At 40.3% G+C, this 447,445-nt stretch overlaps 2 protein-coding genes across 5 annotated transcripts; one reads left to right on the top strand and one right to left on the bottom strand.

The window, feature by feature from the left end:
• Positions 1-24,427: 24,427 nt before the first annotated feature.
• On the bottom strand, positions 24,428-446,916 carry FMN1 (formin 1). 3 transcript variants are annotated; one of them, XM_047863846.1, is made up of 20 exons: positions 446,835-446,916; positions 446,234-446,356; positions 410,123-412,108; positions 330,778-330,956; positions 306,926-307,043; positions 263,650-263,711; positions 218,733-219,499; positions 213,962-214,112; positions 177,365-177,452; positions 161,089-161,150; positions 158,801-158,889; positions 152,199-152,328; positions 150,603-150,749; positions 149,436-149,495; positions 144,059-144,179; positions 113,263-113,355; positions 60,022-60,073; positions 53,175-53,324; positions 27,765-27,849; positions 24,428-25,338 (listed from the first exon to the last, which is right to left on the bottom strand). In XM_047863846.1, exons 3-20 carry the CDS (start codon positions 411,975-411,977, stop codon positions 25,294-25,296), a joined length of 4,254 nt encoding a protein of 1,417 aa, XP_047719802.1. In that variant the 5' UTR covers positions 411,978-412,108; positions 446,234-446,356; positions 446,835-446,916; the 3' UTR covers positions 24,428-25,293. The 3 variants fall into 3 exon arrangements, with proteins under 3 accessions (XP_047719802.1, XP_047719804.1, XP_047719805.1); XM_047863848.1 differs by lacking the exons at positions 330,778-330,956; positions 410,123-412,108; positions 446,234-446,356; positions 446,835-446,916 and adding an exon at positions 308,409-310,169; XM_047863849.1 differs by lacking the exons at positions 24,428-25,338; positions 27,765-27,849; positions 53,175-53,324; ... (12 more) ...; positions 306,926-307,043; positions 330,778-330,956 and adding an exon at positions 390,781-390,876.
• Positions 57,066-58,103, top strand: LOC125168649 (securin-like). 2 transcript variants are annotated; one of them, XM_047863851.1, is made up of 3 exons: positions 57,066-57,152; positions 57,414-57,713; positions 57,945-58,103. In XM_047863851.1, the coding sequence occupies exons 1-3, from the start codon at positions 57,066-57,068 to the stop codon at positions 58,101-58,103; spliced, it is 546 nt and encodes a 181-aa protein (XP_047719807.1). The 2 variants fall into 2 exon arrangements, with proteins under 2 accessions (XP_047719807.1, XP_047719806.1); XM_047863850.1 differs by having other exon boundaries at positions 57,066-57,139; positions 57,401-57,713.
• Positions 446,917-447,445: the final 529 nt, after the last annotated feature.

Here is a 447,445-nt window from a genome sequence, read left to right on the forward strand (position 1 = left end):
AGAAAGTCAAATCTCCCAGTTTCTTTAGACTGGGCCTGAAAACCTATACAGTGCCACTCCTACCATATTCAATTGGTCAAAGCAGATTCAAGGAGGGGGGGATCCCTACCTCCCGATGAGAGAAGTGTCAGCTAACTTGCGGCCATCTTTAACCAATCACAAAGGACTTCACAGGCTGGGAGAAAAGACATGAGGGTTCAGGCTGTTTTGTACACAAACTTTGACTCCATCTCCCTCAGTTCAGCTCTGCAGTGCACTGTGACACCCGTCTTCTGCCTTGGTCCTCTGAGGAGTTTGTAACTCAGTTTGAAGCTTCTATTATGCTGTCATGTCCACTCTTCCTTGTTTGCTTTCCATCTCCTAAAAAACTTACTAAAATCACTCAATTGCTATTGTCTTTTTTTCTTGTTCTTTGTCCTTGTATGTTCACACCTTTTAAATTCTTTACTTTCCTTTTAGTGGAGTTCCACAAGAAAGAAACAGTAAACTCCTGTGGATATATTTATATCCAACAAAAATTTACACCCATTGTTACTTGATAAGAACTTCATTTCACAGAGTGCTTTAAAATGAAAAAAAAAAAAGCACTTTTGCATACATCATTTTATCTGATCCTCATTAATTTTCAAAGAAAGGCAGGGCAGATTTTAAATGATTTCTATTTTAGAGGTGAAGAAGTGGAAATTAGAGACAAAATGATTTGCACAATGTTGCATGAGTAATTTTCTTTCTTTTAAATCTTCTAGAGAAATGTCCTGGAATTAAGTCTAAAGGTGACAAGGATAAGTCAAAAAAATAAAACTTGTACTTCTTTTTAATTTTTTTTTTTTTTAAATTTTTGAGAGACAGAGACAGAGCATAATGGGGAAGGGGCAGAGAGAGAGGGAGACACAGAATCTGAAGCAGGATCCAGGCTCCTAGCTATAAGCACAGAGTCCGACGTGGGGCTTAAATTCACAAACTGTGAGATCATGACCTGAGCCGAAGTCGGACGCTCAACTGACTGAGCCACAGAGGCACCCCATAAACTTGTACTTCTTTTTGAGGGAGAGGATGCAGTGTGTGGAGCTCAGAAAAACTAGAATTTGTATAGCATTGGAGCAGCCAATTCCCAATCTGGGATTTAAAAAGAAAAAAAAAGAAATATATACATATATACATACATATACATACATACATATACATATATGTATATGTGTGTGTATATATATATATATATATATATATATATATATATATATATATAAATGGACAGTTGTGGTTGGGTGGGTCAGGAACCTATTTAGTAACAAACTAGGAACACTTGATGATCTAGCTCAGCTTCCTACTTCAGGCCACACTCCTCATTCTGTTCACTTGATCCACATGCTGGGATGTGAGAGTTTTTCCCCCCCATTCCTTTGCAGGAGCCCATTTTGGCCATTTTTAGGGTAGTGACCGAGTTTCAAAGAGGAAGACCCTATAATGTCTCCCAGGCATACTACAAAGGAAATGTAAGTCATCAGATAGTAGGATCTGGATCTGTGCCAGGATAACTCGACTCTTCTTGTAGAAGGTGCCATGGGATGGAAGAAGTGGGTCCCCTCAGTTTTATGTCTTGTCTGAAAGATGATAACCATGCTAATAAATTTAGTGCCACATTCTTTACAGTGTGCTCATCCGACCCCTAGAATAAGGCAATAAACCATAATAGGGTCCATGATGCTTTCAATTATTAGACATTCATTTCTGCTCTACATTTTTCCTTTTCTGCCAAAGTTTGGCTTTATTGATGTGCTTTCTGGAGGCATGGGAGAGGGTATGGTTAGAAAAAAAAGGTCTACTTTTCAGAAATCTGAGAAAAATTATATGTCTATCAAAGTAAAACCTAGGCTCCCTAATGGGGGAAGACATAACATTTTTGTCATTGTATCCACAATAAATACATAGATCTATCATATGAACAAAGCCTGTTTGGAGGCACTCTTGAGTCTTTTCAAAGCCATAGGCTATTTTATGTTACCAACACCCTAATTAAGAGCATTAAATTTTTCTTTTAGTGGTTAGTAGTTAGGAAATGTATAACCCCATCTCTCAGGCTTTTTTTGAGAGCAGGAAGGCATCCAAAAAAGCCTCTGGGATGTTGTACTGAGCCCCAGAGGGGCTGTGTTTGCAAAGAAAAAACAAGAAAAAAAATAAAGTTGGTGTTAAAGAAGATAATATAGGGGCGCCTGGGTGGTGCAGTCGGTTAAGCGTCCGACTTCAGCCAGGTCACGATCTCGCGGTCCAGGAGTTCGAGCCCCGCGTCAGGCTCTGGGCTGATGGCTCAGAGCCTGGAGCCAGTTTCCGATTCTGTGTCTCCCTCTCTCTCTGCCCCTCCCCCGTTCATGCTCTGTCTCTCTCTGTCCCAAAAATAAATAAACGTTGAAAAAAAAATTAAAAAAAAAAAAAGAAGATAATATATTCAGTTTTCTTATCATGATATTAAACACTGAAAATTCACCTTTCCAGGTGTTCAAAGCAAGGCTGGAAGGGTTAGTTTCTAACCTGTTTGTCTCTCCCTGTGTATTTTATAAAATATTTCAATTCTTCACTTCCTTTCCAGACATGCTATCAGAACAGGAAGGCCACACTCAAACCACAATTTCACCTCCCATGCTCACCCAGGATTCAGAGAAAACTGGGCACTACTTGAAAAACAGAATTAAGGCCAGAAATTCCATTACTAGGTATTTACCCAAAGAAAACAAAAACACTAATTCAAAAAGATATGTGTACCCCTGTGCTTATTGTAGTCTTATTTACAATAGCCAAAATGTGAAAGCCTTCCAAGCATACGCTGATTCATGAATGGATAAAGATGTGGTTTATACCTACAACTGAATACTTCTCAGCCAAAAAAATCTTGCCATTCGCAACAATATGGATGGGTCAACAGGGTATTACACTAAGTGAAATGAGAAAGACAATATCATATGATTTCACTTATATGTGTAATCTAAGAAACAAAACAAATGAAAAAAACAAAGAAACAGAAACAGACTCATAAATACAGAAAGCTGGTGGTTGTCAGAGGCGAGGGGGTAAGGGGATGGGAGAAATAGGTGAAGGGGATTAAGAGGAACAAACTTCTGGTTATAAAACAAATAAATCACGAAGATGAAAAGCACAGCATAGGGAATATAGTCAATAATATTGTAATAATGCTGTATGGTGACAGATAGTGACTATACTTATCGTGGTGAGCACTGCATAATGTATAGAATTGTCGAATCACTGTATGTTTTACATCTGAAACTCATATAACGTTGTATGTCAACTATGCTATGAAAAAAAAAAGGAAGAGCCATTCGTATTGATAAAATGCTTAATTCCAACTCCCTTCAGAAACTGAAGACCCTCAAATATCCTTCTACCCTGAGACCCTGTCATGTAACAAAATTAAAGTTATCCTATTCATTCTTACCTCTCACCAAAGATTCTTTATATTTTGAAAGAGACTCTTTCATCCACAAGAAAATGGCGCACCAAGTGAAAAGCATGGAAGAGAATAATTTCTCTTGGAGAAGATTATCAGGTTTGAGTCATACCAAATCTCTTGGTGATTTTGTTTTTCTAACTTTTGGATGACAGAGAAACTTTCCCCAGAAAACTGGGGTAGGTGAGAATAGGTAAGGAGAAGGGAAGGCTTAGGTGATAAGTAAAGACAGAAAATTATGGTTTGGTTTGTAAGTTTCTAGAAGGCCCTTAATGCAGGGAGAAAACTGAAATCAGTAAAAGGAAATTGCGGTGGAAAGGAAATAGGTAAGTGGGGCCGAGCAGTATCAAGCAGTTTCTGGGGATCCTTTATTGTCCATTAGATTGGAAACCTTCTCCATTATGTTGGAAAGTGAGTGAACCACGTTAGTAATTGAAGAATGTTGCTGGGAGCTTTATGGGATATCCCCAGTACAGAATTCATACTACCATTGTTTTTGTTCCTCTGTAGATTTTTGGGGGTGAGGAAGTGGTGAGGGAAGAGAGAGTTGTGTTGAGGCACTGGGTAACAGGAAGATGTTCTTAAATGTGGTGCTTACTTCTTTGTTTCCCTCTGAAACACTCAGAAAACAAAACATAACAAAACAAAACGTACCCTGCCTTTGTGCTATTTGCTCACGAAGACAAACAAAATCAGAGCTATGTGCTAACTAAAGAGTTCCTGGTTTGGGATCTTAATGATGGCCTTTAAATTGCTTTAATTCCCTCATTTATGCTACAGGGGAGATCTTACTCATGTAATTTAGAACTGGATCATGTATAGAATTTGTACAGACATGAAGTAAATTGCTAGACAAAGAGCACAATTGACTCCTCTTTCAAAGCTGTGATTATGAAAAATTTATGGTAGGATTGGGGCGTTTGGGTGGCTCAGTCAGTTGGGCGTCTGACTTTGGTTCAGGTCATGATCTCACAGTTGGTGAGTTCCAGCCCCATGTCGGGCTCTGTGCTGACAGCTCAGAGCCTGGAACCTGCTTCAAGTTCTGTGTCTCCGCCTCTCTCTGCCCCTCCCCTGCTCATGCTCTGTCTCTCTCTCACAGAAATACATACAAAAAACAAAACAAAACCAAAAACCAAAAAATTTACGGTAAGACACATCTATGCTTTTATAACCAAAATAGAGGAAAGCATGAGTTTACATGAGTTTTCAACTAAATATACAGTTTTCAACTGTGATTTGGGCAAAACAGATTCAAATAATCTAACGTGGCTATACATCCTCAGTTGTGAAGTGAGGTTTGCAAATCAGAAAATTCTAGCTTTGGGGGAGGGAGTAGAAAAGGGTGGTGACAAATTGGCCATGGCTTTGAGCTCTTGAAGCCTCACACATGACCAGAGAGGCACAGGGCAGAACTCATGAGTACATGCTTATATAATCCCATGGAACTTGTTTTATTCCAAGGGTATCAGGAGGTCTGACTGATTCACCTACTATGCTTCACTGGGAGCTAAAAAAGCCATATTCTCTAGACCCCAAAATTGAGAGTGGTTGAATCTTGTGATTGGTAGGTAACGTGATCTGCCTTTTGTAGCAAGCCAGAAGCCAGATGTCCCCTCCCCTTTGATCTGAATAACACTTTAGGCTGCAGACAATAAGATTGGTTTTAAATTTATTGTCTCTTTGATTTCTGCATCCTAATGCTTTTTAAATTCTTTACACAAGACAGGACTATATATAGGCAAGTGGGTTAGTTCAATGGAGGCCAAAAAAATGCCAGTAGCTTTTGAGAAGTGCTGGGCAGAGTCTCGTGCATATTTTTTCTCAAGGAAACAAAGACGACTTGGGGGCAAGAACTTTTCCTTTTCCAGTCGCTTTACTCCAAAATGAAGTTTCTTACTCCTGGTCCCAGCCAGATTTGTGGAAAAGTTTCTTTCAGAACACCCTTATTAGGAAAGCATTAAAGCAGAAAAATCCAGTTTAAGTGCAGGGAGCCTAAATCAGAATGTCTTCCTTCTCTACACCCAGTATAGTTTTCAGCCCGGTTAACATTTTCTTCCTGTCCTGATGACGCAGCCTGCGTGAGGCAGTCAGCTGGGGCCAACTGCTTGCTTTCCTCAGTCCTACTGATGGTGGAGATGCTATGTCTGAATCCAACCTCACCCTGTGAGAAGAGTTGAATCGCATTTGGGAATGTCCTTCAATTAACATGAAGTGAACAATATTGATTGGACACTCAATAGAATGGGTACAAACATTTGGCCCAGTTCCTGCCCTTCAGCGGATCAAATCATGGACGATTGCCCCAAGAAGTCAGACTGTTCTGGGAAGAATGCTAGAAGGATGTCAGAAAAAGGGGTTCAAGACTCAATGTGTTTTCATTGCAGCCATCGGACCTTGAGTGAGTCATGGCTTCTCTTCATCTCCATTTTCTCTTCTGGAATATTAGATGAACTCATATTGACTTAGCATTTTATTACATTGGAAAGGCTTTTCATAGACAGATTCTTATTTGAGCCCAATAATCGCGGTGGGAAGTAGCCAGACAGCACTGCACACATTTTAGGATGAGAAAGTTGAGCTAAGGGACGAAGGCATTCAGTGGGAGAAAAAGGTGAGATTGGGACTCAGATCTCCTGACACCTTCTCCATTGCTCTGTCTACCTAATAAGCCTCACCCCGCCTCTCTGCTGGTGAGTGGTGAGGACCACAGAGAGTTTTGTCTGTAAGGAGGCTTCACAAATGGATGCAGTGACTGATGAGCAAAATTCTGATCCTTCTCCCTTATAAATTTCTCCCAGAGGAGAGGACATGTTATGAAAAGTACTCAGTGAGGTGAGGAATAAGAAACCAGCAAAAACTGTTTTTACTTCTGCATTCCATAGTGCCGCTCACCTTTGCAGGGGGAGCAGTCCCAGAGGCTCCCCTTTGTGCACACACATCTATCAGATTTTCCAGACCGTTTTCAATCTGTTCCTCGGATATCAGGTATAGGCTATAAAGCACTTCTTTCTACTTTATGGTTATGAAATATGAATGATGGCCCAGCTGAAGCTTTTAAGTCTGATGGGAATGGATCCCAAGAGAAGCTCTTAGAAAGCTAAAGTATAGTCAGGAGATGCTGTGAAGTTGGGAGCAAAAGCAGACGCTCACCACACCAAAGAGTCAGGTCTCCCTAATATGGTTCCTCAGCAGTCATGGTGCACTGTACTAGAAGTTTTAAAGAAATATGAAGAAAATATAAGACCCAGCCCATAGACCCATTGCATTACAAATTGGTAGCAAGGGCACTTAAATGAAATATTTGTGAAATCAGCAACCACTGAATTCTATCCAAATAGGTATGCATAGAGATAGACTTGTGAGCTCTCACAGAGAGGTCATGTCATTGGTGTCACTCACATTTTAAACAGAGGTCTCTTAAAGTTGCCCTTTCAGACTCAGGCCCACCTGCCTCTTCTCTACACTTTCATTCTTTCCCAAAAAACTTAGGATTCATCCTATCTGAATGGAGACTTCCAATGTGTTGAACGAATGCCAAAGAGGTTCTAACTACATGTTCAAAATGACTTTGGATGGCCTGAGAAAGAACTGTATAGGGACTGAGGGATTTTATCCTAAAGGACCAGAACCTCAATTTATGCTCAATTCCTGAGAATGAACACCAGTTATCAGTCCAGACATGCAGGCTCTCCCTCTGGCTCCCAGATGAAATTGGGTGCTCTCGACTATGAGGTCTGGTCTGTGGGTGGCACAGTGCTGTGGGCAGGGAAGGGGTCCCCCTCTTAGGTTTGGCATGAAGGAGAGATCACTGCTAGGAACTGAGGCTTATATTTGAGTATGGATTTTCCAAACCTAGAATTCAAATGCACATGAGATTATACAGAAGCCTGGAAATTCCATTGCCATCCCTTGGCCTAGCCCAAACCAAAACCAAGGAAGGTAACCAGGTGACACCATTTAAATTTAAATCATCTGCTGGAATGCCTGGGTGGCTCAGTGGGTTAAGCATCTGACTTCAGCTCAGGTCATGAACTCCCAGTTTGTGGGTTCAAACCCCACATCCAGCTCTGTGCTGACAGCTCAGAGCCTGGAGCCTGCTTCAGGTTCTGTGTCTCCCTCTCTCTCTCTTCCTCCCCAATTTCACTCTGTCTCTCTCTCTCAAAAATAAATAAAGATTAAAAAAATATTTTTAAAAATCTAAATTATCTGCTGTACATAGCGTGGGGACATTTAAACATGGAATTTAAAGTGTAAGGAAATGGGACACCTGGGTGGCTCAGTCGGATGAGCTTCCAACTTTGGCTCAGATCATGAACTCGAGGTTCATGAGTTTGAGCTCAGGCTCTCTGCTGTCAGTGTGGAGCCATATGGCTCCTCTGTCTTGCTCTCTCTCTACCTTTCCCCCACTTGTACTCTCTCAAAAATAAATTTAAAAAAAGTGTAAGGAATAATCCTATCTTAATAATTTATAGCAACTTGTTCTTTCTAAAGCTACTATTTGATATTATTTGATTCTTATAACTTTGTGAGACACACAGGTGAATGCATATTTGGCAGATTGAATAATCAAGATTCTAAAATCCAGTGACTTGCTTTAAGTCATAGAGCAGAATTGTGATTAGAATCCAGTCTCCCAATGCCTAATTTAGTGCTTTAAAATTTTTTTAATTTAGGAGGAGCCAAGATGGCAGAACAGCATGGAAGTGGGTTTTTTGTCTCAAGTCTATGAAATACAGCCAGACCAACACTATGCCATCCTGCACACCTAGAAAACTGATTGGAGGATTAACACAACAATCTGTACAACCTGAACCATAGAATTAAGTGGCGCAGAGAGGTGAACTTGGGGAGAGAGAAGCCGCAGAGGGCACAGAGCCACTTTTGCCTACAGAAAGAGGACAGAGGTGGGGGCGGGGGAGAATACCTGAAAAGCACCCCCCCTCCCAAAAGCAGCTGGAGAGAGAGTGGAAAATTGGAAACAGCTGCAGGGACTAAACTAAAAAGGGAGAAAGGGGAAAGGAGAACAGAGAGGGTTTAAATTCCATTAAAACTGTAAACAAGGGGAGCACAGAGCCTGCAACTCCACAGCTCGATACCTGGTGGTGCTCTGGTGGGAAGGACGAATCCCCAGGAACAAAGTGGGGTCCGGGAGGTTCTCAGGCCACACGGGGAAAAGCGGTTCCACTGCTGGAAGAACATTTGGTAGAGACTGTTGAAGCCACCTGGTCCCAGCAGACCCCGGAAAACGGCCACATTTGCTGGTGCTGGAACAAAGTCGTTAAGGGTGAAGCCTGGTGCCAGATGCGTGTTGTGATTTTCCATAATCCCTGAAAAGCTGCTGCTACACCATCTCATGAACTTTTTCTTGGGCGGGCTGGCATCTGGCTGCAGTCTCGGGGCACCGGCAGCAGCAGGGTCCAGCAAGCGTTCCTGGGTGCAGCCGACATTTGGACATTGCTCGGTGAGACCCTCCCACAGAGGGGCAGAACAGGTCAAAGCCGCGGTTCTTCACAAGTAAGGTGCCGGGGAAAACAGACCCGTCTGAGACAAAACGTGGGAGAGAGGTACTGCCTGGGGCTTGGTCACGGATAGTGAAGAAGCGGGGAGTGGACGACAGCTGAAGACAGAAGATGGGTGCACGGTTGCTGATCAGGGAGAACAGAGTTCTGATACTAGAGACTGGGTAGCTGGGTGACGCCATTTTCACCGCTCCTGCGCATGCGCATACACACCTATGAGTGACGCTACAATCCACCCCAGTAGGATAGCAGCGCCATCTAGTGGAAAACGGAGCTGTTACACTGAGCCCCGCCCAATGGGGCCAACCTCGCTCTTCAAAAACACAGGTTTCACTGCCTACTCAGTTTATTGACTATAAAGTGCTACATAGATTGACTTCTAGGGGAAAATGAAGTAATTTCAGTCCTACTTCAATCTGTTAGCGGGTCCATCTATTAAATTTTCTTTCTTTTCTTTTTTGTTTTACACTTTTTCTTGAATACAGAAAGAGAAAAAAATCGTTTTTATTTTCAATATTTTTAATTTTTTAACTATATTTTTTGCTTTTATGTAAGTATTTTCCAAATTCTATCTTACTTCCACCATTTTATTTTAGACTACTACAGTGTATTCTTTCAAATTTTCAAACGATTTCCTTTTTTTCATCTTTTTTCTCTTTTTCGTTTCTTTTGTTATTCTTGAATAAAGAGAAAAAATTCATTTTTATTTTTAATTTTTATTAAAAATATTTTTCTTTAATTTCTTCTACTATATTCTTTACTTTTGTGTAAATTTTTTCAAATTCTATTTTACTCCCATCATCTCATTTTAGTCTACTTCAGTGTATTCATTTTTTCAAATTCTCAAATGGTTTCTTTTTTCCCCCCCTTTTTTTCTCTAATCTGTCAAACCACTTTCAACATCCAGACCAAACACACACCTAGGATCTAGCATCATTTATTAGATTTTGTGTGTGTGCTTTTAATTTTTTAATTTTAATATTTTTTAATTTAAATTTTTCTACCTCATTAATTCCTTTTCTCCTTTCAAAATGACAAAATGAAGGAATTCACCCCAAAAGAAAGAGCACGAAGAAACGACAGCCAGGGATTTAACCAACGCAGATACAAGCAAGATGTCTGAACCAGAATTTAGAATCATGATAATAAGAACACTAGCTGGAGTCGAAAATAGATTAGAATCTCTTTCTGCAGAGATAAAAGAAGTGAAAAATAGCCAGAATGAAATTAAAAATGCTATAACTGGGATGCAATCAGGATGGATGCTGCAGTGGCAAGGTTGGATGAGGCAGAACAGAGAATCAGTGATATAGAGGACAAACTTACAGAGACTAATGAAGCAGAAAAAAAGAGGTAGATGAAGGCAAAAGAGCACGATTTAAGAATTAGAGAAATCAGTGACTCATTAAAAAGGAACAACATCAGAATCATAGGGGTCCCAGAAGAGGAAGAGAGAGAAATGGGGGTAGAAGTGTTATGGGAGCAAATCATAGAGGAAAAGTTTCTTAACCTGGGGAAAAACACAGACATCAAAATCTAGGAAGCACAGAGGACCCACATTAGATTCAACAAACACCGACCATCAACAGGCATATCATAGTCAAATTCACAAAATACTCAAGCATGGAGAGAATCATGAAAGCAGCAAGGGAAAAAAAAGTCCCTAACCTACAAGGGAAGACAGATCAGGTTTGCAGCAGACCTATCCACAGAAACTTGGCAGGCCAGAAGGGAGTGGCAGGATATATTCAATGTGCTGAATCAGAAAAATATGCACCCAAGAATTCCTTATCCAGCAAGGTTGTCATTCAAAATAGGAGAGATAAAAAGTTACCAAACAAAAATTAAAGGAGTTTGTGACCATTAAACCAGCCCACAAGAAATTTTAAAGGGGACTCTCTGAGGGGAGAAAAGATGAAAAAAATATATATATATATATATAAATAATTTTTTTAATGCTTACTCATTTTTGAAAGACAGACAGACAGCATGAGCAAGGGAGGGGGAGAGAGAGAGAGGGAGATACAGAATCCGAAGCAGGCTCCAGGCTCTGAGCTGTCAGCACAGAGCCTCAGGCAGGGCCTGAACTCATGAACTGCGAGATCATGACCTGAGACCTCAGTCAACTGACTGAGCCTCCCAGGCCCCCCAGTGTTCATTTACTTTTAAGATAATGACTGAATTAATGATGCGAGTTTCAGTCTACCATTTTACTATAATGACCCTTTAATTTTAATATCTTTTTTCTGGATGCTTTTAAGATTTTATTTTTTTTATGTCTTCCTTAAATTTGATTATGATGTGTCTAGGAGGGGATTGCTTTTCATTTATACTGTGGCAGTTTCTTACCGTTTCCTGAATCTGTTGGTTCATGTCTTTCTTTAGTTTTGGAAAATTCTGTCATTAACTGTGCTAATACTGCTTTCTGATCTCTGTTCTCATGAGGTCACCTACTTTTCGTACCTTCTCTTCAGTGTTTCATCTTTCTGAGTTTCATTTTGGATCTTTTCTTCTGATTTGTCTTCTAGTTTACCTATTCTCTGTGAAATTATTTCTAATGTGTGATTACACCCATCCATCGCATTAACTGGGATTATTCTATTTTTCCATTCTAGAATTTTTCTTTCTCTCCAATCTGCTCTGTAACTTTTTTTGTGATTTTTATTTCTTTGCCCAAATTTCCAATCTTTTATTTTTACTCCTTGCACATAGTTAAGCTGAGAGTTCTAATATCTGGAGCCTATTTGCTTTTATTGAGCATTGCCACTACTGATTCTCACTCATGATTGTTGTCTTCTCATATGTTTGTTTGTTCTTGTGTGAAATTTTATATAATTTTTTTAATGTTTATTTACTTTTGAGAGAGAGAGAGAGAGAGAGAGAGAGAGAGCGAGCATGAGTGGGGGAGGGGCAGAGAGAGAGAGGGAGACACAGAATTCCAAGCAGGCTCCAGGCTCTGAGCTGTCAGCACAGATCCCGATGGGGGGCTCGAACTCACAGACCTTGAGATCATGACCTGAGCCAAAGTTGGACGCTCAACCGACTGAGCCACCCAGGCGCCCCATGACATTTTATTTAAAAAAACTGATTTGTTTCTACAGATCTAGGATGATACTATATTCCTCCAGAAAGAATTTATGTGTGTGTTTACATTTCCAGGAAGAATTTTTGTTGTTTTTCCAGGTCCCTGAAAGCATTAGCAATCTGATATCACCTTGTCTTGGCCCAATTGACATTTCAAGCTGGATAATTTTTTACTGTGGGGATGATCCATGCCTTACAGGATGTTTGGTAGTATCTTACTCTTTCTACTAGATATCAAGAGTACCTCTTCCTAGTTATGATAATAAAAAAGTCTTCAGATATTGTCAAATTCACCCTGGTACTTGAGAACCCACATCTTAACCTCAAAACAAGGGGATGTTAATCAGGTTTAAATATAGTGGGGCCTGCCCTTTACTTCTGTCCCCCTAGGACACCAAGGCTGCCCAAAGCATAGCCTCACCTTTCAGTCATCTCTTATAGAATCCCCAGGTGGAAAGCAACACTAAAAACCATGTTTATCTCTCTGGACTTTTATCTCCTCTCAAATCTTATTCAGTAATTTTTACTTTGTAGGGACTTTCCCAGTTTGTTTTTTTTTAATATGAAATTTATCGGCAAATTGGTTTCCATAAAACACCCAGTGCTCATCCCAACAGGTGGCCTCCTCAATGCCCATCACCCACTTTTGCCTCCTTCCCTCCCCCCATAAACTCTCAGTTTATTCTTAGTTTTTAAGAGTCTCTTATGGTTTGTCTTCTTCCCTCTCTGTAACTTTTTTTCCCCCTTCCCCTCCCCCATGGTCTTAAGTTTTGATAGAAGGACAATATATTTACCGTATCTCAAAAATAAGACTATAAGACCACCAATGTGTTAAGGCCTTACCATCTTTGTCTATCTTTCCGCATTTCTTCTGAATCAGTTAATTCTATTTCTGTGATCTTAAAGATAAGACACTGGCTGAAAGCATTTCTTTGGAGTAGCTGAATTTTAGTTTCTCCACTTATGAATTGCAAGGGGAAGTTATCAATTTCTCCAAACATTAGTTTTCTTATCTGCAAAATGGGGATAGTAGTAATCTTTACCTCATATTAATTATCATTATGAGGGTTAAACAGAGTAATGCATATAAAATGCTTAATGTAGCAGCTGGAAGCTTTTAATACATACATAATTTTTTTTTTACCATGGCAAAATATAAAGTTTACCATTGTAACCACTTTTAAATGTACAGTTCTGTATATTACATACATTCACATTGCTGTACAACCATCACCACATTCATCTCCAGAATGTTTCCATCTTCTTAAACTAAAACTCCATGGCCATTGAACAACTTTATTCCCTCTTCCCTCTAGCTCCTGGCAACCATCATCCTACTTTCTATCTCTGTGACTTTGCCTTCCATATTTATTTCATATAAGTGGAGTCAAACAATATTTGTTCTTTTGTGATTGGGTTATTTCACTGAGCATCATGTCATCAAGGTTCATACAGGTTGTAGCATGTGTCAGAACTTCCTTCCTGTTTAAGGCTGAATAATATTCCATTGTATTAATACCTATACAGTATTGTAGTAGTCAACATCTTATTCTAGCCACCAAGAAAGTATGATTTCATTTACTTACTGGCCAAGACACAGCTTCAGAATCAACATCTCTTCTAGTCATATGATAAGAAATGCAGGCTTATGACCGTCGAGCAAAATTCTAGGGTCAGCTTTGAGTTCTTTTCTCCACCAGTGTTTATAGTCTCAAGACATAACTCATTTTCTTCAAGGTAAAGAAGGTTTATATCCAGAGGAAGAAGACAAATATTTCTGTGCTCAGATATGCAGGCAGAGGGAAGATTTGGGGAAAAGTAGGGAAAATTTTGAAAAAGAAATCTGATATTTAGTTTCAGAACAAAATAAGAATAAGAGAAGGAGGAGGAAGACCAGATAGAAAGAACAGGGCAAGCTACTTGGACAGGTTATCCAAAGATGGTTGTACCAATATATGTCCCATTTCACATGCTCTTCCTACAACATGGTGTTCACATTTCTGCATCAAGAGGTGGGGTCTAAAAAAAAGAGGTGCAGTCTGTTTCCCCACGCCTTCACCTGGGCAGAATTTTGTAAAGGCCTCAACCAGTAGACTATGATGAAGGTGATGGGATTTGACTTCTGAGCCTTGGTAAAAAAAAAAAAACAAAAAAACCAAAACAAAACATACACAAAAAAACGTTATATGTTTTGCCTTGGATCATTCAAGCAGCTCTGTAGAGAGACACTGAGTCTCCCAGCCTAGAGCCAGCACCAGCCTGCCAGCCAAGTGAGTCAGCCATCTTGGAAGTGCATGTTCCCCACTCAAGCCTCCCAGTTTTCAGATGGCTGAGGACCCAACAGACATACTACTACAATCTTCTGGAACTCCAGAGTGAGACCCACCCAGTTGACCAAACTAAAAAAAAAAAAAAAACAAACAACAAAACAAAACAAAAAAAACCATGAAAAACTCTTTCCAAACTAAAAAAAAAAAAAAAAAGAAAACAAAAAAAACAAACCAAAAAAACCCCATGAAAAATAGGAAGTGGGGGCATTTTTAATGCATCAGTTGATAAAGAATATAGTTACGTTCTCTAACCATTCATTATTACACAATGATGGGCATGAAGCAGATTTACTCTGAGAAGACAAAAAGACAACCAAAGCCATGCAGGCATCCACTGCAGGTGGGGCCAGTACAGTCCAACTGTCAAGTCTTTTATTTCCATGAATACATCATAGGCAGGTAAAGTGGGCAGCTAGAGTCTGAAGTGGAATATTTAGCCTCAGGAATTTATGGCCCGATATTTGGACCATCAGAATTTAAAGAATTTACAGAATAGGCAAAAAAAAAAAAAAAAAAAAAGCATACTTAAAAATTCTACAGGTATCACTCAGCAGGGGAGAGTAAATCTTGATTAAACCAGGGAGGAGTTTCTTCCCAAGGTGAACTCATGTTTTTCCTGGATTCCTTGATACTCAGGCCTCTGCCCCCTGCTAGGGGGCTCTAATTCAGAACACAACTTTAATGATGGTTTCTATAAACGCTTAGGAGCATTTGGACCCTTTCTTCAAACAACAGTTCTAGAACATTTCTCTATAATGGTGTATAGGTATCCCCCACTTTCTGAAAGTTCCTGTTACATCCCTTTGCTTTTCACAAAAGACCTACGTTAGTATCTGCTTTTGCTAACCGGAAGAAATCCGAAGAAGATTCTTGCTTTTAGAAAAAAAAAAAAGGCAAGAAGCAAAAACGGCATTTAGCATTTGTTTTGCAGTGAGCCTTGTAGAGGTAGCGTGCACCCCAGCAGCAAGAGGGGCCCCGCCAAGCTGCTTCCCAGGAACTACACTCAGCATCTCAGCATCAAGACATTATAGTTTTGAGCTGTGTCTGTGAGCATTTGTACTTTATCTTGATTTATTTTTTGCATCCGTTAGCAAGATGTCTCCTAAGGTATCAGAAAAGTCTAAGAGAGATTATTTTTGGGTCTGGGAATGCTCAAAAAATTTTCCATATAAATTAATGGTAATTGTTTCTTTGTGTTATGCCATTTTGGCCTATGAAAAGTTCCATACACTCTATGGTCACATAGCAGAGGGAGACCTGTATTTTGAAGAAAACAGTTTAACGTGATGAAAGAGTTAAGCAGTGGGAATGGCTTTGGTCTTGGAGTCAAGAGATCTGGAGTTTCATCTTAATGTGTTCACTAAAACTAAATGTGACTTTCAGCAGATCCCTTGAACTTCAGTTTTTACTCTGTGAAATGGAGATTTCATCCAATGTCTGAAGATTTTTGCAGCTCCAGGACCCTATGATTTACATTTCCTGGTGATGAAATGTCTCCCCAAGATAATAACTATGTCAGTTCATTAAATGTATCGGTATAAATTGGGGAATATTTCAGCAAACTTCTAGAACTTAAGAGTGTGTGGTATTCAGGAACACTGAATAAATCAATCAGTTAAAACCACACAATCACACGTTTATTTAAATGGACGAGTACTCTGCTGCAAGTCTTAGTTTCTCCTTCACAAATATTTTCATGTGTCATACCATTGCTTGAAAAGAATTCGTACCTTGTGCTTAGTGCTAGAACACAATACAGTTATATTTCTGTTCTGTTTCTCTAGTATAATCGTTTACCAACCCACAACTTGAAGTCGCCAATACTTGTGGTTCTGCCTATATGCTCCCAGCTGGGGCAGTTCATCTTCAGGAAGTATTGCTTTTGGGTCAGCCTCGCTGAGCCAATGCCTGGCTGGGTTTGTCTGTTTGGTGTTAGCCTTGAATGCCTAGCTAGAGTGCCCACTGTTGGTGGGGTAGACAGAGGAGGAAGAAGGAAACATGATGGACTTACCAAGACCCAGTTCTTGCAGCTCAGTAATACTGTACTTGAGCAGTAATGAGCGTCAGGGAGGACTGGCATTCACCACGTGAGAGTACTGTTGGGAGATTGTCCTGAAACGTCTCCTGAAAATAAATTTGCACAACACACCCAACAGACATGAAACCAAGATTTATTAAAATATCCTCATCATATTTACATTTGGAAGCCATGAATGCAGTTCTCTGCAAATTCCAAAAAATAGAGTTCTATCTCTTAAAACAAATTAACAGAGGTATCAACAGATTAGGATAAATATAATCTATCACAGAGATAGGATTCTTTGAATAGACAATCTACATGTTCTAACCAATATATATTATGTACAAAAATACACTTGAGATGGTGACCAAATAGTGTCAAGGAGGAAAATATATATATAGAGAGAGACACACACATAAATTTTCATTATGTACAAATCAATATTGGTTCCTTCATCCTTTCTTTTTAAAAATAAATACTTCATTTGGTTGCAAATGACATTTACAAATCCAACTAATGAACATTTCTCAGCTTTGACAAAATTAAATATGCAAACAAATTAGAAATACATATTTTTAAAAATTTAAAAGGGAAAAGATACCTGAATTGAATTAGCTTATTACGTTAAAAAATATCCAAGAGCGTGTAATGTAAGGTTTCATGTCTTTAAAGTGCCTTCTCATTTCTCAAACTGTCTTCATTATTGTTTAAAATCCTTTAAGATTGTTATCTATAGATTGATCTAATATTTAATTAAACAGAAAAGCCAAGATATTTCCAGGTCAAAAGATTGACTGCTTAGGACATGCTTATACTTTCTTTTTAAGCACTTTCAAGAGTGTAACAGTTACCGTTGATCTGAAAATACCACAAATTGTCAACATCCTGATCCAGATTCGTGTAGCTGTTTGGATCATGAGTGGTAGTAAGAATGGGGTGGCAACAGAAAGCCTATGATTCAAACTGTTTGCACAGAATTAAGTCAATTTGTCCAGCAGCACAGAAAAGTTACTTCAGATTCAAAAATTTGGTTTTATGCCTCATAGATGGTGACCTGGGCAGATTTATAATTTATCAAAGAATGGTCCCTAATTAGACGGTTTTAAAGTACAATCTGAGAAACTGAAAAGGACTAGAACCTTCCCCTCAACCTTCTTAAAATAAAGTCGAATAAATGAAAAAGAAATGTATTTTCCATCTCTTTTATGGATTTTCCCCTCTTTGCCTAAGTGATGAGGTGATGCTGACATTAACAAGAGGCAGCCACAGCGCTGTGTCTCACTTGGTGACAGCAAAGCACCCCGTCCAAAGGGCTGGGGAGCAGCGCAATGGATTTGAGGGGACGGAGGGGGTAAAAATGCTGGGTCCTGCAGAAACTGAAAAGGTAAAGGCAGGGAAAAAGCTGTGGGATTTGGAGGAAGGGGGGGCCGGAGCACAAGTATCGAGGTGAGGAAAGTCAAACGAAGCTAAGTGCCAAAATGACTTTTGGACAGGCGTAGAGAAAACAGGAAGACCTGTGCACAGCCAGCCTCATCAGAATGATTCTGAAATGTAAGAGTCATCTCAGCAAGCATAGGCCACTTTCACTATAGTACCTGCTTTTCCAGCACACTGTCAGCCACTGACGAGTATAAGATATTGAGCGCTCTCATTTGCCTCATACAGATTCCTGGAGCTTCCCCTGAAAGGCTGCCAATGACACAAGCATGGCAAAAATCACCAGCCCCCTCACAATGCATTGTATCAGCAAAACATTGCCTCTTGGCCCTGTTCAAATATTCCTTCCTCCCATCTCCTGCTCTTCTCCCACAACCCATCGCTTGCAATGTCCCAGGGCCATAGGAGACACAACCTCATACATCAAATGCATTTTAGGAAGCAGCATCTGGGGTCCAGGGTGTCACTAAGAAAATTAAGCCCTAAAGGACTTGAAATAACCTCCATTTGTTAGGCCTGATTCCTATTAGGAAGCTGACTGATTTCACTTAGGTTCTGGGCATGCAGCTTGATGCTGATTTTCCTGGCCAAAGCACGATCCCCTAAATCAAAGTCCAGGGCACCCTGCTTCCCACGCTAGTTTAAATGAAAAATCAACGAGAGGAAAAAACTATGGTGAATCAGTGACATGTTTTCTCTCAAAAATTATTCAATTTCTAATTTTAAAAGTTTCTGCCTTTTTAGGAGTATCTTAGATTGCTTCTTTAAAGGGGAGTTCTTTTTTCTTAATGCTTATATTTGCTGAAGATTGTACCTTTTGCTAACAGTAGAGTATTTTTTGTGCCTTGAGAAACTGAAGGATTACAGAATTGAAAAATTAATGATTTCATATAAACCTATCCTTTTGGTGCTAGACCCCAAAATCCCATGTGTCACTCTGGACAAATAGGAGAATTGCACCACCTTCCCCCTCATTCACAGATTTGTTTCCAAAGGAAATGGATGCCTTTGGAGGATTACGCAGAGTGCGGTCTCAGTGGGGCTGAAATCGCCTTTTTTATGCCTTGTTGGTCAGATATGAAAAGTAAGATTACAGTTGGGGACAAGTTGCCAAGAAGAAAGGGAAAAACAATGAGCTGTTTATAGTTCACTCAAACCCATCTAAAATGTAATGATTTTGAATCTCCTTCCAGCCTCTAATTGGGAAGAATAGTACAATTTTCAAATTCTCTTTACCCATTTTTATGCATTGCCTAGAAACCTGGAATTCAAAATCCATCCCAAGAGTTACCAGAGAGTTGTCTGTTCCTGAACACATTTATTGTCCATGCCATAGGGAGGTAGAGAGCAATTTCCCTGGATACTCAGATGTCTGTGGGACTAGCCTTTCATTTTGGAAAGCTGACCCAGATGAATAAACAAAAACACACTTGTTTCACGAGACAAGAATAGAAGTAAGCTCTGGAAGAGATCTTATGCTTATACTCAGTATAAGCATAAGATAACATATTGGCGGCTCTCACTATGTGTGGGGAGGAATATTCATTCTCTCGTATGACATCCTTACAGTTTCAAAGACAGAGTAGAGTCCCCCTTAGTATCTGCACAGGTAGAATTTAGGGAAATGCTCAGCCTCCAAAATAGCCTAAATCTATTAGAAGCTTGTTTACTCCATGGAGAAGAATGCCAAATTCTTTGGAGGTGAATTTCTGGCTGGAAATTATGGGCTCATTTGCATTTTGCTAGCCCAATGCTATCAAATTTCACACAAAGCATAAAAAAAACTAGCTCACAGAAGTATTTGGATTAGCTTTTAGAAAAAGAGGCAGACAGGTGCTTGAGAGAAGATTTTAAAAAAAAACAGAAAATTTTATGAGCATAGATGGAATGCAGAAGGATAAATTCATGGCATTAGCTACAACTTTCCTATTAAAAAAAAAATGAGATTAAGTCTGTCTTCCCCAGATCATAGAATGGAAATGATGTTTATGAACAAGTACTTCATAGATGTAACATGCAATGACGTTCAGAGTTCATCCGAGCTCTAGACTGAAGTGAACCATTAGAGGAGACGATGACAAGGAAAAGGTTTTTTGTGTTACTGGTTATCACCAGGCTGGTTGAGAGAGGGGCTGGAGTAGAGGGGAAAAGAACCTGATAAGCTCTACTTGAGGACAGCTGGCCTGCTGAATGAGGCTTGATTTGCTTCCTTAATGTCTCTATTGGTAGAAGCTGCATGGGGGCTTTGAGAGACAGAGTTAGCTAGCTGCCATTTTAATATCTTCACGTTTCCAATTAAGTTGTCAACTACACAAATTTCCCAAATGCTAGGTTTATATCACAGTGTTGATTAAGAGTCTTGGCACAAATAAGGCTACTGAACTGGCTTCACGCTTGCATGTTAAAATGCTCTTGAATTCACTACTTCCCAGCAAAGAGTCGATTTGGGAGGGTTTGGTAGATTGCCCACTCCTTGGGAAGGAAAATAAAGAATTGTGAAACTAACATTCAGTGCCTCTAATAAGGTGTCAACAACCGATGGGTGTGCAGCAATGCCACAAAATGGGCCTCTCGGTCACATACAGCTCTGAGTAACAGAGCCTAGTTATGCCTGGATTCAATTGCTGATGGGGTTGTAAATACTGTTAGGCAAGTCTGCAGCAGCCAGCTATGCTGAGGCCAGTTTCTGAAGGTGCTTTTCTTTAAGTGACTTTTGCACCAACAACAGAGAAGTTTCCAAGTGGCTAGATTTCTCTATAGGTAGAAAATGTAAATATACCCAACAAGTAACGAGCATTTTGGAAAGGCTAAAAATGATTCAGAGTTTTCAAATATTGAATACTATCAGTTTGGCTGCAAGACTTCTCTTGTGTTGCAGACTTCTTCATGATGACAAAGTAGCTGACATGAATGAGAGTTCATTTCTTTATTCAGTTTGCTTTCTTCAGCTGAATTGTTCCTAAAGGTAGGATATCTAATATATGAAATGTGGTTTTGACGACCTTCCAGATGTTCCACACATTTACCAACTGCTCTAAAGAGAACCCAGACTAAGGGTGTTGTAATGGTCTGGCTACTTCTTCCATTGGATCACACTACTTCTCCTTGTATGTGGCTTTTAAAAAACTATTCAGGGCAATCCTACACTCTTTTGAATCCACACTCAAAATTGCCTGGTTGAGGCAAAAGTCTCAAGCAGGCCACAGACAGCTCTTACTCTGTCCACACTCATCAGCTCTCACAGCTGTTCCAAGTTTTTGTGCTCAGGAATTCCACAAGACTGGAATTTACAGTATGTCCATTTTGTGTGTGTTTTAGAAACTAATAAACTAATTTGTGGATTACCGAATCTGCTGATGCTTTTTCTTTCCTTTCCAGCTTTCAGTCATTTTTTTGTTTTCTGATTAGAATAGGCAGAATCAAAGAAAATTATGCACAAATCTAAACTGCTTTATAAAATGATATATTTGATATTTGGATTTTTTTGGGAGGGAAAGCTATATATTTTGGACTTCTTTCCTCTGCTCAACACAGAAAGCCCCATGTTGGTTTTATCTTTGTTTGGGGGAGGGAAGAGTACTACAAAATAAGCCGATTTAAGATGTTGGGGAATGAAGAATTTTCCCTGTTAACATTACAGTCTGGTTACTGGGAAAGCTCACAGGTCTGCACTGCTAATTCCCCTTGATATTCGGATTAGATGCTGTCTGTCATGCTGCTGCATGCAATGCTGTGTGCAATGATCTGTGTCCATGACATCAGGCAAAGGAAAAGCAAAAACGAAAGTGAGAAAATACAATATTCATGAAAGCAATAATTAAAATGAAAAGGCCCCCATTGCATACAGTATAATCTATGGAGAGATGTGCAATCCCAGGCCAACAGGCAAATATTTACCAAAAATAACACGTCTCTCCTGCTACGTCCAATCATGGTCCTTGCAAGAACCATAACAATGACTTCCATATCTTGTGGAAGGTTTCCAATACCACCACAGAGTTTTATTCCTTCCTTCAGTTTTTCCAGTTTCTTCACCAGCAGCATATAAGCTTTTCATTTAGGAAATGCCTTTCCTTATGGTTCTTAGGAAAAAAAAGAGGTGCCAAAGGGGGCCTCAGTACTTGTGCTTATTGGGGGACAGGCAGGGGTCCAAGTCTAGCACCCAATCTGGCAATTGGTTCCTTGACCATGCTGCCAGTTTGTTTTGGCTAGTACACCTTTCCACTACCGAGTTTCCTTATTCTACTTCCCAGATTTCAGAAATACTTTTTTTCATTATTCCTAAGTACTTGCAGTGGGCATTTGAAGAGACATCATAGGTGTCAACTCAAGGATTCAAAAGGCAGCAGGTCCGTCATCATCATAATCATCTATTTCTGCTTGGCTACACTTTTCCCTTTCCATGCCCCTCCCCACCCCGATTGTTAAGCTGCCTCTTGTGTTAAAAGCCATACAGCACACCCCCTTCTAACCTGATCTTTGACACCTCACAGGCCTGATGCCTTTTACCTGACATGTTTATACCATGCTTTAGTGTAATATATGATATACTTGTATGCTAGATGAGGATTGCAGGTTACTCATGCAAGAAACCAAGCTGTGATCCAACCAACTATGCTCTCGGATGTAATGACTCTTGGCTAGGAAGAGATGATGTTGCTTATAAGTCAAGGTTTGTCAGAATCTGACTACTAAAGTTGGGTATGAGTATCTGTTTAAACACAGAGTAGCAACACTGGCCACTCTCCCTCTAGTTTGGGGAAGGCTGTGCTTAGAAAAGCCACTTACATCCGCATGCCTAAAATGCTCAAGCTGCGTAAGCGGTGCACTAACCACTTTCTCTCCATGAAAAGTTGCATTTAACATCATCTCAGTTGCATTTTAGGGGGATTATTTCAAGGGGCTCCAGGTTGTTTTAGATGGCCCAACTTGAACAAGCTCTTGCAAACCTTTACTGAGCATCAACTTACGTTAGAAACAAAGGCTGTGCCAACACCACAGTACATGTGTGAACTTGGGAGGCGGCATCCAGATACAAAATGCAGGATTGAAAATGGGTGAGAATAATGGAGATTCTGACCTAGTGTCTTGATACAATAACTTACTATATTTGAGTAGTGTGACAGAATCACCAGGTTTCCCCAACAGAGCAGGCAAAGTACAATCTTTAGAAACAGGTATTTTACTGCCAATTCGACTCTGTCCATGTGGATTGAATCCAACTTGGGCTGCATTTGTGTATCACATTAAATGTTTCCACTCCTCCTTCTTCAGCATTGGTTCCCTGAGAGCATGTTCTTACAGGGTTGTGTGGCCATAGTGACAGTCCTGTTTACTGTCAGTGATTTTCTTGTGAGCATCTTCCTTAGAGACCTGAAGTGGACCACAGTGACTCCATTGAAAGTCCCTGCTGCTCTCGTTCATCAACTCTGTGGGGACCCATGAGGATCTAGACATGATCTCACTGAACTCAAAGTTGATCCCCAAGGCAAGGACAAAACAGGCACTTTTCTTTTGCACAATAATACTAGAAGGAATGTCACAGGGCACAGGATGACTGTAAGTGGAATTTGTTTTAAATCAATGAATTCCTTAGATTTTCTTCAGCGTTAAGTGAAAATGAACAGAAACAACATAAGAAAGCAGCATGAAAAGTTTCTTGCTCATAAGCAACTCCTTTTAGTAATGGAAGTTCTTTACCAGCCTTTTGGTTTTGCTGGTCTCATCTCTTATTTTGAATCGGAAAAACAAAAACAAACGAAAAACCCCAACCGTGCTCCCATTTTCCTTTCTTTTGAATTATTAGAGAAGGTGGTTAGCACCTAAACAAATATGGCTTCTGTGATTTGATTTGATCCTGACTGCGTTATATTAGGATACAGTGCTGATTTAATTAGCTGATTATATTAGGGGGGTCCCTGAGGGGGCTGATGATTGGCAGGCAGTCCTGGGTGGACACTCAGGCACCTAGCAAGTTGAGAGGTTCTGGGAAGAGCCTGGGTTAAGGGGCAAGGCTACAGATGGCAGCCCGATCAGGAAGGGTTTTAAGGTTCTCACCCTCCTCTAGACTGTCCTCCACCAACTGAAGGAGAAGGCTTAGACCTCTTTCCCTTCAAGGCCCAAAATGGATAGTCTTTGATATTATTCTCAATTCACGTCCAGTCCTTTCTCTTCTCCTCTCACAAGATAGATTCAAAGAGAGGTGGCATAAGGAAAAAAGCGGCAGGGGAGAGATCCAAGATCATTTCCCTTATGACTCAAGGGGTAGTGGTCTTAAGGGCTCCCAGGGTCAGAAAGAGCTGCCTGTGTGTGATATTCCACTCAAAGCTTAATATTAATGTAATCATCTTCTTTTCATTTTGATGTAAAGAACTTTTTTTATGCTCTTAATTTTTTTGACATCAAAGACTCTTGCTACAGCCTAGGTCACAGGCCTGTTGGTTGAGGTCATGGTGAAAGACTGAAAGTAGCATTTGCTCTCCTGTCTGGAAACTGCCTCCTGAGGTTGGTGGGAGAGGTACAGCCACATGCACACAGTCCCAGAACACGATGCAGAGCTGAGCTCAATGTCACTGTGGCCTTATCCACTCATGAACAGTCTGAAATGTCAAGTCTGCTGTTACTGGATCGCTTGCCCGAGCAGGTACTTTGACCTCCAAGCCTGTGCTGGCTTGGTTATCCCTATTTTTTCCAGAAGTTAGGGTGCAGAATTTCTGCTGGGCAAGGAAACCACAGCAAGCTTCTATAAAAACAAAAGAATGGGTCTTGCTTAATAGCTGATGTCAACTCCTTGTATCATAATTTCTTTTCCACCCATGTATAATTCCATCTTCTATCCTTTCAATTATATGAATATCAACAACAACAACAACAACAACAACAAACAAATAACCATTTCTCTCTTCTGGAAAATACATAGTCTTGGACCTCTTAAATATAGTTTTGGTAAGCTCCACATTTTTGGTGAGAAAGGTGCTTCAGGATCTTCCTGGAACAGGATGAAAATTAAGATCAATTGTCAAAGCAGCAGTATGCAAAGATCAAGGCTTAAGTTCTTGCACAGCAATTGTCATAAAAGATCCTTCTCTTCTGTCACGAGTTTATATATATCAAGCTTCGGTTAGAAAGCTTGAAATCACTGCTTTTAAAGATACTTGGAAAATCTTGGTATTTCTTCTGGTCCTGTAATGGAGTGACTCTGGACCTCTAAAGAGACAATAATCAATATTCCTGCAATGGTCCTGTAAACAGTTTCTCATTGTTCCTGTGGCCTAACAGGGGACTTCCTTAAAAAGGCACGGGGTGCTCACTGCAATGACCTCAGAAAGAGATGAGCAAAACGAACATTTGGTGACGTATCTTTCAAGAACTTCCTGCAGCACCGGTGTTGCAAAGGACCATGAAAGAAAATACATCGCGTTGCCGTCATTTTCATATGTCTCTGTATTAGTTGGTGGTCACACTGGCTTCCTTCTGACGCAGTCTTTCCTTCTGTTTTTTGAGGGGGAAAAATGAGTTTATTATCATTCTTTTTTCTAAATTTTTATCTTTCTCAGATTTTGGTAAATTTCTCAAAGCGTTGGTCTAAAATGATGAACAGTGTTGTACTCAATGCCCGAGAAATGCGAGTCATTCTATCCCTCTTTCCAGAAATCCTCAGTTACCTACTCCTCCCACCCTATTACTGTTACTTTCCAAAAACAAACAATGAATAACCAGCTAATCAATCAATTATATCCACCTAAAATACTGACCTTTCACCATGCTAGGCTGTGCTGTTCTCTTCCTCTGTGACAAAGGTCCTAATGTTGCAGTGTCACTCAAAGACTCCTCCTACCCCAGTGCTCAGTCTATTCGTGGAAATAGGGAATGCCTACGAAATCGTTTCGGAAGAGGCTAGATATGAAACAAATCACCATTTCCAAGTTGAAACCATCTGCACACGGTCAACTTGGCAATACTAAACAAAGGCTGTGTAGAAGGGAAGATGAGCAGATTTAATCCACACAGCAGGGAGGAAGCTCCTATTTGCCATGGATGTTCTTCTCTGCTCCCCCAGAGCTTCCTTCCCAGGGACAGCCTTCTAAAGAAGGACATCAGAGTGCACTGGCAAGATATGAATACAAATAAGAAACCACACAACAGAACATGGGCCCTCACTGTTTCTAGGACTTCAGAGGAGTAAAATACTAAGCATAGTGAGAATGGGTCTGTCTGCTTTTCAGGTGGGCAAATAAAAGGCTAAAAAAAAGAAATGGAAGAGGTGTACTGTTTTGCACAGAGAGGCCTCTTGGGAGCAGATCCTCAACTGCTTGTGATCTATGAGATGTGACGCATTGAATTACTAAACTGGCCTATATGTAAACTTATGCTGGTGATTTCTAAACACCCATCCTGCGTTTTGATCTCAACTTTGACCTATGAAGTTGAATAAGGAATCAGTTTTCAAGCTCTTGCCTAATTTCCACCAAAATAAACAACAACAAAAGACAAGTTGAAGATCACAACTGGGAGCTAACTCACAGTGGAGGTCACCTATTAAAAAATTTCCACACTAAACCCACTGACAGGGCTGAATCCATTCTGTGCCTCTAGAAATAAGGTTTGGCTGTAAAATTCAAGACAGAGGCCCAAAACAAGAGGGCTGGTGAAAGGGGTAGAGGCTGACCAAGGAGGAAGACAAAAATCAGGGTTGAGCTCACTGTCACCAAAAATCATACAAGTGAAGGTAATGAATATGTTGTCAAATGGGCACAGAGGATATGCCCATTGGGGGGGAGCTATGTGCTCTGACTGAGGCTTTCCCTGATCGAGTCCAATGACTCTGACTTCCCCACTTCTCACCCAACATTCATTTAGCTCCTGATAGGGTTGTTATGAGAGATACCACAATCAATCAACGTAAAAAATCTTGCTTTAATAAAATGAAATTTCACTTAGATGGCCAAAAAATTTTAAGTAGCTGGCAAATGGTACAAGTACCTGAAAAGGATAAAAATGAGTAGCTGTGGGACACCAGGAGACAGAGAAGGTAGGGTCTGAAAATCAAACTGAGGAGAGTGTTCTCTTCAAGAGAGAACACTCATTGCTGTTCTCCAGGGCAGGGCCAACTAATGCTGCCAAAATTTGTAATGACAAGAAAAACAGCTAACATTTTTAAGCTCTTATTATCAGGCACTTTGTACATCTCTCAGTTTCCTCAAGATAACCCTAAAGCAAAAGAAGTATTATTTCTCTCTTTTTACCAAAAAGAAAGAAGCAAAGTGATTTCACTCAGGTTTTACAACTAGTAAGTGGCTAAGCTGGGATTTGAACCCTAACACCTTGAGTTCCTAACCATTTAGCTATTCTGACTACTATTTCTAACATATAGGTAGAGCTACACTGTGAACCTTCCCGAATGGGACTATGGAGGACAATTTCCCCTCACAGACTAGACTCCAAGTTTCGAGGCCAGGGAGGATGTCAGGCACCAAGACTCTGTGCCAGGTTTTTGTTATCCATTTGGGAAGTGATCCTAGGTAGGTTGTATCTTTTTGCATCTTGGTTTTCCCAGTTATCTAAAGAGCATAATCTCTACCCCTTTCTTAAATGTCTCAACATTTTGGGACAAAGGCGCTTTGAGATAAGGGGGATGTCGGTATGGGGTGTGGAAGGGTGTAAAATGGCAAGTGACTAAATTTGCTCCACCAGGAAACCATCTTGTTGAGTCTGCTGGGAGAACACAAGAAACTGTGTTTTGCTCCTCGCTCCCTGCTCCCCTATATTCTTTCTTACCTAAACTAATCTGCAATGGGGACTGAGAATCTGGATACTGCTCATTCCTCTGAGTTTTGTCCTTTAAATTCAGACACATTCCTGGATACACCTCAGTTATAATGAAAAATCTTGAGGTTAGGCTGAAAAATGCATCTCACCAGACTAGCTGTGGGATTGATTTTCTTCGTCTCCACTTTCTTTTCTGACGTCAACTTGCTGACGGATTCCTGAGCCATTTTCAATCTGAAATCAAAACAGGGAGGGGGGCGGGAGGAGGAGGTAAAGAGAGGAGGAGGAGAAAGAAAAAAAAAAAAGGAAGAGGCCAGGTTAAACAGGAATCCAAATGCTTTTGAATTTTAACCAACTGGCAGTTTGGAAATACAAGGAATGGTTTCTCGGTGCCTTTGATTATCAAATTCAAACACTTATTAGGTGTGAAGGCATGTTTTCTATGTTATTAAAACTGACTTTCCTTCAATGGCTGAGAGGCTCACATAGATGACTTCAGAAAGTCTGTTTCTGTGACCAATGCAGGACAGTCTTCTGACCTGGGGAATACTAGATGCATACACTTTACTCTGAGTAGACACTTACGTGGGCTCTCTGGCTTGTGATCCAGTCAGCAGATAATAGACAACTTTGAAAACTCAAGTTTGAGGAAACATATGAAAACTACAAATATTAAAATATACCAATTCATATCAAGAAAGTGAAAAGACAACCCACAAGATGGAAGAAAATATTTGTAAATCATGTATCTGATAAGGGACCTATATTCAGAATACACACACACACACACACACACACACGGAGAACTCCAATAACTCCAATAAAAAGGCAAACTGCCCAATGAAAAAAGAGGCCAAAGATGACATACGAAGGCTACTAAGCCGATGAAAACATGCTCAATATCATTAGTCATCAGGGCAATGCTAATCAAAACCACGAGATATTTGCATATCCCCTAGGATGGTGAGAATTAAAAAGAAAGTAGCAAATGTCAGAAGTACGGATGTGGAGAAATTGGAGCCCTCAGACATGGCTGAAGGGACTGCAAAATGGTGCAGCCACTTTGTTAGATTCTCAATATGGTAAGCATAGTTACCAAAGGACCAAGCAATTCCATGGCTGGGTATATAAATGTGCATGTATATCCAAGACAAGGAAAATATATGTTCATACCAAAATTTTCATATAAATGTTTATAGCAATGTTATCCATAATGGCCAGGGGTAGAAACAACCGAAACAGACGAACAAAATGCAGTATGTTCACACAGTGGAGTACTGCTGGGCCGTGAAAAAGAGTGAAGTTCTGATACATGCTACAGCACGGATGAACCTCAACAATCCACAAAGCACACGATTCCACTTATAAGAAATGTCCAGAGTAGGCAAATCTACAGAGAAAGAAAGCAGATGAGCAAGTAGGGGTCGGCATGGGGGACAGTGGGGATGACTGCTAATGGGTTAAGGGGTTTCTCTTAGAATTAGGTAGTTGTAATGGATGCACATACTGGTGAAGATACTAAAAACTACTGACTTGCACACTTTAACAAGGGAGGACTTCATAGTATATGAATTATGTCATCAAATTTGCACATCCAGCAGTCAGATAATATCAACTCTTACTGAGGCTGTGGGGAGAAGGGAACCTCTGCACAGTGCATTTAGGGAGGAGTGGAGATTAGTATAGTTGGCTCTGGCAATACCAGGTTTAACTGAGAACATGCACTCCCTACGAGTCATCAATTCCTCTTCTAGGGAGATAACCAAATGAAACCTTCGTATACAGACACAGGGCTTTCTCTGGAGCAATATATGCAATAATGAAAAACCAGAATCAACCTAGTGATTATGTTCATTAGAATAATGGATAGATGATAATAGCAAGTAATACCAGCTAACATTTATTGGATGCTTGCTCGGTACCACGTACTACTCTACCTGCTTTATTTGAATTAAACCATTTAATTCTCACCCAGCCTTGTGAGGTCGATATTTTCACTATTCCTATTTTACAGGTCCTGACCCCCATGCAATGCTGCTTATATACAATACTCACTTAACGGAGTATGGTACAACTGTGAAAAGAAATACACCAGATTTACAACACAACTGTGAAAAGAAATAAACCAGATTTACAAAATCAACAATTACAGATATCCAAAACATGATATTGAGAGAGTGAAGAATTCTTCAGAGTGATACAGCGAAGAGGCCATCTAGCATGATGGTCAAGGGCTCGGGCTCCAGACCGTGATGGTGGGACTAATTCTCAGCCCCACCATTAATCAGCTGTGTGACCCTGGGCAAGTAACCTCTCTGTGCACCTTCATTTTCTAAAAGGAGGATAACAACAACAGTGCTGCTGCAAAGAGTCACCGAAAGGATGGAGACTCTCTCTTGCGCAGCTCCAGGCACAGCATAATCACTCACTATAGGTTTCCTACTGTTGTTACCAAGCATGCAGTCTGCTACACTGTGCACGTATGTAAACAGTACCCGCAAAACCCTATTGTTCATAGATGCCTGCATGTGTGTATAAACATACATGCAAACATCTGCCTGTATGTATACAGAGACTGGAAAGCCACTCACTGGTTTCATGATAGAGTTTATCACTAGTAACACGGAAGATGAGAACGGCATTGGGAGGTAACATGTCAAATAAAATTTCACTTTTATCTGTAATGCTTCATTTTTTAAATTACAAAATATTGAGTATGTGGCAAAATGTTAATAGCTACTTCCACGTGGTGGGAATATGGGTGTGTTGTATTATCTTTTGTATGTTTCTTTATTTTCAAAATTTTTTCAAAAATATTTTTTAAAGATTAAGTAAAGATCCAGCAACCCAAACATTAAAAAAATTGAATGTGCTTTTTCTTTAGGGCCTCCGATAAAAATCTTTTGCTCAATATTACTCACGTACTTGCTTAATATCAAAGAAATAGTTGAGTGCGTTACTTCTTTACTTAGCTAATTTTACACAATTTACTTAAAACACATGGTTGGTAATCCAATCTCTCTGCCCACATGTACAAGTTAGCTACAATGAATTCGACATGCTGACCTGAGCATCAGAAAAGAAATAAAAATGAGACAAAAATGAGTAGTGATTTATATAGGCTAAGAAATACATCTTCAGAGCTGCCCAGGAATGGGTGCTTCTCAACGCTGACATAGGTCTGAGTGTATACGCCACACCACGCACTAAGCATTTGTGTTTGCAGCAGTAACTAAGACTGTACCCGCACAAGAGGAGAATGCGCTGAAAGGATCAAATCCAGGTCAGACTGCATTGGAGACTCCGACTAGTAGGGCATTTGCAAACCAAGATGATGGTGCTGTAATGAGGTCCCAGTTTGCAGAATCTTCTCTTCTTGGCTTCTCTCCAGAAAGATTTGCTTTCAAAAGCACACCCATCAGTGACTGTTTCAATGAAATGGTTTGGAGTTACTATTTCCCTCCATGCCCCCTACCTTCTAGGGAGCTTTTGGGGGTCATCTTTTGCTTTAGTAGTTCATTTTCCCGTTGAGAATTCTGGTCTCTTGCTTCAGAGTTGGGCTTCTACCATGCTCCTGCTCAGCAATGCCCTTCCCCAACGCCCAGATCCCTTGGAGCCTCTCTCCATGTTCTCTGGATGTCGGGGCAATGGTAGCGGTTGGGGGTGTAGAGGCAGGAAGGAGAGGAGCCAACCTAAGGTTCTTTCCCCACTACAAACCTTTTACTACTGGTCAGTGGCTGCTCTGTAGACTACAGGCAGTCACATACACCCTGGACTTCCCAGGACAACTCTGATCTCAGTGATTCTACCCTGCTCTTCTCCAAACATTCACCTTCCATTTTATCATCTCCTTTTCAAAGGGCATTCTTGAAAGTCACAAAGGATTGGGAGAAGACACAGCTTGGTGCAAGGAGCTTCAGCATCAGCTAGACTTGATTCCAATTCTAACTCTGGCAGTTATTAGAAGACTTAGAGCAAGTTAATCGATTTTTCTAAATTTCAGTTTCAGTTTCTTTATCTATAAAATTGAGATTAAAATCAACCACATCCTATTATTGTGAAGATTAAATGAATATATGCAAAACAGTATACCAGGTATAGAGCAAATGGTCAATAAAGGATAGCCATTATGGAATCTCCCATCATAGAGGTAAAGGAACTTCTTAAGAACGCATGGCAACAGTTTCTGAATACACGTGAAGTAGGTGGTGTTATTCACAAAGTATTATCTCACAGGAATATCATTAAGATGTGTCCTGAAAGCAGACCAAAGAATTCACTCTAATTTTTCAGATCTGAACACAGATTCCAAAAGTCCTATCTAGAAGCTCAACTTTGGTGTAGGTATGGCAAAAATTTCTCAACCAAATAAAATAAGAGAAGCTACAGGCATACCTTGGAGATACTGCAGGTTTTGTTCAACACCACCGTAATAAGCAAATGTTGCAATAAAGAGAGTCACATGAATTTTTTGGCTTCACAATGAAAATTAAAGTTATGTTTACACTATACGTCAGTCTATTGAGTGATAACATTATGTCCAAAAAACGTACATACCTTAATTAAATAATACTTTATTGCTAAAACATGCTGACCATCTGAGCTTTCAGTGAGCTGTAATCTTTTTGCTGGTGGAGGGTCTTGCTTCAAGGTTGATGGCCACTGACTGACCAAGGTAGTAATTGCTGAGGGTTGGATGGCTGTGGCAATGTTTTAAAATAAGACAACAATGAAGTCTGCCACATCAACTGACTCTTCTTTTCATGGATGGCTTCTCTGTAGCATGCCATGCTGTTTGATAGCATTTTACCCACAGTAGACCTTCTTCCAAAGTTGAATCAAATCCTCTTGAGCCTTGCTGTCATTTTATCAACTAAGGTTACATAATTTTCTAAATCCTTAGTTGTCATTTCAACAACCTTCACATGATTTTTTTCAAAAGTAGATTCCATCTCAAAAAACACTTTCTTTGCTCATCCGAAAGAAGCAACTCCTCATGTCTTAAAACTCTATCATGAGATTGCAGCCATTCAGTCACATCTTTAGTTCTAGTTCTCTTGCTATTTCCACCAAATTTTCAGCAGCTTCCTCCACTGAAGTCTTGAATCCTCAAAGTCATCCATGAGGGCAGGAATCAACTTCTTCCAAACTCCTGTTCATGTTGATATTTTGACTTCTTTCCATGAATCATGAATGTTCTTAATGACATCTAGATAATGAATCCCTTCCAGAAAGTTTTCAGTATACTTTCTCCAGATCCCTCAGCTATCTATGACAGCTAAAGACTTATAACATATATTTCTTAAATAATAAAACTTGGAAGTTGAAATGACTCCTTCATCCATGGGCTGCAGAATGGATGTTGTGTTATCAGGTATGAAAACAACATTCATCTCAGTGTACATCTCCATCAGAGCTCTTGAGTGACCGCGTGAATTGTCAACGAACAGTCATATTTTGAAAGGAATCTTTTTTTCTAAGCAGTACGTCTCAACGGCAGGCTTAAAATATTCGGCAAACCATTTTGTTAAAAGATGTGCTATCATCCAGGCTTTGTTGTTCCATTTATAGAGCACAGATGGAGCAGATATGGCACAGTGCTTAAGGGTCCTAGGATGTTCAGAATGGTAAGTGAACATCGCCTTCAACTTAGAGTCACCAACTGCATAAGCCCCCAACAAGAGAGTCAGTTTCTGCTTTGAAGCCAGATACTGACTTTTCTTCTCAAGCTATGAAAGTTCTAGATGACATCTTTTTTTCCAACAGAAGATTGTTGTCTACATTCAAAACTTGTGGTTTAGCATAGCCACCTTCGTTAATGATCTCAGCTAGCTATTCTAGATAACTTGCTATAGCTTCCACATCAGCTCTTGCTGCTTCACCTCATACTTTTAAGTTATGGAGATGATTCTTTCCAGAAATCTCACGAACCAATCTTTGCTAGCTTCAAACTTTTCTCCTGCAGATTCTGCACCTCTTTCAGCCTTTATAGAATTGAAGAGAGTTCGGGTCTTGGTCTGGATTAGGCTCTGACTTAAGGAATGCCGTGACTGGTTTGGCCTTCTGTCTAGACCACTCAGACTTTCTTACAGGAAACTGACAAAGAATCAGGGTTTTAGAAATCATGTGGGAAGAGACTGCAAAGCAGAGGTCTTGCAGTGTGATCAACTTCAGAGGGTTTAAATAAACTGAGATTCAGTTTTCATCAGCCACAGGAGGTTTAAGTAACTTTGAATTCAGTTGCTAACATTCTTAAATGCAGAGACTTCACATAAGAAGTCAGCATTCTGACCTCTCTTACACAACTGGAAGGCACAGCAACAGAGTGGCATCTCTGCACCTCAGCCTCTCAGTGTGTGGCGCTTCCTGTCACTTGCTGGCGTATGGCAGTCCTGAGGTGGTCAGGCGGTGCCATCTACCAGCTTGTCCACACAGATGACTTTCTTACACTCAGTGCACTTCACTCATTGTTGCTGCCCACCTGAATCTCTAAGCTTCAACGTTTTGGTTGGGAGACTTGCTGGAAGGCTAGTGTGACAAGTCAGGGAGTCAAGGGATGAGATCCCAGACTACTGAACTAGCCTTCTAATTGATCTTCCTCCCCCACTCCATCCTACTGATGAGTGCAGTCTCAATTGGTGATGTATAACTCTGAGAATGTCACTTCCCTTCTTGAAACCTTTTAGTGACTCTCAATCAACTATAGCCAGGGTTAGCAAAGGTTTTCTGCAATGGTCAGAGAGTAAATATTTTAATTTTTTTTTTGTAGGACAAGTTATTTTTCTTTAATATCGGAATCATAGCTATATCCCAGACAATTCCAATATAGATCATTTAGGCTAGATAAGCTATATATTTAAGATATATAAAATCAAGTTGTTGATTTTAAGGGTATGTTGTCTTTTTAAAAACATTTTTTTATTGTTTATTTTTGAGAGAGAGAGACAGAGCATGAGTGGGGGAGGGGTAGAGAGAGAGGGAAATACCAAATCTGAACCAGGCTCCAGGTTCTGGGCTATCAACACAGAGCCCAACGTGGGGCTCGAACCCACAAACCGCAAGAGCATGGCTTGAGCTGAAGTTGGACACTTAACCGACTGAGCCACCCAGGCACGCTGAGGTACGTTATCTTAAAAGTATAGTCCATCCAAGGGCACCTGGGTGGCTCAGTTGGTTGGGTATCTAGTTTCAGCTCAGGTCATGATCTAATGGTCTGTGAGTTCGAGCCCTGTGTTGGGGTCTGTATTGACCACTCAGAGCCTGGAGCTCTGATTGTGTCTGATTGTGTCTCCTTCTCTCTGTCCCTCCCCAGCTCATGCTCTGTCTCTCTCTCTCAAAAATAAACATTAGACATGCTCTGTCTTTCTCTGTCCCCAAAATAAATAAACGTTGAAAAAAAAATTAAAAAAAAAAAGGGGGGGTGCCTGGGTGGCGCAGTCGGTTAAGTGTCCGACTTCAGCCAGGTCACGATCTCGCGGTCTGTGAGTTCGAGCCCCGCGTCAGGCTCTGGGCTGATGGCTCAGAGCCTGGAGCCTGTTTCCGATTCTGTGTCTCCCTCTCTCTCTGCCCCTCCCCCATTCATGCTCTGTCTTTCTCTGTCCCCAAAATAAATAAACGTTGAAAAAAAAATTAAAAAAAAAAACATTAGAAAAAAAATTTTTAAAGTATAGTCTATTCCATTTTAAGGCTGATCTATAAAGTGGAAAAGAATGCAGAGTGTTAGATCCTTTTACAACAGCTGAAAGATAATCAAAAGATCAGTGCCTCAGATTGTGAAAGGGAATTTATATTGAGTTTCTATAATTTTTTCTAGGTATTTTCATTTTTTTAAGTTTATTATTTTGAGAGAGAGAGAAAAAGAGACAGAGAGCAGGGCAGGGGGAGAGAGGGCAGGGGGAGAGGGGGAGAGAGGGGGAGGGAGGGAGAGAGAGAGAGAGAGAGAGGGAGAGAGTGAGAGAGAGAGAGAGAGAGAGAGAGAGAGAGAGAGAGAATCCCAAGCTGTCAGCACAGAGCCTAGCATGGGGCTCAGTCCCATGAATCACGAGATCATGAACTGAGCCGAAACCAGCCAGGCGCTCCTAAGTATTCTCGTTTTTTATTTTAGTTCACACATGATGTTACATTAATTTCATGTGTACAACACAGTGCTTCAACATCTCTATACATTATACTATGCTCTCCCCAAGTACAGCTACTATCTGTCACCATACGATGCTATCACAAAGCACTGACTATATTCCTTATGTTGTGCCTTTTATTCCAGTGACTTATTCACTTCCTAACTGGAAGCCTGTATCTCCCACTCCCGTTTACTCACTTTGCCCATCTTCCCATTCCCTCTCTGCTTTTTGCCATATGATCTCTGCGACTGTTCAACTCTGCTGTTGTAGTGTGAAAGGAACCATTAAAACAATACATGAATGAACAGCAGTGCAAATGCTGTGTTCTAACAACCTTTATTTATAAAAACGTAGTGGGCCAAATTTGGCCCATGGGCCATAGCTATGTTTGCTGAACGCTGAACTACAGTATAGGATTCAAATTCCCCATTATGGCAATCAAGGGTCGCTCTGTTCTAAACTTCGTTTACTTGTCCATCTTACATTTTCAGACATGGATCTGGTCTTATATTGTCCTTGGACAAATCACTTAACCCTCTGAGCCTCAATTTCCTCATCTGTAAAAGCAGGAATAATACCACACTTAACACCGCTGCTGTGAACAGTGTAGAACGCATTGTATATGATTACTTATCAAATACCCTTTCCTTCCCCCTCACTCCCTGTCCCAGCCAATCTATTCACTGCTCTTTGCATCATGGCTTTTCTCGCCTCGCAGGTTGCTCTGACTGTTCCCTCGATGACTTTCTTACTCATTTCCCTAAGTTCAAATTCTTCCCATTCTTCTGCTCTCAGCTTAAGTGCCAAAGTCATGAAAGCTTCCTTCACCTCTCCTAGCCAGAAGTAATTACTCTTTTCCCAACTGAAAGAGCACTTTGCGCCTCTCTTCAGGCACTTAAGGACTTCTCATTTTAGGACTGTATAGGTGTCTGATTTCTCTTAAACCACAGGAACCACTTGAGGACAATGATCATGCCTTGTGCATTTCTGGGTCTCTTCCCTATTCCTACATCAAGTGGTCTCCCATGCACAAGGGAGCTGTTAGCAAATACCTAAGTGGCAAATGAATGATTTGCATTGGTAGTTCCCCCCTCCCACTTTAATCAAGTCTAAATGTTTAGTGAATACCCAGAGTTGTAGAATAATTAGCTTTTCCATTTATCCCTGGGGTGGGGAGTAAAAACATTTAAAAATCTAGTTCTAGTTACTGATTAGCTGACTGAGTCCTGAATAAGCAAAAAGAAAGGGCATTAAAGCCACCCAAATGTGCTAAATATTTATACATGTCAACTTATGTACACATTCCAGGATTCCTAAAAGTATCCACACGACATTGCCCAAAAGAAGACTGAGGCTCAGTGAGGTTAATGCAGCTTTTCCTGAGTCTGGAATTTGCTCCTCTCACCTAGGATGTAAGAACTTTTCTGCTTTAGTTAAAGAGCTAACTCCTAGCCACTTACATGCTCAGTCTCCCCCGTGGCTCCATTGTGCATGGACTTGTTTTTGGTTCTGGCCTAGATGTTGGTTCTATTTTTGTTTCTGGTCTAAATATTTACTCTAGAAAATCACACATAGTTAGTTGCTCATGATTTCTCATAGGCAAATAACTAGACTTGATTTCAAAGTTCCACAGCATCCCCTCCACCCCTGAAAATCTGAAATATAGGGGAAAAAACAGACAAATAAGTTAGAGAACAAAAATGACTATTCTCAGTTCATAAATGCCTCAGTAAAACTATTAAAACCCCTACCTTTTCTTCTTCCTCATTATAATGAATCTCTAAAGAGTTATTGAGGGCCCTGGTAAATTTCAAATGCTGCCAAAGTCTACTGAAGAAAGGTGCAAATATGAGATGAGGCCAGGATACATGTTTTCTGACATTCCTGCTTAGTCCTTACTTTATAGAAGTGATCTGCAACCTTGTTTTCATATTAGAACTATCTGGGGAGGAAAGTCTGCTTCTGCTTAGAATGTAGAAAAGTGTAATAATATCTTTCCCATCCTTGGATGGATAACCTACAAAATCACACTTTTGTCTTGAACCCTTTGGAGATCTAGGGGTGTTGTGAACTGCAATACAAAGAATGGCATGCCTTTCTATTCATAGGCTTGGGTTCCCCACTATTACAAACTCATTTTCTGGAAGAGCTTAAAACTGGGTATACCTGGAGCGCCTGGGTGGCTCAGTCGGTTAAGCATCCGACTTCGGCTCAGGTCATGATCTCACAGTCCGTGAGTTCGAGCCCCGTGTCGGACCTCTGTGCCGACAGCTCAGAGCCTGGAGCCTGCTTCCGATTCTGTGTCTCCCTCTCTCTCTGCCCCTCCCCTGCTCATGCTCTGTCTCTCTCTGTCGCAAAAATAAATAAAAACATTAAAAAATTTTTTTTTAAAAACTGGGTATACCTTTGGGTCTTCTACAGGCTGATTTATATACCCACAGCTAAACCAAACCAAGTCAGAACCCGCTGACTTCAGGAGACTGAAGGACAATGTCTTTATTCTTTTAACAACCAGGATTTCGTTGGTTCATAGTATGTATACAAAACAGAACACACCGAAATCATCATGAAGTTTACAATACCAGAAGTGCCTTCATTTATGACCATAGGAATTGAACACACCAACCAATCAAGAGCTAAGTGAGGTATCGAGGAGGTGGGGTAGAGTGTTCAGGCTGTTATACACTGATTGTCATTATGGGAAAACCAGTACTTTAGAGCAGTGTGTTCAAACTGTCCTCCAAAGAGCCTTAGCATTCAGCAAAGGTGCCTCAGGGAGAGGAGGAAGAGTTAGGGGATCCTCCAGATCCCAACATCTGCAAACCCTGCTTCAGCTAGAAAAGCTTTATCTATTTTATTTATGTATGTTTTCTTCTGAACAGAAAGAGATCCATTAAAAAAAATTGGAAAACCCCTGTGTATGGACTTCAAGAGACCCCATTGAAGCCTCTGGGGGAAAGAGAAAAAAAAATAAACAGCCTTCCTCTCTGGGAGAATGAGAACCAACACAAGTCTTCTTCCTAAAGAACTGTCCAGGAATATCTTGGAGCTGGATAACTGATTAAGAGGACAAGGCCTTTTAAAAGGATGATACATGGGACACCTGGGTGGCTTGTTGGTTAAGCATCTGACTTCAGTTCAGATCATGATTTCATGGTTCACAAGTTCAAGCCCTGCATCGGGCTCTGTGCTGATAGCTCAGAGCCTGGAGCCTGTTTCAAATTCTGTATCTCCCTCTCTCTCTGCCCCTCCCCACCTCCTTCTCTCTCTTTCTCTCTCTCTCAAATAAACATTTAAAAAAAATTTAAAGGATGATTTTTCTGATAGCCATTGCCACCGGTTTCCAGGTTTGGGGCTCTGATAAAATAGCAAATCTTTAAAAATCAAAACATGGCCAGTTTACCACTCACCTCTGCTTGCTACTTTTCAGATATGTTCTAAGGTTGTGAGATCAACAGTATCTGGCAAAGACTCACAGGTAAGAACTGTGGAGAAAGATCCAGGTGGGCTAAAATGTGGGAAAAATAAGAGCCCACTGGAGTACCCACTGACTTCTCATAAAGGCAAGAGTTACCTCACATTTCATCATGGTTCTTTTTTTTTTTTTTATAGTCTTGCTTGGAATTTTGCTTGATCTTCCTGATTTCAGTTCTATTCTACTCTCCAATTTCTACTTGCTTTCTTTGCTTTTAATAAACCCAGAACAAAAATGAAATGGATCCATCTGATTCCATCCTACCTAACATTCCTCTAAGCTTACTTCTGTGACTGTAATTAATGTTTTTTGTTTTGTTCTGTTTTGGTCAACTGCTCTTTCCCTTTTCCTTTCTTTCTCATTTCAAATAACTGAATTGTAACAAGACTGTCAACCAAACAACTTTTGAATAATAAGTACGAGTCTAGGATACACACACACACACTTCTCAAAAATATATAAACATTAAAAATTCACTACACACACACACACACACACACACACACACACACACAATGGAATATTACTTGGTGATCAAAAAGAATGAAATCGTGACATTTGCAACAACATGGATAGAACTAGAATGTATTATGTTAAGTGAAATAAGTCAGTCAGAGAAAGATAAATATCATGATCTCACTCAAAGGTGGAATTTAAGATACCAAACAGATGAATATAGGGGAGGGGAAGGGAAGGAAAAATAAGATAAAAACAGAGAGAAAGGCAAACCACAAGAGACTCTTAAATACAGAGAAGAAACGGAGGGTTGCTGGAGAGGTGTTGGGTGGGTGGATGGGTTAAATCAGTGATGGGCATTAAGGAGGGCACTTGTTGGGATGAGAATTATACACAAGTGATGAATTGCTAAATTCTACTCCTGAAATCAATACTACACTATTTGTTAACTAACTTGGATTTAATTAAAATTAAAAAAAAATGAGTAAATGGTCTGGAAAATCAAAACTATGGAGATTGCTAGGGGTTGGGGGGGGGAAAGGATGAAAAGACCACAGAGGATTTTTAGGGCAGTCAAAATATCTGTATAATATTATTATGATGGATCTATGTCATTATATATTTATCCAAACCCTTAGAAAGTACACCAACAGTGATCCCTAAGGTAAACAATGGGCTTTGGGTGATTATAATGTGTCTGTATAGGTTCATCAGTCATAACAAATGGACTCTGGTGAAGAGTGCTGATAATGGGGGTGGCTATGCCTGGGTAGGGACCAAGGGTATATGGAAAATCTCCGTACCTCCCTCTCTCAATTTTGCTGTAAATCTAAAACTGCGCTCAAAATACAAAGTCTTTTTAAAAATGAAAACAAAAGGGTAAGTGGTCCCCACAAAATATCATCCTGTTTTAAACATCTATTGGTGGATATTTATTAGAAGTTCTCTTAAATGACAGTGACCAATTCATTTCAGAAAGTGGAAAATATATAATCTAGTGATATTACCAGGGTTAGATTTGTTAATAGTCACTCTCTTTTGTAATGTAGATAATAGGACCAAGGGAGTGACTTCAGGAATACGGAAGGAGTTTTTGCCTGTAGTGCCACTAGCTTCAAAGAGGAATCTCTGTTACCCATCCAGTACTGTGTGACCTAAAACAACAGTCACTGCCTGACCCAGACTAAGCATACACCTTCACTGAAGATATTCAAAGTCAATGGTGTCAGAAACACTGGTGGATAGCGGCAAAGAAAAGGGAGGCATTGCAGGGAACACAGTTCTTGAAAGTCATGTTTGGTAAAAGCATGAAATCTGACCAGCTGTAATGTGAACCTGTTTAAGGAAGACTTTAATATCACTCATCACTAAAGAGAGAAGGTCAAAATAGTCCAGAGAGGGAACAAGGCAGGCTCTGTGCACCAATCAAAACAGAAATGGTCCTGTAAGTCAGCATTGCATAGGGAATACTCAAGGTCCCTAAAAAGCAGGATTATAAAAGCTGAAGGTACAAACCACTATGTCACTAGACGTATCTGAAAATTTAAGGCCATGTGAACCAGAATCTTTCTAACAAGTATGAGAAATCCATGGAAGGACATGATCAACAAAGGAACAGGAGAAAAACATGCCTTTGTCAATGGCCTAGTTAGTTTCCACGTAGGGCCCTTTGAATGGTGGATAAAGTTCTTGTTGGACAGAGAAGGGAGGTGTTGGCACCTACTGAAGATCACAATTGTAAAATACATAACTTTCCAGTCTGGCTACCCAGTGTGGGTTGGCTTTATCAATCATTGTTATGAACTGCTTCTTCTATAAGCAAATGATTATATTTTTATGGTCTCCCTTTAAGAGAACAAGTCAGGGAAACCGAATAAGAAGCTACAAACATGAAATGCCAACTGGATATTCATTCACTCCTGTGCCATGATCTCCATGCAGCCTTGAACAAAGCAGTGTCAGGCCAAGGAACAAAGAACTGCACAGTCTTTGTGGAGATGTGAAAGTGGTTTTATTGCTTAAGAAAGCTCAATACCACATGATTTCTGGAACTTTGGATGGAGAAGGTTGAGGGAAACATCTTGTTATTTTCCTCATTAGGATTACTTGCATCATAGACAGCATTAACGTCACAGAGGTGGTTTTTAATGTTGTGCTTTTAGAAGGACATAGCTATGCCAGGCTAGCCTTCCAGTCAGTGCCCAATAGACTAGGCATTAGAAGTCAGGCTCTGTGCATTCTGTGGAATTTGTGCAGGTCTTTTGATATTCTGATATTCCTCAAGTCTCTAAAAGGTACTGTCCTCATGCTGTTTCTCAACAACCAGGGGTAAGGGGGCTAATGTCCAGCTTTGGTTCTAAATAAGTAAGTACAATCATGGAGACCAGCCAGGGGCTGTGGGAACCTCCCTCATTTCTATCCATTTTGACGATACTAACTCACTAGGTATTGTTGAATTCTTGGTAGAACCATCACGGGTGATAATATTTATGAAAGTCAATGAAATAAGTAAAGTCACTCTTCACTCTTGAAGTAAAACACAAACAATGCAAAGACCAAACTCATTAACTCCTCAACGTAAAGGGAAATTTCTTCCTCACTGCAGCAGCTGATGAAAACATCATTGGCTAGTATATGTGGAATGTTTCCAAAGGGTAAGAAAATAAAACTCAGAGAAGAGAAGCATAGTCAGTATGAAATAATGGGTAACCCTAAAATCCTTTATCTCAGGCAGGCCGAAAGGGCTATATACTTGGACAGACACACACTTTTCTAAGCTCATTCTCTCTTTTGGAGTCTGACCATTGACTTGACTACCCCTCCACCCCAGGCTCCCCAGATCAGTCTCCTAGCAGCCATGGTAAGACAAGACCAGCAGGAAAGTAATAACAGGTCTTTGACTTAAAAGATTTAGTTCCTTATACACCAGAATCTAGTCTTAAAGTTATTCTAGGATAAAAGAGCCCATCACTTCTCCCTAAGCTTGACAATTTTCCCTACCTCATTCCCAAGATATTTTTCTATTTACAATGAAGGAAGTCCTCTCAGAGATGGAATTTCACCAGCTACACAATCAGCCACTTCATAGTGTTTGTGGGCTATCACTTGTAGTACCCAAACAGACTTTGACTTCAAATGATTAATTGCAGAACAAAGGCTGCTTCCGTTTCCAGAGCTTCTCCCCCAGGCCACAGGGGAGTGGAAGTGGAGGGGTCCCTGGACTTGCCCTGGAATGCACAAGCAGTTAAAGCCAATCACTCTGCACTTGGTAGACGAAGCACCCCAAGCCGCCTGGCAATGTAGGTGCAGAGTGAGAGGTAACAGCACTGTGTTTCCTCGTTCAGGGAGGGGCATCTGGGAGACAGCTTGCAAACCAAAGCTGGCCCTGTGTAATAAATCTGCAACTTTAATTGCAACACACGGTTAGTCTTTGGAAGACCTTTCCAATCCTGATAATGAAGACATGCATGTGCTTGTAGACAACCCCCCCCCCCACTTTTGGTTTTGGAACCTATACCACCTACCAAGACTCACCAAAAACTAGAACTGATCAGAGCCTGTTTGCACAGAGGACTGAAATAAAAAGGGGGAGGAAGCAGGGGAGATTGTGTGGAGCAGCTAGCCTTTCTGGCGCCCCTCAAATCGTGCTATCCAGGCAGACCCCTATTTCATCTATTCTATGCCCAAGGCAAGAGCTGTCAGGAGTCCCACAGATAAGCAATTTAGATATATTCTAGCTGAATGAAGGAGACTTACTGTGGGTTTCCATTGCTGTCTGCCAAACCAAGGAAATAGAGTGTGGACAGATGCTCTCTAAGGTCCTTATTTGAGCTCCAAAAAGGTTGGAGGCTTGGCACAACCATGAATCCCAAGGATCTTCACTTCCTTGTTTTTTCTAGTTGTTTTTTTTTTTTTAAGATAAATTGAAAGTAATACAGTCAAGAACAGAGAAGGTGATTGTTTTACCCCATTAACTAATCTTTCTTGTTCAGAACATGTCTATCCTCTTTAAGAAAGCTATTCAGATTTTGGATGCTAGGGCAAAAGCAACCCACATGGGGTATATTTGGGGAATTCTATTACAAAAACCCAAATAAATAAGACATCTCATCTATCAATAGCAGACAGCAAATTCTCTAATCAATTGCAACATGGCAAAGAAAGCACAGAGATCTTTTATTTGTTGAACAAATATTAATTGAGCGCCTACTGTGTATAAGGAAATACATAAAGTGCTAGAGAGAAAACAAAGAAGTATATGCCGTTGTCCTTATCTTCTAGGGCTTACTATTTACTTATGGGAGAAAATGTCTATAACTGAAAGAATGAAAAAGAAATCACTAATGACAAAATTGAAGGGGCAGTAACCCTCTAGAGGTTTGGAGGAAAATGCTTACAGAGATTGGGGAAAACTTCAGGGAAGAGGCAACATGTGATCAGTAGATTAAATCCTTCCAGAATGAGGTCTCATAACTTGTACAGCACTTAAGACATAATAGGTATTTTTAAAGGTATGTGTTTTTGCAACTACGTGGATGGAACTGGAGGGTATTATGCTAAATGAAATTAGTCAGAGAAAGACAAAAATCATACGACTTCACTCATATGAGGACTTTCAGAGACAAAACAGAAGAACATAAGGGAAGGGAAACAAAAATAATATAAAAACAGAGAGGGGGGCAAAACAGAAGAGACTCATAAATATGGAGAACAAACTGAGGGTTATTGGAGGGGTTGTGGGAGGGGGGATGGGCTAAATGGGTAAGGGGCATTAAGGAATCTACTCCTGAAATCATTGTTTCACTATATGCTAACTAATTTGGATGTAAATTTTAAAAAATAAAAAATAAAATAAAAGACTTAAGTTCATTCAAAAGCCCATACACAAATGTTTATAACAGCTTTGTTTATAATAGTCAAAACCTGGATACAACCCAGTTTTCCTTTAGTGGATGAATGGTTAAAAAACCATGGCATATCCACATCGAGGAATACAACTCAGCAATATAAAAGGAATCGACTATTGATATATACAACCATCTAGATGAATCCCCAGAGAATCATGCTGAGGGAAAATAGAAATATCAAAAGGTTACATCCTGTATGATTCCATTTATATGATTTTTGAAATAAGATTTAGAAATGGAGAAAAGATTAGTGGTTGCCAGACTAGCGTATAGTGAGGGTGGGAAGGAACTGGGCATGGCTATGGAGGGTAATATGAGGGATCCTAGTGATGGAAACAGCAGAGAAAGGAACATCGTTCTTAGGTGCATAAATGTCAGCATCTTGCTTATGATCTTTGATCATAATTTGGTAAGATGTTATCTTTGAGAGGGAATTGGATAAGCAGTACATGGGATAGGTCTATATTACTTTTTACCCTGAATGTAAGCTAACAATTGTTGCAAAATAAAATGTTTCATTAAAAACAAAAAATAAAAATAAAAAAATAAAAGTATGTGTTTAAATCAGGCTGATTACATGCTACAAATCTGTATTATGGGAATGCAAAATGCACATACATGAGAGACATGTGGACTGAGTACTAAGAAAAGGAAACACAGAAAAGATGGCACTTGGGCTAGCCCCAGAAATCATGCTGTGTGATTGCTCCAAAATGGGCACTGAACCTCCCAAGTCCAGGCCTTTGCCGTGTGATTCCCAGAATGTCCTTACCCCTTTCCTCCCTAAGCGGCTTAATTTCATCTGTTCTGTCAATACCCAGCCCTTTCCTATCTACAATCATGGGATATCAGGGTTGGAATATACCTTCATGATCACCTAAACTTGGTGATCCTAAACTTGTTCCTAAACTTGGCTGAACATAGTAAAAATGAATGTAGAACATAGTAAGGGAACAGACCCTCTCTCTCCCACTTCCAAAGCTCACCTGAGATATTTAAGCAAGGGATGGGTGAAGCCAAGGCATTAATTGAGGCAACCACAAAATGTGCTCCTGCTCTGCCCTCTCTGTGGGGAGCTTCCTAAAACTGCAGATTCCTGGGCTCCACCCCTCACACTGGGACTCTGATGCAATAGATCTATTCACTTTTTTACAAAGCTCTCCAGGTGATTTGAAAGACCCATCAGATTTAGGAGCAGCTGATCTCCAATATTCTCCCACTGGCTTCTGAATTCTGTCTACAGTTTTCTGCTCGTTGTGGTCCTGTTTATAGCTACGTATCTTCCTAAAGTCCTCCCGACCTCCACGTTTCTTTGGGATCATTTCTTCCCCCAAACTCTTAAGTCACACCAGATCTTCAATGTCCACTAACTATCATGTTGCACTATGCTGTGAAGTCCCTTCTATGTCAAAAAACAATTATTAGGCTCTGTGCTGGAGAATGCACCACAGAATATATACAAGGAATGGGTTCATGTCCTAGAAGTGGGAAAAGACACATAAACTACTCAAATAACAAGCTGGGATGAATTAAGTCCTAAAGGATGTTCAAAACAAAACAAACAAAACAAAACGTGGTCAGAGACCAGAGGAAGAGGTAGTTCTTCTACTTAAGGACATGTCAGAAAATTTCTAGAGAAGCTGGTTTTGGAGGTAGTCCTTAATAAATGACTACATTTTGACCAGCAAGAAACCCAGGACAATACAATGTAAAGAAATTACCTAATGAGAACACAAGGCAAGAGTGCAGGTGTGAGAAACAATGAGTCATCGTGGCAGGTACACGTGAGATGAGGCTAGAGGAAATGAGGTTGGAAAGTGAGTTAAGGGCAAGTTGTTGGAGGCCCACGCTCTAATTCGGTAGAGAATATGGAATACTTGAAAGAGCTCTAGTGTCAAATAAGACCTCTATGTTTTATCCTCATTCTGTTGCTTACTAGTGACACTGTGACGCTGGCAGTTAATTTACTCTCTTCTGTGCTTCTGTATGAAATAGCAATACACCTTTTTCCCAGGGCTGTTGTAAGGACACAATGAGTTAATGAATATATATGCCATCCGCGGCCACTTCTCTTCCCTTTGACGTAACTGAAAACCACAGAACACATTTAAAGAAATAGATGTAATCTAACTTCTGTTTTAGAAAGAGAACTAGATACAATATTAAGGGACATTAGAGAGGAAATAGAAAACCTATATGTAGACAGAACAGAAGGATGTTACAATAACCCAGGTGAGAGTTGAGGTCCTGAAGAGAGCAGTACTACTGTGAAAACAAGGTATAAAGAATAACCATTGAGGAGGTAAAACCAAGAAGTGAGCAATAGGTAGGAAAATGAATCTTGTGGAATTAAGGATGATTCCAGCCTTCAGCCTGCCTTTGGCTGCTAGGAAGAGGATACTGATGCAGATGACAGATTGGGTAGCTGAGAAGGGATAGTCTCAGGTGACATGGGGTACGTTCCAATGGGGTCTTACTGAATGACAGATGGAGGTTGGGCATGCTGTGGTAATGTTTAGTGTGCAGTAGGAGATGTGGGTCTAAGACTTGGAACCAAGACTTTGGTTGTGGGAAGGAAGACTTGGGAGGGGTTTGAGAAAGAGTTGGTAGGGGAAGCTACGAAAATAGTTGGGACTAGCTAGGGAGGAGGTATACAGCAGAAAAGAGGAACACTGACATGTGGACCTTGGGAAAGGTTCACTCTTTTTTTAAAAAACTTTTTTTTTAATCTTTATTCTTGAGAGAGAGACAGGGTGTGAGCAGGGGAGGGGCAGAGAGAGAGGGAGACACAGAATTGGAAGCAGGCTCCAGGCTCTGAGCAGTCAGCACAGAGCCCGACACGGGGTCAAACCCACAAACAGCGAGATCATGACCTGAGCTGAAGTCGGACGCTCAACCGACTGAGCCACCCAGGCGCCCCAGGAAAGGTTCACTCTTAGGCAACAGAAGAAAAGGAGGAGCTATCGAAGGAGATGGAGGACGAGTGATCACGTTCACAGATTTTTATGCAAAAGTAAAATAAATTTTTCTTGTTTAAGCAGTAGTTATTTTGGCCTTTGCTATGGCAGCTGAGGCTTTATCCTTACTGATGCAGGAAGGAGTGTGTGCCAACAAAAAAGACAAAAATGAACATAAACTCTTCTCGTGAGAAGCTAGAGGGGAAAGGAAAGTGATGGAATGACAGTTTCCAGAGGGCAAAGGGTCAAAAGAGATGTTCTAGGTTTTTCTCAAAGCAGTGATCCTGAACTTGTTACCATTTTCAAGTCTACCATCTCCTCTCCTTAGTCATGGGATATTCTGCAGAAGTAGTTTTAAATTTATTGCTTGGGAAATCAGCAGGCTTTATTCTTCATGATTATAATTCTGTTCATAAGTCAGCTCTTTGGGACACTCACTGTTTATTTGTACAGAACTGTCTTCAAATGTGATTTAGAAAAATTCAAAGTTTTGCTAATTAACTAGGGGGTGATTATTTGTATTATTAAAGGAGTCCTTCAAAATACGAAACTTCTTAGCAGTTAAGTGTACACAAATCATTTGACCATACAACAGAGGACTAGGGAAGAGAAAGTTAATTTGTTCGAAGTCACTGTAATGACCATGGCACTGTAATGACATGACTGTAAAATGCATGTCAGTGAGAAAGCAGAATTCAATGAATAAAAATTTTAGCTTATGGAATTTTTTTCCAGGAATAACTTTATCATAGAGAGGAATTTCTGCAATGTCTACACTGTGATCAATGGCTCCTTTGTGGGCTGAGTGATGCCCTGTTTCTAACTCCTGGTCCTAAAGTGACCTGAGCAGGGGGCAGCTGTGAGGACAGCTTTCAGGATAACCCCACAACAGCTCTGAACTCTCTGCTGTCAAAGGTATGGCAATTGTGTAATTAGCAACAATAGCTTCAAGTAATATACCTAAAACAGAAACTCTGTTGGTATTTAGCGTAACTAACCATCCATTCCCCCATAGTGTAAATTATAGCTATATGTGTAATGAAATTTCTTATTTGCATTTTTCATAAAATTCACCAAACTCCTTATTCACTCATTACTTACTGATTATGGTTTTGTTTTGTTTTGTTTTTTAAATGGCACTTTTAAAGTCTGCTTTGGCTCAGGGTGAATTATTTGCCAAGATTTTATATTCCTGGAGTCATGAATCCTCTGAGACTTCTTTACCTTTTGCAAATTCATAGCTTATTTTGTGGGTGGTAGTAGTTTGTAGCCTCTATGTGTGCACGTGTGGGCATGTGTGGGGAATAGTCTTAGGATATCTTAAGTAGTGAAACATTTCTTAAGAAGAGGTCCTATATGGAGCTCCTGGGTGGCTCAGTCGGTTAAGCGTCCGACTTTGGCTCAGGTCATGATCTCACAGCTCATGAGTTTGAGCCCCGCGTCAGGCTCTGTGCTGACAGCTCAGAGCCTGGGGCCTGCTTTGGATTCTGTGTCTCCCTCTCTGCCCCTCCCCTGCTCATGCTCTGTCTCTGACTCAAAAATAAATAAAAAGATTAAAAAAAAGAAGAAAGGGTTCTATATACCAGAATAATTAAATGGAACAAAAAAAGCAGAAAATGAGTAAAGCATAGTCAATAAAAGCAAAAAAAATTAGGTTACCTCCTTGTAATTATGCATATGCTTGGATAATCTGTTGATTTAATAGGTGGAAGAATTGTGTGTTCCAAAAATTCATTGCGTGTTTGGATAGCAAGAGGCACAAATATAAAAGTACATGAAAAGGTAAGATGAGACAAAGCTGCCTCTGAGGGTAAAAAATCTTGATGAACTTTAATAAATCATTAAATGCAATGTTAGGTACACATGAGCAGAGGAAAACATTTTTGTGTGCACACTTAAAAAAGGTTGTCTCTAAGACCAATATTACTACTGAGGGGAAGTACTCCGGGCAGGAGGCAAGTTGGTTAAAGACATTTACCAACCAGAAGGCAATGAAAATTCTCCCTGCTGCACCCTGCCCCTCCTCCCCCAAATCTCTCCCAAGTTCACAGCCAGACCTTGGCTGGAAATGTCTTCTAATACAGTCTCTAATGAGCTGAAGAGCAAAGGTGGGAGGTATTATCTCAGAAATGAAACACACTGTTTCTCAGAGTAGTAGAAAACTATTTTCTGGATTTATAGAGATTTCTAGCTAGAAGAGATCACAGTGAACATTTAATTCCTGCTTCATACAATACATGTATCTAACACATGTGACCATTGTGTGTGCCCCCAGGCAATAAGCGACTGGCCCAAGATTACATAGCAAATTACCAGCATAAAAATGTTGATTTTCAAGTCTCTATATAGAGGTCTTTTTTGCACTACTGAGCAGTGCCTATCAACAGAAGGGGTAAGAGAGGGTCCTGGTACTTTCCACTGCAGCGGTAAGTTCCATCCAGTATTTGGGACAGCATGAGGACGGGTGGGCCACAGACCAAAGGTCTAGGGAGTGAGGCATTCTGGATTTGTGCCTAAACACAGAAGTTGCTCTTTTGCCTAATATTGGCTTAAATGCGAAGGACAATTTAGTGACATTAATATGCCATCACATAGGAGCTTGCTTTTCTACTGATAGAGTTAATCTGCAGGTAAATCACATCGCTGGTGAAATACTATGTCTCCTCTACTCAAACACAGACTTATGTCCTGACACCAACTTAAAGCTATGGTTTAGCATTCACTCACAAGGCACAAAAACACTGGATGTTTTTATATTGTCATTTGTGTGTTTAGAGATTATTCTGGGTTTTATGAGGGGCAGTTGTCACCCTGTTATGAAGCTGTATCCATCTCAATCTTGCATCAAGCTCATGTGTATTGATGGAAACTAAGCAGCACAAGAAGTAAACACTCTATCACCACAGATTGACTACCAATAAGCTGAAGTTCTCAACACTTCCACTTCATTTGGAAGTACATTTATACCTTTGAAAATACTCCTACTTCCCCTTTATTTTTCTTAATGATTTTTGGGATTTTAATTGGCCTTCAAATATAATTAAAAATCCAATAGGCAAAGGACACCTGGGTGGCTCAGTCGATTAAACATCCAACTTCGGCTCAGGTCTTGATTTTGTGTTCGTGGGTTTGAGCCCCACATCAGGCTCTGTGCGGACAGCTCAAGAGCCTGGAACTTGCTTCAGATTCTGTGTCTCCCTCTCTCCCTGGCCCTCCTCTGCTCACACTCTTTCTCTCAAAAATAAACATTAAAAAAAAAATGCAATAGGCAAAATTTCTTTTGATGGAATCCCACACTATAGTTTTTTTTTTTCCTAATAATTCCAAGCTACCAGGATTTCATTTGGTTTTGAATTTCATTTTCATGTTATATTACTGTATCTTGACATTTAGTGTTGTTGGGACTTCTTGGCAAAGACTAATAAAAAATAATATTGAGCATGATTCAATGGGTGTCAAAACAATCATATTGTTTCTCATGTAATTATAATAGAAGAATTCAAGTTAATTTGGTTATTTTCGCCCAATGAATATGTGATTCCAACAGCTTAGCAGATAGAGGACAATCAAAAAAAAATCCTCACATCACAAAGAAACCCTGGATATTAATCGGTTTGTTTAACCGGATGAACAGTCATATACATAATGCGCTAGCATTTCCTAACAAATAGATTTCTGTAAACAAACCACTTCCAAAAATATTTTATGAGCTGTCATTAGCTTCAGAGATGTTTTTCGAGGTTGGCAACCTTGGTGATCCATCTCACAAAAGCTCGGCTGGAATGAAGAGACCCCTGAAATTGCTAAATGAGGAGACCTGAGAAGGGTCCTGTGAAGTCATGACCCTTTCAAGGGGTTGGTTTACAGAGTGTGAAGTAGGCAATTCACCAGCTGCACCCAGGAAGCCGTGCTGGAAATGCTGGTGGCTAGGAGAAAGGGACACTTTGAAGGATGGCTGGAGACCACTGCCCCTTCAGACTCACAATTAGTTCGCTCTAACTTCTATGATAGGGAAAGTCTCCTTAATTTGGACTATAGTTCAATATCTCAACCCAAGATTATTAAGATAAAAAGCAATTAATTACCCTATCTGGTTTTGGGGGGGCATTTTTTTTTTTTTAGGGCTCCAACTATAAGGGCAAATTTACTAAGGATTACGCTTAAAATCTGTGATGGAAGGATCTTAAGCAAAGTGTGTCTATTCAGAACCCACCTCTGGAATGTCTGGCTTTCAGGTGTGGGTGTGGAGAGCTGATGGCCAGCTGATGCCCTGTTAGAAGGATAGGAGCTCAGCTCATACAACAAAACTTGTTCCACAGCAGCTTATTAGCCGAAAAGGCTAAATAAGCAACTGCCGGGTGAGAGCAAGAAGTTGGGTGCCGAGATTTTTAGGGTTCTTTTTCTCCACATTATTATTCATTATCTACTTTCTTAAGAACATCACAACAATTGCTTTGCATCAGTTTATCTACACAATGGATATATTCATTGTAATTCCCGTGTTTTCAAAGAAGTAATGGTGGAGACATACGCTGATAAACATTTTTAAAGGTCTTTGACTTTTTCAGGAAAAAAGTAGGATTTTGAAGAAATTCCTTGAGAAAATATTTTTGACTGTGTCAAAAATCTCTAAACCTTGATCCCTTTAAAAATAGCTTTTAAAGGTGAAAACTATTAGTGTAGTGTGTGTGTGTGTGTGTGTGTGTGTGTGTGTGTATCATGCATACGCCTTGTCTTTGATTACAAAGTAAAAAACAAAAATTATGGAACTTCAGGTCTCAATGTTTAGTGAGATAAGGATGCTAGAATTACATAAACCATTTCCCTTAATTTGTAGAAGTTTTCTGTCTCCTACTCCACTTTGAAGGACACTCTCATACATCTGTTCTGCAGTAGTATAAGCAAGACCTTTTTGAAGTTTAAATGCATGACACCCTTTGTAGAACAGTGGCAACCTGATCAAAACAGCGATCAAGCAGAAATGCTTTTTTTTTTTTTTTCTCCTGATAAACAGGGCCAAATTTAGTCTCTTTCTAGGCAGAACGAACACACACTCTCTCTTTCTCCCTATATTCAGAGGCGAGGCTTTTCTTCTACCCCCCACTAATAAAATCAGGAGGCTGCAACGAGTTTGAGCGGCAAGCAGTTTGATGTCCTCAGCAGGATACGAGGAGTCAGAAGTGGCGCTGTAAATCCAGAGTGGGGCTTCGACACTGTGTTAAGTGTGGCCCGAGTCTCAGAGATTTCCTTTTGATGCAAGTTCAGTATATTAATGGGAAAAGCATTCACTTTTATTTGTCTGTACTGTCTGCGACAGCAAGGCTGCCTCATTTAGCCTGGGCCAACGTGAAAATACACAGAGAAGCAATCTGTTGCAAATTAGCACAGCCCCCCTTTCATTTACTAGCTAGTAATTGGAAGGGGTTAAGAAAGTGTAACTTATCAGATCATGGGAGCATATCTGCTTGTGTGGACAGCATGCCTCCCCCGGATTTCCCCCATGAGCCCCCAGGCAACAATCTTTCCTCAATCTTGATCTGAAAGAAAATACTGATGTGTGTGAAATGTGCACACTTGGGGAGGTTTGAGGCCGCAGTTTCCTAGACTCCTGAGGGGGGTATTGATGACTCCATTAGAACCTTACCTTTCTTTAGATATGGTTTTGCTCTCCCGCTTCCAAATGGTTTTGAAGTCACTGCAGAACTCATACCACACCATAAACACGTAGTTGGGTGTGATCTCCTTCTCACCGGACTTTGGCTTCATCCCAAAGTATCCTACTGTTGTTTCAAAACTGCAACAGGTAGGGGGCAGAAACAGAGAATGAGAAAGTGTCAAAACCATCAGGGCAAGGACGCTGGGGGCATTTCCCACATATTCATTCTCTAAGACAGAAGCCCAGCCTCATAGTGACTGTGGCTTACCCCAAGTCTCAGAAAGTCTATTTGTTCAAACTGACTTTCCATGAAATCCAACCTGATACACCTGGCCACATCTTCTGTGTATGAAAATGAGGATGTAGAATTCCAGGGTCTTCATCTCAATTCCACATCATTTACCAGCTCCTCGCTTTATGTTTAATGATCATATGGATTATAAAGGTGACATATTGATTCTGCAGCATTAGCACTGGTTAGATAGCCCACCGGGAATAATCTGTTGAGTGTTGCATGGAAAATCAAGAGACTATTCTATCCTTATTCTGGCATCTTCTGGCTTCGTAATCTTGGGTCAATCACTCAGCATCAGACTCTCAGTTTTGTCAAGGGTAAAATAAGACTTAAAATAGATGATCTCTGAGAGGATTACATAGTAAAGCTTGATAGGATATAAGAATGCAAACCACCCATGTATAAAAAGAGATAAAACTGAAGGCACAGCAGGGTTTGGATGAAAAACCATCTTTGACCTTAAAAATATGATCTCTAATCCTGTCAGAAAAGGATCCAGGTTTTCCAAAGTAGATTCTCAGGTATCGCTACGAATCTCCTGACCTACCCCATGGAGGCTCATTGCACAGCAGACAGCCGGGGCCTCCCAAGCAGCCCTTCTTGGAGGCGCTAGCTTTGTAGCAGTTTATAGCTCTGCACTTGGTCCCCCACTCCCAGCCCCCACCCACCCAAAGCCTCACAAGCTCATTTGCCATGAGCAAGAACACTTAAATAAATGGCCCCCTTTTCTAGGGTGTTGGAAACTAATCAAAGCAGGAATGGCTGGCCAGGTTTACTACTCAGTGCTCTATCATCTGTTCAGACACAGCGTTGTTTTTTTTTTTGTTTTTTTTTTGTTTTTTTTTTTTTGTGGCCATCCTGAACACTGAGCTTCTAATGGAGCTCTATTCAATGGCAATTGTAAAACCCTGAAGCCCCGTCACTATTACAGAGAATACTTTCATCTCGTTCTCAGTTATTGGGCAATATGTATCTCATAAGATTTTATCACATTTCACAGATGAACTGTTAATTGATTCCATGGCTATGATTAGGTGAGACCCAAGCTGGAGCTGCGGCTCCGAGTCCCATAAATTCTTTGTGCTTCTGTAAAGAATAAATCTGTTTTTAATGCAAATTAAAACTACTGGCCAGGGAATTTTGGCTCCCAGTTATTAAAAGACTGGAAGTGCATAAGTGGAGAAAGGCAATAACTGTGGTAATTTCTTAAGGGACTCTCCTATAATTCCAAACATACATATTTTGGAGCAAAACCAGTAAGGCAAGAAAGTAGCAATGTCCGCTTTCACACCAGACATGACTCCTAACTCTGTGGCAGTCACAATACTGATAAAACCAAATGCATGCTCTATGGCATATGCTTTTATTTCATTCGAAACGAAAATTATATTGACTGTGGAGAGTTACATAACCCACAGGGACAGGCCATGCGTTTCTTATAGAGCCATGGGACTTTAGAATTGGAAGGGACTTATAGGTCAACTTGTCTGATGTTCTCATTCTAGAGATGAGAAAACCGAGACCTGGAAAGATTGAATGACTTTATTCATTGGCAGAGTGGGGCCTACCACTTGGGTCTCTTGATTCCCAATGAAATGCTTTTTCCACTCACCCTTCTGTTGTTCATGTTCGTTGACACAGGCATTTAAAAAATAAAAATAGCTTTTTTTTTCCTGTTACCACTTTATTTATTAAAACAAGTTTTTTTTAATGTTTATTCATTTTTTTGAGACACAGAGACAGAGCATGAGAGGGAGAGGGGCAGAGAGAGAGAAAGAGACGCAGAATCTGAAACAGGCTCTACTCTGAGCTGTCAGCACAGAGCCTGATGCGGGGCTCGATCTAAAAAACCGCGAGATCGTGACCTGAGCCGAAGTCGGACGCTTAACCCGACTGAGCCACCCAGGCGTCCCTCCTGTTACCACTTTAGACACAGTTGCCCCCGATATTTACTCTCCAGGAGAGCACACTGTCATTTTTTTTTCTCTTCCTTATGGTCACCTTCTATGCAGGAACATATTTATTTGTGCATTAACAGAGAAGAGAAAGTCTTCAGAGGAGCAAATTCTCTTCCTATCTTCCAGCAGGATATAGTGAAGAGCACAGAAACTCCAGTCCTTGTGCTTCATGGATCGCCCCAGCACCCCTGGCTTTATCTGGAGTCTAGATCGTGAGACCAAGATATTGCAAATACTTGTGTAGTTTCAGAGAGGGCCAGCGTTGCCTGTCGAGTTATCACAGAGCTTCAGAAAAGCCTGTTATGGTCTTGGGAGCCTCACTTTTTCCATCCTAAACTGGAGCTAACCATGTACCCTCACCGCCTCTCACCCTGGGGATTTGTGAGGCTTTGTTTGCTAACCCTCAAAGGGGATGAAAACTAGAGGAAAGACTGACTTACAGCATTTCCACCCTGCTGTGTATTTCAGAAACTAAGAAAGCAAGTGAACTTCTTCCGAGGAACCAAAGCAAACAAAGTCCCAGGGGATGGCCTGGCTTTGGCACTCTGCAACTTTGACAGAGATGAAGTTGCTCTGAGGCTGTACCTTACTGGACTTCAGTGTTATCCATTTGTTCAAGGGAAAGCTAAAGGTTAGCTTATAAACCTACAACTATGTTATAAGGTCTAGGTCATTGTCCTCCTGAAAACTGTTTCTATTTAGCAACTAGTGGAATTTTCTCCAGTGGACAAAGGGGCAATCATGCTTTCTGAAATTTCTATCTGTCAGCAGATAACTCTAAAATAGCTTTCAATTTTTAGAACACTGATTTCTAATCATATGTTATGTTTTATAAAACTTTTTTTACCTCACCCTGTTCCCTCTTTTCCTCTCTGCTATGATCCCTTATCTGAGGTCTATCTTTTTAATTCGACTAAATATTTTTAGAGTGCAGACAACGATTCTATCGAAGGGCCCATAGCAAAGTGAACTGTTTTATGATGCCAGAGCGGAACACATCCACTTATTGTTTTCCATGCGTGCCTTTAGAAACTGCTTAGGAAAAGCAAATATTCCTTAGCCTCAGAGTAAATTGTTTCTCTTGAGGATAAGACATAAGAATTTACTAAATCTCACATGAATATTGCAACACTGACCACCAACCTCCTTAAACAGTGCGACCAAACAACTGTGGTTTCTACATTAAAGATGGGATCTAACATATTTCATGTATGACATGAAAGCTACGCTACCTTCACCACAAAGTCACGGAAAACGCTGACAACCAGAATTTATGACCCCCCTCAGCATAGCTAATGCACAGCAGCAGCTTCGGCCCCTCCAAGGTGGGCCCCCTTTTCCTTCAAGCAAGAATCTTGAAGAAATATTAGAAATTTGACATCCACCCCGGAAACCAAATTTCTGTTTGGCTGGACACCAATGTGCCCTTGTTGACAGTCTCTTCTGAATATGCAGACTGTTTTCTGTAACACAGACATTCGTTTTACACATAGAGGAAGGGAAGACTTAATACAGGGAAGAGGCCAACCAAGAGGCACAAAAATCTAGGGAACCGCTGCAGGCTGAGTCTTGGAAGAGTCTGGCTGTTGGCTCTTACGTGAGTGAACCGAGAGGTCCTGATCCAGAATGGCTACCCTGATCTTTGTTGATAAGGAAAATGGAGACCCAGGCACCTGTGTGGCTCCCAAGGATGGGCAGAAGCTGCAGTCTAGGCCTCCAGTCAAAACTTTAAAATTTTTTTTAATGTTTATTTATTTTTGACAGAGAGAGAGAGAGAGAGAGCGAGAGAGAGAGAGAGAGAGAGAGAGAGAGAGCATGAGCATGGGAGAGGCAGAGAGAGAGGGAGACAGAATCCGAAGCAGGCTCCAGGCTCTGAGCTGTCAGCACAGAGCCCAACGAGGGCTCGAACTCAGACCGTGAGATCATGACCTGAGCCGAAGTTGGACACTCAACGGACTGAGCCTCCCAGGTACCCCTCCAGTCAAAACTTTAGATGGGAGATCTCAGGTTTCAACACCAGGTGTAGGCAAAATGTCTGATGCTCATGCAGCCTTACCTAAAGCTACCAGAAAGGCTTTGAGAACTGTCAAGAGAGCTACGGAAAATTCAGTAAAGAACGACGGACCTCTCAAACAGAAGCAGCCAAACTTCTCTGCCAAAAAGGTAACTGAGAAGACTGTCAAAGCAAAAAACACTGTTCCAGCCTTGGATGACACCTATCCTGAAATAGAAAAATTCTTTCCCTTCAATCCTTTAGATTTTGAGAGTTTTTTTGTTTTTTTTTTTTTAATTTTTTTTTCAACGTTTATTTATTTTTGGGACAGAGAGAGACAGAGCATGAACGGGGGAGGGGCAGAGAGAGAGGGAGACACAGAATCGGAAACAGGCTCCAGGCTCTGAGCCATCAGCCCAGAGCCCGACGCGGGGCTCGAACTCCCGGACCGTGAGATGGTGACCTGGCTGAAGTCGGACACTTAACCGACTGCGCCACCCAGGCGCCCCTAGATTTTGAGTTTTGACCTGCCTGAAGAGCACCAGATTGCATACCTCCTCTTGAATGGAGTGCCTCTCATGATCCTTGATGAGGAGAGGGAACTTGAAAAGCTGTTACACCTGGGCCCCGCCTTCACCTCTAAAGATGCCCTCTCAACCATGGGAGTCTAATCTGTTGCAGTCTCAAGCATTCTGTCGACCCTGGATATTTAATTGCCACCAGTTTGCTATGACTTAGATATTTAAATTTCTTAGCACTTAATAGTTTGTCTGTTTTGTATTAATAAAGCAATTCTTTAATAAAAAAAAGAGGCACAAAAATCTAAAGACATAATCATGCGATTATTCTGGTTTTCACAGATGATGATGCTTGGATGATAACTGTGACTCAAGAACATGTCTGCACTTAGAAAAATTTAGGATTTGCCTTAATTTCACTTTCATCTGTAGTTTAATTTTTTTAAAAATTTTTTGTTTATTTATTCTTGAGAGAGAGAGTGCAAGAGAGAGAGAGCATAAGCGGGTGGGCAGAGCGAGAGAGGGACACAGAATCTGAAGCAGGCTCCAGGCTCTGAGTTGTTAGCACAGAGCCCAGTGTGGGGCTTGAACTCATGAGCCATGAGATCATGACCTGAGCCGAAGTCAGACGCTTAACCGACTGAGTCACCCAGGCTCCCCCATCTGTATTTTAATTTTACTGGCAATTGAAGGTAGAACAAGATGTTGGTGCTCGTCAAAGCAGAGCAGACAGACCGTCTGTAGGATTTCAGAACTCTTGAAAATTGTGGCTAGACAAGAGGAAATAGTTCATTTCTAGAGTTCGTATATTTGCATTTGATGCACTGCTCTCCTCACACATTTATAAATTTGGTCTTTCTTATAGGCTGTTTCCTAACCCTACCCCTCATTTAATTTTCTAGTCCTTTTAGAACTGGCACCAGCAAAATGTATCCAATTCTCTCTGCTGAATATGAGAATGCCTCAGTATGTTCCCACTCACCCTTTTAAGAGGGAGACATACCCAAGCTGACTAACCTGGTCAAATGACAAAAACTCCGATCGAGAACCAGAGCCAATGCTTATTGGGTGAACTGGATGGTTCCATTCTGCTGTCTATTAAGAGAGAGAAGCGCAAAGAAGAGGCCTGCAGTGGGCAAGGGGTTGAACAGAAGACCTTGGAGATCTTTTCCAATTTCTGGGGTACTTTTCATATATACAGGTCAGTCCCTCCTCCCCACTTGCCCCTTGTTTCCAGTATCGCCTCAGATCTGAGGAAAGACATAAGTCTCTTAGGTGTTTGGTTTAGTTTAGTTGTAATGCTATGAAGGATCACACTGTTCCTAACTTCCATAAAGTGGTTCAGGAGCAGAGAAATAAAGGAGAGGCAGACAGTGTCATGACGTGTATGACACATGTCAACCAATCACTTCTGAACGGTTCTGTGCTCTTTGAGGAGAAATATTCCCAAGTCCTGTCATAGTGCTTTCCCTCCAGCTCCTGACAGAATCTTATTGCTCATGGATGCATAGCCTCAACAAATGGGGCCAAAAGAACGGCCAGTCAGACATTATGCTAAGTAAAATAAGCATGCCATAAAATGAAAAATACTGTATTGATTTCGTTTATATGAGGTATCTAGAGTGGCCAAAGTCTCAGAGACAGGAAGTAGAATAACGGTTGCCAGGAGCTGGGGTGGGGGAGGAGAGTGCGCAGTTATGGTTTGATGGGTACAGAGTTCCATATGGAGATAGTAAGTTCTGGAGATAGATGAGTGATGGTCACCCAGCAGTAAGAATGCACTTAATAATAACAATGATAAAAAGGAACAGCTAGGGGTGCCTGGGTGGCTCGGTTGGTTAAGTGTCCAACTCTTGATCTCGACACAGGTCATTATCTCACAGTTTTGTTCATGAGTTTGAAACCCGCCTGGGGCTCTGTGCTGAGTGCGGAGCCTGCTTGTGATTCTCTCTCTCTGTCTCTCCTTGCCCCTCCCCTGCTTGTGTTCTCTCAAAATCAATAAGTAAACTTAAAAAAAAAAAATGGAACAGTTAGCCACAGAAAGGACTAAGGCCAAGTTAGAGCCACTTACCTTTTCTGTGCATTCTCCAAATGACTTTCTTCCATTTTATGCTCTTTTTTGGCTGCAAGAAAGAAATAATTATTATTAAAACAGCACTTTCTTCCATCATATCTTTTGTGTAATCTTTTCTTTTTAATGGTTATTTATTTTTGAGAGAGAGAGGAGAGAGAAAGGAAGGAAGGAAGGAAGGAAGGAAGGAAGGACGGACGAAAGAAAGAGTATGAGAGGGGGAGGGGCAGAGAGAGACACAGAATCTGAAGCAGGCTCCAGGCTCTGAGCTCTCAGCACAGAGCAGGACGCAGGGCTCAAACTCATGAACTGTGAGATCATGACCTGAGACCTGAGCCAAAGTCAGACACTCAGCCAACTGAGCCACCCAGGCATCCCATGTTTTGCATAATCTTCTAACTTTAATTACCACGTTATCAAAATAATTCTGAATTCAGGGGTTGGCGGCCCAAACCACATGTCCTGGAGATAGCTCCCAATTGGCTATATCTCCCACCCCCACTTTCTTGAGAACAACTATAGCCAATGGTGGCCATATAATTTACTATTCTCACTAGGACATGTCTGAGACTGAAAGAAGGTGATAACTAATAATTACACCTTGATGAAAACATAAATTGCAACAATCCTGGCCAGATTGGTACATGTAGTCACCCCAGCTACAGCTGGCCTCTTTGTGAGCTTTGCCATGTATTTGGCACTCTCCCCACCCCTCCCCAATCATCAGAAACCCTGTACCATTTACAGCACTTCTGCTCAGGTCCAGATAAAATCACCGGAACCTTTGCATGCACTGTCTCTATACCCAGGGACTCCTTTGGCAGTCTGTGGAAGCCTACGGTCTCCTTTCTCAGAATACTGATTTTAAATGTCTTGAAAAAACTACTTAAGACTACTAAGGAAACCCATCATACTGAGATACAACCCTGAATTTAGAGATTAGGAATTTATGGTGTTCTGTGAAACTATTTATTCAGGAGGCTTCATTTTTGGGTAGTGCTTTTATAGATCTCTCTCTAATCAGAAAAATAACACTGTTATACACGATAATAGCACTCTTTCACTTTAAAAATGTCTAGAAGGGGGGCCTGGGAGGCTCCGTCGGTTAAGTATCTGACTCTTGATTTCAGCTCAGGTCAAGATCCCAGGGTCATGGGATCGGGCCCCACATTGGGCTCTGTGCTGATAGCATGGAGCCTGCTTGGGATTCTTTCTCTCCCTCTCTCTCTGCCCCTCCTCCACGCACACTCTGTTTCTAAATAAATAAATAAATAAATAAATAAATAAATAAATAAACAAACAAATAAATAAATAAGCAAACAAGCAAGCTTAAAAATGTCTAGAAAAATAGGCAAGTCGTAATCCATAAAAGCCCTAAGGTTCCTTTCATTGAAGACTACAATGGTGTGGGAGGGAGGGGAAAGTGGATGATGGGCATTGAGGAGGGCACCTGTTGGGATGAGCACTGGGTGTTGTATGGAAACCAATTTGACAATAAATTTCATATAAACAAACAAACAAACAAACGAACAAACAGACTATAATGGTATAAAGTGAATAGGAAAGAAAATCCATCATATCTATTAGGGCCTATGTCATGATACTTCAAGGTAAAAGGTGTTAAAGGATTTTAAAATGCCACTATTTAATTAAGCCTAACTCTGCTATGTACTACCTGTGTCACTGTGGTCAAGTTACTCAGGACCAACTGCATAGTTATTAACTCATCTGTACTATAAGAATAGCCCCAGTGACTACCCTCACACAGCTGTTCTAAAGATAAATGAGATAATACACATCGAAGGCTTAGCACATAAAATATGATCAACAAATGACATGACAGATATTACTAGTATGTCATCATCAACATCATTGATATTAAAACGCAAATTTTATTAAGTTACTCCTCTGCTCAAAACCTTTCAAAGGCTTGTCGTCACCCTTGACATAACCTCTAATATCTTCATGACGTCCCATTCAGCCCTGCAGGTCCGCTCCCTGGCTCCTCTGGGACACCACCTCCTCTTTGCCAAGTTCATTCCTTTCCATACTCGCTGGCCAGCTTGTCGATGCTTGAGTGCACTGAGCATGCGCACTGGGGGTGTCTGCACTTGCTACGCCTCTCTGGGACACCTTGCCTACAGTCTCTGCCTGACTGGCTTCCTTACAGTATTCAGGTCTCAGCTCAGGTATCACCCTCTCTGACTTGACTAAATAAAAGATCACCCCTTGTGGCACATCCCCATCCCCTCGCCCAACTCTCTCTGCCACCACACACTACCCCTTTTCTGCCCAGCCTCTATCTACCTGGTAGACTATTCATTGTCTGATTCATTTATGATAAGACAACTGAATGTAAGCTCCAGGAAAGAAGCAACTTCATCTGGCTTGTCTTCTGCTGAGCCTTAAACATGGGAAGAGTGCCTATATATTCAATAAATTATTTTACTTGACAAATGCACTTATTGGATAAACATTGCTTAAAAAGAAAGAGGCTAGGTTTCCTAAGCATAAAACTTGATATTTAGAATACAAACACAGGTTTAGAGAAGAATGTCAGGCTGAAGTTATTTACTATTATCTCAACGTCCAGGAAATGTCAATTAACAAAACTTCCTAAGTGCTGTGGCCAACCTCGTGAGGCAGAACTCAGGATCGTTAAAGTCCAGCTCTGCCACTTGAGTGTCTGGGACAAGTCACACGTTTCAGCTTCCATCTCTGTAAAATGAAGATGGTAACTCCTCCCTGCACCTACATATGAAGGCTACATGAAAAGGGGACAAGGCTTGCTTGAATCAGAACCTCTGCAGCCAGACCTCTGATGGCTCCATGTCATGTTGAGACCACTGGGGGTTCAAGCTTCCAGTGGGATGGCTGTTTTGACAAAGTTAAATGCTGCTGGAGCATAGGGGAAAGAGCTTGGGCTCTGCAGCAGGTGGGCCCAGGTTGGCTGTGCTCTGTCACGTATTAACCGAAAGACCTTGGGGAAGTCACTTAACTCCTCTGAGCCTTACCCATAAAACTGGAATGGTAAGATCTCCCTTGCAAGGTGGTTGTGACCTTTGGAGGTACTGAACATGAGGGATCAACACACATGAGACACTCAACAACGCAGCCATTTATTATCTGACTGGTGAGAAGCAAATGCCAGTAGTCATTATTCCAGCTGTCTGCCTATGGAAAGAGTACTGCAAAATTTCAAGCAAACGTTCCTTTCTTTCTTACGGAGGTCAACAATACTCTCAATAGAGGGTATTTTTGCTTGTGATCATTTTCAAGTCACATCAGGTGTGCTCTGCCCAGAACCTCACTATTTTTCCCATTTTACTTACAAAGCTGACATCCTTATCAAGGTGCCTAAGCAAGGCTTGTCTACAGGAGGGTGTTCCCTGTGTCAGTCATTTAATTTGCTGTTTCAGCCCTTTTTTTTTTTTTTTTTATCCTCAGGGGGGAAAAAAAAAGAAGACAGAAACTGATGTATAATTTGCAAATACCTGGGAGTCAAAGGGATAGGTGTGAGGGGCTTATGATTTCTCTACTTAATGATAACTGACTTATCAATCTCTGACCTGATTAAACTGAATCACTTCTCATATACTAAATGAAAGATAATGATGCAAGGGGTCTACTTATCAAGGTAATTTTCTGAGAGCAAAGATTCCTTCTTTAACCTCTAGCATCTATGATCTACAATGGGTTCCTTGCATTGCACAGGAAACCCAGGTCTCTGCACTGCACCCAAGTTACCAACTTAAAAGGCAAACTGGATCATGCCATTCCTGTGCTTATGTGTTCATGAGCTTCTTCTCTGTACAGGGTGAAGTACACTCACACTGCACAGTAAGCCCTTCGCAACCTGGCTCCTGCTACTTCCCACTATGTGCCCCATCCTCCTGTCTCATACGACTCTGTGCTGTTCCTGCCACTCAACCTGTTTTCTTGTACCTTTAGCTTTAGGAACACTGTTTCTCCTGCTTTGAATCCCTCCTCCTCCCTGCCTTCTCCTTCCCAAACACCCCCACTGTAAATGTCTTGTTTTCCTTAAAAAACCGAGCTTTAAAGTTACTCCTTTCATGAAGACCTCCACGGGGGCCTTTATCAACTGGTGACCTGTTCTTTCTGTGCAGCCCAACAACACTGTGTTCACATATGTGGGGCACAGTACTGACACCATTTGCTGGCAGTCTGCTTTTCCTAGTAGACTCAGTGTTTCAGGGCAGGAACCAAAATCTATCTCACAATGGAATTTCAGAATCCACTTCTCTCAACTTTAACACCTGGTAGGCACTCCATCTCTCTGACAGATGAATCAACTGAAAGGAAGGGGCCCACACTAGTGGAACACAGTCCCTTATTATCTCCCCAATGGGGAATCAGAGTCCATTTCCTGGCACAGCTATTTATAATATTCATTTTCTGTTTTCAACAAGATAGAAGAGAGTATAAGAGAATCAAAGAGTGAGAGAGTACTGACTTTCATCCTGGTATATCCTATGTTAGATCAATACGTTATATAGAATGACAGATCATAGATACAAATAACATTGACCCTGAGTTTTGTCTGTATTGGACTAAAATGTTCGAATAGAGTGATTATGAAAAATGTAGAGTTTTTAGAAAAAAAATGACACTTCCAGAAAATATTCGGACTATGAACACTTGTCACCTAAATGTACCAAAATATTCAAGGTTTTATCCTCAAGAGGGTGGTATTCATGCACTGAGAGTGGCTGAAGAAGGACGTCACTCTTCAAAGAAAGTGTGGGTTTTATGCCAAAGATAATTAAGTCATATTTATGGATACCCATCTGGGAGGTAGTAAAGAGTGGAATGAGGGAAAGGGATAGAGGTTGGAATATCTTCCCAGTATTCTTTACACAGTCTATTACACTTTAATATACCATGGTTTATGGACCTGACATGGTTGGTATAAACCAACAGGACGCACAGTAAAGAAGCTGTTTTTATTACAGCTCTCCAAATAGAGGAGCCAGGTGATGCTAACAAGGAAACAAAGGGACCGCACTCCACTTCATGTGGTATCCATCTGATGTGAACATGGCAGCCATTTGTCATTTCTTAGAAAATTGCCCTGTCACGCACTTTCTAGGAGAAAAGAATGCTTTCACCAACAGAGGCAACAGCACATGAACACTGGAAAGAGGGATGACTTTTCAATATTTGAGAGGGGAAAAATATACATATGTGGAACCACTGAGTTATGGGGACATCTTATATCTTACATTTTTCCTCTCGGTATACTTGCCCCAAAAGGATGCTATCTGCCTATCTCATCTTCCCGTTTTATTAGTTTTCCTGGTTGTGGTTAAATTAGGATGATCGTTTCTGGTCTGTCATAGAGTTTACATTTGCAAATGTCTAGTTGGATGGTTAACTTAAAGAGCGGGGGCCGTCTGAGGTTTTCTGGGAAAATTGGTGTGAGGCTGGGTAGATGCATGCTATCAAGGTTCCCAGTATATGGGTATAATGTGATTTCTAGGTCACCTGTCTAAGACTAAAGTGGAGTAGAAAACACAGGCTTTTGGTGAAAGTACTAAGAAAAAGACACTGTATCAGAAGACTTTGAAGAGTCCTTTGGAGTCATAAAATCAAAAGAACCCAGGTACAGGGAGTCTTAGAAGTCATTTAGTCTAACTCTCAGGCTGATTGAGTGGGGATCCTCCTGTGTTCAGTCAGACTTTCCAGATCTCATCATTTTCATCATTTTTATCTGCCCTTTTCAGCTGCCTTTATATTCAGCTGAACCTGAATATTCTTATGGGCATCAAAAAAACCTAAATATTGGTATCACCTTAACTTGGGCACTTGGGGCTTTTCTCAACCAAAGTTCTTCATCTGAACTATAGAATGTGGGAAGTAATTTGGCCAGCTATTTTCTAAGTTCCCCCCAACTCATATGTACATAATTTAGGACCATTTTATTTAAAAATTTTTAAGTTTATTTATTTTGAGGGAGTGTGTGTGTGTGTGTGTGTGTGTGTGTGAGAGAGAGAGAGAGAGAGAGAGAGAGAGAGAGAGAGAGAGAGAGAATGAGTGAGCGAGCATGAGCAGGGGAGGAGCAGAGAGAGAATTCCAAGCAGGCTCCATACTGCCAACACAGAGCCCCATGAAGGGCTTGATCTTATAAACCGTGAGACTATGACCTGAGCAGAAATCAAGAGTCAGATGCTTAACCAACTGAGCCACCTGGGTACCCCAAGTAGTACCATTTTAGATGGTAGGGAGGTGTTAATTCATTATACACAATGATGGCAACAGAACTTAATTCTCTCATAAATGGTTGCAAAAAGTGAGTCCTGATACAATCAAGCTTACAAATAACTAATGATCTTAGGTCATTTCCATTTTTATATTTCAAAATGTGGGCATAATATTAAAATACCTCATAAAATATCTTACTGATGTAATAATTTGAATGAGAAAAATCTCCCTGGTTATATAATAAAAGAATTGCATGATTCTTTTATATTCTGTGATGACTGTAATAATTATTTGTGTAGGTGAGGAATATAGTTTAAGAGGTCACAATATAACTCTAAGTGCTCATTAGATTTTGCATCTGGTTTGTTCTTTATAGTAATTATAAAAAAAAGTAAAAATTTTATCCATTCACAACTCTAGAAGGTAATCAGGCTAAGAGTACAATTGGGATCTAAATGAAATAAATTTATCCACAGTTCACAAGTCAACCCACTGTAAAAGCTTTCTAACTTTTTTTTTGGTCTAATAACTTTTTTTTCCCTCACCTTCGATGAGACTTTCACCCCCACAGGTTAAGTTTTCAACCACTCCCCATATGGACACAACACTCAATCTTTAGAATGTAGGAGAATTCTCATTTCTTCATGAGAATTCTTCTCATGAGCATAAGCAAATGCTCATTCTTCTTAAAGGCAACCATTTATTTAGCTGTTAATAGTCTGTGATCTTTTTTCCCCTGCTTTGGTATAGTCCAGTGATGTCCTTCAATTCTGTACAACTATCTGTACACAGCAATTTTTTTTGGCATCAAGGGATGCAGATGCAATTACTTGAGAAAATTCGTAAGACCACATAATCCATAACCTAACTATAACTTAGTCCAACGATTTAATGTTACAGAAATAAGAAAGTGAAATAAGAAAGGGAATGACTCTCCTGTATCTAGGTCTCGACTCATAAGCCAATATAGGTCCCAGGGTTCCCTGCTGCTTCCCAACAGGCTAGATTTCCCTCTAGAATGCTCAAATAGTAAGGTGGTATCTTGAAGTTGCACTAAACGGCACATTTTCCATAGGAGTATATACATCAGAGAGAAAGTGCCAACCAAAATGGAATTTCAGCTTTCATTCTAAATTTCCTGACTCTTGATGCTTCAAAACAGACCATGGGGGTAAAACTTAGAATGATCCAGTGAGAGGCTCATTAACATTAATGGGAGTCAGGTGGATGCATTCTCAAACAGGGCCTGAAATTCTCCATTTTATCTCATCCTGTAAGCCTGTGTATACCTTTAACTTATCAGCATTGGCAGATGTGACATCTCTTTTGAAAAAAAAAAAAAAAGTTTTTACTTGGAGTTATTTTTTCACCAATATTTCTAAACAAACATGCTTATAAAATATAATTTTCACTTAAAGAATATACATAACTCCTGTTTTCTATAGTGTTTACCCTGTTTCCCTGCCATCTTGTTCCCAATGGGAAGGCTCATCCCTTCCACAGTGCTTTAGAATTCTTTCAGAGACCATGTAGGGATAAGTGAACTCTGTGGTCTCATCACTCAGGGAGAAGACACCAAATGAATCATCATTTAGGAAATGTTAGGAATTGCAAAGAAGCTAGATGTAAAAAAGAGGGCTGCTCCCATTTTGTTTCATCAAGAATCCTGATGACATTTCAAAGCCAATGGGGTTCAGAGTCACAAGCCTCTACATAACCATTTGGTGATAAATTGCAGGTATGCTAATATTGAAAGAAGGTCTCCTTTCCCAAACTACTCTGTCCTATCTTGGAATTAGCACTAGCATAAAAGTGTGTAATTTCTGGAAGGTATGGACTATATTTTTAAATTTGTATTCAAAATTTAGCACTTAAGACCATAAACTTAGTGTTTAAAAATCAATTTGTTGCTTCCTTAATTGATGAGAATGACTACAAAAGCAGCTACTAGTTTGAATTTGTAAGCCAGTTTATGAGCAAAATGGTAACAGGCTCCATGCTCATTTTTCTCTCTGATTTAAAGCAGTGCTCTTCAAAAGCAGGGCCTCATCTTTTTTTTTTTTTCATAGCATTTTAGTACTTGATTTTCAACAGATATTTCTTTAAGCACTGCATTAACAAATGGAAAAAAAAATTGGCACCAATTGGGTTCTTTGGGTTTCCCAAAACTGCCTCTGATGACTATCTCTGTTATTTAGGGCCATCATTTAATTCTTTGTATCTCAACTTGTCCATCTGTATACTGGATAAAATGAAACCCTACACCTGAGAACCAGCTACAATAAACCTAAGAAATTACCTAGTGTAAACAAAGTGAACAAAGTTTATAAGTGAACAAAGTTAAATAATGGGGGACCGAATAAATATTGGATTTTATGATAATGGAATAGTGTACTGAACTGTGACCCCTTCAGCCCACCAGTCACAGCTAATGGGATCCAAGGATAGTCAATCCTTGGGCTGATCAACTGCTTAGGAAGCAGTTCAATACAACTGACTGGAATAATCAGGTTGGTGGTCATGGTGGTGATGATGAAGATGAAGAAGAAGGAAGAGGAGGAGGAGGGGGGGAGGAGAATATTCACTGAGTACTGTGTCTCAAATAATGCTAAGGGGTTTACATAGATCATTTAACCTTTTCAACTAATCGGATGAGTTCTACATTGTGGATAACAGTGGAACCAAAGCTTCAAATCACTCCATTACTTTCCAGTTGTTGGCCTTGAGCAAGTTAAGTTTAACTTGTTTTTTTTTTTTTTTTTTTTTTTTTAATTTTTTTTCAACGTTTATTTATTTTTGGGACAGAGAGAGACAGAGCATGAACGGGGGAAGGGCAGAGAGAGAGGGAGACACAGAATCGGAAACAGGCTCCAGGCTCTGAGCCATCAGCCCAGAGCCCGACGCGGGGCTCGAACTCACGGACCGCGAGATCGTGACCTGGCTGAAGTCGGACGCTTAACCGACTGCGCCACCCAGGCGCCCCAAGTTTAACTTGTTTAACACTGAGTTCTCTAACCTATAAATGAAAGTAATAATAGGACCTATATTAGACAGTTGTTGTAATAATTAAATGAGATATTTGTAAGGTGCTCGGCCATCCCACTTGGTACATTAGCTCAGTAAATGTTAATTATTACAATCATTACAACCACTACCACAACAGTTCTAAGTTGCTCAGTGACCTTTGCTTGGTCAATTTTTCTTGGGCTTCCATGAGACTCATTTGAGTAGTTGAGCATCCTGTTTTTCCTTCAGTAACATGTCTATCCCTACAACAAACTCCCTAAGACCTGATGCAAATGCACTAGATCCAAATATCCCACAAATCAGGTTTTCAAAGGGTATCATGGTGATAAAATTCAGAATATAAAGCAGTAAATACAGTGAGACTAAATTATATTACAATGTATGCCACGGAAATAAATTATGTATCTATTAAAAATATCAGAAAGTAATATACCAAAATATTATAGTTGCTATTTCTGCCTTTCTGGCTGATAGGCTTTTTATTTTTCATATGATTCTTTTTTAAGAATTAGCATCATTTAATATAATCAGAAAAAAATAATTGTATTTGGAAGCAGAGGCAGAGCACACGGAAAGTGACTTGCCCAAGGTCATACAACTAACTTGGGGCAAAAAAGAACTTGTTCCTTTACCCATTGTTTTTTTCACTATACCACACTGTTATTCTTTACATGTTCCTGCTTAAGAACTCTAAAACTGTCATATCATTATAGACTAGAAAATTACAGAAATAAGAATTCATAACTGGAAAAACAAGTATTCGAATGAATAAGTTAAATTGAAAGGCATAGTCACCTATATTAAAGCCCTAAAGCACACACACACACACACACACGTAAATTTTACCATTTCTATAAAGTAACCATCCCACATATTTTTATGAATTGTCCAGAAATATATACAATGTGAAGAATGATTTTGATCACATTATAAAGATGCAAACTCAGATAAAAGCCATTATGCATGGTCAGAGATCTTAATAGATTAAGATTGGTTTTAACTAATCAAAAACAAAGAGAGGAAAAAGAAAGCCATACTCATATTTCAGATAAAATATTACATGGTACCCACACCTTTACAAAGTAGATTTCTTGTTCATCTAGATTTATTTATACCAAACCACTTACATTTTTTGTAGCATAAAACATTTGTTAAATAATTGAAACCCTTCAGAAAAACAAGTATTCCTGTGTTTAGTCATGAATGTACATAAGTAATCATAGAACATCCATTGCCATCCTTAAACGGGACTTCTTTTCGAACCCTGGCAAAGGTGTAGTGTACTTGGGAAACCAGATTTATAGGGCAACTAAAAAACTGAAACTGAGAAAATTCTCACTGTCGTGATATCTGTTATTGCTCTGAGTATCAAAATAATCCATCAAATTTGCTTTCTTACAGTCAAGAATTTGTCATAGTTGGGGATTTAAATTGGTCCGCTAAAAATGGTACCCAAGAATTATACCCTAACTTCAAGAGTTGTGATGCTACCAAGAATATAGGTGCAGGGAAGGCAAGGGATAGTTTGTCTCTTGGGAGGTACGTCCAAGAAAGGAAAACACTAGGTGAACTGTGATTCCCCAAGAAGACACTGTAGAAGACATTTTCCACATTAAAGCACACTTAATTTGCTCTGCCAGTAGAAGTTATGCAGAAGGACTATTAGCGCAAGTGATCCTTATCAGAGTCAGTAAAAAAGAAACAAAGAAATGAGGTTTGGTTTTAAAACTGACCATCCCACTTAGAAGTCTGCTGGGTAAAAGTGCTGATGGTGAGTTTAACAGAATTTGGGGTGGTCTCTCAGGACCCACATCTTCCTTTCCTGCCCCCCACCCCCACTTTTAACAAATCTTTATAATTTCTCCCAGATTTTAAAATAACTCCTCATTGTAGAACATGTGGATATCTGAGGGAAAAAAAAAGAAAAAAAGACGAAAATAGTGCAGAAGGCTTTCTTATGTAATAGCCTCTGCTAATATTTTGATTCATTTCCCTAAATGTAGGTGTACGTTTAGAATCACAAAGCCACGTGTGCTCGTTTATATAGTTGAGGTCATACTGAATATATAATTAAGTTTCTTGCTTTTTCATTTAACATGTTGAAGAATAGGTCAACTTTTAAATGAATACTTTTAAGATACTTTATCATTTGCCATTTAATTGGTAATGATTGAAAAATAATTGTTGGAAAATAAGCCTTTTTTTCCAAAGTGGGTATGAAACCAATTCAAATAAAATAATTTTCTACAAACCCATGACAGCATTTCAAAATAATTTTCTGACAACGATTCTTCAGTAATATCTTTTAGGAGAAAAATGTTTGGTTATGAAGGACTATTAAAACATTATCAAATGTACTTAAAGCAGATTCTTTTGATTCAACCTGGAAATGATCTGTTGCTTTACTCTTTAGTTGTCTGCTTTCTGTAGCTTAGTAGAGAAATGTTTTAGATGGCCACAAGTATTAAAATCATGTCTTGGGGTGCCTGGGTGGCTCAGTCGGTTAGGTGCCCAACTTCGGCTCAGGTCATGATCTCGCGGTCCGAGTTCGAGCCCCACGTCCGGCTCTGTGCTGACAGCTCGGAGCCTGGAGCCTGTTTCAGATTCTGTGTCTCCCTCTCTCTCTGACCCTCCCCCATTCATGCTCTGTCTGTCTCTATCTCAAAAATAAACGTTAAAAATTAAAAAAATAAAATAAAATCATGTCTTAGGCTGCAAAATCAGTTAAAATTTCTTTCCGCTGTGTTTAAACCGAATATGTCTGTTCTGTATTTGGAAAATACAGGTTAAAGAAAATATCCTTAACAGGAAAAAATACTGAGGGTCAGTATATGCTTGGAAGCAAGTGTGAGGACTCTGAATATAAGACAAGATACACACATGCACACACACACCTCTCGCCCCTCAGCAGGGAATAAGTCTCCCTTAAAATCTGAGTGGAGGAAATGGTCAAATATTAGGTAAATTGGAGAAGTGCCATGGTCTCCTTTAGGCAGGGACCTGAAGCTAATTGTGCAAATGGCATAAAGCTGATTTCAGAAAGGAGGGGGGGGGGGGGGAAGCTCCTGAAACCAGAGGCTTGAAATGTTTTACTGGAGAAAAACCATAGCATTACCTCCTCCTGTGGGATGATAACAATGATTTATGAAGCTGAAGTCATTTCTTGTGATTGCGCTTCGGGGAGATTGGTTTCACATGATCTGTGAAGCCAGGCGATGCAAGCTGAGGAACCACCCCACATGTTCAACTCAGGCTCGGATCTGCCCTCTTCAAGGGGATTCCAGAGCTCCGCGGAGGGGGAGGAAAAGCTATTGCTTTCTGATCCATGAACCACCTTCTCCCCTCCCACAAGCTCATTAGGTGTACACACGGCTCTCTTATTCTCTCTCCTTTTAAAAGTATTACTACTCCTGCATTGTAAATGCGCAGCAGGATAGTAGCAAAGCCGAGATTAATTCCCCATGGATTTATATGGCTCGTTCTCACCCACCATGACTTGCACCATTTCAAAGGTGCTTATGCTGCTGTTTTTATGGCTGGTCACTAACTTCATTCTGGCACATGGCTGTTGGCGCCATGACACGGAGCGAACATTTTATACCTGAATTAAAGTGGATATTTGACAGTTTCTGTCAGAAAGTTCAGAGCAAAGAATTTGTGGGACAAGATTTATTGCCTATTTTATATGGGATACATCTGTTTCTTTGCTAGCTTTGGTCCTTCCCTTAAAAAAATTTAAAGAAGTTTCCCCCCAAAATATAATGACTGACAGAAAAAAAAAGCCAAAGCAGAAGAAAAATATGGTCAAAAGTTGGGTATTTAGAACCTGGTTGAAACACACACACACACACACACACACACACACACACAAAACAAACAAAAAGATACACTTCTCATTCTGAGGAGGAAAAATGACTCAGAGTCATGAATAAAAGCTCAGTGAAACAATGCTGTTATCATTGGCAATTATTTTATGGCTGGTTTAATGCCACTTATATAATGAAGTTAAAAACTTGAGTGCATAACCTACCATTTTCTGCAGACCTGAAACACAGGACTGGAAAGAATAATCTGCCTTTGATATACTTTTTAAGATTTCACCATCCTAAACGGTGAGCTATATAATAAGTCCAACCACATCAGCATTAAACAAAAGAAAATTACAGATATTTAAACATTTAAAATTGATATGCCTAATGATAAATGCAGACAGTTTCCAACTGCAATCCATCAACATAATGTGAAGGGTGTATGCAAACTTCATCTCCATCTAAAACCTCTTCCTATTGTAGCAAGGAAGCACCATAGCAGAGATTCATGATTATATAAACACTGGGCTCAACCTGGAACCCTGTATGACAAGACAGGCTACTTTTTCTTGTAACTGCTGTGGGACAGCCTTTGATTCTGTACTGCAAAATTGAAAATCAAACTTCCACTCTTAAAGATTCTGAAAAGCTGATTTTTAATTACTTTAGGTTATATGCATCCTTCTTCTAAAACTATTAAACATTACAGATAGAGCCTTCTTTAATGGCTCTCTGCACCCCAGCCTCTGCTCCCCCAACACATATCCTCATCCTCTCCCAAGACTCAACTACTGTTACCAGTTTGAGGTAACAGAACTTCTTTTGAGTGTCCTTGTGCAACGGTGCCAGGTTTTTTCTTTTTTTCTTTCTTTTTTGATGTTTATTCATTTTGAAAGAGGGAGAGCATTTGCACATGAGCAGGAGGAGGGGCAGAGAGAGAGGGAGGGAGAGAGAGAATCCCAAGCAGGCTTCACGTTGACAGCGCAGAGCCCCACGCAGGGCTTGATCTCACGAACTGTGAGATCATGACCTGAGCCGAGATCAAGAGTTGGACGCTTAACCGACCGAGCCACCCAGGCAACCCCATCACCAGGCTTTTTGAAGTCAGACATAGGAAAGTACACTTGCTTGCTCATCAAGGGATGCATGGCTTTAATTTTAGTGGAGACTGTCAGATAGTCCTCCACAATGACAGTACCATTTTATATTCCTCACAGTCAATAACTGATAATACCAAACTTTCTAACTTTTGCAAATCACATAGATTTTAGTACAAATCCTTACTACCTATATTGCAAATATATTTCCCCATGGTTTTGCTTGTCTTTGGACTTAGTTTATAATATCTTTCATTTATAAATTTAATTGTAAAGCAGTCGATAAATACTTCCTTCGTGTCTTTATATACATAATACATTTTTTTTTCTTTTTTGCCTTTTGTCTTTATATATTTAAGTCATTCATTATATGGCATTGTGCGGGGTAGGACTCCACTTTTTTGGAGAAGCACTGCTCAAACAGCATTGATGTTCTAAATGATAACCAGAGCATGCAAATAATGGCTTGTCCTCTCTCACATTTAAACACGTTATTTCTTTTCCCTTCACATTGCCTTGGCTAGGGCTTTCTGCCTCTGGGTAAAGTTGGCCTATTTGTGTTTTTTGTGATTACAGATGTATTTGGATGTATCTCTACCGTTTATTTACCAGGCTTTCTAGCTATTTACTATTCCCCCTTTCCTGACTTGTGTTGGAGTCCCCGAATTGCCTTTGCTTCATTTTTTTCTTCACCCGCTTGAAAATGATAATTTTAACTTTCTGATGGGTGAATACGTGTAAGTTTCAACATCCCATAACACAAATATTTGTGATTCTAAGAGTATCTAGAGTTAATTACCCCTCTAAACCCTAACTCTGAGCAACGTAAGAGTGGCCTGGCTCTCTCCTGTCTCCTGCCAAATCTCACGGCTACATTCTATGCCACACCCCACGTTGATATCGTCTGCAACTTTACTTTCAGATTACCAAGAACAAAATTTTTACAATTAATATTTAAGCATCATTTTATGAGTTTACTTGTTCATTACACATTTTGCCACTCTGTTTCTTCCTGGATTCATTTCCTGATTGAAGGAGTACAACCTCAAGAGAGGATTTATCAATAGTCAACTTCCTAGGCTCTGTGTGTCTCCAAAGAATTCACTTCCCCCTTTCACTTTCATGACAGCTTGGCTAATGTACAATTATAGCTTAAAAATTAGTTTTCTTTAGGATTTTCCACATAGCACTCCATTGTTTCCTTGCATTCTGTGTTGCTGCTGAGAACTTTGTTATTTCGCTCTCAGAATTTTTCTAAATCCTATTTCTCAAATTTGATTATAAAGAGTTAAAGGTATACATATGTGTGCATTCATTGTTAGGCACTTGAAGAGTTCTTTCAATAAAGGACGCAATGTTGGGGGAGCTCGGGGGGCTTAGCTGGTTAAGTATTGGACCTTGATTTTGGCTCAGGTCACGATCTCACAATTCGTCAGTTCGAGCCCTACATGGGGCTCTGTGCTGACAGAGTGGAGCCTGCTTGGGATCCTCTGTCTCCCTCTCTCTGCCCCTCTTCTGCTCATGTGCTCTCTCAAAAATAAACGTTTAAAAAAAAGATGCAATGTCTTTCTCTTCATTTCTAGGGAGTAATCTCATATTGTTTGAGTATTTCTTCCTCTCTTGACTTCTATTAAGTGGACGTTGGATTAAATAGATTAAGTTTCTAAATATAGTTTTTAGATCTCAGCATTTCTCCATGCTTTCCAGATATTTCTCTCCTTAAGCTGTATTCTAGAAGATTCCCTTAACTTCATCTATCTTTGAATTCACTAATTTGTTTTCAGTGATGTCTACTTTACTATTCTGTGCATTCACTGATCTTTTTTTTAAAAAAAAATTTATCAACTCAAACTTTCATTTCTATGTTCTCTAGTGGATTCTTTTATATGGAGTGTTGGCCTCCTGTAATTTTTTTGAGATTATGAAACACATGTTCTGAAGACCTGTTCTGCCTACAAGTGTATTTTCTCAGGTGTATGCTCCGCTTGTTGAGTTTGTTGGCTTTCCTCAACTGTTGATCCTGGATGGAGAACCCCCATTTCTAGTTGAATCTCACCATTAGGTAGGTACAGGACTAGGATATGCTGCAGCTCATATTTGAGTTATTTGGGGGAACACAGAGGAGGGGCAGAATATTTCATGAGGCAAGGTACTCTGTCATATCCCGAGACATCCCAAGGCACAGCTCTGTCTCTACCACCCAAGAGCCCCTTTCATGGCCCTGCCTCAGAAGTAGATACTTCCTGTTATAGTTGCATACTCCAGAATGTGGCCAAAGGTGCTGTCTCTGTAAAATAAAATTCCCCCAAGAGTGGCAATTCCAAGGAACTGCTTAAATTTCAAAATTCAAAGTTTTGCATTCCCCCCCCCATAGATTTATGATGATAAGGTAGATCACACATATTTTCCTAGGTTTTAAAACCAAATAAAATGCCAAAGTAGCAGTTTCACTGTTACTATCACAAGTAATGATATGGGGATATCAATAATCATAATTAACCACTTGAACATGAATACGTATGTTAAAGGAGCTGTGTGGAAAGAAAGCCACACAGATGGTACAGAATGCTTTATAGGTAACTTTCACATTTGCAAAGTTTTCTCCACAGATTGGGCTTCTCTTAACTCGTAAGCGAGAGGCACAGTGCCTGGAGTCCTAACAGTCTACTGCAAAAACAGTGGAAGGCCATGTTGGAGCTGTATGCCCCTGCCAGAAGCCATGTGCTTCCTTTTTTACAGTTCTATAAAATGGCATCGGCATCTGTGAATAAATAAGATTTAATTTAAGTGCTAGAAGCCACACACAGTTGGGAGAACAAGGGCTTGGGAATGGCAGCACATGCTATCACCAACAGATACCACAGTGCAGTCATGGGGAGGACTGGGGGGTAGACGCATGGGCAGGAGTGGGTAAGGAAGGCAGTTTTGAAACTCCTTGGTCACTTTATTATTGATTATAGGAAATAAACATGCACATAGTTTGAAAGGGAACATGTCCCATTTCCTTCATGCCATGAAATGCAAGTCTACTTGGGTAGGATGTGGAGTCCCACAGTGATTGGCAGAGGCTCGGAATCTTACATACATTCCTTACTTCCAATATATCATACATTACTGATGCGTTAGCTGCATATAGGTAATGCTTTATAGTTAGCACACATTCTCAGAAACAGTGCTTCTATTATTATTTTTATCATGAATGACAAAGTACTTTTCAGTGGCAGCCAGACACTTTTGCCCATGTTCAATATTGGTCAATATCTCAACCATTCTGATTGCTTTCTCCATCCCCTCCACCGGCTCTTCCTCCTCTTCTCCCTCTTACACTCTAAATATATTCAGCTCCCAACGTCGTCCTCCATTCTATCGTCATAAAATTAGCTAAATACACTGCTACCATTCTTCTGCTGATGAATCTCAAGTTTGTATTGTCGACTCCAAACTACATTCTCAACATGCACATTTACATTTCCCCTGCCCTGTTGGACACCATGACATGAAAGCTGTCCAGGAATTTGAATTCTCCCTGAGTCCCTGACCACAACACAAACCTGTTCTTTTCATAGTCTCCCACCACTCCATAAATGGCATCACCGGTCACTTAGAGGATCAAAACGCGGAAATTATTTTTAGGCACCCCCCCCCCCTTCGACGCCAAGATCAAAATCATAACCAAATCCTTGCATTTTCTACTTCTAAAATATACCATATTTTTCTATCTCAACTTCTACCACTCTGGCCCAAAGCACTATTGTTTTTCACGTGAGTTACTTCAATCACCTCCTTATATCTACTCCTGCCCGCTTCCACTGATTTTCTACATAGCAATCAGAATAATCCTTTAAAATATAAACGCAATCATATCACTTTCATTTTACAGACTCTTCTAAGGCTTCCCACTGAATATTGAATGAAATACAAAGCCCTTTTCATGGCCTTCAGGGCACAGTGTGTACAGTTTGCCTCAGTTCCCAGGGCACTAGCCCATTCTGGTTTCTCAGTAGGCCAAGCTCTCACCCACTTCACGGCTGCCACCCATGATATTCCTTCTACCTGGGATGTTTTTCTTCCTACATTTCCCATGACTAGAGCTTGCCCTGGGTTAAATGTCAGCTTAAAAGAGAGTCCTTCTCACCACTCTTTTAAAGTAGGTTTCTTTATTTTTTTTTTTTAATGCTTATTTGAGAGAGAGAGTGAGAGAGTGTCTACAAGAGCAGGGGAGAAGGAGAGAGACGGAGAGAGACAGAGAGAGACAGAGAGAGAGAATATCTCAAGCAGGCTCCATGCCCAGGGCAGACCATGATGCTGGGCTCGATCCCGTGAACTGTGAGATCATGACCTGAGCTGAAATCAAGAGTCAGATGCTCAACTGACTGAGCCACTCAGGCACCCCTTAAAGTAGGTTTCTTAAAACTCTGCCCCCCCACCAAACCTAAACATCCCACGAGTTGTAATATACAATATTACAACGTAATATACATTGGGTTAGGTATTTTAATTATAAGTTTATCTATTCTGTTCATGACTATATAAACAATGCCTGGCACAGAATCTCACTCACCGTAGGCACTCAACATTGGTTGAATGAATTTTCTCTACTATTCTATATATGGTAATTGTCCTACTGTAGTCACATCTGTTTAGGATTGGCTCTCCAGCCCAGGCTATGAGATCTTGAAGCCAGGGAGCTGTCTCTTGCCTTTGCTTGGCACAATATCCAATACATTATGGGCCTATACATAATAAATAAATGGTTACAATTAGGCACTCAGTAATCTTTTTTCAAACTGTATTAGACCTGACACACAAAATCATCTTGGGAGATGTTGTTTAGAGTAAGTAGTCCTGAGAGGTTAAAAAAGATTGGTAATAATCAGAGGCCAAGGAAACCATGGATAAGGTCTATTTGGATAACAAAACTTGAATGATGGAAACAAGTTTGAAATAGTAGTCAGAAATAACTCCAAGGGAGACCCAAAGGAGCTGGTTCTCTCTCTGGATGTCTAAATCTACCTGACACTGACTTAGCGTGATTCCTGGAAAAGGAAGATCTCTCAGAGAATCCCTTCCCTCATATGTCAAGAAGGCCTGATGTTAGCTTCTTTCACAAGGACAGTGGAAGGGCAAAGGAGATGCTTTAATGTCAAATGCCTTGTAGTCCACTGGAGAAAAAGCACTCTAAGAATGGAAGAATCTCTGGGGAACCTGCTTACTTCAGCCCAAGAGGATATATGTCAATGGTAATGGTGTTGAATAAGATTGAAGTCGAATTCCGTAGAAAAAAAAGTTTCCCTGATACTAAGAAAAAGCAAAACAGACCAACAGGAAATGCTCAGAAACTGACAGATCAAGCTGTAGGAAGATTTAGTGAAAAGAGAGCAAAATAGAATCAAAGGATTCTAGGGAAGCATAAACCAATTTCACAAGAAACAGGGAAGGAGTGAGAGAAACAAGGGTGGTTTCCCTTGACATCCTTCCTAATCCACTGTTGAGTCCAGTCTGAGTCCAGTCCAAGACTGGACTGCTTTGTCCTATTTCTAACTCATGCCTACCTATGAGTTTACTTTGGAAATTTTGTGTAGGAACCAAGACAGATGTGCTTTACATTAGAACACTAGGTGTTATCACACAGAATAGTTTCATTAAAATATTCTAGGTAGTTTCCAGATAGCAACAAAGCTGTGGAAATACTATTTTGGATGCCCTTCCCACTTTTCTTAGTACTGGCTCTTTCCAGAGTTATTCATTCTTATGTCTTTCAACTACTTTCTGAATAAACAAGTTCAGAAAACACAAACGTCTGCCCACAACTGATGCCTTCACCCTGTCGTGAAACTAAATAAAGCTACGAGGGGATTAAAAGAGAGGTTAAAGGGATGGCATTTCCCTCAGGCTTACTGCCATGTCTCCATTAGGTTCTGGGTATGTGTTTGCTTTTATAGCTCTCTTTCATGAATAGATGGTGTGAGACAGAAGTCCTATTTCCAAGGTTCATTTTACTGAGTGGCCTATAGTCAGACTTTCCAAGAAGAAAAGTGGAAAATCATGGTCCAAGCAGCATTACTGTCCATTAAGGGACCAAAGAGAATCCTGGACCTCATCCACTCAACAGCTTAGACTATTATTTATGAGTAGCAAAATGATTGTTTTAGGGTCTCAGGAGCATTATTTTGGGCTGGATTTGTGGCATTAAGTCCCAGCTAATCATAATGATCTAATTTTACATTCCCATCACTTTACTTACGGATTATCACCATTGCATTATTTTTTTTTAATTTTTAGAATTATTTTATTTTTGAGAGAGAGAGAGAGAGAGAGAGAGAGAGAGAGAGAACAGGTGGGGGAGGGGCAGAGAGAGAGGGAGACACAGAATCCCAAGTAGGCTCCAGGCTCCAAGCCATCAGTGCAGAGCCCGACGCAGGGCTCAAACTGTGAGATCATGACCTGAGCTGAAGTCAGACAAATGCTTAACCAACTGAGCCACCCAGTTGCCCCAGCCATTGCATTATTAAAGTAAGAAAAAAAGAATGCTTGAGGAATCTTGCCAATCTAGAAAGAAAGTACAATGTGTGAGAAATTAGAATCAGTTCTAATGCTTGTACTACTTCATAACAAAAGGGTTCTAGTCATTTCATGTTATTGTCTTGTTTATCTTTCCAAAGTCCCAATGAAGGAAAGAGGATATACAAACCACTGGCTCTTCTTTACAGTGGAGTTGATGACAGAAAGGGAAAGGAGTGTTGGACCAAGAAAAACATGGTTTACTCATGCAATGCAATAATCTACAGCAGTTAAAAGAATTAGATCCATATGTATCAATATAGACAGGTTTTCAAACAATCTTGGGTGAAAAAGTGGAATGGTGAATGGTAAACCCAGTAGGATTCATCCTTTCTATTATGCTTTCATTGCCTTTCTAAGGAAAAGTCTGGATTCCTTATTCTTAATTTGGTAAATTTTGATCACTGAAAGCCATCCAGAAGGAATTTCAATTCTCTAAATTTAACAGAGCTAATAAAAAAATTGATGTCTTAAATGTTTTTATCATGTAGAATTGTCTTTCCATACTGGGCTTTTGTAACAATGAATGGAGTTTAGTCTGGTTGTGATATCTAACAATTTGGAAAATAGCTCTACATAGAGTCTACTGTATTCTACATGGGATGATCCAAAGAGCGACCCGTCTCCATTGAGAATGAAAGATAAATATTTGTGGTTATAATAGTGTCATGACACTCAGATAAAAGGCAAGATTTAGGTCTACCACTTGGCTCATGCTCCCTCCTAAGCAAACCATGAAATTTCAGTAACCTAATAAAATTATTGGGGAGAGAAAGAAGCATGGTCTCTCCACAGTTTCTCTGACTACTAGAAATACTGACCCAATAAAGAAACACTTTAGTAGTTTCAACGTCTTTTAGGATTTCAAAATTCCTCCCTTTGCTACTTTATGGCATTTCCAATGAACAGGGAGATAGGTAAAATACAGTATTTCTTGGGAGATGACCTAAGTCAAATCTCTTTATCTGCTGGCACCTTTATACATATGCTACACATCAAATGTTTTGTCACCCCTTAGAGGAAAGGTCTTGGTAGATGGAAAGCATGATAATAATTGCTTTCTCTTGTAGCAAGAGAAATCAAGAAATCTATCCCAATTACAATTGCACCAAGAATCATAAAATACCTAGGAATAAACCTAACGAAAGATGTAAAAGATCTGTATGCTGAAAACTATAGAAAACGTATGAAGGAAACTGAAGAAGATACAAAGAAATGGAAAAACATTCCGTGCTCATGGATTGGAAGAATAAATATTGTTTAAATGTCAATACTACCCAAAGCAATCTACACGTTCAATACAATCCCAATCAAAATTGCACCGGCATTCTTAAAGATAGAGCAAACAATCCTAAAATTTGTATGGAACCACAACAGACCCTGAATAGCCAAAGAAATCTTGAAAAAGAAAACCCAAGCAGGAGGCATCACAATGCCAGACTTTAGCCTCTACTACAAAGCTGTAATCATCAAGACAGTATGGTATTGGCACAAAAAACAGACACAGAAACCAATGGAATAGAATAGGGAACCCAGAATTGGATCTTTGACAAAGATGTACAACGTATCTTTGACAAAGCAGGAAAGAGTATCCAATGGAAAAAAGACAGTCTCTTTAACAAATGGTGCTGGGAGCACTGGACAGCAACATGAAGAAGAATGAAACTAGACCACTTTCTTACACCATACACAAAAATAAGCTCAAAATGGATACAAGATCTAAATGTGAGACAAGAAACCATCAAAACCCTAGAGGAGAAAGCAGGCAACAACCTCTGTGACCTCAGCTACAGCAATTTCTTACTCAACACGTCTCCAAAGGCAAGGGAATTAAAAGCAAAAATGAACTATTGGGACCTCATCAAGATAAAAAGCTTCTGCACTGCAAAGGAAACAATCAACAAAACTAAAAGGCAACCGATGGAATGGGAAAAGATATTTGCAAATGACTTATCAGACAAAGGGTTAGTATTCAAGATCTATAAAGAACTCACCAAATTGCACACCCGAAAAACAAATAATCCAGTAAAGAAATGGGCAGAAGACATGAATAGACACTTCCAAAGAAGACATCCAGACGGCCAACAGACAACATGAAAACATGCTCAATGTCACTCATCATCAGGGAAAAACAAATCAAAACCACAAGGAGATACCACCTCATGCCAGTCAGAGTGGCTAAAATGAGCAACTCAGGAAGCAACAGATGCTGGTGTCGACATGGGGAAGGGGGAACCCTCTTGCACAGTTGGTGGGAATGCAAACTGGTGCAGCCTCTCTGGAAAAGAGTGTGGAGGTTCCTCAAAAAATTAAAAATAGAACTACCCTTCGACCCAGCAATAGCACGACTAGGAATTTATCTAAAGGATATAGGAGTGCTGATTCATAGGGGCACATGTACCCCAATGTTTACAGCAGCACTTTCAGCAATAGCCAAATTATGGAAAGAGCCTAAATGTCCATCAACTGATGAACGGATAAAGAAGATGTGGTTTATATATACAATGGAATACTACTTGCCAATGAGAAAGAATGAAATCCTGCCATTTGCAGCAACGTGGATGGAACTGGAGGGTATTATGCTAAGTGAAATAAGTCAGTCAGAGAAGGACAGATATCATATGTTTTCACTCATATGTGGAACTTGAGAAACTTAACAGAAGACCATGGGGGAAGGGAAGGGGAAAAAATAGTTATAAACAGAGAGAGAGGGAGGCAAACCATAAGAGACTCTTAAATACAGAGAAAAAACTGAGGGTTGATGGGGAGTTGGGGGAGAGGGGGAAATGGGTGATGGGCATTGAGGAGGGCACCTGTTGGGATGAGCACTGGGGGTTGTATGGAAGCAATGATTCACGGGAATCTACCCCCAAAATCAAGAGCACACTGTACACACTGTATGTTAGCCAATTTGACAAAAAAAATGTATTAAAAAATAAAAAAAATTTAAAAAATAACTGCTTTCTTATAGCAATAGCTAGCTGTTTGGTTGCAAATTCAAAATGTAATTTGTAAGAACACAGAAATAGGGTAAGAAAAACTGCAGCCGAACTGAAGAAAACTTCCCACTCTGCTTTCTCAAGGTTTACTCTAATTTAGTATCGATTTAACTAGTTAAATAACCAAAAACAAAAAAAAAAGATTATGCAATATTTAGTCTAAGATGATGCAACAACTAATGAGACTCATCACATCTTTCTTCTAAGTTAAAAACAGACACCAAAACAAAAGTTCTGTCAACCTTATGGGTCATCAGAGTGAGGAACCAGGAGGACTAGACAAACTACTTTCCATTTTCCAGTCGATAGCGTTTCCAGCTGCTAAATAGCACAGGCTCCAAGATAGGGGAGTAGGGGATGGTTTTCTAAGAATGAAAAATTTCTTCCAACTTACGCCTTCATTAAATATTAAGGACTGCATATGTGGCTGCTGGAGTACAATGGTGAGAATAAAGTCAGCAGCCAGTGGCTTCCTTTGAGGCCAGTTTCCTGGGATTGGTTCCCTTGGACACAAGCTGAATGCAGGTGGATACAATCACTTTCCAAAACACTACATTTGGTGTTGTTATGGACTGGACCTATTGTCTCAGTTTATAAAAGCAGCAAAGATCTTCAGACCCCGACCAATCCATGGAAATCACCTTTTCATCTGGTTAAAGGTTAAGATCCATGAGTGATGAAAATAGTTACCACTCTTCTGCTAGCATATAAAACCAGGTTCTACATCTAGATACAACTCTCGAAGGCCTGAGACCTCAGTGATGGAAGGATGAAGAGACTTCGACCAATACTCCCATTGAAATGAAGGGGGGCACATTTCTCCCATGTGACAAAGTTAGGGGGTATTGACTCCCAATTCCATGCTAATGGAGAGACACCGTGCTGACCTAAGAGAAGTAACTAAATAAGGATTACTTTTATCTGCCACTCATTCTAATGTATCTTTTTAAACAGCAATTGGACAAATTAAGGGCACTTCTACATTTCTCTAGGTAATACAGGATCCTTCATCTAGGTCATCCAAAATTTGGGGAATCTGGAAGGCTAAAGACTGGCCCCAAAGTTATCACACACAGACTGTAACAAATGACAAAAGTTAGGAAAATTTCATAATCCTTGCATTCGACTAGACACTGACCACTAGGAAAAGGCAGATTAAAAAAAAAATCACCCTGGCTCTGTGCTGACTGCAGAAAGTAGATACTGCTGGCTTAGTGTCTTCCATTCTGCATAAGTGTGTTGTGTTCTTCCCCTGATCACATTTCGACCTTGTTCTTTGGGTTTGACAGGTAGGAAGAGTTTTTAGATCTTTTAAAATCTTGTTTTCATCTCTAGAGGCATTTCATTCCATTTATGACTTAAATGAGGAAGAATACTTCTATATGCTCCTTTCCTTTTTTTGGACAAATTCAATCTTTATTTACTGAACACCCACTGCATGCTAGGTGGTGGGGATTCTAATATGAGCACAATAGAGTTCTGTTTCTTTTATTAGCTAAGTAACTTGTCAAGTATTTAAAATTTTCTCCAATACTTAAAAAGTGACACAAAGGAAGCAATGAAAATTACATTATTAGTAACAGAAAGGACCTCGTTCCCACAAAGGTATGTCTAAGGAAAGCCCTTCCTCTCTGTGGACTGGGTTATACTATCCGAATACCCCTTCTTTCGATCCTCTCTCTCTATTCTATTACTCCAGCCCAAGCCACCAGAATCCCACACTGAATTCTTTTTTTTTTTAAGTTTATTTATTTTGAGAGAGAGAGAGAGAGAGAGTGAGCGAGCACGTGCACACAAGTAGGGGAGGGGCAGAGAAAGCAAGGGGAAGAAAGAGAATCCCAAGTGGGCTCTACGCTGTCAGTGCAGAGCCCAATACAGAGCTCGAACTCAAACACTGCAAGAGCGTTAACCCTGAGCCACAACCCAGAGTCAGCCACTTAATCAACTGAGCCATCCAGGCACGCTGCGACACTGAATTCTTAACTTGTCCTCATTGAAGTCTTCCTCTGATCAAACAGAAGTAGTCTGAGTCCATTTGCAAAATGGGAGATAATAATAGTGCTTTCCTCAAGAGTTTTTAAAATGAGAACTGAACGGGACTATGCTTAATATCAGGCTTGGAGTATTAAATAAATGCTAGCCAGTACTATTCTTAATATTCTTAATAATAAATCATAAATATCATAAGAGCTTGGGAAGTCCCGTACAAGAAGTGGGACTTGATGGCAGTTTTGAGGGTGTGTGTTAACTTGGCTAGAGAAAGGGAAATAGAGCTGGGACCCCAGGCTCAAGCTGAAGCTCCTATTTCTTCAATGTGAGCAAGAGCCTAGGCAGGGCTGGAGGGGATGAGTGGCAGGTGTGTGTGGGGGGTGCTGTTTGTGTGTTGGGGGGTGGTGTTGTAGGGGTCAGGAAGATGACAGTGGGGCTCACTAGACTGGGGGAAAAATCTCTTGTGGGAGCAGCGAGCTTGGACTACTAGAAGAGAGACCAGGAATACAACCTCTCAAAGAGTGACTAAAATAAGCCACTCATGCAAATAATCCCCAAGAATGCAGCATTCTTTTTATGAACTTCTGATTCCCAAGGGCGAAGGGGGGTAGGGAAGGAATGCTTGCTCCTGGTGTCAGTAAATAGAATCTTCTGGTGAGGAAGTACTTTGCACATATTTACAAGAGAAGTTCAAAGATCTCCAAAGTGGGAAAGACTAAGCACCAGGGATCTCGGTGTATCTGCCTAGAAATACTGGGCTTCAATTTATGGCCAATTTGAATTTTTGCAACTCTCAAAAACATCATCATTCCTGAGGGAATTCAGGCTCTGTTGAAAAGCTTTTCTGTTCCATAGGTTCGCACTAGGCTAACAATACAGAGTTTCTGAGACCATTTAGGATTTAAAACACAAACTCAGCTTTTGCATGTTTTTAAAACATCCCTATAACTATGGGTTGTTTAAAAATAGCTATACCCCAAAGAGTTTATTTCCAACATCTGACATGATTGCATTTTGCAGCCATTTGTTATATAAATAATGGTAGCAGAGGAAAAATATGAAAAAACATTGCCCTTTCTCAAAGCCTGATGGATTTAATGCTTTTGTTAACTCTGGATTCCAAATCTGGGGGTTGTTTGTCTGTTTGTGGTATGTAAAATAAAATAGTCTATGCCTGCCTCAGCTTTTCTTCTGATGTAGCAGCAATTTGCAAAGGAGCTATTGTTTCTCTAAAGCTTCCCTGACTTTTCTTCACTGACAATTGCACATCGTGTGGAGAGGGGTTTCAATGTGGTGGCTACTGAGGTGATGTTGTGAACATTTTCAGAGGAAAGGGAAGAGCTTTTTGAGATGATGACTCAAGCAGTGTTTGAAACGGCTGATAAGTCAAGGCTTGATAGTATGTAAGGCATTTGCTGAGGTTCCTATTTGTTCATCACTCAGCTGTGATTCAGGATTACCTGAATAGAGAGTATGGTGTGTGTCTGTGTGTGTCTGTGCATGCATGTGTGTGTGTGTGTGTGTGTGTGTGTGTGTGTGTGTGTGCGTGCGTGCGTGTGTGTGTGTGGGTGGGTGGGTGGGTGGGTGAGAGACAGAGAGAGAGAGGGAGGGAGGGAGGGAGGGAGGGAGGGAGGGAGGGAGGGAGAGAAGGGGGGAGAGGGACAGGAGGTAAGGCAAATTATTGTACTTGGAGTGGTGAGTGAGAGGAAAGCAAGGGACAGACTGTTTTGCCCCAACTCTGTTTTTCTTCTGGAACATTATCTTCCCCTTCTCCATTTTACTATCCTTCCTCTCTCCTCTCCCTTGTCCCCCATCATATAGTGAATGTTTACTGTATGCTCTCTTCCTAATTTCCCCATCTCTAATGGTCATATTTTAAGAAGTTGTCCTTCTAATGGCTGCTACCTCGTCTAAAGCAATCCCACTCTGTCATTCTTCACTAGTATAAGTAGAAAAGGCATAGTGAGGGGAAAGAAAAGGATTTTGGTCTTCAGTGAATGAAACTTATGGGGAGGAAAGACTTGGGTTATGGAATGTCTTTTGAAACAATGGCTGATTTGTAAGGGTCTCATTTGGAAAAGTAGGATGTATCCCATACTGATGAGCAAGAAGACCCACAGAAAGCCAACTGGCACCAAAACAGTCTTGAAAGCGAAGGGCAAAGGAAGTAAGCCTTCTGACCCAGCTCATGCAAGATGCCTAAAATTAACACATAGAAGAGATGGAACAACAGCCTGGGGAATGGTTTACCACCCATATCACTGATCCAAGTGTAATAGACTTTGCATCATGAGGAGCACACTGCCCCACCCCTTTTACACTCTTAGCAAATACTCTTAGATTTTAAATGTATTAAAGACCTAACTTGGGGCGCCTGGGTGACTCAGTCAGTTAAGTGTCTGACTTCAGCTCAGGTCATGATCTTGCAGTCTGTGAGTTTGAGACCCATGCCGGGCTCTGTGCTGACAGCTTGGAGCCTGAAGCCTGCTTCAGATTCTGTGTCTCCCTCTCTCTCTGCACCTCCTCTGCTCTCTCTCCCTTTCAAAAATAAACAGTAAAAAACAAAAAAAAACACTTGACGTGAGTTCAAGGTCAACCTCTGAAATCCATAAGGAAAAGGAATGTGGCCATCTCATTTAATTAAATATGAATTTACTTACTCCATTTTCATTTTCTCAGGCTCCTTCGTAAGCTCAAATTTTATACAAAGAGGTAGATACCTCTCACACCACAGAGGGATTTTGAAAGTGATAGCCCTGTATAATATCTACTGGGACTTTTCCCAATTTTTCTTGGTTCTCAGAACCTCATGAGATTTATTTCCAACCCAGTTCTATTTGTTCTCAGCTAACTCTAGTCAGTTGAGACCATCCCCCAACATGCCTATTTTGCCAGACTCTGCTGAAAACCAAATTAAACCCTTGCATGGTGAACTGCTCTTCTGAAACTCGTTTCTTTTTCCTTCAGAAAAATGAGAAAAATTACACTTGTGCCGTGTCAACACGGTCTTGAGCCAGGCTCAGGATCCTCTGTGTCTCGGCCAACAAGCTGATGAGACTGCCTACCTTATCTGAGTCAGTCTCCTCCTACATAGCTTCTGGAATTGGGCTTTGGTAATAGAAAATAGAGGAAGTGAAACCTTAATCACAGACAGATATGTTTCTCACTCTATGTTAACTCACTCTAAGGTCCCTTGCTCTTTCTTTTCAGGCTGCCTCAAAGGAGAAAAAAAAAATTGAGACACAAAACACAAACAAACAAATACAGAAGCCAAAGGCCCACATCAAGACTATTATTCATTACCCCAAACAAAGAAACCAATCAGCCCACTTCCCAGGTTCTATTCAGCTGGTTGCTCCTCTCCCCCCAAATGCAGCCAAAACTCACCTCCCTCCCAGTCTCTCTCATTCCCACCATTATTATTTTCAGCCATTTTTTTTCCTCCAAGAAAAGAGCATTATGAAAGTGAGCAGATAAAGGTAATCTAAGTACCATCTTTCTCAGAACACTCTTTCATCTTTTTCTTCTTTCTCTTGATCCTGAAAATGGAATCACTCTTCAAAGGGCTCAAAGTGGTACCCCTCGCCATCAGTGACCACCGTGGTTAATTTTAGAGCACGTGCTCCATAGTCACTGCATAGGAAGTCAGAGGCTTTACCTCATTCAAGCCCTTCTCAGTGCTAATACAATACTACCAAAACACTCAGCCAAAACATGGCACTGTGACTCTGGGGCATTCTCAGGGGAAAGGCATTACCTTTGTCACAGTTTGTGAATTTGAATTATGTAGGGTTGGTTTGGAAGCAGAGTAGCATCAGGGAATCCAGTCGCTTGCTTCCTACAAGTACACAGCCGCTGGAGAGCCCAAGTACACAGAGGAGAGGCCAGAGCACATGCACATCACCCAGCCTTCCTGGGATGCATGTCTGGTCCTGACCATGTAATCATAGAGACTCGTGGATAAGGGACAGAAAATCATTCAGATACATTTAAAATGGACTTTAAATAAAAGGCATCCCTTATTTCAGTGAATCTTTTCCTTTCTAAAAAAAATTTTTTTAATGTTTATTTTTGAGAGAGAGACAGAGTGTGAGTGGGTGAGGGGCAGAGAGAGAGGGAGATAGAGAATCTGAAGCAGGCTCCGGGCTCTGAGCTGTCAGCACAGAGCCCAATGTGGGGCTCGAACCCACGAACTGTGAGATCATGACCCGAGCTGAAGTCGGATGCTTAACCAACTGAGCCACCCAGGTGCCCCTAGTGAATTTTTTCCTAAATCATGACCTTAAAAAATTAACCTAGAGTTATTTTCCTCTTCCAAACTGGAATATCACTCTCCTTCCTAGTCCGGACCACAAACCAGGTTTCTGCCACCAGAAGTGGGGAAAGTACTAGATATCCTGTGAGGAAGCCTGCCCTGTTCTTCCAATTTCCAAACCAAAGACACTTGCAGATGAAGACACATTTTTTCCCCCCATGGTCTCAGCTGCAAACTTAAAAAACTTGGCAGTTTCTTCATTCTAGACTGTGATCTCCATGATGTGAAGGTTTGCAAGGTTTTGTTTTCAAATAGATGTTACAGGTAATTCCATGGGCATCCTATCTCAATCCTTTGAATTAACAGTCTTCCCTTCCGAAGTATGACCATGGTGTTCAGGTAACCTTGGGGCACACACAAGGAGGAGTCCCAGTAAATGTCCATTGGATACATGGGTAGGGGGGCAGGGAGGAATGCACTTTGTGAACTGACGATTAAAGAGCAGAGAGCTTTTCTTCTGCTGTCTTTCTCACTGCTCCTCATTTTACTTTTATTTAGGACTATCGTAATGTTCACATCCCTATTTCAGGGGCTCCATTTACTGTAATTTATAGCAACGGTAATCCATATCCTAACTTAGCTTTACTTCAGCAATTCCTTTTCCCTCATACCTTTAGCTTCAATACTACAAATGCCCAGATGCTCTCTCCCTAGAAACAACCCCTTCATATTTTTCCACTTTAACTGTATACATCTCACAAACTCTGCACTTACTGAATACAAAACTGCCTCCCTCAGTTGGTGAAGGTGACACACCCACTATCTGAGCACATGTCTTGCTCAGTAGCTTCACTGTACACTTACTCAACAAGAAAGTCTCAAGCTTTTTATGCCTCTGAAATCTTGACAAAAAGGCCAAAAGGGCTTCCATTAAGCAACATGAGGAAACAAGAACAGTGTGGGTCCTGCTGTGATAGGGCATTTTGGGGACAGGGTAATGACAGTGTGCCACCAATGCCCATGCTGAAAGGCTATGCTCCAGAAAAATCCTGGCTTTTCTAGTTCCTCTCCTAAGCTCCTCCTAAGAGCCCACTCACACAAGGGAATCAGAATGGCAGTTTTGTTTGCCTTTCCCAGGCTTGATAATAACGTAACAGTAGACAAATACTTCATCATTGTAAAAAGTCTGCCTTGAGGGGCGCCTGAGTGGCTCAGTCGGTTAAGCATCCGACTTCGGATGAGATCATGATCTCACGGTTTGTGGGTTCGAGCCCCGCGTCGACAGCTGACAGCTCAGAGCCTGGAGCCTGCTTCGGATTCTGTGTCCCTCTCTCTCTGCCCCTCCCCCACTCTCACTTTGTCTCACTCTGTCTCTTTACAGACTTAAATGTCTATTTACATTTATGTAGAGAGTCAGCCTTGAGACTTATTTCTCTATAAGCAGAGAGAAGTTCTTCCAGGCAAGCTTGGGTCTGAGACACAAATACGTGGTTGACCAGGGTACCCAGGGATGGCTATGGGACTATAGGGAATGATGTGATATGAACACCACCTCCTGGAACCACTTTCAGTGCTACACTGGCTAGTCTGTCAGCCCATGATCATTTCTGATCTCCAGTCTCCATTCTCCTCACGTACGGTTTGGCTTTTGTGGCCACTTGATACTCAGCCTCTTCAATTCCTTACAAGAGTTAACATCAGCTCCTTGGAACTTTCTCACCTTAGCTTGAGTGCTGTAGTCTCAGAGCTTCTCCTGTTTCTTCAGATTCTTTTTTCCCCCCATCCTGTCTCCATGGTATACTCCCAGCCCACCTCAATTCTCCCTATCACTTGCTTCTTCCTGTGCTCGCTCTCCATTTCGCTTCTTTTTACGGTTTCACCACTCGCTGCCTTGTGGCTGTTTCCCAGCTGTGAGCACCAGACTCCAGTCTCCATCCCCTGCTGGACACATTCAGGCATACTCCCTGTATGTTCCAGGGTGAAGTCAAGCTCTTCAGCACACATTCGTCACCTCTTGTCTCGGTGCTCTATTCTTTCTGTCATTTAAGCTGTGAGTCTCACCTGTCATCCTACACCTCCACTCTCCCACTTCCAATTACTCTTATTCCCCCCACCTCTAAGCAGTTAAAGTGTGCTCATCATGTGCCGGGTCCTGGGGATACAGCAGGAAACACAACTGAAGTGGTCTCTGCCTTCATGGAGCTTACATTCTCTCAGCTGCCTAAATCCTGGAGGCCTGGCCTATGTAACGTCATCCCTATTTAACTTCTCCTATTTTTTCCCATATGATGCTCCCTAGTGCAGATCCTCATCACTTTTCCCTTCTGTTACTGCGTGGCTTCTTACGTGATCACCTCTAGTCACTGTCCCCCTTCCTCCAGTTCACTGCATACATTGTAGCCAGTATCACTTTTTTACTCCACAGCTCGTATCACATCGCTTTCCTGTGTATATCCTCAACCCCAGGTGGAATGGAGCTTCCAGGTGGCATTTACAGGTAGAGAGAACTTAGGTAGATGGAAGGGTCCTGATAAATCCCACTACAGTGTATCATTTTTAAATTTTTAGCTTTTAGGAGTGCATCTGTAAGACTACAAACCATGTCTGCCAACGGATTCAATCTTCACTGCCTCTTTACATCTACTTCCTCTCTATCTTCCTCACATTCTCCTTGAAGTGATTCTGCAGGTGACTGTGCCAGGAACATCTCCTAGTTCTATTGGTGGCCTCTTGCCCCTACCTCCCCCTGTTACCTTCCTGTGGGTCTTGTACTGGCTGGTCAGAAATCTGATCTATGTAAGACAGGTGCACCTAGATCAAAGTGGTCAGGGGCATGGTTAGCATGGCCTGGCCTCCTGATCTCTCCTGAGCAGACATTCTGTTTATAATATTCCACCAACAATGGATATATTCACTATAATTTTTATATGCTCCATGGTGTCAACTCAGTTTCCTTGGAATAGTCTTCATATTCCCTACATCAATATTTAGCTCAGAGCCTACCTTCTTTCCCTCACCTCTGAGCTATATGGCAGTTTTTATGCATATCCTTGAAAGAACCCCCCTCTGTTCATTAACTCAAAAATATTCACAGCATGACATGCCTACAGGTACTATAAGCCATGAGTAGAACAGAATCCCTGATCTCAAGAAATACACTTCTTATGGAAGCAGAGAGAAAACAATGAACACATGATATTTCAAATGGAGATAAGTGCTACAAAGCTATATAAAGCAGAGAAATGAGAAGAGACTATATAATAGAGTCTGAGGAGGTGTTATCAGGATGTTCTCTCTGTTCTCTGAGGAAGGGCCAGAATGAAGTAAGGAGCAGGCCATATAGATATCTGGGGAAAGCACATTCTGACCAAAGGAAGAACCTGTACACTTTCCACAGCAGAAGTATGCTGGCCAGTCTCAAAGATCAGCAGGAAGACTAAGGGTGCCAGGACTAAGAGAACAAGGCGAGGAGTGATAAAAATTGAGGACAGTGAGGTGGAGGGAGTCAGATCACACAGAGCGTTGTAGGTTCAATAAAGACTTTGAATTCCATGATGATTGAAATAGAAAGTCTCTGGAGAGTTTTCAGAAAATGAATGATTTAACCTTACACTAACTTTAAATGGAAACTGGGGAGTCATCAGAATATAGATGGTTATTTAAAGCCTTGATGACACCACACCTGGTAAGTGAGCAGAGCTAGAGAGAGAGAGAGAGAGAGAGAGAGAGAGAGAGAGAGAGAGAGAAATCCATGGGCTGAGTCCTGAGGTGCCCCCCCTCCTCCCACCAAAGTGTAGAGATCAGGAAGTTGAGGAACCAGTGAAGAAGACTTTAGGGAGTATTCATGAAGTAGAAAGGGGAAAAAAGAGAATGCTGGCCTACAGCAAAGAGAAGGAATTTTCTAAAGGATGGGTTAATCAACTCCATCAAAGACTGTTGAAAGGTGGGGTGAGATTTGTGTCAGAGCTATCAGGTCCTTGAGGCGAGAATTCACATCTGATTTGTCATTCTTTCTCAGGGCCTCCCACACAGCAGATAATGCTGAAGAAATGCCTAACAATGAATGGTTGTGACTGGACACAGAGAACAGGGTGTGCTCCACCAGCAGACGCCTGTCCTGAGGCAAAATGGGGAAAAGATGACCACTTCTACAGATGTCACACTGAAAGGATCACTGAATGCTCTTGCCTTATTTATGTGGCTCCACCCAGAGACACTCCCAGTCTGAAGAATTTCAAAGGTCCTAGGAGATAGAGGTAGGGGGCTGGGAAAGGGATGAATGCAAGAGGGAAAGTGGTGAGGAAAGAAAAAAAAGACCAGGATGGTAGGAAAGATGCTGGGCAAAGATAGTGATGCCTGAACAAGGAAGATTCTGGAGGGCATGTTATAAGAAACCAAAAATGTGAGGGGAGAGGGGGAAGCAGAGAGAAAACAGAAAGCTACAGAAGAAGGCAGAGAAAACGGAGGTAAGAGGGAAAAGAAAATTGAAAGCAGAAGGAGACAAAGGAAAAAAAAAACATGAGGAGGTGATACCAATGTCTGGGGAAAGAACAAAGGAAATGCAATGCGTGGGCTTAGGCTGAGACTGGCCTGGGTACTGGGGGACCGGTGTCTGATCTCTATGTGCCTCAAGGAAAGATAAATGGTAAATCCAGGGGAGCCCTCCACAAAGCCTGTGGGTATTTTGAATCCAAGAAGAAACATACTGACCAGGGTGAAATGCTCAAGTAAACACAAACTACAACAGCCCTGTGGTGACGAGTGACCTGACTGCGAGTCTGACAAGGCCATGGGCGGCCCAGCAGCCCAGGAGGCTCCAGGCTGTTCCTGGCATCCAGTCTGTGTGTACAACACAAATGGCCATTTCAAGGGGAGAAGAAAAAAAAACCAAAACAAAACTGTGTTCAACTGGGTGACCTCTCTTGTCAGCATTTGGCTAATTAAGGAAAGATATTACCTACAGATCTCTAGGTCTTGGTCCTATTTCCTGCTCGTTAAAAAAATGGTTTAATGAGAAGAAAAAAAATCAAGGAACCAGAATAGAAATTATTTTTTTCCCCCAAATGCGCTGACTGGCAGTGGTTGCTTTGCCAAAAATGCTTGAACAATAGGATTTTGACACGAAGACTGAAATCTAAACAGCATGAAGAAATCTCGAAAGCTGAGCAGTCCCCATTATCTCATGCTTGCACGACTACAGTCCAAAAGATGAGTGAGGATTCTCCGTTTGTGCAAGCGGGGTGGCGGGCCAAGGCCCTGACAGAGCCACTAATTGCCCATCTGCTTGTTTACACAGACCAGGGATGGTGGCCGGACAAACAGCTCATTTCCCTTGAAAGTGGACCAAACTGGGGGGGAGCCTGTCATATGTGACAGAGGACGAGCAGGCAGAATTCTCATGGAAACACGATTCCAGATCAAAGCCGGCAGCCAGCAAGCTGAACAAAGACTGGTTCGAGTAGCTGGCTTTCCCTAGGTAGGGTCAGGCCCACCACTTTCTGCATCCTATCCACTCACACCACCACTCCCTGTGGTCAGGCAATTTTGACATATTCAGATACAAGGATCGGCCAGATAGTGTCACCACCAAGCTAACTTCCAAGGCTTCTACAGGTAAGAGGACTCTGTTCCAGTTAATTTCTTCACCCTTTTAGACTTCCCTTGACACTTGGCATGTGCTATGCTGTATACCTGCTTACTGTTGTAGAGTCCTCCTTGCCGCCTGAACTAGACTATGAGCTACTTGAGGACAAAAACCCGAAGCCCCTGGATCCCACAGCAGGACACTTTCCTAGTGAAGACCCATTAGCCAGAAAATGCCTATGGTTGTTAATGATGATTAGCAACTTCTGACACTTTTTTTGCTTGTTTGCTTATATCAGAAGGTTGGTTTTCTTGAGACAAGAGATCCAGACCTCTTGGTTACCCCATCATTGGCTGACTGTAGAAACCAGCAATGCCTGGCACATATCAGACTCCCGGAAATAAGACTGAGAAGATTGTCTTAAGGAACTATTTCTCCTCAAAATGAGAATGGGTTTAAAAAAAAAAAAATCTATCTCTGTACTGCCCTTAATGACTTATTGTGTAGCAATATGGCCATGAAGTAGAAATTACCCAGAATTTACTATAGGTACACCAAAGATTGTATACGTAAAGGGAGGAAGATCGACAATAAGTCAGGCAAACAAATTTCAGATTTGGTGCTTTGAGCATTCAGAGTGCCACATATTAGAAACGTAATAAACTAGTGTTGAATAAACCTGAAAAGGGACCAGCTCTCCCAAGGAGGGGTACTGTGGCCCTGGGATCCCCACTGACAGGTCAGTGACAGTCCAAGGTCTGTGGGTCCCACCTCAGTGCACCATTCATCCTTCGCCTCAGCTTTCTGCTTATCACTGCTGTGTCCCAGCCCTTGGTGAGCATCTAGAGTTGCTGTGTCAGTGGCAGGGCACAGAAAAGCCAGAAGGAGAAGAGGTTTCTTTTTTATGGCAAGAGCTGAAGACAGGTCACCTCTAAGATTACCGTACCCTCAGGAGAAGCTGCGATGCTATCTGAATATCTAGTTGGTGATAGCAGTATTTTCCCCAAATCAGTAGTAGAAGAACGGGAACGTTTGCTATCAGCACCTTAAAAACACTCCTAAGGAGCTAACAGCACGGTTTAAAATGTTACTAGGGAGTTAATCTCTGCAGATAATTGCATGCAAGTGACTAAAACCATTTTTTGCTTGAAATGTAGAATAGGTACATGAAAGGCATCCTCGATGATGTGGGATTCCACATGCAGGCAAGTTACAGGGATCCCAGAAGCTTGGCTATGTCATCATCACGCACCACAGCAAAGATGGCCGCCTGAGGAAGAGGCGGTCCTGTGGGCAGTGGAGCGATCTTTTGGGATGATGAGGAGAGCCACCCAAGAGGGAGGCAGAATGTGTGAGAATTGGGCACAAACACAGGAGGAAGCTGTGTCAGGGATCTGCATGTCCCATGCAGAGCAATGAGTGGACTGAAATTCTGGACAACTGGAGTCCCAGAAATAAGTATGAATGCATACAACTGGTTAATTCTGAAATATGAGAAACAGTTGTTTAAAGAAGAAAAGAAGACTTCCTCACTCCACCCTCCCACTCTTTGGAAGATACACACAGACAAGAGTGTCACACAGTACAAAAGGTTTGTATTACACTGAAACTGTTGCTCAAAGAGGGACTTACACATAGGAACAAAATTTAAAAACAAACAAACCACAACATTTATCACAGTTTATCCAGCCAGTGGTTTTTCTTTATCCCTTTGGCTATTACTTTAGATATTTTTGCTTGGAATTTTTTTTTTCCTTTTTCCTGACAGCTCATTGATCTTGGTTGAGCTTGGATTATCACAGTTTGCGAGAAACAATTTAGGCTACTTTTCTAGCTTGTTCCTCCTTAGTTGCTTCTTGGATGTTGTCCATTTAACATTTTTGAGAAATCTGTCTCTGTCTGTCTGTCTCTCTCTCTAAATATAGACACATATACGGTATTTTAATCTCAAAGTACATGTAGTGTGCCCCTGGAGCACTGGAGGAGAGGTTACATAAATCCAAGGAAACAATGTCATTATTTTAAATTAAGGTAGGTAGAGTTTCAAATTGATCCACCTGGAAGATGTAATAAAAACTTAAGAGCTTTCATTTAAATTCCAAATTCTGGCTTCTTACCTATATTTTCACAAACAGAACTGGTAGATAAACTAGCAATTGAAAGAACTAGTATTTTCAGTGTGATTCACTTTTTTTTTTTTTAATGTTTATTCATCTTTGAGAGAGAATGAGACAGAGTACAAGCAGGGGAGGGACACAGAGCGAGGGAGACACAGAATCTGAAGCAGGCTTCAGGCCCTGAGCTGTCAGCACAGAGTCCAATGCGTGGGGTTCAAACTCACAAACTGAGAGATCATGACCTGAGCTGGAGGTGGATGCTTAACCAACTGAGCCACCCAGGCGCCCCTATTCTCAGTGTGATTTATAAGTGACTCTTAAATCTATACATTCCATCAGCCACTCCCTCAGCTCCAGCTCTATCAGAAAGAATTTTAAAGCCTATCTATGCATAGTGCAGTATTTTCTCTGTTATTCAGTAGGTCATATAGATAAGACTGTCAGCTACAACAACCTTGACAAGCACAACAAGAACTCATACAAGTACAAAGGACATATCCTCATCTCACTTGACCATATTGTCTGCTGTAGCTAAGAACAGTCTTCATGAATCTTTAAAACATTCTTTACACTCCTGGGACCAAACTCAACTCTATGGATTCATATAAGATTATAATATGCCAGCAAATGCTTTTCTGGCAGGAGAGTACCACTCAATCTTCAGCTGTGTCAGAGCGAGCATCACTAACCACTGAGGGACCAGAAAGCAAATCCTGATCCATTAGAAAGGCAGGAAGAACTTACCACTGGGCTTTAGAGTGAACAAGAGGGCAAGAGTATGGGAAAGGAGACACCCACATTCCCAATTGTGTCCATTTTCTGATAAGTTATTTCTTTGAGAGGTATAAAAATAGTTAAATCCACACCTTAAAGTGAGCATTTATACTGACAATAAGAATATGGCAGCTCAAACATTCTCTTCTTTCTTATGCTTGTGTTGGAAAAGCAAGTGACTTTTGGGCTTTATGGTTTTTCAATGCACTGAACCATATTTAAAATAGGATGATGATAAGGTTGCAGGAAAGTGCCCAGGAGAGTAGGTTCAATGCCATTTGTCCCTGGGAGAAGGAAGGAGGAGAGTCTTCAACATGTCAAATGCACAAAATGTTGAGTTCTCAGAGGATTGATTTGTTAGGGCTCCAACTCCAAGGAGAAAAATATCAAAAAAAGTGGAATAGACATTGTAGCAAATGGGACTTTATATTGACTTCCAGGAAATACATCCTGGCCGATGGTGATGGTTTTCATGTGCTAAAATAGGCATGTAACATGTGAGTCATATGTTAAGGTGGGTTTGTGAGGCTACTGTCTATGAGGCTGTTTACTTCTTCCCATGTAGTAACACAGAAATTAAGGAGGTTTCTTTAGAGGGATATTGAGGAGAATGACAAAACCTCATTCCCTGGAAACCTCATCTATCTTGAACAAGTCATGAGGACCAGAGCAAACACATCTATATTTTGCTATTTATCTGACCTCTAAAGAAGACAATGATGCCTTTTCTTAGGGCAAGTGCTAATGGTCAGCTTTGCAAATCCTGATAGACTAAGTCAAATAAAAGCCAGGATCTACTAGTTGAGAGTCTAGACATCAAGGACATGAAACTGAGGAACAATCAATTAAACATAATGGTAGCTTGGCCTCCATTAAACATAATGGCCTCCAGGATGGCCACCATCACTTTTTTCCTTCCTTGTATACAGCACTGTTCTCCACTAGCATGTGGAGTCTATTGGTCTATTTCCTTGAAACTGGGCCAGCTTGTAACTTCTTCGACCTAAAGTGACACGATGTCTTATCCCTAGACTTTAGGAGGATTGGTAGTTTCTGCTTCCCTTTTCTTGCAACATTTTCCCTGGACAGAGCTAGCAATTCTGTAAGTAGTCTAACTACCCTTAGGTCACCATGCTATGAGGAAGCCCAAGCCATGTGGAGGGGTTACGTGGATTCAGACATTACATAGGATCCAGCCAATCTCCACCTGTGCCACCCACCCCAGCCCAGGATCCAGACGTGTGCATGAAGAAGTCATCTGCTGATTGCAAAGTCACCTTCTGGCTCCAACCTCATGTAAACCCAGAACAAGAACCACTCAGTTCAGTCTAGGCAACCCACAGAACTGTGGGAGATAGTAATAAATTGTCGATTTAAGCTACTAAGTGTTGAGGCGGTTGGTTATATAGCAAGAGATAACCAGAATATGCCCTATAGATTCCTAATGCCAACAGGCTATCATCTCCACTAGCAAATATAAATTCCAGAGGCAAGGTTGGGCTCATCTTGCTCATCCTTCTACCAATATCAAGTACCACAGTGTCTAGGACATAAGAAGGTCTTAATATTTAATGAACAGTTTGAACAGCTGTATCTGTGCTAGTGTGGTAAAAGCAGGACCCATGGTCCACAAAGTACCTTAGATGAAACTAAATCTGGCTTTGCTTAAGAAATCAAAGTCACAGCAAAGCACAAAGGAACATAAGGAGAGGGTTAAGGGAAGGCAGAGAACAAGTATTTACGCATATGACTATGGTGGATATTGTACTAGATGGCTGATGTATGCTACCTGATTTGATTCTCACAGTAACCTTATATAGTACTGGTGTTATCACCTCTGTCTTTGAGATGCGAGAACTCAGTCTTGTTTGGATGAAGTAAGTTTTCCCGAGGTCAGATAGTTAGGGAAGAGATTTAAATTCAGGTTTGTGTAATTCTAAAGCCAGCCCTCTCTTCACTAGTCTCCTGGGAGACTACAACAGAAACAATAAGAAAATAATTTGAAAGAGATGCAAAACCCATCCCTTGAATCTTACCCAGGACTATCTAGCTCCAGTAATTGCTGTCAACATGTTGGAACCCGTTTCCCCACATGAAGCTCAGACCAATTACAATTAATGCCACAGCCATGACTATAAACTGGGAACCAATGCCAGAGGAAGCTTAAGTTTAAGAAAGCAGATGATCACGCACATATATTATGTTAGCAATTAGGCTTAATCCTAGAATCGTGAAACCGAAGGGAATATTTTAAGGGAAGAATAGTGCCTTCCTGGGAAGAATAGCAATTCAGATATTTTAGTGGATTCCTACATTACCTACTTGAATATATTACACTTCCCTACAATTATTATGACTATTCCACCTTTCATTTATTTCAGCAAGGAAATGGGATGGTGAGACAGCTCAGTAGGCAGATGGTTTGTTCCTTTCAATGAACAATTTGAATGTCAACAAGTTCGTAGATGCTAGGGGGAGAGGGGAAGTGGTAAATAACAAAGGTCCTGGTTGCAGACTCAGAAGTGGAGAAAGGATGTGCTGTCAAGGATCGGCACTTCAAGAAGCTAAGCACTTAAGTTCTGCCAAATTTACGAAAGGATATGAACTGATACCGTGTATTTCCTACAGTGGGAAAAAAAAAAAACCTTCTCTATCCCTGTTGAAAACAATGATGATCTACTCAAATGCAAATTTTTCATTTTCAGAAGAAAAAATAGTAGAAATCAACCAAAACTTGAATATAAAAACTGGTAGAGAAAGGTAGGTATATTTCTTCTCAATTCAAAAGATTAATAAAAGGATTAAAAAATGATCACATTCTCTAGCCTCAGCTTGCAGCCTTTCAAAGTCTCATATGCTATAAAACAGAGTTGAATGTTCTGGTAATTAACAGTTATCAAAGATAAAATCATTTACGCTAGTGGTGTTTACTGTCATCTCCAATCACTTTTAGCCTCTGAGACGAGGCGCTTGGACTTTGTGGGTCTCAAGGATCATATGTTTGCAGTTTAACTCAGTGGCCACTAGGTGGTAATATTGTTGATTTGGGTAGCCATGACATGAGCTCCACAAGGCATGCCATCTTTAATGGAATTATGGAAATACTTTCCATTATTAAGATGTAACTACAGAAATTATAATTAGACTTAAAAATATTCTAATGGTGAAAGAATACAATCCTGTAGCAAACCACTGCTTTTGGCATACTTTTAGAGGAGATGGACAAGATGGTTTTCCTTCTAGTACTTAAGACTTTTCACTGGAATTATTACTTGCCTTTTGAATTCAGAACTGCAGGTATTCACACCACTGAGAAAGTAACACTTTTGTGATGGACTTTCTGAGCTCCACTCTCGGAACCATCTGATAAGATTGAGATAAAATGATATCTTGTGATATCATACGATAAAATGAGAACATAACAGTAGCAGCAGGTGCTGACAATATAGACTGCCAGGCTCTGTGCTGAATGCTCCACACACATTATATCATTCAGTTCTGGACTCCTACTAGTGCTGCCACAATTCTTTTACAGCAAAAGTGACTCAGCAGAAGAAGAAACAGACCTGTATTATTTGAAAGAATGAAGAGATCTTTCCAGAGTTGTACATTATCTGCAAAATCACATATTATATAATATGTATTCTGCAAAACAATTCCCAGAAGGCAGTATAGGTGTCAAGTTCTTCCAGCATAAAGAAGACAATAACTGAGTGATTCGAAGAGAACCCATGTGATGGCAACTGCAATCAATCACTGATTAAAACCTTGCTGATAGTTGTCAAGAATCCAAAGAGGAAGTGGTGGTGGTGCCAACAATTACATGAAGCAATTTATCATGAAAACAACTATTATGCAAGAATGCAGATCTCAATACTGACTCCAGAAAATACTTAACTACTTGTCACCACAATTCTTTCCAAAGCACAGATGACCCTTCTTGTTACTGCTAGGGAAGGTAGAAGGAGGGCTTCTATCCGGACTCCAGGAACAGGAGTCCCTGGGGGTTATGCTATGGCAGGCAAGTCAGCTACTCTCCTATTTTTCTCATTTTGATGCTGAGAGAAAACAGTAATTTCTAGTTACCCACAAGGGTCTTGGGACACAGATAAAATAGGTGCTCTTCTGGGTTATTAGGACAGCATAGTACCAACATTGAGACTGAGATCACACTGACCTTGAGTAAGTTACTGAAATGCTCACAGGTTCCTTATCTGAAAAGTTGGTAAAAACAAAATCAACTTCAAAGAGCTACTGCAGAGATTAAATGAAGCGCTGTGCTTCAACCTTTGAAGTCAAGAAGCATCCTTCCAACTCCCTTGAGGGAGTTGGAAGACTTGAGGGAAATTTTCAACCAACTGGTGTTTCTCACAGAAGGCAGGGGCGGGATAATAATTATGCTCTAAAAATAACGTATTTATTGATGCTCTATAGTCATATGATGTTGTCTTATTTAATCTTCATAATGATACTATACAGCAGACACTACCATTCCCATTTTACAGATAAGAAGAAAAAGACTCAAAGAAAATTACAAGCCTGTCCAACATCACACAGGAAAGTTAAGTGGTAAAGTCAGGGTTCAGACACAGGTCTTCTAACTTCATACACGATGCTCTTTCTGTTATATTCAGAAAATTTAAACAAAAAACCCCTTTTTAATCAAAAGGTGTACATGTAGTCATGATTGGAAGATTAAATATTGTGATTATGGCTTCGTATCAAGAATAAGACTTAAAAAAAAAAAGTATAAGACTTCAGAAGTTCCTAAAACCCTCGTTCTAGGGAACACAAGTTAGTCTATTTCTAGTTTTTCCAAAACAAGCCAATGAAATATGCAAAGGGAATTCACAAGTAGGCAAGAAGGTCTATACCTAGCAAGAGGCCGGCTCACTTGGCTTCATGCCCTTCTTCTACCTGGGGATGTTTCTACTCATCAAACAGGGGCTTGTAGCTCCAGAATCTTAAAGGATCTTGGAGTCTGCCATGATGAAGGGAAATGAAGGGATTACATCAACACCAAAAATACCATCATGAGGTGGGCACTAGTAATACTTTACTACCTACATGGTTAAAAGCTTTACTCAAAGTTGTAAAGGTATAGTTGTTAAGGTATAGTCCCTGTTCCACCAAAGCAGCTTGGTCTCATAGGTTTGGAGCTGTTGCGGTGGGCATATGCGTGCACGCATGTGCACATCTGTCTAAATATCTGGGCTCTAGAGAAGACCCAGTAAGAGTTAATAATACTTACCCTACCTTTCCCTCCAACCCAAACCACTACCATCTCTCTTCCACTTGCATGTAGTTCTGAGACACTGTTTACAAACAGCAGACAAAACCTCTCTTTCAAAAATTACAGGTAAGGCTTAAAATACATACATCCATAGACGAGGTCAGATTCTAAAATCATCTTAATTATAAATGAATGAAAACTGGTCCTCCCCTGCAGGCCTGAGTCAGGGTAATTTGAAATGTAGGCTCCTATACTCTCACCCTGTATGCTCAGGAAACAGTTCATCCAAAGTCATGGTGAGCTAAGATGACCCAGGTGAAATGGAGAACAAGACTATGGAAACAGGGACCAAAAGATGAGGGAAAAGTAAAATGCTCTACATATTCAAGCAAAGAGGCCTCTCATGGACATTTCAGTTAGAGCTATCACAAGAGCATGGCAGAACCATGAGCAAAATGAGTAAAGGCAGTTTAAGTCCAGAAGAAAGAACTTGAGGGACTTTAGTGTGTGTGTGTGTGTGTGTGTGTGTGTGTGTGTGTGTGTGTGTATGAGAGCATTAGGAAAGAAAGCCAAGGGCCTCTCATGGACATTTCAGTTAGAGCTATCACAAGAGCATGGCAGAACCATGAGCAAAATGAGTAAAGGCAGTTTAAGTCCAGAAGAAAGAACTTGAGGGACTTTAGTGTGTGTGTGTGTGTGTGTGTGTGTGTGTGTGTGTGTGTGTGTGTGTGTGTGTGTGTGTATGAGAGCATTAGGAAAGAAAGCCAAGGTACTAGCTCATAGATCTGGCTGTCCTTTCATGAGAGAAGGAAAACACAAAAAAATGTCCTCAAATTTCCTTCTAAGTGGTCCAGTTCAGCCCTCAGAGGAGGGAAAGAGGCTGTGAATGAGAGCATTTAATTCCTAATTCCTTGGAAATTGTACATGAAGGGCTAGGTTCAGCAGGCTAAGGGACCCCAACTGGTACCACAATGGGAAAAGCCTGAAAGGGGAGACAATCTTGAAAGAAAAAAATGTAAGTACCAAAGTACCATAGAAAGTGTTTTTTTTTTTAAATAGTTGTTTAATTGTTTTGAAGAGGTACACAATGATTAGAAGATTTATGAAGAGTCTGTGTGCCATATCTGAACCTCACCCATCTTTTTTCTATCCACTACAGCAATGAACCTGTCTGGTCATTTTTAGGGGTAATATTTTAAATATTTCACAATAGCCTGGGTGCCCACTAAACAGCACAGATTACCTGCATGGTTGAGATGGTAAGAATCAGCTAAATATCGGCCCCTAAGATTAGTTTCCTATGTGTCCTCAGAGATTTTTGTTTAGTATCCATTTTTATTATTAATAATGGTAATATTCCTACTCTTCTGACCCTTGTTTTCCACTTAAAATATACCTTAGAGATTCTTCCATGACAATAGATACAACATTTCCTCATTATTTTTTAAAGCAGATGCTTAGTATTCCATACTTCCATATGGAAGTACTATAATTTGACAATTTCATTACTGATGGTCATTGAGATCGTTACCAATCTTTTGCTGCTACAAACAATGTCTGAATAAGTAGCATGGCACATAAATCACTTTGCATGTGTAAACATCTGAGGGTATGTAGTGAGAAGTAGAACTGACAAGTCAAAAGACACGTGCATATGTAGCTTTCATAGACACTGCTAAATAGACCTCTATATGGAGTGTAACAATTTCCACTTTCACAAGCAATAGAGAACAGGGGTTTACTGCACTGCACTGCCAACAGAGTTTGCTACCAAACTGTTATAACTTTGCCAATCTTAGAAAGAATGGAGTTTCAATGGGATTTCTTTTGTATTTATTTTGAGAACAGCATCTTTTCACATGTTTGAAGAGCAGTTTCGGCCACTGTTCACATTATTGGCCTTTGTACTGAATATTGGTCTTGTTTCTCAACATCTAGGAGCTCTTATATATTGTGTAGACTGATCTTTTGTGTGTGATAGGAGCTGCAAATCTGAGGCTGACACGTATTAATTTTCATTATAATAAGGAAGCATATGTTAATGTTTTATTGAGCTTTAAATGGAGAACGGATGTTGAATTTTGGCCAGTGCCTTTTAAAGAGATGACCATATGAGTTTTCTTGTTAGAGAGATTAACAGTGATGAATTATGTTAACAGACTTCCCAATATCATATCATCTTTACATTGTGGAAATAAACTCCATTTGACCATAAAATGTATTGTTGTATTTAAACATTTAAAACTACAGTGAAATTGGTCTGTAGTTTTCTTTCTTTGGGGGGGGGCTGGGTAGGTGGGTACAATGTTTTCCAGAAATTTATATTAGTATTATACACACACACAATTAATTTAGTTATTTTTCCTCTTGTTGCAAAATTTTCACTGGAAATAAAGGGAAAGAAAAAGAGAACTAGAGTTATTGGAAAGACAACTTATTGGATGTTTGGCCAGAAAAGAAAAATGAAGTAAGTTAAAGATATAAAGGGGGGGGGGTGGTCAGTAGGGAGGGAAAGAACAAGAGAGGGGAGAGGGAGCAAAGAGAGGGAGGAAGAAGTGGAGAGAGGGAGAGAGAAGCTAACTTGGTGGGGCGGGGGGGGTGGGGGGAGGGATTGTGCTCTTTGCAGAAATTTCTGGGAAAAAACAAAACCAAACAAAACAAACTGATTCAAACTAACCCTTTCAGGAAAGAGTCTACTTAATAAAACCTTTGATAAAATAGTCGCTCCATTTTCTGAAGATTACTGCTGTGTTACTGTGGTGACCCAGAAATCACAACAATCTTAATTCTTGACCATTTGATGTTATTTGGAGCCAGCCTCGCTGGTTTGTTTTGTTTTGTTTTGTTTGAATAGTGAGGTGTACAAGAACTTGATTTGGCCCAACAGAGTAGTGTGCTTTCTCCTGGCCATAGTTCTTCCTTCTACAACACAATACTGTAGAGGATGTAAGAATTATTTCTTCTCACAGGTCACACTGTCCAGATTACTGGTTCTTTCTGTTCTCTGTAAGCTTGATGCTTGAGTATTCTGGGGGTTGAAGAGATTACCTAAGAACCTGATTTTAGTCTATGGTTTGAGGTTCAGTAATGGACCTTATCAATCTAATCTAAGTATTTATTAAGAATGGATTACATGCATATTTGTGAGGGAGAAAGATGTTTTGATACCCAGGAGGTTTGACCACAGATGTGCATTATAGACCAAAAGTGCATCTCACCAGATTCTGCTATGATTTACCAGTTCTGAAAGAATTTAAACAGGAAACTCACAGAGGGGGAAAAATAGCCTCCAGGCACTTTACAAGATTCAGGCTGCTCCTTCATTAATTCCACAATAATTATTAACACCTATCATGGGCCAGGCTGAGGCTCCATTATGTTAGGATGAGAAAGTAAATAGAACCAGATCATCTATTTAAATGATTCTTTTTGCATTCAATGTGGGCAATCAGAGTTGTTTTATTTGTTTCTTAGTTTTTTGTAAATGTATATATTTCCTTATTACTAGATAAGTGTCTTGACATTAAGAATATCTCTAATCTCAGCTGGTCAAAGAACTTTGGAGGATAGTGTGATAAAGTAGGACTGGCACAGCTCATTAAGATTCATTTCGATTTGGTTCCATTCATGGATGCCAGCTGAAACTAATGGAGAATGAGATAGGGCCAAGTGTGGGAGACGGCTAGTCTTAGCACCAGGTTAGGTTCCAGCCCTCCCTGCCGAAGCTATAAATACAAATGACCAATTTAACAGCATGCAAAGACCACCTACAAGATCTATACCTAGGATCTAATCAGTTGCTCTGCGCCTTCTTTCAATTACAGGATCCCTGCCATGTTTATGGGGACTTTTAATGTGAGCATCACATTTTTGAAGGCCATATCATTATGACTATGTTTGATCTGAGGGTGGGAAAACATGAGCTCAAATAATGCCTGCACAAGGTTACTCTGAACTGAGCTGTAAATTGGAATCAACAAGAGCCTACTGTGGAAAAGCAAAACCATGTAAGGGAAAAGGCTTGATACTATGGAGATTGCAACTCTGAAAAATGGTGCCATTAAAGTTACTTTCTATTCTACACAGGAAATGAAGTTAGTTAAGAATAAGTACCACAATTTTGTCAAGTCATACTACTTAAGGGCATTTTGAGAAGCGAAAGATGACACAAGGGCAAACACATCATCTCCACTTGAGTGTGGCAATAGGATATGATTTACAAAAGAAAAATTAAATCATCATGAGTGTTATAAGAACTGAATTGAAGCTCATATAAAAAATCAGTGTAACCATGAATCAACTGAGTCATCACACATGGGTGATTTCTCAGGAATAAAGAACTCAATTGCTTAAGGCTTTATGAGTGATAAGACTCCTAATAGAAAATTGGCTTGTCTGCCAAATACTCAGATATTATGAAAGTATGGAAGTATCTTTTCTCAATTGTGGTTATTATATCCTGTACTTAGATACTCTGATACCACAGGAACTTCTTTCTCATCTTATACCCTTTCTTTGGGCTTTTTCATTCATTCCTATGACTTGAACTTCCACCCTCTCCCGTCCCATCCAGTGCTCTCTCATGAACCCAAAATCTCCACCGGCATGTGTCTCTTGCATGTGTCAAATGAACGTGTTCAAAATGTACTGCATTGTTTTCCACCCCAATCTGGTTCTCCTTATTGGTATCAAGCCAGTTAATCCAAGCAAGAAAAAGGGGAATGATCTGTCTCTCTTGTTTTTGTACTTCCAATGGGTCATCTAGTCCTATAACTCCTAAAAGCTTTAGAAATATGTCCCTTCCTTCATTACTTTTCTGTGGTCGCTTTTGCTCTTACCGTCATTTGCCTGGCCTACTGTGGAATAACTTGATAGACTACTTCCCTATCTTTTACTACTCCAACTCTTCTTCATGTTGCTCTTGCTTATAATGTATTTCTTGACAGCACAAAGTAAAAGGATCCCATGCACCAAATCAAAACAAACCCAGTGTGACTGTATCACTCCCATACATACCACTTTCCAAAGGCTCCATGTTGCCTTTAAGATAAAGTTCAGATTGTTTAGCAAGTCATATTGGGACCCTCCTCTCCTTTTTGGTCTTGTGTTCTTCCCATATGCCCTGTGATCTCGCCACAGCAAGTCTCTTGCCATTGCCCAAATATATCATGTCTTTCCATCCTCTGCCTGGAATGCCCTTCACAACCTATCTGCTGAGAATTCCTAATCCTCTACTTCCTCATCTGTACCACAGAGTGATAACAGTGCTTATTCCAGAGGGTAGTCATGAGGCCTAAAAAAGAAAGGAGAGCTTCTCTCCCCAGAGTGTCTGGCACACTGCAAAGGCTAACTATCATCCACTGTTGTTACCATCATTATCACTATCTTTGCCTCCCCCCCCCCCGCCCCAAACAAAAACATCTTTGTTGAAACCCTCCCCTGAGTTACCTGGAAGTGTTAGACCTTGCTCCTCTCTGAGTCTGTTTGCCTAATTATAGTACCATACTACGTCAACTTCAAACTTGATGGAATTTTCATATTTTAGCACATGCTTTCAGGGCACATCTTATAATCTATGACACATCGTGGTTTAACTGTCAACAATTTTTCATTCTTAGTAGTACTTGTAATAATGGTGTTTCTTACAATGAATGGCGTATTACATGAGATAGTACACTTAAAGATGTATAACTGTCATAAAAATTCGGTTACCCAGGATAAATACTGCATGTTTATGGTGGAAGGAAAACCCCACGTTTTCTACCAATCACTGAAACATCTACATAAAAAAGTTACTGCTATTTAGAACCCCATGGTAGCCAAGAGATATTCCACTTGTATATTCTGCAACATGGCAGAGCCCTGCCTGCTGAACCACAGAGGAACAGCCTGATGAACTGGCAGGCTGCCATATCCTTCAGTTAAGCATCCGCCCCCACCTGAGCCAAACAATGGCCAGGACCTGAGCAAAAGTGGGGAGGGGCTTGCTCCTGAAACTGCATTCCAGGAACCCAGGCTTCAAGCAGAGCAAGAACTTCAAAAGGGGAGTGAAGGAATGAAATGAGAAAGGCTAAGGGCCTTGTGTCTAGACTAGCTGGCCCATGGAAATATATTGTGAACCACAGATATCATTTTCAGTTTTCTAGTAGCCATGCTTAAAAATGAAAAGAAACAGGCAAATTAATGTTAATAATATCTTATTTTTAACCCAATATTTTCAAAATATTATTTTACCATGTAATCAATATAAAAATATCAGAAATGAAATATTTTGTGTTTTCTTATAGTAAGTCGTCAAAATCTGCTCTTGTACACTTGGAGCACATCTCAAATTGGATCAGCCACATTGCAATTGCCCAACAGCTTCATGTGGCTGGTGCCTGCCATTTATATTGGAGAGTACAATTCTAGACTGATGTTTGACCAACTCAGCTACGTCATAACAGTAACAGGCTATTTCAACAGGGGCTCTTTTCACCACACAATATTGGGAATGTTTAAGGTTCCTACAATATTACATTTTATTTTTATATTTTAAAATTCTATATAAACGACAGCTTTCCTTTAAATTCTCTTTGTGCTTTGTTTTAGCTGTTTTTGTTTTAAATGTGATTTGAGGTTATTCCTAATGTCCTTCCCATCTTCCTTTCACTATGTTGGTTCAAGGGGCACTGACTCCTTTATTCAGTGGCAGATCTTTTCCCAGTAAGACAGTCCCTGAGAGAGGAACAAGGAGTGAGTGATGTACAGCAGGCTCCTGAATAAACACGTTTTGTTTTGTTTTAAGTAGGCTCGATGCCCAACGTGGGGCTTGAACTCACAACATTCAGAGTAGGAGTCGTGCTTCACCGACTGAGCCAGCCAGGTGCCCCTGACTGAATAAACATCGTCGAAGACACACGGAATGGTGTGGTGTGAAGGGTGACCTAAGCTGGACAATGGAGGTTCTCAACCTGGGCTACACACTGGCATCATCTGGAAAGTAAATCAATAATGCTAATGCCTGGGCCCACCCCCAGAGATGCTGATGGTAGGTTTGGAGTTTGGCCTGGGTATCGGAATGTCTACAAATCTCTCCCAGGTGATTCTAGTGTGCAGCCAGGGTTGCTCTAGAGTTTTTCTAGAACATCTTACTGTTGCCACACTCTTGCGTCACTGACATAAGGTTCAGTTTGCCTCAACTCAATTTCCTCTTTCAGAACAGACCGGAAGAAACTTAACAGAGAAGAGGCTAACATACACCTCCAGACAGTAATTTGCAAATTCCCTTTCTAAGGCACTAAAGATTTTCAAGGCTCTAAATCTACTTGTATTCTCTATTTTTCCAACAACAAAAAATGGAATTCACGATATAAGTTTTAAGATACTAGCTAGTTCCAACAGAAAGGAGTATAAAGCCATTGTAACATATAGGCTGATAATACCTAAATATACACACTGCAGAATTTTCCAGATTTAGAATAACAATTAAAAATAAAAACAGAATCTAACAACATATGAGCCTCATTTCAAGTTAATTCTACATATTTCAAAAGCAGAAGTTATTAATTGGGGGTCAGCAAAAAGGAAACGCTTCATGCTTTTTCTTCAGGCCATTTAGGTTATATTTATATGGCATAATACTAAAGCAATGTATCTACTGTGATAACTCACATATAAAATACACCTAATTTTAGTCACATAACACATAAGGGGTGGTATCACTCTTTGCTCTTAAGATGGTACTTTGTCTGATAATATCACTTCCATCATATAAGAGGTTCAGCAGTGGCCAAGAGACAACTCCTGACTTCTGCTTCCACACAAACAAGCCCTCACCAAGGAGGAGGGAACAATGATCTCTGCACCAAAGGAACAGCTGGAACAGAGTTTCTCTGACTCATGGACTGAGAATTTTCCTGCCAATTCCCAAGGTGGTTTGGCCATACTTTCTGGATTCACCCTGCTTAAATGGTCTTTTGTTGATGGTGTGGTATCACGGGGCCTTATTAACAACTAGAAAGAGCATGTTGATACATCCCTAGAGCTTCCTGCATGTATTTCCTCTGACTTTCTAGCAAAGACAAAAGCTCCCTCTAATTACCCCATGCTTTTTTACTGATATAATTGACACATAACATATTAGTTTCAGAGATACAACACAATCATTTATGTATATACTGCAAAAGGATCATCACAATACGTCTAGTTAATATCCATCACCATACATAGTTACAACACTTTTCTTCTTCTGATGAGAACTTTTAAGATCTACTCTCTTAGCAACTTTAAAATATACAATACAGTATTATTAACTATAGTCCCCATGCTGTACAATACATTCCCATGACTTAACTTGCTTCATAACTGCAAGTTTGTGCCCCACACTTATATTATGATTCACATCATAAGCTGGATTTGAAAAAAATTGAAAAGGAAATATCCACAAGGCATTAAACTTCTACATTCACTAATAGAGATCAACCAAAGTTCTCTACCCCTGCCAAAATCACGGAGGAAGGAACATAACTTAGTAAGATTTCTAAATAAGTGCATAAATGCACTAAATAAGTAGTCTCATGCCTATGACTTCGATCTACTAATCCCAAAAGGTTGATGAGGGCCAAGTGACTTCATGTGTGTCATTCATTTGGCCCCAATTTTCCATTCTGAAAAGGAATAAAAATACAACAAAAAGGGCACATGGGTGGCTCAGTCAGTAAAGTGTCTGACTTTTGATTTTGGCTCAGGTCATTATGTCACAGTCTGGGGATCAAGCCCTGCATCGGGCTCTGCAGTGACAATGTGGAGCCTGCTTGGGATTCTCTCTCTCTCTTTCTCTCTCTGCCCTCCCCCCAACCACACTCACTTGCACATGTGTGTTCTCTCTTCCTCTCTCTCTCTCTCAAAAAGACATTAAAAAAATACAACACAAGTTTTTAAGATGCTACACTGATAAACCTAGGGAGATAATCACCAGCTGCTTGTTCAGGCTGACTGAAAATCTGAAAGGCATGACTGCATAAGCCTTGACTGTATGTCATTCAGCAGGTAACATGTACTGAGGATTCCCTTGGGCTCCATGAAGAGACAAAGAAAACGTCTTCCCTCAAGAAGTTTACAACAACAGGAGTAACATTAAAGGATTTAACATATTAAAAAGGGTTTGAAAGGTGATATAAAAGTAGCAGAACAGGGGCATCTGGGTGGCTCAGTTGGTTAAGTGGCCGACTTCGGCTCAGGTCATGATCTCGCAGTTAGTGAGTTCGAGCCCTGCATCAGGCTCTGTGCTGGCAGCTCAGAGCCTGGAGCCTGCTTCTGATTCTGTGTCTCCCTCTCTCTCTGCCCCTCCCCTGCTTGCGCTCTCTCTCTCTCTCTCTCTCTCTCTCAAATAATAAACACTGGGAAAAAAAAGTAGCAGACCAATTCTATCTACACTGAGTAGATAGAGGGAGGAAGGAAGATGGACTGGCTCTAGTCACTGGAGCTGCTAGTGGTCAGCAGGGATGCGATGGGCCGTGGGCCTCAGAGAAAGGTCCAGGGAATGGCAGATGTTTCAGAGATTCATGGATGTGTAGCTGATGCAGTTCCCTACCTTTCTGGAAGAACTCTTCTAGTTTGTCCTTGAAAGGCTGGAGATACTCCTTCGGTGACTCCCTGCACACCACCATCATCTGTTTCTCACTTGCTGTGAAGAAAAGTTGGGAATTAGATTTCTTGAAGAACATGTACTTGCTGAGCTTATGCTCTGTGCTATGCTCTTTGGTATTAACTGTGCAAAATCCTTATCAATCACTGTTTAAGCAAATTCCAGGGCAAAAAAAAAAAAAAAATGAAAACAAAACCAGAAGCAACACAAACAAATAAAAATAGTCACCTTACTCCACACCTTTCTTCAGCAACAAAGAAATGCACCACCTTCAACTTTCCTTTTAGAGATGCAGAAAAACCTGACTCGGACAGGTAAAGTATTGCGCTTTTGATCTCTCAAAAAAAAAAAAAAAAAAAAAAAAAAAAAAAAGACAGGCAAGAACTACTGAATTCCCAGGGAATTAAAGGCCCTTATCCTCTTCAGATTTGTGCTCCAAAAGTATAGCTTGAAATAGGTTTTGCAGAAATTCCCAAGCAACCAAGTTGCCTGGAACCCCCCCCCCCCCCCCCCCCCACATCCCAGCATGAGAAGCAAGCCCAGGTCAGGGAGGACTGACCCTCTCTTTTCATGCTTCTCATTCACCTACCCTTCCCATTAATATTCCACTAATGCATGTTAAATTGTTTTACATGTGACACACTTTAGATAGAAATTATAAATGGATTTATAATTTATAATCTACAATCTTTCATTTATAATAGATAGCTTTTTGGATAATCACATCCCCTCAAATTAGACAGTTCTGATTTGGTCATATGGAAACCCCACTAACCCACAGTTCACCATCACAGTGGTAAAGACTACTATTTGCTGAGATGGGGAATAGTGGAAAGTTATGATCTTTCTATTGTTCTGTTTTAAGGGAGAGAAGATCAAGGGTTAACTCTGAGGCTTGTTAAGTTTTCTTTGGTCCGTGTGAATTATAAGGCAAACTCGCCCACTGAAAACAAAGAGGAAAAGATGCAAGACAAGATAAAACCATGGATGGGTGCTCGTTGCTAATTAAATTCAAACTCTGGGCCTTCTCCATCATGGTACCATCTGCACCCTTCAGGTCTATTTCCACATACATTTGACCAACCAAACCAAAATTCTGCTTCCAAATCCTATCAGCCAACATTCTCAGTTCCACCTCTACATTCATGTGGTTCTCCATCCGTTCTTCTGGAGTGTCATACATACTTATAACTGCAATAGACAAAGTCCCACTCATCCTAAAACGTCTCTCTGACATGCTGCCACCAGTATAAAGCCCTTTCCAATCCAAAGTTCTTGCATCCTTCAAGTATCTCTAATATCTTCTGTATTTATGTTTTACCATTCATTATATTTATTTGTGTACTTATATTAATACTTATGAAGTCATCATGGAAGTGTCATTTACTTGTCCCAGAACTTCTCCAGAGAGTTCTATGCAGATGTGGCCAAAGTGTATGATTTCCTCATCTTAACTACATTCTATTCTTTTTTGGAGAGAGATAGAGAGTGCATGTGCGCACAAGTGCACGCAAGCAGGGAACGGGCAGAGAGAGGGGGAGAGAGAGAATCCCAAGCAGGATCCATGCTGTCAGTGCAGAGCCCGACATGGGGTTCGATCTCACAAACAGTGAAATCATGAACTGAGCAGAGATCAAGAGTTGGATGCTTAACCAACTGAGCCACCCAGGTGCCCCTTAACTACATTCTCATGTGAAGGAAGATTAAAAAAAAAAACATCAGCAATGCTGACCCAGACTCAGAGTGGGCTTTCCAGGAGTACAGCATGACCTCCTCATCTTTTCCTTCTTTCCTTTCTTTCTGGCACCGAGGGTCCCAGTCTCCACTCTGCAAACACTGTGATTGTTCCATGCTGATTTGAAAGGGCTCAGTGTCATCTAAAGACTCTCCCCACCCCCAAACATCCACTCCCTTATGGCATAAGACATAAGCAAGGTAACCTGTCTTGTGGTACCTCCAGATTAGTTCTGAGGGCAGACCTATAAGCAGGAGATTGGTCAGAAACACTTTGGAAGGTGTCTGCTTTCAAGAATCAACATTTTTCAGTGAACTTTCATGGCCACGTAAACTTTCCTGATGATATCCAGCTACGATTTTGAGAGCACGGGTAGCCATATTGAAAAGAAAGGTGGGATTTCTTACAATATAAATTGGGAGAATTTAAATTCTTTAGCCCTCTATTATGTCCAAATTCCAACAATTCCATTTATAGAGAACTATTTTTCATAAACACAGATAATATATGGTAAGGTATGTCTGTACTTCAGTAATAGGACATAATTAAAACCATGACAATAATTTCTTCAAGGTTACTGCTCCCTAGCCAGAGTAAAGCCAAAGGCACAGCTTGCTTTTTCAATAACAAAAGCAAAATCGCTACTTCTCCCTGAATTAAAAAGATTGATCATTGTGGCTCTTCCTTTGTCCTGGCTGTGGTGATAGAGCTCACGGGGTCTAGGGAACAGCTCAGATTTTGAGGCCATATAGTGGTATAGTGAAGGGCTTGTGCTTGGATCAAGTCCTTCGTGGGCTCGGCAGGGGGCTGTGCCTTGGTTCTCTCATCTGCACAGCAGGGACCCCCTCCCAGACATGATATGAGAATTAAGTGAGATGATGCATATAAGATGGTTTGCAGAATGCCTGGCACTGGCAAGTGGCCTCACAAACACTATTTATTTTTATGATTTAGTAAAATTGGTTGGGAAACATGCCCCATCCAGAATGGTAAGAGAGTCATGGCCGATAATCAGTGACTACAAATGCTACGCACCAGATTTACAGAAACATGCTCTCTGTTAGGAGCACAAGGATGATAATTTTTGTTCCTTTGCTGAAGTTCTACCACCCACTGTTAGAATTCCCTGAAGAAGCTCCTGAGAAAGATGAAGCAAGTATGAAGCAAGAGCCCTAGGCCTCTGGGCCTCAAGGTTCTGAAATCAGAAACTGAAGCCAGAGCGCGGAAGAGCAGGTCCCTGGCTGGGCTTGGAGGTCCTCCCTGCACCTCAACTGGCCCAGCTTCCCACGTGACCTGTTAGAATCAAACTTCTTTCCATGATCAGAGCAGAAGGGTGCTCTCTGACCAGCTCACAGACCGTCCCCACACAGTTGCACGTTCCAGTGACCAGGCAGCTCGCCCACTCCCACTTATTAACTTGGCTTATCTGAGATGCTTTCCAGCAGACAAATAGGAGACCTGAAGATTAATTAATGATGACACCGGAGACCGGCAGTGCACAAAGGGGAGAGGTCACTGACAAATCCACAAATGTCGCTTATTGTCCAACCAGAGGGCGCGTACACAATATCGCCAGACCACCAAGGTTGCCTCAGCCACAGGCCGAGCCAGCGTTTCCAATGTTTAAAGCCTAAGTCACCCTACATTCTCTTTCTTGTTATCTATTAAATTTGGGGCAGAATTAAAAATATATTGATTCCTGAAGTTAGATAGTAAGTGATGGTCATGAGAGAGAGATTAAATATTGAAAAGCAAAACATAAGGGAATAATGGACACTAAATGGACAGAGTTATTTTAACTCATTTAAAAGATGAGTGCTTGTGAAGCATTTCAGTGAAGGATATGGCCTTGAATGTTTTAAGATTTCAGATATTAGACTGTTAAGGTCAAAGGTGGTTGTCTTGTTTTTTGTTGTTTTGTTTTGTTTTGTTTTTGCCCCATAAGAACAAGGAATAAAATTTGTTGAGCCATTTTATTTATTTATTTATTTATTTATTTGTTAAAAAAATTTTTTTAATGTTTATTTTTATTTTTGAGAGAGAGAATGAATGGGGGAGAGGCAGAGAGAGAGGATTTGAAATAGACTCTGTGCTGAGAGCAGAGAGCGCAATGTGGGGCTTGAACTCATGAACCATGAGGTCATAACCTGAGCTGAAGTCGGAGGCTTAACCAGTTGAGCCACCCAGACACCAGTGGGTCTGTTGGACCATTTTAAAAAGCATGGGTAGGCTGCAAGACTGTAGAGGCAAGGCCTACATATAATTAATTCATCAAAACCTAAGACATGTCTAATTGCTCAAACGTCCACGGGCATTTTTTAGGAGAACATGGAACATGTTTCTTTGTCTGAGTTGAAGGATCTGTGGGCTTAGAGGAGTCACAGTACATTTTTAGAGGAAAGGAGAGATTTATCCAGACTCTGCTTTTTCAGTCTGGAAGGCTCTATTCTCTGCTTACCTAATTCCTACTCCACCCCCTCCATGGCTCTGTGCCAGTTTTACTTCTCCCTCAGTTTTACAAATTCCCCATCCTTTCCAAAAGTCCCAAGCTCCAAGGACCATTATAGAGAATTGTTGCAGCAACATTCAGAACTGTGACTAGAGCAAATATTTTATCAATAGGGTTTACATGAGAGATATAAATCAGAGTCAGATATAAAGGGCATAGAATGCTAGGTTAAGTAGTTTATCCCAAAGGAATTCATTCAACAAATACATCAGTTCACCAAATATCCCCTTGTGTGTCAACTAAATGCACAACTTATATTTGGTACTGAGGATGTATTAGTGAAAAACCCAGACTAAAATCTAGGCCCTCGGACATTGTAGTGAATGGGTCACCAACAACAATGGGTAGGGCACACAGCAATTATTGTTTCTAGGAATTAGAACTGCTTGTAAACAGTGTGAATTATTTCCTCCCGTATTAACATAACTGTACTCTGGTATCTCTTTTTAGCAATACCAGCACAGTATAGTGTCCTTCCTAGTGTTTTCCACATGAAATACACACACACGCACACACACGCACACACACACAGAACTTTCAGTTTTCTACCCCCAAACACACTTTTATCAAAAGAGAGTAAAAAAAAAAACAAAAAAAGAAAAAAAATTCAGAAATCAAAATCATAATATTAGCACAATAAACCTACACTTCTTTTTCATGGTATTGGCCTTGAACTGAAATGGCTAGGGAATTACATTAAATCCAATGCATTAAAATGGTAAAATAAAAACAGCTTTTGGGGATTTCTATGGAAAGGGAAAATTATACATAAAATTAGTAAAAAATTAAGAATTTTTCAACTTTGATTATTAAAGGTAGGCACAATAGAGAGTATACTATTTTTTAAAAACTTCTTACATGAAGACTACATGAAGGAAGGCTTCAGGTTGACTTAAGTCAAACACAAATGATAAAAGCTTAAAATAAAAAGTGCTTATTGCAAGTTCCTGAGCTCTGATGCTAAATACGGGGGGCATCTTAAGGCTTAGCATGGTGAGTGATAAGTAGCATTAGAGGAAATCCTGGGTAGGGGGAATAGAAAATATGTTCTAGAAGAGACCTACATAGATTATATTCTGTAGGGGATTGCCAGGCACATTCTGCTAAACAGCCCCTAAAGTCAAATTTCTGGGCTTGAATCAAACCAATGTACATTAATGACTCTGGTGTGGACAACCTATATGTAATCAAAGGTGTTTTCATTCATTACCCTTGATTTGGAAATTCAACTGATGTATTTATTACGTCCAAATCATGCCTCTTAGTGACTGTATTCCTCCAAAGGAAAAAATAATCTGTATCCTGAGTACTCAAAAAACTTGACTGGGCAACTGGGTATTAGGAGTGAAACTACAGGCCTCATATACATGGTACCTGGGTTATCTCGTTAACACAGAAATAATGTAGACACACAGATGGATTCACATATGCCAGTGCTTTTTCGTGTCTGTACATGCACAGTGTTTATGGCTCAAAAGCCATTGAGAGAGCATTATGCTGAGTGAAGGAAGCAAATCACAAAGAACTACAAATTGTATAATTCCATTTATATGAAGTGTCGTGAATAAGCAAATCTAGAGAGACCAAAAGTAGATGATGGTTGCCTATGGCTAGGGGGGAGACTGAGGAGGTGATAGCTAAAGGGTATGAGGTTTTTTTGGGGTAATGAAATTTTCTAAAATTGTTTGTGGTGATGGTCTGCTGTGAATACACCAAAAATCATTATATAGTACATTTTAAGTGGATGAATTATAGAAAATGTGATTATATCTCAAGCCATTTTTTAAAAAAGCGATTAGAAACTCTGAGTCTTAAATTAAAACCATAATATACAGATAAGTGAAGAATGTTCTTTTTGTGCTTATTTTTGCAAGGTAGAATGATTCGTCAAATCTTAGATGTGACTGTGTCTTCCGTTTCAACAGTTACCATGGATCTGAAGTTTGAAATACACATGTAATTGAGAAATCAAACACATTAGTTTTAGAAAGGTACCAATAAATGTTATAAAAATAAAAGACCCATTAAATAAATAATTGGACTTAAGAGAAGTACTGGCAAGACACTTAAAGAATTTGCTAACTTTTAGGGGCACCTGAGTGGCTCAGTCAGTTAAGCATCTGCCTCTTGATCTTGGCTCAGGTCATGATCTCACAGTTCATGGGATTGAGCCCTGCATCGGGCTCTGTGCTGACAGCATGGAGCCTGCTTGGGATTCTGTCTCTCTCTCTCTCCCTCTTTCCCCCTGACTTCCCTGCTCATGCTCTCTTTCTTTCTCTCTCCAAATAAATAAACATTAAAAAAAAAAAAAGAATTTTCTAACTTAAAAAAAATTCAACCCAAGCTTTGGTATATTCTTGTGGCATAATAATGCTTATGTATATGAGTGTATCTACCATACACACACACACACACACACACACACACACACACACACACACAGCAACAATCAATACTTTAGGATATCCTCTTCCTTGAACTACTCTTAATCTGAAGATACATTTATTTCTTAGTTTTCCATACCACTGATTGGCTGGGGACATTATTTAATACCTCTCTTAGTTTCTTGATACATAAAATTTCATGAGGACTAAATGAAATGTACCTGAAAAATCCTTTGTATATCGAACAGTACATTCTATCTGCAATATTCTTTATCCATTTGAAATATTTAAACACTACTAAGCCTAGATAGATAACATATTGTACATGACTGTACTCTTTTCATTTCCAAGAACCAGGAAACAGTAACAATCATCCCACAAACTCTTTGAATTAAGTTAACATTTCTAATATTTACGTGTTTAGTAAACAAATCATTATGTTATAAATATTTGAATCCCTTTCACATCCAAACCATCTTCTAAAAATTGCTCAGGCTCTTTTTTTTTTTTATTTCTTACTCACCACGTACTTTCAGACCCATTGACATCCACCTCACCCCTCTGATGACACTGAGAAAACAGTCTGAAGTCACCAAGGAATCCATCCTACTGTCTGCTCCCTTTCTCTTCTTTTTAATCTTGTCTTGGCTCACTGCCCAGCAGGATTCCATGTTCAACACTTGCCTTTCCTGAAATACTTTGTCCCCTAGCTCTGTGCCCCACTCCTGGCTTTCCTCCTAACTCTGACCATCCTGTCTCCTTTGCAGCCTCACCCTTCTATAATCAACCATTAAGTGTTAATGTTCTTTACTATTATTTGCTTCCTTCTTGTGCTTGCTCTCTACCTCAAGAAAATCTCACGCAGCTAAACGTTGCAGTAACCATCATGAGGACTACGACTCCCAAACCGACGTGTCTAGACCACAGTTTCACCTCCAAAAGAGCTGCCTCAGTACCTTCTTGCCTGGTCCTCCCACATCTACCCTTGCCTCCATCTGATTTGTCCTTCACACTAGAGTCAGTGATCTTTATAAAATACACATCTGACTATACCAATCCCCCGCTTAAACCTGCCGGTGGCTTCCATTACTCCTCCAGATTGGCCCTTCGAAGGCCCTGCATGGGCTGGCTCCTGCTTGCCTTCCCAGCCTCACTCTCCTGGCCACACTCTGCACTCTAGACACATGGCCATCTCCCAGTTCCTCAAACACCATCAGGTCCCTCCCCGCATCAGTGTGTTCCTTCTCCAGTGACATTCTCCTATGCTCCTAGTAACCAGATCTTGTTAGTGGTTAGTTGTTTCAATCTCAGCTCAAAGATCACCTCATCAGTACTTCTTTTGGACCCTCCATTCTATACTAATGAGGTTTCCTCTGTTATAGTCTCATAGCACTGATACTTCTCCTTCGTAATTATAACTTTCATGATTGGCTGCCTCTCCCATTAGGCAGAAAGAGTATATTTTGCATATTGTTCTATTCCCAGCACCTATTATATTGTCTAGCCCATAGAAGATACTCAGTGAGTATTTACTAAATAAATGAATAAACCACCAAATGGCAGGGGTGGTGGTGGGGAGTCCTGTACACAAGCCGTACAGATCTTAATGCCTTGATAGTATTTGGCTCTAGTACCACACGTACATATATAGATGTTTATATACACACAGATATGTGAAAAATATATCTCTTGATATGTATATGTATAATCCATGTAGATGGATACAGGGACTGGAGAAAATGGACTGGATATCAACCATGTTCATTCACATTCATGAATTCAGATAGGAGATACAGATTCATTATGTATGTATGTATGTATGTACGTATTTATTTATTTTTGAGATACACATTTTTCTTTTTTTAGTCTCAAAAGCCAGATTCAGAATTCTTAGAAAGGAAATAGTCATTATCGGAAACAAAAATCTTTGATTAATTCTTAGGGTCAAGCATCCCACCATCTCTAGAGGAGAGCTTGGGTGGGTGTTACCTAATATTTTGGCTTTAGGGAAAAGTGACATTGTCTTTCATAACAGGAAGAAGAGCTTTGGTCTCTTTCAGAAGGAGAGATGAATACAGAGGAAGAAAGACAGAAAGAGAGGAACCGTTGAGTTGGAGAAGGCTGGTCGCTGGGGCATCCCCTTAGCTTCAGTAAAGCCTCCTGAACTCACAGTGCTTGCTGTGAGCATGTGAATACTCAAGGTGCTGAATCTTACACCAAGTCTGGACCTAGCACAGAACAAAGATACCTTACAACGAGGTAGAGGTGCCCCCTCCAACAAGGAAATAGAAGATTGGAGGTACCAATCCTCTTTCCATCAAACCTTATGGACAGCTCTGTTTTTCTACAGAGATTTTGGAGTAAATTGCTCTTAGATCACAGGAGACAGGGTGGTTTCTATGCCTACTATGCACACACATGGGTTACACAAATATTCATACATTCAAAATATTGAGTATCTGCACTATAGCACTGTGTTAAATGTTGGGGAGTGGTACTATTTAACCAGAGGTATTGGCCATCTTTCCTCTAAAAATGTTTGTAAGAATCTAGAAACAGAGAGAGATAAATCAACAAATTGTAATGTAGTGCAGTGTCATGGGACACTGGGTAGGGGTTTCCAACTCAGACTGGGGTCGGGAGGTGGTGGCCAGGGAAACTTCTCCAAAACAGATAACTTATGAGTTCAACTGAAAAAAGTTCAGGAGGAGTTAGCCAGCCAGCCAAGGAGAATGAAGAGGGAAGTAGTTTCAGAAAGAGGAAATATGATGAGTAAAAGTAAAGCATGATGGGAATGCATTTGTCTTTGGGGATAAATTAAGTGGTAATAGTATGGCTGAACCTCAGGGACAAAGAGCTGTTCTCTTTCCCAGATATTTAGTGTCTGTGTTTTGAATCACTTAGATTTTGATTCAAAGGCATTGCATTCAGGAAACTGGATTCAAAGGAGCTGGGACCACCATGATTGAGGAAAGGAAGTCACAAACTGCCACAGAGGTAGGAGGCTTGTCATTTTAAATAAAGTAGCCAGGAAAAGTCTCACTGTGAAGATATTTGGCTGCAGACTTTTGACTAGAGTAAGGGAGAGAGCTGTAAGTTTGAGGAGGGAAATCAAGAGTGTTATTTAGGACATGTTAAATCTGAGATGTCAATTAGATACTCATGTTCTATATAAACGTTTGCCGTTCAGGCTTCATGGATGGGATAGAAAAATGTAGCCAAAGAAGGGAAGGGCTGCAAGACAAACCCTGGTTTGTCCTCCACAGGTGGTGGAGGAGAGGCCCGTGAAGGATGGAGAATGAGCAGCTGGATAGAAAAGCAGGGCTGTGGGGGTGCCTGTGTGGCTCAGTCAGTTAGGCATCCGACTTCAGCTCAGGTCATGATCTCACGATTCGTGAGTTCAAGCTCTGCGTTGGGCCCTGTGCTGACAGCTCAGAACCTGGAGCCTGCTTCGGATTCTGTGTCTCCCTCTCTCTCTGCCCTTCCCCTGCTCATGCTCTGTCTCTCTTACTCTCAAAAATGAATAAATGTTAAAAAAAATTTTTTTTAAAAGTAGGGGTGTGGAGTCACATGGTCTGAGAGGAACCCAGTATTGCAAGGAAAAAAGAGCAGTCATCTGTGTGCAATACTGTTGAAAGGTCAAGTAGAAGACAGAGAAGTGGCCACTGATTCTAGCAACATGGAGGTCTCTGGTCTTCTCAAAAGCAGTTTCAGGGACTAGGGGATAAAAAGAGGAAGAGGGGTGGGGCGCCTGGGTGGCGCAGTCGGTTAAGCGTCCGACTTCAGCCAGGTCACGATCTCACGGTCCATGAGTTCGAGCCCCGCGTCAGGCTCTGGGCTGATGGCTCAGAGCCTGGAGCCTGTTTCCGATTCTGTGTCTCCCTCTCTCTCTGCCCCTCCCCCGTTCATGCTCTGTCTCTCTCTGTCTCAAAAATAAATAAACGTTGAAAAAAAAATTAAAAAAAAAAAAGAGAAAGAGGGGTGAGGTTAGTGGAGATAGATTCTATAGCCACTTGCTTAAGTAGTTAAGCTAGAGAAAGAATAGCAAAATGAAGAAAATCATTCCACCCAAGAAGATACTGTCTAGAGCTACTCTGTTCAAGAGTGGGTCCTCCTTTCTCCAAAGGAGTGCTGTGTAAAAATAAACCCACCAGGAAGCTTGAGCCCAGGGGAGTCCCATGATGCTGATTCACTTCACAGAGGGAGGCTGACCAAGATCAAATTCACCTTAATGTCCCATGATCATGAGTATTCTCCATGAAAAAATTTAAGCAAAAGTGACAGGGCCAAGTGAGGACATGCCAACATGCTTTAGGACTTTTGGAAAGACTTGCGAAGCTGGGCCACCAGCTACAGCCTTTGCACGGAATTGTCTAAGGCACTATTCAAAAGTCCCCCCTATCAAACATCACAGCTGAGTCAGAATTTCCACTGTGATGATTATGTGGTTATAGACGCAGCCTTGGTCTGTGAGACATTAGCATGAAAAATATTCATTAATCACCTACCCATGACTAGGCCTAAATATAGACGGATCAGGCATGACTTGATTTATAGGGTGTTAAGCGATCCATCCATTTATTTAAAAACATCCCTTCTCATGGTCCCCATGAAAATCATCACCATTAGAAGCTTTCCCTTGAACTGAAGATGCTAACTTCAGAAGATCTCTTTAGACATGCATAATGAATTTAAAAGGAAAACACTATTAAAGAAGAATTCATTAACATTTTAGCATAAATTAATTTCTCAGACTGGTTTGGAAAGGCTGGGGATGTCAAGCAATTGATGTGTCAAGCAATAGTGTTATAATGGAAGAAAAAGGCACATTCAGCCATGGTTCTGATCTCCAGGTAGACTGTATTAACAGGAAACCTCAGGCAGGCAGCCCTAATCACAAAGTTCCTGAGCAACTGAAAGGGAAGGGAACTCATGCTATCATGCTCAGAACAGTCATCATTTAATACTTTCATACCTTTTTTAAAGTGTCTTGGCCTCTGCATCACATACTCCCCTCCATAGTTTTATAAGGGCTGCATTTATATATGTATTTTATACACTTGTATTTGACAGAGTAACACACGTACCTTTATTCAAGATATCACGCACACTTTCTCATTTATTTCAGAGAATGCACATGCACTGTGTTTAATAGCCATATCAAATGTCATCAAATAAATGTACCCTAGTTTATCTAACAATGCCCCCACAGTTGAACAGTGAAGTCCCTTCTCGCTTATTCTTGTAGTCAGTCAGGCTTTAAGTAAATTCTGTACCCAGAAAAACTTATTCAGTTTAAGATTGCTTCTTCGGGTTAGATTTGAAAAGTATAATTATGGGTAAAATAAAACATTGTTAGGGTTCTTGATACCTATGGTCAAACTGCTTTTGGTACAACACAGATTATACCAAAATGGGAATGATCAAAGGGAGAGATTTTTTAAATTACAACTGTGCCTTCTGTATTTATGCTTGCAGAGGTGGCTGGCTACATGTAACCTACAATTGTGCCCATCACCATAATATGGGGGCTAGGGTCCTTGCATTTGAAGTGATTTTACTCTAGAATGTAAGATATGAGATGATCATCCATGCACTGAGGTAGTTTCCTGAAAGATGACTGTACCTGGCAACATGCAAAAGTTGACACAAAATAATTTGTGATGTAACTGCAACATAAGGCTAGGTTGAGGTCTGTCCCTGAAAGCACCCTTTCTGAAAGGCCTCCCTGGCCCCATTTTATTAGAATGAAAATTACACTATCACCAATACCAATGGAGTTATCTGAATGGGCTTGGGGAACTGTCTACAGGCATATTTACATTAAGCACTCAGATTTCTGAAGTATACATTAATAAAATTATAAACACATTATTTTAAGATGTTCAGACCTGTGAACCAAGAATATTAAGCGGTCTGGACACATGATTAAAATCCAGGGGCACCCGGGTGGCTCAGTAGGTCAGCGTCCAACTCTTGATTTGGTCTCAGGTCATGATCTCGCAATTCATGAGCCCACACTGGGCTCTGTGCTGACAGCACGGGAACTGCTTGGGATTCTCTCTCTCTCTCTCTCTCTCTCTCTCTCTCTCTCTCTCTGCCCCTCCATCACACTTGCGTGTGCTCTCTCTCTCTAAAAATAATAAATAAAAAAAATCCAAGCCATTTCTGGAGAAGAGACAGAACCTATATTTTTGGGCAACCAATGGAGTATTTGCATTAAGGAGGGCCTTTAGTGAAAATGAGCAGGTGAAAATTAAGAGGTTGCTGATGGGATCAGCAAAGGCAGAGCAAAGACACGTTAAGTAGTATATGGCTTATTCTCACAGAAATTATATTTGAGGGCAAACAATACGTCTTATCCAATGCTCGAATCAGGAAAATGGCTTCCCCATAGGAATTCTTAAATAAAACATGCTTCTTGGGGCACCTCAGTGGTTCAGTCCGTTAAACATCTGACTTGTGATTTCGACTCAGGTCATGATCTCACGGTAGAGAGTTCGAGTCTCACATCAGGCTCCACACTGCCAGTGCAGAGCCTGCTTGGGATTCTTTCTCCCTTTCTCTCTCTGCCCCTCCCCTGCTCATGCTCTCTCTCTCAGAATAAGTAAATAAACTTAAAAATGCTTCCTCTAGAGCCAAAATGCTTATTACATGGTAGTTTCTACTAACATTGACAGATTCTCCAGTACATATAAATCTTGAAGGCAACAGGCCTGCCTCTTTACAACTCAAGAGAATCAGTAAGGGGCAGGGGTAACAAAACTGATCTGAGGACTATTTCCTTCCAGCAGTACAATAGCTGGCTGCAAAGAGACCAGTGATTAAGATACATAAGCCTGATTAGCAAAAAGCAACCTGTTTCCACATTGCTCAACCAGGACAGCTGCAAGCCTTCTGCAATTTCTCTGACCTCTGGGCCCCCGTTCCCATTTCGGCCTCTGCTGGTTAGTCACATTAACCGTAATTTTCTACTCTGGAGAGTGTTTACATCCAGATAAACCAGAAAGAAATTTAGAGGGAAAAAGATGGAAAGGCACAAGGAGAAGAAAGCAAAGGATGGAAAATTATTTTAAAACACCCAAGCTCAAATGGTGGACACATTCTGGTATCTGGCAAAGCATGAAGCTGGCAACAGCAGCTAATCAGTTTGCCACCGTTTTCAGATTTAATGCAATATTTGGCTCAGACATTTAAAAAAAAAATCCCCTATTCCAGCTAAAATATTTACACAGTCCTATGTGTCTCACTTAATGCCTGTTAAGCAATTGTCTTTTAAAACTCCACAGACACTTGTAAATCTGTCGGGAGAATTGTGGCCTATAAACAAGGCTTCAAATAAAGAGGGCTGCGCTGTCAATCTGCTAGGAGTCAGGATTTCTGAGGATGTGTTTGAAAATAAAGTTGAACATCAGAAATAGTTGAGAGCGGGTAACCAAGCGGCCAATAGTCTCGCTGGCGGGATGCTGTTAGTGGTATTGTCGGGAAGCCTCCAGACACTGACCTCAGCTATTTAAAGTCCTGCTCTCCTGTAAACCTGTCATTGAACCTACCTCTCTGTTGAGTTATGGCACAGGGAAAGTTACTGGTCCAGAGGCCCTGGTAGTCTGCCTCCCAGGGCCTGGCAGGTTAGGGAAGGTGAGCGGGTGATGTCTGCGACAGGACGCCGTTATTCGGTTAGGTGGGAGTGTGTTAGGAAGGATGGGACTCTTAGAGGAAAGGGGAAATGCCGGGCAGGACTGAAGTGGGGTGGTGGAAGGAGACAGCCGAAATGGTGACACAGAAGCAGTATCCCCCGGGAGAGGCTAGGTATGACAGATGATGAAATGCCTGTTAAACTCCCTAAAGTCTTCAGCGCTGATGCCACGGAAAAGGAAGAAGAGGCCTATGTTAAGCTATCTCCTGCTGGCCTGGGGGAACCCCAGGAACTTGTCCGTGTCTTCCAGATGAGCCACATACTTGTGGCAGGACTTTGTTCAATCGTTCAGTTATTTCCATTAGATGAGTTGCCTGGTCAGTTTTACTCTGTGCCACTGACCTCAACATGGTGTTGATTAGGTTTCACAATTAATTGTACAATAGCTTTAAGGAAGAAAAACAACACATTAAAGGTATATACCAGGTAAAAACAAACAAACAAAAAAACTCAGCCTCAGCTTAAATCGCTCAATTTCGGGGGGAGGGTAGGTGGTTAAGGGGAAAGATGTGTCCTGGATTGAAAAAACAAATTAGGTATTTGTAGTTCCCAGATATAGTGCCTTTAACAGCAGGTAGCAACTATTTGTTGATTCCCTTTATAATATCACCATCAGGAAGGGCATTGCGACTGTTTTCGTGAAGCAGCACAACAGCTGGAGGGCAAACCCTGCTTTCCTTCCCCACCCCTATCAGACAGCAAGTTTTAATCACTGTTCTTAGGGACAGATTCCTATTCCTGAGAGAAGAGGAATCAGAAGAGTAAGTAGGAATCAGTTTCTCCCCCTAGAAAATGAGAGTAACACTTGCTCTTAAAATGTGTTTATAAATGACTTGATGTTTTAGTTAGTTTATTCAAAATTAGCAGCTAACTCAGTGCTTTGAATAAATATTTGCTAAACAAAGGAGCTGAGTGTAAGGTCAAGCAAGCCCCTCCTCATATTTCAGAGGCTGTGTTGTTTTTCTTGTTTGGTTTTTGTTTTTTGTTTTTTTTTGGATACCTGGAAATTTGATAGTGTTTTTACAGTCCATCAAAATAGTCAAGAAAAACACAGTCAAATTAGCAGTTTTAGCCCATGGCTAATGGCACAGGAAAAGTTACTGGTTTAATGGCACCTTGTCGCTACACAGAATTGGGCATAATGCCTTTTATCTCTATATGCTATGATTCCCTGAAAACTATACCAAGTTCTCAACTTGTATGACTGGTAACAAATGGCCCTTAATAACCAAAGATGTCTTGCACCTTAGCCTGCCTTATGTGTCTCATTTTATTCCGTACAAGAACTCTATAAGCTTGGTCTGGCTATTATTCCTTTTGATAAGTAGGGATGAATAAAGTTCCACAGACATTAAGTGGCTGAGTCAGAATCTGAGCCCAGGGATGTCAGACCCACTGGCCTTGTGCTATCCAACCTCCTACCCTAATCACCTACAGGGAAGTTCTAGGAACAGTATGGAGTAGCTATGAAAGTGCTTTGCAAATAGTAAGAAACAAGGTAATGAAAGCTAAAAACCGCTCCCTGCCACCAGGGGATCCTTTTATTTTAAACGGAGAAACAGAAGGCTGGGCGAGGTTAGGTGGAGGTTATGTTAGTAAGCGGCACAGAGGAGGCCAAGAGCAGGGCTGCTGACTCTCAGGCGGGTCAGTGATCTTTCTATGGTACCTACAGGGTAGAGTCACAGTCCATGACCTCTACCCATTCTAAGACCCATACTGAGGCCAAGAAATCTGGAAAGAAATCTGGAAGAGATAAGGACATTGGCAAAAACTCCAATCCCCTTTGCTGGGGCTAAAGAGGCCTCCCTCCAACTTCACTCATTTCATCGTCTGACATGAAAAGCATCCATTTGTGGATTGTGAAGCTTCCACAGGGTCCAAGATACACAATTTACTTGCGCAGGAAAATATTTTGATATTCGCAAAACCACCCACAAATCTTTTTCTGTGAAGAAATGCTTTGACCTGACACAAGTTTACGGTAACATAGCATAAGCTCTGGCTTGGTAATGAAAAGACCCAAGTCCTATGCTGGCCATTCTGCTTCCTATCTTCAAGACCCATCTTCTCCTCTACAGGCCTGCCCTAACCACTTCAAAGGATGAAGCTATACCCACAGGTTGGGGATCACCATTACAACCGCATTAATACCTTTTTCTTTTTTTGAATGGGAATATAGAAGATACTTCATTAATGGACTTGCCAAGGCAATGCTACCTTCTATTCCTCCTACTTGATTCCCACAGCATGTTCAAAGATTGCAGCTGGAAGGCTACTCTCTGGTTTCCCTGAGCAATTCTTCCCATTGTTGAGTAGGATCCTTATCAAGAACGGTTGTGTTTTTTCCAAACCTATTTATACAACTCGTTCTTTTTATTGTAATTAAATAATTTTTTTAAGAAATTAAGATTTTATTTTTAGGTAATCTCTACACCCAACGTGGGGCTTGAGCCCACAACCCTGACATCAAGAGTCATAGGTTCTACAGACTGAGCCAGCCAAGCTTCCCTGTAATTATATAACATAATTACTTGATGGTAAACTGTAGCAATATGACTGTGAAAAAGCACTATTTCTGCCAATTTAAGTACAAGAAGCTAAAATATTGTTGTTAAATATAGGTGCAAGAGAACACAGTGGAGACTGGGGGGACATGGCAACCCAGTGCAACACAGTACTCAGGTTTGGATCCTGGAACAAAAAGAGTACATTAGTGGAAAAACCGGTGAAATCCAAAGAGATACTAGAATTTAGTTAAGTGAAACGTACCACTGCCAGTTTCTCAGTTTTGATTGACTACATTACAACAATGCAAGATGTTGTTAACATAACAGTCACAATAGGGAAATTTGATCAGGGCTATAGGAGAACTCTCTATATTATCTTTGCAACTTTTCTGTAAACCTGAAATTATTACAAACTAACAATAAAAAGCTCATTTTTAAAAAGGTGTGGGGTGGGGCGCCTGGGTGGCGCAGTCGGTTAAGCGTCCGACTTCAGCCAGGTCACGATCTCGCGGTCCGTGAGTTCGAGCCCCGCATCGGGCTCTGGGCTGATGGCTCAGAGCCTGGAGCCTGTTTCTGATTCTGTGTCTCCCTCTCTCTCTGCCCCTCCCCCATTCATGCTCTGTCTCTCTCTGTCCCAAAAATAAATAAACGTTGAAAAAAAAAATTTAAAAAGGTGTGGGAATGAGGCTATATTTAACTTATTTAAAAATTTTTTTTAATGTTTTTTATTTATTTTTGAGACAGAGAGAGACAGAGCATGAACAGGGGAAGGGCAGAGAGAGAGGGAGACACAGAATCCGAAGCAGGCTCCAGGCTCTGAGTTTGTCAGCACAGAGCCCGACATGGGGCTCAAACCCACAAACCAAGCGATAGTGACCTGAGCCGAAGTCAGACGCTTAACCAACTGAGCCACCCAGGCACCCCTCAAACCTAACTTTTAACTGTGCTCTGTCATCTCCCTATTGTCCTTAACTCTTGGGAGAAATTATGTTTAGCTCATTATGGCTCTCTAAAATGAAACAAACTTGGCTTTAACTTAGAAGTTGATTAACTTGGAAGATTATTGAATCTTCATAAGAAGATTTAATAACTCTTTTTTTTAATGTCTATTTTTGAGAGAGAGATACAGAGCATGATTGGGAGAAGGACAGACAGAGAGAGAGGCACAGAATCTGAAGGAGGCTCCAGGCTCTGAGCTGTCAGCACAGAGCCCAATGCGGGGCTCGAACTCACAAACTGTGAGATCATGACCTGAGCCAAAGTCAGACGCTCAACCGACTGAGCCACCCAGGTGCCCCCTTAGCTTATTTTAAATTAAATATTAAGGGATCCAAGTATCATTTTCTATGATTCTTGATTTGGGCCAAATTTTATCCATTAACCAATCACATTGGATAAGAGTTCTACTATATAAAGATCACTTCTAGATGGTATCCACGCCGAATTCTTTGAGGCATGGGTGATTTCAAGAGCAGATCCTTGACAGCCATTTAGAAAGAGAATATCTGAGATCCAAACCTGCTATAATTTTACGGTTGATTTTTACATCCCATATCCTATAAATGGCCAGAATTCCAGGAATTCTTAGCTGTTCAATTAACTAAGTCTAGGAGAGAGACCAGTAACCTTTACTGAATAAGGAGAACTGTAGAATGCACTGAAATCACATAGTAACAATCATCTTAGAAACTCAGAGTTGGAATTCATTTTCAAAATCATCTAGCAAAATTCCCCTTACTTTTTAAATTTTTTTTATGTTTTTTTTGGGGAGAGACAGAGACAGAATATGAGTGGGTTGGGGCAGAGAGAGAGGGAGACACAGAATCATAAGCAGGCTCCAGGCTCTGAGCTGTCAGCACAGAGCCTGACGTGGGGCTCAAACTCACGAGCAGTGAGATCATGACCTGAGCCAAAGTCAGACGCTCAACTGACTTAGCCACCCAGGTGCCCCACAAACTCCCCTTTCTGATGGCATCTATCCTACCCATCTGCTGTAACACAGTCTTCCAACCAGAAGTGGGTGAGGCACCTGTTACCTCTCAGGGACATCAGCTGTCCCTTTGTCCAATCTTAAAATATGTCTCCCTAAAGTGTCTACCTATTTATGCTTATTTGACATCTTTGTCCATAAGGAAAAAATCTAATTTCTCTCTAATAGCAAGGTCAGCAACTATGGAAAGCTGAGTCTTTCCTACATTTATTAATTTGCTCATTCATTCATCCACTCAACCCTGTGGCAGTAGGTATGAACATTAAAAAGGTCCTTAGATCTTTGCCTTCATGGAGCAGGAGGGAAGTAAGGGTGGTAAATGTTTACAAATAAATAGAAAACAATAGCACTATCAAAACTGGGAGTCCTAACAGTCACTGTTCAAAGCGTGGCTGCTATAGTTTAGGTGAACAGAGAAGGCCCAAGGCACGGAAATATCTAAAATAAGGGCATTCCAGGTGTAGGGATCAACTGGTGCAAAGGTTTTTTTTTTTAATATAATTTATTGTCAAGTTGGGTAACATACAGTGTGTGCGGTGTGCTCTTGGTTTTGGGGGTAGATTCCCATGGTTCATCGCTTACATACAACACACAGTGCTCATCCCAACAAGTGCCCTCCTGAAGGCCCATTACCCATTTTCCCCTCTCCCCTGCCTCCCCCTCAACCCTCAGTTTGTTCTATTTAAGAGTCTCTTATAGTTTGTCTCCCTCCTTCTCTGTTTGTAACTATTTCCACCCCCCCTTCCTTTCCCCATGGTCTTCTGAAACAAGCTTACTGGGTTTGAACACAGAGAAGGCCTGTGAGGCTGGAGTTTAGTGGACAGGAGGGGATAGGGTGGCATGAGACAGGAAAGTCAGAAGTGGTCAAAACATGTTAGCACCTGTAAGGCATGGCTACAGGTCTTGAGGTTGGATTTTAGTCCAAGAGCTACAAATATGAAACAAGGTGGCCTGACTTGTCTGATGAGCAGAGACTGAATTTAAAGGGAGGGCAAGAGCGGAAGCAGGGGAATCTGTTAGGGGTCCATTGTTAGGGCCCCAATGAGAGAAGGTGCTGGTTTGCACTAGAAATGTGCCGTAGATATGGAGAGCAGTGAACTGACTCAAAGCTCGTCTTGGAGGAAGAACCAGCAGGATTTGCTGTTGGACTAAACATCAGAAATGGGCGCACAAAGAGAACCAGGGATAAGTATTATACACTTCGCTGATATTCCACAAAGGGATTTCCTTCATATGACCCTGGTCCCTCCACTCCAATAATCAGTAAGGCAGACAGTGACACCTGCCTTTCTATACAAGGACACAGGGATGTGGAGGCACAGCTCGTCAAGCAGGGATCTGAACTCAAGGGCTTGTGACTCAGACTTTTCCGTGACAGTAGCTCTTATTTCAGCATTTTACGTTTCTTGTCAAAGAAAAGGAAAACAAAATAAATTCTATTAACTGTGTTCATTTATAAATAAAGAATAGAAGTAGAGTGAAAGCTGAGAGGAGGAAACCAGCGGAACGTAACTCATCCTTCCCACCTAGAGATGTCACAACCGCGGCTTCAAAGGAAAACACAAACTTCTTCCATTAGTTAAACGAATGAATCAGGTTTCAGTTTCCGTATCCTCTCTCCTTTCTGTACAACTTGTCTTTGAAGGCATTCTGTTTGGGAAATGTGTGACCTTTACCCACCACACCGCACTTAACTGAATGCTTTGCATCAAAAGTTACCACGCTGATCAACATTTTACACCCACTGCCTTTCTGAAATACTTACCCCAGTTCCTTGTGTCTGTTTTGTTGAAATCGTCTTACAAAAATAAATCATATCAAAGTTTTTCTTTTATTATTCCTGAAACTTTGCTTGCAAAACTAAATATTTTTTAACACCATGGCAACACAGCCAGGACTCTGGCTAATGTATCCAGTCGTGTACCAGAGACCAGGCTTAGCAAACTACTGCCGCGGACAAATGGGCCGCGAAGGAGGAAAGAGCTAATAAATTAGGCATGGTCAATAATCAGTCAAGTCACGTCTTCTGGAGCTTCCTTAAAGGTGATAAATTAGCCACGTTCTCCTAATGGCTGATGCCCCCCTCTCCATTCTAGGACACACGGATACGCGGTGCGCGAATTGCCAACTGTATAACTCCTGAATGAGTTTAAACAAAACCTCCCACATCTCCCCCAAGTACTTCCTCAGACATCTGCTCCTCTGACCCTTCCAGTATCCCAGAATTGGAGAGGGTAGGATGATCAGCTGCAGTGTTTCAGCCGAGGCTAACAAAGGTTAAGTGATTTGTCAGAGTTGCACGGCTTATCACATGGTTGGCAAGAGGCAGAACTAAATTTTTTAAACTGCATCTCCTGAACCCCCAGCTGGGACTGCTTTCCACACACCAGCTTCTGCCACCGAGACTTAACTCTCACTTACAGATGCGCTGGGTGGTTGTTGTTGCCGTGTTGGTATATTTATCAAAGTGGTACCTGCGCATAGTTAAGAGAAGACACGTATCCTACTCCAGGAAAAGCAGTTCCCCATTTCCATCCCACAATCTCCACTCAGTTCTCCCTCCCCAGGGGCAGACATTTGTGCCAATCTGACCTGATGATTTCAGTACTTAATTGCAGGTCTCGCAAGCGTCTATCGGCACTCGGTGCACATCTTTCTCTTGATACAATATAAAAGATATAGTTGTCTTTCCTTCCCGGATACCTACTGCACACGAGCCCCCTTTCGGGATAGCACAACCACAGCTTGGCTGGACTGGCATCCTGTGTTAACATTAACATGACTTTGCAAACACAGCTCCCTGTCTCAGCAGATACACAAATTCTGATTGATTTGTCTTTCCTAGACCTCCTCCTGCGCTCAAACTCCCTCACCCTCATGATATTTCTTTTTTTTCTAATATGCTCTGTGTTCTATGTTCTTTTCATGAAATGAACTCCAAACGTGTTGCTAGTTGTGTAACTCTTGTCAAAACATTCAGGACACATCAGATACATTATTAGGTACATATCTTCGAGGATCTTCTCCAGGATTCTTTTGACCCAATCTAATCTGGAATGTCTGCTCTCTGTGCCTGGCTGCCATCCTGGGCCTTCCACCCTGTAGTATCTCTTTACCTCTCTTCTCCATTGGATTTTTAATTTCCTGTCACCTTTGTCTTCCTATTTCATAATAAAGCACATTCTGTAGTAGCATCCTGAGGATGGCTGCATGGGAGGTAAATTTTTTTGATAACTTACATGTTTGAAAATACTTTCATCTGTCTTCATATTTGATTGATTATTTGGTGGATATAAAATTCTGGATTGGGAATAATTCCTTCAGAATTCGGATCCATTTCTAGCTTCTAGTGTTGCTGTTTAAAGACCTAAAGCCATTCTGCTTCCTGACTCTGGGTAATTGGTTTCCACATCTCACCCCCTCCAACTCCCTTTCCCTTCTAGAAGTGTGTAAGTTTGTCCTGAATATTCTGAAATGTTCTAACAATGGTATGGATCTGTTTTATTCCATTCTGCTGGAATCCCTTTGGGACTTTTAAAATAAGAAACTTGTGTCCACTTTGGGAAATTTTCTTGAATGATTTCATTGATTTACTTATGTATGACTACATAGGAATGTTTATGTATTTATACATATACATTTACACACAAATTTGTGTCAAGTCATGTGGCAGTAAAAATTGGATTGCTTCTCACCTTTCTCCGCTCCTGGATTGGAATTCCACTTTTTTATTTGGTAGATTCATTTACCACTTGTCCATCTACTTCCTGAGCTTCAGAAAATTTGCAGTTATGGTTTTCTCTATCCTTCTGTGCTCTTGACATGACGCTTTCAAAGATTTTTATTATTTTTAACATAATTTTTAAGAGGAACTGAAATCCTACATGAGTGCTTAATCCAGATGAGTGTTCAACTGCCCATCTTTTCTCAGAAGTCCTCCAAAAGTCTTCCATAATCTGTTTTCTCCCTTCATCAGAGCTATACTGCTTACATGTCCATGCTCAAACGAATAATTAAAGAAAAAATTCATTCTCATTTCTTTTCTTTCTCTCTTAAAGAACACTTACACTCTTGTGGGGAGAAAGCTACTTGATAGACGTCATTTCTCCTGCACAGACAGGGCTGGTCCAGAGCACAGAAGCAACAGTCTGCTTTGCCACATGACTTGACAAATCCTGGAAGGTTCCCCTAATTTCTCATCTATGCCAGAACCACATTACATGTAATGTCCATGAATGGAAGAGATAACAAAGAGTCAACACCACGCAGGTCACCTTGGGTGGCCCTGTAGTCCTCTGATATTCATCTGGCTGCCCATCTCAGACCAGTATGTTTGCCTTCTGGGTCATAAAGGAATAAAACATAGGGAAGGCGATTTTCAGAGACAGAGATAGAGCAAGTGTATCAGAGAAACCAAAAGAAACGGACAGAGAGGAAGCAGGAGGGTAGAGATCACAGCAGGTAAATTAGTTGAGTGGTTATGGGTAGAGACCCAAAAAAGCCTAAAGTCAATCCAGTTACCACCTGTAATCCCTTTAGCAGATGAACTAGAGAAATAAGTGGGGCTTATTTGTCAAGATTTCTCACTCTAGATCATACTGTTAATGCCTGAGGGGAGGGCCTACAAACAGTAGAAGAAAAAAGCATGGTGCAGCACAGAGTATAAACTCTGTAGTCAGATAAACCTGCTTCCAGTCTGAGATTCATCACTAGCAGCAAAGTTGCTTCAACTTCCTTACTGTTAGAATGCAGGCAGTCCTCAGTTTGAAGGTGTTTTAAGAAACAGAGGAGCTGGAAGCCAATTTGCAGGTTTTTGGTTAAGTGTGCATTAAGCAGCCACTGTCATCGTTAGTGATGGTGGAAACGGACGTGCACCGCACCCCAGAACATATTCTGCGCCCGTGTCCACTGCCCATCCTTGAAAGGAGAATGTTCTCACTGAGATTGCTTAGAATTGCCAGTGCATGGTGGTCATAAAAAAGGGAACCAACTTTTAGTTGGTTTTCTTATTGCTTTTAAACTCTCTATAGACATCCAGATAAAAGACAGGACAGCAAGTTAAATTTAAATTTGAGATAAACAAGGAATAGTTGTGTTTGTTTTTTTTTTTTTAGTGTAAGTGTATCCTGTGCAATATTTGAGACACACCCCTGCTAAAAACAAAAGGCTTGTTTATCTGAAATTCAGATTTAACTGAGCCTCCTGCATTTTATTTAATAAATCTAGCAACTCTAAGGTTACCTCCATATTGCATGTACTGGGGGCAGAATTGTAGCCATTCTAGTCTCCTGTTCCCCTGACTGTGTGTCTATTGCAAATTCAAAGGAACAGTCACCACACAGACCTTCTTTAAATCATCTTCTTTGCTTCCTGGGATAAACTCAGTAGGCAATCGCTTTTCCTAAATTCTGTTTTGGGGTCAGTAGTACTGACTGACTTAGTGTGCCAAAGGCTATACTTTTGTCCAAGTGGTGGACAGATACAGAGATTCCTGACCAAGGAGAAACCAACATGCTTGTAAGAAAGATGGAGTCAGAGAGGATGGTAGAGACTCGAACTTTCACTAGAGAACTGTTGAGTGGAGTCATGACACATCCTTCCCACTACCCCCAGTAATGCAAACTTTAATATCCACTAGTAGATTAGCAATGACAGTTATTAGCATTTCTCCTTATTTTTCATGGCCAAATCTTGTTTAACTACAGTATTGAGGAGAGGAAAGGACATACCACACAACCCCAAATCAAAACGTAAAAGAAATAAAAGTGGTCATGGGCACGATGAAGTGCAAGTTCTGCTGACCAGCCCTTCTGCCTTCCCTCCATCACTGGGGATGCCAATTCTACTGGAGACAGCTTCTCCCCCTTCCCGATGCCAACAGTGCTCAGAGCCTCAAACCCCGCCTCACACATCTCACCCTCCAGCACCTCACAGATATCAGCTCATCAGTGTATTTGCCCAAACAATTTATTGTGTTAAATGAGCTAAACAGCAAAGCAGAGGACTGTTTCTACCTTGCAGGAGACACAACAGGTGGTCTATGGCTTACCGTGTAGTTTCATATACGAAAGGTTTTCCAGCATGTAAAGAGTAGAGCTGACTTACTGATTGTTAAAAATAATATATTAACTTGAAAAAAACAAACAAACTATGACTAGTCCTTAACCTCACTAACCTACCTACCTAGAACTCAGAGTTGATTATAACTTTTTTTTTAAATCTAGTTTTAATTGTGAAAATTTCATATACATATCCAAATAGCTAGACTATTGCCTCTATACCAGTCTCTGCCCAGGGCCATGAGAAACTACCAGGTAAAAGGTTCTTATTTTCTGCTTTTATGTGTGGAGGTGTGTGGTTCCTTCCCCAATTCCTCCTCTTTTAGCTGATTATATTGGCATTGACTGTATGCCTCTAAATAATAAGAGTATTAATTTTGGGGTGGGTCTTTACCAGGGATTTGGGGCTAAAGGAAGGAATGAATTCAGTCTGCCTTCTTTACCTGGAAGACATACTGACTATAGTTTGGAAAATCTACAAACAACAACAACAAAATCCTACAACAAAAAGCCCCTCTCTTTCCTGAACTGTTACTTTCATGTGTGTGTGAATTTAATATTCTCCTGTCCTCTATACGTGGAAATAGAATGTTCAGGTCCTAGTGTTGTACAAAACAGAGGTTCATCAGGATGGCTTTGGGCTAATTTGATCACTCCATTACAATGAGGACATTGGGATTGAAACTGCTTAAAGATGTGATGGATGTACTTTAATGTAAAGTTAGTCTGGAAATATTACTACCATTCAAACTTAGAATGAAGTTTTTTTATAACAATTCTTGAATGCCTGGACTATGCATCTCACACAGGATCTCATTTAGAGAAAGCTTAAAAAGGTTAACAAGTTAGCATAAGTATTTGCAGGATAAACATGTCTAGAATGATAACAGATATCAAAAAGTCAACACAGACTGTTGCTTTTCTTAAACTGTCATATTCCCAAATATTTCTAAATGGTACAAAAGAAAGGACATGTTCAAATACATATTCTTAAATATTTAGAGAAAAGGACATCATGAGAATTATCTTAACACACACACACTTGCATCTCAGCCAAGACTTCCAAATAAGCTGGAATATCTTCCAATGAGGGCTAACTATCAATTACATTTTCCCAAATTCATATATGGAATAACAGAGCTAATAATGCATCATTTTCAAGGCACGATTTAGTAATAGCTAGTTGATTAAATAGCCTATCTTTAATGACAGGGGATACTGAGTAACTATTGCTGGCTAATACAAGTGATTTAATTTTGTTTTTAAATTTTTCAGACCATGCTGACTTCTCAATATCTATCTGAAGAGCTCCCCTCTCATTTTCCAAAGACAAAAAAAAAAATAAATTCAGCTTTCCAACTTCCATAGCCACAGTGAAATTTTCATAATAAAATACTACCATAGGATCATATCAAATCAATATGGATTGGGGGTTTTGCTATTTTTTTTAATGTTTGTTTATTTTTGAGAGAGAGAAAGAGCGAGCATGAACAGGGGAGGGGCAGAGAGATAGAGAGACACAGAATCTGAAGCGGGCTCTGAACTGACAGCAGTGAGCCCAACGCAGGGCTCAAACTCCCAAACCGTGAGATCATGACCTGAGCTAAAGTTGGTCGCTTAATCGACTGAGCCACCCAGGTGCCTCTGTAGAACCTTTCTCAGAAAACACCAATTCACATTTCATGCAATACCGGTGAACATCACCACTTGAGAAATCGCACATCTTATGGCCTCAGCAATGGTGTGTGTGTGTGTGTATCATTAGTATTAACTGCCACAATTAGGATACATTGCACAGTGCATTTGTTCCTATTGCTACTATAACAAATTATCATACACTTAACTGATTAAAACGAATGTACTAAATAAATTACCTTATAGCTCTCTGTGTTAGAAGTCTAACATGGGTCTACTGGGCTGAAACCAAGGTGTGTTGACAGGGCTGCATTCCTTCCTGGGGGCTCTAGGGAAAATCCGCTCCTTGCCTTTTCCAGTGTTAGAGGCTTCCCACATTCCTTGGTTCACTGCCCACTTCTTCCATCTTCAAAGCCCACAACACTGCATTTCTCTGATCATTCCACTGTACTATCTCCCGCTGGCCACAGACAAGGAAAATTCTCAGTTTTTAAAGATTCATTTTAAAGATCCATGTGATTAGATTAGGCCCACTTGGATAGCCCAAGATAATCTCCCCATCTTAACATCGGCAAAGTTCCCTTTTGCCATGTAAGGTAACATGTTTCAGGGATTAGGGTTTGGACATTTTTGGGAACCATTATTCTGCCTACCACATATGGGTTGGTAAAAATATCTTGAGAGTTCTGACCAGTAGACAAGGTCAAAGAATAAGAAAGAGAGCAACTATTTCTACCGTTTGTTTTTTCCTAATTGTGACTTATCACAGTATCAGGGAAGCTAAAATTATTGTCTGAGTAAGGGATACAGAACAGTAAACAAAATATGGGACACATTCCCAAGCACCAAGAATTGGGTTCTGTCACCACTAAGGTAGAGAAGAGAGTGCAAGTGCTCCGGGAATTTGATTCTCCACAAACATATCCAGCAGGCCTCTCAGCAATATGGGCCTGATTCTACAAGGTGTGCATTTTCCAATAAAAGGTATATACCCCTAATCAGCTTAATGAAGTTTTCCTTACTAATGGACCATGCATTCATTACCTCCTCTGACATAGGCCCTATAATTTTCCCATTTCACAGGTAAGAAAAGGAATCTTCTTTATGGTTTTGTTACCTGACAAGATCCTGCTTCCACCAAACCAGTAAAAGTACATCATCTGATTCCAAAGCCCGAGTTCTTAATCCTACACAATAATTGTGTCTATTCACTTGTTTGTGTGTGTGTGTATTCACTTCTCGCGACCCCTGTTTCCTATATGTCTTCCCCATCCCCAAGTAAATTTTCTCCTGTCTCTGATCTGAGGGTCTACACATGTGGCTCTAAGAGTGTGTGTGTGTGTGTGTGTGTGTGTGTGTGTGTGTGCGCGCGCGCGCGCGCGCACACACACTCACTCATGCGCACATGTTCAGTAAGTCTCTGTCATTGGCACCACCATGAGGCTTTCTGCCTTTAACACACAACTTACTGTTCAAATATGGAGACCTCTGGGTCACAGGCAGGATAGATGACAAGTACATGCCTTAGAGTCATATCTAGCTTCAAAATGTGGCTATATCATCACCTGTAATTTGGCAGGTTATGTGAACACCATGAACTTCAGTTTCCTCCTCCTAGGAGAGACTGATAATAGTATCTGCTTCATAGGGTCGTTGTAAAGATTAAAAGAGATGATTGTGTAAAACATCTGATAGATAATAATCACACAAGAAACTGGCTGATACTATGATCATCAACTGCCTGCTCTTTTTATCTACATAAAAGTGCTATTCAAAGTTCTCGTTTCTACAAAAGATGCTTATCGGCAACGTCTATTTGTATCACTGCCATTTGCACAACCAACGACTATAGTTTAATTCCCACCCTATTGCTAAGGTGTGGTTGAAAACAGTTTTCTTCTAAAGGGCTATGCCTGCCTGGAGAAATGGGGCCTGAGATGTCTTGAAATTTGCTAATCACATCTGGTTTAGCTTTAGACATTTTCTGGGGTTTTGCCAGCAGCCACGACATTTTAATGGCTACAATAAACCTCAAAGCCTCATCAAATCTTTGCTGTATGTGTGAAAATTATGTCCTCTTCAATTAAACATTCAATCTAGGCTCACACCAAGGCCTTATGGAAAAGGAGGTGGAACCTGAATGGGAAGGGAGATGAAACAGACCGCCACGACTCTGGCCATCTTGCCAGATGGCATTTAGGAGAAAAAGAAATTCATTAGAGAACCAATGGTCTGTATTTTCTTTAAATATTTACTAGGTACCTTTCATGTGTTAAAAACACTGGCATCTCGAAAGATTAGCAGGGCATTTTTGTTTAAATATCCAATGTGGGGGGGCTGGAGGGGAGTCCCACTTTTCCCTTTTGCCTTGTGGTGCTTCACATCTCTTGGTGAAGTCTAATACAAAGGAGAAAAACAACTGAGGTAATGTTTAGTTTCCCCTCACAGGGTGGGTCCTCCAGCTCCAGAAGCTCTTGCACCTCCTTAAAATGACTGAGGAAAAGTCAGTTGAATACGGAGGGATGTGGAATGGCACCTGGGATCGCCCTGGAGAAAATAAAGTATGCTAAAGGGGATGCTCTGTGGGAACACCTGCCTCTCCACTGTCTTCCCAATTCACTCTTCTCATCCCTTTGTTACCATCAGCAAACACTTGTAGAAGTCAAAGGGAGGTGCCTGAAAGAGGCCGCAGGAGAGGAGGAAAGGTCACACATACACCAGGTTTCTGCTCACAAAACGACACAAGACAGCAAAGGGCCAGGAGACCAGGGGGGAGTTGTATTCAGGGACAGCCACGGAGTGAAAGGCATGGCTCTTCTTGGCCACAGCTAAGCTTGCAGCCATCCTGGGGACTGGCCTGGGCCCTAATCCTGCCATTGGAGAGCGACAGAAACCTGCTGCAGGACGCTTCACTTTGTTTCATCACAGTGAGAGTCCAGCCCCTCATCTCAGACAAGGATAAAACTGTCAGTGGTTTTTTTTGTTTTTGTTTTTTTTTTTATGAGAGGGAAAAGGATAACCACAAGTTCATATATCACATTCCTAAATGAAGCATCCATTTGGTTGCATTCACGCTCTTAACCACATCAACAGGAGGGAAAAAAATCCACATGTTCCTTTAAAAATAATTTACAAGGTAGAAATATTCACTTGTAACCGCTCTCCTTATTTAAGCAAGTTTTATGCCCAAAATAAAGCTAAATGGCTCTCCCCGCCACCAGGGATCTGTCCCACTTCACTTACATTTCCAGGCTGCTCTCTGTCTAAGACTTGGGTTTCTGAGCGCCCTTTCACAATAAACATTTTTAAAATGTTTATTTTATGTCTTAGTGTAAAAATATTCCTGGTTCAAGCTCTTCATTTCCTCAAGCTCTCCTTTTGGCACTCTGAGCTCCATTTCCACATTAACACGCTCCCTAAATCCTCCGTGGAGCTCTTCAATTGGAGTTAGACAAGCTCCAATGCAAGTATTTATATTCCTGGACAAGGAGATGTCTCCACAGTGAAAACACAAGACTCTAGCAATGCCAAAGGAAAATTCCTGCTCGAGAGAGACATATTTTCACCTTAAAAAAAAAAAAAAAAACAAACCTAAAAGAGGCTTTCAGCATGTTGTTGTGAATAATTAAAAATGTAAATAAACTAAAAGAGAATGTTGACTATGGGTCCTGACACCTTTATTAGACTCCTACACGTGAACCACATATATAGGGGCGTGTGTGGCCGCACGCATGTGTGCGCACATGTGACATGTTTCAGGCGGCACAATAACCTGGCTTAGAAACTGCATGAGTTCTAATCACATAGACCTGATTAGAGCCCAGTAAATCTGCCTCTCACTGGCTGTGTGAATGTAACTTCCCTGAACTTCATTTTTCTCCTCTGTAAAATGGAGTTGGTATACAGTTCCTGCTTATTGGGGTTGCCGTAATAATTATACGAGACAACAATAAGCATTTAATAAAGGGCTGCTGCTATTGTTATTAAAATGATCATCTGTAATATGTTGGAAAATGTAGATGCAAAAGATGTATATATAAAAATCACTAATTAACACTAATCAAACATAGCGCCTCCAAACAGAGCATAAGAGATGGAGAGCTTCACAAGGAATTGAAGTCTGCGCCAACTCCCTTCCATGAACCAGACATACATCCTCCTCCTCAATCATTAAAAAAAAAAAAAAAAAAAGCTTAGCTATTATCATAACAGAACAGTTCCTGTTACCTTCTAGTTGCCTCTTCAGTTTTCGCAAATCTTTTATGAGGTCTTCAAACTTGACTTGGGAAGCCAGAAAGAAATCCTGTGGTTCAGGCAGAGGGAAAATACTCTTTTCTGTTCCTGCTTCCTAAAAGACATGGTTAACAAAGTATGTTATACTTCCCCAATTGTCACTATCAATTGAAATTCCAAAGCATCTTTTACTGAATGCGCAAATAAGAATCTGAGAAATGCTCCTTGGCCATTCCTAAGTTTGGACCTGGTTACTTTGAAATGCTTTCGTGTCTTCCACAATATCATTTTGGTCCTACTGCCACTGAGGGCTGGGTTCTATTTTGCCTCACGAATCGAAGAGAAAATTGTCAGGTATGCCCTGATCTTGGACGCCGTCCTCTCATGGAAAAAGGCACAGGAGGAACACATGAAAGTACTTAAAGTCCCTGTTTGAGCTTCACGTGGTAGCAATTAGATAGCTCATCTTTGGGGTATGCCAACTGGTGTGCGTCGGAAGGTGCTGAACAAGAAGGCACTACAATGGAAGAAACAATCACTCTCCCTTCTGCTGTGACCTGCCCTCGGCTGCAGCTTTAAGCTCCAGAGGGTGTGTGTGTGGGATCAAGTTCTTCACATATATGTAAAGACTTCCCAAACGTTCTTTGGCTTATCTTTGTATACACTTGCTGATGGCCTGGTTTGCCATAGTTTTTGACAAGCTCCCCGACTGTACGTCATAGAGGATCTAAGCTGAGAAATACCTTGAGGGACACAAGTTTCAGGCGTATGGAAAGATAAGCTGAGCCTCAAATATCTTTTCCAGTCTATCCTGCTTTGTCCCTGAGTTGTTTAACATAAGCCCTGCATCTTGCGTATCTCAAGCAGTCTTCAGTTATTCCTCTCTCCACACGGGCTGTTTTGCCAGCTTTCCTTCACATTCCATCTTTCCTTCTGCCATTAGGACTAATTCCAAACTCTGAAACTGCTTTATAAGGCACTTTATGATCTGGCCTCTTCCACCCTCAGTCTTCTTCCACCTTCCCCCTATCTCTAACTCCCTCTCCTAAACGTTCATAAAATAACAGAACAGGCCACAATCTCTTGTCTCTGGGCTTTTGTCTATAAAACTGTCCCTTTCTAATTCTTCTGTAGAAACTCCTCACACCTGCATGTGTTCATATCATTCTTCAAGTCTCAAAACAGGTATCACTTCCTCAAAGATTGCCTCTAACCCTCAGCACCTGGGTGTTTACAAGGGCCCCTGCTGTTTACCATTGTCATGGCGCTTATCAATGTCAATTTCAAAATTGCCGTGTTAACTTAGAGGCTTCTCCCGCTAGACTGCAAGCACTGTGAGGGCAGGTACTGTATATAGCTCTCAGTACAGCATACAACACGTGGCATATCAAACTTTGTTTGGCACCTATAAAAACACTGTTCTGAAAAGTGTGTACCTTGAGCAGGAGACATTTCAATTACTGTCATTTTTTCTTATGGTTTCAGGAATTCCCTTCCTTTAAGACCTTTAGCTCCATTTGAGATGCTAAGAAAAGGTGGTTTTCCTCATTTTACTGAAACATTCTGCAAGAACAGTGTGCTTTTTTCCCCATCTCTCTATACTTATTTTACTGCTTTCAAAACAACGAAGTAGTACTTGCGACAGGATGGAACACCATCTAAGATGCTTGCCGAGAAGCTCCATGGCAATCTACATTGGAAGAACTCATGCATGTTATCTCTAACTATTTTCTAAAACTTTTTTTTATCAGATTCAGCGCTGGCTTCAATTTTTTTTTTTTTTAAGCTAGAAAAAGAGAAAGTGCTACTGAGCAAATCAGCCTGGTAGCATCTCTTGAGAAAGCTGCTCCATTAGAGCTCAAAAGACATGGCTCTAGATGGATTTCTGTAAGCTTCACAAACCTGGACTTGGACCCCAAACCAGCATGAGTAGAAGGAGGCTTTGAACAGGAGTCACCTTTCTCCTGCTAATTGCTCATCCCAACTAACCACAAAAATCATCACTTATGCTCCTACGGGGAGGGGATAGCCTAATAAATCACATAATTCTATACTCTTGCTGAGTGAAATGAATTTTTGCACTGTGAAACTCAGGAGAGCACCACACAAATGTTGACTTCTGATTTTTCCCATACTGAGCCATCCCATGTTTGAAACTATTCTTACTGGAAGATTTTCCTCTGTGAAGTCGATTCCACTAGGTTTAGCGCTCCTTGAGGGTCACATTTCATTGGCAAATTTCAGCCTTCCTACACAATGCATCTGACTTGGCTGTGTAGATGCTACAGACACTACAAGATAAATCTGGTTATGCTAAGCCTAGATCAGAAATGTTACCTCTCAAGATTCTTCTGGATAATTCTGCTGCGCTACTAGTACCTGCTGCCAGAACTTTGGGTATATACCTATTGCCTGAAGCTTCAACATGTCTGCCCCCTCTACCAGAATAAAGCTCTCACCTCTTTGCACCTAATTATTTGTAAATGTCACTTATTACACTCTTGTGGATATTTACGGCAGATTCAACCTAGTAAGTATTTGTCAGACACCTAAATTACGGATGCTACAAAACAGACAACGAGTTTTGGAACTCAAGGAGCAATGCCAGACTAACAATTCATTGCTCAATGATATCTACATGCAAGGCAGAATAAGACGTATCAAGACAGAAGTTCAAACCAGGTGTTCTCCGGGTTCAAAGGATTAAAAGATAAGGAAGTGAAAAAAGATTTCATGGAAGAAGGGAAGAATAGTTGTACTATTTTGTACCATTTTTCATTTTATCTTTCTTCCCTTTTACAAAAGTGACATGTGTTCATTATGTCTAATTGAAAGACAGAAGAAAGTTAAAATCTTTTCCAGAGATAATCAAACATTTTTTCATATCTCTGGTATCCTAGGTTTTTCTGTGTGTTTATGTATATTTATATTTACATATTTGAAATTATATATTGTTTTAAACCCATGTTTATAATATAAAAGCAGATCAAGAGTATTTTCTAATGCCACTAGATTTTCTCCTACATACTTTCCATGGCAGTGTATTATTCCATCTTGTAACTCTAGCATAATTGACGTGGTCTTAGTCTCTACCTTTGGACACCTCCCCAAAATCTTGCTATATTTTGTTATTACAAATTATTATAAGTATAATGTGATACATATCTTTATTTATTTCCTTAGGATAAAAATTCCTAGAAATATTATAGATTTCTAGGGCTTCTGATACAGAAAGGTCAAAGTCTTGCTAAGCTATACTGTGCATTTGCATGAATGAGGAAATGTGTCCCCCATAAGTAGGTACAGCTTCATGGGGAAACAGATTGGCAAGCACGTGCCATCTTCATGTGAATTTTTTTAAAGGTGCCCTTTATAGGACACAGTTTGGTGAGTCAAGGGCAGTCTAGATATGGGTCCCATTATACATGGAGATCTTAAACAGGGAAGAAGTCCATCAGCCATTTTTGATAGTCCTGATAAAGTTTTGATCAATTTGTACCGCTAGGTCTATGTATCTAGTTGGCGATTTATATCTTCTGTTTGATTTTTGCTTTTGTTTTTGTGTTTTTGGGAAATTACCTGCAGCCTCTTGTACCAATTTTTTTTTTTTTTTAATGAGAGGGGACCAGTTGTCCTTTCCATGTCATTTCTGAAAAGTTTGTTACCTATTAGGTTGCAAATATATGTGTTGCTACTGGGAGCTTTCTCCCAAAAGTTAATTTATTATTTCAAGAGAGTATTAATAAGACAGAAGCTTAATATAAAGAGGCTGGTGATGAGAAGAGGTCCAGTCAGGGAGAACATTGGATGTAAAAACACATCAGTGGGGCACCTGGGTGGCTCAGCTGGTTGAGCGTCTGACTTCGGCTCAGGTCATGATCTCACAGTTCATAGGTTTGAGCCCCGCGTCGGGCTCTGTGCTAACAGCTTAGAGACTGGAGCCTGCTTCAGATTCTGTGTCTCCCTCTCTCTCTCTGCCCCTCCCCTGCTCACACTCTGTCAATCTTTCTTTCAAAAAATAAATAAACATTAAAAAATTAAAAAAAAAAAATAAAAACACACCAGTGAGAAAACATAGGGTGTGTTTGGAAAACATGGGGTCTTAAGTCACAGACTACGTGTAGGGGGAAATGGAAAAAAAAAAAAAGCATGGTTGTAAAAGACTGGAATTAAATTGGGTAGAGTATTAATTCAGTTGAAAATGGGGAGTCATTTCTGTTTTTGAGTAACAAAGTGATGCAGTAGGACCGGGACTATAAAAACTGATTGGGCCTTGGGCGTGGGATAGACTGGAAAAGGAGCAACCAGGTGTGGGGAGACAAGCTGGGAAGCAACCAGAATAGTCCAGGTGAGTTACCTTAAAGCCTGGATGAGTGGGGCAGAGGGATGAAAAACAAGAAAGAAACATGAGAAACAATTTAGTCGAAGGACAGAGAGGAACCAAAGAGGAGCAGAAGTTTCATGCTTGAATGACCGAAATGATAATCTCCTCATTAGAAACAGGAGAAGTTTGAGGAGGGGGGTTGGGAGATGATTCATTTCAGAGACACTGAGAACAGACAGATGAGGAGGGGAGGATAGAAGCCTATAGACTACATCAGTGCCTAGCTTGTCTTCTGGATGGAATCATAGACCTTTTGAAAACAAGGCCCTGGAATCCTTACTTTTCTTCCCTTGGAGCCTAGGAAAAACCCTGCTTGAGTGGACAGCTAAGCAGGAGTCCTGACAACATTTTCCTGAGACTTTTCCCATTCATATTGATTGCTAGATTTCTCAACACCTTACAACAGTACCTCTTTCTTCTCAAAGTTAAGACTCCTTGTTCTCAATTTAATGAGAAGGAATTAAACATAGAAAATTGTGCTCAGGTGGATTCTCACTGAAATTTTTATTTCTAATTGCAAATGTAATCTGAGCAGAGAGGATGGATTTCAAATTCCACTTCTTCAACTTGTTCACAGATGAACATTACTGATAAGGTACTGGGTATTACTGCATCTTGATTTCCTACATTTTGGTCTGCAGCCCAGAGCCAGTTTCAGATACAACCAATTACTGAATGGATATAGATTTCACAAAGACCCCCACGATCTGGTTAGAAGGCATTGGGGGTCTCTCTGAAACTGTGTTATAGAGTGGATTAAGAGTCAGTAGATTGAGAGGCACTGAATAATGCTTCTCTTTACAAGAGTCAACTAAACTTTCTTGGCTTCAGCATTCCCATCTGTAAACCAAGGAGGCTGGATAGCTCTCAAATTCTATGTTGGACTTGAAATTCATCCACCCATCCATCATCTAATTTCTGAATGCCAACAATGTGTAAGAGTTGAAACCCCATTAGTGTAGTTTTCCACATAATGCTATTTCTTACCTGATCATAGTAACGCAGGTAATATTTCACGACATAGTCCACCAGATTAATCCCATTATCCTAGGTTTAAAAGAGAAGCTTAAATGAAAATCATTCACATGAGACTAACATATTATATAGTTGAGTACTGAAATCTCAGTTTGTGACCCTGAAACTTTTAATTTGCAATACCTGGTCCTAATTCTGTTTGCGCCTGGCAAGATTTCCCTCTCTCCTCTTTGTCCGGCAATTTTTTTTATGACATCTATACATCTATGACACTCCACTATTCTTTGTGGGGGTGAAAAAAAAAAGAATCAAATAGATAATTCATAAGACCTCTGAGGTAATGACTAAAACAAACAAACAAACATATACACGGTCTCATTATTTTCTGGCATAAAGCCAAGACAGGAGGGGGTGGGGGAGTGCCAAAGGGAACCAGGGACTAGAACAGAAAACCATCCCTCCCTTCCCACCTTTCAAAAAATGTGTGTTCTTAATGGCGTGAAAAACAATCAGGACAGCTTAAAAGGAGCGCCATGCCACTTTATGACCCTGGGAGGCCAGGGGCAAGCAGGCCCTCCCACAAGGCAGCCTTTGTGTCTTGTTCACATGGGTCTAATTCTAATTTGCCTGTGTGTTTCCCCTCCCTTCACTGCCCCTGCTCCCCATGGGACGCCTAGATATGGGCTGGTTGTTTCTAAAGAGAAAGCTCTGCAGGGGTGTGGAGCCAAATGATAATCAGGCTCAGAGAGTTTGACAGTAGACCCTCGGCCCAATTGTTGTGGGCCAAAGAATAATTCAAATGCTCAGCTCAACTGGTGATTCAACATTGCTCCCTACTCAGGAATGAGTAAATTACAAGTAGTCAACACTAAATTCAAACAGACTCAAGCCTTGTGCTATGGCTGATATTGCGTGCTGTTTTCCTCTCTCATTACAGTTCAACATCCAATTGCATTCTTTTAGAACAAACCAATATTGGGGATTTTGTCGTCTCTGTAAGACCAAACATGAAAAACCAATTTTTACCCAAAAGTCAAAAGAAAGCAAAGAAAAAGTTTATTGTTAAAGGGAGAAAAGAGATGAATGGAGCAACCAAGAAAACATATAGATAGGTCTAAATTAAAGGTATAGAAGGAATATAATGGCAAATCATAGAATCTTGTTGTGAGAAATAAATACCCGACTTTTGACGTCCTTGAGTTTTGGCAGAATTTCTAAGCTATATCCATCTGCTTGTCCCCGAGTTCTATTTCCTCCATTCATGTAATTTCCAAAAGCCAGAATGAGTGCTAAAATATCCTTCACACTCTTCATGTGCAGCAAGCCCTGTGACAGCAAATACCGATTATTACAGAGCTGGACTTCAAAGGTACCTATGTTCATTCAACAGCAAATATTTACTGAGTAGCCATCAGGCTATTTGGTGGCTGGACTGACAGCTGGCAAAATGGAAAATTTCTATCCTTTCAACGAACTGAAAGTCATCATTTTCTATCCTTTCAATGAATTATGAACTGCATGTCTTAATAGTGAGGACTAAATATTAGTATTTCTATTCGAGCCAGTTTTATTTTTTAAATATTTATTTTAAATATGTAAATTCTATGTAAATGGAACAAAGAGACTTGGTAGAGTTACACTTTACATCTGATGACTTCTAAGTAGAAACGGGTCTGCTACCATTTGAGGATCTGTTTTTGGACAATGTATCTGTATAAACGGTACAGTTAAATGTCGGGCAAGTTTAATACCAAGTCTATTCTTCTTTATCCCTGGGTGTAGTCCTCAGAGACAAACTATAATAATGTATTTCCAGGCCATAGGTTATGTTCTTTAAGTATCTGCAGAGATGTCTATTAACTTTCACAATTTCAAGCTGCTTAGGGTTTTCTTCAGCTCCTCGTACCATTTATTTTTCCTCTTTTTTTCTCAAAGTGCAAAATTTTCAAGTTGGTACTTTTTCCCCCTTCTCCAAGTCTGAGTTGACTTTGTTTTCCTTTATTGTAGGGTAAAGAAAGAAAGGGAAATGCAGCTCCAGGGCAACCTCTGTTCCTTCCTTTTTAGGGTGTTATCAGAGGGTGTCTATTATTCTTTGGTCATATTTCTACTTTCTTTATTGAAGCATTTTATATTTTTGAAGGAAAAGAATCATGCCTTCAGAGAAGAACTCAATACTACATATGTGTGGAGAGGATTATCATGTTCTTAAGGACATGGGTCATTGTGAGGAAACAAACAAACAAACAAACATTAGAATTTACAAAGAATACCAGTGTGGTAAAGCCAACAAAAATGTATTTGCCCACCACTTATTATCACAGTCATTTATTTTGCTTATCAAGTCTCTAGAATCTTCTTAATTCACTGTGTGGACACATGTCAGATGATCAGGTGCATGGGTCTCAAGCAAAATCTCTTGCAATCCAGTCAGTCAAGTAGCAAACACACTACACTTTTTAGGTTGTTTTTAAGAGGCCAATATGTACCTTAGAAGGTATCTGTGATATTTAAGAATCCATCTGTAGAAGTGTCATTTTTTTTTCCTCCTTCTCCCTGTCAGTCTGCACCTGACTTTCTTTCTCTCTCTTCCTCCCTCCCTCACCTGCATGCACACACATACTCAGGATAATCATCACAGCTCTGCTTAGCAAAACACACAGTCTTAAATCCAAAGGTTTTCTACAAAGGGATTCTAGTTGATTCTCCCACTCCCTGCTTCCTTCTTTACCCTCAATAAGGGCAAAACCACCCTCTTAAATTAGATAGCAAACATACCTTAGAAGCTCTTGTGATGATCTCTACCTTTCGGTGCAAGGAGGTGATACTTTCAGAAAAGACAGATCTGAAGATTATGCACTGGGCCCGTTCAGCAAAATTAGGTATCTGGGCTAACTCGTGTAAAAATCTGTAAAAATTAATAATGGATCATCTAGCTTCACACACACTCACAAAGAAAAAAAAAAAAACAGTTGAAAAAGATCTACCATGAGAGCATTCTTTACTTGATTGTGTCAATTTTAACAATTATAAAATGTACCTGACAGGCAGACCTAAGACTTCCAAGGGTGTGCGTTATATTGTTGACAACCAAGCCATTTTTTAAATGAGCTTCTAGGACAGTATATAAATGTACGGTGTATACATTACTTTAGGCACAGAGTGTTAATGCAATTATCCTGAACCACAAAGAGTTATCTCCTGCTATGCCAATAGGAGCTTTACCTTTAGTATATGAAAATAAATAATGAACTCCCTTTATAATGCAGCATTCTCTAAGGGTCTGTTTAACACAGGCACAGTAAAGTGAAGGCTTGAGGCAGATGTCTGTAGAGAAGTGACAAAATGTTTCTTCCTGAGGTGAGATTACTATTATTTGTTGCTCACTGAATTCGATAACAGTCTACAGTGACCCTATTCTACAGATATTTGTTTACTTTCCCACATCAACTTGCCTATGAAGACAGAGTTTACGGCTCAGTGTGTGCAACAAAGCAAGCACTCATTAAGTAGACATCAGTGTTAAAAACTACAGTAAGACAGATTTTAGAAGCTAAAGGTGAGTGCTAACATACACACAGAAGCTCACTGTCTGAGCAACTGGGCACTGGTGCCCTTTGCAAAATTAAGTTGGAAGAGCTACCTACTCTCCAGGCCAACCACCAGAAGAAGGGGTATAAACTAAAATGGGCGGAAAGAGTTGGACACGAATTCAGAGAAGGAGAAAATCCACTAACAGCTATTAAATTCAGTGTGGGGCTGAAATGATGATTAACTCATATTTCTGAAAGCCTTGGTCAACGCATAACATCATTACTTTGACATTTTGCAATCTCTCACCAAGAATGCTTTTCCATAGGAGCAAAGCTGAACCCTTCTTTCCATACCCAACGAAGTTTCCTTCGCTTGTACTTTGTGCCTCTTTTACTTTGTTTTTAGGAGGACTTGGGTTTTGATAAGATTTTAATTATCAGCTGTTTTTTTTTTTTTTGTTTTTTAATCCTATATCCAGGTCATGGTCCTTTTTCTTTTCTTTCCTTTCTCTTTTTTTTTTTTTTTTTAAAGTAATCTCTATGCCCATTTGTGAGGCTTGAACTCACAACCCTGAGATCAAGAGTAGCCAGCAATATTGACTGAGACAGCCAGGCGCCCTCTTCTTCTTCTTCTTTTTTTAAATGACAGTGAGATGAACCAAAGAATGCACATAAAACTGAAGATACCTTTGTTTTTTAAAGTTCTGTAAATCTGATTATTATGAAAACATGTTGGAGTATAATAGTAGAAACCCATAGAAATTCTGAGTTAAAATGAGATGAAAACTTGTATTTGTTATGTAAATTGTTTCTCACAGAATTAGTATTAAAGCATTGATTCACTTGTGACCGAAATCAGGAGTGTCACCAGTTTTCACAAATATAAGCAGTGAAAAGCTGTTGGGACTAGCAGCATCTGGTCCTCATGGGGCTGTCGGGAAGTTTTGTTTATACAGACAATGCTGAGAGCTAACTCAAGGGCCACACCCTGCCTTTCTCCTTTCCCAGCAGTGACCGAAAGACACTCCTCCCCAAGTAGGCTCCAGATCCCCAGAGTATGTACACTTTCTAGTTTAAATAAACAGAGTGAGTTAAGCGTTTGTGGAGACTGTGTGAGAGAAGATACAGATGGACACCTCAGCTATCCAACGAGGACGCAGGTGAAAAAGACAGAATGCTGGATGTACAGTTACTTATAACAAGCCTCAAGAAAGGAGGTTTGGGACTAGTATAAGGAGACAAGCCCCTAGGCTCATCAACTTCCTGTTACCCAGGATAGAGTGGAAAGGAACTACAAGGTTCTCCAGGACCAAGGCCTCACTGGGATTAGGAACTGGACTAGGAGGGTTCTCAGAGAACCTTAAAGATCCAGAGACTTGTGCATGAAGAAGGGTCTGAAATGCATATCCAGAGTTAGAGGAGGGAAGGGCAATTCGAGAAGTTTACATGACTTTTGGATACAACTGTGGGGAATGTGTCACCGAAAATTAATGCCAGAGTAGCAGTCACCAAGAATTTCAGTCAGTCCTGTAGACATGTAGGAAGCATTCACAGTGTGTCAGGTACCATGCTAAGACCTTAGAAGAGAATTTAACTTACACACAATTCCTTCCTGGTAATCTGAAAAATAAAGCACCCATTGCTGCAGGGTATAGTAAATATTTTCAGTGATGGGGCCTATGAGAGCCATGTGCAGGCCATCCAAGTCGGAGCCCTCGACAGACAATGTCAGTCAAGGTTCCCTGGAGCCCTCTGGCGCTTGCACAGGACACATGTGACCAAATCTCAGGGCAGGCCCAGACAGGATGAATGGTGTTTGTGGGAGAAGACAACCAGAACTCAGATGCTAAAATGGAGATTTGCGTTCTAAAATAGACTTTTAAAGGATTTCAAACAGAGAGGTGATACTTTGAGTTTTTTGTTTTAAGAAAATCACCACGGCAGTGGCTTGGCCGGTGAGTTGAAGGGGACAACAGATTTGACGCTGGAAGATCTCCAGGGCTGCAGCCACACTGTTCTCAGAGGGCAGGGAAGGGGGTCTGTGGTGTGAAGGGAGAGGGGCAGATACATGAGAAAGGCTACTCGGGCAGCAGGAACCAGAGTAACCGACCAACCCCGAGGGATGCTGGGAAGCGTCCAGGAGGACTTGCAGGTTTTTGGCTTGGACACCTGGTGGAATGTGAAGATAAGAATTACTGGAGACATAAATTTGAGAAGACTGCGATTTTATGTTACTTTCTGTTCTAAAATAGCCGTGCGAAGGCCTGAGGAAGAGCACCACAGATACCTCCTTTCCCATTTATCTGGAAGAGTACCAGAGGCATAAGTAACCTCAAGGGCTATGAGGCAAGTGGCTGAAAAATATCTTATTCCCCCAAGCTGTGCTTTATACTCTCCCCCTACGAGCAGGGATAAGAACTCTTGTACAAATCTCCAAGTATATGTCTGGGGCATTGGGCCTTGGTACTTATGGATACGTATAGATTTACTTCCTGTCAGACTAACCTAACTTTGTAACCTAGGGCCAGGTATAAAGAGGACTAAACAACAGCAAAGTAGCCACAAACTAGGGATCTTCTCATTCTTTCCCAGGGCAGGTTCATTTTCCCAGGAAGCGCTGCAACTCCAGTCTGTCTTTAGGAGAGAAGTTCTGCACATGACATTGTGTGGATCCCCATCCACAGCACCAACTCAGCTCACAGGTGGAATGAGGCAATACGGCCCACTGTTTCAAGGGACTAATGTTTAATTGATCATTCCCTAAACCCCCAAATGGTACCATCTCAGGGCTGTGTGCACAGGGCTGTGTACACAGTGGGATGTACACGGTTCCTCCACAGGGGAGTACATTCACAGAGCCTTGTTTCACCAAGTCAGTGTGTTTGTGAGGGTGCCGAGGAAACTGGGGACCCTGAGTGGGGCATCCCAATAGGCTTTACACGGTGTCCTCTATCCAGGTCGCAAAAGGCATGTGTTTGGCCAACTCAAATCCAATAGAGCTCACCTCATCTCACCACCATCCCAAGGCAGAATGCAAAGAATTGAAGGCCATCCTTGGAGGGAGTGGTTCTCAGACAGCCCAGGCCCAAGCAGATGACACCGCTATGTGAAATGGCTTTCTAAATCTGGCCCTGAGCTATAAGAAAGCTGATGAGGTGAGTGATGAGGCCAACCTCTCCCTGCCCTGATTTATAGGACTGGGCATCATAGGGATCTCAGAAAATTTCAAAGTTGAAACTATAAATGATTCATATTTTCCAGTATGTAAAACATGCTTATAGTCGACTAACTTGGAGCTAATGGCAAATAACTTGGCAGGAAATCAGACCCTGGCTAAAATCAAACAAATGCTGCACTATGCAGGAGATCAACAGCAAAGGTGAATTCACTCATGCCTGAAGCCCCTACCCCCGTGCACCTCACCCTCCAGCAGCTGAGCCTGAGCACATCACCTTACCAGGACAACATGACAGTCCTCTTTGCTGCCAGTAATTGCTTAGCATCTTTGGGAAGCCACTGCAATGACTACTTATAAACCTTGAAAATGTTCTCTTACCCAGATCATCAGTATCCATATCATCAGATCAACATCAGCAGGAATAATAAGTTTATCTGTTAATTACCTGCCACCATTATTCTGTGTCCTGGCAATTAATCTTGAAAAATAATGCTAGAAAGACATTAACCCAAAAGGATAAGGGGAACACTTCCAGTTGTAGAAACCCACTGTTCATTTCACTGGGTCAGCCATTCCCAGCACATGGAGCCAGCGTTGGCAAATTATAGCCCTCAGGCCAAATACAGCTCATCACTTGTTTTTGTATGGCCTGCCACCTAAGAATAGTTTTCATATTTTTAAATTGTTGAAAAAGAATCAATAGAAAGATAACATTTTATGACATCTACACAAATAGTATGAAATTCAAATTTTAGTGTCCACAAACAAAACTCTACTGATGCACAGTCATGCCCATTTGTTTGGTTGCTTTTGCACTACAACAGGTTTAAGTACTTCCAACAAAGCCTAAAATACTATTTGATTTTTTTTACATGAAACGCTTGTGAACTCCAGGCTTAGAGATCATTGCCCAGCGTGGCATGGTTGGCCACTACTCAAATGCTTGATATGCCCTATTGTCCCTGTTAAGGACTGAATGTTTGTGTTTCCCCCAAAGCATATATGTTGAAATCCTAACCCCCAATGTGATGGTATAAGGAGGTAGGGCCTTTAGGAGGTAATTAAGTCAGGAGGGTTGAGACCTTGAGTGAAATCAGTGCCTTTAGGAGAAGAGACCTAAGACCTTGCTTCCTTCTTTTTGCTTTCCGCCATGTGAGGATACCAAGAGAAGTTAGCAGTCTACATTCTGAAAGAAGGTTCTCACCAAAACCCAACTGTAATGGTACCTCCATCTCAGATTTCCAATCTCCAGAACTGTGACAAGTAAATCTCTGTTGTTTATAAAGTCATCCTTTGGGTTACTTTGTTATAGCAGCCTAGGCTAAGACAGTCTTCAAATACTCCCCATGGACTTGTCGGTGTCTAAACATCCCATTATTAGTCACTTCACATTCAGTCATTAGCACCTTAGTGGGAATTAATCTGTTATATTAGGAAACACGACTTGGGAGTGGACCACAGGATTGGTCAGGGGCAGGAGTTGGTAGGGAGGGTAGCTCAAGTTGCCAGACCAAAAGGGCAGTAGAACCCCATCTGCAATGATTCACAATATTCCTGGGCTTCATGAAATAACTTGGGAAGAGGCAGGGGTGGCATGGGGAGTGGTTCCTATGCTCCATGTGAGAACAATTCATCTAAGGTTTCCCAAATTATCATGAAGGCTTCTCAATAACCGAATAAACCTAGAAATCATCCACCCAGTCATTTAGAGGTATTTTCCTGGACCTGAATGCCCAGGCAGTCCAAGAGGAGTGGGGCATTCTAGGGGACCCAAGCTCAAGGCACAAAAGTTTCAACACAAGCCGAAGAAACTTAGATGTCTCTAGGGCTCACTTGTTCCCCGAAACCTGATTGCTTAGTTTCTTCTTTGTTTTTTACCACTCACCTCATCTCCAGGCTGAGGGGAGTGGCCTGAACTGGATACCAAGCACTCAAGGGTGGCAATAGGCAAAGGATGCTGTTGTCCACTCTGGACCCATTCCACATCCTCAATCCTAGGCCATGAAAAGCTAGCTGGGGCCCAAGGGCTGCAAAACCCCATGTACTTATCTGTGGTTTGCAGACCCCAAGGGCTTAGTCAAGGCAAGAGCCACTCAGTTACTCATCGGAGGTCTAGGTGTTCAAAGGCTGTGGCATGACAACCCAAACCATAGAGCAAACAACTCTAGATAGTGAACAGAGTGACGAACAAGCACGTACAAAGATGACAAAAAGGTCACATGTAAATTGGGCAGAGCAGGTGGAGAGATTCGGGGGAAAGCTGGCACATTCAGACTACATTTACCGGACACGACATTTAGGAAAATCCATTTGAATTCTGTGACTCTGACATCATCTTTTTAACTGCATCGGCAGAACCTTAAACAGAGCAATGACTTCTTCCTTCCTCAGTTACCCTTTTGGCCAGAATGTTTAGTCTGGGAGGAATTAACAAGCTGCTAGAACAAGAAAGGGGAATCATGAGGGATAGGGAAAGGGGCTGAGACAAATCCCCTGGATGCTTTTCCAGGCAGTCAGGTCATTCTGCTGCATGTAATAGGTCATGGGGACATGGTGCTACGACTTAGCTCACGGCACAGTCGAGATGCAATTATCCAGAGCTGGGAGGAAGGAGGACAGAGATGCACTTCTCCTTTTGGCCTAACAGAAAAGTGTTCAAACGTCCTTACTGTTCAGGTTTATCCAGCAACTTCAGTTCTTCCTCTTTGGATGTCTCGTAATACTTTCTTATTTTAACCAATTCATCCTCCTGGGCTCTCTGTGTTAAAAGAGAAACCAAACAAAGCACACGCAGAATGAACAATGAGAATCTATCTAAAGCAACGTGTCTCAAAGTGTGGTCTCTGGACCAGCAGCACTAGCATCACCTGTTTCTGGTTAGAAATGCAAATAACTGGCCCTACCCCAGGCACAAGAAGCTGGGGTGGGGGTTGGGACAGCAAGCCCTCCAGGTGACTCTGATGCATGCTAACATTTGCGAATCGCTGGCTGAAGCAAATGGTCCTAACAAGCGACCGTAGGTGGACACAGAAGTCAGGACATTTGATGGCTGCCTCTGAATCCCCTGTAAGCAGGTATCAGTGAGTGGTCCTTAGTATTTGTTTCCTGACCCTTAGAACAGCTCTCCTAACTTCTGTAGGCTCCTGACGTTTTAATTTCCAGTCGCCACCTTCTCTGTTTGTAGATTCGGTAAACATTCATCTGTACTGCTTATTTTGGCACTTAGCTACAGTTTCTCAATTTATCCAACAATTTCAGTTGCATGCAGCTTTCCTCTACTGTGAGCTAACAAGTACTGCCCATATGTACAGCCCTGAGCTCACAGTAACAACAAAAAGCATCTAGAAGGCACTTGGCTTTTTGGAAAGTCCTTCAGTATCAACTATTGTATCTTCGCTTTTCAGATGATCCTACGTAAGCTCACACTAAGTACTGGATAAACGTCCTGACTCAGAATCTCTCTTTCTCCCATAATACCACGCTGCCCTCTGGGTACTCAACAAATGCACTGCTAGCTCCCAATGGCCTGGTATTTGTGCACCCTCTTGTCTATTAATGAAAGCCTTACTGATGGAATGCGAGAAGGCCCCACTCAGGTGTACTAAATAGCTTCTAATTTTATATGATGTAAAATGTGTAAGGAACTGGCAATCTCACTAGGTCGGATTATTATGCTACGGAAATTTTCTATAAGAGACTTAAGGTCCCAGGGGACATAATCAACGAAATGAGTACTTTTTTTGAGCATGGTGACCAAGGCATACTATAGAGCTCCCAGGCAGCTTCCTGGGAAATATCATTACTTCAGTAAAGAGAATCTGGTTCACTCCGTTTTCAAATCCTAACAGAGTCAATGAACCAGAAATGCTAACAATCATGGGAACTCTGACTCTTCCTGTGTCATCTTCTCAGGAAAGCCTGCCAGTGCTGCTGGTTATTCCACATACAGCCCAAATTTAAAGAGCACATATGTGTCTGGTGCTGTTTATTTTCAAGATACATTGCTACTGCTACCTATATTGACTTCTGGTTTAACACTCACAAAAATCAGACAGAGCCCATTATAATCCCCTTCTACTGATGATCAAACAGGCTTAAGGGATTTAACTGATCCAGAGTCACTCAGCAGTCTACTGAGTGGGACCTCAAATGTAAAACTGTCTGACTCTAAATCCAAAGCACACACCCACCATCTTTTTACTACTTCCCACATTCAAGGTCATCAGCTCATTTGGTCTAAAAGTAATCATCCAAGATGGTAACAATATTTCCATTCATTAGAGGAAAACAGTAGTGTGCAGCAACAGTAAGCTGGTAGCTCACCTTCATTCACTCTGACAGCTAGCCACAGGGCTGGGTTCCATGGCACAGAAGGGGTCTTCACCTTGAACCACCCTCTCATGCAGGTGTGCAAAGAGATCTGCTAACCCGATGGCACAGCACGGTCAGAACCTAGTGCTTTTCTCACATCTGCTCTCATTGGAGCTTATGTTTATAGAAACTATGCCTTGGAGCGCCTGGGTGGCGCAGTCGGTTAAGCGTCCGACTTCAGCCAGGTCACGATCTCACGGTCCGTGAGTTCGAGCCCCACGTCGGGCTCTGGGCTGATGGCTTAGAGCCTGGAGCCTGTTTCCGATTCTGTGTCTCCCTCTCTCTCTGCCCCTCCCCCGTTCATGCTCTCTCTTTCTCTCTCTGTCCCAAAAATAAATAAACGTTGAAAAAAAAATTAAAAAAAAAAAAAGAAAAAAAAAAGAAAGAAACTATGCCTTAATCTCTTCCATGCTATGTCAAAATCCTCTCTGCCCAAGAACATGAATGGCTCAATGATTTGAGGGCGGGGGGGGGGGGGTGGGCAGAAGGAGTCACATATGACCATTTTTTTGGACCTAAACATTTTTTTAATTAGTGAAGATATGATAATCTGGAAACTCTGGCTCTGTAGGTCTTTGATACTCACATTTTCATATAAGGCTGCCAGGGTCTCCAGATCAACCACAGAATCATCCACATTGAAAATGGCTGTCAAGTACCCAAAAAGAAAGAGGGAAAAAAGGAAAGTTTAATTAGACTCCCCCACACTAACATGTATTACACGTCTAGCTTCCAGGCAATGGGACACTGCACTTCCTTACACAGTTGTGTCCTGCAGCATGTTCTTGCTCCCCTTCCTCTTGCGCCAGGGGGGCTCCAGTGAAAGAAACCAAAATGGCTCCTATCCCTGGCCTGAGCCTTGGCCCTGCCTGGTTTAATTCCTCAAGTTTTGCGTCCTTTCTGCAGTTTAATTTAGGCTCCACAGGAGAAGTGTTTGTGCTTTAAAACTAAATCAGTTTGTAGGTTTGAAGCACAATTTTAAATCTTTCTTCCCGGCTGGTAATTGAAGAGATTTAGTACCTAATGCACCAGAACTGACTCTTGCCCATTACCAGGAAGAGAGAAAAAAAGACAATGTTGGCAAATTAAATGAATTCAGGCATGTGATTTAGGCACCTTTCCATGGCCACTGCAAACATCTTGTTTGGATTAAAAAGACAAGAAAAAGCAATAATTGCATCAATGGCAAATTAAGATTATGGAAACCTCCCATGAGTTAGTCTAAGGCAAGTTCTCATTCCCATGGTTTTATCAGGATTCTACTTGTTATTCTATATCTTTAAGTCATCTAGCTGTTAACTAATATGCATATGATTTCACCTAGAGAGATTCCTTTCTATATATACTGGGATACGAACATTGAGATTGTAAAGGCTTAATGGATTTGGCAATCAAAGTGTTTGGAATAGGCAGCTCCACATCTTTAAATAATTATTCAAAACTAATAAGGTTTGTTCCCTCAACCCCACCTCCCTTCTCTGACTTTACATTGTGAAATTAACCAGCACGCTAGTAAATTTTCTCCGTGGCAGGCTAATTAATTTTATTAAACCAACCAGTGATATTTAGAATGCCTTAAAATTTTGCTCGTCAACCATTATTCTGTTCATTGGCATTACAGCATGGTTTCTGGAGAAGGTAGAGATCAAGGTAAAGGGCAGGTTCCTTTCAAATTGTTTTGCGTCTTCTATAGCTGAATTGTATGAACCCCCTTATACAATTTTAACAAAGTTAATTAACTGAGCTAAGATCATGTAACTTCACAGAACACCGAGAAATGTACTTAAAATTCCTCCGCAGGCCACCTTCACTCACTTAGGGTTAATCAACAAGCTATTCGTAGATATGGAAGTGTGGGGAAAGGAGAGGTTAACATGCTAGTGACAAAGTCGACTCAGATCCCACTAAGACAAAGGAAAATCACACTTCTAAAAAGGGCAATCTGAAACCACAGAAGAAAAATGTAGTTTGAGGAAAGAATGAAAGAATTTGCCCTCCCAGGATGGTTATTTTGTGTGTGGAGATAATATGAATTTACTAATTTATTAGACCAGGAATTTTTACATGTCTGGTGCTTTAAAAAAAACAACCAGGAACAATGTCTGATTTATGTAAATTCCAATATTCTCCTACAAAAATCAGCCAACAGGAATGCAATAAGAAAAGGTGAAGTTCTACAAACAATTTATCAGAGAAGTTCACTTCTAAACTAATTCCACATTGTAGGTATTCTATATGAACTGCAAGCTTACATATAACCAAGTGAGCTTAACTAATGAGAATTAGAATGACTTGTGGGTTGTTCTGGTGAACAAATACTTGGTTCTTAAAACTTAATCAGTCTGGGTCCCAGACACATAGTTTGATGGGCTGTATGGTCAGCCAATACTGCTCCAGTGTGCTAGGTAACCGAAAGAAAACATCTAGAAAACGGAACTGGAGCACAAGCATGGGCTCTGACAACATTCATTCATTCATTCATTCATTCATTCACCCAGCCCTTGAGTAAATATTTATTGAATGTGTATTAAGTTCTAGAAACTGTTAATGCTGTGATTATATACATCAAAAGTGTGTAGGAGGTTCAAAACACTTGATCTCATGCAATTTATACTCTAGCCTAGGGGACAGAAAATAATTTCAGATAACAATATACAATGAAGAAAGTAGAGAAATAGGCAGCATTGCATTGGATGGTTGATGAGGCTTCTTTGAGGAGGCAACAAATATTTAACTTAAGAGCTGAAGAAGTCAGTTCTGTGAATATTTGTAAGATGAGCATTCTAGGAAGAGATAACTGCAAAAGGAAGTTTCTTTTTCTGATGAAGGAACAAGCTTAAGGTACAGAAAAATACCAAGATGACTATCGTGGAAGGAGCAAAACTTACTATGTGATCCTGGCAGGTTAAAGTATCCGAGCCTCACCAGATCCATAAAATGGGTCTAATACCATGTACTGGAAATATTAAGCAGGGGAGTATGTATGCATGGCATAGCACATAGAGAATGGTATGAACTGAAAATGGTACCAATGAATGATGACTATTGGGATTTTAAATATAGACGTGGTGGGGCAGCTGGGTGACTCAGTCGGTTAAGCTCCTGGTTCTTGGTTTCAGCTCATGTCATGATCTTATGGTTCGTGGGTTCAAGCTTCATGTCAGGCTCTGTGCTGGCAGTGTGGAGCCTATTTGGGATTCTCTCTCTCTCTCCCTGTCTCTCAGCCCCTCCCCACCCACACTCTTGCTCTCTCTCTCTCTCAAAAATAAATAAACTTTAGGGGCGCCTGGGTGACTTAATTGGTTAAGCGTCCATCTTTGGCTCAGGTCATGATCTCTCAGTCTGTGAGTTTGAGCCCCATGTCAGGCTCTGCTGACAGCTCAGAGCCTAGAGCCTGCTTCACATTACGTGCCTCCCACTCTCTCTGCCCCTTCCCTGCTCATACTCTATCTCTCAAAAATAAACATTAAAAAAAAATAAACTTTAAAAAATAAAATAAAAAATAAATATACACATGGTTAATGTGTTTTACTGCTTGTTAATGCCTTATCTCCTTTAATATCTGGAAAGAAGTAGAGAAAGAAGACAGCAACTGCTGAGTAGTTTGTGTTATAAAGGAAACTTTCCAAAATTCATGAGTGTTCCAGATAGGAGTAGTGCTATTAAAACTTTCTGGTCCTTCAAAACCCTGCTCCAAGCCCAACTTCAGGAAACATTATTAATAGTAAGGGATATGCACAAATAGTTGTCATTACAAAAAATAATGGCTCAAGTGTTTTAAAAGAAATACAAGATACCTTTGGGTCCATTCGGAAAGTCAGCCTCATTGTCATCTCCAATTTCCATCTCTCCTATCAATCTACCGTTCATCAAACCACCACCATTATGATTTTTTTTTATGCTTATTTTTGAGAGAGAGAGCACAAGCATGAGCAGGGGAGGGACAGAGAAAGAGGGGGACAGAGGATCTGAAGCAGGATCTGTGCTGAGAGCAGTGAGCCTGATGGGGGACTTAAACTCACAAACCATGAGATCATGACCTGAGCCAAAGTCGGACGCTTAACCGACTGAGTCACTCGGGTGCCCTGCCGCCATTATATTTTTAAAACCATGGGTCTCAACATTTTACTTTGATGCTTACAATACCTCATACGTTTTTCCTTTAAATACTAGGTAAACCCCAAATGCCTTGGCCTGATGTTTAAGCCCATTCCTTTCCCAGCACCAAGCTACACTTCCAATCTCATCCCCTACCACTTCCCCTTCTCCCAGGTTGCCTGTGCTCCAGCCATTTGGGGCGGCATGCCAAGGATTCTTCTCTTCCCATACACCCTCCCCCAAGGCCCAGGGGAAAGGTTTCCTGCCCTGGAAGGAACTCCTTGACCTTCAGATTCCTAAGTCCTCACTCTCTTCCTCTTTCACCTGCATGTGTATTTTACACAGGGGAAGAAAGTCTAATAAAGAGCCTGTATTAACAGCGTGTAGCAGAACAGTTACCCTCCACTGCTGGACTGAGGAAGCCTGTAGTCAGGGATGGTTTCTAAGCATCCCGATAACCCCAGCATCTGGCCTCGCACCTGGTATGCAACAGGGATAAAAGTGGGATACAGGCTACAAGAATACCAATGGGAGTTCTTCTGTTAGGTATCAGGAAATGCTTCCTGAAACGAGAGCATAGGGTCTTTAAAAGAAAACAAATTTTGGAAAAGGACAGGATTTTGGTAGATGAAAATATTGTCTTCTGAGGGGTGTATCTGAATTAGGGTTGTTTGCTCACCCCCACTAGTCCCCGGTAAGAAATCAAGGTTTATTTGGTCAGGTTGCATAATCATGCCTTCATCCACACACTCACTGGAGATATGTTACTTGCCTCATTTTCAAGGAAAGAATAAGGAAAATAGCTTTCCCTTCATTCTTCACCTCCAAAAATGTTTTAAACAGCAGTATCACCTTAGGTGAAAAGGTTACGAGTAATAATTCAATGGTTATATTGCTTCAGGCAGATACCTGAGACACCCATTTATGAATTACCATTAACTGAGCCAAATGCATTCCAAGCAATGACAATCTGTAAATTTACAACAAGTTCCAGTGAACATCAACTGGAAGGATGCGAGACATTTCACATGGAGGAAACAGATGCAGACAGGCTCATGGAAGATGCAGGCAAGGGCAGGTAGTTCCATTTGGGTTGAAGAGAGTGTTAATTCTAGTCTAGAGCAAGATTGGTAGAATTCTGATGAAGGCCATGATGAAGAGCCTATAAGGCACTCAATACACAGCATGGAGGCACTGAGAAGTTATGGGTGGTGTAGTAAACCTAACAGTTATATTCTATAGGACATGTCAAAATTTGGAAAAACTGGTTTAAAATCTATTCCAGTGAACAAGAAGTAGCAAATACCGTGGATAGAAAGCACAGGACAGAGGAGAAGGACACTACAGAGCACTACCGAGTGGCATAACTAAGTAGCTATAGGACTGAGGACGCTGGAGTGAAAACCACCTGAGGCCCTACATCTACAATTGGAGGAAGGGCTTTGGGCCACCCACAGGAATAGGCAGAGGAGCTTAAGAGCTGTATATGCCTGGGGTGCCTGGCGGCTCATTCGGTTAGGCATCCGACTTTGGCTCATGTCGTGATCTCGCGGTCCATGGGTTCAACCCCTGTGTCAGGCTCTGTGCTGACAGCTCAGAGCCTGGAACCTGCTTTGGACTCTGTGTCTCCCTCTCTCTCTGCCCCTCCCCCACTCATGCTCTGTGTCTCTCTCAAAAATGGATATTTTTTAAAATTAAAAAAAAAAAGAGCTAGATATGGACCTGGGGGAGAAATGGGGGAGAGGAAAACTAGTTATGAAGGAAGAATTAGATTAATTTGGGGTAAATGCCAAGTATTCCACTGAGGTTTTCTCTCTTCCATGTAAGGGTCTTAAAAACAAAATAAAATTCAGAGGTGGAAGAAGCACTCTGAAGAGGTATCCTGGTTGAGTCTAGGAGCTTAAGGAAATTATTTCTATCATTTCTCTACTACAGAGTAGCCAGTGAAGGTTAGATTATTGGCCAAAGGTCTAAAAAGTAAGGGCATAGGTACTAGGACTCCTAGAAGAGCTGTTTTCGTGCACATGATTCTGCCTCCTATTCACCAGAAACATTTTAAGTTCCTACATAGGGCTGGAATCAATAACTGATCATTCTATTCCACAAATATTGGCACACTGTATTACAGAGTTGATTCTTTTTTTTTTAATATTTTTGAGAGAGCAAAAATTGGGGAGGGGCAGAGAGAGGGGGACAGAGGATCTGAAGCAGGCCGTGCTCTGACAGGTTGACAGCAGCAAGCCCTATGTGGGGCTTGAACCCATAAACCACAAGATCATGATCCAAGCCAAAGTCGGATGCTCAACCGACTGAGCCACCCAGATGCCCCAAGAGTCTGTTCTTGAAGGCACTTATCATCAAACTTCTAACCATTACATGAGCCCATTAATTAGTTCACTGATGACTACTATACAGAAAGAAATCAGTCATTGATTAAAACATATTTGGAATTGCCTGGGATTACATAACTCTTTCCATTTTATACTTTAAAAACCACACTCTGTCTTTCTCGCTCTGTAGTGTGCATGTGCGCTCTCTCTTTCTCTCTCTCTCTCTCTCTCTCTCTCTCACACACACACACACACCCCTACTTTGTATCTTATAAGCTGGATAAGGAAATACCAGCCTACACAATTCTATAGCATGCCTCAAAGCCCTGATACAGTAATTCCGGGTCATTCTAGCTTTTGTTCCCATCTGTTTTGGGCTCATTATACCAACAACTCCTGCAAATGGTGTCAGAAAGGTGAAGCGTCAAATCCACAAAGGGGAGACCCCGACAACTCCCTGCTACTGCAATATCAATCATTGCTGGTGGTTTCTACTTTTATCTCCCTCTCTCCTTAGTTATCCCCACTCACACTGTCAGTTCAGTTAGAATATTTCACCTACACCTCACAATATGTCGAAAGGAAATAGACACACGCTGTGAAAAGCTGGTAATTTTATTGGGTTCCTTTACCTTTAAAAATCTGTTACTTGGTCAAGTCTGGTTTCTGGGCCCCTTTTTTGCAGGGAAATTGAGGCAAACATTTTTATGTGGTCCTCCGGTGCCTGCTCTGTACTCCAAGAATTATATACACAAGGATCATTAGAGTAGTGTTTCGCCCATTAAGATATAATAACCGTCAGCAGGGACAAAAAGCAGATCAGTATCACAGATTCAAACTAACAGGCACACATAAAAACTATGTGCCTGCTTCAGGCACATGCACAGGGTCAGGGTCTTACACGATAGGGAAATTCCCTCTCCAGTTTGGAGGCGGTTTTTCACAAGACCAGGGTAAGTAGAAAGAACATGCAGGAATTCTCTCAGCCCTCTAGCCATTTTTAACCCGAACACTTTTCTATCCCCGAGTGCAACCATTTCCAAATAAACCAAAAATGACTGTGCTTGCTGTTTGAAGGGCTTCTAATTAGTAAAACACAAGCAGTTACTTAAAGGAGCTGTTCTTTTTGACAGAAGGAACACCTCTGGGCAAGAAACACATGGAAGACTGAGGTAGGAAAGGCACACGCCTCGGTCTATTAGATTAGCCAAAGTAAATCTGGTCATCCAAGGTGTGGAAGATGCCACAGACAGATAGGGCTGGGGTAGCTTACTAGGATTTGGCTGATGTTGATTTTAAAAATCACCTCTATGCTGCCCAGTTTATGCCTTGTTCTATTTCCTTCAGTAAGTGGTTGACATGAACACCTTGCACAAAGTGGGTGTTTAATAATTGTTTGCAAATTGTTTGCAGATTTATTCTCAGCCCACGAAAACAAAGATTAATAGGATTATTTGACTCTACTAATAGAAATTATTTTCTTAACAACATTAACTTCCAAAGGGCCAGCATAAAACTTAGCTGTTTGGTCCAAATTACTGATATTCCTAGGGCTTAATAAATATTCAACTTGTAAGGAAAAGAGAATGAAATGGGGACCATATCATAGAAGGCATTGGGTTTTTAAAACTCTCAGCTAACAGACCCCTCAAAACTCCCACAAACCAACTACCCTGACCTCTACCAAAGAAAAGGCAAGGATGTGGGGTCATGGATGAGGCAGGGGTAGAACCCGAGAGCTGAGGAAAGGTCCAGCAGGAACATCTCCCCACAGGCTCACCTCATAATGACAAGGCCGTCATGGAGAGGGAAGACCAAATTCAGGATAAAACTTGGCAAGAGGTGAAAAGGGGGCCGGGCAGATTGAAGTGTGGAGTCGGGGGGAGAGCCTGCCCCCACTGAGAGGCCTGTAACCAGGTCTCTTTGCCATGGTCATAGATCTCCTACAACCTTTTCTCAATATGCCTCACTTTTCCCTACTGCCCACTACGTTCCACCTCTGGCACCAGGCACACCTGGGCAGATATAGGGACGCACAAAGCCTAGCTCTATGCGTCTTTCCAGATGAAATGCTAAAGGCACCAATTACTAAAGCTTAAAATAATCTCTGTCTAGGCAGACCTTACTGCCTAAACAGTTATACTTAATAAATGAACAGCTGCATTTATCGGGAATTTCCTGTGCACCAGGCATTATTCTAAGTGTTTTACCTGTAACTGTGTGAGGTGGGTGCTGCTGGACCTAGTTTTACACATGGTGAAACTAAGGCATGAGGTCAGACAGCTTGATTTCCCAAGCTCAGTTCCATAATCAAATTTACTGGACTAGGATTATACTTCTTTTATCCTTTATAAGTGTTAGGCTATAAATAATCCCTCCACCTAAAATCCTTACCATCTTAAAAAACAAACAAAAACTCAGTGAGCCAACTCCCCACAACAGTCTACACAAACACTGTGGTCTCTAAATGGCATTACATGCTTTTTTTTTACATTAATCAACAGCCTCCCAGTGGGAACCAGATATGCCTCATGCTACAAAAATTCCGTTTGTGTCTTACACACAACCATAAACTCATCATTATTTAATAATCACTAATATTTAATACAGTCCTAATATGCTATCGCAATATGCATAAGAAAACAGTCTAACTTCAATCATTGTGAACTACTTGCAGTATTCAAAATCATCAGTATTGCAGTCAAAGTCAGAGCAAAAAAATTCTAAAAACTAGAAATGAGGCATTGAAAAGGCATTGTCTTAAGAGAAAATATAAATATAAAAAGAAAATACAAGCTAGAGTAATATAAAGTCTTATTTTTTTTTAAAGATATTAACAATCGCATGCTGGAACAGACTAAAAGTAACAGCAAAAGGCACAAAGAATGAAGAAACACAAACAAAACTTGCCTCCAGTCCCATAAAGAGCAAGAACTATCAAGGGCCTATACTTACAGTCTTACCTACATCACCAAATGCCTGCTAATGTGTCATACTAGTTGGTACAGACCTTAATTTGGGCTTTGATGGAAAGAGAAGGCAAGTGTAAATGACATAGTCAGCGGGAGCTGGCTGGGAGGTAGAAGAAAGGACTGTCCCAAAAGGGACACTTGTCTATTGCCAAAACTCAAAATCACTCAGTCTTATAAAGCAAAACTCCCAATTCTCACCTAAGTTCAGGCATGTACTATGCCCGAAGGTGCCCAAGGTACCATTTTATAGGTGTAATTAAAATTGTCCATGGTTCAAACCTCAAAGAAGGACACAGGCGCAGAATTCACAAAACCTCCCCTCCTTCCTCTATTCTATTCTCCGTAGGGCAGTGGAATGAGAAACAGTTTGGGTTAAGCTGCTTCTGTTCTTCCATTAGTTCTGGTTCTTTTAAGCCAAAATTACATTCCGGGCAGATTGGATGGTCTCAGCCAGTTGCCTGAAGGTAAAGTACAAAGAAATGCCACCCTCTGCTTTCAGGACTCAGCTCTGTGAGTGAAGGAATGTACAGTGGTTTAGAAAGGGGTGGGTGGGAACCCTGCTGCTCAGGTGTTTCAGACTCAGAGGAAGAAGAAGGTGGGAAAGGGAAGGGAAGTATTAGGGCTATGGTTTCCATTCACCCAGAGATCATTTTAAAAATTGAGGTCTTTTAATATTCAGTAAGTTGACTGACCCTGGCACCTTCATTCAGTATGTCCGCAGCTCGGGATCACATGTCACCTTTGGTGGGTAAACTCCTTCTTATGTGGCATCCTTACTTGTTCTTTTACTTTCAATATGCTGTGGTTTTGGGGGGCCCACTTAAATGAAGTATTCTGATTCTACAATCTCATTTTAGCTAAACTGGACAAAATGAACAAGTTGGCTTCAGAAGGTTCCTGCAGATGGGGCACCTGGGTGGCTTAGTCGGTTAAGGGTCCGACTTTGGCTCCAGGTCATGATCTCACAGTTCGTGAGTTCGAGCCCTGCATCAGGCTCTTTGCTGACAGCTCAGGGCCTGGAGCCTGCGTCACATTCTGTGTCTCCCCCTCTTTCTGCCCCTTCCCTGCTCACACTCTGTCTCCGTCTCTCAAAAAAGAATAAATGTTAAAAAAAAAAAGTTTAAAAAAAGAAGGTTCCTGCAGAGAAACCCCCCAAAATAATCCATCAACAATAAGAAAATGGCAGAGCAGACACTCTGACTGCCAGTACAATTTCTGCACCAGTCATGCAATGAGTTAAAAGCAAGGAGAGTTGAATCAGATTTCCAAGACACTGACCCCCATATATTATAAGAGAATTTATCAAGGGACTATTTGAAGCATGGGTTTAAATACACTATTGTTAATAGTGTATTAATAGTGTTAATAATGAGTCCATCCCTATTTTTATACTGAGCCTTGAAATATTAGCCAATGAGAACCCAAAGCCAGAGAAATTAGCAAGCCATTTAAAAATAATATGAATATCACCTTAATTCACATTTTGGCATTTGTTTTATAATGTGGGTATTAGTTCTGTCACACATTTATATGAGATACATGTTTTAGAAAACAAAGCTTAAGAAGTGTGTTCTGAAACTTTTTACTGGTAGAGTGCACAATAAAAAATTTGGAGACCACCTGCTTTCAGTAAAGGGTCTTCCAGGCTAGAATTAGAATGTTCCTCAGGAAAATCCTAGGCAATTCGTGGTGAATTTCAGATGCCTGGTAAAATTATGTTTTAGACACCTGGCATAAACATGGACAGAGATTTCTAGAAATTAATAGGTAAAAGGGAGCAAAGTCCAGTGGGCATTCTCAGATCTGGGTCTTAGATTCTGGGCATATAACTAACTGGCATCCTCCCACATTTTGATTTGAGATTCGTAAACAGAAAGATAGTCTTTGATGCAACTGAATTCCCAAACTGAGATTCTGGACTGGTAAGAACTGAACAATGTTTTATTTTGATGTTAGATTAAATATTATAAATATAAATTGTGAGTGTACGGGAAATTCCAAATGAATGCCAAGAGGTTTCTGGCACCTAGTGTGTTGCAAGGCATACAGAGGTTTATGTCAAGAACAGTCAACAGCAATTTTCCATCTCCCCTGGGAAAAGAATGAGAGGAAATCACTAACGTGGAATGAAAACACTAATTTGCAATCATGTAGGCAGTCACTGCGTCCAAGGATGCCAAAATGCTTCTAAACACAAGTCATCCAGTTTAGCAGATGGAAAGCCAGCAAGAAGTAAATCACTTATTCAGAGTCTCTCCTGGACCAAATACAAGTGCTGTGGGTATTATGGTCAGTCTCCTGAAGCCATTCTTCCTCCACAACCAAGGTCCTGCTTTTAGTCATGCAGTGCTTTAAACTTCAGTCAGTTTAGAGACCCAGCTTTCTCCAAGCTGTACAATACCATCTTGGGTAGAGAGAAAGTGATAAAGGTGGTTACCTTTTTGGAGACATCGTATCTCCAACATAGCCCTATCTACTTAGCATCAGACTAGACTTTTCAGACGCTAGGTGAACACAATAGCTTCAATGTCTCTAGTCATTTCGGCCTCAGATCATCTAAAACTGAATTGATCTTTCTGCTTCTACCTATACTTTTTCTTCTGTATTTCCAGCTTATGTTTTGGTACTTATATACATTCCTGTTGAAGCCAGAAATCCAATGTACATATACGACTTCTCTGTCACAAATTGCCTCTGATGTGGCTAAATGAAGCAATTCTCTCTCCAAAGAGCCCTTGTATGTGCTCTCCATACATTTCTATAGAGAACCCCTTAGTTCTGGCCTTCACCATTTATTATCTCAATCATCACAATCCTTTTCTAACAGATTTTTAAATTTTTTTAATGTTTATTTATTTTTGAGAGAGTGTGAGCAGTGGAGGGGCGGAGAGAGCAGGAGACACAGAATCTAAAGCAGGCTCCAGGCTCTGAGCTGTCAGCACAGAGGCCGATGTGGAGCTTGAACTCACAACCTATGAGATCATGACCTGAGCCCAAGTCAGATGCTCAACCGACTGAGCCACCCAGAAGCCCCACAATCCCTTTCTAGCAGATTTATCCACCTTCAGGATGATTTCTATTTACCCATTCAGTAGATACTGGATGGATGATCATCATTCAGGTGCCAGGCACATTTGCAAGGTGCTAGGGACACATCACTGAGCAATCTCCATCTCAGAACTTACACTCTGATGGTAGATGTAGATGAAAACATCAGTAAATGAACAAATGAAGTCATGAGAGCTGTGTAGAATATAAGAGAAATAACTTAGGGTAGCTTCAATTGAAGGGAGGGTCTCTGAGGGAGATTCTATATGCCAAAACCTAGCAAAGGAAAGAAGCTAGCTATGGTGGGGCAGAAAAGCATTTCAAACATAGGGAATGTGCCATGTGGCTCATTCAAAAAGTGCTATGCCCTCAAAGACACAGAAGAAGAAAAGAACTTGGTCATTTTAAGCAATCAAAGAGTTCTGTTGTGGTTAGCGTGCAGTGAGGCAGGGAACAAGAACAGCCAAGGAAAGTAAGAGGGACCAGCTGAGGCCACAGCACGCAAGGCCTTGCAAGCCCATCTCCCACAGCCTGAGAGGTGGTTCTGTATTCAAAATTAGATCACGGGACTGAAACTCTTAAATTCTGTCTCCCTGTTACTGATGAGATAATATCTCAATTTTGCATGATGATATGACGATATTCAGGGCTCCTCCTGTTCTGGACGCTGCTTGCCTTTCTAGCCCCAAGGCCTGAAACAACCCGCATTCACATGGGATCCATAGATTCCAGCAGGACCTCCTCCTCACATGCCTTCTTTCCTTAGTTGGAAAACCTTCTCTGTGTGATGACCACTGTTCTGTCCACTAAGGCTCGAGTTTTACAGGAGTCCAGATGCTACGCTGTTATTTCGTAAGCAGCTCTATTGTCCACTTGGGCTGCTATGCACATCTCTCCCACCATCCTATGCACTCCTGAGAATGTTCGAGTCTGGATCTTGTGTGCTGTGGCTGTCATGGTACCTGATACAAAACTGGCATTCAACTTGTCAGGATGAGCCCTGGGTGTTGTATGGAAGCCAATTTGACAATAAATTATATTAAACAACAACAACAACAACAACTGGTATTCAATCCATGTTTACTGAGGGAGGGGAGGCAGGAAGGCAGGAAGGCAGGAAGGTAGGAAGGTAGGAAGGCAGGAAGGCAGGAAGGCAGGAAGGTAGGAAGGAAGGAAGGAAGGAAGGAAGTTTTTGCCCAAATGCACCAAAAGGAATATATGACATTCTGATTCCATCTATTCTAAGGTTTGGTCTATTTTTCTTAATTAACTTAGAATTTTAAATATTGAATGATTTTATATGTGCTACATTAGCCCAATGAGTTGTAAACAAAGCTTTATTATCAGAGAAATTCTTAGAAAAGAAAAACAACATGACATAAAGGAGCAAACTTGCTATCTGTAAGACCTGGAGGTACAGAGCCTCAAAATCCCACTTCTTGAATACGTATCAAAGGCAGTGTCTACTGGACAACAGAGAAGGAACCACCCTTACAAATGAGGAAGACAAGGTTGTTTTTTAAGACTTGAACCAGGAAATACTGGATTATCCATCTATGGGAGGTAATTGTGAATGGATGCACCTAAACCATTATCAAGGTGACCAACCTGTGATCCCAGTTAGGGGAGAAAGCATAAACAAAGATACAATGCCAAGGAGAGGCAAGTGGTAAGGAGGTAACAATGATCAGAGGTGAGAAACATTTTCATCATGACAAAGGAAAAGTCTTTTCTCTAAGTGTATCCTCTCACTTTTTGGTTTATACATCAGCATCTTGTGAGTTTGGAAAATGCGAGTTAGTGCATCTGTCTTTGTGCACTGACAAAGATGAATATATGACCAAAGGCTGAAGGATGGCCTCTTAATTGTGGTCATTTCACCAGGGCTGATGTGCTGTGCGACCTTGCCTGGCTGCCAGCTGGCCAGCCCCAATCAGATCTCACTGCAGCCCCTCTCACATTAAAACACGCATTGTGGGCCAACATCAGCACAGGGAGTCCTTTCATCAGGATGACAACACAAGGCCAAGTGCATTCCATTCACGACCAGACACAGACTCAGAATGAAATGTAACTGACACAGCTCGGGCTCCTAAGTGACCTTCAGATGCCAGTGTCAGTCAAATGGTTCTAAAGAAAAATTAAGCTCGGGTTATGTTCATCTGGAATGCATTACTAAATGAAGACATGGAATAGAGGTGATTTTTTTTTTTTTTTTTTTTTAAGAACTTAGGAGCCAACTCTGTGGTGGGGAACGGAGATGCTTGAAAAAGGAGAAAGGACTAAAATGGTGCCCACAAGTGCTAGAAATCTATGATGCTACAAGTGACATTTCTAACACTAACATGTAAGTTTGCTAGTGCTTCAGGTAAGCATGTTCTCACCTAGAGTAGAATACTGGAAAAGGTATGGGTGAACTCATCTCTTATCTAACTCACAATGAGCATTCACTCCAACAAGGCTGAAGTGCCATGGAAAGAAGGTTTATGGTCCGGAGTTGGTAAATGGAATACCACATGGCTGGAATGACTCTCATCATACGGCCATCTGATATACCACAGCAGGATGTGCCTAAAAAGAACTGAATAAAGTCTAAGGTGCTGCCGCCATTGTGAAGATTCATATCCACAGCACCACACATCATCATGATGAAACCAAGCAGAACTGATTGTCACCAAACTTAGGAAGAATACTGTTGTTGAGGATAAGACTCTGCCGCTAAATCTGGAGAATTCCTTTCCAAATTCAGACTACATAAAAAACTCAGTCTCTTTGACAAACGGCTATAAACTTTCCTGCTGATTTATCTGTTCCACTTTTTCACTAGCATGACAGTTTCCTGGTTTGAAATGAAACTCAATTCTTCTAGAAGATCTAACCCCTAAAATCACTAAAGAATCCCTTTCTAATGGTGATGGTGGACCCCTTTAGCTACCCCTGTCCAGATTCAAATCCACTCCTGCAACATTTTCTGAGGTTTAATATTCACACTTATGTATTTCTACTTAATTAAGCTTAAATATTACAAACAGTTCATTTGAATACTATGACTATCATCCAATTCAGAATATTTTTAGCTTTATGTGGAATTTTTAATGTTTGCAATAAAGCAAAACTCCTTTGAGAGGAGAACTCATGTGTATATTTTGAGTGTCTTTTGGTTCGGGACCTCTGGGAGCCTTCTGCGGTGCACCAGAGTGAAACAAACGTGAGGCAACAAAGACTGAAACCTGAAGGACAATGTGGTTTGAAATTGCCTCCACCACTAAACCCATGCTAAATTCTACTGAAACCATCTACGAGAGATTACTATTCAGAAAATATTATCAATGACATGTCAAAATAAAGATTACATTTAAATGATTACTGAGAAAGGGGAGTGTTGTTTACATGCAAAACACAGATTTCAAAAAGGTAAGATGGGTTTTGGTCTACTTTTCTAAAGACGAAGAAAAATAGATGGAAGTAATATTTCCTCTTTTTAAAGGTCCTATTTTAAATTATGCCAAAGATAACTAAGTTGAAATAATACCATTTGAAAAAAAAGAAGGAATTAAAAAACAATGACGTAGCCAAGTGCATGAAAAGTGTTCCTCCACAGAAGTATTCCAGCTAATGAAGAATTGATGGAGTTAGCATTATAATTATTTTGCACTTCTAATGAAATCATAAATCCACTAACAACATAAACAAATAGATATTATGTATTTCTTGATATAATATGCAAGAGCACTCATGAAGTGAGTGTCACCCTACTCAGATGAAGTCTCTAGATCAAACTAACAATTTACAGGAACCACATGGGTACAGAAAAATATAATAAATGAGAACACGGCAATGCAATCAGAACATCTAAAATGTGGGAAAGTCCACAGGACAAATGACCTGATTTCTTAAAAAAATAATAATAATAATAATTACAAAGGAAAAAAAGAAATACGATGGAGTGCAGAAACTTCTAGATTAAAAGAAAACTGAGGGACACAGCAAAGGCAATGCATGAAATTTGTCTGGGTCCTCATTCAAACCAATTGTAAACAAATGGATGAATTAGCATGTATAGAATCAGGGAAATTAGAATTACATATATGATAATACTGAGAAATTATCATAAATGTTTTTAAATGCACGATAATGGCACTAGAATTATGCTTGAAAAAGCATCTCTTAACTTTTATCAGTGTTCTGACATTTTTAACAGATGAATTGTAAATGGCTGGGATGACTTTACAAGAGTCCAGCTGATGAGAGAGGGTACTTCAGATGAAACAGGAATGAACTGGTAGTTTTGTAGCTGGGTACTGAGTAAATGGGATTTATTATATGGCATTCTAATAATTTATACATTTAAAACTTTTCACAATAAAATGTTGAAAAATTTTAAAGCTGGAAAAAAGCAACAGAGAAGACTTACCCTGCTGGATATCCTTCATTTCTAAATGCAAACTAGATATCAAGATTCCCACAGTTTGAGATCGCTTTCCATCCAATAACTTGATGATCTGGAATTTAAAAACAACGTTAATACACACTCAGATAACTGTGCAATCTTTCAGAATCATACCAAAAACATTAAGATTTTTAGATACTTTGATGAATTAAACTGATGCTACACTCTATTTTAACAAGATTTTAATACTAAAGTGACTTATCCACAACTGTAGATTTTTAAAAAATATTTATTTATTTTGAGAGCGAGAGAGCACATGTGTGGAAGTGGGGGAGAGGCAGAGAAAGAGGGAGAAGGAAGGAGAATCCCAAGTAAGCTCCTCACTGTCAGCGCGGAGCCTGAGACCTCACAAATTGTGAGATCATGACCTGAGCCTAAATCAAGAGTGGGTACACAGGTGCCCCTAACTATAGCTATTTTAGAAAATAAAGGAAAAACACCACCCCAAATTCTGCTAGACTAACACAAGTGCTAAAATCTTTATATTATACTCAGATCTTTTTATTCAAACACTTAATTAACTAAACTGTTATTGCAATATATGTGTAATTTTATATCCAGCTTTTCTACTTATCATTGGCATATTTCCACATTGCAACTTCCTAGGTCACTTCAATAGCCTTTAATCTTCTTGGCTGTGTCATCTGCCTAGTGGTTTAGAGGGAAGATCAGTGGGATTTTAAGTGGGATTTCAGTGGGAAGATCAGCTGGTTAGCTGTTTAAAAGTGATAATGGCCTTGGAAAAGTGACTTACCCTCTAGGAGGAGTTTAATTTCTTCCTCAGGGATAGGGCTTGACTACATTTTTTTTATACTGATTCTAAAACTTGCATAATATCTGTAAAACACCTCGTATAATATATTCTTAACATAGATTTAAATAAAATTTCCTCTTCTTGTGCTATTTTTAATATAAACAATGTAATACTTTTTCTTAGAATCACTTTATTTTTATTTTTTTACACTTTTATAAATGCTTTATGTTCATTATTTAATTCTCCCTGCATTGTACTAATTTACATACTATTCCTACATTTTTACTTTTTATTTTTTCAATATATGAAATTTAAAACAATGTAATACTTTGTACATTAAGCCTTAATTTTAAATTTCTTAAAATTGCTTTTTCATAATAATATATATCAAAACTTTACACCCTTTTTATAAACTCCAAACACCTCACTGCCAATTCTGAAGAGAGAGCTCTTCATAGTTTTGTCTTCTTTAAAACTAGTCAGCCAAATCAGTTCCTTCTAACATATCACACAGTCACCACTAAGGGGGCGGGCGGGGGGGGGGGGGGGGGGGCGGGAGATCTTTTCTCCCATGTGACACAGCTACAAAAACCAATAGAAAATGCACACCAAACATCACCAAATCATAAGTTTTTTTTTAATGCACTTTGCTGGACCAAATACAAATTAAATGAAACAGCTGTGTTTCCCCTCCCACTTAGGTACGTATAAATTTACCAAAATATAATGAAGACACAGACAGCAACAAGCACCTGCATTTATATTGGCCCTGGACCGACTGAGTTATCTGCTGGTTGAGCAATAAGGAACAAAAGGAGTTTGTTCCAAGATTGTCTAATTACCGATTTATCAGTTGATCCTCAATCAATTATTGCCAAACCTCATATTTCCTCTCCCTTCTCAGAATGGCTACTTTTATGTAACTATTAGACCTAAAATATAGTAAATACCAAGACTTTATCCAAATAAAAGGAAATTTGATTTTTCAGTCCAATGTGTTTAATAATTTCAATAGTCTTAGAGAAAGATTCCTGGGAGATACAGAATTTCAAGAGTTTTTTAAAGGAATTAGGAAGGTAGGTACTTGGTCTTTTTATTTTTTTTATATACAAAAACAAAAGAGATTATATCTAATCAAATATTTTTTTAAAAAAACTTTTTTAATGTTTATTTTTTTTCTAAATATCTATTCATTTTTGAGAGAGAGAGAGAGAGAGAGAGAGAGAGAGAGAGAGAGAGCGCGAGCGCAAAATCAAGGGAGGAGCAGAGAAAGAATGAGACACAGAATCCGAAGCAGGCTCCAGGCTCCAAGCTGTCAGCACAGAGCCTGATGCAGGGCTCTAACTCAGAAACAGCAAGATCACGACCTGAGCCAGTCGGAGGCTTAACCAACTGAGCCGTCCAGGTGCCCCATGTTTATTTATTCTTGACAGAGAGAGAGAAAGAGCACACACTGGGGATGGGCATAAAGAGAGGAGGAAGACACAGAACCCAAAGCAGGCTGCAGGCTTTGAGCTATCAGCATAGAGCCCTACACAGGGCTTGAAGTCACGAGCCATGAGATCATGACCTGAGCTGAAGTCAGACGCTTAACCGACTGAGCCACCCAGGCGCCCCTCAAATATTTTGTTTAAAAAAGCAATTTCGGGGCGCCTGGGTGGCTCAGTCCATTGAGCGGCCGGCTTTGGCTCAGGTCATGATCTCGCGGTCCATGGGTTCGAGCCCTGCGTCAGGCTCTGTGCTGACAGCTTAGAGCCTGGAGCCTGTTTCAGACTTGTGTCTCCCTCTCTCTGACCCTCCCCTGTTCCTGCTCTGTCTCTGTCTCTCTCTGCTTCAAAAATGAATAAACGTTAAAAAAAAATTTTTTTAAAGCAATTTCTGGCTTTTTCTTAGGTTGAGAACACAAATTTAACATGAAATGATTTGTGGGCACCTAGGTGGCTCACTCAGTCGGTTGAGCAATCAACTCTTGATTTCAGCTCAGATCATGATCCCAGAGTCGTAGGATTGAGCCCCATGTCAGGCTCTGTGCTGAACCTGAAGCCTGCTTGGGATTTTCTCTCTCTCTCTCTCTCTCTCTCTGCCCCTTTTCCCTGCACATACTCTCTCTCTCTCTCCCCCATCTCTCTCTCTACATATATATACACACACACACGAATATATATATATATATGTATATATATATATATATATATATATACACACACGAATATATATCTACACACACAAGAATATATATATATTCTATGTGCCTGGCACTGCTTTGGACCCTGAGGATATGGAGGTGCTTGAGACAGATCAAGTCCTTGCCCTTGTGAAGTCTGTAGAGTTGAGTTATCTAAAAAAAAAAAAAAAAAAAAAAAATCACTTCGGCTTTGTTTTTCTTTCTCAAGACTGCATTGGCTATTTGAGGTCTTTTGTGGTTCTATACACACATTTTAGGATTATTTTTTCTATTTCTGTGAAAAAATGACATTGAAATTTTGATAGGGATTGCACTGAATCTGTAGATTGCTTTGGGTAGTACAGACATTTTGACAATATTAATTCTTCTAATCCATAAGCACAGAATATCTTTACATTCAATTGTGCCTTTAATTTCTTTCATCAGTGTCTTACACTTTGCAGTGTATTGGTCTGTCACCTCCTTGGTTAAATTTATTCCTATATATTTTATTATTTTTGATATAATTATAAATGGGATTATTTTCTTAATTTCTCTGATTGCTCACTGCTAGTATGTAGAAATGCAACAGATTTTTGTGTATTTATTTTATACCCTGAGACTTTACTGAATTCATTTATTAGTTCTAACAGTTTTGGGTGGAGTCTTTAGGGTTTTCTATATATAAAATCACATTATTTGCAAATAGTTACAGTCTTACCTCCTCCTTTCCTTTCTAGTTGCTTTTTATTTCTTTTCTTGCCTAATTACTCTGGCTAGTTCTCAGTACTATGTTGAATAAAAGTGGCAAGAGAAGGCATCCTTGTCTTGATCCTGATCTTAGAGGAAAAGCTTTCAGCTTTTCAGTCTTGAGTATGATATTAGCTGTGGGCTTGTTGATCATTTTTTTTTTTATCATATATGGATGTTGAATTCTGTCAAGTGCTTTTTCTGCATCTATTGAGATGATGATTTTTATTCTTCATTTTGTTAATGAGATGTATCACACTGACTGATTTACAGATACTTAACTATCCTTGTATCCCTGGAATAAATCCCACTTGATCATGATGTATAATCCTTTTAATGTGCTGCTGAATTTGGTTTGCTAATATTTGGTCATGAATTTTTGCATCTATGTTCATCAGGGATATTGGTTTGTACTTTTCCTTTTTGGTGTGGTGCTCGTGTCTGGTTTCAGTATCAGGGTAACGCTGGCCTTTTAAAATGAGATTGGAAGCATCCCTTCCTCTAATTTTTCGGATGAGTTTGAGAAATATAGGTATTAAATCTTCTTTGAATGTTTGATAGAATTCCTAGGGACACTATCTGGTCTTGGGCTTTTGTTACTGGTAGGTTTTTGATTACTCATTCAATCTCCTTACTAGCAACCAGTCTGTTCAGATTTACTATGATTTAGTCTTAGAAGATTGGTTTTCTAGCGATTTATCCATGTCATGGATATGTACAACTTGTTGGCATATAATTGTTCATAGTAGTCTCTTATATTCCTTTGTTCTTCTGTGGTATCAATTATAACTTCTTTTTTATTTCTAAATTTATTTGAGCTCTCCCTCTTGTTTTCTTGGTGAGTCTAGCTAAAGATTTGTCATGTTTCTTTTCAAAGAACCAGTTGTTAATTTCATCGATCTTTTGTCTTTTTAGTCTCTATTTCATTTACTTCTACTCTGACCTCTGTTATTTTGTTCTTTCTACTAACTTTAGGCATTGTTTGTTCTTTTTCTAGTTCCTTCAGGCGTGAATTTTGATTGCTGAAGATTTTACTTGTTTCTTGAGATGGAGCTGTGCCTTTATGAACTTTTCCCTTCGAACTCCGTTTGCTGCATCCCACTGATTTTGGTATGTTGCATTCCTATTCTCATTTGTCTCGGGGTATTTTTTTTTAAATTTCTCCTTTGATTTCTTCATTGACTCACTGGTTATTCAGCAGCATGTCATTTAATCTCCACTTATCTGTGATTCTTCCACTTCTTGTCATTGATTTCTACCCTCATACCGTTGTGGTCAGAAAAAAGATGCTTGATAGGATTTCAATCTTCTTAAATTTATTGAGATTTATTTTATAACCTAACATTGTGATCTGTTTTGAAGAATGTACCATGTGCACTTGAAAAAATGTATATGCTGTTGGTTTTGGATGGAATGTTCTATAGACATCTGTTAAGTCCACCTGGTCTAATGTGTCGTTTAAAACCAATGTATCTTATTCCAGCAATTCTACTACTAGGTATTTATTCCAAGAAAACGATAACAGTAATATGAAAAGATATATTCATCTCATTTCATTGCAGCATTATTTATAATTACCAAGATATGGAAACAACTTAAGTGTCTACTGATGGATGAACAGATAAAGACACACACACACACACACACACACACACAGGAATATTGTTCAGTCATAAAAAAGAATGGGATCTTGCCACGTGTGACACCATGGATGGACATAGAGGGTATTATATTAAGTGAAATAAGCCAGACAGAGAAAGACAAACACCATATCAATTCATTTACATGTGGAATCTAAAAAACAAAACAAAACTCATAGATAGAGAAAAGAATCGTGTTTGTTAGAAGGGAGAAAGGTTGGAAGGAGCAGGCAAAATGGGTGAGAGTGTCAAGAGATACAAACTTCCAATTATAAAGTAAATAAGCCATGTATGTAATGGCTTGTACAGTATATACATATATGGCATGTATGTGTATGTACATGATGTAATATAGAACATGGTGACTACAGTCAATAATAGTATAGTACATACCTGAAGGTTATGAAAGAGTAAATCCTATAAATTCTCATCACAAGAAAAATATTTTGTAAATTTATACGGTGATGGTAACTACACTTATTGTGGTGATCATTTGCAAACTGTACAGATATTGAATCATTATATTGTACACCTAAAACTGCTTGTTGTATGTGAATTATACCTCCATAAAAATCACTTTGGTAAAATTGCTGAAAAGAACCAAAAAGGCAAATAAAACATCACCTGAACTAGTCGCAAAGAAAATTCTGAAGAAGCAAGGCTTTGGGAACTGACTGGATTTAATATATATATGTGTATATATATACGTATATATATACACACACACATATATACATACATATGTATATATAATATATGTATATATTGTATGTATATATATATATATATATTAATGTTCATTTATTTTTGAGAGAGAGGGAGAGAGACAGAGAGACAGGATCCAAAGTGGGCTCTGCACTGATAGCAGAGAGCCTGATGCAGGGCTCGAACTCGCGAACTAGGAGATCATGACCTGAGTCAGATGCTTAACTAGCTGAGCCACCCAGGGACCCCTGACAAGATTTATTCTTAAATGTCCAGGATAGTAACTGATAAAACCTTGGCCATGGAATACACACTGATGTCAAGAAGATAGGCATGGAAATCAAATTTATGACAAGATCACAAATAGGTAGCAAAAATTTCTTCAAGCAAACATTCATCAAGCTATCCAGTTCAGGTTCTGAAAAGCAGGAGTAAGTAACACATTCTACCTACAAGCAAGAGAAGGCTTAGATGCAAGTTCTTTTAATAGCTAATTAAAAGAAGGCAAGAGAGTAATCAGAAGGGAACTGAGGGAGAGATAGAGAGAGAGGAAAGGACTGACATTGAGATTGCCTGTCACTGGGAAAAACAAGCATATCCATCCCTTCAGTGTTCAACCAGGCTGAAATATCGAAAGGATCTCACCATAGTCAGCCATTCTTGCAATTTTGTCTGATGTCTCAGCATGGCAGGTGTTTGAAAAGAGAGTATTTGTTATCTTTAGCCAGACTACAACTTTAAGACCTGTCTGAAATGCAGTGCTGCCTGGGAGATGGCCAGTAGTAAAGTCAGAGCATTTGTATTCTCTTCCCTGTTTGTGTGAAATTCCCTGCCTATCTCTGACTAGAGCTTTAAAAAATATACCTCTAAGTTTCTATGTAGTCCCTCGTTAATTGTGGAATATGCAAGGCTTCTCAAAAACAGCCAAAATGGTGAGAACAAAATGGACACTGAATGGATGTATGTCTTAAGCCCTTTTAGTATCTTCCTTTCTTTCCTTTTCCTTCCTTCATGGATTAAAAGATATAATAATAATAATAACAACAATAACAATAATTTAAAAAAATAACATGAAATCTACCTCATTAAATTCTTAAACATTTAATAGTATTGTTAACTATATCACACTGTTGTACAGCAGATATCTAGGATTTTTCATACTGTATAATAAAAACTCGACTCCCCATTTCCTTCTCCACCCCTCCTCCCCTGCCCCACAGCCTCTGGGGCAGTTTTCTGCTTCTACTTTCTACTTCTATGAGTTTGACTACTTTAGATACCTCATATAAGTGGAATCATGCAGTACTTGTCCTTCTGTGACTAACTGATTTCACTTAGCATAATTTTCTCAAAGTTCATTCATTCTATAGCATGTGACATAATTTCCTTAAGGCTGAATAATATGCCATTGTGTGTGTGTGTGTGCATATACACACAACCCTACACACACACACACACACACACACACAGACACATATCACACTGCTTTTATCCATTCATCCATCAGTGGGCATTTAGGTTATTTCCATCTCTTGGCTATTGTGAATACTGCTGCAGTGAACATGGGTGTGCAGTTATCTCTTTGAGACCCTGTTTTCAATTCTTTTGGATAAATACCCAGCAGTGAGGCTGCCAGATCATGTGGTGGTTTTCTTTTTAATTTTTGTGAGGAAACTCCACACTGTTTTTCATAGTAGCTGCACCATTTTACATTCCCACCCAAAATGCACAGGAGTTCCACTTTTTCTACATCTTCACCAACACTTGTTCTTTCTCCCCCCGCCTTTTTAAAAAAGTATAGCTATTCTAACAGATGTGAGGTGATACCTCATTGTGGTGTTGATTTGCATTTCCCTGATGATTAGTGATGTTGAACATTTTTTCGTACACCTGTTGGCCATTTGTAGGTCTTTTGTGGAGAAATGTCTAAATCCTTTGCCCATTTTTCAATTGGGATTCTTTTTTATGGAGTTGTAGGCATTCCTTATAGGTTTTGGGTTATTAATAGCTCATTAGATATATGGTTTACATGTGTTTTCTCCCATTCCATAGGTCCTTTACATTCTTCTGATTGCTTCCTTTGTTATGCAGAAGCTTTTCAGTTTGATGTAGTCCCACTTGTCTATTTTTGCTTCTGTTGCCTATCCTTTGGTGTCATATCCAGAAAATAATTCCAAGACCAATATTATGAAGCTTTTCCCCTTATGTTTTCTTCTATGAATTTTATAGTTTCAGATCTTACATTTAAGTCTTTAATCCATTTTGTGTTGATTTCTGTTTATGCTGTAAGGATCCAATTTCATGCTTTTGCATATGGATATGTGGGTTTTGTTTTGTTTTGTTTTTTCAGGAGCCCATCTTAGCTTTGTTTTGTGGTCTTGGCATCCTTGTTGGAGATCATGTGACCATATACGCATGGGTTTATTTTGGGGCTCTCTATTCTTTTCCACTGGTCTATATGTCTGCTTTGATATCAATACTGTTTCAAATACTGTAGTGTGTAATACATTTTGGAGTTAGGAAGTGGAGAACAATACCAAACAAATTAGAAGGAAAAAATTAGAAGAGAGGGTTAAGAAAAAGAGCAGAATATATACTTTAAAATATCCTTAAGTCCAATATGTAAAATGAATAAAAGGAGGGGCGCCTGGGTGGCACAGTCGGTTAAGCGTCCGACTTCAGCCAGGTCACGATCTCGCAGTCCGTGAGTTCGAGCCCCGCGTCAGGCTCTGGGCTGATGGCTCAGAGCCTGGAGCCCGCTTCGGATTCTGTGTCTCCCTCTCTCTCTGCCCCTCCCCCATTCATGCTCTGTCTCTCTCTGTCCCAAAAATAAATAAAAGTTGAAAAAAAAAATTAAAAAAAAATGAATAAAAGGAAACTCATGGAGGAACCCATTACATTAATAAACAGACCAAGTGAAAGTTCAGTTGACTAAGAAGGCTGGCCCAAGACTTCAGTATATATTCTTATCTTCCTGAAATTGGTTAACAACAGGGCTGAGCAGGATGTGAGGGATGGTGTTGAGGACAGGGAGGAGTAAGAAAAAGGAAGAGAAACTCTCTGTGGGTTTTCAGGTCATATTTTACAAGCTTCTGCCCAAGTCTTGGCCAACATGATCATGGGAAAAGAGACTGGAATAAGCAAGGGCTCCTTCGTTTAACACATATATCAAATGACTCCCATTTGCCAGGTACTGAGCTTGGGACTGAGTTCTGTCTTTGGAGAATTGTCAAGTTTACAGAAATATTTGTTCTGTTATTTTTTTGTCTGTTTTATTTTTCTGAGTTTACTACTTTTAGTTACAAAACCAAGTGCTTATTGTAATAAAATATAAACTGTAAAGAAGACCAAAAAAAAAAGTAGAAGGTGAAATTCTCTCATCTCTCAATTCCACTGCTCAGTTAGCACCACTAGTAATGGGGGCTTGTCTTCTTCCAGATCTAAACATGTATGCGTGCCCACATGTGTGGAGGGTTTTATCTTTATAAAAATGACAGGCAGTACATTTTGTTCTGCAACTTTTCCCTCTGGTTCTGTATAAGTTTTTTAATTATACAGATACATTCCATGTCAATAGAGGCAGGGCCACTTTAAGTATGACACTTAATTTAAGTATTCCTCTACTGATGGACACTTAGGAATTTTCCAAAACTTGCCAGTTATTTACAATACTGCAATGAGCAACCACACAGGTATATTCTTAGTCACTTGACCTTATATTTCTATAGAATAGATTTACAGAAGTTATTCAAACAATATGTTCATTTTGAATTTTGACAGACAGTGCCAAACTATTTCTAATAGGGGATACCAATTTACACTATTCTCTCACCCTCTGGGTATTACCAATTTAAAATTTTTTGGCCAACAGGGCAGGTAAAATGTTTTTTCACTAGTCTACATTTCTTAAAAAATTTTTTAATGTTTATTTACTTTTGGGAGGGAGGGGGGACAGGGAGAGAGAAGTGGGGGTGGGGGAGGAGTGGCAAGGGAAAGGGGAGAAGATCCAAAGCAGGCTCCATGTTGACAACAGAAAGCCCAATGTGGGGCTTGAACTCATGAATTGTGAGATCGTGACCTGAGCCGAAGTCAGATGCTTAACTGACTGAGCCATCCAGGCACCCTGCACTAGTCTACATTTCTAATGATTTCGTAGCAAGGTTAAACATTTGGTTACCAGTCACATGTTCTTGTGGATTTTCTTTGTATCGTTTTTAGTATGTTTTCCAATTAGTAGATCTATTAGGCTGGTACAATGCAAAGAAATTTAAATAAGCACCTAGCTGAATAGCAAGGACAAAGAGGTTTACACAGAGATTGCTGTGGGAAGGGGGCATCTTCAAAGAGAAGAAGGAAGATGAGAATTACCTTTTATTGTACCTTTAGTAAGCCGTAGGTACGTGCTAGCTCTGCACACAGGCCAATCCAAATGGGCGGTTGTGAATTGGGGGGCAATGAACACCAGAATACTGTAAACTTTGTTTTCTTTAGTGGCCCCCAATGGATTTCCAGGGACAACAATACTTCATGCTCAAGAGGCCCTATGAAGTAACTGTAGTTGCCTCACTGCTAGGGCATTAAAGCGAGAGGCACAAAAAAAGAAGAACACTTTGTTCTGCTCACCCAGTACTTGATTTTCCTTTTTGATATTTGTGATCAAATCTCACAACTCCTTACCCAGATCTACACCTGTTATTAGAGGCATTTGCTTTCATAGCAGAGTGGCTAGGAAGAAAACAGCAAGGAGGAAAGAAGACAAGAATAAAGAAAACTGGTAGAGAGAATAAACAAAGAGAAGAAGGAAGAAGACAAAGATTTATAACACAACAGAAGATTTTTTAAAAGAGAAGATCATCTTGTTATCAACCAATAATTACATTTTTAAAAATAATTTTTTAGAATCATGCACAAGTTTTGGGGCGCCTGGGTGGCTCAGTCGGTTAAGCATCCGACTTCAGCTCAGGTCACGATCTCATGGTCCGTGAGTTCGAGCCCCGCATCAGGCTCTGGGCTGATGGCTCAGAGCCTGGAGCCTGCTTCCGATTCTGTGTCTCCCTCTCTCTCTGCCCCTCCCCAGTCATGCTTTGTCTCTCTCTGTCCCAAAAATAAATAAACGTTAAAAAAAAATGTTTTTTAAATAAATAAAAAAAAAAGAATCAGGCACAAGTTTCAAATAACCAGATCCAATTTATGCAGAACCTTCTATTAACTGAAAATTCCCCTTGTTTTTCTTATATTGCATTATATGCATTCTTGGTAAGGTAACTTCTAGATAGATAAAGTGAACTTCAAAACTTCTTCTTTGAAGAAGGGTGTCTGGGTGGCTCGGTTGATTAAGCCTCTGGCTCTTGGTTTTGGCTCAGGTCATGATCTCACAATTCATGAGTTCAAACCCTTTGTCAGGCTCTGTGCTGATGGTGTGGAGCCTGCTTGGGATTCTCTCTCTCCCTCTCTCTGCCCCTCCCCTGTTCATGCACATGCACACACACTGTCTCTCAAAATAATAAACTTTAAAAAACTTCTCTGAAGAGAAAGAATACATGAAAAGAAGATGAAGTAATATTGGGTATTTATTCTCCCCTATCCACTAGCTTCTCTAATATATTCGGGGCTTGGAAGAAATCAAAATCATCTACACCTTCCATATTTGCATTAATGAAAAGTGTGGACTGGTGACCATAATGATTATCAGGAAAATTTTTAGAACCCTACGTCTCGTGTCTTTTGTCAGATATCTAATTGTCTGCCCTTTCTATAATAGGAAATGTAACTGATGCATTAAAAGAATAGCTAAAGGATTTAAAAGTTTCATCGAGGGGCGCCTGGGTGGCGCAGTCGGTTAAGCGTCCGACTTCGGCCAGGTCACGATCTCGAGGTCCGGGAGTTCGAGCCCCGCGTCGGGCTCTGGACTGATGGCTCAGAGCCTGGAGCCTGCTTCGGATTCTGTGTCTCCCTCTCTCTCTGCCCCTCCCCCGTTCATGCTCTGTCTCTCTCTGTCCCAAAAATAAATAAATGTTGAAAAAAAAAATTTAAAAGTTTCATCGAACTATTTATTAATTAAATAATTAATCAGCACCACTCATTTCTTTAAGCCTTTTTACTTGTTACTATCCTGTGCCATTTTAACATTTTTTTTTAAAGTTGTCTGGCCCCAGTCAAAGATTCACAGCAACATGACAATCTAAGTAAAAATACAAACACAGCTAATAACTACAGCCATAAATACAATGGTCCTTTCCTCTTTTAGCATTAGCACACTGAGCCGCCATGGCCTCTTGGCCAACTCTGAAAAGTCATCAGCATCACAGTCTGGTGACTAGTTGTCATGAAAAAAGTCAGGAGACCAGCCTTCTATTTCTAGACCTTCCCTGATTCATCCTTACATTGATGCAGAAATGTAGTCAGTCTAATGCAACAAAACTCACAACATGGAAACTCCTATGATGGTGTGCTGCAAGGGGTGTAAATAATATGTATGTATATATCCTTGTTCAGTGGGAGTTCAAAGACTAGTTAGAAGGGGAAACACATATAAATAAGTCTGAAACAAGGGGGTTATTTACAGGGATCAGTGAACATAAAGAGATTCTAATTGTGCTTTGTATATGATCCTTAAAAATGTCAGGACTCACTGAAAATGGGGGTTTTGAAGGAGATGGCTGTTTGGGGCACAATCTTCCTCTGGGTAACTTGAAACCATTCGCCAAAGTTACATTCAGTGCTCTTTTCCTGAAACAAAACTCCAGGTCTCATGTTCAGAAAACTTCTCTGTGAAGGAGATTTAAGAAATGATAAGCTCTAGGGCATGTGGGTAGTTCAGTTGGTTAATCGTCTGACTTCGGCTCAGGTCATGATCTCATACTTCATGGGTTCGAGCCCCGCGACGGGTTCTATGCTGACAGTTCAGAGCCTGGAGCCTGCTTCAGGTTCTGTGTCTTCTTCTCTCTCTGCCCATCCCCTACTCGTGCTCTGTCTTGGTCTCTCAAAAATAAATTTAAAATGTTAAAAAAAAGAGAGAGATGATAAACTCTGTAGACCATGAGCCCCAAATGACACTATAATTCATGTTCTTCTCTTTTTTCTCCTTTAATAGAATTTATTGTCAAGTTAGCTAACATACAGTGTATGTAGCGTGCTCTTGGTTTTGGAGGTAGATTCCTATAATTCATCGCTTACATAGAACACCCAGTGCTGATCCTAACAAGTGCCCTCCTCAATGCCCATCACCCAATTTCCCCTTTCCCCTGCCCCACCCCCATCAACCCTCAGTTTTTTCTCTGTATTTAAGAGTCTCTTATGGTTTGCCTCCCTTTTTGTTTGAAACTATTTTTTCCCCTTCCCTTCCCCCATGGTCTTCTGTTAAGTTTCTCAAGGTCCACGTATGTGTAACTTGTGTTCCGCTTAGCCATTATAGAAGGGGGCTCTTTCCATCCTGTATGACCACTGGGGTAAAGGTTCTTCCAGGCATTAAGACCAGCAAGCAGAGGGGCTTTCACACTATTGAAGACCTTGAAGCCAATCCACTGCATTTGATTACTGGATATTGGTCAGCTTCCTAATTTTATTAGCCCATAGCTTCATAATGTGAATGTCAAACAAATGGTTTTCCAAGTTTATGTGGAGCCAGTAGACAGCATTATGCCTTGAAGCTCTCAATGTGACTTCTTTCCATGTAGGCTCTTAGGAAAAAAGTGCCCACCCCATGCTGTTCAAGATAGATACTTTAGGGGCGCCTGGGTGGCGCAGTCGGTTAAGCATCTGACTTCAGCCAGGTCACGATCTCGCGGTCCGTGAGTTCGAGCCCCGCGTCAGGCTCTGGGCTGATGGCTCAGAGCCTGGAGCCTGTTTCCGATTCTGTGTCTCCCTCCCTCTCTGCCCCTCCCCCGTTCATGCTCTGTCTCTCTCTGTCCCAAAAATAAATAAACGTTGAAAAAAAAATTAAAAAAAAAAAGATAGATACTTTAGAAAAAATTTACAAGAGAGTATGAGTACTTGCAAAAGTTTGTTCATTCAGTCCATACACTAGTTGAAGTGGGTTTGGGGATCATTTACCATTAGCATTGAAGAAACTTGCAAATGCTGCTTAACTTAACCTTCTGCCTTTGGGCAAGCCCAGAAATTAAAGACGGACCTTACTTTACAAGGAAGTTCATACTTTAAAAAACTATTAAGAGTGTCTTCATACAGAACACGTATATTTATAGCCATTTTCTATCATCAAACACATAAAACACAGTCATACCTCAGCTAATTGCAAACACAACCTGAACTTTTCATCCTATTCCTATTCTGGGACTACTCTCTATATCCATTTCTCATTCCTCTTTGTCCTCATGTGCGTATTACTTGATTTGTCATAATCCTCAAAATCACTTTCTAGTATTGAGTAACTTTTGGCAGCAAAGAGTTTTGCTTAATGTCTGACTCAAATTCCTCATGCCTCCATTTCAAGTAATCCTTTTCTGCTCCTAGGGAAGGCAGACAATAGCAAGTCTCACCATCCCGTATACAAAGCCCCTTCATAAACCTTAAGACTGTCATTTTTTTTTTTAAACAAGAGACGCTTTCTATCAAATCTTTAAAAATCAGTTTTTGAGAAATGTTAGCAAGCCCTCAGTTTATCTTGGTCCTATCTGGAGTCAGCTGAACTGGGCAGCACAGAGCTTTCTCCTAGGTATAATTACAGTCTGGAGGAGAATGCAATTTGTGCAGCATTCCACTGACCTACAAGCTGACCTTGTGCAGGGGCGAATTCACAGGTTGCGTTAAACCCTATTAGACATGCCTAGTTTAAGGCAAAGCCTTTCCAGACCCCCACCGCATGCTGGATTAGGGCATGTCACACATGCGTACTATTACATTGCCCAAGGAGCTCTCGCAATGCCTTCCAGAGCGGGGAGAGGCAGGCCCACATCCCACACTGCCTAATCCTGCACCTTGAGCCAGTGTATCCAAATGATTATTATTTCTTACATATGTGGATTTTCAGAAGAACCTGCCTCTTTGAATAAGAATTAAGACAGAAATGGGAAGACAGATTTGTTACATTGGAAAAAACCACACCCTGACTGCTCAGCTAGAAAGGTCTTGCCAGACAGACTGAGAAGGAACTCCTGCCAGGCCCAGTGGGATTTTCACATTTACATAAAATCCACATATATCTTCAGCTTTCTGCCTGAGCTTGGCAGGCATGGCCAGAAGTAAAAATAAAAATAAACGGACTGAATAGACCATGCATGCTAGAAGCCTACTTGGCCAAGTGAGTTCGGCACAGCTACAAAATTAAGAGAATTATAGAAGCCTTCTTCTTCCAGGGAGCCTTCCTTGTCTGAAAATGAAGATGATGAATTTCTACACCTACACCTTCATTAGACATCAAACACATTCAAACCGATACCAGACCAAGTAGTTATTCTGTTCTTTGGCTCAGTCCTCATATTTGACATTTCTCTGTTCCAGTCACAGGATTTCCATTTCCAGTGAAGTCGGTTTTATCATAGAACAGGCACCACATCTACTTAAATACAGCCACCTATGTTATTACCAACAAACATCTCCTGGGCACTTTAGGCAAATAAATGCATGTAAAAGCTGCTACCTTTCCTGTCTGAATCACGTCCCCCACCCACCCCCCCCCCCAAAAAAAACAAATAATGAAGGATCCACATACATGGGCAGATATTTACTTCCATGACAGGCATACATTTCAAATATCCATATACAGGACATGGCCAACTCTATAGAACAAATGAGTATGTGGTTTGCTTCTCTCATGGAAACTGAAGAGAGTGGAGAATATACAGAAAGGAGACCATGTAACTCTTCAAAGCAAAATTCTAAAAACCACTCTTTTTAATTTTTGTGCCTTTAGGCTGGTGATCTTTGGCTTATGCTTCTTTATCAATACCATTATTTGGCACAACCACAGACATTATGAGGCTGCCATAACACACATGCACTACTAAATGAAAAGTCAGCTAATCTCATCAAGAATAATCCTTCACGTTTCTAAGCCACTGGGTGCCAAAGGGATCTGGGTATTTTCATGACTGTTGCATCTGCCTTGAAGACATTCCTGTGGACTGAGTTCAGAGGCAGGTAGAATCCTACACTAGAGACATAGAAATTGATGAACCTATCCTATGGGCTACAAGCTCTGATGGTCAAGCTGATAATCTACTCCAGATACCTTCAAGTCAGAAATATAAGTAGTATGAAGTCCAAACTGGCTGGAAAGCATCTTTTGAGATATGGGATATGGTATAATAGGGAACCCTTTGGTTTAGAGAAACTAAACCTTTCATAACCAACTCCCCCCCACCATCACCAGATTGCAAATTCTTATTTTACAAGTAATAGAAATCTAATTTAGAAGACAGAGTGAGACTTTCCCAAGAGAAGTACTATGAAGTGACACAAGATAATACACAAGGCCATGATGCATATTAGTCCATGGAGGCAGGTTTTATATATAAATTAAAAAAAAAAAATCAGGGGGCGCCTGGGTGGCTCAGTCGGTTAAGTGGCCAACTTCAGCTCAGGTCATGATCTTGCGGTCAGTGAGTTCAAGCCCCGCGTCAGGCTCTGTGCTGACAGCTCAGAGCCTGGAGCCTGTTTCAGATTCTGTGTCTCCCCCTCTCTCTGACCCTCCCCCGTTCATGCTCTGTCTCTCTCTGTCTCAAAATAAATAAAAGTTAAAAAAAATTTTTTTTTTTAAATTCAGGGGATAAAGCAACTCACACAATCCCCTTTCATAGGTATGACTGTTCTTGTGCCCTCCCTGCCATTTCTAGTGTGGCATTGACTGGAGATGGGGTAGGTAAGCAACTCCTGCCCCCAGCCGATGTCAGGAGCAAGGGCCAGCTGGAGGGGAACAAGACCAGAGCTGGCAGTCATCTTGCTCTCTCTCCTCAGGGAGAGGGAGAGCTTCATTGGAAACATGCAATTGTTCCTTGGCAGGTGCTCAGGAAAGTAAGTGCTGACTCAGATTCGTTGTCCCTTCTTCTCCTGTGTTCCCCTCCCCCGGCCCCACCACTCTCTGGCATCGCAGCCTGAGGAGCTGGCTGGCTGGCTCCATGATGCCATATTATGAAGTGTCACCCGACTCAGTACAAACAAGCCCTCACTGCTCATGGTCAGCATGGCCAGGTATGCTTCTGGGTAGTGGCCTCTGTCAACTGGCCTGGTGATGCCATTAAAATAAGCTTTCCACACACAGCCTGATTATCTGTCCCACTAAATGTTTCAAGGAAAACTAAGCTTCACTGTTCTGTCAAACTGCTAGGTCTGAATCTCTTCCATGGCCTTATTTTTGGGGACACATAAAATTGCTCAGATGAAGTTTACTTTAAAGATTTAGGCTCCTCACCAAAACATGTGAAAAGGCGAACTGTCATCCTGTCTTGCATCTGAGAACATATTTGGCATCCCATGCCCTGACTTATGAGACAGAAAAACCCTTTTATTGGTTTTCAGGCCACTGAATTCTGCTCACAAAGCAAATGGAGAGAAGACCACAGCAGGTGAAGGCTAAGGCTGGGACAGCGGTTGGAGGGGGGGGCACCATGATGTGGAAGTGGGTGGGAATATGGGCAGGAGATAATTCCAATGGCTTGAGAGTTTCTGTGTTGAAATGAAATCACATGCATTTTCCCATTGATCAGAGATTCAGAAGACAAAACGATCAAGAGACGTCAGTGCATTCATCAGTGCTCCCTGTCTTCAGGGTGGACCAAAGTACCATCACACAAAGGTACAGATGAGAAACGCCAATCAATGGTGTCTGAGAGCTCCAGGCCCCTTCAAGAGTGCTTGGTTGTAATGAACATGAAACAATTCTAAACTACTGATAGCTGACCTGGTGAGAAGCAACCGGACAGAGGGCTGAAATTCTTTCTTCTACATGGCAGAAAGAAAACAGAAAACTGTGAAAAGATCCAACTTCTCATAAAACATAAAACAAAATCAAAACAAAACACAGGCCCAACTGTCTAAGATTCTGCCTTTTAAACTCAAGGGATGGGGGCACCTGGGTGGCTCAGTCGGTTGGGCATCCGACTTTGGCTCAGGTCATGATCTCACGACCCGTGCGTTCGAGCCCCACGTCAGGCTCTGTGCTGTGCATTCGGAGCCTGGAGCCTGGAGCCTGCTTTGAATTCTGTGTCTCCCTCTCTCTCTGCCCCTCCCCTACTCATGCTCTTTCTCTATCGAAAAATGAATAAACGTTAAAAAAAATTTAAAAAAAAATAAACTCAAGGGATGAATGCTAAGCTACAGTGTTCAGACTGAGAGGAAAGAAGGACTCTCTGGGACAGACAATGCAGGAAAATTCAACTCCATGCCTTCAGGCAGCCTCCAGTCATCATTGCTCAAATTCTCCCAAGGCCAGAAACTTATTCTATTCATATAACTCAGCCTTTAACAGCTGGATAGAGAGTTTATTTACTCTCTGGCTTAGGAGGGATGGTAGTATAGTGGCTCACCATTCAAGATACACTAGAGACATGGTGCCACACGAGCTTTAAGTCACATTTTATCATTTTGTTTTCAATTTCTGTACTATAATCCTACTTTAAATTTCCATCCCAACAATCAATCTGCATGGCTATCAAAACTAGTAGACTAAATGTTCCTTCTCTTCCCCATCTCTCCCCATGGGACATAGCATTAAGGAGAAAAGTGAAAGCTTTCTACCAATTTTTCCTAAATTGCATGGGATCGCGTGGGATGGGGTTCCTACATACCTCTACAACTGTAGGCAAAGCCTGCAATTGTCTACAGAAAGCTGTCTGTAGAAGACAATTAAGAATTTGTGGGAGATCCTCTAGAAGTTTAGTACACATGTGAATTATGAGGGACCTCATTATAAATATAGACTTTATTTCACTAGGAAGGAGTTGGAATCTTTTTGGATCGAACCATATTTCTCCTACAAAAGATATGTTGAAGTCGTAATCTACAATATCTCGGAACATGACCTTATTTGGAAATGGGGTCACTGCAGACGAAAGTAATAAAGATTAGGTCACATTGGAGTCAGATAGGCCCCTAATCCAATGTGGCTGGTGTCCTCATAAGAAGATGGTTATGACTTGGGGCGCCTGGGTGGCTCAGTTGGTTGAGCGGCCGACTTCAGCTCAGGTCATGATCTTGTGGTCCGTGAGTTCGAGCCCCGCGTCGGGCTCTGTGCTGACGGCTCAGAGCCTGGAGCCTGTTTCGGATTCTGTGTCTCCCTCTCTCTGACCCTCCCCCGTTCATGCTCTGTCTCTCTCTGTCTCAAAAATAAAATAAATGTTAAAAAAAATTAAAAAAAAAAAAAAAGAAGATGGCTATGACTTAAAAAAAAAAAAACCTGAGGTGGGGGTGCCTGGGTGGCTCAGTCGGTTAAAGTATCTGACTCTTAGTTACCACTCAGTTCATGATCTCACGGTTTTGTGAGTTCAAGCCCCACATCAGACTGGCTGACAGTGCGGAGCCTGCATGGGATTCTCTCTCTCCTTCTCTGCCCCTCCCCTTATTGTGCTCTCTCTAAAAGTAAATAAACTTAAAAAAAAAATATATGGCCATGGGAAGACACAGAGGGAGAATACCAAGTGATGACAAAGGTAGAGAATGGAATTACATTGCTACATGCCAAGGAATGCCACAGATTGCCAGCAACCAGAAGACAGGAAGATAGGAAGAGGAAAAGAAGGATTCCTCTACTGGTTTCAGAGGGAGGATGGCCCTTTTCAGTATCTTGGTTTCAGACTCCTAATCTCCAGAACTCTGAGACAATAGATTTGTGGTGTTTTTAGCCACCCACTTGGTTGAGGTGGACCTAGGAAACCACTGCAGGCAGGGCTTGAGAGCCCTAGGTTTCTAGCAAGCTACTAGGTAAGGCTCATGCTGCTGCCTGAGTAGTCAGGTGATCTCAAATGAATGTATTATTTTTGTTCACGATCACTGGCACTTAAGCACAGTGCCATATATGACATATACGTATGTATGTGTTTACAATCCCTGATTGCCAGTGTTTTTTTTGACCAACCAGCTAGAAATGTGCCCCTTTCTCCATCAGTCTCTTAAAGCTGTATGCTCAGTCAAGGATGACTGCTTTCTTACAGAAGGCCAAGTCCGTGAACACAGATGGCCATGCCAGCCTCCTAAGGATTCTAAATAACAAAGTTTGTAAGACCTTTGGACTCCCTGTCTTATCGATATTTCTCATTTAAGACCCTGAACCCACTCTCCTATATATTCTTGGTGACTCAAATAGAGCTTTTTCTCTCTCCACAGCTTAGAGTATTAGGCTTTTGAAAAGAACACGTGCTAATAATTACTCCAAGCTGGGTAGTGATGATGGGCAACAGAAATCTTATTATCTTCAATGTCATCATGTGTCTTTGATATGATAATCACTGCATTCAAGATATCAGAAATGATGGATGGCCTTTGATTCAGAGTGTACCGTGATGCAAATTACCTGGCTTTTTCCCACTCCTGCTCGGATAGTGAAGAGCTGGTAAGAGTGGGCACTCCTAGCTTCGGGGCCTCAAGCCACCAGGAGGCAAAATCTGTGGCAAAACTCAAAAAGGAACGCTCCCTTGCCTAAGGACACCTGAGGCTACTTCAGTTTTTCCTTTTATGTACACGCTTCACCTTAATGTGAATAGTCTTCATGTGCAGCCATTGCTGTCATGTACAGTATTTGCAACCTAAGTCATTCTACTCTGTTAACCTTCTGGGCAACAATAGTGGACATAAGAACCACACGGCTTCTAGTAAGCTCGCAGAGTTCCTTCTATAAACACGAAATGAGGATTCCAGGAAATTCCAGCAAGAGAGGCAAGATGAAAGAGCACTGTGTATATGTATTTTTAAACTGCTATGAGATTCTGTCAGGGCTTATGGTACATAACCCGGCCTATTACCCCCAGTTAGTAATCAGTCTTTAGCATTCTCCTCATGCTCACAGGGCATCCATCATAGAAAGCGAGCATATGCTATACTCTATCCTTCAGTCATCCATGTGAATGGAACAACACAGTGACCCAAAATATTTACTCACCATCATCCGTGAAGAGTGAGCCCTCACCTCCATCCTGACTAGAGTCATCAGTGTATGTACCCTGAGGTCCTCTCCTATGGACAAGTCACCTCCTGATAGTACAAGTGCAACAAATACACAGTAGGTCATTTGCCCAAAGTCACCAGATGCCTGACTACTAGTCCAGGGTACTTTCCCTTGAAGTACATCTCATTCCTGCAAGGATACATCCCTCATCATTCATTCATGTTGCAACAAGGCGATAGCTTCTAAAATGTGAAAATCAAAATGTGCTAGACTTTTAGGGTAGCAAAGGAAAGGTCTTTCGCTTTCTTTTCTCCTATAAAGCCAACCCAAAATTATGGGAGTATCAAAAACAAAATCTACCTTCAGTGCAACTAGTAGACCCCATTCAATTCCAAAACAGAAAATGTGAAGGCCGAAGTAGTTCAAAGAGTGGTAAATTCCACGGAACAACGGAAGGACAAACCTAACTGTCTGCAGAGGAAGGGGGACCCTCAAACATGCACAAATGAGAGGCATCGTGTGCTTGGGAAGGCAAGGGTGAGGTGGGGAGCTAAAAATAAGGGGATTATTTAAAAGTTGGTATACAGTGCAATTAGGTGCCAGATATATAACCTCACCTGTGTGTTCAGGAAATAGTTTCCAGTGAAATTCAACCAGACAGACTTGGGATTCAAGAACATTAGGCAGAGCAGACCATGGGGATGAGGTCTTGTAGTGGAATGGAGTAATTATCAAAGTTCCACATCCTTTCTTAGCTTCTCTGTCAGAACGCTAGCAGTCAGGCTGACATACTACTCCCCAGCCCCAATCAGGTGCCTGGAGAAATTCCATCTGGAAAAACAGATCAGTCTAAAAGCAAAGACAAACTCCCAAATGAAATGACTGCTCTACAACTGTTTACCCCACCATGAGACCCACCACTGAGCAAATCATGTCCATTTCTACTGAGCTTCCATCCAGGTTTGTCATGCCTCAGTTTTATACGTGAAATAGCAGCCAAGATTACCAACTATTCGAGGAATCCTCTAACATGAAATACAGATGTCAGAAGCAAAAAATACTAAAAAAGGGACTTGGAAGATGGAGCAGAGGTAGTAAGCAAAAACAAACAGGTAAAGAAACTATAATTTATTAACTCAGAGACTGAGAACTACTAATACTTTGGGGGGGAGGGTCTCTAGATTCCGCACAATTTTCCTCCAAAGGACACACTCTTCTGGTTTTATGTCTATTATTCCCTTGCTCTTATTTTTTCTAATAAAAATCATTTTGTCACAAATGTATGATCTCATAAACTTTGTAGGTTTTCATATTTTTGAGCTTCAGACCAATGGGATCATTCATGACTTTTTCCACTCAACATCTTGCTTAGAAATCATCGATGTGGATGCGTGTAGCTATAACCTAACTCTTTTTCAAAGCTGGATGGTATTGTTATGGAAACTGACCTCAGTCCATTCATCTACTCTAATGAAAAGTGTCATTTTCAGATTTTTCCTATTATAAACAAAGCTTTTACAAACATTCTCATAGGAGTCTCCTGGTACCAATGTGCAGAAGGAAGATTGAACAGAGGGTGTACACATGCTCACATGAGCTAGATAAAACCAAATTGCTTTCCAGGTAAATGGACCTGACCTTCCAATGAGCATAATGAGGATTCCTACCATTCCACACCCTCCCAATATCTCACAGTTAGACTTACTAATTTTTGCCAAGTTGGTGGGTCCAAAATGAGACTGCTGCATTTCCTAGCTGCTGACTTGTTGATTACCTCTTCACATGTTTATTGACCATTCATTCCATGACAAGCCTCTTCATGTCTTTTGCCTACCTTTCTAATAATCGAAAGTGAACAACTTATCATTGATCGGTAAAAATTCTACATTTTCGACAATAATTCTTCTTCAGTTATATATGTTATGAATGTCTTCCCAAGCTTGTGGCTTATCTTTTCATATTCTTTGTGGTATCTTTTCATGAACAAGAGTTTTTTATTTTAAGGTACATCTTTCTTATGTGATTTATGTTTTTTGTCTTTTCCATGTGAGGTTAAAAGATATGCTCCTATATTCTTTTTTAAAAACTATTAACTTTTTCCTTTCATGTACTTGATACATCTGGAACTGGTTTGGATTCATGATGTGAGGGAGGGATCTATTTTATTTCTTTTGGGCCATATATTCAACATTTAAAGTATTTTTAATCATCAATTTTACTCCCTGATCTGAGATACCACATTTATCATATATTATTTGCATATATACATTGATCGGTCTTCCTCCTGAACCCTCAACTCTTTCCATTAATCTTTGTTTTGTTTTCTGTGCCAATTATTACATTTCATAACTACCTTACTACCCATTACTTTATTTTTCTTGGTATGAGGTAGAGTAAGTATCCTCCCAATTTTTCTGTTTCAGATTGTTTATTTTTTAGAATTTTATGTTTCTTACTCCCTTGCTTTTTTAAAAAATAGTTTTGCCACAAATGCACCTCAACTTTTCATGTGTTTAACTGCAGATCAGTGGAATCACTTTTTGTGACTTTTTCACTAAACATCACATTTAAGGGTATTTTTGTAAGGTTATTATTTTTTTTTTTTTAATTTTTTTTTTTCAACGTTTATTTATTTTTGGGACAGAGAGAGACAGAGCATGAATGGGGGAGGGGCAGAGAGAGAGGGAGACACAGAATCGGAAACAGGCTCCAGGCTCTGAGCCATCAGCCCAGAGCCCGACGCGGGGCTCGAACTCACGGACCGCGAGATCGTGACCTGGCTGAAGTCGGATGCCTAACCGACTGCGCCACCCAGGCGCCCCTGTAAGGTTATTTTTGAACATTAGCTCTTCCACACAAATTTTTAGAGTAAGCTTGTCAGATTCCAAATAATCCTATTTAGATTTTGATTGGAATTACTCTGAAACTAGAAATCATTTTGGTGTTAACTGACATCTTTATAATATTGCTTTTATCATTCATAAAGAGAAGATCTCTCATTTAGGTTAACTTTAATGCTTTCAATATAGTAATTTTTATTCATTGCTTGTCTGATAGTGCTATCAAGACTATATACGAGCTTATCTTCTATTTCTCTAAAGTATTTTGTGTAAGAAGAAAATGTTTGTTGTAATCAAACCACCTGGTCTTTGTGGGAAGATTTTACACTATCAATCCAATTTCCTTAGTAGTTATAGTCATTCGGGTGTTCTGTTTCTTCTTGACTCCGTTTTGGTAATTCATATTTTTCTAGGAAGTTGTTTCTTTCATGTTCTTTAATTGCCAAAAGTTTGCTCATGCTATTCTCTTACATCTTATATATTTCTATCGCATCTTGTAGTTATATTCGCTTTTACTTTCCCAGTATTTTTATATGTTTGTTTTCTCAATCTTGCCAAAAGTGTGTGGATTTTATTATTGTTTTCAAAGAACTTTTAACTTTATTGATCTTCTGTACTGTGTTTTAAAACTTTAGGGGAGCCTGGGTTGCTTAGTTGCTTAAGCCTCTGACTCTTGATTTTGGCCGAGGTCATGATGTCATGGTTTGTGAGACTGAGCTCCAAGTCGATCCCCGTGTCACTGCAGAGCCTGCTAGGGATTCTCTCTCTCCATCTCTATCTCTGCTCGCTTGTGCTCTCTCTCAAAATAAATGAACATTTAAAAAACTAATATAAAATTGCTTTTAAATTCCCATTCTCCCCTTTTAAAATGTAGTATTTGGTTGAAGCATATCAAATTGTAATATTTGATTACATTTGACCTCAAAAAATGGCTTTTCTGTCACTTAACCTAATATTTGCTTTTAATTTCTTGTTTTTTTTTCCTAGCTATTAATTTTGGAAGCTAACTTATTTTTCAGCTTTTTCTTTCCTAATATAAGCACTCATGACCATATATTTTAGCTACATCCTCGGAGTGTTGATAACACATATTTTTATTTTTTGAGTTAAAGTGTTTTCTGAGTCCCATTATAACTTCTTCTTGATCCATGAATTATTTACAGGTATGAATATAAATTTTAAAAGGCAAGGAGTTCTTTGTTATTGACATATTGAAGTCATCTGTCTGTTGATTTATAATTTCAACTTGATCAGAGGATGTGCCCATATGAAAAGCTGCTTGAAATTTATTGATATTTGCAGGACCTTTCCATTTTTTAAAGTCTTTTAATTCTGCTTAACTCTTAAAATTATATCCATATATTATGCTGGTGAAAATTAATAAATGATTCAGCCTATTTCATTAATATGGAAGCCAACCTAAAATATCATACTTTGAGTTCCATCATCACCTAAGTCAGCCATTCTAGACGTGTTTATATTTATTTGTAGCTTACCATGTTCTGAAAGGATTCAAGGAGGCCCTGCCAACAGCTGGCGCACTTAAAATTGTACCACAAACACAGATTATCATGAAAGCCAAATAAAAATAGTACTAGAAAACGGAGACAAATTTTAGACCTTTTTGTTCTATTACACTGCTTTCTCTTGGCACACCTTGAGGACATTCATCTTAGAGCATCCAGCTTAAATTCATTTTTTTTAATTACATAGCTGTGCCCCCAGTAGGACACACAAAGAAAGGATAGAGTAAAACGGACCTCCTGTAGCTTTCTGGGGGCTCAGAAGCCATCACTGAATGAGAAGCGGGGCCTCTGGTTGAGTCCAACTTTCTGTTTTCCTTTAGTGGTGACACTGTTCTTATTCCTATACCTGATGGTAACGGTGACGGTGGTGATAGCGTGGAGGGAGTAGCAAGCATCTGTGCATCAGGCACAAAGCTAAACACAGAGATTATTTTAATTCTCACAATCACCCTTTCAAGTAGGTATTGTGATTATTCTCACTTCACAGAAGAGGAAACTGTCCAAAGGAGCCTAAGATGAAGGGACCTGCCCCATGAATAAAGTGATGACTTAGAAAGAAACCCATGTTGAACCACTCCATTACCACTTTCCATTCTCAGACTAGCTGTGGCTCTCGGTTCAGGGTGTGTTGGAGGAAGCAGCCGGTCAGGGGCCAGGCAATCAGGCTCCTACGACAGCCTTGTCCCTGGCTTCCTGGTGGCTGGGGGGCAAACAGCAAGATCTCAGCTGAGAGGACTCACAGGCCAGTGCAGGGGGTTTGTACCAATCTCCTTCCACATGTACCTTTAGCCTCAGACGCCTACCCCTTCCTTTGGTGGCAAATGAATGGCTGCTGTCCTTGAGGGCTGAGTTGTGAGACATCTCCACACACCAAGAGAATACATAATAGACAACAAAGATGTCACATGGTCCAGTTTTTCCAAGATCTTACTAAATCAGTCTAAACATCCTATGCTTTGGACATTCTGTTGCTACATTCTGAATCACATTCTAAGCAACCATCGCAATGTCTCATTTTTTCCATTAGTAAGATGATTATAGTACAGAGTGATCCATAATGAGCCCCAGCTCAAGTAATGTGGCTTTCAGTTGGCTACATTTTAAATAAATCTTTCTTTGTTAATTAATGCACCTTATCCCAGTGTTGTAAGTAACATTTATGTTCCTAAACTGGGCAGGGTAAAAGAGAACCACACCCAGAGTGGAGGATCCAAAATCCTCAAAATCAACATGAATGCAACAACCATCTGAAAGCAAAGTTTTAAAGTTAGTTTTTGTGCTTGCTGTAAACTAAGGAAGTTGTGCTAGAGTCTACAAGAGAGTAAAAAGTGATGTGATAATTAGGTCATGAATTAACCCCCTGGAACTTGCAGCTCTAAATTATTTTTAAAGACCCCCTTCTCACCTCCTAGGATATTTTGCACATGCAAAATGCCTAATTGACTAATAAGGTACCTAGCATAAAAGCTAATTAATGAAAATGAAAACACTAAAACTCAGGTTATTTAGTAACCAGAGCCTGGAGCCAGATCCCAATTAAACCACTCTTGGGTGGAGGAAGGGCTCGAAATACCCAATAGGTTCCATCTGGCTATTTCAGTGGGTCAACCTAGAGCCTCATGTTCTTTCCAAATCAGCCTTTCCACTCTCTCCTTTCCACTGCAGTGAGGAGCTAAGGACAGTCCTCCTCACACCGCACTGGGGACTCCCAGGCTCTCCCACTCACATGTAAGGGGCTTGGCAGCTAAGGAAGCCAGCTGGAAGCTAGCATGATTCACTAGCTCTTCTCAGCCCAATCCCTTTTGTCATTCATTCCACCAAAGGGGCCCCTAACCTTCCAATCTCATTTGTACCCCACCCAGGAGATCTGATAATGGTCCTGGCAGAGCTGTGGCTTTTCATAACTTCTGGCAGGGGCCTCGCTGACCCATAACATGGCTACACACATGATTTCTTCTCATACTGTCTTTGTAAATTGACCATGGCTAACCTTGCTGCCCTAATCAGATCAATCAGAATAACATTTCTTTAGCTGCTGCATGCTGGCAACCTCCCGGGCTGAGGCGTGACTCAGAGTCAGGCTCAGATACCGAAGGCAAAGGCGGGTTTTTGAGTTTCTAGTGGTCTCAGGTTTCCTTTGCTTTTATCACAGTTGGTGAGCTTTGTAAGGCCCTGTGTTTACAGCCATGCAAATTAGCCTCAGCTGGAGAGAAATCAGGTCAGGCCTAACTGAAATCAAGCTCTGGGCCAGAAGGTATTTTATCAAAAATTGAAAGTGGGGCCTTGGTAGTGGGGTCAAGGCAGACTGTCATGAGAAACACATGGACAGCTTTGTCCAGTGGAACCTGAAGGCATGGCTTGGCCTCTGGACCCTGGAAACTCAGAGAGACCGAGAAGGGCCTAATGGTGAAGGGCTGCACCAGCCAATGGGGGCTGGCCAACTTGACCAATGGCTGGTGCTGTCAGATGCATTTTTGGTTAAGTAGAGACAAGGGTGAGAAGGGACGCATGGCATCTCTGAAGGAAGAAAATTGTGGTGTGAGGTTGGTTTGCCTTTTATCCCGTGTTACTCACTGATGAAGGGCCGAATGTGCAGTTTCTTTCTACTCACACACTTGTAGACACTCAGTTTTAAGATGTGTGTGGGAAGGTGTCCACACACAGATGATCTGATATTTTGCATCTTTAAAGCACCTTTAAATTTTTAATGTTTTCATTCATTTTTGAAGGCGAGAGAGAGAGAGAGACAGAGCATGAGCGGGGGAGAAAGAGAGAGAGGGAGACAGAGAATTTGAAGCAGGCTCCAGGCTCTGAGCTGTCAGCAGAGAGCCTGATGCGGGGCTCGAACTCACGAACTGTGAGATCATGACCTGAGCTGAAGTTGGACGCTTAACCGACTGAGCCACCCAGGCACCCCTGGAAAGCACCTTTAAAAACGTACCCTGCGGGTGCCCCGACAGTTACAGAAACTAAAGCCAGAGAGGTTACGTGACTGGACACACAGCTACTACGAACTACTCACCTTTAAGACAAGATCTCTGGTGCCTTTCCATGGCCATCCTGCCCATCATATTCCCTTGTCCTTCAATTCCCCAAGGACATACAGAAACTTGCTTTATTTTAGGAGCTATTGACAATCATTCCATGAGCTCCTGCACATCTGTGATTCATACAATGTGCCATGATGGTGCCAAGCAGCTCGATCTATCAGATAGTGCCTGGGTCTGAGCACAGAGATGTTGGTTCCCATCTAATTGTCTTATCTATCTTCTCATAGGTAAAATGAAAGTTGGTGGACCTTGAGTGTTCCTATTTGTAAAGTGGAAGTGAAGTAATGACCAGATCGTTGTAATTCATCAAATTAAAGTTTGCATCTTTTGACAGATGAGACCTGAGACCCAGAGAATTTAAAGAGGTTGCCCAAAATTCAGTAGTTGGTTGAGGTCAGAGCCAGAAGTAGAACGCAGGTCTATGGACATGAAAGCCGGTGCTTCTTTCACTAAACAATGACCAGGGAATAAAATTTAGCCTTCTGCAAGTGAACTTGAAGTCAGGACTTGTAGTTAAATTTAGACCAACAGACCATTTGTCAAATAATTAAGACCACAAGCTCTGGGGTTCTTGTTAAATTCATTTCCTTACCACTTAAGGGCTGTGCGAGGCCGGACAAGTTATGTAACCCCTCTAGGCTGAAGCTTCCTTACCTACAAAATGGGAATAATAGTAGTGACCATTTTACTGGGTTCTTGTTATTCTTAAAGAAGTTAATACATGCCAAGTCCTTAACCAAAAACCACTTACTTAGCATTAACTATTAGCATCACTACTGAAATCTTTGTCATCTTCACTTGATAGACATTACATAAATGCAAGGAATTATTAAGACTGACTTCTGTCCATATTAAGCATGAACCTGTGAGAACACATGTATGCACAGTGTATACTGGAGATGTGTGCACTTTGCAAAGCATTTACGAGTTTAGTTGAGAAAGCATCCAGCGACCTGGTTTTGTGACTTAAATACACACACAAGGTCTTTGCCTGTTCTGGCGATAGCCTCACATCCTTCTAGCTCCAAAGTGGAGGCCAGAGGAGTCACTGCATTGGCATTCAGCCTTAAATTGCTGTCTAGCCCCATCCCATGTCACAGTCTCAGAAAAGGGCCCGAATTAAGCATAAATGAATGAGGTCCAGAAAAATATATGTAAGAATTCAAAAAAATTTCTTCAACCAGGAGGAAGGATAGATACTTTAAAAAGTATAAATGGGGCACCTGAATGGCTCACTTGGTTAAGCGTCCAACTTTTGGTTTTGGCTCACGTCCTGATCTCATGAGTTGTGAGTTGGAGCCCCTCGTCAGGTCTCCACGCTGGCAGTGGAAAGCCTGCTTGGGAGTCTCTCTCTGCCTCTCTCTGCTCCTCTCCACCCCGCCCCCCCCGCAAATAAACAAACATTAAAAATATATATACATAGAACGATTCTCTCATAGCCTATCTTGTAATATCTAATCATGTTTTTGTTTTTCAAAACAAAATCTTTATTCAAATAAATCTTCACTCCCTTTAGATATCGAAGATTTAAGAAGCTCTGTGTGTGTGAGTGTGTGTGTGTGAGTGTATATATGAGTGAGTGTGTGCGTGTGTGTGAGTGTGTGTTGTGGAGGTGATTCCAGGATCAGTTACAAAAGGGCTAAGTCTGATACTTCATGCATCTTTATACTGCAATCGTTCATTCTAAGCACGGCAACTATGTCAAATAATAACTTGTATTCTGCTAATACCTACAAGCCTTCCTAATATGGACTTGACTCCCAATACTTGTCACCTTATCGTGTGGATAATTTGCTCTCATGGTCCACAATGAAGAGATTTAACACGACTCAGGAGGGTGCTGAGGGGCCGTTACTCTCTTGCAACTTCCCCTTCTCCCTGTTCTAAGAAGCGAATTTAACGTTGTATCTTGGCATTCTAAGATGCCCTCTTGTGGTTGGGGGAGGTAATGACCATCCTAAGGATACTACAGCTGGCTTGAGGTACAAGTCCAGATTGTTACTGTTTTAACAGCCAACAGAGAAATATAGTTGAACTCCAAGAATAATATTCAGATTTAACATTCTGAAAGAATCATTGATATCCATACTTGACAAGCTCTAGCCACCTTTTATATATATATATATATATATATATATATATATATATATATATATATGTAAATAAAGTAAAAGTACAACTTAACTTTTTGGGCCACCTTATTTCCAAATAAAATTTGCAAGGCAGAACATTTGTAAATGAGTGCCTGTCATGGAATAGAAGCTCCTGTTTGCTTTTGGTAGATCGGGCCAGTCAGCTGCCGTTAAGCTGAAGAACAGGAAAGCCCTTATCATTCTAGCTATCACTCAAGGAATCTGGACATAGCACCACCTCAAGATCATATATTGATGCAATCAACACGCGGGCAAGTTATTTCACTCATTTCTATATATGATAACCCCTAAACTCACTGCTCATTTTTCAAACACATGAGAAATATAAAGGGGTTGGCAAATCATCCCCACTCCTGGGGGAAGAATCATGCACGTACCTTACCGAAGCAGCCCAGAGAAATTATCTCTGTATACAAAAGCTGAAATTATATAAACTTGGAAGGCAACAGGTTATGAAAACCCTATAAATTTATGTTCAGACGTCCAAACAATGTTCTTCCACTCTTCTCCCCTCCCTGCCAAACTGAGACACCAAGTCTGGGAGTTGAGAATTACAGCTATGATCCTCGCCAAAGTGACCAAATTACAACTGAAGGCTCTTGGCTCCAGGAAGTTTCAACAGACTAGTGTCTGCTGAACCATCGCCACCCCTCTCCAGCTGCCCTCCCCCACCCCAAAGTGCTTAGGGAATAGCCTTTATCTCATTAATTCTTAAGATGTATCTATGAAAAAGGCAGAGGGAAAGGAATGATTTTATGTAACTTACAGAAGAGAGAACAAGCGAGAGATTATTTATAATCCAAAGTGAGATCGTGGCATTTCGAGACAGAAAGAACAGTGACAGGTCATGCTGATTTCTGTGAGTTGTAGGGCGAGTTTAGGAAGCAATTGGAAAGCGCACCAGAGCAGCCACTTCCCCAACAGGTACCAGGAGGACGCCTCGCAGACAATAAAGGCAGATTCCTGGCTCTGTGTCAAGGTGCCGAGCTACCTTTCCCAGGAACAAATGTACTTAGAGACCGTAGAAGTATGGCATATTGACAGGGGAAATTCTGTTCTACAGTGCAAACGACTACCTAAACCAATGTAAGATGAACTCCCAGATGTCTGCATGTGTTATTAAGGGAAGTTGTAGAATTGTATGAATCCTGAAAAACAGGAATGGTCTAGAGATTACCATTTGCAAGTAGTTTCAGGAATGGACACACTAATGTTTTAAGACTCCTCAACAACCTTGGGAATGAATGACATTCAAGAATTTCTTCATAAAACGTTCCCATTAGTCCATAAACTAAGACGATTAATACACATTTCTAGGAAATAAAGTACTTTCATAAGCATGATTTCATTTCATCCTCATAACAAGCCTGTAAAGAGTTGCTATTCCCCATTTTATAGAAAAGGAAACTATGGGAAAGTGAAATGATGTGCACAGAGGTTATCAGGGACAAAAAAAAAAAAAAAAAAAAAAAAAAGGAGCTGGTACTGAGTGTTGGTGGTGCTGACAGGAGCTGATGTTTGCAGCTTCCGTTCTCAGTTTGGTGACTGCCATGTCAAAGTGGCAGAATGGTCTGGTGTCACAAATGAGGATGGCACACGCCTGAGTACATAATACAAATCTGTGTTAGTATTACAGCTAATATTTATTTATTTCACATGTTCATTCATTCTTGAGAGACAGAGAGAGACAGAGCACAAGAGGGGAAGAGGCAGAGAGAGAGGAGACACAGAATCTGAAGCAGATTCCAGGCTCTGAGTTGTCAGCACAGAGCCTGACTCGGGGCTCAAACCCATGAACTGCAAGATCATGACCCGAGCCTAAGTCAGACACTTAACCAACTGAGCCATCCAGGGGCCCCTATGGCTAACATTTAAAATAGTTGGTAGAGTCAAAGGAAAACAGCTCTAAATCTATATATATATTGTTGCTGGAGTGATACCTAAAGCCTCTTTTTATTCTAAGATTTAGCTTCCTATTAGAAGATTGACTTTGAAAAAAGAAAAAACTTGGGATGATTTCACAATGTAGGAAATACTTTGGATTTTCCCAAGTGTGCCTGTATTTGTTGATTTTAATAATGGCCATTCTCATTTATAGATGTCGGCTCATTCATCCCAACAAAATATGTGACCATCGTCGATGGGGCAAATTCATGTTTAAATTAAGGGGAAATGAAGGCACATCCTGAGGCTCTTGTACATCCTCTCAAGTGTCTGTCACTATTAACATCTTTCCAGTTACAAGTGTGCAAACCCTCGAAGTCACGTCATCTTCCCAGGTCTCAGTTTCTCGAGTGCCAAATGAGGGTACTGAATTCGGTGGCTGGGAAGGTGCCTTCTAGTTTTCAGATTAGAAGATATTACAGAACGGGATCCCTGCCCCACTGAAGAGTGTATGTATCTGTTTACTGACAGCCACCACTGGCGATGGGAACTTCAAATGCTCCTAGAGAAGGAGAAATAGAAACCAGTATCTGAGTTTGAGTTCAGTGGAATCTTAACAGTTCTGACAGTTCTTTCTGAACAAGGAATGCAGCCTGCACAGAGGAAGGAAGACCAACTCCACTTAAGAGGTATTCACATAAAGATCTCCATGCCGGCTGAGCCCCTACAGCCAAGATTCAGAATGCTGGAGTTTTAAATCTCCAACATACGCTCCACTCCAATCACTATAAACAAGACCGATTTGGCCAGGGTTCTTCCTGGTCATCTTGTGTGGGAATCATGCTGTGGTTAAGCTGATGAAGTTGGCCTCTGATGCTGAAACTCCCCAGCTGCTCAAAAACTCTGTAATTTACTTTCACTTTCATTTTAAGAGAAACAAACAAATAAAAAACCTGGCTCTGAGAGGAGACCAAGGAATCCATCTTGATGCGTGAAATCTGACCACGGGCACGGAGAGAAGGCTCGTAAGGGACAGGCTTAGAGCTTTTGGCATTGATTCAGTTCATTTTTTTAGTTTAAAACTTAAAATCTCAGCCCTAATGTAAGTCACAAGCTCACTGAAAACTCCAACCAGTCTCAGGACCAGAAAGCCCAGTAGATGTACATGTCTGCCTCTACCTCAAGAGAAATGTGAAGACTATATATGTGCACAGATTCTACAGGATGCCGGCAACCTTGCTACTCAGAAAGATTAAAGAGTTCAAATGAAGGGTATTTTCCCCCTCAGACAGGGAAGCAAAATAAACATATCAAGTACTAACTGCCTTAGTGGAAATCCTCTGTTGAATAGGCAAACAATTATGAGATAAGAAATAAGAACAAACAACCAAATGCTTTGATGTTTCAAAAAAAAAACAAATTCTTTGAGGTTTTAAAAATACCCATTTGCCAAAACAGAAATAATTAGCTTTATGAGTACACAACATGTTACCAAGCATCCAGAGGGAGAAACAAAGGGGTAATACCAATCTGAGAAGAAAGAGAGGACAAAAGTAAGTTTAATATGATATTGTGTAAGAAAACATTCAGTGGAGTTCCTGGTTAGCCAGAAGAGGCTCCCTGGAAGAGGTAAATCTAGGCTAGCTTTGGAATACAGACATTCTTCTTTGGCCTTTCATACAGAAGCAGTAGTCTTCTGTGTCTATAGATGTATTTAATAAACCAGCTGGCCCTTAAAGCACATCTATTTCTATCTTGTATGAATCGCACTGCATGCAAATACATGATATGTATACATATATACACTATACATATAGTACTATGTACATATGTACATATAGTATTATGTACATATGTATAGTATATATATGTATATATATATCATGTATTCACATGCAGTGAGAGTATATAGTATACTAGTATATATACATACATATATATACATACTAGTGTGTATATATATATATAGTATATATATATATACTATATATATATATATATATACACATATCATGTATTCACGTGCAGTGAGATTCATACAAGATAGAAATAAATGTGCTTTAAGGGCCAGCTGGTTTATTAAATACCATCTATAGACACAGAAGACTACTGCTTCTGTATATATATGTATATACATATACTATATACTATATATAGTATATATGCGTAATATATATAGTATATAATATATTAGTTGACTCCTTACCAGTAACTGATAGTTTTATTAGAAAAATTCGAATTGTTTCATGCAATATGTCCTCTTAAAAGAGTTAAGCTGATATTTAGTTAAGCTGATTTTTAGCATCACATTTTTATTAAGTTTATTTATTTATTGTGAGAGAGAGAGAGAGAGATGGGGGAGGGAGGAGCACACGTGAGTTGGGGAGGGGGAGAGAGAGGAAGAGACAAAGAATCCCAAGCAGGTTACGCATTGTCAGCACAGAGCCCAACGTGGGGCTCAAACTCAGGAACTATGAGATCATGACCTGAGCCAAAACCAAGAGCTGGACTTAACTAACTGAGCCACCCAGGCTTCCCGGTGTCACATTTTTCTCATGAAAACATAGTTGCAATGAATCTGACAGGTGAAAGACTTTGATCATGATTTTCATTCGTAACTCAAGTCAGTGGGAGAACCTGACTTGATTAACAGAAAACTGGACTCGGGTTTTGGTCCTATTTTCCCCTATAAGGCACACTGATTTCATAATCATAATATTACTTGAGATAGGAACTGATGGGTGAAGCCTGCTATATAATTTAACAATAAAGCGTTGATGATAACATCATTCATTATTACACTTTTCAAAACATTTCCTTCAAAATCTCTTCAATTCAATTTCACAACATCCTGGCGGGTCAGGTACACTCAGATATTGTTAATCTTGTTTTAGAGAAAAGGAAAAAATATGGCCTAGAGAATACAGATGAGCAGCCCAGACTCACAGAGCAAATCAATAGCAGAGCCACAGGTGAACTATACTTTTTCCCCCAGCACAAGCTATGCTATCATCAAAATGCTAACGCCGAGACATCACAGCAGTGACTTCAACAGCAACATGACGAGAGTAGCCGTCATTTGTTGGGGGCTGACTGTGTCAGGAACTGTGCTGAGCAGGACATATCAATGACCTCATTTAATAACTACTTACAATAACATTGTGAGTAGTCATTACCTCATGTCGCAGGGAGGGGATGGGGCAAAGAGAGGAAGAACTTTGAGGCAGGTTGCACAGGTGGCATGTGGCTCAGCTTCGATTCAACTTCACATCTGCCTGATGGCGTAGGGAATCTTGAACTTGCTCTCTGTTGTAAGGCTAGCGGCCTCTGACTTCAAGTCCCCAGGTCATTGCTCAGAAGTCAACTTATCCAGGAGAACTATTCTGAGCACTCCATTTTTTTTTGTTTGTAATGCTGATTGTTAATATAACTACCACAGGCCAAGGTTCTTTGGGGTTTTCTCACCAAAGCATCCCAGATGCTCAGACCGTGCTATCCAATAAAACTTTTTATAATGACACCTTTTTAAATCTGTGGTATATGGTAGCCGCTAGCCATAAAAACAAAACTGAAAAGTGGCAAGTGACAATGAAGACCTGAATTTTTAATTTTATCCAACTGTATTAAATTTAAACAGCCACATGTGCTTAATGGCTACCACACTGGACCACATGGGCCTAAAGCAAAACCTGGCATAGATACACTCCCAATAAACATTTGCTAGATGAACGAAATTATACATAAGTGAATGAGTAAAACATTTTCCATAGAACATGCATACTAGTTTCACTAAGTGCAAATTAAATTTTCTATTTTTTTCAACAGAATAGTTGGAAAAAAGTCCAGATTATTAAGAAAATAGTTTGAAAATTCGGGTATGCCTGCAAGAATAAGCACAGATTTCTCAAACTACTGACTTCTTTTCGTCATCAGTGACTTAACAGCTTCCAAAGCTTCCAATCAGTGACTTAAAAGCATTCCAATTCAATAATGAATTCCCATGTATGACAAAAAATACAATTACTATAGTCACCCAATACCTTTTTGACCTTGTTCTTTTTCTCATAGGTCTCTGACAGAGGCTTTTTCTTCTGCTGAGTTGTGTCTTTGGAGAATAAATACTCAAATTCACTAGTATCCCGAATATCAGGTTCTTCTAAGGAATCCCATAAGGTTGGTGTAGCATTTTGGCTTAAAAGAAAAAATGACAAGTTAAATATTAGAATCAAAACAGATGAGAATATAGTAAAATCTCTAATTCACTTTATGACTCATTTTTAAAAATATGTGTGTGTGTATATACATATGTGTGTGTATGTATATATATCCTAATAAAGCTGGAAAAAAGTTTTTTGTGCTATATCTTTTTTTTTTAAGTCAAAATATACTATAGAACATTGAAGCCAACACACATTTCTAAAACTGAATGATCATTAGATGCAATCAAAAAGAAAGAGATCTAGAGAAAACATGCAGGACCAGAAATCCTGGGATTCACATAATCGAGGCCATGTAAGCTGTTTCTCCCTCAGTCTGTGGCATTTCCATGATAGGTAAAAATAGGCATCACATACACGCTAAAAAGATAACCAATTCTGGGACATTCGTGGGATAATTCTTGTTTTTATTATTTTTTTAGAGAGTGAGCAAGTAAACGAGAGGGGGAGAGGGAGAGAAAGAGAAAGGCACGGGGCCCAGCATAAAGCCCAAAGAAGGGCTCGATCCCATGATGTTGGCATCATGACCTGAGCCGAAATCAAGAGTCAGATGCTCAACTGAGCCATCTAGGCACCCCATTAATGGGATAATTCTTAATAACAATTCTTAAACAGAATAAAATTCTTCACCTTTTCCTAAGTTAAGATTTACCTTCTTGTTGGACTTCTTCTAATACTTTTAAAAGTGATTTTTAGGATTAGCTTGGGTCAACTCAGGGCAGGACCCATAATTTGTGAACAGACTGAGCTCATTTAGAAGTACTTGATTTATAATACTCCGCCCCAACAACAGTATTAACAATGAAAATAAACCAAAAAACTCCACTGAACCAGTCCACACAGGGATTTCAACTAAAGTAGCCATGGGGAGGCTGTGCTTTTGTTTTTGTTTTTTGGTGTTTTTTGTTTGTTTGTTTGTTTGTTTTTTTGTCGTCAAAAAAACAGGGGCACCCTGGTTTTGAAACAAAGAAAGGGAAGAAGCTATGGAAAATCAGGTATAGAAAAACTGCCTCTGAGAGTGGGCTCAGAGAGGTTACCATACAGGCTTCTTTTAGTCAGAACACATTTTCCCCCAAATGTCTACTTTCTTATTTTTTAACACATTTCATACCCATGGACAAACATAATATTTCATCTACACATTATTTTTCAAATGTAAGTATGTAGTATGATCCAGAATATTTTTAAGTACTTACCCTTGTTTTAACATGTATTTTCTCCATCACTGAAAACTAAAAGAACTCTTACTACATGGGATGGTCCACACAATTTTTTGATGCTAAAAGGCAATTTTCATCATGTTCAAAACAGGTGGGAAGATGGACTTCTCAGTCCCGGGTGTTCACATTTTGCTATATGTCTGCCTTTCCCATGAAATATGAACATCTTGATCTGTCCAGATTCACTTCTCTCCACTTCTTTTATTATAATTTTTCTAATATAATATTTGAGCCATTTAAGAGTATATGTGTGACATGTACAACATATAAGAGTATAGTGAATACCTGTGAAATCATCACCCAAGAGCTAGAAATTTCCAGTGAAGTACATCCATCCATGTGCTCCTGTCCTCCCCCACTCACTTAACTCCCATTTGAACAGGAACACCATTAATTTCAAGGGTTAATCTCAGCTGCACTACGGAAGGGGGTCTCGATGGCAGAAAAGAGCCAGGGGATTTTGGAGCATGCAGCCTGTTAAGGGCTCCTGGTCTGGGCCTCAGAGAGGTTCTCGGAAGCTGAGGAGAGGGTGTGCAGAGAGAGATGGTGTGATGCATAAGGGCAATTGTTCAGACCCATCCATTCCCCACCCCCATTCCCCTCTCATCCCTGCACCTGTACTGCTTGGCCCCAGCTCCAAAGACTGTGAGCCCACACTAGTATGACTAGTGTTGCAACTCACTTCTATTCTAGAGTAAACTGGCTTTGACAGCTTGCACGCTTTGTCACCATTTACTACACATTGTTTCTGTGGGAAAAGGCATTTCCAATAATGAAGAGAAGAATTTTGGAATACTACCTCTCAGTGAGTTGGGAGCAATTGGCATTTGGTGGAGGAGTAACAAGGATTCACTCACAATAGACCATCTCATCTGCTATAATGATCAACTCCTTTCTCATCACTGAATGTAAAATTCTAGCTCAAAAGAAGAGGAAGAGGGAAGTAGGAGGAGGAGGAGGTAGGAAGAAATATTGGGGAGGAGGGAAATGGTGGAGGAGGAGGGAGAAGTGGAGGAAGAAGGTGAAGATACTCACAAGGAAGACCAAAAGTGAGTGCCCTGGAGTGCCAGGGTGGCTCAGTCGGTTGAGTGACCGAGTCGTGGTTTCGGCTCAGATCATGATCTCATGGTTCATGAGTTCGAGCCCCATGTTGGGCTCTGCGCTGGCATCATGCAGCCTGCTTGGGATTCTCTCTCTCTTTCCCTCTCTCTCTTTCTCTCTCTGCCCCTCCCCCACTCGAGCTCTCTCTGCCTCTCAAAATAAATAAAAATTAAAAATTAAAAAAAAAAAATCAGTTCAGGTGAGTAGTGAAAAGCAATCTAGGTCGATGAGAGACAGTGCACACACAATGGAGAAAAATCATATTTTACTTCCAGTTCCCCAGAAGACCAAGGCTAAAATTTGTCATGCATACATTATGCAAAGTGCTTACCCTTCTGGTTGTACAAAATACTCAAAATACCATTTCTTCTCTTTGTAACAAACACACCCCAAACAATTTTAGTTTTGGACACGAATAAAACACTACACAGAATCTTTACAGCCTTTAGTTTAAAAGAAGTACACATGCTCTGAGGGTACAAAATCACTTTGAGGGACCCATGATCAGAGAGACTAAATGTGTGGAACAGCAGGTAGCGGCCGTGATGCTGTCTTCATGTAGGAAAGTTAGTACATTCACCTACTTTTCATTTGGCTCAACAATGAAGCCCTAAACTTACAGTAAAACTAATAAGAGCTTGAGTATTGAATTGCTTTCTTTCTCAAAATGGCCAACTACACAAGGAGGGAAACCATAACGATTCTCTCCAGCATGACTTTGTCCTATGTTGAACAGTGGGCAAAGGGCCCATATCCCAGTGGTACTGTGAGACCACCGCTGCGGTCTAGGATGTTGGTTGCTGATGAAGTCTTGAGGGGAATGGAGTGGAGACAGGCTCGTGAGGCAGGTGTGGAACAGTTCCATGTGCTGTCACAACACACTACCCCACGGCTGACAGGTGGGATTCATCACCCTGGAATGTCTGTACATTAATTTGAGAACACTAATAAGGGAACAGAACTCGAAATAAATATTCTGGGAAACATTTCTTAGGAAATGTCCTCTGAGTCTTGAATGGGACAGAAGGAATAATAATAGTACTTTAGGTAATCGTTAGGAGCCACTTCAGTATCTCTCTCTCTCTCTCTCTCTCTCTCTCTCTCTTTTTAACCATTCAATTAGGAAGTAATAAAGTATCAACGTTTAAAAAAAAAGTATCAGGATTTCCCACACATAAACTCTTGGTCCTTATTCTTTGGTTAGAGGAAAGGGGCCAATATAAGGCACATAATCAACTTAGTTCACCACATGCTTAGTTTTAAGTCACTCCCCACTCCTCCCTGCAGTGATTTCCAGTTGCTTTATAATTGTGAATTTCACAGTATTTTGTTTAATATCCTGCCTTCCACAGGCAAAATGTTACATAAATTGAAAGATTCACCACCACCCACCGATTTGGGGGATAAGTTCAAATATTTATGTTTAAAAATATGTTTTCTATTTGTTGTCCTTTACAAACAAATTAATTTCAAATCTAGACATTGGTTAATCAAGCAGCAGCTCAACACCTCTCTCATTGTCCTCTTGACAGACTCTGAAAGGAGGCAGAAGAAATTCAATCCAAATATGTTCGTATGGAAGTTTCCAAGCAACCTGTCTTGCTGCCTTACAGAACCCAGCTTAACAAGCTATACAAATGGAAGATGTGTCACACTGGCACTTTCTCTGAAGGGCAACAAGGTAGAAGATGGGAGGGCATTTGGCAGTTAGGGGGATGAGAGTTCAAGCAGAGGTTTTATATTTTAGGATGCCCTTCTGACCTAAAGAGCTAATGACTCAGTTGTGTCTGGTTCTTCTAATAAAACCTGAAAAATTACACGTACCTGTTAAATATCCAGATCATAAGGTTGCTGATACCATCTAAAGACAAGACAGATACTCTAAACATCTTCAGTGAACCTGCAGTATAGGTTCAGGCTCAGTGTCTTTATGATTACTTGCTAGTTGTAGGGATGTTGGAGAAGGCTCTAACTTACACCAGAGCTCTTCTCTAAGAAGAGTCTGTCAAATGGAAGCTTTATCTTACAGAAGGATCTGAAATTGCACGCACTGTTTCTCCCAGCATCAGTCTGTAGAGAACACAGATAAGACCTGGTGGAGACAGACATTCTCCCCCTCAAACACTGCAACCTTGTTAATCCAAGGTATTCACTACAAACCACATTTGAGAATGGAATACAGTACACAGATATCCAACTGGTAAGGATAAAATGTCACTCGTGCAAAATCCTGGGAATTCACAAGCTGAGAATGGGCCAGGGGTTGGGCTTACCTTTTATCACTTATTTGGATTCTAGTCCAGTATAAAGGCTTCATGGGGCAACTCGGCTCAATGGCTGGCTTCCGAGGACATTGGCTAGAAGAAGGGCCAACTCCGAAGAAGAGTCCAGGAGGAGGTGGGGGTGCAAGTCCTGGGGGTGTTGGAGCAGGAGGGGGCCCCCCACTGTTGGGCAGAGCAGGGGAGTTGGGAAGTGGTGGCGGAGGGGGAGGGGGAGGAGGTCCAGCACTTGGAGGCAGAGGAGGCGGTGGGGGTGGAGGAGGTCCGGCACTTACAGGTGGGGGTGGAGGTAAGGGTGGCAAAGCTGCAACTCCCGGAGGGAGGGGGGGAGGGGGAGGGGGAGGGATGGCTGCTGGAAGGGGTGGGGCGGGAGGGGGAGGCGATGCCTTTGGCTGAGGTGGTGAGATGCCTTCCACAGACTGAAGTGGTACATGGACGTCTTTGTTGTCATTTGGGGGAGACAGCTGGCTTAAAGAGGAGATATTCAGCTTTTTGGGTATTATCTGGTTACTTCTGATGGTCTTGCCTTCACCTTCGCAGGGTTTGAGGAAAGTCTCTCTGTCTGTCTGGATGCACACATTTCTGTAGGTCTTTGGAGGGTGGTCGTCATCGGTGGAGACACACGCGTCTCTCATCTCCTCACATCCTCCTCGCCACCGGTGTTCTATCTCATGTTTGAGATTTTCAATGGTTTCTTCTAGCCTTGCTGTAACTGCTGCATGCTCCCCGCGGATATGAAATGCCTGAAGTTCAAACTGAGCCTGTAGAGATATGAATGGGAAAGAAAGTACAGATTTTAGAAAAATCAAATATAGCAGAAATAAAAAAAATTCAGTACCATCCCTGTGCCACCATAGCCCAGGCCACATCAACACAGGGAAACACAGAGACATTCTCTTCAGAATCCAACAGGGTATAAATTTCCCTTTATGAATTCTCCAAAGACTTAGATAGTTGGAGTAGAAGCGTAATTGCAGCCAATCTGATCTCATGGGAATAACTGCCATGGATTAAGGCTTAAAATAAAACTATCCCCTAAGAACTTTCACCCATTTTTAATATCAAAGGCAAAACAAACTCTTCGTAAAGATTTGAACATGCTTGAATATATCTTTGATTATTTTTAGTTTGGAAAAAGAACACTGTAAGAAAAAAAAAGAGCTCCTTCTGGCTGTGTACCTTAGAGACACATAGTCTCTAAGTCATAGTCTCCCTTAGAACACCTCTTCTATGCCATTTCTGGGCCAACACAGCAGAAACAAAAGGTGTGAGAAGAAGCTGTAACACATGTGTATTTTTTAGAAGTTTCCATATCAAAGCTGTCTCTGATCAGTATCTGTGTCTGTTTCATAATCTTTCATAATATAGTAATAAATAAGCTATGCAAATGTACAGAAAATGAGAATATTAAGATTTGCTATTTTTCCCTTCTACATACCAACATTTTAAACTGCATTTTATAAGACTCTCAGCTGTTTAACGGTTATCTTTTCAGTTACTTCAGCGCCTCGAGTCTGTGGTTTTACACTTAGTAGCACAGAGCCGGCAAGCTCTCAGTCATCAGCTAGTCTGTTTCCCAGCCTTCAAAGTCATTTAGCCTATTATGGTTTAAGGGGAAGCACTCAAATTTATGATGTTATTAGGGTTTCCAGAATCCAGTTTTACAGTAATTAAATATTTCTGGTGAACTTAGTTAATGTCTGCCTTTCTCATCGGATTATAAACTCCACGAGATGGATCTGCCCCCCATCTCTGTATCCCAGCAGCTGACGTGACAAGCACATAATATTGACGAGATGGGTAGGTAAAGACCACTGTGATGCTTCTATCTGGTCATTATCCTATGGACCTTCCTTATGGCCTAACAAAACCCTCTCCACTGTAATTTCAGCCCACAAACTGTACACAAGCATAGATCCCTTTTGCATGGAAAAGGTAAAGAAATATGTTTAATGACCTCATCAGGGAAGGTAAAGACATATGAAGATTCTCCACATTAAGATACCTTTTAACTATATTTTTACTAGCTCGTTTCCCTCATGAACCAACCCCCAAATAACCATGGTCAGTAGAACCAGAGGCAAGGCTTTTCTAAAGGTGGTTTTCTCACATGTGGACATGGCAGCCTGATGCAACTCTCAACAAACTAGCGAAATCCAGACACTGTCTATTTCTTGTACAGCACAGGGGGCTAGGTGCCTGAGCTCTGGATTCGTACTACCTTGTCTGCATCCCATCTTAGCCACTTGTTAGCTTTGTGACCTCAGGCAGGGAACTTTGTGTCTTCAAGCCTGAGTTTCCCCAAATGAGGAGGATTGTGAGTCATGTCTAGGGTTTTGAGAAAGCTATAGAACATTTGAATAAATGTTACTATGAGGTACTGCTGCTAATGACAATATTAGAATAAAAGACCAACAGATTTATAGTCATTCTTCAAAATTTCCAAATAAGGCCACCTTTGTGGAGTGATGGGCGCAAAACCAGGAAAAGCTTAAGCAAGTCTAGAAAAACAAGGTACTACAAATACAAAAGTTTACCCAAAATTTCAGGAGTTCTGCTACCAAATACCTGAAAGTAATTTCAAGCTTCATTCAACGATGTGATCAAGATAATCTGTTTCAACATCCTACCTGTCCCGATTGCCCTCTCCCTCCCCACCTCTAATACATCCCAGCCCTGAGTTCCACGGAATCGCTTACCAACATTTCAACTTCATTATAGCGACTAGTTCAGTTCTGCCACATCACACTAACTCTTGGTGGTTGTTCCCAACTAACCTTCCAAGAAGGTTGAGAGTCAAATGACATTGATGAGCCAATCATTTTACTCAGTCTTCAACTTCTTTTTTTTTTTTCAACGTTTTTTATTTATTTTTGGGACAGAGAGAGACAGAGCATGAACGGGGGAGGGGCAGAGAGAGAGGGAGACACAGAATCGGAAACAGGCTCCAGGCTCCGAGCCATCAGCCCAGAGCCTGACGCGGGGCTCGAACTCACGGACCGCGAGATTGTGACCTGGCTGAAGTCGGACGCTTAACCAACTGCGCCACCCAGGCACCCCCTCAACTTCTTAATAATAGAAACAAGTTGCAAAGACATGTTCCACAAAGAAACTTTCCTTTTATCACGTGACTGAGCTGTGTCTGCAGCAATCACCTTGGTCCCTTCCATCCAACAGCAATCACCTTGCTCCCTTCCACCCTCTTAACCAATGATCCCGAGACCGCTGAGGCTGATGTATGTGCCTATGTATTGTTTTGGTGGTTCTGTAACACATGTGCTTAGTGCAGTGGGGAGAGCACAAATTGGGCAGGTTATTTAACCTCTCTGGACCTCAGTTTTCTCATAAGTAAAATGGGGATACTAACAGATTCTACCTCAAAAAGCAGTTGAGAAGAACATGAGTTAATGTATATAAAACAGCCCGTAGAGGAGAGTTTGGAGCATAGAAGGTGCCACATAAGTTTGCTACATTATTGTCTCCTTCATGCCTGACAGATTCCAGAGGCTACACCACCTTGCTTTCCCCTCTCAGCAGGCTCCCGGCAGCATGCTTTATCCATCTAAAGCAAAAATGAAGATAGTTCCTTTAATCCCTTCTAGCTGTTGCCCTTTCTCACCGTCTCCTCTTCACAGCAGAATTTTGGCGGAAAAGAGCCACAACTCTCTCGATATATTTTCTCATCCACTCCCCTTTCATCCAATTACATTTGGCTCCTGCCTTCCTGACCCCCCAACTTACTGAAACCCTGTGATTTGAGCGTTACATTTGGTCAGCACGTTTCAGTGATCCTGCCCTCTAGGCTGCATTGGTAAAGTTGACTGTGCCTGTACCTTGAAATTCTCCCCGCTTCCCTGAACTTTTTTTTTCTTTTTCTTTTATTTATTTTGAGAGAGATAAAGGAGGAGGGAGAGAGGGAGTGGAAGGGGCAGAGAGATAGAGGGAAAGAGAGAATCCCAAGCAGGCTCCATGCTGTCAGCACATAGCCTAATAAGGGGCTCAATCTCACAAATCGTGAGATCGTGACCTGAGCTGAAACCAAGAGTTGAACCCTTAATTGACTGAGACACCCAGGCACCCTTCCCTGAACTTCTGATACACTTTCTCTACCCCTTTTCCTCCCCTCTCTCAGCCCTCTCCAGTCAAACTGTGGATGCCATTCATCCGTTAAATGTGGTCTCCAGGCATCTTCCTTGCCATTTTATCCTCACACTACACAATCTCTCTGCACCATCTTGCGTACTGATATGGTAAGCAACACTCACTTACTGTATATACTGTAATTTCCAAAGTGGTACCTTACCACTTAATTCCAACCATCCTCCTGACTGGTCTACCTGCTTAATTAATCAGCCACCTCAAATTCAACATGTGTGAAAAGGAATTCATCACTGCCAAACCTCAGTTTGTTCTTCCTCTGAAATTTCTTCTTGCAGTTAATGGCATCGCCATCTTCCCAGTCATCACGTTCAGAAACCTGGATGTCATACTGGATTCCTTCCTTTCCCTTGCTCTTTCCTAACATATTACTTATCAACAAACTTCACTGATTTCTCTGATTCATTCCCTTCCTTCCATCCCCGCTACCTCGACTTTTCATTGGGTCCTCTTTATCTGGACAATGGCAACAGCCACCTAACTAATTATCCTGACTTCAGTAGAGTTTCACCCTACTGGTTCCAGGAGATTTTTTCAATAAATGCAGATTTTTATTCCTTAATATCTATTCAATAATTGGCCAATATTTACAGACTAACACTGGAACATGAACTGAAGTCTCCATTGACTGGTTTTCTGTCAACTTTCTGCAGTTTGGGCTCCTGCCTCTTCCCCATATATTCCCTGGATTTCACTCTTACACAGCACTGTCCCTTTCTCAGGACCATGTTCTTTCTGGGCCTTTGCAAATGCTGTCTTCTCTCAATACCCCTCCTCTCCTGCAAATGCCCAAAGGGGACAGATTATTAAGCATAGATTCCATGAATGGCTTCCTCACAATCTGTGTTCACTGATTGAAAGAATTCCCAAATAACAAAGACATACTGGATTTCCATGTACTCCACACCAACATGCTGGGATTATAATAAGAAACCCTGTGACCAGTAAAATTCAAAAGGCCCAAACAGACAACTTATCTTTGCCCTTCCCTATTCACAACCCCTTTTGATCATTCTGATTTTGTCTTGGTGGCACTCAGGAACTTAGCATGCCACAGCAATTCAAAATGATTAGGTACTAAGTACCTCATTCATTCTCTATCTGTCCATATCCTACCAATTATTTCAAGGTGTGCCTGGCTCTATTACAAGGGAAGTATCTCAAGTCCACACATACTATGCATTGAGTCTTTGGCAAAGCTAGGTTTTAACTCTGTTTTCCACTCTACTTCCTCTTTGCACGTGGAAACCATGTGCTATTTCCTCACCTTTATCTACGGCCAGTGATTTGCTAGTGGTTTGGTGAATCAAACACAGACAGTAGAACTTTCTATAGAATAATCAAGTATTCCTTCCTGGACAACGTTTGCCTAAGATCCCTGGGAATCTTTATGAAATGTCAAACCCAGTTCCTTACAGCCAAAACTACAGATGAGGCTGGGTCAAGGCAACACAATGTTTTTGAGCCCTGGTGAGTTTCTTTTCCAGGCTCCTTTACTTTCACATTAAACAGGATGCTTGTACACAGGAGACAAAATCGTTATAAAACTTCTATTTATTCTTAGCTAAATGATCCTCAGGACATATGAAGCACTAAGGGTTTCCCTCTCCCTGACCTTCCCTGCTAAAAAAATCTGCTGTTTTTCGGCCTTCATCCCAGTATATCATTTGAAAGCAGACAGGTGCTGAGGTTTGACATCTTTCCAGTCTTCCCCAAGCTCTATCTACCAGAGGCCATCCATGTTTTATCCATCTTCCTTTACTCATAACTTGATTGATTCTACTGCTTTTATTTTTAATTGCATCCTCTTCCCACTTGCAATAGCCTATTAATCTGTATCTATGTCCCTCCCTCTAAGGAAGATTCAAATTCATAATCCTTAAGAGAGCAATCACAATTAAACCATTCTGTTTTAATCATCCTTTTCCTTACTGAAACTACTTTTATCTGTCTAATGTAGTGCTTCTCAGCCTGTTCTGCATTAGAAACACCAAGAGAACTCTCGGGGTGCCTGGGTGGCTCAATTGGTTAAATGTCCGACTCCTGATTTCAGCTCAGGTCATGACCTCACAGTCCATGAGTTCAAGCCCCACATCGGGCTCTGTGATGGCAGGGTGGAAGGAGCCTGCTTGGGATCCCCTCTCTCCTTCTCTTTTTTGCCCCTCCCCTGCTCACTCTGTCGCTTCAAAAATAAATAAGGTTTGGGGCGCCTGGGTGGCGCAGTCGGTAAAGCGTCCGACTTCAGCCAGGTCACGATCTCGCGGTCCGTGAGTTGGAGCCCCGCGTCAGGCTCTGGGCTGATGGCTCAGAGCCTGGAGCCTGTTTCTGATTCTGTGTCTCCCTCTCTCTGTGCCCCTCCCCCGTTCATGCTCTGTCTCTCTCTGTCCCAAAAATAAATAAACGTTGAAAAAAAAAATTAAAAAAAAAAAAAAAGAAAGAAAAAAATAAGCTTTAAAAAAAATAGAAGAAAAAGAAACACCTAGACAACTCTGTATAAAAAATAAAAAACAAAACACTAATGGGCAGAAGCATCATCAGAGATCTGAGATGGTACCCTTGCATCCATACCCTTAAAGCTCCCCGAGGGATTACAAAGGGCGTCCAGAATTGCAATCAACAGCAACTGTCCTTAATCTGTACTCTGCTCCAAGCACAGCTGAGACAGTATGATACCACAATATCAGCGCATTCTTTTTGGCAATGACTTTTCCTTGGGTCATTTCAAAATTGCAAAGGAAAACATGTGTTATTTGAAAAAGCCCCTTCCTGATTCTGATATGTCCCCATAGGAGAATACCCCTTCATTATCTATATTGAAAATAGTTATTCTACACAGCAGATAAGTCTACATTCTTTCCATGACACCTCATGACCCTTAAACCTTGCTTTTGCTAACTTTTCCAGAGACTTCTCTATATTTTACCTGTGCTGCACCCCTACAGATTCAAGCATACATTCAACCCTCACAGTTTTATGCTTTTGCACATGCTATCTGCACTACTTAAAACACCTTTTCTCTCCATTTTCACCTAGTGAAAATCCCAAAGGAAAATTCAGTCCAGTTCAGCTGAAGGCTTAAACTTTTCTTGATCTTTCTTGACAAAAATTTTTCTTTGACTTTGTTGCCAAAGAGCTTGCTAGGTTCACATGACATTTTAGTTATTTATGTTTATCTTCTTTGTAAATCTAAAAGCTCCAGGCAATTGGGGACCATGCCTCATTCATGCTTGAACTTCCAGAACATTGCACATTGCTTGGCTAGTTAGTGATCCATAAATGCTTATTGAATTGAATTATTTCTTTAGTCTTAAATATTAAGACTTCCTTGTGCCTCTTTATTACCCACCCAACTAGACTTGTTGCTTCAAAAAAAATTTTAAAGAGAGACACATGTGGCCACTTCCTCTCTGACAGTCCAACGCGCAGCACAAACTATGAGATTTTAGAGTTGGTATCCCCTACAAAATTCAAATACAACATTCAGGGGTTTTGTTTTTTGTTTTTTGTTTTTTAAGTCTGGGTATTTCTAAAAGTTGACACTGATCTAATTTTAATGATTCAAAATCTCATAGATTAGTGTGCTTTTCACAGTAAGCATAAAGGCTGTTCCCATAAACATAATAAACCATCCAGTAGAATTGAACCACATTTGTGATTTTAATCTGATGAGGGATTGGACTCTACGCAACTCCCCCAGCCTCCTCAGGGGCTGGTCCTTCCTTCCCCTACCAAATCCTCATTATTTTTTAATATCCTTCACATTACCACTGCTCAGAGATACCATCGAAGGAACACACTGTACTGAAACCCAAGCAACGGAAGGAGACGTTTGCTTGTCTGGTCCCCACAAACATGTCTGTCAAAAAAGAACGCGGCAAAGTGCCTGCTGATGAAAGACATTGTGATGGTGCCAAGCAATGTGGAAAAATCATCTGTTAGCATTTTGTTATTACGAACATTCTCTCCCAGCGGTGCTGCCAGCGCCAGTCAAAATTCAGGTTATCTGCTGTACAACTTGAGTAAGTCAACCTTTTCCAGGGACTCTTCCAAATTCTACATCCTAGGCTGGGGAAAGCTAGGCAATTCCCAGGGACTACACAGAAGCACAATGAAGCGTCACCAGAAAAGTGCAGTCTGAGCAGACAGAAGGAAAGAAAATGGGGCTCGAGAACATCAAGCACCTCAAAGGGATGGAATTCAGGCCTTGCAGAGTGCTCACATAAGGTGAGAAGACAGTGGTTCTATGGCTTTGGATGTGGGCATCGTGGCTTTTCTGTTTTGTTTTTGAAGGCTGCACAGAAACTTCAATAATTCCCTGTGTGATGGACGTACACTTGTTACTATAAAAACAAGTCTCTATTAATAAAAAGAACGGCACTGGGCTTGATAAAATTCCCAAAAGTTAACAAGAGCTGGTTTGAATTAACTATTATCTATATATTTTTTGTTGTTGTTATCAGAAATAAATCACATCATGTTACAACTAAGAGGCCATCTCAGGGACACTCAGAAATATGAGGCACATCTGATACATCAATGTAATTAGAACTTGCTAGGAGGAATAAATAAAGAAAGTGGGCAGGAAACAGAGTAAAGAGAAATCAGAAGATAAAATAGCACTTAGGTTGACTTGGGAGTTAAACCCAACACATGCAAAGGCTATAGAGCACCAAGTTAAATTATTCACGTGTCAAAATGGTGCTATCTCCAGAAACTATCTGCCATGCTGATGTTCGGTCAAGAGAGTGAGGGAAAAGAAACCAACATAAAATAAGTGAGCTAGACACCATGCGAGGTGCCTTAATTTAATCCTTGCAACTCTGTAGGGCAGACATTCTGGCAGATGTAATAACTTCTATAAGATCCCACACCTGGGAAATGGTGACAGCCCAAAATTCACGTTCTTTCCATTTTGCCATTTCGAATTGATAACAGCTAAACAACAGTATTTCATAACAGTTGTTTCAAACTGAAGAATAGCTGACACGCAATGTTAGTTTCAGGTGCACAACACAGTGATCCAACAACACTACTTGTGTCACGCTCACCACAAGTGTAGAGCTACCGTCTGTCACCATACAATGCTGACTACAATACCACTGACTATATTCCCTGTGCTATACCTTTCACCTGACTTATTTATTCCATAACTGGAGGCATGTACCTCCCACTCCCCTTCACCCATTTTACCCATCCCCCCAGACCATTTCCCTCTGGTAACTACCAGTGTGTTCTCTGTATTTATGGGTTTGGTTTTTTTGTTTTTCAGATTTTACACATAAGTAAAATCACATGGTATTTGTCTTTCGCAGACTTATTTCACTTAGCATAATACTCTCAAGGCCCATCCGTGTTGTCAAAAATGGCAAGACCTAGTTCTCTTTCTGTGGCTGTGTGTGTATATACATATATACACGTACATACCCCACATCTTCTTTATCCATTCATCTATTGATAGACACTTGGGCTGCCTCCATATCTTGGCTATTATAAATAATGCTACAATAAATATAGGAACATATATACCTTTTGAAGTTAGTGGGGGTTCTTTCTGGTATTTCTATTTTTAACTTTTTTCCACATCCTCACGAACACTTGTTATTTGTTGTTTTTTTGATCCTAGTCATTCTGACTGGTGTGAGGCGATATTTTATTGTGGTATTGATTTGCATTTCCCTGCTGACTAGTGATGTCAAGGAACTTTTCACGTGTCTGCTGGCCATCTGTATGTCTTCTTTGGAGAAATGTCTATTCAGGTCTTCTGCCCATTATTAAGTCAGACTATTTGGTGGTTGGGAGGGGGGTGGTTGGTGTTCTATTATAGAAGTTCTCTTTTAAAAAAAAAAGTTTATTTATTTTTGAGAGAGAGAGCATGAGCAGGGGAGAGGCAGAGAGAGAGAGAGAATCCCAAGCAGGCCCTGTATCATCAGCACGGAGCCCGATGCAAGGCTAGAAGTCATTAACTGCTAGATCATGACCTGAGCCAAAACCAAGAGTCGGATACTTAACCGACTGAGCCACCCAGGCACCCCTGTTTAAGTTCTTTATACATTTTTTCTGTTAACCCCTTATTGTATACATCATTTGAAAATATCTTCTCCAATTCAGGAGGCTGCCTTTTCTTTTTGCTGATAGTTTCTTTCACTGTGCAGAAGCTGTTTATTTAGGTGTAGTCCCAATGATGTATTTTTGCTTTTGTTCCTCTTGCCTGAGGAGATATACCTAGAAAAATGCTAAGACCAATCTCTAAGAAATTATTGTCTGTGTTTTCTTTAACGGGTTTCACATTTGGGTCTTTAATCCATTTTGCATTTACTTCTGTGTATGCTCTAAGAAATCGGTCCATTACATTAATTAATGACTAATACCATTACATACTATCTATGACTTATAATGCATTTGTATTATATTACGTCTGAAATCATGGCAACAACCTGTGTCAAGGCTGGTACTACAACAAGAGGGGCACAGAGACTTTAATTGCCAACAAGATAGATTCAAATGCACACTGCGCTCCAGAGCTTTTTTCGCCTTATCCTAGATCCTCAGTTATTAATAATCCTTCCTGTTCAATATTCTGAAATTAGAATTCCAGTACAAGGCTAGAGATAATTTCTGATAAAAGATGTTTTCTTTAAAAAAATTGGCCCTCCACGGGGTGCCTGGGTGGCTCAGTCTAGGTTAAGCATTTGTCATTCAGCTCAGGTCATGATCTCTCAGTTTATGGGTTAGAGCCCTGCGTCAGGCTCTGTGCTGACAGCTCAGAGCCTGGAGCCTGCTTCAGATTCTACGTCTCCTTCTCTCTCTGCCCCTCCCCTGCTCAAGCTCTGTCTCTCAAAAATAAATAAATATTAAAATATTGGTCCTCCATCCTTTGGGAAAAGAACTGGAGTCACTGAGTAAATAATAAATCTGAAGTTTTTGATTCCTAGGTAAGTAGAGAGGAAAGTACTGGCCAAGGTTCAAAAGATCTGGATTCTGCTCCTGGTTATCTCAGGCATTAGCTACTTTTACTTTCAAATTTTCTACTTCCTGTAACCTTCATTTTCTCAATATCTAAAATGAGAGGTTTAAAATACTTAATCAGTAATATTTCCTTTAGTTCTAAAATGCTAATAATTTTCACACCCAATACTTAATCATATCTCTTCATCTTAAAACTTCCTAGACTATGGCTCTGCTCATGAAAGCTTGATAAAGACTTAAAGCACAATATTATATCTAAGCCATGTCTAAATATCTAAGGCATATAAAAAGAGAGTCCCAACTCTCATTATTAATGCAAACATACACATGAGGTCAAACAGACTCATTACGGTAGTCTGAAAACATACCAGTGGCTCACTTGGTAGTTTAGATAAAGTTGTGCATTATTTTTGAAATCTGATAGTTATTATGAGTATTCAAGAATATACCTGTACTTCAAAAATAATCTATTACAACTATGGATCATCATCTAAAGAAGTAGTAGGGAAATAAAACAGAAAAAGTTTTGAAAATCTGGACTGAGGTTCCTACCAGGGAAACAAAACAAAACAAAACAAAATTGCAGCCAGAGTGCTTTTGTGGAATAAAACGGGGGGAAAAAAAAAAATATCATTACTCCCAGGGGATTCTGGTAACATTTTATTTCTAAGTTATTAATATCACTAAATGTAGTGTAAGTCACAGAATGAATATACCTTGGGATATCCATGATAATGATTTTCAGACTTCATTTTCACAAAAAGTAATTCTGAACCTAACGAGCAAAAACCCAAGACTGCACATTTTTAGGCCATGAGCTAACACACTAACTCCTCTATTAAGAGAGAAAACTTAGAGTTTTATGTTGTATTATTATTAGCATCACTGGAGCTACAGCTAGTCCAATAATTAATGTATGACCCATTGCAGAGTACATGTGAGCTTAGCAGCAACAGAAGGTAAATCCTGGTCCTCAATGCTGTGACAAACTGAGATTCTTCAAGTAATAACAACAATTATGTTAATATTTCTTTCTCAACTCATTCACTGTCTATGAAGAGGCACCATCGTATGGCCATTGCTAACCTGTCCCATAATATTATTTGAGAAACTGTAAAGTGTAAGTGACCATAAAGTCAATTACATTTGCCTCACATACCCCCAAACTCTGTATTTTTTCCTTGAAGTGAAAAGTGGTATTATGTCACTTAAATAGCATTATTAAATGGGAGCCAAGTGAGGAGGGGCTATTTGTTGAGTTCTGTGTGGTACTGTAAGTAAAGGTGACACTTATGCATAAACTCTGGGATTACTGTTTAGAAAAAGCTTCCACATCTTCCCCAAAGTCCTAGCTCTCTGGAACCAAGAAGAGGTTCAAGGGAGTGATTGTGATAGATTCCTACTTATGAACTTACTCTTTGTAGTGGTGTTATATCAATCAGACAGACTCAGTAAGTCTTATCTCACTTATACCAAAGAGATGATCTACCATCTGGTATTCAAATAAGCTTTAATGAGCATGTATAATGCATCAGATCTTGTGAAAAGTGTCAGAGAAATGACAATAATTAAGAAACAATCCATATTTTGAGAAACTTGCATTCTAGCTAAGAAGAGATCTGTAAGTTATTTACAATTTTCAAGATAGTTGAGCTGTATGGATTTTACATTATTATTATTATTATTATTATTATTATCACACATCATGTTTTCCTTGAGAACCAAAGAAAACCAAGGACCACATCTGTTGATTTGTCCAGCAGAGTTGTTCATGCTGCTTTTACTACCCAGGAACAAACCACTCCACGTCCCGATACTTATAACTAACCTCCCTAAATACATTTTCAATGAGTGAGCAAGGAAGTATTTGGCTTCCCACCTTAACATTTTGAATAAATGACCAATGGTGTGTACCTAAGCCACAACCACCTTCTATTTGCCACTTCAAGTCTTCCTAGGGATTAGTCACTTGATAAATCTGCCATTGAATGGATTTAAAATTATAGGCCAATCGACAAGGAAAACAAACAAGAGGGTTTACATGTTTTTCATTAAGATCTGGGCTCTGGCCTAGGACATGTCCTCTAAGGAAGCTAGGAAGGGAAAGGTCTTAAATTTCCAAAAATTGCTCACCCCAGCCAAAAGGCACACTCATTATACAAGATATAAGTTGAGATGCCAGAAAAGAGCTCACATAATTAAGAATAGTCTTCATTCTCTAAGTAATGGACCCAAGGAGAAATATTTCCTACTATAATTGGAGAGGCTGGGTCAGGTAATGGAAAAAACACTAAAATAGTGGTCAGAGTGCCTGGATTAAGTTCAGCCTAAGACTGCTGTTATGACCTTGAATTTCCTTCTTATCTCTGGCTATTTTCTTCATCTGTAAAATAAACAGGTCAAAAAAGATCAGGAGGCTTACAAACCAGGTGTCTAGGGATCCCCGAAGGTATCAGCACTTCTGCAAACACTTAGTTGTAATGCTATTTTAAAAGGATATTTAACCTAAAAACAACAGTGACTTTAAAAAATACATATAGTTATACAAAAACATACACCTTTCGATACTAACAGCATATCTAATACTAAGGTACTCGGTTTTATTTATGTTTTCTTTTTGGTTCTTCTGGCAATCTGGAAGACCAAGTGTTCCCTGACATGTTTCAGGGTCTATTTGGGTGTTTTGAAGACAAATTTCACTGATTAGGACAGGCATGAATCTACAGTGGTTTCTTTCTTTTTTAAAATTCAGGCTTGCACTTCTAGGTGTAAATATAGTGCTGCAGCACACAGACACCGCATTCAATTAAGCACAGCCAAGGCTGAGGTTCATCTGCTCTGCAGGCCCCTCGTTTTTGGCAAAACAGTCTGGAGTGTGATAACAAGCATAGGAATGAGCAGAAAAATGGGTGGTTTTGGCATTTTATACTTAGTGCTTTTTGACAGAGTGATGTGTATGGTTGGAATAATTGCAGCCATTCTTAATTGCTATTAATTCAACTATAAAATTTTCCTATAGTTCATGTTTCAATCTTAGGGATTGTTTTGACTGAATTATAAGGGAAACCCTAGAATTATAAGAGAAAATTTTTTAACTGTTTCCATTTTTAACTATATGTTTTATAAAATGTGATTTTTATAATTTTCTTTTAGCAAAATAAAAAGTAATCGGATGCTATGGCTAATGTGAGACTCAAGTTTAAACTCTTAAATTCAAATTTCTGTGTATCAAAAACCATCTTCATGAAAACATACGAGAATATCGTTATGACCTTGGGGTAGGCAGAATTGTTTTTTTTTTTTTTTAATTGAAGTATAATTAACATACAGTGTTATGTTAGTTTCAGGCATACAACATAGTGATTCAACAATTCTATGCATCACTCAGTGCTGTCTTAATAGAGTTCTTAAATATGCCAGACTTGTACCCAGAACATAAAAAAGAACTCCATTAAAACAAAAATTAAAATTAAAAAAACCTCCCCCTACGCTCCAAAATGGGTAAAAGAAGCAAACAGCTCATGAAAGAAGATATATGAATAACATTTAAGCACATAAAAAGATGCCCAACAGCCTTTAATCAAACCACAATGAGATACCACTACATATTTGTTGAAAGGAAGGGAGGGGGAGAGAGGAAAACTGACCCATCGGGCAATACTGAGGGCTGGGGAGGATGAGGAGGAGTAACTGGAACTCTCTCTTGGGTTGCCAGTGGGAATGTAAAATGGCCCAGCTACTTTAGAAAACAATTTGGCTGTGTCTTATAAAGCTAAATACACACTTGGCGTGTGACCCAACAATCTCACTTCTAACTATTTGCCCAAGTGAAATAAGACATGTTAACATGAAAATCTATATATATATGTTTATAGCAGTTTTATTAACAATCACCCATGATGGTTAATTTTGTGTGTCAACTTGACTGGGCCAGTGGGTACCCAGTTATTTGGGCCAACGTCATTCGAGCTGTTACTTTGAGGGTGTTTTAATTATTTTGGTTTAGTCGACCCATTTATTTTGAGAGAGACAAAGAGAGTACAAGAGAGGGATGGGCATAGAGAAAGAGAGACAGAGGCTCTGAAGTGGGCTCTGTGCTGACAGCAGAGAGCCTGATGTGGGGCTCTGATTCACTAAAGTCACAAAGGAACCCTCAAACCCTCCCCTGGAGATCACAGCCTGAAGCAAGAAGTCAAAGCTTAACTGAGGGAGCCACCCAGGCACCCCCAGGCTGTTTTTAAAGGAGATTAACATTTCAATAAGTAGACTGAGTAAAGCAAAGGCTCTCCCTAATGGGATGGGTACCATCCTATCAGTTGAAGAAGTAAATGGAACAAAAAGGTTCATTCTCCTGCTAAGAAAAAACTCCTGCCTAACTGCCTTTGAACTGAGACACTGGCTTCTTCCTGCCTTGGGAGGGACTCATCAACGCTCCCAGGGCTCAAGCCTGTCAGCCTTTAGCCTGTAACTATGGTACCTGCTCTCCTGGGTCTCCAGCATGCCAACTCACCCTGCAGATCTTGGGACTTGTCAGGCTCCATAACTGCACAAGCCATTCCTTAAAACAAATCTCTTTCTCTCTCTCTCTCTCTCTCTCTCTCTCTCTCTCTCTCTCTCTCTCTATATATATATATATATATATATACCTCCTACTAGTTCAATTTTTCTGGAGGACCCTAGTACATTGCCAAAATTGGAAGCCACTCAAATGTTCTTCAACTGGGAAAGAATAAACAAACAGTGATATGTTCACAAAGTAAATTCTAATTAGAAATAAAAAGGAAGACACCTGGGTAGTTCAGTTGGTTGAGCATCTGACTCGATTTCGGCTCAGGTCATGATCCCAGGGTCATGGGATCAGGCCCCGCATCAGTCTCCATGCTGAACGTGGAGCCTACTTGGGATTCATTCATATTTTATCTCTCTCTCTCTCTCTCTCTCTCTCTCTCTCTCTCTCTCTCAACTCGACCCCTTTCCTTGCTTGCACTCTCTCAAATTAAAAATTAAAAAATAAATAAAAAGGAATGTACTATTGTTAGGTACAATAACATGGATGAATCTCAAAATGTGTTAAGAAAAGAAGCTGCACTCAAAAGGCTGCATACTATATGATTCCCTTCATATGACATTCTGGGAAAGTCAAAGCTATAGGGACAGAAAAAATATGAATGGCTGCCAGGGGCTTGAGGTCAGGGGAGAGGATGTCTTCCAAGAGACACAGAGGAATTTTTTATGGTGATGGAATGTTCTATGTCTTGACTGTGGTTATGGTTACATGACTGCATGGGTTTGTCAAAACTCATACGCTAAAAAGGGTGATTTTTATAGTAAGTAAAATAATCTCAACAACAACAAAAAGCATCTTACAGACTGACATTATATTAAGTAATATACATGCATTTATATACATTTAAGACTGGAAAATAAATATATACCAATAAAATGCCACTTATCAGTTGGACTTCTGAGCAAGATTTTGTCTGCGACAAAATCTTTCTCTTTCAAGAGAACACATTATTACAACAGACACAGAGTAAAATGAGTCCCAAAAGCATCTAAAAAAGTACCTGGAACAAAGATTCAGTTTCTGTAACATTAAAGTTATGTTACAAGAAAGGTTCTTTCTCATGCTATATTTCTCATCATAGCATTTTCATGCCTGTGGTCCAGGCTCCAGAGCTTTCCCTGTCTAGGGCTGGGATGGGGTTAGGGGTGACCACCTAAGACAGTACTACTACACTCACTCAGCATTGCTCTCACATCACCACTATGTGACAACATGGCCAGGGAGTGAGAAATGACTACTAAGAGCTCAGAGTGCCAGGCAGGATGTTACATTGCCTTTAACACTGTGATGTCTCATTACTTTCCCTTTCTCAGTCTACTTTCTATCATACTATTCACGATGAGTCTGATTTTCTCATTGGAGTCGATCACCAAGTGCTTTCGAGGACACAAGGTGCTACTTCTCTACTTCTTTAAGTAAAAAGGACCTGACGACTTCCATTCCCGGGCCAACTTGAAGAGTTTTCTTTATTAGTGTTTTACTTAACAAGCCTGCAAAGCAAGGATCAGAGTATTAGGTTAAAAATGTGCTGTGGGTTGCAATAGTTTGATAGGTAGTGTCTCTGTGACTAGGGAAAAAAAAAAAACACTTCTCAAAACAGTGTATTCCACGGAGCAATTAGAGCAGTTTCCTCGTATACTTAAAGGGTCTCCAAGATGCAGGGAGCCTATTAATCCATTGTGGTATAGGCTGCAAATTCTATTCAGTAAGAAGAGGATGACATTATCTGTCTTGCTTTCTACTTTTTCATGGAAAATGAAAGAAACTTGGAATAATGGATTCAGAACAAAGTAAGAATGACTGAAAAATACTGCAGAGCTTATTTAATACTGGGTACAACTAATAGCAACAACTAATAGTGCATTGTCTGTTGGAAGCAACTAGCACAACCCATTGTCTCTTGTGTATAGGTTGACACGTATGTTTAAAAGGTGGCCTTCGAGAAAGGAGTGAACACAATATGGTTGAATATAAGTCAATATTTGTTTTCTAAATAAAATGCATTAAGTAGGATCCAAATACCCTGAGAATGTACATTTAAATAAACCAGAGTTGTATCATTCAACAAAAAGCTGGGATATCACTTTCATACAAGACATGATGTGGTCTTCTCAAGCAATATTTTACATGTTCATTGACAGGGGCCCCTCTTGCCTTTTTCCCCTACCTAAAAAGTGCTCTAGTCCTTCTTCTCTCATTTGCCCACATCTCACATAAAAAAATGAGAATGCCTGTCTTAACCCTGCCCCCTCCTCAAGATATCTCCCATTATCTTCATCGACAAATGTTGCTCTAAAAGATTTGCAGTTACCTGTTGTCTGCATTTTTACCATACCCTTCGCGTAATTTCTCAAAAACCCAGTCTAAGTCACCACCGTTTTACTGAAAAGGGTCACAAAAATCACATTTAATGGCTCCCTTAGTTACCCAATTTGGTGGATTCTTCCTCATTCTCCTTTGGGACTCTGCAGCTGAACTTGAAAAGGGCCCTTTTTGTTTTCGTTGATAGTATACACCCCGGTCCTCTTCCTACTTTGCAATTACTCTGCCTAGTGCTACCTTCCCTTCCTCCATCTTCCAAATACTTCAGCTACATCAAGTTAAGAGGATTCACAGTTTTGTCTTCCGTGTTCACTGATGTATTCCTAGAATCAGGAGTAGCACCTGGCTTGTAAAGGCATTCAGATAGTTGTGGAATAAGTTAATTTCCCAATGTGCCTAGCCAACTCTTACAAGTCCCAAGGCTACTGTGCCTGGGACTATTGCATTCAGTTAGCACAGGGAAGAGAAAGGGGAAAGGACTACTGAGGAATGACATGCAAGTCAAGGGATAAAAGCCCTGGATTTGTGTGATTACTGCTATTAGCTCTTACTTAGGTCCTAGCTGATAAGGGCATAGCTGATGTGAAACCATGTTCCTTCCAACAAGCTTCATGAAATTCTAGCATTCGTTAAGTCCAAAGTTACATCCAGATCTCCATCCAGATCTGGTTAATTTTATCTCAATCAGCGGACCTCCACACTGAGTTACTTTACAATATGCACAGGGCCTAGATGAGAGTTGACAAATTGACCTCAAATTAGTCAAAATAAGTATTCTACACCAAAGACAGCAATAATACCATCATTTTGAATAGACACACTTTTATTGGTGTGAATTTGTAGGGTTCCAAATATATTTACATTTTAAAATCACTGAGGAAGTCACAAATATGAGTTATGCCAGGTGTATTCAAGTGTTATGACTTATTTTCCAAACTTCCTTCACTGGGACAGACGCCAAAGTGATTGGAAAGGGGATCATGGATGCCTTGGTCGATGAAAAACCTTAAAACAGCACTTATAACACTGTGGGTAACAAGTTTATTCTTCTTGGTGGCTAGGCTCTTTCTGAGTTTCTGTATACAAGCAATCAAGTTTGTCAAACATGTCCACTTACAGATCTATCTAGGAAGGGACATCAATGTTTCTAGAGTTGTGCCTGCTTCATTTGGAATACGTGCGACTGAGGATGTACATAGATTGACAGGGTGTAAGTGACCAGGTGCATCTGTAGTACCTATTCTTGAAAACAGAGGGACCTAGAATAGTGGTCATTTTGAATAACCAGGAATTCTAAAACTCCACAAAGAAGGTCCTCTGACCACAGGGCGTCAATACGCATCATTTTAGAAATAGTTTTGGCAAAGTATCCCAAGGATTTATTTGAGTTCACAAAGATCTGATGTAACATTTAAAAACAAATCTCTTTGTGTAAACATGGATTAAGAAAAATGTAAATCCCCCATGTAGGTTTATTTTTTTAATAAGAACTTTAATTTTATATTTATAAATCTAGGGTACTCAGTGCCTTTAACAGTTAAGATAATAAATGGAATTTGGCAGAACATTTATTCTGATTAGTGGATGTTTAATGATACTTGGAACATCAAGAAGCATGTTAAATTATGCTCAAGTATGATGCGCACAATAACTTGGAAAAGATCAGATCTCATTTTGACTTGATTCTCTTCCCCTGGAATATAGACAAGCCACATTCTCATTTTCCTCCTGCACTAACCACCCCCCACCCCCGGCACACAAACTTAGATTAAACTCTGTTACTTTTGATTGATATTCACCTCCAATATTTGTGCTTTTTGCAAGGATAATTGTTAAAAGAATTACATTTTTCAGTTTTCCAGTAATTGGAAGATATGAATTTAAATCATGATTATTATTTCCTAAGTGACCAAACATTGAACAGAACTCATGAAGTGTTTTGAAACTAAATGTTTAACTATTCTATGCAAAGTTTAAATGCCATTTCAAATTTAGTTTGACGGGGGTTGAAAAGGTTCTAATTTTCTCTCTAGCAATTTTTCTATTTTAAATGTTTCGGCTGCACATAGTAAGAATGTGAAAAAGACAGGGCACCATTACCTGAAAACTCATATATAATTTCTTCACAAGTCATTCATTCAAAAGTTAGTACCTAAATACACAGGTTAACGGCGATACAGGGCCAGCTATACAAGGTCTGTTGAACTACAGGAGTGCCGTAGAGTTCTATACCAACATCATGCCACGGTCCAGTGGAATGTGTCCATCAGCTACAAGATCTTATACCTGCCAGTTTTGTGCCATGCACCCTTCTGGAAAACTGAACTGGCTCAAGCAGCCATAGCAGTCACCCATTCTAAATAACCACAAACTACTTACGCTGCAATATTTAGATCACTAGGAATCACAATGTTGGACCATCACCTTTCTCTCACTGTACATCAGAGCAGTAGAAAGCTTTCTGACTGCACGCCCTTCAATACAGTATCAATACACATACAAAACAGATTAGAATGGGTGAGGCTTTTGAAAGAAAGGAATTTTGATTTCTTATAAAGACGGACCTGAAGATCATTTTTCTTGGTCCACAGTTACCTTGTTAAAACATCCCGCCATCTCAAGTATCATTGCCACATATAAAAGCAAATGCCTATTTCCTTCTCAAGTCACTTTATTTTTCTTTCATGTGCTTTTCATATTTTCACATCAAAGTAACACAGGTAAGAACAAAAGTATAGAATTAAACCCAAACATGATGCATCAGTGAGGAAAACACTCAACAGTCCAATACTAAAAGTTGGAGTTTATAAAGGAGGAAACATTTGTCTTTCTGTTTTTAAAGCTAATTTGGTTTTAAAAGCTAATTTTGGGGGGGGCTTTGCTATGCAAAACCCTCCAGCCACATTCACGGCTTCTTAATACTTTAAAAAATCTTTCGTTAGGAGTGGTATTTGGTTGCAGACTGCAGGGAAAAAAATGTAAAATCACTCCAAGAGATCTCCTTGATAGCTGGCATCCTCTGTCTTTACTTTAAAAAAAAAAAAAAGTGGAATAGGTTGCTAACAAGCAAGAAGTGAGTGATAGTCCAGTGTTTGAGTCTAGGTCACAACAGAGTCAATATGGACACTGATCTATATCTCACAAATCTAGAAAATCTCATCTGAGAGTTATAAATGAATCTCGGAAGCTCTATTTATAATAGATGCTCTATTTATAATTCTGGATGCAATTTTAAATCTTGCAGAGATACAGAGGGAAGAAAAGAGGAGGGGGGAAAGTATTAACCTTCTGACCTTAAAAGGTGATGGGAAGGCAAAGGGTTGAAACTGAATGAAATATTTGGAAGAGGTGGCCTTACTTTCCTCTAATGGATTTGCACATTCTTAAAAGAACCATGTTTAATTTTGTTTGTATGTCTACGGTTTTTGGTTTTAAACATTTTATGTTAAACCTCAGCATACCCTAAGTATCACACACCATTTCTGTGCTGCAATATGGTCTTCCTGTCCACCACTTAAATCACAGTTGACACTTTCTCCACCTTTGGCAGAGCAGTCTCCACATGGCTAAAGAGATAGACCACTGGACTGCATGGGAGAAGACCTCACCTCTAGTCAAGGTAATTCTATCAGCTGCTGGCATGGGCTTGGGCCCTTTAACTGCTAAGGAGGGGTAACTAGAAGGTGAATGCCAATCGGTGGTCAACTTCGCTGGCTCTAAGGAGCCCTGTCCTGCTGGGAGCAAGTCACCTCCCTTAGGGGCACTGAGGAAGAAAAGACTGAGAACCATTAAACTCGATTTTAAGATCAGCTCTTTTTTAGTCTTTGGTTCCTCATCTGTAAAATCAAAGGGTTTAAAAATTATCCCACATTCAAAGGAATCCAAGTTGATTTCACCTAAACTAATACAAATGATCACTCACTGTAAGTTACCTCAACATGTACGATCTGATAAATGGACATCTAAGACCATGAGAAGCAAGTAGTACTCTCCCCGTAGAAAACTATAAATTGTCAAAACTATTTTTTAAAAATATTCCAAGAACATAGTTTTTCTAGTCTAATTCCTGCATGTTTCTAAATGTGAAAAATACTGCCAAAGTGCACAATCACTTTGGTTTAAAGCAAGTTTCCATTATAGAGAAAGAAAAAGGGAAAAACCAACCAGTGGTTAATAGATGCATTAATGTGTGTGTCACTGTGAGAGAAAATTCATCTGTTTGCTAGTTACTGAAGGTTTATGTCCATCTTATGCTCAGCACTGGGGGTAAAAGAAAAGGGTAATACCTACTTTTATGATTGTAATATGAGAAAAAGTCTTGCTAAGTGCCTGAATCAGGTATAAAGAGCCAAGGTTTCAGACCAGGGAGGGTTGGGAAATCAAGAGATGGTTTCATATATGATGAGGAACACTTGTTGGCCCACAAAAGATTGGCAAAGGTAGAGCAGCAGATTATGAATAATCCAAGTGAAAGAAAAAGGTAGATGGGAAAGTATAGGTAAATAGGGGAAGAAAAGACTAGTTAGAAGTTTGAATCTGATTGTAGAAGGTCTTAATACTACACTAAGGACTTTGAACTGAATTTGATAGGCAATAGAGACCCACTAAAGGTGGGTAAGAGAGAAACAAGAATCTCTAAGCAATTTATGACATGGCTTAAATATAGGCAAGACATGACAAGACAGCAGCCGAGTGCCAAGAACAAGTATATATAAGGGACCATGGAGCTAAAATGATCATAATTTGGCAATCACCTCGATACAGAAGCTAAGGGTGAAGTTGCCAAAGATGCCTGAGATTTTTGGCCTGGACTTTTACCCTTAGGAGAACAGTGGAACCTTAACACACACAGGGAAGCCCAGAAAAGACTGTTTTGTGTTGTGTTTATATTGGGTGGGAGAAGAGTCAGAAGGAGACAAGTAGACAAGTCTTTTCAAACCTGGGATTATAAGAATTTTTAATGCTCTGGCTTCAGAAATTTTAAATTTGAGATACTGAAAACAGTTCCCAGTGTAGATTTTCCAGCAAAAACTAGAACTTTTCCTGGAGCTGGACCTCAGGAAAAACATTTGAATCCAAATAAATAGCTCTGAAGAGCCTTTACCCAGAGATAAATTTTTGCAGCAATGAAATCTTTAAGAGACAACACATGGAGAGTCAGAAAACCAAAGGCCACCTTTTGTAGGGTCACATTTGGGAGAGCCGTGGAGGCAGGGCTAGGGCAGAAACACAGATGGAGATGCGCACTCAAAGGAGGAGGAAAAATGAGAAGTCAGCATCCTAGATGTCAAAAGAGTAGATCTGAGAAGGATTTCAACACTGATACTTGGTCTAGACCCCAAGCCAATGAAGACCAATAGGGGAGCAACAGTATGTGATAATTACTTCTTCTGTAAGAAGTAATTCAGTCTCAGTTGTTTCTGTACAGAGGTAACGAAAGGCAAGTGGTAGGAGAATTGGTCACATGTGGCTAATGTTTGAGAATTTTGCCAGTAAGAGGAGGGACAGAAGCTCAAAAAAGCAGTACCATCAAGGGGCGCCCAGGTGGCTTAGTCGGTTAAGTGTCTGACTCTTGATTTCGGCTCAGGTCAGGATCCCAGGGTCATGGGAATGACCCACGTGTCAGGGTTCTCTCTCTCTCTCTCTCTCTCTCTCTCTCTCTGCCCCTTCCTCACTCACACACACACACACTCTCTCTCTCAAAATAAATAAATAAATAAATAGATAAATACATAAACATTAAGAAAAGAAAGAAGAAGCAGCACCATCAAGAGAAGGGATTTTAAAGCAAAGGAGAGCAGAATTTTATTATGAGAAATGGGAGAAGTCACCTGCCAAAAAGAGAATGAGGAATGAGAAAAAATGCAGAAGGGGTGGTGGAAGAGGATATCAAAGAGATCAGGTGGCAAATTATTGGGAGCTTTTCTTTCCTTTCCTATGCATGGGAGGCCAAAGTTGAAAACAAAGCAAAGAAATAAAGGTGTTAATAGTCTATAGACAAAGGCACTCATTCTTTCTTATGTTCTTCTTGTCTTAAAAGAAATGCCACCTCCCCTTTTCCCCAGAGCTAATTCCACCTCCTGGGTCTCTGATTTCACCCTTTTGTGTGTTCTCCAGGAACATTTTCTTCATTTGTTCCTCTCCGGCTGGCTCTTCCCTTTACCTACTCAGGTCTCCTGCTGAAAATGCAGGACTACTCAGGCTGGTTCCATGCATAATCTCTGCCTAGTGCATAGCCATTCTCATCACTAGATAGCAAATTCACAAATATTAGCCTACGTGATCCAAATAATCTTGTGGTGAAGATGGGATCCCAAACCACAATCATAGGAGGTGTCAGCTAGGACTCAAGACTGGGTCTTCTGACTGTCAAGCCTTGTATTCTTTCTCCTATGCAGACCTGTCTCCAGATATGTGTCAAGATGCCGGCAGTAGACTCTGTTTCTGTCTAAACATTACAAAGTACCTGGCTCGCTGTCAGAGTCCAAACTTTAAATGGCTGAAATAGCTTGATAGATTGTGTGAAAATTTTATGGTCCTTCCGTCAGACACCATAATTTACTATCACATAATACATAGAAGAATCAAAAGAAACCATCCCACAAGGGCAAACAATGTGGAGGCAGTGGCCCTTTGACACTCTAAGGCCACAGGCATTAAATGGATCCAATAAGAAAGCTGCTTCTATGAGCGAGAGAACAACCTCTTGATCTTGCAAAATGTTTTTGGACACCTAAAGGCTCTTTTATTACTGAGGCTGATTAAAATGAAAAGCTTAAACGACTAAAATGTTCTTTTTGATGAGTTTTTGCCATGAACCTTGGACCCTGTAGTCCAGTGGGAGTGGAGCCCTTTGATCCTGGGCACTCACATAAATTCTGAGCCATAAAACAACATTGGATTTGATTTTACTAGTGTGGCTGATGTTGCCAGATTTGTAATGCAATCTTGTTTTCTCCCCTCCTCATTTTTGGGTCCATCCACCATTATTTTATAGCCAAAGGAAAGGAGTTTCCATTTGTTTTTGGCAATCAAGCTTCAAGACTGAGCCATTGCTCTATAGGGTGCTGGAATTCCAGAAAAAAAAAAATTATACTCTAGTATAGTCACCAACACTGGATTCACTGTTATTTTACATGCTGAAAATATCAAACATAAAACCCTTTTTCTGGATGAAAATACTTACAGATTGTCACTACTTAGAGTTAGAACATGATGTGGCTGAGAACTATCATACAAGTCTGAAGCAGGAAACATATCAGATTTAGTGTTCATAGATTTCTAGCAAGACTAATTGAAAACTAATTTTAAAAAATCAAAAGACCTCAGATTATTTATTAATGAGTGGCAGACCCTATCTTAGCTTTCAAATTTCATCTACCTAAAAATAAATAAATAAATTAATTAATTAATTTTAAAAAAACCTGCTATCAGTAGGAGAAGGAAATATTTAATGAGACACTTAGCAAAGGACATGCAATAAATATAATATAAAGTGTTTAATTCACTTCCTTTCATAATCTTCTAATCATTTTCCTATGTATCTGTACCACGATATTCCTGTAACTTCTAATACCAGAAATGAAAGTTTTACTGTAAAAGGCCTATGAGGGAAGAAAAATGCAAGTAGTTTTACAGAGACCTGTATTACAGAGACCAGATGATCAACACTGGGTCACAACTGTTCATTTTTTATGGAGTGAAACATCAGTTTAGGCTCAATTAGAAAGATCAAGGATATGTTTAGTTTATTCACTAGACCAGAGAACACCAAGTTAAGTTGGATAACAGTTTTCAGTAATTTTTCATGGCTTGCCTGAAACCTGCAAAGCTGTCCACCAGGATAATTCTGTAAGTGACATGGGGTACAAGTGTCATGATAGGGCTCGATAATTCTGATTTGAAAAGAGTTATCACAGAATACATGCATCACTATTCTACAGGCAGTGCCTCATGACATTTTCAGCTGTAGTTTCTCAATCCCTGCCTGAGGCTCCAGTGAACATTTCAGCGTATGGTCCAGCCAGAGGATTATAATTCCAACACACATTCATCTCTTTGCGTGTATGAATACACTAGATTAAGCATAAATAAATTTGCTGTTTTAAAAACAAGTCAAAATAGGTCAAATACCGGAAGTCTCGTATGGTTCACTTACAAACCTCATCCAAATTTGAGGAAAAAAACTATTCTATGTTTTATCAATTAATATTTTATAAGAATTGTATCTCTTTGCAGCAGATAGGAGTCATGCCATATTATTAATATCATTATTAACACACAGAATTCTATTATAAAGATACCCACAACAGCTTCCAGAGTATAAGAAATTGTTGCCTATTTGCAGAGAAAATTAATTGTCTTGGTGCGGTACATACATTCAGTTACGATGAGAGAAGGGTAGGCAGATACGAACAAAGAATTTTCTCATTTCATGCTTGAAAGCATAGTATTACTATCAGCACCTTCTTCCTCCCTATTATTTACTTACTCAGAAAATATCTACTGTGTACTTACAATGTTCAAGTAGTGGTCTAGGAACCCAAGGGAGAATCAAGTTGTAGAGACAATTACAGGGAAGGAACAATGGCCATCACAGTAGCTCCAGCTTTAGCAGAAGCAACAATCAGCACTGGAGGAAGATCGATGATTAATCAGAGGGCGTGAATTCTCTCTCTCACCTTAGGCCAAGCCACTGTCACCTCCTACCTGCAGGCCAGCAACACTTGCCAACTCTCCTCTCCCCTCTCCCTTTGGTTCCCCTACTATCTACCCTCTACAGCAGCAGCCTAGGAGGGAGAGGGTCTCTTGAACGTGCAGCTCTTTTCATGTCTCACATTTCCCTGCTCAGAATTAGTGGATTCTCAATGTTCTGAGGATAAAAACAGAAAACCTTAAAGGTCAACAAGGCCCTTCCAGAATATTGCCTCTTGCCCTCCTCTGTGGCAGTGCTTTTCAAACTGTGGTCCACGATCTGTTAGTGGGAAAGAATCCATTTATTCGTTATCACCAGCACCTTTTTTTTTTAAATACAAGAGAGTTAAATATATCGGAATAAGTTCATATGAAATGAGTTCTGTTGAATAGAACCCTTATTTCTCACACATACACAAATACATAATATGCGTTTCGATGTACAATTCATTGCTTATTCCAGGATGCAGTTTATAAAGCTTGAAAACCACTATTCTAGACTTTCATCCCCAGACTTTCTCCTCCGTCCAGTCACACTGGCTTCATAGTCCGACCTTTGCTTAAATGCTACTTCCTAAAAGAACCCTTCCCTGACCTCAAATCGAAGTTGTATCCTATCAATAGCATCTTATACTGTGTTTCTCTCCACAGAAATATTATATTTACTTTATATTTACCAATCATTTTATCAATAGCTGTCTCTCTGACTGGACTACAAGCTCTAATAGAGTAGAAACTATGTCTGTTCTGTTTCTTCCAGCATCCAGCACAGTACCTGACACCCAGTAGGCACTTAATATTTAGTGAAGGACAGAAAGACCTCTAATTTCCTCTTAGTGATTCCATTTGATGACACACAGATGATCAATTTCATAAGGCACACAAACACATCACATGTTGCTTCTGTAGGGGCGCCTGGGTGGCGCAGTCGGTTAAGCGTCCGACTTCAACCAGGTCACGATCTCGCGGTCCGTGAGTTCGAGTCCCGCGTCAGGCTCTGGGCTGATGGCTCGGAGCCTGGAGCCTGTTTCCAATTCTGTGTCTCCCTCTCTCTCTGCCTCTCCCCCGTTCATGCTCTGTCTCTCTCTGTCCCAAAAATAAACGTTGAAAAAAAAAATTAAAAAAAAATACTTGTACTTCCTAAGAAACAAGTAAGAATAAAAGTAAATGAATCAAACAGCTAACATGTTGCTTCTGTAAGTACACTGAGCATCATGCCTATGAGTACAGACCTATATGCACTTATCTGTGCTTGTTGTTTTGATATGTAAACTAAGAGCAACATAATTCATGTGGTTAAAGCAAAGTTCTGAATGGAAAGCTGTTTCAGTACAAAGAAAATCTACTGAGAGCTTTATTAAGAGAAAAAGGGTCAAGCTGACCTCCAGTGGTAAGATTGGGGAATGGCTTCTAAAAAAAATTGTAAAATACCCAGACTACCTATCACACAAACCCATATATCTATGCAATATACCTTTAAATTGTGTATTATATATGTCTGCAACAGATAGGGGTCATACCATGCAAAATATTAGAACAAAGTATGCAGAAGTGTATTATAGAAACACCTACAGCAGCTTCTAGAGACAGTATAAAAACACAGGCCACTCATTTATGGCAGTCAGGAAATCTGAGACTTGATAATTCTCTTAGTTGAGATCTAAGATCTGAAGTTCTCAAATTCCATTAACAGCAGATAGTATAAAGATGCTAACACTCACGTAGTCTTTCCCTTCATTAGTTTCTGGGTAATGTTACATACTTATTTTAGGCTGTCTGTTGTGATTTAGTCTTTATGGAATAAGTTCTATTTTTCTAACTAGATAGTAAATCCTCTGAGTAAAGAATTTACTTTGTTAGATAAAATAATACAAAGATTACATGAAGTAGAAAGTCTGGCATACAGTAAATGTTAGCTGCTATTGTTATTAGTAAACAATGTTTTATACCTAGCACATCTCTTATATTTGACAGGTGCTCAATTAGTATTTGCTTATAAAAAGCAGAATTACATATATGAAATTATATTTTAGGAAGTACTTATCTTTATAGCAAAAACAATTCTGAAATGCAACATCTTACTTAGGCTCCCCCAAATCTGTGCTGTAACTCTCGGGGTGGTTTTATGTATTCTGTAAACATCAATACTTCCATTAAAAGGAGGTCATAGAAATGAGAGCATCATAGTTCTATGGCAAAAATATTAAAAGCAATGCTCTTTGGAACATTAGGTATAACATTAATCACATAATGCTTTTATTTTACATAGGTACAGGGTTTGTACTGAAACAAGTTTATCACCAGAAAATAAACTTAAACAGCCACTGACTTAAACCAAGCATGCTGGTCATCAGAACGTATATAATAGTTATCACTTATTGGCTGTCTACTGTATGCCAGTGTAGTTCCAGTCCCATACCTATCACAACTCTGGCACAAAACATACACATCAACCAAGTTACAATATCATCACAACCTACTTTCAATGAAAAAACTGAAGCTCAGAAAGCTTTAGGTAATTTGTTCAAAACAACACATCACTATGGTAGTGAAACTACGATTCAAACTCAAGGAAGATTCCACATCTGGGTTTCTATCCAGCTGTCCTGCCTGGAATTATGTTGCATTTCATTGAACACACGGTTATTTGACTTCACTATACAAATTCATTCTTCAGCAGGTTCTGCTCCTAAGGCCCACCACTCTTAAGGACTGATATTCAATCCAAGGACAGACAGATCAAAGCCAAGGGTCAGACCAGAAACAAGGTCATATCACGAATACTCTCTGGTAAAGACTTACAAGGTTTAGAACTTTCAGAGGTAGTTCAGTGTGAAGGTTAGGAGGGCCACCCCATAGAATTGGTGTAGCAACCCATCTAATCCTCATATATGAAGACTGGCACACAGTAAATTATCAATAAACATGTTACTCTTATTGTTATTCCTCTGCTGGGACACAGAGCAAGCTAGAATAACTTGGAGTGTGATGGTCAGAATGTACACAGGCATATAGGCGCACACACACACACACACACACACACACACACACACACACAAACATGCAATAAATTCACATTCTGGATTCCAAGACCACATGAAGCTGGACTTGCCAAAGAGGCAACAGGTGCCATTCATCACACATGGGCACATCCTACAAATAGGGGACAGCATAGGTAATAGCCACATCATTCCAGGTACATTAGGGATCAGTAATGTTGGGTTTAAGAAGCTGCATTAGGGAAGATAAGGTTAGAGAACAGCTAAGGAATCCTGATGCAAAAATCCATGAAGTAACTAGCAGGCGGTATGCCTAGAAGTTTTGCCCCAGTATTTTTATTTTATATTTTTTAAAATTTACATCCAAATTAGTTAGCATATAGTGAAACAATGATTTCAAGAGTAGATTCCTTAATGCCCCTTACCCATTTAGCCCATCCCCCCTCTCACAACCCCTCCAGTAACCCTCAGTTTGTTCTCCATACTTATGAGTCTCTTCTGTTTTGTCCCCTTCCCTGTTTTTATATTGTTTTTGTTTCCCTTCCCTTATGTTCATCTGTTGTGTCTTTTAAAGTCCTCATATGAGTGAGGTCATATGATTTTTGTCTTTCTCTAATTTCGCTTAGCATAATACCTTCCAGTTCCATCCACGTATTTGCAAATGGCAAGATTTCATTCTTTTTGATTGCCGAGTAATACTCCAGTGTGTGTGTGTGTGTGTGTGTGTGTGTGTGTGTGTGTACACACACACACACACACACACACACACACACACACACACATATATACACACACCACATTTTCTTTATCCACTCGTCCACCGATGGTCATCTGGGCTGTTTCCATACTTTGGCTACTGTTGATAGTGCTGCTATAAACATTGGGGTGCATGTGTCCCTTTGAAACAGCACACCTGTATCCCATGGATAAATGCCTAGTAGTGCAATTGCTGGGTCGTAGGGTAGTTCTATTTTTAGTTTTTTGAGGAACCTCCATACTGTTTTGCAGAGTGGCTACACCGGCTTGCATTCCCATGCCCCAACATTTTTTAATTTACTTCATGGTCTTGACAAATTGATTTGAGACTCAGGTTTCAAATCTGTATGATGAATATAGACAATTATCAAGATTATGGTGAGAAATACTAGAGTCTCTTCTTCAAACTGGACTCAGAATAATCTGTGAGCAATGAAATCGGAGGGGGCAATCTTCTACATGCTCTTTTCTTCTGTACTTTGGTGGGAAGAAAGCAGAACAGCTTGTGACTTCTGAAACCAGTGAAATAAGAGGAATCCTCCGATATCTCTTGCCCAACACCACAGAAATGTCTCCATTGTTTATTTTTTTAATCATATGAAGAGCCTGTATATGAAAAGAATAAGGATGATCTGCAGCAGTCTTTGCCATAGGATGAGGGGAAGAAGGAAAATGCGTATTAAGAAAACCATTATACTAGAGAAAGTGAATCAAAATCAGTTAACAAGTTGACAGTGGAAATGGAGATTTGGAAACCAGACACACCAAGTTAGTAAATCTTCGCCATCAAAGTGACCAGCTGTGAAAACTCAAGACAGGACCTTACTTCTTTGAGTCTCAACTGATTAGAAATTATGTACATGAAGCACTGAGCACAGTGCCTGGCAGAGACGTAGTAACTCCTACTCCCTAACTGATTATAACCATCTCCAATCAAGTCAGAAAGCAAACTAAAACTCTAAAATCAAACAAAATTTCTTCCCATCCCTTCCTAAAATGACCTAGAATATACCAAATTTTTTGCAGTAAGAGTTTATCTTTCACTTACTCTTCCGACAATGCTGCCCTATCCCATCAATAGCCCTTTCAAGGAAAGGAGGCAGGAAGAAGGGGGATAAGAGAGGAAGGAAAAAGGAAAAGAAATCTAAAAAAAGTCCACAAAGATCTAAGAGCTCCAGGGACTTTTGCTTGGTACTCATGAGACCATGGAGAAAGAGGATGAGGGCATTCTTACTCAGTCTTTCTTTGCTCCACACCAGGGCCATCAACTCTGATGTCTGCAGGGCCAGGCAATCAGCATAAACAAATAAAGGAGCCCAGATTTTAGGAGAAGATACCAGCAGAGGAAGGCCCTGGGTTCCCCTGCTCCCAGAAATACAACTAGATAACTATTGAATCATCCCAAATACCCAAGACATCGACCTGAACACTGGCAGAACAAGCTCACAACTAAAGGTAGAGAAGATGCTACATCAAACAAAGTAGGAAGTGCAGAGATGTGGCTTGGGAGAGAAATGGATCATGGCTGCTGCAGTGTGGAGTGAGCCACAGTCACAGAGGAGGGTGAGAAACAGACTAGCACATAGGGGAGCACACAGAAAAGACCATTCCCCATAGCAACTGTCTTGGAAAGGGAATGGTTCAAATTTCGTTGAGTTCTTGCAACCAGTGAGACTTAAAGACTGGAGCTATAACGGTCAGTGTGCTTGGCTCTAGGAGAGGCCAAAAGTCCTGAGGCTGCTCTTGGAGAAAAGGCAGGCAAACAACCCACAGACACACAGTGTAGAAAAAGTGATCTAAAGAGTGCCTGGGCACACAGTGGGGAGGTTAGGTGCTCGTTCTGGAGCCTGTCCCAGAGAGGCAGTATTCACAGAGAGACCACTCCAGAAAAAGGAAGTAGCAGGTGTTATTTCCCTCCCCCATCCCTTAGCATAAGCACAGGGCCACCTGTGGGAACCATCACAGCCCCAACAAGCACTACCTAACTTGCTTACACCAAGCCCTGCCCCCTGCACTCTGGTCAAATTGCCCCACGAAGTCAGTCTTGCCTCCGTCTCAGCATGGAGGGTCCCCTCCCCCAGAAGACAGGGCCAGTCCCTGCTCTTATAGTGTCTCCCAGTGTGGGAGTTTTGTGGAGCCTCAGTTCTGGCAGCAGTAGCAACAGGTCTCATTTCACAAACATACCAGAGCCCACCTAGTTAAAATACATCACATTCAGGCCAAGGACCAAACATTGCCCACAAAAGGCAAAGACAGCCTCTTCAGATGACTGGTCTGAAGGATAAAGCAGCCAGGACAAAACAGCTAGGCACACATCAGGGACACTCACAGAAGGGCCTGGCCCTAGGGAATAGGGGACACTAACTACTACACAGCAGGGCACTACAGGACCTCTTCTTCATAAGGCCATTACCCTCAAGAACAGGAGACGCAGATTTTCCCAACACACAGAAACAGGCACAGAGATTTAGACTAAATAAGAAGACAGAGAAATTTATCCTGAATGAAAGAACATGACAAGGCCACGGCCAGAGATGTAAGCAAAACAGCGACATGCCCACTGGAGTATTTAAGGTAATGATCATAAGGATACTCACTGGACTTGAAATAAGAGCTGAAAATTTCCCTAATCTGGGAAAGGAAATAGATATCCAGATCCAGGAGGTACAGAGAATCCCCCAACAAAATCAACAAAAGCAGATCCAGACCAAGACATATTGTAATTAAATTCGCAAAATATAGTGATAAAGAAAACATTTTAAAAAGCAACAAGAAAGAAGACGACAGTAACATGAAAGGGAAATCCCATAAGGCAAGAAGAGGATTTTACAAGCCAGAAGGAAGTGGAATGATATATTCAAAATGCTGATTGGGAAAAATCTGTAGCCAAAAATACTCTATGGGGCTAAGGCTATCATTCAGAATAGAAGGAGAGATAAAGTGTTTCCCAGACAAACAAAAACTAAAGGAGTCCATGACCACTAACCAGCCCTATAAGAAATATTAAAGGGGACTCTGAGTGGAAAGCAGAGAGCAAAAGTTACAGTATGAAGGTAGGAAACACAAAAGCAGTAACAACGAACATTTCTATAAAATATCAGTCAAGGAACTCACAAAATAAAAGGATGTAAAATACTAACATATACCTAAAACATGGGGAGGAAAGGACTAAAGAATGGGTTCAAACTTAAATGGTCATCAACTTAACGGACTTCTATATGCAAAAGAAGTTATAGACAAACCCAAAGATAACCATATATAAAAATGAAAAAAAAAAACCACACTGATAAATACGCAAAGAATAAAGAGAAAAGAAATCCAATTATATCACTAAAGAAACTCAGTAAGGGGCGCCTGGGTGGCGCAGTCGGTTAAGCGTCCGACTTCAGCCAGGTCACGATCTCGCGGTCCGTGAGTTCGAGCCCCGCGTCAGGCACTGGGCTGATGGCTCAGAGCCTAGAGCCTGTCCGATTCTGTGTCTCCCTCTTTCTCTGCCCCTCCCCCGTTCATGCTCTGTCTCTCTCTGTCCCAAAAATAAATAAATGTTGAAAAAAAAATTAAAAAAAAAAAAAAAGAAACTCAGTAAACCATGAAAGAAAGACAAGAAAGGATCAGGGAAAAGCTGCAGAAACAACCACCAAACAAATAATATGAGATACAACATAATATGAGAATAAATATATACCAATAATTACTTTGAATGTAAATGGACTAACTGCTCCAAAGGACATAGGGTGACAGAATGGGTAAAAAAAAACAGGACCCCTCTATATACTGCCTACAAGAGACCCATTTTAGACTTTAGAATTGTAGACTGAAAGTGAGGGGATGGAGAAACATCTATTATACAAATGGATGTCAAAAGAAAGCCAGAGTAGCAATACTGATATCGGACAAAATAGACTTTAAAACAAAGACTGTAATAAGAGACAAAGAAAGGCACTACATAATCGTAAGGGAAACTTCAACTGGAAGATATAACAACTGTAAATATTTGTGCACCCAACATAGAAGAACCCAAACACATAAAACAGTTAATAACAAACATAAAGGAAATATTTGAGAGTAATACAATAATAGGGGACTTTAACACTTCACCTACATTAGTAGACAGATAATCTAAACAGAAAACCAACAAGAAAACAACAGCTGTGAATGATATACTGGACTAGATGGATTTAACAGATATATTCAGAACATTCCATTCTAAAATAGCAGAATACACATTCTTTTCAAGTACACATGGAACATTCTCCAGAAGAGATCACATCTTAGGCCACAAAAAAAGTTTGAGCGACTTCAAGATCGAAGTCATACCATGCATCTTTTCTGACTAATGCTGTGAAAATAGAAGTCAACCACAAGAAAAAATCTGCAAAGACCACAAATATATGAAGGTTAAATAACAGGCTATAAAACAATGAATGGGTCAACCAGGAAATAAAAGAATTAAAAAGTACACAGAAACAAATGAAAATAAAAACACAATGATCCAAAACCTCTGGGATGCAGCAAAACTTCCCTTCTAAGAGGGAAGTTTATAGCAATACAGGCCTGCCTCAAGAAGCAAGAAAAATCTCAAACAACCTAACCTTATACCTAAAGGAGCTGGAAAAACAACAGCAGATAAAACCTAAAACCAGCAGAAGGGAGGAAATAATAAAGATGAGCACAGAAATAAAGGATACGGAAACTGAAAAAAACAATAGAGCAGATCAATGAAACCAGGAGCCAGTTCTTTGAAATAAGGAATATAAATGATAAATCTCTAGCCAGATCTATCAAGAAAAAGAAAAAAAGGGACTCAAAAAAATAAAATCACAAATGAGAGAGGAGAAATAACAACCAACACCACAGAAATACAAACAATTATGAGAGAATGTGATGGAAAACTATACGCCAACAAATTGGACAACCCAGAAGAAATGGATAAATTCCTAGAAACATATACACTACCAGAATTGAAACAAGAAGTAGAAAATTTGAACAGACCAATTACCAGCAAAGCAAGTGAATAAATAATAATAATAATAATTAATAATACCTCCCAAAAAACAAAAGTTCAGGACAAGATGACTTCACAGGCAAACTCTACCAAACATTTAAAGAAGAGTTAGTTAATACCTATTCTTCTAAAACTATTCCAAAAATAGAAAAGGAAGGAAAGCTTCCAAATTCATCCTATGAGACAGGCATTACCCTGATACCAAAACCACATAAAGACACCACTAAAAAAGAGAACTACAGACCAATATCTCTGGTGAAAACGGATGCAAAAATCCTCAACAAAATACTAGCAAACCAAATCCAACAATACTTTTAAAAAAGCATTCACCAGAATCAGTGGGATTTTTTCCTGGGATACAAGGTGGTTCAATATTTACATATCAGTCAAGGTGATACATCACATCAATAAGAGAAAGGATAAGAATCATATGATCATTTCAATAGATGTAGAAAAAGCATTTGACAAAGTACAACATCCGTTCCTGATTTAAAAAAAAAAAAAAACACCTCAACAAAGTAGGTTTAGAAGAAACGTTCCTCAACATAATAGAGGTCACATATGAAAACTCCCCAACTAACATCATCCTTAATGAAGAAAAACTGAAATGCTTCCCTTGAAGGTCAGGAGCAAGACAAGGATGTCCACTCTTACTACTTTTATGTAGCATAGTACTGGAAGTCCTAGCCACAGCAATCAGACAACAAGAAGAAAAAAAATATATCCAAATCAGTAAAGAAGAAGTAAAACTTACAACCAGTTGCAGATGACATGATACTATATAGTGAAAAACCAAAGATCACCAACAAATTAACAAACTGCCAGAAATGATTAACAAGTTCAGTAAAGTCACAGAAAAGAAAAATCAATGTGCAAAAATCTGTTGCATTTCTATGGCCAACAATGAAGCAGCAGAAAGAGAAATTAAGAAAACAATTCCATTTACAATTATACCAAAATAATAAAATACCTAAGAATAAAACTAACCAAAGAGGTAAAAGATCTGTACTCTGAAAACTATAAAACACAACTAAAAGAAATTCAAGAGGACACAAAGAAATGGAAAGAATCCCATGCTCACATATTGGAAGAATATAATTAAAATAGCTACAGTACCCAAAGTAATCCATGCATCTAATGTAATACCTATCAAAATACCAAGAGCATTTTTCAGAGAACATAGAACAGATAATCCTAAAATGTGTACGGAACCACAAAAGATTCCAAATAGCCAATGCAATCTTGGGGGGGGGGGGGAAGCAAAACTGGGAGCATCACAATTCTGGACTTCAAGTTGTATTACAAAACTGTAGTAATCAAAACATTATTGTGCTGGCACAAAAATGGACACCTAGGTCAATAGAAAAGAATAGAAAATCCAGAAAAATACTTACAACTATATGGTCAAGTAATCTTTGACAAAGCAAGAAAGAATATCCAATGGTAAAGATAGTCTCCTCAACAAATGATACTGGGAAACTGGAGAGCAACATGCAAGAGAAAGAAACTGGACCACTTTCTTACACCATACACAAAAAACAAATTCAAAATGCATTAAAGACCTAAATGTGAGACCTGAAATCATGAAAATCCTGGGAAAGAACACAGTAACTTCTCTGACATCGGCCATAGCAACTTCTTTCTAGAAGAAAGGTATCTCTCCTGAGGCAAGGGGAATAAAAGCAAAAATAAACTATTGGGACTAGGTCAAAATAAAAACCTTCTGCAAAACGAAGCAAACAATCACCAAAACTAAAGGCAACCGACAGAAATGAAGATATTTGCAAATTATATATCCAATAAAGGGCTAGTGTCCAAAACATATAAAGAACTTACACAACTCAACACCCAAAAAACAAATAATCCAATTAAAAATGGGCAGAAGACATGAATAGACATTTTTCCAAAGACATACAGATGGGCAACAGACACATGAAAAGATGTTCATCATCACTCACCATCAGGAAAATGAAAATCACAACTATAATGAGATAGTACTTCACACTTGTCAGAATGGCTAAAATCAACAACACAAGAAACACTAGGTATTGGTAAGGATGTGGAGAAAAGAGAACTCTCTTGCACCATTGGTGGGAATGCAAACTGGTACAGCTACTCTGGAGAACAGTATAGAGGTTCCTCAAAAAGTCAAAAGTAGAACTACCCTACAATCTGGCAATCACACTACTGGGTAATTACCTAAAGAGTACAAAAACACTAATCCCGGAGTGCCTGGGTGGCTCAGTCGGTTAAGCGTCCGACTTCAGCTCAGGTCACGATCTCGCGGTTCTTGAGTTTGAGCCCGGCGTCGGGCTCTGGGCTGATGGCTCAGAGCCTGGAGCCTGCTTCCGATTCTGTGTCTCCCTCTGTCTCTGCCCCTCCCCCGTTCATGTTCTGTCTCTCTCTGTCCCAAAAATAAATAAATGTTAAAAAAAAAATTAAAAAAAAACCCACTAATCCCAAGGAATACATGTACCACTATGTTTATAGCAGCATTATCGACAATAGCCAAACTAGTCTCTATCGATTGATGAATAGATAAAGAAGATGTGGCGTATATTTACACAGTGGAATAATATTCAGCCACAAAAAAAGCATAAGATCTTGCCATTTGTAATGACATTGTTGGAGCTACAGAGTATTATGCCAAGTGAAATAAGTCAGTTAGAGAAAGACAAATACCATATGATTTACTCATATGTGGAATTTAAGAGACAACAAACAAGCAAAGAGAAATGGAGGAGGAGGGGGAGGAGGAGAAGGAGGAAAGAGAGAGAGAGAGAGAGGGAGAGAGGGAGAGAGGGAGAGAGAGGGAGAGAAATCAAGAAACAGATTCTTATTTACAGAGAACTGATGGCTACCAGAGGAGGGGGGTGGGGGGATGGGTTACATAGCCAATGAGGATTAAGGAGTACACTTGTGATGAGCGCAAGGTGATGGATGGAATTGTTGGATCACTATACTGTACACCTGAAACTAATAAAACACTGTGTGTGTATATATTTATATTTACATTTACATTTATATTTCTATTTATATACATAAAGTATCCAAAAAAAGAAAAACTGTCTTGGCCCCCATGAGTGACTCATGTTCATCATTTAAGAATCCAAAGGGATGACTGGAGTTGATGGTACACGAAGGTGTACAAAACCAGCATCAGTCTCAATGGTACAAATGAGTAATGCACACATTCTTCATTCTGCACCCAATGTCCCTCTATCAGTGAGTATGACTTGATGGAATAACTGAATTATGTCAGGCAATACAGCATCCTGCAGCCTGAGACAAAGGGCTCCTGGGCCGCTAAGTCGGCCAGGGAATTAATTGCTTTGTGTTGTCCATCAAAACTAAACTCCAAATATACCTGCGGGCTTCCAGGTAGCCAAAGGCCCGGGAAGCATCTTAACACCGGTAAACCAGCAGATCTACTAAATGCCTAACAGTGTATTATATACCCACAATGAAACAGTGAATTAAAATATTTCTCAACATTTTAAATTCTGTCTTCTTTTTTGACATCTCAGTAATGAATTATACTAGTATCAGCACTTAGGGGAATACCATGAGGGCTCAATAAAATCATCGTATTTCATAACTGTGAAGCTTTTGTTTATCCCTCTACAAATCACTCCCTTTCCCTCACAGTATTCTCCAGGAACTAACACACTTAAATGTATCATGTTGATAACAAAGAACATAACAAATGGAAAAGGCACAGGATTTATGTATCTTTATAAGTTTAGCTGTATCAGCTCAAGTGTAGTTTGTAATCAACTTTGTGTCAACAGCATGTGTAAACTATTAGGAATGGGCCTGTGGGTGGGTTGGAGACAGAAAAGGAAGTCTACAAGTTTTGTTTAATGGAGGCCAACATACCATTTGGTTCTCTTGGGGACAAGGTACAATGTAAGTTAATGTCTCATTTGGCATCTGTCCCTGGATCATTTCACAGCGGGAGTGACCATATTAGAAATGTGACTGCATTGCACAATGAGCAGGGGCCTGCCAGAGGCCATCGCTCAGTCAAGCTTCCCCTCAGTTATGGACTACGAATGTGATGAATGGGATAAATGAGAAGGGTTCCCGTAAAGAAAAGGTCAATGTTGGCTAGTTCTTTCTTCTATCCTACAACGCAAAGAACATTAGTTAAAAAGAGATAAAACAACCTGTCATTTCCATGGCACCTACTTCCAAATTGCTTAAGTGATGATCAAAAACAACATTCTTAAATTATCCCAAGCTCCTGAAAAGCCAGACAGAGGGCATGCATTTTCCCCCTCCCTGCAGCGCCCCCACACATCCCCTTCCAACTTTCAAAACTGAAGAGGCAGAGAGCCAAGGAAGCCATGGCCATGCCACATTCCCACTTCACTTCTGTCATAAAGAAGAGCTGGCCCTCCTATAGATGGCTCATTTACCATTCTAGAAGCTGCATCCCTCACAGAGTCATGCATCTGAAAAAGCACTAGAAAGCTAGCATGCAAACTATTACTGAAACATGAACACACTGCTCCACAGAGGCAAGCATGTTAGAAAGGGGGACCTCCAAAAGAAATGAAAAGAAATAAAGGATGTGTGTGTCAATAATAGGGATTTAGAGATTGTGAATTGGAGAACCCCAAGGCTGAATGGACAATAAGATGGATAAACTGAACTTTTTTTTTTTTTTTTTAAGTATGGTGGGGTCAATAATAAAATCCAAAGACACTATCAGATATTATATGGCCTAGTCTCTCATTTTAGAAATTAGGAAAATGGGCTGAAAGCATTGCCAGAAGTTGACAATGTTCATCACCCAGACCTAAGACCACAAATCCAGACCTTCTGATTCTGGATCCAATGTTCTTTCCATTAATGCTGCACTGAATAGTATAAAGGGTAACAGCTTCCAAGCCAGACAGTTGTAGGTGGATTCAAATTCAAGTTGCCCTACTTACTAGTCTAGGACTTCTGACAAGTCACAGTCTCTGGGAGCCTCATGTTTTATCTGTAAAATGGTGACAAATCTATTACTTAGCTTATATTTCTACAATAACTCTTCATACCACTAATGTTAAATGCCAAAAACAAAGGTTGGCACATAGTACCTAAATTTAATCAAATCCCTACTATGATTTTTCAGTCATAGGTCATTATAGAAGAAATGTTTGTAGGGGCACCTGGGTGGCTCGGTCGGTTAAGCGTCAGACTTCAGCTCAGGTCATGATCTCACAGTCTGTGGGTTCGGGCCCCGCATTGTGCTCTGTGCTGACAGCTCAGAGCCCGGAGCCTGCTTCAGATTCTGTGTCTCCCTCTCTCTCTCTGTCCCTTCCTGACTCACACTCTGTCTCTGTCTCTCAAAAATGAATAAATGTGAAAAAAAAATTTTTTTTCAAAAAAGAAGAACTGTTTGAGCATCATGTATGTGCCAAACACTTTGCTAGGTACTTTCAAAAACAGAGAGGGAAAAAAAATCATTGCTGTCTCCAAGATGCCTACAATCAGCAAATTAACAAACAGGACTTTGATGTATAAAAAGGGTAATAAAACCATTGAAAGAATTTAACTTGAACTTAAGGAAGTGGATTATACATTGAGATAAGATAACATGAGCCAACATAGAACAATATTCAAAAAAATCTTGATCCTAGGAATCTCAAAGAATTCTTTATTTGTACCATGGGAGAATTAGTTTTATCATGTGCCTTTCTTAAAACAGCAGATTGGAGCTAGATTTCTACCCAATAGTCATGAACTTATGCAATGGCTACTCCAGGCAAAAATTTCTCAGGTAAGTGAGAGCCTATGAAGGTAAGTGCTGTTTTTTCAAAAATGAAGGAACACAGAACTATCCAAAAATGAAAAATGAACCGGATGATGCTGAGAGTCATGAAGTGATCATAAGCTCTCAAAGTAGAGTTTGCTAAATGGTGGACACACTTGGACAAAATTGAAGAATTTGCTATGGTTACATTATAAATGACACAAAATGGCAAAGTCAGAAAAAAATGTTTGATTCTGCCACTACTCTCCTACTGGAGCTCTGTGTCAGCTAAGCGCTCTCAGTTTCCGTGGAACGTGTGTGAAACTTAGGTGCCGGGAACGGATTTTATTCAAATAATCTGTAAGTCTTTGCTGTTGAATGTAAGGGGTATGTGCACATAGTCCCTACACATTTTGACAAGCCAGTTCTAGGACTAAGCCCTGAGCCCTTTCTGCAATGCAGCATTCCACTGCAGAGTGTGATGAGATTACAGACTCCAGAGTCCCTCACTCTTAATAGCCTTGGGACTCTAGACTAGAAAGGTCAACCTCTAGTCAAGTTATTTTAGGTGATAAGGTTTCCATTTTGTGGGTGGGAAAACTGAATAATTAAGTGACTTCTCTACAAATCTTTTCTCAAAAAAAAAAAAAAAAAAAAAAAAACAGACAGCTGATTTTAGGTTCTCTGTTTATCAAATCATGCCTTTTCTTTAAAGTCTGTGAAAAACTGGGGCACCTGGGTGGCTCAGACGGTTGAGTGTCCGACTTCAGCTCAGGCCACTATCTCGCCATCCGTGAGTTCGAGTCCCGTGTCAGGCTCTGGGCTGATGGCTCAGAGCCTGGAGCCTGCTTCTGATTCTGTGTCTCCCTCTCTCTCTGCCCCTCCCCCGTTCATGCTCTGTCTCTCTCTGTCTCAAAAAAAATAAATAAATGTTAAAAAAAAATTTAATAAAGTCTGTGAAGAATTAAAAAATCTGAAGGTGATACACATCAATTCTTGTAGGGAGTGACACAATGAATCACTTTTCCTGTATATGTTAAGCATGAAATCCTTCTTATTCTAGAAAGGCATGCTGAAGAAGTCCTGAAACACCTCTGACTTCTCCATGACCAGTAAATGGAGAAAGGAAACCCAACGGACAATGAGGGCTGTGGATGGAAGTGACATATAAGGAAATGAACATCAAAGTAACAGCTCGGTCACCCACTATCTTCTACTAGTCCTATGACAACAGGTGTGACTATTTCTTTGTGGAACAAAGCAAGTAGAGATGGTGTTCGGTGAGCACACACAAGCACAGCCAGGCTGGGTTATGGTCTCTTTTATCAACCGCATCTGTTCTATTTGGTGTTGCTGCCAATCTAGTGATTTCAGCTCCCAGAGAATGGGGGGGTTAACTAAAGTGATGAGGGGACAGGCAGATGAAATGGCCCAGAGTGGGGACAGTGGCAAACTGGAGAACATGTATCACAGTTGAAGTAGGCACCTGCTTATTCGACTGCAGCCTGTTTAAGTCATGCAAGAAAAAAAGTAAGCTGCTGCTGCCAGATTTTCTAGTTTTTTTAAGAAACAGGTGGAAACCCCTCCATATTTTAAAATGTGCATTCCTAATTCAATCTTTAAAATGCTGTGTTTGCCCCCAAACACTTTTCTAGGTCAGATCAGGGATAAGAGTTGTCAGTTTCCTATTGAAGGTTGTCAGTCTATGATGGGTGGAATAGTTCCAAACCACAGGCAAGTGTATAGATCGGGGACACTGCCCCTGCCCCACCCCCCCCCCACCCCCGCCCCCGAGGGCAGTAGTGTGCCATGGCCACAGGGTTTCAGCAATTTTGTATGAATCACAAATACTGGACAAAAGAATTTAAGTTTACTGATACCAAGCAAAGAACAGATAGTCCTTTCATGGATAAAGAAAACTTAAGGCATAATTAGGAACATTTTTTAAACCTTACTGTTGTCGATCATATCCTGATTTAACCTTTATTTTAACTGGAAAACATGATCCCAATATACTTTTCCCCTTCCATTTACTCTTCTCTTTTGCTTCTCCAACTATTTATTTATTTTTTTAAATTTATTTATTTTGAGAGAGAGAGACAGACAGAGACAGCATGAGTGGGGGAGGGAGGGAGAGAGAGAGAAAGAGAAAGAAAGAGAGAGAGAGAGAGAGAGAGAGAGAGAATTTCCATGCTGCCAGCACAGAGCCCAACATGGGGCTTGAACCCAGGAAGCTGTGAGATCACGACCTGAACCAAAACCAAGAGTTGGATGCTCAGCAGACTGAGCCACTCAGGCATCCCTCCAAACTTGTCTTAGTTTGAGATGTAAATCATAGGACTTTTGTGGAAATAACACAAGATAATACATGTAATATACTTACAACAATGCCTAGCACAAAGTAGGAACTCAAAAACAGTAAGAGCCTGCTGTTACTGTAAATATTATTTAGCTATCAAAGCCCTACAACCTGGGGAAGCCAGTGTTAACTTAAAACTGAGCTGTTTCACAAAACTTCTGCTCACACAGTCACTTCTGTGCCTACCCTCTTTAGCAATCTGTTTCTTAAATTAATCCCCATTTCACTTCTTCTGAGACAGCTGAGAATCTTTTGCACACCAGAACAAAGAAGAAGAAAGAGAGGTCTCTGTAGAGCACTTTGCAACAAAGGAGCTAAGGGCCTCCATTTCCCCCTAGGAGACAGAGGTACTTTTCCATTTTTTTGTTTGTTTGTTTCTTTCTTTGTGAAATGGATTCATTTCCTCTTCCAAACTACTTAAAACGAGCGACTTTATACACCATCTGACCTATTTAATAATGTTTTTTTTGCTGTTTGCAATGGCTTTACATATAATCCAACACACAGCCTCAGTTATTTTAAAAAACACATTATCACTTATTGGAAAGAAGAATATTTGATCCACAAGTTCATTAAATTAGCGAGTAATGAGCACTGAATAAACACCAAGTTTTATTTAAATTTTGCTATTGTTCTCTAAGGTACAGGTCAACCCAGCCATCAGTAAACTAGAATCAGTGCCTGATTCAATATTTAGTTATTTGATTAAAACTCTACCACTTCCTGTTATAGGCACCACAAGCATAAGGAAATGACAATTACATAGTGGGAGGAAGTAAATCCCTCAGTCTTTCTGGGCTCCACAAAGTAGGATCAAGTCAGCACTTTCCAAGCCCTCCTTGGGGAAAGAAAATGGATGACTCAACACACCCTGTCTCCTACTAGGGTCACTTCCCTAAGTGCCTTGATCTGCATGACATCGTATTGCAGGGATGTCCTCAGATGGACGGATACAAATACATGAATGGGAGTAAGCCAAACAAGAGTCTTGAGTGTGCCTAGGAAAAAATAGGTTTTTAAAGACCTCTTATGAACAGTAAAAGTCCAAATACTCTATCTTGTTTCTTGTTTTACAAATACAACCAATATTTTCTCCAAGTATAACATTTTTCCCAATCAAACGCACTTGTGGCATTTCTTAAAAATGGGAACTCAATTATATTAAAAATGGAGTTCAAGTCTTCCCTCCCCAGGATAAACGCAGTGACCATTGTCAGGTGCCAGCTGCAGATGCTGTCTAGGTAAATAAGGCAACAAAAAGGGGAATATTTACTTCAGTACACGAGAAAACTAAGTATCAGTCTCACATAACCAGTTCAGGAGAATCAAAGAGATATACCTGTAGGTTTTCAATTTCTTCTTTGTGTTCCCTCTTCAAGTGTAAAATAGCAGCTTGGTATTCTGTAAGATCACAAAAGAAGCCAATTACAAAGAAGCACACAATTATGCACAAAATTCAAGTGAGCATCTCCAAGACTCCAGAGTCCCTCCTGCAAGTAAACTGAGTAAATAAATGCCACAGTTTGACATTAACCTGATGAGAGATGTTGAAAATTGGGGCAAGATAAGACAAGTAGCTCAGGAGAGAAAGGAAATTTCCTTCCATGTGGCAAACCTTGAATTACGAGAAGCCCCAAATGAAGCAGATAGGATAGGGTTAAAAAAAAAAAAAAAGCATGAGGCATGTTCCAGATAAAGACTGGATTAGGTGTTTGTCTTTAAGGAGGAGTTGGAAGCTAAGGCAGTACAGAGAACAAATACAGATGTGTTAAGAGCAGACACACAGGAAATAAAACTTTCTATGTGAGATCAGAGAACTCTATTTTTAACTGTTTAAAAAAAAATCTCCATTTCAATGCTAGGCTAAGCAAGCACCCAGGGCTGATTTTAATCTTTAGATCACTTTGGAAAGTCATAACCATTTGTCATTTGGATGAGAAAATCTAGGGTGAGTTGAGGTTGAAAGGAAGACAAAAATAAATTTCTGGTCCAATTTTAGCCTGAGTCTAATAATGTTTATTCCAACAAGAAATCCCAAGTGTACACAGAACTCCAGCCAATGACTAAAACTACCATCCCGTTGGCTAAACATGAAGCAGCTCGGACAGCTTTATTTCCAGGAGAATGACTACGAATGTGGGGTCACAGAGTTATACAGACTGTAGAGGACCACAAAGCAAATGCTATGAGGAAATATTTTCATGGGATAAGTTGTTTTCTTAACCATGTCTTTGGAGTTGTGAGTTTAAGTACTAGAGAAGCAGTCAGAAGTCATTAAAAATATATGAAAAAAAAAAAAAACCAGTGGACTTTTCTTTTCTTCAAGTGGATTTCAGAAATCAGGCATGAAAACTTGGGTGTGAATTCAAAAATGGATGAGAGAAATCTCTGGTAAAGCCACAACAGGAGAGGAGTGTTGCTGTTACTATAAATGGCCACCCCAATGCTCTTATGGGATATGTGTTACACTGAGCTGTGACTCCATCAGCAAGTTCTGGGAATTTTACATCAAAGCCATCCCTTGAATCAAACCACTTTGCACCATCCCCACACTCACCAGCTACCAGTATCCACCACAATCTTTCCCCTGGACCTCTGCAATACCCTAAAAAAGGTTGCCTGCTCTCACTGCCACCACCTTACCCCATTCTCCTCACAGCAGCCTGAATGATCTAGTAAAGGCATGAACCAGACCACGTCTCATCGCAGGCTTTCCAATGGGCTTAGAGTGAAATTCCAACTCCTTACTGTAGCCCATAATGCCCTTCATGACCTGGCTTCTATATACCTCCCCCTGTCTTTGCCAGGCACCCTGGCTTTCTTGCTATTCCTTGAACTTGTCCAGTTTTCTTCTACCTCAAAATCTTTACTAATATTGGAGACAGTATAATAATAACCATATAAACCATATGTAACCAATATAAAAACCATAATAATGGATTCCATTTATTGAGCGCTCACTATGTATCAGGCATTATCTAAGAACTTCATACATATTGATTCATTTTTTCTCCCCCCAATAACCTTATGATGTAAGTATGTTATATCCATAAATGATGAAGAAATTGATGCACAGAGAAGTTAAGCAGCTTTCTTGTTCAAGAAAGATGAGTAAGTTGCAGAGCTAAAAAACATACATAATTCAAGGATGAATGGATAAACAAATTATGGTTTATCTATAGAGTGGAATACTACTCAGCAGTAATAAGGAATTACTACTGATATATACATCAACATAAATCAATCTCAAAGACATTGTACAGAGTGACAAAGCCCCAGAAGGCTTATTATTGTTTAATTCCATTTATATGACATTCTGGAAAAGACAAAGCTATAGGGGTAAAAACAGATCACAGCAGCAGTGGCCACAGGGTAGAGATGGGGGGGGGGGGGGGAGATGGTATTTGACTACAAAGGGGCAGCACACAAAGGAATTCAGGGGGTGATTTAACTTTTCTCTATCCTGACTATCATGGTGGTTACATGAATCTGTGCACAATTTAAAACTCATGGAACTATGCACCAAAAAGAAAAAGTTAATTCTATGTTAATTAAAAAAAAATCTCTATCAAATATTTTACTTTTAAATGTTTTCCCTAGGAGATTCAGCATAACACAAGAACACCTATTACTACTATTGGTTTTTTTTAAAGTTTATTTATTTATTTAAAAAAAATTTTTTTTCAACGTTTATTTATTTTTGGGACAGCGAGAGACAGAGCATGAACGGGGGAGGGGCAGAAAGAGAGGGAGACACAGAATCGGAAGCAGGCTCCAGGGTCCGAGCCATCAGCCCAGAGCCTGACACGGGGCTCGAACTCCCGGACCGCGAGATCGTGACCTGGCTGAAGTCGGACGCTCAACTGACTGCGCCACCCAGGTGCCCCTTTTTATTTATTTTTGAGAGCAAGAGACAGGCAGAGACAGAGGGAGACAGAGAATCTCATGCAGGTTCTGTGCTGCCAGGTTTGAATTCATGAACTGTGAGATCATGACCTGAGCTAAAATCAAGAATTGGATGCTTAACTGAGCCACCCAGTTGCCTCTGTTACTACTATTTCTATTCGTTATTTTCCTAAGGGTATTAGCAGATTCAGGACAAGAAAAAAGAAAATATGCATACACACACGCATGTGCATGCACACACATATTTATATATAAAAAGGAAAAAATATAACTATTATTTACTATGATCATGTATTTAGAAAAATCTGAATGATTGCCTGCAGATAACATATTGGAATTAATATAGGAGTTTAGTAAAGTTGCTGGATATAAAATCAGTATACAAAAATCCTGATACCATCAACAGTTTCAAAAAGAAAACATTCACAGTACCCCTAAAACTACCAAGTACTTAGAAAAACCTAATATGCAAGGCCTCATGAGAAAAGAGAAACACCATGTTGAAATGTATTACCAAGAAATACAGAGTGAGCAAGCCATGTTTTTGATAAGACTCAATATTGTAAAGATGTTGATTCAGTACAATCCTGTTAAACATTTCTAGGGGTTTTGGGTTTTTAACTTAAGGAGTTCATTCTAAAATTTATATTGAAACACAGATGTGCAAAAAGGCAGTAAGAGCCAAGAAACTGGAAAATATAAAGACAGCTTGCCTTACAATCTAATAGGACATATTTTAAATTATCACAACATAATTAAAGTAGAATAAAGGGCCCAAAAAGACACCATGAATGCATGGTCACTTGATAGGACAGAAATATCATGGAAGATCTTTGTTTACACTAAGAGTTTTGGTTTTTTTTTGTTTTTTTTAATAATTATTGGTTGGGAAACATGGATAGACATATGGAAAACCAAAAACTGGATCCCAACTTTATACTAGGTAATGACGTATTTTAAGTTGATTAAAAGCTAAATTGTACAAAGAAAAATTACAAATGTTTAATGAGACAATATAGGGTAATAGTTTTATAATTAGGTTAGGAAAAATGTTAAGATTCAAAAAGCATTAAATATAAAGGAAATAAAACTGATAAGATGGACTACATTAAAATTAAGAACTTCTTTTCATCAAAATACAGCAAAAAGGGAGGGAAAAGACACTTGAAACAAATAATCAAAGATATAGTGTGTGGGGAGCATGGGGGTGTGGGGGTGTGGGGGTGTGGGGGTGTGTATCCTACACAACTATAGAAAATGAAAACTGGGCAAAAAATGTCAATAGGCACTCTATAAAGACAACACACAAGTAACTATTAAAAAGGGCTCATTTTCATTAGTAATCAGGACTAGTCAAAGTCTGACAAAACTGAGTGTTGGTGGAGGTGTGGAGCAACGGAACGTTCACACCATTTGAAGGAGTGCACACTGGTACGATCATTACAAAAAATAGTTGGCATTTTCTAATAAAATTGAAGCTACTCATACCTTCCTACCCAACAATCCTTACCCTGGCTATGCATAAATGAAAAAAACTATAAAAGGAAAACAAATAATAGTAACACAAGTCAGGATAATGGTGGGATCCCGGAAAAGAGGAACTGAGTGGGGGTATGATTGAGCAAGATGGCATCACATGAGTGTTCAATGGAAAAATATTCTTTAACCTCTATGTTTTTTGTATCATTTTTTTATGTACACCTAACATTACAATGTAAGAAAAAAAGAGTAATAATAATAATAATAATATCAATAAAATCAATCCCAAGCCTCTACAAAGCACGCAAAGGAATTTTAGCTAAACCAACCTTCTTGCAAAACCGATGCCCCTTGGAAATAACATCTACATTCTAAATGGAAACTACACAGAATATATTTTGAAATGATTCATTTTGTGTAAATTGTACCTGTAAGGGTGTGACAGATATAGTTGTGACTAATTTACAGATGGATGAAGGAGACCATTGCAAAGCTAACACCCAGTAAATCATGATTCATCTCTTCTTTAAATATTTTTGCCAATGGTCCCAGGGTTCCAAATGGCAAAAGAACACCTCCCCATCACTGACAAGGATGATAAAATAGGATCTCTGGGCGAGATATAGAAGGAAGAAGTTCACGTCTTCACTGGTGGAAGGCTTGAGTCAAGGGTTCACAAGAGAATGCTAAGAGAATATAAAGGTTACAGAACAATGAGTCTAAGCTAGGTTGGTGGTTTTCAAATATGTCTTGTTAGTGGCAGACCCCTCCCTCCACATTTCTTGAGTTTACAAATACAAGAGTAGAGCTCCCGTCTCTTGCAGGTAAGGATGGTGGGGCAGAGGTCTCAAATCAAGACTTAAGGATGTTTTTGTTAAAAAGAGAATTTCACCTTTATTCTATAGCTCTGGGAATAGTGTGTGAAAAGGAGAAATTAAGATTTTGAGTATCAGGGCTTGAAAAAAGCAGACCACTTTGAAGCTACATTAGCCCCAAAGGAAATTAACAAAAATTCAATTAATCTAGCCTAAAAAAAGAAGCTTTTGAGTAATACATGTAATGCATTCTTTTAAAAAAATTATTTATTTTAAGAAAATAATACATTATATGAAAAGACAGAAATAGGCAAAAGGATCCTAACTGGCAGGACTCAACATTTGGGGAAAAATAGATAAGAATTTCCCTCCATAGGGGAGCCTGGGTGGCTTAGTTGGTTTAGCTCAGGTCATGATATCACGGTTCGTGATTTTGAGCCCCACATTGGGCTCTGTGCTGACAGCTCAGAGCCTGGAACCTGCTTTGGATTCTGTGTCTCCCCCTCTTTGCCCCTCCCCTGCTTATATGTGCGCACTCTCTCTCTCTCTCTCTGTTTCTTGCTCGCTCTCACTCTCTCTCTCTCAAAAATAAAATAAACATTAAAAAATTTCCTTCCATAAAAATAAATACTTTCTAGTCTAGATCCATACTTAATTAGTATGGATCCCTTTTGCAGCACAAACCTTCTTTTTTTTTTTTTTTTTTTTTTATCAGCTCACAACAAAACAGCCTTTCTGCCAGGTATCATTAGAATGCTGAGCCTTCCATTTGACCAATAACAGAACTAAAGATGATCTCGCTAACAGGGGGAGGCATTAGTGACCAGGGCTACAGTTCATACTGATGAGTTTCTTTCTCTTAATTATATATGGATACAGGTAACAGAATGCTATTTCTTAGGAACTGTTCTAAGCACTCTACACAGATTAATGTATTTCACCTTCATATCACACTTACAAGGCAGATTCTGTCATATCAAGACCCGTTTTGCAGAAACTGAGGTACAAAGGTTGACCTTTTCCCAAAATGCACGCTAGTTAAGTGCCAACAAGTTCATTCAGTCCCAAAGAGCCTGTGACATTTACCCTGCACAGTTTGTTGTTTGTTTGCTGCTGTTGTTTTAATGGTTGGGTAAGCTTCAAGAGTAACCAAAACTCAAAGTTCCTAGGTAATTAAAGGTTGCTGGCTTCATCTGATCAGAAGAATCACTAGTAATCTCGGTAAATCTTTAAAAGGGGCCTGAGATATTATTAATCCCAGGCAGGTTTGAAAAGCCAGTGTGAGTTACAATGGCTAGACCCATCAAGTAATGTGATTACGATTCATCTATTTTCTCTATGGGGACTTCCAGAACTGCAGTTGTCAGTTTATGATTATATCTGGTTTTCATTTATATTCTGTCATGCGTATCCAAGGCCCTTCCTACCTACACACACACACACACACACACACACACACACACGCACACACGCACACTGGAAGAACTGGGTTACGGACAGAGTTGGGGAATTAAGAGAATTCCTGATCTCCCTCATGGGTGAGAACCATGACTCTCTTCCTGTTCACGGATTCTAATTTACACTGCCTTTGCCTTTCATTGGCTTTACCCACTGTGTCACATTGCTACACACAAGTTTAAGCACACACCTTCAATCTTAAAGGCAAAGGATTCTTCCTCAGAATTATACTTGGAGAATATTTAGTCAGTGCTTTCAAAGCTTTACATGCATACCAGTGAGGTCATTTCTTTTGGTAATAGACAGCTAGACTTTAACAGTTGAATATTTTAACATATGTTAGAAAAAAAAAATCAATCTAGCACATAAAATCCATGATTTCATGAATATTACCGATATAAGATTAGGTTGATCAAAATTTAGTCCCTGGAACTAAGTATCACCTGGAATTTCTTAGAAAGGTTAATTCTCAGGACCATCCCAGACTCAGTAAGAAATGCAGAGGATGTTTTAACAAGGCTCCTAAGTGATTGGGATGCATTCTAAAGTTTGAGAACTACTGCTTTTGAAGATAAAGTTACTTTTACTCACGCTAAAAGCCCCACACAACACAAAAAAGTTTAAATTTTTAAAATAGTAAGAAGGGTATAAATGTACGCTCCAAATCATGGAGCTGGTACATCAAGGATGTCATTTGGGACAACATAGTAATTACTGACAGATGAACACACATTCAAAGTTATCCACAAACAAATGGGGAAACTCTGTCCAACCATCTCTAACTGGTGCTGGTCATAGATGGCAAAAGCACAGACCATTTACTTGAATATTTAAGAATAAAATCAAATTTGAGCTCTCATATTTAATGTGCTTATGAGGGCAAAGTGTACTGCCTCGTCTTGGTACACAGTAGGTCCTCTAGATTTGTTTCCTCTCCAGGTACCTATAAACCATTTAGTAATTATGCAGTTGGGGAAAGGGATAGCTGCCTTGGTATCCATAAAAAACAACTGAGGAAGATTCAAAGTCAGTGAAGTCCAGAGCAAAAGTTGGGTATAATCAAAGTCAACAGCTGCCAGCAGGTACATCACCTAAAATGTCAACACAACACTTCTTTATCAGTGGGCTTTGAACAATCACAGCGTAAGTATATAATAAGGAGCCCAACTATATTTTTTGATGTTGGACTGCAGATACTAACTCTCCCTATTCCCCTCTTCCCCACATCTGGACAGTCTAAATACAAACTCTTTGACACTAAGCAAATTAGAACCACACAAACCACTGCCCACAAGTGGGGATCCTCAGCCCAACCCTTTCCCCTTAAACACTGTGAAACCCCAAGCCAGTCTCCTTTTCCTCTCTCAAGGCATTTTCCAGCCAACTTCAGAGGCCTGCCTTGCTCTCCCCCAGAAGTCTCATTATTTTAGTCAATAAAGTTTTTCATGCCCTCTTTTGTGCATGGTGTATGTATGTGTAGAATCATCCGTCTGAATGGATCTGAATCAAATTTTGGATAGACATCCATCCTACTTCTTCAAAAAGGATGAGGCCATGTAGAAATTATCTGAATAATCAATGAATCTAGCTATTATATTGTTCTATATATGTATAAAAAGAAGAGGACTAGTTTACATTATCAGAAAAATACATGATTGGACAATAGCTGGGAGAAATCTCATGAGTTTGGGAATTGTAACTTTCAATAGCTCTCCTTGATTAAGAGCATTTAGGATTTTCTCCAGCAAATACATAAAAATGGCAGTATGAAAAGATGGGAAAAATAACCCAACTCTCCAAGCCCACCAGTTTCTCACTAAGCCTGGTAGCTTAGTTCGTGCATTTCAGTATCTCCACAAGCCAGGCACTGAACTAGGCAGTGGGTACAAGAAAATGAACAGTGCACATCAAGGTGCACCTCTTTGAAATGTCTTAGAAGCTTGCTTTCCACTTACACTTAAGTATTAACACAGTGAACTTTTGTTCTTTTAAAGGATTGATTTCATTGATTTATTTTAAATGTAGGCGTCAAAGGTTGGAACACCACTCAGCAAATATTCATCCACTTGCACCTCCATTTTCTGCTCAGGCTCAGCTGAACCACACATGATCTTTACATCTATGCGAATAAATTACTAGAGTTGTTACTAAAAACTACTAGAGTTTAGCATGATTTGTTATACAGCATTATGGCAGTAATAGCTGATAAATATGCTAATTTTCCAGCCAAATTTACTATGTGGAGACTCATACTGTTGTAGAGACTGGGGTGGAGTCTCACTAACCAATTGAGACAGAAAGGGGGTTAGGGAAGAGGAAAATGAGGTAGGGAGCAATCAAGGTATGTATATTCTTTAATACTCCCCAATTGAGCTGTTATGCCCTGAGGTGATGGTATAAAATAGGTACAAAGGTCAGCAAATTCACGGCTACTCTGTGAACTGAATTTACCCAGATGCCCAAGGTAACAGCTCACCATGGGGACAATATCTACTAAATCAAATTCTGGCTCCAAGGGCTTGGATAACTTGCCTTTTCACTTGATCTTCTGTTACCTTTATTTTCCATTCTGCTAAAGGGGAGATGCTAAGCAGTTTAGAACTCCAGGAACATAAGCTCCCTAAGACTTGTATTTCCCTTTGTATCTATGTACTGTTGAAAGCCAAGAAACAAATCTACAGAAGCACATACTTGTCAGAATAAAATTTAGGCCACAGCTGAAAGTACCTGATGACTGCCAGTAGGTGGCAGTCACCATACTTCATATTTAAACTTGACACTTGGCTACCAGGGGCATAATAACATCTGAACAGTTCCATAGGGGTGGGCAGGCAGGGATAGAGGAGGGTGGACCAGAGATGTGAAATAAATGCTTTTCTTTACTACGAAAGATGGGCTCGTGTGGACATACCTACATGAGAAAAAGTTCCTACATTGGAACAAGTAAGGGTTATTTCCAACTACGTTCCCAAAAAGCTAAGTGACCCAACAGACTTCCAATTGTTACAGGGTTCATATATTTTAGTCCCTCGGAAACTTGCATAACAATGACATCTATACTATAAAACAAGAGTTAGAAGTCACAGGCGAGAACCAAAACAGAGTAACATCTTGGAGAAACAGAAGTGGAACACAACAGCCAAGTGGTGCTTTGGGCCTGAAGCTCTGGGCCTGCTGTGCCCCAGTTCCAGAGGCAGGCAGGATGGCCTGGAGTTAGGTTTCTGCAGAGGAATGGTGGATGGAAGGAAAGCAGAGCCAGCCTTGCAGCTTAGAAAAAGGGGAGAGAGGTTCCCAGATGGTAGGTAAAGAGAAGACAGAAGAAGCTGCTATCATCTGCTGTCTGGGGGTCTGAACTAGAGAATAGCGACAGGGATTAAGAGCAGACGCAAACCCTGCTGACCCCTGTCCCCGGCAAACAGATCTGCAACATGCATCCATCTCTTCTCATCCACTTTAGACGGGGAACCCCAAACACCACCGTAAGACCAGCTTCTGGTCTGGAGGCCTTGCAAAGACCAGGTGAGACAAATGCAAAATAGACAAGTGTAAAGGGGGAGAGAGGACTTTTCTTTCTTCTTTTTTTCCTTTTAAAGCAACCTATAGACCAGGAGCCTTCAAACCAAGGCTCTGGTACATGTGAAGAAAGCTAAATGTCAACACGAGCAACAAAATCAAGTATGGAAACATGAAATCACACAAGTTTTAAGTATTAAACATGTTCAAAATATCTTTGCCATGTTTAGAATCCTCACCAAGATAAATAACAACCATTGTAAACGATGATAGTACCAGCACATTATGAAAAATTATATAAGTAATAGGTAACTAAAGAATTTATAAGTATTTACATATATATGTGTGCATATATGTGTGCATGTGTATTTTAAGTGTGTATAAGTATTTACATATGTGTGTGTGTGTGTGTGTATGTGTGTGTGGTATACTCATTGAAATTATATGTTTAAGAACTGGATAAACTGGCACAAAGAAGTAATTTGTGAATAAAAGATAACACCGAATAACTAAAACAGCAGCATAAAACAAGAAAAGGATAATAAAAAAGCCATAATTAAGGAACTTTGTACAAAAACAAAATAGACCATATAAATAGGACATAAAGTCTCTAAATAGAGCCACTTACATACGGAAACTGAATGTGTGATTGGAGGGTACAATGAAACTTATGGGGAAAGGATACATTATTTCTAAAACCAAATGTAGTAAGTATTCATACTTCAAACCATACACAAGAGTCCATTCCAATGGATTAAAAATCTAAATGTGAAAAGCATAAGAGAAAAGCATAAAGGAAAATTGGGGTTCAGAAAAATTTATTTTTTTTAATGTTTACTTATTTTTGAAAGAGAGACAAAGTGTGAGCAGGGCAGGAGCAGAGAAAGAGAGGGAAACACAGAATCTGAAGCAGGCTCCAGGCTCTGAGCTGTCAGCATCGAGCCCGATGCAGGGCTCGAACCCACCAACCACAAGACCATGACCTGAGTTTAAGTCGATGCTAAACTGACCGAGCCATCCAGGCACCCTCAGAAAAATGTTTTAAAGAAAAAAACATTTTTTAAAATTTAAGTTTCATCAAAATTACCAAAATGGTCAGGGCACCTAGGTAGCTCAGTCGGTTGGGCATCCAACTTCAGCTCAGGTCATGATCTCGCTGTTAGTTCAAGCCCCACATCGGGCTCTGTGCTGACAGCTCAGAGCCTGGAGCCTGCTTCAGATTCTGTGTCTCCCTCTCTCTCTGCTTCTTCCCACTCACACTCTCTGTCTCTCTCTCAAAAATAAAAAAACATTGAAAACATTTTGTTAGTTACCAAAAATGATGGATGTTGAAAGAAGTCACTAGAAAGTGATCAACTGTACACAGAGAAAAGACATGTGCAAATCATATGACTGACAAAAGACTAACATCCAAGTACCAGAAAGAAATAAGAAGAGAAGCAAGTCATAAAAAATAAGCAAATAGACAGTACATTCATGGAAGAGGAGCTCCAAATAACTAACAAACATATAAAAGGCCAAACTCACTTGTCTTCAAGACAGTACAAATTAAAACTACAGTGGGGTACTATGTCACACCCATCAGATTCAGAATCGTTAAAAAAAAAAAAGTCTGCTAATACTAACTGCTGGTAAGAAAGAAGAATGAGAATTCCACATGCTGTTGATGAGAGTATTAATTGTTCTAGTTGCTTTAAATAGATCATTTTGTCAATATTAAATTTAAAGGTATACATAAATAAAACCAAAAATTCTACCTAAGGTTTATCCCTAGTGAAACATTGACATATGAACACAAATGTTAAAAAGAACATATACAAAAACATTGTTTCTAACCATGAAAAATGGGAATAAATTTAAATTTAAAAAAATTTCTCTTAACGTTTATTTATTTTTTTTTAATGTTTATTTATTTTGGGACAGAGAGAGAGAGAGCATGAATGGGGAGGGTCAGAGAGAGAGGGAGACACAGAATCCGAAGCAGGCTCCAGGCTCTGAGCTGTCAGCACAGAGCCCGACACGGGGCTCGAACTCACAGACTTTGAGATCGTGACCTGAGCCGAAGTCGGACGCTTAACCGACTAAGTCACCCAGGTGCCCCACTTAACGTTTATTTTTAAAAGAGAGAGAGAGAGAGAGAGAGCGCGAACAAGCATGTGCACACAAGTGGGAGGGGCAGAGAAAGGGAGACACAGAATCTGAAGTAGGCTCCAGGCTCTAAGCTGTCAGCACAGAGCCTGATGTGGGGCTTGAACTCATGAACCATGAGATCATGACCTGAGCCAAAGTCAGATGCTCAACTGAAAGAGCTACGCAGGTGGCCCTAAACTTAAATTTCTACCAGCAGTGCAGACAAGCAAATACTGAATGCTATATTCAAAGTGATACTATGCCAACATTAAAGTGAAAGAACTAATAAGGAGCTATACATACTGACCCAAATTCATCTAACAAATAATTCTGAGAGAAAAAGTCACTGAAAAATACACACAATAAGATGCCATTTATACTTAAAAAAATTTGTTTTAATGTTTATTTTTGAGAAAGACAGAGACCGAGCACAAAAGGAGGAGGGGTAGAGAGAGAGGGAGACACAGAATTCAAAGCAGACTCCAGGCTCTGAGCTGTCAGCACAGAGCCTGGCGTGGGGCTCGAACTCATGAACTGTGAGATCATGACCTGAGCCGAAGTCTGACGTTTAACCAACTGAGCCACCCAGGCGCCCCTGACCTTTAAAACACATAACCATTTTATATATTGTTTGGGATTTTATACACAAGTATTAAGAAGTGCATGGGATTAATAAACAATTTCATCTAAGGGGGTGGTAAAGAGCATACAGAAAGCTCCAAATGTACTTACGGAGTTTTATTTCTTAAGTTAGGTGGTGGGTATCATCATGAACTTAAATGAACTAACATGTTCCCTCAAAAATATTTAAAGCAAAGACTGACAAGTAAAATAAGAGATAAGTAATATCCCTCTATCATAAATTGATAAATCAAGCAGATAAAAACAGTAACTGATACAATTAACGACCTTGATTAATATATCCCAGAACCCAACAAATCAACAATATGCATCCTTTGCAGGCACGTATATTTTCAAAAATTGAGGATTCATATTGAAAATCTCTTTAAAAATTTCAAAGTAATGCCATCATACAGACCATGTTCTCGTTCTATAATGCAATTAAAAACAAAAAGGATGGGGGCGCCTGGGTGGCTCAATCGGTTGAGCGTCCGACTTCAGCTCAGGTCATGATCTCGCAGTTTGTGAGTTCAAGCCCCATGTCAGGCTCTATGCTGACAGCTGAGAGCCTGGAGCCTGCTTGGGATTCTGTGTCTCCCTCTCTCTCTGCCCCTCCCCTGCTCATGCTCTGTCTCTGTCTCAAAAAACAAAACAAAACAAAAACAAACAAAAAACCAAAAAGGATGCACCAAAAAAAAAAAAAAGAAAAAAATAGCAAAGCTAATTCAGTGATTTGTGAAAATAAACCATGCAACAATGCAGACTTTATTCAATGAACACAAGAATTACATGTCATCTGAAAATTTATCAATGACATCTACCTCAATATACCAAAGGAGAAAAACCGTATCTCAAAATCTCTACACATTATGGAATGACACAGAAAAAAACAATAATGAAGCTCAACACTCACTCTTGATTTTAGAAAGAAAAAAAAACTGTCGATTTAGAATAGAAGGGAATCAAATTCATGATATCTATCAAGAACTCTCAGCAAACTTCAAATGTAATGGTGCAACTTCAGGAAGCAAGATTAAGAATGCCCACTGTCACCATTATTTGCGTACATTATGCTAGAGGTCTGGAACAAGGCAGGGAGACAGGAGATGTAAGAATTAGGAAAAAAGAAACAAAACTGGTATTATTTACAATAATATAATTGTCAAAATTTATACATTGATACTGTTTTTTTAAGTTTATTTTGAGAGAGGGAGGGAGGGAATCATAAGCAGGCTCCATGCTGTTAGCACAGAGCCGGACAACAGGGCTCGAACCCAGGAACTATGAGATCATGACCTGAATGGAAATTAAGAGTCACTTAACTGACTGATCCACTCAGGCGCCCCTACACTGACAGCATTTGTACAGGTTTAGAAAACCCATGCTACACCTTGCCTAGGAACACACAGACATGCTGATTGTGAATGGCACCTACTGTAGTTCTGCAGTGTGGTGACTCCCACACAAATTCTGGAAAAGTGGCTATCTCTGGGGAGACAAGCAGAGAAACTGGACTACGGAGGATCATGAGAGGGGCCTCAACATTGTCTTTTCAAAGTCTGATTTTGGCAAAATGTTTAGATACAGATGGTAGACAAATACATGTGTTTTGCTATTTTTCTATTACTTTCAAGTGATTCAGGATTCTCTTGTATAAATGGTCATAAACACCTCCAAAACCTCACAGACTTTGCGCACATAAGATTAGGTTGAACTTTATATTCAGTGAGAAAAATTGCCCACCTCAAACAGAATGAATATACAGAATATACAGAATGAATATAGCCAGAGGAAAAATACACACAGGCTCCTTGCCCCCACCCCACCCCCACCTCTCTTCATGTGGCACGTGTAAGCATTAGTTGTCTTGATGGAAAACTTTACGAGAAGTTCCAGGCTCTTTACCTTGTGCCTTGCCTCAACTGACAGAGCCCTTTATTTCAGGCCAACAAAACGAACCTCAGGAGACGGACGTGAAGGTCAGTCTCTGGAGAGGCAGGTGAAAGCTAGCCAGCTTCAGCTTGATTGAGAGTGGAATTTTCTAGTAAACCAGGCCAGACAAGTACCCAGGAGGCCAGGCCTCCTGCCCAGGTTTCTAAGGGAGACGGGCCACTTGCAACTCCTAAATGGTGGAAAAGTACTCCAATGCAACATACTACACCTGCCACAGGGCTTTTACTGCCTGGAGGTTTAAGGTCTTCACTCACATTGCTCCTACCATTCAGAATTTAATCATTGATTTTTTTGTGGCTCTTTTCAAGCCTACATCTCTCAGTCCTAGTGCCAGGGGTGGGAAAACCTATGAGACACAGAGGAAGACAGCAAAGTAAGAGTCTGGGTTGGAAAGCTGAGTGGCAGCTTCTCTGAAGGAGTATGGTAAGAGGCAAGGTCACATCAAGGAGGCCCAGCCCAGAAAAACTGGGTAATGCTCTGGCCCTCCATCCAGCCCACACCTCCATACAGTTGCCAGATTTGGAAAATAAAAGCGCAGGCTACTTGGTTAACTGTGAACTTCAGATAAATGGGAGATAATCTTTTAGTCTGGCTCATGTAATATTTAACACTTATTTATATGAAGTAATTATCCATTGTTTATCTGAAGTTCACATTTAAGTGGGTATCCCATATTTTAATCTGGCAATCCTACTTTAGGATCTCTAAGCGTTCGTAGTGGGAACTGTATTCAAAGGACTGGGAATTTACAGAAATTGGGAGACCATGCATGTACACAGATGGAAACTGTCATGCCAGTCTTCTCACCAGCCAGAAACGCTGGTTCCAGACATCTCATATCTTTTGACATAATTTCTCACCAAAAGTTATGAGGAAGTCAATTACTGAGTTTTCAAAGTAAATAGAGCAAACACTAACATACTAACTAAAATAGAGACAAGACACATACACACAAATACATCCATCACCCACTTTCCCTTCTTGTGGAGACTTCAGAATACCATTGACGGGAGCATATGAAGAGAAGCTTACAGGGATTCACAGGCAAAATACAGTCACTACTCATAGGTTATTACACACTTTGGAAAATTAGTCATGCACAGCTGACCACCGCTGATCTTGCTACATGGTTACTGAAGTAAAAACAGGCAAAGATAAACTGGAGATACAACCAGCTCATTTGGGAATGCCAAAACTCTCCATCAGCCAGCCAGTTTTAATTTCCCCATAAAGCCTTATTCAGTGGTTGTCAGCCTTCGCTATGTAATAGAATCACCTCATATGTAGGCGGTTTAAAAACTACTTATGCACAGTTCCCAGCCCAGAGACAGTTTTAATTGGTATGAGATGCATGTTGGGCACTGGGATTAACAGCACTCCAAGTGATTCTGATATACAGCCAAGGTGGACAACCACAGCATTTGTGAGTTTATCCCCAAACAATGATGTCTGGCAAGGCTAGAAAGCGCCACATCGATCTCGACTATAAAAAGCATGTTCTTCCATTGGCTGCTAACTCCAAGCTCTCCTCTAAGCTAATGAGGCCACAAAAGTTAACTCTGTACTGAGCCAAGAGCTACTATATAGGGACTAGGTTCTTCCTTGCTGTACTGCAGTTCCCCTGAAATTCTAGCATCCAGAAACAATGTGCGAATGTTGGGAACACATAGAAGGGATGGCAGATGGGAAAAAATAGACGTAAAAAAGGCAAGATCTTTTAGGCAATCCCCCTTCACTGGTAAATCCCAATATAACCTGCCAGATTATCATTTAGAAATGCACCATCTGGGCAGCATAAGAAGGTATCAGCTCATTTCATAGCAATGCTTAGCTCAGTCTGGCAGCAGAGTTCTCAGGGCTGCAAGGCCAACATGCCCCAACCCACTCTTCAGAGCAGGACCTGATTAGGAAACACATCTTTCTTCCCCGAAACTTGAGTCTGAGATTGAAGGCCAAGTCTCGATTGATTATTACAGGAACCAGACACTCCTTGAGTTTTTCCTCTTCCTTACTGCTGGAATGATAGGTCAAACCACACGAAGAAATTTTCACAAATTCAAAAATAATAGAGGAAAAGGATAAATTGACCATCACAAAAGGGAACGCACAGCTTCCTGGTTTTTATGACAAGTGAGAACGTTCATGTTTCACCTAAAGAAATAACACTGTCAGAAGTAATCTTTTTTTCTGCAAAGGAAAGCTAGTTTTAAGAGACAAACTTAAATCATAAAGTCACAGAATCTTCGAGGAAGAATCTCAGTCCTCCATCCCTCCAAGTACATGGCAAGAATCTAATATTCAAATAAAATGACTCATTTGCTATATAGCACGGAGCATTTCCATCAGCAGGTGAAAACACATTTAAGACTGGGGGGGCAGGGTGGGGAGTCACATGGCTATTCAGCAGAACACAGGTTTCCTGACTACCTCTATTATGTTCTCTACCATACTTTGAAGGCTTTTTATGGCTTTGAAATGAGGTCAAACGTTCACAGCAAAGGGAGAGGGAAAGAACTAGAAGTTTTGGAGGAGGTGGCAAGTATTTGCTGCAGCACCTGCTGCGAACAGAAGGGCACAGACCAGGAACATGGATCAGAGCTAGGAGACAGCATGGAGGTCCTGTTTGCAATCAAAGACCACGGTCACAGTGGCAGAGCCTGGACAGTCAGTTGTATTATTTTCCCCAACAGCTTCTGGAGCCCAGATTGTGGTAGGAAGAAACAAATATTTGAATCTCTCCAGGGCTGGCATTTTATCAGCTGGGTGCTACAAAAAGTGATAAAGAAATCAAGGACGTCACCAAGAATGTGACTGAAGAGACAGAATCTCAATGCCCTAAGAAGGGAGTAAAGACAGGAAAGGCTGATGGACAGAAATAAAGATGTTTGGAGTCAAGCCCCTGGGGAAGAGAAGGCATCTGTGTTTTTGGAGAACTGAGGGGAAAGCTGGAATGACAGAAGCGGTGGACAGAAATGGAGAGGTTATCATTCAATTTCAAAATTAAAGCTCTCCTGGATAAAAATAAGGTCCAGGATATAGAGTATAGCTGACTGAAGTGGAAAAGAATACCACTGGAAGGGAGTGAAGCCAGGATTTGAAATGGATTATCCACGTGGAGATACAACCAGCTATGGTCCACATGGTTATCTACATGGTCATTAAAGGAAAGTAGAGGGTATGACTTGGGAGGTCAAGAGAGGAGTATAACAAGAAAAGGTAGCCTTAAAAGCCACATAATACATCCCTGAAGCCACAAAGGACCAAAAGATCACATGACTCCTTATGAATTGATATTCTGACTTATCTAGATTTTTGTTTTACTTCTAAGATCTCCCACAGTACAAGGATAAGGAGCTTGCAGTAAAAATATCCTCATGGGTTTAGTGGGATCTTTAGGATCTGATTGTGATTATAAAACCAAATAAATGATAACACTTGTGTAGCATTTCCTATTACCAAGCCATGTTTAATGCTTTTTCTAATACATATTTCCTCAAATACAAGACACCCATTGGTTCTAAGATTCATTGGTATTTATGTACCAGTAAGAAAGAAGAAAATGCTACCAATAATTATAAAATGTCATCAATTGTAAAACACACCATAATTTCAGAATTGGAAAATGTGTATCACATGTTAACTGAAATAGATTTGTAAATCATTTAATCCTCATAAAAGTTTCATGTGGGAGGTACTGTTATTATTGTCCCCAAAGGTAAAGCAAGAAACAGATTAAGTACTCGCCCACGTTTGCATAGGTAATAAGGAATACAACCAGGATTTGCAACCAGAAAGCCTGCTTATAAAATCCACTCTTAATGCCACACTAGCTCAGTATTCATGGAAAAGGACAAAGAAACATCGTGGTACACCAACCTAAGCTTTCTGCCATCACCACCAGAAGGAGCCAGCATTATGGAGTATCTGCCGCTATTGAGCCTGAGGACACGGACTTCCTCAGGATTCACATTCCACAAAGCAGATCTGACTCAGACACAGTCCTCTCCAGGAGACCCACACCAATTAGTGGTTTCCTGAAATCCATCGCTCATGGCACCAACTCATCAGGACCAACTCATCCCCACACGTCCACAGGTTTTTTCCATGTGGCCATCACTGTATCCATTCATCATTAGCAATATTTACTCCTCCCCCCTTCCAATTGTCATCATGTGCTTCATTTCATGAAGGCGACTCCTGGAGCCACATTCACAGTTGCTCCTTATAGAGAAGCGACAGCTGCACAAGCATCCAGATGCATCCAGCCATCCGGCCTCTGCCTGGTCCATCCCCTTTGGCTCTCACAGCCAGTAAGCTGGAAGTCAGGCTCACGAATCCATGCATTCCCTTTACAGCTCACTGCCCCAGTTACTGTGGGAACAGATGTCATAGAAACACAAAGTCAGAGTCACTGTTTCCGTGTCTCACAAACTTATCAACAAGTGTTCAACCTTGCTGGCAATCAAAGAAATATTAACAAAGCTTAAGATACTATTTTTGTCCATTTGAAAAACACTTTTAAATCATAAAACGCTTTTAAATCATCAAAATGTTGTCTGAAAAGCACTAGGATCATAAAATATTGAACTCATCATTACCAATAAAAAATTACTGCTGCTAGAACTTTGTTAGTATCCACATTTATTGACTACCCTCTATGAACCAGGCAATGTGGTAAATCAACATTTTATCTTACTTTGTCTACTTGGAGGTAGAGAGTGCAATATTTCATTTTGTAGCACACAGAGGGTCCCTGGTTAAGAAAGAGAAATGCGTAGTACCTTTTGGAAGGTCAGTTTGGCAATAGGTATCACGGTGACTGAGAGAACAGAGTCTAGACCCAGAAGGCCTGGTTCAAATCCTAGCTCTACCACTCACAAGCAGTGGGACCTGGGTCAAGTTATTTCACAGTCTGTGTCTTTGTTTCCTCATTCACAAAAGGAGAGAATGAGGATCCCTACTTGACAAGGTTGTCATGAAGATAACATTCATACAGTGCTTACAGCAGTGCCTGGCACACAGGTACGGATCTTAAGCTGTTATTAAAATTATCATTTCATCTTTACTCTTAACTGCTAACTTTGCTTCCTGCTTCACAAAGCTGAAGCCCCTACAAGAACTTCCGCATCCTCCCACCAAGCACCATTGATACCCACATTCTCTGCCCTTGTATCTATTACTGCAGAGGATTTTCCCCACTCTTACCAAAGCCAACCTCTCAGTTAGTACACAAGTTCTCTACCGTACTCATGTATTTAAAAAGAGCACTCCAGCATCTCTTCCTTCTTCCTACATCGAATTTCCCCCTTCCACTGGAACCCTCTCTTTGGCATAAAAAATGCTATTATTTTTCCCATCCTTTTCAGGACAAAATGAAGTACTTCTTTTAATTCCACATGCCTCACCCACTACTACCCCAACCTTGTCCTATTGCAATAAAACTCAAGGGGCATCTGGGTGGCTCAGTAGGTTAAACATCTGACTTCAGCTCAGGTCATGATCTCATGGTTCACAAATTTGAGCCCCACGTCGGACTCCGTGCTGAAGCTCAGAACCTAGAGCCTGCTTCAGATTCTGTGTCTCCCTCTCTCTGTGCCCCTCCCCACTCACGTTCTGTGTCTCTCTCAAAAATAAATAAACATTAAAAAAAAAAAAAAACTCTCAAGGGGCACCTGGGTGGCTAGGTTGGTTAAACAACTGACTTCAGCTCAGGCCATATTCTTGTAGTTCATGGGTTCAAGCACTGCATAAGGCTCTGTGCTGACAGCTGAGATCCTGGAGCCTACTTTGGAGTCTGTGTCTCCCTCTCTCTCTGCCCCTCCCCTGCTCACGCTCTGTCTCTCAAAAAATAAAATAAAATAAATAAAATAAAATATATAAAATTAAATTAATAAAATAAAATATAAAAATAAAAACCCTCAAAACATTGTCTACATACTATCTCCAATTGTCATTTTCTTTTCAAGTCACTCCAAATTGAACTTTTTCTCCCCTTCCCCCAGTACTCTCCAATATTCTGTTTCTAAATTCAGTGACCAATTCTCAGTCCTTACTTTGCTTGCTCTACCATTTGGCATAGTCCTTCTCTGTTATGTCTTTTTGCACTTAGCATGCAGGACTCCATGATCTTTTGGTTTTCCTGCTACCTCACTGGACACTCCTTCTCGGTTTACTTTGCTGATTCCAATTCTTTGTACCAACATCTTCCTGTTGGAGTTCCCCAGGATCACTCTTGGTTCCCCTGTTCCATCTATACTCAGCATCTCATTCAGCCTGAGTTTTAAACACCAACTTTTATATGTGCCAATGACTCCCATGTGTATCTACAGCTTAGAAACCTTTCTCCCCCCAACTCCACACTCCTACCCAAATGCCTGCTAACACTTAGTTGTGCATGTCAAATTGACAGCGCAAGTTTAACATCAGAAAAAAAATGCCTGATCTTACCTCTATCATCCAATCTTCTCCCTCAGTCCACGGCAATTCGATCCTTCCATTGCTCAAGTCAAAAACCCTAACATCATCCCTAACCGTTCTTCATCACATCCAACCTATCGCTGAATCCTGATGGTTCTATCTCCAAGATAAATCTAGAATCCATTACCTTTCACTGTCTCCACTGCTACACCCGTAGTCCAAGCCACCATGTCCTGAGCAAGTACAATCTCCTATCTGAATCACCATGATAACCCATTAACGGTGACCCTGGGTCTACCTGCCACCTCACCCCTGCCCTAGTCTGTAGTTGAACATAGCAGCTAAAGAGAGTTTTTGCAAACACAAGGTCAATCATGTCCTGCTCTGCTTAAAATTCTCTACCAGCTCCCCATTGCATTCTCAGCACAGAGGCCAGTGTCAAACAGTATCCTGCAGTGGCCAGTGATGTTGCACATCAGGCGTTCCTTAATCTTTGCTTTGTGTCATGGACCCCTTTGGCAGTGGGCAAAGTCCATGGACCCTTTCTCAGAACAGTATTTTTAAATGTATAAAGTAAAATACAATAGATTACAAAGGAAACCAACTCCCTTGTCAAAATATTTTTTATTTTAATACAGTAACAAATGTACTCCTTTATTAGTACATTAAATAACAAGAGCTAGTGGGAGGCCTAATTACTAACATAATTTTGATATGATGTGTTGATGAACAAAACCATATTTTAAGATATCCACAACAGCTATAATGTAATGCAATAATATGTGCCATTTCTATTGCTGACAAGGTCATAGGTTCTAGTAAGTTAGAGATTTTTTGCCTACGTTCACGATAGAAAGAAATGTTCAGTTTCCGTTAGATGTTGTTATTTTAGATAAAAATGAATTTTTTTCTAATCCAAGTTAATAAACCCTTGAATTCTATCCCAGACCCCTTAGAGGTCCTTAGACCCCAGGCTAAGAACTTCTTCTGGCTGGTGGCTTAACTGTGCCAGTTACAGAGAACACACCGCAAGCATCCTGTACTCAGTCATCACACTGGCTGTTCTCCTGCACTCTCTTATCTCTTTCTCTTGCCTTACATCTTTGGTCAAATGTCACCTTCTCATTGAGTCCTACCCCAACCCCTCTATCTAAAACTGCAACCAACCTTCTACCACAGTCTCAATGCTTCCTGTCTGGCTTTTCTTTCCCAAAGCATTTATTGCCATCTAATACATGATTTGTTTGCCATAATTCTTTATTATCTGTAGTCACCCCTACTCCCACCCCCCATCTCTATGCAAGCTCCTTGAAGGCAGGAATGTTTTTCTGTTTTGATTCACTGATGTAATTCAAATGCCTAAAACATAGCCTGGCATGTAGAAGTGTTCAAGCACTACCACTGAACAATTTTATTTGAAATACACTCACTTGAGTGTCTATTATGTTAAACACTTCACACAAAATTTAAGACGTTACGTGCCCCGGGTGGCTCCATCAGGTAGGCATCCAAGTCTTGATTTCAGCTAGGTCATTATCTCACGGTTCATGGGATTGAGCCCCATATCTGCTTGGGATTCTCTCTCCCCTTCTCTCTCTCTACCACTCCCCACTCACACTCTCTCCCTCCCCCCCAAAAAATAAAGAAATAACCATTAAAAAAACACAATGTTATGAGATTTTATCCACTCATTATCACTGTATACCCCGTATTTATTTCTTTCCATTCATTCCAAAGTGAATCCTCATTTCTTAGAAATGTCTCTTTATTTATCTTGAAAGGAAACAGCATGTTGTTAGCTGACATGTCAGTTTAATAGCACAAAATACTGGTTCTGGAGCCAACTGCCAGGGCTCAAGAATTGGCACCTCTCTTTACTAGCTTTGTAAAGACCATGAAAAGTATTTAAGTTTTCTAAGCCACAGTAGTCTCATCATTAAATTAAAAATAATTATCTACTTCATTGCATTACAATAAGTATTAAAATTTAATTATTTAATTCACGTATAGCATTTAGTTCATTTCTGTGTGTCTTGGCAGATGTAAAATATTCATTATTATCTGTAAGATACGGAATTCCCTCTTCTAATACAAGGGCAGAGTATCCATTTGTACCATTTATGAATGCCTAATATCCACTCTCTCAGAGAGGATAATTTAGAAAAGATTTCTAAATTGCCATGACAATAGAGGCATGCTTATATTTGATATTAGAACTTAGGAAACAAAGCAAAACCCACCCCTTTAAGATAACCACAGCTCACATTTTGCTGTATTTCCTTCTGTTCTTTGTCCTATGTATCTTATCAGGGTTATAACCATTCACGTCTATTTTTTTTTTTAAATGACTTTGAACTTTGCAGTAACTGACTTATATCATTTCTGACCCATAGTGAAATTAAGAAATAAAGTGAAGACAGAAACCGCACTCCTTTCTTGCTGATCTCTCAGGAATCAGTCTGAGTTCTGGAAGATCAGCTCATACCCCAGACACTGAAGCTGGACGGTTCTCCAGGGACAGCACAACAGGACAGAATCTCTTGGTTCCAGGTAGACACAGCCACGTTCCTGCTCTCCTGCAAACACCCCACAGCTCATCTCAGGGTGAGTGAGCTTCCTCTCAGAGTCTGTAAAGACCAGCTGACTCTGCAGGGGCAGGGGGAGCTGGGGTGAGGAGCAAGTTTTCTGAGCAGGCTCATACGGGAGAGAACTGTCCTTTCTAACCTTAGGCTCCAGTCACAGCCACTGAAAACCAGGCAGTAAGCCACAGGGAAAGGAGCTTGGCCATGCCCTTGGAAAGACAAACACTACTGACACCTTTTGCAGAAATGAACCTGCCACTTTCACTTGACACTCACAACTAAATAAATGTCAGTTATTATCATGTCCATTATCATTCCTAGAGCAGCTCCCATCATCTACGATTGTAACCTGGTCACAGGTGAGTCTGACACAGTATTTTTCAAACTGTAAACTAGAAAGGTGCTTTTCAAATGCTTTTGCTCATGCACCCACTGAAATTTTTCCCCAGAAATAACATAGTCCTCACACATTTTGAAATTGCAATCTAAAATTTTTCATTGTAAGTTTAAACAGTTACACAGGACAGATTCTGGAGAGTTTGTCAATATCGAGATCTTAAAAATAAAACTGTTACACTTTTAAAGGTAGCTAATGGAATCTAATAGCACCAAGACTTGCCACTCAGCATTATCTGTTTAAAAAGGCCACAAACAAACCCCACCTGAACATTTGGAAATTTTAAATGGTTCGTTTTCATCCTTCAAGACACTTCAATTTCTTCTACCCTTTTTTTTTTTTCGGAATTTACCCAAAAGTAATATAGTTTTGTGTTTGAATTCCTATCATTATTCACTCTCGTAATTTCTATGAGATACAAATATAAAAATAATTTGACTTTTAAAAGTTTCCTGGGGGTGGGCACCTGGGTGGCTCAGTCGGTTAAGCATCCAACTCAGTTTTGGCTCAGGTCCATGATCTCACGGTTCCTGAGTTCGAGCCGTATGTTGAGCTCTGCACTGACAGTACAGACAGAGTCTGCTTGGGATTCTCTCTCTCCCTCTGTCTCTGACCCTCCCCGGCTTGCACGCTCTCTTTCTCTCAAAATAAATAAATAAACATTTAAAAAAATAAAAAAAAAAATAGAAGTTTCTAGGATCACAAGAATATCTGCTCTAGGTTTACTTCTGAACTGAATTATCAAAAAATTTTATTAATACCTAGTACATGAAAACTTTAATGTGATTATTAAACATTAAAATTTAACTGGAAATGTATCTTTTACTGGAATGGCCAGAACAGATTTTGTTTTCTTTTGTTTTTTGGTGCTCTACTAAAGGTTTCCCAGATACCAGTATTTGGAATTATCCTTTGATACTCTGGAGGTTTTTATACATGAGAAAGGTATAGCAAGATTTAGTATAGGTGAGACTTCAGCTTTTCCTTATACATTAGATGAAAAATTCATTTAAATCAAGAACACTAAGGAAAGCTAAGAATTTGGAAATTTTCTCAAAATCACCTATCCCCCCACTATAACCCTTAGAAGATACTTCTGTGTCCCCCAGTTTCAAGATTGCTACTCTGAAATGCCTCGGTATCTTGTGAAAAAGGCAAATTCATGGACCCTACCCTAGATACCTGAATTAGCAGGCTCCCAGATTGCCCCTCCCACACACACACACACTCAAGACTGAGAAAGACTTAATTGGGGTATAAAACAAACACTTAAAATGTTAACACTATTAAGATTTGAAAATTCCACAATAAAAGACCTCCCCCATAAGTAGTACCTGGAAGCCAAGGATTTCAGAAAGTTTCCCCAAGAAAGTGGGATTCCAAGGCTTTCTAAAGGAAGCAATGCTCCAAATTTGGGGTAAAAGGCAGAGGTAAACAATTCACCAAGTTCGAAAGCTAGGATATTGATTTTGTTGGCAAGGAAGGAGCAGTTGATGTCCTCAGAAAGTAAGTGGCTCATTATAGAGGCCCTGGGGGTCCAGCAGTGCATTATGTTGTCTGAGTGTCACCATCATAACAATTACTAACTGTTTCAAATAGAAACAGACTCTTGAGAATATTAACCTAGGTAAAATGGTTTTGGGCAACCGACTTTATGTGAGTTAATTTCAGGCAGATTGACTTAGAGCTGACTGCCTTTTATCTACAAATTGGGTAACCTATGGACATAATAAAGGTTAATATATATTGCTATTAAGGCTGGGAAAAAGAAGATTTCAATTGAAATTACCTCATTTTATTCTCTTAACAGCCCTCGCAATAGGTTTAGCAAGATGTATTTAAGTCATCACGTAAAATGAAGCCAAAAGTATCTACTGATTTTTAACTCTAACAACCATAATCATTCAGCATCACAAATAAATATTTTTTAATGTATCCATTCACAAGAAGATAGCAATCATTGCCTTTATCATCCAGCCTCTTGACCACTACAAAGAACTCCAAACTGGTCTTCCTACTTCCCCAGAGCAACTCTCAGTTCCATCCCTGTTCCATAATTACCCTCAATACCTCTAGAGCAATCTTACAAAATCCATATGTGGTCCTATTATTCCCCTACCTAAAACCTTTCAGTGGCTCCCCCCATTATCCATAGCCTAAGGTCCTATATAATTCCTCTCCCTCAAAGACTTGGCTTCCTCCAAGTCTACAGGCTTAACAACCTTGCATACCATTTCCTTTGTTTTATCTATCAGTCATAATAAACTACTAGCATTTCTTCAAACAAACCCTGCTCTGTCTTTCCTCTGCATGTTTGGTCCACCTTGCTTCCAGCTGACTTATCCTAGCCTACTGTCTTCCAAACTTGCTCAGAAGGCCCATCCTAATTACTCTACAGAGGATTGATCATAGTTTCCTATGTGTTCTATTATAAGCATTATAAATACATAGTATACATAATCTATGTACAAATATGTTTATACGTATTACTCAGGGCATAGAATGTTTTATTGTAATTATTTGTGTACTTTTCACCTCTCTCCCACCCTACTCTTTTTACCTACCTATTGCCCCTCCACAAACAAGGGGGGGGGGAATGACTGAGTTCAAGGATCTTATCTTATTCATCTTTGTATTCCAAGCACTTATCACACTTACCAGTACATAATAGATGCTCAGTAAACATTTGCTAAATGAATACATTATTATTTGTAATTGTGCCATTAATAACACCAATGAATTCGACACTAATAATCTCCTAGAATGTTGCTAAATCAGAGTTAGAAATACTCTAGGAGCATGAGTAACTCTGATGTCACAGCCATTTACCTGCACCTTCTAAGATTACAACACAAGATAGAATGTGTTCTAAGTCCAGAGAAACCCCTAGGAGTCATCCTAGCTATGGCATGTAGCTCAACACACAATAGCAGTTTTTTTCAAAGCTCTCTTCTACTTATGTTGATTAGTGGTACACTGAGGAAGAAATCTTAACGTTTAGGAAAAGAGAACAAAGGACAGAATCATCTGAAACAAAGGGCAGATCATCTGAAAATCATTTGGTTGTCATTTCTATGTTAACAAATCTAGGGCTTTGCTGCAAGGTATCATATACTTTGCTACTTAAAATATAAGAAATGTCTCCATAGTTTTTTTTAGTTTCCCTTATTGTAAATTCACAAAATTCATTACTTTCAGCTAAGACTTTTCCTTATTTAAAATAAGCAGAAAATCAGCAAATCAAATTCAGTATTTCATCATGATGACATAGGACAATCCCAAGGATACTGAGATAGTTCCTCACTAACAAATCTGAAATGTAATCACTAGATAATCAGAATAAAGAAAATCAGATGGTCAGTTCAATAAATATGCCCTTCATTTTAATATGGTAAATTCAAATTTCTTTTTGTGATATTAACACTTAGAAAGCCCAGTCTATAAAGAATGTTAACTTCATAAAGGTTATTGGCCACAAATAGGCAACCAAAATAAGGCCTAACTATAAACATTAGAAGGAAGCCTACAAAATCAGGAATAACACAACAATGTGTACTATTCACTACTTCTCCAGCTTTGTTTTGGAGGGCCGAGGCAGTAGAAAAGGACGAGAAAAAAGATAGGTAACAACTTATATTTGATTTTCTACTGTTAAAAACTTGATTGAAAAGAGGCAGAGGATTTGGATGGACATGTCCCCAAAGAAGATACACAAGTGACCGGTAAGCACATGAAGATTCCCATCATTAGAGAAATGCAAATCAAAAACACATTTGGATGGACATGTCCCCAAAGAAGATACACAAGTGACCTGTAAGCACATGGAGATTCCCATCATTAGAGAAATGCAAATCAAAACCACATTTGGATGGACATGTCCCCAAAGAAGATACACAAGTGAGCAGTAAGCACATGAAGATTCCCATCATTAGAGAAATGCAAATCAAAATCACAAATGTGATACTGCTGCACACCGATCAGAGTGGCTACTCTAAAAACAAAACAAAACAAAACAAAAACAAAAAACAAAACAGAAAATACCAAGTGTCGGCAATAACATGGAGAAACCAGAACCTTTGTGTGCTGTTGGGAGGCATGTAGGGCAATAAATGCAACGGCTGTGGACAACAGTACGGGGGTTCCTCAAAAAATAATACAACTCCCATATGATCCAGCAATCCCACTTCTGCGTTTACACCCAAAAGAACTGAAAGAAAACAGGATCAAGGAGGTATTTGAACACCCGTGTTCACAGTAGCACTACTCACAATAGCCAAAAAGGAGAAGCAACCCAAGAGCCCGTCAATAGGTGCGTGATAAACAAAATGAGGTATATACACGGAGTATTACCCAACCTTATAAAGGAATCTCTGCTACATGTTACAGCATAGAGGAATCTTGAGGACATCATGCTAAGTAAAATAAGCTAGTCATGAAAAGACAAATACTGTATGATTGCACTTATATGGAATACCTTAGAGTAGTCAAATCCATAGAAACGGAAAGTAGAGAGGCGGGTGCCAGAGTCTAAGGGAAGAAGGGAAACCAGGAGTTGTGTGATGGGTGTAGCTTCAGTTCTGCAAAATGGAAAAGTTCTGGAGATCTGCTGTTCACCATGAACATCATTAACACTAGTGAACTGTACTTAAAATGGTTAATGCCTATTCGTCTATTATAGAAATCATTACATATACAAAGTGTGAAAAAATGCTTTGGAATGAATAAAATAACAAAGTTTTAATGGTTAAGATGATAAGTTTTACATTATGCATATTTTGCAGTTAAAAAACATAAATTGTCATGATTTGTCTAAAAAAAAAAAAATCCAATGCTCTCAACTGAAAAACTAGTAGAACCAATACAAGCATAAGGTTAGAATTCGAAATATGGAAATCACTTTGTTATGCCAACAATTTTAAAACATAATGAGAAATGGATCCTATTTATAATCAAATATGCAGAAATTTAAATGTGCACCAACTATTAAGAAAACTGTAGAACTTTATTGAAGAATATTAAAATCCTGAATAGGATAAATTATGTTCCTGGATAAGAAGACTCAGGTTTTTTTGGGTTTTTTTTTTTTAATTGTTTATTTATTTGTTTTGAGAGAGAGCACATGAGAGCAAGGGGAGGAGCCAGAGGGTGGGGAGGAACAGAGGGAGAGAGAGAAAGAATCCCAAGCAGGGTTCCCACTGTCAACGCAGAGCCCAATGCGGGGCTCAGTCTCACAAACCACAAGATCATGACCTGAGCCGAAATCAAGAGTTGGACACTTAACCAACTGAGCCACCCAGGCGCCCTGGGAAGACTCAGTATTATCAGGCCCCCTTATATTGATCTATAACTTAATATAATTAAATATAATAATATAAAATTCCAGTGGGATCATTTCATAGACCTTGAGAAACTGACTTTCAAGGTCACCTACAAGAGTGTACATACACAACTACCCAAACAAAATTTAGATGGACAAACAGAACGAAAGTGATCTGAATTGCCAGGCAATTAAGTAACTTTACACCAGCTGCAAAGACATAAAAATTGGCACAAGGCCTAGATAAACCTAGTAACAAAAAATATTAAAGTATCTAGAAATAGGTCGGCCTACAGAAAGGAGTTTATGTATATGAGAGTTGGCACTCCATATCTGCGGAGCAATAATTATTTATTAAGTGGTATTGGAGCACGTAGTTACCATCCGGAACAAAAACAAAACTAAGAGCAGCTGACATTATTTTGGTTTCACAATGTGCCAGGTACTGTACTAAGGTCTTCAAATGCATTAGTTCATTCACTACTAAAATAACTTTAACACACACACACACACACACACACACACACACACACACACACACAAATTCAACCCCATGACATTAGATTCCACAGCCCAAGCTCCCTAATCATTACAGCACATAGCCATGCTGGACATACCTTTATGTATACCAAACATAGACAAAAATTTTAGATTGAAAAAAAAAATCCAAACATGTAGGTGTGTGTCAGCTAAAGCATACATATTGTTAAAGTTTAGGTTAGGGAAGTCTTCTTTAAAACCATCACCAACAACAAATCCAGAAAATATAGGACTAGGACTACGTAAAACATAAAATTTCCATGTAATGAAGGACGACAGAAGAGAAACAACATGGCAAAGTAGAGACCAAGACTGCAATACGTATGTGAGTCAAAAGACTAATTCCCTTAATATATAAAAAGCTCCTTCAAATCAGTAAGAATAAAGACTAAGGACCCAATTAATAAAAGGAAAAAGAAAAGCAGAAAGGAAGTCACAAAAGGTAAAATGAAAAGATGTCCAACGATTTATCAGAGAAATACAAATTAAAAACAATACTATGTATTTTTAATATCAGGTTGGCATAAATTAAATGAATATTGGAGAAGTGTGAATAACGGACATTCTTGTTTCAGTTTAGTATTAATTGCTTCAATATTTTAAGAGGGTAATTGTGCTGTATCTACCAGTGGTTAAAAATGGCAAGGATTCTAACAGCAATTCTGCTTCTATCCTATCCAAGTACTTACAAGTATGCACAACATAGATGCAGACAACGCTTTCATGAAATTGTTGTACAGTGAAAGATTCTAAGTAATAAAAGGATCAATAAGGGAATAGTTCAATAAGTTACAGTTACTATTTTATTGAGTACTCTGCAGCCATTAAAAAAATGAGGTAGAATGAAAATGTTTTTAATGTACTGTCATGGAAAGATCTTATTTTTCCATAATAAAAACCACCATGTGGTAGCAAGTTTGCAAGATACAAGGTTGAATACAAGGTCAAAGGCAGGGGAGAGACAGTAAGAGAGATTCTAACAAAAAAGTCAGAAATTAGATTTTTAAAAAACCTATGCTCAACTGCATCAAAAATTTGAGAATATTTAGGAATAAATGTGAGTTTAAAGGAAATTGTATAAAACCTCTAAGATAAAACTGTAACAATGAGAGAAATTAGAGAAGACTGTATCTAAGTAAGTATTTGATTGTGGAAAGGTTTGTTTATGAAATTAAAAACTTAGTATTGTCAAGATGTCAATGTAAGTAAAATGGTAACAAGTTTGATAAAAATTCTAAAATATGTATGGAAATACAGGGAGCTGAGAATAACCAAGGTAAGAGTACACACTAGCAGACCATGACTTATCACAAATTTATAGTCATTAACACAGTTTTAAACTGTTACAAGGTTAGACAAGCTAAGAGAATGGTGGAGCAGAATAGAAAGTTGGTACAGTCACGGGAAGGTGGGTTTTTCAGGAAAATATTCAAGATAACTCGGGTAAGGGAAAAACAAACTTGACTCCCCTTCAACTCATACACAAAAATCAACGCCCAGAGTATTGTAGGTCCAAATGACAAATGAAGAGCACTAATGCCTTTTTAAGATAACTTAAAAGAATATTTTCAGGGCTCCTGGGTGGCTCAGTTGGTTAAAGCGTCCAGCTTCAGCTCAGGTCATGATCTCACGGCTCATGAGTTCAAGCCTCATGTCGGACTCTGTGATAACAGCTCAAAGCCTGGAGCCTGCTTCAGCTTCTGTGTCCCTCTCTCTCTGCCCATCCCCTGCTTATGCTCTGTCTCTCTCAAAAATAAATAAACATTAAAAAAATTTTTTTTAAATAATATTTTCATGACGGAGTCAGGGAAAGGTTACTTTAAGAATACTCAAAATGCCCTAACCATAAGGACAAGATTGTACTAAAACTGAGAATTTCTGTTCATCAAAAGGCCCTATTAAGAGAGAGGAAAGATAGTGATGCCTGGGTGTCAGTAAGTTAAGCGTCCAACTCCTGGTTTCATCTCAAGTCAGACTCTGTGGTGACAGTGGGGAGCCTGCTTGGGATTCTCTCTCTCTCCCTCAAAATAAATAAATACACTTAAAAAAAAAAAAAAGAGAGAGAGGGAGGAAAGATAACCCACAGAGCAGAAGGAAACACTTTCAAAACAAGTAACCAAAGGGCTCACATGAAGCAGATAAAAAGTACTTCTTCACAACATAATAAAAGACAACCTATTAAAGTCCGACAAGTGACATGAACAGTGAACCTGAATATGCATCCAATGGCCAAAAGGCATATCAAAGAATGCTTGATCAGGAAACACAAATTAAAACCCGAATGGCTCATGAGGCACCTGGGTGCCTCAGTCAGTTAAGTGTCCGACTTTGGCTCAGGTCATAATTTCGTAGCTCATGAGTTTGAGCCCCACATCAGGCTCTGTGCTGATGGCTCGGGGTCTGGAGCCTGCTTCAAATTCTGTGTCTCCCTCTCTCTCTGTTCTTCCCCCAGTCACACTCTGTCCCCCTCTCTCTCAAAAATAAATAAAGATTAAAAAAAATTAAAAAAAAAACAAAAAACCAGAATGGCTCAAATTAGAAAGACTAACACCACCAAATGTTGACAAAAATATGGAACACTCAGACCTGTGATGTACTTGTGGTTGGAGTATAAATTGTCACCATCATGAAAACGAAAAGAAAGTAACATTAGAAAGCTTTGAAAGTGAAAAATCCAATCAAAAAGGAAAATTACTGAGAATAAAATAAAATGATTGTAGAACAGGACCCATGGTTAGTTAGTAAGTAAGCCTATATGTAAATATAGCTTTGGAAATGATTAAGGATAGTATTTGGTTAAAGAATATTTTTTAAATTAATTTTATTGAGCTATGATATAATGCTCAACTTTAAGTGTACAGTCTAATTTTGACAAATGAATCCCAGGGTTCAACCTCACAATCAGATGTCCCGCCAAAATGTTCCTGCACACTGCTGTGCAGGCAACTCCTCCACTCTAGCCATAGACAACCCCTGATGTGATTTTTTTGACTGATTACTTTTGCTTATTCTAGAAAACCTGACAAATGGAAATGTACAGTATGATGTCCTATCAGGCTACTTTTGCTCAGCATAAAAGATTAATCCATGCTGTGTATCAGTGGTTATTGCTGAGAAGTATCCTATTACTTTATTTTTTAAATTTTTTTCTTAAAGTTTAGTTTTGAGAGAGAGAGACAGAGCATGAGCAGGGAAGGGACAGAGAGGGAGGGAGACACAGAATCTGAAGCAGGCTCTGTCAGCACACAGCCTGATGTGGGGCTCAAACTCATGGGCCACAAATCATGCTCTCAGCTGAAGTCAGAGGCTTAACCGACTGAGCCACCCAGGAGCCCCGGAAGTATCCTATTACTTATTGTACATGCTACAATTTGTTTACTCTTTCACCTGATGACAGACATTTGGGTTTGTTCCATGGCTGCATTTGTACAAGAAAAAAAAAAACAAAAACGTGTTACCATCACTTTGGAAAACTGTTGGTATCACCTACTGACATTAAATACAGACATACCCTGTGACCAACAGTTCTACTGAGCATACGCCCAAGAGAAATTGTCCCTATGTGCACCAAAGGACATGTATGTGTAAGTTTACAGCAACATATTCCTAACAGCCCAAACCTGGGGACAACACCAGTGTCCATCATCATTAGAATTGTGATATATTTATATAACGAAATACTATAGGGCAATGAAAATAACTGAATTACAGGTACACACAACATGTCTGGTTCTCCAAAGTGTACTGTTGAAGGAAAGAAGCCAGACACAAACGAGTCAGTTTATATGAAGGTCAGAAGTTGGTGAAACGTATCTATAGTGTTAGAAAGCAGGATCGTGGTTTCTTCTGAAGAAAAGTGAATTGTGGTTACTGGAAGGGGGCAAGTTGGGGGCTTCTGATTTGCATGTTCTCTTTGTTACAGCTCAGAGCTATACACTTAAAATTTGACTTTTCCATATATATGTTACACTTCAATAAAAATTGGCTTTAAAAAAGGCAATATAATTCAGTGGCATCACAATGATCTCAGCTTATCTTTACTATAGTTATTTACAATTATTATCATTGTCCTCCCTTTTATAACCGAGGTATCAACTCTGGTCACAACTACCACAGAACAGAGCCAAGCTTCACACTCAAGTCCATACCTTGCACAAACCCATGAAACCTGCATCAAAGGTTTATTCCTAACTTAGGTGTGTCCACAAGATTTCCCTCCTCAGGTTCTGTCTTGAGACCGTCTTCTTTCCTCATTGTATGTTCTCACTTATCCACAGTCTCCCTTTATCTGGAGAGAAATGCTCCAGAGTTTAGACACTGAAACCTTGTGGTTAGTTATTTCTCAGGAAAACAATAATTTGTTCTGCAGAGGAGGAAAAGTTTTACAGTTTTGTAGCTGCTTTCTATGAAGGAGTGAGAGCTCTGTCTTCATGGAAGTGGTTGATGGCTATGAGCCCACTAAAGGGGGACAAGAGGAAGGAAACAAGAGGGGCCACAGGGGAAGATGCTGAGGCAGGATGTAGAGTGGGTGCTTGGTGGAGAAGCCAGAGAAAGAACGCTCAGCAAGCTGCAAACAGATGGAGATTTGAGAAAGAGAAGAAAAATGGGGCCACCTGGATAGGTGGGTTTTTGTTTTTGTTTTTTGTTTTTTTAACATTTATTTATGTAACACGTATGTGCACTCTTGCACGAGAACAGGGGAGGGGCAGAGGGAGAGGAAGAGAGAGAGAATCTTAAGCAGGCTTTACACCAGGCAGGGATCCAGTGCGGGTCAGGATCTCGTGAACTGTGAGATCATGACCTGAGCCGAAATCAAGAGCCGGACACTTTACTGACTGAGCCACCCAGGTGCCCCTGAATAGGTTTTTAAGGAAGAAGAAAAATATCGGCAGGAGGGATTTGTAATGGTGTGGCATAAGATATGGTACAAACTTCATTCTTGTCTTCCCAAAGAAGCTTCAAAGTAGATTTGAGAGCTCAGTTTATTTTCTCCAGGACACAATAAAGCTACTGAATATACAACCATTAAAATAAAAGTGTTCAAGTATCTCTTACAATCAAGTGCATGTATACACAAACTGGCCCCAAAACGAGCTCTACCTGAACTTTGCAAGATTCCACAAACCAGAGCATTGTTTTTAAGAAGCATTTTTTGCTTTAATTGCTTCAGTGAGCCTTTCATACCATTAAAAATACCATTAAAACTCCCCTTTTTAAATGTCTGGGAGTCAAAAAGGCAACATCAAATGACCTTAGTTAATTTTTGTGGCTATGAGCTGATATGGTACTCCTATGATTTCTTTTATTATTCAGACTGACTCACTCAGGTCCCATTGTTTTTTGTTTTTTGGTTTTTTTTAAAGAACCAGAATAATTCTAAATGCTCCTGGTCCCCAGGTGTTTTCCTTTCTGGATCTTTAAATGTCAGTATATTGGCAGGAAAAAAAAAAAATCCACCACTCTCCATCCCCTCCCTGACTGGAAGCAGCCATTCCTCTCTTCCCATTGTAATTCCAGCTTTTGTTAATTATGTGTATCTTTCAGGAAGTCATAACCTCTTTGGCTCTCATACGTAAAAGGAGTATGATGAACTAAATGATTTCTAAAATGTTCACAGCTCTGAGTTTTTAATATCCTAAAATTTCAGGTTCTATATTATAATCTCTTGTCTCTACTCCCCTGAACCAGACCTTTACTAATATTTCCTGGCACACAATAGGAGATTGCCAAGTTGCTGGTCCACATTTTGGGATTCCCTCTGCTTCACATCAAGCTTTAGCTCTCATTTGTATTGAAAGAGTCAATTTCCCTCTCTACGGCACCAATCTATGTAGCAAGTGGAAGCCTAATATACATCAGGTTCACCTCTCGTTTCCCAGGACACCCTATTTCTACAGCCACAAAATGCAAGACTTTCCTGCTTTTTAGTCTGTACAGCTTCCAATTTCTGGGCTATCACAACTCCATGCAAGTGATGGTGACATGTGACAAAGGTCTATAAAATACATAATGAACAAATCTATTGCCTAGACTGTGAAAGAAGATACTTGGGATGATGTACCTAGATACAGGACACTAAAGGAAAATCTACTCATAGCTAATGCAGCTTGTAAGCTATGAATGGAGAAGTTTTTTCAAGTACAGTAGGCCAATAAAATATTCAAAGATATTTATAGCTCTCCCTTGCTGGTGAGGCACGGATATCTGACTCACCAGGAAGAATAGCGAACAGCTCTATCCTTTATAACCAAGGGAACCCAAAATAGAAACAAACCAGAAGTTGGGCGGAGCTTTGTTGAGGAATGGGTTATTTCCCTATCTGAACCAACATACTCTACAGAGGGATGTTCCTGAGCTACTTTGAGGTTCTGAGTGGTGTAAGCCCCCAGAAATGCCACCCACACTGACAGCTTGCTCACTTGCGGGAACCATGACACTGTGCTAGGTCCTCTTTTCTACAAAAGCCATAGTACTCACTCTCCGCAGGGCCATCCATAGGCCATCACCCCCACCCCAGGCCAGGTCTGAGCTGCAGCCAGTGGAGAAAAGAGCTCTTCCAGATGCACATTGGAAGAGAAACCAAGAAAGCAGAGTTCATTTTGTTTCACAAAACACGAGGGCTTTTCTTTGTATTTTCTCCTTCCGTGGGTAAATAAAATAAAATAAAATAAAATAAAATGGTACTATTTGGGAAACTGGCAGGAACTTTAACCTACAATGCCATTTTTATGTAAAACTCACAAACATTAACTTAATTTCTTCTTGGGATGCTGAGGCACACACCACGATAATAGGTTTTTTAAGTTTCTTGATAAGTAATTATATATTTCAGGCCATCCTTCATAACATAAAGTAGGAGAGGAGCAGGAAAGGAAGGCCAGCTCTGGCCTGAGCACCTGTATCAAAGGGGACAAGGAGGTGGGGGGCAAGTCCAGGGATGGTTGTGGGGGAGGGGCAGGAGAGGCTGAAATATATGCAAAATTCACTGCAGTGTCTTTTTCCATAGCTTTCTACCCTCATTTGATTTTTGAAGGAGGCTCAGAATATTTAGAATCACTAACCCGAGTAAAACAGAGGTAAGGTTCCCCTGTTATCAGGCATCAGTAAATCCAAAATGTGGCCTTCATTCAGTCTAGCCCTGGCCTCAGAGCTGGTGTGACTTAAGCCAGTAGATTCTTAGGAATGCATTTGACTTTTAGGAAAAACGAATCACAAGACACAAATTCATGTCATGGGTTTTTTTGTTTGTTTTGTTTTGTTTTTTTAAATACATGCCTCGGAATATATTTAGAAAAAATTCAGGCAATGGTTTTTTTACTGAGTCAAAAAAGAAAATTTCAACAGCTTAAGATATGTTCCTGAATAAAAAACCTAAGCATTTTCAAGATCTCAATTCTCATTTGTACCTTCATATTAATTCATACATCAGTGCAATGACCAGCAAAAACCCCAAATGGATCCTTTGGAAACTAAGGTAAACTGAGATTTTCTGGACGAATAAGCAAGCCAAAAGATTTTCTTTTAATATTGAAAAAAAAAATTCCATAAAAACTTGAAAACAGAGCCTGAGATGTAGTTTAATGCTGAAATAATTAAGATACCCATATAAAATACAAACCTAAGGACAACAGAAAGCCCCAAACAGTCCCAAATTTTGCATATAGTCACTATAGGAGCCTACTGTAAAATTAGCAAGTTAGGGGGAAAAAAGTTGTCTTAGATCTCTGCCTTAACCTATGCACCAAAATGAATTTTTGAGGTAAAATAGAAAGAAAGAAGAAAGGAAAAGTTAGGGAAAATATCACTTAAAAAATTTGAAAATATTTATGATCCGAGTATGGGGAGGTTTTTTGTTGTTTAACTAGACTTCATGCCCAACACAAAGCCCTGCACAGGGCTTGAATTGACAACCCTGAGATCGAGACCTGAGCTGAGATTAACAGTCGGATGCTCAACTGAGTCACCCAGGTGCCCCAAAGAGAGGTCTTCAACCAAAAAGGAAAAGTTATATAATAAAATGAAAATAGATTTGATTATGCACAAATACTTAAAATGCCTTCACACCAGACAAGTAAAATTAAAAGCAAATGATAAAGACAGAAACTTGTTTTCAGTGTTTCCGAAGTACTGTTTTCATATGAAATAGAGGAAACTAGCTTGGCAATTAATACACATTGAAAACATTAAGGCATATACTCTTACATTTAACAATTATACCACAAGGAATGTATCCTAATTAAATGTTTACAAACAAAAATATTTACAGAACTGTTATTTCCCTTTTTATGTAACTCAAAATACCTTGAAAAACCCAATCTCTATAAATATAATCATTGTTAAAATGCAGTCAATAAAAAAAATGCAGGCACACATTTTCAAGTGTGAAAGCAGACTATACAAGATGATCAAAAAGTTTTTAAGCATTCAATTCACATAGGCCCATCAGAATTCAAAACATTGGCAATGGTTTCTCTAGGAAACAGAATTAGAGACTTTTTTTTTTTTTTTTTTTTGCTTTGTGATATTTCTGGTTATTTCCAAAATGTATTATTTTATTTTGTAATACAGGGAAACATTTAACACTTAGAGAAGATTTTCTAAGATCAGTAAACAAAGTCTCTACACTAAAGCGAAGAAGGTATTTACAGAACAAGGCTCTGAATGATGGCCATTATATTTTCTATGAACTAATTAAAGCAGAAGACCTAATCTTCCCACAGAATTAAAAACAAAACAAAACAACCAAACCAAAAAAAAATTAAATAAATAAATAAATAAATCCAGGCCTATTTCTTCATGCCATTGTATTAGAACCCTGTGTGGTCAAGTGTAATGGAGATAAATGTATGCCAATTCTCCATGCTGACTGAGGAGATTTACAAACTTCTCTAACCTGGAGCCTGCCAGGAGTATCTTTGCTGGGTAACTTGTCTTTGCTACTTCAAATCCACGCATCCCCCTTTGGTGCCCTACTCTGGGCCTCATTGTCCTAAAGGAATGGCATAAAATGGCTCCCAGTCCTCTGACTTGTCTTTGGTCATTGGGAGTGATGGTGGGAAACAAGACCAAGAACAAAGTCCAGCTATTTATTTCCCAGATCCTTCCCTGTCAAGTCACCATAGATTGGCTGCATCCCTCTACTGAGGGCCACAGTTCCTGTTGGGTAGCCCTCACCACATTGCCACTCAGCCTCCCTCTGAAGTTCTGGATTTCCCCAGTGGCCCCTCTTACCCTTTGCCCCTTCAAGTCTAAGGCTTTAAAAGCTTCTCACTGTTAGTGGTGCCTTTTTAAACCCTGCCCACACCTTTGTGAAGACTTTCTAACAAACTCTGGATCAAATCATCCAGTTTGAGTTGGTCACCTGATGTTTTATTTGTTTGTTTTTATTTATTTGTTTTTTTAGAGAGCACAAGCCAGGGAGGGACAGAGAAAGAGAGAGAGAGAGAGAGAGAGAGGATTTTTTTTTGAGTTTTTGTTTTTTAGAGAGATAGCACAAGCTGAGAAGGGGCAGAGGGAGAGAGAGAGAGAGAGAGAGAAAGAGAGAATCCCAAGCAGGCGCCACACTGTCAATGCAGAGCCCAATGCGAGGCTTGAACCCACGAAGCCGCCAGATTATGACCTGAGACAAAACCAACAGTTGGACGCTTAACCGACTGAGCCACCCAGGTGCCCCGAATTGGTCACCTGATTCTTGACAGAACCCTAGTTAATACAGCAATATATGTAATTGCCCAAAAACAAAAAAACCAAAAGTAAGAAACTTCACAAAGCAAAAAGAAAATAAAAGTGACCTAACATGATTTAGAACATTTTTTTCATATTTGAGAAAAAAGACATTTAACCCTATGTTAACTCTATGATTCAATCATCCACAGTACCAAGATCCTTGTGTTTTCCAGGTTTTATTTAAGACTTTGGGCAAGTTACAGGGGCGTCTGGGTGGCTCAGTTGGTTAAGTGTCCAACTCGATCTCAGCTCGGGTCATGATCTCACAATTTGTGGGTTCAAGTCCCACATCGGGCTCTGGGCTGATGGTGCAGAGCCTGCTTGGGATTCTGTTTCTCCTTCTCTCTGCCCATCCCCCACTTGTGTTTTCTGTCTCTCTGTCTCCCTCTCTCTAAATAAACAAACATAAAAATATAAAAAAAAAAAACAACAAAAAACTGGGCAAGTTACTTACCCTTATATAACTTCAGCATGTACCAAACAGCATGTTACAAGAGAAATAGCAGAGAGCACTGGTTGTCTATTTCTCATAGAAACAAATTGCTTTCGCCACATTACATATAAAGGTATACACTTTTCTTAGGTTTCACAACACACCTTTTCACTTTGCTGTGATTGAGTCTTACTTTGCCTCAAGCTTCAAAAGCTAATCAAGTTTACCGCATCCAGATGTTTCTGGTCTTGCAGCACAGTCAAGTGGCACAGAATCAACGTGAGTTGATTAACCTCCTAAAGATATGAGGAGCCTGCTGAAAGAGATTCCTCAAAAATAACAAAAACAAAACACAAAACCAAGATCATCCCACAAAGCTTGTTTCAACAGCCAACTCCTATACCCAAAGAAGGAAAGACCATTCTGAGAAGAACATGGGGTCTGTCAGTCAGACTGTCCCAATCCCAATTCCCAGGAATAGGGAGGGAAATGCTCTTTCCACTCCCAATAGGTGTGAGGCATCGCAAACACAAGGCAGGACTGCATAGACAATGAGGTAAGAGGGCACAGCAAGGAGATGGCAGAAAGCAATGTGCTCTTATTTGAGTAGAACAATTCAGGCCCAATGAGTTAACACTGGGGCCGCTCACTGACCAGAAGAGGTCAACTCCAGCACCTGCAGCAAGTCCCCTGCACGATGGCTCTAATGGGTGCTGGGGATTCTCTTAGTTGGCACATCACCGAAGTTCCAAGAGCTCAAACACTGGCAGTGGAAGAGCCCCCGATGGTGGGCACAGTGTTACCAGGATGGCCCTGGAGGCTCCGATGGGCTTTAGCTGCCAAGGAAGGTAGTTGCAGTGTCACTAACTATAAATGATGCTGATGGCTCTGCGAGTGGCAGAGAGCCTCTTAGGAGTGGGCTCCAGCTACCCTCCTAGGACTAGAGAACTCCAGAAGCCATAGTTTAAAGGGACAGGTTCTCTGATACCAGCTTTCTTTTTATCCTTGAACAAAAGGTGAACTTATAGTAATTGGGTGATCTCTTAAGACCTTGGTGGGGGGGTGGGGGGAAATCATTGAATGATAAACTCTGCATAAAGGAAAATCCAAGCAGTAGCAAGTCTGAAGGGGCTGAGGGCGGCACAAGGACAGTGTAGGACTCATCATGAAAAACACCATTTCTTTCCCAGCTCTGCCAAGGACCAGGCTTAAGTGTTCACAGCACAGAATTCCAACAACACGCTTGAAATAGGAATGCTAGAGTCTTATACACCTAAGGATAAATAAAGAGCACTGAAGACATAAAAGCTTCAAACACCTTAAATATCCTGAATCTAATCTCACGGTTTCTGTGTCTCTGCAGAGTGGCAAATTTTGCAGGTTTCCCTCAAGGCAGGGAAACCAATGGCAACAACATAAAATGCTTTAAACAATACACCAAATGCTTACAAGACTCCAGTTTTCTCAACAACAGTTTAAGAAAATCACAAGGAAAATGCTATAGCTTCCTCAAAATTAGCAATCAATGACAAGGCAACCTTACGCTAAGATCAAGTAATGGGGTAAAAAATAGGTAACTGCAGGCACTTTATCTTCTTTGACACCCACCGAAAGGACATCAGCAGAGTAAGGAGCACCTAGAAGCCTCTAAGAAAGTGCAGCACCAGACCTGGCAGCATGGGAAGAAAGTGCTGCCACCCGTGGAACTGGCTGGGGACTTGGGAGGCCTTCTTCGGACAATACCCAGCCCTCTGGGTCACTGTGCTGTCACAGCTCATCCAGTAGCCCTACCATTATGGGTCCTTCCCACCCCCATCTCATCCAAGACCTCAGGAAGCTCTGAGAATACATTTCATGACAAGCCAAGACTGGGAAAGCCGCTGAGGAGGTCAACTACAGTGTTCCTTTGACTTTCTGGAAATGGACTAAGGAATCTCTGTAGAGGTATAAATGCCCCCAAAAAGGACTTAAAGTGGATTAGAAAGCCATGTATGACATTTAATTACTTCTGTACTCAGCAAATGCCCGTCATTATACTTAAGACCGCCCCAACACACCGAAAGAAACAAGACTTGGATCACCAATATGAACTAGGAATCAGAACTCTGTGTTCTGGTTTTCCATGAAAGTAAACATTAGCACTTTTAATTGTTCAAACTGTGCCAGATCATGAGAAAGAACTTGGTAGGTGGTTCAATTATTGCAACCACCAACACTCCAATTCTGGAAAAAAATCAACTGCAGGCAGGAAGACTGGAACAGCTGTATATATTTTTTTCACTGAGGCTATGACACTTTTCATTCTGTAAGTCAAGCACTACAGGAAAAAAAAATGCTATGAAGTAGTTGATGCCTTGAGAGAGCCCCAAGTTTGCAATTGTGTAAGTGGAGGCTAAAAGCCATCAGATTATAGAAGTGAAGATTCATTTGCCACTCAAAATGTATCTGTATTCTCAATCACTAAAGTAATTTAAGATACTGCAGAAAACCCACATATTACTAAACCACCCCAAATTTGATCCATTCATGTTTATCAGTGAATAGGAAGGGAAGCCTTTTTCCGTAAACAGACTGATCTTCATGTACACACATATCCGAAGACAACCAGCAAAATATGAACCTGAATAATCTTCCAATATCAGGAAGAAAACAAAGAGCTTTCATCCAAGATAAACACATATATTCAATCAAGATACGCCATCCTCTACTTCTTTTTTTTTTTTTTCCCCTGTGAACCTTCCAGTTAGAGTAAAAATATCTAAATGCCCGTTCCATTTTAACATATTCAAGCAAAGCTCCTGGGAAGGTTTCCAGAGAGTTAGATTGCTTTAAAATTGGCCATGCATTAAATAAAGCTTTGTGTAACAAAAGTGAAAGAGTAACTGATACAGCCTCTGTACATTCACTCCACACAAGGTTCCTGTGGCTCAAAAGCATTCTCAAAGACAAACAACAAATCAGTTTGCAGCTCTGGAGAATCATACTCTGCCTCTTCCAGCAACCCCACCAGCTCACAACAGTATGAAGAATACCACCTGCTTCCTGAGGAATGTGTAATCTACCTGCTCGGTTAGCTCCCCAAAGGTTCTCCTACTTTACACACCTGGCCCCCCGTCATTCATTCCACTGCATTCACCTTTCATCTCTGAGAGATTCATTAATGATAACTGTGCAAAGGTTCCCTTTAACAGCACAACCCCAAAGAAAAGGCTTCAACCTTACATTTAACAGCGAAACAAAAACTCAAGTTCTGGGAGTACTGAAGTAGCACTAAAAGCCACTGCAGCAAAGGATTCATTCCTGGGTACCTGGCTTCTTTTCCCATTACCTGCTTCGGTGTACTTCAATCCCACTTTTTCTTCTGTGTCTTTTGTCTTTGGGGGTGGCCAGACAGCTTGGAGTCTGCCGGGAGTCCTATCGTCCTGCTCAGTGGGGCTGTGGTCAGGCTGTGGAAAAGTGGGGAAAGAAAAAGTCAAATGAAATGTGGCCAATGCCAATTAATCCCTGAAAACATGCTAACTCTAACCCTAAAATCACTTTTAATGGCCTGTTGCACATTGCACTCATTCACTGTCATTGAAACTTCTCACTCCAGAATGACCCTTTTCCAGAAAGGTAAAGTGATCAGTTGGGGGGTTGTGGGGGGGTGAGGGGAAAACACGCACACGCACACACACACTCAAGACCATGTGTGATACAACAAATAATAGATGATGTTTATCATACAACTATTTAAAAAGAAATCACAAACTTTGAACTGAAGACATAGATATAAATGTACTATAATCAGGTACATTTATAGGAATGTTAATAGATCAATCCCAAACAACTCAGCTGTAGGTCAAGATACACCTCTCTAAGCACGACACATTGCTGATTTCAATTTGTTTTCCTTTCCTTTCAATAAATGAGATGGCCTTCATACTCAAGCCATTTTTATAGGGGTTGAGTTTTACAACTAGGAGAATGCTATATCGCGTTTAGTTCTTAACTACAGCCTAAGAATGTTTCCAAAGATTTTAAAAATTTTAACATCTTTACTGATCAAGTATATAAGAGGGGATGATAACTCTATGCTGAGTTGACACTAAAATTCTACTCACGGTTCTCGTGAACCTTTAGGATCTGTTAGACAGGTGTGTGCTAGTCTTCATGAATTACCTGAATTAATTTTAATAGTAGCAGCCTTCACTAATTAGGTGCTTACCAGGTACTAACTTGACTTAATCTTCACAACTGCCCTGTAAGGTGAAGGCTATTCCGTTCGTTACGCGGACGAGGGGATGGAGATTCAGAGGGGACCAAGGTCACCCGGGCAAGAAATGGCAGAGTTAGAATTAAAACCGGGTCTCATTCTAAACCTAGTGATCAGGGTGCCTTGTAACCAACACGGGGACATTTTAATGCTAACACAAACACCTATGTCCCCAAATGGCAGACTTCCGAAGTTAAAATATAGTTTTTGCAGAGGTATAATTAGGTGGTGAGGAAATCCAGGCTGTTTCTCCCTCCTGCATCGTGCTGCCTAGTTTTTATAAGAACATCTATGAATGCTTAAGCTCAGAGTGACAGTTTCCCTTTCCTACCCACACATCTTTATGTATAGCCCTTTTATGACACTCCAGAAAAATATAAGGAAGACAGAAAACGCCAGTTTCACTCCTTACCCCTTACAAGGATGATTTGATCTTAATCCTCTTCACCTAGAGGAGACTAACAATAGGTAGTTGGGACTCGCTTTTGACAGGAAACCTGAAAACTACAGGTTTCACTGCATCTTAGGACAAAACGCAAAACCCAATTCTACATACGCTTTTGGAATCAGAGGGGCCATCCCCTGGCCTTGACCTGGATCGTTCAAACACAGCTCTCAGGGACTCCTTCTCATGCTTCATCTTGCGCTTGAGAGCTTCCAACTCCGAGGTGTCAGCTGTGGTCCCCTTTTTGGGGGGACGAACGAATATGGCTTTAAAGGCCTCGAGGGCGGTCTCTGGAGGCTTTGGCTTGACCTCTCCACCCTGAGTTTGGGCTCCGCTGGGGCCGCTCTGGCTCTCCTGGGCAGCACCGCAGCCCATCTCTTCCTTTCTGGGCTGTTCAGGGTCTCCTGCCCTCACTTCTGCTTTGGGCATGTCAAGGATGAACAGCTGAGAGAGCTGCTCCAGGAGAGTGGGAGTGGCCTTCGGGTCAGCTGTCTTCTCCCCGGTCTTCACCGTCTGCGGCCCTGCCTGCGCTAAGGACTTCTGAACAGGTTGTGTCAATTTGAGCAAGGCCAGGTCTCCATCCTTTTGTTTAATTTCCGTGATGGTCTTCCCTCCCTCACCAGTAGCCCCTTTCTTCAACACACGAAGTCCACTAAAAAAGGCTGGAAGCTGGAATGCCTTCTCCCCAGGGACTTCTTTTTTTGACGCGGCATTCTCGGTAACACCAACAATCAAGGTCTGGTCTGTTACTGCGGGTGGATCTTGGGAACTTTCTTCTCCAGCTTGCCCTTGGACGGGGCTGTGCTCTGTCTGAAGGCCACCATCACCAGGTTCGGGTTTGCTACTTATCTCAGATGGAGTCCTCCGAGGACCTTCTGCACAGCACTCTGCATCATCCCTTTCCCCAGTGATACTATTTTCCCCACAATCACGTGGCTTTTCTTTGAGCTCCTGAGATGGCTCAGCTACAACACTGGGAGACTGTGGGCGACTGGTGTTGCTTCCCTCTTCTGGCTGCTGGCCACCATCATCAGAGTCAGAATCACTGGTGGTGTTCACAAGAGTCCCACGAACCAAAATGACATCGTCTCTGTTCACGCTCAGAGTACTGAGCGGAAGAGGCTCTTGACCCAGGAGAGAAATCCCTGCGTCTGCTATGATGCTCTGATTTCCCTCGGACTCTGTCTCCGCCCCTGCAGTCTTGCCATCATTTCCCAGGTCAGGTAGAACCTGGGCCGCTGCCTCCTGTGGATGGGAGCCATGGCTGGGATCAACCAGCTGAGGCACTGGATCCAGGACCAAACTGTGGAACGCCTTCAGGACTGCGTCTTCCTCTTCAGGCTTCGAAGATTCGAGCTTACTTGTAAACCCAAACAGAGTCTTCATGGAGAACTTGCTCAGGATCGACTGAGCCACTTCAAGTCTGGCTTCAGGTTTTTCTGGCTCTGAGACCTCATCACTGCCATTCAGAGAGTCTCCGACGCCCTCCATGTCTCTGCAATGCCCCCGGTGCAAGTTCTGGCTTTTGTCACTTTCTCTACTGTCTCAGTTTATCCACACCATGGGCTCTGAACTTCCAGGACAGAGAGAGCAACAGGACCCGGCAGCCTGACTCCGCCCCAGAGCAAGCACACTTGGTCTCTTTCAGGTCACTGGCTGTGTCCTCCTTCCGGTGTGAGCCAGGATGGTGCGCCCAGGGCCAGCTGTAAGAAGTCCGAGGAGCTTAATGCCCAGACACAGCCTCGGCTGCGCACCTTACTATAGACGGACTGGGGAGGCTGCTCCGCTGGGACTTCCGTATTTATTCCCGTGGACAAAAGGGGTTTTGTCGTAGGGAAAGTCAGTCTGCCCCCGGTCATCCCGGCCCAGGACTTCACTGTGAGCTCCGCCCCAGTGCCTGCCTGCAGTTCTCCGGATAGCTTTCAACTTCCTCATTGGTGAGCAAGGGAGGCTACCGAATGTGCTGAGCTGGCCAGCAGATCCTGACAGCCCTCAACCCCCCCGCCCCCACCCCCCCCCCCCGCATCAGCCCAAGAAATCCAAAAGTGAATCAGCAGAAAAATGATGAAACGTTTCCTTTTTGCCCTTTAAATTTTGGTCAGAAGCCCGTGCACCATCCAGGCCAAAAAACCTAGCAGCACACACAGATCAACAGCCACTTACAAAGCCCAGAGCAAAGAAATAAAAGTAGGGAAACAGATGATCTCAAAATGCCAAGAACTCTCTCAAAAGCAGTTGATTTACAGCTCTCAAAGCTGTCTTTTTTTTTTTTTTTTTTTAATGCTTTCTTCCGCTTCCCTGCAGGTTTCATCTGGAATGCAGATTTTAGCTGGTGGGGTCGGGGGGTGGGGAACCAACACAACTGGTTTCAGATTACTGCTGTTTTAGCTCTGCCCCGGTGTCTCACTGTTCTACAAACAGGTACTTAGGCAAGCACGCCCACCACGCCCAGTGGCCACCAGCCTTAGGCGGGCAGAGTAAACAGCCCCAGCCCCAGCAGGAATGATCACCCTCCACACGCTCTGTGCCAACCCCAGGCTTCTGCTCAGCAGCTCTGACTTCCTGGTTTCCTTAGGAATCCTGATGGCCGAAGGGCACCCCGCTCTGCTTCAGTGATCCAACCAACTAAGTGAAACCTGGCATGATACAAGGTAACACACAACCTGCCTTGTTAAGCAAAGCGATTTATCAAAGGTCCCCAAGGAAGCACATTCCCCCAAAGGGCAAAACGTCTGAAAGGTCTCTGTCAGTCAGGTTTCTATCACAGACCCAATTTGCCTAAAACAAGAAGGGCAGACAAAATCACCACCAACCATCAGAGCAAGGTAGTTTCCAACACTCTGATCATATGCTGGGAACTTGGCAACGAAGGACGTGGAAAAATTGCCGCTCTGTTTCCTAGCTGCATGGCTGCCTCTTGGGACAGCTTCCTGTCATACCTGAAGGTCTCAGTGTTTTTCAAATCTCGTCCAGTCAGCAGGCATTTACTAAGCACCTGGGATGGACAAGTTACTGTACTGGATCGAGGCAGTCAAACTGGCTTAGGAGTAATCACCGGCCCTCTGAGCAAAGCTGCAAGAAGATTGAGCCCAAGTGTTAAACACCAACAGCAATTCATTCTGCAAAATAGAAGCTGGAGCCACAAGCTTCTTGTGCAAAACAGCAGTCTTGCTTGATGTGCACCAGGGAGCAGCCGTGAATGTCACTCTGATGACTTGAATCATGTTCCCCAATAAGTATTAACACTGAGAAATTTTGACTGCAATACATTTCTAGCAGTGTGTTCAAAAGGAACCCTCACACAAAAAGGGTACATATTTTAATATCCCACCAATCCCTATGGAAAAGTTAAGACAGCACTTCCTGGCCCCTGGTTTGACCTGGTGTCTAAATGGAGACTTTCCCACTCACTCCTGATGCTAGTATGTTTGGGATTATTAACCAGGGCAGACTTCATCAAAAGGCCGCCATAACACACAGAAAGCTTCATGGGCACCATTCAAGTCTTAGAACAGTTTCCTGTCCAGAGGAAATGCCCTTTGATAAAAATCAGACTTCTGCTTCTGCTAGAATGAGGAGAAAAGGAATCACCACCTCAAATCATAAGATCAGTCTTATGTTCTTAACATATAGACCGTCCAACACTGATGTGTGGGGAAGAGACGTGACACCTATTTGGTGTCGACCTTTTTTTTCTTTAATTTTTTTTAAACGTTTTATTTATTTTTGAGACGGAGAGACAAAGCATGAACAGGGGAGGGTCAGAGAGAGGGAGACACAGAATCTGAAACAGGCTTCAGGCTCTGAGCTGTCAGCACAAAGCCCGACACAGGGCTCAAACTCAAGGACCGCGAGATCATGACCTGAGCCGAAGTCGGCTACTTAACCGACTGAACCACCCAGGCGCCCTGGTGTCGACCTTGTTAACTAGAGGCTCTATTTTTCTCAGACCTAACTATCAGTTTTGAGAATAAGTTTCTGAGCACCCCCAGCACATCTGGGCGAAATGGGACATAAAGTGTCCCCCAAAGGTTGTTGGCCTTTTTATACAACAGTATGGAGCAGAATTAAGATTTTCAGCATTCTGTCAATACCCATGGATGCCAATACAATTTCATGGAAGTTGTGGCAAGTCTTGAGTCCTAGGAAATGATTTGATCCCAGTCCCTGGGTTAGAGGTAAGTAAGGTATTAGGTTTATTTTAAAAGTTAAGTAACCATGGGGACGCCTGGCTGGCTCAGTTGGAAAAGTGTGCAACTCGATCTTGGGGTCATGAGTTTGAGCCCCATGTTGGGTGTAGGGATTACTTAAATAAAACTTAAAAAAAAAAAATAACGTTAAGCAACCATGGCCAAGAGAACAATCCAGAAATTGCACTACTCGTCTCACTAGGACACAAAGTGTATTTTATCCTCTGAGATGACACAGAAGATGAACTTCACAAAACAATGTGAGAATGATCATGCTTTCCCCTTGTAACTTAGGGGAAAATCTAGAGTGGCTGATTAGAAAAAATAAAAATAAATCAAGCAAAAATGCCTAGCTGGCTTGTGTACTAGTCACAGACAAAACACAGAATCCCCTGGAGTCAAACACATTAAAAAGCTTTCCCCATACAACCCTCCTTCATTTATGAAGCATAACTCTGTTACAAAGATGTATTTATCCAACAATTATTAAGCACCAACTACATACCAGGCTCCAGGGATATACCGATGAAGAAAACCCCAGCCCTCCACTTTCATGACACATGAAGGTAAACAGGGGAGATCAGCCAAGAAAGAGGTGACACTTTGTTCATAAATTGTAACTAAGTACTTTATACCCCAGACTCAGTTTGAATAGCAACCAGTGGACCTAAGACAATTCTTTTTTTTATGTCGATCTATGTTTGACAGAAAGAGAGCACAAGCAGGGAAGGGGCAGAGAAGGAGACACAGAATCTGAAGCGGGCTCCAGGCTCTGAGCTGTCAGCACAGAGCCCAATACGGGGCTCAAACTCACGGACTGTGAGATCATGACCTGAGCCGAAGTTGGATGCTTAACCGACTGAGCCACCCAGGTGCCCCTGGACCTAAAACAATTCTAAGTGAAAGCAAGCAGTTACCATCTAAATAATAAAGAGAAGTAAGAGAGAGCAGCATGGTATTTCAAATAGATGTTTGAATATTGACTCTCAGACCATTAGAAATGTGACTATTGCTGGTGATTTAAGAAATCAAAAAAATGTTTGACCATAATGTTCAAATAAGCCTGCAAAATTTTTAAATCATTTTATTTTCATCATGATAAATACATTCTTTAATCCTCACACCCAACTTCCCTCTGGTAACCATCAGTTTGTTCTCTATAATTAAGAGTCTATTTCTTGGCTTGTCTCTCTCTCTTTCCTTTACTCATTTGTTTTGTTTCTTAAATTCCACATGGTGAAACTATATGGTATTTGTCTTTCTCTGACTGAATTATTTCACTTAGCATAATACACTCTAGCTCTTTATCCATTCATCTACTGATGGACCCTTGAGCTGCTTCCATATCTTGGCTATTGTAAATAATGCTGCAATAAACACAGGGGTGCATGTATCCCTTTAAGTTCGTGTTTTTTATTTGGGGGGAAAACACCCAGTAGAGCAGTTTCTGGGTCATAGAGTAGTTCTATTTTTAACTTTTTGAGGAACCTCCATACTATTTTCCAGAGTGGCTGCACCAGTTTGCATTCCCACCAGTAGTGCAAGAGGGTTTTTCTCCACATCATTGCTAACATTTTTTCTTGTGTTGTTGATTCTACCTATAATGAAAAAGGTGTGAGCTGTTATCTCATTGTACTTTTGATTTGCATTTCCCTGAAGATATGTGATGTTGAGCCTTTTTTCATTGTCTGGTGGTAATCTGGATGTCTTCTTTGGAGAAATGTTTGTTCAGGTCTTCTGCCCATTTTTAATTGGATTATTTGTTTTTGAGCATTGAGTTGTATCAGCTCTTTATGTATTTTGGATACCAAACCTTTATCAGATAGGTCATTTGCAAATTTCTCCCATTCAGTAGATTGTCTTTTAATGTTGTTGTTGTTTCCATCAGTGTGCAGAAGCTTTTTATTTTGACATAGTCCCAATAGTTTATTTTTGCTTATATTTCCTTTGCCTCAGGAGACCTATCTAGAAAAATGTTGCTACGGCCAATGTCAGAGACATTACTGCCTGTGCTCTGTTCTAGGATTTTTAAGAAACCTGCAAATTGGTTGATTGGTCTTGAAAAATGAGTCTATTTAATGCTTTAACATTTTCAGGAGGAAAAATAATCACTTCTCTCCAACATCATTTATCTCAGTGTCTTATTCTGTGATGAATACTTATTGAATACCTACTACACAAAACCGGTAGAAGCCAAGACTTTCTCCTGAATCTCTTTTGTTCTGTAGGGGCCAAGGGCAGGCCACCCCAAGATGGGCCACTTTGGTATGAAGATTATTTTGTGTTGAAGGCAACTGAGATCCTGCAGGCTCAGAAAAAACTTTTTGCCCTTCCCTTCACTACATAGGAAAATCTAAATTGAGGGTTCTTCCCAGTATAATGGCTATTACCAGAGATAAATTTTATCTGAGTGACCCATCTGTATGGCAAGATAAACATCTAGATTCCAAATATCTGCTCTTGTTGTCCTGTGAATAGCCTTCCTTCTCTTTGAAGTCCCAGACATCCACCCAGTTTAGGATGATATACATACCTCATTTTGCCTGTCTTTGGAATTTACATGTCTGTGTGGATTCCCTGTATTTACAAAATGAAATCTGATTTTCTCCTGTTCATCTGTCTCGTGTCCATTTGATTCTTAGTCTAGCTAAAAGGGGACAGGAAACTCATGCTCCTTGACAGTTTTAACCTTAAGGCCCTTAAGCCTTCTAACAGCTATACCTGTGCAAAAGGTCAGATAAAATGATTCACCTTAGACAACCAAGTTAAAACAGGTAGCACTTGACCCATGTGATGTTCTTTGTAACTATTTGTTAAAAACAATTGGTACCCAGCTACTTTAAAACTCAACACATATTTGTGTGAAGAATTTACTACTAGTGAATTGTCCATGTTTCTCCCTTCTCACCATCCTCTCAGACTGAGGCTGAAGGCAACTGTACCTCAGGTAATAAGAACATCAGTCCCACAGATACCTGGTGAGATAAGCCTAAAAGGGTGGTTGCAACAAAAAGGCACATCACCTGAGACCAGTCAGTAGAACCAACCTTCTTGGCTCTCATAAGGTTAGAGGAATCAACATTAAAAAGCATTTTGTAAGTCAATTTGCAGAAATTGGACGTTGCTTAAAAGAAAAACTTCCTAAAGTCCTCCCACCCTCTACTCTTTGGAATCCCCCACCCAATCATTCAGTTTAGATAATTCCCTCCCACATTCTCATAAAACCCCAGAAAGGCAAGGGAAAAGTAGAGCAAATGAGATCAGTTTCACAGCATCAGGCCACATGATTCTCCTGTTTCTCTTTCCCAATTTATTACAAGTTCTGGGCCCGTTTTTAATGACTAATTGCTTCTAGCTTCTAAAGTGGTTCAACTGGGTTCATGTGACAATTGCTGGAGAAAAGTAGAAGGGAGTTAAAATTACTAAAGGTAATTAAGGGTATAAAAACTATTCTGTAGAAGACAAGTTTATACCAGTGGACTGGGGAAAGGAAGGAAGGAAGTGGTGGATAAAGATGTGAGTGGGGTAATGAGTAGAGATGGCTTTTTGGTCCAGGAAGGGTGTTTTAATTTACTCAATGAAGTCTGATACAAACAGTGAGATCTGAGGAAATTATGACATCGCAAGCACTCAAAAAAGCCACTTGTCAAACTAACGACATCCCGTGAAAGGAGCTGACGATTATGAAAGAATGTGGGTAGAATCAAATTGCTGGGAAGCTGAACGGGACTTCAGAAATACTAGAAATCAACTCGTTCCACATTCTTGTGTTAAAGAAGAAGCCATTTGAAATCAAGAGAAGCTAAATAACTGGAACCAGTTCACACTGCTCACATGAGCAACAAGATGGGAAACGAGGTGTTCTGACTCCTGTTCACCTCCGGTCTTCCTACTGCCCTGGCCCATGAGCTTACCTTCCTCCGGAACAGCATCCTCCTTATGCTCACTTTCCACATCTTGGAAATGAAGTCACAAGACCAAGTACAAGACCAAGCCAGAGACCTCCTTAGGCTTCTCTTTCTATTGCAGCTTCATAGCATCCTCCCTGACTTCCTGGTGCGCCTTCCCTCTCCCCACTAACACGAAACTTATAACAGCCCCTCTAGGTCAGCCCACAAGAGGCCCGCAGCAGTTTTTACTAATTGTTTAAAAAAAAACAATAGGCTGCACCTGCCCAATTGCGAGGGCAGGTCTCAGTGATTAAGGCCTTCTTCCACTGAGCAGTCTTAGTGTAAAATGTTTCTAAGACTGGTTCCACTGAGCAGTACCAAATCTCCAGGGGAAAATGAGTTGAACGTCAGTAACAAACTAGAAGACTCTGAAAGTCAGAAAGAGAGACTGGTGCATACTTGTCAGGATGGAAGCAAATGAGAGAGCAGTGTGGATGTGATCTTTCAATGACCAGGAACCAGGGCAGGGTGCACAGTTAAGATCCTGGCCTTGGGTCCTGGGCTTACCTCCTACTCTTCTCCTTCAAGAAGCTTGACCTTGGGCAAGCAACCTGTGCCTCAGCTTCCTCACCAGCATACTGGCAATAAGAAAAGTACCTACTTCATGGGTTTTTAGGAGCATTAAGTGAACTAATAAGTTTGACACTCTCATCAATGCCTGGCACATAGTAGGTACCACATAGGTATGATATATTTTCATAGCAAAGTAACAACTGTTTTAGGGCCATCAACCTGCATCGAACAGATTTTTTTAGCCTTGTCAGTATGAAACAAGTATTTACTGATGAACTGACAGCCCACGAAGGAAGCTGCCCCACCCAATTCCTTCCTAAATATGCACTTGGGCAGAGGGGCCCTTTGGTCTGAACAGGATCCTTTGTTATAGAAAGGCCTGCTAAATACAACACCTACCCATGCCACATCTGTGCCAAGAGTGAATAGAGCATCAAAGAAAATTCTTTCAAGGGGTTCCTTTGAATGTTTTAGGGCCAATACGCTCTGGATTGTTTTTCCCATCTGTATTACCTGAAGGGAGTAAATTACCTTAAAATTCTCCCAGGTGGCCACTGTAGAAGGAGACAAAGTTCATCATGCTCTTTAATCCTTTTCCTGTGCTCCAAGCTGATTGTTAAACCAACTCAATCATTTCAGAAAAATAAATAAACAAACAAACAAAAACACACAAATTTGGATTTTCTCAAGAAAATCCTTTTCTCAAGAGTCTATTGATAACATGCTGCTGCTGCAACCCAAAAGTGTGATCCCTAAGCACTGTGACCTCAGCCCACTTGGGGGAAGGGCTGCTCCCAGACAGTGGCTGGCCTGGGAAAGTACCCAGGTCAACTCCAGCAGGGCACTAACCATTTTCTTCTTTTGCTTGTATGCCAAGTCATTAGACTCCAAAGGCGTTACTTCATTTAAAATTTCCTTTCTCTTACAAATACCAAATCAAGGCTGAAGTAGTTATTACATTAACTGGGTAGGGTCTTACTATCAAATATTTCTAAGACTGATTCCACCAAACAGTACTAAAGGTTCTCTGGAAATGGATTCAATGTCCATGACAAAGTAAAATAATGTAAGAGGGAAAAGGAAAGGCCAAGATTTACCCGTGAAGCTGGAGGGGAGGGAGAGAAGGAGTATTCTTTAAGGTACACAATTTCTTGGGACATGTTTGTGAAGGTTTTGAGCTTTTCCAAAATCAATAATATTTATGCTCCACATGGACAATCACTTCAGAAGGCATGGAGTCCATAAAGAAAGCATTTCATTGTGGCTAAAGTCGCTCTTGATAACACTTTTAGGTGAAGATCTGGAATCTAATAAACCAGAGGTAACCTATTCCTGCCTATACTCTCCTTCTTCCCCAATAGTAAAACTACATAGCCATTGGCTATGCCATAACTGTGTATCTTTGCCTTTTCCTTACATTTCTTTTTTAGGTAAAAGTTATCGAGTTATCTTGAGAATATTAGTTCAAACACCAAAGATCCAGGTATTATTTCTAAATAATTTTATATTTAAATGAGGCAACAGAAAAAATTAGGGCAGGTATGGATTTACCTAAAACAAAATGAAGGTGGATGAAAAGAGCATGCATGACAGAAGGGGAAGAGAACAAGCATTTTTTAGGAGGTCTATGTTGTCCCGAGTGGGCACCTTTATGCAAGGTTTCTCGTGCCTTCCTTAACCCTACTATATAACTCCATGAAAAGTATCATTAACCCCATTTTATAGATGAATGCTGTCCTGTGCAAATTTCTGCAGTGATGGAAATGATCTTTATCTGTGTGTCCAAAACAGTAGATACTAGCTACAGGTAGCCTCTGAGCACTTAAAATGTGTCTAGTGTGACTGAGAAACTAAATTTTAAATTTTATTTAACTTTAATTAATTGCCACCTATAGCTAGTGACTGCTGTACTGGACACTGCTATAGCTGTTAATACTGAGGTTCAGAGAAATTAGGTCAATCCTAAGATTATACAACCAATGAGTGGCAAAGCCAGGATTTGAACTGGATCAATCTGATTCTTAATGTTCATTCTTTTCATTACCATAAAGCCAAACTATAGTATTTGTAATAGTTCTCCTTCAAATGGAACAGCCAGAACGGAGGCAAAATAGATCACCTCGTTACCAGAACCAACTGGCTACTGAAGCTAGAAAGAATTTGCCGAGGACAGAAGGGAAACAAAGGTTATGAGCCCTGATTTGATCAGTGATGATTGCTTTAAGTTAATACTCATAATTTAGTCATTTTAAGAGACAAATATGGAAACAAGTGTGAATGCGTTAAAATTACAAAGGAAAAAGTAAGGTAGGCGTTGTCACAGCTACGATCCTATTTTTTCAAACACAGTTAAAGGGAGGGCAAAGAGAAGAGGGGCAAGAGCTATGGCTTTGAAATGGGACGTGTTTGGGTTCAGTACGAAAATTACTTATTAATCACATACTAGCTGTGTCACTGAGGCAAGTTCCTTAACATCTCTGAACCAGTATCTACATTTATAGAATTGGAAAAATACTTAACTCATAGGACTGTACTAAGAACTGAATGTGCTAATATTCCTAACCCCGTGTTTGCTTCATCACCAAAGACATTCAATAAATAGTGGCTGTCATTGTAGAGTATGGTTAGTTGCAGGGATCAGTGGGTGAAAGAATCACATTCCCAGAGTTATGACATATGCTCGTTATTGCCTCCATTTTGTACATCATTTTAATTTGGCATTTAAACCAAAGTATATACAGCATGACTGTCACTTTCAGTGCTTTAAAAAGTATCATGAAATATTCTGAAAGAATGTTTTAACAGCTCCCAGAATCAAGGTCTTTTACTTTCTGTAGATGGAGAGGGAAGTTTATGATACATGTTATACACAGGACATTTATGGAGTAGCTGCAGTCCTTAGTGCAATTTAGAAATAATGGTAATAATAAATCAAGATGGCTTAATTAAAGCCTATAAAAATCAAAAGGCAAGAGAAAAACAACTAGGCCATACACACTGGAACCTCACGTTAACATAGGAGTCCCCTGAGCATTCTATAGGCAAAGGCTACTACTTCCTTTAAAACTCGAAATGGGTCATACGGGATTGTCGTTTTAACCACAAATGTCCATGTGTATCCTGGAGAGAGAAGAAAAATGCTTTTCTGAAATACACACATGGAACATAAATGATACATGTAGAATCCGGAGAGCAGGCTTTAAAGAGACCATGTGAAGCTCGCAGGACTCAGTCCAGTGAGTATGCATAGAGCTGTAGTTTCAAGACAGAAAAGGGAGGCTGAAAAAGTGGAATTCATTCAAAGGAGGCAAAAAAGCAATTGCCTGAATTTTAGGGAAACCAAATAAAATACTTCCGCTGCAATGTTTCCAATTCATTTAAATACAATTCCTAGACAAATTTCTCAGTATTTTTATAAAACTCAGTTCTATTCTATGTTCTCCTAGGCTTTAAAAGTCCATACATTCTCAAGAGTCCAAATTTTATATGCACAACTATTTAGTGCATGTTGGAATAGACAAAGAGGAAATAAGGACAATAAAGTAAGGATCAAGATCAAAGAGAAGTGAGTGTCACAGTTCCACTAGCCATTAAGAGTTCAATGAGCAAGCCAAGTTCTTTTAGTTTTATGAAGCAATCTGAGATGCTATGAGATTTGTCATTATGTTACAGTGGATATAGAGGACAGCTGGATGTCAGGGAAGTGTGGAAAATTGGGTAAGAACTGAACCTGATGATCGGCCTAAATGGGGATTTCTATTTAAATATGATAATTGATTCATGAATTTGCCATGCAAACAATTCTGGTTTGATGCTTCTCAATTGGTTACTAAGTTTTCACTGGGGACTAATGTCTCTAAGAGTTAAAATTCTGCTAAATATAATTAAGACTGATGGGAATAAAAGCAACTCTATGTAAAAAAGTAGAAAATGTGTAAGAAAGATATAAGGAATGGAAATACATTTTTTGTTGAAGGTAAAAGAAAGTAATTTTGTCCTAAATGAGACTGGTTGTTTGGAGAGAAATGGCTTGGGACAAAATTTGAAGGCCAAGGAAAGTTGTAGAAGGTTCCTGAAGGGAACTCTGGAAAGGAATTTCATGTGTGGTCAGGACTGACTGAGTTGAAATGGATTCTGTTTTTCTCTGTTCAAAAGACAAAGTTTTCTTGGACCATTGATCTGCTCTTGATAAGAAAATGTAAACAAAGGGTTGTTGTTGTTGTTGTTGTTTTTCTCTTTTTGTCTGCTGAGAAAACCAAAGCTTCTGTTTTGTCTTCATTAAGTCTTTGATTACTTAGTTAAAACTTCTCAATGTTAAAGGAGCTAAGTTTTGCTAACAACTATATAACCCTACATATTTGCCTTTAGGATCTCTCATTGCCACGCTGGGTAAACAAATGATTTAAAGTTTTAAGATTAGTAATGATCTGTAATCTATTTAGGATGTGCCTTATAACTTTCTAAGGTTTTAACAAATTTCCCAGGATTTAAATTGTAAATGAATTTTTGACCAATTAGGCCTTCTTTGGTATGTGAAGTTACTCTGGAAACACTGTCAAACAAATAATGGTAAACCTTAGTATATTATTTGGGTAAATGCTATAACTGCTCAAATATAAATGCAATTCCTGAAGTTTTAATGTTTTGGTAATAAGGTCATCACTTGATACTCTGATTATCAAGGTGTTAGGTGTCACAGAGATGATGCAATTTCCTGTATGAATTGCATCAGAATGAACTCTCATCAGATTGTTAACCATGTCCATTTCTGAGATTTCTGTCATTTATAATTATTCGGATGCTCATACTAAATGTGTTTCATCTTCAAGATTTGTAAAAAGGACTTTCATGACAGATACAGGTATTCAATACCTTTAAGATTAATACTAAGATGGGTAAGAATTGCCAGAACTAAAAAGCTGCTTCAAACTGAACAAGAATTAGGAACATGGGACTAAATGAACTGAAGGACACAGTTATAATTTTGCCACTTTTGTTTTAAAGTGTTGCTGGTTCTGTAAACGTTTGCTCATCTATGACATACAGGAATGTGACAAAGTATTCATTTGTGAACAAACTGGAGTATTTAACATTTCTCTCTACCTGAACCCTCTAAAATTCAAAAACTCTCAGTGAGTGTTCTTTCTTTTAAGGCAATTATAATCACTTACGTGAGTTCAATAAGAATCTTCTTCTTATAACAGGATACCATTGGAAATACTGGTTATTTTACCAAGGCTTTGAATGGAATGTCATATTTGAGAGTCATGCATAGACTCAGATCTGACCATATAGCTCTAAGGAACTAAGGCTGACTTTATGAAACATGGAGCCATAAAGCCCCTTGGAAATGTTGGCCTGATACCTTGCTTACAGAGGTCCCAGCAGCCTTACCAGATGAGTAAAGAGTATCACTTCCTGGCAGGTGCAGGAACCTCAGGATATGTTGGGGACCTCATGGAAAGGAATTTGCCCAAATCTTCATGTATTGCAGTCACGTCTGATGGCAAGTACTTGGCATGGCTTCTGGCCTGGAGAGGCTACTAAAAGCCTGAATCTAGATTCCTTATAAAAGGTTCCAGCAAAGCAAATTGTAAAAGATCTATATAATCAGTCACTATTCTTGCTGACCTTATGTAAATAATTAGGCCAAGTTTATTACAACTGGACTTGTTTTACAAACAAATTAGTCTTGATGTGGCTATCTCTGGAAATGAGGGTTTTAGGAGAAAAAAACGATGTCTCAATAATGTACCTTTATAGATGTTAAATTCTAGTTCTGATTGTCTTTAAATGTTTGCCTAAACCAGACAACGTGAGGTAAACTTTGGAAAATGTGTCACAATATTTCATGTATAGACAAACTTCTGTGCTTGTTTTTCTGTGGGGATAATAAGAAAACTTCATAGGCATATAATTAAACAACTAAAAAATGGGATGGATTCACCCCAACAATTGTCATTTAAATTCTTTTCTCACTGCAGACCTATCAATAGATAAAGACTATAGTGCCTTATTAAATTATTCACTTAAGACCGGGTTAATTCATAAATCTCTATGCAAACCATATCCTCCCTAAACCTGATAGGACAGTTCCTAGAAATCCACCCCATATAAACCCAAAAGACCTGGTTTATTTAAAGGATTGAAAGTCTAACACAGCAGGGGATTTAACTCCAAAATGGAAGGGCCCCTACTGGGTCACATTAAGTACTCCCCCGGCAATAAAGTTAGGGAGCACACTTCATGGGCTCCAGTTCTAAAATAAAACCTGTGCCTCCTTCACAGAAAACTAATCTTCCTTCTTACTCCTGTAAATGTGTGGAAGACCTCAAACTTCTCTTATGATGGTTGTACCTTTCTTTTTCATTCTCCTTTCCCCAATTTCTACTGTTCCTTCTTACAAAGGGCCATTCAAAGGGCTCCTGGGTGGCTCAGTCGGTTGGGCGTCCGACTTCTGCTCAGGTCACGATCTCACGGTCCATGAGTTCAAGCCCCGCATCGGGCTCTGTGCTGACAGCTCGGAGCCTGGAGCCTGCTTCACATTCTGTGTCTCCCTCTCTCTCTGCCCCTCCCCTGCTCATGCTCTGTCTCTTTCCGTCTCAAAAATAAAAAAAATAAAGTTAAAATAATTAAAATAAAAAGATTAAAAAAAAAAAAAAAACAAAGGGCCATTCAAAAGGATCACCACAGACATTTGAATTACAAACCAAAAAAAAAAAAAAAAAAAAAGAACAAACACACAAACCCAAAAACATCTGATTCCTGCTGCCTGTTTCCACTCCATCTGAAGAGGCTTTAAGCCAGACATCTAAAAATCTTATCACGGGCAGACACTGGGTTTGTAATTTGCTCTATTAACCTATATTTTTCTTGTTTCTATAAAAGAAATGCCTTATTAACTACCTGATTGTTCACTAAACAAAACAGTCTATATAATGGTTAAAGACCACACACGTTATACAGTTAAGGCCTTAAATGACTCTCAAAATAACGTCATATTCTATTATTAAATACTGAATAACTCAAATGCATACAAAATAGGATGGCATTAGATGTTTTAACTGCTGCACAAGGTGGAAACTTATACTCTCATAAAAACAAACTGCTATGTATACATTCCAGATGACCACACAAATATTTCTGGATTTCTAACTGACATGAATACTCCAATTGGTGCTTCAAACAGTCTCTCTCTCTTTCCTTTAATGATTGGTTAAACTCTTGGACTGGAGCATTTCTGTCAACTACCAAAGTACTTTTATTGCGGTTTCTTTCTTGTCATTCCAATTACATTTTGCTGTTTTCTCCCATGTGTCTCTGCCTGGGGCCAAGACTCCATCACTACAATAACTTCAAGCCAACAGATAATCCTTGCTACTCAAGATGGTTCATACACGTCCACCTTGGATTCAGCTGCCTCTGCCTTTTGTAACTTCTCTATATGCTCCCCAAATGATCAATATTGACCATAGATAGGGACATCCCTGTGCCCCTACTCAGCCCGAAGAAGCTACAGAAGATGAGACCTTCCACCTTCAGCAACCTTAAAGATTTAGTGGTCAAAATTACTCAGGGGGGATATGATGTGGGAACCCATAAGGCAAGCTGACGGTCAAGCACAAGCTAGCACAGCACCCCCACCACACACACAAGGTGGGATGCCTGTGATATTCCTCAGGTACTCCTGGCTGCCCAAGAACAAAGGAAAGGGGAAAACAAAGAGTTAACTGATGGAGATCACAGTGAGTCTCCCATCAGTTTACAAATATCTTAGTAAATTACAAGAAAAAGGCAATCTTATCAAGAGCCTAATCTCCAGAAACCTATACACTCAGTTTCCTAGAACCCTTAGTGTCACCCTCCCCTCAATAGTGACGTGGGGAACAAAGGCAAGAAGGAAATAGTAGGTAAAATTAAATTTCCTTGTAAACTATAGCCTATTGACAAATACTTGAGGCAAATACAGACTAGAACATTTCTTCAGGAACCCCCTACCATCCTAAAGTGAATGCCTTACTAGAGGAAAACCACCTTAGCTTGACAATAGCAAGGCCTCAGGTATTTCAGGAGTCCTCTTTAGCATATCAAAGACCCTCTTGAGGCCTCCCTTTTGTCTTTACCTCCTCCAATTCCTCAGTATATAACTAGTCACTCTTTACAACCCCAGGGCAGCTCTTCCTGCCTGTGGGTCCTGTCCCCATGCTTTAATAAAATCACCTTTTTGCACCAAAGATGTGTTTAAGAATTATTTCTTGGCCATCAGCTCTCAACCCCGCCATCACCCCAAAACTTCATCAATGAACATTCCTCTCAAATGGAATCTTTGAGAAACTTCACTCACTGTAAGAAGTTAGACCCCATTTACTCTCTAGTCTGTCCATAATCAGTTGCCTTTGACACATCTGGTTCAAGGTATACCAAAAACTGAGGAACATGGCTGATGATAGCTCCTAGTTTGGTGGTATATAAGATACTGCCCTTTAAAAGGCTAACTTTATAATATTCATACTCTAAATGGGCACTCTGGGATGACCAAGGGTTTATCATATACAGATGCAATTCACCAGAGCAATTCACACATTTGGTGCATTTGGATGCTGCCCCCAAATTGATACCTAGGGTTGCTTGATCCAGTAAACAAAACATCGGACAACCAGTTAAATTTGAATTTCAGACAAAAAAACAAACATTTTTTCACTATAAGTATGTCCTATACAATATTAAGCTACCTCATGACCCAAAAGTAGAGCTGACTGCGTGTTGAGTTTAGTCTTTCAGGAGTTTCGCAGACCAACCAGAATGGTCCACAGAATTTGTATAAGCGGGACTAGAAGTTAATCACCCAACAGAACCTCTCTGCACAGCAGTCTGGTTGACATTCAGCCAAGTGACACTAAGACAGCAGCACTGGATGTTCACACATTGAAATACATACTGGTTGGTAAATAGATGGTACCCTGAGCTTACCTAGTGTCTACTCTACGCCAGCCTCACTCCCCTCCTGCCATTCCCCAAAGGAACCTCTGTATTTTCCCACAGTTCAGTAACTAAAAGATGAACATGGCATGGGACAATAAGGATGGGCCCGGAGGGCATTAGGCTAAATGAGATAAGACCAGAAAGACAAATACCTTATGTTCTTACTTATATGCAGAACAAAAACAAAACAAAAAACAAAAAAACAAAAAAACAAACTCACAGAAACAGAGAACAGATTGCCAGAGGCAGGGAATAGATAAAGGTGGTCACAACATACAGACTTCCAGTTAAAAGATTAATCAATTCTGAGTATGTAATGTACAGCATCGTGACTAGAGTTAACAATACCGTATTGCATATTTGAAAGCTGCAAAGAGAATAGATCTTAAAGTTTTCATCACAAGAAAAAAAAATGTGTTGGGGCACCTGGGTGGCTCAGTCAGTTAAGCGTCCGAGTTTGGCTCAAGTCATGATCTCACGGTTCGTGAGTTTGAGCCCTGCATCGGGCTCTGTGCTGACAGCTCAGAGCCTGGAGCCTGCTTCCAATTCTCTGTCTCCCTCTCTCTCTGCCCCTCTCCCACTCACACTGTCTCTCTCTGTCTCTCAGAAGTGAATAAATGTTAAAAAAATTTTTTTAATTAAAAAAAATGTGCAACTGTGTGAGGTGATGTTAACGAAACTTGTTACAGTAATAATTTCATAATATATACTTTTTAAAAAAATTTTTTTAACGTTTATTTATTTTTGAGACAGACAGAGACAGAGCATGAACAGGGGAGGGTCAGAGAGAGGGAGACACAGAATCTGAAACAGGCTCCAGGCTCTGAGCTGTCAGCACAGAGCCCGACGCGGGGCTCGAACTCACGGACCATGAAATCATGACCTGAGCCAAAGTCGGCTGCTTAACCGAGTGAGCCACCCAGGCGCCCCTATACTTCTATCAAATCATTATGTTTTACACCTGAAACTTATACAATATTATATGTCAAGATACATCAATAAAACTCGGGGAGAAGGGAAGGATAGTACTGGAGACACAAAATGTCCTATGAGCCTTCAAATAGAGTTAGGAGACTACAAATTTTGGTCTTGCAACGTGAGTTGTGACATGGTTCCACCTATTAGGACAAAGATTTCGCATTGAGCATATTAAGATCTATTTGTTTTCTTTAAATAATTCCCATTTGGGGCGCCCGGGTGGCTCAGTTGGTTGAGCATCTGACTCCGGGCTCAGGTCATGATAATGCGGTCTGTGAGTTCGAGCTCTGCGTCGGACTCTGTGCTGACAACTTAGAACCTGGAGCCTGCTTCTGATTCTGTGTCTCCCTCTCTCTGCTCCTCCCTCGCTCATTCTCTGTCTCTCTCTCTGTCACAAAAATAAATAAACATATGAATGAATGAATGAATGAATGAATAAATAAATAAATACATACATACATACATAAATCCCGTTTACCACATATTGGTATTGCTTGGGTTGACTTACGCTCCTATAACAGAATCAGGAAATTTAATATTATAGCTAAAAGACTCTTTGTTTCATCTGTTCCTACTCTTCTCCATTCTGTCAAAACACAGTTGATTAAGAAACTGAAGGTAAGCAAGTGCCCACAATCCCATAGCTGGTGAGCGGTTGAGCTGAGAGTGGAAATGAAGGAGATCTCAATCTCTTGGGCTAGAGCAGAGATTGGCAAATTGCAAATCTGACCCACTGCCTGTTTTTGAATGACTCATAAGCTAAGAGTGATCTTTTTATTTTTAAATGGTGGGGGGAAAAAAAATCAAAAGATGAATGTTTCTTGACATGTGAACATTATCTGAATTTCAAATTTCAGCATCTATAAACATTTATTGGAGCATAAACTCACTCATTCATATTCTCTATGGCTGTTTTGTCATAAGAATTGAGTAGTTACAACAGAGACTATATGGTCCCCAAAGCCCAAGATAATATTTCCATTCTGGCTCTACACAATAACAACAACAACAAAATTAATTCATGGCTACATAAGAGAACTTAAAGAATTTAATTGTAGCTCCAGCCCTAATGCCAGTGGCCATTGTGATTTCTGGGTGTCAAAGTCCCACCAATTAAATGTTTTAGCTATCACCTCTGCATACTAATGAGAAGCAGCCTACCTATAGAAAAAGGCTGAGGAAAGTAACTTCCTGATGCTAATTCTGCAAATCAGTTCCAGAACTGAAAACAGAGCAGTCCTGTCTAACATTTAAAACTGATCCAAGTATCACACAGCAATACATGCCTCCCTGACCTTACTGTTGAAAGCCTCCCAGAGGAAAGACCTCCTTGCCAGCAGGTGTGGTGATCAAAACCTTTACTGAGTAGAACCCCTTCAAATGGAAATCTTACTTACAATATCAACATTAAAAAATAATAAGGATAAAATAAACAAAACATAGGAGTTAAATTGTACTGTCTGAAGAGGGTAGAGGGCTTGGAGGTGAGAAGCCTTAGGGCCCAAGGTGTAAAAACCACTGACGTGGAAAACAATCTAAAGAAAGCAGACCAATTTTTAAAAATTATAATTAATGGAAAACTAAGAAACATGAATATTTATATATTTTATCATATGTTTATGTAATTATTTATATACCAATATAATTTTATATCATATATGATATATATATTTATAAATGCATAAATGCATAAATATTATAAATATGTAAATATACAAGCCATTAAAGCCTGGTTTAGGAAAAAGACCTTTTTTAGGCAGTGATATGAATCACAAGCCTAAATTTACTTGTATTTACAAATAATAATCCCAAGTTTATCTTAAGGAAACGGTCCTTAATATTGGTGGGAGGAGAAGAGGTATAGGAAAAATTATATGTTGGGTAGTGCCATCTATTTCCAAATTGTGGACTATTCTACAATTGAAAACAACGTTAACATCAAATAATAGAGAAACGATTTTTAAAAAAAATTTCAGATTTAGAATACATTGGTAGAGTATGAGAATGTAGAACATTCATTTAAAATACATCTAGAGGGGCGCCTGGGCGGCGCAGTCGGTTAAGCGTCCGACTTCAGCCAGGTCACGATCTCGCGGTCCGTGAGTTCGAGCCCCGCGTCAGGCTCTGGGCTGATGGCTCGGAGCCTGGAGCCTGTTTCCGATTCTGTGTCTCCCTCTCTCTCTGACCCTCCCCCGTTCATGCTCTGTCTCTCTCTGTCCCAAAAATAGAAAAACGTTGAAAAAATAAATAAATAAATAAAATACATCTAGAAACGATATGTAACAATATGGATGAGCAATGTAAGAGTAATTGATAGAGAAAAAAAGGAAAGAAAAAACGGAGGAAACATAAAATCTACGCTTGTAGGTTAAAAAAATCTCTCATTTAAAAAAAGCCATATTTTTCTCTGAAAAATACAAAGAAAATTTATCAAATTTTAACAGTTGGTATCCTTGACTGCTGAAATTATGGGTTATTTCTTTTCTTTCAATTTTAGTACATAGTTCAAATTTTCTAAAAGGATTGTGTATGATTTTCATAATTGAAATAAGTAAAATTAAATAAACCAGAAATACATAGTTTAGCCAATATGTTTATAAAAAACGGATAAACATTTTTTTAAAAACACAGATGTTTCAAAATCTATTTCAGGGGCACCTGCCTGGCTCCGTCAGAGGAGTGTGTGACTCTTGGTCTCAGGGTTGTGAGTTCAAGCCCCATGCTGGGTGTAGAGATTACTTAAATAAATAAAAACTCTGAAACACACACACACACACACACACACACACACACACACACACACACACACACAAATCCATTGCAACACCTTTAGACCCCAAGCCTCAGGTAGCAGCAAATGCAATTTAGAGTAATCTGACCAATAGATGTCACTGTTACACTGCTTTCATTGACCACATCTCAAGATGCACAACCTAACTTTGGAAGGTAGGGAGACAAAACCAAAAACATTACAAATTTCCATCTCATCTCACAAAAGGTTGTAGATTTTTCATCTTTCAACTTCATTCCAAACCTCCTTTTACAATAACTGGGATGTCAAATGCTTTTCTAAAGTGGCACCCAGTGACTATGCGACTATAATTATGAAAAGCACAAGGTTCACTGGGCTTTCTCTTCTGGGCCTGAACATAATGAACTGGAAGGTATCAAAAGGAATCAAGGACACGAGCTTGCCAATGGGCATTAAAATTAATGGGAAAAAAGGGAAGAGGAAGAGGAAGAGGAAGAAAGGAAGAGGGAGGGGAAGAAAGGAAGAAAGGGAGAAAAAAGAAGGAAAGAAAGAAAGAAAGGCCTTTCTTGGATTCCTAATGTTCATCCCATCTCTGAAAAGAAACTGAGAGGTAGAGAAATGTGGTGACAATCATGACAGTCTGGTCATTCTATCAGGCCATCTACAACGTGGAAGGAGCTAAAACCCAGCCTACTGCTTTGTTCACCTGTTAACGGAGCACCTGGAGAGAAAGAAAGGTTTAGAATGTGTCCGGAAGACAGGCTGTTGGCATTGCTCTGGAGATTCCAGAGCCTATCAGTTGGCTAACACATGTTCTCAACTTTTTAGAAAAATGATATTAACAGGTGGCAAGCAGCAAACAGGTACTCCCACAACAAGGCAAAGCTGATATGAGGAGAGCACTCTGAAAACATTCAGGTAGACACTAAACACAGTCACTTTCTGGTGCACAAATTTCAGACACTGAGGTATATTTGTTTTCTGCCATGGGCTGATTTTTAGATAATGACCTCCCCACAAAATGCAGCTTCAGCAGTTTTACAAACACAATTGCCATTAAACACATCTCTGTTGACCGCAAAGATCACAGCTCAAGCACAAAGATTTCTACTTACATGGAGATCCAAGTACAGTTCGCTTTTGTTTGGCTTCTCCCTTTCCTCGTGGAGCAGAAATGGACAGGCTGGTCCTGCTCTATAGCCCAGGAACCATGCACTTCCATCCCTGTTGGGAAGGTCTCTACTTGCTGTCTGCTCATTGAAACAGTCCCGGGGGAAGCCCTCGGAGGAGATGCCTAGACAAAACCAGAGAAGACCATCAGTGACACAGTGGCAAGAAAAACACCAAGCCAGCCATATCTGGGGTCTCATATATGGGCCATTTCATACTACCTCCTACATTCCTTTCTAGGGTGTGTTTTTAGAGTTTGCTTTCTTCCAAAAGTGCCTGTCTCGATTGCTCTTTCTGGATCACCACTAACAAAGAATTTAAAACATTTGCCCTCATATCCAATTTAAAAAGAGAAGTCTATTGGCTATTCTCTATGGTCACTATCCTTGCTTACCAATCCAGGCCATACAGATCATTCTCTTTCAGAACAGAGTTGGAGGATGAGAGGGAGGGACAGAAGTCGGATGGCCTGAGTTGTTGGTTTCACTACTAAAAGGTGTTATCTGAGCCAAGTCACTAGTCACTAGTGTGGGTGTTCTTATGGAACAGGAACTGCCCCATGTTCGCCTTTATTTCTGGGGACAGAAATATCATGTGTGATGCATACTGGCACTTGGTCACTTGTTGAATGAGTGACACTGCATGAGTGAACTATTTGGGACTCACTTTCCTCAGCTCTGGAATGAGGGTATTAAGCTTGTTTTTACTTAAACTACGTTAGGATGGTAATAGTCAAGGATGTGCCAGGTACTGTTTTCAGTTCTGTTCTTTAACTTTTAAAGTAACGCTATAGGCAGGTAGAATTTGTGCTCGCATTTTAGACAGGGAAACTGAAGCACAAAAGAGAGTAAGCAGTTTGCTCAAGATCATAAGGTCAATAAATGGTAAAGCCAGGTATTGAACCCAGGCAGTTAAACACCAGAAGTCAGGCTCTTAATAACTAGACTATATGGCTACTGCCTGGCATTCTTGAAATGGCAATACATGTTGTACAACAAAAGGGCTTCAGGGTCAAATGGTGTGAGAAAAGCTGCATGCTGTATCCCTTGGAGCCACAGTTCATGTTACCATATTAAAGACCTTGAAACACCCTTTAGTAAAAGAGCTTAGCTCTGGGTGATGGTGTTTTCCAAACTCATTTGACCACAGAATCCATTTAAAGGATACCTGTTAAGCATGTTGGAAGTCTCTAGTACTCCACTGGAACATAATTTGGAAAACACTAGATTAGATCACCTCTAAAGTCTCACACAGCTCTCAAGTTCCTAGGCCTCTCTTAACTCCTAGTGAGCAACCTTGGCAAAATATTAAGCAACTAGGCAGAAGGGTTTAGGCTCAGTGTACTAGGCAACAGAGATCACTACTGGGTATATGATGGGGTATATATTACATATAATTCTTGTAATAATGTCTCTTTGATAGTGGCCCAAAGCCAGCCAACCACTTCTGCCATACTGAAAACCTGACGTACAAGTTACTTGAGCTGAGACTAAGTTGGCTAGCAAAAGGACTGTGGGATAACACACTTATCCTTTACATTAAGGTAGAATTTTAGAAGAAAGAAAATTTGAAAACAGCCAAGGTTTCGCTTTTTGTTTGCTTGTTCAGTTGGTTGGTTTCCAATCACACGTCAAAGGGGAAGGTGGCACAGGTCACAGTGTCTCTACGGTTGCCCTCTGGCAGACTGTTGACAAAACACTTTTCTGTAGCTACCAAGAAAATAAGAATTCAAGACCTCAGGCATCTCCTCTGCAGACACAGGGTGACTGGAAAGGCATAACCAGGCTCTTCCTTCATTTAGAAAGAGGGTCTTTTTCTTCACCCGGCCTCACCCTTTCCACATGCCCCTTGCAACCTACTCTCTAGACAGACCATCTCCTGGGCTTTTGCTTAGGGCCTCACGTGCTGCAGAGTGTCCCCACTCCTCTCAGAAGTCACAGAAAAGGGCTACTGCCTAAAAGAACCTCAGAGAGGAGCACTCTGCTAAGCACCTCCCTCCCCTTTATCCTTATAGTGACCCTGAGAGGAAGGTAGTGCTGGCTGTGCTTTACCAGATGGAGAGATTAAAGCTCCATTTAACTTCCGTTTATACGGCTCATCCCTATCCTAGAATATTTCTGTTTAAACCTGGCAAGTAAGAGGAAATCAACCTCTTTAAATTTATTGGTGTACTCTGAAATGTGTTAATTACTAATCACATCCCTCTTTTAAAATCCCTCCACTTTTCATTTTTTTGGGGGAGGGGAGGATAGCTGATGACTTTGGATAAAGTTTACACAGATTAATAAAACACCATAAAACATAATACGTACATCACAAACAACATAATATGCAATATCTAAGGCAAGACAGCCACGTCATCAAAGGCACATTGTCTGGTGACTGGAAGTTCATCATTTAGGTATAAGAGAGCGATAAAGTCCCATGATAGCATGATGGACACAGTGTCCTTGATAAAATGCAGATGCACACACAAACACACTCCCACACCCTGCAGTGGCTAACCAACGCTTCATTAAGGTGCGCAGTGCAGCCCAATTCACTCTCTATGCAGAGGATAGACAACATCAAGTTTAGGCACAAACAATGAAAAATAATTTCGTTTTGGAGATAATTTTTAAAAAGCCAATTTTTTAATGTCTAATATCTAACCAGACAATATCCCTAAGGAGGAAATGCACAAGCTATAAAGGTGACACATAGTAATTTTGGTCAAGATCAGGACGACAGGAAAGGACCAAGGGCAGAAATAAGTAACAAAACTGTTATTCTCAAAAGTCTGACAAAATAGGTGCAAATGACAAATTCACCATTAGAAAGGACATGACAAACTTACAGAGTAAGTCTTTGAAGAGAGAGGTTTAATAATACCAACACAAGTTTTCTGAACAGTCAAAAATAAAGCACATGTCCATATTGATTGAAATTGGTAGTGGCCACATTACTCTCTTCAACTGAATAAATGTAATAAAGAGAGAAAAATTACCTGAAATTAGGTAAGTATATTACGTCAAATAGTCAAATGTCATCTTATTTTATGACACAAGTAGATTTTGAGGTGTTAGATGTTCATTGGATGTTTTGCAAAAAGCTTAAAACAGTCTCCTCAACTCAATTATGTCTTTCCCTTCCATGTGCATATTATAAGTCTGTGTTTTAATCAATATTTACTGGCTGTTTTGTTTCTCAAAGACATTTCAACAGCTTGATGAACCGCACATGCACACAGGTTAATTCTACAGCTGACCGCTGTTAATACAACATAGAGCACAGTCACAGTACAGGAAGGGCAACTTACCTTGGGACCACTTTGAAAGTCTGTGCTTTTCCCAACCATTCAAATGATGAGCTGCACTTCCTGATGCTAACCTACAACATCAGACTGGGGTTTTGCTGTCAATTATCAACACAATAGAAGCAGACAGAAAGGAAAGGTAATATGCCATTTAAAACTGGAAGCAGTCTCCATAGCTCATCTTTCCAAAATGGAGTAAGTGTCCCTACCCGAGGTACATTGGGTTATTGTTCCCACTTCTTCAGTTCCTCCCCACATTACAATTATGCACCCAAGGCCTTTTCTGGTTGCCTTTGTAGCTCCACCCATTGGCATAGACGTTGTATATTTGCCCTGGTACATGGATGTTGGACCTGGCCTTGTGACTTGCGTTAGCCAATTGAATGTGGGCAATGGTACAAGATGCAAATGCTGAGTCAAGGCCTTAAGAGGCATTTCATGTTCTCCCCTCTTGCTCTATATTCTGCCATCAGCATGAGATAAGCACATGCTAGGGAGCCCAAATTAGACACACAGAGAAGACCCAGACATAGTCCTGCTGCCTGGAACCAACCCAGATCAGATCAAGTGAACTTCGGCCAACCAACTCTTAGGACGATTAATGAGAACAATAAATAGTTGCTGCGAGCCATTGAGATTTGGGGTTTATTTACTGAAATAGCTGCACAATAGAGTATCATCTGTCCCCACCAGAAGCACTATATCTGTTAAAAACTTTAAACCATTTCAGCTGAGAGGGCTTAATGACTACAATATATATTTTGTAATTCCTACTAAAAACAATTATTCAATATATCAGGTTTTTAGAAAATCAAGCAAAAATTCATGGCATATCCATTTCCTCATTCATACCAAGATTCACACACAAACTACATCTCATTAGAAAAATTAACCTGGGGCGCCTGGGTGGCTCTGTCAGCTAAGCATCTGACTTCAGTTCAGTTCATGATCTCATCGTTCATGAATTTGAGCCCCGCATCGGGCTCTCTACTGTCCGCTTTGGTTCCTGTCTCCCTCTCTCTCTGTCCCTCCCCAGCTCGTGCTTTCTCTCTGTCTCAAAAATAAGTAAAAAAAAAACACATAAAAAAAGAAAAATTAACCTTATTTAGCTGGTATTGTCTTTAATTATCTAAAGAGTATGAATATATGTGTGTATATAATAGATATATAAATCCACTTCCAAAGAGAAGTTTGAAAACATATCATATCATCAGAACTGGACAAAAGTCCCTAAGGAACAAAATCACAGTGCCTTTCAGCCTTCCTCCTTCAATTTTCCTGTCACACTGAGCCCTCACTTGACAGCAGTGATGAAGTGGTTATATGCTTCCAAAAGGAGAAGCGGGGGGAAAAAACCTTAGCCTAAGACTCTCATGAGTTTTTGTTCCTATGCTACAGTTCCCAAGGCCATCCATCATACTTGACTTAAAATAAATTCAAAGAGGTGAAGTTTCCTCAACCGTGAATATCAGAACTGATATGTAAAGGTAGACAGGTTGTCTTCCGTTATGTTATTCAAACATGTACTTACAAGCAAGAGAGACAGCAATCTAGATGTGTAGCTAATGGAAAGTGACATCGTTAAGTACTTGTAAAGAGGGTGTAGGCCTGTGTGTAATTATTCATGCCTTTATCTAGGAAGACAGAGCTTTGGCAAAAATATAGTCTCGTGGCTGGTATCTGTCAATGTGAGATCAACACTTCCCAATCCCACTGCCCCATTTTCATTTCTTATGATGTTCAATGATACAATGTCACTAAGCAGATAGGTAGCTATAATTCTGAGAGAGCACCTTATCTATCCATCCCAGCCTCTAACTCTCCTGATGAGAAGTACACGGAGGGAGAATATACAAGCAAGAGCAGACAGGTGGAGATGAAAGGTGGACAAAGGCAGGGGAAGGCTGCGGGCAGATCAGGAAGTAGGAAGGAATGGGCAGTAGGCTGTATCAATTTCAGAATCTTTGAGGAAAGCATCCATATCCATCAAACAAATGCAATGTCTGAATTTCTAAAGTTATGCTTAAATTCAAAAGAAATGAAATAGAATTCAGAATTAGAAGGGATCTTGTATATCTCCTCTCTGCTCATTTTACACTTGAGGAAACTGAAACCCAGGAAGATTGTGATCTCTCCAACATACCCACCTAGTGACAAGGCAAAGCTAAAATCCAGGCTCCAGGGAAATCTTTTATGTTATTTAGAGAAGGACATTATTGCTGATCCACAGATTCAAATATTGGGGTTTGAGTAAGAAGTAGATGCGAATGGTTTGACAGCTGGTGTCAAATTCTGACTGTGACCTTTACTAACTGTTTGAACTTAGTGGCATTACTAAACCCCCTGAATCTTTACTTCCTCATTAATAAAACAAAAATAATAATAACAGGCCCAATAGTGAGCTGTGTTCAAAACTGTTTTCTTCTAGGAAACTTGACCTGGGCTGGGGGTGACAGACTGATTGGGGATGCAAAAAATCCCTGCTTTAAGAAAAGAAACCTGTATTCAGAGGGTACATTAAACATCACATACTCATGTTAAGGGCTTTTTGTTTGTTTGTTTGTTGTTTTTTGTTTTGTTTTTTTTTTTCTGTCCAGAAAGATAAAGAAAAATTATGCTCATAAGGATTCACAGTAGCACTCCAATGCAGCAAATCCCAAATCTGCTTAAGTCCTAAAAATAGAATTCACGTCATCAAATGCAAAAGCTCCAAGTTAAGTGGCTGATCATCTCCCAAAAGAGAAGCTCCTCAGGGCATTTCATAGACATCCAATGACACATCATCCCTAAAGTCAAACACATGTGCCTAGGGCCATGAATGAAACTATTTATAGGCATTGCTTTAAATCATGTAGCATTTTAAGGAGGTATATAAATATATATGCCCATGATTATTATTACACTAAATTCTATGATCTTTTCCTGCAAAGAATACCGATGTTAGATGAGAGACAAACATTGCTGAAGTCAGGAAACTCATTTGTGGCTATTAGTTATACTGAATATTTTAATACCTGAAAAACAGGGGTGTGTATTTAAAGTAGCACAAATAATGCTGAGTCACTTTGCTTTAGAATGGATAGAAGAAGGTAGGAACAGATGCTTCTAAACAAGGTTTGGTGCAGAAGAGATCAAGAAAAGATCACATTTGGAAGTTTGTAGTATTCCCGGAGACAGTGCATTCTCAGATAGTAAATGCTAAGGAAATTAAATGCTGGTACTTCAAATGCCTGAGTTATCAACCCATTTTGGTATGTTTGATCGTAAGGAATAGACTTGCTTTTTAACAAAAACTACTATTGAAATGAAGAACGAGAATGAAATTTGAATCACATTTTTCTGTTTTATGTCACATTGTTCCAGTTATTATAAGAATGGTTACAGCAATGAGGAACCCAACTCTTGAAGAGATAGGACATAATTACTAATTGTCTTAACATCTGAGGGGCATGTAAAAAAAAACAACAACAACTATAAAATACTAAGGCTTGGATTATAAAATATATAATGAATAATTTTTTTTTTAAATCTCTTTCTAAAACGAAATAATCTCAGGAGTCACAAAACGTGAAGATACATAATAAGACTGAGATGGAAAAAAAAAGGCACAGATGCCAAATTAAGGGTAAACATTTAAGAGATTAAGAACACAATAGGACTTTGAATGTCTTGGCAAACAAAGCAAGAATGAAAAAGCATTTGGTTATTTCACTTAAATTATCAAAAGGAGAAAACATGCTGATCCTTCAGGGCTGATCAAGACTTTTCTGATGCTGGGCCACCAGGGTGGCTCAGTGGGTCAAGCCTCCGACTTCGGCTCAGGTCATGATCTCAAGGTCTGTGAGTTCCGGCTCTGTGCTGACAGCTTGAGTAATGTCCTTCGTATGGGACATTTACTATGTGTCACACACTTTACATACATTACACATTATTGAGAATCTTCACAATAATCATGCAAGGTCGGTTTAAAGTAATCCCATTTTAAAGATGAGACAAGTAATGAAATAGAGAAGTTAACTTTACCGAGGGTCGTGCAGTAAGTAGGAAAACTGGGTTCTGAACCCAGAGCCTAGCATTAACCTCCTATCATAAATGACTCAAAACGAAACAAAATACAGAAAACAACTATTTTTAGGTATTTGAGAGTAAGCAGTGGAGGACTATAATCCTCAAAAGAGGTACAACAAGTGAAGTGAGCCTGGGAATTCCTCGGGCTTACAGTGAAAAGGTGACTGACTTCTAGACTAAAATTAATAGGGCCCAGTGACCTATGGGATATTGTCAAGCAGTCTAACATGTAAAATTAGAAGCAGGGGTCTAGGAGAGACAGAAAATAGTTAAAGAAATACTGGCTGAAAGTTTCAAAAAATTTGATAAAAAGTACAAACTTTTAAGGAGAATACACATAAAGAAAACCATAATAAGTGACATTGCTGAAAACCACTGATAAAAGAATATTATAAAAGCAGTCAGAGAAAATAAGAATATTATATAGAAAACCAAAGGAAAGAATAATTAAAGACTTCTTGTCTGAACATGATGCCAGAAGACAATGGAATGACAACTTTAAAGTCCTGAAAGATAAGAGACTTAAAAAGTCAACTTAGAATTTGACTTCCAGAGAAAATATCTTCCAAAATGAAAGGAAAATAAAGACTTTTTCAGACAATTAAAAGCTGCACAATTCATTTTCAACTGACTTAGGCCACAAGTAGTGTTAATATTTTCCCGGCAAAGGAAAAAAATCAGAAGAAAAAAATCAGAAGAAAATTTGGAAAACACCAAAAATGATAAACATATGAGTTAATACACAACACGGTTTTCTCATTATTGAAATTGTTTAAAAATATAATTAACTGAAGTAAAAATAATATATTGTGTGGTTTATAACATACGTAGATACGAGATGCTGACAATAATAGCACAACGTCAAAGAAGGAGAAATGGAAACATTTTGTTGTAAGAAGTCAGTCATGTATGTGAAGCAGTATAATTTAAAATAGATTGTGATAAATTAAAGTTGCATATTATAAATTGTAGAATTACCAGTTTTTAAAAATGGTATCTCCAACAGTAGATATGATATGGAATCCTAGAAAGTACTCGATCCAAAAGAAGATAGAAAATTACGTAAAATGGAACAAAAAACAAATGGAAGTTAGATTAAAACTCAATTATACTGGTAGTTATATTAAATGTAAATCACCTTGGGTGCCTGGGTGGCTCAGTGGATTAAGCAACTGACTTCTGCTCAAGTAAGATCTCAAGGTTCTGGAGTCCAAGCCCTGCCTCAGGCTCTGTGCTGACAGCTCAGAGCCTGGAGCCTGCTTCAGAGCCTGGAGCCTGCTTCAGATTCTGTGTCTCCCTCTCTCTCTGCCCCTCCCCTGCTCTTTCTCTCAAAAATTAATAAACGTTAAAAAAAATTTTTTTAATGTAAATCACCTAAAAACTCCAATTTAAAGTCAGAGTTTATCAGACTGGGTAAAAAAGTAAGAATCAACTATATGCTATCTACAAGAAACTCATTTTAAATATAGAAGTATAAATAGGTTAACAGTAGAAGGATAGAAAAAGTTATACATACAAACATTAATCACAGAAAGCTTGAGTGGCTATACTAATATCAGACAAAAATAAACTTTGAAATGAGTTATGTTACCAGGGATAAAGAAAGAAGTTTCATAATGATAAAGGAGTACTTTATTAGAAAGAAATAGCAGTCTTAAATTTGTTTGGTAACAAGTTGGTAACAGAACTTCAAAATACATAAGCAAAACTATCAGAACTATCAGTTCTGATAGTTTTGTGTGTATATGTGTGTGTGTGTGTGTGTGTGTGTGTGTGTGTGTGTGTCACACACAATTATACTTGGGGGGTTCTCTTTTTTAAGTTTTTTTTTTTTTAATTTTTGTTTTTAACATTTATTTATTTTTGAGACAGAGAAAGACAGAGCATGAACAGGGGAGGGTCAGAGAGAGGGAGACACAGAATTTGAAACAGGCTCCAGGCTCTGAGCTGTCAGCACAGAGCCCGAGGCAGGGCCCGAACTCACGGAGAGATCATGACCTGAGGCAAAGTCAGACGCCTAACTGACTGACCACCCAGGCTCCCCTTTATTTCTTTATTTTGAGAGAGAGAGAGAGAGAGAGAGAGAGAGAGAGAGAGAGACAAAGAGAGAGAGAGAGAGAACAAGTTGGGAAGGGGCATAGAGAGATGGGCAGAGGATCTGAAGCAGGCTCTGCACTGACAGCAGAGAGTCCAATGTGGGGCTCAAACTCATGGACCATATCATGACCTGAGCCAGAGTCAGACACTTAATTGACTAAGCCATCCAGGCACCCCATATTTGGAGATTTCAATACTCTTGTCTTTGTAGTTAATAGAACAGGCTGAGAGAAAAGCAGTAGGAATATAGAAGAACTAAACATTATTACCAATTTTACCTAATTGATATTTATGAGATACACTATCTAATAACTACAGAATATATATTCTTTTCAAGTGCATATGGAATTTATCAAAATTGTCCACATACTGGGCCAAAGAAGAAGTCTTAATAAATCTGAAAATAAATTTTATGATCAATATCATAAAAAATACGTTTGCTAATACATGGAATTAAATTCTGATACCGGTAACAGAAAACTATCTAGAAAATCCCAAATATTTGGAAATTAGACTCCATACTTCAAAAATTACTTTATAGTTTACAGAAGAATCATAAGGGAAATTAGAAAATCTTTGAGATGTAGCTAAAGCAGTGATCAGAGGAAAACTTATAGCCTTACTTAACACTGAGTGATGGCTCTTCTTCCATACTAGTCAACATCTTATTTATTTCCGGGACTAGGGGATATCAGGCACAGTTGATGTATGGTCAACTCACAGAAAACAGAGGACTCAGTAACCATCTTCTTCTTGAATGCTAAATGCTGAAGTCTTAGCCTTTGTTGCCCCATTAGGCTTCCAGAACACTTTTAGTCTCTATGGTAGACAGGTACTGGAACATTATTTTGGAAGAAATAAGACTAGCTCTAGAGAAAGAACCTGGAGATATTGACACTGCCTTCAGTTCCTCCATAAACTGCTGTCCCAGATCACTCTACAGTGAATATCCAATGCAATAAATACCCTTTCACAGGCACTCAGAGCTTCCAGTCAGATTTTTAGTCCCCAGACCTTAAACATGTACAGACAACCAGTGATCACAAGACAGCTGAGTAGAACATCTAACACAAAAAGCAAGAAAGCAGAGAGCCAAAGACGAAAGGGGTTGTGTCACTCCATACCTACTGTATCAAGATTTTGGTGCTGGCTACCATCTTCGGCAACCACATCTCTTGCTACATAACCCTCTTCCATGCTCCAATCCTTACTAGCTTCCTGTAATACTGTCCCGCCCTTTCCCTCTTCTGGCCTAGGGCTAGTAATGGCTTTTTGCTCTTGCTAGTTTCTGGGAACCTCTCAAACCCAAGCTGGCTTTCTTAATTGGTCTGGACATAATCTCTTCATTAAGTTATTTTCAGTTCTGTAATCCCTTTTGAATGTACCATCTATTTTCTCCCAGGACTCTGACTGATAGAGTAATTGGTATCAGGAATGGTGTTTATTTCCTACCCTGTAGCATGTCTGTGTATTACTAAAGCATCTTGGGTGCTTGCTACCTGATGCTCACCATACCAGTTAGAATAACAGCAGCAATATAATGGGCCAGTGTAACCTTTTGAGAGAAATCAAAACGATCAGACTCTTTTCAGATTATATTACAATAGAGAAAAGGTAAATTGTCATTGCCTTAAAGACAATAATGGTATACTGCTGTCCCTTGCAGATGAAGAGGAATTGATTGGCATGAAAATAAAGGACTTTCTAAATCAATAAATGCATATTAGCTCCCAGAGGCTATGTTGATATATTCAGTAAGTATACCATATCTGAAACAGCGCTTGCAAATTGCTTCCCATGTAATTACATTTACAAGAATCCAGTCGTTCTCTAAAAGCCATCTGTTTTCTCACTAGCCAAAAGAGAATTTAAATGGGAGTATGGTATAAATCAGCATCCCTGCATCTTTCAAATCTTTGATGGTGGCACAAATCTCTGCAATTACCCTGAGAATCACAGTGTATGCTTTCAACCAGTAGGAAGAATATGGTGCCATTCCTCTCAGAACATATAGGTCTGGGAACCAAAGGTAAACTAGCCCTCACACTATTAAACTTAATAAATCACTTGCATAATTTTTGCTTCCTATCCTTGCAACCTTGGGCTTACTGGGTTTGAATCTTAGCACCCTAAGGAGAAATGCTTCTACTAGAAAACATGGTCATGGTTTCATTAGGAAGCTAAGAGTGCAACTTGCACATTTTTAGGCTCTCATGCATTAGAGATACATGTATTTGATTTCAGTGCCTTACAGAGTGAGTGTCTTTCATAGAATATGGTTGAACTAGATCTAGAGTATTAAGCTTCCATAGTCAAAAAACAAAACAGTAGTAAATCTAAAGCTATATACTTTGAAAAACATTATAGAACAAAGAGTATAGAATGAATGTCCTCATATTAATATTAAAAGGATAGAAAGAAGCTACTATGAAACAAATACTCTCCAGGATTCCTGGTAAAAGAGTGAATTGGAATATACCCTTGCAGAACTATTTGGGAATATATATCTGAAATAGGGGTTGACAGTTAACGGCCCAATGGCTGAAAACAGTACACAGGCTATTTTTGCATAGCCTCTGAGCTAAGAATGGTTTTTGCAGCTTTTCATTTTTAAAGTTTATTTTTTATTTTTATTATTTATTTTTGAGAAAGTGAGAGTGTGAGCCAGGGAAGGGCAGACAGAGAGAGAGAGGAAATCTCAGGCAGGTTCTGCGCTGTCAACTCAGAGCATGACATGGGGCTCGGACTCATGAAAGTGTGAGATTATGACCTGAGCAGAAATCAAGAGTTGGGTACTTAACTGACGGAGCCACCCAGGGGCCCCTGCAGTTTTCATTTTCAAAAAAGCGGAAGTATAAAGGGGAGGGGTAAAGAGTGAGGGTGGGAGAGGAGGAGGAAGAAAAGCAGCAGCAGACCCATTATGGCCTGCAAAGTCAAAAATACTTACTATTGGGCTCTTTACGCAAGAAGTTTGGGGGCGCCTAGGTGGCTCGGCTGGTTAAATGTCTCACTTCTGATTTCAGCTGAGATTGTGGTCTCATGGTGATGATGTGGAGCCCTGCATGGAGCCCCACATCTTGCTCCGTGCTGAGCTTGGAGCCTGCTTGAGATTCTCTCTCTCTCTCCTTCTCTCTGTCCCTAACCTGCCCACTTTCTCTCCAAAAAAATTTAACTAAAAAAAGAAGTTGCTTTCTAACCTTCTAAAAGGTTACACATGTTCCTATCCTTTAACCGATGAAAATTGGCTTGTGTGCATCTATCCTAGAATAATCATTTTGTTATTCAAGATCTATTATAAAGAGATATTATAAGATGTCCATCAGGAGGCGCCTGGGTGGCTCAGTCAGTTAAGCGTCCGACATCAGCTCAGGTCATGATCTCCCAGTCCGTGAGTTCAAGCCCCGTGTCAGGCTCTGTGCTGACAGCTCAGAGCCTGGAGTCTGCTTCAAATTCTGTGTCTCCCTCTCTCTCTGCTCCTCCCCTGCTTATGCTCTGTCTGTGTCTCAAAAATAAATAAAAACATTAAAAAAATAATAAGATGTCCATAAAAGTATGATTTATGAAAATATGAGAAACTAAATGCCATAAGCACCATATAGACCCTTGCTCTTAAAATTATTCCTCTTGGTTCGGTGCTGAATTAGACACTGTGGACGGCCAAAAGGAAAAACAGCAAAGAATTCCATTTCTCCAAAGGGTTTCCTTTCAAGTTCAGTGGATGGTTCACATTCTGTTGTATTCATTTGGAAATATTTTTGTTGTTTCTCATTCACCCTTCAAACTATAATATGCCCCCAAACAAAACAAAACAAAACAAAACAAAATAAAACAAAACAAAACAACAACAAAACCCCTAAGCCACCAAAATGAGTTTCATGTTTTCATATAGAAGATGAGAAAAGTCAGGATCTTTTCAGAATGTTTTGTTCAGCTAATTACAGTATAATCCTTTATGCTGTGAATGTATATGGTCAAACATAAAATTAACCCTAATCATGTTCAATTTAATGACTTGTTTTTAGCATTTTATCACTATCTGGAAATTGCCTTTTTCCTGAGGGGATTGCTATTAACTCAAATGTGATTTTACTATGTCCTGGGGCTATTGTCTTACCAGAAAAACACAGCTCTGATTTAAAATGCATGTCAGTAGAAAAATCAATTTACTAAAAGAAAAGTAACTTCATAAGCAAATCTTTCAGGAAAGCAACTGATCCATAAAGTGAGCTAAATCTATACTAAGAATAGACCTGAATTCATTATATATTTTTCAGTCAAAAATAACTTATCACTATATTCGAGTTCATTTCTCTGGAATGATTCCACCAAACAAATAATAGAATAGGAATTTTTGAGTCTAGCATTGCTGAAAAATTATAAATAAGAACAAGAGTGTCAGGAATGACTTCTGAAAGAGCAAAGAAGACTGGCTGAATTGTATTCCACGGATAAGTATTTCAGGAGTAAGAGTTTTACTGTGGGTTTACATTTTGTTTATATACACAGAAGTGGACTTCCTTGCCAAATTTTCACAATCTGTCACTTAAAATAGTAGTATGATCCACTGCAGTGAGTTGATGCTAATGAATGAAAGCACCAAATAATTTCTTTTCTCTTCCTTTATTTGAAATGACAGTTCTATCTATGAATGAGAAAGATGTAGAGGGAAAGCCACAACAACCACCCTAGTACGAGGTTAGGGGGAAATGACATACCAGAGGATTCAACACAATTAAAACAGGAGTTATACCCAAGATGGCTCCAACCATTGAGAATGAAGGGAAATGAAAATACATTTACTAGGGAAACTGGTAATATGTATCAATTTATTCCTGCAGCAATGAAATCCAGCTAATTTGATCCTAAAATAATTTTGTGATTTGAGATGGAGTCAAGGATAGTCTGAATTAACTGAGAAGAGAAAATAATAAAGGAGAAAAAGACAATTTGATGTAAATTAGTAAAGATGCTACCTTGTTGAAGGGATATGATGTTGTTTTCTTCATAGAAATTAAAAAAACATTTATATTGTTAAAACATTGTTAATTTGAATCTTACTATTTGCACCATTAAAAGAAAAAGCAAGAAGAATGTTGAAATCTCATTGTGATGGCTTCCATGGCAAGCAGAAGGTAGACTGACCCTCCTCAAGGGTTCTCAAAGATGGTGGGGCTGTCCTGGGAGATGGCATTTTGTAAGCTCCTAGACAGTCTCAAACAGGAAGCACATGCTCTGACCTGAGGACCAATAAATGATGGTATCTTTTTCACTTCCTGGATACAAAGGACCAAAAATTGAGGTGCTAACATTAGATATTTTTATTCTGGTTCTACCAATTCTAGGCCAGATGCTGTAGGTGCTCTGGATGCTCAGGATGTGCTCCCATTGGGCAGGCGTGGGATGCAGGGGTCCCCTCCAGAATTAGAGACTTTCTCTGGGTCATTTTGAGCTCTTCCTGCCAGAAAGAGGCAAAAAAAAAAAAAAGGGGGCGGGGGAGGGGAGAAGGTGGGGTTATGATTAATAGGTAACATGATTTATCCTATTAAAGGGAAACAGAATCACTGGGGATTCAGTCAGATATGAGAGGAGTCTGAAGGTTAGCAGGTTAGCAGAAGACTCTCATAATGCTATCTATTCTGGACTTTCTTGGGGACCCCACTCCCCCAAGAAAAATTCAAAGTGGCTGAAATGCTGGCTAAAGTCAAGAATGACTGGAAATGAGTAATGAATGGGGGAAAGACAGTACAGTTTATGGCCCTGCAATTAGGTGGATAAACAGGGAATCTTGACTAAATTTGCGTTTTCTTACATAATATTGGGATACCTAGAGACTGACAATTACGTCCTGTTTTCTCTTTCAATAAATACTATTTACTTTCTCTTCTTTTTCTTCCAGAGTCCATTAGTTTACATCAGTGCTTAACAAACACAAAAAGGCTAAGCAATGAGAATACCACAAATTTCATTTGGCCTTGCCTCTATGGCTTAACACAAAAAGGTGGGGGGCAGCTTTGTTTAACATGTACTCAGTTTTAGAAAAATTTCTAAATCTCATTGTATGAATCTATTAGCCTTGAAAGAAATCTAAAATCCTATGGAAGCATTTCCAAATCTTCAAATCCAGTGGCTAAGTCTCAATCCTCATTCCATGGAACCTCTCGGTAGCATCAGGCAGAGTTGAACACACTTTTATTTTCCTTGAGATTCCTTTCTAGAAACCACATCCTCAACACTCTGGAAGTTTTCCTCCTAGTTCACTGTTCACTCCTTGGTCACCCTGCAGGCTCCTTGGTCTCCCTACTTCTAAATCAGTGTTCTTAATCTTAGTACTGCTTACACAGGGGGAGGTGGGTGCTGGGGGGGAGGGGGTGGTGCTAGATGATTCTTTGTTGTGGAAGGATATTCTGTGCATTGTAGGGTGTTTAGCAGCATCTCTGGCCTCTAGGCACTACTTACCGGGAACACCTCTTCTTCCTCACCAGACAGTCGTGACAATTAAAAATGTCTCCAGATATTGCCAAGTGTTACCTAGCAGAGAACCATGGCTCTAAATGCTTCAGTCCTCCCCCCAGATCTGCCCTGGGCCCCTTTCTCTTCTCCATCTTTACTCACTTCCTTGGTCACCTCATTCAATCTCAAAGTTTTAAATACCATCTAAATTCTAGTGACTTCCACGTTTATACCTCCACCCGGACTTCTCTCCAGTCTCATGCAGGCACTGACTGCTCACTGCATGGCTGTCATGCCTCCCAAACTCTTGGTTTTCCTAACCTTACATCCTCAACCTTCCATCAATTTTCACTCTGTTTCTAAGATTTAAAACGTGCTTCATCGTTGGGTCCTCTCTTTCTCCTGCATTCCACATACATTTTATCAATAAGATGATTTTGCTCTACCACCAAATAGTATCCCAAACCTGACCACTTGGCATATTGCTAACACCCTGTCTAAGCCACCATCTACTCTGATCTGACCAACTGAAATAATATCTTTCAGCTCTTCTCCCTTCTTCCATGCCTATCCCCTATAATGTTCTCCAAAAGCATCCATGGGATCTTGTAAAAATCTCACACCATTCCTCAGATCAAAACCCTGCAATGGCTTTCTATCCTAGTTAAAAAAAAATAAATACATAAAATAAAATAAAATAAAATAAAATAAAATAAAATAAAATAAAATAAAATAAAATAAAATAAAATAAAAAGGCAATTCCTGGCCTTAAAGAACCTCACCTAAACTGACCCTGTCTACCTCCTTCTCTCCATCTCCTGCTCTCTCCCTTACTAACTTCATGCATTCCTGCCACCTCAACTTTCTTGCTGTTCTATGTGCAAAACAACTTCACTCCTTCCTCTGGCATTTACATTGGTGTTTCCTCTATCGGAATTCTGTCTCTCTGATCATCACATGGCTGATTTCTTCATATCACTCAGGTTTCTGCTAAAATATCCTTTCAGCCAAGAAGTCTTCTCTTGGCTGCCCCTCTTCCCACATTTCCCTCTGAAGTATTTTATCTGTAATACTTACCTGGAACTATGTAAATTACTTAGTCTCAGACGAAGTTAGGTTTAAATAGATATAAATTAGGTTTCAGCTTGGATGCTATGTTACCGGGATTGAATGGTTAGAACGCAGCATTGGCAAGAATTCTGAAGCCATGTTCAGGCTCAGTGGGAAAGAGTCTTATGATTGATTCGCAATGCCTTTGCTGACACAGGAGGGAGGAGTGGCAGGGTGTGTGACATGTTTTTGCCATCCTTTAACTAAGCCCTCTGATTCTTCTTTTGTCTGCTCATTCTTTGGCAGTTCTTACTCACTGGCATCTTCATCAATGTAACAAGAAAACAGAAGAGATATGAAACTCAATCAGATAACTAAACAGTTGCTGCCTTTGCAAAAGTTTTGGTGGAGGGGAGGAAACCACATAAGGCTAAAAGATATGCTGAAACACTCAGTAAGTATGAATCAGCTATGTATCTCTTAATTCCCACAAGTAGAGAAAGGAGATAATGGCATACAAGAGAGAAGGAGATGACTTCAAAGGCCTTTTTATAAGAGAGTGAGATTATCTTTCTTACCTTGCCCTTCAAGAAAAGATATATTGAGTGATGAAATTATGAGATTACCTCTTGGAAGACACTTGAGTCTTTGTCATTAATAAAACATTGCTTTTATTTTCTAATTCCCTAACTCTGCCATTGAATGATTAAGCAAGGACAGGCCTAGAGACACTAAAGATAGAAAAAGAAGAAAAAAAGGCGAAAGGATAAAAAAGGTCATATATAACAAAAACTTCCCAACCATCCAAATTCCTCTCCCCACTCTTAAGAAAGGTCAACTGATAGCCCTTGGCTCCTGACATGTAACTATATCCTGCTCCTCTTTTGATGTTCTCACTGAGAGGTATTTAACTGCCCTTTCCTTGATTCATTAGATGGTCACTTCAAAGAGACTCCAAAGAAGCAGCATTTGCCCAAACAACTCCCCTGTCTTAGTAAATCCAGACAAAACCCAAAATGCAATTCATCCTAAATTTCACACATTATTGTCTCTGGCCCCTGTCAGTGACCTCAGCCTACAATATTGATTACCACTCTGCCTCCCAATATGAATCCTTCAGACAATCAATCTTTTCCCAGAAAAGGGAAAGAGTTATCCAGTCTAATGCACCAAGACCTATAATTAACCCAAGAAGAAACCAAACAACCTAGCAAACTTGTCATAACTTGAAATCATTTGCAATCCATTCCTTACCCCCCAAGTCAAGAAGGGAAAGATCCATAGTCAGTCTAGAGTATGCTTCAAGGCCTTATTCAAGATAAAGATGGGTACTCGATTTAGTAGCAAATGTACTAAAATACTTGTTAATGTCTCTGATTATTCTAATCAGGCTTGTGACCCCATCAAATCAGAAAGATTAAACCTTGAAAATACGTAACCTATCACGTTCCCTAAGTTAGCTACAGCACTTCACGTGGTACCTGGACATAGCAAGTTCCCACTGAATATTTGCTGAATAAATAAATTAATAAATAAATAAAATCAGTGCATGGATACTCCGTCGTTGGGAGATGAGTAAAATTTAGAGGAACAACTTCATATTAAAATATAGAGACACTGTATAGTATGTATAGTGACATACTTTTGACACTGTAATTGTTCTCCTAGGAATCCACTGCCAAATAATTCTTTAAAACTGCAAACATACTATTATGCAAAAATGTTTGTTACATTATTAAAACACTGAACAATTATAAATAAGCCAAATGTCCAAAATTAGGTAAATGATAGTGAATGGATGGCCCGTTCTTTGGACAGAATAGTTCATAATAATTAAAATAATTTTATAAAATATTTAAAAATATGGGGAAAGGTTTATACCTGTTAAGCCAAATATTATGTATTTTCATGAGTATACAAAGTTTATTTAGGCAAGGTAAAAAAAATTAGACAGAAATGTATATTTTAACAGTAATTTTTCTGTGCGCCATGATGATGGAAGGTTTTTTTTTCCCTATACTTATAAATCTCTCCCTATTTTTCTATAATGGCCATAGAATACTGTTTAATTAAAAAAAGTAAAATTCTTTATTAATAGAACAGAAACATCACTTTCTGAGAAGAGTTATTCTCTCACACACTCCAAAAAACATCATTAGGGATGCCTGTTGGCTCAATCAGTTAAGCATCTGACTTCGGCTCAGGTCATGATCTCACAGTTACTGAGTTCGAGCCCCGTGTCAGACTCTGTGCCGACAGCTCAGAGCCTGGAGCTTCAAATTCTGTATCTCTCTTTGTCCTCCCTGCTCACACTCTGTCTCTCTCTCAAAAATAAACATTAAAAAATCATTAAGATATGCACCCATAGTCCCTCACACTTCTCTTCTCTCCTTTTTTTTTTGTAAGTTTATTTATTTATTTTTGAGACAGAGAGAGAGAGAGAGAGAGAGAAAACGAACAAGCGGGGGAGGGGCAGAGAGAGAGGGAGAAGACAGAGGATCTGAGGCAGGCTCCAGGCTCTGAGCTGTCCGAGCAGAGCATGACACGGGGCTCAAACCCAAGAACCATGAGATCAAGACCTGAGTTGAAACCAGATGCCCAACCGAGCCACCCAGGCACCCCACTTCTCTTCTCTTTTTGATTTTAATGGTTAATTATATTCAGAATAGATTTTTATAAGTGCAAATCAAGGCATTCTAATGACTAACACATCTTTTATTTTAAAATTATTAAATCTCAATTAAAATCCTTCTGGTATTCCTTCAGCCATTTTCTATTTGTTATCAGTGAAGACAGAGACAACTTGTCACTATTTTTGATCGACTAAAATTTTCTACATTAAAATAACTTTTAATGCCTCGGGCATACAGTATATTTTTATCAACCTTAATGAAGTTCTAGAGACAGCTCCTCTACATTTTCTTATAGTTGTCTTTGTATAGCACCTAAGATAATAATTATTTAGAGTAAATGAGATATACATGTGAATAAGTACTAGGTAATTATAAACGGCTATCAAATGTTAGTTTTAAACTTTTTTATGGTATGCCATTTCTTACTTTATATTTATTTCTGATGGCATATTTCCCTTCCATTCTATGAACTGTTTCATTTATTTTTTTAAAAAATTTTTAACGTTTATTTATTTTTGAGAGAGAGAGAGACAGAGTATGAACAGGGGAGTGGCAGAGAGAGAGGGAGGCACAGAATCCAAAGCAAGCTCCAGGCTCTGAGCTGTCAGAACAGAGCCCGATGCAAGACTTGAACTCACAAACCGTGAGATCATGACCTGAGCTGTAGTCAGAAGCTTAACCAACTGAGCCACCCAGGTGCCCCAGAACGGTTTCATTTCTGTGTTTTCCATGGTGCTTTGCATATGTCCTCTATAAATTACACTGTTTGGTTTTTTGTTTTTTTTTTTAATATATGTTGTAAAATGTTTTCAATCTTATACAGGTCATTTAAAATATGAAAACAATTTTAAAGAACTTTGTGAAATGCAAACCAAAACCACAATGAAATACCACTTAATATCTACTAAGATGGCTAAAGTCCAAAAGGCAGATAATACAAATGTTGGCAAGGATGTGGAGAAATTGGAACTCTCATACATTGCTGGTGGGGATGTAAAATGGTACAACAGCTTTGGAAAACAATCTGGTACATTTTCTCAAAAGGTTAAATATAGAATTACAATACGACCCAGCAGATCCACTTTAGGTTTATATTCAAGAGGAATGAAAACATATGTCCACACAAAAACTTGTACATGAATGTTCATAGCAGAATTATTAATAATAGCCAAAAGGTAGAAACAACCCAAATGTCCATCTACTTGTGAATAGATCTAAAAATGTACTATATGTATATAATGGAACATTATTTGGCAAAAAAAGGGTAAATCTTGAAAACATTATGCTAAGTGAAAGAAGCCAGTTACAAAATCACATATTGAATGATTCAATTTTTATGGAAATGTCCAGGCAGGCAAATCTGTAGAGGCAGAAGGTAATTTAGTGGTTACGTAGGGCTGGAGAGAATTGAGAAATGGTGAGTGATTGCCAGTAAGAATGGTATTTTTAGAGGGGATAATGAACTGTTTGAAAATTGATTGTGGTGATAGTTACACATCTGTGTGAATACAGCAGAAACTGTTGAGTTGTACATTTTATTTAATTTATTTATCTTTAATGTTTATACATTTTTGACAGAGAGAGACAGAGAGAGAGAGAGAGAGACAGAGCATGAGTGGGGGAGGGGCAGAGAGAGGGAGACACAGAATCTGAAGCAGGTTCCAGGCTCCGAGCTGTCAGCACAGAGCCTGACGTGGGGCTTGAACTCACGAACTGTGAGATCATGACCTAGGCCAAAGTCAGACGTTCAACCAACTGAGCCACCCAGGCGTCCCAAATTGTACATTTTACATGAGTGAATTGTATGGCATGTATATTGCATCTCCATAAAGGTTTTTTTTTTCAGACCTGTGAGTTACCATTTTACATAAGTTGGTAATATTATATATTGGTATAACTTTTTTAGAAAAAAAAGCAGTACAGACAAAGTATTTGTATCTTTTTACTTCTTATATTTCTACAATTTTTTAAAGTCTATTTATTTATTTTGAGAGAGAGTGAGACAGAATGTGAGCAGGGGAGGGGCAGAGAGAGAGAGAGAGGGAGAGAGAGAATCCCAAGCAGGCTCTGTGCTGATAGCACGGGACAGATCAACGTAAGGCTCAATCTTTTGAACCGTGAGATCATGACCCGAGCCAAAACCAAGAGTCAGATCCTTAACTAACTGAGCCACCCAGGCACCCTGTATTTCTACAAATTTTTTTTTTTAATTTTTTTTCAACATTTATTTATTTTTGGGACAGAGAGAGACAGAGCATGAACAGGGGAGGGGCAGAGAGAGAGGGAGACACAGAATCGGAAACAGGCTCCAGACTCTGAGCCATCAGCCCAGAGCCTGACGCGGGGCTCGAACTCACGGACCGCGAGATCGTGACCTGGCTGAAGTCGAACGCTTAACCGACTGCGCCACCCAGGCGCCCCTGTATTTCTACAAATTTAAAGAAATTTTTTTTTAAAGAAATTATTTAATGAAAACAAAAAGCTACGTGATTAAAGATGAACCACAGTAGTTTCTATTAGTTTCAACTTGAAAACAATTTAAATGTCTAAAAATGGATTTGGTATTATGATTCATCTGCATGACAGAAGATTATCAACCATTAAAAGTATAAAGCTGTAGTTAGTGAGATCATTTAGAAATATAAAAAGTTTGAAAAAAAATCCTAGATAGGTATGAAGTATATAAAAAAAGCAAATAACCTTAGTCATTTAAAATACATATCTCTGTGAAAAGAATTGGATTATGGAAGATTTTTATTGTCATCTTTTTGTTTTCTGCAGTAGTTTTCTTATATGATCCTTTTAATTAAAAAAAAAAAGAATTTGTTATTACTCCATTAAACCAGTAGTAAGCAGAGCAATCCAATAAAATGAAAAGGTTCCCTGGAGATTCCTAATGAAAGAGCACTGGCTACATGTGGGGAAGAATTTCAGGTACCGGTGTTAATTTAAATTCTATCACACACAAAAAAACCACTCTGATGATATCAGAGGCAACAAGGTGGTTACAAAAACTCCAGTTCATGCGGCGGCTGGGTGGCTCAGTAGTTGAGCGTCCAACTTAGCCTCAGGTCATGATCTCACGGTTTGTGAGTCTGAGCCCTGCATCTGGCATGCTGCCGTCAGCCAGTCAGCACAGAGCCGGCTTTGGATCCTCTGTTCCCCCCCCCCCCCACGCCCCCGCTCTCTGCCCCACCCCCCGCTCATGCCCACTCTCCCCAAAAATTAATTAATTAAAAAAAAAAAAATGAAACTCCAGTTCATTAAGTGACTGGCACATGTTCTACCTGTACATCTGGTATTTTTTCCCTAGTACTGATCAAGTACGTGGTAACAGTCATTGCTTCTCAATCAACACAAGTTTAAGATATTGTCCTTGTTCTCCTAGAGCTTTTACCTAAAAGTTAAGTAATAGCATAATAATTAATACTTAAGTACTAGGAGTATACAGACAGATGCCATGAATGTGGTTTGCTGGGAGTGATGAGTGAAGATGGCAAAAAAGGAAGGGCATTCAGAGCAGAAGGACACAAATCCCGAGGGCTACAGCTACTGTGTTTATATTGTCAGAAAGGTTTAGCCTCTACCTTACAGCTGCCCTCTGCGCTGTAGGTGTCCAAGGAACAAGTTAAAGGCAGAGAGGCGCTCATGAAACCTTTGTTATTAGGCACTTTGACAATAGAGAAAATGGCTTTATTTTTTCATGGTGCCACAGAGTGTACAGGGGTAAGAAACAAAATCTTTACAGGCAAAGTGTAATCAAAATGTTTAATACCCCCAAGGCATATATGTACATTATGTTTCAAATTTATTGGTGTAAGTTGGATGCCTCACTCCCAAAGCTCGACCTGTGTATCGTGTGATCATTTGTTCATGGATTACTTACTTTCTGACATATGCTTCTCCACAGGACAGCTGGCTCCTGGACACGGGGTTCAGTCAACGTCCACAAAGGAGTTAAACAAAATGAGTACTCCTGTGCATTTGTAACTTAGGGCCACTACAAAGTTTGAATCATCTATTGCTTTGAACTATCCAAGCATCTTATCCTTTTCATTAGTAGTTAATAAAAATGAAGCAAAACTCTGAAGCCAGTGGAAGTTAAAAATGTTTTTTTAATGTTTATTTATTTTTGAGAGAGAGAGAGAGAGCAGAGGGGGGCAGAGGAGAGAGGGAGACACAGAATCCGAAGCAGGCTGCAGGCTCTGAGGTGTCAGCACAGAGCCCAACGCAGGCTTAAACTCACAGTGAGATCATGACCTGAGCTGAAGTTAGATGCTTAACTGACTGAGACACCCAGGCGCCCCATGAAGCCAGAGTAATTTAAGATCCCTCCAATCTACCTTTTTAAAAGTGTATTGTTTTACACTAATTCAAAAAGATACATGCACCCCTATGTTCATTGCAGCATTATTTACAACAGCCAAAATATGGAACCAACCTAACTGTCCATTGAGATAAGTGGATAAAGAAGATGTGGTATGTATGTATACACAATGGAATATTACTCAGCCATAAAAAAGAATGTAATCTTGCCATTTGCAATGACGTGGATGCACCAAGAGGATATTATTCTGAGGTAAGTTAGACAAAGAAAGGCAAATATCATATGATTTCACTTTTATATGTAATCTAAAAAACAAAACAAATGGGGGTGCCTGGATGGCTCAGTCGATTAAGAGTCTGACTTGAGCTCAGGTCATGATCTCACGGGTCATGGGTTCAAACCCTGTCTTGGGCTCTGTGCGGACAGCTCAGATTCTGGAGCCTGCTTTGGATTCTGTGTCTCCCTCTCCCTCCCCTCCCCCCGACTCACATTCTCACTTTCTCTCTCTCAAAAGTAAATAAACATGCAAAAAAAAATTTTTTAAATGAAATAAATGAACAAACCGACAAACAACAGCAAAAAACAAACAAAAAAAACCAAATAGAAACAGACTCATAAATATAGAGAACAAATATGACTCCTAGAAAACAGTGGAATGGGGAGATGGGTAAAACAGGTGAAAGGGATTAAGAAGTACACATTTGTAGAGGCTCCTGGGTGGCTCAGTTGGTTAAGCATCTGACTTTGGCTTAGGTCATGATCTTGCAGTTTGTGGGTTTGAGCCCTGCGTGGGGCTCTGTGCTGACAGCTCAGTGCCTGGAGCTTGCTTCAGATTCCGTGTCTCCCTTTCTCTCTGCCCCTCCCCTGCTCATGTTCTCTCTCTCTCCATCTCAAAAATAAGTAAACATTAAAAAATTTTTCTTTCATAAGTACACATTTATAGTTATAAAATAAATAAATCACAGGGATGAAAAGTACAGCATAGGGAAGATAATCAATAATGTAATAACTCTGGTGACAGACGGTAACCACATTTATCATGGTGAGCACTTTGAAATGCTCATAATTGTCAAATCACTATGTTGTACACCTGAAACTAATATAATACTATATGTCAGCTATACTTCAATTTAAAGAAATGAATTAATAAACTATTTTCCAGTTAAAAAAATATTGTTTTAGGGATGCCTGGGTGGCTCAGTCAGTTAAGTGACTGACTTCAGCTCAGGTCATGATCTCACAGTTTATGACTTTGAGCCCCGCATCGGGCTCTGTGCTGACAGCTTGGAACCTGGAGCCTGTTTCAGATTCTGTGTCTCCCTCTCTCTGCCCCTCCCCACTCTCACTTTGTGTCACTCTGTCTCTCTCAGAAATAAATAAACATTAAATTTTTTTTAAAAAATATTGTTTTATTCTTCATTAAGTTAGAATTTGCTTATATTGAAGATTTAGAAAATATCTACAAATTAAAGAAAAAACAGTCAGCCATAGTCCCCATATTCAGGGATGACTATTATACTATTTCAGTGGATTTTGTTCTATACTTTCTTTCTTTACCCAACTTTTGTGGTCATGCTCCAGTCTATACCTGGGCTCCTGCAGAAAACGGAAAAATCACCCTGTGTCAATACACTGAGGCACCTTCCTTTACATCCACCCCACACCCCAATTTCAATAGTACCACTGTCTCCATTCTGTTCCTACTCTCCCCACTCTTACAGGAGCCCCTTGGATGATACTACCAGCTACAAACAAGCACAGATTTACTGCATCACTCTGACCACTGTGTATGGGATTTTTGGTGCTCCCCCTAAAGAGCCAGCCCCATGACCAGGTCAATTCCTCCAGCCCTGATTCCTTCTGGACTACCCCCCTATTATAGTTCAGGTCCCTGAGGTACCACCACATTTCAAAGCAGAACTTACTGTAATAATAAACTCCTGACTAAAAACTGCTTCTACTGTCCCTTTGACTACTCTCCTCATGCTTTTTACCTGTAAGGGTGGTAAACCAGATAAATAGCCAACTGCCTACTCTTTAGTACATGAACTTCCCCAGGTTCAGCTCCTCCAAGTCCAAGTCAAGATCCTCCCTTGTCAGCTCTCCATACATGGTCTCCTAAACTGGCTTCTTACTTCTTTCCTACGTTCCTGCACTCTACATAGTTTGGTTCAGAAGGTCAACCCGGTTTCCCTCTGCGACTACTCTGACCTCGAGGTTCCATAGGACCCCATGGCTGCTGTCTGGCCTTTATCTGGGGCAAGTGAGGACAGGGGCTCACTCAGGGGCCTGTGGGGTATTACTCCTGTGAGCCCTGTTTGTCCAACGAGGAAAAATTAAGCAGCCCAGCACTCTCCAAAGAGTTTAACTTCAGTGATATAAGAAGCAATAATTGGCCTCTCACTTCCTGAACCTAAATATAAATACACAGAAATGAAAATCTGAATGTTTGCAAAGAAATTTTCACGACAGAGTTGGACATGTAGTGTGCAGTCACTGGATTCCCAGAAGCCCGCTTCTGTCACATCTGTTCCTTTTCTGGAACAAGTCACTGTGGGCTCAACCATTTGAGTCATCCGGCTGCTTGTTTGTGTACACCCCAAGAACACCACGCAAACGTGAGTCTCTCCTTGCCTCATGAGCAAAGCACTTAAGATTTCCTTCCCCTGCCACATGATCAACAACACTCCTTTCTTGGGCACAGCCACTAAATAAAAAGGAATGGTCGCTACCATCTCTTCCTTGAACCATAAAGCCTGTATTTCTCATCACTTGAACGAATGAAGGCACCCCCCCCCCCCAAATGCCCATAAAGTACTACAATTAAAAGAAAGAAAACAATCCTACTTTCGCTGATAAATGTTAAGATCTTTGACTTCCGGAAATTATCTCATTTTTCTCCCTGACTTCACCTATCCATGTTTGATTGAAAAGATGCAAACATCTCTATAGTTAATGGTCAACCAGCCACTGAAAAATTCAGGGCTCAGGTCACTGAACATAGCTGGGAAGGTATGTGACCTGTGCCCATCTTTAATTCAATGCATGATCAGTGTATTGATTTAACAAGTAATATTTACAAGGTCATCAAAACTTCATTCATTCAGTCAAAACACTGATTAAGCACCTAGTGTGCGAGGCACTGAGTCACGTAATACAAAGAATAACCAAGACAAGTCCTTGCCTTTAAGGAGCCCAGCATCCCATAGGGAAAATGAAGAAGTAAATACATTTCCTGGAATGTAAATGTGTGAAGGAGAGTAGTAAGGGAATAAAGGGAAGAGCCACCTAGGGCAGTCCCAAGGGGACTGGTTGGGGCTGGGGGTCAGGGATGGGATACTTCTCAAGATACATAATATTGATATTAGAAGAATGATTTAGCTCAGCAAATCAGGAAGGACATGTACACATAAAAGAATGTGTGCCCAACAGATGGCACATGTTTCAATATGAATGGAACGTGGGCTGCTTATGGAAAAGACAGGCAAGGACCAGGTGGTTAAGGACATGTGTGCAGCCTTGTTAAGGAGACTGGATTTCATCCCCAAGTCACAGAAAAACAATTTTTTTTTTTTTAGAAATGTTTTGATGTGGGAGAGACTTGATGTCTTGACAGCCCCCCTCAGCACCTCGCCCCTGCCTTTTAAATGCAAATGATTCTCCCACAAGCTACAATGCAATGAGCACCTGAAATCCAAACTGGGGACATCACCGCATCAGGTCCGCATCTGCAACTGCTTACCAGTTTTCTCCTCACCTGTTGCTCTTCCTACTTTTGACTCTCAAATCCCTAAATTATTCTCAGCTTCCGTATTGCTGCTTCTGGCCACGTTTTTCTTTACCACTTATGAGTTCCCTTTCTGCATTGTTGCTTGGTTCTTTACCCTTTATGATCTGGTGATTTTATAGACCTTAACTTCAGGTTCCAATATGGCCCTCTACCAGCAGACTCATTTGCATTGTTATTCATTGCAACTAGTCTCTCACACACCTGCTTGCAATAACAGTAACCCTAAGTTTCTCAGGTGGCTCTGGGCTGTGTTCATTTTCTTGGGGTGAGTGGGGATAGTAGTCTCTCACCTTAAAGGCATATACAGGAAGACTAGAGATCTAATCATTAAAAAAGGAAAAAGGGGGGATTCCATATTTCAGCAATGTCCCTGGTGTTTGGTTAGACCTGTGATATTCCTTAGCCCTAGTCACTTGAATCCCCATTTTACAGAGGAAAAAATGGAGACCTAGATTAACTTTTTCACTGGAGTTCATCTATAGACTAGGAAGCCTAATTTTCTCTTTCCATCTGGTTGGAAAAACCCTGTAGCTATTTCAAAGTATCCTTGGCTCACATTAATTCTTGTTTCACCCAAGGACAAAACATAGAAAAATCTAGATGTACATTCAACCTCCCACAATTAAATTACTTCTGCTCACTATTTGGCACTCCGTTCCAACTTCTCCCAGCAAAACTGCCTGTGATAAAGCACTTGTAGAAGGAAAATTCATACTGAGGCCCAAACATGGTTAAAAGCTACAAAGATAAATAATACCAGATATGAATTTTTTTCTCACAAAAGATATACAACAGTGGCAAACATATAGGCCTTGGAGATTCAGAAAGGTTACTTGACATCCATTTGAGCAGGTTCTTTGTCTATAAAACAGAGATAATAGAGACTCCCCAAGAGTTTTGTGAGGATTAAACGGTATGAAATATTTAAGGTACTTTATGTAGCACTGAATAAATGGTTGTTAATACTTTTATTACCACCGATGCTACTGCTATGACTTTTACTATCACAATCAATGAAATATGGCACTAAAGTCAATGACCTACCTTTAAGCTGAGCAAACGGATGATCCTGCAAACATGTAGGAATATTCTACTTGAAATTAGACCTAGCCTCAGATCCAGGCATCTGAGTGACATATATTGAGAGAGAGGTGTAAGTATAGTGCAAGGAGAAAATAAGAGATCTAATTTGGGGAATATTCCAGTAGTCAAAGGGGGACAGGTCTTTACTAGTAGAGTTTTTGGATGATTAATACAGGAAAAACTGTTTTAACTATTGAATGTTGGCAAAGACCTTACTCTCCCCCACCAGGTCTAAGCACTGCCCAACCCCCACTCCAAAAGACAGAGAATGAAAACAAATCCAGGTGCCACGGCTGGAAGCTATACACCCTCAGATTCTGGCAATAACAACAAAAGCATTTGTAATTTCCTGCTGTAAAGAAGACAATGCGGAAATCCTGCATCTATGTAAGAATAATTTTTAAAATCTGGAAGTTTTAGAAACCGTAGTTGCACTTTGATAACTGGCATTTTGAGAAATACAGGGGCCATGAGTTTTACAAGGTGCATTCATTTCTTGGAGTATTCTTATTTAACTGGGGTACGCTACTGAATAGCTTCTCCTCCACATCCCCCAAATTATTTAACCTTGAAAATTGCTGTTAGAAAATCTCAACTAGGGACTGAACTCAATATTTGTTCCTTGCACCTCAATAATTTGTCGAATCCACTTCAGAGACAAAAATTAATAGACACACAAAAAATGAATAGGTCTAGAGAACAAGAAATTAAAGTTAATAACTGTTCTGTGATTCCAATAAGTAAACAACATTAATTTCTTTTTTTTTGTTTGTTTGTTTTTTTTCAATGTTTTTTATTTATTTTTGGGACAGAGAGAGACAGAGCATCAATGGGGGAGGGGCAGAGAGAGAGGGAGACACAGAATCGGAAACAGGCTCCAGGCTCTGAGCCATCAGCCCAGAGCCTGACGCGGGGCTCGAACTCACGGACCGTGAGATCGTGACCTGGCTGAAGTCGGACGCTTAACCGACTGCGCCACCCAGGCGCCCCCACAACATTAATTTCCGATATGTGCTTCACCTCTATCTACCAGAGATAGTTACCATACTGCAAACAGCATTTTTGTACCATTTTGATGAGACGGAAAGGGCACACTTTACCTCCCAAAGGAAGAACCACTAGAGCAAAACAATGGTTATAAAACATACTCAGGGCCATGTAACAAATTAAGTGTTTGAACTAGAAATAAAATTCAGATTTACCCTGTATTCAAATGCCTCTTCTTTATCTAGTCTAGATTATTGGTGATGGCATGGATAGTAGGGAAGGGAAATAATACTCTCCTCTATGTTCCTAGAAACAAAATCTTCTTTTCCTCAAATCAAAATAATGATACAACGTGTTGTGAATTCGGACAAACGTTTTCTAAACTGACTCTGATTTTGTCATAAAATGAAATCATATGAATCCCGAGCAAATGTATGTGTGCATGTGTCTCTTTAAGAACTGTTTTTAGATCTCAAAACATAGCTTGCAAACTTAAAATTATTTGACTCATTGCCTAATATCTTTCATGGGAAACTTGAGCTTCTTCTGTTTTAATTACTAGTTCCCACTAAGCAATTATAAGTTGAGGAATTCTCTCATTTGTTTTATTAATAACTTTCATCACAGTTTAATATCCACTCTGTTTGGAATCATTGATGACCCCCGCTTTCCAAACAAAGAGATTCTCAAGGGCATACTAAGAAGTCCATCTAAAAGATTAGAACAAGCCAGCAAGATAGAGATTATAGCTTCAAATGAGCATCAGCAAATAGAAAGAAATGGGAGAGTAAAAAATGTAATGTCCCCTTATGGTTGAAATCGATTTATTATTCTACATAACTTATTTTTCCTAGGTAATTTATCTAATTTGAATATAAAGTTAGAAAGTGTCTACCTCCCTACCACAAAAACTTGTTTAATGGGAATGAGAGACAGTTTTGTAGGAAAGAAGAAATCAGACAATTGCTCTTTCTTGGATCCTAGTAATGTCCATATTAGGTATTAAATGCAAAGAGTATTTTTTAATATCCATCCTAAAAATTAAATACAAAGTGTTTTCACCTACTCTGGCTAAACAATGAAGGTTAAATATTTCTTGATATTGATATAGCGTTTGGTTACATCAATCTATCTTCGAAGAGCTGTATCCAATCTTTGTATTTTGAAAATACAATTAGTCACACTCATACTCCAGAGCCCTTATGATGAAAATAATCTCTCTAATGAAGATTATCCTTAAGCCTTCCTTTACAAAAAAAAAAAAAAAGGATAAACACACTAATACTTAGGTTTTTTCCAACATAATTGAGTGAACATATTAATATTCAGATGGCATGATTTTTAAAATTTGAGATCAGTAGTCCTGCAGGATACAATTGGAGGACACCCGGACAAACTTGTCTTATGCCAAAAAATGACCTTTCACCAAGAATTCTTTCATAGTTGAGCCCTTTAAAACCAGCAAATTTAAGGCATTCATTGCATAAAGAGGAATTTCAATTCTGATCATCTGAATAGATTTATACTACTTTTCCTACTTTGAACAGAAACCTTTCTTCTTTCCCCACCTGCAACCAAGAGCATGGGCTTTGGCTTTCAAGCTTACCTTCTTCTGGCGCTACAGACCTCCTGTGTCGGCACTTCCAAATCTTGGGAACTGGAATTGACTGTCCATGTCTTGGGCTATAGTAGTAGCATGCACCCATGGTGCCAAAGGGTGGGGAGCCTGCGGCAAACATGATGGATGGATCTCAGGGCAGCTTGAGAAGAAGGAATGTGTGAAGGATGTACTTTCCTGGCTCCATCATAGGAGCCAACTGGTACAGTGCCACCTGGGAAGAGACTCCACCACGCATTAATGAGTCAACCTTCCTTATGCACAGTGGGCCAGACTGGTTTCACCACCTTATCATCATATTAATGATAAAACTTTATTTAAAAAAAAATAACAATGATGTTCTTTGAGATCTTCTTTTCATTGTCTTCTTTCAGGGAATAGGAAAAGCAATCCCTTTGCTTTTCAAAAGACGTTTCCAATGAAATACAGAAACTTAAAAATTTTTTAGCTTTCACTCTTAGAATCAGCTCTCAAAAACCAAATCCTGCCCTCCCATTTCTAAAAACTAATGATTTCTATTATAGCTGTCTTCAAAATGTGTTAGGGATTTTATTTCCAGATTTTGAAAGCCAGTTTCTTTCCCTGCCCCTAAAAAAATGACCTCCATCACTACACTGAGCCTGGGACGTAAACTTGGAGTATGAAAAAACCCACTGTATAATTATCTTAATGAGACTTTGTGTTTATATTACATCTTTCATCTAAAGAGCTCAAAGCATTTTGCTAACATGATCTTATTAAGGTTCACAACACCCCACTCAAGAATGCGACGGTAAAGGGTTATTACTATCCACTTTAATAGGTGGGGAAACAGAGATTAGCGATTAAATGACTCAGTTTGAGGTCACAGTGCTGGCTGAAGGCACAGTTTGATTCAGGACTCTGACCTCTCTTTCCAAGGACATATCCAACTGACCAACAGAGAGCTTCATGCTAAAATGAGAATTTGTTTTCACCTCTCAGGAAAAGAAAAAAAATCTGTTATTTTGTTCTAAGATTTCAAAAAACATAAAAATAAATCAAATAAAAATTATTTAATGTTCTCAAATTATGGCACGTGAGCTAAAGATCACAGATGTGCTAACTGCAGTTACTTTCTTCCCCTCGTTACCCTTTCCAAAGGCGACCACTATCTCCCATCAATGGATCAGACCACACACAGTGCTCATGCTGTCCATGTAGAATGGCTAGCCAGTGTACTGTTTTTTATGCACCAGGAGGAAAGAGGTTATCAATGCTGGCAATCCTATGCAAGTTCATTGTGAGACAGTCAAACAGTATAGAATTGTACAGTGCCAAAGTGAAAAAAAAATCTCATGTCACCACTCCCTGATGTTACCATTGTTACGTGTAGGGATGTATGAATACACATGTATAGTGATACCAGACCATATTTTGCTGCTTATTCTGTTTGCCTTTTCCTCTTCCAATATTTTTTGGTCAATGCCCTTTGTCAGTTCATATATATATCAACAGCATTCTTTTAACTGATTATATATCCATTTCTATGGAAAGATGTATAAGAATATACAGAAATTTATTCTTTTTAAAGTTTATTTATTTTTGAGAGAGAGAAGGAGCACGAGCAGGAGAGGGACAGAGAGAGAGAGAGAGGGAGACACAGAATCCGAAGCAGGCTCCAGGCTCTGAGCTGTCAGCACAGACCCCACACGAGGCTTGAACCCATGAATCACGAGATCACGCGTAACCTGAGCTGGAATCGGACACTTAACCAACTGAGCCCTCCAGGCACCCCAATACAGAAATTTATTTTACCCAATCTCCTTTCACTGGACACTTGGGTATTTCTTTTCTTTTTCTTCTATGCACTGCAATAAATATCCTTATATATTTAGCTCTATATGGTTTTTAAATATTCCTTTTGGACCTACTTCCCATTTTTTACATGATCTAGGACTCCTTACTTATGGAAATAAACCTGTTAATCTATGCACTGAGCTGCTGATTGTATCGTGAGCCTGCGGGTTTGGATGGAAATCAGTTCCCCTTTTTCTTCCTATCACTGCTTGGCAGAGGCTTTGGTTTTACTTGTAGGACACTAGCCTGCCTTTATCCATATGACCCACAAATGTGAACTGGAAACCATTCCGCATGGGACCTATAGAAAGACGGCTAGATGATATAAGAAAACAATGCATATAATCACCCATTGATTACAACAGCCTACTCTCTCCAAGGCCTTAGCTCAAGAGAAAAATTAAATCTTGGCCTTTCACCAATAGACGGAGTGGTGGGCCCATGTTTTAGAACAAAAAGTGTTTTACAAATAGGACTTCGACCATATGCCTATGTCTCAGTTTGAGTATCAGAATGAATGACTACTTGGCACCCCTACTCCCTCAGACTGCCTGGGAGATTCAGTGTCATATTCAATTCAATGGCATTATCATTTACAGTTTTTTGGACCATGTATAAATTAAGAGCCCAAAAGGAGTGCTTTCTTCTCTCATTTCTAGTGGGATTTGCCCTAGTATCATGCTTATGTGGACATCCTGTGTCGATTATCTTACTTCTGAATTAAGTACATGGTTGACAAGCATTGCTTTTCTACTTTAAAAACAAAGATTAGGGGTGCCTGGGTGGCTCAGTCAGTTAAGTGTCCGACTTCAGCTCAGGTCATGATCTCACAGTTCCTAAGTTCGAGCCCTGTGCTGGGCTGTGTGCTGACAGCTCGGAGTCTGGACCCTGCTTTGGACTCTGTGTGTGTGTGTCTCTCTCTCTACCCCTCCCCCACTCACACCCTCTTTCTCAAAAATAAATAAACATTAAAAAAAATAAAAGAAAAAGAAAGCCATAGACTTACAGTCAAAACAAGCAAACGATAGACCTTGACTTACTCATTGTTTTTTCTATTAATTTATTCCTTTCTTCACTTACCAAATATGTACTGAAGCAAACAATGTGAACAACATACAGTCCCTGCTTTCAAGGGGCTGATAGTATCGTCAGGGCCTTCAACAAAGAAAATAACAAATGAATAATAATATTCTGGAAATGCAGGAAAGGGTTCCTGGAGACTTTTACAGCTAATTAAACAGAGAAACAAACAGAAAAACAAAAAACAAATATCTTGCCAACAGAATGGAGTAGAATGCTTTTGGTCATGTGACACCTAAAAGATTTTGAAAATCTTCACTAGAAAAGCAAATAAGCTGAGAAGCCTCATTCTTAAGCATTCGTACCATATTCTTAAGCATTCGTACCATATTCTAATTCTATTTGTGTCTTTCCTTTCTTAAAATGTCTTCTCTAGGTTCAGGTAATCAAGTAGCTGTGCTCTTCCAGAAGAAACGTTATTTTTAAATCCAGTCACATAGTAACAATTTTCTTCTTAAAAGGACCTGTCAGAGGCACCTAGGTGGCTCAGTTGGTTAAGCATCTGACTTTTGATTTCGGTTCAGGTCCTGATCATGCAGTTCGTAGGATCCGGCACCCTCCCCTCCCCCCCACCGGTGGGTTCTGTGCTGACAGCCATTGTCTGCTTGGGATTTTCTCTCTCCCTCTCTCTCTCCCCCTCCCATGCTCATGCTGTCTCTCTCTCTCTCAAAAACAAATAAACAAACATTAAATAAATAGATAGATAAATAAATAAATAAATAAATAATAAATAAGACAATACATGTCATAGTGGGAATGTAAGGTAGTTCAGAATAGACTTTATGTTCATTGTAGGCTACGTACATTAGGTTCATTTTTAAAATGCTATCCCACAGCAAGTTTCCTGTGTGCCTTCTAGGCATCCTGAGTGTATAAAACACAACAGGATAAACAGCCAAGATACATCCTGACATCACCTTCCAAACAGTTCCACTCAATAATGCAGCAGCATGAGAATCCAATAGTCACTGATGACACATACAATGTGAGAAAGAGAAAGCATAAAGTCCATGTCAAATCCTTAAATGCTGAATTGACCTGTGCTGGCCTGTCCCACTCTAAGTGTGCCCCTCTAAAGAGCTGTGAATTAGGGTCTTTGTTCTGACTGCTGCCATCATCTTGCTACATAATCTGAAAGGAGAAGGAGCTTCTTGAATCTTATCTCCTATATGTGGGGATGGTAGAAGGTTGGCATAGTACAGGCTATCCAATCTTAATAAAGGAAATTTCTGTTTAGCCTTCACTATGTGCCAGACATTGAGCTAAACACTTTACAGGTGTTGCTCAAAACACCCTGTTAAATAGTTACTATTAATGTCGCTTAAAAGTGAAAAGATTGGCCAAGAGAGATTAAATCACCTTTCTATGCTCACACACCTAAATGGGTTTGCAGCATATCCAGAGCCTTGCAGCTGAGCCTTAAATTTTGGAATCACCAAGACCCCTCTCTTTCTCTCAATGCCAGTTGGTTAAGCCTTGTGGATCTATTTGTACGACGTTTTTCATATCTTCCCTTTTCTTTCCAGCTCCACTTTGAGTTCTCATCAGTTTCAATCATCCCCAATTGACTTTCCTTCTTTTAATCTCTTGCCACCCTTCATTCTACTCCCTGGTTAATCTTCCTGCATCATAGCTGGGATCATATCACCCTTCTGCTCAAAGGACTTCCATGGTTCTTCATGGTCTACTAAATTAGGTAAACACTCCTTCACCTGGCATTCAAGGCCCCCTTACACTATACAGGATCTGGATTTGATTGAATCAACATTTGTTGAATGAATACATGATACAAAACTAATGCTCACTGTATGTGGCAAGAGTTCCCCAAAGTAGTGTCATAGCATATTAAGTATGAACATGTCTTCAAGAGATAAATAATAAGGTCTAGAATCTGTCTATCCCAGAAGTAGAAAAATTAAATCTAATACACCTAGGCTGGAGATATGGTGAAGGTTGCTGGTCAAACAAAGGTAGCTATTTGATGGGATATGTGCTTAACACAGACCTAGATATCCAAGAAAGATATGACCTTTCCATGACTTTTGCCCCAGTATCAACATATTTATTCCTCTATTTGGCGTTTTGGCCCCACTGAGGAGATGTAGTTAGAACTCCTCATGTTGCAAGTGACAGAAATCCAACTAAACTGACTTAAAATTTATTAGCTCCCATAACCAAAAAGTCCAAGGTACAGGCATGGTGGAGTCTAGGTACTCAGATCATATAAGGAATCTCTACACCTTTTGATTCTAGTTTCCCATTGTGGAGTCAAGATGGTCCAGCATAGCTTCAGAATTATGCCCTTCTAGCTTCATTTTCATCGTTACTAAGAAAGTGTCCCAGCTTTTTCTAGAGAAAAAGACCTAGAATCACTCTCCATAGCATATCTTGGAAATGTGATGATCCCTGAACTGATCACAGCAGCCAGGTGATGTGAATTCCCATTGCCCAGTCCTGGATCTCATGATCCCCTCTAAATCCAGGAGATCAGCCTCATTCTTATCACATCAAGTGAGGAAGTGAGTGGTGGTTACTCAAAGGAAAAATGGGGTACCATTACAAGACAAAGGGACAATTAATTCCATGTGGTTTGAAAAAACATTGAGGGCCCGCTGTAGAACAGTTCTGACACATAGAAATAAGATGGAGGTAGCCAGCTTGCTATGCTGTTATAGCTTCTCTGTGCCACTCACAGCTTTTGTCCAGTACAGAATACCTTTGAACATCCCTTTGTTTTTTTTTTTTTTTTAATAATGTTTATTTAGTTGGGGGAGGGGAAGGTGCAGAGAGAAGGGGACAGAGGATCCGAAGCAGACTCTGTGCTGTCAGCATGGGACTTGAACTCACAAACCATGAGATCATGACCTGGGCTGAAGTTGGATGCCTAACTGACTGAGCCACCCAAGTGTCCCTGTACATCCCTTTGGTCATTTCACCCACCTTTGTCATTTCATCAGTAATGCTTTCCATGCTTTCCATGGCCCTATCACATGGCAGGTGAAGTCAGTTGCAACGGCCTTATTGATTCACCACCTGGGACTGAGTATTGGGATTTCGTTAAAGCTCTCAAATGATCCTAATATGTAGCCTGGGCTGAGAAAAGCACTCGGTCTTCACCGTCAGCACATACAAGTATTGCCTAAATCTTATAGTGTCTGTTTTGTCTACCCTAATAATTGGTGTTCTGGAGGACAAATCTGAGACAGTTGCTTTCATTTTCAGAAACTAATCCACAAAGTTTGGAGCGAAGGCAGTAATACCCATAAAGCAAACACTACACTCAAAGCACTTTTTGCCCTTTCATTATGTTCTTTACACAAGATCATTTCAATACTAGATCGGGGGGGAAAGGCAAAAGCGGGCTTAATTTTTATTGCTTAGCTTCTTTTTTTTTTTAATTTGGAAGGAGAAACAAATCAGGGAGCCCTGCGTGCCATAAGGGCAAATGTTAAAGCTCCTGCGTCCTACTCTCATCTTCTGAGGCTTTGACTTTTTTGAAATCAGAAGCAATTCAAGGAGGTTATATGCCTGGAATATACCAAACATCTTCTCAAGCCCAATTTTACTCCATCATGGAATTTTGACATAACTTAAAAGGACTGAGTTTCTCTGTATCACCACTCTCTCTAATGTAGCATGAGGCTATACAATAAGATTTATCAGGGAAGCCACATGATATAGTGGAATGCAGATTTTGAATCCCTGACCCAACACTTATTAGCTATGGGTACTCAGCTTAAGAAAGTTAGCCTCTCTAAGCTTAATTTTTGTCTTCCATAAAACGGAGGCAATAAATAACCTTTCCCAAAGACTCTTGAAGGGTTTAGACATAATACATAGAAAGCATGTGACACATAGTATCCTGTCAATAATTGTTAACTATTGTCATTTGGGAAAGTAATTTTGTTTTAAAATTCAGTCCTGAAGAATGAGTTCTAAATGGAGAAAGACTTTTCCTGGATTGTAAGTACCAAGACACTAGGATAACACATGTAAACATTTATTTATTTAAAAAAAATTTTTTTAACATTTATTTATTTTTGAGACAGAGAGAGACAAAGCATGAATGGGGGAGGGTCAAGGAGAGGGAGACACAGAATCTGAAACAGGCTCCAGGCTCTGAGCTGTCAGCACAGAGCCTGACGCGGGGCTCGAACTCACGGACCGCGAGATCATGACCTGAGCCGAAGTCGGCCGCTTAACCGACTGAGCCACCCAGGCGCCCCTGTAAACAATTATTTAAAGAAAATACTGAGGTTTACAAATTAGTAGCATTTGGTGTTCAAATACTTCTTGAATTTGGATATCTAAATTATAGCTACAAAGTAAGAATAGGGTTCATTAAGTGTTCAACTTTGCAGAGTGAAATTTTCATAAAAGTTCCCACAGTTTTAGTGACTGAGATTTTCTTCGTGTGAGTTTATCAAGGAAGCTTCTCGTTAATAGTGTCTAAATGTTTAACTTCCCAAGTGTGATTGACTGGTTATTTATAGCCCATTGAAAATGCCAAATTTCTTTGTCAAACCTATCTCTTTTTAATAATTTATGGCTAAGGGCTCTCCTTTGAAATATGTCACGAAGCTTGGGACAGTGGCTTCTAAAAATCTATACACAAGATGATAATAATAATACCGATCTCACAGTGCAATTCTCAACACCATACGAGATAACACAGATGAAAGGACCTTGCAAAGGATGAAGCACCGTGTAAACGTTATGCTTTGGCAGAGGCAGCTGCCGCAGCTGCTGACTAAAAGAAGTTTATCCCCGGTCACGAGACACTTCCATCCTCATTACAGACACAGTGTGTGATTAAGCTCTGTGGGAAGAGATGCAGAGTTCTCCCAGACGCAGAGGAGGAAGACACGGACGGAGCGACCAAAGGAAGTGACACTGAAAAGGGGGCAGGATGAGGGAGGGGTTCAGCCTCCTGGATGGGCAAGGGTGGGACGCAGAGGAAGCAGAAGGATGCCACGGGCAGGGCAGGCCGTCTGAAAGAGCAGCACAGAGGACTCAAGAATAACGAAGGTCCTTCAGGCACGGCGTTCGCGCAGGGAAGCAGAGCGTGAGATGAAGCTGTAAAGGAAGCTGGGTACAGATCGTGGAGAGTGGATGCCTACAATATCCAACAGTTTTTCAAGGCAGGCCCACTCTACATCTCTTATCGGCTGAGTATTTACATGATTTGTGGCCAATGTTATCATATATCAACCTCCCAAACCCATTGAGAAAGTCCTCCGGATTTAGCTGGGGCTTCTTACACTTGTGCTCATCCCGCCGTAGGCCAGACAGAGAAAGGAAAGAGGCAGGAAACAGGCTGAGAAGAGAGGGCAGCAAGCCCTGGCGGCATGCCCAGAATGGAGGCGGCGTAGCAGACAGGAAGAGAGGGCAAAACAGCAGCAATGTAGGCTGCAGGCAGGCTGGAGCAGAAACCAGAGAAAGGGAGGAAGACAGATTGCTATAACTGCCAATTTGCAGGGCCGTGAAACCTGAACTCTTCTGGATGTGCCTTCCTGGTGACTCCTCTGGCTCCGAAACTTTGGGAAGGAAAACTGATACCCATAAATAACTGTGGCTGTGTAACTGCGGAGTGGGATAAACGCTTCATTTTGATTAAAGGCAAAGTGGTTTTTCTGACAAAGAAGCACCTTGGCTGGCTGGCTCTGCAGAGAGAGTGCATACATGGTTACATGCATGGGTCTGAGGAAGCTGCAAGATGCATGCTGCAAAAAGACACATAGAGCATTAGGAGCTGGGGCAGGAGAGGCAAAGGGGACCAAGTCCTGTCCACAAGGAGCAATGAGGAGATTTCACAGCTCACCTTCCCTCAAACAGAAAGGAGGTCAGGCTGGACCTGTTTTCTTTCATGATTATGATCTCAAAATGAATCAAATGGTTGCCTGGGTCATCCAGACCCAATCACAGATATCCAATAATTTTCAGTGATGCCATGATTAATGCTCCTCTGGGTTCAAAGTGGACCCTAAGACCCTCTAACCAACTCAATTCTGTCTTCACATGGACCATCTACTTAACCATAGTCTTGAGGGATGGACTCAAAGAACTAATAAGTTAATAAATAAATCCAGATCTAACTGCAAACAAAACAACAAAAACAGATCGCTATTGCTTACTAAATGACATCCAAGGATAACTGTCTTTATGAAACTGAATAAAGATTTTTTTTTACATTTATTTATTTTTGAGAGACAGAGTATGAGTGGGGGAGGGGCAGTGAGAGAAGGAGACACAGAATCCGAAGCAGGCTCCAGGCTCTGAGCTGTCAGCACAGAGCCTGACATGGGGCTCAAACCCATGAACCATGAGATCGTGACTGAAGCCAAGGTCGGACAATTAACCGACTGAGCCACCCAGGCACCCCCTGAATAAAGATTTTTTAAACACTAGTGAGCCTTTTAAAATAGAAGCCAGGGGGTGCACCTGGGTGGCTCCATCCGGTAAGCATCTGACTTTAGCTCAGGTCATGATCTCACGGTTCAAGAGTTCGGGCCCTGCATAGGGCTCTGTGCTGACAGCTCAGAGCCTGGAGCCTGCTTTGGATTCTGTGTCTCCCTCTCTCTGCACCTCCCCTGCTTATGCGCTCTCTCTCTCTCAAAAATAAATACACATTAAAAAAATGTTTTTTAGGGGCGCCTGGGTGGCGCAGTCGGTTAAGCGTCCGACTTCAGCCAGGTCACGATCTCGCGGTCTGTGAGTTCGAGCCCCGCGTCAGGCTCTGGGCTGATGGCTCAGAGCCTGGAGCCTGTTTCCGATTCTGTGTCTCCCTCTCTCTCTGCCCCTCCCCCGTTCATGCTCTGTCTCTCTCTGTCCCAAAAATAAATAAACGTTAAAAAAAAAAAAATTAAAAAAATGTTTTTTAAATAGAAGCCAAATGTGCAAGTGTCCTAAAGCAACTCAACCAGCATAAAAGTTGAAATGAAAGTATTTTCAGCCCAGCTCCATTCCAGCCAAAGTTTCCTTCTCATTTACTCCATCAAAATCCCACGCCCCGCCCCCCCTTCCCCTGGCCAGGGCAGTGAAACTTCCTCCTCAGGTCGAGGCTATCCCTCCCAAGCCCAGGAGATGACTTCAGAAAGGTGTTGTTGTAGGGATGCTTCTGCCGACACCGATGCCGCACCCACTAGCAGTGTCTGTGGAGAAGTAGGTGCAACAGATCCAAGACCTTAACCCTAGGTCTCCCTGGAAGGGTAACAAGGATCAGACAGTGCTGTGTCACAAGGGGATCTCACTCCTCCGCTCATTCTAGAGGAGGATCCAGAGACCGAAGGGGGAAAGGCAGCGGTAGGAGAGGAGACAGAGAAGCAGGTCATGGCAGGATGCCCAGACATGGAGGCAGGTCTGGAGACGGGAAGAAAGGACAATAAGTGAGATGTAGGCTACAGGCTTGTTGGAACAGAAACCAGGAATAAGGCAGGGAGGAGAAAGAAGGGGAGAGCGTAGTGATGAGGCCAGGGGAGACGCCTCACTGAAGCACGATGGAGAAACAGAGAAAGCAAACAACCCGACCTGGAAAAAGACACTGAAAAGCAGATTTGTAAACGACCAAAGAGCATAATTTCTAACATCCTCAGAGGGAGGCAACAAGAAGCTGATCAGCTAAAAATCTGGCCATGACACTTAACTTCAACAAGACCAGCAATATGGGCTCCACTTCTGGAAGGATCCTAAAGATTCACCGGCTTCTATCCGTGCTGCCACAGCCTGCCATTTGGTCATCAGTAAAAATACTCTCCACGTCCGAACAGGGGAATTTTTATTCCTATGACATTTCAAGGTCCATGTATAAAACACCTACCTCACAGAAGTTATCATGATCATTACACTGAGACATCATATTGTATGTAGAGACACAGTTTAAAGCTCAAGAAACACAACTCATAATGAAAAGAGCAGCGAGGCAACCCCACAATTGCAATTGGCTGCCAGAATTTTGGAGTAAGACATGAAATCACTCAGTGAAATCTGGAACCTGTAGGTTATAGATAAATAAATGGCTTAAATCTTAAAGTAATCAGTCATATTTTTTTCCAAACAAAAAAAAAAGATTAGTAAACTGCTAATTTTTTTTTAAAATGTTTATTTATTTTTGAGAGAGAGAGACAGAGACAGAGCGCAAGCAGGGGACGGGCACAGAGAGAGACACAAACACAGAACTCAAAGCAGGTTCCAGGCTCTGAGCTGTCAGTGCAGAGCATGATGTGGGGCCTGAACTCACAGACTGAGAGATCATGACCTGAGTCGAAGCCAGAAGCTTAACCGAATGAGCCATGCAGGTGCCTCTAACTTTATTTAAATCCAAGTTAGTTAACATATAGTGTAATAATGATTTCAAGAGTAGAATTTAGTGATTCATCACTTACATATAACACCCAGGGCTCATCCCAACATGTGCTCTCTTTAATGCCCATCCTCCATTTAGCCCATACCCTCACCCAACATCCCCTCCAGCAACCCTCAGTTTGTTCTCTGTATTTAAGAGTCTCTTATGGTTTGCCTCCCTTTCTGTTTTTATCTTATTTTTCCTTCCCTTCCCCTATGTAAACTGCTAATCTTTCTTTTTTTTTAATTTTTTAAATGTTTTTATTTATTTTTGACACAGAGAGAGGCAGAGCATGAGCAGGGGAGGGGCAGAGACAGAGGGAGACATAGAATCCGAAGCAGGCTCCAGGCTCTGTGCTGTCAGCACAGAGCCCGACATGGGGCTCAAACTCACGGACCGTGAGATCATGACCTGAGCCGAAGCCAGATGCATAACCGACTGAGCCACCCAGGCGCCCCTGTAAACTGTTAATCTTAACTGAGCTGAAAGAAATGTGGGGCTGGAGTAGCAGTGTGTATAAATGACCATGGTAAGACTTTAGGGCTTTGTTAATACCTGTGCTCTCCCTGTCACTAAAGTGAATATTTCTTATTTCTAACATACTTTTCAACTGACAGGTTAAAGTGGCATTTTCTGATGTCTACTTCACGGCATGCATTATGCTAGACGCCCCCATAAGCATAACCTCATCCAGTGTCACAACTGGCTACTGCGGTAGGTGTTATCCCAATTCTACAGACAAGGAGACTGACGCCAGAGGCGGTCACCCAGTTGGGAACCAGCAGAGCCAGGGTACGGTCCCAAGCACTCTGACTCCCAGTCTGTCACATTCTGTAAGATACCAGACTGCTTCTGTTGTTCAGACCTCTGGCCAGAAAGGAGGGGACTCTCACCCAGAAGGTAGGAGGGCGGAATGTAAATAGTATCTTCTTATTCATCTACGAGCATGTCAGATACTTCACAATAAAAATATGTATAGAGTAACATAATGGACTGCATTATGTTCCCCCCAAATTCCTATGTTGAAGCCCTAACCTTGCCCAGTACCTCAGAATGTGACCTCGTTTGCAGACTGGGCCTTGAAAGAAGTGATTAAGTTTAAATGAGGCCACATGCATGGACCCTAACCCAATTTGGTTGGTGTTCTTATAAAAGGGGATTAGGACACACCAGGAGCAAACAAGTGCTCACAGAGATGACCATGTGAAGAGGCAACAAGAGGGCAGCCGTCTGCAAGCTGAGAAGAGAGGCCTCAGAGCTGTCAGCACAGAGGCCAACACAGGGCTTGAGCTCATGAACCACGACATCATGACCTGAGCCGAAATCAGACACCTAATCGACTGAGCCACCCTGGTACCCAAAAAGTTCTCAATATTTAGTGATTATTTTAGACTTGTAGGATTGGGCAGTTTTTATTTATTAGTTTTTCAAATAATTGATGTGCTTCCAAACTTTTCTATAATGAGATATATATGTAAAATTTCCATAATGAGACATATAAACACATATATGATATACCAAATGAATTTTTTTTTTAATCAGAGAAAAAATTTATTCCAGAAGGCTGAGGAAATTATCAGATTCTGTCTACCACACTGTAGTTCCTCCACTTCTTGCAATGGCGGTTGGTGGGAAAATCAAATAAGATATCTGTTCAAGTACACTGCAAATTACAGAGTCGTATTGAAACAAGGGTGAGGATGGTGATTGTTTTTATTGACGTCTACGGTGCTCTTTCTGAACAAATCAATGTCACTGAAGATGGAAATAGGTTCTGAAAAGTCTCTAAAGATAACTGGTTGTCAGAATATTCATTCATTCACCGTGTGTCAGTGTGGCCAACAGCATATTCAGGTTGGCTCCTATGGCACAGGGATCACATCACTATATATTCTACATGATTTCTCACCGATTGTGAACAGGATACACAATGCCAAGTCCTTACCCCAAGGAAGATCCTTCGCAGACACAACTACCAGTGTGAGTTTTACATAGCAGATGAACACCTCACTGCAGGCCACGGTCTCAAGGCAACTGCCTGAGTGGCCACGAGGGTGGGGTACCAGGAAATTGATGAAGGTGGGCAGGGCAGAGCACGGAAAAGTAGGGGAAATGCAGTCAACCCTTAATAGATAAATGCCTTGTGGGGGTAATCCAGCCTCAAGTGACAGAAACTCTTCCAGCCCCTAAAGGTTACCTAAACAGACGTGAGAAAAGCTCTTTCAGTTCCAGGGAGAAAGATACTGATCAGATGAATCCTGTTATCAAGACTTTCCCATGCCTGCCTAGATCCACTCTATAAGAAAGAACAGAGATAAGGACATTCAGGTCCTAGGAATTGCCCCGAAATGACCTATGCAACTGAGGGCAATCATTCAGACCAGTTAGGCAAGGGACCTGAAATAACATTTTCCACAGCTGGGTCAGAAGAAGAAAATCAAGAATTTTCTTTTTCTTCCTTTCTTCATTCCCACCACCAACTCTCTAACTCCAAAACTTGTCCCTCCTTCCCTCTCTTGCTATCCCTCCTTCCTTTTCTGGCTGTATATGCTTGTCTCAATCCTGAGAGTCCAAAATATCACTAGCCGGGTATTTTCAATAAAGCAGTACTTCTCCAAAATCATTCTACAGCTTCCACTTCTCTGGATAAGCCTATAACAAAAATATTCCTTCCTGTGCTTCCATACTGTGTACCAAAGAAATGGGTATTTTGTTTTTTCTTGGGACTCCATTGTGATCCACTGTGGTCTACGACCTTAACTAAAGATGAAAGACTGTCAGCTGATCTTTCCCAGACCTCAGCTTAGAGGCTTCGTGTATGCAGAAGCTACCTGTATGCAGCGGGTGCCGAAAGGAGATGTTGTATTTCTTCCTAATGTAGCCCACATTATGCCATTTGGAAAAGGAGCCCTCGACCAGGGCTGGCACGACATCATGCTATCTTACACCCAGGATACTAACCACATCTAAGAGCAGAGGGTAAAATTCCAACAGGAGTGTTCAAACCTGCAGCTTCCCAGCCTATCATTCAACCTAAAAAAACTTGCTAGGGCCCCCGTGATCTGTCTCCTAGGAATACCTTCAATTTCCTCTGCTAATTCCAAGCAGCCCAGCCACCTCAGCTCTTCCACTGCCAACTCCATCTCCTCCCACATGGTGTCTTGCCCAGACTTGCATCTCTTTCTCTACACCCTCTGTGGGTCTCCACAATAATCCAACCTGGAGGAGAGCCTAGGGGGCTGTTGGTCTGTGAGCACACACCCCCCTCTACTGGACAAAACACAAAGAAACTTACCCATCTGGGAAAGAACCACAGAATTCTCCACCAGGAACATCTAATTCAGGGCCCTCACTTTGTACATGAGAAAGCTGAGCCTACAGACCATGAGTCAACAGAATCACAAAGGGAACTGGAGGCAGAGCACAGCATCCCTCTGCCTCCCGTGTTAGGTGCCATCGTTAACGTGGAACTGTGTGCATCCTCCAAAAGTACAACTCTTAAGAGAGGATTATGCAACTGAGTTCATGGGAGTCCTTAGGTTCTGAGTTAAAACACTCTCCAAGGCACAGCCATCAACGGAGAAGCAGGGTGTTGGCTGAAGGAGCCTCAGACTTGGAGTCAGAGGACCTGGCCTTTAGTCCCAGTTCCAAGCACCTAAAACCTATGAGTCTGGGCAACACACTTAGAGTCTCTAGGCTTCCCTCGTGTGCCCATGTGTGAAGTGAAAGACTTAGAACACATGATCTCTAAGAAGGCCAACCTCTCACAATATGAACCCATGAGGTCTAAGACTGTAAATGACTGGGGAAAAGAAGGCACACAGGATCACAGCATTGTGGAGGGAAGTACATTGACCAGAATGCCAGAGACCTTGTCCTAATCCTGGTTCTGGTACCAACTAGCTACTTGACCTTAGGAAAGTCACTTCATCTCACTGGAACTCTGTCCTAGGAATGCAGATGAAGCTAGATGATCTTCTTGGTAGGAAGATTATACCTTCTCAATCCCTAATTTTCTACAATAATGAGTAATAACAACTGTGAGTATTGATGCCTTCTTCAAAGGATCCTAAAGCCACAGGGGCATGTTCACATGTGTTTGAGACAAAGAAGGGAGCCATTAACCTTTCCACAAGTTTTATAATAAATATAACTAAGGGTACATACACCAGACAGTTTGTTTGAGCTCCGAAGAGCACAAGGAGGTACACTTACTTCCAGCCTATGTAAGCAGTTGACAAGACGTTAGTTCAAGGGACTATCATCAAACCACAAAGCTTTTGTGAACCGTACAGCAAAACAGCAAGGAAACCACTGCTTTCTCTGAAATAATAAGTAGACCTAATAAATTACCAAGCTGAATCAGTAATTCCACTAATTTTAAGTGGGGTTATAGGAATTGGCAGAAAGTTTAAAAGAAGAGACAAAAACCAAATGGCAAGGCTGCTTCCTAGTGGCTCAAGGAGGGCTCTGGAAGCAGTGCAAGAGGGGGTCACTAAGCTAATAGGTCAAGCACCCCAAACTACCCAGTAAATGACAGTCTCTGTCTAAAAAGTGTGCTCGCTGTGCAAACACTGTTTCAAAACAAGTGCTCCAGCTGCATCACAACCCCACCCTGCACCTGGCCAGTGGGTTGGCTGCTGACATTAGGAAGACAGCAGTGGATTGTGACAGCTTCATAATCAACTGTTGGACTGTCAGCCACAAGGTTAAACGGAAAGGCACCGAAAGGAAAAAGAAAACTATGACCCTGGAAACGTTGCTTAACCTTTCTGGCACTGTTATCTTGGCTTTGTTTTTTTTTTAAAAAAAATCTTTAAAAAAATACATTTGAGTCACAGTGTTTTGCAGCTAAAATAAAGACAGCCTACATTTGAAATATTTTGTTTACTGGATTTCTCCCTTCAAATTACCTTCCAATCCCCCTCCTTCTTTACTTTTTTTATGGTCCTCCAGGGAAGTTTTCTGGAAGTATTAAAATTCAAATGATGGGCTATTTGACCTGCGCACAAGACCAGTAAGCACTCCAGATGTTAAACACACAACTATTTGGGGGGCCTTGTCCCTGAAGTTTGTCTACATAGTTTTCTTCAAAAGCCAGTGCAAAGTGTTGAGAGTGTTTGGAATCTCACCCCCTCTCTTTTGTAAAGATGTGTCCCTGAAAAGATAGAGAATTTGAATGTTGGTACAAACTGAACAATGGTAGGAAGATCTCACAATAAGATAAGCCAGAGCACAGGATAACCCAGTTAGAGAGGAGAATGTCTACTCTGTCAGGCTGCCCTCCCTAGTGCTTCTTGTCTTTGGCATCAAGTAGGAAAGATCCCTTTCACACCTGACATAAGTATGCACTGTCCTTCTGAAATGTGAGAAAAGCAACCCCCTGAAGAATAAGGAGACCTCTTGGCAGGAGTAAAGCTGCAGAAACCAAAAGCTTAGCTGGCAAGGTCTATGGTAAGAGGTGACTCTCTCCATGGAATGCTATTAGAATCAATTAGGTTACTTCCTTGGGGTTATGCAACATTATTAACTTACTTAAGACTGGATAGAATTATCATTGTGAATTATATACCAATACTAAATTCCTCTTCTGTGGTCCATAAAACCATGGAACAGACTCAGGCTCTCCCTCTCCTGCTTCCAGCCTTGTTTCTCCCCATCATATATATGCTCTGCTAACAGTACAGAACTTATAGATTACTTTATATTTTGGGCATCACCCCTCTGGAACAGATGTGAGTTCCATGAGGACGGAGATCACCTTTCTTTCCTTGATCTATTTTGTCCACTGCTGTGTCCACTATACCTAGCCCAGTGATGAAGACATGATAAGACCTCTATAAATATTGCTGAATCAATGAATGATTTGTGAGTGCCTTCAGATATAAATACAAATGATCACAATGTCAGCTGTGTTCACTGTCACCGTATAGAGAAGATGGTTCCATGGCCACAGGGGACGTGGCAATGTGGAAAAGCAGGGAGGACAGGTCGCTCAACATCAACATCTTCCATCTGCTATTTTCCTAGTGAGTCACCCTCTGCATCTTAGCTCCATCCTCAGTCACATGGAGGTGGACTCCCTGCTTCAGGGACAGGACTGTCAGGAATCACACACAAAGCAAAGGGTCTTGAAAAGGTTTACATCTCTTGGGAGAATATGAAAACTACACATCTGTGTACATATATACTGCATACTCACAGAGACAAAGAAGCACAAGCATAAATAGAGACAAGAGTGTTTGGGAACAATTTCAAATAGGAACAATGCTGGAGGCCATCAAGAGGACAGGATCGCAGGTTGCAGGCAATTGGAGGCTCCTTTTCCCTTTCCCCAATCCCCATCCTTGGAACGTACATCCGCCTACTATTCCCATGCTAGCAGCCATTTCAAAGACGCAGACTTGAGAAAGCAATGTATTGTTCAGACCAGCTGAATGGTACACATGACTAAGCCCAGTTAAGGTCTCTATATAAACTTTGAAGATTCAGGTGGGCAGGCATGGAGATCGACCTGTCTTGAGGCCATGGAAGACAAGCCTCATCCCTAAGTTCCTTTGCTTATTAAACCCGCCGCCTACCAATTTGGAGTGGCCTGCCTCTTTCTTCGGTCTCTCCCTGCCCTCCATGTATGGGGCCCAGTCACAGATTTCACCCAGGGAACTTCCAAGGTTTCAAACCAACAAATAGAAAGTACGGGATACTCCTTAAACTCCTGCTTCCGAATTTTAAACCATGATATTTCAAGATGAAAGTGTCTAAGCAAGTGATTTTCTTGTTGAACAATGTTCTAATTATGTCCTCCTGAAAACAGAGCAAGGATCATGTTGAAGGCTCCATAGTGTTTTGGATCCAAAATTTGTTCAGATCAATACAACCCTATTTTTTTTTTAATTTTTTTTTCAACGTTTATTTATTTTTGGGACAGAGAGAGACAGAGCATGAACGGGGGAGGGGCAGAGAGAGAGGGAGACACAGAATCGGAAACAGGCTCCAGGCTCCAAGCCATCAGCCCAGAGCCTGACGCGGGGCTCAAACTCACAGACCGCGAGATCGTGACCTGGCTGAAGTCGGACGCTTAACCGACTGCGCCACCCAGGCGCCCCCAATACAACCCTATTAGAAGAATGTTTTATCATCTGTCTTAGTAAATGCATTTTATCTGCTATATTCAATGCAAATCCCTCAAATCCTTTCTGGAACAAGGTATGACATAAGCCAAATAAGTTATTTTTTTAAAAGGCATAGAGAAATATAGCCACCCACCTCATAGGGATTTTTGTGAGGATCTAATGATAACACATGTGGAAGTTCTATGTAAGCAGCAATGCGTATCCACAGATATTGCAGTTGGTGGTTCTTTTTGGCATATTTTTAAAATTGAGGTGTAATTGACATACAATACTATATTAGTTTCAGTTGTACAACATAGTGACGCAACGTCTGTATACATTGCAAAATGGTCACCACCATAAGTCTAGTTACCACTGTCACCACACAAAGTTAATATAATATTATTGACCATATTCCCTATGCTATACATTATATCCCCATGACTTATTTTATAATAAGTTTGTATTATAAACACTTGTATTATAAAAACTCTTAGTTTGTACTTCTTGATCCCCTTTACCCATTTTGCCCCCATCAAACCCGTTGCCCTCTGGCAACCACCAATATGTCCTCTGTGTCTATGAGTCTGGGTTTTATTTTGTTTTGTTTGTTCATTTTGGGTTTTTTTGATTCCACATATAAGTAAAATCATGTGGGATTTGCCTTTCTCTGTCTGGATTATTTCACTTAGCATGATACCCTGAAGGTTCATCCATGTCATTGCAAACAGCAAGATTTCCTTCTTTTTTATGGTTGAGTAATATTCCATTGGGTATATATACTGCATCTTTATCCATTTATCTATCAACAGATACTTTAGATTGTTTCCATACCTTTGCTGTTGAAAATAATCCTGTAATAAAATCCTGTATATATTTTAGAATTAGTGTTTTTATATTCTTTGGATATATACCTAGAAACTGATTATTTTGCAGTGTTTATACAAATGTTGAATCACTAGGTTGTACAGCTGAAACTAATATAATATTGTTTGTCAATTACACTTCAAATGGCAGTTCTATTTTTAATTTTTTGAGGTACCTCCACACTGTTTTGCATTGTGGCTGCACCAATTCACATTCCCACCCATAGTTCCTGAGGGTTTATTTTCTCCACATCCTTGTCAAGACCTGTTGTTTTCCTCTGTTATTAATTTTAGCCATTCTAACAGATGTGAGGTGGTATCTCATTGTAGTTTTGATTTGTATTTTCTTAATGATCAGTGATGTTGAGCATCTTTTCACTGGCCTGTGGCCATGTGTATGTATTCTTTGGAAAAAATGTATATTCGTATCTTGTGCCCATTTTTAAATCAAATTGTTTGGGTTTTTTTGTTATGAGTTGTATGAGTTATTTATATATTTTGGATATTAGCCCCTCATCAGATATGTGATTTGCAAGTATCTTCTCACATTTAGTAGGTTGCCTTTCTGTTTCATAGATGGTTTCCTTCACTGTACAGAAGTTTTTTAGTTTTTAGATGTAGTTTGATATTTTTTGCTTTTGTTTTGCTTGTTTTTGAAGTCAGATTCAAAGAATATCACTAAGAATAATGTCAAGCAGATCACCACCTATATTTTCTTCTAGGAGTTTTATGTTTTCAAAGTCTTAGATTCAATCCATCCTTATTTTAATCCATTTTAAGTTAATTTTTGTGTATGGTATAAGATGGTGGTCCTGTTTTCCTGGCACCATAGAAGAGACTGTCCTTTCCCCATTGTATATTGTTGGCTTTGTCATTAATTAATTGACTATATATGTGTGTGTTTATTTCTGGGCTTTCTATTCTGCTCCATTGATCTACATATCAGTTTTTAAGCCAATATCATACTGTTTCGATTACTAAAACTCCTTAGTATACTTTCATCAGGGAGCATGACACTTCCAGCTTTGTTCTTTCTCAAGATTGTTTTGGTTATTTGGTATCTTTTGTGGTTCTACCTCTGTGAAAAATGTTATTGGAATTTTTATGGAATTGCACTGAATTAGTAGATTGCTTTGTGTAGTACGGGCATTTTAGCAATATTAATTCTTCCAATCTATGAGCACAGAAAGTCTTTGCATTATCTGTGTCTTCTTCAATTTCTTTCATCAATGTCTTATAGTTTTCAGTTAAAAGTCATTCACCTTTTTGGTTAAGTTTATTCCTAGATATTATATTCTTTCTGATGCAATTTTGAATGGGATTTTTTTCTCTCTCTCTTTTTAAAGTTTTATTTACTTAAGTCATCTCAACATCCCATGTGGGGCTCAAACTCACAACTCCAACATCAAGAGTTGCATGCTCTTCCAACTGAGTCAGCCAGGTGCCTTAGAATTTTTTTCTTAATTTCTCATTCTGATAGTTTGTTAATGTATAGAAAAGCAACAGCATATATGAATTTTATATCCTGCGACTTTCCTGAATTCATTTATTGATTCCAGCAGTTAGTTACCAGTAGAATCTTTCAGGTTTTCTATATGGAGTATCATGCAATCACCAAACAGTCACAGTTTTACTTTTTTCTTTCCAATTAAGATGACTTTATTTCTATTTTTTTGCCCTCTTTTTTGGTGAGTTTAGCTAAATTTGTCCATTTTGTTTATCTTTTCAAAGAACCAGCTCTTAGAATCACTGATCTTCTCTTTTGTCTTTTTAGTTTCTATTTCATTTATTTTCACTCTGATCTTTATTATTTTCTTCCTTCTATTAACTTTAGCTTTCACTTGTTCTTTTTCTAGTTCCTTCAGGTGTAAATTGTTTGGTATTTCTCTTGTTTCTTAAGGTAGGCCTGTAATCCTATGAACCTCCCTCTTAGAACCACTTTTGTTGTGTCTCATAGATTTTGGTATGTTGCATTTGTTTTCATTTATATACAGGGTTTGTTTTTTTTCAATTTCCCTTTTGATTTGCTCTATGATCCAGGAGTTGTTACTAACATGTTGTTTAATCTCCACATATGTGTAGTTTTTCCTGGGTTGCTTTTTTTTTTTTTTTTGAGAGAGAGTGGGAGGGAGAAAGGGAGGGAGGGAGAGAACATCATGTGGGGAAGGGACAGAGAGAGGAAGAGGAAGAGAATCCCTGATGCAGGGCTCCACCTCACGACTGTGAGATCATGACCTGAGTCAGACTTAAGAGTTGGATACTTAACCAACTGAGCCACCCAGGAGCACTCCCCCACTTTTTAAAAAATGTTTATTTATTCTGAGAGAGAGAAAGAGCACACAAGTAGGTGAGGGGCAGAGACACAAGGACAGAGAGAGAGGGAAAGAGAGCTGTGAGACCATGACCTGAGCTGCAACCAAGAGTTGGATGCTTAACCAACTGAGCCACCTAGGTGTCCCTCCAGCGTTGTTCTAATAAATGATTTCTACTTTCATACCATTGTGGTTAGAAAAGGTGCTTGATATGATTTCAATATTCTTGAATTTATTGAGACTTGTTTTGTGGCCTAACATAGGATCTTGGAGAATGTTTCATGTACACTTAAGAAAAATTTGTATTCTGCTGTTTTTGGATAGAATGTTCTGTATAAATATAAGTCCATCTGGTATGATGTGTCACTTAAGGCCAGTGGTTCCTTACTGATTTTCCATGTGGATAATCTATTCACTGATGTAAATGGTGCAGTTGGTGGTTCTTATCCACAGCTTCTTCAGCCAATACTAACTCTGCCTTTCCCTGTTTCCTGTTGCAGTGAGACCCTTCACCATTGCCACACCACCTAAACCACTCTACCACATTTGCCTCTTCTAGTTGAGAGGCAGAGATATGCAAGGCAGGAGTTTTACAAGCATCTGGAATTCTATCTTCCTTCTCTCTGCCTACTTTGAATGAAAAGGGTACCTATATACTCTTAAGAAGAAAACAGAAACCTATATGATTCTGAACTAACATAGATGCCAAAGAGCAAGCATGACAAGACTGATCAGGAAAACCTTGATTTTTTTAAATGTTTATTTATTTTTAAGAGCAAGAGAGAGTGAGAGCAAGAGCAAGAGCGAGAGCGAGAGCGAGAGCGAGAGAGAGAGAGAGAGAGAGAGAGAGAGAGAGAGAAACCAGGGTGGGGCAGAGAGAGAGGGAGACAAAGAATCCCAAGCCATCAGCACAGAGCCCAACACAAGGCTCAAACTGTGAGATCATGACCTGAGCTGAAACCAAGACTCAGACGCTTAACTGACTGAGCCACCCAGGCGTTCCAGGAAAACCCTCCTTTAATGAGCCCAAGGGACAATGTTTAATGATATCACCAAGCAAGTATCCTAGCACCCATGTTTATTCCTAAGGGAAGATTCTGATTTTTGTTCATACTCCAATCAATAAATTAATTATCCTACTAAAAGTAAAAAATATATATCCTTTTGACATGGCCATGTGAAATGCTGGCATGGGTCTCTATACTGGGGAATGACCTCTCTACGTGTTTATGGCCCTTGGGCAACTAGGGGAGCCCCAGGAGCTCTCTACCATGTGGCCTGCTTCATAGACTGCCCTACCTCTCTGGTTTCAGGTTCTCACTCCATTCTCCTCACCAATGAAAAAAGGTACAGTAATGGGGTGCAGAGATGAGGGACAATAGTTGCAGTTGGTCACACCTGGGTTTAACTCTAGGTTTTGCTACTTACTAGCTGAGTGACCCTGCAACGTCACCTCTCTGACTTTCTGTTCTTCGTTGGTAAAATGGGGATAACGACTATTGTACAGACAGTGGCTCAAATGAAATATAATATTTATCAAGTGTTCACTTCAGTGCCTGGTACATAGTGCTCAATAAACAACTACTGTTGCAGCTATTGGTTTTGTTTGCTTGGTTTGTTTTTTGTTTCGGGGTGTTTTTTTTGTTTTGTTTTTGTTTTTGTTTTTGTTTTTTGCCAATGTCTATAGACATAATCTGTTTGCTAAGGAGCAGACAGGGCCAAAGTCAACACAGAAAAATGAAAGGAATGGAGGAACAGGAGAAGAGCAAATGAACAAATGCCAACACTGGGGAAAGGCCTCCAGGAACTGCTGTGTCAGTGGGAACACTATCATTGATTGCCTGCACTTGTGGGAGTTAGATTTCCATCAGGAAATCTAAAGAGGAGTAGACTGAAGACGCATCACCAACTCCTGGCTGTTGGACTCTGCAGATCTTGTTCCTCATTCCCACTAGCTTCCTCCTGTTTCATTTTCCTTCCCTTTTGCCAATGCCATGTGTCGCCTATTGCACACATCATGTTCCTGTGCTCCTATCATTTTCTCCTTAGCCATTCCCTCCCCAAGAACCACCTGGGGTATCCCCCAAGACCTTCCCCAGGGAGAGACAGTCTTCCTCTTGTCTATACGTTCAGCATGAGCAAACAGAAGCTTGAATTAGCCAAGCAATTCCGCAGTTTTGTGGTTTACCAGATAACCTGATTCCTTCTAGCAGTGAGGATACCATTGCTTTCCATTAAACTTGGTACACAGCTTAAGAATCAATGGGATTCATGGGCGCCTGGGTGGCGCAGTCGGTTAAGCGTCCGACTTCAGCCAGGTCACGATCTCGCGGTCTGTGAGTTCGAGCCCCGCGTCAGGCTCTGGGCTGATGGCTCAGAGCCTGGAGCCTGCTTCCGATTCTGTGTCTCCCTCTCTCTCTGCCCCTCCCCCGTTCATGCTCTCTCTCTCTCTGTCCCAAGAATAAAAAAAAAAAAAGTTGAAAAAAAATTAAAAAAAAAAAAGAATCAATGGGATTCTTGGGGCACCTGGGTGGCTCAGTGGGTTGGGCGTCCGACTTTGTCATGATCTCACGGTTCGTGAGTTCGGGTCCCACATCAGGCTGTGTGCTGACAACTAGCTCAGAGCCTGGAGCCTGTCCTCAGACTCTGTGTCTCTCTCTCTGTCCCTCCCTTGCTCATGCTCTCTCTCTCTCTCTCTCTCTAATATATATAAAACATTAAAAATTAAAAAAAAAAGAATCAATGGGATTCTTAAGGTATGAGAGCTCTCAATTAGAGCTCCCAAACTCACTCAGAATTTACACCACTAAGCTTTGTCTCTCTGTTTATAAGGAGGCGATGGCCACAGCAGGGGTGGAGGCAGGAGAAAAGGCTCAGGGCAAACGCTAAGAGCAACAGGTCCCTAACTCTACTCTGGGCTTTCACCATCTCTGACCTAACCTCAAAGTCACCCCATATTTCAAGTCCCTGGATATTTTTTTGTGCAATTTCATACCCTATCTATTGTCAGAGGGTGGTGTGCCTGGGCCTCGGTCATCCCAGAGAATGTTGCTGTCCCTCGAGATGGGAGATGGATGTAAAGCCCAAGAAAAAAACAGAGACAGAAAGAGAATGGGAAAGAGGGAGAGGGAGAAGAAGAGGGAGAGAGGAAGAGAGGGGGAGAGCATGCTCTCAAGACAGTACTCAGCCACAGATCACACTCCAGACTGGAGGAAAGTGCTTCTGAGGAGCCTGACCCTCACCTGAATGCACAGGGTATCAAGAACAGCAGGCTAGGAGGAACCTTCACAACAGATCACATACTGAAGCTCCTTTGTCTCACAGGTAAGAATGATGAGGTTCCTGGGAAATCGACTTACCAAGAGTGCCCAGTAAAGTGATTAGTGGCAAAGCAAAGACGAAAAGCCAGTTTTCTGGGGCAAGATGAAAGCTTTTATAAAACTTAAAACCAAGTTTTGCTTGTTTCTTTTGTCTGAGAAGGATGTCTACTGTGTGTGTGTGTGTGTGTGTGTGTGTGTATGTGTGCGTGTGTGTGTGTGTGTGTGTACACACGCGTATGTGCGTGCATGTGTCTGGTAAGGTTTCCCCCAAATTTCTAAGGAATATTTCCAAATTTCCAAAAGGGAGAGAAGCCTACAATGCAGCCACACAAATGCATTACCCCAGAACAACAACTATCCAGATTCTGGCACACTTGTTTCGTCAAATCCTTCTCTTTATTTTAACTTAAGTATTGTGAAAGCATTCCCAGACCTTGTATCATTTCACCCCTATATGCCTTAGTATGTATCTCTTTTAATTTTTTTTTTAATATTTATTTACTTTCGAGAGAGAGAGAAAGCGTGAGCAGCAGAGGGGCAGAGAGAGGCGGAGACACAGAATCTGAAGCAGGCTCTAGCACCGAGCCTGACACGGGACTAGAACTCAGGAGCCATGAAATGATGACCTGAATCGAAGTCGGACGCTCAGTCGACGGAGCCACCCAGGCACCCCATCAGTATGTATCTATTTTAAAACATGGCTATGTTTTTATGTCAGTGATTTTCATAGTTCTGCTGGGCCCCACACCCAGGCCTTCTTACTCAGTAGGTTTGGGGTGGGGCTGAGAATTTTCATTTCTAACATATACCCAGGTGATGCTGGTGATGCTTGTCAAGGCCACACATTTACAACCATTTACTTAGATACTCATGATGCCATTTGCATACCCAACAAATTTCATAGTAATTCCTCAGTATGATCAAATATCTAGTCCATATTCAATTTTCCTGATTGTCACAAAAACACCTTTTTACAGATGGTTTATTTTAATCACATTTCAAACAAAGTCCATACATTACATTTGGTTGCTATGTCTCTTATGTTTCTTTCATATATTTGCCAGACCAATCAGTCTTCTGTCCCCTTGCCCCCAATCTGTCTCTTTTGTTTAACGTTTTATAAACTTCAAAGTTGCTAAGAGACCAGATCTTAATTGTTCACACCACAAAAAAGAAATGATAATTATATGATGTGATAAAGGTGTTAGCTAATGCTATGGTGGTAAATCATACTGCAATATATAAATGTATCACATCAAAACATTGTATACCTTAAACTTACACAATGTTATTTGCCGATTATATTTCAACTAAAAAAACATAGTATGGTTCCATGTATAGACTTATCTGTTTGCTTGCTCATGGTGTTGCTTAACTTATCCCTCTGGTTTCTATATTTCCTGTGAACTGGAAGTAAGCCCTGGATGTCTGATTACCTATAGATTCAGTTCTTTGGCAAGAATATTCTATAGCCCCATAGATGGGGCTGTGTGGTAACATCAAGGTTTAAATAATAAACTCAGATCTGGGATATACGTTTTCATATGTTTGGAACCTACATTTTAAAATATTACCTATCTTTAAATTAAAAAAAATTTTTTAATGGTTTTATTCATTTTTGAGAGACAAAGAGACAGAGCGTGAGCAGAGGAGGGGCAGAGAGCAAGGGAGACACAGAATCCAAAGCAGGCTCCAGGGTCTTAGCTGTCAGCACAGAGCCTAATGCGGGGCTTGAACCCATGAACCATGAGAACATAACCTGAGCCAAAGTCAGACGCTCAACTGACTGAGCCACCCAGGCGCCCCTACCTTACCTATTCTTAAACCATTTAAAAATAATCCATGACCTTTATACCAAAGCATACATTCGTCACCTGGAACTTCATGGATCCCTCTTTTTTGCCTAAGAATAAAAATAATTCCTCAGTCTCCTCAGTAAGCCTCATGCCTGGGACCCAGTTTTTGATCACAGTGGTCAATTCACACACTCAACCCACGTATAATAAAACCCTCCATAAGCTAACATTTATTCCAGGAAATGCCTACAAACCTGATGAGGAAAATGATTTCGTTTCCAAACAATCAAGTCTGGTATATGGAGCTACTGCTGTCTTGAAATCCACCTGTCAGCATCTAGGATCCCAGCTGAAATGTCCTCTAGCACTCACCAAACAGGAGCCGCCTGTTTTTCAAACAGTTCCCCAGCTGGGCAGGCTGCTGTTTGGATGGTACCCGTGAACCAAGGAAAAACAAAACAAGTTGTTTGGGAATGAAACAGGATCTGATAGAAAAAAGTGACAGGAATGAGACAGCAAGGAGACTGCTTGCTGAGAATAAACTCCAATTCCTAAAAATCTAAAAAAGCATAGATGGTATTTAAGTCCTTTTGGTAGATTAGACTTTAAGCAAAGTGGCAAAATGACCTTCTCAGTCACAAAAGAGCACTTACCTAATTGAACAATTAAAAAAAAAATCAAAGGATAAATACGCTGAAGCCAAAGACTGTACTGTTCCAGAACCCTCCTTCAGCTAATCTCATTTCCTTTCCTGCACCCACACAGGCACGAGATGGTAGGAAAGGCACAGACTGCTCGGCGTGAAATGAAATTCCATGTAATTAGCCTAGCACCGTTGGGGACGCTACAACAAATGTTAACTCCCCATGTCTCATTCACTCTGTGTTATGAACCTTATTATTGGCTGTTCTAGAAATCGATGCCCAGGGAAAGGAGAAGAGAAGAGCTGGGTTCTGGCAGTCAGTGGATTATGGTGACTAGATTCCTCTAATCTAGACTCTCCTGTTGAAATGCAGGAGTAGGAGAGCTTGAGAAGACACACTGGAATGTGTAAGCAGAGATCATTTAAACTGTGCATAACAGAGAACATTTTCACCGTTGAGGGGAAAAACAACTTTGAGGGGCGCCTGGGTGGCTCAGTCAGTTGAGCATCCAACTTCAGCTCAGGTCATGATCTCATGGCTTGTGAGTTCAAGTCCCATATCAGGCTTGCTGCTGTCAGCTCAGAGCCCACTTGGGTACCTCTGTCCCTCTCTTTCTGCCTCTCCCCTGTTTATGCTGTCTCAAAAATAAATACACATTTAAAAAATAAAAAATAGCTTTGAGTTGTAATAATGAATTCTGGGCAGCAGTGGGGCGTTGATCAAAAACTCAATTTTAGATAAGGATTTTCACAGACAGGAATGAAATGCTTCAACAATGCAAAGCGATATTTGTTGAACCAATAAACAGTACTGCTGGAAAAAATTATTTTGCTATTAGCAGTTTTTAATATTCTTATACTCACTTAAAAAAAAAGCACTGGGTCTGGTATAACGCATAACACACCTGGTTAGAAATAATCCTTGTGAAAGCAGTATTCTGTAAGAGCCACTGTTTATTCACTTGTCCTGGGCATCAAAATCTTGTTTACAACAGTTAGGTAAGGGCTTTGAATCTGTTATAACATTACCTAGGGCAGGGGCTATTCTTTAAGTTATGACTTTATGGTGACAATAAAAGAATTGATTAACATTGAAGAACTATATGCAATTCAGTGCATATTAACCTAAGCATAAACATATGCAACAAATTATCAATGATAAACAATACAGTGAGTTTTGATAGAAAGTTCTAGATCCTCTTTATGAAGAGCCAACTGAAAACCCATTGCCAGGATGCATATGAGAACAGTGTCAGGTGAGGTCAAGTCTGGTACGGAATCTTCTTCATTCGCTGCTCAAGTACCGTGAACATCCCTTGCTTGGTCCCAAGCAGCCTTCAATGGTTTTTGTTGCTCCTCTATCTCAGAAACATTAAGAATATGGGCAGAAAATTATTTTCTGCTTATGAGATTGATTAAAGTTCCTTTTAAGTACCAAATCTTTATCATGAGAATTTGTAATGAGGTTTTCTTCCTCCCATGAGCTCTATCAAATGTTCATTACTGGATTTATTTATGCCAGTTGGGTGCTGGGAATGCAAACATGAAAAAGAACCCTCTACTAAAGAAATTCACAATAGAAAATCTGCCCATTGGTCTTTTCCAAAGACTTTTATAGAAATCCAGCAACCCTTTTGTGATGCTGTTTCTACAGAGAGGAGTGGTGGGGAAAGGAAGCAGCAAATTTGAAGTGGAATCAGGAACATACACTCCTATCTTCACTGGCACATCAAATTATGACCAACTTTTTAACATCCGATCAAAAACTAAGTTTTTGAAACACATACTACAGGAGAAGAACAACAAAATACTTAAGGCTTCAATGAGATCAAAGGGAAAAGTATATGTCAGCACCTAAAAGAGAACTTTTAGTACTAGTTGTATTACCAATTGATCTATCACAGCCGCTAACTCAGGAAACGGAAGAGTGAGTGCTAGACCAATAGCTCCATCCCAGGAACCCCAAGGGGGCTAGACAAAGGTAGAGTATAGCTCCTGAGTGGGCGTACCAATGCTGTTGCCAAGCAAACAGTCAACCTCATCACAAAAAAAGTCAATAACTCAATAGATGAGGGTTTGGAAAAGAGAAAGGGAAAGATTTGTTTCAGGTGTGAGCAGCCAGGGAAGGTGACAGTCCCAAGCCTTAACAATGGACCTTTCCACTCACAGGATAGACACCTACAGTTGTATAGGAGAAGTTCAGGGAGGTATGTGCAAGAGAGCAGACAGAAAACACATGATCATGGGTGGGGTCAGTGTGTTCAACCTATGTTCGTGGGCAAGGAAGGGCGCATGCTGGGGATGGTCTTCTAGGCATTCTATTGCTATCAGGGCTTTTCTGGTCTAGGGGTTGGAATGATCCAGTCATTGCAAAACATTTTAGTCAATGCCTCAAGGAAGTGCAATAAGAAATGAGCACAACGGGTTTTAGTTAGAGTATGAGTTAAAGGGTCTTGTCTATTTCTGGTTTGAACTGTTGAGGTCTATAGTTGAACAAGGGGGCTCATTGACACTTGCAGTTGCATTTGATACATCCTAATGGCATGGACTGCACACGGTGTGCCCAACACTGTGCTTGGCATCTTATTTACTCTTCATAAGAACCCTATGAGATGCACTGTGTGATTCACACTGGAGAGCAGAGAAAACAGAAACTAAAAGGTTGTGTAACTTGCATTAGCCCATAGCAGCAGAATTCAGATTCAAACATAGGTAATGACTACCTGTGTTGTTCCATGATGGCTCCTTCCAACACTACATGCATCTGGTCAAGAACAGAGAAGCAGTATGGTTTGAACAACTAAATAATTTAGTTTCAAAAAATGATAGTCTTACCAAGTAAATGAAGGACAGAAAACACATATATGGAGATGAATGAGTGAGATTCCTGAGAACCTCTCAGAAAAACAAAGCAACAATTTAGTCATAGGTAACTTTTCCAAAAAAAAAAAAAAATGAAGAAAACTTTCTTTGTTAAAAAACACTTCAAGCATTAGTTACCATTGCAAGGCAAGCAAAATCTGGGTGAATCCTCTGTTATTACAGTCACAGAATCAAAATATTTACAAGTAAAAGATCCTCAAAGATTTATTGTCCTCAGATTTATTCCAAGTTATTCATTTCACCAGTGAGAAAATAGAAGCCCAGGGATACTACTAATTTTATTTCAATTATCACATAAGATTATTACACTTAGAATCTTTATCATAATTTACTTAATGAGCAAGTAAATTTTTAATCTATTTTATAAATCTTCACCTCTTACTCCATATTCACCATGAGCCCAAACAATTATACTGGTCTGGAATGGAGTTGCTCTACCCCCTTGAGTTTAGGTGCTAATGAAAGCTAATTATTAATGGTCCAAAGGCCAACAGGCAATTGTTTATGGGGGAAATTTCAAGAACTTCAAAGTAAATACCTAAGTAGCTATTATAATCCAAAACCCCTGAAAATCCAAGTAATTTTCTTGCTACCACCAAATTAGTGTGTGTTGGGACAGTATATGGAGAAAAGGAAAGAATCAAAATCGAAGGTGGGAGATCTGGATTATTCTATCACTACACTATTATGATACATTAGATGGAACCTTACTTTCATTACCTGTACCATGAAGGCACTGGGCCAAAGGATCCCTCCCAGCTTTAATATTTTATAATCACTGTAAGAGTTGACAAATACCAACTAAATCATATGCTCTCATCTGGAGTTTGTAGCACTGCTGTTGGCTTTTAAAAAAGAGATTAGAAATTTTTCAAACGCCTTGAGGGTGTATGTTCCCAAAGAGTTAGATTTCCTAAGGGAGATGTATTTCTTTTAATATGTCAACATATTTTATCTCTCTAGCCAAAGTATACTTATTTCATTTTTTCAGGATTAAAAATAAATCCTGACGGTACCAGTAGGCAGCAATAAGCCTGGAGGAAAAAGAATGAATAACAAAGGAAAACAATACTTATTTTGTCCCTATGCAACTTTCCACCTATGATAAAAAGAACCAGCTTTCTGCATATCCTCTTTAATTAAACTGAAGGTAAAGACCACATTTAACCATATGCTCCACTGCAGGTGATGAGCAATTAGTTTATCTTGAACTAATTTTAGAGGATGCATCAAAAAGCAAACTAAGAACCACTGTAGAGCATTTGACTCTTCATGCCTGTGTCTAGAAGGGGTCTGATTTTCTGGAAAAGCCACTGAGACAAGGAACTGGTTCATTCACCCATCCAATACATATATTTAGCAGTCAAGTGCCACGCACTATGATAAATGCCAGGAGCACACAGATAAATGTGATTCCTGCCATTCAGGGGCCCATAATCTAGTTAGCGTCAGAGGCTCACACATAAGCAAAAAATTACAACAATGCAAAGTGTTTTTAAATGGAACAAACACAAAGCACTATCTGGAATATATATGGGGGAAAATCTTAACTCTGAACAGGAAGGTTAGGAGAGCTGCATGAAGATGACTTTGCCCTAGGTCTTGACAGATGAGTAGTCCATATGGAAATGTGGCATGTGAAAAGGCACAGAAGCAGAGAAAGGGAGGAAGAGGAAATGAATTTTAAAAAGAGAAGGTGTTATAAAATAAATTTAAAATAATTTCCCCAATCTGATGTGTATGAACTAGGATCTTATTTTCATTGTCATTTTCCTAATTGCTTATGAGGCTTAACATACTTTCGTATACACGTTCATCATTCAGACTTTCTCTTAAGCAAATTGACTATCTTCTCCGCCTATTTTTTTTTCCTGGGCAGTTTCCCTTCCCTTTATTAATTTATATGAATTCTTTATCTATTTTCGATGCTAAATCTGTTCGTTGTAAGTGTTGCAAATGTCTTCTCCTAGCTTTTCCTATTATTTTTAAAAATGATATCATTTGTCATAGTCAAGTGATTTTAACTTAATTTAAATTTTATATTATTTTAATATAGACAAATTCACAAATCTTCTTCATGGTTTGTGCTTTTAAGAAACCCTCTCCTAATCCTTACATATTTTCTACTAAAAACGGTAAAGTTTTGCTTTTCATATTTCAATTCTAAATCCACGTGAAATACATTTTGTACATGAGATAGTTCCAACTTTATTTTTTTCTTCCCACATGAATAATCGATTGTCCCATCATCATGTACTGAATAATGTATCCTTTCCCAGTCTTTGTAATGTCAGCTGTTGCAGGTAGGATTCCCTGGAAGACAGACCGAGCAGAGAATCCCATGGAGAAGACTTAGTGGGGAGAGATTTCTAGAACAACTCTGATGAGACAGCAAGGGAAGCAGGACCAGGAAGAAGGAGATGTGGCCACAACAGAGGCCTCAGCTGATCACACACGGAGTCCTAAAGCTGGGATGGCCCTTCGCAGTTGTCCTGCATAAGGCAACAGAACTGGGCTTTTGTACTCTCACACCCACACTAGGCACTGGGTGGGGCTGTCCCTGAGGAATGGCTGGAAGCTCAGGCAAGGCAGCCCCGTTGGGCAGAAATCACCTGTTAGCCGTCAGCCAGCAACAAACACTCCCAGCAGCTAAGGAAACTGGGGTCTTGATCCAGATAGGAGGATCTGGGTGGCACACACAGCATCCACCACCCAGCCTCTGCCATGTATCCTCTTTCTAATTTTATTGGCTCCCTGTTCTTTTTTTTTTTTTTAAGTTTATTTATTTTTGAGAGAGAGAGAGAGAGAGAGAGAGAGAGAGAGAGAGAAAGAGAGAGAGAATACAAGCAGGTAAGGGGCAGAGAGAGGGAGAGGGAGACAGAATCCGAAGCAGCCTCCAAGCTCTGAGCTGTCAGTACAGAGCCCAACAGGGGGCTCGAACCCATAAACCATGATATCGTGACCTGAGCTGAAGTCAGACACTCAACCAACTGCGTCACCCAGGCACCCTTGGCTCACTATTCTTTTGGACTCTCTTTCCTATGATATAATTTCCAGATAGGTCTCCTTCCTGCTCCCTACATATAATCCAATTTGTCAACAGCCCTCCTCAAATACATAGCAATAACTATACTCAGATATGTCAGACTATATGTAGTACAGTAGCACATTTTCTCCCTTGATATGAATATCTATTACTAAAATAGCCTAGCTTTTTCTTTGAATCAGCCACAGGACCCAACTGGCTCAGAATCATTACGTTGTCAACTAAAGCTGAAACAGAAATCTCTTATGTCCTTTGCTTGTAAGGTGGATACATTAATCTAAATGCAGGATGTTTCTAGTATCCTCTTGACTTTAATCTTATTACATTTAGCCTAGGAAGAATTTAGCCTAGGAAGAATTTAACAAGCTTTGATTCTGTCATCTAACACCTCTTTCCACTCAAGTTTTTCTGTGAAGTTGATTAAGAGTGCCAACAAGAGGGGCACCTGGGTGGCTCAGTTAGTTAAGCGTCTGATTCTTGGTTTCAGGACAGGTAATGATCTCGCAGTTCGTGGGCTCGAGCCCCACGTTGGGCTCTGCACTGACAAAGCAGAGCTTGCTTGGGATATTCTTTCTCTCTCAAAATAAATAATTAAAAAAAAAAGAATGCCAACAAGATATTGAAAAGAAAGAGGACAGTGGGCAGTGATGAGTCTTGTGACATGCCCATGATACCCTTCTACATTTCAAGACAAGCACACTGATTAACTATTTGCCCAGCTGCAGACCTAGCATGTTTTAATAAAGTGGTTTTCTTCCTAGTCACCTGGGACAGGAAACATCGAATGATCCTTGACTCTGTTTTGTTTTGCTTTGTTTTTCCCCTCAACTGAAAACCCAATCAGATTCATCTAGCTTTGAGTCCACAGTGATCTGGAATCTATCCCTTGTTACCGCTGTCACCGACACCATTACAGACCTTTTTGACTCTTATCCTTGTTTTCAACTGATTATGTTCTCACTATTGCCAAAACTATTTGCCGTGAAATACAAAGTTGGCAAAGTTGTGACCCTTCACAATTCCCCCCATCTGGAAAAAGTGACAGTTAAATAGTACCCTTGGGGAATAAGAACATAAATGCATCTTCTCAGAATGTAGTCTGCAGACAATGTCTACCTACTTTTAGGTCTCTTTGGCATAGAGACTATTGGGCTCAGTAAGGATAACTCACAAGTCATTATTCTTTTTGAGGCTGCCGTTTGTAATCACTGAAAGAGTGTTATTAAAAACCTGTTGTTAAGTGTGAGACTCGGAGAAGTGGTTTCTTACTCTGAGACCTGTAGCCAGGAATTGACAGAAATGGGGTATGAACTTGGGTTCCTGATTTCAAGACAGGGACTTCTTCCCCAATCCAGCTCAACTGAGCAGTTGTGTAAAGAATAGTCTGTTTTCACTGGACAGTGACATGCAGAAGAATGAACCTGGACCACTTTCTTCACCATACACAAAAATTAACTCAAAATGGATGAAAGACCTAAATGTAAGATGAAATAACTTAATGTAAGATTCATCAAAATCCTAGAGGAGAAATCAGGCAAAAACCTCTGTGACCTTGGCTGCAGCAACTTCTTACTCAGCACGTCTCCAGAGGCAAGGAAAACAAAAGCAAAAATGAACTATTGGGACCCCATCAAAATAAAAAGCTTTGCACAGCGAAGGAAACAATCTGCAAAACTAAAAGGCAACAGACAGAATGGGAGAAGGTATTTGCAAATGACAATCAGATAAAGGATTAGTATCCAAAATCTATAAAGAAGTGATCAAACTCAACACCTAAAACACAAATAATCCAGTTAAGAAATGGGCAAAGACATGAATAGACACTCTTCCAAAGAAGACATCCAGATGGCCAACTGACACATGAAAAAATGCTCAACATCACTCACCATCTGGGAAATACAAATCAAAATCACAATGAGATACCACCTTACACCCCTCAGAATAGCTAACATTAACAACTCAGGCAACAACAGATGTTGGAAAGGATGCAGAGAAAGAGGATCTCTTTTGCATTGTTGGTAGGAATGCAAGCTGGTGCAGCCACTCTGGAAAACAGTATGGAGGTTCCTCAAAAAATTAAAAATAGAACTACCCTATGACCCAGCAATTACACTACTAGATATTTATCCAAAGGATACAAAAATATAGATTCAAAAAGGTACATGCACTCCAATGTTTATAGCAGTATTATGAACAATAACCAAACTATGGAGAGAGCCCAAATGTCCATCGACTGATGAATAATGGATATAGAAGATGTGCTGAATATACACAATGGAGTATTACTTGGCAATCAAAAAGAATGAAATCTTGCCATTTGCAACTATGTGGATAGATCTAGATAGTAGTATGCTAAGCGAAATTAGTCAGAGAAAGACAAATATATGACTTCACTCCTATGAGGACTTTAAGATACAAAATAGATGAACATAAGGGAAGGGAAGTAAAAATAATATAAAAGCAGGGTGGGGGACAAAAACATAACAGACTCTTAAGTATGGAGAACAAACAGAGGGTTATTGGATGGGTGTAGGAGGGGGGATGGGCTAAGTGGGTAAGGGGCGTTAAGGAATCTACTCCTGAAATCATTGTTGTACTACATGCTAACTAACTTGGATGTAAATTAAAAAAATAAATTAAATAAAAAAAAAAAAAGAATGGTCTGTTTCATATGAAAAGTAAGGAAACTGAAGTTTCAAAATGCAGGTGAGTTCTAAAAGGGCAGCCTCCATATCTCTGAAAGTAAAATACTACCCAAAGGACATAGGAAGTGATTTTTCTCCAATAACACAGAGGCTAACAAATAACAACTTCTTTGGCAAAGAGGCAAATGCTTTCTTGACTCAGGCTTTTGGTGAGATTAGTCATATATTAGCATATGATTTTCCAAGACACTTGTTCTTAAAGAATTGGAAAGACGAGGGGCGCCTGGGTGGCGCAGTCGGTTAAGCGTCCGACTTCAGCCAGGTCACGATCTCGCGGTCCGTGAGTTCGAGCCCCGTGTCGGGCTCTGGGCTGATGGCTCAGAGCCTGGAGCCTGTTTCCGATTCTGTGTCTCCCTCTCTCTCTGACCCTCCCCCGTTCATGCTCTGTCTCTCTCTGTCCCAAAAAAAATAAATAAACGTTGAAAAAAAAAATTAAAAAAAAAAGAATTGGAAAGACGATAACAAAATAGTAGCACTGCTTTTTAGAATAAAACTGCAGATGTGTGACTGTAATATTTTAATTACTTAGTCAAAATCCTATGACTCCACCAGTATTTGCTGATAACATGGAACTGATTATAAAAGCGACATACTGAAAGCCTAATGGACACTTAACTACGATTTGGAGAAGTAGCACCTTGGACCACATGGCAGCAGCTGGCACTTGGCAGGCATTGACAGATATTTGAAGACATCTGTGTTGATGCCAGGATGGTTAATATGATTAACAGTAAAAAAAAAAAAGTGATCACAGCAACAAATGTTAAACAGGAAAATATTCAAGAATAGCCTCTACTTTCCTGTATTAAAGCAATGTACAATAGTTGGTTGGCAGAAGGCTAACAAAATTTAAAAACTTGTACATGTTTACAGGTGCATAGATCCTTATATCTGGTAAGTTCTGTAATATTCAAAATCATCACAAATATGGCTAAGTGGATATTCAATTATTTCTTAAAAAAAATTTTTAATGTTTATTTATTTTTGATAGAACACAAGTGGGGAAGGAGAAGAGAAAGAGGGAGACACAGAACCTGAAGCAAGCTCCAGGCTCTGAGCTGTCAGCACAGAGCCTGATGTGGGGCTTGAACCCACAGACCATGAGATCATGAGCTGAGCCAAAGTCAGATGCTCGACCGACTGAGCCACCCTAAATTCAATTATTTCTTGAGGATAATTCATCTATGTCATTTTGCTCTAATAAAATATTTGCACTTAAAAGATTCTAAATTCATGTAACATAGCTATACATTAGTATAATTGTTTATGTTTTCAATCTTAGTTTCCATGAAAGTGGTTAAGCACAGACACCTTGTCCCCTACCCCCAGAATTTCTGATTCAATAGATCTGGGGGATGGGGCCTGAGAAACAGCATTTTAACAAGTCTCCACGTGTGGCTAATAATGTTGCTTGTCCAGGGACCACACTTCGAAAACCGCTGTTCTGTACCACCCTGACCCTCCCACTGGTTCCTATAATCACATATCATTTGGCTATTGATAAATCTCTTGTGCATGAAAGATAAAAATTCATTCAACAATTAGTTATTGAGCCAGCATTTACATAACATATGCTGGTAAGCTATATCAGACATGTCTCTATATATTAGAGACAGAAAGATGAATAAAGTTAGTCCCTGCATCCATGCACTTTATATTCTAGACAGACATGTAAACAATCATGATGCAATGTGATAAAACCATATGTAAAGCTTCCTGAGAGTAGAATGAAAGTGTTCACTCCACAATGAGGGGAATCAAAAGGCTTTATAGTGGAGACAACACTTAGGACTTTAAAAAAACATATATTTATTTTGAAACAATTTTAGATTTACAGAAGTTACAAATAGAGTTCCTTATATACCTCAGCTTCCCGACATTATACAGATGTTGACATTTTGCACATGCAAGGTTAAGATGGATTTTGAAGGGTGCCTACCAATTTATTAGGGTATCCCATGTAGAGAAATCATATATGAATACAACCATTGAGACAGGATACACTAATAATATCTGAACATTTTTGGAGAATTATGTGCTAGACATTGTGCCAAGCCCTTTAAGCATAGCATATCACTCAATCCTTACAACATCCCATAAGTAGTTATTATACTATCTACCCTGTGGATACTACCATCGCTCCCCTTTTGATGAGGAAACTGAAGCTGTTGTCAATCTTCTAGTAGGTAGCAGAACTGGGGTTTGACAATAAAATGTTCAACTTCGGCACACACCCTCTTAACCAGTGTAGGACGATATATGATCCAGAAATGGAAATCAAAAGTCCATTGTGTATACAGATTGTGTTACATTATGGAAAGTTGTAGGCACAGGGTTCGACAGTGGAAGCAAAAGACAAGACCAGAAAAGGAAAAGAAAATTCTAGATAATGGAAAGATACTGTGGTAGGCAGAGTTCCAAAATAGTCTCCTAGATTCTTGTTCCCTTGTTTCCCTTTCAATTTTCACAGTGTTTTTTTCTTATAGTTCCATCTCTCCCTTGTTCCCTGGGGGACATGCCTACAATGATCCCCTCTCCTTGAGTGAGCAGGGCAGAACTTGGTGAAGATGATGGCATGGCACGTCCATGATTCAGTTAAGTTGTATGACAAAGGCAAAGGAATTTTCAGATGTAACTGAGGTCCCTGATATTACCATACTGCTGTCCTGGTTTGGGGGCCTCAACTTCTCCTGCCATGTCTGCCCATTCCTTTCTGGGTCTTGACTTCTGCTTCCACTCTTAGAACCCTGCCCCATAACCCATTCTTTAAGGATTCTGCTCTTCTAGGTAATAACAGGAGCCTTATGGGCAAACTGATATGACTTAGTTTTGTGTGTAGCTTTTGGAAATCAATCACGCAGCCTCAAATTATATTGGCATAATACACAACCATTCTAGCAACAGTGCTTTCTTTCGCACAGAAGGCAAACTTCAATGGTGGGTGTCAAGCACCCGGCAAGTGGGCCATTTAGGGACCCCATGAATCACAGCTTAGAAGAGTTATGAGAACATGCCCAGCCTTCTATTTCACCAGCATGTTGGGTGGTAAAGTGTACCTTGGTGAAAATGTGCTGGTCTTTGTTCACGCATAACACAACATGGTTAATCTGTGACCAGCAAAATGCATGAAACCGTAAGCCATCTCTGGTTTCCATTTCAAATTGAATCACTTGACTATCCTTCAGTAACTGGCTTTGAGAGTAAAGTAAGTCTCATTTTAATATTTTAAAAAGGTCTGTTCCAGTAAAATCAATCATGTTGTAAAGTTATTCCAATTAAGAGGTTTTTTGTTCACAAAAACACTTGGCTTTGTGAAGTGTTTCACAAATTTAATTTCATTTAATTTCATTCCCATCCTCTGGGTATGTTCTGATTCCTAAATCTATGCAGAGATTAATAGTTTTAATGTTGCTTTAAAAATAAAGCATCGTCTACCAAAATACTATGATAGTAATCACCTAATATGGTATGAAACCATTTCCATTCTGTTTAGCATAAGACAAATGGGACAAATTTGCCCCTGTTACCAGTTTGCAAATCATGTTTTCTCATCATTCACCAACTCTAACTCACTCTTCCTTTTTCTTTCAACAAAAACATTCATTGAATCCATGCCATGTGTCAGTTATTGAACCTGATTCCAGGTAAATAATGATGAATGTGACACCTTTCCTGTCCTTGAGGAGGCCTTTTTGTTGTTGTTGTTGTTCCCTGTCATGCTGTGCATGCTCCAACAGCATCTGGAGTAGGGACCCTTCATCTACAAGTTTGTTACACTCTTTTGTGTAGAGCCTGCCTTTAACATCTTAAGGTAATTTTAATAAACTTTCCCTTTCAATTTTCACAGTGTTTTTTTCTTATAGTTCCATCTCTCCCTACAACCCAGGCATGAGTCCAGGGGGCTGGGTCAGCAGAGAATCTACAGGACTTACGTTATGCTATTTTTGGTGTTGCCCCACCCCCTGAGGCGGGTATCTTGCTCATGTGCCTCAAATCTTGCTTTCCTTAGGATGAGCCCTGCCCTGTAACCGTCCTCTGAGCACTCAAGCTAAAGCCTCTTGACAGCTCTAACCATCTAATTACCCAGGCATGCCTAGACCTATGTCTGAATCCTAGAGAGACTATGCTCATGCTCAAGCTGTACATGTTATTTACTCTCTCCACAATTCCTCTGGGCTAACTTGGAAAACAACAGCTTTAATCAACCACAGGATTATTTTTGGGTTCTCCCTCCAAGTGCAAAATTCAACCTCAAAACTTTAACTTGGATTTAAAACAAACCAGCAAAAAACATGTATCATAACATTTTAGGGAACATACATGAAACTCAGATGATCCAACTTACTGCCTCATCGTGGATAAAACTACGTCTGTCACGTGAGTCACGAAAATCTGAACCTCAACGTCAAAAGCCCCCACTCACTTGCTTAGTGTGAAATCCAGTCTTTCCTCAGGCTCTTCCTCATCAGCTATGCCCTCCACTGGTCTCACAAGGTCTCCGTGCTCAAGGGCCTGGCCGCTCCTGCCACCCTCTGCTCTGTGGCTCTGTCACTCTCTGCCCTTGGGTTTCTAATAACCTCTTCCAGACTATTGAAGCTGGCTCAGCAGGAAAGTTCCTGCCTCTCTTGAACAGCTCCTCCACACTCACTGCAAGACTGCTGGGCTTCTCATGACAAAGTTACTCCTCCCCTTCATGCCAGAGCCCCTTCCCCCTGGTGTATGGGGGCATTTGTAGGAAGAGGAGGAAACGTCTATGCACACAGTTTGGGCCCAGACTTATTCTCTCGTGATGCTTCTTCTCCTTCCACTGTCTGTTGTTCTTCTCTATTGCTCAATATCTTTTAAGGACCCCACAGTCCCTCTATATCCGATACATGTGTGAATCCCAATTCTAACCTACTTTCCAGTTCTTTCCTGTAAGGCTCTGGAGCATATAGAAAGCATCTGGGTCCACATACTGGAACAATCCATGACTGTGGGAAAAGCTTGAAGAGCCTCCTGTTAAGAGCGAAGAAACTCCAGAACATGCCACAGCAGGAGGCTGAGCTACCAGGGCACACAGAGAAACTCTAGGAGGATGGTATGGCCCAATATCACAGCCCAGAGGCCACAAAAATTTACTAAGTAATATGGTTGCATCAGTATTTAAGAACTATCTAATGGGAGTCACTGTCCTTGTAAGTGATCAGAAAGAAGATAAAGTAAAAGAGGCAGTAGGAATCATTTACCTGATGGAGCTACCAAGAGGAAGAAAGTAGGCGCAGGAGGTGTCAACTGTTTTCAGAAAGCAATCTCTCCCAGAAGAGTCCATGAGGAATAAAACAAAACAGGCACCTTTGAAATTCAGTACTTTGCTTTATCAATTTGATAAAATGCCTTTGATACAATTACCACCTTAACAGCTTGTTGTTGGGGCGCCTGGGTGGCGCAGTCGGTTAAGCGTCCGACTTCAGCCAGGTCATGATCTCGCGGTCCGTGAGTTCGAGCCCCGCGTCAGGCTCTGGGCTGATGGCTCAGAGCCTGGAGCCTGTTTCCGATTCTGTGTCTCCCTCTCTCTCTGCCCCGCCCCCGTTCATGCTCTGTCTCTCTCTGTCCCAAAAATAAATAAACGTTGAAAAAAAAATTAAAAAAAAAAAAGCTTGTTGTTGTTTTTTTTAATGTCCTAACCAATAATGCTATGAAGCTGCATGATTGAATTATGTGACAAAAAAAAAAAAGTATCTATTCTAAAAAATGGTTTTCTCTTTTAGATTTTTCATGGCTCTTACTTCTAATCACAGAACTAATTCTGTCATTTCTATGTGTCTTTAGAATTACATTAGATGGATATGTGTGGCCGGGGACTACAGACTGCCACCCTGGCCTTACATCTTGTGCTCCAAATCCAAGAATAGAAAAGAAACAAGTGAAAAACAATTCAGTAGAAGGTGCTATCCTCAAAACACAATTGGATATTAATCTGGGAAAAACTCACATACATAGAGCTGGCTCAGGATTTTAAAACCTTAAATCTTAGTCCTGGTCCTGGCTTTTGAAACATCCTGTCTTTTGAAAAACAGGATTTGAATGAGAGAAACACCCATCATTTATTTTACATGGAAATTCACTTCAAAATACAAATTGTTCATTGGTAGAAAATCTACTTCATATTTCATATGCTAATGAGCTATTCTTAATTTGCAATAATTAACACAGATATTTTTAAATTCTTTTTGTGCTTTTCACAAAAAGCAACCAAACACAATGTGATATCAATCATTGTTAAGTATGAGAGCTTCGTTTTTAAAAACCAGATAAGTTTTTCTAAATCCATGGACTGAAACCTGTATCACAAGATCTTCTAATTCTTTTAACTTCCTCTATTTTTGAATTTTTCACAATAAAACAGTCAACCTACTTAAATTTAGAGGTATGAAGGTCATATGACAAAGAAATGAAAGGTGCAATTATCATTTATTACCAAGATAACCGCTGCTTTGTACCAAAACATCCACCATACAGCCTTCATTACCTTGTTGCTCATTTAAAATACCATTCTGTCTTCCTGCATTTCTTGGTCTTCACCTATCTGCATCATCTTGTCTTCCTTTTGCCCCTCCAGATCCACTCTCCACCATTCTCTGCCTGCTCCTAGCCCTGGAAGGCTGACCTTGCAGACCACATCCATCGGCTCCCTTACACTCTGCCTTCTGGCTGATTCAGTTAGAGGTGTCCATGCAGAAGATCAAAGGAGAGAATGGCCAGGATATTCATTCCCACAACTTCCTCTCTGTAAGGTGCCTCTACCAGAGGCCACTGCTGCTGCCATGTGATCCCCTCTGTGAAGCTCCCCTCTCTGGGTTCCAGTGACCACTGCTTCCCTTGCTCGCAACCTCAGGCCGGGGGTATCTATTCCCTATCAGGACCTTTTCTAGCAGGAGCCTTTATAAAGTTCCTTCTTCTCTTGGTTTCTGGATAATGCTCCATCCTGTCCTAATCCTCCCTGCCTGACTAGTCTTTTGTGGGCACTGCTTTCCCAGCTCACTAGCAAACTGTATTTCCCTGAGCAAAGTAATCTCAGCGCTGAGCTTCTCGCCCTATTAAAGGATATGGGGAAAATACGGGAAAGGGTACTTTAGTTATAATCCTACTACACACATATGTAATCATGCTAGGTGCATTTGTTCTCTCTTTAAAAAGTAGTTAAAATTTTTTTAGTATTTATTTTTGAGAGAAAGAGAGAGAGAGCATGAGCAGGGGAGGGGCAGAGAGAGGGAAGGGCAGAGAGAGAAAGAGGGGCAGAGAGGGGCTTCAGAGGATCTGAAGCCAGCTCTGTGATTACAGCAGAGAGCCCAATGCAGGGCTCGAACTCATGAACCGTGAGATGATCTGAGCCACAGCCAGATGCTTAACCGACTGAGCCACCTCTTTAGAAGGTAGTTAAATCACTCTGTAAAAGGAGTAGGTATATGATGAAATAGGGAAAGGGGATTAAGAGGCACAAACTTAAAGTTATAAAATATGTAAGTCATGAAGATAAAAAGTACAGCATAAGGAATATAGTCAATAATATTATAATAATGTTGTATGGCAGCAGACGGTAACTGTGCTTACACTGGTATTGCGTAATGTCTAGAATTTCTAATCACTATGTTGTACACCTGAAACTAATATAACATATATGTCCACCATACTTCAATAAATAAAAGACAACCATTTTAAAAGTATTTCAATCACCCTTTAAAAGCCATAAAAGTGATACATCTACTGTAACCAGTGATGTAATGTAAAAATATATAAAGAAAAGTTACATGGGGCGCCTGGGTGGTTCAGTCGGTTAAGTGCCTGACTTCAGCTCAGGTCATGATCTCATGGTTCGTGGGTTAAAGCCCCACATTGGGCTCTGTGCTGATAGCTGAGAGCCTGGAGCCTGCTTCAGATTCTGTGTATCCCTCTCTCTCTGGCCCTCCCTGGCTCGTGCTCTGTGTTTCTCTGTCTCTCAAAAATAAATAAACGTAAAAAAACAAAAAAATTAAGAGAAAAGAAAAGAATTTATTCTCTTCCCCAATGCTTCTGGATCCTTCCCCTTTACCTCATTCCCCACCTTCACCATGCTTTTCCCCCAGACAAAGAATGTGAGCAGCCTGGTCAATCTTTTTCTACACCCGTCTCCATGATATTCAAGCTCATACCAAACATGTATTCACTCATATGTGGAGAGGGGTGATACTTGCCTTTACAAAAACTGCAAGCACACTACACATTACCTTGCAACTTGCTAGATAGATACAGATCTAGTTCAACACTTTGAACAGCCTCATAATACTATACAGTAGAAATGTACTACAATTTATTTACCCATTTCTCTACTGATGGAATTCAAATTTTTTCAGCTATTTTTGCCACCACAAACAATGCTACGGTAAACACCCTTATGCATCTATGTTTACTAGTGCATCTATTTATGTAAACCAAATTCCAAAATGTAGGGTTGCTAGGTCAAAGTTACCTATAGTTTCAAACTCCACCCCCTTACTTTCTTAAAAGTATATAGCAATGTGTTTCTTGTTTAATTCTTATATTTGTTTTATACGGATATGATATGATACATGTAATTTCTGAATCTTATTTGCTCTCTTACCATGAATTACAGATAACTTTCTGTGCACTATATGCTTTCTGCAGTGATCTTAAATGGTTGCATGTGCCCATTAATATTATGAAGTGTCTTTACGTTTTTACTGGAACTGTATCAAACCTTAGTATTATTGTGGAAGAATTTCTATCCACTCCTTGTAAAAAACACTTACAGAGACAGAAGTTTTGAAAGTAGCATCAGATATTAAAACAACTATTCCAAGTGTTCTTCTCAACTCCTAATCAGTTGACATGAACTATGTCTTTTGATGGGCCCCAGAATCGATCAAGTGACTCACAATTTCAAGCAGAACTACGCCTGGGGCATCTGCTTCTACCACCGCTTCAGTGACTTCAATCAGGGGACAAAGATCATGAGGTTGCCAAGGAGCACACAGAAACCCGGGGCGTTTTCCTAAGTGTGGTGAGCCAAATTCCATGTGATTCTTCTGGCATTAAAAAGGGTCTATTTCAGATCAAAGGTAGAAAGAAAGCCATCAAAACAGAAATGAATCCCAGCTTCAAGGATACCACTGTGTAGGTTAGCACCACTAGAGTCCCTCTAGGTTTGAGAAAATACCCCATTCCACAAAGGCTTGGGAACATTCGGCAGCAGTTTCCATCCCAAAATAAAATACTATAAAACCAATCCCAAAGGGAGAGTGGGGAGAAGGCAATGTGTCTGTTGAGGGGAGGGCATAAGAAGACAAATGTGGCCACCGTTCATTGTTAGTATATTCTCTATTTGATCATATCACCACCAGACAAGAAATCCCTGTGTATAGCCCTTGGAATGAAGAATTAAGAAATCTGGAAAGCAAATAGGAGGTGGACCAGTAGCCTCTGTGGTGCCTTCATGCTATTTCCTCTGTGGATGGTAATACTGGCTTTAACTCTTAGTCCTGTGAGAAGGAGAAGCAGATTTCACTCTTTTCTGAGAATTACTACATGCCCATAACACTAAAGAGTCCTCCAACTGGAAACAGATCTGATTACTTTTGCCAGACTTAATCTCTTACTTGAGCAGTTAATGAGAGCTTTCAATAATCTTAATCACATCACTTCAATAAAATACCTAGATGTGATTTCCACAGGAAATAAATGTCCACAGACCATAAACTCAACCTGGTTAATAGCTAACATGGGAGACAGGTGGGAGTTCGACTCAGATAAAGGGCCACGGTGCAGTGATAGTAAATGAATTACGTCCCCTTGCCCCCTCCACCCACCATCAGAGCTGCTGGGGACTGTCTGAGGCCTCCACTGGGAAAGAGTGACAGGGGAAATAAAATGAAAGGCAGCTGGAAGCAGGAAAATTCTCCCGTATATGGACCCACGGGCAGCCGAAAGTCACTGAAGGACCCAGAATATGAAGAGAACTCATGACCCCAAAAAAGGGGAATTCGAGGGAGAAGGTCACAGGACCATAGGATATAAATCAAAGACCCACTATCTGAAGAACCCCCTCCCAGGGATGGCAACAAGAGACAATATTTGGAGGCCTCAGAGGAAGGTCCCAGCAGAAGGGAAGTCACCCATACCGGAAGAAACAGTCTCTCCCACTCCTATCCTCCTTCTTTCCAATTCTTTCTTTTATAAGGTTAAAAGAACATTGTAATGATTCTAAGGACTGGCTCCTAAAGTGCTATGGAAGGCTGGGGCCAAAGTAAAGGATATGGTTCTGAGCAATTGTATAGAGAGGCCAAGGGAAAGTGTGACCACCCACTGAACTTACCCCTCAGTGGGTTTATGGTCAGTCACCATAGAAACCGTGTGCCTGCCTTGACACAGATACAACAGAGCTGTTATAATATTTTTCATACAGAAAATCGGCAACAAAATAAAAAGATAATTCTTAATCAGGAAAAAAAAGATTTACTGAAGCTCAACGTTAAATATGCCCAGTTTCTGGATGAGGGACGCACACAATCCTAGAATTTGGTGTGATTTCTTGAAAAGAACCTTTAGAGTCGAAGCAGCTATTCCACACCCAAGCCTCCAGAAGTCACTCATCTAATAACTGCACAGACTTCCCTTTCCAAGAATTTCAAAGGCTCCAGCATCCGTACAGAGAGAGAATTCTCATCACTAGGGTTCTATGATACATGATATAAAATCTGTAATTCTATATGGCTTTCCTGGTGAAGCATATTAGTTATGTCACAAAAGCAACAAGTCTTCTCAAAATAAGATCAATATATCACAGACACAAGATCAAATGCATTTACCCCATGTTCATAAAGAATCACGCCTGGATCGATGACTTAGAGAAATTTTTAAAATGTCTAGAGTCAGACAAACAGAAAGCTGTTGAAATTCCTCTTTCCCAGATGGACATTTTTATCTCAAAAATTGTGCATGAGGTTTTCTCTAACCTCGAAGAGACCATATATCGTATTACGACCCATTCCCCGGACAAAGCAATGACCACATGCTGTGGGAGGACCCCCCCTCGAAAAGACTCCGTCACCTGCACAGCGGCATTTGAAACCCTGAGCCCCTGGCCACGTTGGCCTGGACAAATAAATGTAAGGAATACTGGAGAGGCGCTTTTTAAACCCTGTCTTTTTCGGTCTTACTGAATCTGCTTTATAGAACCCTTAAAATTATTTTCATGTAAAATTTTAAATCACATTAAACACATAAGCCAGATTAGCTCTTTAGGACCCACAAGTAAAAAATAACAGTAAAATAGGCCATAAGTAAAATAGAATACACATTACTTCATACCCATTTGGGAAACGAAGAGTTAAAGGAAACAAAGAAAGAAAATCAGAACCAAGTTTCTTCAACAAGAGAGACTGAATTCATCCCTCTTCTAGTACAAAAAGAAAGTCTTTGTCATAAAGTAATGATGCTTATAAAACTGATTATGAAAAAACAAAAACGAAAAACCTGTAACAACAGACACGTCGCGCTTTCCCCCTTCTGCTTAGGGAATCCCAACAAACCCGAGCTACTCCAGCAGCATGAACAGCAGAATTTAGGTCAAGGGGCCAATTACCCAGCAGAGGCATCAAAGGCAGAGACAAGTCGCTACTTCTTTCTGCTAGTCCCTGTTTCCTTTGAGAGTCCTGAGGTAAGCAACCATGGAGGCAGCTTTAGAATATGCCAAAATAAAGTATTTTTTTTAAATGTTTACAAAATATTGCTCCTAGGAGCCACTTAGACCCCTGACCCTGTAAGTCAGCATCATCTACACCGTCTCCACACTCTCCTAGGTCACTCCCGCTTCTCTTGCCTCAACGTGAACTCACAGACCTGGTTAAGTAGCCAGGCTCTAAAGAGCATGAGCAGATTACAGTTTGTGACCCGCCCAAGAACAGATGCAAAGTATCTCACACGGGGACTTACCTGGAGGTGACTGGTACTGGGGCCGAGCTGTGGTCTTTCCGGGCCCCAAGCCCTTTTCCAAAGGTTCCCCAGACGCCAAGCGAGGTTGGCCTGCTCCAAGGGAGGTCGAGCTGGCTCCTTTGGTCTCCGTGACCTTTGCAGAGGTTGGTGGCTCCAAGGTGTCAGCAGAGGAGGACCCAGAGAAAGTACTGCTCTTTCTGCCAGGAGAGTCATCGGGAGCCGCTTCCCTCTCACCAGGCAGCGGAGGGAGCTGGAGGACCCTGTGATGCTGCCGAGGGCTGGGAAGCCTTGGAGAAGGAGGCGAGGGAACAGGTGACATCCGTGTGTATGCACAGGACTGAGAGGATGAATTATTCAGCGGCATGCTGAGGGCTGCCAGGGCTGGGGGGGACGGTCTCTTCTCATCGCCTCCGGGTTGTGACCAGTCAGGGCCTACACTGGGGGGCGGATCCAGAAACAAGGTTTTGTGACCCTTCAGAGGCATCCCAGCTTTCCTCTTGCTTCTGGTTTCTGGGAGGGTGTGGGTGGCTGGCGTGCTGAGGGGGAAGCCCAGCCTTTTCCCCTCGGTGGCTTCATCTACCTTCTCACTCTCTATCACCTTCAGCAGGACCTTGTTCACAGCGCCTTCGGCGCTGGCTGGGATACGTTCCCTGTCCGATGCCTGCAATGACCTGTCTCCGTGCTGCTCCGTGCCCGGCCACCTGCAACCCTGAGTCCCGGCCTCGGCTCCAGGGAGGGTGAACAAGTCCGCTCTGGGTATAAACTCAGCTTGGGCTGCTGGGCAAATGGCAACGCTTTCCTCACTCTCAAGATGTGTTTTAACTACTCTTTGCACCTGAGTGGACAGGTCCTGGACTTTGGCCACCACTTTGGAAATAGGCTTCTTCCCGCATGTATGCTCACCAGACTTCTCCCTCCGGCCCTTTTCTGCCTCTGGATGTTGCTCAGGGTCCTCACGACGTTCAGACAAATCTGTTTGCTGGTGCGCCAGCCTGCGTGGGCCCCTCTTTGGCACTCTAGCACCACTATCATCTCCTGGCTCTGTGGAGCTGCAGTCAGGGGGCAGCCCTCCTCTTCCAAACCCAGTGCCCTCAGAAGTCTTCCTGAAGCTCCCACTGGCATCCAGTGCACCGGGGATCTCTGGGGGACAGCTCCCTCTCCACTGTACGGAAGACGTGAACGCCCCACTTGGGAGCAAGTTGCCTTTCTCCTCTAGAAGCCAAAGATTATGCCTTGTTCGAGAAATAGGAAGGGAGTTACTGGAATAGATTTGGTCCTTCCCCATCTGAGGAGCCGATTCCTGGCCCCCACGCCCTTTTCTTCTTGTCCTCTTCTGTGGAAGCACCTGAAAGCTTCCTCTCCTTCCACCAAACCTCCGGGGCTTTTTGTTCCCATGGGCGCTCCTCTTATTGAGACAGCCCACGGGGGGCTCACCCGGCCAGTCACCAACACTCTGGAAACAGTCGTCCTCGGGGGCCAGGCTCACGGACAGCTCCGGTAGTTTCCCCTCCTGGCTCCCCATCATAATCCCCAGGATGTGGTCTGAGCTCAGCAGATTGGCCAGAAGTCTCTCCCTCTCTGCTGTGAGTTTGTACAGCTCAGTTAAAATGTCTTTTGTGGGAGTTTGCTTGAAAAATATGTCGCCTGGATGTTCATTCGGCTGCAGGCTGAGGCTGATGACGTCTGACCCCTCCCTGACTTGGTAGCAGTTATGAAACCCTTTATTGGATCTGTCTAGAGTTACAGTGCCCTTGTATGAAAATCCTCTGACTTCCCCCCTTGGAAGATAGAAGCTGATGTAGCAGACTTCAGTAATGGGCTTACGCAATTGGAGGGTGCAGTGAGTGCCTTCCATTATGCCTACCTAATTATTCATGCCTTGGAGATGCTGGTCTGTGGTCAGGCTTCCCAGGCTCCGGTGGTAGGGCATGTGATGGTGGCTAGGCAGGGAAAGCAGCTGACAATCATCTCCAGCAACAAGACTGCCTGGTAGAAGAACAGGGGAAGAAAGCAGCTTGTGTAACAGACTGCATAAATCACAAGCCAACATCAATCAAAGCATAGTCATGACCTACCCTTCCTCTCTGGCTGGCCTCAACCAACGCAACTCACACCAGCCAGAAAGCTGACTGCAACCTCTTCCCCACTCCCATCCCACCCTGGACCAGAGTTTTTCTACAGCCGAGGGTTGGGAGAGCGCTCTAATTTCAGCCCTAAGACAAAAGTTCCTTTTCCCCACAAGGGAAATCACAATATACCCTAGAGCAGGTCTGTCAACTTCTCTAGGCTTCAGTTTGTGTTTTTCTATTAAACACAACTAATAGACCTCCCAGAAATCCCACAGAAAAGGGACTTTGAGATCCTTAGAAAACATAGACATTTTAAGAACTTGTGTCTGCAATATTTGCAAAAATGAGTCAAGCTTTTTTATCTCCAAAAAGTACTTGTTAACATTTGAGATTAATTATCTATTTCACTTAAAGCAGTATAAGGGAAAGGTATTAGGCCACAAATTTGGAGTCTTTCCTGAATACAACTCACATATCTTTGCCAAAACAGTTAAAAGTGAAAATTTTTAAGTTTGAAATTTAATTAATTCAGGGGTCTTAATCAAGACTGTTTGTCATTTTTCCAACTTCTTGCCCATTTAAGGCCAAATGGAAGGACAGAGAAAAAGCAAATATCTATATGCTACTGCTGGCCTTGTATGGACTTTCCATGTCTTTACCAAAAAAAGGAGCTGAAAAGTCACATAAGCAGTGAAGATGGCTGTTCTCTCCTGAGATCTGAGGAATACCAGGAATGTCTTTGTGGCTAACGTCCTCCTCTCCCCCCAGACCAAGAAATATGGAGCTTAGAATTCTGTATTACAACACTTCACGTTGTAATACAACAAAACAAGCATTTCCTAGTCTTCAAGACTTCCGTGGCTAAACGACATTCCCCCTGGGAAAGGGTAACACAGTAACCACTTATTCATCATTGATATCCTTTGGGAATTATTTTCCTCAGATACTTTATAACTAGTTCTAAATAAGAAAAAAACTACATAAAAGTACATTTTGAATGGCAGAAGAGAGAAAGGAGAAAAGAGTTTTGTAACAGAACCTCCTTGAGGAAGACAGATAAAAAGTGATAAAAATGAAGGTTAAAAAAAATGCACACATCTGGTCAACCCACAAGTGCCAGGAGGACTGAGAGTACTCAGAGAAAGGGAAAGTGGAACACCATTTCAAAGTGCTAAAAGAAAAGATGTGTTAAGCCAGAATTTTATATACAGCTAAAATAGTCCTCAAAAATGATAGTGAAATAAAGACATTCTCAGACGAAGATAGAGTTAGTTGCCAGCAGACCTGCTCTAAAAGAATTGCTAAAGGAAGCTTTTCAGAGAGAATGAAAAAAGTAAGAAACTTGTAACATCAAGAAAGAAGAAAAGGCAACAGAAATAGTAATATCTGTGTAAATATAGTATGATTCCTCTCTTGAGTTCTTTAAACAATGTTTAACAGTTGAAAACAAAAAATATTACATTTTCAGTGGGGTTGCAATATACGTACATATAATACACGAGACAGCTACAACATTAAGGAGATGCGGTAAAGTATAATGGTAATTTAATTCTGACTACACTGTGAAGAGTTAGGCATGCATATTTAGTCCCTAGAGCAACCACTAAAAGAGATATAATGAAAAATACAATTGATATATTCAAATGGAATAACAAAAAAACATTCAAATAACTCAAAAGAAAACAAGAAAGGGGAAACAAAAGACAGGAACCAAAAAAGAGGCAACAAACATAAGTAAATAATAAAATGGTAAACCTAAATTTAAACATATCAACAATTGACATTAAATGTCAATGGTCTACACACACCATTAAAAAAAAAAAAGATTGTCAGGGTGCCTGGGTAAACCTAAATCTAAACGTATCAACAATTAACATTAAATGTAAATGGTCTACACACACCACTAAAAAACAAAAGATTGTCAGGGTGCCTGGGTGGCTCAGTCAGTTGAGTGTCTGACTCTCAGTTTCGGCTCAGGTCATGATCTCATGGTTTCGTGAGTTCAAGCCCCACATCAGGCTCTGTGCTGACAGTGCGGAGCCTGCTTGGGATTCTCTCTCTCTCCCCCTCTATCTCTGCCCTTCCCCCACTATGCTGTCTCTGTCTCAAAATAAATAAACTTTAAAGAACTTAATAAAAAATAAATTAAAAAACAAAGATTGTCATAACCTGTATGGTATACACTTAAGGTCACTGGCTTGGATGAAGTTTACTCAAGAAAACTACACAGGGGTGCCTGGGTGGCGCAGTCGGTTAAGCGTCCGACTTCAGCCAGGTCACGATCTCGCGGTCCGTGAGTTCGAGCCCCGCGTCGGGCTCTGGGCTGATGGCTCAGAGCCTGGAGCCTGTTTCCGATTCTGTGTCTCCCTCTCTCTCTGCCCCTCCCCTGTTCATGCTCTGTCTCTCTCTGTCCCAAAAATAAAATAAACGTTGAAAAAAAAATTTTTTTAAATAAAAAAAGAAAACTACACAGTTTTAGACAGACCAAAACAAAAACAAAAACAAACAAAACAAAAACAAAGGTTGTAGAACAGAGTACTGGAAACACAGCTATTTAAGGGCTAAACGGAGGGAAACAAGACTATGCAAAGCTGAAAAAGATTGGGTAGTAAGATAATTCTCCATATTTTGTAGCTACAGAAATTAAGATTCAGTGATTTAACTTCTTACTATGCTTTTATTATAGGTCTGTAAACCCTAGCTCTAACATCTTTCAATCAGTGTTGCCAAACTGAGACCAGAACCCATGTCTCAGACACTAGTGTTAGATTACACCAGACAGCTTCCATAATATAAGCAAGACTTTCTTCCTCCCTTCCCTGACAATAACAGGAGTCACATACCCAGTTACACCTTTAAATTCTTCGCTTCATTCTCACCTATCATCTCTTCTTAAAGACCTGTTGCATTTTCCCTCTATTGCTACATTTTCTTTTGCAGAGGAAAGGGCAAAAACAGTGAAAGTCATAGCCATGGTGTTGTACTATGATGAACCTTTCAACTAAAGATCAGGTGATACAGTGTAGAAGATAAAAGGAGTGACTTTGGGGTTGTAGATCGCAACATTGGTCATGTGGCTTGTGGCAGGATACATAGCAAAGTAAGTCCCTACCAACTATAAAAGAAAAGCATCCCATTCTTGGAATTCTAAACTTTAAAACAATGTTGTAAAGTTGTATCTTGTTTCCAAGATAAAATACTCTTCTACCAGGTTCTGTGGGTCCAAATCCAGGTGCAAGGGGGCTTCTTCATGCTATCTGTTCATAATTTCTGAGTTTCCAATGATCATGTAAGCAAATAGGGGTGGTACTCGTAGTACCTCTCTCTCTAGGCCTTACCATTTAATGAAAAAAATGAAACAAAAGACATTTCTGCAATGAAAGGTAGGGATTGAGAAGTGAATTGTTTTAATTATAAAGTGGAGTTGCTTGAAAAGGACAAGGTTCTCCTGTGAATGCACAAGAGCACAGGTATTGATACATCAGTGGCACAAAGACAATCTAACTTGCCTGAATTTAGCATCCACAGAGCATCTTAGAGGAAATTTACGGAAGAAAAAAAAAAGATTATTTCATATTAGAAAGTGAGTTTCAGAATTAGCTTTGCTACAATTTTGGATATCCAAAGTCCAAATAATTTAAGATAGATTATTGCAAAGAATACACACATTTTCAGACACTCTTATTTCCCCATTCTCTTCTACAGTTTGAAATTATTTTTTTTTAATTTTTTTAATGTTTTATTTATTTTTGATACAGAGAGAGACAGAGCATGAACGGGGGAGGGTCAGAGAGAGAGAGGGAGACACAAAATCCGAAACAGGCTCCAGGCTCTGAGCTGTCAGCACAGAGCCTGACGCGGGGCTTGAACTCACGGACTGCGAGATCATGACCTGAGCCCAAGTCGGACGCTTAACCGACTGAGCCACCCAGGTGCCCCTGAAATTACTTTTATCAAAATTGTTATGCACATCCTCCACTATCGTTAATGAACATTTACAGGACTGTCTCTGGAGCACAGAATAACTATCCACACTTTTCCCCAGGATCTCTCAACCAAAGAAAAGACTGTCAGGATTCAGCCATCAGCTTAGCATCCCTGACAGTGTCTGTATGTGGATAAATACCCCTCAAGTATTTTCTTCTTTCCTTTGTGAAATGAGACATTTAATCTCTAAGTTTACAATTCACTAACTCAAAATATTATCTGGTGACACTGACTAGCTAGCCGAGAAACCACAAAACTCCTCTTTGAAGAAAAAGAAAGTATACCCTGAGTAAAGGAGCTTCAACCTCAGCACTCTCCCAGGCACCATGGCAAAGGCAGGCTTCAGAGCAGGGCAAACACTTCTGTGCAATAACCCATTAGCAAATCAGAGGGCCGTGCTGAATCATCACACATGTTTTCCATCTGAGAAACCAGGGGGGAAAAAAACCCAACTATATGTCTTGGGAGAAAAAAAAAAAGCAAAATAACAAGGAAAGCAATGTGGAGTGTGGTTAGATACACCAGCACTATAATTCCATGCTGAGTTCACAGGACTATTTCAAGCAGCATTGGCTCGCTCTGCTTTGACTAAAATACAGCAGCTCTGCAGGCTCCACACACTAAATTATACATCTTAATTTGGCCTACAAAGTAACCTTCTCTGGTTATGCTCAGTGTAAAAGCACTTTGTTTCCTGGGGACCCTTCATGCCTTCCATTTCCTCTGGCAAACTCCAGGCTGACAGTCTCTCCAAGACAACACTGCTGTGGAGATTTCTTCCCTGAGTCTTTTTCCAATAAGCAAGTACATGATTTCACTCTACCCCAAATGGAAATATCTGTTGTACTCCATCATAATGGGAAATTATTGTCTTTTTAGTAGATGCTATTCACCGCTCATAACATATTTCACGAATGCCTAAAATAAGATCCAAGAATTAGCTGCAGCCATCCTGTCTGCTTACTGTCAGCTTCATAATTGATTCTGGCCCTAGAAGGCCAATGCAAAGCTTTATTTACTTAGCCATTGGCAAAGTAATGCCCTATGATTCCATCTGAGCCCAATACTGATAAGATAGATTATCTGTAAGTTCCATTATTAAACTGGAAATTATCCATCTGTCCATTCAGATTCAGGCTATACCCTTCTACACACCACTCTAAACTCCAAGAGACTGACTCAACAAGCTCCCTGGCACTCTGGCTTCTACTGGGTTTAGACATCAGGAAATACCAGCAGCAGATGGAAATGCAGAATGGAAGAAAGTTCGTATTTATTCCCTGGCTCCCTCCCTCCTAGTACAGCCTCTACTGAAGACCCCAGTTCCTCTTGGGTAGCCTTCCTCCAGGTACAGCTACCGTCTCTGGGTATGAATTACAACTCTCTCCCATTGCTCATCCAGGCCTGGGTAGCTTTGAATTCTGCCTCTTGTGTGTGATTTTGGAAAAGTTAGTGCCTGCCTATCTCCTTCCAACCCACACCCATGGAATGCAATAGTACTATTCTTTACATAGAAGATATGAAAATAAAGGTAGGTCTGCAGTAACCTTCTAGCTCTTTTCTCCCAGAGGTATTTTTCTCAAAGAATCTCTATCACACTGTAAGAATAGAAGAATAGAAACCACTAGCTAAATTATTGCAATACAAAGCAGAAAGAGATTCTATAAGACATCAAAGAATAGATCAGAGAAGGTTAAAGAAAGGAGAGACACATCATGTTTGTGGGATCAGAAAATCCTTCAAAAAGAATAAAGCATTTGAAATAGCTCCACACTAAAGGATAAGGTTTTGACAGGTGTGATTTTAAAAAAGGGAATTCCAGGAGAGGCATTATACAAGACTGAGAAATCTGCTAACATGTACAAAGGGAAGAAGTACTCTCTTTGCCTGCTTTTAAGACATATGTCAGGAGAGATAAGTCAAGAAAGAGTGACAAAAAACTGTCAAAAGATTTGAATCCAGGTTGGTGGGAAATTAATGCTAACTTCCTACACAAATGGGAAGACAAGGATGGGTTTTGATCAAAGAAGTAGTTTGTTCCATACAAACTTAAGAAGATGAACCTAGGAGTAACGTCAGAATAGAATGGGGTAGAAAGAGATCAGAGAGTCAAGAATGAGGTGCTCTGGAAAACATAAAATTCTGTAAAGAGATTAAAAAAGAAATAAATTAGAAGGTGAAATTACAGGCATAGTTTTAGACAGTGATTTTAGTAGAGTAAGAGGACACCAAAGTATATTGCAAAGAGCAAGGGAGAGGCTGGTAGTTAAGAGAAAAAAATAAGAGTAGCCTGGACAAGTATCAAGGTATTGTCCTTGTCGTTATTTTTGTTTTGTTTTGTTTTGTTTTGTTTTGTTTTGTTGTGTTGTGTTGTGTTGTGTTGTGTTTTGTTTTAAGAAAGGAAATCTAAGCATGGTTTTAGGTTGAGAAGAAGTAGGTAGTGAAGAGGGAGATATTGATGATACAAGCAAAATATGGAATAAAATATAGGACCAACAGATGAAAGAAGGCATCAGAGGAAGGAAAGGACATGAGCCAGAGGACACACAGGGAGGGTAAGTCTTGATAAGAAGGAGGTTGCTTCATGCTCAAAGACTAGGGATAAGTAAAGGGAAGAAGATAATTATGTGAGAGCAGTAAAATTGAAAGAGTTTACATATTATCTCAATGATTTTTGGTTTCTTCATAACAATTCTATAATTTTATGACTTTCTTTGTATTCTTACACTGTCACAAGAAAGAAAGAACTAAATCAGTCTATACTTCAAAGGCAAAATTTGTACCTTTGAAACCCTGATTTGACTAAGAAACTACGAATACTCCAAGCTAGGCATTATTATAACATACTGGAAAATCTTTACAAAAATAAAATAGATGCCAAAGTTTGGTCAATAGAATTATTTTGGGTAATAAATTTCTAGTAATAGCCACAGACAATTATCAAAGGATAAGAAAAAGGGCTCCTTTTTGTGTTTGTTTATTAGTTGCTACCTAGATATGCTATAAGGTGTCAGCATTGAAGATTTTCCCATAGACCTCAGAGAATCCTTTATTCACCTCTCCTGTACCTCTTCAAAGCTTCATACATAAAGATAAACAAATATCAGCTTTCCACATGATCTTCATGAGAATATAACATACTGAGATCTTCAACACATCCATGGCTCATGTCACTATCTGGCTTATATCATCATCTTTGGGAGACAGATGAGTATACTGAGGAAATGAACCCCTTCTCTATGATTTAAAAAAAGGAATATGTATATATGAGATTCTTACTCACTGAATGCTCAAGGTCCAACGGCCAATGTTTGACTACACAGCATCTCACAAAAGTGGGATTGGTAAATTCTTGGTAAAACAAAGGTAGCCTCCTTTTATAAATTAAGAGTATCTTTTTTTTAGATTTTTAAATCTTTATTTATTTTTGAGAGAGAGAGAGAGAAACAGAGCACAAGCAGGGGAGGGGCTGAGAGAGAGGGAGGCACAGAATATGAAGCATGCTCCAGGCTCTGAGCTGTCAGCACAGAGCCCGATGTGGGGCATGAACTCATGAACCATGAGATCATGACCCACACTGAAGTTGGATGCTTAACTGACTGAGCCACCCAGATACCCCTAGGATTATCTTTTTAAATATGCAAACTCATTCTCTGGAGTTTGCTTTTCTGAGAACATCAAATCAGAAAACTCATTTCATATATTAAGTTAATTTGCATTTCCAAATTAAGGAAGCTGCTCTCGAACAACAATTTTTTTTATTAGACAGAATAAGGGGTTAAAATAGGCTTTTCTGTTCAATGGACAATGGCTCACCCATTTTATAGAGCAATAAAGACAGGCAGGGTGCTTGGAGGGCACTCTTGTTCAAAGGTCTGCCACATAAACATTCTTGTCAAGTGCACATAGAACATTCTCCAGAATGGATCACATATTAAGCCACAAAATAATTCTCAACAAATAAAAAAAAAATTAAAGTCATAGCATGTATCTTTTCTTACCACAACATACGAAATTAGAAATCAACCACAAAGAAAAGTTTTGGAAAGAGCACAAATACATGGTGATTAAGTAACATGCTGCTAAATAATGAATGGGTCAACCAAGAAATCAAAGAGGAAATCAAAAATTACATGGAGAGAGGTGAAAATGAAAACATAATGGTCCAAAATCTTGGGATGCAGCAAAAGTGGTTCTAAGAGGAAGTTTATAGCAATACAGGCCTACCTCAAGAAGCAAGAAAAATCTCAAATAAACAACCTAGCTTTACACCTAAAGGAGCTAGAAAAAGAAAAATAATACCCAAAACTAGCAGAAGGAAGAAAATAATAAAGATTAGAGCAGAAATAAATGATATGGAACTAAAAAACAAAAGCAAAAACAAACAAAAACCAATAGCACAGATCAATGAAACCAGGAGCTAGTTCTTTGAAAAATCAACAAACTGATAAATTTCTATCCAGACTAATAAAAAAAAAAACAGAGAGAGAGAGACAGAGAGAGAGAAAGGACTCAAACAAAATCACAAATGAAAGCAGAGATATAACAGCCAAAACCACAGAGATGCAAACAACTGTAAGAGAATATTATGAAAAATCATATGCCAAAAATTGGACAACCTAGAAGAAATGGATAAATTCTTAGAAACATATAACATATAAAACTGAAGGAGGAATAAATAGAAAATTTGAACAGACCGATTACCAGCAAGGAAATTGAATCAGTAATCAAAAAACTCCCAAAAAACAAAAGTCCAATACCAGATGGCTTCATAGGTGGATTCTACCAAACATTTAAAGAAGAGTTAATACCTATTCTTCTCAAACTGTTCCAAAAAATAGAAGAGGAAGGAAAATTTCCAAACTCATTCTATAAAGTCAGCATTACCCTGGTACCCAAACTAGATAAAAGCACACTAAAAGAGAGAACTACAGGCCTGATGGACACAGATGAAAAATCCTCAACAAAATAAAAGCAAAATAAATCCAACAATATATCAAAAAACTCATTCACCACGATCAAGTGGGATTGATTCCTAGGGTGTAAGTGTGGTCTAATATTCACAGAGCAATCAATGTGATACATCACATCAATAAGAGAAAGGATGAGAAACATATAATGATTTCAATAGATGCAGAAAAAGCATTTGACAAAGTACAGTGTCCACTCATGATAAACACCCTCAGTAAAGTAGGTTTAGAGGGAACATACCTCAACATAATAAAGGCCATATATGAAAAACCCACAGCTTACATCATCCTCAATGGAGAAAAACTGAGAGCTTCTCCCTAAGATCAGGAACAAGACAAGGATGTCTACTCTCACCACTTTTCTTCAACACAGCCGTCAGCATGGAGACCTATGTGGGGCTCAAACTTATGGACCATGAGATCATGACCTGAGCCAAAATCAGTTGCTCAACCGACTGAGCCACCCAGGCACCTGTAGACAGAACTTTATTATTATATTTTTTTATTTTAATTTTTTTTTATGTTTTATTTATTTTTGAGACAGAGAGAGACAGAGCATGAACGGGGGAGGGTCAGAGAGAGAGGGAGACACAGAATCCGAAGCAGGCTCCAGGCTCTGAGCTGTCAGCACAGAGCCCGACGCGGGGCTTGAACCCACAGACCGTGAGATCATGACCTGAGCCGAAGTCGGACACCTAACTGACTGAGCCACCCAGGCACCCCTAGACAGAACTTTAAATGCCATGTAGTACTATACGGAGGAAACCAAGTGGGCTCAAAGCCACTCCTTGGAAAAGATCTTTCATTTAAATATGATTTTTAGAAGATTTCTCTGATTAAATATTCAGGATCCTACACGAGACTATAATTTATAAGCAATGGTTCTGTAAGGTGCATCTGCTTCCTCTTTGCTTGGCTGTTCTTGTTGAGGGAGGCCATACCGGTGTTAAATACTCACCAACACACGTTTACCATGGGGATGGAAGAAGGCCCTATTCATATGAATCTAGTGTCAGTTCATAAAATCTGCTGTGAGAGTTTGTCACTTTGAGATGTTTTCTGCACAGTACCAGTAACCCTAAATACAGTGATGTTCAACAAAGATCTGCCCAGAAAGGGATAGAGTAGCCCAGCACTGTGTGCCGATCCAGCGTTCATGTCTGTTTCAGCACAAAGAGCTAGAATCACCACTGCTGTCTGGCAAGCTGCTTTTCCTTAGTTGACCAATGAAGAGGCAGGAAGTTAACAATTTGGAGACAGGCAGTCAAATTAAAGATAATGGTGTGCTACTAAAATAGGTGGATTCATACTTGGTTGAGAAGGAGAAAAAAGAGGAATGTGAACAAGAGAAGGAGGCAGATATTGGCTGACCTCAAGAGTCCTTAATCACTGCTAGGCACTAGGCTTAGTGTCTCCTATGCCTCCATCATTGATTCCCATAGTCCTACTAGATGGCTATTAGTAATTCTCCCATTTTAACCACGAGAGCAACATAAGCTTAGAGAGGTTAAGCAACTTGCCCAAAGTCACAGTTATTGAGTCACAGAATTGAAATTTGAATCCAAGTCTGTCTATCTTAAAAGTCTGCATGTAGAAGTTACAAAGCACTGCATTTCCTAAAACTTTAGGAAGAAATCATGAATTCATTATGGGAGACCCTCAAGAGACCTCTAACACTTCTACATAAGGATTATTTATCTCCTCTTCAGAAAATGATGGTTAACAGATTATGGCTATTAGGCAAGTTAAAACATCATGTTACCCCTCAGCCAGAATATCAATTCTCCACTTGGCAGCAAAGAAAAAGAAGATGTAATACTTGCAAAATTCTTGCTAGGAGTTCCACTTTGTCCTGAAAACACCAGTACTCACGGCTTAATATTTCCACTAGGACCTAAAGAAAGACTTGCCCACAAATGCCCCAGAGGAGATAAGAAAGGTTAAAATTGAATATCAGCATTAAATTTGCCTCAAGTTAAGTAAGAGAATTATGACCGAAGGTCAGTAAGTTTCTACCTCAGGAAATGTAATAAAAAGTATCAGAGAACTCCCCCCAGCCTCCCTCCTTGGAAGCAGTTCCCCTTGTGATCAGGGGCCTGGCTGTGGGTATGGACCCTTGGAACTACGTTTGCTCAAACATTTAAACCAAATTCTACCTTTGGCAGGAGGCTGAAGCTTTCCAGAGAATTATCTCAACATCTAACTAATCTGTTTGCCATCTGAATTTAAAAGAAAGTCTCTGCCACAGAGGGTAATTATGTTATCCCTAACTCCAACAGGTTTAAAGACACAGACCCTTTATACCAAAGTAGCTGCAGTCAGACCCAAAGCAAAGTACAGAATACAATCTTGGGCTCAATTCACATCTTCCTTTAAAAAACCAGGCTGCTCCAAGAATTCCCCATATGATTGACACTTACACTTTTACTACTCTGTGCAACAATATCATGGGCACAATTCCTGCAGGTTAATATATCACACAGATGTTTAATAGTTCTTTCATACCATGTACATACAATTTTAAAAGCATTTCCAGGGGCACCTGGGTGGCTCAGTCAGTTAAGCATCTGACTCGACTTCAGCTCACATTCTGATTTCATGAACCATGGGACTGAGCCCATGTTGGGCTCTGTGCTGACAGTGCAAAGCCTGCTTGGGATTCTCTCTCTCCCTCTCTTTTTTCCTCTCCCCCACTTTCACATATGTGCACTCAGACATGTACTCTCTCTCTTTCTCTCTCTCTCTCTCTCTCAAAATAAATAAATAAACTTATAAAAAAAGCATTTCCAGATCATTCCACAAGTTCATTCTCAACAATATATTAATTGATTTCAATTGAAAGGCAAAAACATAAAAAGGCTATTATTATATCAGAAATTAAAAATTACAGCTATCCCTATGGTAGGCTTGGAAAGAATAAAGGTGAAGGTCATTATATGCATTTATGAAACCGATGGAAAGCTCAAAGCTTTGAGATATGGATGGTTGCCTTGGATAACTTGTAATAGCAGCCTCATGTTGCTTCTAGAACTCTCTTATATTCCTAGGATTCAGAACATATAAAAAAATCCTTTGAAAAACATAAAACAACTTAATAAACACATATTTGAATTTGAGGTTGCTAAAACTGCTTAGGAGGACAGAGGAAAAAATATGCACAATAAAAAAATGAAAATGCATTTTGAGACAAATGGCTGTTGTTCTGATTCCCAAAATAAAGAGTGGTAAGTTTCTCAGTCTCTCCCCCTTAAAAGCACACAAGGGAACCTCTTGGGACTAAAGGACTCTGAACGTGGTTCTGAAATCAGGAAAATTTTACATTGCCTGTAGCCAGTTTCAAAGATAGTTTGAAATAAAAGCAAATAAATACTGGGTACAGCAAACAGATCTGTGATGATAGTTAGAATACAGAATGATAAGGAAACTAGGGTCTGGGGTTCTATCACTTTTTATAGCCTTTTATAAAAAGTTGCAACTGGCACAAATTTCTGTCTCACAAATGCAAAGTAAATCTGAATCAGATGAGGCCACTAGGGAGCACACTATCAAATACACCTGTCTTTGGATTAAGTAACAATGGTCCCTAAAGTGAACTTTACTTGCAGGATATATTGACTTTCTAGTTGAGAGGAATCTGTGTGATTAAGAGATCAGGATCTACCAAGAAAATCTTTCTCAAAGAGACTGACATCATCAGGAGAAACATCCATTTGGTTGTGTTAGGGGGGTCTATTTGAGCCACAAAACAAAACAAAACAACACTACAGTATTCCACTTATTCTTCCAAAAAGCATGCCTTGAAATATTAAATATTTCAGTAAATACCAACACTGTATAACATAAATAATTTCAGGGCATGCAAATTTAATTCCACCAATCATTCTTGGAATTTAATTATCCATGTAGTGAAAATGATCCATGGGGTTTTCTTAAATCCTGATGTTGGGAGACAGAATATAACATTTTCTGGGGCACCTGAGTGGCTTAGTTGGTTAAGCACTCAACTCTTGGTTTCAGCTCAGGTCATGATCTTGCAGTTTGTGAGATCGAGCCCCACATCAGGTTCCATGCTGATAGCATGGAGCTTGCCTGGGATTCTCTTCCTCTCTCTCTGCCCCTCCCCCAGTCATATTCTCTCTCTCTCTCTCTCTCTCTCTCTCTCTCGCTCACTCTCTCTCTCTCTCTCTCTTTAATAATAAATAAATAAACTTAAAAAAAAGAATACATGTGGGGCACCAAGGTGGCTCAGTTGGTTGAGCATATGACTTTGGCTCAGGTCATGGTCTCACGGCTCATGAGTTTGAGCCCCATGTCAGTCTTTGTGCTAACAGCGCAGAGCCTGGAGTCTGCTTTGGACTCCGTGTTTCCTCTCTCTCTGCCTCTCCCCTGCTTGTGTTCTGTCTCTCTCTCAAAAATAAATAAACATTAAAAATATATATTTTTTAAAAGAATACATTTCCCCATTCCTTCTCTTCTCAATTGCTTGTCAGACCCCAAATGCTACTAATATAGCCATAATGATAGTTAGTTAGTCTTCAATCCTAAAATGTTTCAGTAAAATGAACCCAATGAACACATTCACAAACAGATTTAGACATGTGGCTGTTTATACAACTGTGCATTAATATCATTAGCTGCCACCATGATGTACCACATGTAAAAAACAATGATTCAGATGGGAGACCTGTGTTATACATCTAAGGTACTCAGAGACTTTACAGTATTAGTGGAAGTATGACACCATTACAAAGAGGTACAAAGAGGTGGAACATGTGGTTTTATGACTAAATGTCAACCCACATACTACCTCTCAAGGTTCCATGATGAACCTGATGCAAAGGCCACTGGTATACTGAGTCACCTGGAAGAAGGACAGCCAGATAAGGAAAGGCACAACATGGGCTGCAGGAGTGTTATGTGGATCTACATGCAGTGATGAACCACAGCCAGATGCACAGCTAAGTGCAACTTGTCACCAAGAGATGAGAGAGAAAAAAAAAAAAGGGAAGAAGGAGAGCAGACCGACACTGCTTATGTGGTTTGACCCTACTTAGAAATTCCTCAATTGATAACTCATTTAACTGAAGCAGTTATCTTTTGTCTCATAGAGTTGTTATGTTCATTTTATATATTGTCACGAATGAAGTTCATGAGAAGGAAGTGGTGGAGTTGGGCTTCAACACAAGGTCAGTCTAACCCCAAAGTCAATGTCCTTTCAGTACATCACATTCAGGTAGGATGGCCTGGAAGACAGTCTATCCATACTCAAGCTCACAAGACAGGATTTTAAAAATGGAGAGACAGAAGAAAGAAAGCAAATAATTTCAATAAGGCTGGAGAAAATATAAAGGATGGAGAATTAGACTGTGACTTTGAGGAGGAAGAGAAGAGAGTGGAGGTGGGAAGTCTCATCACTGAAATAATTTAGTAAGTATGAGGATGAGCTTCCCAGTGGTTTTCTGATAAAAGAACAACATCATATAACCCACAGAAAAATGATGGAGCAGCTGAAGCACATCAATCTAAAGCTATTGTGTCACGGCTGACCCACCTGATCCCAGCCTGGAATATCTAGTCCACCTCTTTGTGAAACTGACGGACAAGGAGCTTATTCATATAAATGAGTAGACATACAGGGAGTGCTTTAGGGATGAGAGAGACAGTAAGAAAGAAGGGGACATATTTAGTTATGAAAATCTAGAGAGAGAGGAGAAACTGCGGATAGGGGACTAAGAGAGATGGGGACAATGGAGCAAAAGGGACAATATCTGACCCGGAGAGAAGAAAGAAGGTAGGAAATTTCTTTGTGTTCATAAAAGACTTTGTAAGTGTATGAAACCAAGCAACTCCTGCTTCAGGGCCCTGGGCCCTGGGATTGGAAAAGAGGCTGTTCTTCCCCAAGCACCATCTTCTTCAGTGCCCTAAGAACCCAAACAGGCCATTAGACAAGGCTGCTGTGCTCAGCACAGTGTCATTTTGATAGAGGGCGACAGCAGCAGAGGCCAAGACAAGGTGCATTGAGGATGACACTGGAGGATAGTATGACTAGCCAGACTGCTGAGCAGATGCTAGGCTCCAGGAAATTACTGGGGGGGTTAAAGGGAGGGGTTCAGAGGTAGAATAAGTTCTATGTGAAGAGGTAGAAATTCAAGATTCACCACAGTAAGGTATAATTATTAATGGGGCCTCACTACAACTCACAAACAAGTGATTGCTGGGTTATTAAGTTTACAAAGAGTAAAGAAGAAGCAAATAACACAGAAAAGAAAAAAAAAAAGAAAAGAAACTCAGTGATAAATATGTATCTCATCCCAAAGAAGGTAAAATCAAAGTCCTCCAAACAGAATGGATTTTTTAGAAGGCTTTCTAGAGTTGTACATTTTCAAGTGCATATTGATGAATGTTGATAGATTCTGAGGAAATCAAATGATTAACCATCCAGTTCCACAGACCTACTGGTCCTCCTTAAAACCTTCCCACTCTCAGATTCCAATCCATTACCAGGTCCCCTTGACTTAACCTTTCCATGAATGGCTAGGTGTTTGAATGAACTGGCCTTGAGAACGACTTCCATCCTGAGGTGGTATTATTTTTTGTCAATCTCATGGTATGTATTCTTCTTGGAAAGGAAAAGAATCTTTTTTTTTTAGTGTTTATTTTTGAGAGAGAGAAAGAGAGAGAGAGACAGAGTGCAAGCAGAGAGGGGCAGAGAGAAAGGGAGACACAGAATCTGAAGCAGTCTCCAGGCTCCCAGCTGTCAGCACAGAGCCCAACCCAGGCTATTCACTAATTCCTCTCCTTTAAGTCAAAGAATATGGAGCACTCACCCCCTGGTGCAACTGGTCCGGGTCTGATCAGTCTTCATGTGAGACGGTTTCCCCCCCAGGCAGCGCAGACCGGGGAAAACACAATGAATTCAGAGTGAGACGGCTTGGACCGAGTCCAGCTCTGGCAATCACTAATAGCGATCTTTCTTCACAAGCCGCTCAACCCCTCTGTACCTCACTGTTCTCATCCTTAAGACAGTTTTTGGTTCTCCCTATTTAGAGTGCAATTCCACAATCCCTCCTGCAGAGAAATGGAGCCCGCTCTCCAAATTCTTTTTCTAGCTAGACAGTGAATTCAGGGCACACGTGGGATCAGAACCCAGACTTCTGAAGCCAAAAGATACCACGGTATGGAAAGGGGTCAAAGCAGGCAAAGAAAATGGCATAAGAAACTCACAAGTAGGGAGACAAAACCAAACTTTAATCAGTAATACAAGAACTGTAAGGAAAACAAGTGAAGTGTTGAAAACAAGTAACACTGAATGTAAAATTAACATGGGTGAAAAGAAATGCATTAATCAGGGCTTATTACTTCCACCTCTATTGTAAAAGAAAATTCACTGTTAGCTTAAGTGAGACCCAGGACAAGTGATCTCTCAACCCTGGCATTTCTAAAGCTTTTTCTCCCTTTGATCCAAACGCCTTATTTGGAACCTAACATGTACCATCTGAAAAGGTACTTTAATCACTCCTCCCTGGCCCAACCTCAAAGGCAAAAATCTTCAACTCCGGCCCTTCTTAGGCTCTCACCAGCCTAAGGCAGCCTATAATGTCTCCACATCCTGCTCTGGCTCTCAAAATCTATTTAGTCTTGTCTGTCAGAATATTTGACTCCATCCTAACTGTGCCCATGACCTCAGATTTCAGATGTTCTTGGGCTCCATGCTTCACAGTCCTGAGGGCCAGAGGGTCCCTCCTTCCTACCCCTTAGCACAACTTTAAGACCTATACTGCCTTGGTTCAAATCCCAGCTCCGCTGCTTAGCATGGTAACCTCAGATGGCTATGAGGTTACTCTATGTGCCTCAATTTCTCATGCCTCAGATACAGTCGGTAATGATACCTGCTAAACCTATACCTGGTACACATACACATAGGGGCTATATCAGTAACTATTTTTATTATTTTGTGTTTCAGATCTATACTATCCAGGAATAGAATCCTGATACACCCCGTCTCCTACCATCAATTAGCCTTTGTGATGTATTTTTTCTGCTTGATTAAAAGCTCCCTAGGGAGAGGTACTATCATCATCACCATCATCTTTGTATTCCCTACAGTACATGTAATAAAGATGGAAGATATTCAGGAAACAGTGCACTGAAGTACCATTATCTGAAGATATAAATCTGACCTGTCTCTGCCTGAAAATTCAAGCACGTTATTATTTGTAGCCAACATTAATGTTTAATGACAGCCTGAGTTTACTTTCTAGCAAACACAACAATTTAGGTAGACAAAAAGTCATGATCAGGAACAAAACTGGCTTTCTATCACTAAAACATGTATCAATCAGAGAAAAATACAAAAAATACAAAAAGCAGGGAGTAAATGGCTTGATGAGTACCAAAATTTCTATGACAGGTCATTGAAAGTGACAGTAGGGAATATGAAAAGTGAAGAAAAGAGAGGTTTTTAAATGTTTGAAGATACTGAGCAAGGGAGGTAAATGGATTTATGACACTTTGAACAATGCCTGAAAAAAAATGAAAGACTAGATTCCAAGATTCAACCATAAGCCAAATATATATCTGTATGTGTGTATGTATATATATATGCATATATAAAATATTAATATTTAAAATAACAATTTTAATAAAATAAAATATTAAAATATTTAATATTTAAAATAACAATTTTAAATTGTTCCCTTTGCCTGAACAAAATCTTGATGACTTAGTCTCTAGCCACCTTCAGGTGTCCACTCAAATGATGCCTCATAAAAAAACTTCCTTGGTGACTCGATATGAATCACCAAGGCCATGTCACTCTCCAGCCCTTACCCTGATATGTCTAAGGGACTTGTCACCTGCCACATTATACACACACACAAACACACACACACACACACACACACACACACACACACACACTGGTTTCTTGGTCTCTCCCCTCCACACTGTAGAACATAACCACCACGAAAGGAAGAGCTTTGTTTCAGGTTGTGGCCTATGTCCTGTGCTTGAGAGATTAATTAGAAAATCATGGGTGCTTAATAAAAGTCTGCCCAATGTGTCATCCATTTATTAATACAAATACTAGTAAATATACATGTCTAGTATTTAAAGTGGTGTCTGACAGAGTGGGCCCAGTTAGCTATTTACAGAAGGAGGAGCAGTATTCCTCCCTCGATTCTTTCTGATGGTTTAGTAACAAAAGTCTTCTACCTAGTGAACTAGAAAACAGTGGGAACAGTTAGAAAAGGGGGTGCAGAGACAGTTCTGAGATCTAAGAGTGATAATATTTATTTTATTGTGGGGCAAGTGACAGATACTAAAGTGCTCCGTAGTACAGCATGGTCAAAAAACAAGCGTTCCTGGGACTAGGGAAGGAAAGCAAAGCTGTGACCAGGATAGTGGGGATGAAGAGACTGCATAGGAGCCCAGGCCCAAGGTGCAGCTTGATAGTGAGCAGAAGTACAAGGCACGCCAATGATTTTGTCCACCTTCTTACCTAGATCAACCTTCACTTGGGCAGGCTCCAGGCTTTGAGACGTCAAAAACATGATGCCACCAGGCCTGTTGTAGAGAAAACAATCCACACTTACCTGAAGCAATTGCACATGCGTGCGTGCGTGTGTGTGTATTGCTGTGTTGTCTGTATATTTGGGGAAGCCAATTCTAAGGGGCTTTCCAAAAAAGGGAATCATGACCCTGATCCTCTTACTTCTGAAATGAGTTGAGGGAAGAGAAGATCCTGCATTTTTCATAAGACAACTAGAACCTCTCATCTGAATGACTGCACCGTGCAGGATGACCAGTTGTGCTAGCTTGCCCATGACTGAGGCGTTACCAGGATGTGGGCCTCTCAGTGTGAGCTAAAACCAGTACTGGTTAGCCACCCTACCACGTTAATGCTTCCAAACTGGTCTGTGTTCATTCACCTGCTGTTCACACTGAAACCAAAGCAATCTTTTCAAAACAAAAATCTGACCTTACCACCTCTGTAGCTAATCACCCAGTCAAAACCCTTAAATGGCTCTCTTTCTCTCTCTCTTAAAACAGATTTTAGCCCTTAACCTGGCCTCAAAGGCCCTATTGGATTGGACCTCCACATCTTCCAGCTTCATCTCAAGCAAGCCCTAGCCAGTTACCTGTCAGTGGCCCACATGTAGGCCACCTCCTCCCATGATAGAGGCTCCACACATGCTGTCTCCTCTGCACAGAGGTGACCCTCATCTCACTTCACATGCTTCAGAGGAGTCTTTCCAGACTCCCCTCTTCTGAGCCCTTCCAGTGTCATGGTCACTGCTGCCAGGGCCCACCCCTGTCCTCTCAGCAGAGATCTGCACACCCCGAGAGCTGCTCGCTGAAAACATGTGTGACTTTCTGTCTGATGGCCTTTGTCCATGGGAGACCCTCCCCTATGCATAGGCTGGCACCAGAAGAGACGGGAGCAGTGGATGGGAGCCATATCAGCTAGGCTTTGGGGCCATGAAATAGAATCCAAACTTTTTTTAAGTCCAAGGGGAAGCTACTTGAAGGTTTTAAGTTGGGGAGAGACATGATCTGATTACATTTTTCAAAGGTCACTCAGGCTGCTATATGGAAAATAGACTGTGAAAGGGAGAGAACGGATCCAGATGGGAAGCTGGTGCAGTAGCCCAGATTATTTTTCTGGAAGGAATCATCGTGGAAGTGGCTGTTTGTGGTACAACGGTTAGAGCCTTCAAGTTTCGGGTCAGCTCCAGAACAGCAGCCCACCTGAGAAATCCCTCTGAAGCCTGCTTCATTCATAGTGGTTCTTGGGAGAGGGTTAAAAATATCACTCTTTGTGTGTATGAAGTAGGGATAAACATAGAGTACATAACAGATAGGCAATTCATCTGTGGTACTAACATTTCATGATGGGGAGGCAATTAGGGAAAAGTCTAAAGAGAGGGGCAACAAAAAAGAGATTGAGAAACACTGTTCTAGAATATCAGACAGACTGCAGGCTCCTTCTCAGAACCAACAAGGGCTCTGAAGCTGGCCTGGGATGGCCCCTGGCCTCCTGGACCAGGAGTCCTAAAGCCCCGTCACCTTACGTTTCCTTGGAGCTGTACAGACACTGATGAATTCACCTTCTCAGTGGGAAGATGGTCCAGTAAGATACGACAGTCTATTTGCAAGTCGGCCTTTCTAAACACAGATACTCCTGTTTGGACACTCCCGAGATGTGCAAGCCAAGGAAGGAAGGTTCGGGAGTTAATTAGGGTAATGCAAATACGGTGCATCTCGGCAAGGTCTCCAGTCCTATGATCCATGTTTCTCTTTCTGCCACGATGCTGTCTATTTCTGACCTGATGAATTCCTATGCTTCTAGCAGAGCCCAGGCACAAATGCCTCCTCCCCTGAAAATCCGGGGGAAAAACTATTCCTTCCTTCGAGCACCCAGAGAACTTTGTAAAAATAGGGGTAACGGCTACTCTTTCTTGAGCACTGGTGGCAGGCATTATGTTACCCATTTTACCTGAGTTACTTCATTCACCCTCTCTCTGTTAATCCCATTTTACAGATAGGAAGCTGAGGCTCAGAGAAGTAGCTTGATCAACGTCAGATAGTGAAAAAATGATAGAGTGGAGATTCCACACCAAACAGCCCTTTAGCCTCTAGACGGTACACATACTATTGTACTTCTTACCCATGTATTATAAACAGTAGTTCACGTGCCTCTTTCCTCCATTATTTCCAACATAAATGATGCAGGCCAGGTGTCATGAAAAAAGAATGAACTTTACGGTCAAATCCTATCATACAACTTTGGGATATTATTTACTGAGACTTGGTTTCCTCATCTATAAAAAGAGACAATCAATGCCTACCTAATAGGTTCGTTGTTAAGATAAAATTAGATATAGCTTTAAAAAAATTTTTTAAATTTTTTTAATGTTTATTTATTTTTGAGAGAGCACAAGCAGGGGAGGGGCAGAGAGAGAGGCAGACACAGAATCCGAAGCAGGCTCCAGGCTCAGAGATGTCAGCACAGAGCCAGATGTGGGACTCTGTCCCACAAACTGTGAGATCATGACCTGAGCTGAAGTCAGACGCTCAACCGACTGAGCCACCCAGGCACCCCAGGTATAGCTTTCAATGCACTTACCCCAGTTTGCAGCACATAAAGTCCCACTTAATTAAACAAGTATTAATTGAGAGCCTATGCAATACCAGGCCTTATAATGGACACAGGGGATAAAGAAATAATTAAGCAGTTCTCATGGAGCTAACACACTAGGAATTTAATATATTTTGGTTGCTCTTGTGTCTTTAAAAAAATTTTTTTAAACGTTTATTTTTGAGACAGAGAGAGAGAGACAGAGCATAAATGGGGGAGGGTCAAAGAGAGAGGGAGACACAGAATCTGAAACAGGCTCCAGGCCCTGAGCTGTCAGCACAGAGCCCGACACGGGGCTTGACCTCACGGACCATGAGATCATGACCTGATCCCAAGTCGGACACTTAACCGAATGAGCCACCCAGGAGCCCTGGTTGCTCTTGCTTCTTAAGGGCAGAGATTATATGTTATTTAACATTGAGAGTTTAGACCTCAGCAATGTTTGGTACCAAACAGGCACTCAACAATTTTTTCTTGATGAATGATAGTGGTTTACACAGTTTTAGACCCTAAATATCAGAGATTATGAATGATTGTGTTAAGTTGGTGGGTTATTATTTTAACCAAAAATAAAGCACAAAGATATCACACCCAGAGCTGTATGCATTCGATTCATTTAAGCATAGAGCAACCACTAAACAACTCTCAAAATATATCTACACAGCAAAAGGGGACACATAACCTGAATAATGAAAAAATAATAAAACATTTAACAATATTCAGGAGGTGGTAAGAGGAAATGGAGAAGAAGTTTCAAAAGTGTTAACCTTTCCAAAAAAGGAAGTCACTGTGGTGCCTGGCTGGCTCAGTTGGTAGAACATACAAATCATGGTCTCAGGATTGTGAGTTCAAGCCCTACGTTGGGTATAGAGATTACTTAAAAATAAAATCTTAAAAAAAAAAAAAAAGGAAGTCAATTGATACTGTCTAAAGAAGTAAGTTCAGGGGCGCCTGGATGGCTGAGTTGGTGAGGCATCTGACTTCGGCTCAGGTCATGATCTCCCTGTTCATGAGTTATAGCCCTGCATTAGGATCTGTGCTGATAGCTAGGAGCCTGGAGACTGCTTCAGATTCTATGTCTCCCTCTCTCTGCCCCTCCCCAATTCATGAGTGTGCGCACGCACACACACACACACACACACTCTATCTCAAAAAAATAAACATTAAAAAAGAACAAAGTTCATAAAAACAGCAATATAATTAATGACAGTGACTCCAGCTTTTTAATACTTTTCATGATACTTTAGCCATAAAGAGACTTTTTTCAGGAAATAATATATCTTGAAATGAGATACATTCATTTGATGTTAGACTATTTAATTTCAATTCAATTTTTTTAATTGCTTGAAATTTTTTAAAAATAATTTTTGTTATAAATAGCATCTCTACTTATTTTATAAAAGCACTTCTATCTAAATATCCATCCACATAGACAGGTAGATAGCTATAGATAGATGTATAAAATGATGTTTATCTAAGGTTAACAATGAGAACTGTAGTATTTGAGATGATTGTTTTTTAATTCTCATCTTTGTAACTTTTTGCCTTATTTGAATTCTTGATAATCAACATACATGATTTGTTTAAAGTGTTTCCCAAAAGTAGAGGGAATATGGAATACAAAATATAGTGGGAATATGGATCGTTGTTATTTCCTTCTTTGTACCTTTTTGTTTTTTTTACATTTCCAGAAATGATTTTTAAAACGATTTTACCTCACACCCTACATTTATGAGTATGTTTTTTTCAAGTTGGGCTCTAAAATAGACAGAAAATATGTTTTTACTTACATCGCAAATGGTGTCTTTAAAATGACTTGAGAATCCAATTTGCAAAGCAAAAGAGACTGGATTCCTTTGAATGCTCTTTATAAAAGTCATAGCACATAGAGATCTAATGAATGGTTATACGTATGCTTGCATTTCTTAAGGTTTTTACATGAAGAGTGAGAGATTATAAAAGGGATTATGAAAATCTTCATGTTGGACTACATCTGATGGGAGTCTTTACCAGGATTTCAAACTAAGTGGCTTTCCTTGTCCATTCTTGTTTAAGACGTGATTATTGAATGTCAGCATCTGCTTGCTGCGGTAAATGACAAACTAGAATAATCCAGTGCTTACCCTCTAATTAAGAATAATAATCTAAAATACACAAATGGTTACACGGTTGTTAAAAGGGACTGGCTAATGTGTGGTGTCTTGGGGAGTGGTGGATAAAACATCTGAACTGCCTGTTTCAGTCCCAAAAAAGGTGCCACGGTAACATCTTTCTCATTTATAAAGGTCTGGGAAAAGAGTTGGGATTCTGACTTCTTCTGTAAAATAACTCAAGAAGTCTATTTGGGTTCATGTAGCCTAGAAATTTAGGGACACTGGAATTCAGCATTCCCTGGGTTTTGCATGATTACATTAATACTACAGAAATGTTTTCCATTCAGTGAACCACCTGGCTGTGAAGTCTTTAATCACTATCAGTACAGATTACAGTACAGTACAGATACAGTACAGATTTCTCTCTGTGAAAATGTCTTCTCTCAATGATATCATATAGCCTGTGGGTGTTTTTGTTTTGTTTTGTTTTTTCATATAAAGGAAAAAAAATCTGATAAAACAGTATTTTCGAAATGCCTTAACTCCTATTATATTCTGTCAAGTTGTGGGTTGGCATTTTTCTAGTCTAGGAGTTGACAAAATTCATAGGGAAAATCATGGAATCTTAGATTTAGAGACAGCATAGAAATTATCCATTCTATCCCAATTCTGGATTTTCCCTTTCACTGTAACCTTTGTGAATGACCACTGTCCAGTCTCAACTTGAATTCTTCTATAGCAAACTGTTCTCTAGCCCACAAGGAAACCCCATGGCCTTAAGGCAGTGATAAGTGTAAAAAAAAGAAAATCCCTTATTTTGAGCCAAAATCCTTCTTAATACCTTTCCATTGGTGTTTGTCCTTACTACCAGAGTTTGTAAACCCAACTCCTCTCCTGTCCAAGGGCCCTTTAAACACCTGAGGCATCTTCTCATCCTGACAAAGTCACCCCAGTCTCTTTAGCAAGCCCTCAGATGGAAGCACTTCCATTCTCAAAAACCCCACACATCATCTGGCTGTTCGTTAGTGTGTTCACAGCCTTACTACAAAGCAGTGCCCACAGTTAAAAAAAAAAAAAAGTCCATGGGGCACCTGGGTGGCTCAGTCGGTTAAGCATCCAACTTCAGCTTGGGTCATGATCTCACATTCATGGGTTCAAGCCCCACATCTGGCTCTGTGCTGACAGCTCAGAGCCTCAAGTCTGCTTCAGGTTCTGTGTCTCCCTCTCTCTCTGCCCCTCCCCTGCTCATGCTTGTCTCTCTCTCTCTCTTCTCTCAAAATAAATAAATACACATTTAAAAAAAAGTCCTCAAAAAAATGCCGAAAGTTGTTCCAGAATCACAGACATAATTCTTGCAATGATCACTTTAAATCATTAGATGAACACATCTTAAATAGCTAGATTCTATCTACTATCTCTTCACCTATCTTGAGTTTCAATTTTCTCATCACCATGTGTTTCTGCCTTTGCAATCTTGAATTTCTTCTGGTTGCAAGCAACTGAACCTGATTTAGGCTACCTTAACAAAAATGGAGGCAGATCCCATTTCATGAAATTCGTGGGCAAATTCATGAAATCGAAGTAAGGGTGGAAAAACCAAGAGCAGGAGGCAGAGTCTTCCAATGGCCTCTGGGACAGGGCTCAAAGGCCCTCCCCCTGGAGCACTTCTCTAGCTGTGACTTACTCCACTGACTCTTAGTCACTGCCATCCTTCAGTCCTAAACTCTCATTCTTGGGTTATGGAATCCGATTGGCTGAGCTTGGGTCAGATTTCTATCCCTGGTTTAAGTAACCCTGACCAGGTACATGTTCTTATGTATATGGAGCCCATACTTACATATTGGGGCCATTTTCAGAGAAAGGGAAACAGATGTGAATAAGACAGATATCTCAAATCACTGTATTTCTAAAAAAAAGAATGATCAAAAACAATCTGGGGTTGCCTCAGTGGCTCATTTGGTAGAGCATCTGACTCTTGGTTTCAGCTCAGGTCATGATCCCAGGGTTGTGGGATCAAGACCAGCTTTAGGCTCCACACTGAACATGGGGCCTCTTAGGATTTTCTCTCTCTCTCTCTCTCTCTCTCTCTCTCTCTCAAAAAAAAAAAAAAAGGTAATTAATCTATTTCTTTTTATTTCTCCTGTGTTTTCCCCTTTTGCTTGAGTCCCAATAAGGTAGATATCATAAGTGGTGTTCATTGCATCAGGAGAGGTAGAAGGTAAAGAGAGAAAGAGAAATAGCCTGAGAATATTTCTGGAATCCCAAATACTTAGAAGAACATAGGGAATTTATTGAAGGAGGTAAAAAAGGAATAAAGTTTATGGACATAAAGAGCCTTGAAGCAACATGAAGAATTAGCTCCCTCCTGCTGTTGGAAAAGGAGGGAGGGAGGCTTATAAACCCAGGAGGAAGGAGGAGCCAGCCCTTGCTTTCTGGCATTGTCCCCAGAGAGGCCACAAGCCCCCAGAGCTGTGTTTGGTACATCTAGGTAGAAGGATGAGAGGATATGTCGCCTAAATATTTCTGTGGCCCAAGGATGACCTGGATACCTGCAACTGAGCAAGTTATGTGAGCAGAAACACGGCACTACCATGTAACCAGTGTGGTCAGATGCCTCAAGGACGAGAGGGTTTCCCCCCAATGCTGCCCCACTGCGCCAACATCCGGGAGCCTTGACACAACTCTGGGGAATGGCGTGACCCTTAAAAGGCCTGAGGGTAGGTCTTCTACCTTTCCAGAAGGAAGAGGCTTGAAACAAAACAGAGTATGATTTGAAAAAAACAATTATGAGATGAGATACTTTTTAAATACTTGTGTTTGTAGATGGAGATTCTCATCGGCTGCACTTGCATAGAAAAGACAGCAAGCAAAATAAGAACAAAATAAGAATGGACTAGTTCTGCTTCCTCTCCCTGTGAATTTGACTTCATCCTTTCCAAGTAGCAAAATCTGTACATCAGTATCCTGGTTGTAATATTAAAAGCCCTCTTTTATTTTTTTTTTTAATTTTTTTTTCAACGTTTATTTATTTTGGGGACAGAGAGAGACAGAGCATGAACGTGGGAGGGGCAGAGAGAGAGGAAGACACAGAATCGGAAACAGGCTCCAGGCTCTGAGCCATCAGCCCAGAGCCCGACGCGGGGCTCGAACTCACGGACTGCAAGATCGTGACCTGGCTGAAGTTGGACGCTTAACCGACTGCGCCACCCAGGCGCCCCTAAAAGCCCTCTTTTATAAAAATTGGCTTAACAATTTTTTTTCTAGTTCTCTTCTTGTTGATGACCTCAGTTTTCCTGATGCGATTCCCCTGGGTCCACACCACCCTAGAGGTAAGTGTCTTAGACTTAAAATTCGACTATATGCCCCTCCTCCCTCTTTTGTGTATTTTGTCCTTGGATGTGGTTTGAGCACAAGATCCATATGCAACCACTCTAGAGCTTTCAGCCACCTTTACTTTTTGCTTTGTCATTTGCCCAGTTTGTCACTATGATATCAGAATTGTGTTTATCTTTTTAAAATTCTTTATTTATTTTAGTAAGAACACTTGACATGAGATTCGTCCTTTTAACAACTTAAGTGTACAATCCAGTGCTATTGACTATAGATACAGAATGTTGTTGTTCTTATCAAATTCTGCACTGGCTCTAAGGTCTTAAAATCTAGCTAATAGTGAACAATTTGGCAGCTATTGTTTTCAGAAAAAATGGAAAAAAATAAAAATTAAAAAAAAAAAAGACCAAGTCCCCAAAACAGAGTCTGAGAGTTGACTGTCCTTTCATTTTTTTTTATAGCTGGCAGGGCTGTTACTTCCTCAAGAGAAATTGAATGATGTAATAAACAAAGCCCAGGGAGTCGGGTGACCTGGATCTATTCTTGGCTGTGCCACTGACCATGAGTGACCTTGGGCAAGTCACTTTTTTGTCTCCCCATCTCAGTTTTCTCCACTGTACGACTAAAAAAAATCTTGTCAACTATCTAGAGAATAATTTGGGTACAAGAACTATAGAGTAAGAAATAAGGTAATGTTCCTTGAGAAAACAGTAAGTTTGGTTTTTTTTCCCCCTTCAATCTGCCAGTTTCCCTTATGACACTAGGGTATCATGGAGTTTCAGTTCTTCAAATAATCATGAAAATTAGAAGTGATCTATGTTTTCAGAGCTTAAAGGAAATCAGGACCAGCTTAAGACAAATCAGAAAGTGACTCTAATAGAAGGACAATACCCCCTATTATGTGTGATTATGTTCTACTCATATTTATTGTGATAGAGATTAGGTGGGTCAGAAAGAAGCCAGTTGTCTCCTGTGGGTAGAAGGTAGAGGATGCTACTGCAGAAACAGAGATAAAAGGAGATGAGGACATTGGCAAATGGGGACAGAACAGATGCCAATTCTGTAGATGAATTCCATTTTCTGCAGACCTGTGGGCTTTTAAAAAATTATTTGCAAAGCTTTCCAAATATGATCCAGGCCTAGAAAATTTTCTAAAGTGGCTGTCTTTATCTAAAAAGAGAAAGGGTAATCATGTTAATGCCTAAAAAAAGCAACTCTTGCTTTTCACTAAATCCATACCCAGAATACTGCACTATATTTATGGTTTATCCTGCTTTGGAAGTTTAAAAAATTTCAAAGCCAGGAATGTTCTCTGTGGCTTACTAGGGCATAGACAGAGGGTAGAATGCAAACCCAACAGGTACAATAAATACTACCGTGATTCCATTTAAAGCCATACCTTTAAGTAACCATATTAACCTCTCTGATCCCTGAATTGCTCATCTATAGGAGAGATAAGATACCACTTACCTACTGCACAGAGGTACCTACTGACAGCTTAGGTAACCAAGGGAAGGAGCTTAAATCTCCTGCATTAAGCATCGGAGAGGAAATACACTTGCTGCCTGCCCTTGGGATAGACTTTGAGGATATTTTACTCTAAGAAGAACATCAACAAGTTATATGGACTCCATGGTGTAAAGGTGAGAAATAGGCTTTATTAGTACTGGCAGGGTGAAGACCATGGGGATGGGCTTTCAATCAGTGAACGGAACAAAGCAGCAACATGAGCACACCCTCTGGAAATGGTGATGAAGATTTTAGTTACTGCCTCTAGGGGCCCGAACACATAGATCGTTAAATGCTAGGACAGTAACTGTAATTCTAAAATCCTTTCTCTGTCCTAACTCAGCCATCTTTACAACATCAAAGAGGAGAAAAGCTGCTCTGTAATACGGAAAGAAACCCAGACACCTGAAGGAGCTATCTTGGGGAGCATGAGACAGCACTGTCTCAGTGCCACTCAGAAGGGTTTCCTTTCTGACACAGATGATACTATTCTTGCAGAGAATTTCATTGGAACTTCATTTGTGCCAATGTCAAGGTTTGGGAAACTTTTATGGTCTCCCCAAATTACCACGGTGAATGGATCATCAGAGGGAGCTTCTCCTCAGAAGTAGACAGGTTCCCCCTCTCTCTGAAACATCTGTATTTTTCCTTCCATGTGTCACAGGGAAAATCATCGGATAAAGCCTCTGAGCCTGCCTGAGTGTGGACAGATACTCGTAGGGGCAAAACAGGGCAACAGTCCCTAAGAAGAGCAGCCATACACTGCTGTGTTGGGTGGATTATTAAACATTGTTCCTCACGTCATCTCCCATTCTCTGTTGCTTCCTTCACAGAAACATGTACCGGAGGGCTCCCCCCGGCATGTCAGCACCAGCACCTTGACAGTGGCAACATGACGGTATTTCCTGCCCTACTCTTTAGCCTTATCTGCCTTCCCCCATCCACCCTCAGGCTGCATCCGCTACTTGTCCATTAACACCCAGATCCTGATGACCAACATGAATATTAAAAAGTCTTGCCTTATCCAACCTTTGTTGCTATATAAGGCCGCTCAGAAGGTTCACTGGAACACTCAGTGCCATCGCCAGAGACATTCAGACCGCAAACCGGGAAATCAAAGCAGGATGCAAACCATCAGACTGCCACTGCCTGTCCTAACTCCACCACTGAAGGATGACATAAGCCCAACATTTAGAAATCTTATTAACCAAGTCTTCTCTGGACTCAAAAACTGGGCTTATAGTTTGTTCTAACCATTAACTTTTGTTTTTCTTTTGTCTCCACAGAAATGCCCCCTACTAAATGCCTGATTGCATACACCATACAGATGGCTGAGTTAGGCACCTGACTCCTACCTATACTTCTGCCTCCTGAAATAACTGTTTAACTAGACTGACCTATTCCCAGAACAGAGAGACTGATTTAATGAGATGGGCAATACATTTAAATTTGTGGGGTTTTTTTCTGCTTTCTCATCCTTGTTCCTTCTCTCTCTCTCTCTCTCTTTTTCTCTCTCTCTCTCTCCCTTTGTAGATCTCTTACCCTGCAAACCTGAATCTCTCTAGAACTATATACCAACTCGGCTATTGCTAAATGAAACTTCCTGGAAAAAAACAGTGAAGTTTCAAAGGGCAGAATGAGAGATTTCAGAATATACTACCCAAAAATATGCCTCTTTGACATATGGGTGAGTTTGAGCTAACAGCCATTGAGATTCAGGAAGATGTAGTAAAAGCTATAACAAAAAAAGAAAAAAAGAAAGGAGCACAAGTTTACAAGTTTTCCTTTTGTAAATGAAATGTACATTATAAAGGAAATCTCTGAGCGCCTGGGTGGCTCAGTCCCTTGAGTGTCCTGTCAGAGTTCAGCTCAGGTCATGATCTCAAGGTCAGTGAGTTCGAGCCAGAGTCAGGCTCTGTGCTGACAGCTCAGATCCTGGAGCCTGCTTCAGGTTCTGTCTCCCTCTCTCTCTGCCCCTCCCCCACTCACGCTCTGTTCTCTCTGTCTCTCAGAAATGAATAAACATTAAAAAAAACATTAAAAAAATAAAGAAAATCTCCACTTGTAAAATGTGTCTCCTTCTCCCATGCCAGGAAGAGGAAAACTCTTAATAACTCTTCTTAATGGAGAAGGCACTGACTTAAATATGCATAACAAACCTTACTAAGTCACCCTTGTTTAACCATACTTTTCTTGGGCAACTTCCCATAACTTTCCTCCCCCACCCAGAAACCCCAACTCCTATTCCTTTGGCCTAAGACGTTATATATAAGCACATGTTCTCATCACCCCTTGGAGCTACTCATGTCTGGATACTCCCATGTGTAAGCATGATACACATGCTAATAAACTCTGTTTTTCTCTTGTTAAAAAAGAAAAGTCCTGGGGAGCCTACATGGCTCAGTCGGTTAAGCGTCCGACTTTGGCTCAGGTCATGATCTCACAGTTCGTGAGTTCAAGCCCCGCGTTGGGCTCTGTGCTGACAGTTCAGAGCCTGGAGCCTCCTCCAGATTCTGTGTCCCCCTCTCTCTCTGCCCCTTCCCTGCTTGTGCTCTGTCTCTCTCTCTCTTTCAAAAATGAATAAACATTAAAATTTTTTTTTAAAAAAGAAAGTCCTGCCTATCTCAAAAATATCCCCCACAATAGCCTGTGACTCAGAAGACCAAGGTAAAAAAGTGCTTAATTTGAATGATGTTCATCTTTAATAATGATTTCTGACACTTCAGAAAGGAGAAATAGGTATAGCCCTAATAAGATGGAACACAATACAGGTCAGTTTTGATTAAAGTAAGGAAATAGATGAACTAGCTTTAACAAAACAAAACACACAAGAACAAGATCAAAAAACCTATCCAGTAGGCTGCTTCCTGCAGAGGTGAATTACAGAGGTCATTTCAAGGTTAGTTGGCTCAAAGGAAAGACCGATGGGTATTCTACCCCTCTCCCCAGCCTCATATGTATACTACGGCATCATATTTTCAAAGCCTAAATGCAAAATACACATTATTCAGGGGCATATTTTCACGTAGCCAGAAAACTTGAGAAACCTAAGTGGGAGGGAATGGTCCCTTTCCTACAGACTTGTTTTTATACGTTGACAAGTTAAGGAGGTTCACATACTTCTTTCCATCCTTCCCACTTTAGTAATTATTAGGTTACGGGACATACAGATGACTGCTTTGTCAGCACTTCCGCTCAGATGTTAAACACAGGGATGTTTCAATTCCCTCACAAGGCCAGCCTGTTGGTGCAAGCTCATATTTACTCCATGAGGATACAATTCCCATGGTTTAGCATCTCTACAAGATCAAGCAAATCAGATTAATGGCTGTAACTCTGTCAACACACAGGCTGGGACCTGCTGAGAATAAAGCTGATTTTTAACACAGAGACTATGCACCTCTAAAAATAATGGCTCCTGTTAAAACAAAGCCCCAACAAGAGAGTATGAGTAACCCCCAAACATGATCTACCAAGACTGGAATCACTGTATATTATTAAGTATCTCTGGCGAATTTTCACAATTATGCAAGTAAGGTTTTAATTAAAAAAAAAACGTTAAAGGCAAAATCATCTAAAATGCATTAATGCCTGGGATCACATGCTCAAGTCCAACATTTTAACATAAAACTAGACTTTGAATCACCATACATGAGGTAGGAAAGAAGGGTTCCTGAGTCCTTATCATTACATCAAGCTCCAGCCTGCTCCCATTTCTCTTCCTTTGGGGACAATTCTACCAATTTTTTTGCTGAGAGGGAAGAAGACTAGGATGTGAGATCCACTCCCAGACAATGATAGGACTCACAGGACGCTATTCCTTAGCAAACACATTCCACCTAGGCAGGGTTAAGCCTGTGACCGAGTACTAATCCATCCTGGTTCTTCTGGAGGTTCTGCTGTGGAGCTAGAGGAAACACGAGCCACCCTTAGCTTATGGAGCTAGATGGATGTGAACCTACAGCCTAAGAAGACACTGAGAGGATAGCATCTGTGGTAGGAAATAATAAGGCTAGGGGCACACTTAGTCAGTTAAGTGTTTAACTTTGGCACCGGTCATGATCTCACGGTTCATGAGTTCAAGCCCCACATCGTACTCTGGGTAGACAGCAAAGAGCCTGCTTAGGATTCTCTCTCTCTCTCTCTCTCTCTGCCCCTCCCCCACTCGTGTTTTCTCTCTCTTTCAAAATAAGTAAATAAACTTAAGAAAAAAGAAGAGGAAATAATAAGGCCAAAAAAAAAAAAAAAAAAAAAGAAAGAGCAGAATTGAAAGAGATAGAAACAAAGACACAGAAATCAAGCTAGCAAACCAGAAAAAATCCTCAATCTCAGGACTATCTTTCTCATGAAGACATTATAGTGTGATCATGGCTTGGTTATGTTAGTCAAAAATGTGCATTTTTGCTTAAGACTGTTTCTGCTAGGTTTCTATCCCATACAACAAAAAGGATCCTGATACAACTGACAGTATGTCATTCTTAGAGAAGAAAAATATTGTAAAACACAGGTTCTCCCATGCTAGTAAGTTAGATTTTCTTCAATTCCCAGGGATATTTGAAGAAAAGCAGTTTTTGCTTCTCCTGGGCAGAAGCCAGGGCATTCACTAGTGATTCTGTAAAAAGCACAATTTAGCAAGTCAGGGCATTGAACAGCCAAGGAGAAAGGAGCAGCCTAGGACAAGCCCAGAGGTCCAGAAACCTTCACTAAAGCTGCATCTCGAATGCATCTTAAAAGAGCTTGCTAAGCATTTGTGCAGGCTGGTGAGAGAAATGTCTGTCCAAACACAAGTGGCGTCAATCAGTGCCATCCCTTTAACATGGAGTCCTATGAGGAACCTCAAAGCTGCCATCTCCCATTAGCATCAGTTTTAAGAACTAAAAGGGATGTAAAAAGCTATGGGGGGGATGCATGTTTAGGGACAGAACACTAGCCTTTATTATCCTTGTTGGCAAGTATTATCAAGAATGATTACCAGTCATTCCTCACTTACTATGTACCAGGAACTACTAAGCATTTAACTACACTCTCTCATTTAATCCTTACAACTTCCTCTATGGGGCTGGAAATATTACCCCCATTTTACAAATAAGAAACTAAAGTTCAAGGGAATAAATGACTTGCCAAAATCACTCAGCTAGTAAGTAGTTCATCCAGGATTGGAATTCATATGACAGGTTTATGGATTTAACCATTATGATATACTGTCTTCCAACTTTTATTCATTGTTTCCCTCCAGGGGGTCACTGCTCCTTCCACCCTGCAGTATATCTAAAGGCATTGAATTCATTGGTCCTACTATGGGGCTATAACCACAGGTGAGAGAAAGGAGACTGGTTAGATATGTCTGACCAAGACCTGGGACTTCTCAACACTTTTAAAGCAATATCTTCCACAATGACAGTTAATCTGGTATGCAACTCTCAGTTGCACTGTTTTCCCCTCCTGAAAAAGGGTTAATAAATCTGAGCATCAAGTGATCTTGTACTAAGCCCTGAACAGCTAAGCAATGGCTGCTGAATCCCAATCCTGTGGTCATAAGATGCTACCTGCTATAGACAACATAATTCTCTCTCCCAGGAACTTAGATCCCCCAAGGCAGCATAGCACATGATGCATATGCCCACAAGGATGGTGCTTTGGTACAGCTGGAGCCACTGTGGAAGAAAGTCAGAGCTAAGCTAGTTCATCCGGTCTTAAAGGCTTGGGTCTAGACATTCCCTTCTCCGTGGCTGAAGCACCCGTGTTACATAGGCTTGTATCCCAGGTCCTGGACTCTGCATTCAGTCCATCAGATTGTGTGACTGCCAATGTCAAACTCTCCATAGTCAGCAAACAGCAGTGTGGATGATTAAAGCAAAGGGTTTTCTGTGGCAATCTCAACGGCAAATAGGGATAAGGAAACTCTCCCCATTCACACCCCACTCCCAGCTACTTGGCCTTGAGTTAAATGAAGACTTGGCTCTGGCCTTAGGGGGTAAGGGAACTGCTTGTTATTTGGGGGAGTCAGCACTTACATGCCTGAACAGAGCCTGCCTTTGCAGAACTTGAAGGGTTCTGATGGAGGAAAAGAAATGTTGACGGTGATGGTCGTGATGATGATGTTCGTGAAAGAAGAAAACGGTGATGGTGAATGTCACCTATAAATATAAGCACAAAGCACCAACAGATATCCTTCTAGTCATTGCCAATCATCATCCTGAAGCAGGTAACGTTCCCAAATCAACCCCACTAAGGTATTCCCCTTGTGAACTAAACACATCCAGCTTCAAAATGAAGCGTTGCACCCCTCCCTTCCACGCCCGCCCTTGCACCCTTCCTGTGCCAAGCTGGAAAGGAGACTGCACACGGGCGCTGGGACCTGAGAGTTAACGACAGTTCTGTAGTGAGGAGCGTTAGGGTGACCCGGGGAGCCCCGCTAACAGACTTTGGCACCGGTTGGTTGGGGAGCTTGAGAAACGGACGCAGAAGGGGAGGAAAGGAAGGTAACGGGGCAAAACGGATTCGATGCCTCTTTCCGAGAGCCCTGAGGCCCCGAGAGGCGGAACACACAGCCTGTGGTCGGGAGGGAGAAGAGGCGGAGCAGACCGCCAGCAGGACAGACAAGGCTCTCTTTACCTGACCAAGTGCAGCAGCCAGCCGTAGCGGCTGCAGCGAGGATGCTGCGCTGGAGTCCAGAGCCTGAGCCCAAAGCCACCGCTGCACCAGCCTCGGCCGAGGCCCCGCCCCGGCCCCGCCCCCAGCCCAGAGGCCCCGCCTCCCTAGCACGCGCCGGCTCGGCCGGCTGTTTGGGGGAGGTGAGCCGTGAACTGATAGGCAGGGTTGATGGCCAATGGAAACGTGCAGCGGCGCCCGGGGCGGGCAGATGGCAAGGAGGAGCGGGAAGGGACGGGGCCCAATCAGCAGCGGAGCCGCTGGGCCTGGCTAGGGCGCGGTGAGGTTATTGGGCAACTCAAGCCCGGGCGGCTGGGTTGGAGGCCGTGTTGTTAGGATAGGTCAAAGGTGAACAGCGAGGGCAATAGCCAATCCCTCGGCTCCTTGCCCCCCAGCTCGCCGGCGCCCGGGCCCCCTCAAAGCGCACGCTCTGGGCTGGTCGCAGCGATGGGGGAAGGGAGCAGGTGTATGACTCTCACCGTTCCTGAGGTTCCACGCCACGGAGATCCCGCGAGGCTTTGCCGCTCCAGTGGTCTGGTCATCGCTCCCTGTCCCTGCACCCCCAGCCTAGCCAT

This window comes from Prionailurus viverrinus, chromosome B3, assembly GCF_022837055.1.
Source record: "Prionailurus viverrinus isolate Anna chromosome B3, UM_Priviv_1.0, whole genome shotgun sequence".
Taxonomy (NCBI): domain Eukaryota; kingdom Metazoa; phylum Chordata; class Mammalia; order Carnivora; family Felidae; genus Prionailurus; species Prionailurus viverrinus.

What these genes read in the sequence shown, in the direction of transcription:
- LOC125168649 (XM_047863851.1), top strand. Translation starts at nt 57,066, where the DNA reads ATGGCTACCCTGATCTTTGTTGATAAGGAAAATGGAGACCCAGGCACC. An exon ending in GGCAGAAGCTGCAGTCTAGG is followed by an intron (nt 57,153 to 57,413) that starts CCTCCAGTCAAA and finishes CTCCCAGGTACC; the next exon opens with CCTCCAGTCAAAACTTTAGA. An exon ending in TAGATTTTGAGAGTTTTTTT is followed by an intron (nt 57,714 to 57,944) that starts GTTTTTTTTTTT and finishes AGGCGCCCCTAG; the next exon opens with ATTTTGAGTTTTGACCTGCC.
- FMN1 (XM_047863846.1), bottom strand. Translation starts at nt 411,977, where the DNA reads ATGGAAGGCACTCACTGCACCCTCCAATTGCGTAAGCCCATTACTGAA. An exon ending in AAAAGAACAAGGTCAAAAAG is followed by an intron (nt 177,453 to 213,961) that starts GTATTGGGTGAC and finishes TTTAAATTCCAG; the next exon opens with ATCATCAAGTTATTGGATGG. An exon ending in ACTGAAGAGGCAACTAGAAG is followed by an intron (nt 113,356 to 144,058) that starts GTAACAGGAACT and finishes TTTTCTTCACAG; the next exon opens with CAAGTGAGAAACAGATGATG.